General features: G+C 39.0%; 19 protein-coding genes and 11 long non-coding RNA genes across 73 annotated transcripts; 11 read left to right on the forward strand and 19 right to left on the reverse strand.

Annotated features, from left to right (window-relative positions):
• Positions 1–7,707: 7,707 nt before the first annotated feature.
• Positions 7,708–209,236, forward strand: LOC124222247 (protein Fe65 homolog). 10 transcript variants are annotated; one of them, XM_069137519.1, is made up of 15 exons: positions 7,708–7,961; positions 78,313–78,691; positions 81,460–81,471; positions 152,552–152,846; positions 196,479–196,691; positions 199,671–199,909; positions 199,990–200,108; positions 200,197–200,309; positions 200,873–201,071; positions 201,164–201,291; positions 202,017–202,267; positions 203,306–203,508; positions 203,840–204,016; positions 204,095–204,265; positions 204,437–209,236. In XM_069137519.1, exons 2-14 carry the CDS (start codon positions 78,418–78,420, stop codon positions 204,242–204,244), a joined length of 2,373 nt encoding a protein of 790 aa, XP_068993620.1. In that variant the 5' UTR covers positions 7,708–7,961; positions 78,313–78,417; the 3' UTR covers positions 204,245–204,265; positions 204,437–209,236. The 10 variants fall into 10 exon arrangements, with proteins under 10 accessions (XP_068993620.1, XP_046488987.1, XP_068993623.1 ...); XM_046633031.2 differs by lacking the exon at positions 7,708–7,961 and adding an exon at positions 74,919–75,256; XM_069137520.1 differs by lacking the exon at positions 7,708–7,961 and adding an exon at positions 75,484–75,498.
• Positions 38,849–49,479, forward strand: LOC124222249 (uncharacterized). The gene is made up of 2 exons (XM_046633042.2): positions 38,849–40,422; positions 46,148–49,479. Exons 1-2 carry the CDS (start codon positions 38,895–38,897, stop codon positions 47,689–47,691), a joined length of 3,072 nt encoding a protein of 1,023 aa, XP_046488998.2. The 5' UTR covers positions 38,849–38,894; the 3' UTR covers positions 47,692–49,479.
• Positions 139,092–139,795, reverse strand: LOC138191203 (uncharacterized). Its single transcript, XR_011177547.1, has 2 exons — positions 139,547–139,795; positions 139,092–139,190 (listed from the first exon to the last, which is right to left on the reverse strand). It is a non-coding gene; the product is annotated as an uncharacterized lncRNA (long non-coding RNA).
• LOC124222255 (uncharacterized) lies at positions 141,507–142,667 on the reverse strand. The gene is made up of 3 exons (XR_006883984.2): positions 142,341–142,667; positions 141,905–142,130; positions 141,507–141,661 (listed from the first exon to the last, which is right to left on the reverse strand). It is a non-coding gene; the product is annotated as an uncharacterized lncRNA (long non-coding RNA).
• A 213-nt stretch (positions 209,237–209,449) lies between the features above and the next one.
• SAK (Sak kinase) lies at positions 209,450–216,276 on the reverse strand. Of its 3 annotated transcripts, none has more exons than XM_046633040.2 (12): positions 216,174–216,276; positions 215,635–215,700; positions 215,458–215,553; positions 215,122–215,335; positions 214,893–215,005; positions 214,718–214,810; positions 214,331–214,612; positions 213,700–214,248; positions 213,213–213,518; positions 212,849–213,130; positions 212,453–212,638; positions 209,450–212,338 (listed from the first exon to the last, which is right to left on the reverse strand). In XM_046633040.2, the coding sequence occupies exons 2-12, from the start codon at positions 215,671–215,673 to the stop codon at positions 212,159–212,161; spliced, it is 2,340 nt and encodes a 779-aa protein (XP_046488996.1). In that variant the 5' UTR covers positions 215,674–215,700; positions 216,174–216,276; the 3' UTR covers positions 209,450–212,158. The 3 variants fall into 3 exon arrangements, with proteins under 3 accessions (XP_046488996.1, XP_046488995.1, XP_046488997.1); XM_046633039.2 differs by lacking the exon at positions 216,174–216,276 and adding an exon at positions 215,779–216,149; XM_046633041.2 differs by lacking the exon at positions 216,174–216,276 and having other exon boundaries at positions 215,451–215,553; positions 215,635–215,651.
• LOC124222253 (uncharacterized) lies at positions 215,984–221,792 on the forward strand. Of its 2 annotated transcripts, none has more exons than XR_011177546.1 (8): positions 215,984–216,791; positions 217,794–218,076; positions 218,167–218,743; positions 218,986–219,110; positions 219,270–219,391; positions 219,608–219,740; positions 219,981–220,063; positions 220,414–221,792. It is a non-coding gene; the product is annotated as an uncharacterized lncRNA (long non-coding RNA). The 2 variants fall into 2 exon arrangements; XR_006883982.2 differs by having other exon boundaries at positions 215,985–216,791; positions 217,810–218,076.
• A 7,097-nt stretch (positions 221,793–228,889) lies between these two features.
• LOC124222252 (uncharacterized) lies at positions 228,890–231,400 on the reverse strand. Its single transcript, XR_006883979.2, has 4 exons — positions 231,277–231,400; positions 230,928–231,060; positions 230,605–230,687; positions 228,890–230,254 (listed from the first exon to the last, which is right to left on the reverse strand). It is a non-coding gene; the product is annotated as an uncharacterized lncRNA (long non-coding RNA).
• A 5,023-nt stretch (positions 231,401–236,423) lies between these two features.
• On the reverse strand, positions 236,424–240,870 carry Tdrd3 (Tudor domain containing 3). Of its 2 annotated transcripts, none has more exons than XM_046633542.2 (11): positions 240,607–240,870; positions 240,361–240,436; positions 240,031–240,230; positions 239,799–239,946; positions 239,473–239,706; positions 239,252–239,397; positions 238,937–239,179; positions 237,899–238,598; positions 237,670–237,783; positions 237,488–237,587; positions 236,424–237,313 (listed from the first exon to the last, which is right to left on the reverse strand). In XM_046633542.2, the coding sequence occupies exons 1-11, from the start codon at positions 240,630–240,632 to the stop codon at positions 237,156–237,158; spliced, it is 2,145 nt and encodes a 714-aa protein (XP_046489498.1). In that variant the 5' UTR covers positions 240,633–240,870; the 3' UTR covers positions 236,424–237,155. The 2 variants fall into 2 exon arrangements, with proteins under 2 accessions (XP_046489498.1, XP_046489496.1); XM_046633540.2 differs by having other exon boundaries at positions 236,424–237,316.
• Positions 240,871–243,548: 2,678 nt separating this feature from the next.
• Positions 243,549–252,173, forward strand: Tsp74F (Tetraspanin 74F). Its single transcript, XM_046633543.2, has 7 exons — positions 243,549–243,746; positions 247,732–247,831; positions 247,942–248,136; positions 248,426–248,596; positions 250,597–250,689; positions 250,831–250,971; positions 251,581–252,173. The coding sequence occupies exons 2-7, from the start codon at positions 247,754–247,756 to the stop codon at positions 251,626–251,628; spliced, it is 726 nt and encodes a 241-aa protein (XP_046489499.1). The 5' UTR covers positions 243,549–243,746; positions 247,732–247,753; the 3' UTR covers positions 251,629–252,173.
• A 704-nt stretch (positions 252,174–252,877) lies between these two features.
• LOC124222503 (uncharacterized) lies at positions 252,878–259,400 on the forward strand. Of its 2 annotated transcripts, XR_006884021.2 has the most exons (6): positions 252,878–253,210; positions 255,076–255,345; positions 255,696–255,814; positions 256,047–256,180; positions 257,942–258,064; positions 259,051–259,400. It is a non-coding gene; the product is annotated as an uncharacterized lncRNA (long non-coding RNA). The 2 variants fall into 2 exon arrangements; XR_006884022.2 differs by lacking the exon at positions 256,047–256,180.
• Positions 259,401–260,995: 1,595 nt separating this feature from the next.
• On the forward strand, positions 260,996–269,778 carry cmb (combover). Of its 10 annotated transcripts, none has more exons than XM_046633533.2 (18): positions 260,999–262,134; positions 262,698–262,803; positions 263,033–263,166; positions 263,248–263,346; positions 263,437–263,550; positions 263,612–263,719; positions 263,813–264,187; positions 264,269–264,544; positions 264,729–264,977; positions 265,071–265,197; positions 265,290–265,433; positions 265,540–266,017; positions 266,958–267,101; positions 267,559–267,855; positions 268,052–268,226; positions 268,402–268,593; positions 269,263–269,379; positions 269,438–269,778. In XM_046633533.2, exons 1-18 carry the CDS (start codon positions 261,982–261,984, stop codon positions 269,624–269,626), a joined length of 3,477 nt encoding a protein of 1,158 aa, XP_046489489.1. In that variant the 5' UTR covers positions 260,999–261,981; the 3' UTR covers positions 269,627–269,778. The 10 variants fall into 10 exon arrangements, with proteins under 10 accessions (XP_046489495.1, XP_046489489.1, XP_046489486.1 ...); XM_046633530.2 differs by having other exon boundaries at positions 261,003–262,134; positions 265,065–265,197; XM_046633532.2 differs by having other exon boundaries at positions 261,004–262,134; positions 265,065–265,197; positions 269,441–269,778.
• A 4,745-nt stretch (positions 269,779–274,523) lies between these two features.
• Positions 274,524–281,880, forward strand: nes (lysophosphatidylcholine acyltransferase 3 protein nessy). Its single transcript, XM_046631297.1, has 9 exons — positions 274,524–274,550; positions 276,583–276,778; positions 277,114–277,221; positions 278,147–278,269; positions 279,092–279,207; positions 279,292–279,450; positions 279,568–279,795; positions 279,886–280,194; positions 280,600–281,880. Exons 1-9 carry the CDS (start codon positions 274,539–274,541, stop codon positions 280,870–280,872), a joined length of 1,524 nt encoding a protein of 507 aa, XP_046487253.1. The 5' UTR covers positions 274,524–274,538; the 3' UTR covers positions 280,873–281,880.
• A 1,598-nt stretch (positions 281,881–283,478) lies between these two features.
• Positions 283,479–287,319, reverse strand: LOC124221649 (uncharacterized). The gene is made up of 3 exons (XM_046631845.1): positions 287,181–287,319; positions 284,285–284,761; positions 283,479–284,186 (listed from the first exon to the last, which is right to left on the reverse strand). Exons 1-3 carry the CDS (start codon positions 287,193–287,195, stop codon positions 284,043–284,045), a joined length of 636 nt encoding a protein of 211 aa, XP_046487801.1. The 5' UTR covers positions 287,196–287,319; the 3' UTR covers positions 283,479–284,042.
• A 5,827-nt stretch (positions 287,320–293,146) lies between these two features.
• Positions 293,147–298,880, reverse strand: LOC124221628 (uncharacterized). The gene is made up of 4 exons (XM_046631813.2): positions 298,842–298,880; positions 297,961–298,017; positions 294,010–296,623; positions 293,147–293,425 (listed from the first exon to the last, which is right to left on the reverse strand). The coding sequence occupies exons 1-4, from the start codon at positions 298,878–298,880 to the stop codon at positions 293,373–293,375; spliced, it is 2,763 nt and encodes a 920-aa protein (XP_046487769.1). The 3' UTR covers positions 293,147–293,372.
• A 9,482-nt stretch (positions 298,881–308,362) lies between these two features.
• Positions 308,363–310,560, reverse strand: Grp (glycine-rich cuticle protein). Its single transcript, XM_046631788.2, has 3 exons — positions 310,476–310,560; positions 309,021–309,680; positions 308,363–308,859 (listed from the first exon to the last, which is right to left on the reverse strand). Exons 1-3 carry the CDS (start codon positions 310,488–310,490, stop codon positions 308,587–308,589), a joined length of 948 nt encoding a protein of 315 aa, XP_046487744.1. The 5' UTR covers positions 310,491–310,560; the 3' UTR covers positions 308,363–308,586.
• A 12,379-nt stretch (positions 310,561–322,939) lies between these two features.
• Positions 322,940–324,405, reverse strand: LOC124221326 (uncharacterized). Its single transcript, XR_006883792.2, has 3 exons — positions 324,027–324,405; positions 323,793–323,953; positions 322,940–323,433 (listed from the first exon to the last, which is right to left on the reverse strand). It is a non-coding gene; the product is annotated as an uncharacterized lncRNA (long non-coding RNA).
• Positions 324,406–331,105: 6,700 nt separating this feature from the next.
• anne (anne boleyn) lies at positions 331,106–352,625 on the reverse strand. 3 transcript variants are annotated; one of them, XM_046633596.2, is made up of 10 exons: positions 352,317–352,625; positions 338,673–338,757; positions 338,351–338,578; positions 338,133–338,263; positions 337,880–338,036; positions 337,598–337,802; positions 336,031–337,327; positions 335,411–335,930; positions 334,021–334,202; positions 331,106–333,389 (listed from the first exon to the last, which is right to left on the reverse strand). In XM_046633596.2, the coding sequence occupies exons 1-10, from the start codon at positions 352,330–352,332 to the stop codon at positions 331,930–331,932; spliced, it is 4,281 nt and encodes a 1,426-aa protein (XP_046489552.1). In that variant the 5' UTR covers positions 352,333–352,625; the 3' UTR covers positions 331,106–331,929. The 3 variants fall into 3 exon arrangements, with proteins under 3 accessions (XP_046489552.1, XP_046489550.1, XP_046489551.1); XM_046633594.2 differs by lacking the exon at positions 352,317–352,625 and adding an exon at positions 340,280–343,014; XM_046633595.2 differs by lacking the exon at positions 352,317–352,625 and adding an exon at positions 338,971–339,701.
• A 3,481-nt stretch (positions 352,626–356,106) lies between these two features.
• Positions 356,107–371,693, reverse strand: LOC124222521 (uncharacterized). 2 transcript variants are annotated; one of them, XM_046633597.2, is made up of 4 exons: positions 371,229–371,693; positions 359,372–359,457; positions 358,363–358,587; positions 356,107–357,776 (listed from the first exon to the last, which is right to left on the reverse strand). In XM_046633597.2, the coding sequence occupies exons 2-4, from the start codon at positions 359,450–359,452 to the stop codon at positions 357,198–357,200; spliced, it is 885 nt and encodes a 294-aa protein (XP_046489553.1). In that variant the 5' UTR covers positions 359,453–359,457; positions 371,229–371,693; the 3' UTR covers positions 356,107–357,197. The 2 variants fall into 2 exon arrangements, with proteins under 2 accessions (XP_046489553.1, XP_068993582.1); XM_069137481.1 differs by lacking the exon at positions 371,229–371,693 and having other exon boundaries at positions 359,353–359,463.
• A 1,006-nt stretch (positions 371,694–372,699) lies between these two features.
• Positions 372,700–376,174, reverse strand: LOC124221601 (hyaluronidase B-like). 3 transcript variants are annotated; one of them, XM_046631783.2, is made up of 5 exons: positions 375,991–376,174; positions 375,549–375,763; positions 375,067–375,493; positions 374,330–374,540; positions 372,700–373,402 (listed from the first exon to the last, which is right to left on the reverse strand). In XM_046631783.2, the coding sequence occupies exons 1-5, from the start codon at positions 376,140–376,142 to the stop codon at positions 373,100–373,102; spliced, it is 1,308 nt and encodes a 435-aa protein (XP_046487739.2). In that variant the 5' UTR covers positions 376,143–376,174; the 3' UTR covers positions 372,700–373,099. The 3 variants fall into 3 exon arrangements, with proteins under 3 accessions (XP_046487739.2, XP_068993284.1, XP_068993283.1); XM_069137183.1 differs by having other exon boundaries at positions 375,549–375,753; positions 375,991–376,091; XM_069137182.1 differs by lacking the exon at positions 375,991–376,174 and adding an exon at positions 375,834–375,937 and having other exon boundaries at positions 375,549–375,753.
• A 5,731-nt stretch (positions 376,175–381,905) lies between these two features.
• On the forward strand, positions 381,906–446,427 carry ATP8A (ATPase phospholipid transporting 8A1). Of its 13 annotated transcripts, none has more exons than XM_046631131.2 (23): positions 381,906–382,088; positions 383,198–383,893; positions 411,622–411,973; positions 426,085–426,296; positions 426,376–426,474; positions 426,571–426,681; positions 426,775–427,022; positions 427,150–427,430; positions 427,532–427,826; positions 427,921–428,159; positions 428,872–429,236; positions 429,459–429,596; positions 429,809–429,961; positions 430,056–430,253; positions 430,524–430,623; positions 431,592–431,836; positions 434,452–434,577; positions 434,742–434,882; positions 435,218–435,336; positions 435,431–435,565; positions 435,784–435,888; positions 439,331–439,470; positions 440,700–446,427. In XM_046631131.2, the coding sequence occupies exons 2-23, from the start codon at positions 383,891–383,893 to the stop codon at positions 440,795–440,797; spliced, it is 3,903 nt and encodes a 1,300-aa protein (XP_046487087.1). In that variant the 5' UTR covers positions 381,906–382,088; positions 383,198–383,890; the 3' UTR covers positions 440,798–446,427. The 13 variants fall into 13 exon arrangements, 12 of the variants coding, with proteins under 12 accessions (XP_046487087.1, XP_046487088.1, XP_046487085.1 ...); XM_046631132.2 differs by lacking the exon at positions 381,906–382,088 and adding an exon at positions 382,154–382,307; XM_046631129.2 differs by lacking the exons at positions 381,906–382,088; positions 383,198–383,893 and adding an exon at positions 388,024–388,400.
• LOC138191084 (piggyBac transposable element-derived protein 4-like) lies at positions 420,106–422,142 on the reverse strand. Its single transcript, XM_069136969.1, has one exon. It carries the CDS (start codon positions 421,852–421,854, stop codon positions 420,142–420,144), a length of 1,713 nt encoding a protein of 570 aa, XP_068993070.1. The 5' UTR covers positions 421,855–422,142; the 3' UTR covers positions 420,106–420,141.
• Positions 446,428–447,379: 952 nt separating the features above from the next.
• Positions 447,380–449,833, reverse strand: LOC124221629 (uncharacterized). The gene has a single exon (XM_046631815.2). The coding sequence runs from the start codon at positions 449,831–449,833 to the stop codon at positions 447,380–447,382; it is 2,454 nt and encodes an 817-aa protein (XP_046487771.2).
• Positions 449,834–459,431: 9,598 nt separating this feature from the next.
• Positions 459,432–461,879, forward strand: LOC124221217 (uncharacterized). Its single transcript, XR_011177468.1, has 4 exons — positions 459,432–459,948; positions 460,056–460,131; positions 460,215–460,280; positions 460,634–461,879. It is a non-coding gene; the product is annotated as an uncharacterized lncRNA (long non-coding RNA).
• Positions 461,880–470,112: 8,233 nt separating this feature from the next.
• On the reverse strand, positions 470,113–479,440 carry LOC124221962 (uncharacterized). 2 transcript variants are annotated; one of them, XR_011177375.1, is made up of 7 exons: positions 479,183–479,440; positions 478,462–478,524; positions 477,905–478,045; positions 477,489–477,641; positions 472,135–472,236; positions 471,831–471,894; positions 470,113–471,399 (listed from the first exon to the last, which is right to left on the reverse strand). It is a non-coding gene; the product is annotated as an uncharacterized lncRNA (long non-coding RNA). The 2 variants fall into 2 exon arrangements; XR_006883897.2 differs by lacking the exons at positions 477,489–477,641; positions 477,905–478,045; positions 478,462–478,524; positions 479,183–479,440 and adding exons at positions 472,477–472,600; positions 472,869–472,982; positions 473,063–473,206 and having other exon boundaries at positions 472,135–472,244.
• A 1,970-nt stretch (positions 479,441–481,410) lies between these two features.
• Positions 481,411–535,915, reverse strand: LOC124221313 (uncharacterized). 2 transcript variants are annotated; one of them, XM_046631198.2, is made up of 15 exons: positions 535,716–535,915; positions 535,524–535,651; positions 503,705–503,924; positions 501,826–501,934; positions 501,565–501,589; positions 500,316–500,481; positions 497,161–497,558; positions 495,284–495,359; positions 494,213–494,503; positions 492,720–492,891; positions 492,047–492,363; positions 490,105–490,215; positions 488,097–488,231; positions 483,293–483,859; positions 481,411–481,993 (listed from the first exon to the last, which is right to left on the reverse strand). In XM_046631198.2, the coding sequence occupies exons 2-15, from the start codon at positions 535,556–535,558 to the stop codon at positions 481,823–481,825; spliced, it is 2,793 nt and encodes a 930-aa protein (XP_046487154.1). In that variant the 5' UTR covers positions 535,559–535,651; positions 535,716–535,915; the 3' UTR covers positions 481,411–481,822. The 2 variants fall into 2 exon arrangements, with proteins under 2 accessions (XP_046487154.1, XP_068993115.1); XM_069137014.1 differs by having other exon boundaries at positions 535,524–535,915.
• LOC124221314 (uncharacterized) lies at positions 506,518–508,117 on the forward strand. The gene is made up of 3 exons (XR_011177504.1): positions 506,518–506,698; positions 506,796–507,084; positions 507,387–508,117. It is a non-coding gene; the product is annotated as an uncharacterized lncRNA (long non-coding RNA).
• Positions 535,916–542,790: 6,875 nt separating the features above from the next.
• Positions 542,791–547,050, reverse strand: M6 (neuronal membrane glycoprotein M6). 2 transcript variants are annotated; one of them, XM_046631454.1, is made up of 5 exons: positions 546,500–547,050; positions 544,930–545,066; positions 544,665–544,847; positions 544,171–544,321; positions 542,791–544,041 (listed from the first exon to the last, which is right to left on the reverse strand). In XM_046631454.1, the coding sequence occupies exons 1-5, from the start codon at positions 546,501–546,503 to the stop codon at positions 543,740–543,742; spliced, it is 777 nt and encodes a 258-aa protein (XP_046487410.1). In that variant the 5' UTR covers positions 546,504–547,050; the 3' UTR covers positions 542,791–543,739. The 2 variants fall into 2 exon arrangements, with proteins under 2 accessions (XP_046487410.1, XP_046487408.1); XM_046631452.2 differs by lacking the exon at positions 546,500–547,050 and adding an exon at positions 545,986–546,449.
• Positions 547,051–549,173: 2,123 nt separating this feature from the next.
• Positions 549,174–552,605, reverse strand: LOC124221765 (uridine 5'-monophosphate synthase-like). Its single transcript, XM_046632050.2, has 3 exons — positions 552,245–552,605; positions 550,295–550,784; positions 549,174–549,949 (listed from the first exon to the last, which is right to left on the reverse strand). Exons 1-3 carry the CDS (start codon positions 552,386–552,388, stop codon positions 549,921–549,923), a joined length of 663 nt encoding a protein of 220 aa, XP_046488006.1. The 5' UTR covers positions 552,389–552,605; the 3' UTR covers positions 549,174–549,920.
• A 6,774-nt stretch (positions 552,606–559,379) lies between these two features.
• Positions 559,380–560,062, reverse strand: LOC124221140 (uncharacterized). The gene is made up of 2 exons (XR_011177426.1): positions 559,944–560,062; positions 559,380–559,797 (listed from the first exon to the last, which is right to left on the reverse strand). It is a non-coding gene; the product is annotated as an uncharacterized lncRNA (long non-coding RNA).
• A 2,226-nt stretch (positions 560,063–562,288) lies between these two features.
• LOC124221184 (uncharacterized) lies at positions 562,289–563,031 on the forward strand. Its single transcript, XR_011177434.1, has 2 exons — positions 562,289–562,473; positions 562,620–563,031. It is a non-coding gene; the product is annotated as an uncharacterized lncRNA (long non-coding RNA).
• Positions 563,032–565,740: the final 2,709 nt, after the last annotated feature.

The raw sequence follows: 565,740 nt of genomic DNA on the forward strand, positions 1-565,740 counted from the left end.
AGATATTAAATATTGTAGCCGGAGGGATGTTTGCCATGGCTTGGGATTCTTGGGAAAGAACTGAAAACCGTTTAACCGGCACCGCCCGCCGCGACCCCCGCTGTTGACGGCGGACAAAGAGTTGAATTCAACGGAAGGAGATCTCGTTCAGGATGTTCATCGGGGTGCGAATTGTTGCTCTCGAATTTTCATCTGCACCCTGTGTACAGTCAAGTGGCACATTTCCCCGTTTTCCCTCCTCGTTTCCTTCCCACCGCGCACGTCCTCCGAGAACGGGAAGTATGAAAATTATATGAAACTTCGTCGTAATTGGTTTGTTCGTCAATTCTCAGCTTCACCCTCCTGATCGTTCATTCTGTAGCCAGAATTAGTACGAAATTAGGTTTCTTCAAACTTCAAATGCATCGTGACTGCGGGTATTCTTATTTTTTTCACTCGAGGTTTTGTCCCATTTTCATTGTACTCGTGCGATATTTCAAGAATCGTTTGTCGTGTTATGGGTAATAACGATTTGCGAGATTTTCTCATTAATTCCATTATGAAACAGTCGTGCGTTGAGTATTCCTCAAGATATTTGTAACAGTGAGCTAGGTATTCGAAGAACTCGTGTAAAACATGGCAATACGGAATTATAAAACTATAAACGAAAACTTGGACATTGCTGCTTTATTTCGAATCAATTAAAAACTGGTAAACATCTTAGATATTCGTTCAATTTCATTCTACGATGGCTCATTTTAGCCAGAAATCTATTTTATACATTGTCACGGAAACGGATTCTCTTTTTTTGTTCCGTAGGTGATGCAACGATTCAACAAGGTTGTAAAATAAAATATTGAACAACTTAAAAATCATTTTAAAAAAGTGTTTCAGTGACTTTGTAAAAAATAGTCTTTTGAATAAAATCAGCCATCGTAGAGCAAAATCGAAGAAATCTACTCGGTCTTTAACCATTCTGATGATATTCGAAGTGAAACATGGATTATGTATACCTAAGATTTCGTTTATAAATCCAGTTTTCTTTTATAATTGTATTCGTAAAGATATCTTCGTAGCTTACAAATATAATGGATTGATAAGTACTCAATATACGACTATATCGTAATAAAATAATAATCTAATGTATCAATTGTTATTTAACCAATCTTTTCAAGTTAAATTCTGCAAGATTGTAGAGCGAAACTGAAAGTCTTTGCAGAAGTGTCGGAAAATCGTGAATTTTTTCAAACTTTCCGAAAAATAGCTTGAAGCAAGTACTCAGTCTCATAGTTTTTCAGAGGCAAAATTCCCTCCGGGGTTAAATTGGCTTTTAGCACTCATTTTTCTTGTTTATACGCTAAGTGCTTTTCAAGAAGGTACTAGGTCTCGCGTTGTATGAAGGGTTTAACGCGCATTTTCTCCCTTTCATTGACCTTGCCTCCACGCTTGATGACGCATTTTCTGACTTTACAGCTCAAAGAGAGTTCCGTTCGCTCACCTGAAGTTAAACAAGCGAGGTACAAGCTAGCCAAATTCCACAACCAGACCGCGTGACAATATATCATTGTTAGTTTTATTTTCTTTCGACGACGCGCACCTCAGAGAATGCTAAATTATCCCATCAGCGAAGAGACTAAATCTAACACAGAAGCGTCTATACGTACGTATACTTTATATTGCGGTGTTTTCCATTTTCGTTATATATATGATTGAGTCGACGAATTGGGCTGCTTCGCAAACAAATGGAAATGGACGGTCACTAGCCTGCAGGGGTTGTTTAAACTGGCCAATTATCCCTCTGTACATATTTAGAGTAGATATCCTATCGTACGTCCATGTTTACAATCCGCCACATCTTTCACACGTTTCTGAACGATGCTTAATTCTTGGGTTTGTGAACCTAGTCGCACGACGAATAAGCATAGTACGTACTTGAGCGTTCACGAAAAAAGGATTTTGTACGCGGTTAAAATTTTTTTTACTTGCGGGATGTGTAATGGATATAATATCCTGTTCTGTATACTATTCGTTTATCAAACTGAGAAAAATTTTATTTGTTATAATAACTAGAAAAATTCAGTAAAACAGGTGTCGTTAAAAAAAACTGAATATTGTTGGAATTACGAAATACGAGGTACGCCTAATCATTTTGCGCTATTGTCGATCCTTTTTTGGTAATTGCAACGCAAAACCAGTTGGTCGATTTACTCTACTTTTTTTAGTTAAATAAGGCTTTACCATCAATTTATTGTTGCACGAGCATTAAATTTTCGCAACAGTTGCAAGAAAATATAGCAACAGTGATCGTAATGAGAAAGAATAGTAACGGATGTTGGACTTTCCGGTAACAGCTAGAAAACTGATTTTCATTTTCTACCTAGAACTATATTTTTCGGTTGTGGTAAGAAATGAAAATACTTAAGGACTGAGCGGTAACCGGAATTAAAAATTTCTCTCAGTGCATATCAAGTTTAATGCAATAAAATACGCTGTGATAATCTTTTGACCGAATACCTACGTATTACATACCAACTTTAGTGTACGTGAAGAAGTGTTTATTATATACGAAGGAAAATAAACGAAAAAAATAATAAATGTGGCTACGTGGAGAAATAATTACTTAAAAAAGGGACAGAAAATAACCAAGAGCCAACACTGGAAGAAATTTTATTGCAATATTTGGTTTTCCGCATAGCATTTTAGGGACAAACGAGGTACAATCATAAACGTTCCTAGAATAATAGGACATTATACTATTTCTATATATATATATTAATATTATCTTGACAAGCAAGAATTACTATATGATCTTTGAAACATTGTAATAAATGTTGTGCATTTCGTTACTCACTATTGTACTTTTCACGACTGTACCGCGATTTTCCCTAAAATGCTATATTTTATTGTACTTTTGTGTATGGGGAAAAGCAAATATTGCAACAAAATTTCTTTCAGTGAAGTTGTGATTTCACATCACTTTGAAGAAGGAAGCTGAATGGGAAATGAAAACGACCAGAAAAAGTGGAAAAATCGGGAAAATTACGGAAAATTAATTACGAGGGAAGAAAAGCGGGCCACCGTCTGGCTGCGGATGTATTTTTGAAACCATGAAACGCGCACGGGTTTTTGTAATTAGCCAAAACCTGTTAACTGTATCACACTTGTTGGCTGTTTTTTCTGAAATTTTTCACTTTTACCATGGAGACTTTTTTTCAACTCTGCCCTGCAGCCACGGACTGAGACCAGACCCGAAAGACGCGTCGCATCGGGACGCCATGGCGTCCACTTGTCTGCGCCGCTGTCTGCCGACAAAAGAACTGATTAATTTTCTGGTACACGAGTAGCCGCTCTAGTTATATTTCGTTGAGAGTCATCCAGCGGCAATTTATTGTGCGTGATATGTAAAGTGATTCGCTGTAGCTACGTACGATTCGTCGTCAACAAATACTATACGTTTAAACATTTTTACTGTAAAGTTATTAATCTTCTACGACAAAATATTTGACATTGAAGGAATCCTTTCAATTCAGAATCACTCAGGATCTGTGTACGTATATAAAAAAAAAAAAAAAAAATAATACGAATTCGAATACCAACATGATTACATTCGAAATTTAGTACTCTCAAATACAAACTGTCAAAGTCGTGAATTCATGACACAACATCCTTTTACAAGAATATAAATAAAGCTATTTGAGTCACAGTTCCTTTTTCACTGCAGCCTGGCTTGTTCGATTCACGTTGAACAGATTTAGTTGAAAAAATCAAATAGGCAAAAGGTATTTTTTTACGTATCAGATAAAACTACTATTCCGATGATGAGTTCCGTATTCTTTTCGTTTTCACATCATGAACTGCAGAAAAAAAGAAGGAATCTGGCCAATGACATCATGCAGAGTGCGGAAGTCATTAACACCGGTGAAAAAAATTAATTTCCGAGTCTGCAGTCCGATGAAATTGAATAGAATTCGCATCCCGAATAGCTGCAGGTGTATACGAATATTCCGTTATAATTGCTCGGCAGTTTTGTTGTACGTGTGGATGAATATACGTACATATATACCGACCTAGTTATGCGCCATATTCGCTGCACGGTCGTCCCGTTTCATATCTTCTCCTCTTCTTGTATCGTGTTTTAATGTTTGCGCCGGAGACTCGCAGCGAGCCTGACAATGAAACTAACCTGTTGTTGCAACTGTGTTGTTTTGCTTTTTCTTGAAAAAAAAAAATATATTCTACACCTCTGTTTCAGCCCAGCTTTTTCAGCGACGCATCTGCCTGCACGTTTTATACCTGTGACGTACCTACGTGCGGTATTTCGATGTCGGCAGAGCGACGTCGTCTCCAAGGAGGAAGGCCTCCCTCTCCACCCTCTCTGCGCGTTCTTCATCCGCGGTAGGGAACCTCGAGCGCGGACGACGGATATAAAAACGCAATTAAAACCCAGCTCAAGAAATCTACACTGCTTCATATTTCAGAGCTTCTGCATCTTAATGAGCACCCCCAACGATGTAACTTCTTCTGCAAGATTTCGGCCAGCTCGGAGAATTTTAACGGCTAACCGTGTAGATTGAATTTCAATTTTCCATCCGGTCTTTTCCTTGTACATTTTTTTTGCCCGTTATTTACATTTTCTCATGATTTGCAAAAAAATAAAAAATAAAAAAATCATTTTTGTTACTTGAAATCAATTGATAACCTATAGGTAGTTATATTGCGTGCACAGATATACACTATTATACCTAAGTGAAAGCAGATTGGTAAACTTCGGATGTGAATTATTGGCCAGCAAAAACAAGAGAAGTTTGGAAATCGTTGAGCGGAATTTTTCTACTTGTTGTTACCGATCGTGTCAGCCATCGATCACTGTCGACCGCGTTATATTCCGGTGCCAAACACTTTGCATTCTTTATTAGCTCGCATTCGTTTCGTACACGTCGATTCGTATCGCTAATGGTACAGGCTGCACGTTTATTTGTTTAAAAGGAATCGACAGCGGATTTGAGCGCGTATATATCCGGTATCGGTTACTTAACTTTGATGATCGAACGATGCAGCGATGCAATGATTCAGCCCGAGCTGTTATGCACGTAATACTATTTTCCAACAAACGCGTTATCTATATAACACAAGTATACAAATATTAGGGATACAAATTAAGGTTCATCAGGCTTTCAACATAAATTTGCTGTTCAATACGAATCATTTTAATATAATTTATAATTGGTGATGATTGATAGGAAGGCGAAAATGGACGAGGATATCACACGATACAATAATGATTGAGGCAAATCTTCGATAAAAAGTTTATTATGTGTACTGCAAAAATTTTGACAGAATATTTGTCTTCGCGAAGTTGAAATTGTGAAAATTTTCAATTAATCGTAAGACCAAAGTAGGTATCCGGCAAGATAACTTTCGCATTCAAACTTTTCTCTGTTTAGACGGCGCAGGCTTCGTTTATCGAAGCTTGTAGGTACAGCGATGATTTAATAATTACTCGCCCAAAATTGCGCGTCCTTGGAAAATGAAATACATTTTTCACCCTGTTTATCAGTTTTAAAATTAAACCAATTGACGTCTAGCCCGAATTTTAAAGCATTACGCGGTCGCGTCAGAAGTGTGTACCACCGAGACATCCGACACTTTAATGCCGCCTTGTCGAGAATTTGTAATTTCACACGTGGCGTAACACGGTCCACGTGTTACTCAGTGGGGACCAACGGGAGGGAAAACAACCCCGGTTGACCGCTGTCAGCTGACCGCAGTTCGTATTTCCATTCGCCGAGACACGGACACCGCGGTCAAAGGGGATGCCACCGATCAGAACTTGGCCCACGTACCCTTTCAGGAGGAGGAGCGAAGGAATATCGACTAAGAATTTAATACAATGTAAAAAGTTGACAAAAATCTGTAGTCTAAATTTTTATTCTATACTACATCGGCGCAATGTTATATTATATGTAAATAATTCAAACTTATAAAGAGCGCCCTAGTTTTTGTACTTTTAACCGAAACGTCAACACGGTGTGGTACAGGGAAGAATAATCGTCAAGACTCGGTAATTAATTATCCGCATAGGCTGAGAAACGCGAAACTGAGCTGTAAGGGAGTCTATTCGAATTTACAATTTTAGAATTTTTCTTCCCGCGGGAAACAAAAGCTAAGAAAGAAATTGACGGAAATCCGAGTCCCGATACTTAAGCACATCAAAGGAGGGAGGGAGAGAAAGAGAGAGAGAGAGAGAGAGAGAGAGAGAGAGAGAGAGAGAGAGAGAGAGAGAGAGAGAGAGAGAGATACGTTAAGTGAATGGTTTTAATTTCCAGGAAACACTGTGGGCGAAATGGCGGATAATGAGCGGCGTAAACGTACCGCGGGCTCTCGATATAAAAGTTGATTAATCAATAATTAAAGTAGCGCGCGTACGCGTAAAGGAGTGAAAAAATGCAATAAAGAGAGATATAGGGAGAAGTAGAAAAAAAAAACAACTTTCAAGAGTTAACGAATTATTTGCTACGCAATGAGACGTGAGTGCAGCCGGTAAATGCTGCAGCTGACGAAGGTAATTATCATATAACAATGAAGCGGCAGGGTGAAGGGTGGGGGTGGGGGTGGTGCTTTACGAACAGAGGGACGGACAGTCAAGGGATGTATTCAAACGGGTGGAATATCGCGCGCCGCGCGTTGCATTTGTGTGGGTGCACGTATCGCAGTAGAGAAGTGGAAGTGGGATCGGCATTGGGTGGCGGCTACGTGTACTTATTATCGATATCACACCATAGCTGCTGGCACGGGACTTGCATAGTGTGAAGTTGGATACCGAGCGAATTAGAGAGATAGATAGCGGGAGAGAGGGAGGAAGGGAGGGGGAGAGAGAGAGAGAGAGAAAGAGAGAGAGAGAGAAGGCAGCGACGGCGAGCAGGGACACAATAGCGAATAGTACGTAGGTAGGTTTAATACGTATACAACGTAGATACACAACGTACGTACGAGGCTAACGTAGAGAGAAGGCGGCGGACTATACACGCCGTGCGACAACAGTACAAAAATCAATACAACTTGGCCCCCCCGCTTAGAAAGTATTGTCCGTTAACGGGACGGCGTAAAAATTGGGAGAGAACCGAGCTTCGGGGTTGTTTATCAATTTTTTCCATTATTCTTTTTTCTATTTCGAGTTTGAAAACGCCCCTTCCCTGACGAACGTCGGGAAGAGGTGAACCGAGTGACAAATCGACAAGTCGATTCACATCCGTTGGCGATGGGGGTACAGGGTTAAGAGAGCGTGCATAAATTCGTTACGTAAAACAAGGCTAGAGACGAAATTAAATCGAGGAAATCGATCGCGGTGGTGAAAGTCTCGTCCCGTTTCCAGGGAAGTACACCCGGTGGTGATAGGGAGCTTTTTCATCCCGCGGAGAAAAAAATTTCTCATCGAACGTATCCCCCCTCCATTCCCTCGGAGCCCTCCGTCAAGCTCTATTCCATCCTCGCCCGCGTTTCAACTTCGCCGTGACCACCGTGAGGCGAATTTTAATTCCCACTCGTTAGCCGCTCTCGCTCCTTTTCCGCCCTCGCCGAACAAACGCCGGCGACGCGCGAGCTTTCCTGCAAGTCAATACCTGTCAGGCCGCCCGCCGCCCAGTAGTCTCGGTCCGTATTCGTACGGCGAGAGCTTCGCGGCGCTGCTGAGCCGAAACGCGAAAACCACCCCCTCACAAGCGCCACGGCGGTCGGACCGTGAACCAGCACCGTTCGCTCTAACCTATTTGCGGCTCCGTGGACCCGTGCGGTGCACGATCCCGCCTCACTTTCGCCGTGATTATCCTTCGAATATTCGAATACAGGACGAGGCGAAATTAATATCGACACGGTTTTGCCCTGTGTGTGTTTACCAGTGACATCCGCGCGCCGAGGAGCTTGCAGTTTTTTACTCCGAGGCATCGTCCGAGTTCCGAGCATCCTGACGCCGATCACCCTCTATGGTAAGCGTTCCTGCACTCTCGCCTTTTTTTTCTTTTTTCCCCACCCAGCAGCGTAACGCGTGTCGTTTTTTTATGGGCCTACTTTTTTTCTTTCCTCTACGCTAGGTGTAACGGTGTTTCTCTTTTTGTCGTGTCCGTTTTATTTCTCCGCTTTATGCTCGCAAGGAGCGTAATATTGTAATTGCCGCTCTGGAATTCATCAGCTGTGCCGAATCAACGTAACGGGGTGGAAATTCCGTATCTGACACCTTTTTCAAACCGAGTTTCTACGTGACCGCACAAATTCTTGCCTTCGCTGATCAGTGGAAAGTTAATTATTTATTTAACGAAACAAACCGCACCGCGGTACGTAACTGTCACACGTGAAAAGGCGATTGATTTTCAAAATAGTGGGACGATGATGAATAAAGGCTGCAGGTAACGTGGCGGAGCATGCTTAATCTCTTATCAATTATGGATAAGTTAATTTTTCTCGTTATTGTATGTATTTTTTCCTTTTCCAATTCTCTGTTTCGCGGTTACTCGAATGAACATGAATGTCCGTTTAGTTTCGCCGAATAACGAATAATCATTGACGCTTTACAAAGTAGAAAAGAAAAAATAAATAAAAAGAAGAGAAAACACTTGAGTGGCAAAAATTAATTCAACGTAGACGGAAGAATAAAGCGACGAAAGATACGAGTGAAAAAAAAGTAAGCATCACTTCCTTAGAATTTAATATTTTCACGAGTATAATTTCAAGGCTCCTGAGACGGGGATGCTTTTCGGCAGTTTTCCGCATTGTGCACGTTTTACCGCAGCGCGCTTTTCCGCGTACAGCCTGTTAGAGGTGTATACGTATATTTTTCTCGGCACCGTGCCGACTGTCGCTTGTTTCTTTTTTTGTCTTCTTATTTCTTCCAGCTTTTCTTCCTTTTCCCATTCTCTTTTCCTCCGACTGTCTTTTCCTCCCGCGGCTTCGATGGCAGATAATAATACCTTTGAAAACACTACGTTCAAACAACAACTCACGGGTATTGTCAGTTTTCTGGCACACAACGTACACGTATGTCTGACCACCCACCCACTATAATAGTCACCACCTATACGCATTGTCGTAAAGTTCTTTACCCATACGCGGCGGACGGAAGCTTTCGCAATAAGGGAAATATATTGTGAGGATCGGACGACCTACCGACGAGTTTTATCTACCTTTTAACGTTTGAATTTTCATTGGGGTAGGTCACGCTCCATCCCGTAATTTTTTCCCTCCCCCATGGATCTCTATCTCCCGCCGCACTCGCATTGTCGGAGTTTATGATATCGAGCCGACGAATGGACTGCAAAATTATACGCGGGGAGGCCGTTTTAGTTACGATTATATCATTTTGCTTTTAATATTTCTCGCGAGAATTTCGGAGAAATTTGCATTCAATTTTGGCCCGGGCTTCAAGGTTGTAGAAATAATATCTCGGATGTCTGTGCCGCTATCAATGTGAAAAAGGTAATCACTCTTCATCGTTTCCATATTCCAAACTCACGAAAATTCTTACTCTTGCTGTACAGTGAAATAATATTTCCTCTCAAAATTTGAGAAATTATCACCAAGCTCATGCATTGCACAAAAGACAACTTTGGAAAGATGATAATAAATAAACCACAAATAGGTTTCAGAAGGCCTGAGCCTTCATTCGTCCAACTATTTTTCTTTCTTCAATGTTATAAAAATTAATCATAGCGTAACTGGCAATAGTCTTGTAATGAAGCGTTACCAAAAATTTTTCACGAATCGTCAATCCGTGATATGTACGAACTGTTCAATCCTAACTCGACCAACGATTTTCCCTCACCATTTTTGATTTCATTCACAATTTTTTATACTATCTTCCTAACCTTGAATAGTACTCCTGAATTATTTAATTTTTTTTCCTCCAACCATTATTCTTTTCATGAATTTTTAAACCTCAAGACAGAAAGACATTTTTTATTTTCTCTAAAAAATTCTCCGATCACAGACAAACATTTTAGACCATATCCGGAAGTGGAAACTATTCTTCTTATACGTGTTTGACTAACTTGAAGTTTTTTCTTCGTAAATTTGTTAAATTCGGTATTTTTATTGGTAATTATTCATTTTTATGCACCAAGCGGATGTGGAATTATGCATATCGTACATCGAAAATCACACTGTAAAAACTCGAAAAATTTGATTTTCTCAAACCTGCCATAGAAATTCATGTAGTACTATTTTCACTTAAATTTAATCACAAATTTATGAAAAAACTTTTCTCCAAAAGTGACGGTTTTGTTTTAGACATGCGAATACATATCGACGTGTTCATACTTGTATGCATACTGCGATAGACGTATTATTATATTATTTCGACGTAAATTAATGTAAATATATACGTGCACATCAATAATGTATCTATAATTTCACACCCGCTTGGTCGGTAAAAATAAATAATCGGCAATAAGAGTAACAAATTGAACAAAGTCGCGAATAAAATATGTTCGAACAAGTGACACAAATATGAGGAAAATAGTTTCCACTTTCTGATATGGTCTAGAATGAATGGTTTTTGAACGGAGAAACTTTGAAAAATCATTGGTCGAATTCGTGCGAAATACATCGTATGCATTTAAATTATTCAGGAATTACCGTATCGAGGTTTTCAGCCACCGTTGCTAAAACTGTCTTACCTCGTAACATAAGCCGTACTCGTATCACTCGCTAATTCGCCGGTCGCATAACGGGCCGAACAATTATTTGCAATACTCTCCGTAGTAGTTTCTCCGATGGCTCGAAGTAAGTTGGACCCCCAAAATCCGGCCCCCGTTCAAAAGCGCGGGCTTAGTTTACGCCGGAAACTTGAAAGCTCGTTGAGCCGAGCTGGAAAAGCGTACCTCGTAGCCCTTGTAACGAGTAATTTGTGTCAAAACCATGATCCGCAGATGAGGTGTATACGAAACGTATCCCGTATGCGACAACGCGACGTCCTCATATCTACGATCCTCCCGATGTTGTACCCTTACTTTGATCGCGCCATTACCGTCCCCGTTGCTGCCGGCATAACGCCCGCGATGATTGGATCTCGAATGGAAATATCCCTTTGATCGCATCGCTCCACCTCCGGTATCCATGTGTATACGTGGGTATGTAGTACCTACCTTTCGGTGTGTCGCGCGGACCGAAGAGAAGGGCTCGATCTCTTTGCACCTTCCGAATCCATTTGCTATTCTACGCGACATCGCGCATCCAGATAGGTGTCTCCGTATAGGTATGCGATCGTCCCTTGGTCCGTCGACCGGGTGTTAGGGATCTATTGACACCCACTTCGGCACGATCTAACCTCGCGCGTGATAACGCCTCTCCTCGCCTTCTTCGTTGCTCGCTCAAACCTCTTGCAGCCCTCATGTAACGCGAATGATGTGTCGCCCCTTGATTGTGTACCGTGATCAGCCCCTTTCAAACCCCACGTATAAACCACGTATGCGCGTACAGATATATGACGTGACCACCGGGGTTCGGGAACGAGGTCCTCATATTGTATATTTTCAGTGCACTTATGCTGTATGCTAAAAAATTTCCTATTGGCCATAAAAAAGGAGTCAGACGAAGAAAGAATGACGATTGACGGTACATGGATGCCTGCCTCTTGAATTTTGTGCCTATGGTCTAGAATTTTATATTACGTACTTAATCGAATAACTTATTTTGACTTTGCTACGTAGACGCGAGGGTTTTTTTTTTTGAAAAATTTGGTATCACATAATTTACGAATATACGTATATATTAGACTGGCCGTTCAAAACAATGTTTGTTCTTCAAGTTGAGGAATCTTAAGTTAACCTTGAGAAAACAAGACCCTCCAAAGTTTCAATGCTCTATCTTACTGTGAAGGGGTGCCTGTAATTTTTTTTTCTTATAAAATAAGATGTTGACCATTTAGAGAACTTGATCTTTTTGAATTTTATAACGATTCAAAAAACTCAAACGGTAGATATAAATGAAAACATCTGGGATTGAAAATATTTTTTACTCAAATATTTTCAATTTTTCATGATGGAACATTCAATATGGCATCCAAAAAAAACATAGTCCAGAAATTAGTCTATAAACATTTTGTTTAAATATGAAAAAAAAAAATTACAGATACTCCTTGATAGTGAGATAGAGCATTGAAATTTTGAACATAACATTTTTTTTGTACTGCTAGTCTAATATGTATCAGCGTGTGTCATAGAAAAAAAAAAAATGTTTTTTCAAACGCGCATCAAAATTTCGGTAGAGCATCTCAAAGAGAATATGTTCTTTCAGTGAAATATGAGCTTTTAATATCGATATTTAGAGGTATCTATCTTATTTTTTCCGTTTTCCATTTACATAACACGCAATAAAAAAAAAAAATTAAAAAATGTTTGAAAGTTTTCTTGTAAACAGCTTGACGTATAAACTATCTAAATACAGATTCTTATGGGAAATTTTATGCTCTATAAAAAGGTATTAATATAAAATTTTTTTAACTTCACCGTTTTATAGTTCATAAGCCAAGCTGCTTACGAGAAGAAAAAATTCAGTCATTTTCCAATTGTTTTTACGTTTTAATTAAATACTGGAAAATGGAAAAATAAAATCGGCACCTCTAAATGTTAATATTAAGAGCTCATATTTGATTGAGATATTTTATTTGAGCTGCCCTACAGAAATTTTGACGCGTATTTGAGAAAAAACAAGAAATTCTTTTTTGGCACACCCTTATATACGTATATATGTATATACCGTATGGGCGATTCAGAGGGCAGTGGATAATTGGACGCACGCGAGAAATGAGTTTTCTCCGTTTCTACCCGAGAGGAACGGCTGCAGCTACTCTGCAGTGGATTTCGTATATAAATTCACCATTCCGGTGTAGAGCCTGGGAAAGAAATTGGCTCTCCGGTGTTGTTACCGTGCATCCTGCAAGAGCTGCGGTGCACTTTCGAGTTTCGACATTCCGTGTAAGACAATCGCAATTATCTGTACCAACTCCAAGGAATTCCAATTCGAATGAACGGCACGTTGTACCCCGCATTTGCAAATTAAAAGATGTCTGTATATTCCGTTTGAGTAGAACTTGAACATTAACTATTGCTCTCTAGAAGTGAGACAGTTGTATTACAAAGTTGCTTGCAAAATTAAAAATAGACGCGTCATTTTTCTTTACTTGTAGGCTGCTGATTAATATTGTTTACCGTAAAGCAAATAACCTGAAAATTTCAGATCCTAACGTACAGCCACTTTGGAGATAATTGTAATTTTTTCATATTTCTGTGGTGGTCGAGAAACGTTAAAAAAAAATTGTGAAAATTAGGGCAAAAGTTAATTTTTTCCCCAGACCCGTTGGTAATTCTTCTCCGATCGCGTTAGAGTGACGAGAAGTGAAAATAATAACTGAAACAAAGTGAAATAGAACCGAGGAGATAAGATATTTGGTATAGCGACTGGGTGATCGGCGATTATTCAGTATATCAAGTGGTGTACACGTATGACACGTATTTTACGATCTTGTCCTTGTGAAGACATCTTGGTACGTACAAGGCGAGGGGAGATAGCTACTTAGAAGATGCGTGAAAGCATTGTGAAGAGTATTGACGTCGGGAAGGTTTTAAATATTGTACCCAAGTCACGTCCTGGGTCCGTATCCACCCCCATCGCCCTGCAAGCCAGCAGCCCGAAAGCCCGCGAAGCCAGGATCCAGGAGCAAGCTCTCCTTCGGGCAACCCCGAGCCTCGCGTCGCGTCGGTCGCATAACTACCGCAAGGTTACCGCCGTCCGGGAGACAAAGAAGATTCGAGAGGGTGGAAAGTATTAAAAAACTTTGGGTGAGAGAGAGAGAAAGAGAGAGAAAGAGGGAGGGAAGTTAAGGAATGGGAGGAAAAAAAACCGAGGTCCCGGGGTGAAATCGTAAAGCCTGTTTTACCGCGACATCTTTCCCGCGAACCTGCAGCACGCCGCGATTCGAGTCTGTCAACCTGTTTCTAACCGGGACGAGGAAAAGAGTAGCGCAAGCTTTATCGTTCGATTTCTCCTTGAATTTGCCTACAAAGTTCTTCCCTCGCCCGGGTCTGTTTCCTCTGCACCGGAATGGCGGCGGGAGAACTTTGGTGAGTTATACAAGCACCGAATGAATCCAACGATGCCGAGGAGGATGTGGATCCACACGTACACGATGTACGTACAGGCTAGAGTCCAAGTCCTGCAGAGCTTGCGCCGCAGGGTGAGATCCAGCTGTTTTATTGGACCGAAGCGTCGAGAGGTCTTTTCACGCCAAGTCGCATCGCTGGATGGTTTAGTTTTTCGAGGGGGTGGGTTTGGTGCGGCAGGGGTGTGAGGGGGGGATGGGAAACTCTCGCTGATCGAGAGTTGGGACGGACCGAGAGGCGGAGGCAGGAAAGTATTCGGGTAGTTATGACAATTATAAATGGAGGGCAGAAATGAGGACGACGTCTAGGCGTCCAGGCGTGAAATGAAGACGGAGGAAACTATGCAGGCTGCACGCATGATATAGGTGACGGTTGGGGGGGACAATAATTATACCTAACTGGCGATAAATGTGACTCTCTGGGTTCCGGTGTCGTTACGGAAATTCAATACAGATTGTTTCACACTTCATTACTCTGCTTGCGGTGAATGAAACCATTATTGATAACCCGATATTATTATACCATATTATACATCGCTATTTGATATGCGGTATAATTCTATATGGAATTCCAATAGGTTGCGGCTTCAGGTTGGAGGAAAAAGGTAGATTTTTCTTAGAATGTTACGCACGATTTGCGCGATGCGTTTACGATCTCCCACGTGTGAAGTGCGTGATAATTTCTTAAGAAACTGTATGTTTTAATCCCTTGAGATGTAAGTATTAATCGAATATTGAAGCAATTTGCAAATATGTACCACCTGTTAATAACGTCGCAACATTTTTGATACAAAAAAAAAAAAAAATTTGTTTTAGACTGTCATATGTTGGATAAATTCGTTCTTAAATGTTAAAGTACATTGTTCTTTTGATCATTCATATGTAGAACATGTTTTATAACCTGATAGAGATGGACGTAGAACCAAAAGTGTATGTAAACATTGTTACAAAGCTTTCCAATTTTGCCATGTAGGCCGCAAAGCTCTACGATTGGGTTCGAAGATATGGTATGCGTAGTATATCACAGTATTCGCAGATCAGCGTCACGCACAATCATCACGTGACTCCTAAATATCGTATAGTAGTTTAGAGAAATCGCAATGCAGATTTTAGTCGCTTTTTCTAAAAGCACTGTCCCAACTTCTATTATTCGAGTCTACTATAAAATTTGACATAATGATTTGGAAGTACTGTAATTCTTTTAATGTAAGAGTCTGATATTTTTACGCGTCATTACAAAAAAATATATCAACTTACGGATAGGCAATGAAACGAACGTTGATCCAAAAAATTTTCCGTCTATAGATAACTCTTCCTTTCGACAATTACCAGTGAGATGATAGTACCTAACCGAGCACGCCGCGGTGATAAGCGAATATGCGTGATTCATTCGGTCGACGACTGACTCTGAGAGGCTGTGTCATCCACCAAGCGTGTGATGTATGTGACTTGCAGATTTATTCGCATTACAGCAGCGTTATTGAGACTCCTCTCCCAGTATTCAATCTGTAGCGCTGATCCAGGACCCAGCGCTTCCGCTTTCGTTTCGAACGAAGATAGAGATCTAAATACCCCGAGAAAGATAAAAAATCGTTACGAAAATTGACAACTGTGCTTTGTGTATGGCTATACTCAATAGGGTGGTCCTTATTTAGGGTGTTTACGAAAATTCCTGCGGACAAGGCGAAAAAAGTTTGCAAAAAAATCAAAAAAAATGTACGCAAAACTTGAAGCCTGTAGGTAAACTCTAAGAACTGCCTCCAAGGCAGTTAAATTTCCCATTTAAATAACATGGGAATTCGAGCTTACTACATTTTTTGAAACACAACTTTGAGGTTGTGGAATTTCGAAACTTTTATCGTTTGAAATCGGCCAATTTTTTTTTAAATACCTATGACTACAGGGAAGACGTAAACCAAATTTCAGATTTTTCGAAGCACTATTAAGGCGGGAGAAAAAAAAAGAATGTAGTAAGCTCGAATTCCCATGTTATTTAAATGGGAAATTTCACTGCCTTGGAGGCAGTTCTTAGAGTTGAGCTACAGACTTCAAGTTTTCCGTACATTTTTTTTTGATTTTTTTGCAAACTTTTTCCGCCTTGTCCGCAGGAATTTTCGAAAATGCCCTAAATAAGGATCACCCTAATACTCATGGAATTAGAATCAGTTAGAGATGCTCAAACCAAGTGCGCATTGGAAAAAAGTCAATATGTTACTTGGTAAAGAATTATAACTAAAATAGGTGATGTTTCTAATCCAAAAACGTGACCCAATGAAGTCACCACCGTATAATGACCAAGACAGGCTTTCAAATCTTTCATTTATATGCACCGACAAATCTCCATCACGCGAACTATGACGTAAATATACCCTAAGATCTGAATTTTTCGATGAAACGTCAGAAAAGGTTGAAGAACAGGGTTAAGCAAGTCTACAATACAAGCGCGTTCGTTTATCACAATTTATCTATGTAACAGGGAAGTATACAAAGTAAAAAAAAATTTTAAAAATCAACAACAATAATGTGCATAAAAAATAATGACCAACTGACCATATTCCAGTGATAATTTAAGACTCAAGGGTAATGAACCTCGTTAATCAGCACGCAACATAGACGTAGAACCACGTGCAGCCCAGTTACCGATGATTCTTGACTTTTTTGAACGAACGATTATTTACAACGAAACCTTTCTTTGAATATACTTATTTCGAGGCTTGGCATATGGCTCAATTTTGTGTCAAAGTATTTTCAGGAACAAAAGATAACTGACAGGACAATTGGTTTAACATATGTTTGACTGTTTCGGCATCCTTGATATACTAAAATGAAACCAAGTCTAAAATTTTACGCTTACTATTCGCATGCACCTAAATGTAAATTTGTTGATACGTGACCGAGCATATACTGATTATGAGAATGACATTACAAGAATGATTGTGACTTAGTGATACATTCATTAGCCTATTCGGCGTTTTATCAACGGGGTCAAGACTCGACATGATATCACAAAAATTCCATCATCTTACTGATTCCAACTTGAATTAAATTGTGTCAGTCATAATCAGCTCAGTTGCGAAAATTGACGAAACTCGCGATATCATGGATGTTTGCTTGCAGACAAAGTATGTATATTGATAAAGACGGCATGTTTCCAGTGATATCGAAATGTGTTACAGATAACCCCTTATCTGGTCAGAACCGATGAAACGTTTATTTATGAATAGGCCTCATATTTTAGTGTCTAAGAATAAATCACCTACAGAGTAATTGAATACAAAAGTAAAACTTCAAGCGTGTTGAAAGGTAAAAAAAAAATTACAATAGTAACGGTAACGACAACAATAATAATAGTGCAAAGTTAAGTAATTGTAAATGCAGTAATAATGCCGTAATCAACGTTGTAGCTCCGTAAAATCTAGACATGTAACAGGGACTTATTTATCTTGGAAAGCGAAACTCGTAGAGAAGTAAGGTGGTTCGCAGATTCCGAAATAAAAGTTGGATTGTTAACAGTTATGGCATGCAAGTCGTGCCGAGTATACGAAGAGAACACGCGATACTGCAGAGAGACTCTATTATATTTCTCTGGTGCAAACAACTTGAGAAAGAGCTTCGTGACGACGCAAGTTAATTCTACCTCACGTTGCACTGAAAAGTTAACAGGGAATGAAATGCAAATGTATCGACTCTTGTCCACAATGCCGTCCACGGTTCATCATTCTTACGAAAAATGTCGGCATGAATTACAGAATTGATGAATCGATCGCTGCGTTGAAGAGAGCTATAAGCAGAACGGCAAATCAATGCTAAAATGCTAATGAAAGTTATTAATGAATCCCTATAATTGTATACGAAGGAAAAGTTAAATGAAATATGTAAATAATGAAATACAATTCAATCGAATGATTATTATGGATTATACTCCTCGCTGTTTGCGGGAAAATTAATTCTGCTATATCGAGTGAATTATTCGAATGCGATTGAATGTAAATCGACGGATGAAAATAGTCACGGGTTTTTATACGAAGCAGACGTTTGTTTCTCCCTGATGAATTTCAATCGAATGTACGACAGAGCGTGTCGGAGGAAATAAACACATATATTTCCTCTTCCAACGGGTAACGTCAAGTCTGTAGATATGCAAGAATCTGTTCAATCGAGACGAGATCAAAGCCCGGTTGATTCAGCGTTCGTGAAATTTATTGTTTTCCTTTACCGTTCTGTGCATTCATACAACCCGCCGGGTGATTGAACGAAAATTACTCGAGAAAACGGGATTTGCTTCGGAGAGAAGAGACGGAAATTTGATTGGCTACAAAACAGGATGTGATCGCGAACCTGGAACTAAATTTACGTTCAAATTCGCACTGTGTTCAATTAAACATGATCAAGGCAATACCGGGATGCAATTTACCGGTGCAGCGATAAAGAAGGATTAAAAAATGGTGCTATTTTGGCAAGCGTGTGAGTAAAATGGAAGCGGAGATGTATCGTTGAAAATGCAGAAACGGGGCTGCGTTAAACGATAACGAATTAGAACCTGCTAATCGTAGACGAAAGTCATTTTTCAATTTCACACGGAGACGTAAGCGAAAGGGAGCAATAAAGCGAGAACATGGAAAGAAAAACTGAAATATCCTCCGTAAAATTAAATCTCGTATCTTCTTTACGATTGACCGACAGCCCCCGAAGGGAGGATGGAATAAAATGAATAAAACGGTTAGGGGAGCGAGTGTGAGTCCGTTATATGAAAGCGGTTCGTCGGAATTTTGGTAAAATGAAAACAGATCGCGGCGGTTGGAAGCACGCAACGCGTGTAACTCGTGAATCCTCGAGGAGGAGGACGCGGTATCCTGGAGGTCCGATACCGCAGCCGCGAGATTTATCCCCTCGATTTCTGTGCCACACTCGGACTCCGGGTATACGGCGGAATAGGTTGGGATTATTTACTTTAATTTCATCCACTCCATGACGAATGTACGGTGTCATCGCCCCTGGGCAGCGCCGAGCACGCGAGCCCTGGAATTTCATACTCATATATTACATCCGGCCCGCGAGGCCGAGTCCGAGATGACCTCTCGCCCCCTCCCCGTGAACACTTTATGACGATGCATGAGGTACCTTGGGAGAGAAATGGACCGAAACGATGCACGTGTGTATATATATATGTATATATATATTTATAAATGAAAAGAGGGCATGAAGAAGAGAAGAAAGTAAATGAGAAATAAGAGGGTATACACAGCCTGGCTGGAGGAAATTTTATTCTATTCATTTTGAAAAAAAAAGAAAAAAAATGAACACGGAGAAAGCTTGAAGTCGACTATCCTCGTAGAGCAAAGTTACCTGGTATCAGGGTGCCAGGGAAAACTACAGGAAAACCAGGAAATGTCAGGGAATTTGCGGGCCTCGTGTTACAGAATTTTTCACTTATATTCATTCATATAAAGCCGCAAAGTAGAATATATTGCATTTGAACAAAGATGAGAAACTAGTTTTTTGTATACCTATTCGCTTGGTTCGTTTTACTGTTCAAAATTAATTCTCTATTGAAATTATAGATGTTTATCCTTTTATATTTGTCAATTTTGGCATTGCAAAACAGTGAAACCAGAAAATTGAAATCTACACTGGGAGAAAGTTTTACTTTCGGTTATCGCTCAGTCCTTAACTGTTTTCATTTTTTACCACAATCGAAATATATAGATCTAGGTACAAAATGAAAATTAGTTTCGTAGCTGTTACCGGACAGTCGAGTATCCGTTACTATTCTTTCTCATTACGATCACTCTTACTATATTTTATTGTAACTGTTGCAAAAATTTTGGTTTGTGCAACAACAAATCGAAGTTAAAGGCTTATTTAACTAAAAAACGTACAGTAAACCGAACAAACTGACTTTGCGTTGCAATTACCAAAAAAGGATCTAGAATAGTGCAAAATGGTTACGCGTACCTCGTTTTTCGCAATTCCAACAATATTCAAACAGTTTTTTAACGATGCCTGTTTTATCGAATTTTTCTAGTTACTATAACAAATGAAATTTTTCTCAGTGTATTCCTCCTATTGCTTTATTTCACGCAAGATGATCTTTTAAGGATTTTTCGAGTAGGAAAATTACTCTGAAAATGAAAGTTGGTAATACCAGCATCCAAATTGGCATCGTTTATGAAAATTCCACTAAATTCTGTCTAAACTAAAAATCGAGTTATTTGGCTTCGTCGAATCACACGTGTGTAACCTGCTCTGTGAGAATTTGACTTGTCACAAATGTGAGAAACAATCCGACGAGAAAATGATAATATTTCTCTAGCGTCAATTATTTGTGATAATAAATTCTTATATTCTTACATGACGCAACAAATTGTTCCAATCAATTAAGTTTTCCTGATATTCGTTGCGAGTGTTCCCCTGAAATTTTCTTCGATTGCATCACCTCTCCAAGCGACTTTATAAAAAGCTACCCAGTCCATTCTTCGAGTGACGTCGTCACAGAATCTTTTGGTGTTTAAAAAATCTAGATACTTCCTACTTAAAAGTATGATTCCCTTTGATATTCGTACAGTATTTCGAGATTGGGCTGTTCGAGCCAGGAATCAGGCGGGATACTTCAAGATTTTAGTTAAGGTAGGACAGAATCTCCGGGAAATGGGGTCGTCGCGAGGAGCTGCAGGAAAGACCGAACCAAGGTGTTAACATTTTAGTCGAACCGCCCCCGCGCTTCGCGCCTTTCCCAGCGCGCCGTTGCAGACTCTGCTAAGCTCTAAATTTCGCAAATTCCAAGAAGGCAAGTTTCGCACTGCGCCCATAAATCTCCACCGGCTGCCCCCCGCCATATACCCCATACAGCGAGCCTTCACTCTCGCGCCGCCCTCACGGTCCTCTCTCTTAGATACGGCCCTGCCCCACCCGACAAACGAACTAACGAACCGCCCCGAGAACTCCGAGAACGATTGGAATATTTATTTCCATTGCCCTAATTACACTTGAGAATTAATAGGCTCCACCGTCCGAATCAAGACTTTATAGAAAAAAGAAAAAAAAAATGTTGAAAAATTTCCAGCACTGTTATTTATGCTTCAGTAATGGTTAACGCGAATTAAACAACATTTTTATCCTGTGATGAAAATGAATCTGAGCATATTTCTACAATAATACAGGCTACCAATAAGATTTCATCAAATCGAGAAAACGTTTTATAATTAGACCGATAATCAAACAACCCTTTTATTCTCGTGATTCCGTTCCGATTTCATAATGTTTTTACACAAATTTTCTAGGAGACTTATGAATAATTCTATGTTGGGCAAAAGAGCCCACAAACATCAAAATTGGATCAAAAATACTAGTGTTTTATCATTTGACACAATTTAATTACCAAAAATTTTTTCCAATTCCCGATATCTTTACTATTAGCTCGTGTTATTCGAATTTGGTCAGATTCATTTCTATTACAGAGCAGGGATCATAGCGGCAAACAGTATTGCTGGAAATTGTTCAAACGGTTCTATCTCTCTTTCTCGCTTTCTTGCAGCCGATATGTTCTCAAAGAGTCACACCCTATGCCTGTATAGAATAATTATTATATATATTCGGTGAATAATTTGACGTAAATATTTGACCTTACGTGAGATATGTTCTCAATAATCTTTATAACATCGCGATAAATGCTCCCTCCTTTCGGGCATCTAACCTCAAGTTGGGAAGAGGCAACTGCAGTGAGAGGTTTGCACAGGCTTTATGCTCAGGAACGTTGTCTGATTATTTGAATAATCAGGGAAGTCAGGGATGCGTGAAACAAGTGCCAGAAGATATTATCCTGGCGCAAGGAGAAGTGTAATCGCGAAAATAGCTGGAGGACATATTTATGTATTATGTTCCGTACCGAATTTCTCTACGTTTTACTTATGTGCATGTAAAACGGGGTATTGCAAGACAGTGATAATTATGAGCATAAGTCACCGGCACGCGGCAAGTAAATGCCTACGTGTTGGATGGCGTAGGGTGCATATTCGTGCTGCGGATAAGTTGGGGCTTGACAGGGGTGTGAAAATGAAATATATAATTTAATTCTCTTCAATTAGGAATCTTATTCCTGGGCCAAGGTGTGTAATACAAGAACGCGTGTTCCGTTCATTTTATACACATGCGTATACATTATACATGTCATGTGTTATATGCTGAGTAAACTAATCGTGCGAGAGAGCTTCGGGATTAGGAAGAAACGAGAGGTGGTGGAAAGTTGCGAACGATCGGTAATTTCGAGAAATCTAACGCCCTTTCATTGCAGAAAATAATCGGAAAAAAAACTTTTCACGTAGGAGCATATTTGATTTTTGATTCTGTTTTTTTATTTTTATTTTTATTTTTTTTTATTCTACTGCCAAAGGAAAATAAAGAACTTGACCGCATAGCGCAGGAAAATCACGTTAGTAAATTTCACCCGGAGTTAAACTTCAGGTATGTAATACGTACAATGTACCGACACCTAGGAATAATATTTGTGTTCCATTTTCCGTGCTGTTATAAAATGTACAGATGTTAGATTCGCATATTTTCATGGCTGGAGATATTTTTAAAAGCAGCAACCGCGTTTCCTCCGTTATAATTAAAAAGTATACCAAACGTTATTCTACGAATAAGATGCCTCTAGGATTTGAAAACATGCAGGGAAAAATCCGCGGTTCACTGTTACTCCGTCTGTCCGACATGCATACAAAGAGAATATCGGAATATCGTACCATCGAAGAATATAGAGTCGAATATACTATGGTAGAAGCTCACTTCGCTAACCGATCCTCTCGATAATGAAACAATCCGAAGCCACGTCGAAGTTGAATCTGTGAAAGAATATCGATGGCTCACTGGAATAAATAGCCACCCGAAGTCCGTGTAGGTGGTTGTATTATACCAGTAGGCATTATGAAAAACGGGATTGAAGTTCCGAATTTGAAAAGTTTCGAAAGCACCTAATTTCGAATTATTTAATTGCCAAACTTGAAGTAAAGAAATCATACTTTGAAGAAATAACAAAGTTTCGAATGGTAGGACCGATGGCTCAAAGTTCCGAAATGCAAGATTCCGAAAATTCAGGTTACGATAGAGCAAACTTCCGAAAAATCAAGTTTTGGTAGAGTAAAATTCCAAAAATTAAAATATACTCACACAGCGTAGTTTACTCAATCAGTGGGTATGAGAAACCAAAAAACCCGAAAATCAGAATGACCAGGATTCAGAACGTAAAAATATCGAAAATCAAAACCAAAGAAGGATTAAAGTGAAACTTCACCAAACTAGAAATTCACCAAACTGAAAACCTTCAATTATTCGGAATTTCGATTTACTTATCAGATTTTTATGTTTTCTTATTTTCATATTTTCCGAATTTTGCTTTTTTGGAACTTTGAGCGTCTGGATTCGGAGCATTCGAAACTTTGATGTTTCGTCAAAGTTTGATGTCTTTACTTGAAGTTTCGCCACGAAAAAATTTGGAATTTAGCGCTTTTGGAACTTTTCAATTTCAAAATATCAATACCGCCCCATTTTTCCTATCTGATTTTTAATAGTCTGGTCGTACTGCGGTGTTACACTTTACGCAAAATTGCATAACTTGTAAAAAAAGACTATATTTTCGTGTCCAAATTTACCAGGCATGAATTATTGTTGGACCAAAGTCCCGGAGCCGCGGGTATTCGCTCGGCAGAAGTTGTTTGAAAAGCCGAACCTATACCCTCTATTAGTTCACGAAGATTTAAACTTTGTTCGTCTTTATACATCCTTGATACTTACCTTGCCTAGTTCGCACGGACAGAGAGTCTGTACGTGGATTTTGAATTTTTCAAGTTACGTCGAACGACGGGCGAAACTTTTCGCGTTTCTCTTCTCTTCTAAGACGTATATGGAAGTTCGAGGGACGTGTAACTACGAGATGGTGCATGCATGAAAACTAGAAGCTGTCCCATGAAATATTTTACTGCATATTCTTGAGTCAAAAGAATCACACCGGAGGAAACGATGAAAATCGCATCTTGTTCGATTTGAAATTTTTTAAAGGCTTAGCGCATTGAAGCTCGTTAATTGACAAGTCGATTAGTTGATACAGAATGTCATAAGAATAAGCCGGACAAAAGTTGCTCCTTGTTTCGGTAAATTAGATTTGATTGTCAAATGCAGAAAACAGAACCTACTACACAGACAGAAAGGACATACCTGTATCCTGCAATGAAAATTCAAGAAAAAGTATTCAAAGGGTAGTCACTCGCCTGGAAAACCTGGATAACCTAGAAAACCTGGAAATGTCAGAGTATTTGAAAACGGTCATGGAAGATCTGGAATTATCGGGGTGAATAGTGGTCATGAAAAAAAAAATGGAAGTACGTTTGTTATATTCAAAGTTAGTGTACCTTTAACTATTTGATACGATGAATGTGATTTCTTTTCAAAGAGGCGAGGACACGAAGAGATAAGCATGAAATTTGAAACGAATGCAGTGGTAATAGAGTATCTTAAGGAAATAATACACTTATTAACTATACTCGTAGGATGGCGGAAATGTCATGGAAAAACTGCATTTTTGTTCGTGGAAACCTTGGAGGTGCGATGGAATTTATTTAGTGAAAATTAGTGGCGACCGTGAATTCTAGGTTCGATATCTATCGTCTTCTTCGTCGTTACTCTTACTGTCACCATTGTTATAATAATGCGTAAATTTGTTGCGAATAGCTCGTCTGTGTGGATCCACTGCAACTCAGATAAAGTTTTTACGATCAACATGCATTGTTTAATACATGTAACGTAATACAATCGCGTTTACGCGGGTATGATATCAACCTCGACAAATTATCTTCTAGATAATGCTCGAACCGATTCTATCTGAAATGTTGGAAAGCAAAGAGAGAAGGCAGAGAAAAACGGAGAATTCCAAATCGAACGATTTCTCTCGCTGGGTAAGCGTCAAGTTTATTTCACACGTATACGTATGTATGTGGCTAGATAAGGTCTGCGGTTGCATCGCCAATGCGGTGGAAAATATGGAGGATAAAACCAGAGCTATGCACTATCGGCGAAGAGCATTGATCGGACGTGCATTCATCCCGCGTGAAATGAAACTACTTATCTCCGTTTTGCTTCTGATGGTGGTTTTTTCCGATGTAGTATACCAAGGTGCAGAAAATGCGCCCTGAATTCACCCGGGCGCGGCTTCCCGTACCGTATGTAGATAGGAATATCACTTCCGAATTACTGCCACGCGAAGACGGTCATTAGGTGTCAAGAAGGAGATGAACACTTTTTTTTTACAATTTCGTGGAACATTTAGAGAAGCTTTTGAAGTGAAATTACATGTACGAGATTCAGTGAAAAGATTGGCCTTCTATTTCTTGATGAATTAGTCAAGTTATATAAGGCTTATCTTTGCTACATTCTGGGGGCAGGAAACTTCCACAGTGACGGATGAATGCGGATGAAATTTGGTCACGGAAATAGCGGGTGTTTCCGCTGCGCTAAAGCACCGAAATTAAAGGACCGTGGAATGCAGTGCTTTGCGGAGAGTGGCTCAACTTCGATAGAAAGCTGTTTTAAAGGATTTTTAACAGATCCCTCTTGTATCTTCAGTCTTCAAAGGAGTTCAGATGACCGTGAAGAAAAGAGAGAAAAAATTGAGAATCTCACTGAAAGAGTCTTAGATTACAATTGTGATTTTTTAATATCACATCGCAAAGCGTCTGAACAACGCTCATGAAAACTGACTTCAATTAGCTAGTCAGATTTACCAGGAACTCCAATCAAAGCTACGAGTTATAGTGGTTAAAGTTGCAGTATACGAAGTTCGTAGCAAGTACATTTAACCTCTGAGAAGATTGTGCTAGAATCTAGATGTACGATTTGAACCACAAGGGAGATTCGAAAGCTTTCAATGTTTTCGCGTCAGGCATTGAACTTTGATGAAATCATAAGGTGGGGGTCAAAACTTGAAAGTGTCAATATTTCGAATGGTCGATATATCGAAATTCCAAACACGCGAAAATAATATAGCAAAAGATGAATTTTTGAAAGGGTCACTGATAAGTAGTCGTTCTCATCCACCCAAATCATATTACAATTCTGATAATGAGGAGATTTCATAAGTAAACTTTTCCACGCAAACTAGTTATAGAAAGTGGTAGGATAACGAGCCATTCCGATGAAGTTTACCTCGTTGCTTGGTTGGAACTGAGCTTGGGTTCGATTTGAACACTGGCTTGAGTTTTTTGCAACAATAATATCAGCGACCTCGAAGTGGGGCTGAGAGTCGGAGTTGCAAGGGTCTTTCGAAACGGCACTTTCGGAATGATTTCAATTAAATCTCGCCGGTGGATATCCTCGTCTCGTCCGCGTTGCCACCTGGGCAGACACCTTGGTACAGTTAACACAAGGCGACCCGCAGAGATGCTCCTTTGGTATCTTTACGACCTCCCGGGGATATAAACCGGCTTTATCCCTTGTAGTCGGGGCCAAAGTCGGTATTCGGTAAGGGCTCTCGCCGTCGCCTTTCCACCCCTTGCCAAGCGACCCTGCTTGACGCACCATTGTGACGATACGAGAGGCGCCTCGGGCGGCCGGCGGAAGGGTTGAACCTGAAGACTGGTTACTGCAAGATGGCTGCGCGGGTGCATTGCTCCTTCCGAAGACGTGGTGGAAGTCTCGGCCCTGGGGATGGGAGTGAACAAAGTGGCGGGGCACGCAGGGAGAGAACTAAGCAGGACTTATAGCCTGTAAGAATAAAATACCGAGGCCATTCCGGGGGTGTTCCGATGCTGAGCAATTCGGCTCAGACCCTTTATCGCGTTATTGTCTTGCCTTGCGTACGTTGCGACTCGAACACTCGCCGATTTTTGTGCCTGCAGAGGGTTCGCCGTGGCGTGACCGCGAGACAGGTGCCAATATTCGGAAGGGTAGTAGAATCGATGTTGCTCAGCTCTTCGTCGAAATATTCTGCATCAGCCGTCGAGGCTGCCCTTTCGAAGGGCGCGCTACTCTTCTGGCGCTGGAAGAAGCCGCGCAGTGAGTTGAAATAAAATATGTTGCCCATTTTAAACAGGATATTTATAACACCGGGGTTAACTCCTCCGAGTCTTGACTATTTGTATCAATTTGTGAGTGCGTGCCGCCACCATTCGCCCCTGTTTCCTTAAGTCTACAGGCAAAGGGACCTAACGAAGACGTATGCGATTTCTCCGTGTTTAGCCTGGGCGTATACAAATGGTGACCGAATTATTTCAACCCCCTTTAGGTATCTTGCTAGGCCCTTCGATTTCGCCCTATTTGGCTTCTGCCATTTTTATCATCCCCGGCTTATTCAAACCGATAGATTATGGTTGGCAGGGAGGTAAACGTTTGGATCACTTAGGGTGAAGTGACCATGGATTGGCATTTTCCCTGGCTTATGGCAACGTATAATTTCGTCGATCAGAGCACGGAGGGCAATTATTAAATAATTGTTGGATTTTCTTACGTTGAAGCTGTACCTGTAACCGTGATGAAGAGGCAAAAATGTATCCATGCATAAGCAAAATAACCAATTTGCAAACACGCATTATAGGAACTTGCGCACAAAGTATATATGTGGCATTCCACTCCAAATCGACCTAGGTATGATCCTCACCATCAGCGATTTTTATTTATTCTCAAGTATGGCGAAGAGCGTATAAAAAAAACATCTTTCGACGAGTTTCAAATTTTTTGGTCCAGGGGTTCGATTTTTACCCCTCCGGAAAACATGAGGACCCAACTTTCGAAAGAATAGCCCCGATCGATTGGCTTCAAATTTTTCTCACGACTTCTTTGTTAACAAAACGAAAATTTTGAGACCAAGAAGCGGTTGTGCAAGCTTGTGGTTTAGAAGCTACAGGCGAAACAAGTAATTAAAAAGTTACATAAATCGAATTAAATGCAAATCTAAGAAATACGAATTTATATTTCATCTGTTTTTTCTCACTTTTCAATCAATTCTTTCGAAAATTGGGTTTTCGTGATTTCGTGGTCGGTAAAAATCAAACCCATGATCCAAAAAATCTGAAACTCGGCGAAAGTTGTTTTTCTCACCCAGTCTACACCATACTTAAAAATAAACAAAAATTACCGATGGTGAAGCTCAGCCTTAGGTCGGTTTAAGGTGGAATGCCTCGTACACACGTGTCAAGTACCGTAAAATTAGAAGGAGTATAAAAAATATAAATTCCTACTGCGGAACTTGACGAAGACATGATATATTGTTTTCCAGCTTCCTTCATTCATTACCGATGCACTCACTCCATTTTACTCTGTACAAGAAGTCTTACCATTCGTGAGATGGAATGATCGAAATCGAGGTTTGACCATTTTCCCGAGCCAATATTAACAGAAATCGAAAACCGCGCATGTAGGCGCAACGCCGATTACGCTTCTCCCGCATCTTTTCCAAAATCTTCGCCGATGACAGGCAGGTGGACATACGCCTTCCGTAACCGGTGAAAGAATTTCAGGCCTCTAGTCAATAGACCTTGGAACAAGCACGCCCCCAGGAAAGGTTCGGAGGTGGGCTTGGGGCGGGAGAAAGGGGGGTATAATATTATTCAGGGTGGCTTGGTTTGGCGAGAATTACCGCGCAAGCCAAGAGGAATGGCGGAGGTCGAGGGGCGGGGGTGGCAAAGGTGGGGTACGATTATGGTATATACATACAGCTGTGCGGTTGTACGGAGCAGCTAACTTAGCGAAGAACCCGCGGCTGGCCTTCCAAGGTAACCTCCTCGCGCTTTTCATCGGCCCTATCAATGCTAATGAACAAATTCGATTACCGGAATACCTCGTTTCCGATTATCGATTTCAGATTTATTCGGCCGCTCCTCTATTCTAACGTGTTTTTGCCGTAGTGTCACGAAGCTGAAGCTAGTAACGTCGACGCAACGAAATGTCAGGGAAAAAATCATTGTTTCACAATTTTGAAGTGACTTTCAAGGATTTAGTTTTGCCAAATATTAGGATATTTCATTTATCATAGTTTAATAAATTTCAGACATTCCTAAAGGTGCGCTATCTTCAGAGTGAGTAGCTAACGGTCCGACGGTTTAACGCGCATGCGCTAAAATTCTAGAGCGAAACGTGTTGTTTGGTCAGGTGGATCAACGTTTTTGAGGTTACATACATCGCGGCGACCCGTCATCTGAACTTATGACGGTTGGTCAACCTGTCGAAACAATTCCTTTTGCTCGGGAATTTTCGCGCATGCGCGTTTGAACATTCGACCGTTACCTACTCACTCTGTATGAAGTGATTAAATTTTTCATCAAGTCACCAAACATGCTTTCGACATTTTCGGACAACGAACTTTATACACTCGTGGGTGCAACGGCGCTGAGCAATCGGTCGCGTGATTACATCGTAAAGTGTAACTTCTGAGCTTGAATAATTCAGACGCATCACGCGTTTCTATTATTCTTCAAAACAGTGTAATCAAACTGATAAAGCCTATTATATTAAATATTTCACGGGGAATAAGATGACATTTCTTACAAACGGTGGCAGATTCTTAACATTTTATTATTTTTTTTTTATTACCAAATTTTTTGACATTTGTTTGCGCTACACGATGAAAAAAAATGTTCGATTTCATGAAATGATTAATACAGTAGCTATTGACTGTATATAATATAGAGTTAATTGATCACTTATTTCAGAAATAATTCAGGCATAAGTTATGAATGAATATTTCAAACCAATCTTTTAAGCACAATTATACTAAATGTTATCATAAAATTTGTATTCTCCTAGTGATTAAAAAAGATTTGTCTTGTTTAGGCTGTAGGTAACTCTTTTCTCGTACGAAAAAGTCGATTTGTAGTTGAAAATACATAATTTATACCAGACCTCATTTAGGCTAAAAGCGCAGAAAAAAGCTCTTTTCTGCGGTTTTTTTATAAAGAAACTGACTGGTCACTATTTTGTTGCCGATTTTGAAGATAGCTAAGTATCTACTGAAAGTCGTCTTTGATTACTTCAAATATTAAAAAAATGCAATCTTGATATTCATTGACGTATAATCTTGAATCTTACTACCAGTATGAATCAAATCTCGTACAAGAACACGGGTCGAGTGATCTTCCTCGCAACTTGAATATCATATCAGTCTGTTGGTAAACTTCTATAATACTCGCTTTAATTATCAAACTTTAAAAAATATCTTTGATGCGCCATGTTAGCTCTGAGAAACGTATTACGCAATCATTAATCCAGCTTGTGGTGTTATTTTAGCGAGTTTTGTGTCACAAGTGATAACGTGGTACGTTCACAGAGCATAAATTAACAATTTGTTGCATAGCTTCTGTGATATCAGAGAGTTTACTTTCAGAATCAGCGTTTATGATAACGATGTCAGAAATTTTTTTCCCTTCCAAATGACGTCCTCTATTTCTTCTCTAACATTCATTATCACACAATTCATCAAGGATCCAATGATCAAAATAATCAAGTGAAAGTACGGTCATTCAAAATTGTCCAAAGATTCAGCTATTGTAGTGATGAAAAATGATAAAAGATATTTTTACAACACATTCTCACTCGGCAAGTAGACCATTGTGGTTCGAAGTGCTGACTGGAAAAGAAATTAAAACTACACGTTGAGGAGTCACGAATTTCATTGAGATTAATTTTACAGTTTTAAACGGTAAAATAAGACGATTTACCATGAGTTGTAACATGACGGAAATCAATGAATATGACGTTATATTACAGCGTGAAAAACGAAAAGTGTATAACAATCGTCTACCCACGTTGACGTTACAGGTAAAATATATTTTTGAGTTACGACCGGCATTTCATTGAAACGAATGCGTCTCCATATTCATACATGAGTACATATGCTCATGATTTATCCTGCGAGCATTAAATCGTTATTTAACGTGCTCGTAGTCGAGCAATAAATGTCCCTTCCACTCGCTTTCGCCTATTGATCACCTGTAGGACCCTCGTTGCAACAATGATTTATTTATCGTCCAGTGAATTTATCGTTTCAATTCTGGTACAAGAAAAAAAAACCAACTCTGTGTCTTGGATAAAACATTCTTATTCACGTTTCGTATTGCCTATAATTAATTACACAACCTGGCTGCAATGAATGCACGAAACTGGTACTACATTATAAATGCTTTTTCCAATATCATATTTCGCTTATCGTTGAGACGATGAAACGAGAATTTACATCAATATTATTTTGGTTATTCAAGTTTCGTGTGTAATATTGGGATTGAAAAATGGCAGTGATGTCGTACATTGGAAGTATGAAAGATTAATTAACTCGTTCAGTGTAACACTCGTTGCAGATTTATCAAGTGGCAAGTCGTACAAGATAAGTGTATATGATTTATTTTCGTATCTCCCGATAGCAAATAGTTTTACGTATGAAGTATAGATTTTTCTTGTGAGTAATCAACGATGCTTATGAATTGCAAAGTTACTCTCCGAAAGAAAAAAAAACGTCGCAAAGTCCCGTTTTATGCCGATCGTGCAGAGTCAGAGAACACTTGATAAAAATTTGTTGAGTAATAATAACGAAGTGACGTCGAGTATTGGCCAAAGAGTTTTCATGTATTGAACGATGTGTGGCTAGAAACATGGTTCAAACTCTAAAAATTTGCAATAACATGTTTTTTTCTAAAATCGTTTTCAGTCCAACATTTTTTCATCAATTCGAAATGCATAATTTATTTTTGTTTTTGTGACCAACATTGAGTGAGAACTTGATTCTTGTTACCTACTTGTGTCAATAATTACAGTTAATACAACAATATAACAATTATAATGCGCAGCGTGAATCGCAGTGCATTATTATACGTAGATGAAATTTTGAACAACTTTCATTCTACAACCAAATCATTTGCACCCACCTCCGTAATTTATATCCGGTAAATTGATTGCCGACTGTCGGCACCTTCCTATAATTATAACGAGTACAGAGATGAATTTATGCAAAGTTAATTACACACTCATGTAGCAGCAGGCCCTTGTTGCGTTTTGCACTGGTAAATATCAACAACGCGTTGTGTAGCAAGGCAGAATGTACGACTTGTACGTATTCCATTTTGCATCTCTTTACCCTTTCCTCACTTTTTATTTTCTACGTATGTACGCAAAGCGAAATGCTGGTGGATTTAAATTATAATTTTTAGCCAGAACCTCTTGAAATATTCTCCTAATCCAGTCAGTTCCGAAGGTTGGGCGAGACGCGCAACGTCTTATTTTTCAGAAATGGATGTACTCGATAACTTGACAACTTTACACAAGTTTGAAGATGCATGTTCTCCCCTCCTGCAATTTCCACTCGTCGGAGTTTGATGGAAAATTTCTTACAATTGGTATAAAAGTTTTTCGTTTACTTTTCTACCGCGGCGTCCATAAATCACTTCAAACTACGCGTTTAACACGGGGGATAAGTCTCGTAGCTTCGGTTCTCAACGCGGATGTAATTATGCGGTAGGATGTATGTAATTCTCTGGTGTTATTCTAGCGTGCATTCAGATCCGAGATATGGTTACAGAGCAAAGCTCTCTCGAATTCAAGGTGCGTCGTGCTTTTTCTCACCCTTTATTTTGAAAATCAATAATTTCTTCTTCAATAGGACTCAAAGTATACCGTAGTTCAGTAAATTGCTTTCTTTTCTATAAATTCTGAAGTATTGTCTAGAGCAGGGATGGCCAACCGGTCGATATGACTATTCAGTCAGTCGGGCGTGACAAGGCAAAGAAAAATACATGATTCTGTCGAAAAATGTTTCATTTAATTCTGTGGTAAAGATTTGAGGATTTGTTGGCCATCCCTGTTCAAGAGGATTCATTCTCTATTTGAAATACTTCATTTGATTTTAGAACTATCACCAATATAAAGTTCCTAGCAGAGAAATCATTGCGCAGAGAAATCTATTTCTAGATACAAGTATACCGGAGTTTTGAAAAGCACACGAGAGATTTCAAGGTCTGTATTTTACGCTCTCCACCCGGATACGTAGAAACCGTTGGGCTTGTGGTGAGCCGGTCGGACAGAATGGAGAATCCCAGCATAGCCGTGGTGAGCTTAATAATTCGTAATCCGAGAACAAAGCAGCGTGATGAACGCAGGCTTGTAACAAACGCGAACCGTAAGGGTGGCGTACAAGGCATGAAGAATACTCCACGACTAGGTTATAATGCCTATATCTATTGCGATTCGCGAAATGTACCGGCCGTTCCGCAACTAGTTAATTATACATTTCATCCATTGTTGATGCCTTCGATGGTTGACCGCTCGGGAGTGAATTTAAGAATTTAATTGCTTTCCACGAGGGCTGCATGCTCGCTCTACGAGCGCACAGAGGTCGGGTAATTTCGTTTGTGGTCACAGAATCTGCAGTCTGATTGCTTTCTCGTGCCTCCAGAGTCTCACCGTCCACGGCCATGCTGCAACGATTCCTGTATGATTTTCATTTACTTATTTGTTCCTACCGTTTTTTCCCAATCCCTCAGGCTCGTAGATAGGCTCGGTGAATTTTTAGGAACTCTCGGTGCACATGGATGGAAGCAATCAACGTTGGAACGCGCTTGCGATAACGGGTCGTGCACTTTCCGATAATATTTAAAAATGGTGGACCGATAAGGTGATTGAAAAAGTTTCGTAACGTCCAGAGTATCCGTTCGACCACACCCAGATGGCTGAATTGGAATATTTTTATGCCATTTTACTCCCCGAAATATTACTATAGGTAAATCTAATATGTGAAGTGATTCTATTTTAACGGAAAACCTTTCTCTTGAACAGACTGAAGCAAAAACTCACAAGGCCAGATATTTGTCTCTTTAAAATCTAACGTAGTAAGTTGGCAACAGTTGAATCTTGAAATTTCGAGTTCCCCCTGGAATTTTTCGACTCTGTGTTGGTACCGATCAGATGCGAATAGATGTGCCTGAAGTTTCGAACGTTCGTTTCGACGATGTTTGAGACGTCAAAACGAACTTCGTACACATGCGAATACTTTGAAATAGTATTGAAAATTGAACGAATGATATTTGACCGATTCGTTGCATTGCACTGGCGTGTCACTTCTAAATAGAAAAAGATCTCTCCTTCGGTTGGATTTTTGCTTGCTCGGCGTTCCGAAGAGAGATCAAAGCCGAGAGTATTATAGTAGACGTCGTTTACGTGACGCAGAGCTTATAGTCATACCCGAAGCCTGCAGACTTCGCATAGTTAAACAGGAGATTTTGTGCGTGGAACTTTGTCGGGGAATTAAATCCTCCCCTTCAGGGCTCGTCTTCCCGTCTATTCAGACTTCTCGCTTTGATCCACGTACAAACAATGCAGCGAACATTTACACAGTCTCTAATGCAATGAAGACAAGAGTTTCCGGGACTATCCTTCCACAGGTATGAATGAATGTAGGGTGTCACGTTGATGCGGGCGACGGGTTTCGACCCTCCGGCAAGAGGCAATTCTGCCTCCATCCAGGACCACGGCGTACCTGAGCGATTTCTCGAGCCCTTAGGGAGTCTGCGGAGGCCGCAGTCGGCACTGCAGGTTCATTGTCTATGTGGGATTCCCGCTTTTGGAAATGTCCTATGAATGGATGGTGATTGGGGTCTCTTGAACCACCCCTATTTGCGATGTCCAATTTCTGTTTCAAAAATTGGGGAACGGCTTAAAGTCTGAAAGAACTTCACGATTTCTGAAATTAACCATTTGCAGTCGTTACAGTGGTGCAAGCCCGAATTAGTCCGATGCTCCACTAAAGGTTTCAAGAACATCAGCCAAGCAGGGTGCAGTGGAAAAGTAATTTCGGGACCAATTCAATCAATGTCAGGAAACTTTACTCACTTCATATCCGACTTCTGAACTCGAGTAATTGCATAATGGTGCCCATGACTCGTAGGTATCCAAACCAGAGATGCTTACGCCCACAGGATGGCGTGCAAGCACATGGACAATGTATACCTACATCTCGTATGGATTATGCGCATTACGTATTTACCGGACAAATAGCCACCAGGGGCGAATACTTTAGCGCTTACGAGAGCCTCGGGCATTGACCGGTGTCCTCGTCCGGTAGTACCGGTATTTCACTTTAGTCCTGCCCGCAGGACTCGACCCATGCTCATCTGGCGTCGGCCCCTTGTTCGCCGGACACAATCCCTCCGCCATTTCACCGAGGCAGTGCAATTTCGTATTGTCTACACCCACGTGTAAAGCTGAACTGCCCTGCCGAGATGCTGGAAAGCTATTCCAATACTCGAGTCGATACGTTCCTGCACTGCGCTGGACCTTCGGGCGGAAATTTGTTCACTTCGAAATCGGTTTGATCACAGCACGGCGGTGTAGTTTCCTCTTTTTCACGGTATTTCGACACTTAGACGAAAACGTATCCTCCAATTTTCTTACATTTACATTTAAATTTTACTCAATGAACGTTTGTCGACGTCATTTATGGCTTTCGACCATTTGAATCATCGATTGCCGTGTGTTGAAAATGGGACTCGGACTCAAGTAGGCACAAATTGAATAACGTAACGCGGGAATAACGAAGGAATGTAAGTCTAAATAACTAAGTTTTTCAGAGGGTCGAAGAGGAGTCAGGGATGTGTAATTTGTGGTGGGTGGTCATCATTACAGTAGCCTCTAATGGAGGTTGACGGGCTACTGGTCGGGATGTCGGACCTTTGGTACGGGGAGGCGTGTAGCTAAGGATTTCGCCACGCAGTGCATCTTTCTCTGATTTCCCAAGGGAAGACTATCCCGTTGCCCACTGTGCAGAGAGGGCGATCGTCAGAGGGTAGCAGGATATGCGAGGAAGATCAGGGCGCAGAGGAGAGAATCATTTCATTTCCCGTAGAAAAGTTACGCATAATTCTGACGTTCCTTTTTTATTCACGTATTCGAATTCGATCTTTTTCATCAATAACTCCTCAATGCGGATTACAATTCTGAGCACCTTTATACAAATTGATTTTACCTTGATTGTAATAAAATATGTGATTATCCATTTTTCTCAATTGGGTTATTTACAAAAACAAAAAAAAAAGAAAAAAAGGATGAACAAACAAGACGAAACTTTGGCATAAATGGTAATATTATGCAAGTATATCGTCGAGGAAAAAACACGATAATTAGAGCAGACGGAGCAATCAGGAATTGAGTGAAAAATAGAGGAGTAAAAAAAAGATATTGCGGTCACAGAGATCTTCGGTATTAGGGTGAAGGAAAATAAGGGTAAGAATTGTGAGCGTAATGATACTAAGGGGCAAATTCGGAGCATTTGTATGGAGATCTTACGACATGACGCGGCACATTTACAAGATAATTCCTTATGATGAAGCAATTGCAGATGCGCGTCCTTGGCTGAAGTTATTAAGCTCTGCGCGACACGATGACGACAGCAATTGAACGGGTCAGCCACTTTAGTAATGTCTCTTTATTGTGACCGCAGCATGTCGAACGTAGCCTCGCGTTATGAAAAATCAGCAGAAGGCTGCTTCGCGAGTCCAATCGTTAAATCAATACTACATAGGTATGTTCACGTCACGCACATAGTCACTCTTGGGACTTCTCCTTTCATTCATCAACTTAATATTTACACTCCAGAGCGGAAGATCCTGCGACGCACCGGATAGAAGACCTTCGCCGAAGGTTGAACGTTAAAACTACGGAAAGGTTGAAATGGAAAAAATTAACCGCGGGGATTCCGCAAAAACTGAAGGGAATCCTTGGGACGGGGTTCCACTTTACCTGGCACTCACACTTACTACGGTAGATAGTACGTCTCGCGTGTATACTGGCGTTGGTTGGAGTGGTTTCTCGTGTACCTTCAGCCCTAGAGTAAGTCAAAGTATGTATAGCGATATATGGATGCGTAGAAGTTTTATCTACCTACATCTCGGTAGGAATAATCAAGACATCCTCGCGGCTACTGTCAGGTGGCAACTTCCTCTTGCTCGCTGGTAACCAAAATCCAATCGTTTCTACTGCCAATTAGAGACGTGCGTGTCCAACTCAGAAAATTGAAAGATCACATATTCATTCGGTACAAAATCAAATGTATTTGAATTTGAACTCTCGATGAGTCCACTGTATCAAGCGTCAAGCGTTAATTTGCAAGCTATGAATATAGCTTAATGACGGGATCTTAGCAACAAGCGAATGGTTTGTTTATAACAACGCTTGGACGAAATCGACAGTCACGGGCAAGCGAGAGAGCTGACCGGACGTGTTCGGGATCGTCACGCTTAAACATGAGTAATCCCCATCAGGATGATCATTTTTCATCCTCTTCGCCTTTCCGAGGCTTTTCTCCGATATAACAAAGCAATGATATATTGTTAATATACACAGACCTGAGCCGAACCAAGAAGAAATCAGAAATAATTCATGCCGAATTTAATGAATGGATTTATAACGTTTGAGCACTTAACAAACTCTGCTCTAGCTGCAAAAAATGTGCAAAAAGTTGTGATTTGAATGTATCTAGAGTAGGGGAGGAAGTGATATTAGCTGGTAACGAGAGAGAGACGGAGCAGAATAATGATTCAGGAGGAGCGGAGGGGAGAAGGGGGAGTACGAGGTGGAATTTTTGATTATTCAGAGTCTTTATTCAAATTTATTTTGTTTTACGTTATATTTTCACTTCTCATCTTGAGGATTGACACGATGATCGAAGGGTTCGGCTTCTTGCACACGCATTGCTGCCTACAGCTTTATTTATACGAGGGTTGAAAATACAAGTGATGTAAGCCAGTTCGATCTAATTTTTTTAGACGGAGAAAATGGACGTTGGTGAATCTCGAATGTATATTTCTTTATCATATATATGCCTACATGTGAGGAGGAGTTCACCGCGGCCGCATTCAAGTGGTGGATTGAACTGCGGAGCCTGGTGATTGGTTGGAGCCGGCTGAGTCGTCGCTAGATCTCAAAACCATGCAAAACTTACGCTACTTTATCAGTAGAAGCAGCAACCCAAACCCATTGATCATCATGTCAGTCCCCAATATGTAAAGAGTGAAAATGAAATATAAAATGAAATAAATTTGCAAAAAGGCTCTGAATAGAATTTCTATCTCATCTTTCCCCTCCTCCGCCCCACAATCTCCTTTATACCCTCTCTCTCTTTCTCTGTCTAGTTAGCTCGAACAAAACTTGTTATAAACATTAACGAAAAAATGGTGAAAACTTATAGAAATCGAAAATTTGGAACTCTTCTACTTGGCCTACTGGTTAATATCATTTAATTTTACTTTCAAGTAGCGCACTGATAATGACGTAGATTGATTAAATAAACTCATCACCTCTGAAAGACCTCCATAGATATGTTGCTCAATCGTTGATTGATAATACTGCAGCATGAAATCATATATTTCGTCTAAATATTTTATTGACACTAGTGGCTCAGTTGAATGAGTTGAAACAAAATTTCCAGTTCTTACTTAGATGAAAATTTTAATTAGTTTAATTGAACGATCAATTCACATAATATCTAAAAATAATGATATGACTTGTGTCAGTCTTATTGATTATCATATCGTACTGTTGGATTATTCGTAAGTTCAAGACCCGACCTTTATTATTTGGCAACGGATCTTTATTGCTATTCTGACCCTAGTATTTGATTAATCATGGTTTGAATACTGGAGTTGGAGTTCGAATGACGCTGTTATAATGCACGATCATCGCAGTTCATATCTCCTAACACTATTTGAGAGCAGGTCGAGAATTGGACCGTCAGTAAGTGTCACGATCAGCCATGGAGCAGTTCTACTGCGTGTTCGCGCTTGTTATAGCAGTGTGTTACCTTCTGTACTATTATTCTACTAGTACGTTCAATTATTGGAAAAATAAATCAATACCATGTGCAAGTGGGGCCGTACCGGGACTCGGACACATGTGGCCTTTGGTTTTCATGACGAAGAATTCGGCTGATATGTATCGAGACTATTACAACCAGTTTCCGGAGAGCAGTATGGTTGGTTTCTATAATTTGCGAACTCCAGCTTTGATCCTGCGCGATCCGGAATTGGTGAAGAACGTGCTGACGAAGAATTTCCAAAATTTTGCTGAGAACGCTTTTGACATAGACAAAAACCTCGACCCCCTGTTGGGTGTCAATCCATTCTTCGTCAATGAAGAACGCTGGAAAACTTCACGGCAGCAGCTAAGCTCCGCCTTAACGTCGGGTAAGCTAAAATATTTATACGCGTCCGTGCAAGAGGTCTGCGACAGCATGTCATCCTATTTAAAAAGATCATGCAGCAAAAGTGGCGAAAAAGTGCAGTTGGAACTGAAAGATCTTTGCTCGAAGTTTACCGCGGACGTCGTAGCTACTGCGGCGTTTGGTGTTGAAGCCGGTAGTTTCATCAGCGAGAAAGACGGACCGTTCAGAGAAATAGGGAGAATTATGTTCGAACCGTCGTTTTGGAAAGGAATGAAGCAAATATTCGTGTTATTCATTCCGATTGCCGCTCAATTCTTCAGGATGCGCGTCATACCGACTAAGGCAGATAAGTTCTTCAGAGGCATCGTAAAAGACGTGCTGAGGCAGAGAGAGGCACATAGCATCGAGCGACCCGACTTTTTGCAACTGATGATCCAGGCAAAGACTCTCGGAAAAGTTGACCCCATTTTCAATGAAGAATACAACGATGATGTGATCACTTCTCACGCCTCCTCGTTTTTCTTTGATGGTTACGAAACGTCTAGCATTCTCATGAGCTTTGCCCTCTATCAGGTAGCCGCTCGCCCTGAAGTCCAACAGCGCCTTCGCGAGGAAGTGAATGCCGTTATCGAAAAACATGGTTCTCTAACCTACGAGGCTCTTCAAGATATGTCGTACATGGATATGGTTCTCAACGAGTCAGCGCGACTCTTTCCTCCCTTTGCTACTATGATGAAACGCTGCACTAAGGAAATCGAGCTCACTGGTTCGGACGGGATTACTTGTCAAGTCACTCCTGGGACAAATGTTGTTATAATCACTACAGGCTTACATAGGGATCCCAGGTTCTGGCCAAATCCTGATGTATTCGACCCGGAACGTTTTTCTGAGGAGAACAAAGAAGGGCGAAACAAATACATATTTCTTCCTTTCGGGGAAGGTTATCGCATCTGTCCCGGCCAGAGGTTGGCTACTCTTCAGATAAAGGCTGGTATTGCGACGATCATTCGAAAATACACCTTGGACGTATCGCCGCGGACAAAAGAGCCAATCCAACTCGACCCTAGATATTTCATGATTTCTCCACTCGGAGGACTCTGGGCAAATCTAAAACCCATTTAAAAAGTCTATTACAGGCAGTAAATTGCACTGATCCAAGGCCTCTCAATTGATCAGATATAGTTGTGGCGGCCTCAAATAGGACTGTGTATTTTTTTAAAATCCAAATTATTCTCAACCATAAATAGTCAACTACTATATTTAGTCGTAACAATAGGTTATTGCTGTATTTAATGGAGGTGTTACTGTATACAGATGAGAGGATTAGATTAAATTAAGCTGTTGAAACAGAACCAGCCAGATTGATTGTGCATTTTTTTTTAAATTTGTCATCTTAGTGTCTTGCCGCAAGCTACCCTTCCCTTTTCATTAGAACCACGCTACGCGATATTACCGACAATTTCCATTCTCCAGTTTAACGGAAGCCTGTACGCACCTACTTAGGAATTTATATCTCACGTAAATATTATTTGTGAAACGGACGTTTGCACGCATACGCTGGTCATATGCATGACGCCTTTATGAGGGGTTACCTACAATGTGTCCACGATTACGTCCCTTGACAATATCGTTGAACGGTAATACTGCCGTTGAATTTCGACAAGTTTATCGTTGAACACTTCGGATTGAATCTCAGTAGGTACTTGAAACGAAGCGTTACTCTCGTTTAAAATACAATGCAGCCAGCAGCACGTACAGTCTGGTAGAAAGGTCTTTTTTAATCTTACAAATTTTCTGCATCCGTTTTTTGAATTTATCGTTCTCGTAAAGATGCCATTCACAATAAAATTCGATATAAATTTGTCGAGGGCCTAAAGATTTCATGACTATAGTGACGCACGAGCTACAGAATCGAGACAAGAGTAGAATATACATGTCAATGTGAAAGGGATTCAGGCTTGCTGCAAAAATGCTAATTGATCACGAGCTTCAAGGTAGTCCCGTAAACGTAACGAAACATCAAAGAAACCACTTTTAGAATTTTAGAATGACTTGCTGTGAGCTGAGTTGATTAACTAATATGTGTTGCATTGTTTAGCTTTCGCCTTATTACAGTCTACTATAGTTGAGATAATCCTGAAATATCGAAACAACGATTTCCCTCAAAACTGCATTGATACGTTAAACTTACGAACCTCAATCTCATGATTGATTTCACTCGGATGTAGAAAATATTGTCGAGTCGATAACGCGTGGTGCAATTATAACACGAATTTGAATTATTTATACCATTCAAACCGCTCATCTACAGAATTCTTGAAATCGTGATCACGTATGAAAGATAGTTCCTCAACGATACGTGGAACAACAAATAATGAAATCTTGTTAAGCACATCGCTAGGTTGTGATATTGTAAAATTAAATGAGTGAGGTGATATTGACCAGAAACACTTGTAATGTGATATTAATGTATGGGCGTATAGAATAAACATATTCTTCTTATTTGCATCGGAAGAACTTTTGCACAATAGAATTTTCAATTAATAATGAATTAAATTAAAGTATAATGATGATCATCAATCCATACCTCCCTTAGACAGGTACAGCCTACCGGGGACATATCCTGTCGGATATGGTGGATGTCGTAGTGATTACGATTATAAAGTTCCGAATTGTCGATACTGTAGTCACAGAGAACTGTGAACTTACTTATATTTTAATGACATTAAAGAAAAACAACAAATATTGTATAAGCATGGTAAACAATTGAAAACTTGTAAATTGTGCACCAGATAATGAATTAACGAAATTGCAGCATTTGTCAATGTTTACCGATGTAAGGATGGTTGATGATGAAAGTTTTTGATTAAACTGAAATTATCCGCTACTAATGGACGATTGAAACAAATTTTGTAATCTCGTTATCTTATATCTAGGATCACCCAAATAGTTCCCCCGTTCCTTTGACAGTCCAAATCCAAATATCATTGTGGTAATTCGACGTTCAAATTTACCGGCGCTCTAGCTGAATGTTATATATACAAATTTTAACCGCTTCTCTGGCGGCCTCAAGTAGCGCATGTTTTAGGTACACCATTGCACTCGTTTCCTGCAGTACTTCGTGCATGATTCTATTGTACTTTTCCGCAACGGTTGAAAACTCATCGCCAAAACGTTGTTGAATTGATAGATGATCCGCTGGCAGATGAGGAAAAAAATTCAATAAAATGCTTGACATCTCGTACATTTCGAGAAAAGATTAAGCTGCGTGTAAAGTGATTGTCTCCCCATTAAATTCTCAACGTTTCGTGTTGGACTGACGTCGATTATAGGACGTGTTTATGCTATTCATAATGGTCTGTTCTGCACTTTAGTATTGTAGGAGGGCTGGTAACATTCTTCAGTGATCATTTATCCAAGGCATATTTTTTGTGAGAATATTGATAGTGGTATGTGGAAACGTAATCAGTATAAAGGATAATTTCTGACAGCTGTATGGAAGGGAGGCAGAAAACCCCGAATTTGCAGAAAACAGTGAACGCAATTATTATGTGTTCAGGGCTGCCACTCTCTGTATTGCTTGCCAGGTAGTGGATAATTCTCTCGAAATAAAATCAAATGTCCTGCCAGTTTGGTCAATACGATTCTCATTTAAAATTTGAAAATAAAGAACTTATTTGACAAAAACAAATTCCCCGTGAAATTCAAGAGAGTAATTGAAACTCCTGCAGAATGTGGTTGAAAATATGGATTTAGAATATCAATGACCTCCTCCCCCCCCCCCCCCCCCCCCGCCCCTGTAATTAGATAACTAAAACTGTGGTGTTTAATCAATGCAATTTCAAATTTACATCCCGACTCGGCAACATCAAATCAAGGCGCGCACAAGGGATGTTCAAATCGTTCTACTAGGGGGTTAATTAACCGTTACTCATAAAACTGTTGCCATAATAATTTAATAATAATTGGAACTTGATTATGACACTTACCTACGCACGTCTCTCTCAACATTCTTACAAAACATAGGCCGTGAATAAGTAATCACCGAAAAATGTCACCAGCTCTCAGATTATACGTGTTTTTTTAAGTTTCACGAATATTAGTGGAATGTCAAGTGGTATCATACATGCGTTAAAGAAACTTGTAAAATTTCAGTACAATTTTTTTTTCCTCTCATCATCGAAGGTTCGAAGGCTATTTCTCCGATTTTTACTAACATCCCATCTTCATAATACTTGAATGATTTATCCTTTGTGCTAAATACTATAGGTACTGGCTGTAACATCTGCAATAAATTTTTAGTCCGAGGTTTCAGGTCTAGTTCCAGTGTTCCCGTTGTTTGGCCACGTAAAGTAGTCTTCCGAGATTTTTGGTTTTAAATTTTTCTTCATAAACAGATAAACAGGTAAAATAGAATACTGCAAACTTGAAGGACTGCCGATAATTAGTGGCTGCTTCGATTATTTGACGAATCTTGTAGATCTTTGGTCTATCAAACGATTAATACGAAAGTCGTTTATCTGACATAATTTCATAAGTTTTCTAAATTCTTGTTGAACTAAAGTTTGATGTTATTTGAGTGAAATATGACATGATTCATTATGGAAGCGGGGCATGTAAATAATGTTATGCATTTTATTTCATGCTTGTGAAGATTCAGAAAATTAGCTTCAGACGTCTGAGATGATGACATAAATTGATTGAATGAACTTATTATCTCTGCAAGACCTCTAAAAATATGTTACTCAATCGTTGTTTAACAAAACTGTAAGATCAAAACGTATAATTTGTCGGAATATTTTACTGACACCAGCTACTCAATTGAATGACTTATTAACATTTTCCAGTTCATAATTGGATGAAAATTTTAACTAGTCTAACAGAACAATAAATTTACCTACAAATTTGGTAATAGGTAAACTTCACTCCACGAGGTGGAAACTAACAATAAGTATTATGACTGTCTACCTTTGGATTATGACTTGTGACAGTCTTATTGACTACACTGTTCTGTGAAAAAACCTTTTTGTAATAAACATTTTGAATGCTAAGGAATGTCAAAAAATGTAAGTTTGGAACAGTTTAGTTTTTTACAATAGTTCATTAATAATATTTAACAGTGGCATTTTTGAACATTAATGTAATTGAAAATTCTATATGTAAAATCGGTTATTTATTTGAAATTCAAGAAACCTGGTGATGGCAGCGGGATCCTGCCGAAACGTCGAAATAAAGGCATAATCCATTGTGAATTGCATCTTTTCATCCTTGACTGTTTCACCCAACGAAAATTGAGTCATATAATAAACGGTCACGAACATCAAACTCATCTATACTTTTCATGCAATGTTTTCTTCAATGGAACACCATTTTTGCGAACGAATTATAATCAAGCGCTAAAGCAACAATATTTATTTTTAAAAAAGTTACAAAGTTAAACATAACGAAGATAAAAAACGTAAAGTTTCAATACGGGTGTAAATTTTGTGCAAAACTAACCAAAGTATACAGCGTGAAACGGAAATAACTACCGGACAACTTTTTACGTACTGCGTGATCTAAAATCACAACGAGAACTGTGCAGGCGCATGACTTGGTGTGAAAACACCGTCAAGCGATATCTTTCTTTTTCTATCTATCAGTTCGGACTGGTTTTTCATGTACAAATACTATTGAGATTGATTGAAGTAGTGTAAATGCAAAAACAAAACACAACAAGTTCTCAATTTTTAACAGTAAATAAAAAAAATCGTGTCATGTAATGTACACGTGACGGCGAAAATTGAAAAGCAGTTATAGGTTAGGCATGTGAAAACCGTCGTGTCTATAATATGATTGTTTGAATGAGGATTCCGTTGCAGACCTGTGTTATCGTAACGTACTGTTGTATTATACGTAAGTTCAAGACCTTGTAACGATATTCTAAATTCGAAATGCCCGCGAAGTTTTGCTGGACACAGCCATCCCGATCCAGGCGTCTGGCGGGAGAAACGGTTGAACGTTTCGAAGACTCTGCGGAAAGACACCAACCCGTACGGCCCGACAGTTATAATACTCCGCAGAAGTCGAAAACCAAGTCGATTTTAAGATTTCCTAAAGATCCGAATACACAGTACCAGTTCACTGAATTTTCGACGTCATCACGATCCCTGCTGTTCTCATCTCCCATCTCAACGTGAATAAACGACGCAACCTGAAGGTGGACACAAGATTTCTAAGCATCCATCAAACGAGAGTGGCGAAGAGTATAATCCCCGGATTGGCAAGTGATTCATCTGGTGCAACGGTATTCGACGACAAAGACAAGGGAACAGTTCACTTTAACGTCTTGTGTATTGAAGGCGTCTTTTTAAATTGTGTGAATGTTTGGATGTGTGAATGAATAACTTTTGATCTTTTTTTTATGTGTAGACTTTTGTTTTTACCATTTATCAATCGGTTTATCCGAACTATTTTATCTATACTATTTTACCTTTACAATTTTGTCGACCATTTTACGTATATTTTATTTATATTCCATTTACATGTTATTTATATTTAATTTATTCAACAGAGAGTCAAACTCGTATTTATTATCGTTCTCTTAATATTGTCTTGTAAGCCTGTCCATCGAATTCACGTCTTTTTTTTTTCCTTTTATTTTCACAAAAAAAACGAGTACATACAACCTGACCTTTACTTTTTGGCCACGGATCTTTATCGCTATCCTGACCCTGTATTTGAATGATCATGGTTTGAGTACTGCGGTATGAGCTCAAATGACGCTGTTATCATATACGATTATCGCAGTTCGTTTTTTTCGTAACACTATTTAAGCGCAGCTCGGGAATTAGATCGTCAGTAAGTGTCACGATCAGCCATGGAGCAGTTCTACTGCGTGTTCGCGCTTATTATAGCAGCTTGTTACCTTCTGTACTATTATTCTACTAGTACGTTCAATTATTGGAAAAATAAATCAATACCATGTGCAAGTGGGGCTGTACCGGGACTCGGACACATGTGGCCTTTGGTTTTCATGACGAAGAATTCGGCCGATATGTATCGGGACTATTACAACCAGTTTCCGGAGAGCAGTATGGTTGGTTTCTATAATTTGCGAACTCCAGCTTTGATCCTGCGCGATCCGGAATTGGTGAAGAACGTGCTGACGAAGAATTTCCAAAATTTTGCTGAGAACGCTTTTGACATAGACAAAAACCGCGACCCTTTGATAGCTGTCAATCCATTTTTCACCAATGAAGACAGTTGGAAAACTTCACGGCAGCAGTTAACCTCCGCTTTTACGTCGGGTAAGCTAAAATATTTATACGCGTCCGTGCAAGGGGTCTGCGACAGCATGTCATCCTATTTAAAAAGATCATGCAGCAAAAGTGGCGAAAAAGTGCAGTTGGAACTGAAAGATCTTTGCTCGAAGTTTACCGCGGACGTCGTAGCTACTGCGGCGTTTGGTGTTGAAGGCGGTAGTTTCATCAGCGAGAAAGACGGACCGTTCAGAGAAATAGGGAGAATTATGTTCGAACCGTCGTTTTGGAAAGGAATGAAGCAAATATTCGTGTTATTCATTCCGATTGCCGCTCAATTCTTCAGGATGCGCGTCATACCGACGAAGGCAGATAAGTTCTTCAGAGGCATCGTAAAAGACGTGCTGAGGCAGAGAGAGGCACATAGCATCGAGCGACCCGACTTTTTGCAACTGATGATTCAGGTAAGGACCCTCGGAAAAGTTGACCCCATTTTCAATGAAGAATACAACGACGATGTGATCACTTCTCACGCCTCCTCGTTTTTCTTTGATGGTTACGAAACGTCTAGCACTACCATGAGCTTTGCCCTTTATCAATTGGCCGCCCACCCTGAAATCCAACAGCGTCTTCGCGAGGAAGTGAATGCCGTTATGGGAAAACATGGTTCTCTCACCTACGAGGCTCTTCAAGATATGTCGTACATGGATATGGTTTTTAACGAGTCAGCACGACTCTTTCCTGGCTTTGCTACCCTGATAAAACGCTGCACCAAGGAAATCGAGCTCACTGGTTCGGACGGGATTACCTGTCAAGTCACTCCTGGGACAAATGTTGTTATAATCACTACAGGCTTACATAGGGACCCCAGGTTCTGGCCAAATCCTGATGTATTCGACCCGGAACGTTTTTCTGAGGAGAACAAGGAATGGCGTCACAAATTCGTATTTCTTCCTTTCGGAGAAGGTTATCGCATCTGTCCCGGCCAGAGGTTGGCTACTCTTCAGATAAAGGCTGGTATTTCGACGATCATTCGAAAATACACCTTGGACGTATCGTCGCGTACTCAAGAGCCAGTCCAACTCGACCCTAGATTTTTCATGACTTTGCCACTCGGAGGACTGTGGGTAAATTTAAAACCCGTATAAAAAGTCTTTCTGACAGCCAGTAAGCTGCAATGATCCAAGGTCTCTCAATTGATGGGACCTGGTTCTGGCGGCCTTAAATAGGATTGTGTATTTTCCTAAAATCCAAATTATTCTAAACCATAAATAGTCAACCAATATATTTAGTGGTAACAATAGATTATTGCTGTATTTGATATGGCTGTTACTGTACACAGATGAGAGGCTTAGATTAGACTGCTAAAACTGAACCAGCGGGAGCCATTGTAAAAAATTTTCATCTCAGAGTCTTGCCGTAAGATACGCTTCCCCTTTAATTAGAACCACGCTACGTGATATTACCTACGATATCCGGTCTCCGATTTAACGGAGGCGTGTATAGGCCTACTTAGGAATTTATATCTCACGTAAATATTATTTGTGAAACGGACGTTTGCACGCATACGCTGGTCATATGCATGACGCCTTTATGAGGGGTTACCTACAATGTGTCCACGATTACGTCCCTTGACAATATCGTTGAACGGTAATACTGCCGTTGAATTTCGACAAGTTTATCGTTGAACACTTCGGATTGAATCTCAGTAGGTACTTGAAACGAAGCGTTACTCTCGTTTAAAATACAATGCAGCCAGCAGCATGTACAGTCTGGTAGAAAGGTCTTTTTTAATCTTACAAATTTTCTGCTTACGCTTTTTGAATTTGACATTCTCGTAAAACTTGCCCTTTGCAATAAAGATCGATATAAATTTATCCAGAGCCTGAAGATTTCACGACTATAGTAATGCACGAGCTGCAGAATCGAGATAGAGACTAGGCAGGGAAGTTCTAAGGAAACGAGTAGAATACACATAACAATGCGAAGGGGATTCAAGCTTGCTACAAAAATGCTAATTGATCAGGAGCTTTAAGGCAGCCAAGTAAACGTAACAAACCACCAAAGAAACCAGTTTTAAAATTTCAGAATAACTTTCAATTAGTTGAGTTGATTGATAAATATGTGTTGCATTGTGTAGCTTTCACCTTATTACAGTTTACCGCAGTTAAGATAATCCTGAAATATCGAAACAACGATTTCCCTCAAAACTGCATTGATACGTTAAACTTACGAACCTCAATCTCATGATTGATTTCACTCGGATGTAGAAAATATTGTCGAGTCGATAACGCGTGGTGCAATTATAACACGAATTTGAATTATTTATACCATTCAAACCGCTCATCTACAGAATTCTTGAAATCGTGATCACGTATGAAAGATAGTTTCTCAACGATACATGGAACAACAAATAATGAAATCTTGTTAAGTACATCGCTAGGTTGTGATATTGTAAAATTAAATGAGTGAGGTGATATTGACCAGAAACACTTGTAATGTGATATTAATGTATGGGCGTATAGAATAAACATATTCTTCTTATTTGCATCGGAAGAACTTTTGGACAATAGAATTTTCAATTAATAATGAATCAAATTAAAGTATAATGATGGTCATCAATCTATCCCTCCCTTACACAGGTACAGTCTGCCGGGGACATATCCTGTCGGATATGGCGGATGTCGGTAGTGATTATGATTACGATTATAAAGTTCCGAATTGTTGATACTGTGGTCACAGAGAACTGTGAACGTACTTATATTTTAATGACATTAAAGAAAAACAACAAATATTGTATGAGCATGGTAAACAATTGAAAACTTGTAAATTGTGCACCAGATAATGAATTAACGAAATTGTAGCATTTGTCAATGTTTACCGATGTAAGGATAGTTGGCGATGAATGTTCTTGATTAAACTGAAATTACCCTTTACTTATGGGAAATCGAAACAAATTTTGTAATCTCCTTATCTTATATCTAGGAACACCCAAATAGTTCCCCTGTTCCTTTGGCTATCCAAATCCAAATATTGCATTAGTATTCCACGTTCAACGTCACAAGCGTTTCAGCTCAATGTTACATGTCCAGATTTTGACCGCTTCTCCGGCGGCCTCAAGTAGCGCATGTCTTAGGTACACCATTGCACTCATTTCCTGCAGTACTTCATACATGATTCTATTGTGCTTTTCAGCAACGGTTGAAACCTCATCTTCAAAACATTGTTGAATTGATGAATGATCCACCGGTAGATGGGCAAAAGTCTGCCACTTTCCGTATTGCTTGCCCGGTAGTTATTGGGTCTCGAAAAATAAAGTAGAACTTCCTGCAAGTTTGGATTTTACCATTTTTATTCAAAAGTTGAAAATAAACGAGTTATTTGACAAAAACAAATTCCCGCTTACATTAAAGATAGTGGCCAAAGCTCCTACAGAATCTGGTTGAAAATCTGGATTTAGACTATTAATGATCTCCACCACTTCCCTCTATAATTTGAAAAATAAATTTGTGGTGTTTGATCAATGCAATTTCAAATCTACATCCCGACCGGACTAACATGAAATCAAAGCGTGCACAAAAGATGTTCATATCGTTCTACCAGGCGATGAATCCCCATTTTTTGTTCTGCTAATAGAAACGTACACATAAGACTGTTGCCATTAATAACTTATAAATAATTGACACTTGAACAAATAATAAAAATTTTGTCGTTCACACGACAAGTTTGTCACCTGCAGCCCTCTTCAAACCAGACAATCGATCTGTCAATTTTATGGCGAGAATTATTGACTACCAAACAAGCAATACAGGGAGTGGCAGCCTTGAACAAATAACATTGTTCTTTATTTTTTTTGCAAATTGGGGATGTTCTGCCTTCTTCTCACACCGCTATCAGGAGCAATCTTTACCGATGACACTTACGCATGTCTCCCTCAACATTCTTATAAAAAATAGGCCGTGAATAAACAATCACTGAAAAATGTCACCAACACTTAGACCATACGTCTTTGATTAGTTTTACGAAAATTTGTGGAATGTCAAGTGGTATCATACATGCGTCAAAGATACTGAGACGCTTTGGCTCGCTTTTGTAGTTGGGCACTAATTGGGAAAAGCAATAGATGTCTTAATCGGAGAGCAGATAAGAATCTCAGGGTGTTTCGAATTTCTTCCTCGGGTCTAATCCCTTCAGAGTTTCTATATAATCTCCGTTTATTGAAACAAAGAAACACAGGTAAAATTCCAGAATTATGGGGCATGTAGAATTCAGGACTCTTGTAAGTTAAAAGATAATATAATTGAATCCTCAATTTCCTTTTGTATTGAATGTGATTTGACATTTATTTTCTTATCTTTCTGCGATTTATGAAACCTAAATCCTATCTCTGTTTGGTTCAATAATTCACTCTCCAGTTACGAATGTAATCTATTTCCGCAATATCGCTAAATATATAATACTTGATTAAAGGAGAGGCTCGAAGGAGACAGATAGGGTGACTTAGATCTACCCTAAACTGCTCGGAAGTAAATAGTTTTTACAAAATGGAACAGGCTTGAGAACTATCGCATTACAAGCGCTGCCTATCTGCCGAAAGGGTACGAAGAAACAGTTTGAATAACCCAAGTACAAACAGATTTGCTCTTTAAATGTAAAGAATCAGTCAGAATATCGGCTTGACTTTGATCACCAGTCAGACGTATAAATTTATTTCCGCGATGCGTCACACAGGGACCCCCAATTACAAGCAAATCAGGATACAGGTTGACTCTGTGAGCAGATCCAATGTTCTTCTGTCAGCCAGCTAGATACGTATCCTGATTTACCTATAATTACAGGTCCCTATTGACTGCATCACGAAATAACACGGTACAATCTCTTCTCGCTGACTTATTTTGGAGGGCAATAATCAGCCAAGCCAGTAATAAATCGCGAAATTCGTCAAACGATTATCGATTCACAAGAAACATCGGGAAGCAATGTACACGGGGGTTTCATTTTAATCGCCCCAGGCCGCAGAGGAATCATGAAAGACGTGCTGAGACAAAGAGGCGCAAGGCATTGAGCAGCCGGACTTTCCGCAGTTGATGATCCAGGCGAAGAAAGCAGTACACTGCTCGACGATGTGGTCTTGATCCACTCGGTTTTGCTTCTTGTTGATGGTTACGAAATGACCAGCATCATCATAAGCTTTGCCGATTATCAATTGGCTTATCAATTTGTTCAACAACGTCTTCGCGAGGAGTCGATACCGTAATCAAAAAAAGTGGTGCCCTAATCTACGAGGCTCTTCAAGATATGTCGTACATGGATATGGTTCTTAACGAGTCGGGGTGAGTCTTTCCTGTCTTTGCTACTGTGATGAAACGCTGCACCAAGGAAATCGAGCTCACTCGTTTGGACGGGATCACCTGTCGAGTTACTCCTGAGACTAGTTTTGTTATAAAGACTACAGGCTTACTTAGCAACTCTGAGTACTGTCCAAATCCTGACGCGTTTGTCTCAGAACGGTTTTCTGAGGAGAACAAACAAGAGTGACGTAAATTCGTATTTCTTATTTTTGGGGAAGGTTATCGCACTTGTCCTGGTCAGAGGTGAGCCACTCTTCAGATAAAGGCTGCTATTCCAACGATGACCAAAAAATGTACCTTGGAAATACGGCCGCGTACGAAAAAGCCAATTCGACTCAATCTTAACAATAAGTAGTATTTCACGACTACTCGAGCTGGAGAACTGCGGGAGCATGCAAAGCCCACGTAAATAATGTTTTGTCAGTGAATTGCGGTAATCCAAGGCCTCGGAATTAATCACGTATGGTGATGACGATCAAGAAGCGGGACTATTTATTGAAAAAATAAACAATTATTACTTATCATGAAATAATTATTTAATACGGCCGGTGGTAACAACAGTTTATTGCAATTTCATAAAAAGAGATGTTACTTTACGCTCATGAGGGGTTTGCATTAGGTCGACAAAACTGTAACAATCATAGCGGTTGTAGAAAATTTTCAACTTGGTGTGCCACCGAAAACTAAACTTCTTTAATTAAATTTACGGTACGCGATGTTTCCTGTGATCTGCAATCTCCGAGTAAACGCAGCCTTATGTAAGCTTGGCCTGCTTAGGAATTTGTATTTTATGCAAATACTATTTATGAAACGAACGTCTGTACATACATGCGGACCCTATGCGTGACGTCTTTATCCGAGGCTACAATACGTACACGATGATTTTCCCTGATGATATCTTCGCCTGATAATTAAAGGCACTCATATAGCAATGATTTTATGAATTAGGGATGCAGTCTCTTGTCAAATGCTGACAGCTAAAAAAATGAATGTGCGTCTAAATTTTCGAAATCCACTTAACAATCAGTGTAGGAGTCATTCAAGATTTCGTCGAGAAATTTAAGGCTGTAGAAAAACAGCAAATTAACGTAAACGGCTTTCATTGTCAGGCGAAATCAAACCAAGTCCATTGAGAGTACAAACTTAAATATTCCATCGAACTTCCTGGCATGACGATTCATTTCGCTGCTCGGCATTTAGCCCGCTATCACTGAAGTGTGCGTCGGTGTTTCTTCAATAAACGCTGGAATCGTACCGCAAACTTCTCATTTACACAAGTTGGGAAACGCGTTCAGCACCGTTTGAGTCATTCTTGTAAGATCTTGATGAAACCGTGTCTTGCCTATCACGAACAATTTGGTATACAAGTAATAGCATTATCAATAAACTACTCGTTAGGTACATTCGATACTCGCTTATCTCGTGAAATCTTCATACTTGCGGCATTTTGATGAGCTCGAATACTTTGTTACGAGTAAAATTAGTTAAAACGAAATGGTTATTTCCAAACGAAATATAATCAGCCAGCAGCGCCTGCGTTCCGGTAAAACGTTCTTTCTCAGTCTCAGAAATTTTCTCCCCTTGACTTCCGAATTAAATATCGCACTCGCGAGACTTGCCCCTCACAATCGAATTCATTATGAATTTATCGAGGGTTCGAAGATTTCACGACTATAGAAAGCGAGCCAAAGAATCAAGATAAGAGACCGGGGAGCAAAGTTTTCGGGAAACGAGTAGAATATGCCAATGCGAAGAGGATACAGGCTTACTGAATGCCAATTGATTTTACCCAGATGTAAAAAATATTGCCGATCTAAAAACATGGACTGCAATGTTTGCACAGGTTCAAATTTCTCAACGAATTCAAAACGTTCAAACATCAATATTTACTAATTGTAAACACTTTATATATGAAACGAATGAATTGACAGAATTAAAAAACAACAATAATAACAATAATTGTCAGGTGTCAAATGAATTTATAACTAATAGAATTTTAGTTCAAAGCTCAATGAAAACGTTAACTTCAGAATTTTTTCACATTAACAAGAATGAAACAGAAAAAATGATACATATATAAACGTGGCAAACAGTTGACAATTGTATGATTGACAAAATCGTAACACATCCGCAAGTTTACCGCGATTAAGATGGCTGATAGCAAAATGTTTTTACGAAAATGAATTTGGCTGGCACTTATCCGATAGTGAGATCGAACGTTCGTTTTTAATCTCGATATCCTATCTTCCGGGATCGCATAGAAGGGTAGGATGGTAGCGAGTTCGTTCGAGTTTCTCAAGTTGACGCCGGGGCAGCCAATATGGTGCTTTATACGCGGCAATAGGAGAAGGTATCGTCGTCGTTGTTTGAAGGGGGGTGAACGTGGGAAAGGAGGATGAGAGATCGATCGACCGGGCTCTGCTACATGCACAATAACAAGGGATAGAGTCGTGTATCTAGGCTAAACAGCCCATTTGCCTCGCACAATGGAGCCTAGCCGCCGCTTGCTCCACCTAATTACTAGACGCTACAGGCCGTTGCTATTGCCAAGTCGGCAGAGCTATCTTTACCACACCGAGTATCGCTGCTCTGTCAGCTCTTACGCGCCGAGATCAAAGGACAGCGTCTTGCCCGTGTTTTCCGATAGCCTTCAAGCTGTGCTCCAATTGCGGCAGATTTTTCTTCTTTCGGGATTCTCTTTTTTCCATCGTTACTTTCACTTCGTTTACTCTGTAGGTAGTGTGCATGTAAAAGTTTTCTAATCATGTGTACCGTCATATTCGCAGTCTAGTTACGGGAATAATTCGAGATAGATAGAGGCGTTGCATGGCAACACAAATTATTGCGAAAATTGACATTTGGCTGAAACTGTATCTTAGTATTTTTCAAAATTTTAACATTTTTTGTTCAAATGCTTACAACTTTGTAAGAAATATATCAACACGAATGTTTTTGTTTTTTTCAAATCGTGTGTTTTCGCATGTACTTTCTGAAAATGCAGTGCAACAAAATATCAAAAGCTTTTTTACCAAAGTTTCTTGAATTTCAAGATCAAAATCTCTTTATCAAACTTCAGTGTATCCATCGGTTTTTATTTAGCTCATCAAAAATACTACTGTCGATTCCACAAATTCTAAGGCTGGTCTCATCGTGGGGAAACGATTCTTTCTCTTTCTCTTTTGAATCCTTAAAGTTGGTGAGATTTATTTTCTTCATTTAAAACTTCTAATATTACTTTTAATGTCTTACACAATGTCTCATTCAATATATTATAGGTAAAAAGGTTGCAAATTAAGGTAATCGGAAGTTGTAAAAGTAATGAATCAGTATTTCGAACGAGGTTTCTTTTTTATTTATAAATGATTTTTTTGATTTCCGTTATCGTTTGAATATTTTACATAAATGATTTTTATATGAGTTCGAAATCACTGTGAATGTTAAAGATCCATCTTTTTTTTAGAATGGAATTTTTGAGTTCCTGTTATTGTTTCAATCTTCGTATATCAAATATTAAGATTTTCGTGGCTTTATCAATCTTCAATTATTGAAAATCTTACTTTCATGTTTAGTTGGTTTTTTTTACTGATTCATATGACTCTTGAGGTATTGAAATTTTGTTGATTAAACGGCAACTGAAGACTTGCTCGTGCTGTTGCTCTTTTTATCGTACCCTCAACGCCATCGCAGTCTTTTATCATGATAGATCCCAAAGAAATACCATTTGAGATTTGTTTCAAAATTTGATATGTAGCATATGTAAGCGACCACGAAAATGAAATAAAAAACAAAAATAAAAAATTTTGTTGAACAGACTGATTGATTGATTTCACAACTTCCGATTACCTTAATTTGTAACTTTTTATTATTACAACGTCGAATGAGACGTTGTATAAGATACATCTCGATGACTGAAGCCAATTGCTAGAAGGTTAGACACCACAAATTTATATTTTGGTAATTTTAGAACCAAGGATGAACCAGATACAACCAAAAGTGGTCAATAATTGGTACACTTACCTTAATATTTGAAGTTTTGAAGAAAAGAATAATTCGTAAAATGTAATTGAATAAAAAAATAGGAAAAATTGTTTCCCCACGTTAAAAACAGCCTTGAAATTTATCGAATAGACACTAGTATTCGTGTGAATTTTTCAAAAAAAAAAAAAAAATCTGTCACACTGATATTAAAAACAAAGATTTTAATTTTAGAATCAATAAAACTTGAGGAAACAAGTCTGGGATATTTTTTGGCATTTCACTTTTAAAAATGTCTTTCGCAAGGACAAACTTTGAAAAACAAAACTTTCACATTGATGGATTTTTCAAAAAGTTAAAGTATTTGGCAAAAAAAAAAAAATTGATATTTTAAGAAATTCATATCTCATGAACGGTTGGAAAAAAAAATTTGAAAAAAATCAAGGAAACCCGTTTTTACGGAATGTAAAAACATAGCCAAGCTTCAGCCAAATTAAAAATGTCAAGTTCCGCGGTAGGTTGAGTTGGCACGGATTGCCCCATATATATATATATATACCTATGAAGAATTTCCGGGATTTGGTGGCGGGTTGTTGCGGAACAACAGCTGCAGGGGGAAACAGAACCATGCTAACTTTGACAAATCGCATGAAACAGAACTTTCCTGTGTCAAAAGCAGTTAGTTTTTGTTGCTTAGGCGAGGGTGCAGCGGATGCTCATCTTCCAGAGAGAGGAAACAACGACGGTGAATCGTATGGAAGCCGTCCGTTAGGCGTTATTTGTTCCCCCGTGGATCAAAGCGATTCCTCTTTCAGAGTGAGAGAGAAAAGCAGGAAGTGAGAGAGACGGAGAGAGAGAGAGAGAGCGAGAGAGAACAGGAGGGGAAAAAAGGAGACATCCCATTCTGCCTGATATATTCAAGTTGATTTCCTATCTTGTAGATCTTCTTCGAGGAGGGATGTAAGCGTGGTGCAAACACCCAGCTCCCTTTCCGGGCCCCGAGGTGATCTAAAATCGTATCCAAAAACTAAGCTTAAAAACCACTGTCACGCCTAAGTTATGGAGAAACGTTGGAGAGTTTTCCCATCGAAAAAACGAACTCTATCAAATTTATATCCTCGTTTTTTACACAACCCCCTCCCGGACTTTTCATTAGGGAGCTGCCTCTCAGACCCTGCAAGGCTATTTCGGAAACACGTTTGTTCCTGCGATCTACTCGATTGAATGGAGAAAAACTTTAATCTAATAACGCTGAACGACCTGTCAGATTACAGAGTGAACAGAATTATTGACCGATTAGATTTTTTCATAACGATCACTTTGTTATTCTTCAAAATGAGGTCACAATATTTTTCAAATAATTTTATTCTCTTCGCGCGCGAGATTGCGGTCAGTTTTATGTAATTTGCGGATTACGAATTTCGAATTCCCAGAAAAATACTAACAATATTGGGCAAACTGAAATGACATCAATATCACGATGAAAATGACGTCAGGTACGTCAAACGGGCTAATTTAAGTTTCTATGAGACAATTAGCATCAGGTGTAAAACCTTTAATCCCGAAGCAGCTGGAAGCACGATCCCCAGGTGCATGATCCTCGTGGATTTTAGCATGAAGAATTTTTCATCGCGTCTAAGGTATTCATAAAATATCCTATTTCGTAGGGATCCTGAAAAATTGAGGGATTTCATTGACATACTCAGGGAAGACAAATAGGAAAGGTTGAGAAGGAGGCAGGATGAAAGGGGGTGAAAGGTATAGAAAGCGGAGCTATTCCATTCTCTTTCTCAGCTGGGGTACGGCGTCGACGGAGTTCTTCTCCCCAGAATATAACTCGGTTCACGAGGTGCCAAATTCTACGATTACGCTCCTGCACCCGGTGCAAAAAAAATCAAGACTCAAATTCGCAAAACTTTCCGATAGGCCGGGCGAAAAAGAGAGAGAGAGAGAGAAAAGTGAGAGCAAAGGTGAGAAACAGTCCAAACGTAGAATATTTCCAAGGATCTAGAAGCAGACCTTCGAAATCAGAAAATAGCATATCGCTTGGGATGACTCATGTGACGTCGGCGGCGGATTCGCGAGAGCTGGGGAGAGCAAAAAGAAGTCGGGAAGAGGGTTAAAAAAAACTCAGCCGAAACCACACACTTTCATTTGCTTCGGAAGTTCAAGAGCACTGTCAGAAACGGTAGCGGCGTGCCTGCCCGGTATTGATCCCAGGACTTTCGGTTCGATCCCTGTTGACTGTGGGCCGCGTAAAATACTCGTAAACTGCCCCCCTCCCCGATTCCTGTAGCCTCTGACCCCTTGCTTCACGGAGCTACCCCTTTTCCGCCTTTTCTCTTCTTCGCCCTGCGCTCCCGCCGTCTAGGCTCAAGGTCCTCTCGGGTCAGGTTCACCCCCTGAAACCCTCCTTGAAGAGTGAAATTCTCCGCCTTCCTACTTCCACATCCTTTTCTCCTCCTCCGGACGTGTATTCGTGTCTCGAATCTGGGTGGACCTTCGCTCGAGGTAAACGGACTTTTGTAATGACGGAAACTTCTTCACACCAGCCAACCCCTCTCGAGTTTTCCGCCTGAAAAGAGAGAGGGAAAATTGCTGGGATTATAGATACGTATAGACGTTGCCTGGTCGAGAATAGCCTAGTGACTTGTGTGTCTGATGAGAAAATCGATCTCCCCCTTCCCGGAATGAACGATGACGATGTTTCCATCGTTTGTCATATCCTCGGAAGACAAATCGATGCTAGGTAGCAACGACGTTTATTACATCGATTACGTATTTATTATGTAATGTCACGGTTGTCGATAAGGTTCGTGCCTGTACTGCTTGTCCTTCCTAGCATAACGTCGTCAGATTTCAAGGTACGATAAAGCGTGTAAGTCTCGTTTATTTCGAACTTAATTCTCTCACGTTTGCTTGCGAAAATCTTGCAGTAACCGGTCTTATTCATCCGCAATTAATAACGATCGTTTTCAACATATCGGAAGAATAAGAATTATACGAAGAAAATATGGCCAATCATTTCGTACGCAGCGCGTTTTACGGTCTGTCGGGCAGTAACCATTTACGCTTGAATTTATACCGGGAAGTAAAACCCGTACCGAGTACACCGCAGGTATTCAAGTGATATATTTATAGGTATCCATATTTTATAAAACGAATTGATTTAATGCCGGTGTTATTTGAGCGGCAGCTTATAAATATTATTGTTGCCATTATTAATGCGGTTATTATAAACAACGCGAGGCTGCAGGTGCGCGAGAAATTATTACGGCAATGGAAAGGTTCGGGATTATATACCTGTAGGTATAACATGTAACCTGTACGCAAATTTAAGTGAGAATTTTTAAGAGATATAATCCATCTATGGTAGACCGAGTCTGCACACCTAGAAGTCGGGGGTGTAGCGCGTTGCAATATGCATATTAATCTCGTTCCCCGACTGCATATATTCGGTATGAGATGAAAATTTGCGAACTAATCTAGTTTATGCAAGGTAAGATGTGGAGTACTAAAACTAAACTTGGTACGCCTTCACTCCCGTATATTCATCGCGGTAGGAAGAAGCCGAGGGTCCGTGCAGCGTACATACATATTACATATACCCGATTCGCATCAAGTGCATAATAAGAACACGTGCAAACAGCTTCGAAACGGGAATAATATCAACTTACAGGGTAAACAATGTTTATTCGTGCGAAACGTATTCGCCAGACGATTCTGCAAACATCTATCGAGTTAAGATCAATGCGAATGGCCAAGGGTTGAAATATGTTGCTCACCGTTTCATCACCGTTTACGGTTATTTACCGGAGGGTAAGACGTCCGACAAGTACTAACTTGCGGTTTTTCACGAATTGCTTTAGAGGATCGACGCGTAGCGCCTAGAGGATAAATAGCACAGAACGGTGAGTTCGGTATTCACGTAGAACAGCGAATGCATCAATCTGACTCATTCGATCCGCTGTTGCAGGCTCGTTTTTACTTGCCCGCTAGACCGCATGGATGATTTGACCCGAAATTTTTGAAATCACCGAAAATCGGTGAACATTTTGCATTTATTCATGAATTCGTTTTGCCCTGTCTGCGTGAACGTGTTAAAGATGCCGACGACGCGGAGTCGCGAAATTCCTTCTACGTATTCATGTCTCGTTCTCGTTCAGGGGTTGGACGAGGCGACCTGGCGAGCATTGGAGGAACTCGACTTCTTCGCTTCCGACCCGAGCCAGCCACTGGTCGCAGCAATTCCTTACTTCGCGGATTTTTCCTCGTATTTTTGAACTTCATTCTTTTCACAGAAACGATCCGCCTTCCTATTTCCCACCGTTGTACCAACCCTCCCGCTCCCCAAACGGTTCAATTTCTCGTCTATCCTCAAATCTCTTGCTCCTTTTCCAACTCACCTCGGACCTTTTCTCATTTATGCTCAGCGGCGTACAGTATACTTGCACGTTCTTCTCTCGAATACAAGCCGAAACGGTTCGCTAGATGCGATAGCTCGCCCATTGCCAAGCGTCGACTCTTGGATAGATACGACTTAAGATAATCGACAGATTGCGAATAGTTCTTCATAAATTCTTATTAGACGTGAAATTTCACAAGTTTCATGAATTGGTAAGCATTCCAGTTCAATGGTGATCGGTAGTATTTTAGTCTTACCACATTCATTCAAAGTCTTTAAACCCCATTTGAATTAATGAATTCTCGAAGTCTGGTGTACACTTTATTTCAACATGGTTTCAGCATTTTACAAATATTTGCCAACTTGCAATGGTGACGCGACGCTCTGCTTTCTTCCGGAATCTCCAGTAATGACTTATTCACGGATTCAAGGTACCACAGTTTCGCTGCAGGCGTTACAGGAGCGACCTCAAACAGCCCAAACTAGGTCAACGTCCCGCATAGCTCATTTCGGTATGATTAATGATCGTTCTCGAGTGCCGAGACCGGGACCAAGTGGGAGAACAGCAACGAGATAGGCAAGTTGGAGGAAACGGTGGCTGGTAGTTACGGGTAGGTGGTCAGGTGCCTCCACGGTCTGAGTCCTCGGCATGAGCGAGAACTCGAGTTTCATTGGCGCTTCGACTTGGCACTTCTCGGAGGCCAGGCCTAATGGACCCCGGTTTGCTAAAATCCTGATTCCCGCGGAGGTGAAAAAGGAGGAGCGAAGGTGGCTGGAGGTTGATTAATTGGAGATCTCGGTGGTGCGGCTGGCGTCAGAATGGCGAATCTTCCGCCACCTCTGGCATAATTATTTTGATATTCTCGCGGAGCTTGCACACGCGACACAGAGTTGTCAGGCCAAGCTATTGGCCGAGGGCCTGCCGAGGAGCGTAGCAGCCTGTTTGAGCGTAGAGCAAGTCGTGTCGCACCCGGGGCAATTATCTGGCCTCGACTATCCCAGAGACGAATGTCACCCGGAGGAAGGAAGCCGGGAGAAACATCGGAAGTAGGTGCGAGGGAACTGCCGTTTGCTGTTTCCTTGCATTTTACGAGTCGCCCTCGCTTTATGTCCGTTTCATTCACTGCGCAAGGCAAGGTTCCTCGCGAAACACCGCGAAGTTGTTTCAGTAAAAACAGACGTTATTCTCACCCTGCTTTTCCTATTTTATACACACAAATACCCGGGTATAAACTTTGTACTCCTACTGCACGGGGTCTTAGTCGCTGATATATTGCGACAGCTGCGCAGAATACGCATACTAAATCCTCCGCGGAACCCAAACCTGATCGAATTTTCGCTCAAAACCATAAAGTAGGCTGCATAAACCATAACCTAACCTGCACGCCATGCCGTACATTGTTTATTCTCCTTTTTCAATTCTCACGATCACACAAGCGTGTCATGGAATTGTTTATACCTCTCTCGTTCTTATTGTTAGTGGGAGAGAGAGGAGAATTTTCGAGGCAGGAGAAAAACGTTAATGATCCAAGCGTTCGTCAATTGAAACGTTTATATACTCGCGAAGTTATTTGAGGTGATGGAAATAACTACCGGAGAAATTAATTTTTCAAATTCTTTCAGAGAGGGAAAAAGGTGGCCCATTGGCTCACCCTCGTTAAACTATGAAGCACTCCGACGAACGGGGATATTAATTTTCATCTGGCTCCTTAGTTTACAATCTCCGGTTTAAAAAGTGATCCTCGTTTCGTCTCCCCCTGAGTCTTCCGCGTCAGTCATCAGCCGCAGAAATGTCCATAATCTCTAGATCGGGCCTTTTATAAAAGTTGGACCGAACGAAGGGATGACGAAAGTGCTTCTAGCAATCGCTTCTGACTCTTGGCTTCACCCTGCGGTGATGGTGGCGTATACCGGCGCCAGGGAGCTTCGGAATATAGAAAGCTGGGGAGAAATAAGGGTGGAAGAATGGTAAGAAGGAGAGGAGTGAGGGAGGGAGAGCCGCGTAAACGCCCGGCATGTTAATTGAGGGCAACTTTTTAATACGATCCTTCCCCTCGCACGGGAAATTCTCGGGGTGAATTTTCGAGGATCGGTACCTACGTTCGCCAAACGAATCGCTGGTTGAAGACCGACTCTGGTATTTATCGATTACTGCAACTCGTCTGCAGCTTGTATTCACCTGCGAGTGAAATTTCTCCGCTATTGTGTGCAGTCCCTCGGTATTTCACAATCACACAAGACTCGATTTTCATCGTGTTTAAAGCCAAGAATACTGAATTATCTCTCGCTTGCCACACTTTTGCAAAATCGCGCACTTGCCAGACTGGGGTGCTTCACACCCCAGCGACAAATATTGTTATAAAAAATAAACTATCGAACATTTGAACTTGAAATTTTTTTCGGAACGTATTGAAATCTAACTTCAAAGCGTCGCGTGGTTAATACAGTAAAAAATTGAATTTAAATATACTAAAAAAAATGCAACAGGAATTAAAAAAAAAAAAATTGTTATTCTTACAAAACAATTTATAATTTTTGGTTATTACGATTGTTTTTTTTTTTTCAATTTCATTTAATTAAGGGAAGAACAGGCCCGGGGTGGTCTACACCCCTCAGTGGCAAGTGAAGGTTATTATTACTCCACGCGTTCCTGCGTCCAGGAATTCATAAGCATACTGCGCCGCTGCAGATTGATGAGTTTGAGAACCGTCACTTGAATAAACTAGACTAAGCACTTGGTTGCCGCGGAACTCTCGAGTGTTATGAAGTAGTCTACAGTCGTTCACCTCCCACCTGCGGTTGGGCTTGCCATTGAAGTACTTGTCACAGTCGACCTCGTCAACTTGTCGTTGGAAAGGAAATACGTGAGTACAGTCCTCCACTTGTTTTCAGAAAGAAAGAAAAAAAAAACAGTAAATTCACATTTTATGCAGAGAATGCATGTGATTACGGATGATTTCACGATGTCACAACTATTTTTGACTTGGAAAAAGTGGCGTTTCTATTTCTTTTTTTTTTTAAACTTTTAACGGAAAAATTTTTCATCTAACTGCGTAGAATCCTTCATTTTCAACAGTGTCGAATACCGTGCTGACGTTAGTATAATTTTTTGCCACACCATCAGAAACGCGTAGGTTTTAACGATTCTGTTTCCGCCATACAATTCCGTGTCTAATTCCGCGCACACGATGCATTCGGGTATATCGACGTCATGAGGTGAACGGCGTTAAGCGATGCACATATGCACCGAATGCATATTTGCGTTTAAATGGAAATGACTCGCCTGCTGCAATCACTGCTAACGAATCTGATCCGACTTCGATTAACACGTGCGTCGTTAGATCACTGAAATTTTGGATACCAGCTATCACGTGTTTTTTGAACATTTCAAACAAGAATTAGGAGATTGCTGTATTTTTATTTTGAACTACGAAGCCGAAATGAGCCTAATTTAAATTTACTCAATCATTGCGCACCATTTACAGATAGACAATTTGATCGGTATAAAACGTATTTTGCGTTTGATTCGGCAATTAACGTCGCATTAAGACTTTCAGTTGCCCTTCCATTAATTGTCCGACAATTAGAGTCCCCAAGACGTAGGCGCGAGGGGTGGGTTATAAAATTCTTGGTATGAACGTGAAGTGTAAAAGTTCGGCATCCGCCCACTCTTTTGGCACGTCACCTTCCAGGGTGAACCAAGTATGAGGGTGTAGAAGTTTTTTCCTTGTCTTCGTGCGCCCCCGCCGAATGTACACCAACACATGCTACGAGGGCTTACACGCATGCGGGTACATGTATCTATGGGGCAAGGGTAGGGCGAAACAGTAAACACGTACAAGTTATATTACCTTAACCCCCGCCCCAGCCCCTCTCAGCGAAGGTACGCGCCTCCCTGGTCTCCTAAATAAAGAATAAGGCCCTAGAACGAGAGGTAAAAAGAGATGGCGAGAGAGAGATAGATAGAGAGAGAGAGAGAGAGAGAGAGAGAGAGAGAGAGAGAGAGAGAGAGAGAGAGAGAGAGAGAGAGAGAAGAAGGAAGGAGGGAAGAAACCACCCTTAAATGAAGACAGTTTATAAGAGTGGTAGAGGTCGATATAGTAGTGCCAGGAGAAGGATTAGACTGAAGTATTTTTACTTCACGAGACTACTGGAATGGTAAGAAGATGGGATGGTGTACCTGAGTTGTAATTCTGTGGGGTCAAATTAGGACTCTTATTTCCCAACTCGAAATACCTCTCGATTCACTTTCATTCCCCTCGTCCGACGAGCTCGAAGCTCAATGCACGAACCGTGACGACAAAAACTTTGACGAATCGCAATTGTCTGATTTGAGAATAGAACGAATGAGGTCAACGGCGCAAAGCCATTGATTGAACCGAAACATATTTCTTCCTTTCGCGAGATCGATTTCAAGTTATTTGAGAAAATGAAGGCACAATTTGCAAAAACCAATTTCGTACCGTCGATATTGTTACAGAATGTAAGCGTGAGGAATTAAATGGAGTTTTACTCAGAGAATAAAGCAGTAATAAAACTCTTTCGTCCACCCTCCGCGTATTACGCAGCTCACTCCACGTTGCGGTCTGTGGTAAATAATAAATAGGAAAATATAAGTTGAGAGCCCCTGATCTGGCGCCAGGTTGGCTGGAGCCTGACACGCGATCAATCAACCTGCTGCCCTGTCCCCTACCGTCACCCCCCCGCCCCGTCCAGCCGCCCTTTCACCCTTACCAACCGTAGTGCTTGTTTCACCTGAGTTGAGTTCACCGCATGTAGGTACCTGCGTAGACACGATGATATCGCGATCAATTTTACCACCCCTTACAGTTTCCACCCTTGTTCTTCGGTTTGGGAAACGCTGTTCGAAGAGCTTACGGTTCGACGCGGGATCCTGAGCCTTCGATCAATCGATGGAGAAGGTGATTAGCCGGCGTGGTTCTCGCAACCACACCTCAAGGTACGCGAGCGTGTCCGATTGTACGTGCAGATAATAGTGCGTATTCAGACTTGCCGTATTTATCTGCTGTTTTACATCCAAATGCCTTTACGGTTATTTATCGAAGGCACGTTTCTGCTTTACTTTCGAGGTACTGGTTTTTCCTATCATTGTTAGCTCCTTACACACTCGTAAATAAAGCTACTCTATTCTTAGGCATACTTTTAACGCTGGTCTAAAATATTCGAAATGTTTCTTTCAAAGTCGGGCATGGTTCTGTTTTATGCGTAAAAATATCCCTTTATACTCGACACTTCGTGAGAGATTCGTTGAATGATTCGCAGATGAAAACAAGGCGTTCCAAAAGAGAATATTTCTCACTAATGGTGTGGTAATTCAATAAATACTTGAGTTCATGACATTCGATTGATCTTATTTGAAGGTGCCAAAATCAAATCAAGGTCAACTGTGGGTAGTTGTCACACTTGAAATTGAATTATTGATTGTGCAAAGAAATACGACATGGGTGAGTTACACTCGGATATCAACTTTACTTTCAGAAAAATTTCATTTTGTTATAGTTGAATGGGACATTTTCGTGAAATCGATATCGCAACAATGACGTTTCTACTACTATTATAACTATTTATTGTGATTATAGCTGTACCGTACAAAATTTAATATTGATTGGAACATTATCTAATCTGGTCGTTTGATTCACATCATTTTGTTAGTTGAATCCACTGTATTGTCACACCAAAATCAAATTATTACAACAGTCGTGCAAGAATATACTGTATACCGTAATCCGAGTCACTTAATTGAAGGAAAATAACAACACTACACTACATTGTTTAGTTACAGCTACGAAACTCATTTTAGTTTTATACCTGAAACTATACCTATTGTTCGGTTACGGTGAAAAATGACGTTTCAATCAAGGATTGTACAATAACCACAATTGGAAATTTATCTCATATAACACGATCAAAACTGACCAAATGGAGGTATGATTCCGGGTAGGGATAGTCAGGCGTGTGCAGTAATGTCAGCGTTCGAGAGCATCTCTGTAACGAAATTACCTTCCATCTCCACTCATGGTTATATTTTTATATGGAGGTTCTAGCTGACTATAAAAAACTTGTTACAACCTCCCCACCCAGTAGAATATAATATCGGGTTGGTGCAGAACTTACGATGATTAAGTCGGTAAACCAAAGATTGGTCTTGAAACTTGGGGATCTATACTAGAATGGCTTCTCACGTTGGATCAGAGTCTCTATCTCGATCGTTAAAAATTATACGACTTTCGTACATGGTGTGACAAACAGCAGACAGCGCATATAGCCGAGCCGATATAGCATCCCCCTACCGTTTTTCCCTTCCAAGTAACAAATCGTGTCTCAGCACTCGCTCATTGTCCTCCAAATCAAAAAATGCCGTGCTCTGCACAGACAGGATGAACATGGTGCATATTTTCATGCTAGAAATTAAAAAAAAAAAAACAAAAAAACAAAGAAGTTTTGGTATTTATATTTCATGTTGTGAATTTTCGACAAGCCTTCAGCTGTTGTCGATTTATTTATTCCTTCTTCGTTACGTTCACAAATATCTTATTTCCGTATGGTATTTTCAACATTTCACAGTTCTCATTTCTCAAATAAACATCGAATCCTCTCGGTAGCTCATCTCTGAATTTTCTCCAATAATCGCGATTGGAGCGCTAAGGTTTCAACTGATTCATCGACCGTGCATGAAAGTCGTTTTCGCAATCAGCTACGTCATTACACTCCTGTTATCACTTTGTTTTTTACAAACGCGTCGGACGTGCACACGCGTTCCTTGCCTTCCTTCCAACCCACGGCACACGTCTCCTTGGCCTGTCGAGTCCTCCGCGTGTCATGTTCGCCATCTGCGAGGTTCGCGTCTGTCAGCTGGCTTATATTCTTGAACCATCAGTTCAGGATGAGCTGTGCCGTTCTGAATGCTAAACAAAAGCGAAATTGTAACACGTTGTATGAAGTAACGTATTCTGGCGAATCTTGCGTCTTGCTACGATCTGCACGGGAAGCACCGGAGCTCAAGCAATAACAACTGACGGGAAACGGTAACCTTATCAGAGTCGGAGGTAACCTCGTTTCAAACTCTCCACTCTTTTCTTATACACGTGGTATAAAATTTCCAATAGCGCTGATAGAGAATTTCCGTGCTCTCTAAAATTCCCGCGTAGAAACATTTCACGGATAAATGCATCAACGCCATTCTCCAATCGTTCGAGGGGAGAACCACCCAGGCAAAGTAGCGAGTGAATCTTTCTTCGAATCGAGGGTGTTCGATAATTCAGATTTTCATCGTCCAGGCCGCCAGATTTGCATTTTACCCTATTTGCGAGCTGCGTAGTTTGCCTATTTTGTCATCAGTGCTGCAGGTACCGTTTACATATACCGAGAATTAGGCAAATTCATACCCTTGGGTACTCGTTGGACTGTTTATGTTACTAATAAATTCCATGCTTATATCCGCCAACCTCCCAGGAGTTTGCAGAATTTCCTGAATCGATATTTATGATTTGAAGATCCTATAGAGCTGCGGTAATCACTTAATTTTGGCCAAGTTGCTACTCTCGTTTACTCTCCGCGTAAGCTGCTTTAATCGAACAATCTTCAATTTCGGAAGTCGGCTAACATGAAACTCCTGCAGTAACGAAACTCAGCTCAACTTTCGTCAGCGGTGGCGCGTATCTCGCGTGACATTTTTCTTTCCGGGGGTGAAATATTTCTCTGCACCCACTGCGCAGCAGGTATAACAATCGTGTGCCATGCGTCCGTTGGACAGATGCATGGCACCATGCGCGGTAAATTTTCTACTTCCGATGGCATCAATGGCGGGTACTAATACAGCGTTCACGATTAGAATTGCTTATATACCGCCACTGAAACGTCGTATTTTATTGGTGTAACAGGTCGGAAATATCGCCGAAAGATTTTACACATGATTAACTGGCATGGGGTAGCAAAATTTACCGTCGCTAATTTCGTTGCCCGTGAGCCTGGAGAACAGCAAAATACCCTCAGACTTATTTCTCATTCCTGTCACGAATGTCTAACGCTGTATTTCTAAGACTCGTTAGAACCAACATTGCTTTCAGAATTCTTCCGCACCGAGTGCCTTATTAAAAACTGTTGTGCTCGGGAATTCCTCAAGTTTCCAAGCTTGATGCGAATAGTTGGACTGAAAAAAGGGCAGACAGGAAACTCGAGAAAAGAGGTTTGGGAAGTTAAAATATTCTTAACGTTACTCCGCGTCGCTCTTTCGAACCTTTTTGAAAGCACTTTACACTTATTATCAAGTTTGCCAAGAGGGTTTCCTCCAACTTTTCCCTATATATCAGCATCGATGTATCGAAAACTGAGAGAATCCGGCATGTCGCAGGGAAAGTGGTGGTCTATATACGTATATGGAGGTACATAGGCACATACAGGTACATTCGCAAACCTCGGTGTGCCGATGTTTGCGCAGACAAGAGAAGTGATCCGATAATATTTGCTCTCAGGCCCCGAGGGCCGAGGCGAAGACCGCGTCGCGCGGAGGGCTTTTCTTGTTATTTCACGCGGGATTGATAAACTCGTATTGCAGCTTTCCACGTCACCATCAGATACCCAATCCCGTATCAAACGAGCATTATAAAGTGCACAATTCCGCCCGAGTGATTCATCGAAGCTTAACTCAAGATGTTTATCTCGGTTCCCCGCGATGAATGGTCCGCTGTTCACTGGCGCCAGTTCTCAAGTTAGTCAGAGACTCGGGACAGACAGTCTCGTCAGCAGACTTGGAACTCGTATAAAAGAATCACTACTTTCTATCTCTCCGATGTGGGCACGATATCGTTGCAAAAATTGCCTTCACCCAAATATTGGATCACAGATTATGCGAAGAGTAACATCACTGTCACTCTACCTTTGCCCGAGGGTAACATTGGTTACAACGTGTGGCTATTAGCATTCGAGTGTACTCCCAAGATTACACAATGCATCGTGTAATATCTCTGTATGTAATATTGATGCCAGTTAATTGTACGCCCGTGGGGTATTGATGCGACCCAAATATGTGTACCAATCGCACTCCGAGTTACACGTTGTACGATAACAACGATAATGATAACAATAACAAAGTAATAACAATATTGTGTAAAATAATACAGGATTTGAAACCTAAATACAACAGTGAATAAAAAATCCAGAAAAATGAAATTCAACTGGATGTCATTAATTACTAGATTTCCTATCATTTGATAAGGATTTTCAATTTAGAATGGAATTTCTTCGACATTGAATGAAAATTTTCACAAACATTGATCAGATTGATTTTTCTGCGGTTCAATTTTTTTTTTCCTCTCATCAATTCCACAGGTGAAAGATTAATCGTTCTACGATCGATTGACTTGTCGACATTTTTGTGAGATGTTCCTAAAGATGTTCTAATTCGAATCAGGGAATCCGATTACTCGTCTGGACCGAAATGTTGGAAATAATTTGCAAGGGCAAAAACGTGAAGTTTCTGGTTCCGATTTTATACGAATAACGTGCCTATATCCTTCGTCGATCCTTAGCTGCAGGCGACAGTTCATCCTGAAGGAAGAGAGAGAGAGAGAGAGAGAGAGAGAGAGAGAAAGAGAGACTCGAGTTCCTTCTCACCAGACTTCTTTTCCCCATACTCCATCGTGAATCGTGAAGCTCGAACCTCGTGAGGCGGCGTTAAACTCGGCCACCCCTTGCCGCCGAAGTCGAGCTGATTTGATCCTGAATTTCCCTGCTGCAGTGGCATTGTGTAAATGCGGCCCACCGGGGGTGGCTGGTGGATAACGGCCGTTGAAGCGTGCTCCAGTTTTGATGTCGGAAGTGGGGGAGGCGCCTCGACGTCTGCCATCCCAACCCCGTGACCGGCACAACGACCGCCCTGGTCGTCGCCACAGTTCCTACCCCTGCACGAGCAGACGCGCCTAATCTACAGCTTGCGAGACGAATGCTTTTGACAAATATATTTAATACATAGACACACAGATACACAGGGTGTCTCATTTTAATCAACCCAGTCGAATATCTCGGGAATCAAAAGTGGTGTGAAAAATTTGTTCGGACAGAAATTGCAAGGTTTGATAGAGGAGAGAAGATGCGGTCAACGCAAGGACAAATTAAGGTCAACTTCGTTGTTTTTCAATGGAACGGTATATTTTCTTCATCGGCATCTGAAGGTAAATCTTGAAGAACAATATAATTATCTAGAAAAAACGGTTAAAGAGCGTTCACGTCACGGCCCCTGTCAGGTGCATGTTTCTGCGAATCCTGCTTAATACGCAAAATTCATGAACCAAGTACGACAGGAAGCTTCCGTAGCAGCTTGACCGGCTCGTATCTCATCGCCAGTCGAGTTTGGTGGTAAGTGTGCGAGTACTTTTTGATGCCCTTTCAGATGCCAATGAAAAAAAAATTTATCATTCCTGGCCTCAGCGGGTTCGCTTACGAAAAATCTGACGCTCTCATCTTCTTTCCACCTTTGAACCTTGCAACGTTGTCTGAAACATTTTTTTCTCACACTTTTGATTTGCAAGATATTTGACCGAGTTGATTAAGATGAGACACCCTGTACATGAACTTACACCCTTGCGCACAGACCTCCTCTGGATTTAATTTACGCACAAGGGCTGAAGGGTAGTAAAACTCAGGGTCAGGTTTAGCCCTCAAAAAGGTGTCGACGTACCCCGGCGCCCTCCGAGTTTATATCACGCCTTACGAAGAGTCGCCGGCACCAAGCGACACCCGGATTACGTCTCCGTGCCTGTACGGCACAGTGTATGTAAGGTATTAGACCGAAAATCGTGACCGGAGTACTCCCATTTAGGGAACGGTTTCTCCTTCGCAATAGCAGAACCGCCGCGCAGCCGATTACCCGAAGCGGTCGATACCGATATACAAATACACAGGTATATGTGTGTATTCACATCTGAAAAAGATACCTCGTCCGCATCATCATCCTCTGACATTACGGTAAAAGCTTTCTCATCCATTTATTTCCATACCTGTCCGGCAGAAGGTGGAGAGAAGAAAAAATAAACTACTCTGAACTCAGTTTAGCGCTAACGACAAGGCCGCGGCTGTAACGACCGGCTCTTAATGACGACGGTCTCGATTCGCTGCTCAAATATTACTCGGTCATGAAATGACTCAATTTTGTTTGTTTTTGATTTTTTACCAGCCGGTTTGATCTCGCTTTCAAAATCGACACTCGGTCCTTTCCACGGTTTGAAATCTGTTTCATATTGCCAATGTTGAACATGCATACCAAGCCTGATTCGAGCAACGAATTTGTTCATCGGAATTTTCGTTCCATGAATATCTGTAAGCCGTTACATCAAATAGGTTTACAGGTCGGGGCACAAGAGAGTGGATGAATTTTCGCACTATTCGTTGGACCCTGTTTCAAAACAAATAACGGCATATTTTCCGGTGATGTCGAAAAATTACGACGAATTAGGTATACTGCAGCAAGCCATGAGTTCTAGTTTAGAACGGATGCGACCCATTACTGAATCGTACGCGGTAATTCTGAACAACCAGAGACCGGTTTGTTTGAATGGAAATAAACACCAAGATTGAGTAATTTTTTTTCACTCTCGTCGAATACTTATCAAGCGTGAAATGTTCATCCTGAATTGCGTTTACTGTCTTGACGCGGCTTTCGGCGCAGATAGGAAGAAGAAGATAAAGAAAATGAAAGGGAAAGAATTGTTCATCGCAATTTGTGCGGTATTTTTCGAGATAACAAAACGATTTCAATTCCCCCTCAAGGTGAAACCCCATGGAACTTATTCTTTGTGCAGTTGATTCAATCTTCCCTATCGAATTAGCCAAAAGTTAGCACTCGCGGATGAGTAAACATTGAAACCCACCGTCAGAGAGGAGGGGATATTCAATTAAGTCTCATTACTCTCCCTGTAAAACGTCGAAGAGCAGTGTGGCAAAGCGCCGTGACAACCATTCACGGAGAATTTCATTGGGTCGCGGGGTATTCGTAGCGCGCGTTGTTTATCCAGAGAATAATGCGAGAGAAAGAGAGAGAATGATAAAAAAGAAATGATGAATGATGGGGTGAAAGGAGGTGGATATAATTGTTGATCAAAAATTGACAAGAGGATACTTTTGTCGATACGGTGTCGTCCATGTCGCCCACGCGTGGCCGGGGTGACGAAGGTCCTGCATTCTCCGGGTGTATAAAGTTAAGGTTGAAGAGACTCGGCGTACCTCCGCATCGTCAATGGGAAATGTAGTGTGGCGTCGATGGAAGAATCGGTCGATATACGATAATGGGAAAGGCAGAGCACGACATTACTGATATAGGAAATGCTTTCGGGTTAGATTGAATTGGTATTTAGAGGACTGAGGGTGCCGTTCGATGGAGGGTTAAACGCGACTCGGGTACAAGGCTTAATATACCTGCATAGCGATCCCGGATCCCGGTTGTACCTATATAACAGCGTCGGGAATATATCCGGGTTGCGTCGCATTTGCGAACGCGGCCTGGAAGACGTAGAATTACGCGGGGAAGCATTTCGCGGATGCTGGGGGAGGAAGAGATTGATTAACTTGATGTGACAATGTTTTAACGCTAATGTGGGTTACGTCGGGATGCCGGCGGTTTCTCCCCCGGGATGACGACCCGCCAAGGTTATTTGTTGCCATTTGCTTTGCTGGAAGGTCAACCGAGTGCGACCAGGATAAACCAGCTTTCGACCATGGAGGTTACACTTTCGTTATACCTCATACTCGCTGTTTATTTTGCGATGCCCCGACGCGTTCAGCTTTATCTTTCGGTTAAGTTTAACACTCAGTTTTTTCACCATCTCTCGCTCTCTCTTTCTCCAGGCTTCTCCGTGCCAAGCGACCGCGAAACAGCGAAGACCCGCGCGTTGTCCCTTTTTGTTCTTTCTCAGGTATTCGCGTATATTTACCTTAGGGCAGAGTTTTACCGAGTCGAGATCAAGAATTTTCTGCACAGAAACGCTGGTAGGCAAATCCCTTCCTCGGTGCAAACACGAGTGTATATTAAATCGTCATGGTTCTATTTTCGATTTGTACCTATTTAATAGCTATATTATTTACAGAGCATGTATGTATATTGTATAGGCTTCGTTTGAAAAATATCAAGTCCATACTCATACGCGTGATCATCCCTATCGTGCTATAAATTTTGAAGAAATGTTAATTGATCACTGAAAAAAATCGTCCAAGCTGTACAAATTTGAAAAATTACCGCTGTTACTGGTGTGACAAGTGATGCAATCTCAAGCAAATATTCGAATTCAAGCGCTGGCTATCAGGAATTGGGGAAATTACTTAATTTCCTATTTTTTTGCAGCTATAGTAAACAAGATGAGTAACCGAGCTGCAGGTTATTTCTAAATTGCGAAGCACATGTCGAAGAATAAATTCAATCTCAGAATTTTCCGTCGTAAGACCAATTTTCTAACCCTCTGTTTTCGCTATATGACGTCGTCAAAAAACATGGCCACTTTCCCATATCAGGCTTATACTTGGGTGGCTATAGAAGGAAGATGGGAAAATTTCATGATGAGAATTTCAAAACGTTGGTAATAAAAGCAAAAGGAAGAAAAGACGAAATTGAAAAAAGTATCTAATGCAGGAAAAAATATTATTTTTCATTAGTTTAGTAGATAAACGGACACAGAAATTGTGAAGCGTATCAGCCTGCCCTTTTTTTTTTATACATAATTTCTTTCATTCTTTCATTACGCGAAAAAATATTAAACGTGAAGCACATGCATATTTTCAACCCAAATTCTAAAGCCTTAATTTAAATTTAATATTACGTTACTCTTCAGTGCATAAAAAACACAAAAAACACGCGTCCTGCTGTAAAGTTGTACTGGATAGCTGTAATTGACATGATTGAGCGTCAATTTGCAGCAATTAAAAGTAGCATGGTTACATGTCTCGCACCATCGGAAAATCTAATCTGAATCGTCCCGACACGAGGTGACTGTCTTTTGCTTTTACGAAAAAGTATAAAAACTTCCGGAACGAGCTACTGAAATCCTTCAAAGAAGTAAAACCGTACCCGGCAATATACAAGTTTCGTCAAGAAAAGGTCCCCGCGCGTCGAGGGATTCGAAACGTTGGAGACAATAAAAATAAGTTGACCACACAAATGGGTCAAACGGCTGCGTCGACTTCCGGAGTCGAACGAGCCGCGCAGCGGCTGCGACGGTGGCGTCGTTTTAACGCACTAACCCAACGATGCCTGCACGAAAATACCGGACTTACCTGCCGTGCCCTGGGAGCAGGAGGAGGAGGAAGATGAGGAGGAGGAGGAAGGGCCCAGAGAATAGCCACCCTTTCTTTTCTCGGCTCCTCAGGTATTCCTTCGTCGCATAGGTTCTAATGGGGTAACGGGATTGGCCAACGGCAGACTAGAATTTATTAATATTCCAAACCAGTCGCGAGGCTCTCCTCTGACATCATCTCTCGCCGACACGCACCCACGATCCCAGCTGCCGGGAGATCGTCTTTCTGCCCAAGCCCCGATTCGCCGGTGCGAGGGGAATCCTCGGTAGGTCGTTGGTCGCCGATGCCGCCACGAGCAGCGATCCAGCGTGTTTGGGTCGGCTCAGTACCGCCTCATTGCCAGTGCCGATCCAACGTTTTCGTCACGAGTCCCGGTCGAAACGGCGCTAACGATCTCTAGTCATTCACGAAAATTAGTCAGTGCGGTTTAAAAGTTGTCCCGAGTTCCCAACGACTTTTGTTGGATCATAAACCCGAGGATGTTCCGCACAGCACGCGATTACCAGCACTTACGATTGGTTGTGCAGAAGTGAAGAGTCCTGTCATTTCTTGTGTGTGATTAAACGCTGCTCTTGTGCAACTTCGGCCAATCGGCTACCTCGCATTATCCGCACCATCGATTACCGATTACCGATTACTACCTCACCATGGAATTTTACTTAATCGCAAGTTAATCGTGTTGATGTGAGTATCAGTCAAGTGTCAGATTCGTTCGAGGTCCTGCGGCAAGCCGGTCAATTGAGCGATTTTTTACAAATCGAAGTGTCTCCATTTCTTCACCTCGGCTTTGTGTTTAGTTTGACATCGTCAATTTTCATCAGCGCGGTATCCGCTCTTAGTGACCGCGCCATGCGCTACTCAGATCGAGAGAGACCGTGATGGTTGTACAAAGAGAAATTCTATAGCCGAGGTCGAACGAACTCGAAGTAGGTGTATGCGATCGAAATTCAACACCTCGATACCCTAATTAGGTTGGTCGTAATTTAGAGCTGGGTAACGACGCTGGTTTGTTAACTCGAATATAAATTTAAGCGCGTGTTGTTGTTCTCGCGGTGAAACAGCACCGTGCAAATACCACTTGGAGCAATTTCTGTAACACGGAAACCGAACTAATGGAATCAAAATTAACAAGCGTGGTTGAGAGTCAAAACCCATAACACTAAACTTCCGAGTGAGAACGTACGATCGCGGTTGAATCTACGCGATTAAGTAGAACTCTGAATTACTGACCAAGCCTTCTAAAACGCCACTAAAGTCTGGAAAGAGGGAGGACGGATTGTTCTCGCGGATAGAACTAATAAATCGTCAACTTTACCCGGTTCACCGTGGCTCAGGGATCCGAAGCCCGTGCATGCTCGGCGTGTGTTAAACACCATCCAGTTGACTCGCTGCGTCGCATTCCTCAACTATCAGCAACGGGCGGAGACTCTGTACCGTTATCAACGTGCGCGGTACCACTTATAGCCGAGTATTCAAATCTGTGCGTGCGATGATTCTGCGTCATTGTCCAACATGCGTGACCCGCGAACCATCGTGCATTGATCTGCCACACGCGTATTTCATCTAACAATTTGCAATAAATACCGTTTGCTGTGAACTGCAGAAGCTGCGCTTAAAGTCTTCGGTCGAAAATGCAACAGCCCTTTCAATGGTTTTGGGTCATTCGCCGTAAGAAATAGTGATGTCATTGAAGAATGTAGAATGAAATTTTTCTTGCATCGTGACTTTTGGCTTATTGCCAAAATTCTCAAAATAAACGAGAACGAGGTAATCGAAAGTGAAATGGAAACATTAAAGCAATGATCTAAGAGTCGCAAAAATCCGCTGAACATTGACATACCGATAACGATTTCATAACTAATATATCCGTCAAACTGAAACTGTATCGTTCAAAAAACAGATCGCAAGCAGGTAAAGAAAGACTGAGAGAACGTATTTTTTGTCAAAATTCTGAACGATGAGAAGCCAACTATATTTCTTAAGCCGCGGTACTTCGAGCACCATTTAATGTAACATTGCCGTAAATGTTGAAAAAAAAAACAAAAACAAAAATCAACAATTCCTTCATCGTACGGAGGAACGCGTTACGTTTGCTTTCCGTCTCGTTGTTGAATGGAATGGATACGCAATGCTGGCTATAGGCCTATACATAGATCTCGTTGCGTCACGGTGACTTAACAAGTCAGTGAAAGCAGGAGGCAGCCAGACAACGTTGAGTCAGCGGCTCGCTGCTCTGGTGAACGTTGACAGGGCGGCGCCACGGAGGTGCTGTTACGGTCTGCCATTTGACCTTGACCTTCCGTTCAACGTGATACTCGACCCCTCCACTCCGTAGGGTACAGTTTTGATACTGTGGTGGTTTTTTTTCCCTCGGTTGAACAGCGACGGCAACTCGACACCCCAGAGTGTCCATATCCGTTTGTCACGCGACTCTCAAACCCCGATAAACACTTGAATCAAGACGGAAAAAATATGGTTAGCGATGAAAAATCGATTTTTAATTGTAATTGTTGTATTTTTTGCTTATACGCTGATAAAATATTCTCGTAACGATGGCTCGAATAGTATCGACGGTGATTAAGCCGCTGGATATGATAATGATTCTGTAATCTACATTCGTACAACGTCTTTTACGGACTTCCTTGTTCAACAATAGCACAAAATCTGTAAATGATATGGTATTAATCCAGAATTTTAACGGAGCTGCGATCTAATTAACAGCCTACTTAGGTATACGTTTAGCGTTGTGAAATGAGCGAACTACGGTTTTTTGCATAACTATGCCGCACTTTGAGACTCGGATCTTGCCAAATTTGAATCGCTGAATGTGATTATGCAAGCTCAACTACCTTTCTCCAGATATGAATATTCATTCGTTGATTTATTGGATTGATTTTTTCATGTTCGACATAACCGGTGTATAGCTTTTTTCATACGACTCTAATATTCGTTACTTAATTGGCTAAAATACCTACTATTATTCGTTACATAGCATTCCGTTACACCTGATGTTTTATACCTTTAAGGGGAAACATCAGTGAAATGCTACAATATTTTATTTTGTTTGAAATTCAAACTCATAATCGATCTTCGTAACAAAAGTGGTTTTCACCCGGTTTCAATCAATTATATTTCAAACGTATCCAGATATTCTTTAAAATAACGTCAAAAACTGGTTCGATCGATCGATTTTTTTCAAAATACGCGGTGAAACTGGGCATGGACCACCAGTTTTGTAAAACTTTAGTATTAGTTCAAATTTCAAGTAAATCGAAAATTTACCAAAACGTTATGTCACGTATTACTAATCGGCCTTATAGCCTCGAACCTTAAATACTGAACTCGTCGATAGTTAAAACATACTTAAATAATATCTTGTCAATTACACTCACGAACGAAAGACGGATTTCGATGACGTGCCGGTACGTTTCACGTTACATTAATTTAAAAACTGGCAGTCCGAACGACGGTTGGCTTCGTTGACAATCAGTGATTACCGTCCGAGCGGTAGAAGCAATGCTCTTCGAAGCAGGAGCTTGAAGTGGTCGAGTTCCGTGCTTCGAATTAAGTTCACCTGATCGCCGTTTAGAAAATAGACTTCGCTATGACGTAATGGATATCCATCGACAACAGCTGCGCGTACGTCGTCCAAAGACAAAGTGCTATACCACGTCCATGCCGCGTAGTGACGGTCAAAAGTCGCGCTTCTTGGTTTCATGATGATTTTCGTTACGTTTCAGGTTCTCGTCCTGGAGCAGGAAGTGACCTAGCCTCATCGTCAGGGACGATTACTAGCCCGGGCGCCAGTGTAAGGTCAGCGGTGGTGCCGGAGTGATATTCTACATATGTTGTTGTGCGGAGAACTCCTGAGCGGCAGTTTTGTGACAGCGGGTGCGGCTTCAGTCGGCCCCACAGGACGCGGGCTCTGGCTACCCGGTTGTTTGCGCGCAACTAGCCCCAGACTCATATCTCCTTACCTGCCCCTCCTTGCCGAGCTCCTTGCCACCAGCTACTACACCATGGCTCTCACCCAGGCCCAACAGAACAACCTCGACAATCACCCTTCCGCCGACAACCTGGACCTCGATGGCCACGACATAGACGAGGACGTCTTTCTCGGTGAGTTTTCAATCCATCCGTCTGACCGATTCCTTCTGTAAAGTTGACTAACTCTCGAGCGCGATTTTCGGATAGTGGCGAGAGTGGTCTAATGACTTGGGCCTAACAATGTGTAATTTGTCCCGCCAACTTCCGGGTCACGGCCGGTGTCCAAGAGCCGCGAGAGTTCCTCGACTCGTTTCGATCCGAACGACGAACTATCAGCACGCTCCGTTTAGCTCGAGCTGCACCAGCGAAAATCAGAGACCGTAAGATGAAAACGGCACCCCTCTTCCGCAGGGTGGGAAACTTGGTATGTTTTGGTATATTTTCCCCGGCTCTGGTAATAGAGAGATTTCTCGTGGAAAGGCAGACGTAGCGAAAAATATCCTGATCCTTGCAGGACGACGGGGAAAACGACTGTTGAGCTCGGGTATTATACCGCGGTCCTCGGAGTTCGAACAGAGTTACAGATCTGTTCTATGCCAGCGGCTCGCGAGGTGTTCTTCGAAGCGTTTAACAATAGGCCGCGTAAACATTTGCCTAGAACTCGAAGCGTATCCCCAATCCCTACAATCCAGGGTAATAACCAATTTCACTCGAAATCGAAGCCTCTCGGCTTTCCCGCTAGAAATGTACGCCGTTGCGCATATTTCGAAAGTTTCATAACTTCGCGGTTACTCAGTTTGAATCCCTGTTCAATTTCAGAGCAGTTTTCCATATTAATTGGTCTAGTTATACCAAAATCGACGAACTTTCTGGCTGTTAAAATTACCGCTCGCATTCACGTCGAACGCGTTGCATTCGCTCTCGCTAAAACTGAACCGCTAAAACCACGGCATCAGTGATACCGGATTGACTCGTGGTCTCTTGTAACGTTGAATTTGAAGTTTCATCATATACCGGAATCACTATTTGCGAATATCAAAATTGAGGTTTTATCAAAATACAGACTCGTGTGTATTTGGATTTATATCGGCACGTGTTGATACCATGTGTATACACTGAGAGAAATTTTTAGTTCCGATTACTGCTCAGTCCTTAACTATTTTAATTTTTTACGACAATCGAAAAATCTAGTTCTAGGTACAAGATAAAAATTAGTTTCGTAGCTGTTACCACAAAGTCTAGTATCCGTTACTATTCTTTCTCATTCCGCTCACTGTCGCTATATTTTCTTGTAACTGTTGCAAAAATTTAATGCTTGTGCCACAATAAATTGACGTTAAAGCCTTATTTAACTACAAAAGTAGAGTAAACCGAAGAAACTGATTTTGCGTTGCAATAACAAAGAAAGGATCGACAATAGCGCAAAATGGTTACGCGTACCTCGTTTTTCGTTATTCCAACAATATTCAAACGATTCTTTTAACGATACCTGTTTTACTGAATTTTTCTATTTACTACAACAAATGAAATTTTTCTCAGTGTAGGCTACGAACCAAGCTTTGGTCATTGTAGAAACGCAGCACGGAGTATACAGGGTACATGACGGCTTTGAGAAATAACGGTCGAAGCTTGCAATCTTTACCGCTGTTTATCATGATTTACTTTTCGCGGACCAATTGCAATTCCAAATACAACAGAGTTCACGTTATGTCATGGCGAACCCTGACACAATTAGGTTTGACAGATATTGTCTTTTTGTGCAACAAGGAAAAGTGGTAGGCAAGACGCAAGGTATTGATGTTGTGACCGTAAATTTTTTCCTCGGTCTCGAGACGTGTTACTGACATACTGTGAAAAGATTTAAAAAATGCTGCTCCCGCTTTATCGCGACTGGGCTAAACATAATCCAAGTAAAAGAATCCTTTTGTACGTGTGATTGGTATTTCAACCGCGTACCAAACGCGATTCAATTTATGCGAGGAAATCTGCGACTGCGAACCTGCTTGTCGAAGTTATACATACAGTTATACGACCTCTCTCGTAATTTTCTTCTTCATCTTCTTTTTCTTTTCGGTTTTCAAATACTATTTTATACGCATTTAATTTTCATTAAAATGCCCACCTGACTGACGCAATTAAAATACCCTGCAACGTGGGCTTTACCGGTCGCCCCCATCGTCAACCACTCAGGTTTAATTTTCTTACACATCTTTCAATCATCAAGCACTCTCCTTTCTCTCGCTATCTCTTTCCATCTCCCTATTTTGCAACTCGTGCTTTAATTAAATTCCTCCGCAATTAGATGCAGGAATCGCAATTTTAGTTCAACACGTTTCTTATCGTCGTGCACACGTGTATGCTATTCCAGTACGTGCCGGATATTACGCTCTGTGAGATCAAACAGAATGGATGAAAAATATCCACGTTTATTATGCTTTTTTCAGTGCTTTCGATTTAAACCTTTCACACACTAAATCCACAATTTCTCTCGCAAACTTGGCAAAGTTTTTATACACTCGGAGGCTGACAAAAAAAGATCCAGTTATCAAATATATTCCCGATCGATCAAGGGAAATGAATATCGATCATTTTTACTTCAATAATTTATGATTGAAAGAAGAGAAATATTTGAAACGACAAGTTTTGTTACTCAAACAAAATTGGGTCCTAATTTTTGCGTATACAATTGATCCATCAATTAAATTTGCTGCTATCAACAGCTTGGATAGTTTATCCGAAGAAGCTTCATTCAATGTACGTGAGCGAAAACCAATTATATAACCTCATGAATGTCAATTAATTTGTCTTCGTGCAATCATAGAATATACATATACCTAATCATTACACACTCACATATACGTTTGACATGTAACTGTAATTTCTTTATTTTTATTTTTCAGCACAGAAACTAGGTACGTACACGATATGCCATTAATTCATCTCAATTACTAATATTACATATAATATGCGATAGCGAAAAGCCAATTGCTCGAGGCATTCGCCATTAACTGCATCACATAACTCACCAACAATACATCCACACATACGTTCATTAATGCCTACGTAATGTGTTAATAGTCATATTGGCAATAATAATCGTAATTATGGCAATTAAAATAAGCGTGTAGCGATGCTTCATTCCAATGCATGCAATCATCATAGTAAGTAGGTATAATAGGGGAAACCGGAACAAAATTATCATCCCGCGGTTTGAGCCCGTCATTGTACGTATGCGTTGCAATCGACATAAACAATCAATTTCGATAATACAAAGCAATTGTGCGTCTGACCGGTGTCATTTAAATCGAACGCTGATATAATGCAAGTGTTTTATCACTGGTTTTACGCACACTAGGCAAATAATCAATTTTTTCGCTAATAAATTGCAGCAACGGTAGCATCGGGAACAAGCGGCTTTAGGCTGATTGTGAGCCAACCCTCGAACTTCCAGTTTTCACATTGCAGGTTCCAAGTTCCCGGAACAAAAAAATATTAATATCCAATTCAAATTTTGAACTACAAATTCGGATTCATGATTGACGATGCAAAAGCCCTTGGAAACGATGTTATATGAAAATATTATGATTTTTTTTACTTTGAACCACTGTAATGGATCCACCCTTATAAATTTTTGAATTCTGATTTTGATTTCGTTTTCGGTGACCCAAAACACCTCCGCCTACTAATTTCTATAAGAAACTGAATATTTTTAGATTTTTTTCCAACCATAATGGATTCACGATTTTGGATTTTGCGAATCTAACCTCAGATTCGTGATCAGTGATTCCAAATCTTAAAGTTATCAATTTTCATTCGAATCCGTTCGACCATTCTCAAGATATCATGATTTCTACTTTATTTTTTGTGAATTTATTATTTAAATAATTCAAAAAGTACTGACCCGATCAAAGCCAAAATAGAATCAGTTCTAAGTTTGGAAAAGCCGCGTTGATTGAGACCAAACTCATCGAAATTCGGTCAGTCGGGCTCAAGATACCGTCGAAGAAAAAAGTTGATCACATACATACATACATACACGCGCTCACAGACATCCGTCCGAAAATGGTCGCAAGTGGTTCTCTTGATCCGAAAACATCGAGATCTAGTGAAAACTCAACTTTTCGTTTTCGGGGTGATTGCAATAACTTCCTTTTTTCTCTGAAAACAGAGAAACGGGAAAGTAAAAAATGGCAAAAACAATCTAAATTGTAGCTAAAGTATAATAAAAAATCATGCCCAACATCGTCGCATGTTTTAAATTATTACTCTATGTGTTACAATTGATTTTATCTTGGGGGGGTTATTTTACCTCTTTTTACTTATCTCCCATAAGTATTGTAGACACCTATGTGCATTCAGGAAACGTTGGCTGAAATTCCAATCTAACATGTGGTTGATAACTTTTACCGGCCCGATGAAATGAAGAAATGGAGAGAGAAATAATCTTCGTGGTTACAGGGTGAAGTCGGAGAAGGTAATCTTTTGCAAGAGAACGACTGATATAAACTGTCGAAAGAAGTAAATAAAGATGTAGAGAGGGAGAACGGGAGGGAGGGAAGGACGGAGAAGAAAAGCGGAACTATCCTAGTCTTGTGTTCAATATCGTATCTCTTGTATAACGTGAGGTTTTAGAGAGAGAGGAGTAGAAGTAAAAGAGAGAAAAAAAAAACATACAAACACACACACATAGCAAAAACTTCGAAGCTTGTCCTTTTCTAAAAATCAATAAAACCTTATTTCGAGGCTAACCCCCGTGTATATCGCTTAGATAAACCAGTGAAAGGAATTGTATCCTTTCAAGAATCCAGAATCCCCTATTCAACCTCCGCTCTGACCCCTCGCCATCATCTCCTGGTCCCAGACCAGAGCCACCGAGTCACCCTCCGTCCTTCTTGCAGACTCAAATTCTCTTCTGCGGTCAAAAAACGCGAGGTATCCTTTTTTTTATATGCCGTTCGCCAGATCAACTGATCTTCGAACCCCCCGTTTCCATATCCTTTCCGATATCAGGAACTCCACCGCTGAGCAGACAAGGAACTCGCGTGAATTTCATAAATTGATCTCCAACGAACTAACCTTAGTCTGGTTTGAATTTTGTTTTTTAAATCTGTTTTTTACGAACGTGCTGAGCAATTTCACCACGCGTACAAACATAGCAGGAATCTTTCCGTTGCACATACACATGGTTATCGCTTATGTAATTTCGCGCGAAAAGTACAATACACGTGGGACAACAAAGCTGCACTAACGTGATCATGTTGAAGCACTAGTTTTAACAGATGGGTCGTCGAGTCTTTGCAGTCTTGAAGTATTTGCGTTAGAACGTGCACGAAGCGCCTAGCAGAACTTGAAAAACACTTGAGAAACTTCGATGCACTGAGAATAGTAATTCATTGAAATTGGTTTAATAGCAGCCCGTGGAAAGTAAGTTATTCCAAACAGCCGTCGTTTCCTGATCCATTATTCATACGGCAGGAAAGTGTCGTGTTGTGAAAATATTATCTTCACAGGCCTTCTTTGTTCAAGGGATGCAGTACGCGGTTAATGCAGCAACTCTGGCATATTTCATCGCCGCATCCAGTTTTGATTTTGCGGGGGGATTCATTCCTTGCGGTATAATATCGCACAATTTTTCCATCTCATTTCCCTAGTCGCAGACTCTCTTCGTCGGTCAGGTTCGGGCAAACGGTTGAAGTGATTTAAACTTCAGAGCTACTTGCAGCCACTTGGCACTTTGCATCGTCAGTTCCGAAGTGTGAAGTTGGATTTCACCTCTCGAAACGCGATCCCGTAGAGTTCGAATTGAAAAATATTGAGAAAATCAGAATACGGCACTGCTGACTACGAAGTAGGTGAGGGGAGATCGATGCGAATGGCGCGGTAGCGTCAAACCTCTTTCGTCATTGAGTGCAACGGCAGTGCCTGATTCACAATGCTGCTAAACCTGGTTTCAACGTTAGATGTGATAAGGGAAGAGGGAATTTCCAGTGCAAAGGTGAACCGCAGACAACGTTCCGTGCAACATGTATAATTTAATGCGTTCTCCGGGGACACGATGCGCACTAGATAATTTACGAAAGAGCAATAGTACTCACCTACCTATGCGTTTCCCTATTTCTCTAGGGAACATCGATGCATAGATATTCATCGAGCGGTGAAATATCGGATTACTTTTCCATCGGTACCTGCATCCCATGTGACTTTATCAGAAAGAAGACCGCCGGACACCCTGAAACACACGATAATTCATAAAACCTGTTCGATCTTCTTTTTCTTATTCAAAGCTGGTATGAGATCTGCTTAATCCACTCTCACCCCTCGAATATCCATATGCACACTCCCTTTTCGCGGAATGGTTTATAGGCTCGTAAACGATTCCGTTGTACCCGTACAAGGTCCTTTCAAGTGCCTCTGAAAAGACGATGCCTGAGATATAAGGCAATGTGAATGCAGGGACCAATACCGGATCCACACGTAGTTCACGGAGTGGGCTAGTGCAATTTCGCGATATTATTGACGAGTAGCCAAAAAAAAACAAAATATATCATTTTCACGAATGATGGATAGGCGAACATGGTGATGGCATCTTGAAGCAATCGTCCGTGCGCTTGTGTAGGACTATCAGAAACGTGGTTTATGGTACGTATTATCTCCCGTTCTCTGTGCCAGTTTCATCCGCTGTACATCTCCCTTTCGGTGCCTTTGCCATCTCCGACAAACACTCCTCGAGCCACCCCCGACCGAAAGCCTGGTAGATCCGAGATTACAAGCAGATGTTTGCCAAATAAACGAGTAAACCGGTATTATCTGTCCCATTCGATCTGCTCGCTTGGATAAATAAATCCTCCCGGCTACTTTGTACTATTATATATTTGATAATGGGAAAATACGGGAGGAGCTTTCGTTTTGCCTACCGAAACTACACCCGGCAACGACGACGACGATGACGCTGTATTTTTAGTCGTTTCACTGTTATTGTCAGCGATCGATTGTCCAGACTGCTGCTAGTTACAGACCCCGCTCTCCATCGCCACCATGAAAGCTGATGTGAATTTTAAACATTCGGGAATATCCGCCAAGAGGCAAATGTGTCTTAGGACTTTGCTTGCTTCACGCGACAAAGATGTTTAACCTATGGCACAAAACTTCGGGATAAGCTTTGGAATATTCCTAGTACTAGCATTTAACGAACTATTCTCGATAAATTTGAATGACAAACATATTTAGAGACTAGTAGAAACTCGTTAACTTACCTCATGCTTCTGGAGCGACGTTACCGACTTTACCGACATTATCACAACCAGACACAATATTCCCTATTCTCGGTATAAGAATATGATTACCCTCAGACTCCGCGAGTCGAGATTCTTGTTTTCTTCACTTATTTTACTCTCAAATCATCCTGGGTGAATAGAGCCATCCGAAAATTAGCCAGGATTTCTTTGTTACAACGGAGACAAAGTAGTTCTTTCCGCATTTGGCAAACCATGGTCTCATCATCTTCCTCCTTCTCTTTTTCTCTGTCTATTTCCCCCACTGATGCAGCCTTCCTCTCTCTCTCTCGACCGTCTCTTCTTCCTTCATTTCTCATCCCTCATCTCTCCTCCCTTCCGCCGGCTTGACAGTATCCCTCAGCTTTTAGCCACTCCACTCAGCTACATTCGGCATCCAGTCGTTTGTCGCTTCACAGCGACTTCACTTTGTCTGCCTTCGTAAGCTCTCGTCTGTCGCGGCTATCATTGCGATGCACACGTTTCTCCTCAACCTCTCTCCACGGTGACAGGTACCGATGCTCTTTTGTTTCCTCCCTAATCACCCGCACGAACGGTTATCCACCCCATTCTCACGGTATCGTGACACGCTGCTGTTCGCACTGCAACTCTGCAAGTAATATTAATGCGAGGTGTATTTCTGAGTCACACAATTTGCGATATGGCTTGCAATAATCGCCCGAGGTGCGGAAATGCCAGAGTATCTGGGTGTGGATTTGCCAATCGCTGGTGAGCGACGCGACGCCACGCCGAGAGCTACTGAAATGCAAATGTCCTTTCGCGGTGCTGCGAACCTGAGTAAAATATAAGATCACTGGGGGGCATACGGGGCGAGAAGAGCATCGAGAAACACGTACGCGACGCAGGGTGGCGAGGGACGAGGGAAATACCAAGCAAGACTCGATGCAAATTGCACTCGCTGAAACGTCGCGGGCGGAAGAATTTGTGCAACCGTCACGCGTCATTGGTGAGAGTTTTTTTTCCGTGTGAAATTACGTTCAGCGTATAAGCTGCACTTCGGGATTTGGTAAAACGACAGCAGTTTGCGCGGTGTTAGATTTCATGCAGACGCGTAATGCAGGACATAAAAAATTCATAAAATGAGTAAGATGAAGATCGTGTTGACCCAAAAAAAAAAAGAAACTTAGAGGTAACCCTCTTGTTTACGGCCTGCCTACGTCTTTGCTGAGCGGTTACTTTACAATGCGCTCCTGATCGGAATACAATCGGCCCTAAGTCAGGGGGGAGAGGAAGGCCTGGGTGCCACCCTCCGGTGTTCCTTCTTCGAGTGACATAAGGGAGGCTCGTGCCTGGAACAGAAAATACTGTCCATACGCCGCAAGCTGTGTGAGACTTTTTCAAAATTGTTGCGAAAATATAAGACGCCTGCAGAGTCGTATGAGTTTAGCAACCAAAAGGCGCGCGATAGAAATTCGCAATTTCAAGTGGCGACAGGCCGCGATTGATTGACAGTTCGCTGCAAACCAGACACCCACGTCCGGGTATAGTCGAGGCTTTGTACATTGGATTTGAAAACTTTTTTCTCAATGTTACTATCGGTTTTTGGAACACCATTTCCAAGTTCTTTGCAAAGAAGCAAATCTTCCATTCGAGGATATACTTGCAGCATTCAATTTCTGAACAGTCGCAACTCAAAATGCTTACACGTTATCGTTGTATTAATTCCTTTATCGAATGGAACATCCTAAGTTTGCAGTAGATGCAACATTACGAAAACCGTCTCGCGGTGTTTCATTGACGAATGATTTCACTTCGAAAATTTCCTAGAACGGGGAAAAAGGTAAGCGAGACTTATCGAGTTGACAGACAATTTAAATTTTCGTAGTTGAATTTAACAAGGTTTGGATTTGATTAACTGATGAATTTTTTCTTTTTTTTTTTACACTGTTCTTATCTTCTTCGAAGGGTGTGTTGGTGGAAAAGAAGCGTAGCTGATTTCGGGCTAGCCAAGCGAGAGCTGTTTATTTATTTTATTTGTTCGCGGGGGCTTTAGGCGAGCGCGAAAGAAGCAAATTAATGTATGGCCAAGACGGGGAGGAAGGTAGCAACGTGAGAAAAGGCGAGGTAGCCTAGCGGGCGAAAGAGGAATGAGAAACTATAGGAAGGAGGCTCAGCGAGTAGAGGAGCAGGTGCAGGATTGATAGCGGAGGGAATTGGAAGCTAATTAATGCCTGTAAGAGGGATTACCTTCGAGCAGAAGCCGCGCGAGCCAATAGCAGAGACCCGGGATCGGGCTCAAAGAATTTGGACAAAGGGAACTCTGCCCGGGTAATGGAGAGTTGTGTGATTAAAAGTCCTCCTAGTTCACCCGCTCTCCCTTTATTTTTATCAGTGACGCCCTCCCTTTTCGTCCGTCACTTGAAATGAGTTCTGCTCTATTCTCACTTACCGTTCTCCATCGTCCGCCCTTTTCCTTATTCTCTTTAACAAGATGCGCCTGATTGCTCATTTCGAACACCAATTAACCCCCGTTTTACCGACCGTTAATTATATCCCTCGCTTCCGGCACCCTCGAATCTCGGAGTCAAGGGTTTTCCTCATTCTCTGCTCGAAAACCGCACGTTAAGAAGAAAAATCATTCACGTACACTGAAACCAGACGACAGAAAGAAAAAACAAACTACCGCATTCTCCTGCGCATACTCCTGATCGACTTGTCATTGACAAGCATCGTCCATCGGTCATGCCCGAAACTACCACTCACACCCTAACGTCGTTTCAAAGGATCTTTTCATCCTGTACAGAAGTTCCGGGCGTCGGATTCTGTCAGGACATCAACAATATAGCCTTGAGTTATTGAACGGTGTATTCGATGCTTGGCACAAGATAATTCATGCTATGCATACCAGCCGCATTTTCTATAGAAAAGGAAGACCCTGTTCGATCCCCCTGACGACCTGGTTCCAGCAGCTAGACATTTGCTCCGTCATACCATGGCCGCTCCGATCTCTGCCTGGTTAACATATGAGCTCGAACCGAAAAGCGTTGCTCATCAGTCGGCACGCTGATTCCACGTATCGGGATAGTCATACGGTCGTCGGAACTGCGCACGAGGCGGTTGTTAGTATTTGACAGGTAGTCGGTACGGGGGGTAGAGCAGCGTCAGTTGAGGCTAAGAAGCAATTCCCGTGGGATGAATTTATGGGTGGTCGGGATTAGCGGGAGCTCGCGCAATAAAAGTCTTCGCAAGCCTCTCTGCGGCGGCACCCAGCGCCGTGGTAGCAGCACCGTCGTATAAGGATGGACGACCGAGTGGTATTAAAACCCGAGAATGGCTCTGTTTTCCAGCCACTTTGCGCCGCCGCCGGGATCTCGGGCCACGAACCGAGCGACGCGATGTTCTGACTTCAAATGAACGCCACCCTGAGAAAAGGCGAGGTCTCCGGAGGTGGAGGAGAAGCCAGGAAAAGGCTTCGCCTACCTTAGCGACCCTATTTACTAATGTTGCCAATTCCTCCTGCAGGCCGGAATAAACTCGTTGCACTAACTGAGCCCCGGGCCGCACCCTGGGTCTCGGTTCTTCGTAAGTGGATTACCGGTCCCCGCAGTGCGTGGAGCAGACGGGCGGGTCGAACCTCGAGGTTGTACGTCAGTATTGGCTTACATTCGAGCCAAGATGCCGACGTGATATCTCCAGAGGGCTGCGTCGACAACCTAGCCTAACTCCGTCTCGATCCTTCTATCTCTATAACCGGCACCTTTCCGAGCCACGTCTGTCGGTTTATACACCTGCATTCCCTGTACATAACGACGCTCGTTCACTCACCGGCTCTATCTTTTCCCGTGCGGACTGAGAAAATGGAAATGATTATGGCGAGAGTTGTTCAACTGTAGGTAAACTGCTGCGTTACATAATGTTCAGCACCTATGTACCGTCTTCCTAAAGTCACCAGAGATTTTACCAGTGATATCTTTATTCGGTGATTACAACCAGATGGGTACCTGGCATGATATTTGTTTCTTGTTTGTTGTTGGTTTTTTTTTCTTTTTTTTTCTTCATTCTTTTCTAACCTTTTTTCCACGTCGCCGAGTGCCTTGGTCGGTTATTAGATTTGGAAAATGATCGAAGCATAGTCCAAGATTAATATCCCAATGAAAATTGGCTGTGCGAAACGGAGTTTGCTGTCACTCAAACGATGGTGTCAGAAAACCAGTGAAGTAGAAACAGGAAGGAAAAAAATTGCGAGAATTCCTTGACGCCAACGATTGTTCATTTTTCTGTAATCAAAATTGAGAAAGCAATTTTTTCGTCTTAGTTGCTTTCGCAAAATACCCTGTCGTCTCGACAATTTTTGTTGCAATCCCTCCAATGCGCAATGTTTCAATTACCCGTAACTATGCAGGTACCTGTTCTAATCCATGAAAAACAAATAGCAAATTTTTCGAACATTTTAAAGGATCGTTCCGCTGCTTATAAGACGTGAACAATCATGTCTACATGACAACGAACTGTGCTAGGCACGAAAATTTCTTGCTACGCAATCGAGTACGTTTCAACTCGACTAGCTTGTTTGGTACAATTTTATCGATCTAGAGACGAGGTTCTCACTCGCATGGGCCAGAGTTCGTAGATTACGTAGAGTACAGACGATCTGCATTCTACAGTAAACCTCGCCTCGGCGAGTATTTTATTTCTGCACTTTTAGATCCTAGCTACTCCAAACGGCATGAATAATTTGCAATTATAAGCGGCTTAACCTTAATGTGACACTGGCAGGTATAAGAAGGAGGTCTTCCGAGCTTACTCCGATTCTTTGGTCTACTCAAACTCCGCCATTTTTCATCAACACTCTTTCGCGCGTAGCGAGTATTCAGACAGGGGACAGCGTTTTACCGAATCGCACATCACGTGTCACGAAATGAGACGATCTGTAAAAAAATTTATCCAGCCTATCACGGTTCGTCATTGATTTTGGCATCAAGACGGAGCCTCGACTTGAGATAAATGTAAGGCTGCATAGATTCGTAGCATGTAATCGCTATAGTGCTCACGAGTTCATCCAATTCCTAGTTATAATCACCTAACGCGAATGATGGAAATTATAGTTCTTTTCCTCATACTATACACGCGCTGGAAAAATGTAGATAGTAAATTATTTTCTGTCAGAAACGGAAATTGCCGGCGGCTGATCCATCGCTTCGAACCCCGACTAGCAATTAGTTTGAACAAACTGACGGAAATCGATCGGACATTGCTCGCTCAGAGTCCGTTGTAGGCACGCCCTCGTTTTCCTATTCATTCCAAGTTTGGTAGATTTTTCAATAGGACAACGGCCTTCTGTCTGCCTTATAAATTCCAAACGCCGATCAGGCTCTGAATAGCATTGTTAAACGCTGTTTTGGGCAACCAACATTCACGCCTAATCGATTTGTCTACGTAAATTCTTAGGCAATAATGCATGACGGAGGTTTTCGGTTCTATGCACGGGGCATTCGAAACAATTCTGTCCTGCCCACGACCCGCACCATTTTCAACACCATTTTCCTGTTTACATGCTACGGGGCATCACAAAAAACCTAATTTGCAATGTTTCAGATTGATAAAAATGACGAAAAAAAACGGGTATTCCAGTACTTTGCACTGTTGTCCAAATCACTGTTATGGGTAAAACAAATACTCAATTTCGATGAAACAGAAGCAGTGAATTGTTTGTAAAAACCAACAAAAGGTTTGAGCCCAGGGCGAAGGTGGCCGTTCATTTAATTTCCGAGATATACGAGCAAATCAATATGAAATGAAAAATTCCAGTAAAACAAAAAATCGAACAAAAGCGATCAGTGGAAAGAAATTCGTCATGGGAAATGAAACATGGACTGCAAAACCGCGATGCCGGAGATTTTTTTTCTTCTACTGACCTGTGGATCAATTATCGTATTTGTTTTTTCCAAATAATGCTCGTATCTGCCAAACTGAATGCACGCTTACCGTGAAATTAAACTGGAAAATTCATTTACAGAATATTGTGTTTTTTCAATAATCCAATATCTTACAGATCAAATTTTTTTTTTTTTCTAATTCGAAAGAGGTGGAGCTCATGGCCAAGTCGCGACATAAAATTTTGAGAATCAGTACAAGATAATAGAAACAATGGATATCTATATAAAGAATTTTCTTGCGTGTACGTGTGAACGACAAGTAGATATTCGAATTGACGAAAGGCTGGTGAAGAGAGATGCGGAGAAGTTCAAGTCCCGTATATTTCATATACCATACGTAGGGTGCACATCGGCTCGACCATTATGCAGGGAGGACGATGGCGAGAGTCTCGCTAATGTAATAACATTTCAATTTGAGGACGGAAATTGCTTTCGAAACCCCCTGAATCACTGCCGGCCTGCGCAGCCTGCAACGAGATCCCCGATGCTGCCAATGCCGCTGGACCACTGAATCTTCCTATCAAATCCAGACACCCGCCGTCCTCGCAGTCGAGCCAGTAGCCTCTATTATGCAATGATCGAATTAATACGCCGGTGCAGCGAAATGGTCGACGAGCGATTTGGGTGCGGATCGAGATTCCCTGCAGCGGTGGAATTTCCGTATGGTCAAAACTCCGAACGGTTTTCAATTACCGAAATTAATTGATGGGGGAATTCAACGTTGTTCGTTTATATCCTGAAGAAACTCTTAAAAATTAGAATCACTCCGACCGTCACTTAGAGCAGTGTTTTACAAGATCAATGTTATAAAATTACCATACAAATTCAACTAGATAAAATGAGATATAGTATTTCATCAGATTGTGTCTACAGGAAATAAGATCAGGCTCATTTTTATCCACAATTTCAAAAAGATGGCCATAAAAACGGTAGATTCTTGATACACTGATTGTGAGATATAAAAATTGCTGATGCAACAAAATAATTCTTCGCAGGTTGGAAAGGAATTTGTTATTATTGCAAACAATTTTAAGTAGAAGCAACGAAAGAGTTCGTGCGATTAATCGGACAGAAAACATATCGATTTGGCTGAAATAATTTTTTTTCATAGCGTATGTATGTCCAGAAAAACTCTCTTGCCGAATCAACCATTTTGACAAAATTACAGCTGCAGAGTCCCAACTCCGAATAACATTGATTATGTTTCAAAAGGCAATTTTATATCGTAAGCATAGATGAAGACGAAAAATGAACTGAACTCACATTATCTTTATATGATGTAAAAGATGAGCTGTATTTGTGTTAGACAAAATTATCTAGATAACGTACAGCACTGCAGGTGTTGAATCTTCGAAAATTCGACCCTGCAACAATCTCGTCTGGTACTTTTGATTTGACGTTTCTCCCGATTACGGGATACACTTCGTTGGTCAAAAAACGAGGACCGACTGAAAGATGGCTCCCAATTAACCTCCGACTGGCGACATCGCCTCCCTCAGCACCGGGTTCGAGTTTGCATGCAAACGCCGCCCGGGTGCAATCGTGCTCTAAATCGTCGAGGCGCGCTTTCGCGTCGAGTTCGAACTCTTCGAGGCCTTTTTTCTTCAACTGGTTTTCTCGCTGAACGGAAACGGGTCGCCGATTGATAGACGCCGATGACGAAAGCGCAAACTCCGTCGGGATTCACTTGCAGCGCGATCTTGATCGCCACTTACTCCCGTCAACTCCTGTGTCTCCGCTTCTACGGGTCGGAAGTTTCCTATCGTTTTACCTGCAGTTTTCTTTCCACCTCTTTTTTAACACCCCTTAACACCGTCTAACGATTCTCGGCTCGTTAACTCCATGTACTCGACGACTGCTGCAAGCACCGCTCGAAAGCACGGCTTCGATTTCTTTTCACTACGTTGCAGCGAACGAATCCTGCGCCGTGTCAAATCCACGGAATCCTTACGCGATTTGAAAAAATGTTATGCACATATAGCAGGAAAAAGCTGGCTGACAATGTGCTCGAACCACCACTGATATCGTGACTTCTGACTCCGTTGTAACGGCGATCATTTCTTCCTTCAGATTAACGTTCTTCCATTTTTTCGTAAGAGAATCTCTCTGTGAGCTTTTGCTCAGCGGTGAAAAACTGATTTACTGGCTTGTGATGAATTTTTTTAAAGAAATTTGTCTAGGCGACGAACGATCACTTGCAAATTTTTTGTAATACCTGCCCGTTCAATTTCATATGGGTTTGTGAAATTTCAGCCTTACTTTTTTCTCCGAAATTCAAATCACAGTTCGTGAAGAATGACCGAGCAGCTAGGATTTCGTTGTTTTCATCACCTCATTTGCAAGCAACGGGAATTTTATTCTGACCCAAGTTCGTCCTGAGTTTTTAATTGCGAAATAATTCAGGCGTTATTCACATGCGCGAAAGAGACAGCAGTGCAGTGGAAGTTACCGAACCGTGTTGTAGGTACTATTTTCCGTATGCAATATTTCTTCATAAAAGTTTCGCGAGGTGAAATTATTTTCATCTGTCAAATAAAGTTCAGACGGACGCCTGCAACTTGACGATCGCATCGTTATTCACGGTGTTTTCGTCCTCCGCGCGGCGAGATAATTTTTAAATTATCGGCTGTCCGATCAAATATTGAAGCTGCAGATACGCGACGATATCTGATCGCGTATATCGTTGTTAATCAGTGAAGCGTGACGTGTGCAATCAGACCGTGGAGAGAGGAAGCTGCGATAACGAACCGGTAAATCATACCGCAGCTTGCATCTGTCACGCCGATTCCACGCCTTGATTCGAATAAAACTTTAGGCAGGGCGCTGAATTATTCTTTGACAATTATGCCGAAATGTGCTCGATCAAACAAGGCACGGGGCTTATAGCGCGTAGAACGCAACTGAAAATGTGCGAAATTCCTTGCAATATAAAAATACTCGAGTTATACCCCGTTAAGAACCACATTTCTGCATGCATAACGAGAACCAGGTATAAGTGCAGGGGCCAGAGGTAAACGAGGAGGAGAGTGCGGTGGGAGAGCTGGCACTTTGTAGCGATAAAAGTATGTCGCATTAATTAAAACGTACTTCACATCATCTCTATCTCTCTCTCTCTCTCTCTCTTTCTCTTACACGCCGGTCGGTAGGTGTAGCACATTAACGAGGATTTGCCAACAGGCGTATATGCAGCTGTATTCATTTCGCAACTTGTGACCATTTTCAAAACGTCACCACACGTCCGTTTGGAAATCGTGTAACCAACCTGCACTCGACTCACGTTGGCTAGTTGGGCAAAATTTATATCGCACAAATTAAAACGGCAACTTTGCTGAGCGAGATTGTCATTATATACTTACTCAGCATTTTCTTTTACACCCAGTAAAAAAAATATACATACCAAGCGACAATAATTACCAGCAGCTTGAAGTCTGGTACACGGCTTTAAAATAACTGCAGGTACTCGGTTAAATTTCAAAAATTTATCTCAGCAGCGTCGAGTTTTTCAATTTCAAAATGGACACGGTTTTGGAATTGTAAATAACAGATACTGCAGAGAGTCTAAAACAGATTTTTCTACTTTTGAACGAAGTCGTTACGTATTTGTAAACATGAAATTTTCTGAAAAATCCTTCGTTGGGGATAGAAGAGGGGGAACAAAAATAAGGCGTACTGAAAAAGGTATTGTTATTATTATGTAACGTACGGGGCAAGCGAAATTTCCGCTAAATTGAAGCAAAATATCTCCACTGGGACAGAAATGCCTCGAGGCTAAATCCTGCAATTCCAATTTCATGTGATATACGAAGAATATTGCTCTTGGGTATAATAATGAAAAATGCATAAGAATTTGGACCAAAGCGTTTACTTCTTTCAGGTAAAATTTTGACTCGCTTTGTAATTTGTTTACGTTTTACGAAATTTCTTGTGAAATTTCTTTCTCACAAATTTTCATTTCGAATGTTGACAAGTACATTTGTCGCAGTAACTTGAAATAATTATACCTACTTTTTTCGTTTTTGTTTTCTTTTGTGCAATAATTGAGAATTTGGATTTCAGTGTATTCGTTGTACATATGTATGTATATGTATATGTATCTTAACGTGGGTTACGTCATAACTCTGTTGTTTTTGTACGATTGGAAGAAAATATGACCTTATTATTTTTTCGTTAACTATTCAAATACATGATTTGAAAAAAGAAACAGGATTTGACCCAATTATTATTATAGTCAACTGCTAGAAAAATCTTACAGTAAAACGGTCATCCTTATACATTAACGGTTTGAATATTATTGGAATAGCAAGAAAATGTGTCACAAGTAACTATTGAGTGTTATCGATACTATATTTTTTCGGTTACACAGCAACGTTTAATCTGTTTGGTTTACTACGTTTTTTCAGTCATCACTATCCTAAAATCAATTTATTGTTTCCTTAACCATATAGTTTCTCAATCGTTCTCAAAAAATCTAGTACAAGTGACCATAATGGCAAAGAATAATATCACATACTAAACTTTCTTGTCGCAAAATTTTAACTCGTTATCATTTAGTACACAACACTATTATTTTACGGTAATGATGAACGATAAAAATAATCGAGGAGTGCATGTATTCGTATACCTACTTATGTATCTACAAATGTAAACTTTCCTCCATGCTAGTCGATTTACCTCTTCGCATTGTTATAAAGGGTGAAATCACCCCTTGAGTTCACCTTTTTGTGATCTAGTAGTCGGTATGGATAAAAGACACGTAAGAACTATCAGATGTTATCAAACGAATAAGGTTACTACGTCAACCTATGAATATAGTAAAAACCGTCTTGTTTCAGACTTTCAACTTGAAACACGCGTTGCCAATGAAAGAATATTTCTCGCCTTTTATTTGTTCCCCTTTTTTTTATTTCTCACTTTTGCATCAGTTTAATACAAATGGAAGATCGACCCCACGCTTAAGTCGTGGAAATTTTTTATTTGTTCACGGTGAATTTGGTACGCGGGCAAGAAAACCCGGGGATGAAAGTTTAAGGACCCGGGGAAATGTAATCGGTCCGGCAAGTATTGAGCTGTCAGTGCAATGGTCAGGTTCGGCCGTAAATACTGCAGAGTCCCGCCACGGCCGCGTCCCCGCGGTTAACCTCGTGTACGTGCTCGTCATTCCGGGGTCGCTGACGTGACTGCCCGTTACAAGCACTCCTGGCCGCAAGGTGCCCGCCCACAATCTTGGAAACATATTGGCTGCCAGACAGCGATGGATTATTCGGCGCGGCCCGGTTATCACCTGAGGATTTTCTCGATACAGGGGCTATTAATCCACCCTTCTGTGCGCCAAAATTAGAGAGAGTCGAAAAACGCGGCCGGAGAAATATTGCAATGGGGGAGGGAAAATATCCCCACGGTGATGATTGGAAACCGATTAAGCGACATGCGGACAGCCTGCTGCCAACCGAATCAGGGCCGGCTGCTGGCGACACTTCGGCTCCTACGCGTCAGCTGATATTAATTTGCATTCAATGACACTTCGCTCCGAGTGCCAGCGCAGTGACGTATGTTTATATACGGGGATTCGATCTCCCAAAAATTTACGAGGCCTGCCTGATGTTTCACCCTGCGAGTCTCAATTTCGAATCAATTTAAAACCAGGCATAATTGACAACGTCGATTCGATAAATCATCACGAGTTTAAGGGAAATTTCATCTTCGAATAACGCTATGGGCTATTTGTTAACCGCATTCGTAAACTGGAGGGCGACTTATTCATGAGAATTGTTCAGGTCTTCCGCGATTCTTACAGGTTGAGAAATACCCCGAGCGGAAGATCAAAATCGATATGTTTTCCCCCTATCGTACGTTTTGATATCGCGGAGAAACACTTTTTAGCTTCCCGAACGTGAAAACGTGGCTTCCTTATCGAAAAAAACAGCATATTCAATTATTCTGAAAGGATTTTTACTACAAGAATAATCCACGATCGCCGCAGGCTCTCTTGAATTCTGATTTTTTTTTCCTCCCATCCCCTTGTTCGGCGTATACACACACCGATGCAGATGCGTGTAACAGGGTGTTACGAGTGTGGGTGGAATTTCTGAGGAGTTGGCGTATTCAGCGATGAATTTTGTATTCGGTGGGTTGGTCCTGATTATCGGTATCGCCGCACACGGTTTGACATTGACTAATATTTATGGTAGAGGTAAATGAGCGGTGAAATCGACGTCAGTAAAGCTGAAAGCCAGAGGTTCGTGCAGCATGAAAATTGTCGCCGAGCCTTTTGCCATCCAGAAACGTAATTGATAAAAAGTTGGATTATGATTGATGGGTTTGAAGGTATATAAACGTGTAATGCGAGAACCCGATGCGGTTAGATTGATGAACCAAGAAATGTCCCCGGCATTCACGGTCCTCCGGCTTCTCCCTCTTCCTTTACATGCCTAATTCACGCTCTTCACTTTATTAATACAAATTGCCCGGCGCATAATCCCATGCAAGAAAAAGGCGAACCTTGGGTTTCGCAAGCGAGACCGATGCATCACTCCGGGTTACAAAGACGTCTAAAAATCTGACACGTCAGGTTTAAGAACCACACCTTCCACGTCTGAACGAGGATTTCAAATACTTCGACACCAGTCTCTACCTGCTTACAATTTAATCGAGTCTCCGCTCTAAAGATTTGTATACTTCGTCGTTTATCACTTAAACGCTTGCGCATAACAATAGGAGAATAAACCGTGCGAGTCGGGGACGCAAGCTCTGAATTTCTTCGCCCTCGACTCATCTTTTCACGGTTATACTGAAAAAACGTGATTTCAAACGACTCATACATTTACCAGTAATCTGTCTTGTTAGATGCTAACATAAAATTATATACACCGATATAAATGTGCCACATTTTACAAATGGTGTAAAATTTGATTCGATGCTGCGATAAGCGTACTACTTGTTCGCGTATGTTCATCGTTTTACGGTTCGTGCAACCTTGGAGTGTACGAAGAACGGAGGATTTAAATCGGATGACGTTGTCTCGAGTATGTCGATTATATGGCTTAAAATTTCCCTAGAATCAATTCGGCTGCAGCTACGCGTAACAATGGGAGAGCCGCATGCATATGCCGATCGCGAAACTTGAGTCAGTCATGCGCCGGGTAAATCCTCTGCACCCCCTTTTTGGTCACGTTTGAGAACCGCTGGATGACGTCATCCGGGTATCCCATTGGCTGGTGGAGGGTCACGTGACCACACCCTCGGGCATCCCGCGCCTTGGAGGGGGTTGAAGGGGGCGCCGCGACGCTCAGCAGTCACTGCGAAGCCCGCGACGTTCGAGCGTCTCCCGGTTTATAGTCGGTGCTGCAGGCAGACGTCTAGGGCCGATGCAATTGCAAGAACACTGCAGTTGGGCGTCCGTTTCTTTCGAATTTTTAAAACGGGACGAGTTTTCGAACTGAGTTGAGAAATTCGAGTCGACGTCCGACGTCCGCTTAACCTGTCGTATTTCAAATTAATATTTTCATTCCGTCGTTCCACGTCGGCACGCACGCCTGCCTGATAAACCTCGGCCATTTCTGTACACAGATATACACACACATTCGCGCACGTACACACCGATGCATACTTACTCACGCATGCACGCATACACACACAGGTACACTCATGTACCCTCGTCGTTCATTACGCGCAGCTTTTGAGGGGAAAAGTTTATTCCCATTAGATATATATATATATATATATATTAGCTATCTGCAAGTTTTTTGAAAAGTGAAGTTCGGTTCGAGGGGAGGAAAAAACATAATTTCACACTTTTTTTGTACAAATAAATATTGCGTCTTTCGTTTTATCATTTTATGAGTTTCTTCTGCGGCATGAGTCTTAAAGGGTATTTCAACAAGTCGCTAATTTTTCGCGAATCAAACGTTTCGTCGAGGGTAACGTAGAAAGTGCGATCTCGTGTGGTCAGACGAACGATTTCTATAATAATTATTCATAAATCACCTGGACCGAATATGAGTTAAAAGAAATTCGGAACTGTTTAGTGTAAGAAGAGTTTAAGTAGTCCCAAAGTAGTGTCGAGAACGTTTGAAACAGTCACGATGGTGCTTCACGGTGTGAATCGTAAGTTTCAATCAATAATAATATAGTAATAGTTCATTGCGTGTCAAATTTTTTCATACTCGAACCCAATTCCTGTAAAGCACATCCTGGCGTATAATCAATCCCTGTCGCATAATATCCGACCACGAGACTTAAACACTCTTATTTCTAGCGACCAAACTGATTTAAAAAATTGAAAAAGAAAAAGTTTAACCGTGGTCCTGACCAGCGGAACGCGAAGTCAGCTAATGCAATGTGGCTTGACATCTGCCCCGCTACACAAATTGCACCATCCCTTTCTTGATCCTCGGACAAACGCGTCTTCGTCTGTCGAGGCATGATGTAATTTTGTTTTTTTCTTTAATCTTGTATCCGTTCGTCTATCTTCAAGACTTCAACTTCATTTCTGCATCTGTATACCACGAGGCAACGAATTTCTGATTTGGAGCAAGGCGAGTGAAATACAAAGGTTGCACAGAAAAAAACAAAAACAGTATAACACGCCACTTCGGCGCCTAAAGATAGGCGACCAGAGTTACAATTTACCATCTCGGGAACGAAATTGTAACGCCCAGTTGCCTATATGTAGGCGCCAAGGCGGTTTGTTTCCACGGTTAGGCCCGATATGTGTACAGTATTGTGGAGGAGATGATATAATCCATGAGAAGTACTTGGAAAAGATTTCAATTCCTGAGAAGGAAGGTATAAGGAAGGAAGGAATAAGAGTGGAAGAAGAAGAGGGAGAGAGAAAGGGAAAGGGAGAGAGAGAGAGAGAGAAACGAAGTCGTAGGATGTAAGAAATATTCAAGATGGCAGTGCCTCTACGTTCGTTGTTTACAAAATTTCCCTGCCCCAACGATTGCAAATATCTCCGTGACCGGAATACAAATTTCCACCAAAATTCAATCACATTGAAAGCGCGAATACCCAAATCCGTGAGAAAGATATCAGCGGGGCGATATCCGGTTTGTAAAGAAAAAAGCGGGTTACGTATATGCCCAAGTCGCGTTATACCAGTTGAGATAAGAGAGGGTGAACGATAAGAACGAAGTAAAGCAAATTATCGAGAGTCTCGCGACTCAGCGCCTCGTTGATTGGTTAAGCACCTGCGCCAACGTTGTGTACTTACAATTGGTTACTTACGTCCGTCGGCGAGCCTTGCGAGAGATGAAAATTCTACCCTGTGAGGCCGACATACACACGCCTACATGTCCGTCGCCTTCTCCTTCTCCTTCGAGACTTTCGGCTCGACCTGACCGACCGCCGATATTGGAGTGTGGATTTGCATTTTATTACATCTTATTTTTTTGCATCGATCGCAAAGGATCGGAGAAACGAGGGATCGTGGAATCGTGGAATCCCTCGTTTCTCCGATACCGAACGTAGGAGACAGACACGCCGAGGTACATCTGCATATCTCTATATATCTAGGCATACGCACAGGGATCCACGTGTACGTGTACCCACGTATATATCCGAGCTAGGAGGGGGAGGGAGAATTCGCATACATCCGTGCAGATACAACATACACGCACACGTGCATGCGGACAACAGATATTCGCGAAGTCGAACCAAAGGGAATCGAGCCCTCGGGCATCGGACCCTTAATCTGGGGGTTCACATCCCATCTATGCCCCGTATTCTTAGGTGTCGAGTTATTGTGCACAGCATGCCCGCCCAGTTTTGCGCAACCGCATTAAGCGATTAAGAATCGCAACATTGACCAATCGCTCTTCGACGTGTAATATATTTACGTAGTGGTCAGTGGCCGGGTAAAAGTCGGGGAATTTAGGAATTAGACTGGTGATTTTGTGGCGGTACGGAACGAGAATAAATAAAGCTTCCCTCTTGAAGAAGTAACATATTTTTATATTCGCGCGCTCTTGCTTTCATGACTGTTAAATAGATCATTAACGTGTCTTGAATTTTCGAACAACGATTGACTCGGAGCTACATCTTTATATAATCGAATTGGCGATATGAGTTGGAATTCTAGTCAACGAAAAATTGTAGTTTAACTGAGGAAAATCGAGAAAAAGTCGATAGATTTTTTTTTTAAACTTTGAATAGTCACCAAGATTTAGGAGTTGAAAAAAATATTTCCAGAAAAAATGTAAAAAATTTCAGTCAGGAGAAATTGAGAACTGTCGCAAGTGATCGGCGTCGACGCCAGTCAAGGTTCAAAGCGTCTCAAACTTGTTTCAGTTTGTCGATGATCTAAAAATTTTCCATTCTTTACAATTAGTAAATTAACTCTAGTTCCGTGCTTTTCTTTATTCCTCTTCACGATTGGATTACTATTCAAAAACGTCGACAAGAAATTTTACTGATTCTATAGAGAGCTGCTGTATCGAAGATTCATACGCATTGCACGCAAGTCGTAGAATACTTTAGAGATATCTCAGCGAATATTCAACAGCAGGAGTAGCAGGGGCTTGTGCACTTCGGTTTACAATTCACAGAAAAGACCTTTTCGCGATGAATTAAAGATTTTTCAAGAATTTTATACGCTCTTTCTCTTCCTTCGTTTTCTTTTCCCTCTAATAACGAGAAAAGCCGCTGTGTCTTCAATACACAAAAAGAGCGGTCGAGGGTTGTATCGATTCTGCCGGATACCTCATCAACCCCACATTGCCAATTAGGCTTTTTTACGTCTCCCCGAATTTCGTCTATCTTCCGTTATTTTCTTCTTCGTCTCAACTCAAGATCGGGCCGTGCGAATAGCGTGTCTGAAGAGGTTTCGTCATTTTCATTGGAAATCCTATATCGTTTGAATCCTCTCATCTGAACAGTTTCACAATTCTCCTTAAGATCTAGTATTTTCGTTCAACTAATTTTTGTGCGCTACGAAAACGGAAGTAGAAATACAAAGTGGAAAATATCTAATATTTCTAAGATCAACGCGAAATCTATGGTTGGAGAGAAGCGAAAATGTTCCTCGAATCTCTTCCTTCTTTTACATCGTCATTGTAGCCGATAAAATTATGATTTATCGCACGTTACGTCGCTGCGTCTGAAATCTGCATGCTTGTAAAATCAGGGACTCGCTCGTGAGGAGGTAGACAGGTGGGTACAAAGATACAAGGTGGGCTTACGGAAAGTGGATGTAGAAGGGAGGCTGCCGGGTGCTCAGACTTGCTTATAACTTTCGGGGTAATTAAGTGCGTAGCAGCAAACTTGGTTAAGGTGGTAATTGTGTTTTATAAGGAGGCTCCCGAACGCCGAGACTACAAGCATTTCTATTATACGGGTACAAAGACAAGCCGCTTCGCTTCTCTCTACACCTTCACGCGACGATGCTGGAAGAAGATGGATAGTTTCAAAGATAGAGAATCACCGTCGAAGCGACGCCATCAGACGTTCTTAATTGCGGCATTATTCAGAGGTTGCAAATTGAGTTTTCACACCATGAAACATGCTCGCACTTTGCTCCGATAATACCAACAACGACGCACGGATCGGTTCTTCGGAAACGATAAAAAATTTTCATCCTCATCGGCGATTTTCAAACTACATGGAATATTCAAAATCCGTGGAGGTAAAATTTCAACGCAGAATCTAGTTCGATATAAGCGTTGATTATTGGCCACTAGACCAGACTTCCCCACTGGTGATACCCTGCATTACATCACCCGTATAGAACACCGTGTGTGTCATGCCGGGGTAAGCGAGTCAGCCTTTGACGTAGAACGCCCACATCATCATCGATGAGTGTAAATTTATCCTGCCGGACGACCGCGAACCCTCAGGTGCTGCGCCTCTCCGCTGTACAACCCCTGCACACTCAACTATCGCAATATCGCGTAGAAATTGTCGCTCGAAAGGACGGACATACCTTTATAAATAACGGAGGAACTTTGCAGGCGTTTGAAAATTGATGGTAGTATCGGAATAACGGGATTTTTTTTTTTATTATTCAAATAACTCAAAAGCCATCCAACCGATAAAATCACAAATCTAATGAGTTCCGAGTTAAGAAAGGACGCGTTGATTGTGACCAAATTTAAATCATCAAAATCCGCTCATTCGTTCTCCAGATGTCGTCCGACAAATATTGATCACACACGCGGAAGTACGTCAAAAAATGATAGGAGGTGATTTTCGAGATCTTGAAACGTTGGGATCTCGAGAAAACGAAACCTTTCATTTTCGGGTGATTACAATAACTAGGTATCCTTATTTATTTTTTATCTTTTCGTCGGAACAGAAGGAGTGGGAAGTTAATTAGCAATCAAAGTACGGAGGTTAATATTATAGGTATAACGATATTGTGCGGCACAGTGCACGAAACAGAGACTACAAGCCGAGTCGTTATATTTTTTATCTTTATCGTCATTTCTTTCGGGAGGCGAGGCGGCGGACTATAAGAAATACACACTGATGAGCCGAGAAAACGGCACGAAAAGAAACGAAACGAAAAACGAGTTAAAGAAGAAGCGAAGATCGAAGGTACGGTGGGTGGAGAAAAAGTGTTGACCAACGCGCCAACGTAGAAAGCGGGGAAAAGCTGAGGAGAGAAACTTTTACATGTAACTCAAACTAAGCCTGTATGTGTGCGCCTGCGTGTATACCTAACAAAAGGAGCAAGGGTGGAATGACAAAAAGCTGTTACCCCTCATTTGCAAGTTAAAGAGTGGAGCCGAATTTTATACCACATAACGTCGCGGCGTGGTAAAAGCGGGGGAGTGACTCGACCTCCTGGAAATCGCGATGACGCCTTTCCCCGGTACAGGTTCAATTTTCTTGGTATTTGTTGGACGAACCTCTTCGTTTCCTCGGAATTTTGCGGAAATGATAAAAGAATTTGACGATAATCGTTCGTAATTGAAGTACGTCACGATGATCAAAGTTACATATTTAAATCCAAAATTTTACTTAATCCATTCGTAATGCTGGCAAACAGCAAGTTTGGTAAGGTACAACTTACGGACTTCGGACTGGAATTTTTTTACTCGCCAAATCTGTACTGCCATTTAATTTTGATACGAAAGATACATTTTTGCGCCTTTCAATTTTGCAACGTCCGAAGCGTGGAGTGAAAATAGCAGGGAGGGCTTGATCGAGGCAACAAAGTAAGAATGTAAGGGAGTTACACGCGACAGAGTTGGAGGTGGGGGAGGGGGGGGGGGGGGGGTATATATGCATGCACCGAGGGTAAACTGGGGTTGATGCGAATCCGATAATGTTGTCAGAGGATAGGTGCAGTGTGTCGTTGGAATTGCCGAGAGGAGTATTCGCGGCGTTAGACGCGATTCGGTGAGCTCGGAGGGTAAATATTAGATTTTTATTTGCTTTGGATATTGCAGGAGAAAATATCCCAGCTATGCTCGTCTCGAGGGAAGTCCGCCAGCCCCTCGGTCCTCGATCCCACATGATATCTTACCGAAGTCATTCTAGCCCCGTCTATGGCTCCACGCGTATATGTATATATGTATATATGTATATATTTACCGAGTCATAGGCATTCGCGTATTCGTATTTACATGCTTCCATGTTTATATGCGGCATAATCATGAATACCCGTAGAAGTGGTATAAGAAGAAGGAATAAAAAATAATCAGAATGGTCGACAAATTAATTAACCGGACGTAATTTTGACAAAGACTGTAATTATCATTTTATGAAAAACTTGCAACTGTATGGGGAAACAAATGAAAAAAGTAAAATATAAAAAGCAACGCATAATAAAAGAACAATGATGCGAGTAAGATTCAAGTCGTTTGAATTTCAATAACTCGTGATAACTGTACGCGGGTGAAAGGGCCCCAAGTTTTCGGGACTTTGTCCGTTTAAAATTGAAATATATCTTCGCCATTGAAAGTACGAATCGTTTTTCTCTTGCGAAAATTAAGAAGCCTGGATATTGAGGTCGCGGTAACGTAAGAACTTGGAACCCCGTGAAAAGTGAAAATCCGTATATTTCACAATCCTAGCGGCTTGCGGAGCAGTGCTTCGTCGATTATCCGCAAGGAGAAACTTAAGAGTGAAGGGGGTATTGTCTGCAACGAAGAGACGAGTCGAGGGGGATGTCAACTCTGTGGTGTTCGGTATTGGCGCTCTTCAGAAGGGCGAAAGACGGGAGCGAAGTGTGCAATTCGGAGGAACAAAAGTACCAGCCAACTCGATATTATGCTTCTGCATTATTATTTAATATAACTCTAAGATCATCCGGGATGTACATAAACTTTTCTAAATATGTAATACATAAAAACAAATTTCTGGAACTAATAGAACACCTTACGGCTTCAACTCTCATGCATAATACATGTCATGGAGAGCAATATGTTGCCCCGCTGTTATTTTATGAATCTCTTGGCCCTTTCCCTTTTTCCACTTTTATTTTCTCTTCTCTTCTCTTCTCTTCTCCGCCATTCCCACTTTCCTACATTCTCTCCGAAAGGTCTCGCTCCTTCTCTCCTGTCGCCGAATCGCTAAATTTAGATTTTCTCTTCTTCCTTGTATGCGGGGTTCGAATTGAAAGGTTTTTTCCACAAAATTCTTACTTAATGATAATCAAGTAGTAAAACCGCGAACCCGGACGTGTGTTCGCGCGACTCGAAACGCCGGATACTCGGCAACGTGCAATATTCTTTAATCTTCGGGTAATCCAAGCTTACATTCCGTCGAGAGCGGCTATCCGGAGATTTCTTCTTCCTTTTTCAATCCATCCGTTATTTCGCTCTCCTCCACCACTCCAGCTGCTATACTGCTGACAAGGGAATTAAGCCGGTATCATCGCCAGAAATATATATCCCTGTATTATTATCTCGTTAATAATTTGAGACCGTAAATTCCACTTGATTCATACTACGTTCGGATTTAACACAGCACTGTGACAGCGATGAAACAATATAACCCTGCGTTAATGTTATAAATAAAAAACAATTGACTCGTGTAAAAAAATCATTCTTCTATTTTAAATTATACCTCTCTCACTCGCACTGCTTGCTCACAATTTTCATGAATACTTTTATCGCATAGTATCTACCAAATTACAATGCGATTAGAATTTCTCAGCATTTTCCTTGCGTATTGATCAATGATATTTAAAAAAAAGTGCGTCGGGGTTAAAAAATGTATTGAAATAACTCAGTCCCACCTTCTGATTACTGCATGTAAAAAATGGATCCGCATTAAAAGTTTAATTCGAGCATAGTAAAACGCGAGGTCTTGGAATAGAGAAAAGCAGACGACGCGTATTGGCTACGGGCATAAAGCGCGAGTCGCGTCCTCTTGTCTAACATATATGAGATGCAGACTTTACGACTACAAAATATTGCAAGTATAAGTAGCCGTTGGTATTCCATACGTCTCGGAAGAGGGGGTGAAGGGGGAGACGGGGCAGCAGGTGCTGCCAGAACAAGCCAGTAAAATAATTTACCATAAATTGGCCCCAAAGCGAGAGACTCCGGGTTATACGTATCGGGAGTGGCGCTTCTGCGATTTTCAAGAAGTAAAAAATAAGGTGAGGGGAAGAGAAGAGAAGAGAAGAGAAGGAAAAAAGACGGGGCACCGTGACTGGGGATAAAAATTCAAGGCTTTTGCCGTTTCTCACAATCAGTCCAGACTGGTTTCCGCTTTCGGCTGTCGCCTCTGATCGCAACTGTTGGAGCGAGCAAAAATTTTCACCGGCAAGTTCGAGCGATCTCCGTATTACCAGCGGAATGCAAACTCGAGAGGGTCTTCTCGCCGGGGTTCCAGACTGTTGGGGACGGGCGCTCTGGAATGGGCAGAGATATCCAGGCTATGTTGGGAGAATTTTGGGGATTAGGGCTTGGAAATGGAAGCTATGAATATCACTACGTCCCGGATAGTCGCTGCACCTGTATGGGTGTATCGTCTACACACTCTCGCCTCTGTCACGCCGGACGAATATTAATTTCGCGAATTTTGTACAATGTTGAAACCCGCCCTGACCGCATCCCGCCTGTCACTGGGGTATTCAAACGTAAATTGGCATTTTACGGTTGGAAAAAATGTTTCAAAATTTATGGTGTGGGTGCCCGTATAACGCGGTTTAACGTTCATTTCGACTGTGCAATTTCACTTTAATTTACACGTGAAAAGAGCTATCAAAGAAATTAATGTATGTAGAGCAAGATGAATGAGACCCGTAGTCCGAATGAAAAGTTGCAAAAAGAGAAATAAGAATATGATTTGCGCCAATTAGAGTGAATACGAATTAAACAACGTTTCTGCTATGAAGAGAAACGAGTCTGAATAAGTCTGAATATCACACTCTATAAAATATCAACAATTCGAGGGAAGGTTTTATAATTTGAATTATAATTACGATATTGATGGGCTCATTCAACTCGCTGACCAGGTATCCACAAATTGTCTGAAAAACATTCGAGAAATCTTATATTACAGAACAGTTATAATGCGCAAATTTAATTATTGGCATACATCTGTTAAACAATACTCACCCGAGTTTATATTTATCCACTACTTATAATTATCTCTATGATAAACGAAACAAGCCCAAATTTATTGAAATCAAATCAAACACACCGAAGCTGAAGAATTTTAATCATTCTAATTATGATTGTCTTACATTGTTGTAATCTTAGCTTGTGTTATTCGAATTCGCTCAGGTTCACTTTTGTTATATAACAGGTATGTTGTTGGAGATTTTTCGAATTGTAACGGTTTTTTTTTTTTTTTTTTTTGAGGTTCAACCGATACGTTTTGATTTTATGTTATATTAGAAATCTACATATATTCAATAAACAAAATACATTAAATCAGGAGGAAACAATGTAGAACACAGATTATTTGAGTTTTGGTATAACCTTTTAAAAGAACAGGCAATCATAGAAAATCTCATTCACTCTTTCATTCACACGTTAAAATTACTCAATGCGATTACCGACGTTTTGTATATAATTATTCTGGTAAAATTTTTGTACCATATTAACGAAAGACTGGCTCTCTTTTCCTTTATGGTTCAAATTTAAAAATGATTCTAGTGAAAGAATGAATCTACTGACAAAGGACTCTAAATTATGGTGAGATTACAATAAAGTTAACAGACGAAGATATAAAATACTGACTTAAGAAGGCTATTACAGATTTGTGGCACAATCCACCTACAAATCAGTAATGAAAAGATGACTTAGCTCGGAATATCTCTGATGAAGAGAGGTGGCCTAACGGCTCCGTAGATGATCATGGATGTTGAAGTTCTTTGATATTCCTTTTATAGAATCGGTCTTCACCGATTATACTGCGTGGTCGTTCGTCGATCAGATATTTGGATTTGTTCTTTAGGCTCACAGGCTCCGAAAGATTGGGATTGCGTTGGGTTACACTTCTTGTATGAATCGTCGTCTCAAATTTTTTTTTTTTTTTTTTTGGCTTGTTTTGTTTTCCCAAATGTTAACGAAATTATAAGAATGTGAATATGACAGGACTAGACTTTATATCGACCGTTCGCTTCGACCCCGGCTCGCAGAGAGAGAGAGTTACACTTATTTCACCGGATAGGTGATCTTGACCGACGTGACACCTAGAGTTAAGCGTTTGCCCTTTATTTTGAAACGTTGTATGTGCTTAAGGCGCGTACATACGAATTACTTTATATTCTATGTGACTCGCATGTAATATCGTTACATCACCCCCCCCATTTTCGAGATTGTTGTGAGAACGAAAATATCGAAAATTACTCGTTATCCTATATTTGCAGTAAAATCTAAAAACCTCTCTTTAAATTACTTCTTACTTATCAATCATTCAATCCATTCATCCTTCATCATTCATCATTAAAATTATCATTTTAAAATCTAATCACATTTTCTTTTAGCAAACATTTTGTTTAACTGGACTTACATCTAAAAAATTCTATAATCTATGCATGTTGGACTTATTAGAACATTTGAAGGATTCATGACGAGTTTTTCGTGAATTTTCATTACAAAAAATTATCTGTTATTTAGCACTTGGATTTGTGGGCTGATAATATTTGCGTAAACTCACACGATTGAAAGTTCCCAAGTTTTTGTTTTTATTTTTTGTATCTATTAAATTATATGCATTTTCATTAACTTTTTTGTTTATTTTGTACGGACCTTTAAACAAATGGAAGAATTTGTGTGTTAATTTATCGATAGCGGAGGATGGATATGGTACACGTAGTAAAACTAGATCTCCTTCATTTAAAATTACAGTTGAAATTGATTTTTGATTCCGGCTTCTATATTCAAAATTTTTCTTCAAGTTTTCTTTGGCTAACAATATTTTAATATCGTGACTATTTTCAATTCTGTCTGGAAATTTTACAATTTTTGTTAATTCATCATGCGCTGTTTTATTAAAATGAAGTTCGTATGGAATAAAACCGGTGCTATGGTGTGTTGTTAAATTTAATAATTTTTCGATTTCTTTGACATATTTTGCCCATCTAGTATGCTTATCATTGCAGAAGGTACGGAAAAATCTCCCCAGTTCTCTCATCACTCGTTCAGTAGGATTGGATTGTGGGTGTCTAATTGATGAATAGCAAACTTCTACTCCTTGTTTTTCTAATTCGACTTTCCATCTAGCAGCTGTGAATTGAGTTCCATTGTCGGATAGCAATCTTTTTGGTTTTCCTACGTTTTTAAAGTACTCGTTGATTATTTTATTTAATGCTATTGTTGTAGTAGCTCGTTTTATGGGGTATAACGTAACTAGTTTTGAAAATGCATCTATTGCAACTAACAAATATTGGACTCCCCCAATAGATCTCGGCAGAGGGCCATAGAAGTCAATTGTAGTCAATTCGTTCGGGTGATCAGCTGTTACCTGCTTGTACTTTCCTTGCATGCTGTAGGATAATGCCTTTGTTCTTTGACATGTGTCACATGCTTGAATACGTTTTTTGATACCTTCTCTCATTTTTCGCCAGTAATAATATCTGTTAATATATTGGTATGTTTTATATACACCCATATGACCTATTTTTTCATGTACAGAAATTACGAGTAAATCTACTATACTTTGTGGGATTACTACTCGCCAATTTTGATCGAATTTACTTTTATAAAACAACAAGTCTTCATGTACTTTGTAACAACCATCAGATGAATCTGTATTGCATTTATTTATGATATTTTTCAATTCCTCATCTTTTATTTGCAATTGTTTTAAATTTTTCAGGTTTCTTATCAACGTTGGATTCATTTTAATAGTTTGAGATGCGATTTTGTTTAGTTCGAGTTCTACATTATCTACTAGCAGTTGGTTTATTTTTGCTATTAGTAACTTGTTACGTTCGTTTGTACTTTGTTTCCCGTTGATATTTCGGCTGAAAAAGTCTGCCACCACATTGTCTTTTCCTTTGAAATGCTTGACTGTGAATGTGTACTGTTGTAAGATTACAACCCATCGTGATAATCGTGGACTTAAAAACGGTGCTGTATTTATAAAAGTTAATGCTTTATGATCTGTTATTATTTCAAATGGACTTCCAATTAACCAAATTCTAAATTTATCTAATGCATACATTATTGCCAGTAATTCCTTTTCCGTAGTTGTGTAATTTAATTCTGCTTTCGACAAACATTTACTTATAAGTGAAATAATTTTATGGTTATCTTCCTCATCAATTTGGTACAAAATCGCACTTATTCCAAGATCGCTTGCGTCTGTTTGTACTCTACATATGACGCCAGGTAAATAGTGATTAAGGGTTACACAGTTTATAAAACTTTCCTTTATCTCTTTAAATGCTTTCGTATGTTTCTCTGTCCATCTAAACGGTGTATTGTCTGTTAATAAATCTCTCAAGGGCGTGACATAGTTCGAATATTTTATGCTAAACTGCCGGTAAAAGTTACACGCTCCTAAAAATCGTTGTAAAATCAATTTACTTGTTGGTACTGGAAATTCTCTAATCACCTTGATTTTGTCTGGGTTGGGACTAACTCCCTCAGGTGTTATAACGTATCCGAGAAATGCGATTGACTTCTTACAAAAAAGTGACTTATTTAGACGAAGTGTAAAATTGTGTTTCATTAAACGATCAAATATTAGGCTTAGGTGTTTCATATGAGAATCAAAATCAGTTGAGGTTATTAAAAGATCATCTATATAACAAGTCAGAAAGGAGGTAAATTCATTACCTAATGCCATATTTAGGGCACGTATGAATCCACTTCCTGCCGTCTTGAGACCAAATGGAATTCTGCAAAAGTGGTATAAAGTGCCACCGTGTAAAAAAGCTGTATATTGACGTGAATTTCTCTCTAGCGGGATTTGCCAATATCCATGTGTTAGATCAGTAGATGTCATGTATTTTACACCATGATATTTTCTTAATAATTCATTTATTGGTGGTGGACATTCGTTATCAGACTCAATTATGTCATTTATATATCTGGCATCTAAACATAACCTCACTCCATTCTCCCTCTTTTGTACTATTCGCAATGGATTGCAGTATTGACTATTTGATCTTTCTATAATTCCTGCTTGAAGCATTTTCTTTATCTCTGCATCTACTGCTTCTCTAAGTTTAAATGGTACCGGGTATGATTTTTTAACGATTGGCTTGTCTTTTAGTAATTTGATAGAGTGTTCATAAATGTTTGTACATCCGGCTTTCTCTGAAAATAGTTTTTCATATTTAATTAGCAATTTTTCCAGCTCAGCTTTTTGCTCTTCACTTGTACCCATAAGATTATTCGCGATCGACCGGACAGATTCGAAAAAGTTTTGATCATTTGTTTGAGATCTTGTTACTTGAATTTGTTCTATTAAAATTGATTCGATATTTTCATCCAATTTATCTTTCAAAAAATTGTGATCTTCCGATTCTACTGTTTTCTGGCAAACTAAATTCTTTTTGTAAAAATTATGGTCTTGTGATTCTATTGTTTCTGCGTTATTTTGTTCATGTTCGTTTACATTTTGAAATACAGATTCATTACATTTTATATTATTTTTTACACACATCAAATTTAGATTTTCTAATTCATTATTTCTCGGATTATCTCTTTGATCTACCGATGCAATTTTATCAAATTCACTTATTGCTACACATATATTTTCCTTATCTACTAAAATATTTTTATCAATTTCATCATTTTCTACAAAAATATATTTTAAATTTATTTCTGTTTCTTCATCAATTTTATTCTCTTCTACACAATCAGATTCATTGTCAATTTGCATCACATTTTCATGTGTTTCTGACATTTTATCATCATTATCACATTCAGGATCTTTAGTTGTGATATTTTCAAAAACTGTTTTTATATCTTCATCATCATTTTTATTTTCTTCATTATTATTCTCTTTCTTTGAATTCTTTTTAAATATTTCTTTACCTATTTTTTCATGTTCTTTTTCTGAATCTTCAGTTCTTAAAATTTTGATATATATTTTCGCGTTTTGTGCAAATGAGCTCAACCTTTCCGCAGGTTCCCGGTCGTATGAGAAAAGTGGTGGAGCTATTACTTTACCTTTAATACTAATTGTTTTCTGACCGTAATCTAAAACTACTTTATTAATATCAAGCCAATCGTTACCAAAAATCACACTACTAGACAGATGCGGTATAATTAAAAAAGCTGTTGTGATTTTCTGCGATCCCATATGAACATCAACCAAAATTTGTCGCTTAACCGCTGTGGGCTTTTTCCCAATTGCTGGTAAAACTACTACATTTGTAACTGGTAGTTCATTTAAACTATGATTACCTTTGAGAGATTTATATACTTTTTCAGACATACATGTTACTTGGCTTCCTGAATCAAATAAAGCTACCATTCGATAATTTAACACATTTATTACTACATTTGGACCCTTCGATAAGTTTTGTTTTACTCTTTCAATTTTTTCTTCAGCATTACCAATTTCGTGCATTAAGTCCTCAACTAAATTTGCATAATCCCAACTCGATGTCGGACTTATACACATCGAGCTGTTTATTAGTTTAAATTTCTATTTGGACTGGTTTGTAAATTATTGGTGTTAGTTTGCATTTGAGTTTGTAATGACTGTATCTGATTATTGGTTCCTGAGAAATAAGGTGGTGGATAATTGACGTTTGGTAAATTCATTTGGTTGCTTGTTGATGTTTGAACTTGCGGTTGATATTGCCATGGTGATAAGTTTGTACCAAATTGAGGATTTTGATAAAAGTTGTTTGCAGCATTTGGATAATTTTGTTGCCTACTTGTATTATTTATCTGTTGCTGTTGTTTATGTTGAATTTGCATGTTGTTTACATTATTCACTTGATTGTTGTTACTTTGATTTTGATATTTGTGTTTATTATTGTTTCTTTCTTCATAATTTACATCTAATTGCGATAAAGCTTGTTCTATTATTTTTGTATCCGCCATATTCACAGTTGCTAGAGTATCACGAATTTTATATGGTAATTGTTGGATAATGGTATAGTTTATTTCGAACTGGTCTAGTTTCGGTAATAGGTATTTTGCTTCCTTAAGCTGTTTAAAAAAATATGTTTGAAGTGAACCATCCTGTTGATTATACCTTCTTGAACTCCACCTTGTTTTGACTTTAACTTGGATTGGAATGGAATAAAATTTATTTTTAAAGGCTTCTTTAAAATCATTATACGTGTTGATAGTTTCTTTACTCGCTTCCCACCATATTTTTGCTCTACCTGATAATTTACTTTCGACTATCGACAATTTACACTCTTCCTTCACACATTTTAACCTGAAATAATTTTCCAAATTTTCCAAATATTCAATAGGATTTATAACTTCTTCATCTGTAAACTCGGGAGCTTTGGCATCAATGTGACTTCGTTGCAAACTTACTATTAACTCACTCACCGATATTTGATCGTTATTGGTAACTGGTTGTTGAACTGGATTCTGTATCTGTTGAAGAGCCTGTCTTTGTTGTTCGTTCTGGAGCTTCAACAATGCGACTTCGTTTGCCAGCTGTGCGTTAGTTGCTTGTTGTGCCTGTAGCTGTTCAATCGCATTTCGTAAACCCGCGAAACTCGCCATTTCCTCCTTCAAACGCTCCAGTTCTCCCTCCATCTCGCCTGTATTATTTCGTATTTGACTATTGCCTGCTTTTGATATGTCAGGTTCTGACCTCCTTGGTTTATTTGTGATCCTTGACCTAGTTTTAACAGGTGTTCTTTTAATCGTTGGTGCCATGTACTTTTGAAATTCTTATATTTCTATTTATCGCGTAATATATGTTTCTTACAATTACTACCTAAGGTCAATCATACAAACATTCAACGACGAAGTTTCAAATTTAATCCTATGTTTACTTTCTTTATGTCTAAACTTTATGTTCGGGCGCCATTTTGTAACGGTTTTTTTTTTTTTTTTTTTTGAGGTTCAACCGATACGTTTTGATTTTATGTTATATTAGAAATCTACATATATTCAATAAACAAAATACATTAAATCAGGAGGAAACAATGTAGAACACAGATTATTTGAGTTTTGGTATAACCTTTTAAAAGAACAGGCAATCATAGAAAATCTCATTCACTCTTTCATTCACACGTTAAAATTACTCAATGCGATTACCGACGTTTTGTATATAATTATTCTGGTAAAATTTTTGTACCATATTAACGAAAGACTGGCTCTCTTTTCCTTTATGGTTCAAATTTAAAAATGATTCTAGTGAAAGAATGAATCTACTGACAAAGGACTCTAAATTATGGTGAGATTACAATAAAGTTAACAGACGAAGATATAAAATACTGACTTAAGAAGGCTATTACAGATTTGTGGCACAATCCACCTACAAATCAGTAATGAAAAGATGACTTAGCTCGGAATATCTCTGATGAAGAGAGGTGGCCTAACGGCTCCGTAGATGATCATGGATGTTGAAGTTCTTTGATATTCCTTTTATAGAATCGGTCTTCACCGATTATACTGCGTGGTCGTTCGTCGATCAGATATTTGGATTTGTTCTTTAGGCTCACAGGCTCCGAAAGATTGGGATTGCGTTGGGTTACACTTCTTGTATGAATCGTCGTCTCAAATTTTTTTTTTTTTTTTTTTGGCTTGTTTTGTTTTCCCAAATGTTAACGAAATTATAAGAATGTGAATATGACAGGACTAGACTTTATATCGACCGTTCGCTTCGACCCCGGCTCGCAGAGAGAGAGAGTTACACTTATTTCACCGGATAGGTGATCTTGACCGACGTGACACCTAGAGTTAAGCGTTTGCCCTTTATTTTGAAACGTTGTATGTGCTTAAGGCGCGTACATACGAATTACTTTATATTCTATGTGACTCGCATGTAATATCGTTACAGAATATATCTTTCTACTTCTTTCAACTGCTGATTCACTGTGGATTCCATTCTTTTTTACAATTTAACTACCAGTGGAACGATTGCAATGCTATTTTTTCGAACAACTTCAAAATTCTAACGCCCTTTTACTTATAGACGACGCCGTATAAAGGCTGATTCAACAAAATCAATTATTTTTATTCCAAAGTCATACGTTCAATGGTGGCAGATAAGGTGAAATAAGATGGCTGTCAAAATGTCAGCCCTCAGTATTAATATTCAGAGGTTCCTTATCCCGATTCTCCATTTCCCATTCCTTTAACTCAGGAGAAATTTTATTTGTAACTTCTTGATTTTACAACTTGCCAACGGGTAAAAATACAGAAACAACCAAGATATATTTTTGTAAAGATTTGAACACTATGAAAAATATCTGCAGTCGTCGTATAATAAATCTATTCGTTCGAAAGTTATTCAACGTGAAAGTTAAGCTTGAATTTGTGTAAACTTTTCAATTTTCTAGAATTTAAGCTGTTAGGATTGTAAATTATTTAATAGACAATATTCAACGGTAAATGAAAGCTGTAAAAGGCTCCACAAAGAAGGCTCCATGACATTTTGTGATAAGTTTGATAGTTTCGTTGTTAATCTCACAATCAATGTGTGTAATGATAGAAACGTAGCACACTTTACTTGATATAAAATGTCGAGCTATTGTTACGAAACAGTAAATACGCAAAAGTAAAAAATTCTACTCTCGAAAGATTTTGAATCTCTTTACTGCTGACGAAATGGATGATAAATATCTGTAAAATTAGCCGAATTATCTTAATTACCGGTAATTTTTCGAGATAATCCGCGACGAAGGAAGGAAGGAAGAGGGAGGAAAAATTAACCTTCAAACATCTCCGTCTTTCCAAGCACGTACAATATTCCTGTAATAAGAAATTACGATTCACCAAACCGAGTCGTCCCGCAGACGACGACGCGACGGTTTTGTACCGAAAAATACTATCTTCAGTATTCGCAACAATAATCGTCAGAAACTGGCCGTTTTGTAGACGTTGACGTTGCCCGCCTTTCTTCCTCAGCTCCATTTCTCGCCGCCACCGTTTCTCCCTCAGGTTCCAAGATAAGAAAACGATCAGGAAGTTCTCCGCATTCGTCTGAATATTTCCATGGACGCGCCGCGGTCACCTGATTACTCTTTTCACGCCTGCTGCTATCCTCCTCGTCGCCTTAAGTGAAGACGTTATTGCGTGCCTAGAATTCCACCCCCGTTTACCTCCCCCCCCGCCCCCACCCCCCGCCCCTCCGTCACCTCGCTCTCGCCCCTCTTTCGAGCGCTGAAAGAAGTTCGTTTTCTCCGTCACCTTCACAATTATTCCGCCTCGTAACATCCATTATCATTGTTATCGTCATCTTTCGCGCGGAATACTGCAGGTTATTTTCAGGATTATAGGTACACATCGATAAAAAATTGGATGCTAAAGGGGAGAGAAAGAACGCCTTATGGACTTCGGCAAAAGATATCAGAGATTCCGGTGTAGGTGCTGAGCTCTGAGAGAAATTTGTATACGAAAATCTTTCAATCTACAATCAGTAATCAGTCTTGACAACTTGCTTACGAAGTTATCAACACTGTCTTACTACTTCTATAGCGTAATTTTAATCTAGGTAAGTTTAAGCTTCATTTTCTCTATCAAAAAGTGCGTCATTGAAAACTATACGATTGTACTTGGGGGGTGGGGGGATACAGCTTGGACGGTCTAAAATCATACCAATTTTTAGGAGTTTTTTTTTTTAAAGAAAACGGAAACACAATAACAAAATGGCGGTATGTAAGTAGCGAACGACCACGTTTTAATCCGGCGGCGCAGATTCCTCGGTAAATTTTTATCCGATCGACTTGAAATTTTGACACAATATTTAAAACTTGTTTACGATTCGAACCCGTGGCTAGATTTTTGAATTTCAATCCTAAAACTTTGTATAAAAATTTATTCATCAAGTTTTTGGTCATAATCTTATATATTTAAGGGCAATTTTTTAAAAAATATTCAGGCTACGCACTCGAACGTGAAAAGGTGTTTTTAACTTAAAAAAAATGTTTCTATCTGTTACAAGTTAGACAGTGATGTTAGGAAATGCGCCGCCGCAAAAGCCCTCGAGTTCGGAGTCATTCGCTATTTATAAGTGTCATACCCCCATTTTGTTATTAAATTCAATAAAAAAAATTCTAGAATTTTCTTGAAACTGTAAATAATAAAGCCCTCAAACTGAAATTGCTCTAAGTGTTTTCATTTCTTAAAAAAAAAAACTCATAAAAATAGGTATCACTTTAGACCGGCCAAGCTGTACCCTCCCAATAATCCAGTTACCTGTGATGTATTTTCAGTTCCTAAAGTTTCAAATTCCAGCAAAAACTACACGATGTGCAGGACTTCTATATCGTTACACAATTATACCGTAGGCACGTTACATACATCAGATAATTATTATTCGTAAGGTAAATTAACAGTTGGTTATACAAGGCAGCGTATGCCTGAAGTTCTGTAGAGGTAGGCAATCTGCAAAATTTTATTTGTTAAAGTTACCAACCAGAAATTTGTAACAGGTTTTATACCGTTACACTAACGATTCAAATATTATTGAAATTACAACAAAACTTGGTACCGGTAACTATTTGACGTATGTTTCGGCAAAGTAGTGACGCATAAGTTGAAACAAAAGCATTTCAAATCATCGTCACATATGAACTCACACTCGCGTGCAATGTTTACCTGTCCGTCCCTACGTTAAATCTAGCCGCTTGCCCGTGTCGCGAATCAAAACAAATCTGCTTTGCATCCATGTCCTATTCTCTATACTGTTGCGAAATCACGTCTGTATATCATCCGAGTGTATTCCCGCCTGTAAATCGTCAGTTATCGTTCTGTTCTCGCGCTATACACATCGCATCATCGCATGTGCATCCTTCTCAAATAAATAATCTTTACCGAGTAATCAGTTGTAATCATCATCCCCCTTCCTCGCTATAGCCATCTATCAATAATTCGCGGATTCAACGTCGACGATCCAGGACCTGTTGTCATCTCTCCAAACAATGTATGTATGATACTTTTCAAAACAATGTTTTTTTTTGGTTACTTCAACATTCAATCGAAAATATTCGGTTAATTTACTAATTCTTTCGAGTGAACAAGGCATTCGAATCAATTTATTGCTGCACCAACATCAAATTGTTCCAACAGTTATTCAAGAAAACACAGTCCAACTGACCATAATCAAAAACAAGTAGAATAACATTTACCCACAACTAGATTTGAAAAGATGAAATGAAAACACAGTTATAGACTGCACAGTGACTAGAACCCGAAATTTTTTTCGGTTCAACCTTCTCAGCCATCGTTGATATCGTGTCCGGGGATTGATATTTCTTGTTTTCCCATGCAAATCACGCCTCTACGCTTCGCATATTTTCATGCATTTCGCAACCCCACAGCCTTCGCTGCAACTATGCAAATGGAATTACCTAGTCGCGACATTAACGCGACTATGCATCGCGCCCTCGAGCCGGCAGGACGTTTCGAACAATTCAACGTTGTTTTATCGCCGTTTCCATTGACTGCGACATTAATGCCGTTCACATCCGATGCTCGTTCGATACTCGACCGGAGGTTTATTACTGCGGAGCACAGCGTGTCACGCCCATCAGAAATATACTCGACGATTGCGTTAATCATGATCTCTGAGACCGGCTAGCTTCCCGCCCTTCCGCCGCTTTATTCAGATTTATGGGGTATCGGTTATCCCCCTATTTTCATCCCCTACCGCGCAACGGTCATTCGGCCAATTTATTCCGGTTATGCCACATCCTGCATCGGGTCCAGGCCCTTATTTCGGCGTTTGGGTTAAATCAGCTTCACGGGAATAATAAATATTCACCCTGGCCGGGCACAAGGTACACTTATTTTCCGCGCCTAATTGGACATAGGCAAATTTTAATCTCGAAATTCGATTTTCATTCAATGTGAAAATTCGTCGGCCTTGTGGTTTTCCGTTGGAATGATCTCGTCGTTCGAAGCACTATTTCAGAGAATCTTGCGCACCCGACTACGAAACGTGAAATCGTGTGAATTTTTATCGAAAGATTTGACGTACGAATAATTAAACCTTCCTTAAAACAAAATTAAAAAAAAAACTGTATTCGCTACTATATGAAGTATTAAAAGTTTCGAAGGTAAATTTTTTAAATTAGCCACCAAAACGTAGCTGGAAAGTGCCCAACAACATCCGCCGAAGGCACGGCAGCGACGCCACGCGTGGGTATAATAAATAATAATGGTTTCGGGTTCTCTAACGTATCTCCAAATTGTTGTAGGCATACCTAATGGTAAATCAATAATATTCGTCGCTCGGTTCGATCATGAATACTAAATTTCCATTGCGCCAAAGTGACTTCTAACCTCCGGGTAACGTATGGACGGCAATAACATGTAACGGTTCATACGTGATAAGAAAAACTGTGGACAGTGTGATTTCCGTAAAGAAAAAAGTATACTTTTCCAATTCCTCATTGATTTTTCCTCCGTCCGCCCACTTCGAACTCCAGTTTGCGGTGTTTCCAATCTCTGATCGACATAATCTATAAGTCTCACTTGAATATCTGACTCAAGTCTTGAATGAAATATAATTATATCATTTTTTATTTCCGATTCGGGGCCATAAAAAGATAAGAACGATCCTAGGGCATTCTTCGCAGGGATGCTAGTTTCGGTAGGATTCGCAGTAGGATTCAGCTAATCCATCCAAAATGCCATAGCTGTCCCCGGGGTAGGTTCTCCCTATTAAGAAGCGGCCTGGTAGCGTCGGGCTATTCTCGTCACACCCTCCGGTAACCCGGTAGAATCCGGGGCGTGATATCCCTTGGTCGCAATTAAACCGCTGCATAATACAGAGACAGTGGTACTCGAGGTACTCGGAACATTTTACATGAATGTTACATATTGCGCCGGAGTGAGAACTAATCGCGCCTATGACGCGATCGTAATTCACCCGTCGCGTATTTCAGCAGGTGTATTCCTTTTCCACTCCAGGATACGTGCGTGGAATTTAGCCGCAGGATGCCTGCTACAACGTAGTATGGCTGATTAGAATTTCCTGGTTTCCGCTTTCGAGCGAACGACGCTGTCGTCACGTTCTCTGCACTCGAAACGGGATGAACCGCTTGGCACCCTGATGCACCTAAAATTGTGTTTCGTAATTAAGTTTTGCCAGCCGATGAGCAAGGGGGATACAAACTCTCGAACGCCATAAACACAAGTGAAATCGTCGCTCGCTGACTCTATGTCAATCAAAATTAGGCACTACCGATGGATTTCACGGTAAATGCAGAGACGGGGTTGGACGAATCTGACATGTCCAAATCGCGGTGCCGATTCGATGACGCTGTTTGATGATGCGTGGAATGGAATTTACGGTCAGATCAAAAAGAATTGTTGCAGCAAACAAGTAACGAAACAACCGCTCAAAAACTGTGCAGAAGCTTAAATCTACAATTACGTCATCTGGTTAAAAAATTATATCACAGAATACGAGGATATCACGTTACTGTACCATTGTTTCACCTAAAAAAAGGTGATAAGCAATAGCTCCTCTTACTCGTAAATAAATTCTCCACTAAACATCTGACAATGAATCGGATATTTATCCAAACAACAATTTACTTATTATTACCTAAGTCATAAGTTTATTACCTCTAAATTATAACGTTTTACGTGTCGGGTTTTTTGTGCCAATTGAGTAGCTGAGAAAAAAGAACAATTTCAAAATATTTGAAGGGAATTTATTTGGGAATAAATTGAGCGATTATTTAAATTGAATTCTTATAGACTGTTCGCATTGTTTAAGAAGAAAAACATATCGGAATAACGTGATTTCTCTGACATTAATTATAAACGAGGTAGTTAAAGGTGAAATTGCGTATTTTAACATTTTTATGGATCGTGAGAATTTTTGAAATAATCTTTTACACGGGCGAAGGTCTCATAATTCTTAAAGTGGTTTTCAAGAAATATCATCGTATCAGTTAAATGCTAGGATGTGTCGGAATTTTCTGAATATTCCAAGCGGACTCAACCAATATTCAAACTTCAACACTTTTGATTTTGTTTAAAAAATTTTATGCCATTGTGCCAACTGCAAAACAGCACCTTTAATTTTCCCAGGTTTTCTTTCAGTACAATCGTTTTATTTATGGGTTTTGAAAACCAACATGCCTGGCCGTAATTTAAAAATCTGCGAAAAAATCTCAAATATTCGGTGTTACATATGAAAATGTTCGCGCAAACACCCATAGTAAATTGACTCTTACTTCTGATTTTTTTTTTTTTTTTTTTAATCTTTCTTCCAAAAAAAAATCGAAAAAACAGTAAAGGAAATTTTTGAGTACTTTGAGGGATTTTTAAATTACCGTCAAAGACATGTTGGTTTTAAATAATCATGAGTAAAACAACTGTATTAAAAAAAATTTCAAAAAGTAAGGGTATTATTTTGGAGTTGTGACAATCGTACACAAATTTTTGAATAAAATCAGAAATGGTTAGGAACCGACGTTGCTTGCGTTGGCGTAGAATTCCCCATATATATATATATATATATATATATATTTAAAATAACGGTGTTCAATTTACGCTCGTGGAAAATTATATTTATAATAGACATAGAATTGTGTTGATTTTGCACACTTCAGTTCCTATTGATTTTTTATTTTTTTGTCTTCTTTTAAACCCATGTTTACTTACCGGAATGGCAGGTGAAAATATTCCCGCATATCGGAAGTTTCCTCGGGCGTGGTTATTTTCTGTGCGACAGTAATGAGATCAGTGTAGGGCCAGCACGCAGACACACCTGCAGCAGCTGGGGCTTCAACTAGAGCACGCGCGCTCCAAACTCCCCTCTGCTTTCCTGCGCTTCGGATAATCTTGTTACTAATAATACCCTGTTAATCTGAGCGAGACTCTCTATAAACAAGCAAACCCACCACCGGTCAGGCGTTCCAGGGGTGCTCGATCGCTGCCCTAGCTCCCGTAAGAAAATATATGACGATGCTTTTTTAATATCCCAGTAATCTCGATTCGTCGAAAGCTACCCTTATTTTTCATTCCTATTCCGTTGCTTGGCCCAACGTACATAGGCTGACTGCACGGGCTTGGCTATGGATAAGGCATCCCAGCCCAGCTCAGCACTTTCCAATTAACAATTTCATTCCTGATTATACCTTATACCCTGGCTTATTTGGACATCGTGAATTATTATCTAAACATTTGCCTCATTTGGATGGATTTATGCTGTATATTCTTTTCTTGCGAACACAGTCATCAATGCACGTGTGTCGAATGGAGTCTCTTTCCAATAAACTGCCAAATCTTGATTCTTCGATAGCAGAAGTCTCGATTCTTCGTTTGGATTGACCGATGAATAGTTAATAAAGAGACAGGATTAGGGCTATCGTAAATTCTACATTTACGACGCGCACATTCGCGGAACGGTGTCTCGAAATCGTCTTGATTTATTTCATGAGTTCGAGCTGATAGAACACGATATCTGGCACCCGTTAGGCGTGTATTTTTGCAGCAATTTTTTTCACCGCTTGGGAATCCCCTTAATCAGGTGTTAGCTGTAGTTCTGATATTGATTTATGTCCGGAGGTGGTAAGGTGTACAGAAAATACCCTAGTGTCTCTACCATCGGGATCAATGTGAGTAATCCAATATTCGAATTACCTGAAAACAAGCTGGCAGGAAAGAAATACGAAAAAATAAAATAAACAATCAAACGAATGAAAAAACCGAAGGCGAAATCAATGCGGAAACAGGTTTCTTTGAGTCATCGGATTCCCTGAAGGATAATTTGGGGAAAATAGCTATCAACGTTCGATTTGCAAGGGGGAATTAAAATGCCCGTCGTCGACCTTTTAGGTGATTAGAAAAAGAGCGGACTGTGGTACTTTGGCGTAATTGGCGTATCAGGCTCTTTCACAAGTCGATTAGCCTTCCTTAAGGTTGCAAACCGGTGATCTGAGGGTCGGCATTAGCGTCTCGAAACGAGCCGAAACATTGACACTGCGAATTATGCCGGTATCGGTAAAATTGTGTCCCTGCAGAGGATTCCAAGTGGATTGGAAAATTGAGGATATAATATCCGATTACCGCAGGACAGAAACGAATGGAGGCTATTCAAGGTTCGTGTGAATCGATTCGAAAGTAATCCTGTCGAAATTGCTACACCTCACCCTCTTTACCTGAAATCAGCCGAATGCTACAACGGCGGTGAATTTTATTGCCTGTCTTGCGGTCGCGAAGCAAGCCTGAATATGCTGCGGAAATGAGGAACGAGGGTCAATTGTGCGCGGTATCGTCGATGATTAGGTCAGAGTTATTCTTTCTCAATATTATAGGATCGAGCGAAAATCTTCGGACTCGCGTTATATTTGCGAATAAATTTGAAATATCCAAAACTTTCCGCGAAAATCTGTTACCCGTATATAAACCTGCCGCCATCAAATGGTTTCCCGGCTTTATCGCCTCGGAACAATCCTATTTTCCGGAGATTTTATTTTTCAACCACTTCACTCATCGCCATTTTATTTCATCCCGTTCTCCGGGGGATTATGAAATTTTCGCCCCGCTGAACACCAGCCCCAGCTTCTATATATCCGGTTTCCATCACCTGCGGTATAAACCGTTTGTGCAAATGCGTATTTGCAGTACACTGCGCTTGTGCACCGATTAATATATTACACGCGAAACAAGCAAAATCGCCTTAGAAACTTCGGAATGTCATTTGTATAATGTATAATTGATGATTGAATTTATTACGTCTTCGTTAATCACCGTGAATCGACATCTCACATGTCTTCAAAAAAATGAAATAACTGCGATACTATCAATGACGCACCTTCGCACCATCTCGCTCTGAAAATACGATGTAATGGTTTGACGATGCTGAGCTTTGGTTTACCGTGCAGCCGACAGTAGCCATTTTGATTAGACGTTGCAGGAAAATAAATTACACCCATTCCCACCCGTAAACAGTTCGCGTAAGGTGCGGGTAGGTATACATATAAGACACATGCGCTACAGGAGTTAAAGTGCAGCGGTGCAATCTCGGTTTATCATTCCGACTGGAAGAGTTACAACGAGTAGATTAGCTTCCATCGGTCTCAGCGCCGCCCTTCTGCCTCTGTAGTGTCTTACCGTATTTCCCTAGCTCTCTCTCTCTCTCTCTAGTAGTTACCGTGACACGAAGAAACTTATGCCCTTATACCTACGTACATACCTCACCGCCTGCACCATCACCCGGCATGCCATTTGTCCAGCCTTATTTATGGTTCACCTTAGGAACTTTCTGATGCGTGAAACATGCCGCATAAAATATGACGGGATTGGAGAATGCCGAGCACCTTGTCGCAGCATAGTTACTTCCATTTATGAACTGCTGGCTGGGATATTATCACGGAGGAAGAGGTACGTTTTCCACACCGGTTGTAAAGTGTCTCATTGTCAGTGGCAAACAGAAAAAAAAAATTAGTTTTTCGCGGAGACGAAGCAGGTGAATTCGTGGCGCCGATTAATTTGGATCGTCGATCGCTCGTAACCGATAATTTCTGGGGCCAATGAAAAATAGGGGATCTCTTACTCAGAATTAGTTTTCCAACTTGAAAAATTGTGCTCTTCTGTGGGCTAATATCAATTCGGAGGAATGGCTGAAAGAGAGAACGAGGGAATGAAACTGGTTGAGCAACCCGCCACGTTCTACGCAGAATGCTGAGCTGAAAAGTCTGACCTTTGGCATGGCTTCTGCAACAGAATCCGCAAGCATTATTTCCCAACTAATGGCAATGTTACCACTAGAACATCTCTCACTCGATTTTGCACAATCTCTTCATTTGTTACCTGCCTTTTATCGCAAGATCAGATTTTTGAAATTTGTTAATGTTAAAATAAAAAATTGGAGCTGAAACTACTGTGAAATATATTGATATTACGATGCAAAATTTTGTGCTAAACGAAAAACAGAAATTATTCATATGTTGAAATAAATTTGGTTGAACATTAGTTTATGTCTGATACGATAATCACAATGAAAAGCTGGATCAACATTTTTTTATTTTTCGATCATATTTGAAAATTTATGTAGGATTAGGAGATGAGGGATATTTTTTACCGAGAGTGATATTAAACCTAGCCCAGCTGTAATGTGCTAGTTCAGACGCGACTTTTCGATTCGGTTGGAGTATTAAGGCGCTGGTAATCGCATCACAATTACGACAGCCGTTATGGAGCATAAAGTAGTATTTTTCCCCCAAGCTTCTTCTCGGGGTCGGTCATAAATGTTACGTTGTATTAGACCCTTGAGCACCTTTCATCTTTATACGACACGGACGCGGATCATATGGAGAGAAAGAGCGAGAGAGAAGGGAGGAGAGAGCTAACCGGGTGGGCAGAAAAGGGGATGCCTTTTTTCACGGCGTAAAAGTAACCGAAAGTAACAGAAATGAAAATCAAAGAGAGCGGAATCGGATCATGAACTAGGAATTGCACTGCCCTGAAAACTACGAGTGAATAAGCGTACAAATCTTTTAGCAGTAATCTTTTGAAAGTAGAATCCCAGCGAGTCTGAAAATAAACTTGAATAAACTGAAACTAAACTGAAAAACTGTTATATACAAGTGTAGGTGTAGGTACGATTCAGCTCTGTAGGTACAATTTTTTGCTCAAGACCTCGATGAGGGATGAAACAAAAAAACTGTTTGAGAGTAAATTTTTGCGAAATTGGATACCGTAGCAGCGGGAAGCTGTTGGATGTAACGTGGAGAAGAGGGAAGGTTCATTAAAAGGTGAGGAACGTGACTGTTTCACCGGTTCTCCGTGGTATAAAATTAATTCCGCGGTTAGTTTAACGGCTATGTCACGAATAAAACAGAAAAAAGAAGAAAAAAAAACTCACTCGCGAAGCCTCAACTCCTGACAAAAAGCTATTCCTAAAAACAGGACAGCGATAAAATGAAATTCAACTAGGGGCTGCTGCTGCTGCTGCTACGGTGTTTCAAAGCCAGCCAGCCAGCCGACCAATCTAGCAGTCTTGTAATCCGGGGAAAGGGCGGGGGCAGGAATCGGTAAGGGGTGAAAAAGAGAGGGCGAGAAAGCTGGGGAGAAAGGTTTCTCCGAATTAGCGAAGAAACCACCCTAATAACATTACAAGCCCCCATTTTCCCCCTGTGTATTTCTGTTTCATCCCTTCCGTTCGCCGCCCTTTATGCCTCGCGAGTCTCAACTTTAACTATAAATTTTCTCTTATCTTCAGGCTGGGGGTGTGGCGCAAGGGCTGCGCCGGTTTCTGCGGGGAGCATTCTCTGCTTGCAGGACGTCAAAAATCCCTACGTGTGTTAAGAGTACATCGAAGCATATAGGTATAGATAAGTCGCGTATGCCGCCAACGACCATGACTACGAGCCTCAGACGATCACGTTCCACAAACTACTTTATTTCGTAAACCTCCCCCTCACCTCCCACGCTCAACTTTCCCCATTGTGTGCACCTCGCTCTTATTATAGGTACTTGGGCACACATCGTTATCAGTCGGGTCGTTTTTCACGCAGCTGAATATTTGCACGAATATACCGTTAACGAAAAATAAATTTTCTTTCCAAATAAATCGTCGCGTTCTGCAATGTATATGTTTATACTTGTTCACCTTCACTCTGGGTCATATTTGATTCTCCCAACAGTCGTCGTTTACTGGTCGACTGAAACGGTTTAACAAAATTGCTTAGACATGGAGAATAGGGTCATAACGATTCCACTACCATTGTTTCGACATCGTTTAAACTATTTTAACTATCATAAAAACTTTCTTTAAACCTTTTTAATATTTTGACTCATACACAGTGAATAAACATAGTTTTTTTTAACTACTAACTTTCATATCTTTTACACCTACACTTTTAACAATTGGAGAAGTCGACAACGTTCATTGTCATTCTATTTGAAGAACCTTCGCTCTCCAAATAGTATTTTATGATTCTGACCAGCGTCTTAATCCTCTTTCTTATAAAAGGTAAATTACTTTTTAAGCTCTATTACTTTTTAATCATATCAGATATTTGATATGTTCTTACTAACCTACAATAGACAATAACTTTCAATAGTATTACATCCGTAGTAATTTGTGTCTTACTGAAAATTTTTGTTCTTGACAGTCAAATAAAAAAAATTAATCGTTCCGAGGAGGGCCCATGTCCGGGCCGAAACGTTAACGAAAATATACGTTATACATTTCTATGACCGCTCACCAAGACTCACTAATATACTATCTACGAGGTCGAGAATTCTTACCCTTCACATTACTATTTACAATATATATACACGTGGCCAGTTACCTGTAAATAAGAGAAACGACAATTAAGGCCACTTATTCGTCTCTCTTTCACCGCTCTGTATATTGTTTAACTCTTCTCTCTATCTCTCCCTCTCTCTATCTCGACTCTGTTTACCTGTCCATTTCGTACTCGACCAGGCATCTAGCAGGTGTCATATAAGCGTGCGTGGAGATCATTAAGCGCGCTAAATTTAAAGAGAATATATTCCTCTTTACATTGTATACATTGCGGATTCAAGTGCGAAATATGTTTCAATGAAAATCAATCTCTGTTGTTTTCTCTCTTTAAGCATACGCGAGGACCGGCTCTTTACTCTCGCTATTCTTTGCTAGTGTCTGGAGAAAATTTACTAACCGAAAAATAGAAACGAGACCTTCATCAACGATCAAAAGTAAAACTTTATCCAAATTTTGCAAATCAATTTGGTATCACAAGTGGCCGTGTTTCACGAAACTTGTACGCAAGGTTCTATTTTTGCTCTTTTGATTAAAATTGACGATAAATGGACCTTTACATTGACTGAAAGGGAAACAATGTTTCTTTTGAGATTCAAAATCGTTATTTATAATCGATTACTATCGCGATAATTGTTCTATTTTTGATATCAGTCACTGTCCAAGAAAATTAGATTCAATGAATACGAAACGGGAAACTTGAAGTACCGTAATCGATGACTCCGAGTTGGATTTTTTCGAGGAAAAATTTATCGTACCTCTCGGCGAACTTCGCCGTCGTAACAAAGGTAAAAAACAACCGAAGCAAAGCTTTCTACGATGTACAGGTACAGAAATCCATTCGGCTGTATTCCACGTCCAAGTCGTAAAATCCGGCCACCGCGTTGCGTTCGGATATCGCGTCCTCTAGCTCCGTGTACGTTCAAGCACTAGATTTCGTACATACAACCGACTTTCCGTAGATGCACTCTCGTACACACCCGTACGTATCGCACTGCAGGCACTCGGATGTACGCAGTTACACTTTACAGAGAATTGAGCTGCACACCGAAGTTGTTGCAGCGCGCAGAGGTAGTTACAACGTTGTAGGTCGGTAGTGCAGGTAGTTTCTTTCGTTGATTAACCCCTTGTAATTTCTCCCTCGACGTTACGTTCACACAACGGTACTCCATGTGCGATCCTCCCCCACCCTCGACCGACAGAAACGTCGTCCTTCCTGATACCGTGCGTTTTTTAAATTTATTTATTTATTTATTTATATATTTTATTTTTACCCGTTTATCCTGGCGTGTCGCGTTGCAAGCTCGCGAGTAGCTGGTGTACAAAATTTACAATAAATCAAAATATAAAACGGAATCATAAGTCTAACTTTATATTATATACTCTAGTGGTAATTTTGATGAGAAAATATTTACTATAATACGCGGAAATTAGTTACTATAGAATACAAATACTTTTTCTCACGAGCACTATAAATTCGTGACCTATTAAAAATTCGATTCTCGTAGCTGATGTTCACTGTTTGAACATGAAAAACTACATTTTACGTAGTCAACTAACGGATCGCGCATTATAGGTTAGCATAAATGTTCATTTTTCAGTAAAATCAGTTACTTGAAATCATAAGTAGATAGCAGGTACACCATTAGTCGAATTTCAGCTCGTACAATAATTACTGTTATCTTCGGAAGACATCCCATTTCCGCTTGAGGGCAAAGTTTTTTTTTTTTTTTGCTTCTCAGTTGTAACCGAATCATGTAAAAAAGAACGATTTATTTTTTCAACTTTTCCTCACTGTCTAGTAAATAGACAATATTTTCTATATCAAATTTGATCCCGTAGGTTTCCAAATTCGACAAGAAATGAAATGTTTTGTTCAGAAAACAGTACCTTGTGAATTCAAATTAGATTGACGGTATACCTTCAAGACCTCACGAAACTAACTCCTTTTATCGAAAAATCTACTTGTGTATCATCCATGGAAAATTACGTAGAATTTGATTTTTCACGGTCAAGCAGCAGACATCAATAATGAATTTCCCAAAACCATCGGGATTTCGGATAGTCGAGAAAAAAAATCGACATTTACATTCTTCAACAATCAGTTTCCGTGACGTACCGGTTCCCTTAAGATCTCCTGCCGGATATGCTCCGAACGCTGTTACGTTTTAGCAGAAAGTTACACCCGGTATGCCATTAGGCTTGTCCGTCGTTTTCTGGACACCGTTAGTCGGCGCTCTGAAATTTCAAATAACGATAATGATTTCTCCCCCTCCCATACAATTATAAGAGAGGCAATATTCTAGCGACGTTGACTCGGTCGAGTTTTCCCGGATCAATTAACGAGAGGGAGAAGGGCAAGTGCATGTAGAGAGAGAGAGAGAGAGAGAGAGAGAAAGAATGAGGGAATCATTGCCGAACGAGCAGCAAATAGCGGACGTTGTACGAAAGCTCGCAGTGCCAAGTTTAAGCTTGAAAATTTTTGTAAGCGCGTACAAGCGGGTAAACGGTTAATATTTTCAGAGAAATACTGTTATTGCCGCTGTTGGTTAAATATACTTGCGCCACTGCTGTCGCGACGCTTAATATTTTCTGCAAACTTTTCAAACCCCGACAAACTAAGCTCCTTATACTAGATACCTTGGCGACGACGCGACGCCATATTTGTCTGCGCTGTGAAATGCTTCAAACGATTCTTTACACCTTCTTGGGCTTCTTCTCTTATTTATTCACGTATTTATCGCCGTTTCGCACCATCCAACCAACCAGCCAACCAACCCCTCCACCCCCAGCGATAAAGGGAAACGAGCCACCCGGCGAGCCGTGCGCCCAGAACACCCAAGGTCAGACTGTGCCGTGCGAAATTATTGCAGCTGGTGGGTTGGAAAAAAATTTCCTCTACACTTTCCACGGTTACGTAAATTTCAAAAGTAGCGGGAACAGCGATTTTTAAATCGAATGTTTTTCAACCTACAAAAAACTTACATCAAATTTCTTTTCTCCGGTATACATATTTTTCTCAGATTTATAACGTCGTCAAATAATTTTTACAGATATAATCCTATGAAGAAAAGTCCAAATTCCAAAGTACCAAATTCTGCGAAATCAGTCAAATTAAGAAAAAAAATATCTCGGAGTAACAGCAAAGCCGAGAAAAAATTCACCCATAACTCAATTGATTCGAATAATTTTATCCCGGATAATTGTTTCTGTGGCACAAGTGAACAAGCAGGCCAAGTGTAAAAATTACTAAAAAAATGTGCGTTTTCTTCAAATTTTTCGTCGTACAATATACATAAGGAAACAAGACTTATTTGTTCGCCGTATTTACGTACGAACTTTAATATTATGCGTTATAAAAGTCCCTAAGCTAAAGTTATTCCCAATTTTTTTATCGTTACGTACAAGTCCCGGTAGATTGCAACGCGTATAATTCGAAACCGGAAATCAATACCCCGTTGCTCTAAGTGGTGGTCGGTTTTCAGTTTGAGGGTAAAAATACCGCAACCCATTGTTTAAACGGCGCGGTGAGCAAGCTTTGGGATAAAACCCTGATCCGTAGTAAGTGTCGTTTTCGTGCACCTGCAGCAGGTACAGCGACCTAAACTGCACGTAAGCAGTTACCACAGAAAGGGGGAGGGGGTGTAATGTTCGTGTCCAGATGGCCACACCGCGGAAAAAACTCTAAACAGGGGGATGAAGAGAGCGTAACATTGCGGTTCAAGCTTGAGGAGGTGGGGAAACGCCGTTGAACGTGCTCAAAGCTTTCTCTGTGAGCTTTCCTCGCGAGTAACACCATCGCTAAGGGTCGTCATTTCCCGGCGTGGGGAGCAAACGGCGAAACGGGTCAAATATATTTTCGAAACGACTCCGGGCCTTCACCGCGCCAGTTTCCTTCACCGAGTGGTTTAAGTTTAATCGCATATTCACACTCGCCGTATGACCGGCTGCAGTCGCCGTACCTTCACGGTTTAGAATCGTTCTCAAGCTGTTCATTGGAGGGCCTTGGAGGCTGCACGCGGTTCTTGTCCCGAAACTTTTTTTTTTGGTTCAACCATCAGCAGTAATCACACAGCGTGATTACGTGGATATTGGTTTTCGGAAGGACAAAGTTGAATGATCACACAGTTAAGGGGTAAAAATTTTGAACTTTCACAGAGTTGGAAATTTAGTTGGTATAATTTGAAAACATTTAAAAAAATAAATCACAATGTTTAATGTCAAAATGTAGAAAGATCAGATGATAGAATCGTCGAGATGTGTCAAACCAAAATATAGGAACTGTCATAATTTTTACTCTCTATATTTTGGCTTTTCTATGTTTCGACTTTTCACGTTTTTAAATTCTATCAAACAGATTTTCAAGCCTTTGAAATCTCGATATTGTGACCCTTCTATTATGTACATCAATTCTTCTTTTAGACCTTCATCCATGTAGTAGAACAAATTTTTACCAGAATGCTCTGTTTTCATACTCGACTCAGTTTTCTGAAAAATGATTGTGAATCGTCCATTTCTGTACGTATGTACCAATGATCGATTGCTGTAATTATTGGTGAACCATAAGCCTCGGTTCAATAAGCCCGAACCTAATTAATTCATGTCACCAATTTTGACTGGCATCCTTGAAATTTTTTGTTGGTGTTAGATTGTACCTGAGAAATTGTTTACACGATTCCAGAGTATTGTCTAAAAACAATTTCCGCGAAAGAAGACTTTTTACTAACGTCAAGGTTTGGAGAACGAGCTTTGCAAGCGTAACACACTGTAGGGCAGTAACTATCCGAAAAATTGAAACATATGTTTCGTGTCCAGATCTAATGTCTATTATGGCAAGAACGAAGTATAAAGTAAAATGGCCAGTAAGTCGAGAGTTCTTAGTAACTTGCGTTTCGAGTTAAGCGAGAAAAAATGACAAAACTTGAAAACATTAGGACAATTCCAGGCGGGTATCTAAATGCGAATCTAATGAGAAGACTTTCTCAAATCACACCAAGAAACTTGTGCATATACGTGTTATACATAGGTGTGTTCTACAAATGCCCTGATAAGTATATTTCCCGTAGTAAGTTTGGAAAGGAAACCGGGAAAAAGATGAAAAACAGTTGAATTGGCAAAAACAAAACTGTGCCTTATCGCTGTAATATGATAGCAAAGGAATTTTCGCGATTCCTGCAAGCCCTGCCATTATCTTTTTGTTTTCTTTTTCTATTTCTTTGCCTTAATCCTTCCGTCATCTTCTCATACCCGATAGCCAAAATCGCGCTACGTTTCGCTTATGCATCGGTGGCTCTTATTCTCTCGGTTCAAGTAGCAGCCTAATGTCGATTACGAACTGCACCGTCAAAGCGTACTTACCTATGTGCATATCGATTATCCAGCCGACCTTTATAACCGATATGGATTTATCCCCCGCTCCGTTCAACCACGCTTACAATCGTTAATATAAACGCAGCGCGTCAACTTGTGAATTTTTAACAATAACACCCCCGTCAATTACTCTGACGCTTCAGCTCATTTGCCGGAAAAATTATGTTCCAACGCGTTTTGAAAGTTATATCGACCCGCAAGAATGTTTGAAAAATTTGACAACGACAATCCGGGTGTGCGTTTTTTATCAAAATTTTCGCAGTTCACGTTTCTTAAAATCGCATCCTGCAGATCTTTGAGATAACTATGCAATTTTACTACTGTAGAGTGAAAATTTTGATCGGTAATATGCATTTTGTAGATGGGCAATCTGCTACGCTGAATAACATTGTTAATTAAACATCACTGCACACGCGTTGTTAAATGCACGTTATTATATTACCAAATTTGAATAATTACTGCGGGTGAGCGTGACTGCATTCTAATTGTGAACAGCATTTACTCTAAATCGTACGTATTCGGTATATGATAATTACACACCAGTCGTTAATTATTTAATGAAAAAATATTCATAGTCTTTTTACCGGAGTGATGGTGAATATTCTTTCTCGAATATTCTTTACATCCCGGCCTCAGCTGTTTTCTCACAAATTTCATAATCGATCTTTTTTCCACATTGAACACTTTCGGTTGCAGCATTTTTGAGATTTATAGGTGTACATAAAAAGTATAAATCAGATATCTTATATCCTTTTTTTGAGGAGCTAATTTTTCTTCGAATATACATCGTCATTTATTGTAGGTGAGGAAAAAGGATAATGTCTGTTTGATAAGGGCTATAAACTGGGTGAAAAATAAGGCAATTATATAATGCGCGATTAGATATTTATCGAAATGAATTAGGGGTGGTCTAATCGTAATAAAATGTTGGCTCGTGTAAACTGATGCTGTTTGAGAAAAATAAAAATTCACTAATTATCAAACTTCCTGTGGGTCGCATTATCTCGTCCAGCTGTCGCATTTTGACCGAGTGGTTATTAAATTCGTTAACATAAAAAAATAAAACGAGAATCCAATAACACCACACTTGCTTCCTGCCTCTGGTTGTGCATTAAGCATAGCGTGGCTCGAGCCGTGCCCGATACCAGAAGCAGATAAGAAATTTAATTTGGTTTAAAATGAACGAGAGTGCGATTCTGAGTTTTTCGTGATTGCCTTTTTGTGATCGCTGAGAAAAATCTTTCCTTTCTCACGTCATCGTTTCACTCGAGTTTCGTGCGAGATTATATGCATTTCATTCAGATTTCGGTGTTCGGATACCGCACTCTTTTCACTGACTCAAAGTGATCCGTCATGCGCCATTTTGCCTGCGTTTCTAAAGCCGACGTAATTTTTTCTGCACATGCATACAATGACGTGTGGCTGAATACGTAAGAATAGGTAATCGCGAAATACTTAGTAAATTATCGTAAAATCGGTGAGTGGTCCAAAAACGTACACCTGGACTTCTTACAGCTCATGAAAACTAAATTGTACTTCATACGATAAACCTGTGATGATTGAAAGTGAATAATAAGTCAATATTTATTACAAATTTCTTAGGTTCTCAAAGTCTGTTCGACATTTCCATAAAAATGCACTCATGATGTTCTTTGAAATCGAACATATATTCAGGACGGGTGAACCTTTTTACAGAAATTACGGTTTCGATATGTCGATTACATATACGAGTACATAGCTGATGCAGTTAAGATGAGGTACATATAAAATTTCAGAATTGAAAATCGTCAGTCTATCCCAAAGCAAAATACAAATGCTTTCCGCTGACTATGTATATAAATTGGAGTATTTAAAAAAAAAAATTTTGGATTTTTCTTAACGCTACCCGATAAAATTCCTGTTTGGGACCTCAAAAATAACCTCTTAAAATTTGAGCCACGTAGCTTATGCGTAAGAACTGCCGCAATTGATTTTTCGTTTTTTTTTTTTTTTCACTTTTTCCTAAAAATCTCCCAAAATATAACATATATGACAAAAAGTCTGAGATCTTTTTTATGAAATTCAATTTACCGTGAAAAAACTCTCTTGTGATTTTTTCATATACTACGTATTTATCAAGATATCTACAAGATGCAAAATTACAACTTCAAATATTGACTTTTCTTTTCTGAAAAAAGTGAAAAAAAAAACGAAAAATCAATTGCGGCAGTTCTTACGCATAAGCTACGTGGCTCAAATTTTAAGAGGTTATTTTTTAGGTCTCATACAGGCATTTTATCGGGTAGCGTTAAGAAGAATCCAAAAATTTTTAATTTTTTTTTTAAACACTCTAATATACATATATAGTCTGGCAAAAAATGATTACGATCCGAAAACCTGACTTCTCGTACAGGCAATCCGTGGCGAATCCTTTCCTTCCAGTGACGGCGCGTGATTCCGTCAGCGTCGATCCTCTTTTTTTTTTTTGTACATTTCCCTTGATCCCCTGGCTGTTGGAGGACGTCGATAAGATAACATGATACATCGCGTGTCCGAGTGGCGCTATTAATTATGTAAAAATACTCGGTGGCTGATGTGCATGCGGTGGCTACTTGTTAATTAAGGTAGCGCGGCAAGAAAGGGCTCATTCAGGGATATAATGAGTAACAACGTCAGGCCGGCGGTGAGCCAGCCGTATTTAGAGTGATAGGCTACCTCTGGGCTCGGGTTTTAGGTGGGTGGACATTGGTCAGTGAGCAATGGACAGTTCTCTCCCCGGTGACGGATGACCCGAGGGTTTCGAATCGTTGTGTGTGTGCGCATACGCGTGTTACCAGCAATTCAAATTACTGGGTACCATTTGTTTTACGGTTATTTTCATCCTTCAGCTCCATAAGGCAATAAAGGAACAATAATTCCACGTTATTCTCTCGTGCTTGTTCTTCGGAACAAAGTTAAGGTATTCCTTGCACGAACGCGAATGTTTTACAACTTATTGATTTTTGTCTGCCATAAAGTACCTGCAAATATATGTCATTGAACTAGAAAAATTCCTAACCAAGTTACCGAATATTTATCCAAAAGTGACTACTTCAACAATCGATAAATTTATACGGTTCTTTACGGAGATGACATGCTGGCTACATTTCTGTCTAATAATTTATATACCGAATAATTCTAAATGTCTGATAAAAATTGCCCTACGCGTGTAAAAATTTCAGAGGATCTCTAACGACGATAGGAACAGGGGGACACAGAATGTTTAAGAAAACTGTAGTGATAAAACTTGGAAAAATTTCACAAACCGAAGAATTTTCGTAACCGCGACTTTTCAGGGGTTACGTTCGGCAACAGAATTCACGAGAAATTTTAGATTCCAGCTTGTCGTTAGGTGTAATAATTAATTATAACTCATTTTTATTAAGAGTCAGTCCTATTTTTTGAGTGATTGAGAAGGGGGCCAGTTATGCCCCCACGCAAGGAACACCTCAAGGATCGCGACACGCGCGATAATGCCTCTCGAATTTCCGCTGCAGGATACACCGTGCAAGACAACTTGGATAGCGATATCCTGTCGACCTGGTTGCGTTAGTGGACGCGGAAATGGCAGTTTAATGCGCTAATGGAACTTCCAGGAAGACAAAGTACCCCTTTTCCTCCCTTGTCCCTGTTCCTCGATGCCGCTACCAGCTACTGTAAAGTGATAAACTTTAACGAGGCATGCAGGCAGTATGCTTTGCGCAATTGGCAGATGATAAGAGAGGTCGACTTTACCTCGGTGTTTCTACGGCCCGTGCCTTTCCTCAATTATAGAAAACGTCGGACGAGGAATGACGCACTTATTTTTTACTCCGTCGCTGCGGCGAAAGGAACACTGAATATTAATTATACGGGGAAACACCGTAATTACCGGTATCAAAGTACACGACTGTGCATCGCGTATCAATTTATTGCGGTATATGCACGTATACGTGTATAACGAGCAGCGAGCGTATTGCCGTAAATAAATACCGACAGCGAATGAATAACAAGTATTCAACGATAAACACGACGTTGACGGTGAAATGGCTTTGCGGCTTTATCGGCCATAATAATCACATAGTAGAACCCAATAGCGAGCCAGGTACGGCGGCTTGTTTGCACCAACCTACATGTGACAATTATATATTTACCGCATTAGCATTTTAAAGGCACGTTCGTGAGCGTAGAATCGCTTTATGATCAATATATAATTAGTAATTTCTTCCGTTATACTCAAACGTAAGGAAAACATTGATGCGCTAGTTCGAAATCAATTTAAATTCATTCCATTGTTGAGGGAAAAAATAGCGTTACTACTTATTTATCCGTTTATATCATTTTTCGGCACTTAAACGACGATCGATTCTTTTTATAACTTTCATTTCCTCTTTGAACGCAATTACATGTGTAAAAACACAAATCGAACCAAACGTGTCTTTGAATTCTTCTCGTTTAAATCGACATGGATATTCGATATTTCTACCGCGCAACGTCAATTGCCGACAACTTCAGCTGATTGTGAAGTGCATCTAGTAGTAACGGCGCGGTAGCGTCAGACACGTCTCTGCTAGGCGTCCGACGGTAGTGTTGAGCTTACCGGCTCTGCGTGTGAAAATATACGTGAGGTGCACACACTGGTTATTAATAAATTTCATCGTGAGACCACGTTGTACAACTTAGTGTTTATAATTAACAGATATTTCACTATTTACATAAGCGCTGTGGGCTCTTAATGTTTCGATGTCAATGAGTATCTAAAATTTCATGGAAAATGTACAAGGTACGTAATTCCTTGATATGTTTGCTATGGATAATTGATGTCGACCTGATACTAATTTCGGTCTAACTGGCTCTAGATTTTTCAAATATGTAAGTGGCATGCAAGCCCTGTTTACGGACACGAAGAGGCGAGAGAGAGGGTAATTTTGACTCTTATCGGCATTTTTCTGGAGGAGAGACACTTGTCGCCTTCGCACAAAGAATCTTCAATTTTCGTTCCTGTATTTTCCAGCTAGCTTAACGAAGAGCGCAGAGTCTTCTTTCTCTAAACATCGTAAATCTACGATATATGGTTCTCTGCTCATTCTCAAGTCACTCGCTGCTTTTACCAGCCAGCCGTGAATAACTGAAGCCCTTAAGGGATCGTCTCAGTGTGACACTCCGAAAAATCACTGATTTTCGCGAATTTTTTTTTTAATGTTCACATAAACTAATCGGTCCGGTTTTTTTTTCATAAATAAATACGTTTATGAAGAATACAAAATGATTTTTTTAAAGTTTATTTATTGAGTGCATCATTGTTGTATAAATTGTTGTAATTTCACGTGAAAAAAAAAGGTGCTGCACGGTTTCCACGATGACGGCCGCAATTTTGATCTGAAAAAAAAATTTCAAAAAGATTATTGATCTGTAGGAAAGTCGCTATCGCGCTATGGAGGGTTTTTTTTTTTTTTTCAAATTTGACAAAATGGCGGCGGTTTGAACAAAAAGTGTCGAATGTGGCCCTTTTTTTCGACAGTTTTTCGTAAAAAAAATAGGAAGTTTTCAAAAAAAAAAAAAAAAAGCTTCCATAGCGCGATAAAGAATGACGTTTAAAATGTTCTCCCGAAATTGGAACTAGATATCTTTAAAACTCTTCCTTTGAGAGTGGAAACCGTTTTGAAAAACACCATTCTGAGAAAAACGCGTTTAAAGATTGAAGTTGGAAAAGTTTATATAAATCGTTTACTTACGATCAATCGGCGATGCCAGGTCTTGATTTTTTTCTTGGGGGTTTCTCTCGTACGTCTATCCGTGGTGGATGTCAAAAACGAACTGAAATGCTTGGACAGTTTATTCTGCAAGGTTATAGAACCTAAGCACCTTAGTACTCGCGCAGGTAGAAAACCCGTTCCCTTTCTACAAGAAACGCTGTAGCGACCGTAATAATTTGAATTTCGATTTAAAAATTTGAGAGAATGTTTAGAACAGTGTATACTATACGATAATGCAAAAAAAAACAAAACAATTTTTTGAAAATTTCACACTGAGACGATCCCTTAAGCCCTTCAAGGCGCCAGTGGGTCCGAACAAGTAGTAAAAGTCCACGGAGTCGGACAATCGATTATTATTAATCTCGAGTGTTAGTACAGGCATGTATGTATGTATAGCAGTGCGCAACTCTCGTGAGCAGAATTTTAAATTCATGTACTGAGTATCCGTGCAGAGATCTAAAGCTGTGTTGAAGTTTGGTAGAATAAAAAAAAAAAAAAAGAAATAAATAAAATTGAGAAAATAAGGGACGCGGAATTTGCGAATCGATTATTCATCGTAAGTGTATAAACTGTGTAATTTTTGAAAAACAGCATATCGTGTCAGTTGTTCAGTCGGTTGTCTATCTTTCCTCTTCTACCAGACTCACCAATCTCTTCTAATGGACACAAGCATATACTATTTAAACCACTTCACAACTAACGTGCACTGTAAATTTGTCCTCTAAACGTCGCATCTCAAATTGAACCACTACACGACTTGATACGAAAAACTCGCGAGTATGCGTGATTCGTCTAGGACTGGGCAGGATAAAAAATTTTGAACAAGTCAACTCGAATCCGTTTCAAACAAAGCGCCGTCACAGACATTGAAAAAATAATAGAAAAACGTGTCCGATCTTGATATAAATTCATCGCGATTATTTACATGTATTTCATACAAATATACAGGTATTTGTTTTCTGAAAAAAACTGGTAGGTAAACCACACGCTAAAGAAACACGTTGCAAAAGCTACCCTCTACTTTATGTATCTAAAAATTTAATAACACCCGCGGTTTCATCAAAATATGTAAACGTCGTATAACATTCACGACGGGCCCTTCTACGCCTATTTAAAGCTCAGTGTCGTTACGTGCACGAGAGACCTTGTACCACTGACTCGGGTCAGAGTTAAAAGCAAGCCTTGTGCAATCCTATTTTAGCATTGATCGAACCTCGAAAGCTAGTACTGTTCTGGAAAATGTTTCAACGAACAGCGTCTCGAGCAGAATTGGATGAGAAAAACGAACCGGCAAAATTCAAATCAAACGCACTGAACGTCTCGCAAGTTTTCCTCTTTAGAAAATCATCGAAAGTATATTTTAAGCCAGTGATCGATTTTCAACGAATTAAATACGCGTCTAAAGCCACGCTAGAAGGAATTATGAACACGAGTGCAACGAAACATGTTTCCGGTTCAACCATCCGCGGTCACTTGGGGTCGATACGACCTAACGTATTTCTTGTGGGACAAAAAATAACAGTGACCACGAAGGGTTAAACAAGACAAACTCTTCATCAAGCGCCAAATACAGAGTCACCATCGACTAAAAATTGCGCGATCAGCGCCCGGATCGAAACGACACGAGTCAGAAAGACGGCTGTTCGGCCGAATCGAGACTGTCTCAAGGACCGAGTGATACGGAGGTCGCAAGGTCCGTGATTAGTATAGATTATAGATTATTGACGAGTGGAGGTAGCTGCGGAAGTCGGTGAGGTCAGGCGTAGGCGGCTCAAGGTCCTGGAAGACAAACCCACGCCACAAAGCTCCCTAAGTCGTCGAGTTCCTGCGAAGTATTTAAGGGGAGGAACCGACGTTAGCAGGCCGAAAAGTAAGTAGTTTTCGGAAATTTTTTGGATAGAGAAGAATTGAATGGTTATTCTTTGAACTCTAAGGATCTTTTATTACCAGTTTAAACAAGATCTGGCAGTTTTTTCAAGTCATTTGATTCGTAATTGATCAAGTTATTTAGCTACGTCCCGCAGCAGGTCCTCATTCGCGTTGGCAATTTCCGTGCATTGTGGAAGTCATAATTTCGATCTCAGAACAACAAAACTGAAATCGTTTCATTCTTTAGATTATTTTTCTACATTTGTCCGTTATAATCGAAAATTTGATACTTTACGCGAGTTTTAAAAAGAATGTGGTATTTTTCACAGTTTTTTATAAATGAAAAGGGGTACTTTGAACAATCCGATTATCTTAAGAGTATAGATTCGCATTCTGTGTGATTAAATAAGGTAAACGTACACCAAGTTTAAAAATGATCGATCAATAATTTGTCGAGTCATGACTTACGCAAGTTCAAAAAAACCTTCTTTCGAGAAAAACGCTCAAACCGAGGTAATTTTTCGGAACCACGTGATTCGAGTATGTGTGCGCATATTACATCCCTCCATGAACCGTGCCGAGGCTAGGCTCCTCTGATTCTTGTTAAAGGTCAGAGGTTGCCAATTAGCAGTGCGAAAAAGCTGCAAGTATCTCCCCGCACGCCAAACACTTGGCGAGGTCGTGAACGTCCGTCCTGGTGGTAGAAATTCTAATTATTTCAAACGGAAAATATATCGGCAGTACAGTCTGGGCAAAAAATTAATTGAACACAAATTATACAGGATGAAAATCGGTAGTGTATCATAACTTTCTAGGCAGATTCACCATTTGTGGCCACCCTCATAAAAATCTGTATTTATTAATATGACTTTCAATCTGTTTAATTACTCAATTTGTGACTTACAAAGTCTGACTTCCAATGGCCACGGAACTTTTTACTACTTTATCCCTGTACCATTTGCGATTACCCCTAATGAATATGCCCGAATCTGGGTCAAAGAATGGTCACAACGGCGAACGGTACCGTAAAGAAGCATCTCTCCTACTGCAAGAAAATTTGGTTCACGTTATTCACTGGCGAGGGAACGATTCTGCGCCACACGACTACGTCATAAAGATATTCGTACAGTCATCGCTGTTTCGTATCTACTGTTTGTTTGCACTCTTCTGTTTTGCCACTTTAATTTGGCCAGACTTTACGAAGCGAGGTATATCGGCCGCTCTGCGTGCAAAACGGACCTTGGCTTGCAGAGCGGCTGCTAATGTGGCCAGAGGTTGGTTGGCCAGAAACTAGTGACGCACGGTGACGATGTGGAGAGGGGACGAGAACGGGAACGCAGACGGAGACGGCCGATCCGCGGAGGCTAGACGACCCGGCGCCATTCATACTTGGCGCCGCACGCAACCCTTAAACGCTATTTCTCGTCTAGCGGTGTGTTCGTGTAACGTGTCTCTGTGCAAGTGAATGAGAACGAGCGGCGACGCGGACTGACTCACCTAGTTGTGCGCCTTCGTCGCGACTCTTTCTACTCGTATCTCTCTTTCTCTCTTTTTCCATCCCCATCCCTCCCCCTCACCCCTGCGTCTCCGTAAGACGGGATACGCGGCGTTAAAGTAGCCAAACTACCGCGACTACGTTACGACTGACTTATTGCCCGTTTGCAGGATAAACTTTCCGCGCTCTCTTTATTACGTAAACTCGCGGTAGTCGGTGCTGTTATTATGCGCCGCGCACTTACACCGCAAACTATTATCCACCCCATAGACACCCTCGAAATTGTGCTTCAAGTTGCCGAACAAGTTTTAAGATGCTGCTGCTGCTGGTGCTGCTGCACTCATAGCGAAGCATTACTAACCTTTGAGAGATGCTCTTAGAACCCTTTTAGAATTTTATGGAAATATTGAAGCTGCACGTAACGATTATCCCTCTCTGTGTGACTACTGAAAAGCTTCGGAAACGCTACTGTGTTACTTCGGCACACGTATTCCGACTCAACGGAAGTCAGATCAACTGGACATCCCTTCCTTCCCGTTACAGCCCACTTTTATGGTCATTTCTAGGCATGTGTGTGAAACGCGACAGAATCACAGAGCATCGAAGGATCAATGGTAACATATCACTTTTTATAGCGAAAACACGTCGTCAAACGTAAGGTTTTTCCGACCTTTCCCCAAAGCTACCGACGTACAAATATCCCGAACGACCCGATCGTTAAGTCTTACACGAAGTCTTATTGTTGATATTTATTACATGACGCTGAGAGTCAAAACTTGGTTGATTACACGCACGTGTAGTCTTGGGGGTAAGTGGAGAGAAATTAATAGTGAAGGGGTTAAGTAAACCGCAAAACAGGGAAAAAACGTACCGAGAGAAACAAATCAAGGGCCGTGACAATAACGGCTTTCGTATGGCGAATTCGCACGAGGGATCGCGTTTTTAAAAAGCATTCAGAGCAGCGAAAAAAAGAGGCTTAACCCCGTTCAACTCGGCCGGCGTCAGTTGGTTATTAAGTCATAAAGATAGGCGATCTTGCGCCGGGCAAAAACGCGGACCCTTCCTCTGACAAAAAAATTACCACTACCGCATATCGCGCCCCTCCTCGTCCGCGTGGAGCGTGAGGTTTCATTATACATATAGTGATTTACCGTATTAGTATATTATTCGGTTTGATTTTATCTATTTTTTTTTTTCAAATTTTTTTCGTTTTTATTACAATTTTTTTTCACTCTCACGCGCCGTTCTTAAAAATAAAAGAAACACAGGAGAACGTGTTGATTCGCGTGAACTCGTCACATCGGAGTGTTTTCGACTCTATTTATCGCCGTCCGTATATAATATCTAACCGGCAAGTAATTTGCGCGGCTCTGCAACACTTATAACTCTTGCACCAGCTCAACGTGGTACCGGTTAGCCTGCTAAACGTTCACGTAATTAAATCTCTGTTCATATGTGCGCAGAGTATAGTATATTTTCCCCGTACCAGCCAACGGTATTTAATGTTTAATTTGGGAAATTTTAGCCACGGCACGGACGGAGTGAACTGAAATTTCATTTTGTACCGAAAGTCGGAGTTCAAGGAAACAGAAATGTGCTTCTACGTGTTAATTATTTTATTTTAAACAAGGAAAAATGGCATTAGATTACGACGTCTTGGAACGATTTTTTCAAATTATACACTCCCGTTTTTACAACGTATATTAGCAATTTTATGCTTTATCGCTTATTTCGAGTGCCAATTTTGTATTTCCTGTTTTTTAAACGTACACTCGTAAAATATTTCTCCAGCAGGCTACGCTCATTCTCGCGTTACAGATTTCCCGAGGGCGTTTTCGCCTCCCTTCTTCTTTTCATTTCAATCTAACATATATATATATATATATATGACTGCAGAGCTCAAAAAGTGAATCAGGGGTATTTTCCTTCTCCAGAACTAGTAAAATTGGCAAAGGTATAACGGATACCGAATTTTGGTAAAACTGCACAGGTCGCCGTCAGGGAGAGTGAGTGGAGATTAATTTTTATCGCGAGGATCGAGGTGGCGAGGCGAACTGACTAGCCGGCTGACTGCAGTTGCCTGTTATGTCAGAATTACCACCACCGTAAAGCTAAATGTTGCTCGTTCGGAGGAGGAAATCTTAACCTTTCGGTGAGCCGTCGCTATAAACTTTAACGATCACTTTTCGGATTGGACCAAGCCAGCCAACCAGCCCCAGTTCCCAGGGCGCATCGACACTCTGCACCCCGTAACATTTAGATATCGCGTGCGTTCCCTTCCTCCCCATCTCTACGGCAGCTTTTGTCCGATGTCAAGATACCCCTGCGAGCACGCACCATCTTCCGGTATGGTCCATCACCCGTGCCGGCTTAAAAATACGGGAAGGAAACAAAGTTGCGGAAACGGGCGGAGGGGAGAAAAAGTAAAAAGCGCCCCATCGCGCCTCGAGCTTTACGGCACGTTGTTTTAAACGCAATTTCAATTGATCAACCGGCTAATTTCATTTTCTACCGTAACTCCGTGTTCTCCACTATTTCCGAAATTGGCTATTCATTATTCGAAAGGTGGTGGGGCAAAGTGAGAAGGAGAGAGAGAGAGAGAGAGAGAGGCACGATGGGGAAATCGAGTGAAAAGCGAGGCTGAGTTAGGAATTGGGTTGGGCTAGGTTGGATTGGCTAAAGTTAACCCGAGCTTTGGCTAAATAGCTTCGTGTATTAGCCATACACGTGCATCTGTAGGAGGCGGCCCCACTAGTAGAGGTCCTGTCACCGCCCCTATGAGTCACACCAGCTTCGCCTTATCGATTCCTCCGAGAAGTGACTTGGCTGCTTGTTCGACTTGTGTTTTTACCCCTGCACCCCCTTCCGCTGTTTCCTGGTACATTGAATTATTAGGACGACCTGTGAATTTTGTTGGAAAAGTGAATGTAATATGCGAATAAGTAAACTGCGCAGCGCGATTAATCGAACGATCAGAAGATTTATCCTAGTACGGTTATTGATACTTTAAGCAATGTATAGACCATGTGAAAAAAATTTTGGCACTGAATTTCGCGCGCATGGAGCTTTGGAAAGTTGAATTTACTCTGTAAATTTGAATTGATGACAATTCACCGATTCTTAGTGATAAGTATTCTACTGGAAAACACCAGTGTAAATACACCGACGGTTTGGTGAAATTTCACTTATTTCTAGTGTACATACACTAATCTTTCCGTCTGGTGAACTTATAACTGGGAATCAGTGAATTTTCACCGATTCAAATGTAGACAGTAAGTTTTTTGTTCATGATAATCGCTTACAAGCAGATTGTCGACAAAATAATCCAAGTGTCTATGAATTTTTGTGAATCGTAAAATGTTGGGACTTGTTACTTTGTTGAAACGACACGAAAAGCGAATCGCTTTTACAATCAAGGCTCACCGTTCTCACCAACCATGTATAAGTTGATGTTGCGATAATGTACACATGTGGATGTTAATTCAAACTCGAAACATCCTCGATTAAGAACAAGTTGACGTTAACGTTTTATAAATTTTCAGAAGTTCGTTTGCCGGTAAATCCATTTCGAAACTCATCGTGCCGCAGTCGAAAAAGCTCCGCCATAAGAATTCATATACGCAGTATTTTTAGAGTTTCCTAACTTCAGCACTATATAGTTCTCTAAATTTTTCTAAATTATCGCAGTGAATTTATGGCACTCGTCATACTAATTGCTGTGAATTTTTCGGTAATTCTATTACCATTCTTCGTTAATTAATTTCTTGCCCATCGGGCCCCGTCAGTTGTATCAATCTTCTCGACTAGTCTTAGTTGGAGGAATTTTTTAGCGTGCTTGGATTCACAACTTTACTTAACATTATTAATTTCATCTCGAATCGATACCATACCTTTTAAGCTGCACGAGGCTGAAGCTAGCATTCAGAATTAGCAGCCAAACGTTCTGATGTTCATTCGAATAAGATAGTGAAGTCCAAGAATCAGAACTTTGTGAAATGTCTTGAATCCCCAATACTTTTATGCAATTATGAGGATAGATTTGAACTGCAATTTTCTATTTCGAAAACGTTTGACACGCTTGGCTGCTAGCTTCAGCTTTATTTCAATTGCCGTATGTAACTGTTGAAACTGTCTCGCCAATAGTTTTCCGTCGTTGAAGAAGAGAGTTGTAAAATCGTAGTCAGTTTTCAATTTCATTTTCGAAAGGTCGTTCTAGGGAGGGTTCAAGAAATGTTGAAATTAGCGTAATTGAACCCGTAGCAGAACGGTGTTGGGTATAAATTTGTGTAAATCGAGGTAGTACCGGAATGTTTAAACGTCGGGGATTAATATCCAGCTCACGTGTCTAGTAAGTTTTCAATCCTCTAAATTATCGGCGTTAGACCCCCCGCGGGCGGAAAGAGGGACGCGCAAGAACACCTCGGGCGATTAAAACACTAAATCCTGGCGTGCCCGTTTTCCGTTTCCCGTTTCCCATTTCCCATTTCCCATTTCATCGGAGGAAGAGGGTAGGTATCTTCGCCGGCTGGGCACGGAGTCGGATGGTGCGTCTGGGCAAACAATGACTTCCACCGTGGAATTCGCGTAATTAGGCAATTGAGCGGGTTGCAAACCACGCGCGATGCGTTCGAGGGCGAAATGCTTTAACCCCGAGGAAATTTGTTGATTGGGGGTGCTTTACGAGCCCCTGAGTTTAGATGCGGCCATTTCGCACATGATACGGAAGCAGGATTTAAAACCCGCGATACGAGTGCCAGGCGTTTGTTACTCTCAAAGTCCATGTAACAGCTCATTTCTAACATCTCAATCAATCATCCCGAGGTTATCAAACTCCTGTCGCTTCGAGCTATTACTCAATGTCTTTGTAGCTTCGAGGCTTAAAACTGAGTAAAAATGAATACGTTGAATTACCTCGGACTTACGTGAGTCAATTAATCATCGCTTCGTTATTAGTTTTTACCTCGCGTCATCCACCTGAGTGCAGTAATTTTCGGTCGAAAATCTAAAAATCTTACGTGCTCGATTTTATCTTTTTTTTTTTAGCCTGCCAGCTGCCGCCGTCTGTTATTAACCGTCTAGTAAGTTAAAGGTGATAAAGGTACATGAAACAAAAATAGACGGCTGAAAGCCGAACGTTGCGCTCTGTCATTCGGATACTTGTCGAGCATTAAACTTTGTGACTTTGTAATAGGGGGAAAATCAAAGTACGGAGTAGACTCGGACGATACGATCTTTAGAGCGATATGCTTCCTGATAAGAGACAAAAATTGTACACGTGGAGCAAGTTGTAAATTAAAGGGCTGCAGGCTGGATTCTAAGAATGCTATACTGCTCGAATGAAAAGAACGGCAGTGTCATCTTGAAAAACAACACAAAATCGTTGAGCACTTTTATTTTGGGGAAACATGATGGCCTGCGCGACAAAATAAGAAAAATAAAATTGGTTTGACTTCCATTTTTGTCGATAATTATTCACGGCATTTTGCGTTGACACTTAAGGATCAATGAATATAATCGAATGGAATTTTATCAAATTCGAATAACAAAAGCTAACGCATCAACATTTCTGAAAAGAGCTTGTAGTTGGCAAGTTGGAAATGATTAATCTCAGATATCTTTCATCCGCTGTTTCTGGAATTATTTTGCTCACTGTAGAGATTTCCAACAATCGTCTTAAAAAATTGTACAAATACTTACCTCCAGAGCGAGTACAAATGTATGTTAGTAAGTACGGTACAGTTACATTTCCGCTTTACAACTCTCATATACGTTCCGATTATGAAACCTTTCCCAGACCGTTGATATCAATTAACTTCATTTATTGAAATTGCCCAGATTCACGTAATCTATTACGGACGATAGACGTTACTTCGAAAATAACATTGCTGGAGGTTTTTCGAACGATTTCTTCTCATTTCTTAGCCTCTGATTTAAATGGTTATACCTATCATCCCTTGGGAAAAAAACACCATGGAAGCTCTTCTTATCTGAAATATTTTTCTTTTCTCTGAACATAGAGACGCGTGCATGCGCTGAATGTGGTTCAGTTCTACAGAAATCAGTTCTACAGAGCAAATGTTTTACAGGATAGATTTTACAAACTCGTTTCTACAGAAATATTTTTGGACAGAAAGAAATTCGAGATTTACATCAAAAATAATCCTGCATAAATTATTCTACAGGAGAATTGCTCTACAGAATATTTATCTACAGAAAGGAATTCGAGATTCGCATCAGTAATAATCCTCCATGATCTGTTGCACAGAATATTTTTTTACAAATTGCGTTTAACACAACGCACATTCTGTCAGAGCAATGATCGAATTGTCAAAATCATACATTTAATCGTGAATTTCGTACATTTTGATTAAATTAACTTAATTTAATCTCATTACTTGCGTGTTAAACGTCCGTCGTGTCGAACGTGAATTGCGTTGGGTCTGTGAAACTATAAAACTATTCTGTATAAAAATATCTGTCAAACAATTCTATAGAATAATTTATGCAGTATTACTTTTGACCTGAATCTCGAATTCCTTTCCGTATAAAAACATCCTCTAAAACATTTGCCATGTAGAACTGATTTCCGTCTAATCGATCCCGCTCGGCACGCGCTCAGCATGTTGCGTAATCAATCTCAGAATTAATCCATCTCGTTAACGAGAACTCGCGGGCAAAATAACACGCATCGACTCTCATCATCCCCCGAAAATCTTCGCGCATAGTATACCCAACCCGAACCGTGACCGTCGAGTCACGTGCCAATAGTGACACGCGTTCTCGCCTGGGGAGATATACAGCTCGAAGGTTACCCGGCGATGGGTTTTCCCTCCTAAAAGCTACCATCGGAATCCCTCATGGCTGTCGGCGAAGCTTTTCCCCGTCCGTCCATATCTATCTATATACGTGTAACCCGGAGGTGCGAGCGTAGGGCAGCTCTCCAGGAAATGTCGCACAATGCAGGGGAGGGCGAGAGCCGGGCACATCCGAAGGAACAACGAAAGACAGGGGGGTCTGTCGCTGTCGTTCGGGGAGGGTTGTAGTCCTCGAACCTCATTTATCGTGCCAGTCTAAAGGTTAACCTCTGCCACGTACGCTCTCGAGTGAAAACGGCACCGCTTTCTCATATCGTACTTCGTTATTCGACCATGGTCTCTGAGCGCTGTAGAGACGACGGAGTTTCCCAAAACTATTTCAAAATGCTTTTCAAGTGACGCGCTACGGTCGGTCGTTATCTCCGGCTCCATCTCGATCTCAAGCTCGTGGATTTACACGCTCGATGTTAAAACGAGCGAATATCGCACGTGCACGCAACCTAATTCCACCGACGACGAAATTTCTCTAGAACCGAGACAACCGCGTGGCGATAGTTTTTAGCGTACTGGTAAAATCCAGTTTGTTTTGCTCCCTAACTCCAGCTTACCCCCTCAGCATAGGAGAGTACTCCGAAATTTAATCTCACCAACTTTCTGCCCAAAGAACGCGTCGAATGATACTTGCAGCATACTTGAACGATAATTGTTGAATAAAGAAAAAAAATGCTTGGAAGTGACGAGTTTTTTTCAACGTTTATGGAACGGTATGTGACAACGTTAAAAATCTGTTCTATTCGCTTGAAGACAGAGTACTGAGAATGAAATGCTATTAACAAATGGAAGTGTTCAACCGAAGACAATATGGTGACCCAAACACAGTATGGACGTCCTTTACCGATGCCTGTACAGGGTCGTGTTTGCCGCAGTGAACGTCTTAAGGAGTATCAGTAAGTTTCGAATTATCCGAAGAGGGTATATTCCTTGTACCTTCCATTCCATTCTTTGTTTATACTCATTTTCCATTTTTCAATTCATGACCAGCAGCTGTAGACTATATGGTCAAGATTAAAGCCTTGGTAAGAAACATTGCCATTGCAGAGGTTACCCAGGGAAGTGTGAAAGAAAAGTATGAAAATGTCCCGGAGGTGAATAAGAGAGAGGAGAAACGAAAATAAGGTCATGCGGTACTGCAGAAAGACATTCACGTCGCGTCCTCTTTATCCCTGAGGCATCCAGTTTTTCATTTGTATCCCATCCTCTTCCAGCAGCGATTATTTTCATTTTGTTTCACCCATTTATCTTCTCCTTTAGTTTTTGTTGGTTTTTGTTAGTTCGTTTCAGTTTCAATCCCAGCGTGGATTTGAAGAAGCTGTACCAACCTTATTCGGACACGTAGCCTTGTATACCCACGTGTACCTACTCTTCAAATTCGATCATCCAAATTCCCATGCAGGGACTTTGACAAATTTCTACATCACTCTCCAGTCTATCGGGGCACTGTGCAGAGAATGGACTGCCACGACATTTTCAAGTCTTGGGCAATCGATAAGAAGGTGGCGGTGGCACAGATAGACACCAAACAAACGAGGCCAAGGGAAAACCTACCCGAGGACTCGCGATTCGCTCGTTCGTCCGGAACTCGCGCCGAGTCTTTGCTGTTGTACATGCAGTATTTACCGTATATATGCGTATACCCGCACTGCTGCATACAAAATCCGGGGACACACGATGGCCGGCTTATGCCGACAAATATGCATAATTTTCATGGCATATTCACCTCTTTCACCTACACATGGCTACGCTTCATGGGGAAATGTATGGCACTTGCACGTATAATTCGTAGACTATATATCTACCGCTGTTAACGCCACAAATGGAGATACCGTAATACGCACCCCTATTCATGTGCCTACCCTGAATATCAACGATACGAGCGATCGTCTCTCGTTGTGGTTTGGAAATTTTCATTACGAAATGCATTGTAGGGTGTCAAGGAGTGCAAAGTGTGCATGCAACTGTTTCACTTTTTGTCATTCGTACTTTTTTTTTGGCTCTCAGCACCTTTAAATCTTCCCCTAAGTCCTTTTTTAATTGAATTTGATGAGACGGAATTAATTCCAGTGAGTTGAAATGACGTTAGAAACAGAAATTTATTTGATTCCACGCCAAGTCGATTATCCAAAATGGGTTTATATTCAAACGAAACCTATTTGCTTTAAAGAAATTCAGATCAATTTTTGTCTCCGAGAGTTGTTCTGTCTTTGTTACGATAGTGGCGATTTTGATACTTGACTGTGTTTCTTGTGAATCAATCTGTGTACCCAGCATTCAAGATAAAGTGTTGTGGCACTGTTATCACTATTTGTGAAAGCATCGAAATCGACGAACATATGTATTCGCAATTTACGATCCAATATATTCGAAAGCAACTTTGATGCAATTTGACAAAACATTCAACTAGCATACAGTCCATCATCGGATTTAAAAATATATCTCCTCTCCAGATTTTTCTAGTACATACGCGTTCGTGTCTCGAAACCAGTCGCAATATTGATTTTCAGATACGTCAATTTTAGCGACCAAGCGACGAATTACTGAGCTACCACATGACACTGCAAATAATCAGCCATACCATTTTCATAAACGAAAAACGCGTCTCCTTTTCGGCCGTAATTCCAGACCGAAAATTGTTTTGGGCTACAAAATTTGCGTTACATTAGGCAGAATTTATTCGGGAAAACGTTGAGACCCTGGAATCTGTACAAATATTCTTACGCATAACCAATGGTGTAATGCATTTTTCAGAGAACGGACTCCTCTCGTTCGAGAACCCAAACTATCATCTGGACCCGGCGCGCCTCGACGACGCCCTGAACAGTAACAGCGGCAGTTCCCTCTACGACGAGCTTTACCAGGAATTGGTTGGCGGCGGAGAAGTGACCGGGGGTGGCGGCGGAGACGGAGGCGTAACCAGGGTACAGGCCCGACGCACCTACGCAGCACTTGACCTTGGAAGTATGGGGGTCGACGTAACGCAAGGACCTCTCACCCAGGAGTCGGGGGAGGACGCCGCCGACAACACCGACAATCACAACCTGAGGTTAGCTTAGCCTTTAAACCCGGTTCTATTTCGGCTTTCAGACATCCTGCGGCCTCACCGAATTCCCACTAAGTCGCTGGGCTAAACGTTTCTTTCGCAAGATCGATTCTCTTACCCCGGTACCCGTATTCTTGTAGCTTTCGTATTTCTGGTTGACAGAAAAAAATACGACAATCGCGTAGCGATCAAGTGCGGATTTCGTACCAATTTCACAGTCATTTTATACTAAAATTGAGCTTTCAGACTAGACTTATCATGGGCAAAAAATCACTATTTTTAGGACTCGCTGTGGTTTCGTTCTTAACGTTACAAACATTTTTGCAACTCGCAGCGGCATGAATTAGTAACTTTAACGTAGCAAACTGTGCCAGTTCCCTATTTTACACTTAGAAAAATTTCATTTGTTATAGTAAATAGAAAAATTCAGTAAAACAGGTACCGTTAAAAAAACTGATTGAATATTTTTGGAATTACGAAAAACGAGGTACGCCTAACCATTTTGCGCTATTGTCGATCCTTTTTTTGGTAATTGCAACGCAAAATCAGTTTGTTCGGTTTACTCTACTTTTTTGGCTAAATAAGGCTTTAACGTAGATTTATCGTTGCATAAGCACTAAATTTTCGCAACAGTTACAAGAAAATATAGTAACAGTGGTCGCAATGGGAAAGAATAGTAACGGATGCTAGACTTTCTGGTAACAGCTACAAAACTAATTTTCATTTTGTACCTAGAACTAGATTTTTCGATTGTGGTAAAAAATGAAAATACTTAGGGCTGAGCGGTAACCGGAACTAAAAATTTATCTCGGTGTGAGGAAGGTTTTACTAAATCAAACAGTCATATTTCTCGTGTGAAAAAATCCATGATATCACAGACTACGTTTAGTTCGTAAAGAATTTTGATTTTGAATCTGTGTAATCGATCAAGTTCATATTTCTCATAATCAAACTACGATACCAGCCATTTCTAAGCACACAGTTTCCAACATTCCCGACTCGATGATGAATATAGTCGCATGGCGGTTAAACCAGTGAGAAATTAGAACGAATAACTTTATCCTTACGTGAGAAATGGGCCGCGCAGATAAAATGTTCGCGAAAAGTTATTGTGATCAAAGAAACAGATCGAGGAGGTCAAGGAGAATTTGCCTACTTGAATTTTCTAGTTTCACAATGAAACTCGTGATATAAACACTGTTACTCAATTAATAATTCACGCCCGAGTTTCTCAAAACTTGGTAGCAATTGCGGTTCGATTAGAAACGAATCAACATTCGCCGGAGATCAAAAGCAAGTTGCCTATTCTCACGAATCCTTGTGATAGTTGCAAGGTAATTAGGAAGCACGTGATTAAATTGAGAACACGATTAACCTCGTTTGATCCGCGGGCACTAAATTTCTCTCGCCCGTTACTCTATTAGGCGAAACTATTATTGTCGAAGAGCCAGCACGGCGGCTCGATTCGTCGTGCAAACGATATTAATAATCGTAGATAATAAGCGACATCGCGTTTTGTACGTTAATTAATTGTCGCATGTTTCATGCCGAAACTAAAACAAAAAGAAATAAGCAAAGCCGAACAACTCGTTCAGTCGCGTGAAATATACGTGAATAACTGATCGAGAACATTTTTGAAGAACCCTAACCTCGTGACATTAAATGATGAGACGTTTCCATATCAATTATAAAAAAAACAAACACTCATACGGTACAGTAATGCGAACAAGTTTGAACCTTTGAGTAATGTATCGAGTGCGCAGATTTGGAGCTGCGAAAGCTGGACACGTAATATTGTAAATTCGCGGTTACGTATAAACGAGGCTGCAGGACGATATGCTGTAAGAACTCGCGAGTCATCTTCTCACGACGTCTATTTCACCCCGGTTGGCTATAAAACTCCGAAGTTAGACCTCGTCGAGGACTGCATAAAATTTCAATAAATCTGCCCGGGGTGAAAGATAGAACGAACGGATGAAACCGGACGAAACCAAACGGAACTCCCCATGTTTCAAGAGGTAGTTCAGAGTTATTGAGGACAGTTTCGATCTCTCTCGGACCCCGCGAACTCTTCTTCCGAACCAAAGAGGAGGAGTTCAAATTTACGATTGTGTTATCTTTCTCCTCAATTTACATATCACTATATTTCTACCATGCTTCTCTATGTTGTATATTGTCTAACGCGCAATACGCGATTCAGTAGGGTCATTTTTCCAAGATTTTTCAAACAAATCGGAACGTCGATGCGTTTCTTCCTAAATTGCTCTATACTCAGAATTTCTTATGAGATTTCAGTTTTCTGTTAACTTTTTAATTTCATTCCAGCTTATTTCAACCCAAAATGTATAATAAAATCGTAAAATTCAATTACTCATAAAATCCCATAGAACCTGCAATGAATTTCTTCAAGAATAGGAACCGACGCTATCCCGAGCCTTTATAAAAAGTACAGGTCTGTCAAAATGTGTTTCAGAGCCCTATAATTTGCGGTTTTCTACCGTGGGACCCTTCAAAAAAATTGATCAGGTTAAAAAAAGATTCTGTCTAAAGATGAGCGTTCTACGTTACGCGAAATATCGCGCTCATTTAATTTTTCTCTGTTTCACATTTTTTCGGATTTACGAAGAATCGTTAATTAAAATTTTCTCTATTGCTTAGATTAATCATAATATCATTTTACGTTACAAAAAAGAGTCACTTCTAATATTGTCTCCAGCTGATGTTTGAGAAGTGTATCTTACGACTTTTTCATTATTAATTCAATCTTGTAAAATATTTATAATTTAATATGAACTATTGATTTAAAAAAATAAGATTCCCATTCGATACATCGTTATGTTATGGATTTGATCTTTGGTTTGAATATAAAGTTCAGCAAAGAAATAATAATGAAAGTGTTACGACATGTTTTTACATGAATTCAAAACAAAAAATATTTAAAAAAAAGTATTAAAAATCCGATGAGGACCTCTTTCCGTATAACGCAGAACGCTCATCTTTTGGCAGGGTCTTTCGTTTAACCCAAACAAACTGTTCAGAAAGGATGCCATGTGGAAAATCGAAAGTTCTTTATTCCTGAAACACCTTATAATATGTACACGTTTCATTTTAGACAATTTTTTTAGAATCACGGCCCTGTACGCATTTGTTCTTTCAACTCTTACGTATAATCAACTCCGAGCGTCATGCTTAGACGCATTTAATTATTATGGATGCGATAACTTTCACAAATTGGGTGTGATAAATGTTTTTCCACGAGCTCCACGCTGTCCGCGCCACATGCTGTGAGCCTACTTGGTAACAAATAATGGATGGAAAGAGTTCCGCAATTTTCCTACACCTACGCTGTGCGTTCCCGTACCGTAAAAAATAACTTCTAAGCTTCTCGGTTCTGCTTTCCGCTCTCCAAACTTTTCCGAAATTTACAAAACAAATTTAAAGGCTTCCGTACAACTCGGCTGATAAACTTGATGTGTGTAATAATATATTTCTTTCGCGATAAGATGATCGCTGAAAGTTATGTGAAGATAAAATCAACGCAAAAAAGCACTCTTGCCGGATAGATTCGTCTTTCCTAAAAATCGGACTGTGTGTACAGCTAATGGGGTAAGAATAAAGTTGGAATACTTGTTTTGCCGCTGGGTGAAGCGAGGAGCTTACAAAGAGTACCTATAGGTACGTGAAACGCGAACTACGAGAGAACGAAAAAAAGAAAAAAATGCGTTAAAATTCACGTGACGCAGTCACTTCCCATTGACAATCCAGTTAGCGAAGTTGCGTGGGGTATATAAAATAAAAGTCTTTGTAAAATCGTTGTACGTGTCAGGCATATAATTACGCTTCGGGAACAAAGGGGATTTGCAGTGTAATATCATAACGTATTTCCTGAATCTCTGCAGCGTTCCTGACATATATCACAGGTATAATTTTTGTACATTATTTCCCTCGGGCAAAAAAATCGTCGGGTGAAACGTCAAAGATAATTTCTCTCTTATCAAGCTCGCGATTTCTGCTCTCTCACACGCACGCGCACACACACACACACACACGCATCAACAGTAGCGACGACAGACGGTGTCAAATCCGTCACACAGTCCCATCTCGCGTTAATCTTGTTCAGCGTTGAACAAAAGTGCGAACCCTAAGCCGCGCCAGGAGCGAATTACCTCGAGGAATACGAGAATCCCGCGAGGAAAATACACGCTGACACAAAAGTTCCAACACTAACAGGACTTGTTTCACTGTTTATCTTCTTCTCCGGCTCCTTCTTCTTCTCCGCGGCAAACAGCTGTGACCAGAATCTGGAATCGCGAGGCTGCACAATTCCCGCCGCGGTGTTTCCGTTTGCACAAGACGTTCTGCATTTTCTTAATTACCTTCTTGAATTCTCTCGCAAGCTTCCTTTCCTGCACGCTTTATACCTGAGACGAATTTCAAAGAATTTAACAGCAAGTTTAACAATTATAAAATTTTCCAAATTAGAACACCGGCGTTACGTCGAAATAACTTTTCTCGTTTTCTTCGAGTCTTCGGTAGCAAATCGAAAATGGTGAACATGAATAATTTCTGAACAATTTCAAGTATACGGGATAGAACCAGAAATATGATTCTTTCTCATATGAAGTTATATTAAAATATCTCTTCAATAATACCGCGTATCGTGAAATATTTGGAATGGCAAAAGGAAAATTGCAAATTGGTTTATTCCGAGATTTACTTTTGACTCTTGATAGGTGAATATTTACACCAACTTTACAACGGCATAATTTTTCACTGGCGATCGTTTCGCGAGATAAAATTTAATCGCGATTCAAGCGAGGCTTTTCCTCCGGCGTTGAAAAATTACCCTAAACTACAAAAGGCTGCAACTGTAGCGATACATCGCGAATATAATAACGGCGCAAGCCGCGTGCATGCAAAAAAGTTGTAAAATGGTAAAACGAGTATTCCGCACCCTCAGTTCTTTTTCCAGCCGAGGAGTTAATCTTGACTCGCGGACTTCCATGCATAGAGGAAGCATCGTCTCGGTTTTCCAGGTTTCGGTGTTCTCTGGGAATCTGCACAGAGTGCTTGAACAATGTTGACGAAAAATTGCGCGCAGATGGAAGTGCGGGGAAAAACTCGTGTAATTTAAAAAGAAAGACAGTTTGGCCGGGCCTCGCTTGGCGAGAAAATATTAGATGACAACTGGAAGCAGGCGGCCTCTGCATCTCTCTCTCTCTCTCTCTCTCTCTCTCTCTCTCTTTCTCTCTCTTTTTGGCTCCCTCCCTTAGCCGTGGCGAACGCCACCCGACTATAAGTTCAGATTGAACTCAATCTAAACTTGCGACAAAGTTGCTCGGCCTCTCATTCGCAATCTCTGTATACTTTTGACCCCTTCTATTCCTATCCCCGCACTCCCCAAGACTAATACGAACACGACCAAAGGGTCTGGAATAGCCTACCCAGCATTCCTCAAATGACGTACCGCATCAAACTTGTTGGGTTATCGCCAATTTTTTGCTCGAACTTTTTCCCTTGAACTTTGCGAGACTTACTATTAACTCTAATGCGTTCAGACTTTCACGATTTGTACAGAAGTAATTTTACTATATTTTTCGAGAAAAGAATGTCATCATTTCTTCAATTTTATAACGCAGTTGGAATTTTTATTTTTATTTTTTTTTATACTTTTCCTTATTCAATAAAACTAGAAAATTTGTATTTTACACTTTTCGAGTTGAAATCGCAACTTTTTTTCTTCTCAAAACGCCTTTCACAAATTGGATATTCCGCCGGCGTATGTGGATACAATAAAACGAATCTCGCACGGTTAGCGAGAGAGTCGTGAGAGTTGGGTGAGTAGAAAACGACGCTTCATTGCCCGTACAAACACAATCTAGAAGGTTCCGAATTACAGAAAAATTTTGTGAAACACAACTATCAACTTATATATATATCGACACCAAACCCATCAGTTTCTCCAGCTATTTTGACAAAACAAAACCCGCGTGATTATGAAACTTGCAATTTCCAGACAAGAAAATTGGTCAGTTTCCAAAAACTACTCACGACAGAGATTCTGTCCAAGGCTTCTCAAATCGCACAATGTACGTGAGGTGGAAGCCGACAAGTAGAACGATCGCGATATCGATTTTTCAAAAATTCAAAAATCTGTTTTACAAAATTGTCGAAATAGAGAAAAGTCAAAATGCGGAATAAAATGAAATTAGGTTTATACCTGGAAAGTCACAATCTAGAATAGTCGGAAATTTAATTTTTTTTTTTTAGGAGTTCTACATTTTTGTCAGCATCCCCTTGAAAATTCGATGTTCCCACTCTTCTATTGTGTAGCCATTCTACTTTTTCATTCCCAGCCTGCACTCGGACCATCAAAATGACAGGATTAGGATTTCAAGTATTACATTTTTAGAAGCGCCAGGGGATGGATGTTGAGAGAGCATAATGTATAATCCGTATTATTCTTCATCCTTCAGAATCAGCTCGGTCCGAGTAACCACCTCAGGAATACTGGACAGGGGTAGATTAATACGAACCACATCAATCTCCATCAGATTTAGGAAAGCCTTGATACGCCCGCGCCGTTTCTTCTCCTATCCCATTCCCAGGCGGCGTGGCGTTGTTCACCGAGAAAGGAAACAGGAACCAGCGTTCGCTGCTCACGCACGAATCGGGTTGAAATTCTGCGCAGTTGATCGTTCACCGAAACGTCTTACCCGTCATGCTTTATCGGTGAAATTTCTCCGAACTTTCCTGCACCTTTTACCTCGCTCCATCCCTACAGATTTTTGGAGTTCGAAGACAAGGGACAAACGGCGCGGGCAGAAATGAGGATAAATTCGATAGCTAAACCCTCGTCACGCTCAGGAAGAAGATTCGGGTCCTTCTCCTGCTCCGAGAAAAAGTGCGGTTAATTCCGATTCGCTGGCTGTTGAAAAAGTGGATTTCTTATAATTACAATAACGGTTTAAATATACTTTTAGAATTACAGGAAAATGTCGTATAAGTATTTAGTGCGATTATAGTTGTCAGCATAATATTTTCTTGTTATCGCAACAAAATCTGTTTATTTAGTTGACCACTTTTTTTTCTATTTCAATAAGTCCTTAACGGCGATTTATCCACTAATATCAAATTATCGCAATAGTTCCAAAACAATATAGTACAAGTGACCATAATCAGAAATAGTTCTTAGTATAATGTAGTAAATCTTCTGGTCAAAGAAACAAAACTCAATTCCATTTTCTATCCAGAACTATATTTTTCAACCGTGATATACGAACATGAACATAGTCAAGATCTGTATAACAACCACGACCAGAAATTTTTTCTACGTGCAAATGATTTATACCGTTTCCAAGGTGAATGACCGTGATATGGAAAGGCCGAAAACAAACATCAGCCAAACCCTCTGAACGTCCTGAAAGCGCCCTGGTGCAGTGCTGCAGATAACAAAAAGCTCCTATCGTCCATATTTCACGGCCAATATACCCAGTCGCCTCGGGACGTCAATCGATTTGAAATTGAGTAGTTTTTAATGGAGTTTGCATATAGATATCTGCACGCCGGTTGAACCGCCGGGGATTATTCGGGGAACCGTTGATGCTGCTCTATTGATCCGCGACGTGTTAGGGAAAGGAAAAAACCATCTCAAACTCAAAAAGGGAATAACAGCCCCATTTTACGTGCAATTCTGAAGAAAATCACTTCAACACATTTTCATTTAACGCAAAAATAAAGAAACGGCATGATTTCTACGAAATCGCGATAGTAAATTCGTAGAAATCATCCCATTTCTTTATTTTTACGTTCAATGAAAACGTATTGAAGAAAATCTGTTCAGAATTTCCCGCCCGGCCCACAAAGCATTGATTCAGCAGTTCTACAAACATTTCCCCAAAAAACTTACTAAAAAAAACTAACACCACGTCGCAGCTGTGCCTGCATCCAAATTTAATGTGATCAAATAAAAATTTCACTCAGATAAAACCAACTTGCTCACAGTTGAATCTATATGAATGAAGATTGATAATATCTGACATAATCTAAGACCCAACCTAACCTAACCGCTATCTGTAAGAGTTTAGTCAGCGATCGCATAAATGTGTGAGCCCGTTCCGACGTGGCTTACGAAGATCGTTACACTTTCAAAACTATTTATCTGGTTGTAACGAACTATTTAGCCTAAAATCTGGCCTGACGTCGTAGTTATTAACAGAAGAAAAAAAAAGAATTAAAATTCTTTCAGTACGTCTCGGGTTACGAGCGATCTTAGGTCAGAAAGACTGATTTTTACACATGTATGAATGTCTGCGTCGTTTCGAAACAATATTAAGGATGTGTAAAACTATTTTCCAAATGCTCAAAAATGTTGAATTTTCTTTCAAGAGATCTAAACCTGTTCTAAGACGCCTGAAATACGTTCAAATCTGTTCCTAAAGCGACTAAAAGACATTCATACTAAAAGACATACATGCTATATTTTTTGAACGCGAAATTGACGTATTTTTTTTAACGTCTTCCTAACCGATGTATACAGAGGTCAGAGGTGCCTTAATTTTTTTCTACGTCTCTGTAAAAATTGTTTATATACTATTATTGTTAGCGTCTTGAAACTATCCTGAGACATCCTGATGTTATCCTTGTATATAGTTACCGGAAAAATATATTCAGGGAAATCGCTTCTTCTCGGCCTCCTCCCCTATATGCTATGATGCAAATTCACCGTCACAGTATTACCCTTCAGTTTGATGCAGAATATACGTGAAACTGCGAATCGATTCGAGTATATCCCTCCTATAGGTACGAAACTGAAGTGATTTTCAGACAGTATCTATTATTTACAGTATCGATCATATCGATAACGTTATCCGTATGGGTCAATTTTGTACTATCTGACAATGAGCTTTCACGTGCACGCGTTTGCTTACAAATACTCTTGCGCTGGTTGTGTGCTGATGATAATAATGCATTATCAGCAAATGAGGATAAATGTTTTTGCGTTGACATGTTCGAGGTGCTTGAGGTTTTTTATCTTAGACATTGGTCTACTTCAAAGAGGTTGGTTAGGCGAAAATAAATAATTTTGAAATCTACTTTATTATACGAGAGAATCGTATTTGTCTAATATTATTTATTTGGCAATATTCGCCCGATTTTTTTATTCGTAAGCTATTCAGATCTCTTTCAATGTAAAAAAATAGATAATACTATAATTGTGAACAACAGCTTAGAAGTCGATGCTTCACCATTCACATGCACGACGTGGAACCACTTGAATCCGTAATTTTTACACCATTGTCTAAAGAAATCTCAATGTGGAGAACACGACAGATATTTTATTTAAACCAAGCTCAAAGTTAATCTTATCTTCACAGGTGTATACAGAATCTTTCTGTTTGTCTTTCAGCAACTTGCGTAGCACAAATGAATTGAGAAGTGGTCAGCAAGTGGAAACTGAAATATTTTACACTCATTTTGAGAGAGTTTGAATTTAAAAAAAATTCCCTCCGTCTTCAAATTTCGTTGAAATTTGGGTATTTTATCAAAAAATTGATACGTATTTGAAAACGGGATAACAAAGTCTAAGTTTGATACATCACTTTTATTATCTTTGTAAATAAAATTGATTAATTCAATGAACGTATTATTCATTGTCAGCTTAAATATCGACATGAAAGACGCGACTATCGGCGTTAAAAATAACATCGATTAAAATATTGAAAATCGTTCGTTTGTCGTATTCGTCGTAATTCAAACAGCCGAGATCCATTTCAACACGAAGCTGCAGTGAGGAGGATGCGAAATCCGGAGTTTACGATCTTCTCAAAGAGGCAAATCGTAATTCCGAGCCGTGAAGTAAGAGAGCGTTGGATTATGACGCGTGAAATTTGGTGGCTTGTCTTCCTAGGCGGTAGGGCACGTAACAATATCGTAACGAAACCTAATGTGACGTGAACCGAGTCTTCTTTCGTGCCATAATCCTCGTAAGCGTGAGTCAGACGATTTCTAGTTCCGTTGGTGTATACGAACGCCTTACACAACCCCTGCAGAGATCCACCCCCGAAATCGCAGTGCTTTCAACCAATCGCCTCCTCAACCAACGCGACGGTACGTTCGTCTTTTCTACGTGCCAAAGTCACTCAAGGTTATCGCCTGTGACCCAAGCTGATGCCGATGCTGGTCCCACTCCAACGAAACAGTACGAACCAAAAACATTTTTATTTTAAGGAACAATAAGGATATGGCGCGATAAATACGAAACCGTGATCGCGATTTTTTATATTTCGTATCACTATTGGGCTAATGTTTTCTCTTGAAGTATCGTATCTCGAGACTGTCAGGTTGAATTTTTAGCTTAAAATATCAAATATCGTACGAGTTATGATGTTTTGCTTTGAGAATTTCTCTTCCCATTCAAAATCAAATTGTAGGTTAAAAACGAATCGCGGCTTGAAAAAAGATGTTTCGAAGTTCCTTTAAAATATTTTCCAGTCAAACATTCAAACGGCTTCGTTGTAGCAATCGTTTTAATAATGGTTGGATCCGAAACGAAACCAGCAGAGTGACGGTTATGTAATTTAGCCGAAGCGTACGCGTTCAGGTTCAAAAGAGAGGATGAATCCATTGTAAGGTCCGCAAAGTCAATCGAGGGTAAATCTCAGCCCGAGCCTTTATACAAGGAGTAAATTGATCGAAACGGAAAGTGATGTGATTGGTTAAAGGAGCCGAAGAGAAAAAGGTCGGTAAAAAAGAAACAAAGAACACACGAAGGAAACACTGCGGCGGCAATTATCTGCCCGCGAACAAGTCGATGCACTTCCCTTCCTGTGGCTACAAATGGACGAACCATTACATTAATGGAAGCCAGTGTAAGAGCGACGCGCTTCCATGGCCACGCCAAGATAACATCTCTGTTTCCACACCCAGGAAAGGGTGAATGTTTTGTAGACCTTAACCCGGAAAAATCCCCTCGTTTTTTTTTCTCTTTATTTTCTTTCGACGAAATTTTCTTTTTCAACCGACGCGTGCCACATATCTCAGCACCATAATTCGCCCTGGTTTTCTCTGTGAAACATTTACTCGGGTTAGATTTATGGCAGGAGACTCGTCAATCCTTCCTCGACACGTATTAACTCAGTATTTGGCGGCGAGACCCGATATATTAGGACATGACGCAGGGGTGACACAGGTCCTGGCACAAAAACGTAATATCGCTCGGAAAAAATAAGTATCTAGGAAGGCTTCGTATCGATTTGTCCCGCTGTGTTTTTGTTGTACAAATAAAAGACTGGAATGCGATTGGAATCTCTATGCTGATGACGATTTTGAATGGAAACACTGCGTCAGTTGGCTTTGAGAAATCACACCATGCCGAGCAAACACGTCGTGATTATTTTATTTGGCAGAAGAAAGAAAAATGTCTAGCGTGCGTGGAAATTATCAGGAACACGTCTGACTTTACCTCCTTCGGACAGATTTTAGTTTTTTAATTATCGGAGATTAAGGAACTATTCCATTTTTCAACGTGATAACACACAAATGGTTTTGGTGTGGTCAGCTGGTGCAATTTCAGCACCTGGAATGTTTCACATACGTGAAAGGAGGTAATTGGAATTCAAGAAATGAGTTGGAAGGAGTATTTAAATTTCAAATATCTTGAATGAGGCAGACTTCGATTTAAGACAACTTAAATATCCAGAGAAAATAAAAATAAACAACGAAGGTGCGGTCGATTATACGCGGCATACGGTTTGCAGAATTTCGGTCAGTCGAATGAATTATTCAATGAATTAAAATTTACATCCTGCGGTTAATGAATACATGGCAATCCTACGTATGGTATGATATTTACGCCAGTGATGACAATTTTTCAATAAATTAGTAACACAACACCGGCGCCTTTCGATTTGAATAAATTAAAAAAGGCCAAGCGTGACTTCGTACAGCGTTAGAATTTGTCACACGTCGATTGAGCTCGTCGTTAAATTAGGTACGTGAAACGCATGCGAACGTAACTCTGGAGACGTGTGTGAAATCTTGAAATTATCATTAGTGACGAAGTATGGAATAGAAGAAGATGAAAAGAAACGGGAGAAGATCAACTCTACGAAATTAAAACGAAGCGCGGTTCGTCGCGGTTCTCACAAAGGAATATTAAAACTGTATAATAAACGTAATGATGTAAGAAAAACTTTTTTATCCATCAGTAAAAATAGAGTGAAAAATAAACGGAACGGCTGCAGCAGTAAACTATTCGACAAATTGTTTCCTTCGCGCGAGGTCCCCATTATCCCAGGTTTCCTCGCTCAATGCTAGTGCCTTTCACCTAATTATTCTCTGGAACAGAGGTAATCGTTTCTCAGTTCACTCCACGCAGGTGGCTGGAATCATCAAAATGCCGAGAACAAGGAGTGAACAGTTATTTTCCATTTCAACTTCGCCGGCTAATCAGTTAGTCGAGGCAAGAAACATCATTTCAAATTAACACCTTATTGGAGAGAGGTGACAAAAAAGTTACGAGAAAACCAAGTAGAAAAAAAAATTACAGCAATATATGGACATCAGTGTGCAGAAAGGAACGAATTCTTTTCATGATAACAATTCAAATTTTTTTTCTATGTTTTTCCCGCATAATCTATTCGCGTTAAAAAAAATATCTTCGAACTGCTGCGTGTCGTATGTTCAGCTCGGCGACCCCTGGCGCCATCCTTCTCGGTACTATTCAACTAGGATAAGCCAGTGCTGTGATAACATTCGAAGGTATACCTACTCAGGTTCTGCCCATTTTTTAAAAGATAAATCACATTCAAGTGTATTGAAAATTTATGCTGGTATGACCCGTGGAGATGCGTTACGCATATCGAAATAATAAACGTAGAGTGGAAGTAAACTTTTATCTTAAATAAAAAATTTTATTCGATTAGAATATTCTTTTTATACCGTTAGCTAACGAATTATTATGAGAAATTAGATACTGGTGTGACTTGGCTTCATCGTTGTTCATGTCTTTTTGGCATCGATGATTATGATACATAGACGATTTTTGCCCATTACACCTATTTTAAAGGTCTCACAGACATTAAGACGGCGAGGTAATATCTGTCGTTCGAATTTAGAGACCCTTCGGACTTCTGATCTCTTGCCGGTCTTTGCACGCCACGTTATAAACTAACTATAACGATCATCGAAACGATAATTACAGAAGCACTTAGTAGCTGACACTAAGTAAAGCCACCTGATTCAGTGCCGGGAACAACGTCGGTTACTCCTTCGAGAGTAATCAAATATATCGTGCCCGTGATATAATTCGGTGATAATGGCCGAAACACACGATGACAGTGCAGTTGGTAGCGTTCGTATTATACAAAACGAGGATTGATCCCAAAAAAGGTCCTAAATGTAAGGTAGAAAATTTTTTACTTGGTTCTTGAGTGAGAATCGATTCGCCGGATTTTTTCTCACATTTATTGCCTGGATTCGATTTTCGTTAATTGGTATCAATTTTTTCAAAGCGGGAATGAATCGCCTGAAAACTCGAGAAAGAAATGATAAGAAAATTTGACGATTCTGTTGCTATTAATAATTGACAAATATATAATCCGTCATTAAAATGCGTACAATTTTCAGTACATCAGCGTAAATTGTTTCCATATTTTACAGGAATAATATACCTTGATTTACAATGCTTGATTAATGGATTGTGTTACGGACTTGTACAATAATCGTGCTTCATTCGTAAATAGATTTGAATTTAACGTTTACTAATGTAATGAAACTGCAGCAATAGTCATCTGGTATAACTAAGTAGCACAGAACCGTCTGAGTAAAAGCAAATCAATAAATACATACATCGTACATAATGCCAGATTATTGTAATTGTTAAACTAAAATTCTGAAATAAACAATTAAAAATATGATTGCTCAGTATCCTTATACAGCCAAGTAATCTCAAGACGAATCCACTAAAGTGGAAAACAATAATACTAATTAATTGCAATTGGGTAGATAAACGAAAAATTCCAAAACATGCCATTAGGTTCGTCAGATAGAATAACAAAAAATAATTTACATCTATTTTTTCGTGATTGAATTCAATGTTTATTAACAAAGATATAGCCAGTTGAATTTTCGTGACGTCATAATGTTCACATTGTAGTATAATTATATTTGTGCAAATTGTGACGTCACGCGTCAATTTCAAACTGCTATATCTTTGTTCATAAACATTGAATTGAAAAACGAAAGAAAAATGTGAGAATCACTTTTGGACGTTCTATCTAACACACCTATTGGAATTTTAGATTCAATGACCTAATTCATTATCAACATGGATCATTTACCAGAAAAATATTTCTGATTTTTATAAATTCCAAAACCGAGTGAAATGGCGTAATCCAGTTTTCAGTAGTGATTGGAAAATTGTAGTAAAATATGTATGGTTATAATAACGATATGAATATTGTAGAGAGCTAAGGAGAGTAACGATCTAGTGTGATCATAGTTATCAATTCTAAATTTTCTGGTTATTGCAGCATTCAATCTATTTATCTAGTTCGCTACGTTTTTTCAGTCAAACAAGTCCTTGGAGTCTATTTAATGTTGCACCAGCATGAAATTATCGCAACAGCTGCGAGAAAATGTATCACGAATGGGCATAGCGAAACAGGATAATAGCATACATTAGACTTTTTGGTTGCAGCTAAAAAACTAATTTACGTTTCGTACCCAGAACTATATTTTTCAGTTTTAACATAAATTGAAGTATGCGTAGAAAAGCACTATAACTGCGACCTCAGCAATAAAAATTTGCTTCGGTACATTATCGAGGTTGTTGTTTGACGTCTTTCAGGTATAAACCTGACGAATGATATTTTCGCGCGTTTTGAGCCTCGCATTATCGGCAAGCAAAGGTGCAATTACGCCGGAAGGTTGGGGGCGAGATGTAGGCGACATTCCGGGTCACCTAGGAGGAGTAAACCCTGGTTGAACGCCTGTCGGTAAATTACTCGCGGGGCATTAATGGGACTAACGAGAATTTAAGCAAAGTTGAATAAGCTGCAGGAAGCTGAAAACGCGAGAGGCGGGGCCGGGAATTCCCTCGGTGGCTGGTTGCCTGCCACCAGGCGTATAATGCAATTTATTAATGTTTATTATGTACCGCGCCTGTCTGAGGGAGTTTGTTTCGCGTTGCGAGGAAACGAACCAACGAATGAACGGATAAACGGACGGGAGGCTCGAAATTGGTGGAAAAAAAAAACGAATTTATTATCTCGTAGAGAGGGAACACACAATAAAAGCGCCCGACGCGTCTCGTAAAGGGCCGCAAGTATTTTCCCATAACATTTCATTCGAAATAAGCATTTTAATAACAATTCACAGGGCAGGCAGCTGTCTCTATCCACACCACGGAACGCGGTACTATAGAGCATAATATGGTAAATAAATATGGTAAATATGGTAAAGGTCTGTATGTAATATATGTAAATAAAATGTTATAAGACGTAGACTGTATCGCACACCTCGATTCACGCGAAATTGCGGAACCCTGTCAGTTCTTGCAGGATATTTCATTCCTGCAGCCGATATTAATATTTGTAATTAATTGGCCGTTTTCGCAAAATAAATTCATCGCATCCGGGAGGCAATTTGTATACCGCAGAGAAAGCCACAGCGCGAAATTACCTCTGGAACGATCGAATTTCTATACTACTAAAAGTAAAATTCATTTGCAATTTTCATATCATTCGAATTCTCTGCTTTTCTTAAAACAATGTTGAGCTTGAAATGAAAATAACGATTCGAAGAACTCCAGAGATGAGGTGATGTTCTTTCACAGCTGAGTAGGTACTTTTCTTCGTTATCCTTCGTTTTTATTTTCAAATTTCTTTTTATCATCGCGACAGTAGCTCTCACGCCACGTGGTTTCGTGTGTTTGCCGTTGTTTCTTTTTTTTTCCACACACATTATACACAAAGCTGGTAAAGTTGACTCGAAAAAAAAAATTTACATTCAGTTTTATTTGCTCTCCGAGCAATTCGCCCTTTCGTAATGACACGTGGTGAAAAAGATATCTTAATCAGACCTGCAAATATTGCCTGCAAAAAATTAAACCCAGACCTTCGGAGGTATATAAAATAACGTCCACGCCTTGTATAACCGGCGAATATTTGCATACGCAGCGTTAATTGCATATCTACATGTCTAATAACGTTAATATTCTTCAGTCAAGAGTTTCGCACGAAATTATCAAGAACCACAATTAGAGATATGAAATATTCGAATAGCTTGATTCTAGGTATAATCCAGCACATTATCGTGAATGCTGTGAGCAAAGAAATAAACTTTTCATCTTAATTACACACTTCGTGCGGAAAATCGATGCCAAAAATTGGTTGCCCATCGCACGACGTGTTCCTATCGGGTTTTATTTATGACCTAGTAGCCGGATATACGCGCGGTTCTCCGATACTTGAACAGTAATTTTTCACGATCACCGTTCCAGATACGATCTCTACAGTTCGAAAAAAATAACGCTGGTACAGCACAGTTGTCCAATCATGCTTATTTCTGAGTCCATTGTGAGGCCGCTTATTCACACGTTTGTACGAGGGAGCTGCCAAGTTGTAACCTTGCCGCTCCAGAAGTTTCTGACACCTTCCGCCAACTCGTGTTATTTGCACTCTTATTTCTTCAATACTGAGTGAGGTTTAACCAGCTGTTGAATCGAACGACCAAAGGCCTCGTTCTTACGTTTCAAACGGTGGAACCGAAATGGTACGTTAGCTTTGCTCGGTAAAACGTAGTGCGAATTCCTCAGATCCAAATCGCGGTTCTCGGCGGGTGTAACGCGATCCGGAAAACATTTTCGCAGAGTGTCGTGCAAGTGGGTTTAACAGTTGCAGGAATTCGAAGGATCGCATCGTCGACGGTGAAACTAGAGCGACGAAGAAGCGTCGAGACACGTGAGAAAGGGGCAACGTGTCCGCGGAACGGAGTCCAGACCAGCCAAATGGCAAAGGCTGAAACCAAGGCTTGGCTGCAAACGTAGAAAAAGAGGAAGTTAGCATATAAATGAAATCCGCGAGGCCAAGTGAATATCAATGGGAATACCCGTCACTCAAGAGCCGAGAGCACACTCGATGCATTCCAGGAGTTTTATCAGCCTCGGAAATATGCTGTAGGTAGGACCCACATATCCGATACGCCTTGCTTTCTCTCTCGACTATCATTGCGGGCCGATTTTTTCACCGATATCCTCCGCGGTGTTTTACGATATTACAACTAATTGTATTACCTTTTAATGGATCCTCAGAGAATAGTCATGCATGCGAAGACAGATTGACAGAGTGATGAGTAACGATAAAAAAGGAATAGAAAACGAATATAAGTAGCTTGTTTCAACAAGGGATTTTTGTTATTACATTATCGAGGGGCTATAAAATCTGCGTGAAAAATGATTGAAAAATAATCGCGAGTTCAGTATTGACTCTATCGAGAAAAATTTCATATTCTGGTTACTATATTATATTTTTATTTTATTTTTTAGCTTTTTACCATGGCCGAAAAATACGATTCTGGGTACGAAACGAGAGGGAGATTTGTAGCTGTAGCTAAAAATCAAGTATAATTGATATCTTGTAAATGTCGCGAGAATCTGATCGTAGCGCAGCAATAAAGTGATTTGTGATGTTACGTAACCAAAATAATGTAGAAAATTGAATAACCTGATTTGCAATTTGATGAACTGCAATGGTCAGAAAATTTTTTATTGACAAATACAAAATTCAAAACTAAATATCATCATTTTACTACAATCACTTGTTATTACTCTAACGAAATGGAATTAGAAAGATAGTGTCGCTGTAGTGAACAGAGCCTAACACGTGTGTAAAACATCGTTCGATTCGGGTGAGAGATTGTTCATTTTAGTGAAATTCTTTCCGTTGAATAATCGTACGCGAAGCGATTCCCTGATTCGAGTTCAGACTTTCTTCGAGATAATGTATTACAGCGACCTGCATTGCGTACAATGTGCATTGTTCGGAGAATCTTTCGACATTTGGATCGAATTCGTGGAAAGTCCATTTCGACTTCCTGAAAGTAATCCGGAAATCCTGTCACCTTTACACGGGTATCGATCTCACGATAACGCGATATTATAGTAGAAATTTTCACTTCCTGTGTAAACTGCGCCTTGTCTTCGTTGTCATTAAATTCCAGAATAAAAAAAAAATGGAAGCAACAGCAAGTTCTGCAACCGAAAACGCCACTTGCATTCGATAGTCTTATCAAGTCTGCTCTGCCAGTATAAGAAGTCAAGTCTTATTTCGTCCGAAGGCTAGAATTACGGGCTTTCACTCCCACCCGAGTCAATTACGCCATGTTATACACGACACGCGTACATTTACGTCCGTACCTCGGTCCGAAATCTCGAAGATATTGTTCCACGATCAAAAGGTCCGGTCAATTATTAAACGGATTAACGATTTTCTCCGGCACGTTATTCGACCTCGCTTTAATCAGTCACAATCTGCTTAATATCGATCAACTGACTTTAGCGCACGTGTGGGCGTAACAATAAAAATTACGTCCGACAGGTATAATACTAAATCAATGTCGATAGACGCGCTGTTTTGAAATCTCCGCACTCGAGTCGATCCTGAATGGGAAAGCCGATTACTCCACTATATGTGTCATAATTGATCGGTGATCGCGATATGATCGATTGTTCGCTCTGGTAGATGACTGTCTAATACTGACGAAATCCGTATCACGAAGCAACCTTCTGTTTTGAAAAATGATCTACCAGTTACTTTTCGATTGTGTGATGTAAAAAAAAAAAAAATAACAATGCAATGAAGAAGAATGGAAACAAGCATGTTCAAAATCGTAAAGTGAATTTAAGGGAATAGGTAACGTTTAATTTCATATTAGATATCGAGTAATTTGGTAATTATCATTCGAATAATTCGTATGTAGAAAATACGTCGTCATCGACTCTTTCAACGGAACGGCATTTTTAATTACTTCAATTACCGTTCAAGACACTTTCTTGCAATTCAACTACTCGGGATCTTACCCACGGGCTACAAGTTAATATGACATTGACCTCCGAATGACTGAAGTCTTGCTTTTACAGAAAGCGGTGATTATACCGAACGCATTCGGAATTCCGCCATAATAAAAATATATCAACCTTTCCATGCATTTTTATTGCTTTCGCGGAGTGGAAAATGCAAATCGTACCTGCGAAAAGGAAGTGAAGAGAAAGAGGCTCGAGTGGGTGCGTAGAGGCGACTCTACATACCGGTCGTAATATTACGGGAGAAGCTTAAGCCCCCACTAATTAACGTTAATGGTAATTAAGTGTCGCGGGCTTACGCCGCGCCCGGCGACGTCGTCATTTACGTTGCGTTCCGCGTTGCGTTTCGCTACCGCTTTGACATACGACGCAAGTCCCAGGTCGTACGGTCCAACCCTACGACGTTGTAACCCTGCACGCATTAATTGAGAGTTGAATTTCCTCCATCTTAATGCCAGACGCTGCAAGAAACCGCCACGATGTTTCTCTCAACTGAAACATGGGGCTTTCCCTCATGCAATACGCCAACTAGTATGCGCCCCTCATTTTATGATGGGGGAGGTGGTTGTTACTTTACCAAAGTACCCTATTACACCCCGTGGTTCAAAGGATTGTCTCCCTCGGAGCTATCGCTTAAACGAGCGATCATATTTACACCTTCTGGAATACCTGCCTGCCTGCTCAACACTTGGTTTTTTTTCTCTTCTCTCTCTCTCTCTCTCTCTCTCTCTCTCTCTCTCTCTCTCTCTCTCCTTCTTTTTTCTTCCGCTATCCTTTTCACTCTAGGAACGCGTTGGACTGATTATGAATTAAGTTTTACTCATGCAGTGTGATATTCATGTGCTTGGAGCGCTTGGTAGACCGAAAAGGATAATCTTTTCAAATTTCATTACAAGACAGTCGTAAATAGAATATTTATAGAATTACCGTTATCGTGAGTTATATGCAGAAAGTAAAATGCTGAGAATCGAAAAATTAGCAAGGGCTGTCGAAGAGTAAGCGCTCAGTGAAAGAGACGACTTACTATATTTTTGTATTTCGTTGTCTATTCGCTTGAACCGTGCGGATATCAAACTTTGAAAGAAATGATTTTTGACCGACTTCACAAAAGGAGAAAATCATCAATTCGTTGCGTATGTTGTTTTTTACTTTTTATCACTTTTGGCGATGCAAAAGAAGTATTGGTTTCGGTCGAAAATCACGTTTTCGAATCTTTAGAATCCGAAAAACAGGTTTTCGGAAAAATGTCGGTCTGTCCGACAAACTCCTGCAATGATCTCGGAAACGGCTCCGTGTGATAAAATTTGAAACATGGAAAATTTTACCATCAGTTTTCATTCTTTATATTTTCTCTTACTAAGCGATTACGTTTTTCCCAATTTACGTATTTATTTTATTTCTTTTTTTTAAATCATTAATGTTTTGTTTTCAGAAATTTTATTTCGATTCATCTTACTTTCAAAATTATGTCATTTGGGTGTCAAGTCCTCCACGGATGCACCGATTTGGATGATTGTTTGTTTTATCTGAAAGCGTTTGTTCCGCTGGTGGTTCTATGAAATTTTGAAAATGATACTGGTACATTAACAGCTAGTTCTAGAAAATCCGAATTTTCATCCCAGCACAACTTGTTGCCGTTTATACGCTGTTAATGATCATGTATATCGGCTTGGATGTTTTGAACTGGCAGGTAAAAAAAATGGAGCAGAAACAAGGGGTTCCTCGTATCACCTCTCTACGGTGATAAAAAAAGAGAGTTAAAAGTATACGTGAGGAAAATTTCCGAACAAAAATATAACCACTTCCAAAAAATTACTCACAATCAATATGCCTTTGCTATAACAAGAATGAAATAATTTTTCTTTTACTTATGATTTGATGGATCATATTAAACTTTTGGAGTCAGTGCCAAGAAATATGCACGATTCACCTGAAAGTGAGTCTCTCGCAGGCAAGTTGCCGACAGTATAGAAGACGACGCTCTCACAAAGTTCGAATGTCTACGGTATACATCTAACAACAAGTGGTGAATCTTTCAAGTCATGTAAAATTTCTATACGAAATATTTCTCGGCGCAGCCTGCCTGCCTCTAAAAGTTGAACTCCTTTCATCAAATGATAAGTAAAAACAAAAAAATTATTTCGCTCTTTTCAGAATAAAGGCATATTGAGTAATATTTTTTTGAAGTCGGTCATATTTTTTTTGCAATTTTTTTTAATCCTGTCAGATAGCCTCCTGAATCCTACGATCCAGAATCCGCAGAAATGCAGAACCATGTAGAACGAGATTCGACGTCAGCGATACACCCACATGGCACCGTTTTAACGGCGCCGTTGCTGTTTCTTGGTAAAATAGGATACGTATTGCGAGACCCTCGTCGAACGATGCTAGCCATCGTATCAGAAAGAGAAGGAACAATAAAAACGGCGCACCTCCGGTGCGGAGTCAACCATTCGTTTCGTTGTAAACAGACTCGCTTTCCTCAAGCGGAAAGAGTTCGCCTCTGCAGTGTCCGAGTTCTGTATTTGAACTCGAACGCCGTGATACGTGAGAAAACAATCTCAATGCCCACGCGTGTGCTCATAAAGGCGTGAAAATGGAACACATTGAATTTGGGAAGTGCTAAAAGACTTCAAGTTCAATACCCTCGCCACAACACCCGTCAAGAAAATCATCTGGGGTGGAGCAGTGTGGGTTCAAGAGGGCGAAAGGAGCAGTAAAAAAGGGCAGACTTACAGCGCAGCACGCGACACGTTTTCATCGTGACAAACGGAAGCTACGAACAGAGCCAGCTCAGCTCGACTCGTCTACGGAAATTCCCGTGCCGGCATAATCTGCTTGGAATAAGTTGACGCGGATATTCTGTTGCACCGTGAAATTGCACCGCGGTGCGATTTGTTTCCTCTTACTCGAGGCATCCGTCTGGGATCGAAATTGCGGAGTAAAGACAGTTTCACCTCGAATCCTTTCCCCCGTTTGCAAGCCACCCTTGCACCCCGAAATGTGCAAGTGCATATTCGTCCGACAGGAAGTTCGACGCGTCGCAGCGGGTTCATTCATTCGCTGTATTGGTCGGGCGTCGAAAGGAGGGAATTGGTAAGACACACCGGGAGCAGAAACAAGGGTTGTTCTCTCTTGATTATACGGGGGTGCTGCCTGCATACTGACTAGGGGTCCCGGCTGGCAAAGACCCTTCGCGCTCCACCGACTCCTAGGATACACCTTATCCCGTTTCGACGTCTAGCTTCACAGCTACAACATCGACCAAACGAAGCTCGCCTTGCACCCGCAAGTCGTACCGTCTGCCCTTCGCCAAACACATTTCAATTATCCAGTTCCAGTGCTTCGACTACTGTAAACAGTTTCGATGCAAGCAGTTTAATTCGTCAGTAATTCGACGTCGAGTGAAAAGCCTCGACGGAAAACGAATATGCATTTGCAGAGGCCCATCACCGATCATTCATTGTCATCGCGGTAGATTATGAACTGGTCCAGGATGTGAACCAGCACTCGTTAAAATATTGAACAAAGAAAAATGTTTCTGCGATTCGATTTCAACGGAAGTTCCTGCCGTTTTTGGATGTCATTTTTTTAACGTATCGCTTGGCGTCGTTCAGGATTCCCATGAGTCGACAGATGTCTTAAATCTCATTGGATCATAACAACTGACTCTGAGTCCACTTCTTTCCCAGCTGTGTGTAATAATCGCTGATGATTCACTAACGCCGAGCACCTTGCGGCCGTTATGTAAAAAAGACGCTCGCCTGGTTCGTCACGAGAGAATGAGCAGGCGAATCGTGGAGACTAACTAAACAAGATCAAGGATATTGAGAAGAGCGACGCTGCAGATGCCGAGTGGAAAAAAGACATTCATATTGCTCGAGGAAGGGGGACTCAAGGATCTTCCTATTTTTCTTTGTCTCTCCTTCTTTCTTACAACAGGATACTGTATTTGGCAGGCTCTGCGTGCGGGCAAACTCCGGTTGAAACTTGGTCGTCTAATGAATTTCATTAGGTCGTTGAGGACGCGCCTTCTCTTTTGTCGAGACGGCTTCCCTTTTCCATTTATGTTTATTAACACCACTGTTTTCTCAGCTCTGTATACAGGCTTACACGTAGTTGGTATACGCACAGGATAAGAACAACCTGTTTTGCCAGACAGCCGGAGAGAATGCCACCGTCATTTGTAAGATCTTATCGACCTTATTTTGGTTTCCAGTTTCGAGCAGCCCGGAGGGCGTGGGATGGATACTTCGCATTGGCATTGTGGCCCCTTATCTCCGTCTGAAATAAGGACCGACAAAACCTTACGCGCGGGTAAACTCAATGACACAAAACGACCCGAGTGTGTGCGAATGAAGGGCGTCGCATGCCAATCCCAAAATTCTACCATCCCGGGAAATTGCAAAAAACATGAAACCCGGGTTGAAATGTCCGGAAAAATTTCGTGTCTTGGCGGCAAATATGGATACGTATGTATACCTATACGCAGAGCCTGCAGTATTCCACGTGAATCTGTTTGCACGAGTGTTTTATCGGTGTCACCCACTGAAAACTGGATGATTTGTGATCTGTGAAAATTCTAATTTATGAGACGTGCGCACCACGAGTTAGCGCGTGTCTTCGGAAGACCCCGAGATCTTGCCGAGAGCATACGGCGTTGGGAACGACTAGCCACGGTGTCTGCAAGCTACCTCGAGGATGTTGATGGATTTCCTGAGCGGTAAAACCACCAGACCGGAAGTTATTCTGTTCTCGATTGTCAAACCAGTAGGAAACGCTTGGCTTGGTTGAGAAACTTAAGCACACGGCTGTCGCCCACATCAATCCTGTTGTATTCCTCTTCCGCCGTTTGTACGTTGTTCTTTATGGCCATTAATTCCTGATGGAAAAGGTATCCTTGATAACGCGTGTATCGATGCTTTATTGCGAGCTAAAGGACACGTGGTAGCAATTAATCGAAGAGCTGGAAAAATTTGGTGTGTACATGAGTCAAATTTATGAGGGTATAAATGGAGGAGAATGGGGTGAGGGGGTGAGGGGGATAAACCGCGAAAGAATCATCCTCAATAAATTACTTGGAGTGGAATATCTGAGAGATTCAGAATCCACCGAGACGATCTCTTGGAGTCAGTCGTGCGAGCGACGCCGCGAATGACGGATGGCCGGGTCCCGAGCTTTGGGAGCTTTTCCTCGGTGTGTTCAAGACACGGACACGCGAAGCAGTTCCTTCATACGTTCTGCAGGGCCTTAAACTATGGTTCAATGGTCCGAGAAAATCCAGGCCCCCTTTCGCCCCTCCGACATCATCCACCAGCTGCACATACGCGTTGTCTTTTCGGTAAATGGTTCCATTCCGTCAGCCATCATCCATCCCGCGGATCGCTACTCTCTTGCTCACCCCGTCAAGATTGCTGGAACCCGGAGAGCGAGATCTGTCTCATTCCGTGCATCCTCCGTCGCAGCCTGGCCACGTCAAACGGCTTATGCACCCTGAAAGGGAAGAAAAACGATACGGATACCCTGTCGAAATGGTCGAAGCTTGACAAAAGTCGAGCTGTCTATAGCAGTGAAGAGGGCAATGCGCCTGGTGCAGCTCACGGTGTGTTGTGAATTGCACAGAGTATGTACGTGGAACAGGGTTCAGTGTATACCTTCTTTCGATTACCAGCATAGTATTCGCGACACAATGCCGCAGGCCAATCAATAGAGTGGCGTCAGCGGACTCGGCCGATGTTATTGGCTGCATTTTGCCGACACGAGAATATCCCGAGTTCGCGTCAGTGCAGCGCACCCGGCGTCTATCTGCGAACAACGTTCCTTCCAAGTCCGGCGCCGCGTGGCGTAATGGGGTTGTTCCTCCCCCCCCGCGACACAGTCCTGAAGGAGTCTGACGGGGCGAGGAGGTAAGAACAGGGGAAAAATAACAAATAATCTTACAAGTTGGGAGGCGGGATAGCTGTTTGTTTTATATCGCGCTGTCGTTGGATAGCCAGCCAATCGAAAGATCCCAGGGACGTTTCGCCGAGCTACGGTTCAACGGTAAGCAATATAGAAAATTACTATTTCGTGTATATATATGTATATGTGGGTATTGGTATACGGTCGTCAATGAGAAAGTTTTTGTCAAAATTTCTTTCAATCTCGTCTGTTTCTCCGTCACGTCGTTATCGTTATGCGGACGAGTGTTTTCCGTGTCTATGCTGCTACGATATTTTTCTATCAACCTAACCTTCTTCTAAAAACTGAGATAGCTACAGATGGTTTTTTTGGTCCCAGTGCTTTAGAATCAGCGTGAGTGCACCAGGTTTTGTTGTAATGACTAACGAGGCTCGTTCGGATAGTCCACTTCCTCAGAAAAGTAACCCAAGTTCACTATTTCATCTCATTGTACCTCGTCATCAACCGCTGATGGTCAATAAGCTTGCAAAACGAGTTTCAGGCTTATTGATCTACTTTTACCCTTGTCAATCTTGAAAATTGAATTTGTTTATTGCAGAAAATATTCACAACGTAATTAAATGCTATGAGACGCGACAGAAAATATGCAAATTTACGTAACGCGCAACTCTCCCGGCAATTGAAAACTGATTGATGATCGACTAGACATAGGCTGACCTGAGGCGATAGCTTGCGTGTTAAAAGGTTAGAACAAGTTGACTCATTGAGCAATCAAGGAATGTCGCTTGGCGGGGAGTCGTTAAATAAGCAAGTTTGTTGAATCATTGTGCAAACTCTGCATTCAGAATACTCGGCGAAACTTTTTCTCCGAGCGCACTCCGCAGACGCGTCGTCGTATCACGGGACCGTTTTCTCAGTAAACAAGTCATTATTCTCGGATGAAAAGTTTCCTTATCTCGTACTCGATTAGAGGGAGTACTATTTCGTCGGCGAGCATCGCGATACCCTTTTGTTTTAACCCCCAACCCTTGACGCGGAAGTTTAAAAGTTCCGAATTTACTTACTGCTCTGCGCTCTCTCCGCCATAATATTTTTTTCTATTTTTTACCCTCCCATTCTTTCACGGAGTTTATCAACACGGTATCGAGGGATGTTGAAAACTCCTAAATCGAGTACTTTTTCTCGAATCACTTCCGTACCTGATGAAACATTCCGATATCGGGGCTAACTGCAGGGGAGTGTCATCGACTCCCATTCACATAAGTCGTTACCCCCGGACGTACACGCGAATGCACTATGGTTCCGACTCTCCACGCCGACCCTGGGGCAGTATTTATATCGAACTTTGGCGAGGGAGGCTTTGATTTAACGACGAAACTCCTGCCTGCGCCGTTGTATCGAACCCACATCGCGCCCTGACTCTGCAGTGTACGGTAAATTCCGAGAGGCTATTTACAAATTGAAATCGCAAACACATTTTAATGACAATCGCTCGGAAATCACACGAGATCGTTTGAACTCGATTAGAATCACTCGGAAATCGCTTGAAATCAGTTAAAAATCAGTTTGGATCGCTTGAAAATCATGAAAATACTTTAGATTAATTTGAAAACGTCTTAAATCATATTTAAATTGTTTGATACTACTTCGAATCCATATGAAATTATTTCTTGATCCGCAAGTGAATAACCCGTAACATTTCGCGTAAGAGAGCATGGTGCATTTTTGTCGAACTTATAATCGATGTTGAAAAACCAAGAAAACGGCTTACAGCTGCATGAAATTGTTTGTTGTTGAAGACTGAGGTACAGTAGAAACAAATTTGACTGACCTAGATGAATGTTTTTATTTTCATAGTTTCAAGGAGATATTTAACACCGCAATCCATTTGAGTGTCAGTTGTTGATTAGACGGATAGCTGTCACTTAAAATTAACCGTTCGTTAGTTCCACCAACTAATTTCACGAGGGTCATTCGGCAGGATTATCCAAGTCTAAGAAAAGAAGGAATATTTAATAAAATCAATATCATATTCCATACTCAGTCTGACCATGCATAAAACTATTCTCAATAAATGCATAGGTTGAATAAATAGACGATGTGACGTCACTCGTGCTAAGTATATGTATATCTGTGATAAAAATCGAAATTTTACAATTACATCTGCAACTTTGGGAATTGACGTTTATAACGGAAAATTAAAATCACGACCTATTAATGTTTAAAAATACTCTTGCTCTACGCTTAGAACACGAAAACCATCGCTGGTATGACTTCTAGTACCTATGAAACTTTTTTGTTCAAACTTATGCGTAAAACTCGAAGAACGATCATCGATTAGAATAGTTATACCGGCTGCAAACACATTTGCCGATCACTGATCAATCAACGAGGGAACTCAACGATTCGACCGAGATTTTATGTCGTAATAACGCGAGAAAATGATTCCGAGTATAGATCTCTTGTTCGAATTCCCATGTCTATTTTTCCCGTGAACAACGTAACGACGTGCAAAAACGCTAACAGCCCTTGTGCCGGGGAGGGAGGAAGCTGCTGCAGTCTTGGCCGCCACCCTGTCCCTCTTCAGTAGTACGAACACGCGATGGTACGCCAAACTGACGTCATCGGGGCCCGAATGCTTCCGGCGGCAAACGGACTTTCACGAAGGTGCGGCACGGGAACCGCAGTCAGTCTATCGCTAGCCGACAAACTAAGTTGACGAATTTTATTCGCCTCGGCATTTCGAGTCGGTTCGTTTAACTTACCGATAAACCCAAGTGAAATTCCAGTGTTGCCACAGACTTGGCAGTTAATTTTCAATTCAATGTTTCAATACGGCTCTTTGCAAATAAATAAGAACAAATAGAAAACACGTGAGTTGTTGTACAAAGAAAAAAAAGAAAAAAAGAAGGATAATAAAGATAAACAGAGGAGTTTATTTCATTTAATGTGTCAGAATACCTTCCCTCCCTTTTTCTACAAGTTTCGAATCTCAGCCGATCGAACAAACTTACAGTATAGAAAAATCGATAGTTATCGACAGGTTTAAATAATCAATCACGTCCTCGCGTAACGCAGTACTCGTCCATAGTCGGTTCTCGGTTGATATTGTTGTTATTATTATTCTCCAATTTTTACATTGAACGACGTTTAAATCGAAGTTATCACGATTGAAAAATATTTTTTCAATCACCATTGCGAAATGAACAACAATCCAAGTGTTGTGGAAGTTGAGCTGATGCCTAGACTACCTTTAGACGCGGATCTCCAAAGCACCGGCAGATGACTGTAAGTAATCCAAATTAAATGGCACCCAGCTGATGATCGTCGCAGTCTACGCACTGTTTTCACTAGTAAAACCTGTACGCATAAATACTCATGGAAAGATAATGTGACAAGCAATTGAGACCCCGTATCACGGTTGTGGATAGTTTTTATTTTCATCAATTTTAATTAAGGCGGCTGATTGAGTACATTGACCATTTATGAAATTAATTATATTCGTAAGTTACGTAGATCTCTTTGAAAATACAAATAGAAAATGCTGGAATGAAGTTTACGTATCAATTCTTCGTTTCACATTGCTTAAAACTGAAACGCGTTTTTTTTCTTAACATGTCAGGATCGTTAAATATTTAATTATACCACACGTGCCGATATCGACGACGATCAGCCAACGGCATTATTGAATTGTGTACTGAAAAAAATGAAAATCCGTTTGAACGACTTTGTAGAAAATAGTCTTCTGAATGAAATGAGCCATTGCAAAGTGAATTCGAACGAATATATTGAATTTTTAACCATTTAGAAGAAATTTGAAATGAGGAATCGATATCTAACCTTCTCTTTATAATTCTCATATTTGCGACCTTCACATTTTTAAAGAGATCTTCATAGCTTACGAATATAACAAATTGACAGATCCGCTATTTACGACTGTCTTGTAATAAGATTAATGAAAAGTATAAATTTTTGGCCCACCGACCTCCTGAAAAGAACGAAAATTAGTTTAAAAAAAATTTCAACTACTAATTGCATACTTTGATTAAATTTAATTTTGCGAATTTATTGCTTCCGTGCAATCGTCGTTCAAGTTAAATTCATTTCTAAACGTGTAAATTACCATCCAGCTATATACTGTAAAGACATGCGAGAGTAAAATCTGGATTTTAATTAGTTTCTCAGCTGTGGGATAGCAGGCATTATACATAATATACTCATGCCGGTGTATAATGTACGTACATAATCTGTGGAATCGCGAAGTAAATTGAAGCTGCGTAAATTATCGTATAATTACAGTCATACGTACCTAATTCTAGGCTTGGAATGAGTTAAGAGGACCATTGACACCTGCTGACGAACGAGGCGCGGAGTTATTGTAATGAGCTGAGAACCAGGCCGCCTAATTGCACTGTTGCAGGGTTGAATACACTTCTCACTCCCACGCGATTAACTTAAAAAGGGGGAAAAGCTGCAAAATTGGTATTAGCACCCTGCGGGTGAAGCGATTTTCGTTGATACCGCGACAATGCGTGCACCCATAGTGCGATAAAGCGGGATCGTCTCATTTCTTCCGTTCAGGTAATAATCGAATATTCATACGAACATTCATCGGGAAAACAGTCAAACACTGAGCGTGTTCGTTTGCTGTGCTTATATTCATTCGATTCGCAGCTATTATAAGGAGGTCGGGCAATGGTGATATTTTCGAATGCGATGAATCGAGCCAAAGCGGTCATATCCCGTTATGGAAATTTTGTTGAAATTCGTTTTAGTCGTCCCAGAGTTAAAATTTATGCGCATAATATTTTCCATGCATATATGCATATATAGATATGCCGGGGAACAAAGTATTAATTATAGGTCAAATACCGTGACGTAATTATGATAAAGGAAAATGAAATAGAAAAGAATATCTGCACGCAACACGAATCTCTAAGAAACGTTTAAATTTTCCGGCCATAGGTTTGGTTGTTTTCTTTCATTCACGCGATATTTTATGTATTTTTATTGACATTTTTCAACGGAAGTCGTTTGAGTGGTCTGAAATTTTGTAGCAATGGCGTATCATGCATGGTATTGAATACAGCTAATTTTCAAATTCAAGGACAAGCAGCACTGGTTCAGATTATTTTTTTTTAATTATCGAGGACAAAAGATCGCATTAACCATGTCGATGATACATTCCACAGAAACTCAAATATCATACACATCCTCGGACAAAATTAGAATATTGACTGACTTTTCGATAATATTATTCAGTCAAGGTTCAAAACTTCGCCGGGCTAATTGTATGGGTTGTATATTCAGTTCCGTTGAAACGGTTCAAGAGATTTTTCTTCTCAACGGAGATAATTCGATGTGACGTTGAGTGATTAAAATGGAAGCAATGATTTCTCAAATCCAATGAATACAAAAGATCGGTGAATACCGGATTTTACTCGTTATAGTTTCAAATATTTGCACTGAAATCTGCGACATATTTAGAAAAATTTCGTACTTAACGTCGCATAAGCAAGTTCTAAAAATTCAAGCTGCTGTTCACGCTCTTGCAAACTTTTTCCTCATCGGTATAACTTCGTTAAAAAATTAACCGGTTCCTCGTTTTTCACCCACATGTCAATGTTAATTAATACTTGATCTGAAGATATACGGTCAACGTCGATAAGCTCTTTGAAATGAACGGATTATAAGAAACTGAAAATTGAATTGGTAAGAAAGAAAGACTTGGATCATCCTATCTACCGTATGACATTCTCCGATGTAATTCGGGGGATAAAACCTGTCGACAAAAGATCGTTGATTGGATATTTTCGTATGGGACAATCGTGAGAAGATGACGTACGCCTGAGGCTATAATAAAAAGAATCTGTCGAACGTCGGCAGGCAGAGTTCGAACGTTTAATTGACGGTTGACTAACCAATTGTGAGACACAGATGACTTCGAGTTTAAATGCCGCGTTACGCACCAGGTTTGTCCTCGAAGCCGACAACGGCGACAAGCGCATACGTTACACGTGTACGTATTAAAAAATATTTGGCGGCTGCACGCCTCTCGATAGCTAAAGACCTCTCTCTTTCTCTCTGCGTCACTTGTTCCTCGTCGTCATCGCTCCCCCCTCCTCCGGAACGCGAGGCGGATAATGTGTACAAATAAAATTAATAAAACTCGGCGAGGAGGAGGAGGAGGAGGAGGCATACATCCAATTCTCGACAAGGTTCTAAAATTAGAGTCCATTTCACGCCTGTCATCTCCGTACCCTGCCTGCCTCCTCCACCCCCTCCCCCATCTCCTCATTTCTTCGCCCGTTGGAATCCTTTATTCTTGTCACCTTCTCCAGTCCGGCCTCATGATTGGGAGCCGCGTGTATATTTAGACACGGTTCAGGACCGTGCTGGATAATCAGGTCTCAGGTACCTAAGAATTGATGAATAAACTCCCCCTTTCGGAGTGAAGAATCGATAAACCCCATCGTTGCAGTTTTGATCCCAGTTTGAACCCCTAACACCTCGAATCTTATCCCAATTTAAGGTCAGGACAAAGAGTGCGGAAGATGAACAACTTTTCTCAGCAATTTCTTTCAAAATACGCACAATTTGATGACCTTCAAAATTTCTGCACCTGCAAAATTAAAGTTATTTAGCAAGCAGTAGCTTCTCCACGATCATTTTGAAAGCGGAATTCTATTGAATTTTTTATTCCGCGTTCAATTATCTAGTGCCGATATTATTTGATTTTTTTTTTCTGTGTCTTCGTTTTTCATTCGACAAAAAATCTTGAAAAAAATTTCGACGAGTCCTCTGTCCTCAAAGATACTTCGCGCTTTCGCGCAACCATTGAACACGTAATGCTGACAGTGAATTCTGCCCCATATTCTGTGAATGAGTTATACATGTATAGTTACAAATTAAAAAAACCATACTACTTGGTGGCGTACTGATTTAGCTTAAAACAGACTTCGCGTCCGTCTTAAAAGAAACAACAAATACCCGTAGTTGATGATCGAATAAGGCATAAAAAAAAAATCCATTCGAATTTTTGCTTCCCAAGTTAATTTTTGCAGATTCAGAAATCTTGCGATTAAACGACTTCATGATTATTCCATCTCTATGCTTGCCACTTTTATACTGCCTTTAACAATATTTTTCGAAAAAACTCTGCAAAATTTCAAATTTAGGGGTTAAAAATAGCATTCTCAAAGCAAAAAAAGAGAAATGCTCAATTAATTCATTTAACCAACGAAATCGAGATCAATTTTCTTCTTCAATTTTAATTTGCACCTATTGCATGTCCGTCCTCCTTTCCTCGCGCCGACCAGATTAAAGTGCGGGTGGATATTATCTCGGATGAAAATTTTCTACAGTCTTGAAGCTGAAGCTGCAGTCAAAATCAGCCACATGGCTCTTTGATGCTCGGTCAAGGTGAGTTAACCAGACCTCGGTTATCCTCGTTTGGATATTTTTAAACTCCTTGGTATTTCGAGTCCCTGAATTTCGGTTCCCGTCCCTGCCACCCAAAGAGCAATGAACTGAGCGAATGTTTCGAGGGCCTTCAGATTAGAAAAGGCAACCACTTTTGGAACACCTAAGTAGTCGACGCCACAACTTACTCTCCGCGGTACAGATTGCCGCTCGTTATTTCTTTGAAGTTCTTAATTGTGACGCGAAGCCTGCTTATCGATTGAACGCAAATAGCTAATTTCAATCAGCTTCGAGTAACTCTAAAATTTCACCGTTATGAAGTGAAGGATTATTATTGGCCTTAATTCATTTCCGTTACTGTTACTTCGTCCTTACTATTTTTACTCGAGATTCTCGCGTGAGGGTGAACTTTGCTCAGCAAATTTTTGTCCTTTCAGGATTTCAGAACTCACTAGATTTACTCTCATAAAACTAAGATTTAACTTAAAGAAAAACTCTCACAAAGGCCTGCAACCGTATCCAAATTTTCAAATAATTTCACCCGACTCAGAATGAACGTCGTTGCCGGACGTTATTGCGTATTCGGATCTCGGAATAACGAAATATAGTCAACAGTTACTGATCTGTACGATGATTTTTCTGAAATGATAGAATTGAATCATCAGTGAAGATTGAATAAATAAAAATGTAGACAGTTGTTTTGCCTTGTTCTCTTCTTAACAAAAACCTGTCCGTACCGTGATGAATTTTTATTTACTCCCACCCATCACACTGTCATCGTTAACCTTGTATTATTTATGGGTAAACAATCTTCCGTTTCAATCTTCTCTCGCGACCCCGCGTAACCTGTCACGTGAGAATCCTCCGTTAAAAATGAAAATAAGAAAACCCGAGTAACCCAGAGCTGCGAATATCGTCATCTCGAATTCGATTCTACAAGCCACCGTTCCGCAATTAATTTTCCGTCCGCTTGGACAGATTTTTCCTACCTTCTTTTTCCTTCTTCTAATTGTTCGAAAAGATGGCTCAACCGCCATCGCAATTTCTGCGAAACAATCGAAACACCTCGCAGCTGTTTTGCGCGCCCCGCGAGGAGAAAAGTTTCCCTCGGGCTGTACGGAGCAAATTTGGGGTTGCGAAAGCCATATCCGAAGCCCGGTGACGCGGCAACAGAGGGCTACATAGGGGGTGTGGCGAATCAGCATAAACTTAATTACCCCACTCGCCTCTACTTTCCTTTCTTGAGCCAGTCAAGCCCGCGGCAGCGGCCCAGCCGGTAAGACGCCAGTCGCGAACGGGGCTGCGAGGGTTGCGGGTATTGATCGAACCGGCGGGTCGCCGCGACGCTGGCGTCCCTTCCGCCCGCCCCGCCGACCCGCCGACCCGTCGACCCGAAGTCGCGACGCCCGACGACCGACGACCGACGACGACCGACGCGCAACAGCGTTCTCCGATTCTTGATTCTTATTTGCGCGGTTTCAGGGCGGCTGGCTGTTGGGGGTTGGGACGCCTCCAAAGTTGGGGTGGTTGGATAGCGATGTCGATAGATTTTATTAATTTTATCCCGAGATAGGATAGGAGCACCGCCTATGACCACTGCACCACCCTTTGCCACCGTTATTTGATATAGGTTTTACTGGCTTACACTACGTACTGTAAATTAGGGGTGCGCGAAGAGTGGTCGAATCGAATGGAATATTCGTGTTGTATGTATACTCTTTGAAAATAACCAACTTGTGCCTACATCTCTGGACAAACCTCGTCAATCAACAAAGAATTAACACTGTTTCTTTACTTTTCAGATTCTTCCAATACAGATCTACTCACGTTACAACACCACGATTATTCGTCCGATATCAATTACTTTTCCTATCTTACTTCGTTTATTATAATTAACTTTGAAATATGGATTTTCTTCCCGCGGACTCAGTTTGGTCCTTTAAACGATTTATCCGAGCCAGACCCTTACATTAAACAATTCGAGTATTTGAATTAGAATTCTAGCGGCTAGAATCATTCAAATTGAACGGCTGCTCGACAATTTACAGCCCTTAGAAGTCACCGAATACTATTCTGTGCTAACCACTACAAACGGATTCCGTCGTTAATCGAGGGGTTCGTTGCCAATTGAACTGAAAAGCAAACTGTTCGAAACATTCGAGTTATTCGAAATGCGGATTACTCGAGAAATTCGAATTATCACTGCACCATAAATGGCTTCGATGATTGAATTCCGTACGAAAACATAACATGCGGGTATTACTAAACGGAACTGTTGGATAATCAATTATTTAAAAAGCAATGTTGACGATGATTTGACAGTTTTATACCATTTGCGTCGGATGGCGACGGACGGTACTGAAGTCGCCAATAATAGGGCATCTACCCTGTTCGTGGATCGCGTATTCACCAAATTACTATGTTCGTAAGCTACTGCGATGAGAAAATATAAAATACTACAATTATACTTCGATTCGTTTTAATCGCTTCAAAATGGTTAAAAATTCAGCAGATTCGTGGGATTTCTCACGTTATTGAGAAACCTGTTTTTACACTGAAACACTCTTTTCATTACCCATTATTGCATCGTGAGATCTTTAATCGTTCAACATTGCACCGATATCGATTATCGCCAACAAACAACGTTATAATCAATTTCTAAACTTCTGTATGTAATATTTACTACTGTTATTATTTTTTTAAGCATCGAAGTTGAAATTACAGCTTAGCTTACGAATGCTTTAGGAAAAACTGCAATAAAATCGTTTTCTTTTGGTAACCTTTGATCCTTGCACGGTGCCCAGCTTTTAAATGATTCGCTTAGTATGCACGCTTGTAGAGTAAAAATCGACGTACACGCGATCCTCTCCAATTCTTTCTCCCATACGAATTCTCGGTACCGTAAGATATTCGTAAAACAAGACCGAATGTGCCGTCGGATTCGGTGTCAGTCGAGCTTATCTTTCGTATTTTGCATTTCGTACGTGTCTTTTATTTTCTTCTTACTCTACGTCTCCTCGTTTTCTGAAGAACCTTCGCTTCGCGTTCTCCCCCCATCTCCACCTGTACAACCCTCGCCCCCCTTGCGTATTCCATTGAAAATACTGACGTCTCGCCTCGCGGTTCTTTTTTCCCCCTCGTGCGCGCTACAAGACACGTAAACGGGGGTTCACCCATAAATCCTTGAAATGGAATGTACCACATGTGCCCGTGGTATCTTCATCCCCCTCCCCACCGCCCTTCGCCATTTTCTTTTCGTGACACCGGGTGACTTTTCTACGCGACCCAGGAGCTGGAAGCTCCTTCCAAATTATGCTCTTCACGCTCTTCGTCCTTTCTAAACCCCACGGTGAAAGTCGACGCATCGTTAACGGCGGGCTGCTTCTTCCCCTAATAATGCACGCGAAATTACTGCTCTTTGACAGCCAGAGAGAAAAGCAACGATCAAGTTCTTTGAGCCGTCTTTTCACCGCTGTTTGCAAGTGCGGCTTTAAACAACCTGAAACAAACATCGCATCGCAAGCCGGTCAATTCTGTCTATAAACTCGAATCAGGCTGAGGACGTTTAAGAAATATTAAAATACTGCGTGTTTGATTGTTTGAAGTAAAATAAACATGACCGTTTACGAGATCTAATTAGAAATGATTATTTTTTATATACTTTTGTATACCTAATTTCGCATTGACTCGTGTGACAACCGCCTATCTCAAATTTGCCCCGATTCTTTCGTCACCTTTTTCGTATTCTTACCCCATTTCTTTTTTTTTTTTTCCTCATTCTCTACAACCTTCTTCCCGCGGTAATGAATCCAAGGGTGGTCACCACGAATCTGTGCCCAAATTGGCAATAGATAGGCCCGGTTACTTTTTAAGGTCCGTCCTTGCGACATTCTCAGGCAAGCCGCGGCGTATTCCTGAGGTTTTACGATCGCCTGTCGCCCCAAACTCTCTCATCCTGCCAAGATTTTAATCTAACTTCTGTCGTAAAATGCGATCACGCTTCTCCAGCGTCGCGACGCCGCTCCACGTGTCGGTTCCCACGCCTTTCCGTATCTATTCAAAATTCTCTACGCTCGTTTATACCATTTGTGTTTTCATAAAATAACCCACGGTGTTCCAATATTCATGAAACTGGCCTATTTTACCCTCTATCAACGGCGTTTCCTCTTCTTCGAGATATTAACATGTTTTCGTTGCTCCGCTGCGGAGCGTCGCGATTCAATTTCGTCGGACAATATATTTGTTCGAATTCCGTACATCTTGAATCGTGTGAAAGGGAGGAAAGTTTTCTATTGAAAATTGTCACCCTTCCCGAGCAAAACTTTCGACTATACTCCCTCTGGGTTGATATTTTCTTTTCTGTTGTATTGTTCACTTTTTCGCGCATATATGGCAAACAAGAAAAGAATTAGAAAATCTTGGATTTATATAAATTTCATGTTTTATGCGACTAATTGACAGCTTTGTTTCTCTGTTGAATTGACACTAAGATTCTTAAAAAATGTTTGAACCCCAAAAGAACTCCACAAAAGTTGAGTAATTATTTGGAATTCGTAAGCCCGTTTATAAGGCTTCAGCGTAAATGTTTGTTGGAATTTTACAAAAACAAAATTACCATCTAAATTTGATGAAAAATTCATAGGTTAAATTCAACAAGCTCTCCCTTAACAAACTCCAATAAACATGAAGCACTAGCTTGAGATTATTTTCCTTTCAAATTGTAACTTTCCAGTGAAATGTTTGAAAAATAACTCATCTAAACGATCTCAAACTTTCCGAGAAAATTTCTGGAGAGTTCGACATTTGGGTGGAAATATATGCAGGTCCGTGTATTCATCGATCGTACTGTACGCAATACGTGCAGTCCTAGATTGTAGTAGACGATTTTTCTCGCGAAGAGTAATAAATCTAGACGTGCAAAACTCGCGTCAGAATTTACCTCTTAAACCGGCAAAGTTCCAACGCGTGCACCAGCAGTGGCTAGGCACGTATCTCTCGCAGCATACTTTGCATACCGCCATCTTCTAGCTATACAGCCCCCTAAAATTGCCCGGAGACAAACAACCCGCGACGCGTTGTCTCAAACCGTGTCAAAGTTAATCACCGACATGAACGTTACGACTGAATAAACGAACACTGGCAGTCCTCTGCAGACCCCTTACTGAAAGAAAGAAAAGAAGAAAAAAATGTTTAACCGTGAATATAGGCAACAGTGCGGGTGTAGCATATTTCTAAATTAAGGAACTTACGTGTATTTGGCCGCATCCGAGCCAAGTCCGCGAGAAATTTCGTATAGAAAATAATATTATTCCTGACATTTGCTGTCACGTCACCAGAGCTGGACTGACATCCCATCACCCAAAGACGAGGCGTCATCCCTGCGCGTCATGAATTCATATCTCCGGATAAGAAACCGAAAAAATACATTGAAGCGGCCGAAAATGATCATGAATTATTGTTGCCTCTAATGCTTTAGAATTTCGAAATTTCGATAGATCGGTTTATCGGTCTTATACGCGTACATAATTGCCTCTAGTTGATAATACGAAATAGTATCAAACACTTTTAACAATATAGCAGGGTTGTCTTCTCTCTTCCATTTATTCGATGTTTGACACATGTATATATGTATACATTGTAACGTTCTATGACGTTGCAAAAATTAGTAAGGATTCGTGAGCTTATTTGATGAGACAAATTAAAGACGCAAATAAAATGTTGTGAAAAAGCTTTAATAGCAAAGAACGTGTTTCTAGTTTAAAGTCTGAAACAAGACTATTTTTACAATAATGTTGGTTGACGCAGCAACCTTATTCTTTTTAAACACCTAAGAGGTTTATAAACTTCTTTTATCTATGATGACTACTAGATCATTAAAAGGAGGTAAGAAGGGTGATTTCACCCTTTGTTACAATATATATATATATATTGTTTATTTATTTTTTTTTCTAGTTCCGATAGATTTTTCTCCTTCACTCTGTTATTGGAGCAGCGGTTAAAATTTCCCGAAACTCGACGCGCCGTCGGCGACGTGCGAACGACTGTTTTATCGCTGATTTTACGCGATTTCAAGTATGTACTTATAAACTCGATAGCCGTGAATGTATATGTACATTTTCACTCACGTGGTTGGCTTCGTTTATTACTTTCAGGGCTAGAGAAAGGAAAAACGAAAATAAGTGCATGACTGTTTTCTCGTTTGTACGGAGATATTATTTCAGGCTCTTGTAGATTACTTCACTTTTATCTTTTATCGGCGGGGGGACGAAGATTGCATAGGTCGATGCAATAAAAGTACAGGACAAATATACACAGTGTGTATGTGTGTGGACTCATGGAATATTTATGAGGGATGACTTAGCGTAGATAACTATACGTAAGAACTGTATACTAACCGTACAAGTTTATAGCTTACAAACTACGTCATTTTGTCAGCTTTCCGCTTTATTCGTTTCTCTATGCGTTCAACGTTTCTGAAACCGAGAGCAAAAAAGAATGCAATAGAAACACTTTTTACAGATCAATCATTCGCAGAAGCTGCGGTTCTTGCTGAAATTCGTGGTTGCGATAATCAAGAAAATAACACTCGACTCGTTGCATGTTGTCAAAATTGCTCAGAATGTCTCGAAACCTGGGATCAGGTGGTAACCATGCAAATCAACGACAGGCTAAAACAGTATAATAATATGAAGTCTTGACACCTGCTTGAGGTAACTGTGAACCGTCACTCCGCATGCAGCACACACCTCATAATACATCTCTGTCTCCAATGCTAACCGAGCATTTAAGCAAGAGTGACAGATTGTGGAAACTGCGTAGTTGGCGGTGTCTCGGTGACGATTCCGTCAACCGAAAGACCCGTTGTGATTTCTTTCTTTTTCTGTCTTATGCAAAGCATCGCGAGGCCTGCTTTTGAAATTTTCTTCGCAGCCGGACTTCCAGCTGTCCAAGTAAATCACTGCGTCTGTTTACGGCGCGTAACAGTTTCGCAACTTATCAGCCTCCAGACTCGATGCAAATTCATAATTGATCATGCAGGCGAGCCTAAAAGCCGCGTAAATGAGACCCGGGACGTTGATTCTTCGTTATGACAACAATTCTGCCCGGCTGCCCGTTTATCTCAGAATAATTAACATAACAAAGAAAACGGTTATGAAGATCGATCGATTCTCAAGCGTCACAATAATGCGTCCTGCCTTACGTAATTTTCGCTCTTATAGTTTTTACAAGCTCGTTACTGTCTAAGCGACAGGTGAATTAGAGAAGAGGCGCTTAACCGAGTTCGTAGAATGTATTTTGCATTAATTGGCTGGTTAACGGAGGCTGGGAAACAAACAAATGATCAAATAGACACTCAAGTAAGGCGTAATTGAAGAGAGTTGCATTGAATTAGAGATGAAACCGACCGCTAATTCCTACTGTAAGAACGTGAGGTCATTAACAAGCTCAAAAAGCGGAATATTATCATTTATTTTTTGCTGTATTATTTACTAACGCATGAAGCCTTAACGATCGCCTGGTTATAATTAATGACTTTTATAACTTCACCCGTTAATAAATTTTCTACAAACCAACTGACAATGAAATACAGTTTTCCCTCAACTCCTGAGTTGATTGAGAAAGAAAAAAAAACATTCTGTATACAATCATGATGAAGGTTAACAGCAACGAACCTATTAAAGATGATTTGCAATGAACAACCCAAATGAGGATTAACTGATTACAGCTGGGTGCAAAATCTACTTTAGCATTTAAAATTTGTTCTTGATATTTTTCTCCGTTGTTATCGAGAGAATGATTAACCGTGGCGATAAAATTCAACTTGGATCGATTCAACCTACGTGTGCAAAATCTCAATATTACTATTCGATCAACCAGATCCTTGAAATGTAGAAACAAAAATTCATGAACGCAGGTTGACATGGTAAAAGGTCGAGTCCCCAATTCGCTTGTGATAAATGAAGATAACGGCGAGGCTTAAACTGAGCGTTAAATGATTTCTCACAGCTCGATCTATATAATGCTGCAGTCGGTGAAATGCTTAGAAGGCTATTCTAAATACACGACGTTTATACAGTACAATGTACACATATATACTTTCAAATGATTAGCGGCATGCTAAACAACGTAAATACGTACCCTGCATGCAGAGTAGGCATACTCGTTGGTAATTGGCACGTTACCTACGCCCTGAGCGAACCCATTCGACCAATTTGATGCCCCGTTGATCGCAATTAGCCATCGGCTCTGCCTTAATTGAGTGCCAACTCGACTCGGTTATGTTGTGTGTTGATCCAGGAGGCTTGCAGTCAAGCTTATGAATTTCCTAAATTGGCGTCGTATCACTCGGATACTCTGATAAAAGTAGCATGAATGTTGAGGAGACATCAAACGGAGGGTTGAAAAATGCAAACAGTATTTGTTGCTTCAAGTTTCATTCAAGCAATATTCTTTCGGCCGGAAAAACATGTTCAAACTTCGAATTTCATTTGAAAAATCTTGACGATCATTAACTCTGAAGACACGGTATTGATATTTTATCGTTTGCCAAAATGCTGAATCAAAAACCTATCTTTCGGTAAATTTTCATTTCCAAAATTTCATCAACGAACGAAATAAACAATGACACATCAAGCTTATCACTCAAACTCCTTTGTATTTTTGTTTTCCATGGTCTTGTTTCAATACTTTTTCGACCTTGTATACTGTATAAGGTAAAAATTAATTACCGACAACGACAAGAATACCTCAATTTTGTATCCCTGAAAACGGCTGTCTGGAAATATCTGCAGTGTATCACGTGTATCGAGAAGATAATTTTCGTGTTCCCTCTTTTCGAAGCGGATCCGCCGAGAGGCCCCTTCCAAATGTCACGAGTCACGGTTAAGAATCATTCACCGCAGGGCCTTGCCTAGTTAACATTAATAGTCAGCTTGCTAGAGGCGCGAATGCAAACGTTGGAACCACGTGGCCCACAACTGGCAAAAGTAGCTCTCCGCATGGAAACGAGTTTCTTATTTTTTCTTCCATTCACCAATCGATAACAACACCTTGAGGTCTGCTTCTACCGAACGTGAACATTTTATCCGCCTCACGAGTCATCATCGGCATCATCATCATCATCATCATCATCATCATCGCCTTGCGGATGCGCGGTCGAAGTTCTCAATTTTTTACACGTTCGTTATAAATACCATTACAAACGAATGGATTTCAGGTCAAGACCAACGCCCAGTATCCAGGCAAGCGAGTTTATTTCTTCTCGCTTACCTAAACGATGAGGTAATTCTTGTGATAATATTTAACTCTCATTTATAACCCGTTCCGATCTTTTTCAAATTTAAGATTCCTCTCGCGCGTTGCCAGATCTCTCTGAATTATCTGGCGATTGTTCATAGTATTAGCGAATTATTGGATCGATAACACTCAGCGTGCGATAGTTTCTTTTAATAAAATTTATAACCCTTCCGAAATGAATTAAAACAATGCTAAACGTTTAGCTCAAGTGTTCGTCCCTCGAACTGAGCGATAATTGAAAAATCCATACCTCGGGGAAACGAACTCGAAACGAAGTCTGGCACTAATGCTGGTGGGACGCTGTCATGACGACTCTACAAGTGATTTATAAAATTGATTCCAACAAGGGGGAAAATCGCCTTATATATAAATTGCAAAGTTGCCAAGTTGTCAATTAATGTAATTTCGTGATCAATCCGTGCAGTAAGACATTTTCTGTCGTAAAATCTTCCTCTATAATTCCTCGAGGGTTTGGAATTTCAAAACAGGTTGATCTTTCCTCTGATTTTATCGCGGTAACGCAAGAATCAAATGACTCTTTTTTTGTTTTTATTCTTTTCTTTAATATTTGCGGACATTCGGAACCCTCCATTCCATTCGAAGAACCATTCTCTTCTCATTCTCTACATTGCGAAGTTGTTCTCTACAGGGGAATATCATTCCCTAACCACCATTTACCCAAGTCCTTTTCTCGCGCCTTTACCAGTTAGCCAACCAGTCCTATACACCCTGCAGCAGAAGGTGTTTGAAAACTGGTGGATTAACTGCGCGACGATTGCCATTTCTAGTCCTTTAATTTGTTCCGAGAGTTAAGGGAAACTTTGCTCCTCGTTAAGGAGCGAAATTGTTCAGGGGGGTTTTCACATTGTCCTGCAAACGATCACTTGAACGAGAGTGCCATTATAGGAACCGCGGTAGCTTATCCTTTTTTCTCTTTCTCTCTCTATTTACCCCAGAGTTACCCACCTAGTGGTAAAACCGAACTTGGAACGAGAAGACCGATCGGTATACCCAACTATTTGAAAAGCGAACAAGTACGCCTTTATTTAAACTCGGTCGTTTTACGTAACATTGTTTCATATTTCCCGCACGCACACATATCGTGCAGTCCTCGTTCATTTTATTGGCGAAGCGCATTCCGCTGGATGCATGGTTTTAATCGGCTTAAATTATTTCCTTCTCCTCGCACTATGCACGTGACAAAGTACACGTGCATGCATATATTATTAAGCGGTGCACTGTTACAGCAAACGCGACGACGTTAATAGTTAATAAAACAGAAATGGGGATACTACGCGAGTGTGCATAATACCCCACGACTAACACTCTCGAGGTCGACGCTAAACTTTATACGCTAATTACTAAACCGCTTAAGCTGATCCTTTAATTACTTTGACAGGGTTCGCGACCCCGCTTCAACGACCACCGAAACCGCCGCTTTAAGACGACGTTTTGTTGTCATACCTGTAAACGGATATTCCATAACTTCGTTTATTGCCGTACGGGATATATAATTTTCAACATTCCTTTTCGTATTCGGAGTTTTTTTTTTTTTTTTATTCATCATCCGAGCCACTTTTCTCGTCGAATGATTCTTGATCGGTTTTTTTTTTTTTTCTTCACAATCTGAACACCATCTTCGATTGAAATTCCAATTGCCGCACTTTTCACAAACTTAGCGAAAACGACGCCACGCAGTGTTGTGTTTATAATATATACACATTTGCCAACTGACTCAAACATTTGGAGGAATTGGAATCTGAATCTTGGATTGTGAAAAAATTCATCAAACCTATCATGCAGGAATAAATAAGAGACGGAATTTAAAAAAAATGACATTACAAGAAAATATCGACTCTTCGTCTGACTATATTTTTTTGCCCTGGTGCTGTCACTCAGGTAAATCTGTAATATGAAAACATGTGATTCAGGTACAGCAATGAGGGTGTAGCGGAGGAGTCGACGCTGGTCGATGACACCCTCAACGGCAATCCTCACGTTCATGTACTCGACCGAGCCGACAGATCAAAGGGTCCAACATTGCCTCCGCAAGTTAGCGCCTCCTCATTGACGGATTCCGTCGGATCTATCCGCTGCACTCGCGGTCCAGATCAAACTGAAAGAGCCAACGCCACCTTAAGGGAGTACGTTTCTCGACTTTCGTTGCGCCCTTCTTATTGCTGATCGTTATGATATTTCCGTCGCGCAAATTTTGGTGATCAACGGATACACGGCAAGATGCCAAAAAAAAAAAATGTTTTATTTTATTAAGACCGGTTCTATAGTACCAAAAGTCCACAGCCATTCTCGCCAAGCCCGCGTTAAAGAAATCGAACTGCGTCGTTGACGGTGTCTAATTGGAACAAACACAAATTGAAGGAATGCCAATTGCTATGGTTGACGTCAAGTGGTATTACTATTATGTGTATTCTAGAAATTGCGGATTCTTGTTTTTTGCAGCACTTGATCCTTTTTGCCAAGTCTGGACGCACAGTCTCTGTAATTACTCGCAGTTGGCTCGAATAACTGTGGCATTAACCATAGACTGTAACTGCCAATCTCGCGGTTGGAGATTATCAGCAGTATACCAATTGTACAGCGTTGTTACATTGAGCTTTAATTGTAGACTATCGTCGCTTGTCTATATATCTCTCTGTTTCTCATTCTCTCTGTCTTTCTCTGTTCACCACCCTCATCTATTTCACTGGCTACTTGTATACGTCTATATCCTTCACTCTGTATATCAGCATAGTTTATACTCTTCTTGCGTCTGTCTCTACGTTACGCTTAATACATGCCTGTACTTGTATAATATAGGTATTGAACTTTAATTCGTGCTTACCGATGCATCAGCGGAATTCGAGCAACCCAACGCTACCTTTCTTTGCATTCCTACTATTCATGTTCCAACAGTGACTCTTTCATACTTTTCACCATCGCGACTCTAAGCAATCCAAGACTGCCAATCCAAGTTGCTTGGCCTTTACAATAACCGACAAACAGCACGTACCAAAATAATGTAAAAAAAAGACATAGCATTTTTGAATGCGAATTTGACGTGTCAATCGTAGGTAACATCGTATCGTACTTGCGAAATTCAACGAAACGTGAAACCTCGGTGAGCGATGTCTCCTTACTTCTATAAACAATCGTGTACGTCAAGTGTTCGCAGCCCCGTAAGAATTAAATCAATCCTACCTTGGGTTCACCCAAATGACCCGTTGAATTATTTTCTCGGTACACGAAGCTCGTAAACTTTTACAACCCTCGTGTATAGCCAAAGGTTGTAGGCTGGCTATTTTAGGACGAATAGGCAAGGGAAGGAACGGAAAGGGGATGGCTGAAAATTACCGGTTGATGGAGCCGCAGCGGAAGTTGAGTCGAGTCACCTGGTTGTCTGGGAAATATACATACATACGTACATGGAACAGGAGTACTGCAGGTTACCACTGTTATCAACCCCGAGCCCGGTATGTGTATTGCAGGTACGCGGTAGATTGCGTCGGGGTTAAGTATTGCCTGTGGTAATCGAAGCAACGGTTGCGGTGAGCGAATAGCAAAACGGTTCAACGCCCTATAACTGGCACAAGTCGCGATCCTCCGGTGACTTACGGATATGAAGAGCAAGTAGAATGACTCTGGTTCGAATAAGTCAGCGGTTTTTCCTTTCACTTTTCGCTATTTTCTTGAAACTCGTCAAACGCGATTCCAAACATTTTCGCAAAACTTCGCCAAGTCGCACTGTTTGACAATATCAGTAATTATAATATGGTAGAAAGCAGCATACAGTTTGACGTACGAATTAGAGCTTACGTCGCACACTGATGCATCGATGTCCAACTATTTTAATATCGGTGATCGATAAAGTGCCGACGCGCCGATTCCTAGATCATTTCACAATCGAAACCAGTCATCGGACAAAAGCTCCCCAGACGTTCTTATCTAGCTTTAGAGTGAAACTTGCGGTAAACTATTGGCATGCCTCTGGAAAGAAGTATCGACAATAAACCCTGGACTTTTATTCTTCGTGCATACTTACTCTTCTTTCCACCCTCGAGGATCGGACTCGGCGGGGTAAAGCAATGAATCTGAGACGCGGAATCAAACGTCGGTCCCGAACATAGAATTACGCTTGAAGTTCGCGTCGGGTGATAGGAGATTTATAAAATGCAAACTGCAATAACTTCGGCGTTATCTAATTTAAAACAGCGAGCCTTTGGAGTAAAAAGTTTTCGACCAACCACCCGAGCGCCCTGTACGTTCGTCGAATTTCTTTTCGAACCGGGCTGCGGCGGCGTTTGAAGCTAGGTGGTGCTATTAGACGTTGCTTTTCGCCTGTGTTAACGCTTATTCACTTTAGCCGCTTAGTATACCCTGTACACCTTGATCCTCCGCCATGCCCCGAATTGCTGTTTCCTTCTATTTGCGCCCGGTAATCACTCGACGCTGCACCACGGCGAAACTGTGGAGCTTGTATTTCACGTCGGGAAAACTAGTCCGACACCCAGCATCGTCAAATTTATCTTGTAGATACACCTCGGCGTGAATTCAGAGCTTTCCTATCTCCGCTCACTCTCAACGTTGGTACATTCTGTCAGATGCAGCTCTTGAAAATGACGCCGTGTTATACTTACCTTCACGCTTTTATGATAACCATCACTGCCTGTGATATTTACGCAACTTCGTATCTATATCTTTGCATAGAGCTTTCGTTTGGGTTTTCTTACTTTTTTCGCCTCAAATATTCAAAAGTATAATTCTTATTTATACATTATGCAACGAATTTTGCCGCTTTTAGCGATCCTGCGTAAGTTTTTACCCCTGGATGCAAATTCAGTCGAGTTGTAGTTGGTTTCTGGAAAGCCTTACAGTTGGTCGAATTAAAAAAGAAAATATTTTATCACAAGAGTTAAGAGACTATTGAAACCTGACTTGAAACCTGAATTGAAACCTGATCAACATTTTACACAACTTTTTTATGACGACTGAAGAGTCAGGTTTCTTGTGAGCGGATTCGCATTTTCTCCCGAATCTTGTCAAAGTTAACGCAATTATACAACGAGTTCCCTAAAATCCACGTAATACGTTGACTGAAAAATTTGAAAATAAAAATCGTATTTCAGCTACTGCGAGAAGCCTGACAACGAATCAGAGATGGGTGGAATACCTCACGTGGAAGGTGGGCTGAACAGCGACCTTTACGCGGTTCCAGTAAAACGTCGTCAGCCAAAAGACCACAAAGACCAGAAGGACTTGCCGCTGCAACCGAGCACGGAGAAGCTGCCAGCGGCCGAGGACATCGACGCGGTTGACTCCGAGGACAAAGACGAGAATCTCCCGCCGGGATGGGAGAAGCACGAAGGTCGGTACCACCCAGGGCCGGCCGGAATCTCCGGGCTATTACCGTCCCATTAATTGGTAACACTTACGAATTGCTTTCAGACAACGACGGCCCGTATTATTGGCACATAAAAAGCGGCACCATCCAAAGAGAACCACCCGAGGCTCCTCTGCCTTCGAAATCAGACTCTCGCAGAAGTTTAGTTAAGGATAACGATAGTGTAAGTTTAATTTTTACACTTAATGAAGTTTGTCTTTACTGGCAATGGAAGCGGTGGCCGTTAACAACGTTACGAATACTCTATTCAGATAAACAATTTTCACTCGATCGGCGGAATGGTGAACACTGTCACCCGCAGCAACACAAGCTCTGCCCTTGATCAGGATCTGGAGAACAAGAGGAAAGAGGATCTAGCTCTCAAGTAGGTTTCGCTTCTCGAAGTGGATACGACGGCTGAAAGAGCGGATGAATTTTGAGAACTTAAAGCTCGACGACTAATTATTCCATTCGATTGTTTGTCTGTTTCATTAAAAAATATGCAGATCGGACTAGAGTTACGTACATTTTTTTATATATGTATACCACCTCCCTCGGTGACATGTATTGCATCACCCGCACTACTTCTGCTGAAAAAACAAATTTATTGTTGGATAGTTTGCCCTCTTCGCTGCATCCTACTTATTTCTTTAATTATCATATTTTTTTAGTCTGTTAAATTTTTAAAAAAACTGGTCAAATTTGAAATAAAAGTCGAACTTCAAATCGAAACGGTTGGCATTCTGTTGAAAGAATGAAAAACAATAGTTTGGATATAGTAGAAAATGAATTCCCAAAAATCGTCTATTCCTTCAGCCATTTACTCGTGTACTACACATACCCCCTCAAGTCGTGTCGATTCACTCGAATCCCGCATCGTCAACCCCTCACCGCCACCATTTTATTGTAGCCAATAATTTACAAAAGTTTCAATCTGCCCCATCAAAGGCGAAGGAGTTACCCAGCTCGCGTCGACACCGAGAGCAGAGACAGGCCAATAAGGTTTGCGGTCCGTTCGTTGGGGTGGGTCGAGGTGGCCGAAGAGGATCTGACCCCGGAGCGAAGTAGCAAAGCCGTCAACAAGTGCATCGTCGATTTGTCACTGGGGAGGAACGATCTGCTGGACGTTGTCGGAAGATGGGGAGACGTGAGTGTGCGGATAGATCTTTTCGGCATTCGTCTTGTATGCTTTTTTCCTCCAGCCGCTTTCATTCATACACCCCGTTTTGACCTCCTCAGGGAAAAGACTTGTTTATGGACTTGGACGAGGGTGCGCTTAAGCTAATAGATCCGGAAAACCTGACGGTACTCAATACTCAGCCCATTCATACGATCAGAGTGTGGGGCGTTGGAAGAGACAATGGACGGTGAGTACCAATCTGCCGATCATTATTACAAAGTGATAAATCTTCAATTGTCAATGCGTTTTAACGTCGACCTGAACAATCGATGATTTTCGCCACTTTATCGGGAAATTACATTTATTCGGAATCTCTTTGTTCCATACGATTCTGTCGCATGGAAGCCGGAGTATCGATCAGCAATCGGTGTACAAATGTAACCATTTCTGTGCTTGATAGCTCTCGGGTTTAGATACTCGTTTCGTTTACATTATAATCGCCTGTGTCGCGGTCGATCGCATTAAGTTTTTGTATACATTTATAATCACTTGCTACGTAATTCGGAAGCATCATTAACTTCGATGTTTCTTCCATGTCTGCCTTTGACGCGGATGGACACAACAGCGAAAGGTAATTCAAATACTTGAACCTGCATCGACACAGACTTTTCAGAAAACTGCATGGAACTGCTATTCTCCTGTCTTGCAAACCGAGCTGGATTTAGAGAAACAGAACAAAGCATTAACCCACAAACATAGAAACAATTTACTGCATTTTGGTGAACACACGGAAACGGAGCCACATCCGTCCAGACTATAAATCATTACTACATCGTGCTTTGCATTAATTAAATCCGTAATATACACGGCCGTATCTTCGAGACTTGCTCGATTTTCCGGCTCGAATCATGTAGCAACGCCTTGTGAGATGGAGAAGTTTTAATCGCACTTTTCTCTATTTCTCAAACCTAGGGACTTTGCGTACGTCGCCAGAGACAGATCGACGCGAAGACACATGTGTCACGTGTTTCGTTGCGACATGCCGGCACGCACGATCGCCAACACCCTTCGCGATATTTGCAAGAAGATTATGATCGAGAGATCGCTTCATCAGAATCTTGCTAAGCCAGTTGATATTAACGGGAGAACGAGTTTGGCAACTAGACCGACTAATCTTCCTACGGAACATAGACGATTCCACAGAAATGGTCAGGCCCTAGTCAGTAAGTATTATAGTTTTTTTTTTTATCATGTCTCTGCAGAAGCTACCTCAAAATCTAATCGTTTTGTATTTATACCTACTGATTTATGTAAATTATCGAAAAAACAACTGTTCGCACGAATAGTTCTCGTATGTTGAGGGGATTTCTTAGGTCAGAGCAGTAGAAAATGATGATTTTATTGTTGCTATACGGCTAGACTAATGAACGGAATAAAATGAAACAAAATGCATTCGAAATCTGAAAATTTTCGCTTTATGACTAGAAGAAAATTTCAATTGTCTTAAAAATTAACTCCTGTACGTCGCGTCGATTCAAGTGGAGCTTTTCAGAAACGATTAGTAAAATGGGAATCACGTTTGTAGGCGAACGGAATATCCGAAATACTAGAACCAAAACTTTTTAGAATCGTCGGTGTATCCTCTGAGGTCCTGTGTGACGAATTTATTATTTGACCTTTTGTTTTTGAAAAATTAATAAAAACGTTCCCGACAGTCTAAAAAAAAACACGACTTCCGATGAAAAAAATTACAGCTAAGCCAAATTTCAAATTCAAAAAAATCCGATCCGCAGTAGCTTAGAGGATATATTGACGATTCTTAAAAGTCTTTGTTTTTGTGTTTAGGATATTCCGTTCGCCTGTATAAGTGGTTCCCGTTTTCCTAATCGTTTTCTGTAGATCTCCACTTGAGCCGACGCGACGTATAGAAGTTAATTTTTAACATAGTTGAAATTTTGTTTTTGTTTTCTCACGTGAAAATTTGCAGCTTTCAAATGCATTTTGTTTCATTCTATTCCGTCCATTAGTCTCGCCACAACGAACAAATAAGATTATCATTTTCTACTGATCCTACCCTAGGAACTCCCTCAAAAAGAACGTAATAAAACTTACGCTTTAAGAGGAACTTTTAATTGGCGTGAAAATTCATCTTGCTACACAACATTATCCCGATATGAAAGAATAAATTATAAATATAAAAATGTATGCAAATATGTCGATAAATTTTAGACTTATTCTTTCTGTGCCGATTTCTTTTTCAGCACAATCTTTCCCGACGCCAATGGAAGAGCCGAAGAAAGTATTAAGAGCACAATACCTAGGCTCGATGCAAGTTTCGCAAGCCAGCGGTATGGACGTGTTGAATGACGCGATAGATCATATGGTAACAAACACGCCGAATGATCAGTGGCGAAATGTTAACGTTGCAGTGGCACCGAGCATGATATCCATACTGACGCCAAATGTGAGCAATCAATTTTTTTCTCGCATAAAGTAGGAGCTCGATTATCCGAACCATGACTTGATTTATTCGCACCTTGGTACCAAAAATACATTCTTGTACGGTTTTGCGGGAACCGCACGTCTTCGAGTAAGCTCAAGCGCGTTTCTCGGTCTTCCGATCTGTGGATTCAAATTTGTGTCGTATGTGGTATCAATTCCTCAGATAAAAATTGCTTTTCGGATATCCGAACCAGGCTCGGCCCCAATTAGTTCGAATAATCGATGTTCAACCGTAACAATGAATATTCAACTTTGCACGATCGTTAATTGACGGAAATTTTACCGTCGAACAGGACGACAAGCTCATAACCGAATGTCGAGTTCGTTACCTGTCCTTTTTGGGGATCGGCCGCAACGTGAAACAGTGTGCCTTCATAATGCATACGGCTCAGGACATTTTTATCGCACACGTATTCAACTGCGAACCGAGTAGCGGAGCGCTGTGCAAAACTATCGAGGCTGCTTGCAAGGTAGGTCATAAATTCGTCAAGAATCGCTTGACGCTATTGATGCGATTATCGCAACTCATCCCCCGATTCCAACCACAGTTGAGGTACCAGAAATGCCTAGACGCTCATCCCCAAGGATTCAGGAATGCAACCAGCCTAAACACTCCTGGAGGACGGGGTCTTGGAGCCACTTTGAAGTCTCTTGTCGGATCTCTTACTGGTCGAAGAAATAAGCAGGGTGAATCCTGAGATGAGGCTCTCTCGCTGCAGGTAAGTTTTCGCAACGGCGTATCCGGTGTTCTGGATCAATTACCTTTATCCGTAAGGCGTAATAATATACTTTGAAAAAACTGGGAAGTGCGAATTTCCGAGTTTCCCTGGAAAGCAGTATTTTACAAGGTGATTTCTTTGTTGAAGAAGGTTTTACTTGTAATTTCGCAGGAACTGTGGCCACTACCTGCAGAGCGAGAGGTAATAAGACACAGACATCTGCAGTCCCCGTTGACCCTGAAATACTTTGGAGGATCACCGCCTAGTGCATCTCTGCGGTCACTTCTCTCGCCTTCGTTGGATACAAGGCGCATACAACTTGCACGCTGGGAAAGCAATCCTTAGATAAACGTACGGTCCCTTCTTTCAAAGATGAATAATTTTGAAAAGATGGCAAGAAAGAACAGGAATGGAAAAAGAAATGAGAAAAATAATCCCACGTCAAGATTCCGGCACTGATGTTGTGTCGCTGCCCATAAGACCTCTCCTTCAGTCCCTAAGATAAGAGAAAAAAAAAAACGAAACAAAAAAAAAAAAAATATCGTGAATTCAGGAACGTGCTATATGAAACCTATAAACGACAAGGCTTAGTGTTAATATTACATTGCAGTTTCTGAGTTGATATAAAACGGATAAAGATATGAAAGAAGCAAAATACTCAACACATCCGCAGCAATTGTTTAAAGTTTTTTTTTTTACATAAAATTTTAAGGTTTTTCTATTTCTTTTTTTTTTTTGTTTGTTTAATATCGTACTCTTTTATTTTTTTTCCCCATCCACGTAAACATACATTAAAAGCATCACAGTCAAGATTAGACTTTTTTTTGTAGTTGAATTAAAACGTAGATGGTGCAACTTGCCTGTCAAAATTAGTCGTTGGCCAGAAGAAAATTGGTAAGAGAATCAAAAATAACAACGCATTCGACATGCGTGTCTCGTCTCTTACAAAATCATATGATCGTGAAAAAAAGATGTGAAAAAGGAAACGAGTTAAAGAAAATAACTGTTCCTACGATCTTATATTTTTCGTTCCGCTCTACAGACAAACGATGGTTTCTTTGATAATTAACGGTAAGAGCTAAATGAATTGAATAAATATCACTGATAATTTTCACGATACAGAAATTGCTCGGACATTCCGTGAAGCTGTAACTTTATAATAATGACATGAAATCTAAACAGCTTCTCAATTTTAATAATCATCACGCGCGTCAGACGCCGTATAATTATATCAAGTAGACAAATATGAATATATATTTAATATATATATATATATATAAATACATACGTATATAAGATTTATATTAAGTACTGGTTGTAAATGAAACTAATAAGGAAAAAATCAAAAAGAAAATTTTTCAATGTACCCTATTGAATTAGCTGATTAAATGATATTATCGAACTTTTCGCGTAATGCAGTGACCAGGCAGAACGACCTTTGCGTTACTGAAGAAGAGAGAAGAGAAGAAAAGAAATTAAAGAAACAAGGGAATAAAGAAAACCAAACAAAAACCACACAAATAAAAAAAGAAAATGAAAAACACTAAATTCTGTACATACGAGGAACGAGTGATTAATTTAATAAATATTATTACCATACGATAATGTAAGTATTAGGATTAATGAGAAAGAAAGGGAAAAAGAGGTGTATAAGTTTATAATATACAGAGTATCCACAAGGCATTTGAAAAGCTACATAATTATAGAGCTTATTATATATTCTTGAGTGTACAGTACGAAAAGGAAGATCGAAGTAAATCGAAGGGAAGAAATTTCAAATCATCACACTACACTGCGTAGGGATAGGTGTTTATTTTTTAATGCCAGGTTAATTAGGGAGAGCCTGCGACGAGGTGATATGACAAATATTAGCGTGATCAGCAGAGTGTCAGAATGTATCAACTTTGAAAGTGTGTATGTAAAGAAGCTATACGTATAAGGTAGTAGTGTTATGAATAATTACGGAATGAACAGAGAAAAAAGCGAAGAAAAAAAGAAAAAAAAATTGCTATCAAAATATCTCTCGCATATATCCTGCGTTAATTAATAATGTTCAGAGACGAATTAAATCGCAAGATCGAGCTATAACGGTACATCTACAGTATGTGTATGTACATACAAGTATATTTATATACGTGTAATGGGTATGTGTATTATATTGACATTATACTTGAATTCTGACTGCTGTGAATGCATAAGACACGTATATTATGTATATTTACAAATTTATGTGTATAAACACATATTATTTGTGGATCACGCAGCGTTTTCTTTTTATATTCGAACGAAACGGAAGATAATATTAATTTATGGTTAAATATATATAATATATATGATATATATATATATATATATATATATTATCACATATAAACAGATAAACGCTATGAAAATTTGAATATAAAAAGCTAGACGCACCCTTGAATTATAGTATAAGGATTACGTATATAACAAATCGTATAGGTTAGTAAATATATATTATACGTATCCTATATATCTAACCCTAAATTGAAACGCGATTGATTGATAATGACATATATTATACATATTATAATTATTATGTATTACTGTAAGAATTGTTTTTATTATCACAGTAAATTGATATCGTGCTGCAAACATACATAGATGTAATAATAATAATAATATTTAATAACAACAAAAACATGATATTTGCTACTGTTGCTGGTTGCAGGGAATAATATTATAATGATATTCTAACCGTGACAAGTAATATATATGTATATATATTAATTGTATGATTATCATTAATTTTATTACACTGTAACTGCTGATGTTTATAATTACTGTTACTCTTGTTGTCACTAATTGTCACCATTTTTTACATTCATTTACTGCCAGTTACAGCTGATGACACTCGCGGACAAGTACCGTTATTGATTATAATGTTACCATTCGCATCGATGGGGCGAATTTCATATTTACCACGATAATAACACGCATATAATGTGTAAGTACGACGAGGACAAATATGGCATGGCATGGGGCTTATAGCTTTTCAGGCAAAAATTAAACGGTGCAATTCACTGCCATGTATTCGCAAATATTGCGTCCAATTCAAGCAATTTTACAACAAGTTGCAGAAAAATCAGGACAAATCGCGACCAGTGGGTTAACTGTTGCTCGAAAATTGAAAATCGTTAATTATAAAAGCACACTATTCGCGTGAAATATTATCAACTATCAATTGACACAAAATTCAAGCCATGCCAATTATGTATGATGGATTATTCTTGTACAGACAGCTGGGGATTCTGTTATAATTGGATCCGAAATGTAGCAATGGGCCAAAATAAAGAAAAAAAAAATCATTAAAAAAGCGATTACAACGGCTAGTATTTCTCAATATTGACGGTATCCAAATGTTCCTATATAAATCGTTGCAATTATACAGATGAATTGCATAGCTAGATAAAAAATAAAACAGTAAAGCGGAAAAAAATAATGGAGAAAAGAAAACTGCGGTGCCGCTGACGAGAGATAAAAACAAATTAATTAAGTTGAATTACCACAAATAAAACGGAACAAAAGATGTGAAGGGTGAATAGAAAAAAAAAAACGAAAAAAAAAAAAAACAGACAAAAGGAATAAGGACAGAAAAATACTTGTTGTTGAAATCAGAAATAGTGAAAAAAAAAAAAATGAATAAATAAGTTAATGTTTTGCAAAGCAGGCTGTTACTGCGAAGAGTAAACTTGTGCGGGACCCAGGACGATGTTTCTATGTAATATGCATATATGTATAGTATAAGCGAATGAAAAGGTCAGAGAAAAATCTGCGTTCTCTAGGTTAACTAAATTAATTGAATCAAGTAATTAAATAATGAGAGAAATCGATTATTATTGTACATAATGTAACACGCTGATCGCCCGCCTTTACTGTAATATTACACGACATATATATACATATATATATATATATATATATTATAATATATATTATAATATATTATACTATTTATATTATTATATTATATTATTTATCATATATATTATAATATATTTACCACAAAAAAATGCGCCGCTCTTGCTGTTATAACCAGCTAGATGTAACGATAACGCAATGTGCCCGGTTTTGAATCCGCACTATGATAACATCCATTTTGTAATCTTTTTCGTTCTTTACATAATATATTCAACAAAGTCATTCTCTCAATTTTTATGTATATTATAGATTTGAGATACCCATGATGTATGAACAATAAGGAACCGTTACACGCTGAGTGTGACACGAATGCGTTAAATTTGTCTTTTGAGAATCTAAAATGCACCGATGCAAACCCACAACAAGATATCCCAAAATACAAATTACCTGCAATCTGTATACCGGTATGTTATATGACGTTCAGGATGTGATTAAATGTATGTAAATATTATAAGAATAAATACACACACACACACACACACACATATATATGTATGTATACATATATTTGTATGCGTCTGTGTGAATGTGTGTGCATGTATATATTCGTATATATTCGCGCGCACACACAGAGGCATACAGGCGTACATATATATATATATATATATATATACATATATATGTACATGTATGTATGTATATATATATATTTATAGATAGATATAAATACAATATAGTTGGTAAGAAAAAAGTGAAAAATAACGTTTATCATTACAGCACTACTATTATCTCACACGAGAATGGGCACATGTGCGAAACGCTAAAGAAACACACAAAACCGAGAACACGGTCACCCACACACACATCACATCACACGTGCATAGCTTAACTGTGTTATAAGTGTTGACATGTCGCCACAAAAAAATAAAATGAATATTAAAATAAAATAAAAACCATTGTAACTGATAGTATATAGCAAATACTAAATTATTACTATGGAGATGTAATAACCCTAAACTACTGATATGGTAGAGTTGTTTCTGCACAAACATGATGCTTAATAATTATAGTCTCCCAAAAGTACGTAAATTTACGCTAATTATTACTACCTCCATGCATAAAGTGTTATGCATCAATACAATAACGATCACGCGAGTATTGTCGTTATGTAACCAGCTCGTTTTCAGTTGCAATTAGTCAATCAAATAGTTACGTCTTACAACATCATATCCAAGTTTGCGTCAACAATTACCACGTGAAAAAAACCTGTCCAATCACACATGGCGCAAATTTTTCACGCAAGTAGTTTCAATTTTCACTTTTTGCAGTTCCTCAAAAATCTGGCACGGAATGCTCGACTTAAGCTTGGAACTCATATCTTTTCTCATAGCTGAATTCAACAACTTTAAAATGTTTATTATACTTAAGTGAATTTTTTTTTTTTTTTTAGTCCTTATAATCCTGCGTTTAAACTGTTAATTTTTATTATACGCTTTGTGTTCTTAGGGTAGGTGTAAAATAAGCATGAATCTCATTTTAAAAAAGGGAATCCCGTATTCTGTTTTAGTTCAAATTTTTTGAATCAGTAAAATATCACTGTGATGAAGCGACGTTAATAAAAAAAATAATATTCAAGAAAGCTCGCTGACGACAAAATAGATACGACGGTAATCAGACGCCATCATTTCAGGCGAAAAGTAAATATAAAACGCAAATTCAATATAATACATCGTTGTGGAGTTGGATAGGAATTTGGCGAACGCATCTACATGTTTCGGGGTTTGAAACTTCGGTTGTGTCCTGCGACGTACAGGCTTAGAATAAATGAAATGAAATATTGAAATATCATTGCGCTAAAGTTTGAAAGCAAGTTAATATCCCATTGGAGACAATACCTAACGTAATATAATTATGTGGAACTTTCTTAGGTGAAATCATCGTTTGCGCTGTGAGAGTCCCGAGTTGATTTCTGACAGGCAAGTTCGTTAAAAATTACATCGCGATGATGATCGATACAGAATCAATTTTTATCAGTCTATATAGACCTAATGATCGTAATAATGGCGAAGTTTCAATGAAATTTGAAAATTGTCGGATTGTCTGTAAGAAATTTGAAGTAACTTAAGTTTCATTTGAGAAGTTCGATCACACATCACCAGCTTAACGTTGCAAATATATAAAATAAAATGAACGTCAGATTTACAAGAAACTGTGCTAAAAATGATGTGAAAAAACTTCCGACTTTGCCTTCAGAGAATATCAAAGTGTGAGTGAGCAAAAAAACTATGGAACAAAGCAGAACACAAAATGAGATAGTATTGAAAAATTTACTATTTATTTAGCGATAAATAAATGTATAATAATAAATCTTATAACTGCTTGTCGCTTAATGAGATGATATACACATACGTATTAGATTTTTAATGTGGCCCAACAATGAAATTGGTATGGGCATGAATATTAATTTGGATACTTGGACAAGTTCTAATAATGATATCGACAATGTGCTTGCACTTCTATATGTAGTTGGATCGATGAATTATTATATCATACTAATTATTATTATAAACCAGTTCATTTGAAATACTGTAACTATACATGCCTCTTGTGAATAAAATGCCTATTCACTTCTTTTAAATGTGTTCCCTACGTAACTTATGTATTATTTCACAACACTGCAACTTCGATTGGAAAAAGTAATGGATAACAATGTGCACAATCGAACATTCTTGTCATACAGCAGCCTGATCAGGATTGTACTGCTTTATTCAATTACGAATTGAATTACATACGATATATAACCAATGATAAAAAATGTTACATATAAAATATACATTGTTAAGATCTAAGCAAGAAAATATTTATTTTTAATTTATAACAAAAATTATAATTCAGCAAAGGCAGAGCTGGGAGTGCGGGTGCATTTATTTAACATGTTGCAGGATGACAAGTCAGTTTTTTACCTAAATTATTACGTATAAAAATAGGCGAGGAGTTCGGATAGTAAATGCAGATTTGCACCGTACCGCTGCAGGGAAGCGTAATCCAACTCCTTCCGATCGATAGAATTAATTTGTTTGCAAATGGCAAAAACGAGAAAAACTTTCCCCCCTTTTTTGGGGAGGCATAGCAAAAATAAAAAATTGAGGAAAATGTTTGAGACAGTGCCATTGTAAGTTTGCGGAGGATTCCAAGATCGTAGTAAACGAACGTGTGAAACTTTCTCAAGTCAAGCTGGATCATCACATAACAATACGAATATGTTTTCAAGATATTTTAAAAATCACCGGATGTCATTGACTACAGAAACGGTACAACAAATTGATTTCGGAACAATTAAATGATCGACTTCAAAAATCGCGTCAAAAAAAAACTAATCCCTTACAATTTATTTCGATAAATTTGAGCCGATTTTGAATAATGATGTGATCATTAATTCAAAAGCTATTCCGGCGTATTTTGGCGAGGGATGCCCATTCAACATTACCTGCAATCACTGGGAGCAATCAGCTAATTGTTACGACCGTAAAACGTACAAATGGTGTCATATTTTTTCAGCAGTTGATCCTACGGCGCTCTGGATGTCAGTTTTGAGTTCACATGGGTGCAGTTAGTGAAAAAGGACACCCTGAAATTAATTCTGCGATAAAAAGTTTTTGCGCACCAAGACGCTTCGATCAATGATTTCAAAACTGCAACTAGGGAATCAAAAAACTAAGTTTTACCTCTGAAACTGCTAGTAGGAATTTTTTTTAACTACGATTTCTGGGTTCCTGTGGCTCTAATTGGCTGGAAACAGCTAGTATTAATCTTTATAAAGCCATATTTCCGTAACTTTCAGTCGAGGATTAAATACGTTTGGATAATATCAAAATACATATCTTCATTTCGCAAGAAAATGTTACATAATTGTATATACTTACATAATCTATCTAAATATATCTATTTACGTTAATTCATTTATTAAAAATAACGGAATTCATGTATATAGACTCAAATTTCATGGGCTGTTTAGCGTATATTTCGATGCTTCGGTTGCATGAGATGTTTTATGATGGTGGGCAAATGCCTTAGCTTATCCCTAATGGCAGAAGGCACCTCTGAATTTTGCTGATAATTTTGATTGTACTTTGTCACAGTGCCACTACAACTTTCGTAAGTCAGCCCGCCTCCCATACTTTGTGGGCTCACCTGTAATTTTCGTATACAACGAAATTAAAGAAGATGGTAATTTTTCACACAATAAGTTTGCATCAGGATTCTATAACAGTATCTGTAGATTGAAAACAATTTCAAATTTTTTACCGTTAGCGTCGACCCATCACTATAGTCAACTCTAACATCACCAGAGGACAATTGGGTGGCTACACCAACTCCTGGGATTGATATTTTGGTGTTGGTAATATTGGTCGATACGCAGACGGAATTTGACCTCCGTGAACGAGATGCAACGGTAGAGACAACCGAACAGCTCGCATTAAATGATGGCATCTGAAATAAGGTTCAGGTTATTTAAGCCATAGAATTGAATCGCCAACCTCTGTTACAATAAAATTTACTTTACATACGAATTTCTACACAGCGATTAGCATTATTTTACGCCAAAGACTTTATCAGCTATGCGAAATATATAATTTTAGTATTTTGAAGCCTAAGTTCTCGTTATTGTATTTGGTTGACTATGAAAATTTTAAGGCTTACTATTGGTGTGCTAGTTGCACTTTGTGATATATTTTCTTTTCCTCTTAAGCAGAGTGCGTCATTTGAGGCGGTAGCTGGCCTCCGTCCGATTATCGCTGGAAAGCACGAATGACCAGTGGCTGTCTCCAGAGATGCCAGTGTGGATTCTAAGAGCAAACAGCGTTGATACGATTGCGAGTAATGTTCGTAAAACTCTTCCAATCTTGGGGGCAAGTCATCCTCCGAATACGTAGGCCCACCAGGCACTTCAATTACTTTTACCGCACCTTCGGTCCGAGTTATCTGTACAAAATTATCTTTTCATCAATTGAAAGTAAAAAATATCGAGCACCAAATATGAATTGGGAGGTATGATTGTGTGCACCTTTGCTCCGTTATAAAAATGTAATTCAAAGTCTGGATGAGGACCATTCTCCATGAATAAACATTTCGCCTTTGGTGTGTAAAGGGTTAATTTTGGCGTCTTGGCTCGGACCAGCCGTACGAATCGAGCTGCGTAGATGTATTTTCGATGGTGACGTTGGGGCAGAGTTTCGTATGAATGAATACTGTCCGCACCACGAGATGGCAATGGCGGAGGTTCATTACCCACGCTCGTTCCATCACTAGCTTTATAAAGAACTATACGTAATCCATCCCCAGATATACGACAAACTTCACTCACCTTCTCCTGGAGTACAGAATGTAGTAAATGATCGCTGTCAAGTATGACAAACATACTAGAATAAATCGTCTTAAATATCCCTGAGATCTTCGAATAGTAACAAACATCAAGATAGATACTTTTGTTGAATCAAAGCATTGGATAAAAAATAACGTCAATTTAGATTTTTCAAAGTTGAAAGGCATACCTTTCCATTCCGTCGTTTGATAAATTCAATGCACACTTCTCCGTTATCCAATATAGTTAGAACAGCGTTCTTCGTTCTATGCCTAGTTGCCTGCAGCCTTATCGAATTTAATGGTGATAAAGAGAGTTTGTTACTCCCTTCGTCTTCACCCTCGGTTTGTTTTCTCTCTCTATTTTTTCTATGCTGTTTATCAACTTTTTCATTATCTTCTCCCCACTGTATGTCATAATTACTTTGTTGCTCAGACATTGAGAACATCCTGCTGCGTGGAGGCTGAGGTATTCCAGTTAACACTGAATTATTATTTTGAGAGTAATTATTTGGCTTTGCTTTATAAGATGGCTGAATGTCAGTTATGTAATCATAATACGGCTCGCTCCTTGCAGTAGGTGTTGGGGTGGGACACCGTCCTAGACTAGCAGGAAAATTCGGTAGCCTTTCTTCAGACCTGGATCGTAGACGAGGGTGACTGCAGGAAGACATTGTTCGGCCCACTCCGGAATCCCCACCTTCAACTCCGGACAATCCTCGGGGCATACTCCCTTTATCCTTTGATTGTAAGAATCGTTGTAGTATATTGTCTTTGAAACAAAATGGTATAATTTATTTTTGTTAACACAGTGAATGTTACCTTGGTACTATGATTTCTATCACGTAAAGCGAGAAAGGGATGCTGAAGTATATCCCTTAGTCGTATTCTGTCTCTTGGATTTTTTTTCAGGAGACGATTTATCAAGTCCTTAGCATTTTCAGATAAAGTTGTTGGGAACGCATAATCAGCCATTACAACACGTGTCAATGTACTTTTCACAGCATCCGTATCGAAGGGAGGCTTTCCCACCAACAGAGTGTAAAGCATACAGCCCAGGCCCCATACATCTGCCTCCAAGCCATGGGATGATCGAGTGGCAACCTATGATAAGGAAACATTAAATTTTCCATCAATTTACATTATGATGTATAAAGTTGTCTTACTATGAAATTTTTGTAATCCCAACTCCTACACTGGGCTGCTTACCTCTGGAGAAATGTAATTGGGTGTGCCACACATGGTTAGATGCTTTTCATCTGGACGTGTTAATTGCGTCGCTAATCCAAAATCTGCTATTTTCTAAAGTCAAAGTAGAGATAATTAGTCCGTTTCAATTGTGTCAGACTGTACACGAACTAACAGGTTTTGGAAGAACACTTACCACTTGCATATCTCTTGTCAAAAGTAGATTTGACAGGGACATGTCCCTATGAAGTATCTGATGTGAATGTAAATATAAAAGGCCTTGGACAACCTGGTTTAAAATACGACTGGCTGTTGAACAAATAAATTTCTTTTAAATAATACTGGTATCGCAAGATATTTTGATAACAACACTTATATTCAAACTTTAAGGTATCAGTTGGAATAGTAATATTCTGAATACAAACCATGCTCCTCCGGAAGAGCGCGAGAGCTCTGTGATTTGAGAAATCGTTGGAGTTCACCATTGTGACATAACTCAAGTACCAAATAAACATAGTTTGCATCTTCGAAGAAGGTATATAATTCTAAGACAGCTGGATGTTTTAATCTGGAGTGTATCGCCACCTCCTGACGAACTCTTCCTACCATATTTGCAGCCTGCATCAACTTCTTGTCAATCTAAAGTTGTTGGTAAATTGGTTAATCACCAAGAAAAGTTAGAGATTGCAAACTGTTACTTGAGTAGTAGCAGTAAAACAGAGAAATTGAGACGAGTCTCACAGTAAGTATTTACCGCTAACCATTTTTATCGCGACTTCCATTCCACTTCGGAGGCATTTTGCCCTGTAGACGCTGGCAAAGCCTCCTTTTCCTAGTACGTTCAATACTTCATAATCCTGTAGCAATTTAGTTATAAATTAGCAGCTTTCCGGTACCAGATATTTTTAATCAAAGTAAAACGTATTTGAAATCCTAACCTCTATTTGTTCACCAAATCCTCCCGACAGCGGAGGCATACCGTTGTCGCATCAACTAATTTATTTCTGTTCAAAATAATCACACAAATTTTTTTTATTCGGATGTAATAGTACCAATTATGTTTTTATACACTCATCACGCACTTTGAAATTATATTTCATAACTTCTTGTGACACACAACAATCACAGGTGCCCGCCATTTGTATTCATGCTTGTTTATAGCATCGTTGACTGAAGAACATAGAGACAGATACTCATGGGTAAATTTTTGTGACCAGTTTTCAGCGAGCAAGCGGACACAGGGGGGCCTGGAGGCGTAGGAGGGTTCTGCTCTATCGATTCTACCTAACGAGCTCGCACTGACACTCGTAGCAGCCAAAGTAGTGTCGGTATGAAAGCTTAAGATTGAGTCGGTACAAAGCGAGTGCGTAAGAATACTTGTCGACTGCGATTTAGAAATGTCGATCAGTTCGATCATCCCCGTGAGAAAAAGCGTAACCGCGTCCACCACCAACCACCGTCAACCACCACCGACCACCTTTGTCCTCCTCGTCCTCTAGGGCCCTCTGCGCCTCCTTCGCCGCCGCCCCCTCGTCGTCGTCGTCGTCGTCCTCGACCACCTCCGATCACCGCTAGCCACCGCCAAACACCTCCTACCATCTCCGTCCGACTCCTAGCACCCCCTGCCGCCGCTGGCCAACTCCTACCACCGCCGACCACCTCTTGCAATCTCCTGCCATTTCCGAACACCTCCTACCTCCCCCTGCCTCCTCCGACCGTCGCCGATCGCCTTCTACCGCCCCCTGCCACCTCCTGCCATTTTCGAACACCTCCAACCACCTCCGACCACCGCCGACCTCCTTCGTCCTCTTCATCCACCTCCTCCACACCCCGTCGTCGTCCACGTTGTCCTCGTCCTCCTCGACCTACTCCGATCACCGCCAACCACCTCCAAACACCTCCTACATTGACTGAAGCATATAAAGACAGTTGCCCTGATGAGCTTTGGTGTGACAACCGAAAATCGTCGTGCGCTTTCGCTCCCTGAGATGTTCCAACTGTAGAGTTGAGAACTTATTGCAGAACATCAGAGGGTTACCGATTTCGACATGATGCTGGCTGCATTCACCTTCGGAGTCACACAGTCTTCGCAATGGTAAGCCCAAGCCAGTACTTAGCCTGTGTGTACTTATCGAGTTGAAGCGTTACCGACTTGTTAGCGATACAAGAAATGATTAATGAGAATCAATTTCTTCCAACATACGTAGCAAAACATTGATTGATTTAAAGTATCGGTACCCGAGAGAAGAATGAATACATAGATTATAAATAATGATAGATCAGATGTAATAATGATGCAAAGACCAAAAAGTATACATGTATATGCGGTCCATGTACGATATCGATATACGATCCATTTAGGATTAATACGTGATGCACACTATAAGTTTTATAATTTTCCAGGAGACAAACTAGATTATGTACAATAATACGGCTGTAACATGAAAAGAGAAGGATTATTCAGTTCGAAATGGGATTCTATTCGACACACACTCGATGTATTCCATACCATGATTATTCATAATTATTCCAACAACTTTTCATTCGCTCTCTCGATCTTGAATTTTCGTAGGCAGAAAATCGAAACGCTGTTTTAGTTAGTCACAAGTGAAGTATCTACGTTGGGTAGAGAAGCAGAATTGTATTTCGAAAAGTGTTTGGATGGAAAAAAATTCAGAGTAACTGTAATACATCACGGATGCGCTAATTTTGATCGAGATAAAATGGATGCTCCGTATATGAGAAAGTATTTAACGCAGTGTAGTGATTTAAAGAGCTAAAAAGGCGATAGGGAGAGAAAGTACGAAGCTTCCTGAAACTTCAAGTGTATTTTAACACACTTTTGTAAGGTACGAGCAAAATTATTTTAAATCCAACTGTGGCAGACCGACAGCGTTATTAGCTGACCCGTTAACTGAAGATTATATCTTTAGTCAACGGCTGCCTATCGAAGGGCCTGGCCGTTTGAGTCTAGAATCGGCAGGAAGGATGAAGTGCGTATTTCTTGTATGCAATGTGAGAACTAGAATCATTACACATCATATCATATCACCATACATCATCATACATAGTATTAAAGTTCGAAACCAAAGTTTAGATGCTCGGATGTTCAGAAAATGACGTCACCAAAATCCGTCAGTGACGTCGACCGCCAAAATTCCTCAGTCTGGAAACAACCGCGCAGTAGAGCGGACGGATGAGAGTCGCGCTCCGCAAATTTCGAGTACCGGGTTCTCAACCTCCCGGATCCTGCGCTTCGGATCCGCTACGTGGTGAAACTCGAGTTCCAGGACAAGTGCTCCGTAGTTTCTGCGCTCCGGGTCCACTACCTAGTGAAACTGGACTTCCAGAACAGGCACTCCGTGGTTTCTGCTCTCAAGGTACGCTACCTGGTGATACTCGCATTCCAGGACAAGCGCTCCGTGGTTTCTGCACTTTATGTCTGCTACCTGATGAAACTTAAATTCCAGGACAAGCGCTCCATGGTTTCTGAGCTCAAGGTCGCTGGTGAAACTTGACTTCCAGGACAAGCGCACCGTGGTTCCTGCGCTCAAGGTCGCTACCTGGGAATACTCGACTTCCAGGACAAGCGCTCTCTAGTTTCTGCGCTCCAGGTCCACTACCAGTGGGAACTTGACTTCCAGGACACGCGCTCCGTGGTTCCTGTTTCATGTTTACGGTTAATTATTTCAATTCATTTTTCGCGCAAGCCCAAATTCAGTAGCTGTCAGTGCGCTAATAAAACTTGTACAATTTTTCATTATTTTCTCATAATCTTCTTGATAGTATGTGTAGATACAAAAATTATATTAATCCTTACCCAATATTCTTGATGTATTCTAATACTGAAAATATTTATTAATATTCGCGGTATAACCCGAGATCGTTGACGATGGTCGTTGAAGTTGGTTGGCTGTGGTTAAAGGTGGTCGAAGGTGGTAGGGGTGGTTGCGGGTGATCGAGGTTGACGAGGAGGGGGACAAGGAGGAGGAGGATGAGGAAGACTTGGAAACCAAGGTGGACGACGAGGATGAGGATTTATGCACGGTGCGTAAAACATTTTTATACTACTTAATGGCAGTTGTAACTATATTTTATCTAACATTTCCAAACTTGTCATCTTTACAATAAATTATTTCGATTCAATTTTCGCGCGAGCCCAAATTCAGTAGCTGTCGATTCGTTAATGAAATTTCTACAATTTTTTATGATTTTCTACTGATCTTCTTGGTAAAATGTGGCAATAAGAAAATTTTAATAATTCTTACTCGATATTTTTGATGTGCTAGATCCGCTACCTGGTGAAACTCAACTGCAGAGACAAGCGCTCCGCGGTTCTTGCGCTCAATGTCCACTACCTGGAGAAGCTTGACTTCCGGGACAAGCGCTCCGGGGTTCCTGTTTCATGTTTACGGTAAATTATTTCAATTCATTTTTCGCGCAAGCACATATTCAGTAGCTATAAATGCGCTAATAAAATTAATCATATTAATTAACAATTGATTAATTGTATCAATCCTCACACAATATTTTTGGAGTGTTCTTATATTGAAACTATTGATTACTGTTGCAGGTATAACCCGAGGTAGTTATCGGTAGGTGTTGGAGGTGGTTGGCGGTGGTTGGAGGTGGTCAGAGGTGGACGAAGAAGACGAGGAGAACAAGGTGGACGAGGAGGACGAGGATTAGTGCTCGGTGAGTAAAACATTTTTATAATATTTGATGGCAATTGTAATTATATTTCATCTGAAATATTACAAACTTGTCACGTTTACAATAAATTATTTCAATTCATTTTCCGCGCAAGCACATGTTCAGTAGCTTGAAATGCGCTAATAAAATTGATTATATTAATCCTTGAACAATATTTTTGATGTGTTCTTATACTGAAAATATTTCTTACTATTGCAGGTATACCCGTGGTGGTTATCGGTGGTTGTTGGAGGTGATTGGCGGTGATTGCAGGTGTTCGGAGTTGGACGAGGAGGAGGACGAGGAAGACGAGGAGAACAAGGTGGACGAGGAGGACGAGGATTAGTGCTCGGTGAGTAAAACATTTTTATAATATTTGATGGCAATTGTAATTATATTTCATCTGAAATATTACAAACTTGTCACGTTTACAATAAATTATTTCAATTCATTTTCCGCGCAAGCACATGTTCAGTAGCTTCAAATGCGCTAATAAAATTGATTATATTATCAATTAATTAATTAATTATATTAATCCTTGAACAATATTTTTGATGTGTTCTTATACTAAAAATATTCATTACTATTCAAGGTATAACCCGAGGTAGTTCGCGGTGGTTCCGGGTGATCGAGGTGAGCGAGGAAGAGGACGAGGATGACCAGGACTTGTACACTGTGAGTATAACATTTTTATCATATTCATTAGAGTAGGAGTAGGATCAGGAGTAGGAGTAGTAGGAGTAGAAGTAGAAGTGGTAGAAGTCGGAGTAGGAATAGGAGTAGTCGTAGTAGTAGGAGTTGGAGTAGAGTAGGAGTAGAAGTAGATGTATGCGGGGAGGGGCGGGGAGGGAATATTATCATATCAAGTTATCAGTAATAAGCAATTGCGGGTAAAATATTAGCTTACTTTTGTAAGTATTTATGAATATAGCATCCATGAATATTCATTGTTGGTATATAAGGTCTGGCAACGTACCTACTTTCTGTAAGAGATGTTGAAGATTTTCAACATAATTATGTTTCAGTTCTGTGCCCCACCTAGTGATCCACCAGTACATATCCTCCGACGTGACATCGCTGTACTACGTATAAAGAAGAAAAGATTTATTAAGATGCAAATTGCTCCTTTCTTCTTGCCATTGTGCTTTCAGCCATTGTTGTGCTGTGTGTTTAAAATTTAGGACAGTATATAATATAGAATAACAGGTACAGCTACGAATATAGCACTACAATAAATCTTATAGAAATAAGCTCACATTGAGATTTCTCTGTATTTATAACTCGACGCGAGAAGGCAAAAATCAATGTAATGCCATCTGTAAGGTAATTGGACTCGTATTTGCACTACGAGAACTCGTTGGGCATTTTGCGGTGAAATTTGAAGAATTGTTGTACAAGAAATTAAATAACTATAAAAATGGATAAAAAATATTATCTCTAATAGTGAATGTAGCTAATACAGCTTTAACCGTATATTGATTATGTTAATGATCTATTGTGACACGATCGGAATTAGATAAGCTCTCTAAATACTCTTTTCTAGACTATTAATTTATATCATGTATATGTAAATGTATATTTATACAATCACTGCACTAGGATTACCCTTGCCATGTTTTATGGTGCGCTTGTGTAATTTGTATATTATTAACCTTACGTTTTACTCTATTTGCGACAAGTTGTGAGTGTTTCTAATTTCTTGGCAATTATTTATGTACATGTATGTGTATATATGTATATATATACTTATGCACGTGTATATACATATATGCACATATTTAAAACTGGACTTTTACAATAAACACAGAGGTTTTAGTATATTCACATACGGATTTCTGTGTATAGGTATACTTGAACTAAAATATCCTTATCTCTAATACGGAGTTCTTCGTAATTCGCATTTGTTCTCGTAACCCAATGTCCTACATACAACGGCAAAAATCGAGATCCAACTTAACTGAGTCTCAAAGCCCTGTTGATATAAAAACAGCTATTTGATAGAAATTATAGTTTATAGTTTACACAGCCCATTGCATGATATTTCATTATAAATACATATGTTTCAATGTATTTAGGAATAATTTATCAAATATACAAAGGTCATGTGCAAATAATAAATGAATTCGACCGCAGTTTGATGTATTCGTTAGAGCTTTAACAATAAATTTAAGCTTTGTTACTTCTTTTATTTTATTATGGATAATCAAAAACATTTCCGACTATTCGTGCTGTGGAAGCATGGGGATTAAGCCAAATGTAGCGAAAGATTAGAAACAGTGTATGTAGAGTACGGGTATTTTTCTAACAATGCAAACACGTGCCGCTAGCTTAGTTTTGACATATCTAGAATACCACGCCTTGCGAATTAGCTTTCCGGACAGAGATGAATGATGAATTTTAAGGACTGCATTATCGTTGTTGAATACTCTATGCCTCATGGGAAAAGAAAATCTGTAACGATAAAATTGATGCACCGGATCATCGTCGACTTTAACTTTTGAAATTTCCTACCATTTTCGAACACCTCCTACCTCCCCCTGCCACCTCCGACCATCAATGGCCACATTCGTCCACCCCCTATCACCTTCTGCCAGCGCCGACCACCTCCTACCATTTCCGAACACCTCCAACCATCCTATTTACCTATATTACTAGATTAGCTATGATACGAAAACAGAAGAATTATTCATTTCGAAATGGGATTCTATTCGACACGCGCTCGATGTATTCCATAACATTAGTATTCATAATTATTCCAATAACTTTTCATTTGCTCTCTCGATCTTGAATTTTCATAGGCATAGAATCGAAACGCTGTTTTAGCTGGTCGCAAGTGAAGTATCTGCGTTGGGTGGAGGAGCAGAATTGTTTTTCGAAAAGTATTCGGATGGAATAAAATTCAGAGTAACTGCAATACATAACGGATGCGCTAATTTTGAACGAGATGAAATGGATGCTTCGTGTATGAGACGGTATTTAACGCTGCGTAGTGATTTAAAGACCTAAAAAGGTGATGGGGAGAGAAAGAACGAAGCTTCTTAACACTTCGAGTGTATTTTAACACACATTTGAAAGATACGAGCGAAATTTTTCATCATCCAACTGTCGCAGAACGGCAGCGTTATCAGCCGACCCGTTCACTGAAAAATATATCTTCAGTCAACGGCTGACCATCGAAGGGCCTGGCCGCTTGGGTCTGGAATCGGCAGGAGAGATAAAGTGCGTATTTCTTGTATGAAATGTGAAAACTAAAATCATTATACATCATATCATATCATCATACATCATACATCATACATCATACATCGTACATCATACATCATCATACATAGTATTAAAGGTCGAAACTAAAGTTTGGATGTCGGATGTTCAGAAAGTGACGTTACCGATCTCAAATCAGCTAGCCGAATTCCTCAGTCTCGAAACAACCGCGCAGTAGAGCGGACGGATGAGAGTCGCGCTCCGCAAATTTCGAGTACCGGGTTCTCAACCTCCCGGATCCCGCGTTTCGGGTCCGCTACGTGTTTCGAGTACCGGGTTCTCAACCTCCCGGATCCCGCGCTTCGGGTCCGCTACGCGGTGAAACTCGACTTCCAGGATAAGCGCTCCGTGGTTCCTGGTTCATGTCTACAATAAATTATTTCAATTCGTTTTTCGCGCAACCCCGAATTCGGTAGCTGTCAGTCCGCTAATAAAATTTCTCGACTTCCAGGATAAGCGCTCCGTGGTTCCTGGTTCATGTTTACAATAAATTATTTCAATTCGTTTTTCGCGCACGCCCAAATTCAGTAGCTGTCGGTGCGCTAATGAAATTTCTCGACTTCCAGGATAAGCGCTCCGTGGTTCCTGGTTCATGTTTACAATAAATTATTTCAATTCGTTTTTCGCGCAACCCCAAATTCGGTAGCTGTCAGTCCGCTAATAAAATTTCTCGATTTCCAGGATAAGCGCTCCGTGGTTCCTGGTTCATGTTTACAATAAATTATTTCAATTCGTTTTTCGCGCAACCCCAAATTCGGTAGCTGTCAGTCCGCTAATAAAATTTCTCGACTTCCAGGATAAGCGCTCCGTGGTTCCTGGTTCATGTTTACAATAAATTATTTCAATTCGTTTTCCGCGCAACCCCAAATTCGGTAGCTGTCAGTCCGCTAATAAAATTTCTCGACTTCCAGGATAAGCGCTCCGTGGTTCCTGGTTCATGTTTACAATAAATTATTTCAATTCGTTTTCCGCGCAACCCCAAATTCGGTAGCTGTCAGTCCGCTAATAAAATTTCTCGACTTCCAGGATAAGCGCTCCGTGGTTCCTGGTTCATGTTTACAATAAATTATTTCAATTCGTTTTTCGCGCAAGCCCATATTCAGTAGCTGTCAGTCCGCTAATAAAATTTCTCGACTTCCAGGATAAGCGCTCCGTGGTTCCTGGTTCATGTTTACAATAAATTATTTCAATTCGTTTTTCGCGCAAGCCCATATTCAGTAGCTGTCAGTCCGCTAATAAAATTTCTCGACTTCCAGGATAAGCGCTCCGTGGTTCCTGGTTCATGTTTACAATAAATTATTTCAATTCGTTTTTCGCGCACGCCCAAATTCAGTAGCTGTCGGTGCGCTAATGAAATTTCTACAACTTTACAATCTTCTCATAATCTTTTTGGTAAAATATGTCGATAAAAAAATTACATCAAACCTTACACATTATTTTTGATTTGTTCTCACGCTGAAAATACTTATTAGTATTCGAGGCATCGAGGTATAACTCGAGGTGCTTGGCGGTTTTCGTTGGAGGTAGTTAGGGGTGGTTGCGGGTAATTTCGGTGATTCAGGAGGAGAGGGACGAGGGTTTGTGCTCGGTGAGTAAAACACTTTTATAATATTTCACGGCAATTGTAATTATATTTTATCTGAAATATTTCAAACTTCTCATGTTTACATTGAATTATTTCAATTTATTTTTCGCGCAAGCACAAATTCAGTAGCTATGAATAATCTTATACAATTTATTATATTATTAATTAATTATTTAATCACTTACTTAATTATATTAATCCTTACACAATATTTTCGATGTGTTCTTATACTGAAAATATTTATTACTATTCAAGGTATAACCCGAGGTGGTTGAAGGTGGTCGGAGGTGGACGAGGAAGAGGACGAGGAGGACGAGGATTTGTGCTGGGTGAGTAAAACACTTTTATAATATTTGAAGGCAATTGTAATTATATTTCATCTGAAATATTACAAACTTGTCACGTTTACATTAAATTATTTCAATTCATTTTTCGCGCAAGCACAAATTTAGTAGCTATGAATAAGCTTATACAATTTATTATATTACTAATTAATTAATTAATATTCTTATAATATTTGATGGCAATTGTAATTATATTTCATCTGAAATATTACAAACTTGTCACGTTTACAATAAATTATTTCAATTCATTTTTCCTGCAAGCACATATTTAGTAGCTATGAATAATCTTGTACAATTTATTATATTATTAATTAAGTGATTAATTACATTAATCCTTACACAATATTCTTGATGTGTTCCTATACTAAAAATATTCATTACTATTCCAGGTATTACCCGAGGTGGTCGGAGGTGGACGAGGACGAGGAAGAGCTGGACGAGGAGGAGGACCAGGAGAACGAGGAGGAGGACGAGGTGGACGAGGAGGAGGCGGGGTGGGTCGTGGGAGAGGACCTCTCCTCTCCTCAGAGGAGGGAAGGGGGAGGGGGGGCAGGGAAGGGGGAAGGGCGGGCGGGGAGGGGGAAGGGAAGGGAAGGGCAGGGAAGGGGCGGGGAGGGGGAAGGGAAGGGACGGGAAGGGCCGGGAAGGGGCGGGGCGGGGAGCGGGCGGGAGGGGGAGGGGCGAGGGAGGGCGGGAGGGCGGGCGGGCGCGGGAGGGTGGGGGTGTACTGCTCTATTAACTCTAACGGGCTCACATTGACATCCGTCCTCCACTCTCTCCCTCCCTCCCGCCCTCCCTCCCTCCCTCCCTCCCTCCCGGCCTTCCGGCCTCCCACCCGCCCGCCCTCCCCCCCCGCCACCCCCCCCTCCCCCCCCCCTTCCCTTCCCTCCCCTTCCCACCCCTTCCCTTCCCTTCCCTTCCCTTCCCTTCCCTTCCCTTCCCTTCCCCCTCCCCGCCCACCTCTCCCCCTTCCCTGCCCCGCCCCCTCCCCTCCTCTGAGGAGAGGAGAGGTCCTCTCCCACGACCCATCCCGCCTCCTCCTCGTCCTCCTCGTCCACCTGGTCCTCCTCCTCGTCCAGCTCGTCCTCCTCCTCGTCCACCTCCGACCACCTCGGGTAATACCTGGAATAGTAATGAATATTTTTAGTATAGGAACACATCAAGAATATTTTGTAAGGATTAATGTAATCAATCAATTAATTAATAATGTAATAAATTGTACAAGATTATTCATGGCTACTGAATATGTGCTTGCACGAAAAATGAATTGAAATAATTTATCGTAAACGTGACAAGTTTGTAATATTTCAGATGAAATATAATTACAATTGCCATCAAATATTATAAGAATATTAATTAATTAATTAGTAATATAATAAATTGTATAAGCTTATTCATAGCTACTAAATTTGTGCTTGCGCGAAAAATGAATTGAAATAATTTAATGTGAACGTGACAAGTTTGTAATATTTCAGATGAAATATAATTACAATTGCCTTCAAATATTATAAAAGTGTTTTACTCACCCAGCACAAATCCTCGTCCTCCTCGTCCTCTTCCTCGTCCACCTCCGACCACCTTCAACCACCTCGGGTTATACCTTGAATAGTAATAAATATTTTCAGTATAAGAACACATCGAAAATATTGTGTAAGGATTAATATAATTGAGTAAGTGATTAAATAATTAATTAATAATATAATAAATTGTATAAGATTATTCATAGCTACTGAATTTGTGCTTGCGCGAAAAATGAATTGAAATAATTCAATGTAAACATGAGAAGTTTGAGATATTTCAGATAAAATATAATTACAATTGCCGTGAAATATTATAAAAGTGTTTTACTCACCGAGCACAAATCCTCGTCCCTCTCCTCCTGAATCACCGAAATTACCCGCAACCACCCCTAACTACCTCCAACGAAAACCGCCAAGCACCTCGAGTTATACCTCGATGCCTCGAATACTAATAAGTATTTTCAGCGTGAGAACAAATCAAAAATAATGTGTAAGGTTTGATATAATTTTTTTATCGACATATTTTACCAAAAAGATTATGAGAAGATTGTAAAGTTGTAGAAATTTCATTAGCGCACCGACAGCTACTGAATTTGGGCGTGCGCGAAAAACGAATTGAAATAATTTATTGTAAACATGAACCAGGAACCACGGAGCGCTTATCCTGGAAGTCGAGAAATTTTATTAGCGGACTGACAGCTACTGAATATGGGCTTGCGCGAAAAACGAATTGAAATAATTTATTGTAAACATGAACCAGGAACCACGGAGCGCTTATCCTGGAAGTCGAGAAATTTTATTAGCGGACTGACAGCTACTGAATATGGGCTTGCGCGAAAAACGAATTGAAATAATTTATTGTAAACATGAACCAGGAACCACGGAGCGCTTATCCTGGAAGTCGAGAAATTTTATTAGCGGACTGACAGCTACCGAATTTGGGGTTGCGCGGAAAACGAATTGAAATAATTTATTGTAAACATGAACCAGGAACCACGGAGCGCTTATCCTGGAAGTCGAGAAATTTTATTAGCGGACTGACAGCTACCGAATTTGGGGTTGCGCGGAAAACGAATTGAAATAATTTATTGTAAACATGAACCAGGAACCACGGAGCGCTTATCCTGGAAGTCGAGAAATTTTATTAGCGGACTGACAGCTACCGAATTTGGGGTTGCGCGAAAAACGAATTGAAATAATTTATTGTAAACATGAACCAGGAACCACGGAGCGCTTATCCTGGAAATCGAGAAATTTTATTAGCGGACTGACAGCTACCGAATTTGGGGTTGCGCGAAAAACGAATTGAAATAATTTATTGTAAACATGAACCAGGAACCACGGAGCGCTTATCCTGGAAGTCGAGAAATTTCATTAGCGCACCGACAGCTACTGAATTTGGGCGTGCGCGAAAAACGAATTGAAATAATTTATTGTAAACATGAACCAGGAACCACGGAGCGCTTATCCTGGAAGTCGAGAAATTTTATTAGCGGACTGACAGCTACCGAATTCGGGGTTGCGCGAAAAACGAATTGAAATAATTTATTGTAGACATGAACCAGGAACCACGGAGCGCTTATCCTGGAAGTCGAGTTTCACCGCGTAGCGGACCCGAAGCGCGGGATCCGGGAGGTTGAGAACCCGGTACTCGAAACACGTAGCGGACCCGAAACGCGGGATCCGGGAGGTTGAGAACCCGGTACTCGAAATTTGCGGAGCGCGACTCTCATCCGTCCGCTCTACTGCGCGGTTGTTTCGAGACTGAGGAATTCGGCTAGCTGATTTGAGATCGGTAACGTCACTTTCTGAACATCCGACATCCAAACTTTAGTTTCGACCTTTAATACTATGTATGATGATGTATGATGTACGATGTATGATGTATGATGTATGATGTATGATGATATGATATGATGTATAATGATTTTAGTTTTCACATTTCATACAAGAAATACGCACTTTATCTCTCCTGCCGATTCCAGACCCAAGCGGCCAGGCCCTTCGATGGTCAGCCGTTGACTGAAGATATATTTTTCAGTGAACGGGTCGGCTGATAACGCTGCCGTTCTGCGACAGTTGGATGATGAAAAATTTCGCTCGTATCTTTCAAATGTGTGTTAAAATACACTCGAAGTGTTAAGAAGCTTCGTTCTTTCTCTCCCCATCACCTTTTTAGGTCTTTAAATCACTACGCAGCGTTAAATACCGTCTCATACACGAAGCATCCATTTCATCTCGTTCAAAATTAGCGCATCCGTTATGTATTGCAGTTACTCTGAATTTTATTCCATCCGAATACTTTTCGAAAAACAATTCTGCTCCTCCACCCAACGCAGATACTTCACTTGCGACCAGCTAAAACAGCGTTTCGATTCTATGCCTATGAAAATTCAAGATCGAGAGAGCAAATGAAAAGTTATTGGAATAATTATGAATACTAATGTTATGGAATACATCGAGCGCGTGTCGAATAGAATCCCATTTCGAAATGAATAATTCTTCTGTTTTCGTATCATAGCTAATCTAGTAATATAGGTAAATAGGATGGTTGGAGGTGTTCGGAAATGGTAGGAGGTGGTCGGCGCTGGCAGAAGGTGATAGGGGGTGGACGAATGTGGCCATTGATGGTCGGAGGTGGCAGGGGGAGGTAGGAGGTGTTCGAAAATGGTAGGAAATTTCAAAAGTTAAAGTCGACGATGATCCGGTGCATCAATTTTATCGTTACAGATTTTCTTTTCCCATGAGGCATAGAGTATTCAACAACGATAATGCAGTCCTTAAAATTCATCATTCATCTCTGTCCGGAAAGCTAATTCGCAAGGCGTGGTATTCTAGATATGTCAAAACTAAGCTAGCGGCACGTGTTTGCATTGTTAGAAAAATACCCGTACTCTACATACACTGTTTCTAATCTTTCGCTACATTTGGCTTAATCCCCATGCTTCCACAGCACGAATAGTCGGAAATGTTTTTGATTATCCATAATAAAATAAAAGAAGTAACAAAGCTTAAATTTATTGTTAAAGCTCTAACGAATACATCAAACTGCGGTCGAATTCATTTATTATTTGCACATGACCTTTGTATATTTGATAAATTATTCCTAAATACATTGAAACATATGTATTTATAATGAAATATCATGCAATGGGCTGTGTAAACTATAAACTATAATTTCTATCAAATAGCTGTTTTTATATCAACAGGGCTTTGAGACTCAGTTAAGTTGGATCTCGATTTTTGCCGTTGTATGTAGGACATTGGGTTACGAGAACAAATGCGAATTACGAAGAACTCCGTATTAGAGATAAGGATATTTTAGTTCAAGTATACCTATACACAGAAATCCGTATGTGAATATACTAAAACCTCTGTGTTTATTGTAAAAGTCCAGTTTTAAATATGTGCATATATGTATATACACGTGCATAAGTATATATATACATATATACACATACATGTACATAAATAATTGCCAAGAAATTAGAAACACTCACAACTTGTCGCAAATAGAGTAAAACGTAAGGTTAATAATATACAAATTACACAAGCGCACCATAAAACATGGCAAGGGTAATCCTAGTGCAGTGATTGTATAAATATACATTTACATATACATGATATAAATTAATAGTCTAGAAAAGAGTATTTAGAGAGCTTATCTAATTCCGATCGTGTCACAATAGATCATTAACATAATCAATATACGGTTAAAGCTGTATTAGCTACATTCACTATTAGAGATAATATTTTTTATCCATTTTTATAGTTATTTAATTTCTTGTACAACAATTCTTCAAATTTCACCGCAAAATGCCCAACGAGTTCTCGTAGTGCAAATACGAGTCCAATTACCTTACAGATGGCATTACATTGATTTTTGCCTTCTCGCGTCGAGTTATAAATACAGAGAAATCTCAATGTGAGCTTATTTCTATAAGATTTATTGTAGTGCTATATTCGTAGCTGTACCTGTTATTCTATATTATATACTGTCCTAAATTTTAAACACACAGCACAACAATGGCTGAAAGCACAATGGCAAGAAGAAAGGAGCAATTTGCATCTTAATAAATCTTTTCTTCTTTATACGTAGTACAGCGATGTCACGTCGGAGGATATGTACTGGTGGATCACTAGGTGGGGCACAGAACTGAAACATAATTATGTTGAAAATCTTCAACATCTCTTACAGAAAGTAGGTACGTTGCCAGACCTTATATACCAACAATGAATATTCATGGATGCTATATTCATAAATACTTACAAAAGTAAGCTAATATTTTACCCGCAATTGCTTATTACTGATAACTTGATATGATAATATTCCCTCCCCGCCCCTCCCCGCATACATCTACTTCTACTCCTACTCTACTCCAACTCCTACTACTACGACTACTCCTATTCCTACTCCGACTTCTACCACTTCTACTTCTACTCCTACTACTCCTACTCCTGATCCTACTCCTACTCTAATGAATATGATAAAAATGTTATACTCACAGTGTACAAGTCCTGGTCATCCTCGTCCTCTTCCTCGCTCACCTCGATCACCCGGAACCACCGCGAACTACCTCGGGTTATACCTTGAATAGTAATGAATATTTTTAGTATAAGAACACATCAAAAATATTGTTCAAGGATTAATATAATTAATTAATTAATTGATAATATAATCAATTTTATTAGCGCATTTGAAGCTACTGAACATGTGCTTGCGCGGAAAATGAATTGAAATAATTTATTGTAAACGTGACAAGTTTGTAATATTTCAGATGAAATATAATTACAATTGCCATCAAATATTATAAAAATGTTTTACTCACCGAGCACTAATCCTCGTCCTCCTCGTCCACCTTGTTCTCCTCGTCTTCCTCGTCCTCCTCCTCGTCCAACTCCGAACACCTGCAATCACCGCCAATCACCTCCAACAACCACCGATAACCACCACGGGTATACCTGCAATAGTAAGAAATATTTTCAGTATAAGAACACATCAAAAATATTGTTCAAGGATTAATATAATCAATTTTATTAGCGCATTTCAAGCTACTGAACATGTGCTTGCGCGGAAAATGAATTGAAATAATTTATTGTAAACGTGACAAGTTTGTAATATTTCAGATGAAATATAATTACAATTGCCATCAAATATTATAAAAATGTTTTACTCACCGAGCACTAATCCTCGTCCTCCTCGTCCACCTTGTTCTCCTCGTCTTCCTCGTCCTCCTCCTCGTCCAACTCCGAACACCTCCAACCACCGCCAACCACCTCCAACCACCTCCGACCACCTCCAACAACCACCGGCAACCACCTCGGGTTATACCTGAAATGGTTATTAATATTTTCAGTATAAAAACACATCAAAAATATTGTGCAAGGATCAATATAATTAATTAATTAGCAAATAATATAATAAATTTAATTAGCACATTTATAGCTACTAAATATGTGCTTCCGCGAAAAATCAATTGAAATAATTTATTATAAACGTGACAAGATTGTAATATTTCAGATGAAATATAATTACAATTGCCATCAAATATTATGAAAATGTTTTACTCACCGAGCACGAATCGTCGTCCTCCTCGCCCACCCTGTTCTCCTCGTCTTCCTCGTTCCCCTCCTCGTCCACTTCAAACCACCTCCAACAACCACCGATAACCACCTCGGGTTATACCTTGGAAGTCGAGTTTCACCAGGTAGCGGACCTGATGCGCAGAAACTACGGAGCGCTTGTCCCGGAAGTCGAGTTTCACGACGTAGCGGACCTGGAGCTCAGAAATTACGGATCACTTGTCCTGGAAGTCGAGTTCCTCTAGGTAGCGGACCTGAAGCGCAGAAAGTACGCAGCGCTTATCCCCGAAGTCTAGTTTCACCAGGTAGCGGACCTGAACTGCAGAAACTACAAAGCGCTTGTCCCGGAAGTCTAGTTTCACGACGTAGCGGACCTGGAGCTCAGAAACTACGGAGCGCTTGTCCAGGAAGTCGAGTTTCACCATGTAGCAGACCTGGAGCTCAGAAACTACGGAGCGCTTGTCCCGGTAGTCGAGTTTCACCAGAAAGCGGACCTGGAGCGCAGGATCCAAGAAGCTGAGAACCCGGCACTCGAAATCTGCAGAGCGCGATTCTCATCCGTCCGCTCTACTGCGCGGTTGTTTCCAGACTGAGGAATCCGGCTAGCAGATTTTCAAGCAGATCGATCGGCAGAAAGTTACATCTAAACTTTGGTTTCGAACTTTAATACTATGTGTGATGATGTATGGTGATATGATATGATGTATAATGATTTTAGTTAAGTTCATACAATAAATACGCACTTTATCCTTCCTGCCGATTCCAGACTCAAACGGCCAGGCCCTTCGATAGTCAGCCGTTGACCAAAGATATATTCTTCAGTGAACGGGTCAGCTAATAACGCTGCGGTTTTCTAGCAGTTGAACGATAAAAAATTTTGCTCGTACCTTGCAAATGTGTATTAAAATACACTTGAAGTTTCAGGAAGCTTCTATCTATCTCTCCCTATCACCTCATTATGTCTTTAAATCGCTACACTGCGTTAAATACTGTCTCATATACGGAGCATCCATTTCATCTCGATCAAAATTAGCGCATCCGTGATGTATTACAGCTACTCTGAATTTTTTTCCAACCGAAGATTTTTCGAAAAACAATTCTGCTTCTCTACCCAACGTAGATACATCACTTGCAACTAGCTAAATCAGCGTTTTGATTTTATGCTTACGAAAACTTAAGATCGAGAGAGCAAATGAAAAGTTGTTGGAATAATTACGAATAATAATGTTATGGAATATATCGAACGCGTGTCGTATAGAATCCCATTTCGAAATAAATAATCCTTCTATTACCATATTATAGCCGTATTATTGTAGATAATCTAGTTTATCTCCAGGAAAATTATAAAATTTATAGTATGCATCACGTATTAATCGTAAATGGATTATATATGTTGATACCGTACATGGACCGCATATACGTATATACATTTGGGTCTCTGCATGATAATTACATCTGATCCATTATTATTTATGATCCGTGTATAAATTTTTCTCTCGGGTACCTATACTTTAATTAAATCACTCTTTTGCTACGAATTTTGCAAGAAATTTATTCTCATTATTAATTTCTTGTATCGCCGACAAGTCGGTAACGCTGCAAGTCTATAAGTACAGACAGGCTATGTACTGGCTTGGGCTTATCATTGCGAAGACTGTGTTACTCGGATGGTGAATGCAGCCCCAGCATCAAGTCGAAATCGAACTCTCTGATGTTCTGCAACAAGTTTTCAACTCTACCGTTGGAATATCTCAGGGGGCGCAAGCGCACGACGATTTTCGGTTGTCACACTAAAGCCCATTAGGGCAACTGTCTATATCACGGTCTTACATACAGGTTTTGAAACTGCGGTGGTGGGGGTAGGCTAGGAGTGACTCAATTGATATTGAATCAGTTTGTAGTTTACGGTTTCGGCACTGCGTCGCTACTATCTAGTAGGGCTGAGTTACAGAACGTCAGAGGTGACACGGGTGACCCTACTAGGTTACAGCGACCCTTGCGGCCAATCTAAGAATTATTGAAAGCGCACTCAAGAAGTGGGTCACCCCCACCACCAGAGTTGCAAGACCTGTATGGGTGCTTTCCATTTATTAACTCAAATCGACTTGTGTCGGTATTTCTGTTGTAACCGGCTAATCTGGGCAAAGGAATACACCAAAAATAGCGACACAAGTCGACTTGAGTCAGTAAATGGAAAGCACACTATGTAAGACCGTGATCTATATATTCTTCAGTCAACGACCATACAGAGACCTAGTCACGCCGACGGTCGTACATACAAGTATGGAAACTGCTCGACTTTTTTGGCGGAGGGGGTGTCCCGCTTATGTGTAGCAAAGTCCATAGTTCGCTGAATGTTCGTATGGAACGCTACATGCAAGGGGTCCACAGCCGCGCCTGTTCAGTTTCCTTGCGAGTCAAAGATGGATAGTTATTTTGTTTTCCACTGACCCTACTCATACCACTTGTTTCTTCAAACCTTGAAATGAGAGTTTATTAAAGTATTTGTGAAAAATTCATCACAATTAGTACAATGAGTTTTGAAATTTTATTTATAGAAAAAATGATATAAAATCTCATCACCAACAATAAAACCGCAGTTATTATATGCTCAATAGCGGGGATGAAAATTTGAAGCATTTTTTACATTTGTGTATTTCAATTCAAACGCTCAAGCTTAAATTGAGTATTTTGGATTCCGCCTCACCATGTAAATTACTTTTTTGGAAAAAGCAGGCAAATAACATTTTGTGCAGAAAAATTTCATTTTGGATAGAGAATATATATCAAAAGCATATATAAACAGAGGTATTTGAAGAGAAAAATGCATGCGTCATTACATTTTTCAAACGTTTATTGATTTACACTTCGGCACACAGCACCATCTCATCATTATCTCGTTATATAATACTTTTCGGAACAAACTTTAAAATACAAAAATTCTCGAAATAAGATTGCGTATGATAATTGTTTAGGACGCCGCCATCTGGTAAAATATCGGGACCCCTTGCATATCGCGAACCATGTGGCCAATATTAGAACTACACAATTCATGGACCACGGTCATGAACAGTAAGCGGGACACCCCCACCCCAGAGTTTCCAGACCTGTATGTACGACCGTGGTCAGATCCATAGACACGGTCTTATATACAGGTCTGGAAACTCTTATGCTGGAAGCCACGATTCATGGAGACTAGAGTAAAGGAGTGCGAACGCATATGGCGGAATCGTCGAAAAGTGGTTCGTGAAAGCGATGAAAGATCTTGTAGTCCGGGATGTATCCGCAAGCAATACCGGCGCCTGGTTACGAATAGGATACATACGTGAGGATCGACGATTCAAAATCACCGCGCTGACGGAGCTCGCAGTGGTAGCGCTGCCAGGCGGTTACAATCCGCAGATCGTTCATCACTCTCACCGACAATTTGGCTAGCATTGCGTTCGGACCATAGACATATAAGAATAGACCGCGCGAGCTCGGAGGTAGCCCGCTGGTGAGTGCGATAGCGGGATGCGCGATTAGACAAGGATAGAGGAGGGCCTATGCGCAGCTTTCTCTTTCTACCGCGCTATTCGCCTTCTCAGCCCGCTCACGTGGTCAATTCTTATATGTCTATGGTTCGGACTCCTGACCTCTAGTCTCCTTGCCCCGATTATTCGTGTCGCTTAGCGAGTGCAAAATACGATTCTGACGGCACCACCAGTTGTCGCTGCGGTCTAGTTACCAAGATAACAATAACCTCAATAAATACGATGAATGAGCATGAGTGGGCAAATATACCCATATACATATACGCGAAACCACGGCTTGTCTGGACCCCCCCGGCCCCGCCGCCGCTGTTGATAAGATCGCAACGAACCTAGTGGCGACTAGTGTACACAAAAATTGCTTCAATAAGCGACATACCCCCTCCAATGAAGTTTCTGGCAGAGAGAAACCTTTTCTGGACCTGTATATGAGACCGTGTCCATAGACTTATAAAAGTAGACTGAGCGCTCCTATAAGAGGTACTGAAGCGTACATATAAAGCACAGAGATATGTCGGGAGTACTGCTCTCTCTTTTCAATCGGTTTCCATACCGGGTGACAAGAGCGTAGTGGAAGTGAAATAGCTATAGATATAGGCGCATAATTTCGCCTCATTTTCCTCTACCGCCTCGATCCCCGCCGCAAATATCGTCAGAGAGAGAAAGGAGTACTCCCGGCATATTTCTGTCCTTTAAATGTTTGCTTCAAGCGGCTCATAAGAGCGCTCAGTCTATCTTTTATAAGTCTATGGGTCAGGTCACGCCAATGCCAGCGTTTTGCACACGATAGTGTTGGTTATGAAGAACTATTTTTGTACCGGCGGGATCAGTTCCTTGGTTGATGATACGTGAAACTGCGAATACCCTCCAACCTGCCCAGACCCGCCAAACTGTTTTAAAACGCTAAAAATGACCACTCTCTATTATAGTTCTGTAATTATGCGATCAGTGAAAATAAGCCAGGGCTGTGAGTCTTTATCTAGTCTTTATACCTATATTTTCAATCAACACCCACGGAGCTTCCGTATATTCTAACTGAAGGTATTCTGTTTACCCAGCGTCCACGCCATTCCAGCACAATTATAAAATTAAGTCAGTGACATGTAGTTCTACGTAGTCGACAAAAAATTGCTTCTATGCCAAATTGAAAACCGTTGACGGAAAAAAACATCAGTTAAAGTGAAAGCCAACCAAGTGAAATTTTTTTGACAATTTCTTACATTATTAATTTTATTACTGTGTTAGGAAGGTATACAAGGTACAGAGTTATCGCTTCTTCATAGTTGGTAAAATTATAAATATTACTGTTAATACGAAAGATACATCAGACGCAAATTAAAGTATTCTTGCTTATTACGATTGTAAATTAAATGTAAATCTTGCTAAAGCCACAGTCAATGTACAATTAATACCTTTTTTCAAGTTTATCACTTGGTTTACGATTTTCTACTCAACATGTATTATCGCGTTATGCTGCCTCTTATTACAGTCGAATCGAGTTACAAGCATCATTATGAAGCTCCTGTACTCTTTCTTTGCATGAATTATAGAATCGCACGCGAAAATGGGACTCTGGCACACGTGTTGCTTACAAGGAGATTCGACTGCATTAATATTTTAGATTCTTATCTTCATTCTTCTTATAGCTATATTCGATGAGGGTAAGAGTCAGAATATTTTAGATTCATGATTAATGTGCAAGCTTTAGGCATAAACTTATACCCTCCAACAAATGAAAGTATTATTCGATTAAATTATATCAATACACGTTACACAACGCTCTTAGTAATGCGCTGTCATGAGACAATGTTGCAGATTGCGGCTGCTGCTAGCTGAGTCAGTCTTTGGTTAATTATATGACAGCTTTGAAGTATTTTGTTTTTCTAAAAGTTTGCATAATTAATATTTGCATTAATAAATTTAATCGAGGCTACCAATACTATGTTAAGAAGCTGAATTCGTATCCTTTTGTGCCCGACTTGGCGAGTGATTACGTTGACCTGGCGGCTGATATATAGGTCGAGTACTGCGATGCTGCGACCTTCTGTTGTAGCCTCTGGTACCAGTTCCACTACCTCCACCCCCTCTTCGGAACTCCATTCCTGCTACGTTATACGTTTAATCTTTTAATAAGAGTCGATTATTATGGATTTACAAAGTAATTCATTAGAATTCTCTGCTAATAAATGATTTCCTCTCACACTCATATCGGAAAACAAAATAATAGATCAAACTAGAGACCACTGCTGGTCGATGGGTTATTACTTATTACTCACTAGTTATATGATTGCCTTGATTGTTGCGTTGCTGACGATTTTCACCACGTTGTACATGTTGTTTAAAGTCTCGACTACCATCTTGCAGAATGGGACCATCCTAGCAATTTGAAAGTTATTTAATATCTAATGATATGCTTTATTTCAGATGGCAAAAAAGAGAGGTTATTGTAGTCAAATACCTCGATCGTGATTGGTATACAGTCGGCTTGTAACACTTCTTCAAAATTGTTAAAATCCTTGAATAGCACCACGCAAGTCCTATGTGAAATTGCTGTGACCTCTGCGTTGTAATACTACAAGTAAAAGAAAATACAATTAGGACTTCTAATTCCTCTTCAACGAATGAGGGCATGTATTAGTTGCAGACAAATAAGAAGAGACGAATAGGTATATATCCAAGTGGCTCACCCTGTTGTCTTCCCAATATTTGGCCATGCATTTGTCACCAGGCTGCCAAACCCACATACCTTCAGCTTGAGGGATAGCTAATTGATTATTATTATTGCCACCACCTTTTTGCTCATTCAAACTACCAGTCTCTTTACTGTTGTATCGCCCATTAGATACAGTAGGCAGGTTTCTATTTTGACGATTTCGGTAATTTTGTTCACTTGAACTCCCATTCGGATTTTGATAGCTCTCTATAGAAGTATTTTTATGGGTTTGATAAATCGTGTTTGTTCGATTATGTACATTAGGATTATACGGATTATGATCTTGTTTCTCTCTAGGTTTCGGTTCTGCTTGATAATGGTTCTGCTGTCTATTGTTGTAGTTATTTCCTTGCTGTTCAAGTCGATTTCTATTGTTACCGTTCTCACTGGAACTTTCTAAACGAGGAGGAGCAATACCATTTTTGCTGTCAGGAAAATGGGAACTTTTATTAAAGCCCATTTTGTAATTATTTTCATGCTGGAAAGTAGCGGTAGAATTTTCTTGTGATTTTTGAAACCTAGGTGGTTTCCTTTGATTGGAAGAAGTATTTGCAGAATTATATTGCGGATATTGGACTGCTGCAGAGTTAGCTTTACTTAGCTTCGGCTTACTAGATTTCACTTCTTCTGAATATCGTGGTGCAGGCTGATAAGATCGTCCTCCCCTTGGATTTCTGAAATTTGTCATAAATATTATTCAAAACAATGAGAATTTTTCTAAAAGGGAATCGAAACAATTTTATACCATAACGAAAGCAACTGTAACAAAGTATAAAAAAGAGTCAGGCTATAATGCAATTTTTTCTGACTCTAGAATTAGAATACTGACATCCTAATATTCAGGAAAGAAACTTGATGCGACCACTAACAATTTACTTTAATACAAGCTCTGTGTAATTTTCATTAAATAGAAAACACAGTTCTGCACTGCATTAACATAAAATTCAATATACAAAGTATAGAATATTATTCTGTTTTTAGTTTTTCGAATGGTATGATTATCATCGTTTACCTTCCACCTCTCCCCATTTGATCGGTACTTCTTGATTCAAATCGATCATGGGGTCCTTTACTAGTGTAAAAATCATTCGTTCCTTGGGGCTTGGTTTCTTCTGGTAAATCAGTTTGGGCAGGAAGCTTGTCTTCAAGGAAATCAAACAAAGACACTCTACCACTGCTGGGTTTTCCATCTTCTACTTTTTTCTCAAATCGTTTTCCCTTTGGCTCTCTGACCTCCCTAGCGCTGGTAGAATCTCTGTGAAACACAAATAAAAATTATCCACTTTTGTAACTCATTTTACACCCACCCTCAGATTCTGAAACGTACCCAGGCTCTTTATTATATCTGTTATCGTTACGCTGTAGACTCCGTAATGCACGATCAACATTGTTTCGACTTAGCTTTAAAGCATACTCGGCCTGTTCAATCGAATACCCTTGATCAACAATCCTCTGTACACTATGATCCAAAAGCTGAAAAAACAAGTGAAAATAATATGGTTGAATTTCACTGAAGATTAATCGTGCTGATCTGTAGTTGACTCTCACCTGTTTATTTCCACCTCCAAATACTTTTTTACTTCCCTGTTTAGCAGCCTCAGCAATAGCATCTTTCCTTTGCGCCTCAAATTCAGCATTCTCTTTTGATGCCCTTTCCTTATCAGCAAGAGCCTTGAAGTTCTTATCTTGTTCAGAGATTTTTATGATTTTTTTACCAAATGGAATCCACGGTGGTGGACCACCCTCTTCTGCTGGCCTGACTCGGGTATGTTGAGCTAATTTCTGTGGCGAATATTAAAAGAATATAGGTTGATATTCACGTCAGTCATATTCAATGCTTTTTACAATGCAAAAGTAGATTCAGACTCCATTACTTTGTTCATTTCCCATTTTTCCACGAGACTAGGTACTTTTCCTCCAAGTACAGAAAAGATGTGCGATGGTTTTAGTAAGATAATACCATGAGATATTGACAACACACCTTTTTTCATCAATAATTTTGTACCTGGTGGTGTATTAATGCTGTGGATTAAGAAAAAATCCCTCATTGTTTAAGCAAGACTTGAAACAGACTTTTTATTTCTGGTTGTATTTTCAATATATTACCTCAGGGAAGATATTGGTTCAATTTCTATAGCTTGAAAATTGTTTTGTCCATCTGTTAGAGAGAGTTTTAACAAACGCGGAGTTGATCGAGATTCCTCGTTACCTTTTGGTGCCGCTACATTACGCAACTTTTGTATTTGCCACACAACATTTCCCTGAGTTAAGTCTCCTTGGCCACTGCTAATTTCCTTAAGATCATACTGTAATAAAATCAGCTCTGTTAATCCATATAAATACAAGTTTTTCTTTATTTCGAGGATCATCACTGAATAATGTTGATACTTTAAAAAAAAAATATACTCAAATGGTAAACATAGAAAAACTGCTTACATCTAAAGCCTTTTTGATTATTTTTTGTACGTCTCTGGTATCTCCCAAGAGGTTGTAACCTTCGTCTGACAGATACCTAAAAATTGGAGAAAAAAAATTTTAAATACATCAAATCAGCGAGTAGTCTATGCGTTAGACATTTTTGAGGGGTAACATCGTCGTGAACAAAATGGTAAGACTTGTTTACACAAGTGTTGTCTGACACTTATAAACGAGCCTATAAAATAATAAGAAAATCGAACTCACCAGCCCTGTGCACGAAGTTCATCCATTTCTGCCAGGTCGTTAGACGACTCGCCGAAATATTTTCAAGGGGAATTATTTGATGGTTGGATGTGAAGTGATGTGCCGGGATGATCAAAGTGTTTTATTTAAGTTTGGGAATTGTTTACATTAGTTATTCATTTTTATTATTACAGCACTTGACTACACTAAAACCGAAACAGCTAACCGTGGTCAGGACACGGCAGATGCGTGTCGGCCATTTTGGATGACCATAGATTATGCTTCGTCGATTCTCGAAGAGACGCGACTCTATCGCCACAACTTTTTCACCCGAAATCGACGCTCGAATTAGGCGGCGACATTGAATCGCGGCGCTGCAGGTTTGTAATACTGTATTACTGCAAAGCAAGGCTGTAAAGATTTTTCGAATCTTTTAAGCCATCGAGTAACCATATATTCGTAACAGATTAATACAGATCCGATTACGTATTCATATGAAATCATACTGAAGACACTGGTATTGACGCTTTTATTGTTGGCATAGCCGTCTAAGAATAAAAGAAGTTTTTTTCATAAATTCATACATGATTATTAGGGTGGAGCGAATTTTGAAAGCCCATCCCGAAGAATGTTTTTATGGGACCACGTCTTCAGGTTCCCAGATAGTCGTTAAATTTAAACACTTTTCGGCGATTTTGGATCGTACACTAAACATATAATAGCATAATAATATACTGCATAAAACATATACAGTACCTAGTTGATAATATTTTAACTGACCTGATGCCCATAATGAGCTCATTATAATATATGTTATAATAATGTTTTTTTAATTAATCTATGTGATGTTACCCGCAACCTTCGAATATGTTTGAAAACAAACTCATTATTATAACGATGCTGATAATTTTTCGGCTTCACGAGAGGTGTCTCTTTTGCAATGCATTGCGGCAATAAGTACATAGATCAAAATATTATTCAATCCTAGTCTTGTTTTTCGAATAAATTATTTTTGCAAGGATCATTCCAGCAGGATTATTCTAACTGAAATCGGTGGTAGCGTATATCAGGTATTGGGTTAATTCTTTGCACAGCAAAACTTGGCAATTAACGACCTATTTAATATAAGAATGCCATCTGTTCGGAGGATAACTTATTATTACTAATTTTCCACGTGGTATAAAACTCACTCAGCAAACTCATTGACCGAATGACACGATTTCACGCGAAAACCAAGCCAACGTAACGGAAGTTTACTGTAACTGCAAAGCGAACAATGACGCATCTTCTGATAAAGGTTTAATTGTCACCACGTATGTATTGATTCATTCGAAACAATTAAAGGTCAGAAATATTTACATTCATTTGTAAGGTACATATAAATCCTCGTATTGCTAATTGTAAGCCAAAATTCAATATAGTCGCTGAGATCCCTGGAGCGAGCATGTGTACATCTATAGATTTGGGCATGATTAATGTTTTGGAAAACCGTCGAACCTCTTTGCAGTAGAGAACTACAAAATAATAGCTCTGCAAAAGCTTAAAAGTAAATGGGTATCTCATTATTTCATATCCCGCAATTTGCAAGTCAGTTATACCCTGCCAGGTATTTTCTAATATCCACTACAAATGAGATTTAAGAATTTGAATATTTCTTTCAACTTTACTCAAGAATACTTCTTCAATATATTATAACCCAAACCAATTTATGCATTCATGTATAACATAGGTGAATTGCTTGTAATCGTGAAACATGTTTTTCTTGTAATCGTACATTGAGTCAACTATATAAGATATTCTGTAAGATGCTTTGTAAATATACATCAATGATATTATCTAAGAAACAACAGAGAGGTCCAGCTATACAGGGCGTGGCTTTTCCGTTGCCGATGGATGCGCTGCTTACAGATTTAGGACATCCAATATTGCTTGTACAGTTAGGTATATGGACCAGTGTCATTTTACACCGGATATGTCATCGACTCACACCGTAAGAAGTTTACGATCGTCTTGTCATTCAATGTGTAAAAACTCTACAGACATTTTGGTGTGGTGTACGTTACACCGACAGATACGACACGTCCCGTACAGTACAGACTCGAAATAATGTTCTAAGTACAAAAATAATTGCCGCTTGAAGCTAACCGCAGGTAGGTGAGATCGGCAATCCCAAAGACGTTATACATATTACTCTAAGAGTAAAGCATGTTATTGTTGGTAACGGGTGCTGCCAAGGTATCGGAAATCTGTACGTGACCCCGTGAGTTTGTAATATAGTATATACAGAGAAAGCAGAGAGTCAAACTTATACCAGTGGAATGTATCTACGATACACTACGGCCAAATGCTTAATCGCCTGAATTGGGAAGTGGGAATCAGGCTGTGATCATCATATACCTGTAAGAGTCTTATATATTCTTGTATTACATATGTACAAGTACGTGACGTACACAACGGAAAAATAAATGAATTTCATTCAAGTGATGAAAATGATGAGATTTTCGTATAGGAACATTAATTTGTGCACCACGATACAGCTTGAAATAAATGACGACGAACGAACGTATGAAACGAAAAAACTGGTTGAATTATTATCGCATTATATGGAATTATACTGTTCTTACATCAAGAAATCCGAACCCTGAGAATAACTGTATATTTTGAATTTTATCATACACGTTCATTATCGTCAGTTCTTCATACAGAGCTCGAAGTTATAACGTAGATATCATAAATACGCGTAGATGCTTAGGGAACGAAACTTATAAACACAGTTGTGAGCTTTGAGTATTGCATGCAGATGCGTAATGTCGACAGGTGAGTGTGTAGCATCTGTGATCGTAACCGAACCCCACCAGGTCTGAAGAATCGTAAAGTTTACCAGGATACAAAGCGAAGTTTAGTACAGTTGTGTATGGTAGCTTGCATACTGGTGTGGGTAAGCGTTCGTCGTTGCAGCGAAAGTAGCTTCAGTTCAGTTCGTTCCTAAAACCCGTCCCGCGTAGCTGTATAACGCCTCTCCAAGCGTTAGCCGTTATAACATTTTAGATTTCTTATTTATTGGTTCTATTATCGGTGTTAAAAATCAGTGCTATTCGACTTGATTTGTTCCTGAGATACGTCGTGCGGTTAATCAAATTTGCAGATACTTTGTAAAGGAGGTCAGAAAATTATTCACAACCGTTCGTTTATTGTACACAATAGATTGTTAATCTATATATCCACTGCTTTGATGCAAGATTTCGATTTTTATTTTCGTTTCCGAAAAACATAATATTTACGTCTTATATCTTTCACCGGGTCTAAACGTATTGTACGCACAATAAAATATAGGTATACTTGGCTACAACGTATTCATACATAAATCGCGTGTAAATAGCTGGTATGTTCAACTACTCCAAAAACCGTTACGCATTACGACGACACGTATAGACTTCACTGTATACCTCATTCCCTGGTGTGTAAAAAAAAAAATCGCTGGTACATCAGGCAGAGGAATAAACGGGTAGTTTTTTCACTTCCCGAATTAGAATTCTTTTCAGAATGCTACAACATGTAGGGAAAAATACGGCGTGGGTCACGCCTATTCAAACTACGGCACCCAAAGCATTTCCACTAAAACCGACCCGCGACAGAATTAACGATTATCCAACTTCATCGAGTGTGATGAGGTATTATGTCAGCTCGAAAACAATGAGACTCCAACATTATTCTGCATCACGAAGCTTCCCCAAATAGCGTCGTTTTCGATATACTCTTTACGCACGACGTAAGCGTCCGCTCTCGGCATTTCGTGTTATAACTGGCACACACATACAACGCTCGCGTTTCCCACGTATCGAAAGGTGTCGGAGCTGCTTATACTACCGATTCACCTATTGCGTCGTGCATGCTTTTACTACAATGAATTATACCGTGCATCATCTCGCGTCCGTGATCGAGTCTGCGATATACGCACGCTGTACTCGAAGCGTAGCGTAAAACCCTACGTAAAACCGGATGACCTCGCTTCGGGTAACTTTCGGAGACCATCTTTCGTGATGCCGGTCCTGCATCTCTCCGTCTCCCTCGTCCTCGGAACTAGCTGCGTAGAGCCGCGCTACCGCTCCGACTGTTATTCCGCATTACTCTGCACAGCTGCAGCTTCCCTATTATACCTATTCTGCTTCTCGCCCACTCCCAAGATCATCGCGTACAATGCCTGCGACGATGTGTGTCTCACCATTTCGACGCAGCGTCAGCCGCTTGTTACATATTGCAAGCGGGAAAGACCGTTCTTAACTATAACGAATTGGTTACGGAATGGCAACCCTGGATTTTTAAACTTTTAATTTCAAAACTACGATTTCCAAGTTCTCAAACACATTCTTAGATCGGCAATATTAGATATAATAATGGAAATTCACGTGAAGCAAGCGGTTGCGAATGTGCAGGCAGAAATTGCGTTATCGCAATCGAGAAAGAAATCATGTTGTTTTTAGGGTTATAAGTTAAAATAATAATACTTCGGCAGTGTCTTCTGACAATCAACACTCACAAAACTTAAGTACATTCTTACTCGAACTTTTCTGAATTAATTTTAAGTATAATTTTCCAAGTAATATCTCGATTATTCGATTATACATCACACTTTCCTCACTCGGCTTTACCGCAGATGCCGATAGTCAATAAATATGCCTGAGATTAGTCCACTTTTAGTACTCGGTTGAAAGATGACTCGACAAGGCGACTTATCGCAAAGATTTAAATTACCCAAAAAACTACTTGAAAGAGTCGACTATACGCAGGCATTTTGTCTTCTGTACTGTCTATATATATATATACATATTCACTCTCCCATTCCCGCCGTGAAAGTCAGCCTTAAGTGCGCAGCATGCCGGTTTTGAGCGGCAGGGTAACGTACAAATTTAGGTCTTACCCGAGTGATGCGAGATGTAGGAGTTCTTCGAGGTGCAAGTCAAGTAGGCGTACATGTATAACCAGCTAATCTAGCATCATATCCGCCCGACTGAATGGTTGCAGCGAGAATGAGCCTTGGCCCAGAAGGTCAAAGTCAAACGATTCGCTAATTGACCTACTAATTTAGTGCATAGCAAAAGGTAAAAAAATAGTACGAAATTGAGCAGTACATTGATGAAGATACGCATACAAGGTCACCGCTCACAATTCTTCAAGATACTAAAATTACATCTTACACGAAACTTGTGCACAATTCATACAGCATTCAGTGTATCGATTTTCATCAAACGCGAACTTCAGGCAGCGTTTTGTATATACTTTTTTCATTTCCTATCATATCTTTTAAGGAGCGGATTCCTTTCACACAAGAATCTGAACTTGTATCTACGTATCCCTGTTGCATTATCTGTGCTGAATTTCTTTGTTTTTTTTTCTTCTTCACTTTTCTGTGCTTGAAGGTAAGTTCTCTCAGTTTCAACTCCTTCGTCTTACTTTGTTTGTTTGTTTACATCACTATCAATTGTGATTCTTGCTACTGATCTTTGTCCAATATTGATATGGGAATAATAAAGCCATCTACTATATTCTTGGAAAATATCACGAATGTCGTAAATTGCCGTCGGTCATAATGTCAGTTACAAGCGAGGATAGACGTAAAAATAAAACTGATTCATCTGGTTACCACAAGGCTGGTGGATAACGTGTCATACGTGCTTTTATTCGAAGGCTACACAGTTCTCCCCAGATAACAATTTCCACACTACGATATTGCTACAGAAACAATAATATACGATCGATTCAAAGTTTGAAGTGAATATATTTTTATAACGTCATATATTTGTATAACGTACTTCACTCACGCGGAGGATCAAGTGCGCAGGGTTCAAAAGTGGGATGATAAAGAAAAAAAAATAGAAAAGTCACTTTGAAATATAGTGATAAATATTACAGCTTGACTTTGATAAAAGTATCAAGCACAAGTTCAGCTTCATCTTGCGTAACTTTTGGTGCGAATTTTTACACTTCTGTAACTTTAAATAGTAATGACAAAGTACTCGTTCGTATTTTACGAAAAATATTGCAGAGTTAAAAGATTAGTATAGATATCTACGTGTACAAATATTACCAATGACCGGACATTCGAGTTAACCAATAATTGACTAATTTCAAATAATAGTATTTCTCTCGTCACCTAATTAAATATCGAGCGAAATAAATAACAGTTGTTCGCGAATACATTTCGTGATTATACATCAATGAGTACTTTGAGAATTACAAAATCAATCAAAATATAAGTTTCACGTGTCTGCTACCGCAAAGCGAGGTCACATAAAAAGTACGTACTGGACGTACATGTAGCTAGGTATTTGAATAACCAAGTGGAAAATCCTGACATTTAAATGCGTGATGAATCGAGCGCGTAATGTTCGTCTTCTTAGTAAAAATTCTGTTTAACGCGTACAGAAAATGTGCCAAAAACCGCGAGGGAACGGACAGAAAACTGATTCTATGCCTGTTTTCTATGCGGTTCTTGGCACAGTTTTTGTGCGTATCTATCTGCGTTTAACGGAATTTTTATCAGGGCTTGATTGCGCATTACAAAATGCACTCACCACGATTGACGAACCATGGTCACTTCGAATCATTATTGTCAGTGGGAGGACAAGCTTGGAAAGGAATCGTAATTAGTTCGCGCATTTGCAAGCGATGAAGAGTCAGAGGTGTAGCTTGGTTTTTAAACTATCCCGATTACGTCATCGCCGTATACCTCGTACTGCTGTACGCGATTACAAAATAATTTCCTCCCGGTGGTCACCGGGAAAATAATGTGGAGTCACCGATACCTACACGTTCATACGTTCAGTAGAAGGCCAAACCGGACTTGAACTAGCGTTAAATAATATTAATAACTTGTGAAACAATGCAGCATGAGAAAGACAATCACACGCCGCTATATATGCTGATTCTGCACGTTCTTGCAATGGAAAGTCGGTTAAGGAATATGAGTGTTGAAAATTTTCCACCCGAAATACAGATATGTTAGTTTTAAATTGATATCGTACATATCGGTATAGGAAATGCCTATGTTGCACTTTATGCATACTAATGCATCACTCGTTTTTTTTCAACAATCATTACCATGCATTTTCGCATGAATAAAACATAAAGTGTACATTTTGCTTTCAGTTCAACAAGTAATAACGCAGGAATGGGCTACGGCACTGAAATAGACGGCTGCGGCCGTTTTATGAAGTATTCGCTATTCTTCACGAACTTCATCATCTTCGTGAGTTTACTTTATTAAACATATCCCCATGCTTGGATTTGAATAAAGTAGTAACTTTGACTATAAAAATAATGACAACCGATTCGAATGTTATTGATGATCCCTTTCAGATCGGAGGTGTAGCTATTGCTGGACTGAGTATTTGGTCACTGGTGGATAACGTGACAGCGATCTCGGAATTAATCGGGACGAACTTGCTGACAGGGGCTGTCTACGTATTACTTGTTGGAGGAATCGTAATCGCCTTCATATCTTTCTTGGGATGCATCGGAGCGTCGCGAGAAATCAAGTGCATGCTTCTAAGCGTGAGTAAAGCACCTGAATCATAACATCGGATGGCATAACTGCCTGTACCAAATGACGCCAATTCTTCAAATCTTACTTAAGACGGGGAAAATTTGTAGTTCGAACACGCGCGCATCGCATAACGCCTGTGTAACGCAACCCGCTTAGCACATAAGGATTGCGGTAACCGATTTGTGCAATCGTACAATAGTTACAGGCGTAAATCGACGAGTTACGATATGTCGAGACAGATTTCGTAACTATTTTCTCAAAATTGCAATTTCTACGTTTAACAAATTTTCCTTATAGTACTTCATCGTGGTTCTCCTGCTTTTCGTCACCGTTCTGATCGGCGGAGTTCTCGGCTATGTGTTCCGTGAAAAGGTAAAAACCAGCGTCCAACAAGACTTGAGGAATTCAATGAGCCAGTACGACAAGCACTCACGGGTCAGGGACGCCTGGGACGTCACTCAAAGCACGGTACCTTATTAAGTTGAATTATTATTTTTGGGGTTCCTAACGTCACGAAAAAAAAGAACGGTACCCTTATAGAATCACTTTGTTGTCCATCTGTTTGTCTATCAAGACGCTTTTTCTCACGGGTAGATGTATCAAGTTAAAATTAATATCAAACATTAAGATCTACGGCCTGTTGGAGGTGTAAAAAATTAAAGTTTTTACGTCAACGCGAGCAAAAGATACAGCTATTTATATCACATTTTTTAATACTCGCAAACTCCCTTATGAAAACCTATAGGGTCCTTCCCGTTGACTTAGAATCATGAAATTTGGAGAGAAGCAAGGTCTTACAGCACAAGTAGGTGAAGGAAAAAGTTAAAAAATAGTTAATTTGTGGTAATATCACATAAAAAAAAAGAACTAAGTTTGTAGGGAACCCTCAGGGCGCGAATTCTACTCGCAGTTATCCAGTTTTTGTATTATAATTACCATTATAAATTTTTTTCTATTCCAGTTATACATATACGTGCAATACTTACGTTTACACGTGATACCCGTCGACTGATCTCATTCGCCTTAATTTAGTGCGTGCACTGCATAAGAAACTCTTTAGTTAGTAATAATATAAAACATTACTTTTCTGGAATCCAGGGTTGGGATGATCTGTCAGATCGATTTCTGCAATTTTTTTTATTTTTTTGGAGTCTCAAAATTGAAACGTGTTTTGTCTAAACATCGTGTATTTATAGGTTTCGCAGAGTGATTATTCATTTTGATTCTGTCCCGTGCAATTTTGTGTCGTTCTTCCGCAGTAACTGAATTTTGTTTAGTTGAATTTGAATGTGATGACTATCAAATAAATTTGACAAATGTCATATTTACGTTTAATTTTTTTTTTTTTTTTCTTTATAATATAGATTTATGTTCAAAAGACTTTAGCCATCCCCTTGGAATACCACTGTACAAAATGTAGACTTACTAAATTAAAATTGATTTTCATTTCCTGGTATCTACAAATACATGGTTTTATCGTCAAAAAGTGATTTTTTTATGTGAAAACAACCCACATGGAAAAATAGGTATTTCAACCCGAAAATTTAGACTCTGTTATATCAACGATATTTTTCTACTTTATACTTTACGAATAACCTGTAGATCTAAGAAACAATCGTACAAAGTCAAAACTGCGTTGCGCAGAAAAAAGGCTCAACTTTTTTCTCGAAGCTACAAATCATTGTCTCGTTTCACGTAGAATGAGGTAGGGTACTAGCAGGCAAATCAAACTCTTTATGCCCGGTCGCTATTGGTGAAAATTGCAGTGTGCTGAGCCATAGTTAAAATTATACATTACTCGTATCAAGAATTTTCTTTTCACCGCAGTATTACAGTAGATATAATCACATTTTAATTTCAAGACAATTTTTTTTTTTTTTTTTTGGGGGGGCCAAACTGTATAACATATCATTCATAGCGACATCTACACTAATGAGTCATCTTATAGTTGTAGTAAGTGGCCTATTTTTCCAACACGCCTTTTATCAACCACTTCCGTCATTAATATTGCGTAGAAGACGGCTCGTGATGCGGAATTACTGGAGGCGGTATTATTCAGCAGACTATTCACGCATATACCTAAGTTGACGTCACTGATTACTATAAATATAACACGGTGACTCGTATAGGGACCATTTTGTAAAACTGCATTATTAGATCATTATTCGTAAGTATCTGCAAGTAAAGAAGAAAAAAATTATTGCAATTGGAAGGTGAATCGCACACCGTGAACTTGCTTAATTGTATTTAGATGTTAATAAGACCAATTTCATGGCATTTGATGGAAGAGCAGCCAAATGAACTGCAGATAATCCTCTCGGAGATTGGCTGTTAAGATCCTCTTGACAGGTTCTCTACGTTTAATTGTATTACAAATATGCCAATCTTGTCCACTTTTTTCATTCATATTCACCGTTGAAAGAAACACAAAGTCATACTCAAAATAATCATTTCTGTCTCTCACATAGCTCCATTGTTGTGGTGTGAACTCCTGGAATGACTGGAGGCAATTTGAACTTGAAATACCGAAAAGTTGCTGCAAGGAAATATCACCAGGGCGGGTAATAAATCCTTGGCTGTTATTATTATCGTTGTTTTTGTTGTTGTTATTGTCATTATTATCTTTATATCTAAACGAGGCTTTGCGATTTATTGAAAATCGTTGAAGCATTTATAAATCATGCGTCTCATTCTGCTTCCAGTATTTCGACTGTAGTGGAGGACCGGACAAAGTCAATCCTTCGAATACCTACATGGTTGGATGTCTGAACGGTACTCAACTCTACGTACAAAAACACGCTGCTATCGTCGGCGGCGCGGGAGTTGCCGTTGCCTGTCTGATGGTGAGTTTTTTACCGAAGCGTTTTGCCTTTGATTTCAATTTATATCATGTAGATAGTGAACACGTTATTTTTGGTACACTCTAGAGCTATGCGATTAATCGATTCATCATAGAATCGATTAATTGTTTATTAGGGTGTGTCAAAAATAATTATTTTTTTCATGGAAGCAGGTTGAAAAGTTTCATTTAGGCATAAAAATACGTCTGTTGAAATTTGAGCTCTTAATATAACCATTAAGAAGTGGTGCTTCGCACTTTTCTATTTTTCGTAAGACCAACACGGGAAGAATTGTTTTTGTTCCTTCCGATTTTTAAAACTAGCTAACGATGCGTCGTACAGCAAATTCACATACATATTTTTGTAGGTCATTAAAGCTCTACAGTAAACGTCGGTTATCATCTTACGGTAAATTTGCTCTTTCAAAAGTTATTTGAGATGAAAAATTATTTAAGGACTTTAGATAACTTTTGAAAAAATAGATTTATCGTAAAATGCTGAAGGATTTTTTTTCTGGAGCGTTCAATTCCTTACAAAGGGCTGAACCGGTTCACCATGTATAATTTTTCCGAAAAGTTGAAAAATATTTCAAATTACGTGCGTTATTTTTAGTTCTTCGGCATGGTCTTCTCGTGCGCTCTATTTAAAATGATAGAATGACGCCAAGACGACTACGTCCTTTAAGGGGAGAAATCGCCACCTGCCGAATAAGAAGTACCTCATGTGTTGTTCTGCGCATTATTTCACAAAAAATCTTCATAATTATTATAGATATAAGTAATATTATTTAATTTCAATCCGAATGATATTATTTAGCAATCAAAATACAGCCTCATTTACTTCATTTTCCATATCGACATGATTACTACATTTTTTCTGTACTTTATTCCTGATTCGCACATTGAATATTATACTATTATATAAGGTTTAAGTATATTTTCAAATTGTCCGCATATATCTTATATTGTATTCATTAATATCATAATAATATATTGTACTATGACATATAACATAATGTGCATAAGTATAAGTCTATAACACGCTAGAGTATGAATATGTAAGCATATACCAGTTTATATATTTTGCATATGATAAACAATACTCGTTCGCACAATTTACCAGTAATTTTACTTTTTATATAATTACACTTTTTGTAAGTTTTTTCCAACGATATTACAATAAAACGAATATCTGGTTTACAGAAATGATTATTATGGAATATTCATCATCCCTATTAATCCCAGCACTATCGATAGGTAATCAAGAACTTTCAAAGCCATCACGGTACTTATCGTGACTACTGTACTGTTGAAGCTATCGGAATTTAGTTGAGATGATAAAAGCATCATTTTATTTCACTTTTAGTCGTTGACAGTGAAGATTTGTGTTTACCTGTATAGACACATGAATAATGAAAAAAAGCAATATCAGGCCGACAGATATTGATTTACTGGGAACGGTATAAATTTTTATAGAGAAACTAACATGGTTACTTTAAAGCAGAGTTTTTCAACGTTCTTCAACTCGCGACCCCTTTACAAGTAAAAAAATTTTGGTCACCTTCCAGGTCCATAATAAAACTATGTCAGTGACTTCAAATAATTTTAAAAATCAAAGGATTTCTTGCAAAACTTGATTTGTATTTTTTACTTTTACCTGACTTGCGACCACAACACTCCGAGTCCCACATGTTAAAAAACACTGCTCTAAGGTCTATGATATAGTATTGTCCATATGTATTTTGATCCGGCATTATATCATCACGTATCGTTCATCTTCCACAAAATATGCTGTATAAATAGTATCTGACCAAACACATACTTTACGATATCCATCACATACCTACTTGTAGCTATTCGTAGAAATAACGTCACGTTTCGCGACTGTTCAGCTTCAGCGCACGGATTGGTATCAAAGCGCCCGAGTCAAAGATGAAATCATAAATCATAATACTTGTTGCGGGTGTGCGAATACAGTTCAATCGTAAGGGCTGTATCCTAACGGAAATATTTTATTTCTTGTTTTCAGTTTCGATTTTTGGATATTAGGATACTCGGTGTAAGATTGATGTCTGATTAATTGAGAAGTGCAGTGAGTTCGCTTATCGTTACTGTTTGGTAGTTAAATTCTTTCGTCTTATCGGAATACAAGATTCGTAAACATCATAATTCTACATGTAGTAGGAAGGCTGCTAATGGTTCATGGAGGAGGATATTGTATTTAGCATTGGCTAAAAAATTTTGTAAGTAGGAGAGTACAAAACGCTATATACATGCATCGTTTAATTGAACACGAATGGTCGTGTACCAAATTCTGGGAACATTGATAGAAAATTTCGAGTATCATGATTTTTTTCGAACTACAGACCAAAACGATTTTGTAACCGAAAGTTGACAAATAGTAAATATTGTGTCGTATTTCCATTGAATAGGTGATTTTCTTTCCTAAACTTCAGTCTAATCGATCTGGCCGTTTATTCGGAATTCAGGATACAATATTTTCTGCACACACACACACGCGCGCGCGCTCCACATGCTAGAAAATGCTAGACAACGGTTGTGTTAATAATGAAATGTGTTTTGAAATAGCGAATATTTTTGTTGCGAGCAGACTTTTTTTCGCCATGACGATACAATGTCACTCCGTTTTACAGACATCCGGGGTGCCTAAGATTATATGTATGTAGAAGTAATTTGATGAAGCAACAATGCTATTCTTAGCATACTGTTATTTGGCGATCGTAGGTGTGCGATTGCGTTCTTGCAATAATCTACAAACGTCTGACAAATTGCCGCTATGTATTATGCGAGGTGTAGTTACACATATAATTCACAAACTTTCACATTTCATATCAAATTTTGACCAGATTGGAACTAGCTGATTAATTAAATTACAGTACTGATTAACTAAAGAATAGTGAAAAAGCAAATTTCAGAGTAACTGAAATATAACATCAAATTATCATTTGTATAAACGAAAAAAGAAACGACTTTACCTTTGGCTATTTTCATTTTGCAACCATGTTTTCTACAGATCAACTCAATGCGATGTAATTGGACTATTATACCAAATCCAACCAATGAATTTTTTTTAGCTCCAAGCTTATTACAATTCTACTAGCGTTACCGTATTTCAAAATATGAGGTTTTAGTTTAATTCACACAAGAACAAAACTGTAATTCGATAAAATGTACACCGTCGGTAGTTAACCGGTAAAAGTAGTTTTTGGGGTAATGACTTAAATACCTCCATCTTTAATGATACCAATTCATTTTTTGGTATTACATATTCATTTCCTCGTTTAATGCAAATTCAATACATTTTGCCTAATGTTGGAAATCAATTCACAAAAATCAGCAAACGACCAATAATCGATTGCGATAAAAATGTATTGAATTTGAATTAAATGAGAGTCTTGAATATGTAGAGTTAACGAAAACTCGTTTATTTTAACTTATACACAAAGCCTACACATATGAGATAAATTACTTTATGAAATTTGTACACTCGTTAAAAGACTCAATCACCCATTCTGAAAATTTTTAAAAACATAACAAGATAAAAAAAAATCTGTAATATCAATTCATAGTTAATTATAATATAATGAATTATAGATATGTGTACGGCACCTATGTGGAAAATTTTATCCTAGATTCGGATTCAATGACGCGAAAAGTCTTTAGTTACTCAACCACAACCATGGATCGTTCTAGTATGAACATGTGATTATTTCGGACGCGCCCACATGTGAATTCATATACTTGTAATAAAAAAGTGATACCATTTTCTTTTATCTTATTGGACACCAAAATAATTGGAAGCTGCATTGGACATAGACCGATTGGACACAGAGATTTATTGAACACAGCCCGATTGGAGATCAAGATTTCTTCGACACAGTCCCCAATTGGACACGCAGAATTATTGGACACAAGCGGTGTTACGGACCCGATCCTATCGGGTCCGAAAGATTAAAAATATATTTAGATGCTCGATTAAAACCAAAATTATCGGACGAGAAAGTCTTATTTTTTAAACGAAAGATTCTTCTTTTTGAAGTTTATGTCCAATAAATCTGGTGTCCCATAGAACTTTGATTTATTTTAGGTGTCCAATAACGCTGGTGTTCAATAGGCTGGTATCCAAACGGGGTTCACCCTTCCGACTAAACACCTTCATCTATTTAAGTCTCGACTGCTCGTCGAAATGAACTGGGCATGGTAACCAACTACGTAAGACAGCCCGATGTTTACCGAATTGCCGTCATTCGTAGCATCAGGCGAAAGGAAGCCGCGAGCGAAGACGTAACAGTAGCTATAAACGATAATGCCCTGGATTACACAGCCCATTGGAGATTCACTTGTACTAATTTTAAAGGTAGTAATATCGTTGACTGAAGATATATGTAAAGGTAATATCAGACTATACTATGTATAGATATCACGGGTTATAATCTTTAGCGTTAAAGAATTCCGGTATTCTACATAACTTCATGTTCTTTGATACAAATTGCTCACCCAAATTCTTCCATTATAAAGCACAGTCGAAATTTAAACCGATCTCATTCGGTTGTTTATCCTGTAACCAAAAAATTGGAATGAGATAACTCCGCCGATAAGGGAAAGATCGGTATATGGTCTTAGACTGATTCACATTTACGGGTAAGATAACTAAGAAAACAACTCGCCGCGAGCATTCATTAAAAATGGTCCTGTTGTTGATTGAAGAACGGTCTTGAATACACGTCTGGAAACGATCCTAATCTTCAGATGGTGAGGGAGGCCCTCATTTTGAGGTCAACTTGGTAGTTTCATCAATGGCCACGCGGATCACCACGTATGCAAGGGTATGATATACTGTATTCATCTATTTTAATATTTCACAATAAAATTTGGAACTAACAACGGTTATCTTATACAAAATATACAAAGAATTATGTAATCGGATAAAGTGTAGACTTTTTCTAACGATCTGTCCAAAAGAGATAGAATTATTGGTACAATACAGGGAACGTTGATTGCAGTCATTGACTGACGACTATAAAGACAGTTACCCCTGGGTAAATTTTTGTGCATCAGTTTTCGGCGGGCAAGTGGGCCCAGGTGGGCCTGGGAGCGTAGGAGGTTTCTGCTCTACCGACTCTACCTAACGGTCTTGTACCGACATTCGTAGCAGCGTAGTAGTGTCGGTATGGAAGCTTGAGATTGAGACGGTACGAAGTGAGTACGTAAAACTACGTACTGATTGTAAATGTTAGTACCATATCTTTATCGACACAGTCATTATTTTATTCCAATAATACGGATATGCCTTTTCGTTCCATTTGCCCGCAAATTTGGCATTAGGTGTCTGTTTTCAGACCGGATAATGTTTGTTTTTAAGTGCCAGCTCAGAAACCTTATCCGGTCTGAAAACAGACGCTTAATGCCGAATTTGCGGGCAAATGGAACGAAAAATAGAAAACGCGGCTCGCACCGTAAAGAGGTCGAGCAGGACTTGCGTTTTACCGGGCTCGCCTTCGGCTCGCCCGGTAAAATCGTATGCCCTGCAGCGACCTCTTTTCGGCGCTTGCCACGTAATATACTATTTCAATGTGACATAATTTTCCTAAAATCGCTTGCCCTCATTTCTCTGTATTCGACCAAAATGTCTTGCAGAATTGAATACAACGAATTTATTTGAGACATGAAAAATTGTCATAATTATCGAAATAATTATATTTGTTACAAACATTATATAAAAACAACAGTTTCGATTCCTGGCTCGGTCGTTAATTTTTCAAATGACCAAAAATTTTCGAATTTACATTCGCTAGCATTTTTCTTCTCGCTAAAATTGATATGACGTATTTTTATATCACTTCATAGACGGCCGGAACCGTCTTACGTGGCTTTTTAGTCCAGGGCATTTGCATCAAAATCAGCCGGAATAAAGAAATTTTTGGTGACAGCAGATATCGAGATGCGGTTTTCTGCATTGTGTTCAGGAAGGTCCCAGGAAAAAAGTCTATATCATCTGGTGGGGCCATTTTTCGAAATTGCATTCTGGGCCAATAAATGCACTTTGCAATTGCATAATTACTTGTAATATTATGAGAACGACTGGAAACTCGGAAAAATCGCTCGGAAATCGTTACTCGTGGGTTTTCGGGGATGCCGAATTCAACTCTGGCATTAGAATTATCGGGCTGTATAAATTATAAACGTTTTAATTTAATCTTGAATCATATTACATATATTATAAACAATTGCTTCCGGTTGCTCTACGGGAAAAGGTAATGGAGAAAATGAAAAATCACAAATGATGAAAATAACATTTTATTTAAATGATAAATCGTAGGAGTTTCTATTAATATTGAATTTGGCATCCCCAAAAACCCCCGAGTAACGATTTTCGTTTGTTTTCATGGACGCTGAAATCCCCTCCCGGCACGACCGAATCATTCTAACGCCAGAATTGAATTCAGCATCCCCAAGAACCCCCGAGTAACGATTTCCGAGCGATTTTTCAGAGTTTCCAGTCGTTCTCATAATATTTCAAGTAATTATGCAATTGAAAAATGCATTTATTGGCCCAGAATACATTTTTCGAAAAATGGCCCCACCAGACGATATAGACTTTTTTCCTGGGACCTTCCTGAACACAATGCAGAAAACCGCATCTCGATATCTGCCGTTTCCAAAAATTTCCGATTTATTTCCTATCTTCCCTGGACTATTTAACAAGTAGTGTCATATACTTGGTAAACATGTCACATACATACGAAGATCTACAATTGTGCTTTTTGAGACGAATTTCATAAAATATACTTATTATTAGTTCCTTATTCATTTGAATTGTATGATATAAGAGATCATGCAATAGATTGTGACGTAAATACTTGAAACTTATAATTGTGATTACTGTTTTGTATATTGATGACGTACTTGTGTTGTCAGTTATTAGCTACTCGTTTGCTCACGACCATTTTCAGGGGACGCAACGAGGAGGTCAACTAACATTGCCCCGCATACGTCGATCAGCTCGATCATCCCCGTGAGGAGACGCGAAACCGCGACTTGGTCGATCAGCAAAAATAACTGAAATTCGGAATCAGGTAGGGGGGGGATTTATATTTTATATTATAATTAATAACTCCTATCAATGTAGCTAATTCCAATTTTAAATCGCGAATATCTCGAGAACGGTGATGAATACGGCAAAAATAGCAATAATTCGGGGTCAAGTGGTGGGGGACATTCATTTTTAATATTATAATTAATAACTCCTATTAATTTAGCTAATTACAATCTTGAATCGCGAATATCTCGAGAACGGTGATAGATACGGCAAAAATAGCGAAAATTCGCGATCACCTGGATGGGGGACATGACTTTTTCTATTATAATTAACAATTCCTAATAATTTAGAAAACTCCTAAGGTGCAAATTCACCAATATTGTCGGGAAATGGAAAAATTACTCGGAAGTCTCTGCTTAAATATGTGAAAAACAAAACAGAACATTTGGATTAATTCAGGAAGTTGCTTTCTTAGTTTTCAATATAATCATCACTGTTGTCCAGTTCTTATAATATTATATAGCGTGTTATGCAAGAACAAAAGTTTGGCTTAACATGTAGCACCTTGGATTATCAATCAATAATTAAAATAAGTATTGTTACCTCGACGCGGGGCTGCTCCACACTTCCACATGTAGTAGTTCTTGTAGCATCTCATGTTTATTGGTGAAACGACGCACTTGTCAGGTCATTTAGATCTTCACTAATCACTTGTAATCCAAAAATCCGCACTGCAATAACACTCGATTCTACACTCACTTTTTGTACTGTTGCTGTCTGTTTGAACCGACTGAATAAACTTGCTAACAATGCAACTGCGTATTTGCCGAAAATCAGCCAAAGAAATAATAAAATTGACACTCGACTCACCGAAACAAAAGTAGACTTCACTGAAATCTGAAGTTATACAAAACAATGGAAACTAGAGACACGAAATTCACTTTCACCGTTCATAGAATGTTTTTATCTCAGTAACTCGGACTTTCTTCAGGCTACGCACTGACCCTGGTGTATCATTCACAGATGAATATGGTGAAAACACACTGATTGAACAAACAACGCGACATAACTTGATCAACACGGTTTGAATGTTGAACTGATACTGATAACACGTGATTCCGCTCCGATTGCTCGGAAACGACTGATGCCGCACGGCGCTCAGAAGAGTCTGATATCAATTCTCTGAATGACGGAAGATAATAATTCTCCCTCCCTCTTTCTTACTCTTCCCATGGGGTGGGGGTAGATTCGATTCGATAGCGAAAGTTTATAAATTTCCAGAGACCATTCTTCCTGCTGCACGGAAAATTAAAAAACGTATAAAGCAGATACATATAGCAAAATATTATGTGTATGTACTATTTTAATAATAGAATTGGAAAAATTTGTCACATTTATAATGAAATTACAAACATTTCAATATGTGAAGCCTGTTATAGTATAATAAAAATTATAAAGGCCCTTTAATAAGTTCACCTTTTTGTTACAAGTTCACGTAAAAGTCATGATTCTAAAATAACGTGAACAAACTATTAGTGTTCCTTTAATACGACAAAAACATTGACGTCGTCGGTAATGTAGTTTTTTACGAAATTTCTACACCATTGCGGTCATGCTGTGATCGGTCATGTATTTAAATCACATTGACGTGCTGCGCGATCACACATGACGATTTGGAATACGGATATCAATTATATCTCCCTATGCGATCAGTATTGATCGATTCTGTTTATAACACTGTAATTTACGTAACAAAAGGTGAGCAAAATTGTTGGTATGCTTAGAGTACAAAATGTGGAAGTACAATCCAACTTCCACGGTATTATAAACTTGTTGATAGTTCCATATTCTCAAATCTATACAAATATCAACATCTGAATTAGTAATTTCAATTGTTATTCTGTCACAGGGGTCACCATCTCAAAAACGGAAAGAGATACGGCAGAACTAACTGAATTTTAGCGGATTTAATAAAGAGGGAAGTATATGATGCAGATCAGAAAGCCGCCATAATCATAATCCAGGATTCGGATGTTCAATGACGAATATCTCGAGAACGGTGATAGATACCGAAAAAATAGCCAAAATTTAGAATCGGGGGGGGGATTTATATAAGTACGCACAAGCTAAATATTGACTGCCGCTGGAACACCGCAGAGGGCGCAAGCGCGCGACGAATTTTGGTTGTCACACCAAAGCCCACAAGGGTAACTGTCTTTATAGTCTTCAGTCAACGATGCAGTGCACGTTCCATCCATATAGATATAAGAAGTTCCATCTTGAGTATAGTTCGGTGCAAGAAGGCTAGAGACAGGAGAACGAACTCGGGTCGTGGGGGTAGTCCCATATATGACCGCCGCCTGGCGTCGCTGCTAACCGTAGCGTACATGCGCAGTTTGGTACTGCGCAGTCAAGTAATTCGAGTTCCCCCGTGGTCTAAAAACAGAATGAATGTAAAGATGCGCAGTATCGGATTGCGCATGTACCCTACGGTTAGCAGTGACGCCAGGCGGCGGTCATATATGGGGCCACTTCAAACTCACATTACAATAGGAGTTCGGTCTCCTGTTCTCTAGCCTTCTTGGATCGGTGGTTGATGGATGGTTTTCATAACACTCTTACCTATCAGCGCTTTAGCGGCCAAAGTATGAACGCCAAAGCTAGCTTCAAAATGAGGGCCTCCCCACCGCCGACCGTCTCCAGTCGTATGTAGAACCCACGTGTATATATATATCAGTGGTAGAACCCTGTATACAAAACCGTGACTAAGGATCACGGTCTTACATACAGGTCTGGTAACTCCGGCACTTTTGAGTGGTAGGGGGTGTCACCGTTAGTGAGGCACACGGTCTTGTTTCATATCTATCCGCTAGGGGCGCTATTGGCCCGGAGTATGATGGATACAGATATATACCGATAAGATAACCTGGTCATCGAAGTTTTTGACAGTTCATAACTCAGTGTAAAGTGTGTAAACGGTGTAAAAAACCGATTCATCCGCGTTGAGAAATGCCGGAAGCCTGCATCGTCTCGAACTGCTGGAAAACGTTCAAGAACGACAGTGGAAAGTGTTCCGTGTTTAAAGTTCCACAGGATGAAGAATTGCGTCAAAAATGGGACACAAAGATCTACACAAGATCTCAAACTATCTCAAAAGTTGTGAGCCCTCGCTTGATGTTTAAGGATTTTATTGACTTAAACATTTGAGGATTCCGTTAAAATAAAACAATTATCACGCCCGCCATGGAATGCTAGTAAACATCTCGATCATTTTTTATTCGCATCTTTCTTCATTTTTGAGTGTTATTCGGGATTGTTGATTCCGAAAAAATCAGCTGTTCGGATCTGATTTATGATTGGCTCACCCCGAGGGGGCAGCGCTGCAGACGGTGAAGACGAGAACCACGGTTTTGCCTCATTATCTGAGTCATTCCCCACCCTACTAGTTTCCGGACCTGTATGTAAGACCGTGCTAAAGATATAACAGAGATCCAGTAGTGGATATCGCTGTTCTTCTGTCAAAATGGATGAGTTAAGTGTTTTGTTTAGTGGTTAAACTGATGAAGCTATGTGACAAAACGATATTTATTTATAGTTTTCGTCCGCAAGGGACGTCAATAGCGAATACCGTTTTGACATTAATGACGGTTATCGAATAATTACATTACTGCAGTATTAAATGAAGGCGCAGTACACAGAAAGTGCACGCTGACATCTAGTGAAAATAACCAAATATATCTACACAAGTGCGCACACTGCATACACATATTCATATACATTAGTTCATAAACAACAGAAATAAAAACGTCATTGACAAGTACTTTTGACCCCTCATTCCTACCAGTTTAAATAATTTATAATAATAGTTATTTGAAGAATAACTAGAGACTATCACGTTTTTACTTATTGACGTATAACCGAATCGAAAAGGATAATAAAAAAAATTAATAAAACATGTCACCCGGTATAAATGATCGCCCACGTTACACAGGTACCGTCCCAAAAAGTAATCGTAGAAATGATAGAAATCGAGAAAGATCCAACAGTAATCAGGTAATGATTGGGCCAACTGATCCGAGGGATGTTTCACACCAACCAAATAATCTGGTAAGCTGAAATCAGTCATTTCAATCTGCATTCTCTTTCTGATAATGTTGAAAAAATACCTATGAATCAAATGCCATTATTATTCACTGTATATCAAAGTAGATTTGAATACAAGGCGAACTTTTGACATGCGCGTGAGCTTCACAATGGATTTCATACTACACTACATGAATAATTTCCTTAATTAATTAATCATAACATAAAAATTATTTTTTACATCAAGACTCACACCTGAATCATTTATCATTTTTGTTAAGCGCATCACACAGTATGTTCAGTATAACGGGTGGTAAACTTTCACATTAGATTCAAGATCTGTCTATAAATAGGGTATGAAGAGGCGGGGAGTTTTTTGCGCTAAGAATATACATTGCCGACACATAAATGTAGTCAAGCTTGTATTCTCAGCTGCAAAGCCACCACGGTTTAGATATCTTCAGTCAATCCAATCAATCGGGCCTCAAAAAGGAAAAATAATCTTTTATTATAGGTGTTTTTACATTTTCCAATTCTTGTTAATCCTGAAATTTCATGTCATTTATTCATTCGTACATTTGTTGCAGCTCGAGTGGCATCTGGTAACTGATCCACACAGGTCGGAAAAAAATAGTAATACTCGACCCACCTCATCCACACCTTCCATTAGCTACCAGGACCTCGCAGACTTCGGTATTGATTTCACATTGCTATAATTAAGAAGTTACGGATGCAAAAATTCTTAATTCTACTCGTGGGAAATTATCCTTTTATAAAAATGATCAATTTATTTGAAAAATATTAAGATAAATTTCAATTTGCTAATACTATTCTTGTGTCTGTGGTTATCATAGTACAAGCTGATCTCAAAGTCTGTTTTACAGTGCTTCATGTTGATTGACATATTTGAAAATAACTTTAGATTGCAGTAGCCAACAGCGTAACCACATAGGCGAAGATCGTTCTCAGTGGCATAGAATGGCACCACCAGACTCTCACACCCAATCACCACCACCGCAGTTACAGGCGAACAAGCCTACAAATGTAGATAAAATGGTAGAATATTTTGGTTTCAATGAAAAAAAATATCATTGATTGGCTGTTCGTAATAATATCAGAACATTTCAATTTTAACAGCCAGACAGAGGACAAGTCGAAAGTCGACTTAATCAAATCAAGGACTACATTCGGGTGACTTCTACAATGATGGATTCATTGAGTCAATCCAGTGACCCTGTAAGTAAATCAGTTTTGTTCATCCATTTATTACTACATTGCAATTTTCCTGATGTAAACGGATGATACTTGAGTTGGTTGTTGATTTAGCGCGCAGTTATGCAACATGACAAGTTGTCTAAAATGGTGGAGGATCTTTATGACAGTGAAAAAAAATTGACCAATCTTCTAGAGACTTATCAAAATCGGGGAATTCCTGATGAGGTTGTTAATACATTACTTGTGTGATGATCTGTTGTTTACTAAAACTTGCATGCAATTTTAGTCTGGTGATCATCCAGTACAGCAGTCCGACCAGATGAGACGATTCAGTGATTTAATGGATGTTCTAACTTTACAAGAACGATGCATCTTGACTAACCCTAACTGCATGGTGCGTTATACTTTCATAACTCAACATAAAACTTATAGTTTGGGTGCATCAAATCAATTTCAATAGATTTAAATTGTGGTTTACTCGATTCAGAATGGTGAAATTGACGAACACGGAGATGGCGGCAGAGAAGCTCAGCTCCAACGCAAGGTAGAAGAAACTCAAAGGAAGCTTGCCCAGCTTCAGGAACAAGAAGCTTCTCTTTTAGGAATGCATTTGCGAGCTAAAGAAAGATTGAATGCAGCACGTCAAGCCCAACAAGTATTTTTGCAACAAGGTGAACAGGGTAATTCTGCCTGGGAAGGACCAGATAGGCGACTGCATCAAGGGCAATCAAACGCCGATGAACTGGAGTCCGAACACGCTGCACTGAGGGGAAAATTGGTCCAGTTACAAAATAAGAAAAAAAGAATGGATCATCTCGTCGCAGAGTTGCAAGCTGTGGACACTTTTGATAGAGGCAGCTGTGTTAGTATAAGATCATTGGTACCTAATCATTTCAAATCTACTCATTAGTTAATCACATCAATTTTTGTATCTTGGTTGCAGAGCTCTGAAGGTTCACGCGCACCGGGAAGAGATAAAGTTGCCGAATTGGATGCAATGAAAGCACAGTTGGCACGCCTTAAGGCTCTGATGGAAGATGCTACACGAGATCGACATCCATCAGAATCTGAAGTCGAACCGGAAGCCGATGAAGAAGTCAGAGTAGAAGTGTCTGCTAATAGTTCTCGTAATTCGATAGATCGGCAGAGTGAGCCTGATGATTTGTCGAGAAGGAAGGCTGGTAACTTTGGAGATGCGCCCTCGGTCGACCAAGTTCAAGTACGTCGCTCGACTAAATTTTTGTTAAGTTTCATACATCATGAAACGTGAAACTCACACTCCAGCTGAAAAGTTACTATACAAAGTTTACTATACTTCATGTGCAACTTATGAATTTCTTCCATCTACGTTTTAAAAAACGAAAGATTTTGAAAAAACATAATTTAGTCTTTTCGATTGACAGGCTGTGACCAGGGAACTCAAAGAACAGTCCGTGTTACTGCAGGCAGCTCGTGCTGAATTGCAACGCCTGAAGCAAACGACTCCTACACCCGTCATTACCTCATCAACTCCACCCCCTTCTCTTCTTGGACTGAATTTATCTGAGAAGAAACAGAGTAACAACAATACTAATAGCAGCAGTAATGATGAACGTTGTGAAATGCAATTTGCACAAGCAAAGAGACGTCAGCTGGAAGACTTGATGAGAAAGGTCTGGAGTAGATTTTATACCTATTACCTAGTGCTCAGTAAAATATGAATAGTTTTCTTTTTTTTACAAAAATATACTTTGACACAGGAACAGGTACACTCATCTAGCGTGAATCAAGATGTTGGTAGAGGAGATTGGGGTGGTGTTAGAGAAACCAATTCACAGCTTAGTCACACTAGCGTTGCAGCAAACTTGTGGCCTTTGCCGAATCCTGCCACAGGTTAGCAACGAATATATAGTAACTACGAAGATAAAATCAATTTATAATGTTCATAAATTTGGTTCCCCTTCATTACTCTTATTTCCTTACAGGGGAATCTAACGAACAAAGTGTAGATGGTGCGTCGATTTCGGAAAATTTATTAGATGTTGGGCCTAATGGTAATGCTACGGCGGCAAATGGTAATTGGTGGGGTGTTCCCCCACCAATTGGAATGGTCGAGCAGCCTCCACAAGGTGAGCTTAAAATCTACTTCATCTCCCAATTCACATTTTTGAAGCTAAGAAATGAAAATCAAATTGTATTGCAAAATTAAGAATCGACGGATTGAATACTGTCTAGCAGGAGTGGTGGGTATGGCTGAATATTATAGACAGCTGTTATTGGGCTCTCAAGCACAACAATTACAAATGATGGGAATGACTATGCAGCAATGCTGCCAATTACTGTGGGCTCAACAACGAGAATTACAATCAATGCGAGCAGCAATTATTCAACTACAATTACAGCTACGACAACCACAGCAGCTACAACAGCAACAACAACATCAACAGCTACAAGGACGGGCCAATAACAATTATAGTAATGTGGGAAATGCTGAAGAGTATTCCAATCTTAACCGTGTCGTGCAACACAATGGGAGTTCATTGGACGCTACGTTGCCACCGAGCTCATCACTCCCTAATCTTGTTGCTTTACCCACACCTACGCCCACACCGGTACCCGTTCCTATACCCAATCCTCCACACCAACAACAACAGTTGAACAACCAAGTTCCACCAGGAAATAGAGCCAACAACTATTGGGACAACTTTCGAAGGTAATTCGTGAAAGTCTTAATGTAGGTTTATAAAGTTATAGTCATGTTTCGATGTTAGTACCAAACTATTCATTTGCTTCGTTTCAATCTCTTAACTCTTCGTATGAATGTTCGATGACCATTTTATTTAATTCATGGTGAACTGGCTGCGCGTCTTTCTGTAGATGTTGATTTTTTTTTTTTACATATTACTCTATTTAGTATTTCATCATTTTTTCAATTTCAATTTGATAAGGTACCTATTTTCTTTAAGTTTTTCAATTTTTATTTCACGTGCATTATTGTTAAAAATTGAGAGACACCCTACAAGTTCATATCCCCAGTTTAAACACAAATGTTAGTTGAGTGTTTTTGGTAAACGCTCTTTTTAACTTCTTGTTAAGTACCTGATTACCGATTGCTCATTTTTTTCAAAATTCTCAACTGCATACAGAACGTATCAATTTAATTTCGAACGCCAGAGTAGAATTAAAATATTGTACAGCTCCGACGAATATATATAAAATAAAATCATGTTTTGTGTATTCATTTTCGTGTATTTCTATTTACTCGTAACCCCTGTTAAATCATGTTCTCAAGCATTGCTTGTAATATCAAAAATTGAAAGAGTTTCTCTTTAAAAGGCCCTAGGTAGGTTTACATTATACACCTCTTGCCTTACTTTATTGAAACAGCTTAATTGGTGTGTTTTACATTTGATTTTCACTGTAATCACTAACATTAAATTCGTTATGTCACCCTTTTCTTGAAATTAGACTGCACAGCAAAAGTTGTAGCAATATCTTGAAAGATTGATTAACTATTTAAAAGTGTTCCATCTAACAGTTCATCACAATTAATTAGTTCAATTAGTAGTCCCTTTCATATATTTTTGAATAACAGATTTTGAATATTAATGTTTTACGCATGAGATTTGGGTTTGCCGATTGTTCCCTTTCAGTTACTCGAGGCAAAACTTACTCTCTGTGAATGGAAAAACTGCATCGGACCGCAACCCACATACAACCGCAAGTACTCCAACCACAAACACTGTGTCTTCTGCATCAGGTACTGCGTCTGGTGGGGGAAACAACACTGGACTCACGTATGCACAACTTATCAATGCATTATTCATCAAATTAAATCTTGTACTTAGTTGTTCATGGAAGAAGTGGGGAGTTTTTGGGTCAGATCGACTAAATTTTAGACCACCACTATCGATTTGGTTAAAATTAGCGTGATTATTATCTGTTTGAGTTAGGATAAGTCTGTTAAGATTAATTAAGAATAATCCATATTAGTACGAAATGTTAATTTGCTACCAAGGTGTGGTAAATTGAATAGGTCTACTAAAAAAAATTCTATTATTAGAATAAAACTAGTTACCTAGATAATAATAATCTTAATGTATACAAATAGCATACCAACTGGTTTCAACTGAATTAGTGACGGTAGTCCAAAATAAAAGCGGTTGGACTCAAAACTGATAACATATGAAAATGGAAGATTTGAATCTTTGAGTTCACAAAATATCCGATTTATGAAATTATGTTGACTTACAGTAACATTGGATTTAGGTCTAGGAAAGACAAGCGCAATAGGGAGCATGGATTGGAGAATTTGACATTACCAACATTGTTATCGGCTGAGATGCAGTACCCACAAAATCTTCAGCTGCAGTCTAATTTTCAACAGCAAGAAGTTGTTAATTCAAGGAGCAGCTTAAATAATGTCTTAGCCAATGATATGACCTTACAACAGTCGCATCATGTGGACAACTTTTTTGATGAACAACAGTTGGCTTGCACTCGATCAGTATCCGCAAATAACGATGGTCAGGTTTGTCTGCGTCAGCTTAGGTAAGATTGTTATTCCAACAGATGATTAACCTACTAATATCTTAAAGAAAAACTACCGTTAATATCATGTAACGAAGAATGTTTAGTAATTCTTAGCGCTAAATTAAAAGTCTTCATTCAAAACGCTTCATTTATAATACCAAAGTATTTTACCAAAAGGTCGCAGAACCCTTGAATCATAATTATTCTGATACAGCAATGAAATGAGCGACGCAGTGTCATCGCTAGTAACTGTGAATACTTCAAGACCTGGCTACCTCGTTCGGGTGCTGAGGGAGGTTAAAATTATTTGTGAAGATCACAGGTTGCGTCCTCGTCTCTTGCGTTCACTGAGGGCTCTGCGGGATTCACATTCATCCAATAATCCCTTGGTAATCGAAATTATCATACAGTTGATAATCATTTTCTCAAAATAATAACAATTAAAGGATCAGCTTTTACTCGTATTTTGAAAATAAATTTTAATTGGTTCTAAAATTTGTTAGCGTTACTCAACTCAAATGTTTAAGATCTACTTATTAATCCGATAAAATTTGTTTTGCCTAGGTTGACTGGTTACAAAATGAAACAACTGATCAGACAGCCAGTGAAAGTTGTCAATCTAGTGATGAAGATTCTGATACGGGTACCCTCAATAATACAGTAGGAAATGCAGTGAACCAAGCAGTTGGTGCTTTGTCACTACCCCCACCTCCGTTACCTCCACCACCATTGTCTATGACGTTACCACTTTTGCCGGTAAAATCAGGTTTAGAAAATTTGGTGATGAAAGCAGTAGATATAATACTAAGACCTAAAAATTCTGTCAACTTTGCTGATATACTACATCTCTGTCATTCTACCAGAGACAATATTTATATCAAAACACATAGTCACTTGGACTTGGTAACGCTTCGGGGTGACCACTAAATCTCCATCACGAAATTCCCTGACTTTTCCAGGTTTGCCAAACAAAAATTTGATAATTTTTCCTGACCAATTCGGATAAATTGGTTATAGCAAATTGATAAAAATATACGTTTTTTTACGTATCATTTTTTTATGAAAGTACGAACTGTCACTTGAGTCGCACTGTCCCATCTGGTCGATGCGCACAATCGTTTGTATTTAGGAATATTCAAAGTTTGAAAAGAATTTTTCCAGCGATGGTAAAAAAATTTGTGTTCGATCTAATTTATCTAAAGCTTGCAAAAATTGTGCAACATATTTGTATGAAAAAAAATATAGGAAACGATTCCCTGACGCCGCAAAAACCCCTGAAATTTCCCTGACTATTTCGGAATTTCCGAATTCTATGTCATTTCCAGATTTTCTAGAATTCCCTGACCAGTGGCCACCCTGCGCTTACATCAGAAGAAAATAAATTTTATCGCAGATAATAAGGAACAATTCTTTCACATCTTACAGGGAGGATTTCAACCAGAAGGTGTAGGCATTAATGCGTCAGCATCTGTAACACCGGGTTACAATGAAGACTTGGCGGAAGCTGATCAATCGCGACCCGAAACTTCTCACAATCCCCAGGTACCTTTCTATTTTACATTCGTATTTTAAGTTTGATTATTACAATTGCATTTTAAAGCAGGTTGCTAGTGAAGAAAATATTGGTGAAGAAGGTGGTGGAGATGCATCAACAGCTTCTGCCAATGCTTTGATAGCTGATTTGGTAGCAGAAATGGAATATATGGAAGAAGATGGAGAAAGAAGTGACGATATTGGGCTTGATAGAGTTCCTACTCGATTATATCATCAGGCAAACGAGTCAATCTGAAATCTGGCAACTGGCTTTATTCCCGCTTACATTGACCCCATGCCCTCGGTGCTCCCACACTATTATTGAGAATTACAATCTATGTTATTGTTTAAGAGCATCCATGGTGAAGGCTATGTACGAATGAAACGATAAATACGAGTAAATAGGTGCATGGTCGTACTTTTTGTTGCCTGTACATTTGATTTGAGCAATTCGAAAAAGACTATCTAACATTGTATAACTCAATGTGCTGATTGCAAGAAATTTTTGTTTTCTAATATGGCTAAGGATTAAATTACTGTTAACATTTTGCTCAAATATTCGAGATTACCGGTTTGTCCTTGAAATATGCTTGACTAAGCGCATCGTTACCCGATTACAGTACAGAAATATAGTAAGTTCTGGTATACTCACTGCTCTCAATACACCCTAGTTTCATCAACTTTTCCAAGCCCATTATAACGTACTTGACATGAGATATGAAAACCCGCAAAACGCATTATTCTGAACAGGGAAAACATTTATAACACATGTTTGTTACATAGAAAAGTAAATATTTATTCATTTCATATATATAACTTGGTTACTTAATATCGTACCAATTGTAGTCCCATACATTGAAAATCTTGACAAGTATGAGTGGTAACGACATATTGCGTGTCAACTGGTAGTAAAAACAATTCGTGAAAAAAAACATTGAACAATTATTAAATGATTGTTAAGTGCCACAAAATTCTAAAATTCTGCTTCTTCAATTCCACTTTGTGATTGAAATCGTTGATGATGATACACCGAGCACCCATGTGTTTCTAACAACATTCTCTCGTACTCGGCGTCATCGTGGCAGTATTTCAATTTTAAATTACCATTCAATGGATTATTACATTTTTTACTATCGTGATTAACTAATTTACCATGGTTACCTGCTGCGTGGAAACAGCTATTAACCGTAGCCATTAATTCCTGTTGCTCACGATATTTCAATTCACCATTTATGCACAGTCGTGCCGATTTACAACGCATCTCGGCCAATCCACAGTCTTTGGCGTGCGTTCTACCATGGTAAGTGCAGCAGTTACCACTACCTCTGAAAAGAAATACTCTCTTATTTAGTGCCTAATTAATTGTGTCCGCCACAGAACAAACAAAAAATAAATAATGGCTGTATCATTATATCAGAATATCATAACGACGTGCAAGTATTATATTATGAAAGTTACAGTCGCTTAATAACTACATTATTACTAGTCTTAATATTAATTACTTGGGCTCATTCGATGAGTAGACCCAGCAACCTGTGGTATGCTTTACTCTACTATTGATAACGCAAGGTGTAGTTCACAAAGGATTGGAAGGCTCTCAAATTATCTTCGTCTCTCGTTCGATTCCGTTGGCCATCGTTTTTAACAATAAAAGAGAAAGAAGAAAACGCACAGAAAAACATTTTCAAAACTAAATTTGGCTGTTGGAAAAATTGTATGATCAAAAGTTGTCTGTGTAATTGATTTGTTCGTTTGTTCATTCGTTTACACTACTCGGGAATTTTAAATGGTGGATTTCGATTAAATAGGCAACTTCAACGATTAAAGGAAGATTCAAAACTATCTCGCATCAGCGGTATTTTTAGCAATCATTTTCAACACTGGCGCTCTTTGTTCCCGTAAAAAAATACACACTTCATGCCACCAGACAGACGGAAGTTTTTATGTTCTATTCGGCGAAATGAAGCCGAAATATCGTACAGGTAAACGAATGCGTATCTGTATGCGTGATAAAAGATATATTGTATATACAAACACGTATGCAGATAGGTATGTAAATGCTGATAAATATAACTTATGACACATGATTTACGTACATACATATACATATATAGCGCTCGATTATTTCGGGTATAATCCATGAAATCCATACTCAACATACGAAACAGGAAAATGGAAAATCAAAAATTATACCTTTCCGTAATCTTTTGAACTGATCCGGGTCAGCGAGCATCAGCTCTCCGTTATTGTTGCGTTTCCGGTTGTATCGGAGCGCGGCATCCTGACACGCTTGCTGTCGGTCCTGGCCGAAAGCGCCGGGTCTCGATACCGGATGATCGTGATCGTCCGAAGTATAAACAGCCGGATTAACCCCGCGCAAAGCCTCTGGAATCACGCAATAGTTATTTACGAGATCAGCGGCACGGCCTTCGTCGTCGGTTTCCATTGCACCGTGGCAGTTTCCGCTCGTCGTATCTTTCATATTCACGTCCCAGCAGCTACTACTACAATTACCCGGCTCCGGGTTCACGTTATTTTGCGGCACAAAACCGTAGTACGCATTACCCGATACGTAAGATGCACCGCTGATACCATAATACGCCTTGCTAACGGCCATCGTATTATTCTATTTGATATACAATATATTCACGAAAGAAGTATCAAAAACGGGAAACAAACCACACGCGCAATGAGACTACACGATACTAGAACTGAAGGCTCAATATTTGCACTGCTACTACCAATTACTACCTCACGACACCGTTGCCTGTGGACAACTGAACACTGATCACTGAATCGCTTGGTCGAGAACGGAGGACAACGCGTCGCGTCCATTCGCTCCTCCCTAACCCCAACGGCCGGTATTTCTTGTAAACCAGAATTGACTTATCCGTAGCGCCTGTGGTAAGTTGTACAGTTCAGGGTTGCCAGATAAATGGTACTTTAAGTCGCCAAGAGGGAGCGCACAAAGAGCCAAATGTAGCCAACCTCCCAGATAAAATAACCCCTAGGTGACAATAAAAAAAAATTTTGCTGCCGCGTGTCTCTAATGAAAATATTGGCGGGTATTAAAAGATGAAGTATTATCCAAAACGCAAAATACGAGCACTGATTTTGGGGCTGTACTCAACGTTGATTGTAGTTGATTAAATGTTTTGTCTACAGGTTATTGAAGATTTGCATATTAATTCAGTATATTTCAAAATGTGTTTACGTGGATTCAGGCTTTCCGAGCGTTCGTTCCGTAACACAAATGAATGTTGGGTCTCACGCATAGAGAACGTTTACTTGGCGCTGTTATTTGGGATTTCAAAATGCGTGTACATAAGGCATTACATTACAACGGATATAACGGATTAACACGCATTCTTAAATCCGGTATTGCTACGTCGCTTATAGTAAAACCGGAATAACAGCCGCCGTGTAAACGTACTCATAGACTGAGGCTACGTTCAACATAAGCGCGGTTGAGCGGTAACGAATCAAAATGCATGAAATATATTATTCACTAGATATAATGAAATTCAAAATAAAAATTCCTCGGAAAACCATTGGCACACCGTTAGGATGGGCCCGAAGGGCTGGTATGGCAACACGAATTTGTATTTAAATAAAAAAATTGTCCACGTTTTAAACAGGCTGCCACTGATAAGTATACAAGTTCTTGTTATAAAACTGCTTAAGAAAAGATGGCATACCGATTGTGTAAAAATTTTGTACAGCTACGGAATAATATTCCGTAATTTTAATCAATACAAAATTTGTTGTAATATTAAGTTAGTACCCTAAATTGTTGATATGTAATATGGCATACAAGTTGTCCGGGCTTATCGTATTAAAAAATGTAATCTATCGTTCTTTACTAATTCGATTTTCCGACGTTGTCACGTTGGTCCACTATCGCATGACCGTTATACATGTGATGGTCATAAAATCGACATCGACGTGGAGAATGACATACGAGAAAAGGAGAATGATAACGAGGATGAGCCAAACTTTGAAATAAATATTCCGGAGTGATGGAAGAAAAATGACTCCATAATTATGATTTATATGCTTGATTTCCAATAAACGCTAATGTCATAAATTCTATTATTATTCTCTAATTTTATAAACCTGAGACCTCGTCAATTGCTATGTTATTTGTTATTCCACCTACATATACCATGATTATAATAAAAACAGAAAGGCATAAAAAATGTTATGTTTATCTTACAACGGATTTCTCTCTGTCTGCATCTGTTTTTAATATTTTCCTCAAGATTGGACATTATCGACCTGTATACCATTTCTTATTCCACCTACATATACCATGTTTGTAATAAAAACAATAGGACATACTGCTTAAGAACGCAGAAATTTTTTATTCTATCTTGCAATGTTTTTTGGGTATGCCTGTAGTGTTTACCCTCTCAAACGATATACCAATTTAATGTACATCATACGTTTCCATAAACTGTATGAAAATAAAATGGTATAATAATTAAAATCACGGAATGTTATTCCATAATTGTACAAAATTTTTGCAATGTAAACAGTACTTGGGCATATGCAATCGACATGCCATCTTTTCTTAAGCAATTTTAATACAAGAACTTGTATACTTATCAGTGGCAGCCTGTTTCAAATTGCGGAAGTTTTCCTTATTCAAATACAAGTTCACATGACTATACCAGCCCTTCAGGCCCATCCTATTGGTATGCCAATGGCTTTCCGAGGAATTTTTATTTTGTATTTCATTACAAAACACATGAAAGCCTGATTCAAATCGTATTAAAACACATCATTTTCGAACAAATAACGAATCATTTTTTAATATGAAGAGTCCATGATTACTTTTTGATTCATGCATCATTATCATTAGAATATACGGATAATATTGTCCTCTGAAAGTCATATTGAGTAAAATCGTATCCTAAAATCTGTCGGTATCCCACGGTCTATTATAGATTAGAGAAGACAGAGGTGTGCTGGGAGAACTCCTCTCTCTTTTCAATCGGCGTGATGGTGGGAGACAAGACAAGAGAGCTGGATGGAACAGCCATGGATATAGGCGCGTGATTTCTCCTCGTTCTCCTCTACCATTTCGATCCATTGAATTCAGTGTTCGATCCCTGCCACAAATATCATCGGACAAAGGGTCACTCCAGTTTTTCATGGACAGATAGATGGCGCGGATAGTAAGTCGTAGACTGCGGAGTGAGAATTCGATCACACGTAATAATTATGTAATATAGCATTAATTTATTCGTTCCGAAGACCCATTTGTGAATCAGGCACAATTTCTCACGTTTGTCTTTAGCGGATTCACACGTTATTGACAATTCTTACTGTTCATTGTTCATCGATGACCACAATACCACTATAGTTAGAGTATAATTGTTCCTATCTCATATTCTAGATCCTGATTGATTGTTTCATGTGGTCGCGCCTCCTTTTCGCTAACGATCTCTCTAAGGATAGAGTTGCTTTTTTCGGGCAACCTTTGGCGTATTATTAAGAATTTTTTCAAAGAATATTTTTTGTTTATCGCAATGAAACTGAAAAAAATATTTTTATTTATATTATTATACAAGCTGGCCTGGCCGATCATGTTGTTCTGTTTTTTCCGGTAGGTGCGCCATAATTCGTTAACAATACGCAAAATAAGTTATCAATCACCGCCAATCGGATCTTAACTGAGCATAGCCATGAACCGTCCTCTCGACAATATAAACATATTGTATGAATACGACCTTAATCGATCAAGTAGTTCAGAAGTTAAACGAACACTAACAGACGCACGGAAGAATTTTATACCTGTATAAAGATAGTGCAGAAATTTTTTTGTCACACAAGATTGCATCCTTAAGGTGGTGCAAGCTGAGCTGTAAGACTGCTGAAAAGTAAAATCCAGGCATATTTGTAATCGGAAAACTAGTCTCTATCGTCTGAACTATGATGGTTTTTTTTTTTTTCTTAATCAACAAAATGGTACAATTTTAAAAACTTTCTGACTTTTCATATGATGTAAAACTCATTATTGCCCTACAAATCGGAATTTTCAAATTTGATAGTTGTCTGTAATTCGTAAGAAGGCAAGGTGTTCTTTTTAAGTTGCAAACAGACAGTTTCGAGATAAATGCGTTAAAAGTTTTTTTTGCAGCCTCGATGGGGATAAAAATAATATTTTTTTTTTCTTCTTTTGCAAGTTACACTTAATCAGTAATTCGCATGCCATACTGTGGACCTTGGACTTCTAGGAGGGGGTCAAAGACCAACAATACAGCAACAACAGCCGCTGCCCGTTCGTTACCTGGGACGATGAGCTTTAAGGTGCACAATGTTTGATAAAAACGGAACCATAAATTGTGCGTTGAGAAAATTTTCAGCCTGTTTGTAGATGAATAAAACACAAACCTGGAAATCCTAGCTGATCCCCTTCGCGAGATATTTAATTTTTTATGATTTTTTAATTATTTTTCAATATCAACCACTTTCGGCATTACCCAGGACCAACGGCGAGGACGTTGTCGTAATATAGCCCCATTTTTATATTTTTTGTGTTTTTTTTTTATTGTTTTCTATTTTATATTTTTTTTTCATGTGAGGTTTTTTTGCGCTGCGATGCTCTTAGAAAGTGCTCATGGTCGACGATTTAAAAAAAAGGTTAATTATATGTAAATTCAGTAAAAAAGACTAGATGATCCATTAAAAAAATATGAATAATTCAGGGACCATTGTAATGATTGGGACATAAACACAACTGTTTCCGTCGCTTTTATTTATTTTTTTTACAAACGTCTTCATGTATTCATTTACAAATGTGTTGCCTTTCATTTTAAACTGTAAATGTTTCCGATTAAAGGATTCGACCAACTTTTTCAGACATATCTGTACAATGATACGTAATCGAAGAATGACAATTCATAACGAACTACAAAATACGGTAACAGTCAGCTGTACCAGCTAATTCGACTTATATATTGTTATTATGCACCTGTAAATTATCAATGCTCGTACGTAATACGTCGATGTCGATTTTTTGCTTTTCAAATGAAATGCACACCATGGTTGTACATTCTGTATTAGGCCAAACGAACTTTGATTGGTTTTTAGCGGAGCGATATTCGTTACTGACCAATAACAACCATTTAGTTCCTACGTCACGATTTTCCTCCAATCGAAGCTTAGTACACCAGAGTTTCAGAATTCGAATTTATGTCGTGTCAGTCGTTGCGTCGCTGGACTCCCGTCAGCGGTCAGATCATCGCGCACAATTGGTGGCGACAGGTGGCGATAGCCCCGAGCGCATTTGGAATTTCAAACATGGCCACCGAGGTGATTAGCCAGAGCTGGTTGGCAGGCTTAGCGACATCATTAAACGTACCTGAAGCTGCAGTTCGACTTTTGGCTTCTATTCTACTAGGTAAGTGATGTTTTATATTTCAATACATATTACTGGGTAGTTGTCATTAATCGGACTACAATAAAATGGCGCTTTTCTGAAACGGCCAGGAATTTCGGTCATAACCTAATTCGTACGTAAATTTCCTTGACATTTGCAGATCGCTGCTTATCATTTTTATTTCATTGACTTTGACAACTGAAGTAAAAATCTTCGATATCTTTGTGAATTTGGGTTGCGGTTATTCTTTCTATCGAGTATTCTTGTACCGAATGTTGACACTTAATTTTCTGTAAATATTCTTATCAATACAAACTTTAACTATCAAATACTAAAATGTTTTGTATAATTTACAGGTTTTCCATTGGCACTGTTTCACAGATATAAGCTATATGGCAAGGAGCAAACCCTGCAACACATATTTTTTATACTCTCCGGGTTGAGCATTGGGTATTGGAATTACGGTAAGATTGTTATGTTTGAGAAATTTCTATCATACACATTGTGTAATCCTATAAATGTCGTTTAAAGATTTATCTATAGTTATAAACACAATTACACAACTGTTTCAGCCTCTTAATTTCTTGCCTTTTGCTTTACTGCGAAGTTTTTTTTCTATGAAGTGCTTCACGAATGTACACTTGGTTTCTTATTAATCAGAGTATGTTCAAGAATATAAAAGGTCATAATCTCAATGCAAATGCAAAATCTTTATAAAATATTATACACTCAAAAATAATAGCTGTTTGAAAAATTGTCATATTTTAGTTTCAGTTGTTAGGGAAGTTTGTCCGGCAAAAAATTAATTACAGCTTTGTGTAAGTCTGATTTCATTTCATTTCTAACAGTTTCACAAGATTCAAAAAGAATTCAGTAGATTTCAATATATCCAGAAGATGATGCAAAATTTCTCAACACTTAATTTAGATTTGAAGATTTTGTGGGATTTTAATTTTTTTAAAAAAAGACTTCATACATTTTCAGCAGTTTTAGAGAATTTGAATATTGTAGTAAATTTCACAAAGTGGATTGTAACAGAGTTACAAGTGGCCCTATTTTTTATTTGAGTCAAGAGAGAATTAGTAGTAGAAACTGAATAATGCACAATTAAAAAACTATCATCCAAATTTACTTATGCATATGTGGTGAATTAACAGAGTTATGTCAGCTAATAGTTTTATAATATTATATATTTTAATTCTACAAGTGTAATACTTATCAGTTGATAGCATGAGGCTGAGCTACATCTCAGATAAGATAGCCATTGCCTTACTCATGGTACATTTCCTTTTTCAAGTTTTTACACATTGTAATAACGTTATCTTTATTTCGAGTTCAGATTTGTTGTTAATTTTAATAACGCTCATTTTCAATTATAAATATTTCTAGGTACGGATATCCTGCACTCTGCATTTTCACTATGTGTTACCTATCTGATATTGAAGATAGTTGGTGGAACGAATTTATCGGTGATCATGTCCTTTGTATTCAACTTGACATACTTGCTAGTGGGTAAGCAAACTTCATTGTTATTCTGAATAATTAGACTTGGAACATATGACGTCTGATGCTATAATAATCGTAAGAATACAGTCAATACAGCCTATAATTTGACTTTCAGTGCCCCTCAATCCAATAGAATGAATTTTATTTTTTTTTTTCCTTTTGTAATAGCTCTTACTGCTCATAATTTAATTGTAAATTATTTGAAGTTGTAGTACTGCTCAGGAATGCAATGGGTACAATTACAATCATGGCTTCATCTACTCTTTGTGAAGATAAGCTTAACAACCGAGACTTTGTTCTGAACAAGAAACGCTATTTACAAAGAGCTCCCATTAAAATGCTGAAGTGGCGATTAAAAGTGTTTTATTCACAAACTACATGTCCCGTTCATCGTAACATAACAGCATCATCCAACCTCTGATTGACAATAATAATATATGACTTATACTGTTTATAATAACATGATAGAGCCAAGCCATGAGACAAGCACATATTATCAAAAAAACAACAAACCTGTTTACAAGTGCAAGCAGTTTGATGAGAATGACGTCATTTTCTTATTTATGTTGTGGGTCAAAGTGAAGACATGAATTCGATTCATGTGTCATTGCATAAACATATAATGCACTTGATGATAAAATTTTTAGGATAATTTAACTGTAATTTGGAATACACATAGGTAACATATTTTTCCAGTGATTGCAAAAACTTGATCATTAACTGAAATATGTTTGGGCATTATGAAGTTTTAGTCAAAAAATGTTCCCATTATTTGATTTATTTATTTGCTAAAGCATTTATTCATTCATTCTCAATTTTTGTTTGAAGGTTATTATACAACAAGTACAGAGGAATACGATATAAAATGGACAATGCCACAATGTGTATTGACCTTGAGGCTAATAGGGTTAGCATTCGATCTATACGACGGCAGAAAAAAAGAAGTACGAATAAAACTATTTTTATGATTACAAGTTGTTAGGAATGTAACGCACAAATCATTATTTGTTTTTGGATAAAAAATTTAGGAAAAGCTATCAGCATCCCAAAAGGAGACAGCCTTAAAATCGGTGCCATCGTTTTTAGAGATCGCAGCCTACATATATTTTCCTGGTTCGTTTTTAGTCGGTCCGCAATTTAGCATGAACCGATATCTCAAGTACGTCAATGGCGAGTTGAGGGATCCGGTATGTCAGTTTTTACTTAATACTTTCCTCATTTGCTGGTATTTCCATTTTTGAGAACAGTTATTCTTCAATCCTGTTTTACAACGTTACTGGTATTCAATGGTTTGTGTGTTATAGGACTCCTCAAACGAATTGCCACCTTGTATAGTTCCTGGTTTTTTGAGAGCTCTGGCTGGTTTTGGCTACATTGTAGTTTTCCAACTTGGCTCCATGTACGTTTCTGACGACTATATAGTTGACTCATCGTTTTCTAACGAGAGCTTTTGGAAGCGGTGGTTCTTATTGGGACTGTGGGGTCGAGTTAATTTATATAAGTATATCAGTTGCTGGCTGATAACTGAGGGGGTAATAACTACTTACTAAATATTGAATCAAGTTATTTGAAGAAAACTGAGTTGAAATACTTGAACGTAACGCACTATGATTTTTTGTTAGGTCTGTATTGTTTTTGGTATAACTTACAATGGAAAAGACGAAAACGGGGTCCAAAGATGGGACGGTTGTGCCAATGTCAAGCTATTGGTATTCGAAAACGCGACACAATTCAATCATTACATTCTTTCCTTCAATACGAATACTAATCACTGGTGTGCCGAGTATATCTACAAGAGATTGAAGTTCTTAGGATCAAAATTCTACAGCCAAGCAGCGACTTTAATATTCCTTGCCGTTTGGCACGGTTTTCACAGTGGATATTATATATGTTTCTTCATCGAATTCATCATTATGTATTTTGAAAAAGACGTAAGTTTCATTAATATTGCCTCTGATTAATTATCATTATCTCATCAAAGTTCTCAGCGTCAGCAAATGCAATCGTTTCGTTTTTTCCTATTAAACTACAATTAGTAACAGTGGGGTGTCAGTGCGCTAAGTAAAAAAAGTTAAAAACCTGCTTGCAAAATACAGTTTATCGAATTTGAATGTAAATTTGCGTTCATGGTTTTTTTTTAGATTCCCGAGTTTTATTATGATGTCTAAATTGTGACTCTTGCTTTGCATGAAATGTGTTATCGTCTGCAATCATTACCGCAGAACAATTTGGCATTGTTGGTTGAAACGTATCTGGGGTGTTTAGCATTTCCATCCTCTACCATTCGATACTCGATCTAATGCAAATGGAAACTATGATGATAATTTGTTTTTCAGATTGGACCTGTACTTAATTCAAATAAGAAGTTGCAGGCACATTTGAGCAATCCTATAATAGCAGTGCTGGTCTGGTTTGTCATGAAAATATACACGTTTGTATTCATGGGCTATGCGCTAATACCATTTGTCTTACTTAAGCACAGTAAATACTTACAAGTATTTGCGACTTTTCATTTTCTCGGACATATACTATTCATGGGCTACCCATTGATAGCCCCATTTCTGAAATCACTTATTCGAGAAAATCGGCAGAGATCACACAACGAATAGAGGATATATGTAAATTCATATTCCATGCGAATTTATGCCGGGTACTTTTTAGAATCAACGTTCTTTTTCACTTTGCCAAATAATCAAAGAAATTAAACGTTTGACACTTAAACTATTGTGATGAACTTTTATGTCGTACTCGATTTAAATGGTCAGTAGATTTGAGTGTTCTTGTATCAATCGACATATTCTGTCCATCTATTATCAATGGCAAAGACGAGAATATTCGATCACATATTATTGTATCGTCATACGCAGTTTTAGTTGAAAAAATTGATTCCTGTATTGAATTTCCAATACAGTCAATTCTGAAACTATCTGTGCAAATTTTTAATTGTTGCGACTAACAACCTGAAAACTCTACCTCCAAAGATTGAGATAGAAAAGAGTATTATAGCTGTAACACAGGTATACAAGTATACATGTAATTAATGGATAAAGTGAACATTATTTTATGGAAGAGTCAAATCCAATAGGAAATTCAATCGAAAGAATATACAATATGATCGAATAGTAGATCCAACAGAGTATGACAGTGGAACAGAGTATTTTGTAATTTTGTAAGTAAATCAGTGAAAAGGTGGAAAATACGTAGAGGCTTCGGCACGTAATTACTTCGAGACAGGGATTTGATTCATGTATACAAAGTTGCGTGATACATAGGCAATTTATTGCGAGTTGATGAGAATAACGAAATATCTTTTCCTATGCAATCTTTTTGGAAGATGGTAAAGAAATTTCAGAAGCTTTATTGTCCAAAGCTCAAATTTACTCTTATGTCCCATAATGTTTATCATGGTACAATACATTATTTATTTATTTATAATAATATGTATATTAATATAATTTTTCGGTCAATTCATCAATGGTCTTCAATGTACTTTGTTAAATTATGCTAAACAAAACTAGGACAAATCCCAAAGTATTTGCCACAAATTAGCAATTAAGTGTGACTTTGTAAGACTATTTCTCATTTGTTCCATAAATATATTTTTGAGCATTGTAAAATATTTTCTTTTATTTCCTAATTCTAGAAGTTATACTACTGTTTGACGACTTTCTTCATCTCTTTTTAATGTGAATTTACCTAAAAATTTATAAAACTGCACGTGTGAAATCTAATTAGCAAATCGTGACTGTTTTATGGTATCGAATTATCAGATAAATTTTATTATTCCAATTGTTGCTATTGTGAAAGCACTGTTTTCGAAATAGTGAATTTATTGTATCATTCAACTTTACAATTGCTATCTATATATGTATTTACCTTCCAGATTTCCTACATTGATCTCATGAAGCAGGGTGATTTAGAATATTTTTGATTGAAGATTATGAAATTAGGTATGAAATTATCCAAAAAAACTAAAGTTGGTTCTACACAATAGTAATACGGAGAAGAAAATTCAATACGACAGCAAAAATTTGTCACCTTAGATTCTATGGTCAAAATAACAAAATATCACCTTAAGACAAATGTTTGATGTATTGTTAATTGTCAGTTTTTCAACTTCAATGTGTATATCAGGACATCTTGTTAAATGATTTAATGGCCGCTTCTGTCATTGCTATGTGCTAAAAAATATTTTTTACGCTACCACCTCCAACAACCAACTAAGTACTTTGTCGTTTTTGACTGGAGGTATCACAGAAAATAGGATTTGTGGCATGTACTCTTCTTGACTCATGAGTTTCCGTTTTATTCGTCAAGAATTTTATGCGCACTTGCCACGAAAATAACTGTTACATATTATGTATTCAAAATTTTGTTTGGGTCAAGTGGCATAGAATTCTAACCGAACAGTTGATATAGTATATCGATTTTGCAGCAGAGCCGATAGCTCTCATGCCCACATCACAATGATTGCTGAGTTGTTCCACCTCAAATCAACTAACAAACGTTCGCATCTGAACGCCAACTTTTCTCGTTTTTTTCTCTTTACACATTTTTTTAAATCCTCCGCTTTGCAGACAATAATAATTATGGTGCAGCTATCATGTTAAGAATTGATGTCATCTCTGTTAAAACTCGTGGAACTTGCATTATTTGCTTGACGTTGAAGGACGAAGTCGTAACGAAAATTTGGAGACAATCACAAATAGTTAGGAATCTCTGTGGTAGCATTCTATACTATAGATGATCTTGAATTTTATGCTATTTTGAAACTCTAATAAAATGAGATACTTGGAGAATTCGAGTCTTCGAATTGATAAGATCCGATTTAATCGTCACGAATGTCAATCACATTTGCAATTTTGAAATTGAATATTTAATGTGTTTTCATCATTTTATAACGTATTTACCAGTTATTTCGAAACAAAACCGGTTGTTCATTAGTTATTGAACGATGATTAAAAGAAAAAGAAGGTCCCAAAATACCAGACTTCGATTGCACGCTTTTCTTCGTCGTTGTCTCTTTCTTTTCTCTGCAGTTTTTTTCTGCTATAAGCATGTTCCGTTACTTGCGATAAATAGGTCTTACAAAATGATTCTCTCCACCCGCCACAAAAATTTATAACACTATTTATTTCTTGATGTATTGAATTGTAATACGCGTTATGAGGCTGTTATTAAACGCGGAATAACGGGAGGGACACATTGAGAAGTCTTTAAATATTGAAATGTTGTATTTTCATAAGTTTTCTTACAAAACAGACAACTTAATATTTAGACTTACTGCCTACATTATAAAAAATATAAAATTACAAAGGTACTTTGAGATAGGTTTATAAGTAAGTATTATGAGTTTCCGCGTTTACTGATTGACTTTTTACCTTTGTGCTCTGATTAACTCAGTGCTATTAAGAAATTTCGAGTTCTTGTGTTGTATCTGTTACCCTGCCTTTAGTTCGTTATTCCAAACGTCGTCTCATCGTTGAAAATTTCGGTATTGAATTTAACATTTGGCAGTTGCAGCAGTATTCGTATCGCTGTATGTCAGGTTGTCTATATCTCCGACGTTGCTCTATACGATCGCGGTGCTTTGATGTTAACTTTATTCCTAATCTCTACATATTGCCTACTGGCTACTAGTCGAATAGCTCTCTACCATTGAACCATAAAAGCGCAGTCATCAGGGTCATACCGAAACTCGACGTTACATATTGCCAATTGACGGTGATAAATACGCGATAGTGATTAACGATCACCGTTGTATACTGTCAACATATGATTAGTAAGGTCCGCTCGCCGATGGCGCGGGTGCGCCGTAGCTGTCGGAAACCGAACCTGCGGATGAAGATGATGATCCATGGCCAGATGGTGCTGGGGCTCCGTATTCGCTTCCAACAGATGCTGGGTATCCGCCCTGTTCCTTCTGTTCATGAAACATTAAATGAAATGTTATAAAATCACGTAAACAACAAATCCGTCAATTGCGTGCGCCTGGTCTCATCAGCGAATCCAATCACTCACCTGCGTCTTGTATCTGATGAAGTAAACTTCCGGTTTGCTCGGTTGAGTTGGCTGCTGAGTAGGAAGAACGACCTCTGGCGCCTCCTCTGGTTTCTTCACCAAGACGTAGATCAGAGTCTTTTCTTCGTCCTGTGGTGGCAGAGGTGGCAGGACAGGAGCAGTTGGGGTTGGCGGGGTAGGTGCCTTGATGAAGACAATTTTGTAGTGCTTCTGGGGCGGCGGAGGCTGGTGCACGGGCTTTGGGGCTTTGTACTCCGGAGCTTCTGGCGGCGGTACGTGGACGTAGACGTGTTTGTGGATCACAGCCTGTTGGGCTGGAGGTCCGTACGATTCCTGGATGACTGGAGAACCGTAGCTCGCGCTGGGCAGCGACGGTGCCGGGGCGCCGTAGGAAGATGAGGAGCCGAAGCTAGATGGCGGAAGGTACGATGGCGGTTCCGGCCTTGCCAAGGACACTGCGCAGACCGCACCGAATACCTGGAACAATCGAACGATTTCTAGTTTCACGAATGCCTCTGTAATTTCACCTCTGCCTCTGGCTCCTCAATTCCCCGGATCAGCGATCGGGCGAGAGTGTGTTGTGTTTTATTACAGAGAGCGTTTCACCTTCGGCATTTATATGTACCACGCCGTGCCCGCATGTGAGAGAATAATTGGTAAAAGGTGTAGCGGGACAAATAATGTTATATTACAGATTAAGAAACACACGAATTTTATGCCTTTCGAGGCTGGCGGGTATGCCGTCTTGATGCCCGGCGATGTTATACATAGTGCAATGATGATGGACTTCACGCTTTCGTAGGCATCGTAATGCCCTGCCGTAATTGCCACAATCTCGTACACGTGTTACCTACTAATTACGTCCGGTAGAAAATTGAGTCCAACCCATCCCGGAAAATAAGTCCCGAACAGTATAAATGTTGCGTCAGCAAATTATAATCTATGTCCTGTAGGATTATCCCCTTCCTAATTCTGTATCTCAAAGTGAGGATTGCGAAATTTGTTGTTGTGCTACTTTTCGCATTTCGAATTTTTGAGTTTTGACCTTAGTCCCAATACGATCTACGCCTACGATTTATTTACGCATTTTAAATTCTTGGTATAAAGAAGACCGTAGAGATGAATGATGACCTAGGAATGTCAGAGATTGTGTAATGTGACAAAATATCATATACATCTTCGTTCACGTTAGTTTTATACCAGTTCCACAACCAGTTTTTTTTCGGTCCACAGAATTTTTTACGAATTAATTTTGTCATCTACTGTGTAGTTGCATAATAATTGGCCAAGTATAACCAGCTACTGATAATGATAATTAATTCATATGTTACTAATCGTTGCATTAAATTCCTAGAGATGTAGCATGGTACTCCATGTATAGCTAATTGAAATACTGCTGTAACACTTTCAATATTGCATTCAAATATTTTTTCGGTTGGGTAAAAGATCATTATTTGTGGATAGTCTTAATTAGATGCAAGAGAAAACCAACGAAATGGAAAGTTAAGTGAGATGTATAATTTATAAGCATTCCTCTCCTGGTTCATAATTATATGTTTCAATGTGGCTCGGTGGTATTTCTTGCTCTACCGGGGATCTCACGCTGGATGGTCAGATATTAATGATAAAACTATATGTGTAGAAAGGCCATATATTCGACTGCCGTTGGATATAATGATTCTTTCGACCTTATTTTTAGCTTCGCTTCAAGTTCAAGAACTCCTTAACGACTCGTCGCTATGTAAGTACCGATAAAAATTACTCCTTTTCCTACACCTAATGATCATTTCGCTGGTCACATTAAATATTTTTATAGCTTCACACATAGCGCAAGCTCCATAGAACACAAAAACTCTATTGCATTTTTTCTTATGCATTAACAAGCTAAACAAGAACAGCAGAAAAAAAATAACAAAAATAAAAAAATAGAATGTAGAGCAAGAACTTTCGTTTAAGAAACTCCGATGAAAATTCCTACCCTCAGCACAAGCGATATCGCTTGTCGAGAATAATAGAAGCAATTGTGTTCATTAGGACAGCTAGTTTGTCATCCACGTAACAGAGCTTCTTGGCACATGTTCATCCAACTATTGGCTGGACGTATTGTCCGTAGACAAAAAAAAACAAAAATATATATATTACCGGTACACTAACTTCTTAAACTGACATTTATAGTTCTCAAAATCTGCGTTAATATACTAATTGCGCCCTTGCGAAGGCGATGAAATCAAAACAAAAATTTCAGTATTTGTAATATATCGGATGACACGAGATTATACAGCGCATAAAATTTTTGTACGTCGAGAAAATGAATTGTACAGCAATGATAAGTACATCATTTATTTCCAAGCATTGCCTCTCAAACCGTTACTCAGAAATCGTGGTCAGAAATCAAATCATAAGATTAGGTCTCATATCAGGAAGAGGAAATAATGCAGTAATAACGTGCACGTTAAGAAAAATGATTGTACGGATTAATTGAGAAGTTAAAACTTTGACAAAATACCCTCAATCTGTTTTGCTAAACCTCCGTTAACACTCTTTCAGTGCGATCCACATCGACTACACCGGCGCAAACGAAAAGTGATTCTTTCGAAAGCTACAACTTTTTATAACGAAGTTAGACGTCCCCTTGAACAGCCTTACCCAAAAACCAATGATACGTTCTAAAGTATGGCTAAAAGTGAATTTCAAGATTCAAACTTCGAGTTATGGTTTACTGACGCGTTTTCTTTTAACGGAAAAAGTTGAGTTTATCCGGACTGGAGGAACAATCACTTTCTAGAAACAATTTCACGTGCGATTCGGTGTTCATACGACATCCGTTTCGGTTAAGGTCCGCGAAATAGAGATGTTTGCATTCGAATTAGAGACACTCAAAAATAATATTACTTACTAATAGGACCTTCATTATATCGCGCTTATTCGAAGGTTTGAACGGATAGCCTTTTACTCGATTCAAAGCTCGACGATGATGGACCACCTTAGCTCACTGCCTGGGTCATACACAATCACTGACTCGGTATGCCGCGGTAGCGCCTCTTCTTCACTTTTATACCTTGGCCAACTCCCCCAAAGACCAGCAGCACCCCGCGTGTTGCATGGCCTGTCCGGTTGATTACCGCGTCAGAAGTTGCCGGTGGAGGGGACATGGTAACCCGTGCATGGTGCAAGGCAAGCCAAATCAAGGACCCGTTTGATTGGGGCATGAGGGCCGTCCCAGCGAACCTCTTACTCAACCCGGGACCAAGGGATACCCTACTGCGGTACTTTATCTTGGTGGTGTAATTCATGACCCGCAAAGTGCCGTAATTTAATCGTTACGATGGAATTCATCGAAGAGTTACAAATTTAAGTACACTTTTCGTGTAGTATGGATCTAAGATGGTTGAAATATAGATTTATGTAGGATTGGGTCAGTTCGTGTCTAACGGCTTCGTTCTGTATCGAGCAATCAGATGAATCCGAACTCTAAATGTGCAGGCCTGCTACGGTGTTACTGATCTGTTAAGTACCCCTCCACCGAAGTCGGAAAGAAATTTTATACACGCACCAGTAGTGTTAACGGATGATTTGTTGAATTCACATTGCAGATATAAACACCGAAGAGCAGAGAAAAGAAAAACAGGATGTGTCAGCGATGACCTTGTCCCCCTTTTTGTAGCATCCGTCCGTATTTCGTTTATATCTACATAGGTATTTAACTTTAGAACAGTTTACTTTTTGGATTAAGTTCAGCCTAACCTCCCCTAATGTATAGTAAATTTAGATCGAATGTGATTTCTTGAATCTATATTGTGCTTTGATCATCGTAAAAAGTTTACACCACCGTAACTTACCTGGTCACGGTGTGAAAATCTGCTATCGAATCTGAAACCGTTTTCGATTTCTCAGATTCGACTCGTTCCACATGATAGATAATGGTACTGGACGTTTTGGAGTTGAATCTACACCGAATCGTGTCGGGCTTGAATGCTGGATGGATTACGAATTTGGGATATATGGAAGAGTTTGGATTTGGCCTCAAATTTGCACCACTGAAGGCTCATGCTAATGTTATCTGAAATTAAAACCAACTCGTTAAAGTGTAGGACAGTCGATTATTTACTTAAAAAATGTAAAAGATACAGCATTGAGATGCTTAGGATTAAAGAATTGTGTCTTTTCTAACCGCAGTGATAAATCAGCATAAATTGTTATTATTATTTTGGCTCAAACTGGTGCACTATAAGTTGCATTAATTTGTTCTTATTGTATCGGGGAAAGGGGTTTAAAACCGGTGTGGTTAAAATGTCAGGGTAACTAAAAAGATATTCGCCAATGACAGTGGTAAACAGTTTTGAGATAATGCGACGACAGTAAATAAGATTTAAAGATAATAAGCAGTGTATTTTTTCATAATGCACCCCTGAAGCCCATTGCTGTAGCCATAACACAAGCATTACGGAATAGCGTAGACTCAATTTGAACCTATAACCTATCATATGAACAAACTCTTAACTGAGCTTTGGATCCGTAGATTTTTACTCGCTTGGAAATACCACTATAGTGATCCACGAAACCACCACGTTGTAAAGCTTTGCTTTGCACCAATCACCCGCGATAATCGTGTCACCTATTACGGTACCCTTGTGCTTTTTTTTTTTATAAACATGTATCGAAATCATTGAAATATGTTGTGTAACGTGGAACAGAATGAACCAACTGTGCGGAACTGCGAAAGTCCTTGCTCCGCCTCTTTTTAGTCATCAGGTATGTGCATTGTATCCATATAGGTATAACGGCATGCACTTATAAGTTTGTGACAGGTGCAGCATGTAATTACTACCCCAATTCGAAGAGATATTTGTATGAGTATTTTTCGCACGGATAATTGTTGCGACATCACTCATACTTGTACGAGTACCTATTAATTGTACTTCAAGCTAATTTTCAGCTTTTTGCAGTCATCGTTTTCTTTCTGTTTTATTTCTCACTCTTCTATATAGCAGTTTGTCGGCATTCTAAGTAATACAGAAGATATTTATTTCGAAGAATTCATTCATAGTGCACGAAGAGTAAGGTAGTAGAGATTCATTTCAAAATAACGAAATCAACTTGATGTGGATAATTGTCGGATATTTTTCTTTTTTGCATCTGGTCTGCTACGGTTTCCACATTAATTCCTCCGTCAGACTTTCTCCGCTGACCAAATAATTACAAGGCGTCCTCACCTTGGGATGAAGTACTCACTGTAACCTGCATGTAGATCACATATCATTACGTAGCTGATGGTTGGTATGGTCTATCAAATTATATGCAACCACGTTACGAACTATCATAGGTTTTCGTTACGACAATCATAGATTTATGATCAGTTCAAATCATGATTCAAATGCTACCAGCGGGCAACAGACGTGATTTGGATGGGCAAGTCGCGTGAAAGAATTTCACTTTGGTATTTTATTTAGGCTTAAGCGAGGTAGTATGCGGAGAGTCGAAGCGCCTTGATAAATGGATCATCTATGCTTGGAGGGGGGCTGTCGTAGAACTTGCGTACTAGGAGGAGATATTCCTCGATATGTTAATTCGAGTTACGCTAACTTGAGAGCTGCGTATAGTTGTTAACCAATAGCTGGTTGCGTACTGTATTTAAAGGGAAGAAAGAAGAAGAAGAAGTTTGAAAGAGAAAATGCGTATATTTATTTGCTTATTAACTACCGTAATGATGACGCGAATAAATTGAATACTCGGATGGTGAATGTTCTGATCAAATTTCAATGTCCACATCGATTCTGAAATCCTTGGGCATAAGTTCATCTCATGAAAGATAAATTTTCATACCAAGGTATGAATTCCTTGATTAGCATTTACTACGTTGGCCAATTTTATTTAAACGTATATGTGCACAAGGATCTAAAGTGACACTGAAACGATACGTATCTGACAATGGAGAAACGAACGAAAATTAAGATGCATTTGAACTTTGAAATCTGTCCAAGCTAAATTCCACGACTATCGCATTACGAGATTGAATCAAAGACTACCGGTTTACCTGTGACAAAAATATTTCCCATGAACATTGACAGATTATAATCATTAAAACGCATGCATGTACCTATACAATGAACCCACGGTAGGTTTTATGGAGTAAGGGTCGGTACTACTTTGCAAATAGAAGAAAAGATCTGAATTATCCGAATGATAAAACTATACCATGCATGGCAATTTAGGAAAATTTATTCTACCTTTCATTTCATTTTCACACGAGAAGGGTGGTGCGATTGTACCTCCTCAAGTTCGTACGTCGTTACCTGCATACCTGACACAACTCTGGATTCACGGTGCGAAGCGTAACGGTTTATGGTCATTAGCCTAATTAGAATCTAGATTCGTCACGGATCGGATCGTTTCTCATATATATTCACCAAAAAAAAAAAGAAATTCCATACAAACTGTGTGTTTTCAAAAAGAAGGAAGTCAGAGAAGCTTTAAAAAGTTGAAAGTCATTCCGCGCAATTGGATTAGGATCTGTAAAAATTCAACAGAATATACATTCTTAAAGTTTGCTTGCCCCTAGTGCAGTCTGGCGAGATATTCTCTGACCAGCGTTCACTCGCGACATTTTCCCCGCGTAATTCACACCTACGTGTTAAACGATAGTGAGAGTTCAGTATGTACCTGTTGTGCATTCTATTATCGCTGTAAAATCGTGATTACTGTCGACGTACTAAATTAAGTTCACTACGTGCAACCTATGCGACTAGAGTACTGTTATTGTTATTAGGTAGAAGAATAAACCGCAGGTCGATATTCGCAGCGTAACTTGATCGCGAATTTTTTTCCCACCAGCAAGATCAGTACTTTACTCGTTGTAAGAAATGGTCTCAAGGTCTCGATTTCATGTGGGCGAACGTATATGCAGTCATGTCCCCCCGGCGGGTCTTGTACCCGTGGAAAATACACAGCTTAAATCGAAAGTGATCGAAGCCACGCGGCATTCTTTTGAATTGAGGTTATGCAAGTGTGATGAGGTAGGTACGTACGTATGCGTATCTTAAATGTATGAAATTCGTAAGCTTTGACCGTCCGTTTTGCGTCGCGTCGCGTCGGGTCTGCTCTTGAATACCGTCAACCAACTTTTATGCCATTCACTTTCTTACTGCATTAATCGCTAACGCGGGGACGAAATACCCGTCAGATATACTCTCACACTGTACGCATACGTATCCGATATTATCCACGATGGATTATAATAGATGCACTGTAAGAAACAATTTGGGCCAATAATGAATTTTTCATGTCGAAATCAACACGTTTACCAAATCCATTTTACTCCTCCGTATGATTTCGTCCATTTTCCGATCACGTGGTGAATGATGCATTTTACAGAGATAAACTGTAGGCAGATTTCCACATGATACATAAATGTCATTGATACATCACAAGATGTAACGAGTCATTAAAAGTACTGCGAGCGGCCATCAGACTTCGCAAGGCGTTCAACATTCCCGCGATGAAAGTAGATCGGGTATTGCGACAACAATGATCGGAGACTGAAGCTATAAAACCACCCCACATTTCATCTGGCGCCTAATTGGAATTATCATTCTGCCAATGCTAGATCTGCTTCAAATAAATTTTGCCTCCTAAACACTGATTGCATGTTCGGAAAAGTTATGTCCTGACGCGAACTTGTGTTTGTAAATTATTGTTGTATTGGTAGACGCTGTTCAACGCATATACTAGTAGTTCAATGAAGACCCGTTTCCAGATTCATTGTCAGTATTGAAATGCCCATAAACCACTGTTCAAAACTCGGCAATGTTACCGAAAGAATAAGGTTAATTTTGCGTCAAATATGCGAGTCGTTAATAGATTGAAATTGATTTAAATGACTAATTAATGTATAGTAGCTCGATAATTTTTTTCACGTAGCGAGACTATTTCGAGGTCAGTGTGTCCCGTATCAGTACAATTGTATTTGTTGGTAATTGCCGAGATTTTAAGTGTAAAAAAAATTCTCAATGGTATTTTCCTTCATTCTTGACTTACACATACAGGTTCGAATCCTCTTGTTTATTCACCGCATGAAGCAGGTACGTACCTACCGGTTGCGTTTTGCAACGCTCGTAATTGTAATTAGCACGACTTTCTCCAGCCGTTGTTGCGGTTCGACGAAATTGGTCTAAACGTGTACATACCCGTCTTACGTATGGTACATCTGACAACAAGTAACGGAATTGTTCAATATAATGCGGTAAGACTTTAGATATTTTTGGAACGCAGTGAGGAAAAATTACCATACTTATCCACGATGTTATGTGTTATAAACGTGTGAACGCGTGTGATGTAGGCATTTCATACGCGTATAAAGTGAGGCGATTGGATATACTGTAACAGTTTTTGCCACCGTTTGTAAAAGTTGAACTGATCTTCAGCACGGTTTCACTTACTTTCAATGAACATGTACCTCGACTGCGTCTGGATTCACGTAATCGTCTGCGGATCTTTCATCTTTCATCAGATTACCAGTTATACTTGAAATACGGCTAACGATGCACGATGATGATGATGGTGGTGCAGGCTGGTTACGCCGCAGCAATATTGGTCAAGATATCTTCTAACGATCGGTGATACGTCTAACGAGAAGCCTTGCCTCTTGATAAATCATTATCTTATTCATGGCAATAATTCGTTATAACCCGCGACGAAGTTTATATGGTATGCAATATACGTACCGTTTTCTTCTTTTCTGTTGAAAGTATTCATATTCTTGTGTCTATGTATATGTATGGACAGAGGTATATTTCGTGGTCGCTTCGAGACTTCGATCATAAACGCTAGAATTATAAATACATATCTACTCGCATATTTCACATGTTTAGAATATTTTATTATATAAAATATACAGCCGGTCGACGTGGGCCTTAAAATCTAATCGAAGAGAGATCCCGACATTGGTATTATAACGTCGCACTCGACGCAACAATAATTTACTAATAAATAAAATTACACATCTGGTTTACTCTGCTCAGGATAATTTCTGTATGCGATTTCTTCTGCAAACCGGCACTCTAGGACGTCGTGTTTGGCTCACTGCACGGACTTAAACGGCTTCTGGCGCATGGTTAACCGGCAGCCCCATGGTCTGATCATTATCTGCGACAGAAATACACACTCTTGTAACGGAACGCAGGTTAAATACGTCGTGACTCTGTATACAATATCCCTAATGGTGATTCCCTCAGCGAAGGAGCATGGGCATATTTATGCCTTACGACTGTTTCGCGTGATCTCGTGTGCTCCTATCTAGTCAGCGCAGAAACCTGATCGCTGTAGTAGACGACTGGTGTGATTTCGACAAAATTTCGCATAAAACTCAACTTTCGTAACCATAAATGCATCCTGTGAATGTATATGTATATATATACACACACAAACACACATATTCATATACTTGAATTCGGTTTTTGAGCGGAACTTTCGTGTTTATTTTTTAGTCCATTATACAGCTCCTTTTTTTATCGGACATGAGAACGAGAGGGAAAAAGAGAAGCAAGTAAAAAAGGAACTCCGAAAAAAAACGATCGCTTTCAACTTTCAAATGAGGTTTCGGTCATTGTGGTGATAAAATTTTGTAACATCTCGTGAAACTATCCCTACCGATGGCGCCATGAACCTGGAGGATAGTAGGTTTATATAGATAAATAAGTAAAACGTTGGCGAAGCGTATATTTACTCACCTGGTGCACTAACTTGATGGTGTTCATGCTGCACTCTCGAGTAGCCATCGATTACGGTCGTGCCACTAAACTGTCGGTTGCCTCTTACTTCCGGTATCGAATCCTTTTCACTTCCAATTACCATCGACACGTCAGTTTCCTGAGTAGGTGTCTGTCCCTCCGGCGTGAATCTCGTCTGCGCGTTACTACTCATTATACCATCAGCGAAATTCCTCCGTTTCGTAACCTTGCGCATGAGTCCGGCGCCTTTCTTCGTACCCGATTCTTGTTCATCTACAGGTGCAAGGCGCACCGTGTCCTCGTCCGCATTGACGCCGACCTCCGACCTGTCGATGACCTTGCCCGAATTCGGCGCGTCAACGGCAACCCTTATCACCTGCGAAGACGCAGAAACGAACGGATCGGACTGATAAGAATTCGTCGGTGTTCCGTACGAAGTGAGCGCCGACAAATCTTGTATGAAACGGCTGTTGTCACCCTGTTCGAAGTACGGAACATCTTGAAAATTCGTTGCGTCTTTCACCGGCGGAGTTGTGTAGGTCCTTGCTGGCCCTAGAGGATTCTCAGGACTCTGATAAGTCGAATACGAGATCTGATAAACCGGGACGGTGGTTAATGGCTCGTTATTCTTCGGTGGTACCAGTTCTTCGACAAGGGCTTCTGTGTCGTCCAAGTCCTGGGACGAAATATCACCGCTATTACCGCGGTTTCGTGGATCGCTACCAACGTCGAAAGTCACCTGATTACCTGTGTTACCTGTACCCTGTCCGTAGACCAAGGAAGGTACAAAGTTATCGGACAGCTGGGGAGACGACTTCGGCTCATTTTCGTTTACGGCCGCACTTTGTACAGCCTGGACAGTATCGTAATCCTGGTACTGCTGGTCTCGGGTGTTCTGATCCTGATCGTAACTGGTTGAGTTAGTCAACGCGAATGATTGTCCCTCCGTTTGTAAAATTTCTTGAATATGTTGACTCTGATGCCGTGTATCGGAATTTCCCAAATTCTGTGAACGATCTTCCTCCTGGTAGTAGTATATCGGTTGACCCGATGGAGGAGGAACTCCTTTGTCTGACTGCAGGTACTGCGCTTGCGCAAAACCTTGAGCGCCACCTTGGTACGGAGCAAATGCAGCCGTTTCATAACCCGGGGGCTTGTAGGTGTCGCGATTTTGCGTGTAGTAGGGATGCTCGTTGGGAGGTGACTGTGAGGTCTGACCATAGATGACAGGAGACTGAGAATCTATGTTTGTAGCCAAGCCATGTGAGCCTGAGTTCCGCACTTCCGACTCTGCAAGGTTGTAAGGATATTTAGAGTCCACGGTCAGACCAGCGACGTGTGGGATTTCGTACTGTGTGAAAGGTACCGAGGGTGCTTGATAGATGGCGATGTTCGACACACCCTTGTAAGGTTCAACGATTCTCGTAACGGTCTCTTGTGCAGTGTTCGCCGGTAGTTTAATGGCAATGTAGGAGCCCCTGGTCTTCGGCAGATAGTAAGTCGTCGGTGGGATCACCACTGTTCTCTCCGTTTGTGGCTCATACAACAGCGACGACAAAATGTTCCCTGATGACTGCGTCGTCGGAGCGTCGTCCTCGGGTCGCGGAGTCGTGTTGGAACCCAGGCCGAATACTGAGGATAAAAATCCCCCGCTGCTGGCTGGCTTCTCTTCCTCAGCAATCTCTGCAATCGGCGCTTCGGTCGTTCCTCGGAATCGGGAGAACAAACCTTCGAAAAATCCTGAACTTGAAGTGTCGGTGTTTTCTTTGTTACTAGCACTCTCGTCGTCTTTAACTTCCGGCAGAAAAGCGCCGAGGCCACCGAGATTGTCCAGGAAGCTCAAGTCGGGTTTTTCTCCGTCCACCGACTGGGGCTGGGCCAGAGAGCTCTGGCCTTCGCCCAAGCCGTACATCTGCATTTGCCCTTTCTGGTAGTCAACGTTCTGCAAGTTTGGTGGTCCATAGTTGATTTGTGGAGCCTGTGGGTAGCCCGTGAGTGGCTGAGCCTGAGTTTGCGACTGTGGCGAAACATAGGTCTCATACTTCTGTTGTGTCTGGATGTTGTAGTCGTCGGTTTCAGCTGTGAAACTGGAGCTGTGGTATTCATCAGATTTTTGGTTCGCTACTGCGGGAGGATACGGTGCCGACTGGGATGAATACGTCGGTAAATATCCGGTGGGATAAGTCTCATGGGCAGGTTGCGATTGCTCGTAACCGTTGGAGTAACTACTCGAAGCATAGTCCAAGGACGGACTTGCGCCCGGCGCATATCCCACCTCAATAATGTCCCCTTCCGGCGGGTACAGGTTCTGTGGCTGAAGATTTACCGGGTGAAGATCGATGCCGTTGTACTTGTGGATTTTCCAAACCGGATATTTGGTCAAATCGATTCCCTCGGGTATTGCCGTCTCACCTTGGACGAACCATTGGTTGTTCTCGGGCACCGAAGCTGGGTAGATTTCTGGGGCCTCAGTTGTGGTTTCTGAGGATGTGAATGGCCATATACTTCTCAATGTTCTCTGCCTTTGTAGTTTCTCGAGTCCTTTGGACGCTGTTAAATCGATCTGGTTTGGTGGTCTGGCCAGAGTGAGTCCGAGGATGGAAAGCCATAAGATCTAGGAACGTAAAAATTCAAAAATCCATTAAAATCGACGAAACGTGGGCGTGAAGGAGGATTAAAGTGTAGTTGGTCCATACTACACACTAGGTACTAGACACTTTGATGGGATGAGAAAGGCGTGCAGGTAGATTTTATGTGTCTCGACGTTTGTCGGTACGGTACATAAAAGTAAGGTCTAGATTATTACCTACTATGAAGCCGTGACTCCGTGCTATGTTATTACGCGGATTACGGCAATTAAACAACATGATCGTACGTATTAAGTGTGTCATTCTTACGTCGAGAATAGCGTTCTTCAAATGGTTAATTTCGTCTCTTGTAATTATATGTTCTTCGAAGAGACGCTATTGACAGCGATAATTATACGATCTGCCAGCGCCGGAACGGCACTCGCTGTTCTCGATATTACATGATGATAGTTGCAAAATGATATTGTCAGTACAAGATCCAAATACATGTAGCCTGAGCTTCGAAAAAGAGAATGCCGAGTTTTTTGAGAAGCATTTTCATCGTTTTATAGAGTGGATCGTGATTATCAGTTTGTGGAAAAAAACATGAATTCTATACCGAATGTCTTCCAGAATTAAAAGAGGAGTTTAAAAATTCACAACTTAACAGAAACTCAATCGGAGAGGATGTTTCGTCCTGGATGCATAAATGAAAGAATTTTAATCGTTGATTCGATTTCTCTTTTTTAATATAGTAAAAGCAAACAGCGTGAATTTCTTCTCATGATTATCACCAGCACCATAGAATGTTGGAAATGATATGTTTGACAACGTTTTGAGATTGAAGGGCTCCTTGATTAAAATTTCTGCTTTTTTATGTAGCACGACTATCAAGCTTTTATACATATTTATATACTTATGCGCTTACGTAAATCACTGATTCCGTATTTTGGTAACAATGAATGACAGAACTGTACCGCAAATGTGGATTGGCAATTAAAAAAAAATATTTGTAATATATATCGCACCTGGTTTCTCATTTTTTTTTACACACCCGCGCACTTAATAGTACCAAACGAAAGTTCGTAGTTTAATAATAAATATAAATATATATTATGTTATGAGTGAAATAAATAAAATAAATAAGAAGACTTTTGCACCGTACTACGGTTTTATATGGACTGGCCACGGCTGATTTAATCCACTGACTTATATAGCCGAAAAGTGAAAACTACCCTTCTATTGTAACGGCCGAAATATCCGTTAGAATTTTTGGCTTTCCCGTAATTGTTGAAATAAGTAAGAGCTCGGTACTTTCACACGAAGGAAAACCGTGTCATTGAGGACCGATAAGACGCACTGAAATGAGGGTAGGTTTGCTTACCGGTGCAAACGACGGCCGCCCAGCCTGCTGAAGGTGATTAACGATTAGCACGACATTCTAAACCTGAAGAGGAAAATCCAATTTGACCAAATTATTTGCGAGGCCAAGGCTTCGGCTTTACTCGGGAAAACTTAGAGCGTTGTTATTCGGCCAAGTTACCAGCACGCGAGTGCCGATGTTTTAGGTAGGTAATCCAATATATCAGGATAATTTCGTGAAAGCGTATCTAAGGGTACCTTGCTCATGCAGCTTATATCGGTCAGTGTTACATGTGTTAATAGTTTTAATGATAAAATCATTAACACAATATCCAGGCACGCAAAGTGATCATGTTCTCGCCATTAATTCGCATTATCGAGACACGAATGCACGGGACGAAGTGTTTTTAATATTTGTTTAACGTGCAAAACATCACTCTAAAATGAGATTCAATTATTCCTTTTAATTTTGTCAATCACGCTTCGTTACAAGTATATTCGGGTACTAATACTTCTTTACTCTTATGCGCGCGTGTGTGGTGAGTTTTTGTTTACGGGGACAAATTGCCATCCCAAATTTCACAAAAGTTACTTAAATGCATTCGGATGATATTCAGCCGAAGAATCACGTATTTTGTGATGACGTGACACGTAAATTTTTAAACTTTTACCGACTGACAAAGCTTTGAAGGCCCCGGTACATCGTATACGATTTTTTATAAGCCTCCACGGACGTTGATGCGTGATGTTTTGCTATCGTTTGAAATCTTCCACAATTGTTTTAGAATCCTCTATGCATAACCGGGTTTCAAAACGTTCGAACTATTCAAACGATTTAGATTATTATTCGTATGAGAAACCCTGTTCATTTTATCCTTATCCGTTATTTAGTGAAGAATATACCTTAACATCGTGTACAGCCAAATATTTACATTCCACCATATTACCGTTGATGATGATCGAAGTTCAATCGCTCCGGCATACTCGCAGCTGTGAGTCTACAATTAATGGCAACTTAAATTCCATAAAATATTTACGACTTTCAGTGTTGCTTAGGCTTGAGTATCCGATTCGTTAATGTGCGTAAAACGAACGCTAGACTTTCAATATTTCGCAGACCATAAAAAAGGCAGTTCTCAACTTTTATAACGACAGAGCTAGGTAAACAATCCGCTCTGTCGTGATAAGTATAAAATTATGGGAAAAATGTGGAATAGCATATTTCGTTGGGGATTCCAAATTCTACATAGTCTTCAGGTTTTTTTTTCGATCGTAATGATCGAAAGACAATACCTGTTATCACTGAATGATCTTACCGTCGTCCTTACACCATATAATCTGTCTCAATTTTTTACAGAAAAAATACGCCATTTTGATCACCTGCAATTGCGACGTTCTCCGATGAACGAAATAATTTCGCTTCCGGGTCGGCTAACTCTTCATTTATGCCAAGAATTCAGACTTTCCATAATTGTTTCCAGGTGAGCCAAACAGACATTCAATTTGACAGGATTTTGAACGAAGGCAGAATTTCACTAGGGTATACACTACACGTAAGTATACATGTATTTGTGGGTATAACCTGCGCGTTTTGTAAGCGGAAGCAGAGGCGAGCGGAGTGCGGATAATCGCTTAGTTTCGCGGAAGCATATAACTCATGTGAACCCGTATCAGAGCTTTTCATTAAAATGGATCTCAGTGTTTAAAATTACCTCTCATCACGCTATACGGACTCGCAGGCGAGTTACCGAAAATATGTAAATTATCCGGACTGTTGAAGAGAGAAAAAAAAAGAAAGAAATATAGAAATAAAAGTAACACATAAATTTGAGGCTCGAATTTCTTTGCCTACCGTACTTTCTTTTCTCAACTATCGTATTAGGATCTAAATAATATATATATATATTTCGTTCGGTTTATATTATAGTTTATATATTAGGTTCGTAAAAATTCTAACTACTTTAACATTTAAGAAATTTATCTTTTTTCAGATATTGTTACACTGTAATCTGCGAAAGTACCCTCCCTGGTATTTTTAAACATTTTTGCGCCTTTTTCGCGGTTCTCAACAGTTTAGTTTATTTTTGAAATTTAGCGTTTGTTGAAGTTCCGTAACTTTCGACTGATGATACATCGAAATTGAAAAATTATATCCACAAACACAAGGCATTGATTACATTTATTTTAAATCTAAATTTTTGGTAAACGATAAACGGTAAATTTATTTTATTATTTTAAATAATGTTTTGGCGGCTCAAAATTGATTTCGAAGCAAAAAACCATTTATACGACTTGGACATCAACGATTTTTTATTTGCAAAATTTTGAAGAAAATCGAAAATCTCAAGTACCTGACAAAGAAGGTATATCTTTAACGCTTTAGAAAATCTGTGTCGCAATAATTGAAAAATAAACTGCAAACGGTGAAACATTCATCTCTTGAAATTTTCAGCGATAGTTTGCCTTTTTGCACAGTAAGAAAATTATTTCCTTCAAGCGGATAAAGATATTCCTATCTTAGGTAGGAGCTTAGAGTTTTTGGTTTTCCTCAAGAAATTGTGGGAAAAAATTTAAATTTTATAATTATCGAAATGTCAGTTTTTACGTTTCAAATTAATTTTGGTAATCAATAGATTAGAATCAATTTGTAGTATATTTTCTTTCTAAAAATATGTAAAACTGATTCAATCACTGTATGTTGTGCTTGTTGATACGAGTTTTAAATTCCAAAATATCATCGATTGACAATGATTGGATTTCAACGATTGCCAGTAATCTTCATCTGGTAAGAACTACGGAACAGGATTTCTAAAATAAAAAAAAAAAATCAGGGAAGATCTTTTCATATACTAAACTACTCTACACTTTTCATATACTAAACTACTCTACAGTTTTCATGTATACAAATCCCAGAAGGAAAAAAAACGCAGTTGTTGTGGTTTGGATCGTGGATGATCGCGTTAAGTTGGATCCCTCGTTAAACAAAAGAAACAAGAATAAAGCGGAAGAAGGCAGAGAAAGGAGTCTCACTACAACGTTTTCCAATTGAGCTACAGACGGTTTGAATGTCCAATGTAATTGGAGTTGCAGCATTATCAACGTGCGCTCACGCATTCTACTAGTATACTCAACTTCAGTACAATGAATTGTTTCAGCGAAAATTCATACCAATATAAACTGTTATGACTATAAGTAAATTGGTCTTCATGGAGTCTCAAACAATTCAGCGATCATTCTTCAAAAATTTAATAACAAACAAATTTTCACATAATTCATAAGCGTTGAAACGTTCTGCTCAACTTTAATTGCACAGAAATATGAAAGACATTTCAAAATTTGCTACCAATTTTTTTAGCCAATTGCGTACTATTCTAAACGCTGTTCTTCGAACGATTTTTACTATTCACACGTCAAGATTTTGATCTAACATAAGTAGTCGGATAAGGTAATATTACACTTACACATTGATTCAAGAATACAATCAGTTAATCATCATTTTTTCAAATGAATTCAGGAGAATTTCACGTCCGAGACAAAGGTGTATCACTTTCTCCTTAATATAGATATATTTTAAACCCCGGTCTTGGGCACCTGCTATACGGTGGAGTGGTTTCATACAGTATATTTAGTACTGATTATCTTGAATGTGAGTTTCCCTTGAAATACAATTCAACAGAGATCGCTCTCAATTTTTCCCTTGAATCTTTCTGCTTCTGTGAATACCACTTTGATCCGTCAACGTCACGAGACACAAAACGGTACGTTAATTTTCTAATCCCAAAATTGCAAAGTGCAAAAGTTTCCGAAACTATTCTTTGAGCTATTTGAAGAAATAGACTTAGCCAATAAAAGTGAAAAATTCTCAAAAGCTTCATCACAATTTTGTGATTTATCTTCTCCGGTAAATCAGTCGTAAGTGCAACAGAGAAAAATCACTTTATCTCAGGATTGCGGAGGCTGAGACTGCGTGGCCAAAGGTAACGGATCTTCAAGGTAGCAGCGGTCGATAGCATATAACGTCGGAAGGAAAGAGAATTGCGTCGGTAAAAAGAGCTGGCGCCTAATTCGAAATCACAAGATCTTAGGGCGCCTAGATGGTACGGTAGAAATACTTCTGAGCTATGATTTCGAGTACAAATATTCTCCCAGGGATGTCGCTGCTGAAAGATGAGCAATTTTTTCCTACACTTTTTGTTGCCTGTTTTTTGGTACCCGAAAATGCAATCATATATCGTACGGTAAAATGTAGATCTGTAGATTCACCTACATATTCAGTAGAGCAAAATGTTGATTGACAATGAACGCATTTGCCGTAACACAGATTGCATTCGATAACGGAACCAGTTCAATGAGAGCCACTTTTACAAATGGGTATACAGAGTACGAGTTCGGTCAAGTTTTAATTATTTTCTAGTAAAACTTATTTTTTGAAATTAATGAATCGAATTTCTGATAACAATCAGGGATTTGGCTTATTAACGTTCAGGAATTGATTACAGTTGCAAGCCGTTTCGGGAAAATTATATAAATTATCACAAACATATTGACTAATGCGTTTCGTATCAAAGGTTTGAATTAGAATTATCGTGAGATTTAAGAATCCCTCTTGTTCTCTTATTATTTTATAATACTTCGATAAAATACAATATTTTTAACATTCAAAGATTTCTATTCAAACCACTCTCAACTTTTACATTCTTCAACTGAAATTTAATTTACTTTTGTTTCTGTACGATTCCGTAAACGACGTTGATTGGCCTGGTGTAGATGACGTCACTGTCGCCATGTGGTGACAGCAGCTGTCAACGAGTAGTCGGTTTTTATGCATAAAGATGGCACGCGAGGGCGAAATTAGTCTTTCCGATTCTTTAATCTGGAATGCCCTATTTTCAAGATGTGTAAAAAATAGTTGTCCAAAAATCATCTCGAATCATTGTTCGGGTATTTGATCTTTTAGAAAGAAAAAAAATAACATAAGGCGCTGTACAGTGGAAATTTGACAAATATTCATTGACTGATCTACCGCTAAGTTATGCTGAACAAGAAAATGCAAACTTCTCGTTATTGTCAGTTATACCCACCAAAATTGAATTGTCTATGAAAAAAAAAAAAAAAGAAAAATACTTTCTTCTCAACTGAAATTTGATTTGTCTTGACAATAGGGTGACTATCTTTTCTTTTTATTTCAGGTTTCACAACCTTGGCAATTGATATCTCCAGATGAACAATCAACTGCGAATCCTATACGTGAAACCTACAATCGTTTTCAGTAATTGCCGATGACCCAAAATCGTATAATGCTTTTTTCATTCCTCTAACACATCAGACTTTTCAGGAAGTAATTACGACATAACCGAATTAGCATCTCCCCGGTTTACCAAAGTTAATTCATACACTGTTCCCCACTCATTATTTAACGAAATGAAACCTGCCACGCGAATACAACCCAATACTTCTTACCGCTGATGTGATGCAGGCGAGTTTACAGAGTGTGCGCGTAATTCGTGGATAAGAGAATTACAAGCCACGAAAAAAAAAAAAAAAATTAAGAAGATTGGGAATATCGCAATATAGCGTCCACGCTACGAGCCGAAGCTTCACCAACTTATAAATATGTAACATAATAGAACAGCGCGTGAAAGATTTGGCGTAATTTTAGTCGGAATTCAGTCTCTGTAACGATATAATTGTACGGTTCTTGGGCGTTACGTCATTCCGCGGGGCCCGAAGTAGGTGACCACCGGAGACGCTACCGGGTGAAAGCAAGGGTCAGCCTAAAGGCCATACCGACACTCCGATACATGCGATGTACATCGACGTCGTCCCCACGTACTCGGTGTACGTTGGCAGGTTGTTACGCGGAATGCTGCGCCTCTGACACGTTCGCATCCCCGTCTCGAAGCTTCGTCATGCGTCTCTCCGGCTGCAGTTAACTATTACGTCTTAACTATGAGAGACTCCGTCGATCCAGACGAACTAGGAAGGTAGGTATGCCTGACGTCACGCAAACGCGATGATCGCATTTTCAGAGCCGTTACAAATCCGGAAACGCAGGAAATACATGTTTGCCATAAATCAATGATTTGATGTGTCGCGTTGATTTATTCATTTTAAAATAGTTCTATAGCGATATATTTTTTTTTTACACTATTTTTATGCATTTATTTACAATTTCGTGTACGTAATGTGGAGGCTCTTTTTACCTCTCTCCGAAAAGCTCGTTAATTACCACAAATTCCATATAATTGTTTGTAGAATGTTTCATAGATATGTCTGTATTGGCAGCGAACGTAGATATTCAGAAAGCTGCTGCAGGGTTATCTGTAAAAGAATCTTGTGAAACGTCTAATTATACTTATTCTCTGGGATAAATCAGTTGATCGGGGTACAGCGTCTACATATTTCAGGAAATTGTCGGTGAATTTCATATTATTCCGGGAATAATGGACTTGTTATACAAGTATGTGTGAATATTTTGTTCTGGAAATATTTCACCAGTGTTGAATTCTATCTAGTTGCCAGCGTATGTAATTTGCGTATATTTTTTTGTGTTTATGTACGGGCTTTTTCATATCTAGGGCACAGAATTTTACAGAACAAACATTATTCAAATAGCTAAAATAGATATGTAATCTGAAGTTACGGTACGGTTTTTTGTTTCTGAAGAAATTGAAATATTTAAAAATATATATTAATAATAAAAAAAAAATAAATAAAAAAAAAAACTCCAAATCACATAAACTTTTATTGCACTCATGTCACCACAAATAATTTCAGATCGACAGGATAAACTCTCGAATTTGACCTTAACTGATTCTAGGTTTGATAATCGCAGCTATAAGACATGTGAATGTATATAATATCAACAAAAATAAAAACGTCGGTGAGTTCGCATAAAACACTTTCAGTGAAAGTCACCCCTCCAATTTCCATTGCATGGTTTCATGTAAATTGCCGAAGGTTCCGGGAATGCTTATTAATATAAATAATCTTTATTTTGGAGAAAGTCGTAGAGAAAAATTTTCTTTCCCAATAACGAATGAAAATTTCTGTCACCTTTTTCAGAGTCTTCGATTTCTTTAAGACAAAACTGATGAAAGTAAAAAATCTCTATAAAGCAGCCAGCGAACACCTTTCAATCTTTTTATCGCAGAGCTGTTGAGAAATTGTTTTTCAAGAAACAAGAAAGAATTTTCATCTTTTTTCAATGCTTTGAAAAAACCCTCCCAAAAGAAAAAAAAAAATTTCTACACGCTTCTGCATGCGTGATGAAATCATCACGTTCCAAGAAATTCAGAGAATGTATGTCGCGGCCAGTGTCAACGAATTGGAACAGCACTGCTTTCTTGCCCCGCAAATCTTAGCCAGCCAACGGAAATGCGGAAAGGATACAAAGATGCAAGGATGAGCAATATTAAATTTGAAAAGAATCGAAAATAATATGTCAATGTTGGAGACGAATCCCTCGTTATCAATCGGATTTTTTTCCGTTAACTGTATCACCGGTGTTACGGGACACAAATACAAAAGTTGGTGAAAATTATTGGCGGGTAATTATGTTTGCGATACAGCTTTTCCACTCGCATTTACCATTTACAATACTTCATCGTTCGCCTCGCACAATTACCCCGTCATACCTACGACGTTATAGTCTACGTGAAATTTCGCATGCAATTCCGGGTACCCGGAAAAACCCGATGTACACACATGTAGAAGTCCTAACGCACACTCTTGATTTGCGCGTGATACATGCGTACGTGAAGACACCAAAAAATAAATACCTTTGCAAGACAAACGACTGGCGCTAATCGTGTAAAAACGCAGAGTGTAGGTCGTCATACGGTAGTCGGTAGTAGAATGCGTAATTTATTACTCGCATATTGTTTGCCTGCAGGTCTATTATTTCTGTACTCTCTCGATGCGGCTGATTTGCATCGAGGATGCGAGATTATGTATCGATTCTTTCGACTGCTTCTTACAGCAGAAACGCGTATGCGTCTGGAATACCGTTTTTGCGAACCTAATTCAGCCAGCGGCACTGTAGAATGTGCTACCGCTAATAAGGTGGAAGAAATAATCGTTGAAAGATCGTTCAACTCTGATAACTGGATTATCGACTCGGGCGTGCCTACCAACTGAGAACGCAATGGCCATCAAAAGAGCTTCAAGGAATATCTTAGAAGGATCGACCGGTACAGCGTATAATATTGGGATTCCATGTAGGTCCTATCAATTACATGTGATGATTAGTTTGTTAGATACTTTTTGCAAAACTGTTCAACAGTTATTTGTTTTCTTCCGTGGTGAAATTCTACAAACTTCATGTTTTATCGGGATTTTATGGCAAAAATAAAAAATTACTATTCAGGACGTACGCGAAAATTAAAAAAATGCAGCAAAATGTTTCCTTGCTTGCTCATTTGCACAACCAACCATTGCCAACCATAAGTGTGCGCTTTTCTACGAAATAAAAACTTATATCTTGGGGCTTCCTAGTTTCACTTACAATACGGACACAAATCTGATTCATTCATTTTATTTTCTTATTAAATACGCCTGTTTATAATTAGATTTGCATAGAAATGGTCTAGCGCCATTGTGCTGTTAAAGATATACATACTTTCATCGTTATTGGTATCGTAGTTGAATCTTTAATTAAATATCCACTTTTAAATTGTCGTCGCAAAAATTTTCATGTTCTGCTTGAAGAAGATAAAACTATAACAACATTATAACGATTGGTTTGAAAAATCTAGAAAGTGGCACTGACCTGACTTTAATGCATATTCATCGTCTCGTTTTAGAAATGAATCTGCCTGAGGTGAATAAGATTCTCTGTGTAGAGTTTGAAGAAATTTCTTCCATCATCGATGCTGTTCACAAACAAGATTTATACGTCCAATAGATTATCCATCTAAAGAAATATTGTTTGGATCTATTACGAACGGCTAAAAAGCCCCAATCTGTTCACGTGTACTTGAAATTCCTTGATAATGTTCAAAAAATAGGGTAACAGACTCCTAAAATAAATATGCAAAAACGGTTTAATTTCTGAATGTGCGATGTTTTACAATGTATAGTAAAGAATTTGCCACGTGTCTGTGTGATATCTCTAAGCCTGTAGACGAGGTCAATAAACCGCGCTATTTTCAACCTCTATTATTTTACGCGGATGGAGTTGCGGTAAATGTGAGCTTAGAAAACAGAAAGTAAATAAAAATATCGTAAAACTGGGAGTACATCCGCGTTTAGACTGCACGCCGGGTGCGGGGATATGGGAGAATACCTGTTCCCTTGCAAAACAGTAGAGAAATGTATAATGTATCCGAGTGTATAATAACAGGTGGGTAATTTAAAATACGTGAAACCCGTAGAAGGAAATGATTAAATTGGCGATTCCCTACTTTCAAAATCGATCGCTTTCACGGTGAGTGTGCGCGCGCCGTCGCGCCATCGGAATTTCAAACGTCGAAACGCGAACAGCGTATGCAGACAGAATCTGCCTTATATCAACGAGAACGGTGATCGCTCAACAGATGTCCCGGTTTTTGAAGGAGGCCGTTGGCTAACCTTTCGAAAGTATATTTTTTGATCTTTGTTTTTTTTTATCAGGTGGTCCCCTTCCTCTTCGTTCGACTTCTATTTTCTCTTTCTCTCTTTCTCTTTTTCTTCTCGTTGTTTACACCTTTTTGTGGGTCTTGACGAAAAAATCAAGTCCTTCTTGTGAAAGTTGCCCCCTGGCAACGTGGGCTGCTGCAAGACGCGCGTGTGTAACGTGGAGCGCGATAAACCTCGGGTTGTATGGATATTATCCACGTACGTGTACGTAATAAGCGTATTAAGACGAGACTCGAGGCGATCGCCGCGGTAAATTTCATTTGTTTTCTTATTCAATGGTGTACGTAGGTCCGTACGATTCATGGCGCGAGTTACAAGCTGGACGTGGTTTCAATTTACCAGGGTTAGGGTACAGATGTAGGGTGAGCGGCCTACATGAGTCAGGCAATCACGCTTCTCACTTTCGCTCATTCCTCCCCAAGTATCCTTTTATGGACTTTTAGCTTGCGTTCTACGATTTTACTCCTTTATTATTGATATGTTCTTTTTCTACCTGTTTCAGCTATCCGGCAACAGTTTCCAGCAAGGTTACTACCGTTCAACTAATTTTCAGCAAATTTCCACTTGAGACTGCAATAGCTACTGGAGCGATTATAGTTTTCGAATAGCTGTGAATGTACAGATTTGCGTGCAGGTGAAAATATTGTTGATTAACATCATTGGGCCTTGCGACGAATGCATATGCATACAGTACATATACATACATAGTAATTGAATACATTTTTTAATTTTTATGTAAAACTACATAAAAAAGCTTTATTTCGCCACCGTTTTCTTGCAAAAAATATGTATAAAAAACATCATCATCATCATCATCCTCTCATCATATTCGCTTATATAATACAGTCGTATAAAAATAATAGTGTATTCGTTTCGTATAATTATATTACAAATGGGAAACGAGACTGGGATTGGGCGAGTCCCGGGCCTCGTCCCTGTGTGTCTGTGTACGTGTGAGCATCGCGAGTTCGTATGAGTGGGATTTGGGGGTCTTAAAGGCTGGGGAAAAGGGACCGCGAAATATAGTTGACTAGTAGGGGCCTGAGGCACCAGGGGGGCCGTAGTTTGAGCTCGGTCCGCTGGGGCCGCTGCCTCCGCCGATCGATCCGTGGCCGTCGCTGCCGCCGTGACCGCCGCCAATACCGCCGCCGATACCACCGCCGTGACCGCCGCCGATTCCGCCGCCGATTCCACTGTCGAGTCCTCCTCCGATTCCTCCGCCGATTCCTCCGCCGATTCCTCCGCCGATTCCTCCGCCGATTCCACCGCCGATTCCACCACCACCGCCGGACGTGACCTCTTTCTAAAATGGAAAAATATCAGGCCCCAGGACCGTTAGCTTTGTTCAACGAGTTGAATCCACCTTACATACTTATTATAAAGCTAAACTCGGAGAAACTCTGCAAGGAGTGCAACATTCGTGTTCTCAATTCCCTGCCAGCGCGACTTTTTTTTTCCACTCACCTGGGTCTTGTACTTGATGAAGTAGACCTCTGGCTTGCTGGGCTGGGTGGGAGCGATGGTTGGCAGATTGATTTCTGGCGCCTCATCGGGTTTCTTGACCAAAACGTAGATGAGGGTCTTCTGCTCGTCCTGTTGCGGCAGAGCCGGGATGACGGGGGCGGTGGGGGTGGGTGGGGTTGGGGCCTTAATGAAGATGATTTTGTAGTGCTTCTGTGGGGGCGCTGGGGGCAAGATAGGCCTGGAGGGTCTGTCTTCGGGCGCCTCTGGGGGTGGGACGTGGACGTAGATGTGCTTCTGGATGAGGGAGCCACCGCCGCCTACGGCGCCGCCTCCGAATCCGCCACCGAATCCACCCCCAAATCCACCGCCTGATCCGCCGAACGAGCCGCCTCCTCCGGAAATACCGCCGAACGAGCTGCCGCCTCCAAACGAATGGCCTCCGAAACCTCCGGAGCCGCCGGAGCCTCCGAAGCTTGTGAAACCGCCACCTCCGCCGCCGCCGCCATGGCTGCTTCCGAGGCTCAGACCGCCTCCGCCGATTCCACCGCCGAGGCCAAGTCCTGCCAGTCCTCCACCGGGTGCGCCGTAGCTTCCGCTAGGCTGAGAGTAAGAGTAACCGGCCTCCGGCCGTGCCATAGCCACCGCGGCTAGCGCCACGATCTGAAAATATTTAAGATTAGGTTAGGTTTGACGTTAATTTCCGGTTCGAGGTGTGAAGAAGACATTTTGGCGATTCGATTTTTTTTCCGATTGAAAGAATTAGACGAAAAACAACCCGGGCTTTCTTTCAGGTTCGTTTTTTGTCTCGTGTGACATGATAAAAGAGTGTGTAATTATTCGTCGGAAGTACACGTCCGGTTTAGTGCCGGTTCACCGAAGATGATTCCGTCGACCCGGAACTGCACCCGGCAGCGGGAGGTGAAAGTGAAGTGACTATAAGAAAATATAATACTCGATTTGTTCTTCTTAGTAAAAAAAAGGTTGAGTATTTTCTTCGTTAAATAACGAAAATCACAAATTTACACGTATATTCCTGTGCGAGTAAGTGAAAGAGAACAAGAGTGAGTGATAATTTTTTTCACAGATTATAAGAAAAATCTGTTTTTCGCAATCTTTTTCGTTTCAGGTTCTTTTTTATTTCGAAATTCTGCACTTCGTTATTATTTTTCACAAGCCATATAATCCGTCTCGTTCCTGATTTGTTGTTAAATAATCCTCAGAATATTTTGAGAGTATCCTTCCTTCCTTCCTTCCGACGAAGACGACGAAGAAGTTCGTATGGTTAATCTCTCGTTATACGTTTATTATCTTCCGTCACATGCACCGCGATTCGTCAGTGTAATTATTATCGTTGCTTAGCGGATGGGTAGAGGATGAGAAAAGAAAAAACGAAACAACGAGAACAAACACGTTGCCGTAGCTTCGAGGATTCCGTTGAGTATACGATGTACTCACCATGAATGCTCTCATGGTTGCTGCGGTTCCTTGATTTGAGGACTGATGCTCCGTGGATGTCTTGAGGCCCCCTTTTATACAGACTAGGCCCCACTCGCTCCGACCCATCACCCATGAGATGCGGTAGAGTTATTGCAAATCCAGTCATTGTTCGTTTATTTATTTACATCTGTTAGAGTGGTCGGAAAAATTTGAAAAAAAATCCGTCATAACTGCACTTCGTTTTCCAATAAATGAAATTTATTCGAAAAATTTATCAGTGAGATTTACACCTTTAGCGGCAATGCATTCTTTGAATAGAAAGTCATCATTTAAAAAACACCGCATCTTCACTGTAGAGCCACTCGAACGAGAGGTGTCGCACAAAACTTGGATTTTAATTCTTTAATTGAGAGTCAGCCAGCAGTCTTCTTTCTTTCTCAATTTCTCTTCAAACATCTCATTACCTCTCTCCCTCTCTCTTTCTGTCTCTCTCTCTCTCTCTCTCTCTCTCTCTCTATCTATCCATTTTTCTCTAATTCTCTTACTCTCTAACTTTTCACCTTAATTAAGCCGATATCCAAAACAGCTCGATTATTACCTAGACGATTGGGGAAAAAATTGTTTCAGTTAAAGAACAACAAAAAAATATGAAATTTACGACCTAAATCGAAAGTTAAGTGAAAATTTTTTGATGCAAATTCGTAGAATAATTCGGTTAGATCGGGTGAAAGGCTCCATATTATGAAATCATGGTAATACTGTGTATCTTTCTAGTGGCAAGTTATCGCCAACGTACGCACCTTTTTGTATTCCAACGTATTACGAGACTATTTAAGATCCGCAGGAGTGAAGAGGCTCACTGACCTTGTACCACTCTCGTTCATACGTAATTAAAGGAAACTTAATTACGATCTATTTGTTGTACGGCAATCGTTGCATGCAGGGTATAATTCGAATAAACGTAGGTACCCGTGAAGGTTTATACCTAATCTATCTTGCGAAACAAAAGACAAAAAAGAGCAGTAAATAAAAAATCACCGGACATCTAGTTGTCTGTAGAAAGGCGTCGAAATACATCTGACCCGGTTATATTCATTTATTCTGGACTCGCGCTATCATGCTCAGTTTTTAATATAATTACCAAGACAAAAATAAAAAATAAAACTAAAAAGCAAAAAGCTGAGGACCAGCTCGCTTGCACGCCTAATTGCACACGGATTGATGAAACGAACTTCGACTTATCGATTTCCCTGCGGTGTAACTCTGGATTCCGATTGATTTAAAACTAATTTATAAACCGGACTACTTTTCTCCTTTAACGCGTTGCGCCTCCATCAGGTTACATGTGTGTGTGTGTGTGTGTGTGTGGTATGCATATACATGTGGGTCAATGATCAATGGTCTGCTACTCAAGATTTGTTCTAGCTAAAAATTATCGACCAAGTCATATGAGTACATCCCGGAATGCTGATAAATATCTACGATATTATTTATCAACGGTTTCACTTCTATGTTTAGTTGAGCATCAAGGTGTAGAGGGACGATTCACGTTCCGATAATTTGTCGAGGACACGTCGTGATTTCCGAATCTGGAGACGAATCAGCTTGATAAAAGTTGACAAATGGCATGGGTTCTTCTCTTTCAACTTAGCTGAACTTTTTGTATCAGCAATATGGCGTCCAAAAATAAAAAAAATATAGAAATAGCAGGAAAAAATGAGTTGGAAGGATGGAAGAGAAAGAGCGAAAAAAATTTAATTTCAGCAGTGATTCAAAGTTACATAGTTAACTGCAATTTGTGGTCTAACCTTTAAAACTACTCTGTAGTCTACGGATCGACATTATAAAAAAGATCTCTGTGAAAAGAAAACGCACTTCACTGAATCAGAGTTCAAACTTTCGAGCAAACTGTTTCTAAATAATATTGACCCAACTTTCCCACAAGATGAGGCGCCAAATGATTTTGTACGCCTAAGTGTAAAAAACTAGCAAAATACCTGATAATTTAATGTCAAGCCTATTACCCAGAGATTGCATAACGCACGCTTCTGAGTGCGAATAGCTATAAATAATGTAGCTGAAATTAAACGCTTGTGCTGCGAACTACTCAACACCTAATCACCGATTGTGAGCAGTCTCGAAATATTTTGAAGATGAGATTACCCTAGGTTTACAATAGAACTGTAGTGTTAAATGGCGACAGATACATTGTCACGGCACGTACATCAGCTGACTTATTGTTAAAGAAATCTCACAAGTGTGAGGTAATCAAAAGCTGTTCGCATAGCATGCTGTAAGGATCACGCATGTACACAGCTTTTATGCCAGGCCATCAAATTCCAAACAGCTTCTAGAATTCTGTAGGCTAGTTTCAAGACTTGAATAACGAGTTTAGATCCTAACACTGGACGAAAATGGAGAGGATGTAAAAGAAGGAATGAAACAAATCGGCTGCCGAAAACTCGGCGTATTGTTAAGTATTTCAAAATCTCATATTCTCTGCCCGTTAATTAACTGTGTACAGAACGATTCTCCTAGTTCTTATTACTCGATCGTAGCCTCGAGCGAACACTTAACCGAGTAATATTTGTCGAAAGGGGAACCTAGTTCGAAGATTTGTGTCTTGTACGCTAGATAGAAGCGGTCGCAGGATGCCTGACGGGTCGGGCTCGAATTGGATACGGCAAATTGAGAATTACGTCAATTTACACAGTCTGCGGATGAGTGTGTGGCCATCCTAAAATCAAGGATGGCTAACGTGGAGGGAAAAAATGACACGAAACGGGATTACGATGCTGCTGCAGCAGTCGCAGCAGAGGCGGTGAGTAAAAGTGAAGAGATGCCTAGGCTGCGTTCCACATATGGAGTCGGACTTGAAGCGGATGGCCATTGGCTCCGAGGGAAAACCACATCTTCGCCCCGGCATCATCCGGTCGTTTCAAGTCGAATGCTCCAGGGCAGAAAGGCAAAGTCCTTCTGTAAGCGTCGAGTTCATCCTCTCCTCATTCCTCTCATGGTCGCAGATGCGGTGAAACCAAAAGACGCGACCGCGCTTCGAAACACCTGAATCAATTACAGCCCCGATAAACACAGTTACATATACTTACCAGCCGTCGCATTACACGCGCATTATGTCGCTTGTTCCCGGAGATATAACAAGTGGATTTCGCCGTGACCAAAAAGTTCACGCGACCTTTACGAACCTCTGCCTTTGATCCTTACAATCATCACAGCTCGGCAGATGCCTGTACAGCGTACGTAGGAAATAACGCGATATGTCATTATTTGACATTATCTGTGCGCCAAGTGATACCGAAACAAGCCAATCCATGCTATTTAGGCGGCGTGCAGCGTGCCTGACGCCCTCGCTATGGTTTTCGCAAATCCAATCGCTCGGGTATGTAATACGGGTGATATATTCCAGTGCCTAATTGGCTCCCTAATTGATTTTGTAATTTGAACGCACCACGTTGGGTATCCATCATCGTGAGAAAACCAGCAGAACTCGTTATAGTGGAGTCACATCATCGTGGATGCGTAAGCCCCGTTTAGATCAACGCCGCGAGTCGTCGAACAGGCACGATTAACTAGAGCAAATCCTCATACTTAATGTGGTTACTCAAGCATACGCATACGAATCATACATGCGCTGCGATCAAACACAAGGGCGAAGAGGTCAGGCTAGGCGAAGCCAGTTTTCCGAACATTCTCGAATCACAAGCTGTTTCGCATCATTTTCTTGGACCGACGATCCGTCTGATGTTTTTCACCTGTATAAAATGTAAAATTTCTAAAATTGACGTTTGATATGAACATTCATGCTAGGTATAGGGAAATAAATGTATAGGGATTGTCAAGCCAGGAAAGTTGCGATGGTTGGATTAAAACTCGATGTACATATATGCGATAAAAATGTTACTGTCATCAAGTGTGGTTGAGAATTTTAATGCCAATCGAGTTTGCCGCGCGATTATGTACATCTATACATATGTGCATAGAGTAAGTGTTTGACAGGAGTTTATATGGAACTTTTATTCCGTGAGGAGAATCCAACTAGACATATAAATTTACCGTCGCGGCAGACTTCGTGCAGCCTGAGGAAGCAATACATATCGAGAAATTACTATTGTCGCAATTTAGAGAGTGGAAAATCTTATGGAGTGTAATGAGAGAGCGAGGGGAAATAGGTTGGATTGCCGCTTAACTCTATACCGTCAGTAATTTTCGCCAACTATATTTCGACACGACGGTTCTGACACATTTGCCTTTTTTTTTTTACCCGGTCAACTTACAAATAGGCTTCAGTGGGCAAAAGTGTAACACGTAGAAACGTTTGCAAAAGTAGCCTAACTCGGAATATATTCAAGCGAAATGAACGCACCCGGTGCCAGCCTTTGACCTTTAACTCTCTAGGAAGAAGGAAGTGTAGATACATGTATAAAGAAGAAAGGCAAGTGCCACGACGAACATTCTGAGCTATAGGCTGTGACGGCTGCCCGAGTAACGATGGCAAAAAGAATTTCCTCGGTCGACGCCGCGTTTAACCAAAGGAGAACAAATTTCACGTCGTAGGACCAATTCGCGCCTGCAGATCACAGCATGAATACCTGCAGGTGATTGTCGCCGAGCGAAGACGATTTCCTGTATACTGACTGGCCAGCTGGAAATGTTTTCTTGTAGATGCTAATCACCGAGTCACTCTCTCTCTCTCTCTCTCTCTGTCTCTCTGTCTGCACCTATCGAACTTTCCGTGTATACCGCCGCCTAGCCTGGCGTGGGTGTGTGGCCGTCTTCTCTTACATCTACGTGCGTTTGAAACCAACCTGTCCACTCGGACGGTGCAGCAAGCGGCATTCATGTGGCAGCTGAGAGAGGGAGAGAATCACAGCCTGGCGAACCTGCAATGATGGTGCAATTGCACATTGCCATGTCTGCGCGGTGACACTTCGAGGCAGTTCCTGGTGATCCTCCAGCCAGGAAGGCCGGTCATCGCTTCCTAGTGACCCGCATTGTGGAAGATACTCGCTTCCCATTTGAAATACAGACGCGCAAAGAGCGGTGGAGAGCTCGCGAATTCCCCGACTCGTACTCTCACTATCGTGATTTCTTTTTTTACTCCCTTTCCTTTTTTCATTTGCATTTCGATAACAATAGGAGAGATAATCCATTTATCGCAAAGGGGGACAGATATGTTTTACGATCGTACGTATACGTATGCTTATACGTACATATGCGCATATACAGTATCGAGCATATATTCGAACACATGGGAGGGCGACGCATCGGAAGACGCGCGGGCACATTTCTATGGCTGCTGAAGAAAGTTAAGAATTTTCACCTCTTAGAGAAAGCATATCATCACACGTGTGTGTTTCTCGCACACTTCGCCTGCTCCTTCGGAGTAACAGCAACAGTAGCAGTAGCACCGACAGCACGTACTTTGTCTTACCTCATTCTTCATCCGAGGATGCATAGGAAGAAAAAAAATTCCTTCTGTGGGTTCAAGTGACTGCCGATTACCGGTGTTACGCTTAATGAGACAACGTTCTTTCATTCAAATAAGTCCCTTAAGCTATATGGCAATTTCCAGCATACTTTACGCGGTGAATTGAGAACACTTCTTGCTGATTCTTCATTCTCAAATAAGAACTTTTGACACTGCAAAGTATACTCATGCTCTCGTGGATACAGGTTCTTCCATTTCGAAGTATTCTTGAGTCTGTGACGAACATGCGGCGGCTGTTTATAGTCATAATGACGACAAATTGCAGGGTAAACACGTTTAACACAGTTGGCAGTTGCGTTTAGCTCCGTTTAACGTAGGGTCACCAAAATATTTTGCATGTATGTTTAGAAATTCACAGATTCCTGTTTAGTGTGTCATTGGGTCAATCCACTGTCTTCGGGGGCCGTTATGACCCAGGTGGTTGTTTGGATATTCGTTGTAGTTTTATCTAGGTTGAATTGTTTAGAGAATCGTATCGTTCAACGACCTTTCGCATCATCTCCGAAATTATTTATACTCATCTTCACGCGAGTAAATAAATATGGTTTTCTATTTTCGACGTCCCGGCAGGGAATGAAGCCTCACAAAATTACTCGTCAAAAGTACGCTTATAGATTGATCAACCTTGCAATTATACGCCTGCAATGCTGGATTTTTTTTAACTAGTCTCAAGTCCATGCGCCATTTTACACAAGAGAAACGAGGATGTTCACACATTCGATACATTTTGCATTATCTTTTTCATAAGTACGTTGTGGAAGTGTCAAATTTTTCTCACGAGATCACGCAAACCTTTGTGTGAAATTCGCAATTCTACATACGAAATCAAAGTTTCATATTCCGTATGTAATTTGTTGAATTACCGCAACGCTTTCATTTTCAACTATAAAAGATAAAGGGTTCGCTGTAACACACATAATAATTTATAAAAAGCGTGTTGCACAATTTCTCACTGATACTTTTCTTGTATACTCTTCTTTCGTTAACCGTCCGTTAACGATTATGTATCACGTAGTATATTTTTCACGTAACATTATACATATATACCCTGCTTTGTGTATTCCGCCAGTTCATTTCATGCTACGTTAACGCCTGTCTTGTTTCGTGAGATATTGCTTTGCTCGCCTTGTTGTTAGGTGCGTGTTATTCTCTATACTATAGGTTTCCACAGTCCGTAAAAGGACTACATACCATCAATTTTAAAATCAGTTGTACAACGTGTTAATCGAAAGTTGGAAATTTATTTTTCTTGTTCTTTTGTACATTGTTATTATTATTACTTTTATTATTTTTTTTTTTTACTCAAGCAAAAAATTCAGGAGTGGTGATATATTTTTTCTCACATCCATTGCTTTCAAGATCTTATATTATACATACAATGATGTGCTGTCAATGGTTTTTTCCTTTTTAATTTCAGAACAAGTGGGTATATCATATCGTCCGTCATTTTTTCAATTGGAGATACCGATGCCTTTATTGGATAATACTCAACTTCCGAAGCATCGATCGCGTCGTTACGATTTGAAACTGCGGGGTTATCTCGAGGAGATCTCGGTTAAAATGGAGCAACTGGAAACGAACGTGGGCGTGCTCGGTTAACCGAGCCTCTCACTTAATCCGACCGATCAAATCTTTGCACCGCAATTCTTCGACCTGACCAATGCGCGTCTACTTTGTCTTAGGATAATTTTTGCGGTCAGCTGTTTCTTACTACTTTATTCCTATCTCTCTCATGATTTTTCAATCTTTTATTATTCGCCGATTGCAGCAACCACAATATTGTGACTGCGTGGTAAAAGTGTGCAACACAATGAAATTCACCGATGACTAACAATTTATACTTCCAAAGAGCCCTGCACAAAATTACAGCTCGAAAGAGCACGAGGCATGTTACAATTAGATCATTATGGACCGAGAGGAGGATTCGCACCAAGTTTGTGAAGGTCGTTCGTGAACGAAGTGAAGCCACCGATTTTACAGTAGACGTCCCAAAATGTGTTCAATTGAGACCAAAGTTGATTTGATATGGAAATAATTTTTTGCCCAAGACTAGCTCGGTCCGATTCGAAAAAATTTGAAATTGTGGTTGTGGTCTATATCTTCGACGACCCGCTGCAATTACATCATAAAAACTACTAGGTATATCCGCCAATGGTAAGCTACACTAATATCTTTTCGTAACGTTCAAAGAAATTAGCAGACAATTGGGCCTGAAACTATTGTACAAGAAATCATATTCAGTCCGATCCACGTTTGTACCATGACTCAGAAATCTGGAAAGCTCGTGAAACATCATAATGTGCAGATATGGTTTCAGGAGGCTTAGTTTCCCAAAAATTTGCCTGCAACTGTTTTACTGTAGGCTTGATAGGTAGAGTGATAAAATAAACGATAATTTTGTATGGGAGTTTCGAAATCTGTGTCTGAAATATTGGCTAGGTCTGGTTTGTATTAAAAAGAGAAAATCACGTGAGCAATAAATGAACTAACCAGTTTGACCGACCGTCTTAAAAATAATTTTGGAAGGCATTGTCACCGGCTAAACAATTACCGCGACGTAAATGGGTTTTAGAAATTAACCCGTCACTGCCGTTGACAGGATTATTGTGCATGTTCCCGTGAGTTGATAATTCCGTCACGCTACGACCGTATATGCAGCAGGTGAATGTTATAATTGTGTTTTATGTAGGGTAAGATTAAATATTTGTCTTTACACACGTGCATACACATGTACAGCGTATTGCAGAAATGAGGGGCAGACGAATTTATGGCGGTACAAGGTGTGAGCCTTTGGCGACCGGCGTTGGGCAAAGGAAATAAAAAAAACAGAACAAAAAACAAGAACAATGATAATAATAATACCCGCGACGACAGGTGTACAGGCACACAACCGTGTACCTCGAATTTACAAATACGTGGCACGTTAGTGAAACTGAGAAATATCTCTTGGTATTGCGCAAAATGGGATGCAGAGAGGCGTAAAAACGAACATTGATATTTCAGCTTCTAAATAGAAACGGCGTTAGAAAAGATGTAAATGGTGAGTATTTTGCTATGCCCATAATACCTCCGGTCAGCGAAACGTTTCAACGCACGCGTTTGGTGAATATTAACTAGAGTTGAGGTGAGAGGCTTTAACACATTTTACGACGATCCTAATTAAGCGAGTTGGAATTTCGTAAAATCGAAATTTTCGACCCGGCGAAGAAGGCGTCATTCATGGATTATGAGGAGAGTGGGCATAAGGTATGACGTGGGTTTTACGGCCGAAGCGCGATGAGTTTAGCCGTTATTTCGAACATAGCTATTTACCTAAACGTTGCATTACGAATACTCGCGTAGACAGTCTATCATTTGTGAGTCGACGTTTGATCGTTTCGCCACGGTGCAATAATTCATAATTTAAATTCGATTACGTGTAACAGCCCGGCGCTGCTCGTCGAGATTTGTGCAAGACTCCTATTCGTTTATTTCTGTACCTATCCACCTCCAACTGCCCCTGTACATGTTACGTACGTGTGTATGCATGTATATTGTATAAGGTTGTATGCAGGTACGTGGGTACGCGGAGACTCGTGATTTTCGTAACAGCCACCTCGTGTTATGTTATATTACTCCGTGTTGCACAAAGCAATTTGCACCATCTTTTGTTTTAACCGAGTCACAGAAGCAGTTTGCCGACTCGGTGAGTGCGGACCGGCAACCTGCATGCAGGCCAGACTTGAAAAAAGGCACGAGGTAAGCACGTCACACACTGTTATGTGAAAAGAATGAACCGACGGAGAGGATATAACACCCTGCGTATACATGGTGCAGATTCTAATCGTGGGATAAAATGGGCGGGAAAAATGATTTATATCGCGTGAAAGACATTCGCGTATAGTCGTGTTACGCGAACCGCGGTGAGGCCGATTTTTCCTCGACAAATGGATAATGTGCGTTTCGCATAGGAACCCAAATGCGAACGGACGAATTAAAGTCAATTATTTTCCGCCCGATGCTTGTTCCATCGTTCGTCTGCGGTTCGCATATCCCTCCATTAAGCTCGCCGCCAAAGTCTGAAGCCTGGTTATGTCAGTGGACTCGAGGTGGTGCACGGGATACATAAGCGAGTTGAACCGTGAAAATAAACGGCCCGCTGCTCATTGTGAGTGTTCTCGTAACCTAGGAAGAGAAATTATGAGAATCTTCCCGGTGAGAACGGACTCACCCGTAATTATTATTATATATACGGATCCGTATACGATTGTGTACTTATATTGTTGGTTTATTCCGTAGTAACCGCCATCCATTCGGCTTGTTAAACGTCGTTTGAACACCTTTACACCTGCCCACTTCACCTCCACGTTTACCTTCTTAGTCAAGATTCATGCTCAGGTATAATGCAATTCTGACAAACAGATATCTTCGACAGTCCTGAATTTAACTGCCTACATGGACAAGTAATTTACTATCTCTTCCAAGTTCCAGGTCCGATAAACTGAAAGAAAGTACCTGCAGATAACTTGAATTCAAATATCGATGTGTCGCAATGCAGGATCAGGATTTTTTGATCAGGGTGTGAAGATTTGTGCAGATTGAACATCTTCTTTGAGAAGATTCTAAATGAAATAATATCTTGTACTTCTATGAGAATGTTCATTCAAATTTGTGTCACCGCCTGTGAAGAATTCTGAAAGTGACGATGAAAGCAAGTTGAAATACTTTGAGCGGTCATAGAATGTATGGAAAAGGGATTTGGTACTCCGTATATTCGTTATTTTCATATCTATAAGCGTTAGAATTCTTTTTTATATAAAATATAAAACAATAAACGGACCTATAAAGGGCAACTCGTATAATTCGGCGAAATTCGTGCAAATATGGAATGTAAAAAATGCACAGTAGGATGTGAAAGTTACTTTTTCGCAGCAGCTACCCTCGAATAAAATGAAAGAGAAAAAATTATGAATACGATTTAACACTTTGATACGCAGTTGTTACGTTCATATTATTGTCTTAATAATAAATCGTTTGTAATTACATCGACCGTTGGCCTTCAGTTATAAAAAATAATCGCTGAAACGATTTGGGACTCGGTACCATGCAACTTTATTGGATCCGTAAACTTCTAACAAAGTCGTACGTCACCGGAGAATACATTCATAACGTGCATTTCAGTTTGAAAATACTATTTATCATTAATCGACAGTCAGAATGCTAAATTGTCAAATTTGTGTAAAAGGTTTCAAATTTCTCGTGTGCTTCAAGTGCGTCCCTATTCAAATAATGAAAATTCTTCTTGTTCGGCCACTATTTGAAACCCCGCTGCGTGAACTGGCGTGTTACATACTTTCATATTCATATTATGTTATATATTATAATTATGTTTCAAAATTTTCATAAATATTTTCTGTAACTATATACTGCGCGGTCCAATTTACTTGAACGTAAATTTCAGAAAGCTACCAAGACTCGTTTGTAAGAGTGTTTATTTTTATTTATTTCTTTTTTAATGCGGAAGCCGAGTGCCGCGGATGAATTTTTTTTTTTTTTTTTATTATACTTTGGTGAATACCTGTCGAAATTACATCTTGCGAGGATGAAACTTTCAAATGTAGATGAGTGGAATCGACTATGCGACAAGCGAGCAAAACAGCGATACTGATTGAAGAAAGAGGAATTCTGCAGAGAATTGTCGGCTGTTACGCAGGTTAACATTCGTTTCTGTAGTGCCTTCGAGCGATTCTGAAATGGTCAACTTGAAGGAGGTATAGGTGAATAAAAAATTGTGATTTTATTTTATGCAAAAGTCTGGTACGCATACTTTATTACATTGTCGGTACAGTCAGGAATTTATAGGGCATTCCTTGCACGATTTTCTTATTTTACTTACCTGCAAAACACGTTTGTTTCAGAGAAACTATCTCTGGGAATTTTATTTTCTTCCCTCACCTGCGAAAAATTAATTTAGGAGTCACTGTTTGCAGTTCAGAAATTCATTTTGTATCAACAGTATTCTTGAATAAAATCTTCTCATCGCAAAAAAAATTCTAAATTTCAATTTCGGGATTTGCAAATTTTTGAAAAATATAAAAACTCTAGTTACGCGATGGAATTAAATAAATTATAGACATCTACCTTATGTTTTTTCTGTAAACGCATCACCGTGGAAATCCATATTAAATGCCCAGGCATATTTTTCCTATAAATTAGCCGATTATTTGAATCTATTAATTGATGCTTCACAGCATTATACAATATTAAAAATGTCTGAATATATGACAATCAAATTTTTTTTTTTTTTAAGTCTTTAGCTTGAAGCTGCGAAAAAACAGCGTGCGTAATTAAAGGAAATTAAATAAAAATAAATGAATAAACAAGTAAATATGAATATCATCGTACCCTGCACAACTTTCGAAATTAAATACTGCCTAATTTTTTTCATTAATCCTGTTCTGCGCTGAATAAACGTTACACCATACAATAGACTTCCTTGTAGGATCTGCAAGCATCAAGTAAAGTATAGTAATAATTTGCGTCCGAGATTCCGAGGCTGGTGGAAATGAGCTGGAACGTCTTTTACACACTCTAATTTGTTTTCGTTTTTCTTATCCCGCAATAACATGTTTTTCCTCTACCATACCTCACATTGCAAGGAATATTACGCCAACGAGTAACGTGAAACGTCTTCGCGTCGAGGTTGAAAGTAAATCGCTTTAAACAGAGAAAGAGAGAGTATAAAAAATTGACAAAAAAAAAGAAAAAGAAAACCTCAAAGTAACAAGAGAAATAACATAACGATAATAATATCAGCGGCAACCACAGATACCGACAGATAGGATGTAATAATTATTCATCCAATATACCACCATCATTAATCGCAGCGGAATATCCATTGCCAAAAGTTAATAACGCCGGAAGTTGCATCGTAGTATAGTGGTAATGTATATTCAACTAGCCACATTCACCTGAGATATCTGAATTCGTCGCCGTTGAATATTTTTCATTTCCGCTACAGTGGAATTAATTCGTTACACACGTTTGTATCATGGACCAATCGCTCACATGCTGCATGATCAGTGCCTCGTATCTTTTACGGGCAATCGCATTATATCGCATATTATTTAGTATAACCTGCGGCAGGCTACACATCTACCGGGGCATCACACAGACGTATAGACGTGTACTTAAATCGTAAGATGACCAGATGACCGGCGACTTTCACATTCTGTTACTGGGCACCGAGCTGCCACAGACGTTGTCTGCCGGGGAGATGTGAATCCTCCGTAATAATATCGACGTCGTGCAGGCTGAGGGGTGCAGGCGAATATTTCTGACTTTTACTTCATACCGGTATTTCAACGGTTTTTATTTAATCTCTTATTTTTCATCGGTGCGTGATACAACGTATGCGTCGAATACTTTCCATCTCTTTCTCACGATACAAGCGAATCGTTTCAATCAAGCTTTACTCTGTTCATTTCAGGGCTGTAATAAAAACGAAACTTATTACAGTCCTAATATTTCCAAAAGTAGTTTTGACACTTAAAATACAAGCACTGGAACAATTTCGAATGATTCGATTCCTTTCGTTTTTGTACCGATACTACGTGTTCTTCATTTTGTGCAGCTAGTAACGAATCGAGTTGCAATGCAATGGATATGAACGCTTATGGCCACACCGTGACTTGAAACTTTGAACGTACTGTTTACATCATTCTATCCCGATGACATATTTTATGTCACTTCTGAGTTTAGTTTTCACAATAAATTGCGTTGTGTTCAATATCTCTGTGACGATTCGATTAAATAATTGGAATCAATTTCGTACAATCAAACCTACTCACAGCTTGATCAAATCGCCGTAAGTGTAAATTGCCTAAGATGTATGTTCATTGTCTAAAGCTGCCGTGTACATGACTCCGATGCTTTCTGTTGGTCCTTCTACACAGCGTCAATACACAGCACATCCTCTAGATTCAGCTCTTCAAGTTCTTACGAATACCTGCTGCAATCATCGACGTAAAGATTATGGACAAATCTATTGCCCGCCTCACGTACCAATATTACTACCACGTTACCTGAGCGATCAAACTGCACAGGCTGACAAGGATGGACTGCTGAGTGACCGGTGGTTCGAGGTGAAAGTTCGATGTCTCGGAACGAAATCTGTTCCAATTTGAACGGGAAACATTTCGTTGGACATCGAAAGTCCTGCATTATCTCCGCTTCATTTACCTGCCCCTCCTTTCGCTTCTTTCCGCATCTCGCTCTCTCGTTCCCTCATTCTCTCCCAGCCCATAATACGGTCCCATTTTGAAACACGTTCATCTTGTTCCCCGAAGGAGTGAACAGTATTCGTCGTCTCGGTGTTTCAAAGAGAACGTCCGCCGTCTTTGCTGTTACATATATACACTCGTCAGAAAGCGACGAGGAAGAATATCGCGACGCCTCGACGCTGCTCTCTGTCCGTTACTGCAGAAAAGAGTTTCATTTTAACCTGTGACGTCACATTACCAGATGTTCACGTCACTTGTCCAAGTCTTTCACGAAGCATATTGCGGTGGGTATAGTGTTTAATACATGCCACTTCTTTCACTACTGTATCAAGCCTGCCCTGGTGTTCCATCCGACGGCCCGTCTACCGGTCTGTCCGCCATTGTAAAACGTGACTTCAAATTTACTTCAAGTTTTGCATATTCGCTTCACTGCAAAGTTCTCCCTCCATACGTACCTGCAGTGTAGTTTTAAAGAGTCGGCTTTTACTTTTTCTTCTTGCAATGAAGTCTTGAGATTCGATGCCATAAACGACTGCTGTTGCCACTTTAAGGACGCGTTTCAAAATACCTGTTCATATGCATCTGTTTTATCATTTTATGACAGATAAAACAGACTATCAATTCGCAAGTGCAAACGACAATTACACCCGGCATTTGTGAAACGTTCTGGGAATATCATATTTAGAATTTGGTCGCATGAAAGGAATATTCCAGGGCACCGCTTGCACTTTCTAGAAATATATAAAGAACGTGCAGTCAATGTCCGCGGGTATAATGGCCTGATTATCACATCAAAGACATACCACTTATGGAATGTGCTTTTCATATTCTCACCAGGTTTATTAATGTCTGAAACATAGAGAGAAATATTAACAATTCTATCATCAGGTTATTAGTAACAATTCATTCATATTGACGTGCAAATTTCATTGTTACATAGAGACTGTTATTATTATTATTATTGATGAGAGTGGTAAAATATTGCAGGAAGCAAAATAAAAATATCTAATCGCTGATCTTGCAATATTTAGATAACTTTCAAGGAACTTTTCTCTTGTTTTTGCATACAACCGGAAGGTATCGACTTCCCGTGCCTGCGTGGCGTTTGAAATGTTTGCAAAATTGAAACAATATTCAAACGACTTTAATCTTGTATATACTTATTCAGTATTTTGTAGTATGCTAAATTAATTGACAATTAATACCAATTGCCCTACTAATTTACATATTATATATTATAAATAACTAATAAACTTTTCGGTTAATTTCATAAATCCCATGAAGTTTCAGGGTAGTCCAGTGTCAAGAAATTATGTTTGTCATTGTCATACGTTCACCATATTTTTACGTTGAAAAAGAGCTCAGAATAACGTTCAAAAAATCATGAAACATAATGAAGGTAGTTACTTAGTAATTGTGTCATGTAAGTGGTAGTTGTTTCAACAAGTTAGTTGTATAAGGTTTTATCTTCACAAGTATTTTTGTGAGTAAATGGATCGCAGTAACTTCATAGGTGTACCTACATTGTGGTTGAGCGTTTATTGATCTAACGATTGACATACTTGATCAATCGTTGTCATTTTTAAGAAATTTTACATTAACTCAGTATTTAACGAGGCAAAGGAATAAAAACGACAACTAGTGAGAAAATATACTCGTTACGGTAATTAAAATTGCAAGTTCGATTAACGTCCCAACATAATTTTGATGACCAGCTATCCTGAATGGTTTCAGTACTAATGAAACCGAAAGTATAAAAAATATGGTAATTCCGAAATATGCTGTATATCTGCGGCATTACCATATGCTTATAGTTACAGTTTTAGACATTATAACACACCCGATATGGCAGATGGGTCATGTCGTTAATCCGGATGCTCAACCGTCGACATCCGTTGGATTATTGTTACCAGAAACGAGAGTCTTGGACGTTTGGAATGTTATACCTAACTTAAGTGTAAACGATATATATAATTTTTAGCGTTCTCCACTTACCCAGTAACCAGCTGGAGCAAGCTGCACGTTTGCATCGCTATGAGCACCGGACATTTACCCGACTCGTGCGTCAATCAAAGTTCTTTTATACTGTACGCATGAGAATAGTGAGGAGAATTATGATCTCGCCTATGATGCTAGTCACCTAGCGGGATAATGAAAGAAAACATTTTAATCAACGCGCTTTAAAACTGCAGCAAGTCAGGTTGAAATGAATTACTGCGTGCCCGACAGTAATTTTGAGTGTATCGTTATATATATATATTGCAGCTTCTGTGATGAGTATCTTTACACCGCACAAAGGGCAATACAACAGATTCAGTATTTAGTTAATAGAGCTAGCAGAAGAAAGGATGTCAGCATTATCAAGATCACGTCAACGACCCAGCATCGTATCGTCAGTAACACTGGGCTTATTTCTTACAATTTGTTTAACGAAGTGACGAAAATTTACACTGTATCGGGTCACTGTGTTTGCCATTAAAATTTTTAACGTATCGCAGTGTCAGTAAAACAGTGGTCAGTATACCCCATTATACACATAGCAGTAGGTACCTCATGGACCAGAAATTATTTGCTGCTGGAATATCGACAGCTGATACCTCTGATCCGATGGCACCTAGGAACTGGGACTTGGTGGGTATCAAGGAATTCCGAGCGGACGATTTATCCTCATAAGACTCCATCTGAACATCCTTGTCCCAGATTTGGGTAGCCCACACACCATTTCCGACCGTCATTCGTCTGTCCAAGATCACACTGTCGATATACTAGCTGTAGGTGCATACGAGGACCGTTTACGTGTCGGATGAGATATAAATTGGACAGTCGTCCCCCGTACGAGTAGATGCGTGAGATGAAAAGAGGTGGACTGGCCGGTTGTTTCATTGTATGGTACTGTGAGGAACATGAAGACGAGGTCGTGGGAAGCGTCGACTGACGGTGAAAGTTTCCTGCAAGGTATACTAAACTGACTTTAACAACTTTACCCATACATAGAGGTACCTACACACATATTTCGATACAATCTCTGCACGCCAAACGCTTTACGTGAACGTGGAGCGGAGAAAAAGGTGCATACTTCTGATAGCTTCCGTTTCCGGTTCAATTATCACCATGCAGATGCATCTTCCTGCTTCGAAGCGAAGGAGTGATGGTTTCGCTGACCTAAGCGAGTGATCAAAGTTGGTTCCTTTTAAAGTCTGATTGAAGATTTTCACCCGGGATTGGACTGAATAAAGTGAATTCTAAAAATAGGAGAGAAGTTTAAACTTTGGCAATCTCAGAAATTTACTCGAACGACGAGACCACGATTCGCACACATTAAGGTATAGCGTAAGTGCAGGATTATATCATGTTTGATAATACTTCAGACTGTGTACCTACTGTTGTAGCAATACCTACCTCATGTTTGCTGACCGAAATTTTCAAGATTAGTATAATATTAAATCAATACAACTGACTAATTCACGTTGCCTCATTTTTGTTTATAAGAAGAACACTTCAATGAACGTGATTACGTAAGAATCGACGAATTTTAGTAATTGTAGAATTGAGCTGTCTACCTGAAAATTAGCCAGCGTAATATGCAGACATTCCGGGTTAAATTGACAAACAGGTACCAGATCCTTAACCTCGCCACCATTCTTTATGCTCCTTTTATGTGTATACATGGTATTCCATACGAAATGTAATATTGTAACATCAGTCCTAGAACAAAAAGTAAAATAGAAAGGCCATAGGGGAATAAACATGGTAAAAATACCTTTTGCGACTATCTAAACGATATTTTATGGATACATAAGTACTGTTAATATACTAAAATCCTGAATGTATCAAACCTCAATCTCAATCGGTGTTTGGGAATGAGAATATAAACTAAAATGTATAAAATAATTTTTTCTCAGGCTTGACTGGATCGATCAGTTCGAAAATTTAATATGTTATTGAGGATATCAAAAGCTTTTATAGACACAATGGACAGACTTTTAGTTTAATAAATTCACGATGAAAAAAATTATTTTCTCTTAAATTTTGGTTATTCACTCTGATACTTTTCGAGCAAAATTATGAAACTATTATTTTTACGTTTCTTATAGATTCTTATTATCTCGAATTTTTTAAAAAATTTTCTTAATGATACACCGTAGTGAAAAAAAAACAAACCATCTTTTTCAGAATAACTCAATTACTAAACAAGTCTTCGCCGCATTTTTGTAAAATTGTACTTTTAAATTGTTTATAAATTATTTACCGAAATAATTTATTTACGTTAAAATTAGTGAAAGAAATGTGCATTTTTTTAAATATTTTCTACAACTTTTTATATAAATAATAATGTAATTGTTTTTGAAATTGTTTACACCTTTTAATCTAAGTGAATTATTTTAGTGTATCATTTATGTACAAATAGGAATACATTTTGAAGTAATACGGCTAAGACTTGTTAATTATTCAGTTTTTTCTAAAAGAAGAATGGTTTTCTTTTTTTTAACCTATAAGAAATGTAAATAGAATAGACGCATAATTTTGCCCGAAAACTTTCATAATGAAAAAGAATAAATTAGAGAAAATAATTTTTTTATCGTGAACTTATTGAGCTCAAAGTCACTCTACTGTATCTATAAAAGCTCTTGACTCCCTCGATAACACAATAATTTTTCAAACAAATCGATCAAATCAATCTTGAGAAAAAGTTGTTTTATATATTTCAGTTTTTTTTTATTGCTCCAAAACGAATTGAGATTGAGGTCTGGTAGTTTCAGGATCTTAGAATTTGGGTAGTGCCTACTTATCCATGAAATATCATTGTGATATTCGCAAAAGGGATTTTTACCCTGCTTATCCTCCTATGGCTTTTGTTGACAGAGATCTGTCGGATTTTTACTAAATCCAATTTTACCGTCATTTTATTCAGTAGACTCTCCGTGTTACTTCAAAGACAAATTTTGCAACATAAACATCATTCTGTTTCTATTGTGTGCGCAGATCTATACCAACAAATAATGAACGGTAATTCTCCCGAAAAATTTATCACACTATAATATTTACTCGTTTATCTTCAACATAATACGATAAGACGTGAAACGCACAGAAATTAAATGTAAGAATCATAATTGAAAAAATTAAGCATTAATAGCAAATGATCTACGCTACTTGCATTAACAAGTTGGTCTTTCTGATTTTCAAGGCGCCCATAAGAAGATTTCGGAATAATACATATATCTGCTACTTTTACTTCAGATAATTATTTTCATTAATTTACCATCGAAGTGAAGGTTGTTCTTTGCATGGTTGACTCATGTTGGTTATGTTGTAAGCTCCGAACAGTGAATTATTGCAGAATTTGCTTGCATGCAAAAAAAAATTAACTAACCTAGACACCACTTAACTAGCTCACGGCTGACAGACAGAGCCGTGACCAGATGAGCAGTCTGAAGCCGCTTAAGCTTTTATGTCGCATTTAAAAGTTACAATAGTTTAAATCTTACTATATTTCTTGAACGTCTGGTTCTACGATGTTTATTGTTTATATTCGAGCTCTCCACGTCCTAATTACTCGAGATGGTGTCCCAATGATTAAAGATTTAACAAGAATAATTTTTGGCTTAGAGAATGGCAAAGCTCTTTTTCATATCGAGTCTCATGGTGAAATTTTGCTCCCTTTATAATATTATGTTATGCCTGCGGTAAGGGTCCAACTTGTCAAACCCTAGAAGTTGCTGCTGAAGAACTATAATATTTTTTTATTATTGCGTCAGAAAATTATTATAAATATGAAATAAAAATTCAACCGATGAAGGAAATATTATATATAATTATGTCATAATTTTTGGTATGATTCAATTATTTGACGAGAGTTGATCGAACAGACCTCAGATACAAAAAAATAATAAATGGCTAATCTGAAAGTTCAACATTAAATCTAAATATACTCAGAACAACCGGAACCGATTTCTTTTCTGTTGCAATTTATTTATGTTCTACTGTGAATAGTTGTGAAATAGTTCTACGAGACTATCTATTGTATTCGCAAGTTGGTAATAGAACAGACCAAGATAGTTCGTTTGAAATTGCACCAAGCCATGCGCAGGAATGCTTACCATTGATTTGAATAGGCGCGCATAGATGCATGTAATAATGCCTGAAGCAACGCTGCCCATTGGCTTTTAATACCTGATATATAAAATCCGACCTGTGAACTGTTATATCCTGCAATAGAATAACGACCATGTCGCAACGAAAGTGTACCATTCTTTTCAGATTATATTTACAATGAGAGTAAAACCGTATATGTATAATATAGCCACAAGGGGCGCGTACGCGTTCAGAATAGATAACTGACGTTGAGCGAAAAAATTCTGCTCGTATACAGTACGCGTCACGCGTGATCGAGTTTCGAGAAAAAAACGAAGTATAAAGTGTACGTTGAATATTTTCGACAGTCACTTTCAAAAGAGATCTAATGTTTCCTTTTTTAGCATATTATCATGAGTAAATGATGACTTTTTTTTCACTTCTACGTCTTATTACACAATACACAATTATTCATTGAATGAAGTATACTTATATATTGAAATTCCGTTATAAATATATTTTATTCAATATGTTAAGTGTTGCTCCAACGCTAAGTGTAAATTCATACAATTAAGTATACATATCTATGTATAAGTACACGTTACTATATATTATATATATATATATATATATATATATATATATATATATATATATATATATGTATACACACATATATAATATTCATTTGTAAATATTATCAGTTAAATTGTCTACCAAACTATATATTATACTATAGGTAAAGTGAACATCACCATTTTTTCACCGTATCCAGGCGACTAGCGCACGACGGCGATAATTAATACATATTTCGTCTATTCAAATATTAATTATCTGTTACCTGTCAGTTTTTTTTTCTTAATATTTTTCTATTGGCTTGAAACTTCTTTTTTTCAATATTTGAACATTTTTACTCACATTCTATAATTGTTTACCATAAAATTGAAGTATCTATTTCAGTTAGGTTATGTTGACACATGGCATATAAAAAATTAACTACACATACAATGTCTTCTACACGGTAGAGAGTTACTTGACCCCTGATTTTAGACATGTTACTTTAAATATTTATTAAATTTCTTGTTAATTGTTGCTTCTCCCGTCAATTCAATTCCTGCATCATTACACGGATCGTTGCAAACAAATCCAAATAGAATTAATTAATTAAGTTATACTGGATTTGAAATTGAAACAAAACTCACCGTAAGAATGATGTAGAGTAAGAGACACATAAAGAGAAATAATAATAATACTTTGAAGAACAGCTTCGTAGTTTAGATTAAATACTAATAAGTAACAAACAAAAAAAATAAAAGAAACAATCGAGTAAGAATACGCAATAAATGGTGCCCCAACCATAAGAGAGACACACAAGTCTACCTAGAATTATTCCTAGCAATGATAGCAGAGCCAATGTTTTCCGCACATTTCATTTTCACAAACATTCGGAAATCCTAGTCCTGCACAGAATTTCCACTCTAATACAATATCATAACGCGTTCATAGAAACTTAACAAATTGTATAACGTGTAAATGTAAGTAGTAGAATATACGATTCTTGGGCGTGATGTGTTCGAAAAGTGAAAAATTCTTGTCAGCTGATTTTGAAAATTAACCCTATCAACGCTCGACCTCAGGACGGCAAAATGTCCAACTCGAGAACACTTTGAGTGGCACTTCGGAAGTTGCTTTCCTCGCTTTTATGCACCATTACGCTTTTAAACTCATCCGATGGTGCGACTTGCTGGCTAGGTGGATGTCTTGGCAATGTTGCTATTGGGTTTGTGTTATAATTTCGGTACGATTTCTCGTATGGATAAATGCCGTTCTCTGATTCGGAATTGTGCCTCCTCTTTGCAGGAAGTTCCAGCTTGCAGGAACTCGGCGTATAGCGAACTTCCCTGTCGATCTCTCTGCCATCGTCAAAATTGGGAACAGTTTGCATGGAAACCGCTGTTCGCCGATCGCTAAACAACGACCTTGGATTCAACGTGACTTCTCTAGCAGAACCAAATCGCTTGAAATCAGAATTCGTTTCTTGAATGACGTTCGAGTTGATAAAATCACTGGTCGGATTAGTCTCGGTGATATTCTCGATTTTGATTTCCGTTAAATTCTGACGAATCAATATGTCCGGCGCTGCTTCTGGCAAAGGCTCTTGCGATATCGGTGGCCACTTGTGATTTGAGGCCATGTCCCGCTCTATTGCAAGATACCGTTTCTTCGACTTGTAAACATCGTGCCAGCGGTATCTCAGTTTTCCAAATATTATGTACTCGACTACGAAGTACTCGACGACCATTGACAAAACGAAATTGGCCAGCCCGTAACCAAGCAAGACGTACCTGAAGCCCATATCCGGTGGCAACACCAATTCGAACTGGTCCGCGAGCCACTCAAAGGGGTTCAGTGCCATGTAGATTGAGAAAAGTGACATAAGTATGAAAGAAGAGAGGAGACCCCAGTTCGTCCATATCGGCTTTCTGTAAGGTCGACCCTTCGAAAATGCAACGGCTAAGATGATGTACTGCATCGAACTGATTATGAATATGGTATAATTTTCGAAGCATCCAACCTCCTCTTCTTCTGTTGCGTTTTCTTCGAGATTCTCAATACAAGTCTTGTAGCAATCCTGTTGGCCCAGGTGGAAAAGGCTCATAAATTGGAATATTATCACGATTAAGATCTGAAATATCAAGCTGAGAATCGGGGATGTGCTGATGAGACTTGTTAGAGGTGCTGTTTTTGCCAGGGGACCATCGTAGGCTTCGGTCCGACCAAAGAAGAAGGCAAATATTGATATAACGAAGAGATCGATGTAGAGAAACTCTATGTCCGTGAGGTTCGACCTGATATTGTAGAGCAGCATAACTGAAACGAATTGTGTGAGAGAATAAGCCGCCATGTACTTGAAGATTCCAAAGGAAGTAGATAGCGCTGCTCGTCCTTCTCTGATGACGGAGAGTAGACATGATATGTCCGTGTCACGGCTCGTGAACGGTGAAGCTACCGATGATTCCGTGTCTGACAATGAGATGCCGGTGTGCGCTGCCTTCAAAGCACCGCAGTCGTTGGCACCGTCTCCGACCATCGCTGCAATTAAATTGCCCCAATTACCAAAGGCTTAACGAGCAGCCAGCGAGACATGCTAGACAAAGGCTTGACCGAATACCATGCTGTCATTAGATATATATCTGTCGCGTGTATACGTATAGGACAAAAACGGTATTGCTGCTAAATGGTTACAGAACATGAACAATTCAGATTGTAGTGACATGTCTTTGAATTTCTGAACGAATATACGAAATGTAGTTGAACTCTTTGAACTTCAGATATAAGCAGCTTAGAGTACAATTAGCTTTTAACGAAACTTTTAGCTAGTGTGGACTCTATGCGAAGGAGCTCAACCGCGTGACGAGCATTATAACCGAGAACTTTATCAAGATTACGTGGGATGCGAGATCGTTATTATACTTAGATTTCATGATTTTGCACGTATCATGCTACTTTTTACTAGCTAAATGTGATGCGTAGTGTATCACGTACGCGTTGCAACAGACCGTTAACGAGGATATTCCAATGCGACGTAACATTTCGCACGTCTATTTATTTATGAGCTATTCGCAACAGATTTCCCATTAATGAATTTTCACTTGTTGTGCAGTACTTAATTTTGCGGTAATGGTTATTGGAGGCAATCGTAACAAAATAATTGTTGACTTACCGACGTAATATCCCAATGCTTGTAGCTCTTGTACGAGTTGTTGTTTCTGGTCCGGTGACATTCTCGCAAAGATGGCTCCCCGTGTAGCTAACTTTGGTATCAATTCCGGATGATGCTGCTTAACCATTGACCAAGTCTTTCCCGTCAATGAGAATACGTATTTGTTTGTAGAAATGTGCAAACTGTAAGATAAAAGGCCACACGTTATGTAAATCTTATTGTACAATTATCATATAGGGTAGCCAGAGTAATTCGACATGAATCAAAACTGAGATCGTTGAATAGTATCGATTTCTGAAAGCTGGCGGTCACTAATGAAAACTCAGAAAATCATTAAAAAATTAGCGACTCTATGGTAAAGTTTATTATTTTGAGAAATACTGATGGGTACCAACGATGTTTTGTAACGATTATCAATTACTTCAAAATAAAGAAGGTTTTTATCCATGACCGCTGGACTTAAATACTATACTACCAAACAGACGCAGTTATGTAACCTTAAGGTAACATTTATCAAACCCAATATAACGTGTTTTATAGCTGGCTAGTCCCAGCTACCGATTCGCTACTTCTAATTTCCCGTTCAGTTCAGGGTGACGGGTACATAGCATACATGTAAATATGTTATATTTCCAAGATCTAACAGCAGCACTGCAGTTAGATAACGGGTAGTAACATCTTATATAACGTTGCGATAAATATGTATGTAGTGGGCCTGTATAGGCTGTAAATCTCAACTTGAATCTGTTGAGGAAGAATCCGCGCACAAACTCGAGCGAATATACCCAAAGGTTTTGTATATTCGCTGGACTTTTGTGGTGGATTTTTCTCAATGGATATTTATATCACAGCACTTGAAATCATCTGCCACCATACCGTTTACGAGTCCAGGAAGTACATGCGTAGTACTCTCAATAATTTTTATACATCTCAATTCGCTGATGCTCAAATATACTTTGCCTTGTCAGATTACGCTGGTACATTTTGACTATGTATGATTAGTTTGCCACTTATTTCGGTTACGAATTTCAAAAGCGTCATGAATATGTGTGCAGTATTTAGCTGGTTTTACAAGCAGAGTAAATTGAAAATATTTAATATCAATATGTACCGTAATTGTTTTTAGTGCTTAGTCCACGGAATGGTACCAGAAATGAACGAATATATAGCGATACTACTTTACTATTTCAAACAACACATCAATTTTCAGAGGTGCATAAAGTTACACAACGAATTCCTGCTAATCTCTCATTGTCTTGACCGTAAAATTAAAAGAATCTATGTCATTCTACACTTGCTTGTAATTGGATAACTCGGCAGCCAGTTGAATGCATAGTCTTCCTTACAGATATAACCACAATTATAATACTACAAGCAAAATCACACTCACTCGTCTGACAAATAGTTGATTTGATTGCCGGTGTGATTGCCTTGTGTGGATCCATTTTCCACGGTCTCCAAACTGGCTACGCTGTTTAAATCGGTCATTTCACTTATGTCATTTCCCATAGGCGATGTTGGACTGCACTGACTATTACTTTGAGTAAAATAAATCTGCGGCTTCGTGAGGTTTTGCTGCGTAATTGCAGCCACGGCAATTACAGTGACGTGATGTTTCACAATTCCACAATCCCTGGCTACCGACAAGGCAGTTAGCATGTTGTCCCCCGTCACCATCACTGTTTTGATACAGGCTTCGTTCAACAATTTGATAACTGGCGAAGTACCAGGCTTCAGTCGGTTCTCTAATATCACGAAAGCCAAGAAGTTTAAATCCGTTTCCGCTGACTCTCTACTTATCCGCTGTACTTTAGCGTAAGACAATCTATTCAACGATTTATGAGCCAGGGCAATTACCCTGTATCCTTCGGAAGTGTATTCTTGCAGAACGGTCGCAAAATTTGATGGAACTATATGAGAAGAAGAGTAAAATCATCAGTTTGAATACAAAATTTTCAATTGCTCTGAATCTACTTTCGTATAATGTATAACGATGAATTTGTCACTCACTCGATTCGGGCTTGGACAAGCTAAAAATCATCTCAGGGCTTCCTTTGCAGTACAGGTCAAAGTGATTGGCTCCCAACGTTCTCGTGATAACGCTCATTCGCTGCAAGCTCGATGTAAATGGGAACTGCCTGACAATACCGATTTCAAGAGACTGTTCACTCAGCTGCATCGTCGACTCACTAAGGGTATCCTCAAGATTGCTAGTTGTGTCTGTCATCTGGTCGTTCATGGCTGATCTTTTGGAATTCTGACGTTCCGGCGATATCGTGAGATTGTTACAATTAACTCCGGCGAACTTTGACCCTTTTGGTGGCCTGACGACAGTTGGAAAGAGCATAGAGAACTTGGAAGTATCAGAAACGTCTGGCTCTTCCAGTGTCCAACCCGTCGATTCAAACATCTTGAGATCCAGGGGGTCTCCGGACAACTGACGGTCGATTAATGTAATACTGTGACAGGTGACCATACCAACGAGTACTTCGTCTAATTCAAGAGTAGATATGTCTTTGACTGGACTTTGAAACATTTTGTTTGATATGGGAACGACCCCCCACATATCCAATCCGTCTTCGGTTAACGTTCCCGTTTTGTCAAAGCATACGCAGTCGATTGAACCCGAGACATTGATAGCTCTTGGACTGGTGCAATAAATCTTCTTATTTTGCAGCCTGTTCTGAGCGACGAGTCGTCCAACCGTCATAGCAGCCGGAAGAGCTGGTGGTACCACAATAGTGATCAAGTCAAGTGCTTCCAATGCTATTCGGTGTCCGGAAATACCTTGGAGCACTTTAGAGATAATTGTATATACGAAACCAATGCTAGCGATGCAAGCTAAGAGTATTACAAACTTGTAGGAGTCCTGCTCAAATTTAAAGTCAACCGGTGGTGGATACATTATAGATCGCACTAGCCCACCCTTGCTAGTATTAAATCCGGTCCTGATTACAACAGCGATTACTTTTTCCGTACCGAAGTACCTTGTCTGAATTACCTGCGTTCCACAGTACAACGTGTGCCTCGCGTGTTCTTTTGTGTCGTACAAAAGCTCACTTGAAGCGGGAATAGGCGTTTTTGTTACCGGTACTGATTCCCCGGTTAACATTGATTCGTTTAAGATACAATTCCCTGTCAACAGGACAGCGTCGCAAGGCATAATGCATCCGTGAGATGGAATCACGAGCACATCACCAGGTACCAAATGTTCCGTTTGTACGGTCGCAGTTTTTCCACTCGATGGGTCGCGAATAACCGTTGCCACATCAGATGCGTGAACAGTAGACCTCAAGTTGTGCTGGTTCTGCAAGAAAAAGTTACAATGTAAAAAAAAAAGTTAAGGATGTTCATACGTGCGGAACATCAACACTATTCCTTTTTCCTACCATTTTAAGGGAGACTACAACTGTGATACAAAGTCTGACTCGTTGTCCAGACTTTGCATTCACCACAGGAAACCATTTTTATTGAATGTAATCAGGGCCTTGTTCTACTCGGTTATTGGAAGTCACAAATCCTCTGTGCTTTCCTTACTTGTTTAATTATACATAGTTATGAATAAAATCAAACTTACCCTCCTTGTTTGAATCACCGCTATAATAATACCGAAACTAGACATAGTCAGAATAGCCATAGCGTAGTACAGATAATCGTCGGCAATCCAAAGACAGAAGCTGAATAATTGAAATATATAGAAAGGATTCAAAACTTCCAAGCAGAGAAGTGTCAGTATACTTTTAACCGGGATAACAATTTCATTGCTCCCGTAAACGAAACGCCTGTGAAAATAATGGAACATTTTCAATCTAGGTATAGTTAATCGGTTAGGAAAGTGGGCGATGGAATGAGTATTCACCGCATAAATTGATCCTGTGCTGTCAATCCTCGCATTTGGTGAAGCGTTGAGGTCAGAACCCCTTCGTCCAAACCTTTTAATTTTAAAAATTCACACCTGTCCGTGTCCCAAACGTAAGTGAGTTTCTTGCAGGAAAATGTTAGGATAGATTTGAAATCTGCAGAAAAAAAAATGTTCAGTCATCTCTTACAAAATCAATCGGCAATCTTGACTCACGATACGTTAATACGTAACAATCTCGACATGTTTTTACCTTTAAACTGACCACCGCTTAAATGAACTGATAAAGTAAGCGGACCTCGATCTTCTTCGACTTCAGTCAATAAATCATCCTCTGGAAATGTGTCCTTGCCAATTAATGATTCTCCATCTTTGGACAGTCTTCTGCATAAGTAATAGAAGAGTTGATACAAAAAGTGATAGTCTGCTCACTAATTAGTAATAAAATCAGAACTGTTATTTTATACTAACGAGACTTCCTCTGCGCTGATGGTAATCAATTTCTTCACGTAGCGACTGGTATGTTTTCCTTGGAACTTTTCTACCAAAAGCACTGCCTCTGCTTCTTCCAATGAGCATTTCGAATGTGTGGCAAGTAACATCAAATGCGGTATCCAGTGAAAGAATAAGCGTAACAGACCCGCTGTGCAGATGATAAATATCCATGTGATCGATGTCCATAAGTGATTCCTTTTGTATCTGCAGCAATAATTGTTTGATTCATATTGAATCGACCCCATCAAAGAAAATTTCTTAAATGATTCAACAAAAGTTGGGTAAAACGGTTACCAACCCATAAATTTCCATTTGGTCCTCTTCGCCCGCGTTGATATAGTCAACGCCATTCTTAAGATGAAGAAGGCCATTGCCTCGAGTACCTAATACACAAAGCATGAACTGTTAATGCAATATAATGTTTCACCTCAATATTGCAATACAAAATAGACCCAAGGGACTATTTACTTCGTGAAATTATGGACCACCACGCATTGGAATCGAAATAGAATGTCGAATAAAGTCACTTGAAATATATTCAATTATTTGCACTGAAGGTACTGATTGCCTTTTGTCAGGATTTTTTTTGAACATACCGCGACTGACGTCGGTGAATTTGTTAGTCATCCGTAACGAGCGCTCTATTATTATCAAAATCAAACTTGGGTTGGTCATACATTCATGTTATTTTGATGAAAAAATACAGCTTCAGTAACCAGTATCGGTGGAAAGGTTGCGCCTTCTTTGATCAACGACTTAAAACCATGTACTCATTTCATGTGTTGAAAAATTGCTCAGTGACAGAAATGATCTCATCATTATTCTGCAAACGGTTGGACGAATTAGGTGGATGAGACAAAGTTTGACAACCCAAAGTAACTGCGTGTATCACAGTCTCCTGCATTGAATGAGCTTGCGCTTTGTCCTAATGGTTTCTCGTAACTACGTTAGGAGGTCCCAGTAAAATTTTTCTGTAATGCTTTGGTACTTATTTGGCACAGATTGGCACAATCTGTCAGGCGAACACCACATCACTCCTAAAACACGGTTGACATCACTCTTCCCATCTTCGCCTTTTCATGCGGAGGTGAGAATGACATACGACGCTTTGGGTCGTAAAGTTTCGTGTCATCACTTTTATTTGCCGAACATCGCACTCGGAAACTACTTCGTCTTTTCCCGTATGGAGAGCCCAATGACTGGAAAGCGTTTTCAGGATAACCACTGAGATAGAGTAATTCTCCGAAGTACAAGATAAGAAGTTCTCCAATATTGATCTTCGCCGACTGATCTATCGATGGCAGAAGTGCATATCCTTGGTCGGCGGATATGTAAAACTGTAAAGCTACCCACCGATACCCGTGACTAAAGTTCTATTTTTACATTGTAATAATACAAAATTTATGACCAACACACGGAACATGATAAGCGAGCGACAGAATTATGGAAACGTCGACATCTAGCTGTGACCATATTCGTCAAAGTGTACTCTGTTGACTGTCGGTGGCAGTACTGGCTGTTGGATAGTTTTATATCGAACTTGGCATCGTATGAAAAATGTTCGGATCGTTTTTTATGGGAATATAAAAACTGACAATCAAGTGAGTCGACAGGTGTTCCGGAAGTCAGTTTTTTGAGGTAATTAGCTAGTTGTGCGCTACTTGACTCCAATAATTGTTGACCGTTGGTCGAGATTGATGTGTAGCAAATAATATAACAACTGCAGAGCTACAAAATATGACTATGATTTATTGCATAGAGAATCTTAATAATGTAACTGCGCAACTCGGACATAAAATCGTGAACTTCACCGCGGGATATTAAACATATTTTTTTAAGCGTTGTTTCTGATTCAAACTAGGTATCATTAAGAAATAATTTGCAGTTTAAACCAGTTATTCTCACCCTCTAATAGTTCTGTTTTCTGTTCATGTTGCTGTTCGGTGGATGGGTTGGCGTTGCGGTTACCAAAAACACTATAAGCATTTCGAGCAAAGCTCAGATTCAACTTGTTCGGTGTGCTTGGCATTTTAACTTAGTCCGTTACAACACAATTTCAGTACGATTAAATAATTCTTATTCGTGGTATTTCATACGCAAGTGTAATTAGAGGCGTTGTTTCTCTGGGAGGTTTCTTCAAGCCTCCTTTTTCTTCAGCAACGCGTTATCTTCAGTTCACTTTACCGCGATAAAAATGGTGGCAATTTGCCTCTTTGATAGCAAAGTTAAATTTAAATTAAACACACTTCGTTTGAATAATTTCAACATTCATCAAACACCGACACCATATTATAGTATGTATATACTGGTATTTATTGTCTACGTGATATCTATCATATGTGTATAGTCTATGGTAATAAGTAACCAATCTTTAAATGAACTAAGGTTAAATTTCAATCGTTCAACGAGCGGGCGGGGGTCACAGTTCTCAACCGAACCAGCTCCTTCAAACTTTTTTCTCACTTCTCATTCGGCTTGACTCAAGTGATGATATTCGGTGACAAAGAAACGGAAGATGTAGAATGACCGGGAAGAGCAAGCAAAAGCAATAAGATCGCTCGCTATAGTCAGGAAAAAATACTCTTGGATTCCAGTTTTGCTGACGATAATTGCTAACTGTTTATTTCAGCACACGGAAAAGTATGGAAGAAACCTCTGAGCATGTGTCAGAAAATCATCGTTGCCATTGTGCATACGGGAGTGAAGGGGAGCAGTGCCAAATTCTTTCTCGCCCAATCTGCTACCGCCAATGATTGAAAGCTGGCATTGTGTTCAAAAATTAGTTTTCAACTATGTCTCTTTAACTCGTGCGGCAAGTGCTAGTCTACCTTATGCTTTTCGCCTAATGCTAGCTAGGTGAGCTAATAATTTCGTGGAAGCGAACGAGACAGCGGCACATCAATAACGTGATATCGAGTTTGGGTAGTTTGAAAGATAGCTGATGCTATCGCTTCGGGTTTTCCCTTTTTGGAAATTCCTGTCAGTCACCAGGATCGGCGAGTTTTCTCCAGCCAATTCGAGGCGTCGTAACCGCTCGTTCACCCTCGCTCATTCCTCGTACCAATGCGATGATATCTTCCAACGCGTTTCCAGCCGTTACCGACAATTGGAGAACGCAGTTCTTCCTCTCGAAGTCGCAGGACGAGTGCCGAACAATATTCCAGCTATCAGCGATCAGTCTTGCCAAGCTCTTTGCTGTGATCCTATCACGGACGCAACGGCAATGGCGATCAAGCTTCCTATTGGTTGTCTCTCCTCCGTTTTCCTTGGTACCGAATCCACTCCACGCACCTCCACCGCGTGGCGCGGTATCTACTCGTGCTGCAAATGCTGCAGTTATCGCGAACCTCCCGTTTCCTGTATCGTTCGACCTCAAATACATTACGGGTTAAAAGTATATATGGAGTGCGATCGAGAGCGACCGACAAAGTTGATAAATAACTGATCAGTAATACTTTAAAAGATAAATCGATAAGTTCTTGAAAGTCTTTTGACTTTTAATGTCCCACCGGTAACAAAGTCAATGATATTTACCGACGACGTGGCAATTATACACGCTACGATGAATCAGACTTACAACTATTGGATATAGCACCAAAAGTTTTATGACACTTTCTGGAGAAATGTTTCTTTTAAATTTAAAGCAATCAACGGTTTATAACTTGTAAAACTATAATTCAAGTACAACACCTTCCTCACTTGTATATTAAGTACGTCACCGACTGACGATGCCGGTATTAATAGAAATATCCTTATTTTAGAAATACTAATTTATATTTAACTTGAACGGTACGTCACGCCAGACTCAAGGTATGGCGCCTGCTTTCTCGTAAATTATGTCACAATTCAAATGTTTGATCACTTTGTAGGTACTATCAACCAATCGCGTGTCTAAATACCGACATGATCTAATCACTCGGGTATTCTGAATTTCATTCGGATCTTCAATATGGCTCTTTCGCTGTTTATTTCACACTTTAATACGCTATTATACCGTTCACTTCTCTTTGCGAATGTAAATTCTTAATTTCTGCATCAGGCAAGAATTACTTGCACGATTACTGTTATTATAAACGGATTGCTGTTTCAGCTTGAATAAATTTGAATTTTTAAAACAAGTCACATTTACCGTAGAGTTAAAGATTTTATTATTCAACCGGTTTTTCGCACTTCGATAACTTTGCTATTGTTTTTCGTATAAGAAATGTTTAACGAAAATTATTATTCGAAACTTTTTTCACATCAATAGCTTAAATGATGCGCCATGTTCGGGACTTCTAAGTACAGAGAAAACTGTGCAATAGTTTATGCCTAAAATTTTATTCATATTGTCGGATTGAACGGCGGTCGTTTCAGCGAAAGTGAGATAACGTAAAACGAAAAAAAAAAGAAACGTTACTTCCTGCTCCGGAATCACTTTCGTCACTTGTATTTCACATTTATATAGTTTACAGGCTAGTACGGGATCGCAGACTTTTTTATCCACGGCTTTAATATCCGCATGTATTTGCTATATAAAATCTCCATGCAACGTCAGCTGTACAGACGTCTGGCCGCTCTATACGATTAATTTCAAGTACGATAGCTCACGTCTAGGGAGACGACAACGTGCCGAACGTGCTCTGAGCAGGCGAGTAACTGACTTGAGGTACAAGATGGTGGTAAAACGAGCCTGGCCAATGCCGGAGACCGAGTCTTTGGAGTTAAAGGTGTCAGAGTATCTCAGAAGCTCCTTTCCAGAGCAGGATTAAGACACGGTTGGTCATTAAATGATTTTCTGTGGGAAAAATACAAAATCCTGATTGATTTCATCCATATTTCGAGACGGGATATTCGATGCGGGCACATTTTCTAGCAGAAGACATGCGCGTAGCCATATTGCCTCCCCTTGCGCCTCCTGATCGCCGCGGCAAAGGTTCGAGCAGAAAGAATGAAGCAGCCCGCATTCGGAGCGGCCAGGAGCGTCCATTGACTCATTTGTTATCGTTACCGCCAAAGCTTGTTCTTCTTTGCCCATATATACATGTCTAAAAATCATACAGTGCTCCCTCACTAATTAATCGAACTGAAGTGAGCCAAGTAACGTCGAATACCAATCAAAACCTGACGTTCGGGAGTTGACTCTTTATTGTTGAGTATTGACCGCCTGACGTCACGCGCTCGCCTTCTATGTGTATGCCATACCGAATCTATACGGCAGGTGCGTACCTTCGTACCTGCGGACCCGTTCATATCATACCAAGTATATTCAAGGTATATCCTAATCGATCTGCGACCCGTATTCAATTATAAATTAGCGGATCATGAATCGAATGAAATTTAGCTCACCAATGCTGAGATAATATGTGACAAGGGTAATACGACCATTACAGTCGTATTTATAGATCATTCTCTGTAGCTATAACCATACGATCATCTTCATTCAATAAAAAATATTCCGATATAATTTGCACTATAATACGAATTGGACTTGACGCAAGCTGTAATCTGATACAGTTAAGAAATTGGCACTCCGACAATTTGAAGTGGGATACAACCTTCGTACCTTTATACAATTATTTCTCCCTCGTGCAACCACAATATGCGACATTTTTTTTCTCCAAATCTCAACAATAACCTATGTTTGGATTCTACTTGTTCGTTAAGCGAGGAAAACATTTTTTTATTTCATTCTTCATTTGATTTTTTCATTTACCACATTTATACCAAAAAAAAAATCGGAAAGCTAAATGAGACCATTCAAATATTACGTCACGTTCTCAGGCGACGTAGGAGGTTAGATTCGCTGCTAGGGGGGGGGGGGGGGGGGGGGGGTCCAAAATGGTTGAAAACAGCGTGACGTAATATTTGAATGACCTCAAAACACTTTTGACACTTGCTGAAAAATTACTTGAATTCCAATAATTTAAAACAATTGACCCCAATTGTATTTTGCTCCATCAACAACCTGTTTCTTCAAAATTACTGATCATAGGCATTACAAATCTAAACTTCTAAGAACGTATAATTATTATCATGTTATCGGTTACTATGCTATTTACGTATCGTTACTCCACAATTTCTAGTTGTAAGTTACTTGATTCATTCTTGGAACGACCCACACTTACACAGCCGTAAAACCGCATTATTGATGCCTCTCGTTAATATGATTTATAACAATACTTCATGACATCATTCATTTTTTCGTCTAGCAGCCATTCGAAGCAGTTCACATTTGCCTTATCTGATCGCTGATAAGCTTAAGCACGTGCCTGACGTCTCATTTCAATTGTTCGGTTCACTTTGATTCCTTGGCGTCTTGAAATGTTAAAAATAGGTGGGGTATGAATTTTATAATAGCTGTTATTTGTAAAAATAACATAGCTATTGTCTAACCTTATGAAAGCCAACAAGACAGTATAGTTGGTTACAGGGAGCTTTTAGAAGCGATTTTTCGTGGTACTAATTAAAGACCTTTGAATTTTTTAATGACCTGCAACGGATTTCAAAAATTTTCCCAAATATTACATCGATCATAATGGAAAAACACAAAGTCACATTCTTTATAGTTTTACTCTCCATACATTTCTTTGTTTCAGTTCTTGCACGTGTAGTGAATATAACTATAATGAGAAACAGTTTCTCGAATAACATGAATGGGCTGTTTCAAAGTAATTCAAGATAAAAATAAGTCGTTTCGCTTCTGCGCAAAAATACCTACGTGAAGTCTGAGTTACAGCCGAACGACATATGCAGTCATACATTATTTTACAGCTGCGGTACTTCAGTGACAGAAAATATAGAAGTGAATTGTTCGTGCAACGTTGTACACTAAAAGTGGATCGTACTATTCGTATACAGGATGATTGATTTGATTTTTCAAATATCGCAATATCCATCAGAGGTCTCCATTGAATTGCGCAGTTATGCCGGCTCTGAATTACACCTAACGGCGAAACCTACACCAGCTTATTGTCAAACTAAAGACAAGGCATTCCTGAAGATCGTACGTATCACGTACTTCACAATAACACTATGCAAGCCAAGGTTTAGCCTAGGACTTTAGATGCCACCTACAAGCATAAGCTTCAACTAGTTTGATCAAACCCGTATTATCGACTGAGGAAAGGATAAAACAGAGTGGGAGAAAATACCTATATAACCGTAAATCTACATGGTGGTATTTCATGTCAGGCATTTCAACAGAAAAATTCGCATTGGAAAGTGATACCGATAATCTCGTTTCTAATCGACTGTGAAAATGCAGATCTTTCATATTGATAATCTGATTTAAACGTTACGGGGTTACTTGTATTTAACAATATTGCAACGTATGAAACCAAGAAAAAGAGCTGCCCGCTGATAAAAAAAATTATTAAATTAAGTAAATATTAATTAATCCAAATAATCCACGCGTTTGTATAGCACTGAGAGCACACTTATTTAAAGCGACAATTCATGTAGTTTTTAATTTAAAAAATACGCATTTACGACAAATAAAAAATAATTTAAATGAATTAAATAGAAATTGAGCGACATAAATCACTGAGTTGCTCTTCTGGTTAGGTATTTTTAACCAAGTGCTGCATGACTCACGTAAAAGAAATAGTCTCTTCATTCACATAGTATTAACAAGGATCTCAATGGGATATTTTTCGAATCAAAGATATGGCATTGTACAGAAAAAAAACTGAAATCACAATACTAACTCCCTTCCCCATTTGGATTACAATTCATTTCAATATTCAATGATTCCTTTAGTATTTGTGTATTATCCCAGTTCTGCGACACGTCATGTACTGCTCTAGGATATATAAGTGTAAATACAAATTTGCTTGGGTTATATTACTTATTATTTTTTTTACGCGATGTGTTATTGTCATTCACTACCTCCAAATCACTTTCTGTAAATTATGGTGGGATCGAGACCAGAATTCATAGAGATCTAAGTTTTCTCACTGCGTAGGATTCGGGTATATAAACATCTTTGTAGCTACTTTTCAAGCGGGAAAACTTGCTGCCTAGTTATCGAAATTGGTACTACTCCGAATGAATTACCATTTCGGTTTAAAAACGTGAACCATGCACATCGAAGAATCAGAAGACTATTGAATCACTCAAAATTTTATTTCAGTGAAATAATATTCATTTCATCGGAGCGATGATTCATTTGTTGCAAGCACGTATGCAATGGTATCGAGAGTTCTTGAAATTAATTTCAAATGTATGTTTGCAATTTTCAGTTACACTTGATTGTTTAAAACTGAGAAAAGTTTTATTTGACTGTCTTGGTCAACAACTTGAATTAAATATGGTACATATAGCAACTGAAAGACTTCTTCTTGGTTCCACTCAAACATGTCCTCATTTACTCGGATAGAATTTTTTTTGTTTGAAGTAGCTATATAATCTGAAGAACAAAATAATTTTCTTAAATGAATATTAAAACCTGTCTTGTGAAACAAATTCTTGTTTCAACATATTACACATTTCTTTCATTATAGTTATTATTCATTATTTCCGACAAACATCACATTCAGTCAAATATACTATTTGGCAATAACGTTCATATTTCAGAATGCGTGGCATTATTGTTTCCAATCTCTCAGTACTTTTGAACTGACGTTTTCAGCGGTTAAAGTACTATTCGTTCACGAATTAAACGAGGTTTGTTGATTCAAGCGAAGTTTTTGTTCCGATAGTTCTAGTTTAATCGTAGGAGATAAATGTGTACTTATTTGAAATACGTTAAACTCGGAGGCATATAGCATTCAAATCAATGCATCAATATTTTTGTTCTAACTAAAAAGTGATTAGTCTCAGTGAGAAATTGTTTGAATCAAATAAACTGGAAATCGAAAAAATTAGCTGTTGGTGTCAATAACTTTTTTTCTCAGTAATATTTTTGGGTTTCTGACAAGCTCTGTTTCTGTTCTACTGAGTTTTCAGCATTTGCAGCCCATTTCGGAGCACATCCCAAATTAGGAATGATAGTGAAGAAATAAGTGAGGAACGAAACTCTCCGACAATACTTTTGCTAATTCATCTAGTTTTCAAAATGGAAACTAGAGAAACAGTACCTGTTATCAGCGCTTCTTTCGTTATTCACAAATTCTGGAAACGGTTGGTCTGAAACATATCTTATAGTCAGTCATGGATGCCAGATGGTTGATTAGGTCGTTGGTTATACTGTTCTGCAATCTATTCCGTTTCATTGGTAAAGAATAAATTGCATATTGAATTGAATCTTTTTTACTTCTAACGAAACTTGTGCTTTTCTCTACACCTGCGTAGAAATGAATCAGTTCTGGGATGCCACACTAGGAATCTGTGACTACTACCTCGTTTCACATGAGAAATCGTGTCTTGAATGGTTATACCGACTGTACTATTGAGTATTTGAAGCGAAACATCGAACTCTGTGTCTGAATAGTTTAATCCAGTTATTACCATCAGCCAAAAAATGTGTGCCCAAATTTCCGTTTATAAAATACTTATAAACCAACATTGATCCTAATCACCAGTCATGGGTGGCGGAGATCACGCAAAACGAATATAGGAAAGATTCAACGCGTGCAATCTACAATTAGTCTTGGTCCTAAATAGGACTAGACAATATCTAGAGCAGGATTATTGGAAATAGAGTTAACATTAAATTATGTTCAATTAGTGAATTACAAAACAATCGGTCCAGTGCTAGCTGTGTAAAATTTTTTCTGCATACAGAATTCAACACAAATAGTAATAATCTGCCTGCCAATGTGAATAAGGAATATGAACATTACGCTCACACTGTCACTGATAACATCCTACAGCTTTTCGAAAGAAGTTATTCTAAGCAGAAACACTACGGATGATAAGAGATTCAGTAGTCCGAGCGTTGTTCCCCGGCTTGATTGACGTTTATAAATGTTTGACCTCCGTTTGCCAATCGGTATTTCAAAACGAATCGGGTCTATCATGTATGGTTCTTAAGCCACATCCTCTTCACAGTCTTTCAGTAATACGTGTATCGCGCTCTCTTTTTTTATTTTTTTTTCACTTCCACGAACGTGACTGGTACAGAACACTGGTTGACAGTTTCACCAGCATGGGGATCTATTTCCAGGATCTCGTCCGATACATTGGATGTGGGATTCTTCAGGTACTAATTTTTAATTACAGCAGTTTTTGGAAAAAATTTAAATGTTTCCGTAATAAAGTTACTTAACCGAAGTGCACCCGGAATATGTCTGCCATAAGGTTTACGTAAAATAATTTTTAATTTCGAACTATGAACTTTTATTATGTTGCTCAGTAATGGCCACCCATAGTTTGTACATACGAACATTAGATTGCCTCAAAAAAACCATTATTTTTTTTCCATCTCCCACTTCATGCAACCATAGTTTCTAACATAATATTCAACTTGGTGAAAAGAAATCGCCGTGCTATTTTTTTAAGCGGTGCCGCATTGAGTTTTTGTATTCGCCATTTGATTATCACGTAAGAAATCTAATTCTAACGGTTGGAGGTAGATCATGTTTCTATACAACGGGCGGAACTCTGTATGATAGCGTTTGATAAATTATATGGTTTTCTTCGAAATGGCGCTTCGATGAAAATTTTTAAATTGATTAAGCTCAACAGAATTTATCTGTTGCAGAATGGAAGTTCTTAACGAAGAATCACTGAAAAACATACTTAGGCTTTAAAAGTTTTCCGTTCAATGAACTGTGACGTGCGATGGACGACAATAAAAAATTTTACGGGCAGCAGTTGAATTACGACCATAACGATAGGAGACGTGTAATTTCGAGGAATTTTCAAATGAGTGTCAAGATTATACTCTGTAACTTCGTTTTGTCTTACAATCGTTTTCCCTAATTCAAAACGATAGAAATGATTTTTTTACTTGTTTAGTGTGGAGATTGTCATATCTAAGGAATTACTTTTATGATGCACTAATATGCGGTTGTGTTTGCGTAGTACTTAAAGATCCCAAGGTATTGGTTTTCAATTCTTCAACACTGTGCCAGGATTTAGAATGCTATACCTTATTCCTTATTAGCTATTCCGTCCCTAAATGAATAAATCTCAACGAAAGATTGATATTTAGCATCTGCGATTTTTATAGAATAGTTTTGTGAAAGAATTTTCGTCTACTGCTATGTACAGAAAAAAATGACAACACTTTGAGTCAATTGATATAATACGAGAAAAAGAATCCCAGACCGAACAGCCTTCAAAAACGGATGAATTTTATGAACTCATTTGTAGGATTTATATCAGTCATAGAACGATTTGATCGAAATTAGTTGATTAGTTGATCGAAAGTTTTTAACAGATAAGACTATACAAAGAAGAACGAGCTTTCGCTTATTTTAGTATCAACGATATTTGAACACCTGATTTCAACCAAACGTGTTGCTATCAGCAGAAAACCATGCGAACCCGTACGGATTACTAGCAGTATATTAATGCCATTTTCGGTTGTAAGACATTATATGTTGAAACATGCAGTAGGCTTTTTCAAAAGCAATTCCAGAGGAGTCTACCAACTAGAAAAAATGTTTAGTGTATGCTTTTGTTTCTACGCAACTACCGGCTTCAGCTACGACATCAAACAGTGGAAATAATACCTATCAAAATTACGGCCAGCTTTTCTTTATATTCAAACGCCACTGAGTTTGAAATGAACAGAGTGAACTTTTAACAATTGATTGCGCTGTTAAATTTGTCATACTAGGTTCAAACGAACACTACACCACTTGCCATGTTAATTGTGCCAATGCCAGCCCTATACTATTGTCACGAGCGCCGCATATTTACCCGGAATATATCACGGATTATGTCAATTATTATCTTAGAAACAAGGAAGCATAGCATAAATATATTAGTTAGTCTATATGAAATATTTCATCATGAACAGTTCGTGGAGTAACCGAGCGCAACGGCGTAGTTGGACGGCCAGCAACGTCAGCGTCTTCGCGCCCGCCAGATCCCGGGTGTAATCAACACCGGGATGAGGCGAGCGCGAAATCACGCACTTCAAGGATGACTGTCGCGAGGCGAGCTTTTGTTCCAAAATTGTGTATTCAGCGAAAACCTCGTGTCGGACGAGCGAGCGAAGTCAGTCCTGTTAGAGACAGAGTAAAATCAACATCTACGGAAACAGGCTCCTTCAGAGCTGCCGCGTGTAGAGCTATAAGCGCTTTTTCGATACCGACGATTAGAGCGTAGTTCTCTAATCCTACCCACGGCCGGAAAGGTTTCTCGCGTCGCGGCGTCAGTCTCCGAAGTTAGTAATAAGTGCAAAACGTTAAGCCACGAACTCCATAGAGAAGTGTAGTGATAAGCGTATGTGAGTGTTGCTATAGAGTATAATCGTGTGAGAGTGTGAGCCATTCGGACTGTAACCACCGAAAAGTGAGTAATTGAATGAGTGGAACCAACTAGATTTAGAACAAATTGTAAGCTCCCTTGTTTCAATAATTCTCTGCTTTTGGTTCACATGACTTATTAAACATTTTTGATTTGGCTTTTCCATCATAAACATTGGTACGATAAATTGAAATCCTCCAATCCTATTCCCGGGGAACGCCCTGTAGAGGACGTTCGCCTCCTAACCCACATAGAAAATAAATATAAACCTCTGCGAGTACTTAGAGGGTTGAAGTCGTCGCGTGCGAGACCGCTCCGCACGTGACACTATCTAATACCTCAACTCAGTCCTAGCCGGTTAGTATAATGAACGAATAGACCTGAAGTCTTCAGTAATCGAGCATCGCTGTTAATAAATGAGAAATATAAACGAGCCATATACCAATGCAACATGAAGCAGCAATTAAGTTCACGTCTAGCCAAGGACTTGCCCACGAAGATAAGCCTCCATGTTTATTGTTTACACGTTAATGCATTCATATCTTGAAAACGGACAATCTTCAATAACAATGTCGACGTATATTTTGCAATCTTTCCGAGGTTTCAAAGCCATGTAGGAAAGAGTTGCCAACTTAGGTATGAATCTTACCAATATGAACCGAAATACTTCTTGAGCTTATCGTAATTCACGTAAAGTGTGATAAGTGTGTAATTCCACGTAATAAAGATTGTACGGTCTGGACCATTTACTTAATTCCCAGTGTGGTATCACTCGTATCAAAACCTACACATAATATAGATCATTGATAACGATACGCTAGTCGTTCTCATCTCTAGACCGTTAGTAGCATGTGTTAGATTTCTTCGACTGCACGAAGTTCGCCCGTTACTGGAGAAAATACTACGAATCCGGTACACATTGAACGAATACCTACAGGTATCAGATGAAAATAGAAAGGCAGAGAAGGCTGTTCCAATTCTTTCATTCGTTACCTATTTGCTCATTTTCATAGCTAATAAACTGTACATTCAAAATACTGCACTATGTTCAAACAGATTTGAGTTTATCCTCATCGTCTCACTCAATACCGATTTTCGATTCAACTGACAGATTATATTAGATGTACGAAAGTTCCATTCAACTTGCAAATGTGTACATATCACATATATATGCCATGCAGGTGTCGGTTGAGTACATGCATGTACGCATGTATAACTGCTGACACTAATCTGCAGAGGTTATCGTAATTGTACGCAGTATCGGGTAAAATTTAAACAGCGTTACATCGACTTACATCGACTGGCCGATCCATCCAGCGGCTTCAAGTGTGATAACAGTAATTTTTTCATATCTGTATATGTGAGATACGCGTACAACGAAGGTAAAAGGAAAAAAAAAACGAATTTTCAAAGAGCGAGTTGCAGTGAAATATGAAAGAGCCGTAGAAAATACTTTCGTGTGTTCTGATATCTCGTCATTTTTTTTTTTAACGCTGACCGTAGGAACCTGATCCAGAACCTGATCCCGCAGCCTGGCTAGGATGCAACGTGATAGCAGAAACGGACTATGCATGGCCTGCGTCCACATTTTGCAACTTACCGTCCATAATATCCATATTGGGGCGAGATTGCACGAAAACTTGGCAGGAGTTGATAATCGTCGATCGGCATCAGTACACAGTTCAGAAGTAGTCAACGACCAACGACCTCTTAGGCCTCATGGCTGCGGAGCCCTGTGGAAAGGCTGGCTCCAAGTGAAACTACATTTTACGAGGCGTCGATGCACGCTGTGGCGAACTGTCACACTGTCACACCAGCACTGAAACCACAACCCGACTCACTCCGGATACGGGGTCACGATCTGACTGACTGAGAGTGAAATCCAGCATGCGTAATGTGTGAATCGTTCTTTCAAGTCCCACAGCCCGCGCCAATCGGCCGACGTTTGAGAGGGTCGCGCGAGATGTTGTGCCCTTTAGCTGCAGGAGTTATCAGCGCACCGTTCTGTTAGTGCTGAACTCCGAGCCAATTGGGGCTTTCGAAAGTCGGAATTCCATCGCGAGTAGATTCGTTTTCATTCGACCAAGTCTCATCACAGCCGTTCGTAAACTTCCTCGATAAAAAATACACGCGTGGGTGTATCGATGTGTAAGCAACTGCCAAGTGGTATGTACGTGAACCTGAGTACGCGTGACACTTCATATTTTATCAATTCGATCGAAACGGTCGTTCGTCAATATCTCATTTTTTAATTACACGTATTCTCGTGTATAAATAATCGCACAATCTTTGATTACTTATACCAGAGGTATGTATACAGGTATCGATGTTGTTAATTTCGGTCGAATTTCTCCTGCCCGCCTCTGAATCGAGTTCCAAATCCCCAAGCAGTGCAATCGGAGTCTGATGGAATTTTGGTAAAAATATCGTTCGTTCTGCAGATGGATTCCACACAATTTTTCTCAAGTCTCCGTCGCTTTCGGTAACGTAATGATGCTGATCTAAGCTTCACTGGCTTTTGAACATTGCCATAATTTATTTTAATTTTTCATTTTAAACTTCGATTCGACTTATGCTGTACATTCATGACCGACTTAAACATCTTCGAATATTTGTGAAGTCTTCTGAAAAAATTATTCAACAACTGTTCGGATCCTCGTTTGAGAATTGTGACTGCCTCAAGATATAGAAAACCGGCCACCTTTGCCGTTTTTTATGTGGTTATGGCCAATACGAAAGTAAAGTTGATCACATGTTTATCTTGCGATAATTTTACGTGAGAAAATTTCGGAATCAGTCTCATGTAATTCTAATCGTTTGATATCTATTACAAATAATTTCTGGATTCAAGATAAGGTCTTCGATTTATATCGGTAAGACACACTTTGTAATGTTCCTAGCTTAACAATTTTTATTCAAAATCTTATTTATAAGCGTAATTTGAATTTCAGATTGTTGCAAGTCCAATTTTTACTATAAACAAATACTGAGCAATTCGAGACGATCGCTGGTGCGTGGACATTGGGCACACGAAACTCTGTACTTATAATTAATTGCGGCTAACTATCCGGTTACGATCTTACCCCCAGGTTGAGAGGTACTGATTAATCTTGCGAGAAGCATACCTCGCATATTCCGAGCCCTACCCACATTCGAGCAGCAAGACATACCTTACTTAAATTGACCGTTATCGCCGTTGCGGCATGCAGGGCCGCATCAGTGGATATTCGCAAAGCAATTTATTGCCAGGGTATCATTGTTATTATTATGTGCCAGGCTGTACGAGAAGCCATTGAAAGTACTAAACTCGTTGCACTATGCACTCGATTTCTCCGCGAAAACTTCGTTTCGCAGCCAAACTTATACGTGGACAACTGTCCAAGCTTTGGTTATTACACTATTTAAATTATTTGTTCCTACAGTAGCGCCCAATTTCTGGAAGAGGTTCGTGTCAAATTTTGGAACGAATAACAAATATATTATATAATAACGTAAAACTAAATCCTCCAAGTCCTCGTCAAATGAAATGAATACATTTATATTTTCTATTTTTTTTTTTTTTTTTTGAGTCTCCGTATGCGTTGCATGCATACGGCTCTCTTTATTACTTTTTACTACTTCGGGGAATGAACACCCTAAGCTATCAATAACCTTACTGTTTAGATAATTCTTCGGGACAATCCTTATCCAAACAGACTCGTATATACAAACTCCCTAAGAGGAACCAAATGACCTAACAGGTACAACGGATTAGATCCGTATGGGTCTATCTCAAGTGTCTGTCGGGGCAGTATTGGCCCGAACATAAAATAAGGATATCTTTATTATATACAAAAACAAGCACGGAAATCCCTACCCGCACGAGTGGAAAAGGCGGGATAGTTCACGATAAATTCTCATGTTACACCGTACCGGAAGGGCGGGGGTAGTTTAGACAAATGAAAGGACTCAAAATTTTATCAGGACCTCCTTATTGGTCCTTAAGGATACTGGGAACCAATCAGGAAGTAGTTTAGACAACAGCACGCGAATCTTTGAAAAGCGTTGCTTTTGGAGAGTCGTCAGACAGTCGTCATTCAGTCTTCAACAAGAAATCATTCTCTCAGTTTTAGATAATCCAATCGTATCAAGTCGAAGAGTCTGTTAAATATCCGTAAAAGGTCTTTTACGAAATCGATACATCAAGCGCTAAATTAATTCCGTGTTCTGTTACTTAAATATAAACTTTTTTTTTCTCCCATTATTTATAACTAAAACCATTTTAACCACCTTTATAAACCTAAATTAAATAAACGAATAATTGTGTTTTAAAACTTATATCATGAGTACACCAATCAATTACCTTTAACGCATCCATTCAATTAATCCGTCTAGCATAATTATTTTTCTTTTTTTTTGAAACCCCACAAATAAAGTAACACAGTTTACAAGCTAATAAAAGCTCAACAATCAGTCAATTAACACCGTATCCAGTCCTCGCCGAGCACGCAGAGCCGCCCCACAGAGCCCGAATCAACAGTTAACAACAAAAGGTAAGTGATCATTTTCAAGTGATCAAATTCCAATAACTCATATTCGGGAAAATTAGTCTGAACTAAGCGTTATATTTATGGAGTGGTTTGGTCATCAGCCAACTCAGCCCATAACAGTAGAAGTTCAAGATTCATACATGCGATAAGACGAGATATGCAATTTAACTAGTGTATCACAATACTTGAAACAGTTGGTTGAACTGAGCACATGAATTGAGATGACATGTCTTCGATTTTAATTAAATTTTCCATGCAAACATTGACAGATCTTTCTGTTTTTAATAGTATAATCTGTGTGTCAGAATGCTCACTTTTGTCGACGATGACCTGCTACAAGATATGTAATGGCTTATTGACTTAACATCTATTCTCTAAGTTACGGTGCAGAGTTTACTTTGTGTATTTAAAAAATTCACACTTCATGAAAGTTGATTATTTGATTGACCGAAAGTCAGACAATATTACAAAATTTCATGTCGAAAATAAAATGCTAAAAATATTACGAGTCTTGTGTATTCAGTGTTGCTCCATACTTGTCCGGATCTAAAAACTTTTGCTCTTGAAGGAGTGATTTCGATTGTACAGTAAAAAAATTCCCAAAATTTTTCTACGGTTGAAAAGATTAAGATTCTATTTCTGATTATTTGCAAAAGATACCGTAAAGTTGTACATTTATGTTGCTCATCACGTCATGCAGTATTTTCCAGAAATTAGTCACCAAATTTTCCAAGTCCAAGTAAGCTGTTTATCTTGTTAGTAGTTTTCACGACATGTGCTTTCACTGTATTTATATTCAATGAGAATAAATTTCCTAGTAGAAAACGGAAGGTACTGATCTACAGTAAATATAGCAAGAAGTTATCATTGGACTGCGCATTACGAAACGAAACAAAGTTCGACTTACATAGGCGCTATATTTTAAGTCAAGTAATAAAATAAGACTCGGTTATACATACATATATGTAATACATGATACATATCATATAGCTACTGGACAGTATTTTATATAAATTATACAAAATAATAATAAACAAATGCTTAAATTTATTGTTAAATAATTAAAATAATAATAATTATTATTCATTATATATTAAAATTTTCCTCAACAACGAATATTATTATAGATAATAAGAATAATAATTACGCAAAGAATAAAAAAATAATAATAATAAAAATCGCATTGACTCAAACAAATTGCCTTTTGCCGCATTGTAAAAATAAATAAATTCTTCGGGAATGTTGAAATTCTCAATATAATTTATATAATACATGTGTTTTATTTTTTCGCTAGTCGATGTACGTGTACAGATTACTATTCGATTCAAACGAGCGACTACTTGGTAGAAACCAGCGTTACATAAGACATAATTGGTAACTAAAATCATTAACACCCCAAATATTAGTGCAACAACTAAAGCTTAGGAACCAAATTCTTTTTTCTGTTATGTAAAGATTGAAATTCAGCAAGTTTTTTAATAGTTTCAACGATCGCCGTTCATCTAAATCGAATATACAAACTGTATTCGTATCACACTTATAGTTCAGTATGTGACAATACTTGATTCGTAAATATCAAAATTAGGTGAAATGAAAAAACCGTGGCACCTAGGCTTACATATTTACGTACATATAACAAGTACAATAAGATGTCGAAAAATACCCAGCGTTCTACTTAAGATCTATTCAATCCTTGCCTTCCACCTAGTTGCACTTAGAGAAATATTTTCAGTAGTCTTCATCGGGTTCACCACAGCTCAATTAATATAAGAACATTATTATAATATTAATAATTGTAATAATAGTAATAATAATTCATTACGTGAAAAGGTTTCTTTCTTTTCCTAAAAGAAAAGGCAGTTTATTCCGTTGCCTTTTTGGCGACCAGCGTCAAAGTGCGTACAATTCGTACAAAATGACTTTATAAAATGGCGTTTAGCAAGCCCTAATTTTCAGAAATCCTTCTTTTTATCCTTTTCGCCGAGTATATTGTCGTGGTAGCTGATCTCCTGACCCGCAACAGCTGGATGAAGGTGATGCGGTTCAACGTCAATCTTCTCCTTGACGTCGGGGTCCAAAACAAGGGAATGATGGGGTCCTCGATGCATCGATCCGACGTGATGCGGCTTGTGTTCCGGTTCTCGCTTCTCAAGCTTGACGAGCAGTTCCTCAACGTTTTCGAAATTGTCTTGATTAATTTCTCTCATCACCGGACTCACCTTCTCTACACCTTCCGGTTCCTTCAACTGTCCCAGTAATTGCAGAACCTTTTCGGGGTCCAGTACCACATCCCTGGAATTATTTCCGGAAGCGTCGATTGTTGGTGTCAGCAATATGTCCGGAGTGTCGTCGACGATGTTCAAATTCTTGTCCAAATTTTCCTCAGGCAATGGCTCCTGCAGCAACGGTGCGTAGTCCAACTTAATCTTCGATGTTTCGGTACAAGAACTACAGGAGCAATTTGTGATTATCTGCACCTGCTTTTGCATTGTGATCGGCTTGCTCTCCTCATCTTTGCAATCCAATGTCACCTAAAGGTTGTTGAAAACAAAACATATAAATACACGCACGCATATACAGACATAAATCCTGGAACAACACGCCTTGGTACCGACTTTTTACCAAGTCCATGGTATCGTAAACGTCAGAGCATTTTTAATCAATTGTGTAGGTTACTATTTTTCTAATCAAAATAGTAAACATTTCGTTTACAATCGGTGACAACTGCTCGAAAGTAATAATAACGATTACGTTTTTTGCTGACTAAACATTTATTCCATTGAAATCTACCGTAGACCAAAGAAGTAATAATGAGATTTCATCTTGAGACAAATTCCAATAATGCGAGCAAGAAGATATGAATGTCTGTGAACTATTCTAACTATTATTTTCAGCTACCACAATCGATAATGAAATTAATTATGCAACCGACGATAGTTTGATTGACAAAATGTTTGTACTAATAACGCGCAGTCACGTCACGTTCTGGTTGCAGTGAATGCCCGTTGAGTATGACTAAGATGAAGTGTACCACGATTGGAAAATCAACCAAACAAAACTACAACAAAATACCGAAGTGCATATAGGTATGTATACATCGAGAAAGTGTTTTCTTACCGTGTGCCAGATGCTGTCCAACGGTTGGCATGAATCGCAGTAAGGTCTTATGAGGTCACCAGGTGCTGAAGGTTCGCTGTGCGGTACCATATAAGAGAAGCACGCACCCACGCACACGTTATTATCCAATTCCTGGGAGGAACATTGCGGCGAGGTAACGACCTGCTTGATGGGGGTTGTCTTGCACCAGCTGTGCTTGTCGGGATAGAGTACGATGTTGTGCACCTGAAAACAACAACGCCCCAGTACCGCAGGTTAAATATCGGCGCAGTAAAAGGCAGGATGAAAATTTGCATATGGAATGGTTGGACGCAGAGCGGGGAAAGCCCCCACAAATTCTTCCTCGCATCAATAAACGCCACGACGGCAGACATTTACGACTGGGAGGTGTACGGGTTACCGTGCAAGTTAGCCCAACTCGCCTTGTGTTTCTTTGTGACTTTTTAACGCGTTTGCTCGCTTAACCTTGTCCTCACCAATAAACCTTGTCTTCTAAACAAGCAGGATATGACGCCCTGCAGCAACTCTGGACCCGGGAAGCCGAACGCCCCAGAATCATCACCTTCGATAAATAATCTCTCGTGCTTGCTGTTTAACTGAAAAACATCCGACGACTGTTTTTGGCTACTATAAGCCGAAAAATCCTTAGCCGAACAAGTTCTCAGCTTTTCTGTCTTCCGACTTGTTTCTTGCAAGAAAGGTAAAGCAAACCAAAGTGAAGCGTTCTTTAGTACCGCCGAGACGTAGCTTCGTGCACTTCCCAAGATACATCGCATCGTGTACAATCGGGCCTTGATGCCCATAGAGGGTTGCGAGTCTTTTAAGGACGGGGGCTGCCTCTTGGGCCTCGATTCATGTCTGAGACCCTTCTATGGGCAGGAAGAGGCTGCGGACGTGTAAGCCTATAAACGCACACGCGCAAAGGTATCTACCGCTTATATCGAATGGGAATACATCGAAAGGTGAAAGGTTGAGATAGGCATCACCTACCTGGATAATATCAGCGTACCTTATGCTCTCGATGGGCTCGTAGAAGCGAGAATTGCACCGTCAAGATTGCGAGAAAAGTCGATATTGTTGTCAAGCCCATGTTTGCTGAAACAGTTGAAAAGTTTTGCATTTAAGTACGACTGTCAAACTTCCAAGATCTGAAAGCTCTCTGGATAGATAAACAAAAATTAGAGTAAATCTGCATGGTGTTAAAAAACAAAATGGACAAAAAATTCAATCATCATAATGAAAAGATGAAGGTCTATTTGAAAAGCTCAGAACAATGCTTTTGGAAGTCGACCTATGGCGGCCCTTCGATAGGCTCTACTATCATGTGGCGACGGGAGTTCTGGCTAGACGGACGCAATGAAACACGGTCATTTAAATTCCGTTGATTTTTTCGCATGAATGAAAGTTAATGGCTGCTGCAGATACGAGGGCCTCGTGCTGCAGGTGAGGTTCCAGGTCGACCAAGGTTCGACGACCGCTTCGAGTTGCGTCACTTGCTGGTAGGAACACAACCGCACTGCCCTACCCGACTATTATGACCATCCAACAATCGCTCTGCATTAAACCTGCCCAGACTGTAAAACGCGTAAGATGAACATAAAAAATTCTTCTTCACACCCATATTCGACGCGGAAGCTTGTTCATCGCCTTCAGCACCAAATTGCTGTAGCAAAAATATCGAATCGTGTTCTAAATATCACATCCCGGGAATTCGAAACTGTCACTATTGATGGAAATTTAACTTGTCTATAGGCGAAAGGAAAAAGGAATACGATTCTAGTACATTCAACGATTTACTTGACATAAAGTGACCACATGAAGATATAGACAAGACTGTGTATAGGAATTTTCATGAGAAACAGGGTATTCAAGCAATAGACTCAATATTTGACTTCGTTCAAATTGTTCGAGTCAAAGCAACGATTAAATTTTACAACTTTTCATTTCTGCGTTCTTTGAGTTGGGAATTCAGTATTTCCAGACCGTTTCCTGTTATCATTTTATGCGGGTCTCGTGTAGATCTGGAAAAATCATGTAAAACCAAAAACAAGAGATAAAATTTGTCGCACTGCTAACTTCAGTAATTTCTTGTAAATGTTTCCGATTAAATTGCAGTAAAACACATGATTTTTCTTCACACTGTGTTTAAAACCAATGCCTTAAGTATTTTATAACCAGTTGTGAAAACTTCTGATGTGATCTCACAATGGCTCTCGGCACTAATTTTCAAGCATATTCGGATTTCGCAGCCGAGCATCCCCGAGACAGCCAGTTTTACGAGCATTGATGGAAAAAAATTGATGTATGAAAAGACACGGTGATATGCTTACATGGAAAGATCTGATTTTTCCAAATTTCTGATTCAAAGTACGATTTACGGCTTAACGAATTCGAAAAACATCAAATAAATATCGTCTTCCTCAACACCTGCAGGTACCTTGAGTGCAAAAATGTGGAAAATCACACACGGTTTAGCTGGCTTTACGGTCGTTTTGAGGTGCAAAAATGCTCATTATATTCGTGACATTGTAGCAGACATATAGTGAAATAAGAAACGAGTTGCCGACAAAACGGGGCTAATTAAACGCCGTGGAATCTCACCTGGCTAATACGTGTATGCACGCACACCACACACCATAAACGTGGGGACCAGACAAGCTGACACTAACGAGCACAGATCGGCTGTATCAGATGCTGTCTGTTGACAAAGGTGACTTTCGTTCTTTGATAGCACCAATTTTTCTTTGAAATACGGTGCATTCCGAACCTTTTGGTTTCGCTCTAACTTGTTGTGTTTCCCTGTTGTTTGTTTGCTCACGTTTTTTCTATTTTGCGTGTGGCGCTGTATTGCTTTTTGTGCCTTTTGCCTCGACGTTCAGCGTCGGTGATTTTCAACCGTTTCTTATTTCAAGTTCTGGGAACTTGCAGCAGCCTCCGCCAAGAACGATTCTACACGAAGGTGCCGCAGCGCAGTGCAGGATGGTGGCCCCTGTAGCCTACCTGCGGAGCTTACGGTGTCTTTCAATAGCGCTAAATTGCATGTATACAATATATGTAGGCATGCATCGGTACACACGTATTCTCGCAGTTCATACACCCACATATATATAGGTATATATGTATATGCCAGCTCATGAAGCCGCGGTTGCAAACTCGCATGCATTATGCACATGCGGTAGGTATTACATGGACGACTCCGGCGTACGGGGAACCAGTAATTCTTGTCCGCGGGATTCAGCGAAACCTTTATAATGTACCAATGCACCGAGCTGCAATGGAACGGGTGTATAAGGTATCCGGTCCTCATCTCAACAGAGGCTTCGCGCCGAACGAAGATTTGAATGGCAGTGGACAACGTGACACGGACGGTCCCCAGGTATCGAGGGGCCCAAGGCTGATTTACGAGGGCCAAAGGACAGCCTGCTATTGTTGGTCAACACCTCACAGTAAAGGTACTGCCGTCCCCGTTCGTAAGGCTTTTTTACCGAGGTGCACTGCACAACCATGCAGCTGCAGCCCCGAACTAAACGGGCCGAGAATTTAAACCGGGGCTCCATCTCGATGGCCGGATAATAAAGGATAGAATTATAAGTATACCGACACAGTGAAGCGTTCTTCACTTTAGGGTTTTTTCGAATTTTTTGGGAACATTCAGGAGTTGAGCATTATTACGTCGGAAATGAAGAGCGGAATTTCGTCCTTCACAAGTTATATCTAGCAACGTACTCTACCTCATGTAATGCCTGCCAGTCATCGTTTCTTCAGCAGAGGTCGTTTAGGAACAGGCTATGCGATAGGTTTTGAAATAACGTCGAGGAATTTCATTCTCAATTGAAGGAACCCTTGCAGCATTAGAAAACAAAGAATTTTGGTAGAGTGAATCGTCTCATATGATTGAACAGTATTCTAGGTAAAAAATCCGCGATTTCCGATCGAAAATGTTTTTTGCATAAAGTCCTGCGTTAATGAGAAAAAGAACGAACGTAATCGTATTCTAATTCAATACAATTTCGCTACATTTTTATTCAAATGCCAAAAAATCCAAGTTATCGCATCAAATTTCTTGATACATTAACTTTTAGCTGGCCCCTTCATCTAGCATTACATTACTGGCACGTTGAGGCCATGCACCAAGGCAATTTAATATTTTGACTTGAATTTATTTTCGGATACTCACTTAAGTATCTTTTACAAGATAAAAAAAGGTCGCACAATAATTTTTAATTCTAAGGTGGTTAAAATTTTTCTAAACGGCAGAAACATTCACGTTACGAATGTCTTGATTAAGAACCCTTAGGTCGCGAACAACCCCAAGGTGCCAGCTAAAGGATAAAGAAGTTTTTCTGGGTAAAATCATTGCACGATGATCACGCGTTTCCAGAATCTCTATAATATAGTATTCTGGTAGAGAATTACAAGTCAATCGTAAACCGCAGATGTTCAACGTCTAAGCATCGTTTCATTCAATCCCTTACGATAATTGGTTTCAGTTCGCGATACAAAACGTAAAACTACATATGACAGAATTGTCTCTCAAACTTTTGTACCTCATCACTGAGATGAATTTTCGTAATTGAGAAATTCGTTCTGCATACTTCAGCTCTCAAAAGACGCATTCTTCGAAGCTGTATAGAACTCGACGAACGTACGAAATTTCTTCAACATTTGTACTATGTAGACAGAGAGTAATACCGATCGTGATGTTCCGTGAAGAGAAGTTTCTGTAGCGGAAGTAGAGTGACCTTTCCTTTTCACATGGATATAATTTTCTTCAGTACACTATCAAGACGATATTCTGCACGACTTAATGTTTGGTTCGATAAACTTTTCAGGCTGACATGAGTTTCATTGCCGTAGCGGATGGCGCGGAGCAGAATAAACGTGTATCTACAGCAAGCAGTATCGGCGAATATGGGTTTAGATTACTACAGGTTTAGAATACTGGCGTTTCGTCAACGAGAACAGAACTGCAATATCCTTTCTGCTCCAATCTGAGGTTCACTGCTACCTGGCGATTATTAACCGAAAACTTGCGAGTTTTCTAAGCAGAAATTTTTTATTCTACAACGTGCATAATCCCTGATTTATAAGAGCAAAATGAAGTCACTTGAAGAAACTTGGACGAGCTTTGAACTGTTGCAAAGTTGATTATGGGACATGATTTCTTTCATAGCACACTTTAACCTTTGTAATGTATTTATTAGGATATAACAAGAAACAGAACTTCGTACAATTAGCATAGCGTCTGTTTAGCTTCACTGATGGCATCTGTTACAAGAAGGTAGTGTTGTATTTGACAAACGAAGAAGACCATAGAATAATAACTATCTAGAGGGTCAACTCAGAATCTTAAGTCTTAATCTTAATTCTATCTCAAGTCTATCCTTGTAGTTAGCCTCTCTTTCAATGACTTATTATATTTCCAACATGAACAAGATCCTAAAATACAAGTTGCAATATAATAACTAAATATTTGGCATAAAAGAACACGTAAAAAGCTCTTATTTTATCGTTATTCAAAGATTCCATCCACCTTTCCCATATTCGAGTCTCATATTAGCCGTTTGCAGGATTCCGTACATCAAAAAGGAAAAACGGAACCCTTACAGGATGACTTCGTTGTCCGTCTGTCCGTCTGTCAAGAGCCGTTTTCACAGTATCGGGTAGAGGTATCAAGTTGAAATTAATATCAAATACTAAGGTCTATGCTCCCTTGGAGGTGCAAAAAATTCAAGCTTTTAAGGCAAGACAATCAGAAGATGCGGCAATTTATGTCGTATATTTTGATACTCGCAACCTCACAAATCAAAACCTATTCCCGTTGACCTAGAATCACGAGATTTGGAGTGAAGTAAGGTCTTATAGCACAAGTAAAAAAAAAACGTCAGAAAATAGTTAATTTGTAGTTATATCACATTAAAAAAAAAAAAAAAAAGAATCGAGTTTATACGGAACCCTCAGAGCGCGAGTTCTACTCGTACTTGTCCGGTTTTCAGATCGGAGCCATATCAGGTGCATCACGCGAGGGGATATAATATTTTCCTGAAGCTGTATGCAATTTTTTTTTTATGGGCGCGATTGGAAAAAAAGTGATTAAAAAATATTGAGCCAATCTATGCCGAAGAGAGGAGGCAGGGTCTTGAAATTGACGCCAGCGAAGCCCGCCCCTGACAGCTGCAATCTCCGGTCGAAAATCGCACCCCGGCTCAATAGCTCTTTGTTGCTCCGTTGAGCCCGGCACCTCCTCTTCGCACCAGGTTCGCTTCGTTCAGACTCTCGCTGCAGGATTCGCTTTGCTTATTTTTCAAAGGGAATAAAAGGGCTACGTTCAGCCGTGAGTTTAATTTGATTCTTAACAAAATTCGACGCGCTCCGAAACCGCAAAGTGCCCATCCGCCCCCTCCGCCCATTCCGACGCCTTTACCTTCTCTCGTAACAATAAGGACTTACCTATATTATATGCACCTCGCTGCCACTCAACGGCGCAACCTTCCTATCGCTTCACAATCAAAGAAACCGTCTCTTATAACGTAAACCGCTCCTCCGCAAAGCTTGAAATATAATTTAAAGCTTCCTTCAACTCTGACGGATAATTTTTCAAATTAACTTCTCCCCTGTATATCCCCATTGTACACTTGTTAAATTCGTTTTCATTAGCCGTTTTTAGGAAGGTAGGCAATTAAAGCGAACTTTCAGATTCATATTGAGTCAGAAGTGTATCGATTTTTTCCCTCCTGGTATAGAAGACGGAGCTAAAACTACTTTTCGTCCAGAGGAGAGGTCGCATAAAAATGAAAATTCTATTAGGTACATGAAAAAGACTTGAGGAACTCGCCGTTTTAAACGGCGTTGCCGCAAAACATGTAAAGGACTCCTGCACACCTTGATTCTTTTTCTTTGAACTGGTTTTTATCAAAAGCGAGATACATTTTCATTGCAATGCCGATGTTCTCAGATTTTTGGCTACATCGTCGTAAATTAAATAGATGGAAAACCAAACCCTAGTTCTATTTCTGATATAGCAATCCTTTACCACCCTACGAGCCATACTTTCCACGTTCAGCAATACCGTGAAGATACTAATTTGTAGTTCAAAATCAACGTACGAGCGCATAACGGGCTTGGTAAATCATTTAAGCTAATTAAATGATAGCTTGCGATCTAGCTAACTCCCGCGTATAATAGTCCAAAGTTCACTTCCGTATATCCCCTCGAGTATTCTACAATTGCCGTTAATTTTCATAACCACTCATTTGCTGTCCTGTTTTTCACATATAAATTACAACGTCAATGTATATTTCTGATTGATTCGATCCCACGTAGCAGTTTCATGCTCATAAAAAATAATAATTTATTAGGTACATTATAGGGTTAACGAAAGTCTCGGACAGTAGAGTTAGGAGTTTATCATCTCTTCGTTTTCATTCTATTTCAAAATTCTCGCGTGACACAACTGAGACGAATGCTATAAATTAAATCACGAATACTTTTCGCTCTTCGCTGCTCAAATTTAAATAGTTCAAATTTGAAATTTGATTTGTTCTTGGCTGACGTGCAATTTCAATCTTCCAAGCAAAAATGAATCGTCGATTAATGTAAGCTGACGCGGTTCTGTTCTTCAAAGGACCCAATATAGAGTTAATTATTCAAGCGACTTTGAAGTTCGTCGGAGACGTGTGTAAACATAATTTACATTTAAACACATCAATTTAAATTGAATGCTTGAGATTGGGATGAAGCTGTCCGTGATGGCAACACCAAAAGTGCAAGTACTGGTATGAATATACATATACAGGTAGCCATCGATATAATAGGTATACACTTGAAAGACCGAATTTCATTAGCTGGCATTTGACTGCAGTATACATATAATATAGGTATGTGTTCGGTGTCCATACTTATATACATATAGTCTCGTGCAATAGTTGTTAGTTCAGAGTAAATACATCAACGTGAGCATGTGTAAACAGGTATGTATACCCACGAATACGAAATAGACGTGTAAAAGCGCAACGAGAAAGTGCCGAAATTAAAAAATAACGGAGATCTTGATAAACAGCTATATCTTATTATGTGCCTACCTATATATATAACCACGTGTATTTATACAGGTACGTGAACGCTTAACGATTATGCCACCATGATTTTACCTCGGCACACACGCACGCATGCCTATGTTATACGTATAATATAAGGTTATCCGTTTGTTACACCACATATCGCAGCAATTACGTAGTACCCGAATAAACGATTTAGTAAGGCGTCGGCAGAATAGTTTACAAGCCGAACGGTTAACGTTACTTTTAATCTATCCGATCGTGTCCGTAATTACACGAGATCGTTCCACAAGCTGCATCCCTTGACCATCTGCGGGCTCGTTTAATATACATTCGAAATACATAACACACGTTGTAACACCGTTTGTCCTCCAGCTATCTGCTACACGTTCCTCTCGTAAGACAGAGGCGGTGTGGTTCCATTACTCGATACCTGTAAGTGCGTCGCACGCTCGTCAGATTTTCACTCAATTTCGATTACCAGATATTGACAGCAAGATTTTACCGAAAAATGATTATATATGTATACTCAGAAAATCCTGAGATTTACGAGTTTGGGATTCGTTTCACGATTAAAATTGCTACTTTCAACGTGTAAGCTGGAATGAAAAATATGTTTTGCAACAATTTCAAGTGAAATTGAAAGCCGAACATGCAGCTCTTAGTTTTGTATTTTTTGTATCTCTGGGGCCGTTCCGTAAAAATAGACAAATTTTTTATATCGTAGTTTTCTGAAAGAACCATAGGTTTTCATCAATTTCTCTAACATTCGATATGAATTTATGTGGAAATGTTGAACTCACTTATCGAAAGCAATGATTCTGAACCTGTACTTTGTTTTTTCCTTAAAAAATTATTATTCCTCGTAAGTGTGTTTGGCTTTCATCGTTAATTTGTGATATCTTATATTTTTCATTCACGTAATCAAGGAATCTCGAAAATCGCAACAACGAAAAAAGTCTAGAATTTAGTATGCAAATATATTCTCACGGCACAGTTGGTATTTATAGATGTCTGTAATGACATTTAATTTTCAAATATGTAGTATCGATCAGGGTATAATATCCAATCAAGAACTCAGAACGAAAATTGCTGGTGCAAAGTATGTAACCACGTAGCAGCTGCTGCAGATCAGAAAAAGCGGTCTTCGAGATCATCAGAATTCACTCGAAACGTTTAAAGGCTTCCAATCACCAGCCGCGGTCGCGTACTGCATATTCGCGATTCTTGCCGTGAGTCGACGGTTGAGATTTCACAGAATTATACAGTATCGAAGAGAGGAGTAAGAAAAAAAAAAGGAAGAAGAAGAAAAACGGGAAAGATAAAATAAAAGGAAATAAAACTGAAACGAACGAGTCCCCGCGCAAACGGCATCACCACCATCTGCCCGACCGTCCGTCCGTTCGTCTGTAATCTGATATTGGGATAGGTAGATGCCTTAGCGCTGTACCAACACAGACTTGCGTCCCATCACGCGTACTCGTACGCACAACGGCATTAATGTCGCGGCATGCTTGTGGCTGTATACGCGTGTATAATACACACCAAAGATCCATGCCCCGCCGGGGCCGGATCACCTTCGACGTCACCAACCGCAAGCTACCAACCCGTCGTTCCAGGTGCGCTCTTGGTGTAGGCTTATGCCCGGCGTTCATGTGCGCAAGTACCTTCAAACGCGCGAGTCGCAAATCAGTCGCGCAAAGTAAATTTTGCGCGAAACCGTGGCGATGGGCATCATGGTGGCTAGCGACAAGTAACCGCGAGTATCGGGGCTGTAAGCGTCGCACGAGTGTAGATAGGAAGGCTGTCGCCACTATAGGCTTGGCGAGTGACATACACCCGTGAAAACAAATACATTCGTGAGATTCTTAGGTATTTGCCGACGGCTTTGATGTTTGCGTTCTTCGAAGAATACCTTACAGTACTACGCATCCTCCTCGGGCATACCTACCTACGTTAGAATTCCTCCTCACATTTATATTGGCTACACCTCGCTTAATCGTAGGCCTTGCAGGTACCGCAACGCAATTACACAGCCATGATGTGCATGCAACGTAGTGTGCCACCGGATGATTCTTGAAAAGATAAAGACAGCCGCAGCCCTTGGATCATGTACGAAATATTGTGTTTTAACCGGTGGGCTGTTTTCATTTCACGATCGTCTTTTTTCGCATAATTTCGCTTCTTTAGCCTCTGAACGTCGCTGCAGGTTGCAGCCTTCAGTGATGAAATCGACGAGCGAGTCGCCAAAATGGCGTCGTAACGAAAATGCAACGAGTGTCGCGGCGGGACGAGAAATTTCTACAGAATGCAAATGCAAGGAAATGCTGAGTAATACGTTGCATACACAGTGCATATATTGTTTCTATTCGCCGTGAGAAGAAACGATTTTTCTTAAGAATGCCGCAAAGGCTTCTTGGGCTTCAATTTAGGGACCACATCACTACGTGGCGACGGTTCGCCGTACAAGCGATTGTTTTTCGAATGGTAACCTTGAAAGTCACGGAGAATCGGACAACTGGTCGAATGAACGATGATGATGTCGAAATTACAATTTGTGAACCAATGAGAAGAAATGTTTGAACTGCGTAAACCAATGAAATTGCAGAAGGATGATGTCTCGATGTTTCTTGTATGACGTGATGGTTTAACCTTTCGTAGCCGTACAACAATTCTTAATCGACAAAACGTAGATGCGTAGAGAGAAAGAAAGTGAAGGTTATGTTTATCGAATATGTTTTTAAATTAGATATAAAAACTACGATTATTCGATTACTTGACGGCTGAAAATAAACAAGTTTAAGAAAAAAGAAATACCTACATGTGTTTTAACATGTGCTGATTTTTTACTTTTTTCAGAAACAAAAAAAGAATCATGAAACGTTGGGGCAAATTCATCGGAAGAGGTTATGTCGTTATGACCTTTCTCACCAAGGTGTCGGAAAGGTGTTCGCGCCACCGAATGCGCGGTTGTTAATTTATTTCTAAGCGATGCTATTATAACATAGGTATACGGTATACATATACGTACATATACATACACCTACGTATCCCTGCGAGACAAGCCTCGGAAAAAGATGTGCAGTCCCCTCGGATATACCCGCCCATTTTTAAGAGGTGGGCATTAAAAACAACAATGTCATTACATTTTAACGATCTGTTCCGCGCTACCCAACTATAAAGAGGGTATTCCCGGTGTTGGTCCGTGCATGAAGACACAGAGGTAGAGCACTGGCTCCTCCACACGAATTGCTTTCTGTATTGGGAGGTATACGCGCGTGGTGCGCGGGCGTCGAGCGTCGAACGTCGGGCCCTGGGCCCCCCTCAGGGCCCGTGGGGCTGAGTTTGGGCCGGCGAAGAATCTCCCCCCCCACCGGGGCCTCGTACGCGGGAAGAATCAGTATGGGTGAAACAGAAAAGGAATAAGAAGAGTTGAGATGGCGCCACACGTCGACCGTGTTTTCGGGGCATCCTCCCTGCTGTTGTCGCCTTTTTTTTTCTTCTTCCTTTACTCTTTTTTCTCTTTTGTCTCTCGACGTCCTATCCACCCGCCTCTTTCTCTCCCTTCTTATTCGTAAAGCTCCTCCGGGCACCGGCATTTTTCCCTCTTTCTTTCTCCCTCGCGTGACCGCCTTTTCTTCATGTATCGCTATCGCGTACGATCTTATTAACTGGCACCCACGCGCTCCGGTGGACCACAGAGCACCGTACGTCATTACCATATTTATGTTTGGAAAATGCGATGCATTGGTAATCTTTCTAGCTATACGTATACCAAGGCCCAATGACCGCTCTTCCGCTGGATCCTCATTGCGTGGGCAACAATCCATGCAGCACGCTGTGGTTTATTGTACCGATCGCAAGATATCTTTCACTTTTATTCGTTTCAAATGCAATTAATATTATCATGACTCGACTGTTTCGAAATCCTTGCTCTTTCCCTAGCCGATAATTATCTTCACTTAAGCATCAATAACATATTAGTATGCGAGTATCCATAATCGTCGTCGTATTCTACTATAATAATTGCTACGCCGCGCCGTCAGTTTCATTTTTTCTAGAGATCTAGTGTTGAGCTCAAACTATCGCATCGTGAAATTTTTATTATTTTCGCTCAAGTGTAAATGTGTGGAGCATTTTCGCACATCCGCTGAGAAGAAACGTGTTGGTCGTATGTATACGTCAGTAATTATTGGTGTTATACCTGTACGCATGTGTACCCAGCGTCTACCGTGGATACAAAAATCTAAATTTCTAATTCGTCGCGGTAGACGATTCATACAGTCATCGTGTCTCGGTGTATCAGTCGATTTTCAACAATCGGTTGGATAAATTTTACGAAAGGCGATCGAGGGAAGACAGGAAAACAATCTTAAATCATGAAAATCAAACGAGTAATGCATGAAAAAATTTGCAAACGATCTTCGGCCGATCGTTGTTAAACATTTGTGCGGGTTTTGTTCGACCGCTCGTCGGTCGTTGCCCTAAGTAAGAAGCAAGCCGGTATAGGAACTTGCTGGGAAATCGGCACGGAATATTAGCGAGGTAAAACATGTACATATGGTGGGGGAAACACGGCGTGTGTGTATATCTGCAGCTCGGTAAGGCCGCAATTCTTTTGCGCCTAAAGCCAACCAGTCTGACAAGGCTCCTAGCTAGCTCAAAATGGACAAATATCAACGATGACGTAAGTCGCGAATCGAGGATTAGCACGACGTATGATGAACTGATGCCTCGATTTATTGCCGATAAGCGAGAACGGGGTCGAGAGTAAATGAGGATGATGAAAAACAAAATATAGAGACTCACCGGAAAAGAAGGTTGTATCTTATGTACCACCTCCGCTTCAGTTAGCTAGACGATAGGAAATTGGAATATCGCGATTCGCGAACCGATTTACACTCGCGTGCTGCTCCCGCTTATCAATTCGATTAATATACCTATTACGTACTTCTGCGGTTACAAGTATACGTACAATTCAAAGACGCGGCTGTTAATACCCGACTCGCGTGTCGATCCTGCGTGTAGAACAATTCGGCGCAATTGGTCGCGTACGCGATCGGATCGGTGACCGTCCTCGTCGCGATCGGAATCCTGACTCTTAACGAGGTCCCTGGTGCGTCGCGCGGAGGCTGCCAGGAGCCGACTGAGCCTGGTCAAGCTGCAGATCTCGACGGCCCCGTGGCGGTGGCGGCGTGCTGTTCTTTCCTCTCCTGGACCCGGGGCCCGATCTCGACTACCTACGACCGTCGCAAGAGACTGTTCCGAGGAGACTGTACATATAGGAGGAGACTGTAAAAAGCCACATCGCCCGGGGCCTTACACCTCGAACCAGTAAAACTTGTCTTGTCCTCTGACGCTAAAGTGCATTTTACACGAGGTTCGACCGAGCGCCGCATTGTCGCTATCGCACACGCGAGTCTACTGGCCAATTCAACGAGGATCGAACCGTGCAATGCACTGCGGAGAGGGTGACGATCGCATGCGTGCGTTTTCGACAAACACACCTGCAAAAACAGAAATCAACAAATGGAAAAACAAAACGAAATCGCGGAGCGCCGACGCGTCGCGGACCCCGGAGTTCAGAGAAACGGAGTTGAAAAGCGCTGCCGATTCTCACGGCCACCCGTCGCGCTCGCGCGGCGATATCGCGCATGCGTGTTTCGGGCCTGACACGTGCGGGCTCAAAACGTAGAGGGCCTGTGCACAGATGCACGTTTATGCAGGGCGTGTTAGAACCGAGGTGTTCGGCTCAGCGGTTCGGATGTACGAGTTCCATTGTAGGGAATAATAAATTGATTACAGAGCGTTCGTTGCGAACGCGGTTTGAAGAGTTTGTCTCGGACGGTGTATATATACCCACGGCTTCCGCGCCCTGTCATAGGATTCTCACTTTTATTTTACACGACCGCATGATTAATAGCAATTCTTTTACCTTTTTATGCGACGGCGTGTACGGCCTATAGGTTGATACCTGCAGCGCACACGTCTTTCGCCTCACAGGCACGTCCGCGTCTGTGCAGATGTATAATATACGAGTTCTCCAGTTCAGCTGGATTGATTTCAAATTAATCAAACGCAAAGTGACGAATTGTACCCACACTATATCGCATACTCACACGAGCGCACCTTCGGTCACTGATTTATTAATCCCTCGTTCGTTTTCTGCAACAGCGGATCGGCATCGATTCTCGGTATGTCCATAATATATGTATATAAATTCTTGCGAGATTTCACCCAACGTATGTGATGTGACAGGTATAACTTGCAATTTCTCCACTTGGGTGGTAAGCCATAATTTATTCGAGTTTTATTTTTACAATATACCTATACATCGAGTTACTTTACTATTTTCTTTGGTTTTTTATTATTCAGAATAATTTGATCGTTACCCTTACACTTGTAAATACTACATTATATAATACATTTATGCGAAGACACATCTATGAAAACTAAGTAAAACAACCGTATGAGTAAAGCAAAACGCGTCGATTCAGCCATTGGCAGGTGTACAGACGGAAGAGCCTAATTTACGAATCAGTTGGAACTGTTCGTTGCGATTGGCTTTATTGTTCGCGCTCTCTGTAGTGCAGTGCCGCTCTGGCTTTACACGGTAACTGGTCTAGGATCAGTTGTAATAATTACATAATATTTGTAATTTCGCATAAGCCTCATTAGCGTCAAACCTTTTGCGCTATAAAATTGTACCTCGCACTCTCCTCTTCTTCGGTGTTCATACTCGCTGCCGTTGACACAGTCGAGGTATAATCGGGACCTTCATTTTCTTTTTCTTCAAGTTTCCCAGAGTCCAATAGAGACCTTCCCACGTTGAATTTCCTTGCGATTGGACCGAGCGTCTCGTTCAGATAATCCTTGAACGCCTGACACTTCAGTCTTGTGTCCAGGTCGCCGGAACTTCCCCATATCACTATTCCGTCTCCTCCCAAACTTTTGATTGTTTTAAAACCGTCGTGCACGTCATCCTGTAAAAGATGAATTTCGATCATGTATAGTCTACCGATAATTGAAAATCTTCAAATTATCTTACGATTAATAGGTTTGAACGATTTCGGTAATTTGTTGCTAATCATTCTCGACGACAGTGCACAGGCGACTTCATTTAAACGAATGAGTACCTCTTCGATTCAACGATACATCAACAAGAAATGGACATGTACTGTGGAAACATTGTTATGCAGTCAGTCTAGTTCGTTTGATATTTGCAAACTTTAATTTGATTGTTAGCGATCCCTATCTCTGGGTCGAGGCAACTCTGATTTACGTTACGTCAAGGCTCGTTGACGGTTGTAAAAGACTCATTCATGAAACCGCTGATATCTAGTACTGTCTCGTTATCAAAGGCGGCTGCAGCATGAATCACTGCGAGCGTCGTAAGAAGCATACATATACGTCAGATAGGAACAATTTATCTAAGGAGTATTGTGGTCCATAAACGTCGGCAACATGCGGAAAATTAGACACGTGGCCTTACTTCTATGCCACTGAATTGACATTCTTAATTTTGCATTCTATCATATGAAAATACGACTGACAGCATTTAAGCTTGCACGTGAATAGTTTCAGTTGCAAACTTGGTACTGAAATGAAGTCTGGCTATATCAAAAAGTCATGAATGATGTTTCAGAATTTTCGACGGCCGATAAAATTAACAATTTTGCTTCATTCCCATTTATTACATAAATGGTCGCTCAACTCCCAAAAAACTGTACAAGGGACATGAATTTCTATTACTTGTGAATTATTGAGCTTTAATCGTAACTAGTCATCATCAAATATGCAAGTACGCAAAGAGCTGGACAATTGTCTTCATCGTTTGATTGACTGATCTGCAGCCAACATTTTTTTATGAAAATTTACGTGATCAATTATCAAATCAAATAATGACTTACGTTTGTCAAGAACTCATTCCTACTATCCTGGTACTTGTACCAAAAGTAAGCAATCACCGGTTTTTTTGCATTCTGCTTAGACCTGTTTGAAATCCTTATCGCCTCCGTTACTCTGCCAGTGATAAGTTCCATTCTCTCTTTGTGACGCAAACTTGCTTGAAGATAAACGGATGGTAGGAGAACGTTCTGCAAGTTGAACATCCAAGAAAGTCTGAAAATTAGATCAAAAACGATACATGTCAAGTGGAAAACAGCCCATTCGCTCAAAAGCAGAGCACTTAAATACGGACACTCGGATATTGTGTTTCACTTCTGCTTCGATTTCTACACTCGATTCCAGTTCCCAGTTGCAGAGTGTATCCAACTCGAATGAAAATTCACAGGGGGAAAACTATTCCGTGTAGTCATTATGCAACGCCAATTGCGCCAATTACTAACAATTATTGCGAATGGCGTCATTACTATGTCTAAGTGTTTGCAACCACATACGTATACGATACTACTGTTTGGTGCAACTTAAATATATAATCACTGTCTTCTTATGTGAACGAAATCTCAAGCGTTACTGAAGTCAACTACAAACCGCAGGTATTCTCCTGTAGCACAAGTACTCAGTACCGTTACATAACGTGTATTTACTGATGACCCGGAGGGAGAATGGATTTCACCATTTTTTCTGTTAGTAAACGTGTAAGTTCTTTGAGATCGTTTCTTTTTTTTTTGTTGCAAAGACACACCTGTTGTTCTCCTGATAAACTTTCGGGTCGCAGCCGACGGTTGGAACGTTTGGCGTCAAATTGAAGCAGTAAGGATAAGCGTAGTAGCTCCATGAAGCCTTCGGCCTCAGAGTACGGGCGAGACGCAAGGTGTCCTCCATGAAGAGTCGGCCTGATTTTTCGAATCGCCTCGTCGCCTCGCTGACGACTCGATTCTTATCCCAGAACGGATGCCTGGCTCTTTCAATTTCCGTTGACAAGTCGCGATATGGAGCAAGCGAGGCCCAGTTCTGTCTGAATATGGGCCTCCAGCTTTCAAAGTCGATCACAGCGAGACCCGAGAAACCGACGTCCTCGATCTGCTGGTCCACGTGCTTCCGAAAAAGTTCCAAGTGGAAAGTCACGTTTCCTTCCTGAGGAACGCCGCCATTCCTCCTCACAGTGCGCCCTGCAATAATCGCAGTTTTAATAACCGTCGTGTCTGAAATTCGGGAAAAGCTTACCGTCCTCGTCCTTCAGCAACGCTGGAAAAGCACCCGGGTCGTAAAGTATCGCAATCTGCTCACCGCGAAAATGATCCTTCTTGTTCTGCCGTATTCCGAAGTCGGGTACTTCTTCGAAGAACATCCCATGCCGGTGACACATGAACGTCGGAACGTTCCAGTAGATGTAAAAGTCGCTTTCCGAAGCACCCGAGACACCAGGCACCTGCATCAAACTGAATCAGATTATCGTTTTGTCTCTGAGCCTGGACCGACGAAAATGAACAGTGAAGAAGACATGTGCACCTTATTGTTTCCAACTCAATTGATCAACTGATTCACCTCGAGTTCTTGCAGCGGATGAAGGTTTTATGATAACAATGATGACGATGATGATTATGATAATTGCGCCGGCGTCATAAGCGGTGTGAATTAAATGGAAGTAAAAAAGTTTGTGTTATACCCAAGAAATGTGGCATTTGATACGGCGATGAAAACGGCGACCAATGCGCACTGATTGATAGTTTTATAGTCCATTCCAACCGAACATTTGCCAGAGCCTTTTTTTATGTACTCTACTTTTCTGCCTGGCTGAGGATTTTTGTACAACGGCATGTCAAATGGTTGCGTTCGACTGAATTCCCCTTGATCTAAGGCCACTTTATATTCCGCATCACATTCCCCACCATTTCCACTCGGCATCCGATGTTATCAGCATTGCATTTTTTATTTACTCGACATGACCGTACCTTGTATTTTTATTTTACCTTTTTTCTCTGTGCTCTACAACCTTTCATTGAACAATTCAATTGGTTCCCAGCTATTGTGAATACGTATACCTATCGGTCATTCGGATCGGCCATCGGCTTAAATGACATATATCGCGTTTACCTTCGCACGAGCAAACTTAAATTTACCCAGTGCTGTCAAAGCATCGTTATTCGCCTACGATAGGAAATCCCGCTTGTAGTTGAGAAAGTAAATACAAATTTCGAAATCATCGAAATATCACCAAATACCGAAATTTTTGCTGTATGAAGCCGTTCGGTTTTGCCATAGCAAACTAATCACGATTGTAATTTGATAGTTCTGATGTTATGCAAAATCTCGATCCTAAGAATATTTGTAATTCAGTTCATCTTTTTCACGTATTTCCAAATGATCAGTATCTAACTTCGAAAAATTACAATCGAAACAATATCTATCGGTTGTTGAGAAATTATCCTAAATTACATACGGAAAAATTACCTACATGATTTTTCGTAATTTCACACTTATCGTAATGAATGGAACGATTGGCCTGTCAGTGAGGAAACTTCCGAACAGCTGTGTTTACCGCTTTGTCGCAGAGACAAAGGACAGAAGTCTGACAAGCAGGTTTGAGATACGGATAACACCAACGTAGATAAACTGGTCTCTTTTAGTCCTCGTATCTATTTTAATTTAAATTTGGGAGCAGCATGCGGAGGGTGATATTTAGACGAAGACATTTGAACCGCCACAGGTATCAGAGGAGCTGATTACGTAAAATATAGGTTTTTATTAAATACGTGAGGCGAAAAGACCGTTGCCTCCTTGTTGCACACGATTCTTTACATAACAATAGTATGTTACGCGTTTTTCGTGAAGCACGAAATCGAGGTTGGGGTCGCGTAATGTCAGACTTGTAGGCGACAGCGCATGCGCGCAATACTAAAGAAACCATATTTAACTCCTAGGACTTAAAAGTGGTGTTTTCAGTACTCCGCACATGCGCATTCGCAGACTCACTCGACCGTCATAAAAACGGGTACTTTGTATACGAAAAACACGTACGAAGAAAACGCATAAAATATACTCGCGTTATATAAAACTATGGTTACACTATTTTACTCCACCTGTCACGTTTTTTGTTTCCCTTTCGATTCCCCAATTTTGGAGATTGTGAATGATGACAATGTTCAAATTTGTATTGCTTGATAACAGTTGCTTTCGAGGGTCCGTGATGTATTTCAATGTTAATTACTTTTTCAATGAACTTCAAGAGCATACCAGTAAGTATCGGACGTGGAGTGATAATTTTTACATCACCTTGATAATTAAAGATGTTCATTACGATCAGAACTATCTGACGTAAGAGTATTACAACAATGCCTTCGTCTGTTAGTAAGATGGACATTAAGTAGCGAAGCTTCCGAAATATCAACAGATGTGAATAAATATATTTCAAAATCAAAATATGCATATACAGAAAAATTCTATGAGATGCCGATTTCGCATCAAAACTGTGGTTCATTCAACTGAACCTTGAAGCTCGTCTGTACATAAAATAAATAAGTAGCACCCTGTCTATGACAGCACCTCTGATCGTCAATAAATTTCTCAGAATATATCGGATGCAACTAATTTAAATTTATAGAAAAAAGAACCCTTTCTGTTATACACAGAACGAAATACAAAAAGCTGGCTTTTTCGGAGTAAAAATTACCTGGACAATGGTATTTGATTAGGTTGAAAAAAATACAAAAACTTTCAACAACTAACAAAAAAAGCATACAAAGTATGCCTCACCGATTTTCTTCATTCTATAATATGATGTAATATGTCAAGAAATATTGGACACGTATTTTTTCAGTGGCGGATTCGGCCGTTTAATTGGTAAAAACCACGTCTAAAGTTTACAACCAACAATCAATTTTTAGATTTTCACCGTAACAGCGTAAAATCTTTGGATCAAACCAAGTTGACATTACTTAAAATCAACAAATCATAAAAAGCGCACTGTTTTTACCCTCAGGGGTTGCATCATTTATCCTTTTAGGGTAAAATTTATGAGTGGTTTTTAGTTCTTAAACGGCTGAATCAGCACGTAAGGAAATACATCTCTTACATTTCTCGATTCACCACAACATGTCTCAGATTAAAGAAAATCGGTGAGGTACACCACAGGTACTTTCTCTGTAAGTGCTAAAAAATCGCGGGCAAGCGCGTTCACCACCTACAAACGGAAACCTGATGTCATCTGTAAATAACATTTTGTATCTGTTATAATTGTTACAGTGCACGATATAGCAATTTTTCGAGTTCTTCAAAGTTAAGTTACAAAATCAGCCACCATCTGATCGTCCAAGTTAAACTTTGACAAGAGTAGGTCTCCATACCACTAGGTAATGCTAATTTGTATTAATGAGGATACCTACTAATAGTTTGAAATTATTTCTATCCCTTGTGAATTCCATAAGAATGTGTTACGGAAATATGTAATATGTTATGTAATAGGGGTAAAATATTATGAAAGGTTTTCTTATGAAAGGAATATTAAGATAAGTTTTCCAGAACAAGGTCTGATTCCGTAACCCTTGAAGAGTTCTTTGACCGAAGCACGATCATAATAAATACTTTCGTGGATAATTCCATGGCGTAACAGTCGTTCTGACAGCTGAAGGCAATAGTTTAATTTCAAATTGATGAAGCCCGGATGTAGTGACAAATGTAATCGCGATAGGAGCTTCGGTTGCCAGAAACTAAACGGGCAAGGATCTTCTAGAACCACATATATAAATGTGTGGTAAATACATCTCCATACATCCTAGAATGGTTACTTCAGAAAAATGAAAACATCAGTCAAAATGAAACTCAATTCGAACAACGCACGCGAAGGTTACTTCTAGTGTACTGTACCCTACCTACACCCTTGAAGAGGAAATAAAAATGTTATATTCGACCATGCCAGAGGCGATTTTCCTTGAAGAGATAGCATTGATAAAAGGTAATTGACACAGTTTTTATATCTTTGAAAATTGTTTGACTTGCATTGGGAACACCCGTGCTGTAGGAAAAGACCATAAAAATGCAAAATATAGAATTTTCAAGTACACAAATGTGTTATCAGGATGAATTCTTGCGTCCTTCCGATCAAAGCCACCCGCCACAGCCTTACTTTTATTATCTTAGCATAGCCTTGGATACGATATGCGGCTACTCAAATCAATATTCACGTAAACAGACCGACTTTCAGATTCATAAATACAATGCACGTATTCCATTGCACAGCGTAGGACGGAAGTGATAACATTCTAGCCAAGGCTCGGACTCATATTTTGGTTATCGTTCATTTTTTTCCCCTAAAATGAAATGCCAGTTACCAGTGCACTTGACAGGTATGAGCCTCACTGAACGGTCGATAAGTTTCTGTATGTTAATTAGATGTACGGCGTGCCGTACACTTGGTTTGTCCATAATTACACCATGTCGTATCAGTCATAATTAGTTAAGAACGCGGAAAAAGTGTCAGCTGGCAATGAGCCGGCAATCCGCGGACATGCTTCAACTGCAAATTAGTTGGGTCGAGCTAGGCACTAGATCGCAGGAATGGATGCCTTAACTTTCCACCTGTTCATAAGTGAGTCAAATCAAAACGTAAAGTGGCGTGTAACTCAGCTCCGCTTATTAGGATGGTTGAAGTAGAATGGTCTAATCACAAATAAAAGCCAGTTTCACTACAAAAAATTTTTTTTTTTTTTCGAATTTCTTGTGTAATAGAAATTGCGGCCTTATGTGTTAAAACGTATGACTACGTACACCGATCTCTAGATTGGACGAAATACAATTGGACAAAAAGTTCATCTTGCTGAATCATCCAAAGAGTTACTCGATATTTCACTGTAACATTTACTCGATAATGATCAACTTTGTTTTCCATTCTTTCTCATTCAGTACAATTTTTCCTAAGTGTCCCGGTGATATGCCAGTGCTTAATTTCCAAATGGGATATTCGAGGTAAACGACCCAATATAAGTTTCGATAGTCATTTATCATTAACACTAAAAGTTCGTATGTTTTCAATTCAAAGTCCATTTAAAAACAGTACCACGGTGTACCGGTGTGCGTATCCTTAACTGTTCGGCTTTTGCATTATGCATAGGCATTTACACACATTTTTTTAATATCTCTACCAAACCATTTTAAAAACCCATATCATTAGAATGAATTACGATAAGAATATTGTGAAAATCTATGTAGTATTCAGAAATGAGGGTCAATGTTTTTATTTTTCTCGTGACATTTATCATCAGCCCCTTAGTTAATGTTCTATGATACACTTTAGTGTTACAGAAATTGCCGCTCGCAAGGAGGAGAAGTTATCGATGCGCCTGCATCGCATTGTTCCGTCTTTAGCCATACTAGCATGATATTGATACAGCCCGCACTTTGTGTACGCCTATGTGTATTTTTCGCACTTGGTTGACATGAGTTATACACATGTATAAGTTGATCGTACACAAATTGAGGAAATAAAATATCATCCATAACGGCAGTTTGTCTTCGGAACAAGAGAGATGTAAGATGTTTTTCTCATGTCGCCAAAGTGTCGAACTTCGTACCATAAGTACACAAATGCACATATATTAACCTGTTACCAATAAGACCAGCTAGATTTGATTTCATCAGTTTATGCATGCAGTGCAATATCAAAATTTAAGTGAACAACAACAGTACCTGAGTACTGGACTGTAATTGTTTTACGGTATTTTAGTGAGCCCATTTGTAAGTGAAAAAGTTACAAAAAAAAATTAAGAAAATTAATAAGCCTTAGTTGTGATTTTCATACGGTATTTAAGTTCATTTATAGCATATTCAACACCAGGTCTCCGTAACCTTTGTAAAGTGTGCAACCCACGTACTTTATAACCACGAAGTAAGAAGGATACTTCGTGTTTATAACTCTACAATCGTCGGTAGTATCCCTAGTGGATTTTACTTTATCAGCAAACACGTATTCAAGCGGGTTCTTTGCATATGTCGGTATTCAGGCAAATGACTTGTTCGAAGAAATTGCTAGTTCAGCAAGCTGTGCACAGATGTCACTACGTAAATTTAAAGCATTTGCCCACTAGGACCACTGATCTCTATCCTCTCGATCTAGTCACTGGCCTAGTGGCCATATTCTGTACCAGGCCCCTGGCACTCCTGGTTTTACTGTGTCTCCGGCCAGTACGTGGCGCTAGTAGTCACCTGCGCACTTTAGAGAGGAACCACGGTCTTACATACAGGTCTGGTAATTCCGGCACTTTTGAGTGGTAGGGGGTATCACCGTTAGTGAGGCACACGGTCTTGTTTCCTATCTATCCGCTAGGGGCGTCATTGGCCCGGGGTATGATAGATATAGATATATACCGATAGGATAACCTGCTCATCGAAGTTTTTGACAGTTCATAACTCAGTGTAAAGTGTGTAAACGGTGGATCATCTACACAAGATCTCAAACTGTCTCAAAAGTTGTGAGCCCTCGCTTGATGTTTATGGATTTTATTGACTTAAACATTTGAGGATTCCGTTAAAATAAAACAATTAGCACGCCCGCCATGGAATGCTAGTAAACATCTCAATCATTTTTTATTCGCATCTTTCTTCATTTTTGAGTGTTATTCAGGATTGTTGATTCCGAAAAATCAGCTGTTCGGATCTGATTTATGATTGGCTCACCCCGAGGGGGCAGCGCTGCAGACGGCGAAGACGAGAACCACGGTTTTGCCTCATTATCTGAGTCATTCCCCACCCTACTAGTTTCCGGACCTGTATGTAAGACCATGAGAGGAACAGACGAGTATAAAGGGCGTGTTCGGAAATTGACTGAAAGTACTGTCAGTACTGAAAATGGTATAGTCCAAGTGACGTATACTGCAGATTTTCAGTACTGACAGTACTTTCAGTCAATTTTCGAACACGCCCTCAGTGTTTGATTACCACAAAATATATGTACCATATGCGATGCTGAGAACTGCAATTGTCGGTATTTTGGTCGGTATATATAGTTTTTTTTTCGATCCCGCTCAATTTATCTAGGCTAAAATCCATCCTATATCTCTTAAATTACTCATTGAAAAAATCAACTTACTATCTTGGTTGCGAGTTATTTGGAAAACTATAATGCATACCGACAAGTCTAACCTCCGCGGGTATATAATCGTCTTCATGCCCTAATAGAAACTTCAGTGTATGTTGTATGTAGGTATGTAGGTATGTATGTACGTATGCATTCAGCCTAAATCAATGGAGACTTGGTGAAGCCAAAGTTGATTACCCATCATTTATACGCAATACGTAGCGCGTTTCAACGTTCATTTGTTGAAATCAAAATTGCAGTATTGTGGTTAGTCCTATAGTTTTCGATTTACAATACAGTCATCACCTTTGCGGCTGTATCAGAAAGTTTCGGGAATCACTTGCACAATAAGATAATACAAGTTTAATAATTTTCATTAAAAGCCTTTTTACTGAAAGCGAACCTATAATATTTATCAGTAAATTGAAGAAAAAGATGTTATAACCGAGATAACTTTGAGAGGGACGTCAATATGTTTATTGCTATATTTTTGCGGGGAATCAGTGTTACAATAGAACAAGGAATCGTGGTTTTGAAAAATGGTGCGTTTTCTGTTCCGAAATTCGTGTAAACATCGTTGAACCTATTAATGCTATAGATGAGTTTGACGTTCGTGACAGTATATTGTTGATATATGAATTAATTATGGTTGGGTGAACGGTCAAGGATGAAAAGATGCATTATTCGCACTAGATCATGCTTTTATTCGACGTTTCGTTATTTAATGCTATATACCAGACTATAATAAATTTTTACTGATAAGCAAATCATCGTTGCATGATTCGTTGATTTAAATTGATTTCAGAGTTTCCAAGAGAACAACACTGCTCCCGTAATAATATTGGCTCAATTGTATCAACATAAACCGCTTCCGCATGATGAACTGGCCTAGGCCAGAGCCGGCTAGGACTCCGCTCGACGCAGCCAATTTAAGCAACTCCCAGAGAGCACAGACTGTGACGCTGAACGTTAAACCCAGTGCGCAGCTTCGAAACTGAAGCTACAACACACAGTTCACAAAGCTGAGAACCACCGCATTTAATCGTTCTGTCCGGAACTCCGGAAACACGTTGTATACCCAGTGCAGTATGAACGAATGAATCAAGTATCCTGTACGTTATAAATTTGGCTTCAATGCTAAACAAGGAGAAAGGGAAGGCCCTGAAACGCGAAGTTATTTGGGGGCAGCGACACACCTCGCTGTTGGAGCCCCAGCTTAGCTCGACAACGTGCTATCGGTAAAGTCGGTGTGCGTTGATGTGTCGCAGAGACGAAGGAACCACCTGGCTTACCTGTCCGCGCTACCTTTCCAACCGTATAGCGCGTCGCGTCGGTGCAGTGTGTAACGCTTTGTGTTTACCGTAGAATAGTGACCAGTTTTTGTTATAATTAATAAAATTTGAAGGTGGTTTTGAAAGTTGAATATTTTGGAGTTATGTGAGATGCCGAATATCCACCAACACGTGTGTCATGGTATAAATTACTCGTCACTTTCAAAATGGTGAGTAATTCTGATTTCCTTTTAATTTTCAGGTCAACGATCTCTCTTGTCGCGTTTCAGGTTATGGTATTTTACCTTGTATTACATACGAACTTTTGCTGTTTTATGCGGGCTTACTTCATCCTCGATAATTTTGACTACAACCTGTGGCTGCCCATTTATTCTCAGCATGCACTTACACATAAAACATCCAATGCCAATAGCCTCTCTCTATGTTTCGATCGGTCAGTTTTTATGTCTTGCTAAATTTTCATCACTTGTTGCGATACGTACCGGGTGGCCCGATTATTTTGCATTTTTTTTTTTTTTATTTCGTGATAATTCGCTGAGTGAATTGAGTAATAGTTTGATTGTTTGATAACAAGACGTTCCACCTATAATTGTTTTGATTTATAAAGAAAAATCAAAAGTAAACACACCAAAGCTATACCTTTCATGTGACTTTCTTTCGTAAGCTCGAGTTGAATTTGTTTGAATACATTGACGAAGAATAAATCTCCCTGCTGAAAATACGAATGAAATGTTTGATGTACTATTTTCATTGTCACAGTATGATGTCACGTTTATCAATTGATCGATTATTCAGAACAGCGCGATAGAGTTTCAATGTTTCGCACGTAGCATTGTCTTATTTTTCGATATATATAAGTACAAACTTGCCACTAACACTCAAATGGTTACAAGTTACTGTAGCCCCTGTACATACGGATGTATGCATCTAATGGCGAATCGATACTTCGATCTATTTTCGGAAGTTTCTATATAGTCTTTACACCGTAAGAATAAAGACTCGTACCCCAGAGCGTTGAATATTTAATTACTCATACTGATATCACCCACATACACATGGATCGATTGGGATACAAACGTGCGGGTAAGTCGTATAATGGAGCACATTTTTTTTTGTGTACACAAACTTGAGGTAAAAAAGTTCACCAATCAGTAGTGTTTGAAAATAATTTAAATTTTCACCAATCGTCTTCAAGAAAGGTTTTCAACTAGCGCGCATGCGCGATATACACTATCCACAGTTCCCGCGTTCTTTTTTCTACTATCAGCAAACTGCGATAAGAAATTAGTCAATTTCAACTTGTTCCTGATGGAAAAATGTCACGTATCCAAATTTCGAGTTGCCACGACCTTATGAAATATGAATAAAGTATTATCGTCGGTGACTCTTTATGACGAACCCAGAAGTTACAGGATGACGTTAGTATAAAATTCAAACGTATATACTACGTTAACTTAAGTGTATCTGCACAAGGTTAAAGAAAGAACATCTACGGGTTCATTTCGTTGAGTTGTTTCAGTAACAAATTATGCTTGGGAGTGGCAACAAGAATGCCGCGCCCATTCGGCATTTGGCATGTTACCACATTTCCGTTGATGTCACGAATGTATGTAACTATATTTGTGTACGATGTCATATTCATCTAATGTGCCGTGGAGGCCGAGGGGTCGATTACCCGTTATTATTACTTGGACATACAAAAATTCGTATTGTTATATCCTTATCGATTCCATGTATGACATACGAATTCGCATGATGAGTGACTGCACGCGCACTTGACAAGTCAGTGGCAGTCGATATCTATATGCACGTTATACGTGTCGAATAATGGCACACCGGAACCATACCATAAAAGTCAAAGCTTGTACACTATAGGAGGTACTATTTATTATACATTCATAACTTGTAAATAGTTTTATTGGTAGTAAGTATTTGTAGTTGGTACAATAAAAACATTTCGCCAACTTCTTTCTATCAAAGGTAACTGTACTATACCAATTCATTGTTTTCCGTTTTCATCTTGTGCGTATGGCAACAAGTAATTGAACTCTTATTTCAGGATTTTAATATCGGATTTTTAAAAAGACCGCAATATGGTCAGATATCGATCCATCAAACCATTACTGTCTTTTCATTCAATTGCAAAGATTTAAAAACGGGTTACGCCGATTTCACTGCAGTTGTCAACTGATTTTATAAACCGGTTTGCAGTTTTGCAAAACCCTCATTTCGAATAAAATTTGGATTCCGGTAAACAAATACAAAACTAAAGAAAGGAGTATTAGGGCCTTGCTGTTGATAATCACAAGGATCGTAGATTAATAATAACGAAGGAGTCTCGCTTCGCAGCTTTGCCTACAGACAGGAAAAGAGTCTGTTGGCAGCGCTGCAATGAGAGCGCTTGGACACCGTTGCTAATAGCTACTGCATTGAGGCATCAGTTTTCCTGGTCTAAATTGATTATAAGGGGGTTCTACTGTTGTTGCCAATAGTGTGGACGCTGGCGGTAAATTATTACGTAGAAAACAACCAGGACTTTAATATGATATATGTTTCCGGCAAAACTAGGCTATCAGAGACTGTGATGTGATTACTGTTTAGAGGTTGATGCTTTGCTGCTACATTCTATTAGTGTCATTAACTGGTACAAATTAACTTACGACATTGTAGCCAGGAATGTAAACCACAATTAGCAACGTCACGGCAAGACAATCATATGTTAATGTATTATTTATTTTATTTTTTTTTCGCCTTTTTTATGTAATTCAAGTGTAGAAATATCCAGAAGAGATCAGAAGATGACGACACATTGGAAGCTAACGTCAAATGCAATAAAGTTTGTTGTGACGAGGGTTTAATTCTTGAATCCGTAAACTTGGCACTCTAAGAAAGTGACTTTAGGACTGAAAAGGTGAATTGGAAATAATCAAAGACCTAAAAAATAGGGCATTCAGAAAGACACGCGTCTACAACTATTCATGCCTTTGAGGTTTTGTTATACTATAGTTATTGATTTTAAAGTCTCTACACGCTACGTGTTTGCAGGCATTATATACGTATTAAAATGGAAAACGACCCGTCACGATTACATTCTTCGTTTCATTAAAAGCTTTAAAGCTGAAGAGCTTTACTGCGGCATAATGTACGGCAGAACGTGCTGTATCATCGTGTCCCAATTGCAATACGTTTACAAAAGATTATGACCAACAGTGCCACGTACAGGTATAATAAAGCAGAAAGTGGATGTTGTTCGGAAGTATCATATCAATAATGTTAAGAAGTAGTATTTTAACAGAAAATGTATTTCTTTCAGTCTGGATTTTTCTTATTCTTTCAACCGATTTCAACGACAAAAGTCAATGCACTATATTATTTATTCATTAGGCAATATCCTTAATGGAAAAATCCCGTAACATAATTCTTTGTACATTATAATTCTGTATGCTTGCCTCGAATGAGAACACCACACAACTTACCCCGGACACGTACCAAAATACATGTATACATGCATTGTACACGTTGTAATCCCATAGAATATCCAAGTAACTTCGTGAAATTGGCTTAATTTTTAACAAAAACGTATTCTGCTTCGCAGCGCGCACATTTCGTGCTTCTTTTTTTTTTCAACGAGTCATTGAATGGCAGGTGTAATACAGATGGGTGAAATAAATTTATAAAAAAATCGACGCCCTTCACTCTTGAATAATCGATGTCAACGACGCTAATTTTCTACCTATAAGCGTGACATAAACAAACGCGTATACAATACGTTAATATCTCACGCAGGCGAACGAACCGGTCGATAGAGTTCTTTTTTTGGTAACATAAATATAAATTATGCCACAGCCGACCTGTTTTTCATCATATTTCACTAGCAGTAACAAAATCTTTTGTTTAGATGGTATGTGTCTCATAATGGTCTATACTCACGACTTATAATTACAATTAAAACAGTTCATTATCCTTCATATAACCCTCTATGTACGAGGCGTCGAAACAGCCGGGGTGGTTTTTTTTTTATTGTCTTTTCATTACATAATCATAGTCTCGTACAGGACTCTTGCGTCACTAGAAGGATAAACTCAATTTACACCTATAAAGTTCGCTCCAGGGTTTTCTATTGATCGCGTTTACCACGGTTACTATTTTATTCATCATTTACAGTGTGTTTCTCATTTTATGGGTGGCTGAGGCCGATAAGTAAACCTCAAAGGAAATGAATCATAGCTATGCCTGTAGGGTACAGGATGTACCGACGGAAAAAAAAAACTTCTCGCCACAAAACGGTGTTGCGTGTATTCAGTGAACCGTAAATAAGTGCTGGCAATCAGAAAGATACGACATCAGACTGTGTTACTGCATGTGATCAGTGATAGGCACGCAGGTCCAATCTGAACACCACACAAAGTGAATGCAAAGATTGGCAATTGTCACAGTAGTCAGAGAATCATTGAGTGAATCGTTGTATTTATTCTTACTTCTAAAGCTCCGTTACATGTACTCTGAACAATTTTACGAAGCAATGGAGCCAATTCGATCTTCTGTTTTCATGCCTTCGTAATTGGCATTCAGTTTCCGAGGTGTGTGCGTGTTTTTGTGTGTACATTATATGCTGGGTGACTGTATAAGTACACATCTGCAATCGATCCGTGTAGACAGAATGCTAAATCTGTTGTTGATGTGACAATGCAGGTCTCATTACCATGTCTTTACTTGGTAAGTTTCATATTTATTCAACCGTTGTTCATCAACGTAACTATGAGGCGTTCTCCACCAACTCACACACTTTTTTTTTATCCTCTCGCATCTGTTCCGTAATTGGTTATACAGCAGTACTACTTAAAGTTACTGTTTGAATTTTTTCACATTTTTTAAGTTACTCGTTTATTGTTGAGGCATAAAAAATATAACATATATTGCATCAAATAGTTCATGGAAAAGAGGAACTCAGATGTATCCTAATTCACCTTTCTCGGTAAAACATTTTTTCTACTATGCAAGAAAGTCGAGATTCACGATGCCAATTTTTTTTTAGCCGTTCCCAATACACTGCCAAATACCCTGTTAAATTTACAGCAAAGTCAAAGGTGTCGCTTTGGTGTATTTTGATCAAAACAGAATTTATGCATCGCGGACAAGGCTTATGTAATTGATTAACACCGTTCACGTTCTTACACCATATTCAAGGTTGAATTTTCAGCCTCCTTAAATTAAGCTACCAAGTAACATGACACTTGTCATTACAGTGTCTGGCAATTGCTGTAAGCTTAGTGTAAACTCGGCCTAGTCAAAGTTAAATCGATGATACATCTTCGACCAGCTCGTTAAAAGTTAGACTGCATTCGACTATAGCTCAATTTACACGGAGATTTACACTCATTCAGGCTTCGACATTGCTCATCTACGGTTTATTTTAGAGGATGTCCCTACTCCGTCTGATAAAGCTGAATCTAGACGAGAACTCAGCTGCGCAGAACTCTTCGGTTCATAAACACCAAAGTAAAGAGGTTAAATACACACTTGGTGTCAGCTATCGGTTCTAGGTTCAAAGAGGTTCGCTGTACAAACTGCCAAGACTCTACGATAATCGATAAGCGAGCTAATTGGCCTAGATTTTTTTTTGCCGAATTGACGACAGTCGATCAATAATCATCCAAGCCTATTGTGCCAAGACGTTTCGTGTAGTGCAATCATTTTTCATTACGCATGACAGTGACAAGTGTTTGTCGACGGGAAGGTTACGGTTCTTATTCAGCTATCAGAGCTTCCAATTCATACAACATTTTCGTCTGATGGGCATTGTTTTCTTGTGATAATAAACTAGAAAGGACGAGCATTGCGTCACGCATGGCAAGCCCATGAAACGCGGGTTGATGTTACTTTATTTCTTCGTATGCTGTTGTAAAAAAAAAGGCTACCAATCTCGCAATCCAAGTTGGGTGTCGCGTCATTGACATTTATATTTCAAGTTTACCTTCCCGTCTGAATTAAATTGTGAATCGAAGCATGATGATTTGGTAGTACGATCGGTTTGAGAAGGTCATATTCTTACCGTAGTTCATCTAAATTCAGCTCTGCCATATGAATAACTCTGGTAAAAACAGCAGTTGAGTAATACAAATTTACTTCTCGTCACTGTTTTCTTTTCTTACATCAAATATCTCTTCACCTCGAAATAACTTTGCTTTTGTCATACTTCTATAGATACTACATATCATCAAATTTGGCAACCCCAATAAAACCTCTCATTGCGTTTGGTTTTGAAGGTATAAAAAAAAAACTTCTCTCGCTTGACGCATTTTTCTATGATAAGTTGAGAAAATAGATCACGTACTGTTATCGTCCCAGATTTAACAACAGTGTGCAGAATACACAATAATAGACGGCAAAATTCGCGTCAATCAAGTGTTACATAATATTTTTGAGTTTCATTCACTTTTCATCATCGAAGCCGTCTGGCATAAAAAGAACGAGTCATGCTTGAGATGAAATAAAACCAGACATCCTTTAGAAGTGTGCTATTTTTAAACCAAGAGTTCAAGAAAGATCCGAGCCAGCTTAAAGTGTAGTGGAATTTATAGATCAGCAATTTTGGTGCTTTCAGAAGAAGCACAGTTGACGGTGTTTAATTCAAAGTTTGATTTTTTTTGCAGGTAGTAAATGCATAAGAATTCATAAATAGTTTGTTCTAAATCGAATTAACCAGACTTGTTTTCTCTTCTTAATTTTTTACGTTAGAGAAGTTAATGCTTTGTAAACAGTTTCTCCTTAGACGACATGACGCGATCTATTATGTTGAAATATTGCGATAGTGACCGCCGACATCACTGATGGGAATATCAAACTCAAGCTTACAGTGTGACGTTTCATTAAAGACAGTCTGTTAGTGACAAGCACCGAATCAATGCCTCTCAATTCCACTTGAGAAGTTCGCTGTCAATGAATTCGTGAACGCTGCGTAACTTCAGTGCACGCTTAGGAATATAATGATCGTAAATATATTCGCAAGTCAAATATTCACGGTGCAAACAGAGTTAATATTACTGTAATCCAAAAGTAACGAGTAATGTTATATGTATAGTGTGATAGCGCGTGAGCTTATTACGAACCCGTCTATAATTAAATGCTTTATATCAGTGAAAACGTGATTGTACGAAAAGAAATAACGCATGCAGTGGTCGTGTAAAAAATAGTGTGACGTACAGTTTTTATTTTCAGCTTATTTTTGCCCACAGTTTTGCTGAGCTGTACGGTAATAGTTAGTCGTAGAAGATCTACAGATGCCTTGAAAGTAGTTGAGACTGGCCATAATATATATTTGACTGTAAGGAGAATGAAATAATTTTTCGCGAGACTTAACGTTGTCAAAAGTGAAAAACAGGCACGCCCGATCCACCCTAATTCGGTTACGTAAAATTCAACCTTACAACGGTAATCGAACGATGCCTAGAAACAAAAGGAAAGATTGAAGTCAAAGGAGTGCCTCCAGGTTACGTGTTCCGTATCCACTGAATCAACCAACCCTAGATATACAAACAACTGGGTGCAGTATTAAATGTGACGTTGACGCTGCTGGGCCAGGGGCCACTCCTTCAGAAGAGAAGCTTTATCAAACTCATTGTCAAGCTTGACTGACGTGAATCTACCGCCAGATGATACGCGCGATGCCTAATGTAACCTGAATGGTTGTTATAACCTGATCCTGAAACCACGTCCGGATCAAAAACTGTGCACATAGTACAAAATGGGAATATGAGACGGAAGATTTGTCAGTGAGTCAGAAAGCTATTCCGAGAGTATGAAAGCCGAGCTTCCATCCCAGATCGTTGCCAGTGCATCGTTATGGATGTATGTCGGGTGCACAGGGCAAGAGATAAATGATGATGCGTTAAATGGATCAACACTCGTTTTGGAATTCATCGTGGAATCGTTGATCTATATCCTTTAGTTCCAAATTAAAAATTAACCTACCGCTTACGAAACGATCGTTGTCAGGGGCAGAAAATTCTCACAGAAAATTGCTGATAAAACTCGAAGAAGACTTCTAAGTACTGCGTCTGGCAGCATCTTCAAAATGAATTCCTTCCTCAGGAAAAATGTAATTTTTGCATTTAATATCGTATACATTCATAATTTTAAAGCATGAATTTAGTATTGAGATCATATAATAAGTGTATTTCCATATTTCACTATCTTTAATCGAGTGAAGTGATTCTGATGGTGATGAGTTGCTGCATGTGTTCGCCTAATTCTCTCAACATGTGATCTCGAAGAGGTCAGTACCACTATCAACGTATTTGTAGAACGTCAGAATCAATTCAACATACTATACAGAGTACAGAGAGTTGTCTTCCGTCGTGTCTGGTAGCTGCTCGTGAATCACAAAGAGCAAGCTTAGCCTCTGCAAGCTGTTTGTAACACTTCTTTTTTTATCCTCTACTTGCTCCGGCATCATGCTGGGGGCCCTCATATCGAAAAACACGAATTAACGACTCGACGTAATTGAAGGCTAACTACACATCACTCGTAATATAACTATATTATAAATGCCGGATCAATAATTTCTCAGTTGTTTTGGGAAACAATATTGGCTCCTGATTTGAAATAAGAAATTTCTAAATTTTACCGTACATACGTTCCATTCCATATGGATTGAAGCATCTTGGCCATGCTGCTATCACAAAAATCTTTTGTAATTCCTTGTAATTTCGCTCTCTCATCCTCTCTTTATAGTGTTTGGTTCGTTTTTCCATTCTCGAAAGAGCCGAAAAATGGACGGAAACGGACCAAACGATGGACGATAAAACTTTATTTCGATAAGCTGTCCCAAGGTTACAGCGAGTTTTCGGAGCTTGTAGTACCGATACGTTTTAGAGATATGGCTTTACGAAGAAATGGAAATTCACAATATCCTGAAGTTTCGTATCGCGGTCACAAATTTACTCTAACTGTCATTCGGATTCTAAAATATATATTGCGACTAGCTCGTCAGAGTGACAAGATATGGTGTACTGGTAAATTCATTTCAGTTTCAATTTTGACGTACGGAGTCAAACTTTATTGCTACTTGTGTGGACCATGTGTATCAGAATCTAACCTCTCGAATCGGAGAAATGTCGAATAAAATATGAAAACTCTTGGGCCAATTAAAAATCTGAAATTTCAACCGTCTTATTATCGAGTATTTGCAACCATCGGCCTGTGTTAATGCAGGATTTCATTATCAGACGGCAATAAATTGCTATATACGGTAGATCTTGGCACGTCTGTGTCAACTTGTATGACTTCTTATTTTGCCCAATTTTCCTGAAATACTAGTCAGGCAAAAGTCGAATCATCATTTGGATGGGGGTCTGGGAATTTTTTTAAATCGCGAAACTTGATTTTACAGCGCGCGGTGACGGTGCGCGGTTCGTTGACTGATGTGGAATATCCTAGCAGCTCCGCAAAAATTCGAAATTGATTAGGTAACTTCGATTTTAATCATACTAATTAGTAAAAGACGAATCATCGCTCGGAGGGGGGTGTGGGAAATTGGGTGAATCGCGAAACTTGATTTTACATTTCTTATAAATCAATTTTTCGATCCATATCAGACGGAGAGTTTTCTCACGATCGTTTTTTTTTTTTCTTTTCTTTTTTTTTTTTAATGACTGGGTATAAATCGATCCAGTGTGACAACCGTGACATTCTCCGGTGGTGTGGTTACGGGGGGTTAAAATACATACGTTTTTACTACAGTTAAAATGCTCGATTAACGGTGCTGATCTTTTTATCAAATAGTAGCATCAATACCGATCAATTTAATTACACTTACAGATTTTTTGCAAATCGTTAGTCCCACGATCAATTAGACATATACTGAAAGTTGAGTAAAAATGTTGATATTTTAAATGGCAAACATCACAGAACTTGCGAGAGGGTTTAAGGTTGCGATAAAGACCTGTACTTTTGAGGAGATTTCTGTTTAATCATCGGGAAATAATTTGGGGGGCGTCCCGGTTAAATTTCGTAAAAGTCTAAAATAAGGACCACCCTATAAATAGTATACTATATAACCCACACACGTGCTCAAAACTCAACTATTCATTTTTGGGGTGATTATAATAAATTCTTTACATGCATTTAGTTTTTTCCATAGATGGTTAATTCCTCCTCCAGGAATCCCATTTGTAATTTAATCGTCAAAACGTTATCAGGTGGTAACGATAGCACCATGCCTGCAGGGTTGTTCGTCAATTGCTGATCGCTCTACTCTTAATGTGTTTACTACGATGTGAGCCGGAATGAGCTTTTAATAATAATCAGAAGACCATTCTCTGCAAAGTCACTGAAACAAATTTTCGTTTTTCCCAATGTTCAGTTCAAGATTGACATTTGTTGATCATACTAAGTATCGGTGCAATGATGTGAAATTAAATATTCAACGATGTCAGTATTACGAAAAAAAACTAGTTCGGAATCAATTGACGCGGTTCTTTCCAACTTAGAACTGGTCAGATTTTGAATAATATCGGTCAAGCTAGCGGTCAAATGGGTGAGTTTATTCGGTTGGTAAAGGTAGTACAGCTACATGACCTGAATGAGATCGATTTCTGGTGTAAAAAACTTCTGAATAGCGATAGAAATTTTCTTTCACACGTTCCTCAGGAAGGTCGTACGAAAAGAGATAATCCCACCATTGGACGCTTTTCGATACGACTATGAGATTATAAGCTATAGGAAATAGAAAAATACTTCCAAAATCACAAAATTTTTAAAAAAGCTTTGTCCACGAGTAGTTGGTAAAATATGAAATAATTCACGAGCGGTTGTTCACGTAGGACTGTACCTGTGATAAAAAATCGTAATCAATATCAAAAAGGATATCTAAAGCTTGATCGAAACGGCGTGTCGGAATCCGCCATGTTTATATAACCCTCTCGGAAGATAGGTTGATCCGAGAGCCCTGACATTTCGTCAAAGAAACAATACCCGCCGGCAAAGGGCTCTTTAGCCTTTATATTTTCAAAGGTTACTCTCGCTGCCTTGTCCTGCTTTTACTCCGGTCCGTCTTTACCCTGCAAGTGCGGCAAATTTAATGATCTCAAGTCTTTCAGAAGGGTTTAACGAATCTCGCAGTTTTCCTTATTTGTAGAACAATTATAAAGGGTGTGGCGAGTCTGGACGAAATTATACTGGTAGCCCAGTCGAATTAGGATTTGACATCTTGAAAATTGCCAGTAGTAATTTTCCTTCGGAAATCGTTGGGGGGGTCAATGGTAGTCTACATTTTGGTTTTCAGGGTCCGCACGGCGTTGCATTTTCCGCCATTTTGAATTTAAGGGTGAATTTTTGTTTCTTGAATAACTTGTTTATTTTGAATTTTACACGAAAAATGATTATTACCAAAGTTATTAAGAAAAGAGGAGGTGAAATTTTGTTATGCAAATGTGGGCTGGTCGTCTGTCAAGGGGATGCGCGAACGGCATGGAAGAGAGTGTGAGAGAGAGAGACGATGTGCATGCTGAACATAGTTTCTCACCGCTTCGCAGTAGGGCCAACCGTAAAATAACGAAATATCGCAGTGACATTATTTTGACTTCTAAAAGTGATCTAAGTGAAAATATGACTTTACTAATGATTAATAGTATATTTTATGCATTTTTAGTTCTCATTTTATGCTTGGTATGCATCAAATATGTCTCATATGGGCGACAGTTTTTTTTTTTACAGTTGGATTCAGGTCAAATTCATGTGCAAAAGTTTTCAGTCAACCGTCACAAAATAGCAAAATTAACTAATATAACAATATCTGGAGCCGAAGAAACATGTTCGGTAGCATCATTGTATTCCTTTACAACATATAAATGCCTATGGTGCGTATTTTATCTTCGTAAACCGAAAAATTTCATCTATTTCGCATTTCAGTTACTTTTGTCTGGGATTGTACACCAAGAACATCCTTAAGTCTTCCAACTTTTATTTCCACGGTTCAATTTGGATCATTGAGTATACTGTGAAGCTTATTTTTTCCAAAGGATTAAGTGTACAATTGCGGAAATTTAAATATTCTTTCACTCTGTGAATCTTGCATAAAATACTAAAAGTTTCGACCTTATTCACAGAATTTCATGTAAAGATATGAAAATTTTAATAAATACGATCGTATGAAAAATTTGAATACCAAGAAGTCAAAATTCGATACAAAGCTCCGAAATGGAGGCCTATATAAATAAAAAAAAGTCTAAAAATAATAATAAATAAAATAATAATAAATAATTAGACGATTTTGCACAGTCCATTCAATTTATTTGTATTTCGTGAGAGAAAAAAAAGTATCGCGCGGGACTTGAACCCGGGACCGTCAGAGTCGGAGCCGTGAAACTTGCTCACTGGGCTGCGCTCGCTTGCTCGGAAATCATACTATTTTACCGATATATTAGGTACGAGTTAAATTTCCGAACGATTTTTCTCGAAATCTATGAGCCGTTGAAAAAAATTCCTGTACTCAGGTACTCAGGGTAGATCCCTCTACAACATATCTGAGACCCATCAAAATCCGTGAGTGACAACCTGTAAGGTCCCCTTGTTAGTGGTATTTATCCTGCAATATATCCTGGGATGGAGAATTGATTTCGTTAATAGGCATAACTGTGTCAGGCCTAACTACCATAATTCACTGTCGTTATCAATTACTTAGACTATAAGCATTCGGCAAAATTCTTCAATGAAAGTTCGACAATAGCTTCGACGACTGAAGGTAATTATTGGATGGACTACTCCTATAGTAAGTTGGAACGGGAGAAGACCGTTTCTACAAGTACGTTTCTACTAATGCCGATGCTTACAAGTTCGTTTCTGCAAGGGCCGGTCAAACAATTTAAAACAATTTAAATTAGATTAAATGAAATTAGATCAAAATGTACGAAACTGACAATTAAATGTATGATAAACGAACTTGTAGGATCGCCACTTGTAGAAACGGACTTGTTAATATAGGTTTCGGCACTTGTAAAAACGATACGCTCTCGATGGAATAAATCCCAAGCCGCGTACAGACTTGACTATTTTTGCGCACATCCACTATATTCGCTTCCTCCTGACCCCAGAAAAAAGAAAGGAGACGAAACACGTTCGTGAGCGCAAATATGCTTAAATCTGTACACGTCTCAAGTTACTACCTCAATTCTCGACTAATCACTGTACTTACTAATTTGACCATATTACAATCATTAAATGTATATATTCCTTACATCAGGGGTGCAAACCTCTCTCTTTTGCGTAATTCGCGAGGCAATTCCAGATAGCAGATATTCACCGCTTGTATGTCCACATCAAACCAAAAAAAAAAGACGACCAAGTTCCTGCTTTCCTCTATTTCAAAACGGAATAGCAAATGCTTGTGCTTTTAACGGTGGGTTTGCTTTGGCAAGGCTATAGGATGACCCTGTCTAGGTACTTCCTGAACAGTAATTTGTCACGTCCACTTCACGGTCACTTGGACAGATGGACAAATATGTACAAGGTGTCGTCCTCCCCGTTGCCATCGCCATTAGCTTCAAAAGTGTCCGTCGCAGTGTTACGCAAGCCAACAAACATCTGTTATCAATACTTGATCATACGTGTACGGGAACCCTAATTTCCGTGACTAACTGTAAAAGACGCGACGTGTTGGAATTGCTATTATTCTTCCGAAGTAGAACGGATCCATGTTATTCCAAAGTTGTCTGCTACCGCATGTTTCAGCGATGATCGCGTGAGCTTTTTTATACGATTGAACTGTCCTGCAATAGAAAAATTTCAATCAAGTTCCGCGACGAAAATAATTGCTGTGAATTTATTGGCATTTTGTTTGTTACGTTATGTTGACGAATTCTGCAGAGAATTAGGGCAGACCTTAATGGAATATCTTCGGCAGTATACAATGTTTGTATATCTACGTAACAGGCTTGGAGAAAGGATATCGATACCTTTTCAAACGTAATAATATATTATATATGAGACATTCTATCGATCAACATTTGACTCTGACCAATTCATGGACGTGATTATACTTTTTTACAACACATGGAGAAAAATGCATGTTTTTGAACGTGCGAAGCGGGCTAAAGGTTGAAATTTCTTGAGTGGGAAAATAAAGAGGGAGATGTTAAAACAAGCTGAAAGCATTTGAAATCAAAAGAAATCGACTTAAGTCAGCTGAAATCAACTAAAAACAGTTGAAATTGCTATGGAAATCACTCGTAATCACATGGAAATCTCCTCAAAATTACAATGAAATCATTCAAAATCACGTGAAATCCTATGGAATCACGCTAAAATCTCCTAATACAACGAGATCCTTTGAAACCGTATGAAATCAGCGCAAAATTACTTCGAAACATCCGATATCGAAACACATCGAAGTCTCTGGAATCGTAAGACGCACAAGGCCTATACTTACAATAAGTATTTACTCAAATGTATTGAATTTTGATCTTTTAGAACACTTCATACTGGGTGATAGGTTTGAATCCTTCCGGGCGAATATCTCCGAAACACAGAGAAATTCAAGACAAAGTTTTGTACAAAATTTGAAGCGCCTGAAGGGAGAAGGATGACGTTGATACGGGTCGACTAGTGCGTTGTGCTATTTTTGAAATTTTGTAAGTAACGTGGGATTTTAGATAGGGAATTCGATTTTAGACATGCACAACTAATAGCAAGATCAAAGATGAATCGAAGGTCATAGATTTTTATTTAATTTTTTTTTTTTATTTTCACTCTCACCTAGGCCTGAGCAAGTGTTCGTCGTCCCTTACCATTGCTGACAAGTTTTCTCGTGGATATAAAATTGGTTAGTTGGTAACGATGTAACATTCTTTATTATTATGGTAATCGTCAATTATCATCGCAGACTTTTTAACGACGGTGGGGTTCAAATGAACACGTACGAAAGCGGAGGCAAAAAAAAAAATTAATTAATGTAATAGAATTTATTGGCGAAGAAATTTCCAATAAAAAAATTATCTTTCCCCGTTAAAACCCTTCAAGTTTTGAATAAAACTTTTTCTCGTGTCTCTTCTTGTTCTTGAGATATTCATTTGCGACGATTAATACCGGCCACCCTGTATAAGTACCTACGATATTCAAAATTACAATTACTTTCATAATTTCCCGTGTGTGTATTGCCACATATTCGAATACACGCGTACATGACTAAATACCTAAATAAACGAATTGGGTAACAACTCTGTGGTATTTTGAGTTAATATTGATAATCATCTAAGAATTAAAATGTCAATGTTATGAAAAATCACTTAATTTATAACAACCATTGACTCTCGGTTTGGAGTGCAAACAGAAAATTTAATTACCAGTGTTTAAAATTAACCTTCGAATTCGTCAGTCTGTGATACCGTGATCAATCCAAGGATTTTATTATATTTTCACGTAATGTCTTCACAAAAATAAGTCCAAGTGATGTATGGATGACAAGTGAAAACACATATATTTGCAAGCACGCGGGGTGGAGGGAAAATGTGGATTTGGAAATCGAAGGTCCGCAACATCGAATATTCAAAAACGCGAAAGTCTAGTTTATAGAAATTCAAAATGTAGAATGTCGAAGCATTCAAAAGTGAAAATGTAGATAGGTCATGTACATACATAACCGACCTATAGGGTTGTCAGAATTCTGACATTTCTAACTATATTTTGGTTTCCAATATTCATCTTCCTAATTCATTTTAACGGCCTCCCACACTTTGACCTTTCGATATTTTAACTCCTCTGTACTTCGAGTTTCTGGCTCTTCAAATTCCATGGCACAGATTTTTGCGTCTTTGAAAATTTAATATTGTGACTTCTACTTTTTGATCTTTCTACATTTTGACCCCCGCCTTTCATACTGGATATAAAATTAATTAAAAATAAAATGCAATGAACGCACAGCAGATCGTGAAAAAATCAGCGATGTGAAGTTGTACGAAATCTCATCAAATCCTGTTAAATCACATTTATGATACGTGAATTCATGCGAAATTCCTTGCCTGCAAAACTAAATTGCATGAAAATCACCATACTCATCACGAAATTATTTTGAAGTAAACATGAAATCCCATGAATTGATGTGACATCGATATGAAATCATGTGAAATCAATCCGAAATCCCGTAAAGTCACGTGTAATTGCATGAAATCATACTACGTATGAGAAATCACACGTAGTATTTTATGATTAACTAAATTTATTTGAAATCACTTGAAATTATCCATAATCACTAGGAATAGTACGAAATCACTTGAAATCATTAGCAGTCACGAAATCACTTGTACACTCGAAACTTACGATAAGTGAATAGCATCTTGGTTGTATTGGTGGAGTGAAAAAAAGTTCAAGAAGGAACTCGAGTTTTCAATAGCGACCTGAGAAGAAAGTTTTATCGTACAAACAGGTGGTATATATGCAACTTGTTGCCACTTGAGAATGGAATCATAGAAATGGTCAAGGTTTAATACAACATCGAGGCATTAAGCGATCTTACTAAACGCACATCAGAAAAGGTTCTGCAGAAAGATGGGGTCAAAATTTTGTTACGTACATTCATACCCGGGGAGCTTGGGTGTATTACTGGATCAGGCTTGGAAGAACGTTACTGAAGAACAGTTAAAACGGGATGGGAAACTTTAGGGTTCGTACCACGTACATCTGCTGTTATTATAAGCCAACCAGCTGACTTGTGTGAATTGATATTGAAGAACATAGTGGGAGGGGAAAAATATATACATTCATTTCCAAGTAAAAAAAAGTCTCGAGAAAAATCCGACGAATCCACCAGGCATGCTTGTCAGCGAAGAACTAGAATTGAATTAAATGATTAATGGTGCAGTATTATTCAAACTTTCGAATAGATGTGTAAATTTGTAAATCTACATCTTTGGAGGTTAGTAATTTTTGACGAAGGCATCTCTTGCAATTTTAAAAAAACATTCTTGATTGGAAGAAACAATCAAGCTTATTCGCAAGGAGTTTCGTGTCGACTAAAAAGAAAAGAAAGAAAATTAATTCATGTTTCGGCAAACATTTTATTGAATTTTGTACGTTCATGTGTGGTCAGAAAAAAAAAAAATTGAAACTACATTTTCCTCAAAAAATTAACAAGTTTTACACATAAATTCGCGTTCTTTAATTGAGTAGTGAAGATTCGAGTAGTTAAGTGCGGTGTTCAAACTGGCTGCTAGATTCTTAATACAAGATATCTAACTAGGTTTAGATACATATGTGCATCATAAAATGTGCAACCCTTCGTTGCAAGCCAGCCGACGGATTGTACGTTGATACTAGCGATTTATTGCTTCAATTCTTGCGCCCATACGTCGCAATTGAGTGGGTAATAGGAAGGAGGTTTCATTCGGCAACCTTGTGTAGATGGAATAATAGTAAGGTAAGGTCAAGGGGTGATGAATTACCAACAACGCGTCTACAGGGTACATCGCTAACTTGCACGTGAGGTTTTACTTCATCGAAGCTATTCTGCTATAACAAGTGATTTGTTGTAGGCAGAATTTCTCATTCCCGAAAATATTAACATTGTGGCCTAGACAATTGAATTACATGTAGTTCCTGTAATTGTCATCTTTACATATTTTAACCAGATTTGTAAATCACGCGAAATCATTTTACAACTTTTTAAAAAACTTCAAAACAGAGATAATTAAAATTTTCGAACAAGTGGTTCGTCATCAAATCATCGTATCATGAAATGCCGATACTCATGAATTAGACACGGGGGAAATTCTCGATTTCATGTGTATGATGAAAACGTGTTTTTACCTTACGGATTTGCAGTCGATAAAACATTTTTAAAATGTGGTTTCTTTTCGGAGATTCTTCGCTTATCAGAGATTTTATTTTTTACAAGATATTATTTATTACAAGAATAATTCAGTACGAAGGATAGAGGATAGAAATGACCATCGCGCTATTGGAAGTGAGTCGTCTCACCAGATGCCACATTTCCCCACTTTCTCCTTCTAGTGTTCACCATCTGATCATAGATAATATTTGTATATTTGTCGAGTGTTATTAGATACCTATACGAATACGCATTGAGTATTTCAATATTTTTGTCGTTAACTCTTTATGTGTATGTAAAAAACTACTTGTTTCCAACTAAAACTGTAAGCGATAGCGTCTAGTAGCTGAACAAGTGCCCAAATATTGCCAAAAAAAAAAAAAAAATTGTAAGCTGATCCGACGACGGTCAGTGATTCAAAAATGTTATTACGAAATTAAAATAATACATTTTCAGTTAAAACTCTACAAAGAAAAATAGGCTTCTCTAAAAATGGGAGTGATCTTCGGGTCGATCACGGTTTTTTCTTAAATTACCGAGTATTTGAACAAATTACTCCCGTATACTTCCATTAATTACTAACGAACATGTAAATCAAAATGAAAATCCTACACGAATACTGTTATACGCCTTCTTGGAAATTCTGTATAAAATTTTCCGGTATTGTATTATCTTGTTTATTTTTGACTTTAGGGCATAATAACAATAATAACTTTTGTCTTTACCATTTTTCGTTAAAATTGAAAATGGCCGAGTTATTCAGAAGAAAACATTTTTCATAAAATTCAAGATGGCGGCGATAGCAAGAGGCCGATTTGGTCGACTTTTGCTTGAGGACTCCCAGTGACCCCCCGAACGATCGAACCAAGAAAAAACGAAAACGAAATTAATGCAAAGTGAGCTCGATTTTTTGCCTATCTTGACTGGACTATATTTCCGTCAAGTACGATAAATCCCACAAAATTGAAAAATCAGTTCGCGTATGGGGTATCATGTATAAATTATAATCAAAGAATATTCGATCCGGAAGTTGAATACATTGTAACAGTGCGCTGCAGCGAACGTAATCTCACATCACATCCTTTCATCATTCAACATATCGGAGAGATAAAAGTTTTCAGTGAAACTCCATAAAATCGTTGAGATCATAGAAACTTCGTTGAAATTTTGTGAATTCTTTTCAAATCATATGATATTTTCGAAAATATTATTTAAAATTCTACAATGTAAAAGATCTTAGGGTCTATTAAAATTGCGATATTTTTTTTTAACCTTCCTTCTAAAAGTGTTCCGATATCGCATGGTCATCACATCGTGAAATATTGGGATCGCGAGAAATTCTTTCATATATTATTATTATAAACTTCCTGAAATCTGAATCAGCAATATCGGTGTATAGTAGACGGGGCCTACCGCCTGAATTAAAAAGTTACGGAAAGACAACAGACCGTATAAAAAATCTCCAGCAATGTTATTTGCGCCAATGATTGCGATCAACAGTGAAGCAACATCCTTAAAATGTAATACACATGAATATGAGCAAATTCGAATAGCACAGTTTGGTAAAAAAAAAAAGGTCTAAAATATTCAATTCAGACCAAAAACACCGGCAGTTTATTCATTTTAAAAGTTCTAGTTGGAAAACTTTTTCTCAAATCCTCGATTTAATCTTAGCTTGTGTTATTCAAATTCGCTCAGATTCATTATGTATCACATAAGTTTGATCCCTAAATCTTCAAGTGCACCTCATTATACCCCTGCTCGTTATAGTGCGTCTGAGCTAACGTTAATATCCAAGAAAAATGGGGTTCCTCCAGGCCAACAAGACATCCGGTATATAGTTGACCAAAGGGTTGTCAGACTTGTTCGTTAAACCAATGAAAAAAGAAACCGTCGGCGTGTTTACGTTGTCCTTCGCGAATCGCGTTGCCGATGGTCTCTTCCTGGCGGCCCCGACACTGCGTGGTGCGCGGTGCTGTTGGAAACGACGAGGCTTTCTATTCTGGCTTCATTGAAGGCGGTTTGTGGAAAAGGACAATATCCGATGAGGGTTGGAGTTTGGCGCTGCGTGGTGCGTGGCGCGGAGGGTGCAGAGGGCGCGTGGTTGGCGGAAGCTCCGGGGTTCAACCAGGGACAGTTCCTGATGGGAGATACTTTTGGCAGTTGGCTCGTGGCCTTCGCCATGTCGCGAGGATAGCGTGTCTCTTCGTGCTTCTCGCCCCTCTTGGCCGTTCGATTTCTATTGCGACTTGACACCGTGTGCCGTTAATTTTAATCGATCTGACCGATTTCGCGCTCTGAAAGAAAATGCCAAGAAATACGGGATAACCGGTATCAATTCAACCGTTGCGCGTACAGCTGCGGGAAAGGATTTGAGGAAGTTTAGCAAAAAGGGTATCCTTTTACCGAACAATCGCAACAAGGCTCAAATTATCGCTGCAATCTTCATCCGTTATCGATCTCGTATTATTTATTGCGGTTGAAATTATCGACCGCTTTGTTACAACGCTTCAAAAGCTCCAGCCGTAACATGCGATGTGTCAGTTGTTCGACCGCTTTTAACGAAGTTCACATGCCGCTGAAAGGGAGATACCTTGGAAAAGTTCCTATCATCCTGTTGACGCGTTATTAATTTTCTCTCAGTACTACACGGTGACGTTTTTCCCAGTTTGCGTTGTACGCCATTATACTTGTTGGTCGTTATCAATTTCTCCTTGACACGTTAACTATATATTTATCACATTGTACGTACCTTCGCGCCGCTGTTTAAAGTTTGCAAAAGTTCGTTAGTAAAACGCGACACAAACTATGACGATAGTTTATTCAGAGTTATACATTTGACTAAGTGCCTTCAGTGCCTTCAACAAGTGCCTCAATTTTTCTCGCATATCTATACCTGCCTAAAAAAATTTAACGCGAATGAGTGATTTCTGTTTCATAGTATCCGACTCGATGTATCAAACAATACATTCGTTACATAAAATTTTATACCATTCGTCGATGGTTTTAATTTGAAGTGTAAAGACAAAGTTTAAGGAAACAATAATATTTACCAAATAAACAACTGATAAAAATACGGGCAACGGCAGAGCGCCTCGGATTACGCGTTTCAAAATCGTAAGTAAACGTTTGATCGCTTTCATTGTTCATAATTGCTGCAATTAGTCTGACCTCGCTGTTAATTCTTGTCTAGAAAACGATACAGTGCAAGGCAACAACACACAGCTGTAAATAACGTCTGAAATATCAAGTTGAAAAACGATTATTATAAACTTTTTCAAGATTCGGAATTTACGAAACTGGTTGAGCGGCTTGGAAAAATCTATAAATAACAAGAAAATATCACGCTTAAACAATGCCGGAGATTCAGCTCCAATTGATCGTATCGCAGAGTTTAATGTATTTAAAAACTTAGGTATAAGATTTTGTGTCCGTTACGAAGTTGTAGGCGAAACTACCTTTTCAATGAGATTGGCCTGAAAAATCTCAACATATTTGCTACCCTTCCAGAAAAGTGGCTCATAATATTTGCAACGAAGGTTGTAGTGGTTAATTTTTTTCCTCTTCCATTCGTTCAAGTTTTCGGTAATTTTTTGATGTAAAGTCACTACATTGAGTTGTTTATTTGTTAAGAGACTACCTGAAATGCTGTCAGTGAAATTAGTAACGTTAACGTAACGAAACATCAGGGAAAAAATCATTATTGCGCAATTTTAGAGTAACTCTCAAGGAGTCGGCTTTTTAAAATAAGAGTAGGTTTTGTTCATCACGTTTTACTAAATAACAGATACTCCTAAAGGTGCGAAGTAACGATTTTTTCTAAATAAATAACGTTACTAACTTCACCTTCGTGTAATCCTACGAATTCGTGACGTTCGCACTGTACTTTGTACCTAGAAAAATTTTAAACAGTTTCTGATGTTTAAGCACATGATTCTTCTAAATATTGAAATGGCTTTTTACTGAAGAAGCACTTGATGAATAATTTTCTCATTGCCTATCTCAATTTCTTACAACTCATACAGTTTTCGTACCACATTCCGAAGCGCCGACCACATAACAGCGTTGTAATTCAGAGCCGTAATAACCGTTACATTATGCGTATACCTAGATTAGGGAAATAACACATCACAGAGTCACGGCTATATATCGCAAAACTTTTCGCAAGTGAGCTACTCCGGAACAGTATCTCTTAGAGTATTTGATTTCGAATCTATGTTGGAGAAATGAATTTTATCGTTGGGTTAATTACCAGAAAAAATGTTGCAGTGATAATTAGCTTTGTAGTTACGTGACTTACGTTGAAAATGCATTCATATTAAGTATATCGTAGATTCGAAACGCAACGTTCTTTCTACAACATATTTTTCTACGAATAAATAACCGGTTTACGGTGAAATGGACTGTTGCCAACTTCGGTTGGGTGTGTTATAACCTAATCAATCTCTTGTTGCGATTGTACAGAATATTCGTAGCTATCAGTTAAATATTGCAAACTTCCAAGGGAGTCCAGTTTCAAAGTTGGAGTAACAGTGGCGAAGTTTGGACCACTTATTTCAAGTACAGGTATAGACTTATCGCGTTATTATCAATTTACTCGCTGAAGCTATTGTACAAGATGACGCACGGAGCAATTCGTTAGAAATTATCAAGTGCATTAGAAAAATCATGTTCTATTAGTACTTTTTACTTTATAAAAAGAAAGAATTATGGCATACCGTACGAAATGAATATTAGCCTCCTACATGTAATGTTTACTTTGTTAGTCGAGTGGTACTTTTTAAGCGAGAAATGTTCAACCTCTACAAGTAGGAATTACCTATAGTTGAAGAATTTTGAGATCAAAGTTTTTGTCTAAAATTGAAGTTATTAGGGGTAACATTTATATAAATGTGATGTATGATGCTTTCAATTTTGACCAACTCTCAGAAACTCAGAAAGTCTTGTAGATACGCATCAACTATTTATCAATTATATTGAAATTGTGGAAGAAGATTCGTTTCCGAGAAGCTTAAGCCACAAAATAATCTGAACTGTTGAGAAGATACCTTCTCCATACGTACACTCGTTCTGGTATTCCCTTTTACACAATTGATGGCAAAAAATACTAAAATTCTTTGTGAACTTACCGCAAAAAGAACCTGTAAAAATACAGGAATCGTCAATCGATTTTTATGGCTGATAATTCTGAAACATTTCCATTTAATATTCAAGCTGATAAGCGCGTTTATTGATTGTACTTTTGTGAAAAATTGGTGCCTCGTAAAAGTTGATTGCGGCATCGTTTCTGTGATAAACCTATTTTTCACCTCCAGCAAGGATTCCGCGTTGTGTCGTTTACCAGTGATGACGAGCAAACACAACTCGTCTCCGCGAAGTACTGTTCATTGATCTATGCGAATACAATTACACACGTACGTCAATGTTGTGATATTTATTTGTCTGCAATATTTTTTTTCCCAGCCAAATGTATAAATTATCGAAAAAAAATATACAGTACTGTATCGCAATAACGATAGCATAAATATTACAATAACTTACGCTTCGTTTTTATCGGACGAGTAGTTTGCTTTTTACTACTCCGAGGCAACGATGTTATCGAATTTGTAGACCTGGCAAAGTAGAACTATTTCGAAAACAGTGAAATTCGCATCGAGCTTAATGCGTTACAGCGTAAATCTGTAAAACACGTTCAATGGCTTATACGTTTTATTTCCGACTTACATTTCCTGAATAACCATCGAAAATATTATGTTAACTATACAAATCATCAAATATGCTCTGGAGCCATTCAACATTCAAAAAGTCCTCCTTTTCTACCTCACTAAATCTGTCAATCGCACAATCGAACACAAAGGTATATAAAGCATCGATAACGAAGGGTCTAGTGATTACTCTAATAATAAGTTATACATACCTACAAGTACAACAAGGGAATCGTACTCACACATCGCTATGAAATGATCATCGCATCAATGGACATTTTTTTTTTTTCTACCACTATTGAAAATTAACTCCATCTTCGAATTTTTGTGACTTGAGAGTGTCTCGAAAAACATCTGACTCATACTTCGGAAGCGACAGCTGGTTTTCGTGGTTTCGAGAATGAAAACAATCTGTACAATAAACGGATAATGACTTGTAAATACTTTGATCATCAGAAACCCTGAAATGAGAAAAATCCGAACTTTTTGAGATAAATGCCTAATCGAATGCCATTTGCTTGCGATGAACACCATCAATTACATATTGTGGGAATTTAAGTGTCGGCTGGTTTAAAAGTTTGGAGTGACAGCAAGTAGCCAGTAAAATACTAACCGAAGTAAAATTCACCCTCAGATTGCCAGAAACTTATTGTACATCGCCATTACACTTGATTACACTTGATTACATATTTGTGGTTTTCCGTATGCTGCCTTATCTTTACTGTAGACTTTTTTTCCCCCAAAGTATTCCGCTCAAAGATCTTTAAATCCAACTGCGACGTATAACTAAAATTTCTTGCTCAGGAACAAACCGCTGTCCGGGAGCAGGAATGGCTTTCGCTTACGTACGTCATTATTGCACAAGGGATAATATCGGTCTTTATGATTTGAATGCAACGCGGTTCTTATGACCCTCTAATTAAGAATCATATGAAACTCGTGGAAAGAGAGTGAACGTAATATAAGTATATAGTATCAATCTCTTGAAGCAATTATATTACATTACTCATAGTCAGAAAATCTGGAACGAATTGAGTACTTGTGTGAATCGAATCACGTTGAACAAGTTCACGAAGTTGCGATTCTTCGTCTCTGCAGTAGGAGTTATTTTTACTTATTTTTACACCTCACACCACCTTATGCGAAGACTAATTATATGCAATATAATAGTATATTGACAGGATTATGAAGCGTAGTTTTGAGACTAAACACACGGCTTAAAATTACCCTAGTCCCTCACATCATTCGACAGCGTAATTCTTTATCGGAGAATAAAACACACCTGCTTATGTAACGATACAGAACAGAATCGTGGACGAGGAACGTCTTTCGGTATTTTTAGCCCAATTAGTTATGACGTTGACATCGTACCGCTAAATAGACGGACAACCGGGCCCAGATTACAGTTTTGGTTGACGTTAGTGATAGTAAGAGTATTTGTTTGAATAATTACATCTGCAATGCAGTCACAGTATGACGTGTATTTTTTATCCCAGCTTGCCTTCCTTCAAAAATTTTCTGTAATCAATCCTTAATGCCGGTGCAGCAGCATGCGGAATATGTTTTGTGGTAAAACGTGTGTATAAGAAAGTGTTTTTGATAGAAAGTCAACTACGGTTCGAAACGACGTAGCTCACAGCATATATGCGTGGAATAATTTGAATCGAAAAGTGTGTAGTTTTTAGTATAGGGAACTAACAAGATGGTATGAAAAATGCACCATATTACGTACAAAGTTAAAGTCCAATGAAATGACATGGAGTGATCGATGATTTCAGAATTTCTAACAGCGTACGACTTGTTCTTTGAATTAGATAATTGACCGACACAACGATCTACGAGTCTATTAGAATTTTAGTACCAAGAATCATCTTATTCAAATCTTTAACTTTAAACCCACGTGTGGAGTGTCAACAATATCGTTTGCGTCATCAGTATAACATGCATTCCCCGCAAAAGCAAACGAATTCCGAATCATTTTGACCCAAATTGATAAAATGATATGCTTAAAAAGATTCATTCAATTCCGACTTCCATCCACTGACTCCGAATTAATTTGGCAATAGCAACGCGTTCGCTATGCACCTGATAATGTGGAAAAATAATGAAACTCAATCTAGAAGTTTGTAAAGCAAATTAAGAAATATTTAACTAAAACATCAGCCAGTTCGACACCATTTGCAACCTAATTTCCGGTGTGTTCGAACTTTTATTGAGAGAATCAACAGAGTTGATCGTACTTCTGCATCTAATGCTAAATTTAGTGTCAGTTACCTGCATGAATTACTACTACGAACCCATTTGAAACTAACGTCGGTTACGCATTACTAAGCTTTATGGGTATGACAAACTTGGATCACGCTATAATTATATGTACATTAAGTCACGAACGTGCAAGCACGAAAAACAGAAATTAAATTGCACTTAGAATTTCAATTACGTTAATGTAGCTACGCATGGTTTTATTTTAGAATTCAGGAAAATAATTATTCCGAATGTAAAATAAAGTAGTTCGTAGCTATGCTGGTCTAGCATGTATAAACGTAATTAAGACATAGTTATTTCAATGTTTGGAACTGAATTGCAAACGGATAGTAGAATCCTACGGTAGTTGTGAAATATATTAAAGTGCAAGTGCTTTAGAATTGCTATTCGCTAACAATAAGAATTGATTGTTAGACGATACCGATTTAACTGCTGAAGTACTTTAATTCAAGCTTTTTTATATCGTAGTTCGAATAAGCCAGCGTATTCGCAATTAATTTGGGACACACCGTGCAGACGAGTCTCAACGTGCAAAGAATTATTTGAAATCTCTGGGTCTTTGAAAGAAAAAAAAAATTCCTAATTTACAGACACCTACACCTGCATGTTTTCGTGCCCTACACAATTTCATAATGGTCGAGTTGATTGAAAAAATGCCAAGTGCGTGTGAGCATTTTATTAAGAATAATGTTGTAATTTTGCCCTCGCGAAAGTTGATAAGATCTGTGGCTAACACGACCAACCTTTTATAATTAAAAATTTTTTCTTCCTGCTTTGTGAAGTCTTCCTACCACAGTTTTGCTGTAACTAAAATATCTTAATAACCCATAATATAGTGATTACATTCGGAAACGAAAGTATGTACATGCATACGATTGAATTGCTATGAATAAAATTCTTGAAGAAACTATTTTTAGAACTTATGATGAAGAAATGATGCCTTGAGGTCAGGTGGATATTTGCGCAAATGTGTGATTTGCATCGTTTGTTCACCCTGTAAAACGTTCAAAGTTAACAAGCGATACAGAAGTAATTTCCCTTTTTGAAGTAGGGGAGACCGGGGTAAATGGGCAACACGCCCGCGAAAAATTTCATAATTAAAAAAAAACAAGGTTTACAATTAAAGAGATGTACGCGGCACAAGGAAAATGAAGCAATGGGTCAGATGGGATTCACAGATAGAATTTTATGAAAATAAAACAACAAATTTCTAATGAATCAGCTCTTTGTTTTTATTCATAAATCGTATTTAACGGATAAACATGACGACATAAATAATAATAGAAATTAATCTACTTTAAAAAAAAAAATTCAATTGAAATGATGTTTTAATTGAAAAGCAATTGAACAAAGCAAATACGTATAATATCTGTATGTATCAAAACGAGAATAAGTAAACAACCACCGACATTAAATACTTGTTACAATAATCACAATGTTGCGTTATTTTCCTTGTGCCGCATATCTCTTGTTGAAACGATTAAATTGATTTTTTAAAGTCAGAACCAGTCAGGAAATATGTTTTTTGAAATCATTGACTTTTTTTAAATTTGGACATTTTTTCTCTCGCTACGGTTTCCCGTCCATTCATCTCGAGACTTTGCAGTTTTGCATTTTACATAGACCCATTTACCGACTGACAATGCGTCTGACCGAAACCTTCGATGTTCTCACGATAATCGAAAATATCCCATTGAGTAGAGTTCTAAGCCAAATGTACCAGTTATTGATCCATTTATTTTAGAAAATTATAAATTAACGGCAGAAATTGGAGTTTCTCGATGACTAAAACCAATTGCTAGCGGGTTAGACACTACAAATTTATTTTTTGATAATTTTAGAACCTCAGGATTCAACAAATATACAACCAAAAAGGGTCAATAAATGTTACATTTACCTTATTTACTTCCTAGACCGCGATCGGGCTTATAACGAAACATAACTGTATGGCCACTAAAAGTTCATTTTATGGATCCCGTGAAATTTTTAGCTCAATATTCAGTCAGCTTCTGTGACATTGGGTCTCAACTGCTAGTCCTCGAGTTGTGATATCGGATGGGGGACTAAGCTAATTCTCATTCAAAGATTTTATTCGCTTTTGCAGGTTCTGAATCCTACCATCAAAATGATTTTTTCGTTTTCATTACAGGCGCCTGTTCGGCGTACCCAAATGCCATCTGGGGTGGATTCGAGGTCTCAGCGTGCCACAGAGAATATTCATTCTCCCCGACCCTTCACTCCACCGGATCTGTCCTCCATCCCCAACATGGACGGAACCCCTCACCAACCATTGAGCACTAACAACGCATTGGATTCGAATGATAACAATGGATTACCCGGACCTTACATCGTCGGCAGTCCCATCGATCTGGGACAAATAGATAATGTTGACAACATTGGCTCCCACCTCCAAGATTTCGCTCCACCTTGGTGCGGCAAACGCACGAATGACGATCACATAGAACTTAGGGAAACCGGAACTTCAGGGTCAGGGGACGCAGGTGAGCCTATGAATATTTCATACTTTTTCTTGAACGTGAAAACGGAGCTGGTTGTCGATAATCCGCCCTCACACTGTTTTCAGACCTGTTCTTTCGTATGTTCGATGAAATCGAATGTACTGACAATAAATTACACGTCAAGTGTGATACAAGTAGAGTAGAGCCAAGTTGAGAATGGTCATGCTAGTTTTTCAAATAAGCAAGTAAATCAATGTCGGGCGGGCAAGTGAAATTACGAGACTTTTATGCACTGATCGCCTCCTAATTGTTATAGCTATACTAATTAAATTTAGTGCTGTAGGGACCGATTAAACGATTGAAATTTTTTGATAACGTTAGTAAAAGGTCTGTACGTATTCCGCTCTGCATTACGTGGTTAAAACTTGAACCTCCACTGCGTGAAATGAATATACATATACATCACATATCACAATTTTAGCATTTTTCATAATAATCGATTCGTCAGTTATATCTTGATTAATAATACCAGGCATAAATTGGCTAACTTAAGGAAATACTCTTTTGGAACCTAGAAAGTCTTGTTTAAAAACGATTTCTTCTATCCTAAGGATATTCGGTTGTGGACAATATTTTGTATTTGTTGTACGGACAAAGTAGAAAAAGTGTTGTTCGGTAAACCTGAAAAGTGTATGCAACGGCCGGTAATTGAAGGAGTCTAGGTAAAGTATTAGTTGGTAATTGTTAGTTCTCGACCTTTTTCAAGAACTGCAAGGTAAATAAAACAGAATACTTCAGTGTCTGTGTGTCAGTGCACTGTGTTGGCTCATATTTATATACAAAATATGGACATTTTAAAACCCAGGCATTTGCCTTTCTTACATCGAGATTTATGTTTTTTATATTCTTGTTTTCGTACCGTAAAATATTCACATGCATTTACTGCAGTCCTCGCGGATTTCAATTGCATGCTCTAGTAATAAATGAATTGAAAACTTAGTAGTAAGGTCGAATGAAACTTCTGTAATTGTAAGAACGTTATGAAAATCACCGATGTATCACGAAATGAAACGGTGATTCAGATACTTGGGTTTCAGTTTAATACAGGAAAATGTGGAATTAAGTATAGCCACGCTACGACGTCGATTTTTACATATCATATTTCATATAAGGAAATGGAACCTTATATTACACGGAGTGGCATGATATCAGTGTATGACGTATATTTCATACATGCCACATGCGTGATCCTTATCACGCGGTTAACCATTGCAGGATACGCAATACCACGCACAGTAAATATAATTGAAAAAGTATGAGAAAGAAGTTAGTAAAGTCATAGTAACGGTGCATGCTACGAAAAATCGTTACTCCGCACATTTAGGATTGTTTGAATTTTAGTAAATCATGATAAACAAAACATACTCATATATTTTGAAAATCAATTCCTTCAAAGTCGTTCAGAAAGTGCACGATAGGGATTTTTTCCTCTGACATTTCGTTGCGTTACCGTTACTAACTTCAGCCTCGTGAAAAATTGCAAAGTTTCCATATGGTTGTGTAGTCGCTTCTGACGTGGGAAGGGAGGAACGCATTCTCAAATCACTCGACGTGTACGACACTTTCGTCTATCAATTTTTTTGTCCATATTACACGGAGTATGTAAGCTTTCGTCTACCAAGTGAACGATATTTATTCGCATGCCTCGATTATTGATACAATATATTGATTTACGATAATAATATAATATTACTAAGGAAGTAACACATTCCTAAAATGCGACCTCACATCTCTGGACGAACGTTCCTAACAGTCAAGATTATGAGGCTCTAATTTCTATAATCTTGAGTATACGCCACAGTTGGGTTAAGTGCTCTGGATTATCGTGTCTAACCCAAAAATTTGCGATGTATTAGGAGTTTTGCCGTCTTCGATTTCCAACCAATCACGGCAGTTAATTTCTGCTCAAGCTTTTACACGTGATTCTTGCATATGACTGTGTTATCGAATGATTTTGAGAATTGAGCCTCTAGATATCCGCAAGGACACAATGCTGGAGTTACAATGAAAATAATCAAAGTCTATTCGGGTTGTTCTGGTATCCAGCCATATTCGTTTTGGTGCAATGATACGACGCAAATGTTCGATAAATTAGCAATTGTTCTCTCCATATGTGTGTATCGGTTAAAAGTATACCACTGGAGAAAATCAGTGTGTACGTACGAATTTTCACTGACTGAAATTTAGAGAGTTTTGTTTGTGATGCAAGGAAATAAAAATATGTTTATCGCAGATTGAGTTGAACCAAAGAATTCATTTCTGTTCATTTTTCTTCTACATTAGATGTCACCCAAAAAAATCATTGTCAAACTGATATTATTTTTATATTATATTGCATGACTTTTTCCAAAGCAAAGTCAAACTCAACGGATCAAATACGGTTGGATTCGATAAAATGATGTGGTGTGACGCCGGTAGTAATTATTTTTTCAAAAGTCAAATTATTATTATTTTTTAAGTTAGTTCAAACCATTTGCGAACAAACATGGTTCAAAAAATACCTTATGCCTGAACCTATGTACATTTTGGAAGTAACTATACCCATTTTTAATTCACGTTTCAAGCCATTAGTAGACTCATAGTGAGTTTGGAAGCACCAGCATTAAGATTTGTCCAGTTACGTTATTCCGCAATATGTTATTTTGAATCACAATTTTCCTACACCTTTTTCGTTCGCATTTCTCTATATCACTTTACAAGTAATGTGTATAAAGGTTCAGCCTAATTACCTAGGTCCATTCCGTTTATTCCATCTGTACCTGTACCTATATTCAAAAAATAAAATCATTTGTACATCTTTGAACAGCCCTAGATACAGATTGCTATATATATATACTTCTCGCAAAAATTAAGGGAACAACAAAATTTTCGCAATTTTTTGGTGATTTTCAACAGGCTGTATTTCAGTGAAAAATGATCGTACAAAAAAATAGAAAAAAAAGCTTTTGAAGCTTGAAGACTCTAGTTTTTGAATTTTTTGGTTAAAAATTTTTCGAAGCACTATTAGCCATGCAATCCTTGGATAAAGCACGAAGAAAAAATTTTCAAAATTTTTTACGTTTTTTCTTTCGCTCTACGGGCATGGAAAAATTTTTCCGAGCTAAACCAATGCATAGGTCGCATAGCCTGTTTATTCAGCTTCAAGATGCTTTTTTTTAAACCTCGATACGACCATTTGTCTTCGAGATATCGAATTTTGAATGCCAAAGCATCCTTTTTCACTCAACTGCTGATATCTCTGGAACTACTGGTCGCACAGCGAACCGAAGGGCAGTTTCTTTTTCTGCAGAAAATTTCCTACAAAAATCTGTCAAGGTTGATGTCAAAAAAAATTTTTTTTCACCTGTAGCGTTAACGTGAAAAAAGAGCAAAAAAATGCCATTTTGCCTTTTTTTGGATAATTGACTGTATCTTCGTCAATATTGGGGGGAAAGCTTAGGTTAGAAGAAAATTTCACAGCCTAATGTACCCCAAAGGTCCCCCCAAATCGGTAGATCGATCGGTTTAGCGGTTTTCCTGGACCGATTGATTGAAATTTTGAAAAAATTAAGGGAACAAGGTTTTTGGTTCTTAAAGAATTTTTGGATAATCGACTGTATCTTCGTCAATATTGGGGGGAAAGCTTAGGTTAGAAGAAAATTTTGCAGCCTAATGTACCCCAAAGGTCCCCCTAAATCGGTAGATTGATCGGTTCAGCGGTTTTCCTGGACCGATTGATTGAAATTTTAAAAAAATCAAGGGAACAAGGTTTTTGTTTCTTAAGGAACCTTGTTCTCTTAATTTTGTCAAAATTTCAATCAATCGGTCCAGGAAAACCGCTGAACCGATCGATCTACCGATTTGGGGGGACCTTTGGGGTACATTAGGCTGTAAAATTTTCTTCTAACCTAAGCTTTCCCCCCAATATTGACGAAGATACAGTCGATTATCCAAAAATTCTTTAAGAACCAAAAACCTTGTTCCCTTAATTTTTTCAAAATTTCAATCAATCGGTCCAGGAAAACCGCTAAACCGATCGATCTACCGATTTGGGGGGACCTTTGGGGTACATTAGGCTGTGAAATTTTCTTCTAACCTAAGCTTTCCCCCCAATATTGACGAAGATACAGTCAATTATCCAAAAAAAGGCAAAATGGCATTTTTTTGCTCTTTTTTCACGTTAACGCTACAGGTGGAAAAAAATTTTTTTTGACATCAACCTTGACAGATTTTTGTAGGAAATTTTCTGCAGAAAAAGAAACTGCCCTTCGGCTCGCTGTGCGACCAGTAGTTCCAGAGATATCAGCAGTTGAGTGAAAAAGGATGCTTTGGCATTCAAAATTCGATATCTCGAAGACAAATGGTCGTATCGAGGTTTAAAAAAAAGCATCTTGAAGCTGAATAAACAGGCTATGCGACCTATGCATTGGTTTAGCTCGGAAAAATTTTTCCATGCCCGTAGAGCGAAAGAAAAAACGTAAAAAATTTTGAAAATTTTTTCTTCGTGCTTTATCCAAGGATTGCATGGCTAATAGTGCTTCGAAAAATTTTTAACCAAAAAATTCAAAAACTAGAGTCTTCAAGCTTCAAAAGCTTTTTTTTTTTATTTTTTGTACGATCATTTTTCACTGAAATACAGCCTGTTGAAAATCACCAAAAAATTTCGAAAATTTCGTTGTTCCCTTAATTTTTGCGAGAAGTGTATATGTGATTCGTACGAGAACTTTGATGTTTGAAAGTAAATATGCCATTATGTCCTGTTTTTGACAGCATAATCTATTGCCTTACATCTAGTAAAGTCAAGAAACAGGTGATACGGTATCTAAGAAATGTGCTCGCAACGCTAACTTGCGGAGAACGTACGCCTTGAACAAACAATAGGCAAAAGAGTGCTGTCTACTGGATTTCACACGTCTATTCTATGCAGTAATGCCAACTTAAAATGCGATCAATTCTATTTGTGCACATCTTCAACTTCTCCGACCTACTAATAACTCGACTAATAATTGCTGCGTCGGTTTATCGAGTAAAGGTGACATCCTACCAACAACTATGAGAGTTGTTATTTATTCAGCCTTACAACAGAACACTGAATTATCACTTGATCATGTCCCACAATCTGATTGGCATCACCTTTGTGATACGTTCAAGCTAATGTTCAAGTCGCTTTTTCATTCTCAGTGTACAATGAATCGCTTTAACAATTAAGTTTGTATACTCGTAGCGGTCGTAGTTCCTTCGATTATGGAACTGTTTCCATCCATCCTTGTAGGTGTGGATTTAGCGTATCTAAATAGAGATTATTCCACGTAGCAGTTATTGTGTTCACTACATGTCTTCATCGACGTTTTCGTGGCATTTGTCGCCGGCGTATCATTTTCTATTGCTTCTTGATATTTCCTCCATAGTCTGAAACGATAAATGAACTTTGCCATCGCCTTTGGCAAATTCCTTGTACCAAACCACACCAATAATTCTGCGTACGCTTTGCAATCGGTAGACTGTTTCACCACATCTTAAGTAACGTATTAGTATAAGCTATATGTGTACAAACCTCATGGAAATCCCAATTCGTAACCCAGTCGTAAGGTTAGTCTGCAGGCTGCATATTTATTTTTGCTATTCAATTATCAACCGATACATGTCACATCTGACAGTATCAAATGCTAGGGATAGGTCACTTCCATAATTTGTGAAGGTCAGAATGAGGCTGAAGTTAGTAACGTTAACGTAACGAAACATCAAGGAAAAAATCGTTATTGCACAATTTTAGAATAGTTTTGCAGGAGTTGACTTTTCATAATAAGAGTATGCTTTGTTTCTTATGGTTTACTACATTTTGGAGACTGCTATAGGTGCGAAGTAACGATTTTTCCTAAACATGCTTCGTTATACATATACAGTAATGTTATTAACTTCATTCTCATAGGTCGGATGTATTTGCACCTTTGCCACGCAAGCGTTTCGAGTATGTTGGTCCAGATAAAGAATATACATAATTACGAAAATGACAACGCCAAAGATCCGTACCAGCAAAAACGACACCGTTACGTAATTATTAACGGGTTGAAATTGCTTTTATGTAAAAGGACGTCTGGTTGAAAATTACTGGCCCCTGAATTTTTTCGAATATCCGCGAAACGGTGCATCCAGATCGTTTGTTCATGCGGCCATGGATGTTCCTTGAGGAATAGATTCCCATAAAATTATAAAATTAATTGAAATCGACAAAATTTTACGTCGTGCGAATCGTAAAATGTGGACGTATCACTTATGCCGATTACAATCTGACAAGCCTAGGCACCCTTGATCCAAAAAATGTCAAACAAGCGCCATTTTACATGCAATTCCAAACGTATAGACCTAAAAACATGTGTGTTTCACGCTGAAATGAAGAAACGACATGCTTTTCAGGAAATTGTGACAATTGGCGATTGTTCGTACGCGATGGCGTGCACTTCGGCCTTCCCGTATACTCGCACGGAACGATATTTGAACTGCAATGAACGGCAATTATCGCAAGAACAAAAAAATAATATTAAAACAAATTGTATCCACCTATATGATAATATAATCGAAAATTTAGATTCACAGCGTGTGAACCATGTACAATAACGCATTTATTAAAATACGAATGAATTTCCCTAAACATACGGACGCGTTATTTATTAAACGAGATCACACATGACACGACATGTGTAACCACTTCAATAAAAGGTACAAAGCCAATGTGCTCGCAAAGTACGTAGCTCTTGGAATGAGGTTTCGATATCACTTATACACGAAGCAGAAATTTCCGACTATACGACGTATTTATAGTGACGTGTTTTGGTACTTGACGAATTTTTTTATATTTTAGATGTTTTGCTTGGTTTATAGGACTGCGCCCAATAGACACTCAGCCTCTGAATGCATAACGCAACAACTTGATATGACGTACCGAACTTTGAAGCTGGCAACAGCATACCGAAAACAATATCTGACGTTAATGATAGCTACTTACGGCATAAATATAGAGTCAATTACGCCCCTTTTTAGATACATTCAATACATATCACACTTCTGATTTTTTATCATTTTCTTCTCGATTATAGTTTATGCTACAAGTAGAGGCGTATTATAACGAAAAACACATTGATAAATATTGCTATAGTTCTCTTGGTGAAAATGATTTTTACGATTTTCTACGACTTTTGAGGGGAAATCGGGCCGTTTCGTACAATTTTGTAAAAAAAATTGTTTTCGTACCAAATTGTAAATATGCATAAATTTTCATAAAAAAAAAAGTAGCGGATTTTCATGAAATTTTATATTTTTCAGTTAACAACGTACAGGATACTACAATTTTTAACGAAAATTAATAATTCTTTACGCTAAACTATGCATATTTACAAGTTTATACGAAATAGTACGAAATGTTCCAACTTCTGTAAAAATTCGTAGCAGTAGAAATTTTCACCAGGGTTACAATCAATTTATCGTCGAGAAGATACATAATCAATCTTGCGAATCTATCCTGCCGTCATCTAATAACTATTTTAACTGGTTTTACTCAGCACGCACTGACAAATAAGTGTGAGTTACCGAGTTTTCAACTATGCAATAGGAAGTATCATAACTTATCGGCAAAGGTTCTCAGCTTGCTATTAGGTTTTCGGTCCGCACAGAGTACGACGAGTCGAAAACGCTATAATTCTTGATACCCTTCTAAAAAATTCCCAGCGTAATGAGCTTTCATTTTATAGTATTTTCACATAGATGTCCTACGCTTTTATTTGTATTCAGTCGTCAACAACGTATCAATTTTAACGTCTGGTCACCTTCAAACTATCGCCATCTCTCCCTCTCTCTCATTCTCTCTCTGCTCTCACGCTCGTCAATCCCTGCGGATAAATATCATATGCATATTAACACTTTGCCGTCCGCACGATTCGTAAATATTTATTCGCCTGGCGCCGGCAGCGCTTATTCGGATCACTTGACTTGTCGCCGGCCGTTCTTGACATTATCGGGAGATTATAAATTGTTGAGTTTTACTAATCTCGTCGTTAGTTCTCATAAGTACTCAACCCTGTTCCCCTACTTTCATGAAATTTCGAAGATATAAATATGTAAATAAATACAAATTTTGTTTCTTTTATATATTTGTTTATTTGCATTTTCTTTGGTACTTAGTATTTATCTTTCGTATGGTACGCAGCAAAACAGTCTCCGAGATGTAAGGCAACTCCACAAGACTTGCACATTAAGTTTGTTGTTTTTCTTTTTTTGTTTTTGGAACATACGTGGCAGCTTCTTCGTTTTCGTTTGTTCGTTTCGGAAATAAGAACTAGTTGGTGTTGCTTTACTTGACCGGAAAGTCTGTCAATCGGATCATAATGAGACGCACGCGATGTAGTGGCAACCTCCAAGTTTTGCTCAACAGCAGGTTCATGGTCTTTTATCCACGAATCGCACACTTTCAATAAAAAATCGTGAAACCGAAGACTCTTCTGTTCTCTATTGAAGTATTGAAATGTACGGAACGCATTAAATAATGCGCAATTAAAAAAGTACATGCACACTTTTTTTGACCATTTTATAGATTTTCTGTAGATTGGGTAATAGCTCAAATATTGGTCGGCCCGATCCACTCCTTTCATGTATTTGTTATAATCTAATACACTTTCGGGTTTTTTTATTGTGCAATTAGTCTTTTTACATGTTCTTTGCGTGTTAACCAAAGTGGCATTGTGTATTGTAGAGATCATTCGTATTGTTTTAGTTTTCGAAGCTCTCCATACCTGTGCAAGTACTTCACCTTTCCGTTCATGACAAGCTTCAAACACATTGAGATTTGCGCGCTTTAATTTTTCCGGAAATCCTCTATTTTTCCTTATGGTTCCACAAACTCGTATTTTTTTCTCAAGCAATTTCTCTGTAAGTTCCACACTATTATAGTAATTATCCATGTAAAGATGATGCCACTTTCCATAGCAAGATGTCAATAGTTCCATTACTGTTTTTCCTAATGGCTGTCTAACGCCGGAATATATTTTGAATGAAGAAATGTATCCCGTAACTGAATCACACATCATCCGAATAAGTATGCCATATTTCGTAATTTTCGACGGATTATAAACTTTAAAATTCAATCGTCCACGCCACGGTATCATTCCTTCATCGATTGAAATGTTTTGACTTGGATTAAAATTTTCTTTAAATTTTTTGGAAAAGTAATCAATTATAAATTGCACTTTGCAAAGCCGGTCGGGATTATTTGGTTTATTGTTGTTGTCAGAAAAATGTAAAAATGATAATATTTGTCTGAATCGGTTGCGAGACATCGTTTTGCGAAATATCGGCGTGTCTAATAACGGATTTGTTGACCAATAATCATCGATCCTTGCTATTTTTACGATACCCATAAGGATAGCAAGCCCAAACCATTTTCTCAGTTCGAGTGCCGTAACATCCACAAATTTGGCATTTTTTTTATCCGGTTTCCTTTTATCGCAATTTTGACGGTGGTACTTGTTGGTTTCATTGCAAATGTATTCAAATAAATCGTTCCCAATAGATAATTCTGTGATATCCTCGACGCTTTGTGTATCTTTGGGAAATATATTTGGACCCGGAAATCCTTCGAATTCATTTTTGGTCCTCGGCAAATCAAACTCTGACCATTGTGTACTGTCTTCGTCGTCTGACTCATTCGAATCAGTTGGCAACCGTAGCGTTCGCCGAATTCTACTTGTAAGTATCTCACTACCGTCCGACGATTCTGCTTCACTCTCACTTTTTTGATTTTCAATGTCTTCCCAATCGGCCAAGTCGTCCGGAACGTCAGACAAATCGTCCGCGCATTCGTCGTAAATATTTGCATCGTCTCTTTCGTCTGCCATTATAAAAGGGCACAAGAACTTGTACAAATAAAAAGTTTGATCACTTGTGTAACTTATTGTTACCGAAACAAAACACCAGCAGAAAGCTAAAGACACTAAAGTGTTGTCACCGACCCCGAGCGATACTGTGCTCACAACACCACTGTGTTGTCGCCGGCCATTGGCCACCGGTTTGCGCACGTCACCAATGTGGTGTCGCCGGACGGCAAAGTGTTACATGCAACTGCATACAACTACGGCACTTTAACGCTTCGCTCTCGCGGTTTATTCGGGCAATGTAGTCACGAGGAAAAACCAAGTCACTGACATTTGGACAAAGATGAATGATATAACTTGTTGCCCGTAGTAAACTTTCCTACCTTTCCTATTTGCGCATGCGCTAATGCGCACGTTAAACCAACAGAGGGCGTCTTCAGGAGTCTCCACGGTCTCCACTGATACTGTATGTATGATGTTATGGAGTAGCGGTGGAATGTATAGTATAGCACTGTATTTCGCCGGTGACATATTCTCATCAGAGACTAGTAGAAATAATTCCTTGCCCAGTTTTTATTTCGTCCTCCCAAAAGTCTGCGGTATATTGTTGTGTCTAAGCAGCGCCGTATCTAGGCGGTGGCGAGATGAGCGCCCGCCAAGGGCGCAGCTACCGGAGGGGCACAAAATCGGCCATGAAAAATAATTTTTTTTTTTAGATTAGTGCATTTTGTCAAGGACAAACATTTCAAGTTATTAAAATAAATTTTATTCCCGATTGTTAAAAGTTACTGTACGTAAGTGGTGTGTAATTACAGTAGAACCTCGATTATCCAAACCAATTAGGACCGCGACTAGTTCGGTTAATCAAACATTCGGATAATCGTATCGTGGGTTTTTTGGGACGAGATCATCAACAACACCTTTTTACATAAAAACAGTACATACATATATACATATATTAAAACTGCGCGACGAATCTCCGTAAACGGACCAACAACGTTTGATGAAAGAAAGCGCGTTTCAACACGCTCGATATGCGCCTTTGCATGACTGCGATTCTCGCAAAGATACATTGTTACTCACGGCGATGGCAGCGAACAACAATGTATCTTTCGCGCCAACGTTCGGATAATTGAGCGTTCGGATGATCGAGGTTCTACTGTATGTCAATTACTCTTACGGTAATACTGTGAACAGTCTAGTTGGCTAGTTACAACGTGACATTACCTTCATCTCCGCCCCTCCCTTGCCGACTTACAGTTGAAAAAAACACAAAATTTAAGCAAGCATATCGTAACTTGAACAATATCATAACTGATCATAACCCTCCCGCGCCACCTGGACTTCTCCATGTTTCATAGCAAAGCTTTCAAATAGTTTATGTAAATACATGTAATATAAGTTTTTAATCGAATATTTTTTCGCATTTTATTCAATTTATTAAAGTATAAATTTTACGTTTTCGTAGGCCTTCTATGCACAGTATTTTTGTAACTACGATTTTATTGTTGAGAAAATTTATTGTCAGTATAATTGTCTGCGAATAATGATGTATAGTCAATTTACATTCCACTTCTTTCAGTCAGATACAGACAGTTGTTTTATGTGAATAACGTCTCTTACAAATAGTAGGCTCATATTTTCATATAAGAAAAATACGTAGAATTATACATAGAATTTGACACAAATTCCACCAAAAAATTGGTATTTTAAAAAAGCGGAATTCTCGGATTAAAAAACTTTAAACCTACAACTTCGCACTTTAATTTTGTAAAATTTCCGTGGAAGGACCCCCGGATCCACCGTTTTCGTTGGGTAGTATTCCATAACCACCAAACCCCCCGGTGTGGGTGGGCGCAAATGTCAAGTCCCGCCAGGGGCGCGGCTATACCTAGATACGGCGCTGTGTCTAAGACCGTGGTTGTGTCCGTCGGTTGTGTCCTAGAAGTACGTGCACACTGGCAGTTTGATAGATTAAAGAATTGGTAAAATATGCGTATTCGGTTAGCAAGAGGTGCTGCCACCTACCGGTTACTACTGTGAACCAACAGCTGTATACCGCTTAGTCTCAACTAAAATTATTAAATCTTGCCGGCGCTCTGTAATTTCGCCGTGATAGCGAAAAAAATAGCGTTTTAATCAGAGTTAAATATGAAAAAAAAGTTCGTTTTTTGCTTCGCTGTGAATGTGTCGTATCCGAAAGAGCGTTTGTAAGACAAGCGATGGAAAATATTTCTGTCACCGTGATGACTAACTTCGTAGGGTGTGACGCGTGGGGTCTTGTGACGCAAGCAACCCTATTCTAATCGTTATCGCATCGCACTAATCGTTGTATATTGCTTAACTAATTGTCGCACTCGCGAAATCTAGCAAGGCATTCCATTTCACGGTCATATTGTAAACTTACGTGTCAATCCGTGCGGAACCAAGCATATTCGTATTATTGCAATCATATATATTTGATTTGAAAAAATTTGACCAATGATTGAATATGACTGACAGATAAGCAACAGTAGTAAACAAACGATTGTACGAACGGTACACAATAATGGTATTAAAATTTTGCAATATTTGCATTACTAGATAAACATAATTAATATATTATTATCAATGATAGAGGATTAACAAACCTAGGAAATCCATCAAAATTTGAATGAATGCGGTTTCTTTAATAGAGAAGAAAATGGTTGAAACGTATCGTCATCTGTCTGCGTATAGACAAACAACAAAATTTATTACAGTATGTTCCAAAACAGCTGAATATTCTCCTACCATCAAAATTCTCATCAAAAAAACAAACAAAATATTTCACAAGCTGTGCCAACGGGAAAGTTATCCCATTTAAATGCCAACTGTCTAAAGTCAATAAATCATATTGCGATTGGACACTGCTCCTAGGTATTCGAAGCACGAAGGCTTAACAATAATTTCAAATCTTATAGATTGGTCACAGCTGCCAGGGCATGGTCCTTTCACAGACTTCAGCTGTTACTAGTTCGGCAAAAGTTTATTGAAAACTAGCGATTACTTCTCAAATTATCGAGTCATATTTAATGCTTAATCATATATGAATCTGATGTGATGTTATATACTTCATTCATTCGTATTCTAGTTTTAATTTATGGTCTATTAATTTCTTTCAATATAATTTTGTTGATTTGAGTGTGTAAATTTGTACTATATGCTATCTGTGCAACTTACAGACTTTTATTATACGTTACAGACAATTCTTCTTTTCTATCAATCATATAATTGATTATTGATCATTATCTGTTGTTCAAGTAAGAATTTTCAAAGGATTCAAAAGTTTTAATTGCACTTCTTCAATGAATCATATTGTCAGAGCTTTGCGTAAAATAAAACATGATCGCAACGCCCCACATCTGGCGTACGTGAACATGTAAGAATCATTTGTTTGCTTTGATAAAATTTGTGGATTGCTCTTAATCACTCTAATTAGTTTATACCATATTATGCATAGTCTGAAGGTATAAATGTTTTCCTCTTATTTTTGCATGTAAAAACTACTGATGCAAGGAAGTGAATAATTTTCAGAATAACTTGTATTTATTTTTCTATCATTACTGCTAAAACAATAGGTTGATTCTCAATTCAATTGTCATAGTTTGTATGTATGGTTGGTTTGTGCAGTAGCCAAATCGATGTAAGTTTTTCCAACATCTACGTGTTAGATAATCATCTTGTTTTCTATTTAACCGGGTATTTTAGCTTTGAAGAAACTTTGACAGCTACAGTTTTAAAAATTAAATGTACGAATATGCAAACGTACCTGCGTACATGTATAATGTGTATGCTCAATAGGTCTGATAAGCAACCACAGGGTGGCAATCGATAACAAAACGAAGTAAAATGGAGCTTGTACATAGAATTGCGCAATCCCTTGATGCGCTGAAATTTTATGTCTATCACCGTATAAATAATCGTAAGTTTATGCGTCTGATATCAGACACATCACTCATATTCAATAGAGTTGAAATAGTCGTTTGATTGCCAATACATATTGACAATAATGATATAGTATTTCCCACTTCCCACTGACATAGATGTCTACAATGATAAAAAGGCTCTTTATCTTTATTATCAGCTCAGTAACGATTCAGTCGGACTCAATGTAAACTCGTAATGTAGTCCACCTTAGTACATTCTTCGTAAAATCATGAACACAGGTAGTAATGGCAAATCCAGTGGATGTCTTTTTCTCCCTTCAACTCACACAACTTATTTTTGTTTCAGATACGGTAAATGTGGGGAACCACCCTTTACCGCCAGATGACCAAGAGGAAAGAGTTGTTTTCATAAACCTGCCTTCTCAGCAACCAGCAAAATACAAAACCAATCACATTACCACCGCAAAGTATTCTGTATTTTCATTCATCCCTTCGTTTTTGTTTGAACAATTTCGAAGGTATAGTAACTGCTTTTTTCTCTTCATCGCGCTAATGCAGGTAATAGACCTACTTTTATTCTCAATTTTGTATCTCAGTTTGTACGATCTATATTATAACCAAGATTTTTATTTCTCAGCAAATACCTGATGTCTCACCCACGGGACGCTACACCACACTAGTGCCACTAATATTCATCCTCAGCGTATCTGCGCTCAAAGAAATCGTTGAAGATATTGTAGGTACACCTTCATTATTCAGATTTTAATTCAGATTCTAATTTTGTCGGCATGGCAAACCCGGTTCATTATTAACAGGTTGCTTTTTTTTTCAGAAAAGGCACAGAGCTGATGATGAAATAAACAAACGTGAAGTGGAAGTTCTTAGAAATGGTAAATGGGAATGGGTTCAATGGCAGGCTGTGGCTGTTGGCGACGTAGTTAAGGTTCGTTGGTCTTTTTCAGCAAAACGCAATTATATTCATTTAAAAGAGGTGACAAAATGTGACTTTCGAATTTAATATTCGAATTCTATGCAGGTTCATAATAATAAATTTTTTCCTGCCGATTTGATTATGCTGTCTTCGTCCGAGCCACAGGGTATGTCATTTATTGAAACTGCAAATTTGGATGGTGAAACAAACTTAAAAATTAGACAAGCTGTGCCCGAAACCGCCAAGTTGTTGGATACAAAAGAGTTGACAAAATTTATAGCAAGCATACAATGCGAGCCACCTAATAGACATTTATATGAATTTTTTGGAGTTCTACGAGAAGTCAACAAACAGTAAGTTTTTCACTCGTGAATTTTTATCTTTCATATTTTCGTACATTAAGCACAGTTTGCATTAACACATCAGATTAAATGCACACATCATTATACTTTTTTGTTTCATTCGTATGTTTTCTTGTAGAAGCATACCGTTGGGTCCTGATCAGTTACTTCTACGTGGTGCAATGTTACGGAACACTCGTTGGGTGTTCGGGGTTGTAATATACACAGGCCATGATACAAAACTGATGTGCAATAGCACCAGTGCTGCACCCCTGAAACGATCAACTCTTGACCGCCTAACAAATACCCAGATTCTGATGCTGTTTTTCATACTTCTGATGCTGTGTTTGATATCGGCTATATTTAATGTTATTTGGACACATGCTCATGAGCAGGATTTATGGTATTTAGGTTTGCATGGTGAGTGTCTTGCGCTAAAATACTTTACACTGTAGTTCGTTCGCCAGTTTGAAATCAAAAGGAAACAACAATAATACCTGTGTGTCTTTTTTCATTTGCAGAAGCAATGACCAAGAACTTTGGTTATAACTTATTAACTTTCATTATATTATTCAATAATTTAATACCGATATCGTTGCAAGTTACGTTGGAGGTAGTACGATACGTTCAAGCAACTTTCATCAATATGGACGTGGAAATGTATCATGCAGAAACAAACACTCCTGCAATGGCACGTACCAGTAACCTCAATGAAGAACTTGGAATGGTCCGTTACGTTTTCACAGATAAAACCGGGACCTTAACTCGGAATGTGATGGAATTTAAACGGTGTTCAGTCGGTGGAAAGCTGTATGAGTGAGTAAATGACTTTCGAATTTTTATCAGTATTGAAAACCTATCAATTCGAATTGTTTCATTTAAAAACTTGTTAATAAATTATACGTTACAGCCTGCCAACATTGACAGGAAACAATGATGGTCTGAAAAGAATAAATGCAGATATGAGCTGTTCGTTAGTTAAAGATATAATGGATGGTAGAATCAAAGCAGATAATCCGTCAAATGATGATTTGGCTAAACAAACTTCTGCTAAAATTTTACACGAATTTATGGTCATGTTATCTGTTTGTCACACAGTTATACCTGAGAAACTTGATGAACAAATTGTTTATCATGCTGCATCACCTGGTAATTGCATTAAGAGGGGTGTACGGTCTATGAGAGTCAAAAAAGTAAGGTATTTTCAAGACTTTGTGAAATCAGTAATAAGACATTGAAAGAAATTGATGCTAACTGGCTTGGAAATATAGGACTTACAATTCAGTTCGTTCAACGAAAATTCAATTTTCAATCATTATGCCACCTACCTCTGCAATTTCTTGTTTATGGAATGTAGTTGAAAACACTTTTAAAAATTGCCTGAAGTGGAATTTACAGTTGCAAAGTTTATCCCTAACTTTGACGATACAAACGCAATGTTGTCAATTGTGACATTTGTGGTCAAAGTAGTTCGGATAAGTCACTAAGCAAGGCTTCTGGATTATGGATCTTATGGATCTCTCTGTCAATAAATTAAAATGTTGCTCAGGTGTTTCTTGACTGTTGCGCAGCAAAGGCACTCATATGCAGCCCTAAACTTACCCTAGGGTTTACCCTAAGCCTCACCTTACCTCTAGCAGAAATTGATCCCGCATGTCGATTTACGATCTCTTTCTGTAATTATTATCGACTCCATGGAATTTTGAGAATAACATATTTTTTTAATGCTCTTAGGTTCCATACCCCCTTCAAGATATTCACCATTACCATATTTATGTATGAAGAAAATAGAAGTAACCACAATAATTTTATTAAACATTACGTCAAGCATCTATTATACGCTAAGATTGTTTTATTATAGATGAAAGAGCTCTTGTGGACGGAGCAAGGCAATTTGGTTACGTATTTAATACACGAACACCTAGTTCGGTAGAGATAACTGCATTAGGTGAATGCCAACGTTACGAGATTTTGAACGTCATTGAATTCACTTCTGCCCGCAAAAGAATGTCTGTTATTGTACGAACACCAGATGGACAGATAAAGTTATTCTGTAAAGGAGCTGATTCAATCATTTACGAGAGGCTCGCTAGTAAAACAACCAACAACCATGAAGATGGCGTAGATTTTAGCGAAATTACACTAAACCACTTGGAAGCTTTTGCGACTGAAGGATTGAGGACACTTTGCTTCGCTGTCGCTGATATACCTGAATCACTTTATCAAGTGAGGCACTTCGATCAGTCCCAATAACTATTAAAATATTAACTTATTATCCTTGAAATCCAACATTAGTGAAAAAAAATTCTGAAACTGTCACACTTCATCGTATATTAATCAAACTTCTCATGTTTTTCTGCGAATGTTTATAAACAATTCAGCATAACTTGCAGTGCTGCTGTAGGATATAAAAAGTACTTTGAATAATTTACATTTTTTCCTAAACAGAGGTGGCGAGAGACTTACCACAAAGCGGCGACCAGTATGGAAGATCGTGAAAATAAATTAGAGTATGCCGCCAACCTCATAGAAAATAATTTATCACTGTTAGGAGCCACTGCAATTGAGGATAAACTCCAGGATCAGGTATAGTTAATTGAATTATTTGTGTCATATTATTTTCGTTTTAAATGTCAGCGAATAGTCTGGTAAAGTTTTCAAAGGCTAAATTGCGAACTCTCTAACATTGTCTACACTGCTACCTTTACTGTACTCAACAAAAATAAAAATTTCTCACTCACTCATTCCACTGTCTTGTTTTTATATAGGAAAGTAATGAAGATTTTTAACTCTCGTAGGTACCAGAGACTATAGAATCTTTAATACAAGCTGATATCAACGTATGGGTTTTAACTGGCGATAAACAAGAAACAGCAATAAACATTGGATATTCGTGCAAACTCATTACGCATCCAATGCCTCTAATTATAGTCAACGAAAATTCTCTGGATGTAAGTAATCATGTAAAGTTTTTTAGCTGCATAGCTTTGTATGCAACAATTTTTGTATCGATTAAATAATGGATGAAAATTTTACTCCATGCAGAAAACGAGAGCAGTAATCAGACAACACTGTACCGACTTTGGACAAGAATTAAGATGCACAAATGACGTAGCTCTAGTAATTGATGGAAACAGTTTGAAGTATGCTTTGCTGTGTGATTTGCGGCAGGATTTCCTCGATTTATGTACATCCTGCAAAGTTGTTATTTGCTGCAGAGTATCTCCTATGCAGAAAGCAGAGGTGAAATTTATTTCCTAATATTTATTTAGTTTATTAAATCCATCTTATCACTATTATGCCTGTAAGCCTGTCGTTCTGTGGTATTCCGCCATCAGTATCTCTATGAATTTTACTCGAGTATTACTTTCAACAAATTTCAATTAACAATGAAGTCATGCTTACCTTTTCTGAACTTATGATTTCATTAGTATCATTTGTATCAGTACAATGCCTCAGAGATTTTTATCTGAGGTTGAATTTCAACTTTAATTAATCTGTGAAAAAATTCAGGTTGTAGATTTGGTCACTACTTGTACAAAGGCAGTCACTCTTGCAATTGGCGATGGTGCAAATGATGTAGCCATGATTCAGAAAGCTCACGTTGGAGTTGGTGAGTTTTCATAATGCAATGCTATTTATTACATTGCGTTTGTATGCAAACCAAATAACTACCGTGTGTGAATGACAATGAGCAAAAAAATATACAACTATGAGAGAGATAGATTTTATAGAAAACTTCATAATTTGTCTACTTTTTGACCACTTTAGCTATAATGCACAGACTACACTGAATATACCGTTTTTTTATATTTTTTCAAGATTACAATATATCATACGAATCAAGGTGAAAATGCACTCGGTGTAGCCAGTAAATCACAAATGAAACCGTTATCTATGTTTTCACATCTAGCTGGTAGAGATCAGCAGCTATGGGTTGAATGCTAAAACCACAGAGAGTGTTTGCGCAGTTGGACGTATATGTATATATATGGACTGACCGCTCAAAAAAAAATTTTTATGCTCCAAGTTGAAAAGTAGTCATCAAGGTTCAATGCTCTATCTCACTATTAAGGGGTGCCAGTATTTTATTTATTTGTTAAAAATTTTTTTTCCTAATAAGATGTTATTTGTTTTCAGACTTGATCTTTTTGTATTTTCATAACGATTCAAAAGAAACAAATAGTAGGCTGATAAATCTAGGATTGAAAATACTTTTTTCTAAAATATTTTCAATTTCTCATCCTGGACTATTCAATATGGCATCAAATAAATATATAGCTTAAAAATTAGCCTATAAAAAAACATGACATTTTTTTTTTTTTTAAATCACTGACACCCCTTAATAATGAGACAGAGGATTGAAACTTTGAGGATTTTCTTTTTTCAAGGTCAACTTAAGTTTTTTCAACTTGGAGTATAAACGGTCAGTCTAATATATAATGTATGGCTCCGTTTGAATGTTTAGCGGTCTAGAGGTAAGCGAATTTGTAATTTTGTGCTGGTATGGGATGCATGGAAAAATTTGATGTCATTTTGCAAAACCATTGTGTATAATTCATTCCGTGGAATCAATTACAGGAATATCAGGAGTGGAAGGACTTCAGGCAGCTTGTGCTTCGGATTACTCGATAGCGCAGTTTAAATTTTTAAAACGATTGCTATTTGTACACGGTGCCTGGAATTACAGTAGAATGTGCAAATTAATTTTATATTCATTTTACAAGAATATTTGCCTGTATGTTATCGAACTTTGGTTTGCCATATACTCAGGTTGGTCTGGTCAAATCTTGTTCGAAAGATGGTCCATCGGTCTTTACAATGTGGTAAGTAAAATCACGATATTTTTATTGTGTTGCTGTAGATACAGCACCTCAGTATTGTTTCATATTCTTAACAGTCTTGGACCCCAGAATTCTTTCGTTTTTTCCTGACACCATCTCGGATCGTTTTCACACCTGGATAAGGACTGTATTTATCATATTGGCTACTAAAGCAGCTGCTTACCTATTTTGGAGGCCTCTTTAGTATCTGTGATTTACAGCGTAATTTTTCATCAATATTAAATACTGTGTAGGTATGATTTGTGAATTCTCTGATTATTTCTGTTTGCTGTAAGTGCCTGGATAAAAATTCACTCAAGTCGTTCTTTGGATATAAAAAACTTGCTGGAAAATATAAACCATCAGAATGGGTATTCAAATATTGAAAACTGAATCAAACGACGAATTTGCATTTATTAATTGATATCCAAGAAATATCTGACTATTAAACGAATGAAAGTACCAGCGTGTACTGAAATTATGGAAGTTACTGGTTTCACATAGACTCCTAATAAAAAAAATCACCCGAAACGTATACAAAAGGAGAAACGCAGCACAAGAAGTCAAGTCACACAATAAAAAATAAAAATTCAACAAGTTTGAAAACTTCACTTCTGACCTGTCCTTGCGCTAACTGCTTGCGCAACCTTCGCTACACGCTCTGAATTCTATGCCTAACTCCATGACTAATCATTCCAGCATGTAACACTCAACGCGAAGATTGATCTCTGAGTGTATAGATATTTGAAAACACTCGACCATTAAGTTGAATATTCAGTTCTGCAGCATTTATTGTATGCAAGATATGAATACTCATAGACACCAAGCATAGCAGACTATTATTTGATGCAATTACAACGTGAATATCACAGTATTCACGGAAGATTATTCCGTACACGATCAGCATTTAATTGCATACATAATCGAGTGATCAAGAAGATATGAACAGCAACTTCATGCACGTGGTATTATTAGCAGTGAGCATTATTATTTATGACTCTTAGAAGATTCGATTATACGGTTGTTATTATCTCATGTGCAAACTGCATTTCGATCTATATTGCGCCATTCTTTCAAGCCACGTTTATCCATCATAAACTTCGAACTAAAGGATTTGATCCAAATATCATTACACTAAAGATCTGAAGACAACGAACTACATAGCGAATGATCTAAAAAAGTGATCGTAATAAACAAACTTGAATCTTTATGAGTTGAGGCTGTTCGATAAAAAAATTGTACAGAGCATATATAGATACACAGGTGTAAATCAAGTTTGTCCATTCAACAAAAAATACCAAACGATAATTACCAAAAGGTGAATAAATGAATTGCTTGAGGATAGTAACAAAACTGAAATTCAAGAAAAGCAAAGAATACTATCAGTTCTGTTGCATGCTTGCATCATTCTGAAACAACAGCTTTTACTGTGCTCAATATCAAAAAATTAACGGCTGCAATAGAAAAGCATCCTGCTGGATTCGTCATGCATAATATTGGAATTTCATAAAGAGGCACATTACTTGAAAGAGAAGATTGAAACAAACCAGCTTGAAGGTTACCTAATGCCTCTCATTTCCTAATTATTGCCTACATCAAGTCAAAATATGTACAGTTTATTCAAAAGTATACACGAAGCAAGTGATATTAAACAAACACATGCAGAAGAAATGCATCAATGCATAAAAATTGCTTGGACCAGAAACTCATCCCAAATTCTGTGATATTGAAACTACACTTGAGTGAAATATTTTTCTATAGAATTCGTTAATGGTTAAAAAAATCAGTTTTAGGAATCAGCTGTTGAAGTGTTTAAATGAAAGGCTGAATCTGTGTAATGAATGAACAGTAATATTCTTAAAAAAAAACTAAAGATGCAGAAAAAAGATCTGCTAAGAAACTGGTGCTCGCACTCAATTGTTCTACAGTGACATCGGTACTTTTAAAATTACACAAATTTCTTAAATTCTATAATTTGACTTGCAATAAGAGCGAAGACATCTTGAACACAAGTTACCCAGTTTCATTTAATAAAAAGAACAGGAACTTAAGACCAGTGCACAAGAAGATAGTCGATACTTTCCTATTGATCATTCTAGAAGTACCATTCCATATGGAGTAGGAAGACTTGCTCGGAAAAGGACTGGGTGATTTTTAGAACCAGTGTTATATTCTGGGGCTCGCAACACCTGTTTTTTTATACATATTTATAAAGGTCACAATTGTGTTGACCACACTATACTCTCATACAGCTATTTCACTGATTGTGACAATTTTTACCTAAGTTGCAATCTCTTTGATGTGTCCCAATACTAGTTATTGGTTTCGCAAATTTAAGAAATAGCACAATCCGACTTTTCTTCTACACTCTTCTAAAACCACTTCTCTATGTAGCCAGCACAGTTTGAGAGATACTGGAAGGAAGATTTGATAATCATTTTAACTATAGCCCCAAGAGACTATAGAAATTGTATTAGACTTTTTTTCATCCAAATATTTCGAGTCACTAAGAATGCAAGAGTATTATTAGTAAAGCAGATCGGAGATGTCACGTTACAACACATGAATCCCCAATCATAATGATAATTTAAAAATGATGGATCATTTGGTATGTTAAGGTATTTACAGCAGCACCGCCCTTGGCAATGGGACTCTTTGATAAGGTCTGTGCGGCTGAAACTCATTTAGCACATCCAAGATTATACCATCCACCCAACTCTATGGACTCTATGTTTAATATAAAAGTTCGTACTATTATTTATTTATATTACCATTTTTATTTTTATTCAATTTATTATAAGTAAGAAATAATTTATCTTTTCTGTTACTGTAATCTATTGCCTAACATTGAATTAATTTTATGTTTGCATATCATGAATTTTGACTAATTAAATTCTTATTGATTTAGGTATTTTGGATGTGGATAATAAATGCATTGGTCCACTCTGTTCTGTTATACTGGTTACCATTATTAGCCCTTGAGCAAGACGTAATATGGAGCAATGGTCGAGACGGAGGTTATATAGTGTTGGGGAATTGCGTGTACACTGTAAGTTTTTCGAATTTCCTACTTCTATTGCAAATAACTCATTCTAAGTCTAACTATTGCATTGATGTTGACAGTACAGTATAATGCTGTAATTATAAAACATCTTTCTTTGATAATTGATCAATTGCAAACAAACTAGAAGTACTATCTGTCACGCCTAACGTAATATTTTATTGTGTTCAAGATTGTTGGGCCACCAGATTTATCCTATATGTATATATATTAATATATATTTTAATATGATCATATGTTACCGGCACTAGACAACCCGCAATATTATTATTATGTATGTAGTTGTAGCTTTAAATAATGAACTAACGATTTTCTCAAATTAGTATGTTGTAGTGACGGTGTGTGCAAAAGCTGGATTAGTCACAAACTCATGGACATGGGTGACACATTTAGCGACATGGGGATCTATTCTACTCTGGTTCTTATTTATTCTTACGTACAGGTAAATTTACTCTTCCTTGAATAATTTTTTTTATCATTTATCACTGACTGCAATTCTCTATACGTCATATAACATCGTTCTTACATGTTTGAAGCAATTTTTGGCCAACCTTCAATGTCGGTGCAGTAATGGCTGGTAATGACAGGATGCTCTTCACTTCTCCTGTCTTTTGGCTTGGTCTCATTCTTATTCCAACAGCAGTCTTACTGCTTGATGTTACTGCTAAAGCGTAAGAACCTTTATTCACCTTTTACACAGAGATATTAATTTTCAAGAGTTTTCAAGTCCATACGCAAAACTTCTTAACAGTAGTTTCTGTATTCCATATTTATCATATGTAATACATCGGCATAGTATTACCTTTTTCACTAAAAGAATTACTTAATTTTTCATTCAACAATGATCAATTGAAAACATCATTAAATTATTTTAATTATCCAAATACAGAGTCGAAAATACAATCTGGAAATCAATAACGGTAGCGGCACGGGAACAGGAGATCAAAAAATCTGATCCAAGTGACGTACTTAATAAACAGGACCACAGAAGCTCGTAAGTTACTGTCAATTGTTTATCAGTTTTTCATTTATCATCTTACGCCAGTATTCTATCTGACAATACGTCCATGCAGCTGTTGCAAAAGTTTGGTAACATTTTCAAAGTTATTATTACTATTCCCCTTTCGTTACAATTTGCATTGACTGAAGATATATAAGTTAGCCAACTCTAGGAGGAACTCACAATAGATATGGTGGTTACCAAGTGTCCCGAAGGACATTTCTATTTTTTGGATTGCCCGATTACAGGAAACGTCTCTTGAAACTGAACGGTCCAAGCCACGCGGTGATTGCCACCACCAACATATGCACAAGTTTTCGTTTGCAGCATTTGTCCGCTAAGCTTGGCTCAAGTGAAGGTTATGCATGGGTTGCTGCTGGCAGTCACCGTATGGCTCGGGCTGCTCGGTTTCAATTAACTTTCCCTAAGTAAATCTAAGATGATTATAGCACTACCAATTTTGTTTATTCTTAATTAATACAGACAGAATACATGGAATACATACAACAACATGCAAAGACCAGGAAAACTGATTCTGCAAATTAGTAGTGATGTAATAACTTCTGATTCATCCAGTTTCGCAATGTGAGCCCAGCACCAAACTAATTAGAACCCAATCGTGACCCTTGGCGTAGACCCACCAAAGTAGCTTGGTTTTATATACCTTCAGTAAACGCAATTACAATGAAATTGTAGTTTTATAAAATAATTAGATCTAAACTGATAACTGGACTTGTCTACATAAATGTGGTCAGAAAGTTCAAATTTTTCAGTTTCAAACTTCCTTAGAATAATGATATTAAGTTGTACTATTATGTTTTCGACAGTTCGATAATTTTTGTTAAAACGTCTTAAATAACTTTTATTTCTTGGTTTTACTTCTACCCAAGTCTTGTTTCCAAATGAAATTTTATTAGGTCTATTCAAAATCTCAAGTCGGGTAAATTAATTTCAGGAACCCAGATTATTCATTTCGATACATATGCAATTGTTAAATGGGGATTTCTGGCATGCGACTTTCAGTTGCTTACAGTAGAACAATGTAGATCGCATGGCTTCTCAACATTACTGCATTTGATGTTTTTTTTTTATCCTGTCTTGTTCACGCTTTAACCATAACATACTTTATGAATTGATTATTTACTTGATTTTCGAAAGGTATAACAAAATTAACAAAACAAGGATTTTCACTAACAGCAAATCGTGAGCATGCATCAAATTTCTTCTATTAACAATTTCACAAAGATGAGTACTAAATCCAAAAAAAAAAGTTGAAACAAAATTTTTTTATACCGAAAATTGGGTGATTTACCTTTATTAAGAATCAAGCTATAACTTTCATCCGGGAAAACGATGACAGGAACTGGAAAAAATGGTCACCCAGGCGATGTTTCATCCGTCGTTGGTTTTTGACATCGCTATGGCCACCGCCACGTCGAAGTTTCTTGAGAATACGAACGCGAATGTTTCCATTATCACTAGTAACTCAAGGCCTGTTAAAACCACGCAGTTCTACACTACGTGTATAACATATCTCTCCCTGCACCTTGTCAATCCTTCGTTCCAAGAAACCAACATGGAATGCAAATTTTAACTAACAACAAAAAATCAGGGCTCGCCACTCTGGAAATATCTATGAGGCATGCATCCCTATCAAGTAATTATATCATTTGAATTATAATTTCATAACACTACATGAAATAACTTTTCACTTGTCACATCTATTTGTTAGTGCAAAGAAGCACAGCCGACTATTTTTGCACAAATTTACTTGATTGTGAATAATCTTGTACATCAGTCTTCGTGTAGGACGGTTCTAATTTTTGTCTAGATTTCTATTGTGAATTATAGTTCTTCAATTTATTTCTTGTTTTTATTTTTCTCGGGTGTGTTTCCTCCTCTTTGATAGACCCCGAAGCTAAACGACAGCTGGAATGTTGAATAGTAGTATGTCGTGTATCCTTAAGACTATTTTAGTAAATTCGTACAATATGCTCATTTGACGTAATTTTTAGACAAGTTACAAATGTAAAGCTCCTTATTTTTGTTATTACATTAATTTTTATTTTTGATTCATGTATTGTCCCACCTAAATGTTAATTTATTTTGTTACAGAAAAAAAGTGAAAAAATAATTTCCAACCACCTTGTTATCCTGATCCCTTTTATATTAACTGGTGGGCTATTCCACATGGAAAAAATCACTCTGGTCTCAAATGATAACGAAATCCAACTTCGAAAGGGCCAACAAAATGGAAAACTGAAAAATATACGAAACCTGATTGACTTTTTGCAACTGAAATAGCCTTTACACTATTTGACACATTTTTTCATTAAGTGTTTCGCATCCAATCTTGCATCGCTTTAACTATTTTGGTAATATTATTCTGCAACTTATAAACTTACAGCATTGAAAGTACCGAAGTGGGTATAAGTTGGATCATATTTCAATATATTGTTGTAGATAGGTTTATTACAATCAACATTTATATAAATTAAATTACAAATGAATAGTAAAGGAACCAGTTACACAAAGTAAATATTCGTACCACTATATTCTCGGTACTGTTTTACAAAATACTGATGATTGTTACCATGCTTCGAATAATCACTCATGGACCAATGATCTAACAACAAACTTTCCAAAATACACTAACAAACATGAAATTAATACACCCTATGTGTGCTCTTCATTTGAAAAATGTACTAATAATTGAATATTGATTGTAACCTGTACGTTAGAGTAATTCTTGGTAACTATGGATAAAAAGTAATTACTGTCGTTATGGTTATTTTTCCTTTATAATGTGAGCTGTGTTTGGTATGTTTGACCATGGTACCCGTCCAGACCTGTGCATGCCATCATCGATCTTGCGAGGTGTAAGTACCGAGTAGCAAAATGTTATATAATTTTGATTGTTGTATAATTTGATGTCATTAGTTAGTCGATATTTATACATGATTCAGTATCAATGATTTTTGATTATTGTTTATTATTCGTACGTCAGTTTACTATCCTACTAAATGTTCTGCATTGCATACACCTGTTGCTACTGTCACTGCCTTGATATATTCAGTTGTTGCCTTCCTAATTTACCTGTAACTACAACCGTAACTGTGGTTCCACTACTTTTACGCACAAGCGCATCGACACTTAAGATTTAGATAGAATGCTGCCAGCTACTTGGATGTATTTCTAACGATTTTTGACTATCAATTTTTTATCATGTATCTCTACGTCAATTTGGCGTTGTGCCATTGTCGTTTACGATTCGAACTGGCACTCATACTTCACAGCGATCACGAGTAAGTTTACGGTAGTAATATAAGGTTTGATAAATCTTTGAACATTGCACAATATATCGTACACATATGTATATATTCCAAACGAAAATGTCAAAGAGGACGCCAAAAAAATTGAATGGTACCGTATTTAGTATTCCAAAGAGAGAAAAAAAAAAAAAAATGGCCGGTTGCAGATTAACGGAGACTGCAAGGCTTCTGAAAAACGTAAAAAGCGTCTTCTCCAGACGATCCAACACTGCGTCCAGGGTAAATAATGAGGTGGAACTATCGCGTAAGTAACACAAAATCCAGAATTGCATACATATACTTCAACGTGTAGTCACAGATTATATACCAGGCCTAAACGTGGAAACGGAATCACCTCGGTGCCTACAGATAGGTAATCGGAGCTAGAATTGCTATCTCACCCAGTTGTCTACCTATAAGCGCCGAGGTGGCTTGTTTCCACGTTTTGGCCTGGTATAGACACCTGAATAGAATTGCTCTCAAAGAGTCCCAGTGACATTTTTCTTTGAAAATTTTAATAAATTATCAGGTAAAATATTTTTATAGGACTAATAAATTCATATTCTGAAAAGATAATATTCAGATAAATTCTCTATGATCTTCTTAGTTTCCCTTACGCGCTTTCTACGTACTTAAACTTGTCTCTAAAACCTTTATGATTTCTGTACTATCTTTTCTTCAAACAAAAATAAATATATGTATACTTATCCATATGTTGCTATAAAGTTATGCGAGTTCCTACATTCCTTCGTTGCATTTCTTAATTTCTGCTGAAAAAAATATTAAAAATGTATCGAGAACTATTTTATGATAAATAACGAATAAATCTAAAACTAAAAATGGCGGTAGAAGATCATAGAAAAACTCGGAATTAGAGCATTTTATCGAAAAAATTTTTTTAAATTGAATACCTCGACATTATAGGAGCAAATTTGACAGTAGGGATCTGTAGAGAAAATGTTCGCCCTAAAAACCATAGATCATACGATTGAAATTAATTACTTATGAATTATCCCTGCGAACATTCATTATCAAAGTACAGTTTGATGTTTAAAATATCCAAACATTGATTTAATTTTATTATGTATGACATGATCATATAGCTTATTTGTGAATCGTTATTCAATTATAATTTACTCCGTGTAAATATGCATTGTATTATATACACCACGAACTGTATTGAAAGTAGAAACTTTGATTTCTTTCATATAATCAGTTGCTCACCTGCAATGCTTTTTACAACATGATTACCGAAGATAATTTGTGTAATACTCGTAGAATGATGATGAGGATGAGCAAAACATAATAAAACATTTTCAGAATGTTAGTTCACAGCATCGATTATCTTCCGTATTCAACAAGTTTTTTTAGATTCTGTTTCTAATGGTCATGCTTGCCAAGATGAGATTCCAAAATGTAAAATGAGCAGTTTTTAGTCCGCTAACGCAGATGCATAAGATGATAACACCACGTTTTTAATTTGCCCGTGACTAGATGGCTTTGCTTTTTCTCAAGAGGAAGGAGGCTCCGTGACGCAAACAGATGTGATCAGAGCTTACGATACAAATCTCCCCAAACCTGTCGGGATGTAACTCACATTTATACGTGCCATTATACAATGGACTTTTTTGGTTGGTTAATTAATCTATAGTAATTAATTATTATGTATATTCTGTCTGCGATCCAACCAATTTGTTGGCAATACCCAATACTCGTCTCAGCATCAGTCAGATTTAGAAACGAGCATAGGTCATTTTGGGTTTAATTATTCAGGTACTCAATATTAGAATAAGGCTAATTCATTTCTTTGTTATATTTATTGTTGACACGTACATATAGAGGTTGGACCAAAACGAAAACGGAGCCGATTTTAAACGTAACTAAAATTCGAACGCGCTCAACCGATTTCTGAAAACTTTGTTTTGCTTGAAACTAGAAGAAAGAATCTTTCGTGTCGTGTTTGAAAATCTGAAAAATCTTTATTCACTGCTGGAATACACGCTCTTGAAATCGGGTTTTGAAAAGTCATTGGGAGACTGAAAAAAAAATTGATATTAAAGAATGTTCAACCTAATTTCGATCTTAAATTATGATTCAAGGTCGAATTTATTTTGGTTCGAAGTTTCAAAAATCGGTCAATACGTTTGGATTTTATTCACGTTTCAAATCGGCCCCGTTTTATTTTGGCCCACCCTGTATACGAGGGATTCTCCGTCAACTCAGCCACTTTTTTTTCAACCATCTCAGATCTGCCCCATAATTGGTTATATCAAAGTACTACTAAAAGGTACTCTATGTGAATTTTTTCAGATTTTTAAATTCATTATTTGAGAAATTGCCGGTTTTTTTCAAATGAATATATCTCGGAAACTTGAAGTAAGTGAAAAAAAATGACTCTACACAAAAGTTGTAGTTTTTTGTTAGCTTTCGAGAGGAATTTTTGAAAAAAATTTTACGTTCCGGTAACGCTGATTTTTTACCAAAAAAGGAAGAAATTATTTTTTTATTCAAAAAGGACCCTTTTTTTGCTGAAAAAATTACAGAGTCTTCCAATATGTGTGACAATATCGCCAAAAAATCGCCAGAGTGGCACGGATCGAGGTTCTAGGATAAAAAAAAATGAAGCTACACAAATCAATTTTTTTATACCGGAACCTCAACCGAATTTGTGTGGCTTAATTATTTTTACCCTAGAACCTCGATCCGTGCCACTCTGGCGATTTTTGTCGATATTGTCACACATATTGGAAGACTCTGTAATTTTTTCAGCAAAAAAAAGGGTCCTTTTTGAATAAAAAAAAAAATTTCTTTCTTTTTTGGTATAAAATCATCGTTACCGGAACGTAAAAATTTTTTCCCGACAAATTCCTCTCGAAAGCTAACAAAAAACTACAACTTTTATGTAGAGTCATTTTTTTTCACTTACTTCCAGTTTCCGAGATGTATTCATTTGAAAAAAAACGGGGATTTCTCAAATAATGAATTAAAATATCTGAAAAAATTCACACAGAGTACCTTTCAGTAGTACTTTGATGTAACCAATTATGGGGCAGATCTGAGATGGTCGAAAAAAAATGGCCGGTTGACGGAGAATCCCTCATATATGCTCATAAATTCGAATTTCATACATTATCGATACGCTTGGAATGATCAATGAGATCATAAGGAGGAATGTAGATAACGGAAAAATGATGTACCTTCCTATTTTATTGATGTCCTCGATTGAAAGTCAAATGCGCTTTCAAACACTGTAGTCAATGTATTTTTATCCAATTATTCGAACGTGTGTTTATACACATGGCTTTACTTGTCTACTGGTCCACTTTTTCCCTCGAAATCGTGGGTACTTCTCAACTTGACATATTAGGAAATTAATTGAGAAAATCACCTGTAAAATTTGTCACATTTGTAACCATAACCCTTATGGAAATGCACATTCCTTTTCGAAATCCATGTATCACTCAAACCACGGAATGTACAGACATATGGGATATTTTATTTGGAACGTGTTATTTCTTTTTCTATGGCTCCTACAACACAATTGAGGCTTTAGTGTAAACTAGTTTCAACAACAATGAGTCTGATGTTTCTCTGATCCAATACGATCGCCGTGTTTCTTATTACTCTTTTTTTATAATTTATACTCAATTTTTTAATTAGCAGAGTTTACCAACGGAGTAAATGTTCTGATAGTTTATTAATGTTTCGTGGAAGAATCTCGTAGAAATCTCGAAGAGTCGCAGTTCTAATCATTTCATACTAACAACTTGATGAAGTGTTAAATTGCGAAAAAAGTTGTCGTTTTCAAATACTCTGCTACTTTGCCCTCATTTGTTTTTGCCTGCTAAGTAACTAACAAAACTTTCAATTTTAATATGATGGGTAAGAATTCTCGACCTCGTGGATAATATATTATTGAATCTTGGTGAGCGGTCAATTATATGTATAACGTATTTTTTTCTTTTACTTTTTTCACCAATGTTCCGACAGACCTTGCTATGCACGCAGTAAAGAACCGTTGGGCCTCTCTAGATAAAAAGATCCCAATTCCACTCAGTGAACTAGTTAAAGCCTTAAACAATTGTTTCGATTCGGCAATCTTTAAATTTAACAACGACACATATGCACAACAATTCGGGTTGCCCATGGGATCCCCTCTCTCTCCAATCCTGTCAGATCTTGTGATGGAAGACCTAGAAAGGTCATGCATTAGCAATCTAGATTTTGATTTACCCTTCCACTTCCGATATGTTGACGATATTCTAACTGCAGTCCCTAAAGAAAAAATAGATTAAACACTGAATATTTTCAACCAATATCATCCACGACTACAATTCACCATTGAAATAGAAGATAATAACGCCATCAATTTCCTAGATTTATTGCTGATACACAACAACACTAAAATCAAAACAGATTGGTTCTACAAAAAAACCTGGTCTCAAAGATATTTGAATTTCAATTCCCACCACGCGATGTCCTACAAGATAGGCACCATCTTTAATGAATTCCATGAAAAAAATCTGTCACTCATGTATAATATATTAAGATCGAATGATTATCCTCACGGCCTATTACACAAACATATAAATAAGAGACGCTCCCATATCAACAACTTACTTGACAATAATATTGACTCTGCTCCCGCAGACGACAACAATAGACCTGCCACTACATTTATTCCCATCCCATAAGTATCTGGTCTCTTTGAGTCACTGAACCGTCTATTTACTAAACATAATGTCAAGTTTGTGGGAAAAAATACAAAAGACTTACAAATAGTCTTTGATTCGGGAAAAGATAGGATCCCTATGGGCAAACGATCCAATGTTGTGTACAAAATACCTTGCAATGATTGCAATCAAGTTTATATCGGACAAACTGGCCGCCATCTAAACACCAGAATCAAAGAACATCAACGCGCAATGTACATGAGAATGAAGAACGTCACACTGCTCTAACAAAACATGTGACCAATAAACCGCATACTTTTAGCTATGACAATACAAACATCCTCTGTGAAGAACCTAATTATTATGAAAGGTTATTACTAGAAATGTGCAATATTGTAGGACACACTAATTCCGTTAACCTTAGACAAGATGTTGAACATCTTAGCAATATTTACAAACCGCTAATCTCCGCCCACATATCACACATTGTTTAACCTTAACTATACACATAAAATTATTGTCCCCATGGCACAGTATTTTTTACATAATTTTTTTGTTTTTTTATATATGTTTATATCTGGTTCACCTTCACTCTGGGTCATATTTGTTTCTCCCATCAGTCGTTATTCACCAGTTGACCCAATCGGTTCAACAAAATTTTTGTTAGATATGGAGAACAGGGTCATAAAGATCCCAGTACCACTTTCTTGGACATTGCGTAAACTAATTTAACTGCTATAAAAACTTTTCTTTAAAACTTTTTTAATACATTGACATATAGACAGTGATGATACATAGTTTTTTTAATTAATTACCTCCAATTTGTAACTCCTACACTTTAAACAACCGGAGGAGCCGACAATGACTACCGTTACTCGAAGAACTTTGTCTCGACAAATTGTGTTTTATGAATTCGACTTGTACCTTAGTCCCCTTCCTATAAAAAGGTAAATTACTCTCTAAGCCTATCTTCTTCTTCAATCATAACAATTAATCAAATTGTACTCACTAAGAGTATTACATCTATAGTATTTAATGTCTGATTGTACTTTTCTTATAAAAAATGTATTTTGTTCTCGACAGTTAAATAAATAAATCGTTCTGAGGAGGGCCCATATCCGGGCCGAAATGTTAACAAAAAATACGTTATACATATGATTGACGGCTCACCAAGATTCAATAATATATAACAAAACTTTCACTCACGGATTCGTCATGCTTTCCAGAAAATGAATAAAACATGCATAAATAATGAGAGTCGTCAAATTAAGTGAAAAAACAAAACTTCAAAAATTTCAAACACAAATTACAGTTTAAATTGTATTTAAAGAAGTAATACGCAAAAAAAGTTTTTTGTACAAAATAATTGTAATACGCTTACGATTTTTAGTTTGTTATATACTGAATCAGACGAAACCAAGATTGTATTTTAATAATGTAAAATTCTTGGGCTTAGGGAACTAAGCCAAATCACAGTGGGTTTTCTGAATTAATACTACAACCCAGGAAATTATCGAAATCATCCAAAAGAGTGATAATAAAAGTATCCCAGTAAAAATGTGACATGTTTTCACAATTTATTCGTATATATTTATGATCAAGACAGTTGGAAAGTTATCAACCCGTAGAAAGTCGTTATTATCCTTACATAAAAAAACGTGTAATTCCAAAACGAAATTTCTTGGTGTCATATGAATTTTTAATTTCCATAGCACCCGTTTTTTGCTAATTCATTTCGCATGGTCGTGAGCACTTTTAGTAGCAGGGAGGATTAATTCTCGAAAATATGTTTGATAATTCCAAAATATTCTTCGACAAATGAAATCTTATCTAAACATGTCCAATGAACTCTTGGAAATATATCTGATTTGATTGAAAATATGTACCTTAAGTAATTGATCACTCAAAAGTTTTGCTCTTTCTCAAATAATTTTATGAATGTTGTGTGTATCATCTACAAAAGGATAATTTGAATAGGCAGGCCAGAGTTGGAAGTTTTCAAAAAATTTTCAACGATATCGATATAAATCCTTGTACACTGTTGCTATAAAATAAGTATATACGCTGTGACGATCATCCGAAAAGAACGGTCTGTTCTGTCGATATCAAGTGCATGTAAAATGAAGTAAAATGTGCTCTGTAAATTATTCTGGATGGATTTAGATCGCAATATCAGAAAATACCAGGATTCCTAAAACAAAAGAAAATTGAAACCGACCAGCTGCATCACCTAGGACAGAACTTTGATTAAGTAGTCAGAAAACCATGCTAATGGTGTCTAGTTTGAATTTTCTTTCGGGGTAAATAGCTGCAATTTAAGATTTCTGTGTCTTCAATGATGTATAACATTTTTTGAGTTACCACTTAGTGGTCTCATGATGGTTTAGATGCGTCTTTTGACGCGTTTCCACGAAATGAAAAAGTTTTTCATCGAATGAAACAAATGTCATAATTTTCTACGATTGGGTTTTATTTTATGAAAAATAAGAATCACCAAATTCTATGATAGATTGTATTCGTATACATTCTGAATAAAATACTACATAAAATGTCTCGCCTTTTACTGTTAAACGTCATCCTGAGGAAGGTATAACTTTTGAGCCTTTTTTCAATTGATTTATCCTAACACACTGTAGAGGCTCTGTTTCTTCAACGAACTGCGAACTGACGATATTTAAAGAATTCCAAGTGGTTTGCGAAATGTAACGCTGAAAATTTTGTACATGCAAACTTTGTATACTAAACATTCGAAAATTTTGGCAATGTTGTGTAATGAATTTACCATAAAATGAAAGTTTAAGCACACAATGTTTCAATTATAAATTTAATCATCTGTATATTTTCTTAATTCTCCGTTCTCGTTGATGGAAACTAAAAGTTTGAATATTTTCGTATTGTGAGTAATGCGTGCAGTTCAACTACAACATATTTTCTAAATGAATTGTTAAAAACTGTAAATATTTGAAAACTGTATTCTAGGATAAAGTAAAATATTCACAAACTTTTAATGGACAATAGCGACCGTCTGGTGAAACGTACTGTGCTAGATGCGTGCCAATGTAACAATAAAATGACAATCATAAAAAAAACAAAAACAGAATCAATGTGTTACAAATGATGTAAAGAATATGTAGAAAAACCATGCACTAATACTTCACTGCACAAGTAAACAACTTTGATATTTTTCCAATCGATCTTGAAAAATGCTATAGTATCCACCTTCTCGATTAGAAATCTATCATAATATCAGCAAGACAAAAAAATATCACTGTAATAATAAACGATCCAAAATATGTGTAGAAAAGCACCAAAGTGTTGCTAGATACATAATTTATATAAATCCTTCTTGCAAAGCGTAGCCGTAACACAAATTGTACACACCGGCGACTTCACGTTGCGTGTTTGCACTTCGTCGTAGCGAAAGATGATCGGAAAACGCATTACTCGATCCTCACATATTTTTCTGTCGAAATAAGAATGTCCGTTCAATCATGACCATTTTTACTCATCCGTGCATGCAGACGCGGGTGGCTCGAGTTTTAAACTGACAAAAAAATTGTCTCTATCCTCCCTGTATCGAGCCTTGAGCAAAAACTCCCAGGCTATTGAATGCCCGAGATATGAATAATTTTGCGCCGATCTCTGGCACTCGGTCAGCCAGGCAGTGACCTCGATCACACGTTTCTGTCGTTCATCCATGTTTCTCAGGCTTAACTCATTCTGTGCGATAAATCCGAGTTCAATGACGTAGCTGCGCCATCGATCGTAGGCCATTCTAGCCAGAATTCGTTGCCTGGTGTTCCAAGCCCCACCATCGCCGGACAAATTACAATGGAGCGAACCTGCCTTGCCATTCTTAAGTCTTACAATAGCTGCGGAAATAATTCGTCGGGCGAATCCGACGCAAGGCTTAGGTTGCTCGAGATTGGCGTCATCGCAAACATCTGGGGAAGACGAGGCACTCAGTTCTTTCCTAACCAAGGACTTCACGGCCGGGGTATTGGCAGGACGAGAATCAGAAGTAATGCCCAGCAGCCGCGCTAAGAGGTCACCAACGTACGGCAAAGCGGGCGAGTCGAGCTCAGCCCTTGCCCAAGTCCTACGGTACTTTTGGGTTCGAGGGCTCCTATAAATCTTCGACAATTGTTCCATCGCTTGATACCTCGTGGCATGGTGAGCCCTGAGATGATCCCAGGTGGCCTTGAGCCGATAAATGGGAGGGCTCTGAAGGCCAGCCAGGATGGATCTGCATGACTGGAAGTTTCCGGTGGCGTGAGACTTTCCAGCGGCGTTTATCAGGCGAGCAACAAGACGGGCGCGAAACTCGACCTTCTTTACAGCCAATATCTCGCTGGCAACAAGGCAGGAGATCCGGTGACTGAAAGCGATCCAGGCACCGAGGTTCGACGCGTTTTTGGACGACCCCTGGAATACGATTATCTCCATCTCCACCGGCGGAATTCGGAGAAAGAGGTCTCTGTCAACAAGGGTCAGCTGATGAGCGATCGTGGTGCTGTCCAGGTCCCAAGCACTCACCCTGAAGTCCATTTTCAGCAAGCGTCGCAGCTGGTCAGTGGTAGCACCACCTCGCGACGGGCCGCCTTGATTTTTCTTCCGCTTCCATGGCTGCGTCACAACCTGCGATGAGAATATGCGACCGAGGATGTGACCGGCTCGCTCATCGTTCGTCGCAAAAACACCAGTGTCACTTTGTAGCGAGCTGCGCTTCCGTCGGCCAAAGAACGTTCTGCGATTACCAGCAAACTGCTCTCTCTCAGACTGGGATCTAAACTCTCGGAGGAGTTCAAGGTGCTGTCGAAGCTCTCGATAGGCCGCCGTCGCCGCCCGAGGCCTGTACCAGTACTCAGGAGTCCAGAAGAGCACGACGCGTCCTCGCGTCGTCGCTCCCATCGCTCCACACCGCCCGCGGTCAAGGGCCGTTGCAGATATACTTGCAGCAAGCTGCCTTCTGGACACTGGCAACCGCAGCTCAGGGTCTATCGGCTGCCGCCGTACCCCGACGGCACTCATGGACCGTCGTCTTTGAACGGAATCGCGTTCTCCAGGCTGTACGGACCATGGGCCAAGAGCGTGAAGAAAATGGGCCGCCGTCGCCAGCCCGTAGCGTCTCGGGTGTCGTCCGAACGACTTCCGGCGATGCTCATTATCCTTCCGCCGATCGCCGCTCTCCCACGCGACGACACCGCTTTCGACTAGTTTATAGGGGTCCGAAGGCGTGTGCGGAGGCTGCGCAGCGTCTCCTGCCTTACGCGAGTCGTAAGACTCCAAGTAAAGACCAGAGCGGCAATTTTCGCGAATGCCGAATCCGAACCTTGAGATCTTAGGTGCGAGGTTGATAATCTTCTGGGCAGTTGAGTGGCGGCCTAGTTTTTTTGGCGCGGAGTTTCCTACGTCCGCAGAGTCTTCGGTGAACTCAGTAGTCCACAGGTCGTCGACTCGGATCCCCTGAGTGAAGTTGAAATTCTTGTCTCGAGTAAAGAGGACGTCGCAAAGACCCCCAGACTGATTCGACTTATCTGCCCGGAAATTTTGACCCACAGGCCAGCTGTAGCAGCCCCTTTTTATCGGACGCCTCTCAGGTGATCCGTCGATCAACTCGTACCTGAGGTCGGCCAGACTAGCACCTGCAAATCGCACTGGAACTGGGGCGTAGTAACCGTAACCCAACTCGCCATGGGATGGGCCGAGAAAAAGGTCTTTCTGAGGCCAGGAAGGAGCGAGCCCATCGCCCGCGCCACCGTAGTGAGCCCAGACCCGGCAGATCGAGTGATCACCCCGTTTCTGCAACCTTCTAGCGAGCTCGACTTCTGAAGACACAAGGAAGAGGGTACTGGCACTCGATGAACTCGCTGCAGTGGTCTCGGACAAAGAACTTCCATCTCCTTTCTGGGCTATTATGTTCTGAATTCGCTCGCACCATATGTTCCAAAACATTTCACGTCGTTCCATTCCTCCGAGTTCGTAGTAATTCGCTCTCCCATCGATCAACCTGGTAAAGAATCAACGAGAAATGAAATTCAATGTTAATGCACTGGCAAGAATAATTCGCGCGTATACCTTGCCTTCAAAGTTCGCCGCCTTCGTCTTCGAAAAATACTCAGAGCTACGAACTCCAACGGATAAACCGAAACGAGTTCGAAGCTCTCGATGCTCGGATCCAAGTCCGGTGGACACATGAAGTCCGAGTTCTCATTAAGGATGTCGGCAGCGACTACTAGCCTTGACGGTGTCAAGCCTAAAGCAACTTCCCGCAAACCTCGCCCGTCGCGAGTCGTCTGAGCAAACGGAGACTCAACCAGAACTGTGTCAGAGAAGTCGCAGTACTCGGAAAGCAGGAGCTTCTGAATCCGATTATGCTCCATCGTGGAATTTACTTCATCTAAGATCCTAGGCTATTTAAGATGAAATCATTAACGGTGGAGAATGAACACTTGGCAAATTATCGACGAACAAACATCAGATGAAACTTGAGTTGTGAATATTTTTCTTTTTAATCATTGTCATTAAACTAAAAATAGTATCGATTGAACGAAATTTTACAAAAGGGATACTGCGACACTTTGGTTTGGTTGGAAAATGCAAACGAAGACGAACCGTTGACATGATCGCAGCCAACACGACTACGTAAACTCGATCCTTGAACTGCGCTATCATTTTTTTTGTCAAATATATCGCGGTCAAGCGGTGTCACAAAGTGCTCCGTAATTTATTACTAACAATAAACCACGATCCGGATAGCTAATCGCGTACAGCGACGGAATTGTTTGTAGTACATAATACATTTGACGTGACTCTTACGATTAATGTAGTTCTGTTAAATAAAAAGTTGATTCATTTTCATTTCTCGTATATACTTTTCTCGATATATAACCCAAACCTCGGACATATGCTTGAGAATCGTCACGGTCACTTCAAATACCTTCCTATAACTCTGAAAGATTTTTAAGTTAATAGTGACTGCCGTTTGACGTGTTCCGTAAAATGAAATTGTAAAACCAGTCATTTTGTCTGGTCTGGGAGTTCTAGTGTTAAACGGTTGATTAACTCAACTTTGAATTCCTCCCAGTTGACTTCCTTGGTGCCTATCCTAGTGCATATGTTTTCGTTGTGGAAGGATCCACTCCCGACCGTTAATTGCAGGGGAAAATGATCGATCCGTTTGGGGTCCGGTTCGGTAAGACTACATTTTATGCTCAATATGCTATAGGAGGAGAGGGTAATATTCGGTGGGCTCCTTCTTACCGGTTCCGAATAGGTCTTTGCGGCATATCCTATATTTAAGACCCTAAAATTGAGCTCGGTAATAATATACGCTAGCCAGTCTCCGCTGGAAATTTTAAGCTCGTTTCTCCATGGAGAGTGGTGCGCGTTGAAGTCACCCGTAATGATTACGTTTTTCCATCCCTTGATTTTCTTGAGGGATTGCATGACCTCTGGTTTGTCAGTCCTGAGTTGAGAAGGGATATACAGAGTGAGTCAATTGAACCTCCGAGAATGGGAGGAGCTCAGTTGATGAATTAGGCCCTACCCCTCAGCCAGTCTAGTGAATGCTCAGTACATACGCCTATGAGTAATCATGACTTTCATATGCCAAGACGAACCTAATTGCTGACATTTCGTGCTGTCATTTTTCCGTTGCTGTCATATCTTTGTTATCATTTGCCAGATTGGCTGAGGGGTATTGAAGGTCCTAATTCATCAATTAAACTCCTCGCATTCCAGAAGTGCCAACTGACTTGCTCCAGATTGGTTGAGGGGTGCGGCCTAATTCATTAAGTAAACTACTCCCATTCTCGGAGTTTCAATTGACTCGCTCTGTATACGTTAAGGAGGTGATACTTGGTGTTGCCGCTTGTTATGTTTAGCCCTATTACCTCTACGTTTTTGCGGTACTTCCTGGAGGATAATAGTCCTGTATTTCAGGATCTTGTGAATGAAGACTCATTGTTCTCCGGCGTTTCCGTGAGTCTATCTTATGGTGTTAAATCCTCGTATACATGGATTGTATCTGGAGGCGGGGAAGAGTGCGCTCTCCGTTAGGCATATGGACATCGCATTCGTCTAGCAAGTTGGTTACTTCTTGGTGTTTGGTGGAAATACCGTCGACGTTTCAGCCTATAATTTCCATGTCGATTTTATGAATTGTCTTATAAATATTACTAAAGTATTATCTTGGGACACGGTCTTACATACAGATCTGGTAACTCCGGCACTTTTGAGTGGTAGGGGGTGTCACCGTTAGTGAGGCACACGGTCTTGTTTTCTATCTATCCGCTAGGGGCGCCATTGGCCCGGGGTATAATAGATATAGATATATTCCGATAAGATAACCTGCTCATCGAAGTTTTTGACAGTTCATAACTCAGTGTAAAGTGTGTAAACGGTGTAAAAAATTCAGGATTGTTGATTCCGAAAAATCAGCTGTTCGGATCTGATTTATGATTGGCTCATCCCGAGGGGGCAGCGCTGCAGACGGCGTAGACGAGAACCATGGTTTTGCCTCATTATCTGAGTCATTCCCCACCCTACTAGTTTCCGGATCTGTATGTAAGACCGTGTCTTGGGAGAACTGGTGTAGTGGTTCCGGGACAGGTCTTCTCGATTCCTTCTCTTAACCTGGAGGGGGTCGACAGTCTGTTTGTTTTGATCTATTGGGATTATCTTGGGCCATCAAGATAGACCAGTCGTGGCCTCGCCTCTAGTAAAGTTAATCAGGTATTGGAGTCGGGGACGCCTACGTCCCCGAACTTCTACCACTTCGCTTACAATTAGTGCCAAGGCCTCGAATTGGTCAAAGGCTCTGAGTAGGTCTGATTCTCTTGCATATAATTCAGTGATTTTTTTCCTCAAACTCAAGTGATTTGGTTAATTCGAACCTTTGGCGGGGTGGGGGGAGTAATCCTTTCCTATTCCGCCGGGTAGTTTGACAACCCCGATGTCTGCATCAGGAGGAGACGCGGAGGACTCCTGGTTAGTACCGATGAGAGTGGCTGTACCGTCTCTGAAATTATTATACCATGCGTCTGTGTAAATGATTCTTTGGTCCACGCTTTTGCTTCCCTGAAGTTTATTCCTAATGGAATCTCAGGCTCTCTGAGGGCTGCCACAGCTTGTGCAGAGGAAATCTTGGATGCCATCTTCCAATTTTCCTCATCATGGTTAGCCCCGCATCTATTGCGCCAGGTAGGATGGTTGCAGGTTTGCCCCTATACATATAACCGTATCGTTGACAATTCAAGCATCTTTTGATTTTTGGAATATACTCATCTACTATCCTAAGGTTTTCATAGATTTTGACGGTGGAGGCAGGAAAGTTCCGAGCGAAACTTACTTCGCTTTAATTCAACGATTTATTTAAAACTAAATGTAAGCTCCAGTTGTCAAGTAAACAATATTGAACAATATGAATAACAGATTATTCGTACAGGGCTTGATTATATGCACGATATGGCGATTTAGGTTGATAATATGTATAACTGAGGAAGAGCGCAACGTATACTAGATGCGTTCTATGGCTTAGATATTGCTCATGTTGTGCCTTCGTGCGATGGAGTGGATGCATAGCCCTGCATCTTAATTATACCATGGTTTTCTCTGTAAATCAAGACACTGCGTTCTTTGTATGTACATCCTTCGGTATACATCACCTTAATGCCAAGTGCTCCAGAGAATATTCCAAATGTTTATGCTAGGATTTCCGTGACAAGAAATATATTTTCACTCTTTTTCTTGAGTTCATAACATGCGATTTCTGTCAGACTGTTTGGATTCTAGTCTATGAACTTATCGGACAGTGAAGTAGACCAAGTTGTTATCAACTATTCAAACCTCTGTAGACTTCGTTCGTCTCTGTCAAAATACCATTTGAGTTAGAGGGTGATCACCACTATTTCTAACAATTGAAATAAAAATCGAACTGAGGATCACATGTGCTCTTATAATATTCTTTGTTTAGCTTATCATGTCCATTTGCAATTTATTTGGGACAAATGGGACAAATTCTCCGCGGGCAATTGAAATTTACATGCGACAGCCCGGTGTCAGTGTTATACATTCGACTTGTGGTAGGTATACGTAACAGCTTTTCGATTTTACAAATGATTTTTTTTAGAAGTTTTATTGGTCATGATTCCTTTTCAAAAATGAAATTTTTCAATTCCAGATTTATAAGTTATTAATTCAAGATATTTACATTTGTGCTTTTACAAGAATTCAATTTGTTAACTATAGATTTATCTTTACAGCCTGCATTTTTCTAATGGTGAATTCTTTTTTTAAATCTTTTATGAGTGTTTCAATGCTTCAATTAATAAAGCAGCTATAGTATTAATGAAATGAATTTGTTAAATCCACGTAATAAGTACTGTAACGCTAATTTTTGTTACCCTCAGATGAGGACTTACCGTTGACACTTTGGCGCGATTCTCCTTATACATATATGTTGGGCGCCAGACGCTTTGGCTTCGAATTTCAAACAACCAGGGCCGAATTTAACGTGTAAGAAGCCCGGGGCTACACACATTTTTGGGGCCCTGCATGGGGATAATATCTTTGTAAATAGGGGAAAATCATACGAATACATTTAACAAGCATAAGAATTAAACATAATATAATAAATATTAGAAGAATAGAGAGTATTTGTGAGATAGTACTATATATTTATGCATTTTTATTTATTGCACATTGTTAATATTATATAATATTATTTGAGTGACTAGACATCCCAGATCGGAGATCATGAATACAATGATAAAATTATCCACCAGTATCAGAATAACTTAAAATTCGCAGCCTAAAAGGTTTTCCTCCGAATTTTGGCGCTGACGAAATCTTCAATGATTTGAGAGTGATCAAGACTGTCTAGGACAGCACTTTCAATGCAGCAAACAGATAGTTTTCATAGTCTATCATTCTGCATACAAGCTCTGAATTTATTTTTTATAAAAGAAAGTTTCCAAAAAGTACGTTCCGATTCACAATTTGCAATCGGAGTTGAGAAATATAATCCTGAGCGAATACAATCAGTCTATTTTTATTTTTGTTTTTCAAGTGCAAGTAGCTGTTTTGGGGGCCCTTGAGCATACGGGGCCTGGCGCTATAGCTCCTTTAGCCACCCCCCAGATCTAGGCCAGCAAACAACAATACGAAACAATACGAAACACTACGAATAATAATTAGAGAACCAGTTGTACGGTTGACTAGAGCCTAGTCCTGAGCCAGGTACTCACAAGAACTGGTAGATTGGCGGTATTCAAGACAGCTAACGATAATCATCATACATCATATCCTATCATCATACATAGTATTAAAGTTCGAAACCAAATTTTGGATGTTCGGATGTTTAGAAAGTGACGTCACCCAAATTTTTTTCTCTCCTGACGTCAACGATCTATGGTAATCGACGACGAAAATCAGCTAGCCGAATTCCTCAGTCCGGAAACAACCGCGTAGTGGAGAGGACGTATGAAAATCGCGCTCCGCAGATTTCGAGTATCGGGTCCTCAACCTCCTGGATTCTGCACTCCAGGTCCGCTACCTGGTAACTTTTGACCTTCAGGACTAATTTTCCGTATTTCTGGCTGTCCAGGTCCTCCACCTAGTGGATCTCGACCTCCAGGACTCGCGCTCCGTAGTTTTGGCTGTCCAGATCCTTGACCTGGTGACTTTTGACCTTTACGAGTAATTTTCCATGGTTCCTGCGCTTCAGGTCCGCTACATGGTGAAACACGACTTCCAGGACAAGTGCTCTGTAGTTCCTGCGCTCCAGGTACGCTACCTGGTGAAACTCGACTTCCAGGAGAAGCGTTCCGTGGTTCCTGCGCTCCAGGTACACTGCCTGATGAAACTCGACTTTCAGGAGAAGTGCCCCGTGGTTCCTGCGCTCCAGGTATGCTACCTGGTGAAACTTGACTTCCTGGACGACCGCTCCGTAGTTTCTGCGCTCCAGGTACGGTACCTGGTGGAACTTGACTTCCAGGACAAGCGCTCTGTAGTTCCTGCGCTCCAGGTACGCTACCTGGTGAAACTCGACTTCCAGGAGAAGCGTTCCGTGGTTCCTGCGCTCCAGGTACGCTGCCTGGTGAAACTCGACTTCCTGGACAAGCGCTCAGCTGTTCCTGCGCTTCAGGTCCAAAGCCCGGTGAAACTTGACTTCAGGAAGAGGACGAGGAGGACGAGGATTTCTCATGGAACGGTTTCTTTGTGCTTGAAATTTTTAAACTGCAGTATTTTTTCCTCATCTGTAGGTAGAATAACTTTGGTTTTGTTTAAATTCATGCAATCTACATTGTGCTTTGTTAAACATCTTTCAGAATGAAAGTGAGTCAAACATCTATCACATAACCAAGTACGACATTTATGCTTAGAAATTTTAAATCTTGTTAATCGGGACAGATTTCGAGCACAAGTAAAATGAAAGATTCTATTTTTTTCATAACTTTCCATATCAACATCATCATCGTCATCGTCAGTGCTTTCAGTTTCTATCGCTAAAAGATGAATTACAGGTTTGTCAGACTTGTTTCGGCTCAAATAAATGGGTACGATTGCACTGCGCTTTTGTTTTTCCGTACTATCTATACCATAAACGTTGATTGAAAGTTTGTTAAGTTTCTCAAATTTTGGAATCTGGTCTAAAAACATTGGAAAATGCAAACCTTCATATTGTATCACTGAGCTGAAATACGGATATGAAGTAATTTTACTGGGATTGTTGTTGTCGGCTGGGAACAGAGCTGCGGTGACCGACCAAAGAAAGCAATACGAATCGCTGTTACGGATGTTGACGACAGCCTTCTTATCTTGAATATCTTTGGGTAGTGGTGTGTATGTGAAGACACCGCCTCGTAGTTGCACGTACTTGTTAATGTTGACGGTAAGATTTATAATTTCAAGTAACGACCAGCCTGAATCTTCTTCCTGGAAATCTTCGACCTTTTTCAACAAACGCTCCATCGCGTTTTCGATGAACCATTCGTTGATATCCGTTGTCTGGAGGATGATTTCATTTCTCGTATTAAAAAATTTGATCTCTTCCACCGTGTGATTATCTTTTCTAACTTCAAATTTACAAGCCAGGATAACGTTGGCTTTCAAGCTCCTGTCTTTCTTCAAAGCGTTTTTTAGTCTTGTCACAGCTAGTACCTTTGCGTCTTCTAGAAATCTCTCCACATCTTTATGCTTCAAATTGACGATGGATCCAGTTCGAATTCGGCTCTCGAAAGCTGCCTCCAAATCTTCCCACCGTACTCGATCGCTTCTTCGTCGGTTTCGTAATCCGTGACCCACTTTTTGAAATTGTTGAAATTTGGCTGTCAACGATTACAGAATACCAATTGTAGTCAAAATTCTCGTCTTCTCCCCGATCGTTGAAACCTTTCGCAAAATTTTGTTCAGAAGGCGAATATTTTGACTTCCGAATTTTATCTATTTTTGAATTTCTGCTGTTGATGATGATTTGTTCAAGATCTTGTACGCCGATTCCATAATATCGATCAATCTCAAACACTTCGCGGCTTCCATCTTGAGCTTTTTCCTCACGTATACTTGACAAGTTGAGACTTAATGATCGTTTGCATTGCTGAGCGTCCTTTTTATAGGACAGCTGTACGTATGTTTGTGTATGCGCGCGCACCTTTTAGCATTCTTAGAGCGATAGTAACCAGACACCGCTGATCCATGGCTCTGAATGTACCGCGGCTATCGGTCGACCTTGTACTCTGGTCTTGACTGAACCCGTTCAGCATTCATCGTTAAGTTCACATGACAGTTACAAGCCAAAAAGAATGTCACGTGGTTGATATCAAACCGGCATCCGAGTAAGTGAAAAACAATTCTCAGAACAATTAATTTTGGAATGCCGCGTGGTTGATAACGTGGGAAAGAAATGTGGGGTGGTTGATGTTACACATCAGCAGTCCTACCGTGGGAAAAGAATTCGAAGTGGTTGATGTTACACATCAACAGTCCTATCGTGGGAAAAGAATGCGGGACGGGTAACCGACATCCAGGTCGGTAAAAAAGTTCACGCCCCTGCTGTGCCCTCTACCGTTGGCAGGCGAGCACCACATAGAGACTCTGACCGTCGGTCGGTGAAACAGCACGATTTTGACCTCAAGTCAGTACGACAGAGCACGTTTTATGTGACGAGAGTGGGGGTAACCTTCAAGGGCTTGCGTCTGGGATGCGCAGAGCGGCTCGGTCGGTAAAGAAGGTGTTTGTACTCAGAACCCCCCCTTGCTATACTACTAATCCATACACAATATTTTTGATGTGTTCTTATACTGAAACTATTTATTACTATTCAAGGTAACCTAAGGTGGTTATGGGTGGTTGTTGGAGGTAGTTGGCGGTGGTTGGAGATGGTTGGAGGTGGACCAGAAGGGGAACGAGAAAGACGAGAAGAGGGCAAGGGGGACGAGGAGGACGAGGATTGATGCTCGGTGAGTTTAACATTTTTATAATATTTATTTAATGACAATTGTGATTATGTTGTATTTAAAATTTTTCAAACTCGACATGATTACAATAAATTATTTCAATTCATTTTCCGCGTAAGCACAAATTCAGCAGCTATAAATACGCTCATGAAATCTATTATATTATGAATTCATCATATTAATCCTTACACATTATTTTTGATGTGTTGTTATACTGAAACTATTTTTTACTGTTCAAGGTAACCTGAGGTGGTTATCGGTGGTTGTTGGAGGTGGTTGGCGCTGGTTGGAGGTGGTCGGAGGTGGACAAGGAGGAGGACGAGGAAGACGAGGAGATCAAGGTGGACGAGGAGGACGAGGATTTGTGCTCGGTGCGTAAAATATTTTTATAATATTTGATGGCAATTGTAATTATATTTCATCTAAAATATTTCAAACTTGTCATCTTTATAATAAATTATTTCAATTCGTTTTTCGCGTAAGCACATATTCAGTAGTTTCAAATGCGTTAATAAAATTTATTACATTTTAATTATTAATTAATTATATCAATCCTTACATAATATTTTTAATATGTTCTTATAGTGAAAATATTTATTACTATTCCAGGTATAACCCGAGGTGGTTAGCGGTGGTCGTTGGAGGTGGTTGGCGGTGATTGGTAATGGTCGGAGGTGGACAAGGAGGAGGACGAAGACGACGAGGAGAACGAGAATTTGTGCTCGGTGAGTTTAACATTCTTAAAATATTTGATGAAGTAGGATCAGGATGAGGAGTAGGATCAGGAGTAGGAATGGGAGTAGTATCAGGAGTCGAAGTAGCAGTAGGAGTAAGATCAGAAGTGGGATGAGGAGTAGTAGTAGGATCAGGGGAAGATGTAGAAGTAGGAGTAGTAGTAAGAATAGGACTACGGCAAATGACTGATGGAATAACGGGTAATATATTTTGTAGTATTTGCCTTCTAGCAGGCAGATAAAATAAGGTAAAATAGGTAAAATAAGTAGTAGTAAATAGTAGAGTAAGATTAAATCTAAGCGACGGCTGTTAAACCGTAGGACAAGAGTAGACTGACCGGCGCGGAACCCCTGCGTTAGCAAATTCCGTGCCGGCAGTAGGACGTGAGCCGTAACAACGATACGGCAAAGTGACAAACGAACTGACTGACGGGGACTCACAAAACAGACATGTAATAAATAGGACAGTAGAGCAAGGGCGACGGGAGCGGAGATGTGGGGCCGACAGGCCGGCGAGGAGCATGCGAGTGCAAGCCCCGAGCCGACAGTAGGTCAAACCACGGGACAGGCGAGGGAGGCTATGACAACAAGCCGGCCACAGGGACGAGGTGAAGTAATGCGAAAGCGGTTCCGCCTCGTCCTGGGTGATGAGCGGCGGAGGGGTTTTAGCCGGTACAAATCCGGCACTATCCGAAGACACCAACTTGAACTTCCGGATGTTTTTTTGAAGATTTTCCATTCGCCGCTAATAGAAAAAAAAAGGGGGAAAAAAAACCAGTAGGGTAGGGTAGGGTAGGGTAGGGTGACAAAGAAGAGAAACCAAATACAAAATAGTAATAGCCCTTTGCCGCAGCATAGAACCATACAAGATTCCTAGGTGGGCAATCTTGGATTTACGAGCAAAGTCTGATTAGTACTTTGTCAATCTTGTTCGACCTATGAGATACGTTTCTAACCAGAGTAAAATATATTGACAATTTACAGTATTTCACGACAGTGATACCTTATCACATGGACAGTGGCCCACCTGATAATCAAGCTTTACAAGTCCTCATTAAGAGTAAGTTTTACAAGTTCCTGGTAACAGTACCAACAATTACTTGATAACTTCATTCGAAATTAATAATATGTTTTTGTTTTCAGTATTGAAGGCTATTAATGAGGATAGTCCAACGGTGCCCACATTATTAACGGACTACATATTGAAAGGTGGGCTGATTTCTTTCACCTTGTCTTGAATTCGTGCGAGATAAACACTTGTATATTACACGGTCCAGTTATTATCATGAGGTTGAAGTTCGTAATGTTATTCAGGCTATGAGTTTTTAAAAAAACTAGGAATACAACTTCAGGATTGTCTAAAAATAAGTAAACCGTAATAAACCAAATTATAATCATATCAAGTTATCAGTAATAAGCAATTGCGGGTAAAATATTAGCTTACTTTTGTAAGTATTTATGAATATAGCCTCTATGAATATTCATTGTTGGTATATAAGGTGTGGCGACGTACCTACCTTCTGTAAGAGATTTTGAAGATTATCAACATGATTATGTTTCAGTTCTGTGCCCCACCTAGGGATCCACTAGTACATATCCTCCGACGTGACATCGCTGTGCTACGTATGAAGAAGAAAAGATTTATTAAGATGCAGATTGCTCCTCTCTTCTTGCCATTGTGCTTTCAGCCATTGTTTTGCTGTGTGTTTAAAATTTAGGACAGTATATAATATAGAATAACAGGTACAGCTACGAATATAGCACTGCAATAAATCTTATAGAAATGAGCTTACATTGAGATTTCTCTGTATTTATAACTCGACGCGAGAAGGGAAAAATCAATGTAATGCCATCTGTAAGGTAATTGGACTCGTATTTGCACTACGAGAACTCGTTGGGCATTTTGCGGTGAAATTTGAAGAATTGTTGTACAAGAAATTAAATAACTATAAGAATGGATAAAAAATATTATCTCTAATAGTGAATGTAGCTAATACAGCTTTAACCGTATATTGATTATGTTAATGATCTATTGTGACAAGATCGGAATTAGATAAGTTCTCTAAATACTCTTTTTTGGACTATTAATTTATATCATGTATATGTTAATGTATATTTCTTCAGTTTATACAATCACTGCACTAGGATTACCCTTGCCACGTTTTATGGTGCGCTTGTGTAATTTGTACATTATTAACCTTACGTTTTACTCTATTTGCGACAAGTTGTGAGTGTTTCTAATTTCTTGGCAATTATTTATGTACATGTATGTGTATATATGTATATGAGAGGGAGATACTTATGCACGTGTATATACATATATGCACGTATTTAAAACTAGACTTTTACAATAAACACAGAGGTTTTAGTATATTCACATACGGATTTCTGTGTATAGGTATACTTGAACTAAAATATTCTTATCTCTAATACGGAGTTCTTCGTAATTCGCATTTGTTCTTGTAACCCAATGTCCTACATACGATGGCAAAAATCGAGATCCAACTTGACTGAGTCTAAAAGCCCTGTTGACATAAAAGCAGCTATTTGATAGAAATTATAGTTTATAGTTTACACAGCCCGTTGCATGATATTTCATTATAAATACATATGTTTCAATGTATTTAGGAATAATTTATCAAATATTATAAGATTATTTGAAAATTAAAAATTATTCGAAATCAATATTAAAAATCTTTTATAAACTATGAGTAGTAGAGTGAAAATTTTAATTTATTTATAAATATATCCACACATGAGCCGTCATTAGGTTTAAAATTCATTCATTCATCCATTCCACGATTCATTCATTCCAGGTGTATATTGTTTAAAACAGTGTATATGGTTAAAATTGGTGAATATTCTTGAGATTATAAATAATTGTCAATAACCGTCTTTCGTCAAGGCACTATATTTGTTTATTGCACTTTTATTATTTCTCGTTCTATATCGTCTCTTTTTAAATTTGGGCTTGGGTTTTGGAGTGTTTATAAATTTTTAATTTAATAGCTATGTCCTCGTAGTTTAGATTTACTTTATTATTTTTAATTGGTCGATTTTGGATCGATTACGATTTCTTTTCAGAGAGGAAAACCTCCGCACCTCCTTCCTCCTGGAGAGACGTAGACCAAACCACCTAATTTTCTCCTTAAATTTGCGACCAGGTGCCCCACTCCTTGGGTCTAAGCTAATCCGATCGTGCCGTGTACAGTGAGCGGTTATATTTGAATCATTACAATATACAGAGGTCATGTGCAAATAATAAATGAATTCGACCGCAGTTTGATGTATTCATTAGAGCTTTAACAATAAATTTAAGCTTTGTTACTTCTTTTATTTTATTATGGATAATCAAAAACATTTCCGACTATTCGTGCTGTGGAAGCATGGGGATTAAACCAAATGTAGCGAAAGATTAGAAACAGTGTATGTAGAGTACGGGTATTTTTCTAATAATGCAAATAGAATAGAATACCACGCCTTGCGAATTAGCTTTCCGGACAGAGATGAATGATGAATTTTAAGGATTGCATTATCGTTGTTGAATACTCTATGCCTCATGGGAAAAGAAAATCTGTAACGATAAAATTGATGCACCGGATCATCGTCGACTTTAACTTTCGAAATGTCCTACCATTTTCGAACACCTCCTACCTCCCCCTGCCACCTCCGACCATCAGTGGCCACATTCGACCACCCCCTATCACCTTCTGCCAGCGCCGACCACCTCCTACCATTTCCGAACACCTCCAACCATCCTATTTACCTATATTACTAGATTAGCTATGATACGAAAAGAGAAGAATTATTCATTTCGAAATGGGATTCTATTCGACGCGCGCTCGATGTATTCCATAACATTAGTATGCATAATTATTCCAACAACTTTTCATTTGCTCTCTCGATCTTGAATTTTCATAGGCATAGAATCGAAACGCTGTTTTAGCTGGTCGCAAGTGAAGTATCTGCGTTGGGTGGAGGAGCAGAATTGTTTTTCGAAAAGTATTCGGATGGAAAAAAATTCAGACTAACTGTAATACATCACGGATGCGCTAATTTTGAACGAGATGAAATGGATGCTTCGTATATGAGACGGTATTTAACGCTGCGTAGTGGTTTAAAGACCTAGAAAGGTGATAGGTAGAGAAAGAACGACGCTTCTTAACACTTCGAGTGTATTTTAACACACATTTGAAAGATACGAGCGAAATTTTTCATCATCCAACTGTCGCAGAACGGCAGCGTTATTAGCCGACCCGTTCACTGAAGAATATATCTTCAGTCAACGGCTGACCATCGAAGGGCCTGGCCGCTTGAGTCTGGAATCGGCAGGAGAGATGAAGTGTGTATTTCTTGTATGAAATGTGAAAGCTAAAATCATTATACATCATATCATATCATCATACATCATACATCATACATCGTACATCGTACATCATCATACATAGTATCAAAGGTCGAAACTAAAGTTTGGATGTCGGATGTTCAGAAAGTGACGTTACCGATCTGAAATCAGCTAGCCGAATTCCTCAGTCTGGAGACAACCGCGCAGTAGAGCGGACGGATGAGAGTCGCGCTCCGCAAATTTCGAGTACCGGGTTCTCAACCTCCCGGATCCCGCGTTTCGGGTCCGCTACGTATTTCGAGTACCGGGTTCTCAACCTCCCGGATCCCGCGCTTCGGGTCCGCTACGCGGTGAAACTCGACTTCCAGGATAAGCACTCCGTGGTTCCTCGTTCGTGTTTACAATAAATTATTTCAATTCGTTTTTCGCGCAACCCCAAATTCGGTAGCTGTCAGTCCGCTAACAAAATTTCTCGACTTCCAGGATAAGCGCTCCGTGGTTCCTCGTTCGTGTTTACAATAAATTATTTCAATTCGTTTTTCGCGCAACCCCAAATTCGGTAGCTGTCAGTCCGCTAACAAAATTTCTCGACTTCCAGGATAAGCGCTCCGTGGTTCCTCGTTCGTGTTTACAATAAATTATTTCAATTCGTTTTTCGCGCAACCCCAAATTCGGTAGCTGTCAGTCCGCTAATAAAATTTCTCGACTTCCAGGATAAGCGCTCCGTGGTTCCTGGTTCATGTTTACAATAAATTATTTCAATTCGTTTTTCGCGCAAGCCCAAATTCGGTAGCTGTCAGTCCGCTAATAAAATTTCTCGACTTCCAGGATAAGCGCTCCGTGGTTCCTGGTTCATGTTTACAATAAATTATTTCAATTCGTTTTTCGCGCAACCCCAAATTCGGTAGCTGTCAGTCCGCTAATAAAATTTCTCGACTTCCAGGATAAGCGCTCCGTGGTTCCTGGTTCATGTTTACAATAAATTATTTCAATTCGTTTTTAGCGCAACCCCAAATTCGGTAGCTGTCAGTCCGCTAATAAAATTTCTCGACTTCCAGGATAAGCGCTCCGTGGTTCCTGGTTCATGTTTACAATAAATTATTTCAATTCGTTTTTCGCGCACGCCCAAATTCAGTAGCTGTCGGTGCGCTAATAAAATTTCTATAACTTTACAATCTTCTCATAATCTTTTTGGTAAAATATGTCGATAAAAAAATTATATCAAACCTTACAAATTATTTTTGATGTGTTCTCACGCTGAAAATATTTATTAGTATTCGAGGTATAACTCGAGGTGCTTGGCGGTTTTCGTTGGAGGTAGTTAGGGGTGGTTGCGGGTAATCTCGGTGATTCAGGAGGAGGGGGACGACGATTTGTGCTCGGTGAGTAAAACACTTTTATAATATTTCACGACAATTGTAATTATATTTTATCTGAAATATTTCAAACTTCTCATGTTTACATTGAATTATTTCAATTCATTTTTCGCGCAAGCACAAATTCAGTAGCTATGAATAAGCTTATACAATTTATTATATTATTAATTAATTAATTAATATTCTTATAATATTTGATGGCAATTGTAATTATATTTCATCTGAAACATTACAAACTTGTCACGTTTACAATAAATTATTTCAATTCATTTCTCGTGCAAGCACATATTTAGTAGCTATGAATAATCTTATACAATTTATTATATTATTAATTAATTATTTAATCAATTACTCAATTATATTAATCCTTACACAATATTTTCGATGTGTTCTTATACTGAAAATATTTATCACTATTCAAGGTATAACCTGAGGTGGTTGAAGGTGGTCGGAGGTGGACGAGGAGGAGGACGAGGAGGACGAGGATTTGTGCTGGGTGAGTAAAACACTGTTATAATATTTGATGGCAATTGTAATTATATTTCATCTGAAATATTACAAACTTGTCACGTTTACAATAAATTATTTCAATTCATTTTTCGTGCAAGCACATATTCAGTAGCTATGAATAATCTTGTACAATTTATTATATTATTATTTAATTGATTAATTACATTGATCCTTATACAATATTTTTGATGTGTTCTTATACTAAAAATATTCATTACTATTCCAGGTATTACCGGAGATGGTCGGAGGTGGACGAGGAGGAGGACGAGCTGGACGAGGAGGAGGACCAGGTGGACGAGGAGGAGGACGAGGTGGACGAGGAGGAGGCGGGGTGGGTCGTGGGAGAGGACCTCTCCTCTCCTCAGAGGAGGGGAGGGGGAGGGGCAGGGAAGGGGGAGAGGTGGGTGGGGAGGGGGAAGGGACGGGAAGGGAAAGGAAGGGAAGGGAAGGGGCGGGGAGGGTGGCGGGGAGGGGGCGGGAGGGGGGGTGGGAGGGCGGGAGGGTGGGAAGGAGGGAGGAAGGGAGGGAGGTAGAGAGTGGAGGACGGATGTCGATGCGAACCCGTTAGAGTTAATAGAGCAGTACACCCCCCCCCCCCTCCCGCGCCCTCCCTCCCTCCCTCCTCCCCCCCCCCCCCTCCCTCCTCCCCCCCCCCCCTCCCACCCCCCCCCCCCCCTCCCGCCCCCTCCGCGCCACCCTCCCCTTCCCTTCCCTTCCCTTCCCTTCCCTTCCCGTCCCTTCCCCCTCCCCGCCCACCTCTCCCCCTTCCCTGCCCCTCCCCCTCCCCTCCTCTGAGGAGAGGAGAGGTCCTCTCCCACGACCCACCCCGCCTCCTCCTCGTCCACCTCATCCTCCTCCTCGTCCACCTCGTCTTCCTCCTCGTCCACCTCGTCCTCCTCCTCGTCCACCTGGTCCTCCTCCTCGTCCAGCTCGTCCTCCTCCTCGTCCACCTCCGACCATCTCCGGTAATACCTGGAATAGTAATGAATATTTTTAGTATAAGAACACATCAAAAATATTGTATAAGGATCAATGTAATTAATCAATTAAATAATAATATAATAAATTGTACAAGATTATTCATAGCTACTGAATATGTGCTTGCACGAAAAATGAATTGAAATAATTTATTGTAAACGTGACAAGTTTGTAATATTTCAGATGAAATATAATTACAATTGCCATCAAATATTATAACAGTGTTTTACTCACCCAGCACAAATCCTCGTCCTCCTCGTCCTCCTCCTCGTCCACCTCCGACCACCTTCAACCACCTCAGGTTATACCTTGAATAGTGATAAATATTTTCAGTATAAGAACACATCGAAAATATTGTGTAAGGATTAATATAATTGAGTAATTGATTAAATAATTAATTAATAATATAATAAATTGTATAAGATTATTCATAGCTACTAAATATGTGCTTGCACGAGAAATGAATTGAAATAATTTATTGTAAACGTGACAAGTTTGTAATGTTTCAGATGAAATATAATTACAATTGCCATCAAATATTATAAGAATATTAATTAATTAATTAATAATATAATAAATTGTATAAGCTTATTCATAGCTACTGAATTTGTGCTTGCGCGAAAAATGAATTGAAATAATTCAATGTAAACATGAGAAGTTTGAAATATTTCAGATAAAATATAATTACAATTGTCGTGAAATATTATAAAAGTGTTTTACTCACCGAGCACAAATCGTCGTCCCCCTCCTCCTGAATCACCGAGATTACCCGCAACCACCCCTAACTACCTCCAACGAAAACCGCCAAGCACCTCGAGTTATACCTCGAATACTAATAAATATTTTCAGCGTGAGAACACATCAAAAATAATTTGTAAGGTTTGATATAATTTTTTTATCGACATATTTTACCAAAAAGATTATGAGAAGATTGTAAAGTTATAGAAATTTTATTAGCGCACCGACAGCTACTGAATTTGGGCGTGCGCGAAAAACGAATTGAAATAATTTATTGTAAACATGAACCAGGAACCACGGAGCGCTTATCCTGGAAGTCGAGAAATTTTATTAGCGGACTGACAGCTACCGAATTTGGGGTTGCGCTAAAAACGAATTGAAATAATTTATTGTAAACATGAACCAGGAACCACGGAGCGCTTATCCTGGAAGTCGAGAAATTTTATTAGCGGACTGACAGCTACCGAATTTGGGGTTGCGCGAAAAACGAATTGAAATAATTTATTGTAAACATGAACCAGGAACCACGGAGCGCTTATCCTGGAAGTCGAGAAATTTTATTAGCGGACTGACAGCTACCGAATTTGGGCTTGCGCGAAAAACGAATTGAAATAATTTATTGTAAACATGAACCAGGAACCACGGAGCGCTTATCCTGGAAGTCGAGAAATTTTATTAGCGGACTGACAGCTACCGAATTTGGGGTTGCGCGAAAAACGAATTGAAATAATTTATTGTAAACACGAACGAGGAACCACGGAGCGCTTATCCTGGAAGTCGAGAAATTTTGTTAGCGGACTGACAGCTACCGAATTTGGGGTTGCGCGAAAAACGAATTGAAATAATTTATTGTAAACACGAACGAGGAACCACGGAGCGCTTATCCTGGAAGTCGAGAAATTTTGTTAGCGGACTGACAGCTACCGAATTTGGGCTTGCGCGAAAAACGAATTGAAATAATTTATTGTAAACACGAACGAGGAACCACGGAGCGCTTATCCTGGAAGTCGAGAAATTTTGTTAGCGGACTGACAGCTACCGAATTTGGGGTTGCGCGAAAAACGAATTGAAATAATTTATTGTAAACACGAACGAGGAACCACGGAGCGCTTATCCTGGAAGTCGAGAAATTTTGTTAGCGGACTGACAGCTACCGAATTTGGGGTTGCGCGAAAAACGAATTGAAATAATTTATTGTAAACACGAACGAGGAACCACGGAGTGCTTATCCTGGAAGTCGAGTTTCACCGCGTAGCGGACCCGAAGCGCGGGATCCGGGAGGTTGAGAACCCGGTACTCGAAATACGTAGCGGACCCGAAACGCGGGATCCGGGAGGTTGAGAACCCGGTACTCGAAATTTGCGGAGCGCGACTCTCATCCGTCCGCTCTACTGCGCGGTTGTCTCCAGACTGAGGAATTCGGCTAGCTGATTTCAGATCGGTAACGTCACTTTCTGAACATCCGACATCCAAACTTTAGTTTCGACCTTTAATACTATGTATGATGATGTACGATGTACGATGTATGATGTATGATGTATGATGATATGATATGATGTATAATGATTTTAGCTTTCACATTTCATACAAGAAATACACACTTCATCTCTCCTGCCGATTCCAGACTCAAGCGGCCAGGCCCTTCGATGGTCAGCCGTTGACTGAAGATATATTCTTCAGTGAACGGGTCGGCTAATAACGCTGCCGTTCTGCGACAGTTGGATGATGAAAAATTTCGCTCGTATCTTTCAAATGTGTGTTAAAATACACTCGAAGTGTTAAGAAGCGTCGTTCTTTCTCTACCTATCACCTTTCTAGGTCTTTAAACCACTACGCAGCGTTAAATACCGTCTCATATACGAAGCATCCATTTCATCTCGTTCAAAATTAGCGCATCCGTGATGTATTACAGTTAGTCTGAATTTTTTTCCATCCGAATACTTTTCGAAAAACAATTCTGCTCCTCCACCCAACGCAGATACTTCACTTGCGACCAGCTAAAACAGCGTTTCGATTCTATGCCTATGAAAATTCAAGATCGAGAGAGCAAATGAAAAGTTGTTGGAATAATTATGCATACTAATGTTATGGAATACATCGAGCGCGCGTCGAATAGAATCCCATTTCGAAATGAATAATTCTTCTCTTTTCGTATCATAGCTAATCTAGTAATATAGGTAAATAGGATGGTTGGAGGTGTTCGGAAATGGTAGGAGGTGGTCGGCGCTGGCAGAAGGTGATAGGGGGTGGTCGAATGTGGCCACTGATGGTCGGAGGTGGCAGGGGGAGGTAGGAGGTGTTCGAAAATGGTAGGACATTTCGAAAGTTAAAGTCGACGATGATCCGGTGCATCAATTTTATCGTTACAGATTTTCTTTTCCCATGAGGCATAGAGTATTCAACAACGATAATGCAATCCTTAAAATTCATCATTCATCTCTGTCCGGAAAGCTAATTCGCAAGGCGTGGTATTCTATTCTATTTGCATTATTAGAAAAATACCCGTACTCTACATACACTGTTTCTAATCTTTCGCTACATTTGGTTTAATCCCCATGCTTCCACAGCACGAATAGTCGGAAATGTTTTTGATTATCCATAATAAAATAAAAGAAGTAACAAAGCTTAAATTTATTGTTAAAGCTCTAATGAATACATCAAACTGCGGTCGAATTCATTTATTATTTGCACATGACCTCTGTATATTGTAATGATTCAAATATAACCGCTCACTGTACACGGCACGATCGGATTAGCTTAGACCCAAGGAGTGGGGCACCTGGTCGCAAATTTAAGGAGAAAATTAGGTGGTTTGGTCTACGTCTCTCCAGGAGGAAGGAGGTGCGGAGGTTTTCCTCTCTGAAAAGAAATCGTAATCGATCCAAAATCGACCAATTAAAAATAATAAAGTAAATCTAAACTACGAGGACATAGCTATTAAATTAAAAATTTATAAACACTCCAAAACCCAAGCCCAAATTTAAAAAGAGACGATATAGAACGAGAAATAATAAAAGTGCAATAAACAAATATAGTGCCTTGACGAAAGACGGTTATTGACAATTATTTATAATCTCAAGAATATTCACCAATTTTAACCATATACACTGTTTTAAACAATATACACCTGGAATGAATGAATCGTGGAATGGATGAATGAATGAATTTTAAACCTAATGACGGCTCATGTGTGGATATATTTATAAATAAATTAAAATTTTCACTCTACTACTCATAGTTTATAAAAGATTTTTAATATTGATTTCGAATAATTTTTAATTTTCAAATAATCTTATAATATTTGATAAATTATTCCTAAATACATTGAAACATATGTATTTATAATGAAATATCATGCAACGGGCTGTGTAAACTATAAACTATAATTTCTATCAAATAGCTGCTTTTATGTCAACAGGGCTTTTAGACTCAGTCAAGTTGGATCTCGATTTTTGCCATCGTATGTAGGACATTGGGTTACAAGAACAAATGCGAATTACGAAGAACTCCGTATTAGAGATAAGAATATTTTAGTTCAAGTATACCTATACACAGAAATCCGTATGTGAATATACTAAAACCTCTGTGTTTATTGTAAAAGTCTAGTTTTAAATACGTGCATATATGTATATACACGTGCATAAGTATCTCCCTCTCATATACATATATACACATACATGTACATAAATAATTGCCAAGAAATTAGAAACACTCACAACTTGTCGCAAATAGAGTAAAACGTAAGGTTAATAATGTACAAATTACACAAGCGCACCATAAAACGTGGCAAGGGTAATCCTAGTGCAGTGATTGTATAAACTGAAGAAATATACATTAACATATACATGATATAAATTAATAGTCCAAAAAAGAGTATTTAGAGAACTTATCTAATTCCGATCTTGTCACAATAGATCATTAACATAATCAATATACGGTTAAAGCTGTATTAGCTACATTCACTATTAGAGATAATATTTTTTATCCATTCTTATAGTTATTTAATTTCTTGTACAACAATTCTTCAAATTTCACCGCAAAATGCCCAACGAGTTCTCGTAGTGCAAATACGAGTCCAATTACCTTACAGATGGCATTACATTGATTTTTCCCTTCTCGCGTCGAGTTATAAATACAGAGAAATCTCAATGTAAGCTCATTTCTATAAGATTTATTGCAGTGCTATATTCGTAGCTGTACCTGTTATTCTATATTATATACTGTCCTAAATTTTAAACACACAGCAAAACAATGGCTGAAAGCACAATGGCAAGAAGAGAGGAGCAATCTGCATCTTAATAAATCTTTTCTTCTTCATACGTAGCACAGCGATGTCACGTCGGAGGATATGTACTAGTGGATCCCTAGGTGGGGCACAGAACTGAAACATAATCATGTTGATAATCTTCAAAATCTCTTACAGAAGGTAGGTACGTCGCCACACCTTATATACCAACAATGAATATTCATAGAGGCTATATTCATAAATACTTACAAAAGTAAGCTAATATTTTACCCGCAATTGCTTATTACTGATAACTTGATATGATAATATCCCCTTCCCGCCCCCCCCCCCCCCCTTCCCTCCCCACCCCGGCCCTCTCACGACCCACCCCGCCCTACCTACTTCTGCTCCTACTCCTATTCCTAATCCCACTCTAACTCCTACCATTCCTACTTCTACTCATATTCCTACTCCGAGTCCTATTCCTACCACTACTCCTACTTCTACTCCTATTTCTACATCTTTCCCTGATCCTACTCCTGATGCTGATTCTACTTCATCAAATATTGTAAAAATGTTAAACTCACCGAGCACGAATCCTCGTCCTCCACCTCGTCTAGCTCGACCACCTCCAACCACCTCGGGTTATACCTGGAATAGTAATAAATATTCTCAGTATAGGAACACATTAAAAATATTGTGTAAGGATTAATATAAATAATTAGCTAATTAATAATATAATAAATTTTATTGGCGCATTGATAGCTGCTGAATATGTACTTGCGCGAAAAATGAATCGAAATAATTTAATGTAAACATGACAAGTTTGAAATATTTTAGATAAAACATAATTACAATTGCCATCAAATATTATAAAAGTGTTTTACTCACCGAGCACAAATCCTCAGCCACCTTCTTCTCCTAGTCTTCCTCGTCCTCCTCCTCGTCGACCTCCGACCACCTCCAACCACCGCCAACCACCTCGGGTTATACCTGGAATACTAATAAATATTCTCAGTATAAGAACATATCAAAAATATTATGTAAGGATTAATATAATTATTTAATTAATTGATAATACAGTAAATTTTACTATCGCATTCATAGCTACTCAATATGTGCTTGCGCGAATAATGAATTGAAATAATTTATTGTAAACATGACAAGTTAGAAATATTTTAGATGAAATATAATTACAATTGCCATCAAACATTAAAAAAACGTTTTACTCACCGAGCACAAATCCTCGTTCTCCTCGTCTTCCTCGTCCCCCTCCTCGTCCACCTCCGACCACCTCCAACCACCGCCAACCGACTCCAACGACCACCGCTTATCACCGCGGGTTACACCTCGATTTCTAATAAATATTTTCAGTAAATATTAGATCACATCGAAAATATTGTTTCAGGATTCATATAAGTTTTTCATCGACACATTTCACCAAGAAGATTATAAGAAAATTATAATAAATTATAGAAATCTCATTAGCGCATTGATAGCTACTGAATTTGGGTTTTCGCGGAAAGTGGTTCGAAATAATTTATCGTAAACATGACAAGTTTAAAATATTTCAGATAAAATACAATTGTAATTGCCATTAAATAATATAAAGATCTGGTACTCACCGTGCACAAATCTTCGTCCTCCTCGTCCTCCTCCTTGTTCACCTTAATCACCCGCTACCACCCCTAACCACCTCCAACGACCACCGCTAACAACCTCAAGTTATACCTTGAATACTAATAAATATTTACAGTATTAAAACGGATCAAAAATATTGTGTGAGGATTAATATAATTTTTATATTGACTCATTTTACCAAAAAGATCATCAGAAAATACTATCAAATGAGCTACGGAGCGCTTGTCCTGGAAGTCGAGTTCCACCTGGTAGCGGACCCGGAGCGCAGGATCGAGGAGGTAGAGAACCCGGTACTCGAAATTTGCGGAGCGCGACTCTCATCCGTCCGCTCTACTGCGCGGTTGTTACCAGACTGAGGAACTCGGCTAACCGATTTTAGATTGGTGACGTCACTTTCTGAACATCCGACATCCAAACTTTGGTTTCGAACTGTAATACTAAGTATGATGATGTATGATGTATGATGTATGATGTATGATGTATGATGTATGATGTATGATGATATGATATGATGTATAATGATTTTAGATTCTACATTTCAGACAAGAAATACGCACATCATCTTTCCTGCCTGTCCAGACTCAAGCGGCCAGGCCCTTCGATGGTCAGCCGTTGACTGAAGATATATTTTTCGGTGAACGGGTCGGCTAATAACGCTGCCGTTCTGCGACACTTGGATGATAGAAATTCTTGCTCGTACATTTTAAATATGTGTTAAAATGTACTCGAAGGTTTAAGGTGCTTTATTCTGTCTCTCCGTATCAGAAAAAAAAAATCGCCGTCAATCACCTTCTTAGGTCTTTAAATTAGGACACTGCGTTAATTACTGTCTCATATTCGAATCATCCATTTAATCTCGATCCAAATTAGCGCATTCGTTATATATTACAGTTTATCTGAATTTTATTTCATACGAACACTTTTCGAAAAACAATTCTGTTTCTCTACCCAACGTAGATACTTCACTTACGACTAGCTAAAACAGCGTTTCGATTGTATGCCAACGAAAATTCAAGATCGAGAGAGCAAATGAAAAGTTGTTGGAATAATTATGAATAGTAATGTGAATACACGGCGGAGCAGTGGGACGAAGAGGACGAAGGTGGCCGGAGGTGGTTGGCGGTGTTCGGAACTGGTAGGCGGCGGTAGACGCTGGTACGAGGTGGTAGGGGGTGGCAGAAGATGGTTGGAGATGGTAAGAGGTGGTAGGAGGTGTCTGGACGTGGTTGGCCGTGATCGGAGTTGGTCGAGGAGGACGAGGACGATGAGGACGTGGCGGAGCGGCGGCGGAGCAGGACGAGGAGGGGGTCGAGGTGGACGAGGCGGACGAAGGTGGTCGGTGGTGGTCGGAGGTGGTTGACAGTGGTTGGCGGTGGACGAGGTCAAGCTTCTTCTCACGGGTATGATCGAGCTGATCGACATTTCTAAGTCGCAGTTGACAAGTAGTCTTACGTACTTACTTTGTACCAACTCAAGTTCTCCTAGGTCTTGGTTTTGGATTTCAGACTTTGTATATAGCATAACTTTGTATACTTTTGTATTGATGTTTCCCAACATTGTTATGGGAAAGATGATAATAAAACCATCAAACCATCAAACCCTTTTGCATTTGTGGCGAAAATTTTCGCGATTTTGAAAAGTGCTGGAATAAATCATTTGATTCACCATTTCGACGTATTTTTGATAGAGGAAACGATTGTTTTCAGTTCAGAGTCGCTGTAAGCAACGAAAATTATCTCCATACTTGCTAGGTTATCCCGTAGTAGTTGGTAGAACTTTGTCGGAGATGTTCAATCTTAAGTCTAGATCGATGAGTTACCAAAGGATCCACGACTTACGATCGCAAACTGAATCTTCAAATGAAGAATCCAAATAAATAATGATTATGGAGTGTCAAAATTTACCTCACAGTTAAAAATGTCATTTTTTTTACGAAAGAAAATCGTAAATATTACATCTAGACTCTCATATCACTTACACCGTCGTCGCTATTATATTCATGCAAGCATTTGGCTCATGCTTCTGAAGAGAGAAGCCATGTCCTCCAGTCACATATCGCTGTATCACAAGCTTACCTCGCGCAAAAAACCTCATCTTGGGTGTAAATCCGCACCGTCAACTCGTAGATAATGCTTATTTCCCGTAAGAAAAAAGTTGAGGGTTGTTTTTCGTGAAGGCTTACACACAGTTGCAGTTTCAGGTTCATGTCTCAGTCCGTATTTTACTGCAGTTCCTGGATCTGGTTTTTACTCCACACTCTTAGGTGAGGCTAATCATTGTCTGCGAAAGACGAATGCATGTGTTGAAGAGCTTTCACTGTCATAAAACGTAGTATGCACATTTATTCATTTTGAAACTAAATTTAATTCGTAACTCCATTTGTAGATTGGTCGAAATTTGGGTCCCACCAGTCAGTAATAGCTAATGTAACACCTATCTGCATCAACTATCATACGACTATCTATTATATCTAACGTGACGTTTTTTTCAATAGAAAATAAATAATAGATAGATATATATATATTTTTATTTGCTTCCGTTTTTGATAATAATAATATGACGAGTAGGTTATTATTTCTATCATTATTATCATTAATCTTATTATTGTTGCTTGTTATATTATTGTTAGTTATATTGTTTTTAAGTTCTCAATCTGGATGCATCATTCACGGTATATTAATTGTAGACAGATTATGTGCTTACGTAGCTAATAATTTCATGAAATGATAATATTATATTTTACAACTGACTTCGAAATCTTCAGTAATTACAAATATAAATGTATAATATAGGCATGTTTCGTTACAATAGGAAGTCGGGATTTTTCTGTCTGTATTGTTATACCGCTGAATGACTTGCCATTAAAAGGATTTTTAAGGTGCATTCTGATGCGTACTCAGTGAAAGTGTAGGATTGTGCTCGATCAGCGTAACGATTAAGCTCACACATGCAAGCATTAATTGTCGAGAAAACCGAGCAAGGTTGATCGAGAAAAAGCCATTTCCGTTTTAAGTCGATCTCGAAAAATATTGGCAGTGGCTTTCGTAATTAAATATTCAACATTTATCTTAATCGTTATGTTTCCAGTTCTGTGCAAGTGTGAAGAAAAGAGTTTGTAAATTATTTATCAGTTCTTTTATTACAGTAATTGAATTTCTAAAATATCATGTATAAATATATGCAATGGAATGGCAAGCCATGAAAATTATTCATACCTTACAAGTTATAGCATAGTATAATTACAAGGGATATCTTATCGCTATCAAAATGCTTCATCAACTACTAATACATGTGCTAAGTATTGAGGAAAAACCAAAGTGAAGAACGACAAACTTCTGCCCTTTCAAAAATAATTTCCAGTTCTATAAAACTGCACATTAGAAAAGATTATTCGCCTATGAAATTTTTCTTTGCTGGGTGGTTTAATATTCACCGGTATAATTGATAAAATATTTCGCTAGCGAAGATCGAGTCTCTTATATTCATATTTATATATTTATATATATATATTTCACTTTGTCATTAATTTTTTTCCGAAGATCCAATTTTGATTGATGATGTAAAGATGCACGAACAGACATTAATTTTTGTCGAGAATCATAGCGTTTCAGTCTGTAGACTATTTGTTACGATTTCGAGTGTTTACAGAAAAAAATGTTTGCAGTGTTTAAATTTGAGATAAATACTTTAATTATATACTTGCGTGTAATACAATGTATAAAATTTGGCGTCACGCGGTCCTGCGGACTTTTAATTTACATAACATATTTATTATTTTATAGGTATACTGATCTTTGAAGAGGATGTGTCCGTGTGTGAGAACTGTTGTACGTAGATTAATTACATATATACCACTGATTATCATAATTATTATTTTCTTACTCCGATACTATAGTTTCAAATAGATAAAATATACTTATTTACAAACACCTCGATGTTATATAGCCAGCTCTGCCACTGGTCTATAAAATAATTTTTTTCATTTAGCACAACTACGTAATAACCGTACGAGCTATTGTATATAATATAAATATTGATGAAATCTTATCAAAAATTGTCTATTCGATTATTGTTTACGCTCAACGCAGCATTTATATTTTATATTTTTATAATATCTATGTCTAATATAAGAATTAAAAATCTTGGGAAGATCTCCCTTCTCTCCGCCCCTCCCCCAACCCGACCCTCCACCGACCCGCTCTGCCCCGCCGACTTCTACTCCTACTCCTACTCCAACTCCTACTACTACTCCTACTCGAACTCCTACTATTCCTACTCCTACTCCTACTCCTACTCCAACTTCAACTCCTACTACTAATCCTACTCCTATTCTTCCAACCACCGCCAACCACTTCGGGTTATACCTGGAATAGTAATAAATATTCTCAGTATAGGAACACATCAAAAATATTGTGTAAGGATTATTATAATTAATTAATTAATTAATAATATAATAATTTTTATTAGCGCATTGATAGCTACTGAATATGCGCTTGCGCGAGAAATGAATTGAATCAATTCATTATAAACATGACAAGTTTGAAATATTTTAGATGAAATATAATTACAAGTGCCATCAAATATTATAAAAATATTTTACTCACCGATCACAAATCCTCGTCCTCCTCGTCCACCTTGTTCTCCTCGTCTTTCTCGTCCTCCTCCTCCTTGTCCTTCTCGTCGTCCACCTCGATCACCCGCAACCACCCCTAACCACCACCAACCACCGCCAACCATCTCGGGTTATATCTCGAATACTAGTAAATATCATTAGTAATAAAACACATCAAAAATATTGCGTAAGGATCAATATAAGTTTTGTATTGACACATTTCACCAAGAAGTTTATAAGAAAATTATCAAAAATTATTGAAATTTTATTAGCGCATTGATAGCTTTCGAAGTTGGACTTGCGCGAAAAATGAATTCAAATAATTCATTATAACCATGACTATTCTAAAAAACTCAACCAAAGTATAATTACAATCGCCGCTAAATACTATAAAAATGTCATACTCACTGTGCACAAATCCTCGTCCTCCTCGTCCATCTTGTTCTCCTCGTCTTTCTCGTCCTCCTCCTTGTCCGACTCGATCACCCGCAACCACCCCTAACCTCCTCCAAGGAGCACTGCTAACCACCTCGGGTTACACCTCGAATACTAATAAATATTTTCAATATTAGAACACATTAAAAATATTGTGTAAGGATTAATATAATTCTTACACTAACACATTTTAGTAAGAAGATTGAAAAAATTATGAAAAATTATAAAAATTTCATTAGCACAATGACAGCTACTGAATTTGAGGTTGCGTGAAAAATGAATTGAAATAATATAATGTAAACATGACAAGTTTCAAAAATTTTACATAAAATATAGTTATAACTGTCGATAAATATTACAAAAATGTTATAATCACCGTGTACAAATAGGATCATAGCTTTTTGTTATTAGCTTACATGAAAATAGTTGAATATAATGATTTATTTTGTACTATCATCGTGTACAAATGGTTAAACAAGAAAAATTTACTCATCATTAATTCTCGCAAAATGGCGAAGTTATTACCTAACCATTGAAGCGCCTTGCCGCTGGAATCTCGAATTGGCAGCAAAGATGAAGTGTGTAATTTTTGTCTGAAATGTAAAAACTAAAATTACTTTGCATTGAAATATATTTTTATCATCAATGAACTAAAAAACTCAGAAAAAACGTTAAATCACATTCATTTTCGTTCAGAATTTTTTCGGTAAAAATCGTTACTTTTTACGTTTGAGCGCGACAATTAATATGATATCACGGATTTTTGGGTCATTGTCGTACATCAACAATAGAATGGTGCGCGAACTAAAAATAACTAGGTTCAAAACACTCGCTTCCTAAAGCTTGCTTGGAGTCGGATGCCTAGCGTAACTGGTTTTTGTGCTCGTGCGCTCGCTTACTCGTTGTCAGTGTTTTACCAGATGACAGAGTTGTAGGGGAGACTGGGGCACGATGACTCCCCAAAACATTCTGGTATTTGCTTCATAGTGTACAGAATGAACACTGCCTTTGTGCATGTGGCGCAAAACGAATCTGCCCGTAAGATTCTATATGTATAATGCTACAAATCATGTTCAGACATGCATGTAAGCATAACGTATTGTGATTTTATGACAATAAATTTCGTCAAAAAATACCACAGAACAATTAGCTAGGTGTTGACAGATTTGAAACACTACGCACAGCAATTTTAGCTCTAATTGAACGGCGTTATTGTTATGTATTCCTATGTATACAATGCCAACCACTCACCAATTGCAATTTGTTGATCCTGGTCATTCGGTTTTTTTGTCCCATTCAAAATGTTATCTGAAACATGCATATTGGTGTGATAGTACAAAACATGACGTTTTCAATAATCAAACTTGCAACCTTGAAAATTAGCCCGGAAGGTCAAAAGTCATCAGGTCAAGGACCTGGACTGCCAGAGCTACGGAGCGCTTGTTCTGGATGTCGGGTTTCACGAGGTAGTAGACCTGGAGCGCAGGAACCATGGAGCGCGAATCCTGGAAGTCGAGATCCTGCAGGTAGTGGACCTTGAGCGCAGGAACTACGAAGCGCTTGTCCTGGAAGTCGAGTTTCACTAGGTACCGTACCCGGAGCGCACAAACTACGGAGCGCTCGTCCTGGTAGTCGAGTTTCACCAGGTAGCATACCTGGAGCGCAGGAACCACGGAGCGCTTCTCCTGGAAGTTGAGTGTCACTAGGCAGCGTATCTGGAGCGCAGAAACTAAGGAGCGCTCGTCCTCGAAGTCGAGTTTCACCAGGTAGCATACCTGGAGCGCAGGAACCACGGAGCGCTTCTCCTGGAAGTCGTGTTTCACCATGTAGCGGACCTGGAGCGCAGTAACCATAGAAAATTACTCGTAAAGTTCAAAAGTCACCAGGTCACGGATCTGGACAGCCAAATCTACGGAGCGCGAGTACTGGAGGTCGAGATCCACCAGGTGGAGGACCTAGACAGCCAAAACTACGGAAAATTAGTCCTGAAGGTCAAAAGTTACCAGGCAGCGGACCTGGAGCGCAGGATTCAAGAGGTTGAGAACCCGATGCACTAAATCTGCGAAGCGCGAGTTTCATACGTCCTCTCCACTACGCGGTAGTTTCCGGACTGAGGAATTCGGCTGGCTGATTTTCGTCGTCGATTACCATAGATCGATGACGTCAAGAGAGAAAAAATTTTAGGTGACGTCACTTTCTGAACCTCCGAACATCCGAACATCTAAAATTTGGTTCCAAACTTTAATACTATGTATGATGTATGATGTATGATGATGTATGATTTACGTTTTCCACAATTTATCCAAGCGTAAATTGTCTGTTACGAATAGACATGATTGATTTCATAAATAATCTATTAAAGTAAATGTTATTTGACTATGAAAAGTAAATTTAAGAATTAAACTTTCTCGCCTCTTTAGAACCAGTAATAGTGCTGCCCTCAACTATGACAGGGTCCGAGTGAAGTCCATAGACTTATAAAGATAGACTGAGCGCTCCTATAAGATGTACTGAAGCTTACATATAAAGGGCAGAGATATGTCGGGAGTACTGCTCTCTCCTTTCAATCGGCGTCATGGTGGGAGACAACGGAGCAGTGGAAGTGGAACAGCTATAGATATAGACGCATAATTTCGCCTCATTCTCCTCTACAGCCTCCATCCCCGCCACAAATATCGTCAGAGAGAGAAAGGAGTACTCCCGGCATATTTCTGTCCTTTAATTGATTACTTCAAGCGGCTCATAAGAGCGCTCAGTCTATCTTTTGTAAGTCTATGGTGAAAGACCTCTATAACGGCACATCAACATTTTCATAACGTTTGAAAAGAGCGAGAAAGAGAAAAAAAATAGAAGAAAGAAAAGATGACACAGCTGTCGGCCGTTCGTTCTGTTAACTTCAGTCTTGAACAGCACGCCGCATTGCCGTGCACGACTCGGATGTTTTCACGAAAATTTTGCTCATTACCGCGGCTAGATGTTACACATTGTTACCGACTATCAATTTACAATGAAAACTTGTAAATTTTTTCTGGTTTTCTCTACTTCTTCTGCATTTTGAACTACATCTCTCTGTATTATAATTGATTATCGTGTGAATTATTGATGCTGCTGATATAGAATAAATCCCAGACAATTATTTTTATTGGAATTCCAAGATTTCTTAAAATTAATTCCATTATAAAAAGTATATGTTTTAGGGGGCTCGCCCTCTACATCCCCACCAGGGCCTGCAGTCCTGTACTCGCTCCCATACGTTAACTACCGCCGACCTACGTCCGTGTATTACTTTTATGCGGTATTTGGATTTCCTCTTCTTTTTTTTGAAGTCAATATTGTGAACACAGTTGAGTCTGAAAATTCTATATGTAACCCAGTAATAAAAGTTGATTATTCCCTTGTTACATAATGTACTGTGACAGTGTTACATCAACTCCATGTAATAATCTGTAGAGGTATAATTGTTATTATTTATCATTGCAAATATCAGGAGACGTTTATCATGTATACATCCTTTATTATAGCAATGCCTGTATTAATTGATACGACGTACCACATACATACATATGTGCGATATATAGTGATAATAATATAATTAAAAAGAATAATAAGCATAATCGTAAAACGTAGTAATGGTAATAATAATAGTAATAATAATCATAAGAATGATAGTTGCCTATAAATAGGTTCCATTGGTCAATACATACAGTATGTATATATGTATACATACCTAGCAATAAATAATACAAAAAAAGTATATATCTATATAAAAAATTGTAAATGCGTATATAATTATGTATATAATATTGATAACATTACCTATGTATGTATAGACTAATATGATGTATATTTATATATGTATAGCAAAATTTACAAATGAATACATCTAGAAATTTAATCTTGTCGGGAGACACTGTCGATTGTGTTGATCTTTATGGTAACCTTGTTACTCAGAACAGCAGCCAACCTTTCGACATTGCTTTGCGTTATAATCGCTGGATTTTCAGCACCGAATCTAGTCGGGGATGCCGCGTTGTTCGATACCGGTCTTGCAGTAGCGTTCTCCTGGAGATCAAATATAATAATTTATGTATTGCATTTTTGAATTTTCCGCTGTTTCATAACAACAAATACAAACTCATTCTAGAACAGAGTCTAGCTATAGGGTAGAGTCTTGTTATTTTAAAACTACATCGTACTTCGAACTTACGACGTAAAGTAAACTTCAGCTAATCATCAAGATTTCCAATATGAAGGTAAATCGTACCCAAGATAAGTAAAAATTGAACTTTCCAAAACGAGAATGTTGAACTAGAAATTTTTCTCGTAGTACAGTTTCCCTTTTGATGCATATGGGAAAATCTTCTTATTAGTTTCTCGAAAGCAAATTTTAAACGTACAGGGATTCGAGACAAGTTGACTTTTCTCATTCCATTCTTACTAAAAACATAGTCCGAATAAATTTCGAAGAAAACTTATATCACAACTTAATCAAAACAGGTATACCCTGATTGATGGAACTAACCAATGAAGATAAAAAAAGAAATGCGAATTGCTTCCTAGTTTCTAAAAATTCAACAAGTGTAATACATATACGTGTCGTCATACCGGTAGGTCTGAATTTACGCGTGTCAGACTTTCACGACACATTCCCATCTCATTGTTGAGATAAAAATCAAAATTTCGTTAGCTTCGCCCCTGCAGCGGTAAAGAGGTATAATTTAAAAACGTGTAAGTACTTTCTCGCTTGCTACAATGAGCTGAAAATCCCTAACGCGTTTCGTACTAATGAATCAAAATGCTGTATTCCCAAGGCTTGGGGCGTAGTTTCTATCTACTCCGTAAATTACTACACAGCCTGTTGCATCGACACGGAACTGAAAAGTAAACTGTATCAAATTCTTCTCGCAAGCATGCACATTGTACACACTTACTGGTAATCTCGCGGATTAAATTCTCGGTAATTGGAACTTGGTTGAAGATGAACATTAAATTTAATATCCAACGAGCTCTGAAAAGCAGTACAGAGCCAAAATAAAATTACAAATGTGTCTAACAACTGCCATTTCGGATTAGCGCCTGGGTTCAAATCTACCTGATGAATATCCTAAAGAACAATATTTTTCTCTGTAATGCGAACCTGGAACTAACGGACTTTATTTTACGTCAAATATTTTTATAGAAGCATTAATTGTTTCATTCGAATGTGCGACAAATATTTTCACACTTCCATGGATTCAATTTGCGGAAATCACTCATACGTCTGTGTTATATGTACTGCAAAAAAAAAACGAGTTTGTTTGACTCATGACTACTAACATCGTCGTAATAATCAGTGTATAAGGAACACGTCTCGCTAATTACCCCGTCAGTCTTTTTTCTTAAATTCGACCTCTGCAGCGTGGCCGCCAATTCGTTTTGAAGACGCGATGCTACCGGCGCCGAATCCGTCGTTTCAACCCCCTTGGCTATCGGCGTCGGCGTCGGAGTCCCCGTCGGCGGTTGGCCCCCCAAAAAGTCCAATTTCGACGGTGCCTTCGCCTCGCCCGAATAAGCACCTATCCTGATGGCAACTTTCCCCTTGCCGACGACGGTGTTGACCGGTGCTGCTGCCCCGTTCGGCATGCTCGGCGCCATCGGCACCGTCGGCTGTTGCTGCTTTTTCGTATCCCCGCCGTCCGTTGGACTTCCGGTTCGTCGAGTGCTGCTGTCTAATTCATCCCGGGATGCCGGGAAGTAGGTTGACGGTGGCTTCGGCGTCGCGACGCTCTGCGGCTCCTTCAATTTGAACGACTCTATGCTCTGCATTTCCACAGCGTCGTCACTCGCGTTTGTTTTTGGTTTTTGAGCTGTTACTCCGCGAGGTGGCGGCGGCGGCGGCGTCGGGGCGCCGGGGTTTTGGCGTCGCACTACGCCGTTGACACGACGTTCCTGCGTAATCGAAAGAGAGATCAAAGTTGGTTAATTAGCTGCTAGCCTTATTATACCGTGCATACGTCGTTGAGGAAACTTTTGAATCGTTTCAGGCGATTTCAGAGACGCTGTTTATCGGTTTTACGATTAAGTACACATATTATGGAATATCAATATGTGGTTCGATGTAGAATTTGATGATTCATCTACTATCTGTTAACGTTGAGCATGTTATTGCCTTCGTATCGAAACTGAGAAATATTTGATTTTGGGAAAGATTAATAATTATGTAATGCCTCGCACTCGTTATCATTTAAAGACAATCGCGTATATTATACATGTAGAATACAATATGAACATTCTATGACTGAAAACCACAGAATTACATCGAATGAATTCACTTCTATTCCCTGTAAGCCATTAGACAAATTTTCATTACAATTCGCAAGGAAAGATCCGTTATACATACTCTGGCATAACGAAGAGGAATTTTGAACTGAATATTATTGGTTTAGTTCGAGAACATCGTTATTTTAAAATGTTGTTACTCAATTTTAGCTGTCGCTAATCAACGATGTGATCGGTAGAATCGCTTTTACTTTACACTGCCCTTGGCTGCGAGAAGTGACTTCACTTATCACAGGTTCCAACTTTAGCTTTGATTTATTTCGAAATATTAATGGATGAATGCTGCAAGAGAACGTGAGATTTCGAAAAAGTTTTCTGTACATGTACGATGAAATACTGAATAATAATTCGAGTTGAGGTTAAGGATTCCTAGAAAAAATATCTATATTGGAAAAAATATTATAATCGTAGCCTATAAAAATTATTGCTTTGTCGTAAAATTTCGATAATACGTTGGAGATTTGAACCTACGTGCCTACGTATCGATAAACAATCGATAAGATGGGTAAATTAGACATTTGACTCACATTGTAAGGCGTAACTGTGACTAAAACCGATGATTTTCTCGACGGTTCCCCGTTTTTGCTCATCCTCGTACGAAGTAATGTTCCCAACTTTGCAGGCTTATCATTTAAGTAAGACCAGTCGTTTGTTCTCAGTGCGGTATTCATTTGTTTTAACGTCTGTTTGCACTACTATCTGTATGTACACATTCACCTGTACGTTCTGCGCTTCGCTCTACAAACCAGCAGCCGCTTATACATACACGCACGGACACACACGTTTATTAGCCAAGGCTTGTTTTTCCTCCCAATAAATTACCAATGATCTCTATATAGCTTATTTCACTCTGCGAAGCTTCGTCCGTTTCGTAACCACATTAGAGGCCCAAAGCTTCGAATGACGCACGAGATTTCATATAATTTGATTAAACTATGTGGCTATAACTTTTTTCCAACGGAGTACCGGTATCGCGTTATTTGTAGTTTGTTACGTTTCCAGGAAATCATCAATTCCGCGGTTATTAAAGCGTGCGTAAACCGCCGCATTAATACATGTATGTACTTACATATACTCTGTATATAATATACGTTGTATTGCGCACCGCCAGTTAAGGTACAGATGTAATATCTAGGCTAGATACGGTCAATGCTTATTCCGGTCGATGAATGAAATTCTTTCCCTGGCTTGCGATGTTATAAGAAAAGAATCGGTATACTGTTATCTTGACTTGTAACATTTTCTTTATAAATTACCTAAAGCCGGCTAGACGCGCTATTGTTGTAGGTGTATGTACAGCTTAATCTTCCTATTCTAAACATAGGCCACATAATGCCGTACACTGCGAAACATCATTATGCAATTTCACTTTACGTCATGTAATTATTGTTCATTATCTAACAAACTACAGACAATATAACGAAGTTTCATCGCGCGTGACAAACGCAAGACGCGTGTTGAAGTTCCGATATATCATGTAGTTCTTTCACACTTATTATCTATGTATACCGAAGCTCAATTATATGATCGAAAAAAGTTGGTTCAAGATAAAAATAAATTGAGAAATGTATCATTGAAGTTGTCCAATCGCGATACGTATAACGCATCTGCACACAAGTGTACGTACAGGTAATAAAAGTTTTTTAATCATACTAAAAACTTGTTGGTTGTATTAATAATATTGTTGTGAGCGTTTAAATTTCGCGCACCGTAGTAAATCACTTTCAATCCTACCGCGGAAACAAATTTTATCGTCAGTAAGTACAAGATCACTTGTAATTGTGGAAATAATATTCGGGGAAAGCGAATGATGGAAACCTGTTTTGTTTTTATTGTTCAATCACGAAAATCCGACCAAAACTTATCGTTCTCGTTTTATTGCCGTTGTAGGCGCTGTATTAACTATTCGCTCGAATCTTCATCTTCGCTTGGGTATAATATCGTGACTATATAACCACTGTTGCTTGAATGAGTGAACACAGGCGACTGAGTCTCGCGTACCTGCGTGTCTTTAGCCACGGATATAATGCTACATTTCCTCAGAGTGGGTAAGTACGCTTCTTGGCTCGGTTGGTTCCGCAACACAACTGACAATGTGCTTGCTAGGAACACGAACACGAACGCAATCGATTGCACTCTTCGGTGTTTCGCGGGTAACAATCGTCATACCGCGTTCTGCATCTCACTCGAATGCAGCGGCTTGGCATAACACGCTTTGCCCGCATTCGATGTGAATTCTGAACACATAATTCCTTCGGACGTTTATCGCAGGTGTAAATTTCTGTGCGTGTGTGCGTCGTCCGAGCACACGAAAGAGCGATATAACACGCGCGTGCTTATCGCAAATCCGTGAATACCAGGTATACGTAAGAGTGTATGCGCAATCTATATACACTTCCAAGATCGGTTGTTATACTTTGAAAATTACGGATTATATACGTGTGCACGTTCCGATTTTATCTCAAAATGTTCATAATCTCGCTCGAAACGCTTGCCGCAAAAATGCCGTACTGATTTATAAATATAGTGCCCTCAGATATGCTATCGGAAATATGTACTGCACCATTCGACCGCGTATATAAAAAGGAGCTAGTAAAAATTTTAAAAAGATAATTATTGCTGTACTTGAGGTTTGATGATTTCCCGCGATGTTGTATTAACATGTGTCTTCTATGAAATCGCTTGTTCGACGTAGATAAGATTTGTTGGATTCATGTTTCCGTATTCCCCAGTCCGAAAATTTTCCGTGCCATTTTTTACTGACTCGGTGAGAATTTTTATCTAATCATACAATCTAAAAAACGTATTGTATCGTTGAACAGAGTTCTTTCATTGAAAGAAGAGGAGAAGGATGAGAAATAAATTGTACAAAAAAATCGTTTGATTATTTCTGATAAACTATACGGATTTAGAGGTGTAAACGTATCTTTTTCGAAATTTATACAACACTCAGACGATCGCGGAAGTTAATTTATTACCGAAACTGTTTTGATGAACTAAGCTAAAAGATCAGACCACATCATTGTTAACCTCTGTGAGAGGTTTCAGAGGATTCAACATCATGTATTTTGATTAATGGCATACTTTTAACCGCAGAGAAGATTACACAGCTTAGGAATTTCTGTTAATTTTGAAAATATTACGGAAAACCCGTGTTACAATTAACAAGTCCATTAATTTCAAATTACGGGCTAATGTTGCTTCAGAGTAAGAATGAGTGAAAGATCAATCTTTCATCACGAACTCGTAAATTGATCAACACCGAAAATAAAGTACCTAAAGACTTGAAGAATAGTACTAATAATAATGATTGCAGGCGCTTGCGTGCGTATGTATACAACGCATATCTTTTATCCATAATCACACTTAAATGATATCACACGTTGTACACTTGTGAATTTGAATGAAAAAATTCTATCAGGTATCACGAGACACGACAAGAGAAGCAGCGGCATTGCTCAGGCAATAAAACATTTACTGTTAAATTGATGTAAAGTGATAAAGATCGTTAGATAGCACACATAATTTGGCGGCTGAATATACGATTATGCATGCTAATCGAATGACGCATTTGCTTCAAGCATCATACAAGCAGTGACGAATAATCACGTCGATAATGATCGACATTAGGTACACACAATTTCACGAAATACATTTGTAAAGATATTAAACTGGTGCAACATCTACAAATAATGTACAGATGTGCGAATATGGAAATCCAAAGGATCCTCTGTAGATAATTTGGAATTACGTATAATTTGCATATCAAACGAGACGTCTCACTTTCTTGCATTCTGTTATACGTAAAATTACTTGTTAATAACAATGGTGGCGGTTGAAAAATTACCTGTTCCGAAGTTTCGGCAGCCGGAGTCGAAACGTTGTTCGGTGCAGCAGCTGCCTGCTCGTCAGCGCCGTTGGCTTCTCCGTTCCTTTTACAGTTGAACATTCTTTGGTGGGCGCGTTTGAACTCCTCCATCAACTACGAAGTGTCGAATAAAGTGTAACTGAATCGATGTTTCGTTGGGTTAGGCAAGCTTCAGAATTATATGCTCTGTTACAGGTGTTTCGGAACTCGGAAAGGCATGCTTCGTTATCGCTTATTATTTACGGCTAACACACTACGCCAAATCACCATTATTCATTCACAGTTGACTAACTTCGGGCATTGTGCCTATATCTGAACCACGTGAAACGCGACGAAGATCCGATCCGATGTCCGGGAAGTCATTTTTACCGGTTCAGAATTGTACGTATTCCGTATTCACACGTTGGGACGGTTCAAGCCAAAAATAAAACTTCATTGTACCAGTTAACGAGATTCTCAAATTATACTGACTCGCGTCCTTTCAAAATGCCCCGTCAATTTTAAATTAATACAGAACGATGTTTGGAGAAAAGTCACGGTATTTTTCTTACTAGATAGAAAAATATTTTTGTAAGTTTTGGTTGAAATGGCGAACTGTTCCAGATGAAAATTTGGTTTCAGTGAACTTGGAAGTCGGTTGAGAAATAAGTAGCAAAAATTTCAGATTCACTTGCTCTCCAACTTTTTCCCGTCAAAAATGTATTTGATTCGGAGAATTTAACAGGTTCTCATGTTATTGAGATATTATATTAACCCTCCCTTTCAGTAACAAAAGCCACTATAGTGGTGCGTGGTTTTTTTTTTGTCGTTTTTTTATATTTCATGCAAAATCCTGAATTTTTTTCCAGTTTCAGGTAGAAAAATACTTAAACTTTGGAATAATTAGGAATTTTTTTTGAATCCATAATTACTTACAATTTTTATAAATAAGCATATGAAACAAAAGTATTCTTGTGAATGTAATTTGTTAGCGAAGAAATTTGATAATAAACGTATACTAAAAACGCTTGGAATTCATTGGTTTACAAACAAAGATATCAGAATGGCCATTAGATTTACAAAATTTAATGCGTAGGGGCAGTTTTAACCCTCCTAATGGGTGCGTATAGATACTATCAAGGATTGCACTTATTCTAGGCCTACAATCGTACTGTCTCAAAATAAATGTTCATAGAAATCTCATTTAAGAACGCTACCCAAAAGAATATTGACAATTCACCCAGTTTTCACCCCATTGTCGGGGTTGTTTTTAATTTTAATAAATTTTTGACATTGGATTCGTATTCAGTGTCGGAAAATACATAGGAAACGTATAATTGCACTTCCGTGCCAAAAAAAAAAAACTAAATCGCGTGACTGAAAGGGTTAAATTAAAATTTGGAGGTCAAGTATTGGTATAATCGTGACAATTTCTCGCAATTGGGTGTAAGTTCAAATATAAAAGTTTGTGCGGAGTTTTCTGGATTTCGTTATCGTTTTTTTTGCTATTATCTGATTTCAGTGAAAGAACAAGATTTTGAAAAAGAGCCGAAGATTAAAAGAACGACGAAGAATAATTAAAATGTCATTATAAAAACTTGCGCGTGCATTTTACTCAGGTAAATCGGAATAATATCGCTTATTTTTCTAAGGAGGCTACAAATTACACCTAGAATTCTGGGATACCTGAAATATTTGCAACATTTGATATTTTCTCGCGAAAACTCGCGGAATTACATATATTGCGCACAAGTTACTCGGCGTTGAGTCGCGAGTAAGAGGTTTATATAACTTAGTTTCAAAAGTTTTCCATCGGTCCGTAAACGTCTGTAATTCATGTAGTGTAAGTCAACGGATTCGCGACCAATACAAATAAAAAAAATTGCTATCAGTTTTCATAAGAAAAATTCAGATGAAATCGTAGCTTAATTGGCTGGAAATATTTATCAATCTGTACTGATCTGTATGTTCTTCGTTACGAAAATGACAATAATAACGAAGTACTTACCTTATCATGAGTGATTTTCTGTTCGTGAGCCGGTGAAATTTTAGACGGTTCCACCAGCCGCGAATTTCGCACCTCTTGTGCTTTCGACTTGTCTTGTGTGGCCCTCGCTTTCTGTAATACATAACAATATACGTATATTACATCACTACGGCTAAACATGCGAAGTCGTCGGATTGTTTATAAGAGTTTGCTGGAGCAGCGACTACGGTTAAGAATGCGTCGCCTATAAAACTGCGCCAAAAAGCATTAAAACGTAAAATTCGTGAGGCGAATAACGAAATATTATCTTAACGCAAGGTGGAATGGAAAAACCTTGAATTCAAAGTAAAAACGCGCAGTTTTCGACAGCCTTAGAGGAAGAAACTGTAAAAATGATTCGTAAACAAGTTTGTTGGTAAACATCAATTTTATACAAATTATCTGAGCCAGATGATTACTGTTTACTCATTAAACTTCTCTGCAGCAACAAAAAAGAAAATCGTAAGTGTGTATATAAACTTAGGTAATTGTTTTCGTCCATCAAAAAAACGTTAATCTTCTCGAAAATATATGTTGGCGATTTGTAGAAATGTGAAAAAGCTTGAATTGAACTTCGGATTTGTATTCTTTACACGTACTTTACCCGATGCCGGATATATATCACTATCTTGTGTGAAGAATAATTTTTCATCGACATGACTAGCTTGAAATTCGAGAATAACGTCAGTGCGAAGTTATGTAATTTCTATACCGTTGGGGCTAATTATCTCGTATACTTCGATTACGTCACGCATTGTGTGCATACAATAGAGAATAATAAGTGACCTCACTGTCAGAATTTTTCACCCGGTAAATACTCGAATGAATGCATCCGTATGCAAAGATTGACCGGGTCTCATCATTACTATTATATACTAAACTTGACAAAAACCAGTCAGACTGATTCCTATGTACGTATAGATGAGACGTATGGCTATATTGTCCGTTTGTATCAGATGCTTTACCTGGAAGTTGATGTGAGTGTATTTATTCTTGTAAGTTTAGAGTAGGTACAGTATATATAATTATATATATATATCATGCGAATAAGCATCTGCTAATGTTTATTAACAGCATATGCCTCGCGAAGGTCAGTGTCAGTCTCAGTATGTTTTACATAGCAATTGCATTATGGTCAAAGCAGCCTGTTGCCGACCAAAGGCTTGTATTAAAGTGTATAAATGAATTATACGTGTACTTATATTATATTCGAACCCTGTGCAGATATATGAATTTAGAAACGGGAGAAGCTGAACACCTTATTGTAATATGGTATCGAAAATACGAATTATCAATAAACTGTTACTTCTTTGAAATGAATGAAATTTTTCGGGCGTATCGGGGAAACTAGATATTTTATCAAGGTACGTTAAACTTCATGCAATAATAGAAATAATAAGTAATGTGCTCTAAATTGTCTAAAAAAATGTTGAACTCCCTGTTTATAAATTTACCATAAGTTCCAGATACTCGGCGAAGATATATATGCGAGTTTTTCGGATGTTTTTTTTTGCGAAGAATTATGAAACGAATCAAACAGGCTTCTGAAATTTATTCAAATTCCCGAGTTAACAACTTTCCAAGAAGATAAATTCTCTTGCAATAGGACTTTTTTAACTGTCATGATTTTAGCAAATCATTGCTTGGAATACCAGCTGCATGCTATTTCCGTTAGTAAATCGTGACTATTAAAACATAGAAATTCTATAAAACTATTGAATTCTCAATGCACTCCTGGGAACAATAAAGAGATTCAAACTATAATCGGTAGCATCGATCAACCACATGTACATATACGAATATTTTCATGCGAAAATATAGAAATTTCTTATTGCTAAGTTAATGGAATGTTCGTAACGAACAAACAGTTGTTAAAAAAAGAAGCTCATGAAACCTGACGACTATTCATGATTTATACGTGTACCTGTGCTCGCCTCTGTAGTTCTTGGGCAATTGCAGAGCTCAGATTGATGTTGGCGGCTGCGGCAGGGAAGGGAGGTGCGACAGGTGGTGCGGGGATGTTGTTCGATGGTTCCGGATCGTCAAGGAGTTTTCTGGCCGATACGGATACGTAGGAGGACGACGAGGCCGGCTCACACGTCGACGAGGACGAAGACGTCGAGGCGGAATCCTTGCCGCAGGATGACTCTAAGCTAGATTCAGTCTCGGTTGAGCCGGTGCTTCCCATGGACATGGTGCTCCCCATCTGACCGCCAACGGCACTCATCGGTGGTTTCGAATCTGTAAAGAGAAACGTTTAATAAAAGTCTTCCCTGAGGATTCTCTGGCATAAAAACATAGGCACGTACTCGTATTATGGGGCGAGCATCAATTTTTAGATATAAATTTTACAGGTGGAACGCTTCGGTCAGGAAAACAATTTCTGAACACATTTTATTGATATCTTATTAATTGTCGGGCGTTGCGTCTCTTATTTTATAACTATTGTTCCTTGCCACATTACAAAATGGTACTATACTGATCAGAGTTCAAAATCGGATTCGAGAGCTTGTGATCGTTGATAATTTTTGATTGATTTCATTCAGTTTCATCCTATATTGCATCATTCGTAACAGATGTTAACATTTTATACGTACCAGCGTACTGTCCAGCTGGCCATTTGCAGGAACCAGGTGGTGGCATACAAGGTGGTGGTGGGGGACAAATGGCGTGGTGCACCTCGACAGTTGTTATAGTTTTGGTTTCCGTTTCTTTCTGCTTTTGAATGAACTGCAACTCAGCCAAGCGGCTGCCATCCCGAAGATCATCCTGCGATTGAAAAACAAATGGTCAATGAAAATTGTTCAATGCGCTCAAGTTTCAATTGCTTGTGGGAAAACTTGGAGCTTTCGAAGTAATATGTATTTATCATTTTATAAATAATAATTATATGGACCGATTCACGAACTTTTAGCGAGCTGTTTAGGGTAAAAATTAAGATTTGACTGAAATTTGGATACGTTATTGTGTACACTGAGATGTAAAAAAGGTGAAACTTATAGGTCTCTATACTTTACAGTTTACGAGAAATAAGTTGATTAATTCCATCACGTTTTTGAATTGGACTTTTGTGCCCAAATTTTTAGCAGTTCTTGCCGTCAGAAAAAATTTGACTTAATATATTTTTATGTGAAAAAGTCTGATATTTTGGAATATGGAACCCAGTTTAAAGTAGACGCTCATGAAATGCCAATAAATAAGTTTTTTTTTGACATTTCGAGTCCTGTACAAATGCAATATATACAAGAGTCCAGAAAACAAATTGTTTTAATTTCTCTATCTCGTGCAGTAGACACGTTTTCGAGTGCATCCTGAAGTCATCAAAGTTGCATGATAATGGTATCATGATTATGATAATGTAAGTATTACGGGAATGTAGAATGTATTCAGGAAATTCGAGATCCCTGGGATGTTTATACCGATTCATCCGTAATAATAACCTTATTTTCGATCCACTTAAAAAAAAAATCAGGATCTACTTCTACTTGTATACTTTATCACACAAAAAATTATAAACAACTTTTTCCGGTGTTCGCGTGCATAATAGGATTCATAATACAAAAAAAATTGTTCTTAGCACATCCCAAAGATCTAAGTTATTCGGAAAAATCTAATATTGTTCCACAAAAATACATTGGGCGAGAAAAGGATGTGCTAAATGTCTTCAGGTCAAAAATTGTAATTTTTTGATGAAAAGTCAAACTTCAAATTCAGACCGTCGTCATTTTGTTGAAAAAAGTATCGGTTCATATCGAAGAGGATAATCATCCACGAAAAGCGGCTCCAAACTTGAAGTAAATCAGTTTAAGGTGTCTGTAAGGTATCATTGGTATTGCAAAACATATTACCGAGCAAAAAGGTTAACGTTTTTGTCGAAATCAAGTTTGGTCCCCATATTTTTGAATTCAACAAACTTTGAATTGAACGTCGAATTGAACAATCGGCTGTTAAAATATAAATTCCCAAAATTCGTAAGCCACCCAGCACAATTTACCCACTTTTTCAACCTTCGATACACGTACATATCCCGAAATACGTGTTATCGCCTTCGAACACCCTGCTTAACAGTACAATAATTCAAACGACTTGCCTTCGGTTCATGGTAGCCTCCAGCTACCGGGTCATATAAGGGACTGCGGACCCCATTGGCATCCATGCCATCCGGTCGCCGCCCTTCGACCTCGCCATCTGCCTCGAAGTAATGCGACTCGTACCCACCTCGGGATACGGCGACCGGATCATAGAGTGGTTCCTCATCCTCGTAGTCGCCTGCTCGATACCCCAAATGTGGTCCTTTTCCTAGGTAAGGACTGGGGTCACCCTGGCGCTGATTTACGCGAATGACCGTCGTGTTGTTCGGCTTTCGAGTCCACTCCGCCATCTATGTGTTATAAGACATTACTCAGGGGGCATGCTCTCATCGTCAAATACTTTGACACTACGATTTTGAAAACTTAACCGAAAGCTAACTCCATATCGAAAATGTGTGATCTATGAGCTTGAAGAAATAGCATTAATTGGGAAAACTGCGGCGCTAGTTATCGATATAGCACCGTAAAGAGTATACAGACTATGGAGACAAGATCGGCTGGAATCGGCGTTTTGTAAAAATAATTTCAACTTTTTTTCCGTAAGTTCATTTTTTTTTTTGGAGGGAAACATCAGCTGTTCGATGGATAGAGAGATCAACCAGTAGTAATTTTTGTAAACGAAGTAGGCGTTAGTTCGCTCTGAATACCAAAATGTGCAATCCGTACGGTAAACATAAAAAAAAAAAAATGTCGTCTAGGTATGAAACCGTGTACATTATCCTTATCCTCCCCGCAAGCCGCGTAAAGAATAAGTTGTGATGAAAGGTAGTAAGTCGCAGATGAAGAGAGAGAAAGTACATCAACTCTGTGATTAAGAGCTGATAAACAAGTAACCTAGTGGCCTGTATGAAATTACTTTCGGAAGACATTGACCATCCAACTTGTGTTTGGGCGCAGTTGATTACAGCTGTTAGCGGAGCTCTGCTGATGCACATGTAACGCAATGTCGAAAATATTCAGCTACGTAATTACAATAATTACAGAAAGAGGAATCGCTTCGGTAGAGTTCACCGCACCGAACTCTAAGATTCCGGTTTTGTCAATGATGAAATCAAGGTTGGTTCTCTTACCTGATCTATGTGTCTCCATGATCCCGAAGAGCTGCAGCTTTCGGTCGATGAAGCCAAAGGACAACATGTTCTGTCACTATATTAAAAAACGTAAGAGGTTATAAGTAGCGAATAGCAAATACCGCCGTGATAATTGCGGAGAAAATAACCATACAGCTACACTTACAGGTGGATACGTTGGGCAACAATTCAGTGACCATGAAAAGCAAATGATAAAAAAGATGCGTGTAGTGAATGTAGTGGATTAACGTATAAAACCTCATCGAAATTTTTAAGCCTTTTATTATTAGATACGAACGAGACTGTACTCGATACGTTAAGGATAATTTCGACCACGAATGGCCTAAGGGCGCTTTCACATCGGCCAGTCCCACGTCTCCGGGTAAGAGAGGCTAAGGAGGAGGACGTGGTTCTTGAACTCTGGGGATCGTAAGACTCGACAAGGTAATATCTATCGAAAAGTTCGCTGGCCTCGAGTCGCTCGTCTCGAAAATACAAATAAATAAATTTCCTGATGTCTTGATCTAAGCTATGCAATATTCTTCGAGCCCGGAGACCAGATCACCGTCTAGTAACTAATACCGAATAATTCTTGGCCAACATCCTGTAGGAAATTTATTATTCCGTCGATGCTTATGCGTCTCGAAACCGAAATCGATTGCCAGCAAAGGTTTTTTTTTTTTTTTTTCAACATTCTTACGTGCATCCGTCTACTATGCGTTGCAGTTATTCCGAAAGAAAACATAAGTAATAAGAGAAAGAGTTTTAAAGAGGGATAAGTGCAGGAAAGTGCACCGCGCGGCATTTTTCTACACGTTAATATTGTGAAAATTGGCTTCATTGAGTTGATTGCTACACGTGTTGCGTGACGCTCTACCGTAGAGAATTTCCAACGGTTTGATGCCTGTATTAATAAATTTGCCTAAGGTACCGTTCGAGAAATTTCATTCCGCGGTCTTCAAGTAGCTTCTACATGCACCAATTCCACGCTTAAGAATGCCGTGGTAAACTCAGCGAGCATTCTGATTTAAAACACCCGGTTAAGAACAGTTTCGAATTCATTAAAATACACAAAAATGTGATGCTTTGTAAAAGCGAAAATAAGAACTTATTTAAATTGGTATTCAAAAATGACTAAGACACAAAAATTTCTGTCTGATCGCGAATCACTGTCCAGTATTCATCCAAACCGGTGAAGCTAGATTTCCCAGTAAATACCGAGTGGATTTGAGTTAAATTTGAGTTAAATTTTAGTTTTGGTTTCAATAAAGTTTATCGTTTTCGGCAGGTAAATTATGGACAGAGTATATATTAATACGCTCCATGATGTACCAATCCGACTCATGAATTTGCCGAATTGGTAAAAAAAAATCGACGCGATAACGAGGAGGGGGAGAAAGGGTCCGTCAAAACCTAAGGGGCGGTCACGAGGGGGGAAGAGGGCTTGAATATGGGTTAAAAATGGATCACGTGCTTAATGGACGCCCCTCAAAGTGAATGATATGAAAGATGGAATTTAAAAAAATGTCATAAAAATCTGTTAATAGGGTAGTCTTTAATTTCAGGACAAATGTTGCCGGATTCTTCATTTAAATTTTTCTGAATCGATCGAAATACACGCTAAAATTCAGCATAAAAATTGTTTCCCTACGCTGTAAACACATGGAACGATACGTGAGAAACGCGTTGGCAAAAAACAAAAACGATTTCAAGACAAGTGATAAAATATGCCTCTTGGATGAAAAGTTAAACTCGTTTCGAAGCGAGGTTTTTCGAAACGACGGATCTTCGCGGCTGTGCCGCGCGCCTGAAAACGCCTCTGTATGCCCGAGGGAACGACTAATCAAGGTAAAGTTAATTCTTCCATAAATCCATACCCCTTGCCGTCGATATCCGCCCACTGAACTTCCCTGGAGCCGGTCCTGGGTCGCGTTGGATTCCTCGTGCAGGGTCCCTGGTTCTGCGGATAGACGTGGCGACCCGGGATCGGCGCTTGCGGCGGCGGCGGCCCCTGCAAAGCCGGTGGCAAAGAACTGGATTCGAGGAGACTGGAGTTGCCGGAATCGTAGCCGTTCGATCCCCGGAAAATCGCTTCTCCCGGGTCCGGCGTGAAGTAGGTCGGACGATTAACGACGAGGTCCAGGACTCCGGAGCCCCGCATAACTTCGACGGCCTTCTCGAAGGGCACGTCCGTGAGACGGTGTCCGTTGCACTTTACTATCACATCGCCGGGCCTCAGACCCGCCGCTCTTGCGGCGCCCCCTTCTCTCGTGCCCTGTGCAATCGTGGAGAATATGAGAAATTTGGAAAAGATTACGAATGTTGGATAATCGTCGAGTAAAACAGGCAACAAGTCGACCAACTTGACAGTATCAGTCCGCGAAGTTATCTGTCCCCCTTTCTCGCTGGGATATGAATTGTTACGAGTACAAAGTATTAAGTACTTGACGTAGTAACTTAACGGGACGTTAATAAAACAAAAATCACCGTGCTGCAGAAGCATTTTGAAGGAGTTGAATATTCAAACTATTAACTTCCTGATGTTATAATTACTGTTTATGAATTTCTGACAATCCTAATTTGAGAATATAACAAGTTGTTCTGAAAATGCTTCGTACTTTGAGATTATTGTTTTCACAATGGAAAAAAAAAGAAAGATCCACCAACTTTGTTTACCATTCGATCAATTCTATAAAAGCTAAATGACGGAAATACCGACATCGATTTATTCTTTTCCGAGTTGTTGTCGGACAAGAATTCACATTTTTGCAAACAACTCAGGCATTGTTCACAAAATTTAGCCAGTCTTAAGTCGGAAAGAACTGCATTTCTTGCGATTTATTGAAATCAATAAAAATCCTTTCATTCGTTCGTAAGGGGTTATACGCAGATAGGATTTTTGAAATATCCATTTTTTTTTTTAAATTCATTTTCGTAATACACATATATATTCAAGTATATACACAGACGATTTCATGGTGATCCGACAAATATTCTTAAACTTACTCGCACATTTGCAAAGACGCCCTAAAGCGTTTTACAGTGCCTTTGAAAATTTTAACGCGTTTTCTAAACTATGTTTCCAAAGTCGGTGAGCAAGATCTCTTGGAAACAGCTGAACCAATCAGTCTCAAATTCTTACACAATCTTTATGAATACATTTTTCAGTCCTTGATCGAAGGATTTTTCTCACCGATAAATATTTTCCAATTTATAAACAAATTAAGGTGAAATTTTTTAGGGAAAATCGAATTTTTGTTTTGAGGAGCCGCCGTTCTGTTAAAAATTAGTGTTTGCTTATTCCTTCGACTAAAGACCGTACAATAACTTATATTAACTAAATCTTTTTCGTTTTTTCATTTGTTTTCATATCTTGCTCACCGCAAGACATCTTTTCTTAGAGGTGCTTCCGGAGATCGGCTATAGCAGCTGTAAATATCATTATTTTTACAAATAAAAATTATCGAAATGAACTTCAATATTACCCCAGTATGTGTATAAATTTTTGTATTAATAAATTATATTATATAATAAATAAGAAATGTCTCTTCATGAAAAGTCTTTGAAAAATAGCTTTTTTCGGGCTGCGTATAACCCCTGAAAATGTGTTTCACAAAAAATGAATTCCATTGTTGTTGGCATCCAAAAGTCGAGAAGTGGGAAGTTGAAAACGTGTTTTCGGAAAACTTGCAGTTTTGGCTGATTTTTTTCTACGTGGACATTAGGGTTATAAACTGTTCGATATAGATACGGCATTGCAATAAAAAAAAATGATCACTGGTCACTGAAATCGGTAACTAATTTACATACTTCAGAAACAGCATGAATTTTATTCGTGAAGCAACCGGGACAAAGTGCAATCCTTAATTGAAACATAATAATTTATTTACAGAGAAATAACAAAGCTGCAACAAACGTGGCTGGCATTACTTATACTGCTGATCAAAATTATTGGACATGTGAAACATGAGTTTGACCAGACATGAAAATGATAGAACTTCATATTTTATACTATTGGCATCAGGCTTCGGGATTTTTTTTCTTTCATTCAACAAAATGGAGAACAAATTGAAATGAGGTTTTTACATTTTATGTTAAGGTCAGATTCGACTATTTTTTACAGAAGGATCTCCGATATAATATTTTTAGTGCAAAATTTCGTATCCAGATTTAGCCTCATTCTTGATCAATCGCAGTTGAAGTGCAAAAAATGTAGTTTTCAGGAAATGGATTTAAAAAAAAAAGATCGACTGAATTTACTGAGAACTGCTTCACGTGTGCAATAAGGCTGTATTCGTAAATATATGCATTTTATGATTTTTTTTTGTAGAATTAGTATCGCTAAAGAACGATTTTTTTTTACATTCTGCTCATGTCTAAAATATTATGTAGTGCATTACATATATTAAAAATTTTATACGAATCCGAGACACGAGTTAATTGATTTGTAAATTTTAACCAGTCATCAGAGGAAATACCTTATATTTATTATAACACTCCACGATATGATTCATGTTTGAATAACAAGTAAGAAAATTCTCACGAATTCAATTCGTAAAATCACTTCTCAGTACTGAAATTGCACATACAAAATAGGACCATTCGATTTCCGTATACTTTGAATCACCAAATGCGTAAGCAGTATTACGAAATTCGAAAATTCCCATCATAGACTGTTTAAAAAATTCCCCTCATCGCCTACAGGAGAAATGCATTTTGTTTGACGAGAGACCTGTTCGGTGTGTCGTAATTGATCATTTCTTCAGAATGCATTCTACACGTCGAATCTGATTCGATTTACTCACCGCTTTATTCACTAAATACGATTGTCAAATTACTATCCTTGACGAATGATTCGAAAAATTATGGACAATGAAAAAATAAGAAAACTGATCCCCCTATACGTATAACTATATAAGTGTAATCAATAAACTTTTATTCCGCGTCACGGTGACATTAATGCCTGCATAATCGGTGCTTATGCTCGCGATTAGCAATATCTAGTAGTTTATTACTTTGCACTTCACGTTACCTGGACCGTGAGGCCGGGGTTGGGTCCTCTGCAAACACCGCATCCGAGACGGCCCTTGGATCCCACCAGGACTCGTACTCGAATCTCTGTGCTCAGCGGAAGGATGGTCGAACCGTTCTCGCATTGCTGTTGTACCATGTGCCACGTGACTGGGTCGTTCGGATTGCTACATTTAACAGTTTTTAAATTCATTTTACGATCAAGAAGAAGTAGGCACGGCTGATTGTGTAGGTGAGAATAAATTCGCGGCTCGTGTGAAGTGACTTGAAAAATACCGTACATGGTAAAAAAATTTGTCAGAAGAGTTTGACAAATTAACCGTTCTTGAAGAATTTTTTTTTTCCCAGAAGAAATTGTCAGAATCTGCAGAATTCTTGGATCATTTTTGACAGTACTTCAGTTTCGAATTTCGATAAACTTCTGTTTCACTTCCTTTAAAGTGGTGTTAAATCTAAACTATTATCGAGTCGAGTGACAGAAATGGGTAAAAATTTCTTCGAATAAAAATTAATCAGCAAACGTTTTTTAAATTTTGTTGGAGAATTGTTTTTTTTTTTTTTTAGACAGCAATCGAAATGCAGTTAATCACGATCAAAAAGAAAAGCAATTCAAGGCGAAACCCAGTAACCGTTTTTTTTTTTTTTTTACGTATTTATCTCCAATTTTGAAATAATTATTCGAAAAAAAATTAACGGAGATTAAGATTGTAAAAATATTGGGAATGAATTTTAATTGCACAATCGCTTTCTTCTTCCGTTTGAATCAAAATATTGCATTTCCGTTCTGAGAAAAAAATTTGGAAATTCATTGTCACGAAGACATTGGTGTGTCCATGAAAAAATTCCACCATTCATGAAAAATCGTAGCAATTAAGTTAGTTTGCCATGAAAACTACCGATGCAGATATTTTCCAAAGTCTTTGAAGATATTTTTCTTCTTAAACCTTGCATTTCGAGAAAACAACACGAAACTATTTCACTTACTTGATGTCAGAAAAATTGCTAAAATAATGACTATCAAAAAATAAACAATCCGTTACCAATTTCGGCGAAAAATTCTGTTGTGAAATTAACCTACTGTTACTAAAGAAAAAAAATGAAAATTTTCAAAGAAGATATTTTTGCCAAAATCTTGTTAACCGAGAAAATTCATACCTGATAAATTTCAGGCAAGTATTTGATAAGGTTTGATGCAATAGTGTGAGTCTCAAATTTTTCGTAGTACGATTGTAACGTTAAAAGTTACTCACTCTTTGACTGGTATCATCCCAACGCCTGTAAAATATAGAAATAACAAAAATGAAGATGAGAATGAATTAGAAAGCGGAATAGAATTACGTAGGATGTAATATCCATTGTCAAGATATAGGTTTAATAACAGATATAATATACGCATGTCCACGACGCGAATAATTTCATCTTTGACTGCAGATATTCGTGCGAAGAAGAGAACTATGATTTTCCGTTCCAAAAAAATAGAAACTTTCAATTGCGATAGATTGTATACTCACTTCTAATTTTCAGTACTAGAACCTGCTGTGTTCGGGCGAGAAGCGCGACCTCCTGATGGACAGCATCTTCCACCGGGTATCCGTTCACTCTTATTATCTGGTCACCAACCTGAGAACAAACCCGGTTCCACTAAGCAATTATAAGTAGATAGGCGCGCGTCATCCTTTGAAAGCAAACTCGTATACGTAACACCGAAAGGCAACTTCCGGATGGCTGAAGCCTAGCCACTTACACAGAACAGTAATCTTACTTCGCAGCAGCGTTCTGACTAAAATTACAGCTCCTGTTATTGTACTTGGTTGTTCCATTGGGGAAAAGAGGAGGAGAAGAAAAATTATATCGTCACTCTCGGCTAAAGGTTTGACCACATTAAGCTCACCTCGAGGCCAAGATCAAAAACTGGACATAACATGAATTATAAGAATTCAAGCTTTCTGAAACTCGTTCCTAGTCGGTAATTGATGCTCAGTAACGTTCGGTCGATAGATTGAATCTTTTCCAATTGAATAAGTGATCACAACATGGCTGCCCCGATATTTCAAACATTTTTCAAACTTCACTGAACAGTGCGCGTTAACTCTATGAGTAATAGGTGGAAAATTGCGACCTTCTTAGAAATTTGACGTACCGAAGGTCTCCAGTTCCGTGCAATCTACAGACTCAATATTTAGAGAGGCGGTAAACCGAGAAGGCTTAAACTTAAGGTATTTGGTTACCGTCATCATTTTTACCGTGGATTGAGGATGTCAGGATTCGATAACCCGTATTCGATGTGCAAGTAAAAACTTGAAAATTTGGAACTCTTGTACAAAAATTTTCCCCTCATTACGTTAGTCTGATTTTAAATTGCATCTCTTTACAAGTATAATTAAGGATGGACGAAGTTTCTTGGAGCACAGCACAGACCGCCAAGATTTAGATAAATTACAAAAAAAGAAAAAAAAACAACGATGGTAGGTATTATAATAATCTGAATGTGGGTAAGATTACAGGCGCCAAAAAAAGTTAATTATCTAATGTACACAATTTTGTGATCCGACATAATTAGTGATCAGCAATGTGTAAATCGATTTTGGCTTTCTGTAATTTCTATTTAACAATTTTAAATGATATATTTCACATGAATAAACAGTTCGCAGAATAAATGAAACCTTGAAGAGGTTGGTTCACCAGGAATCGATCATTTTTGGTAATTTTATTATAAGATAGTCATACATTAAGCGTTCATTAAAATATTATACTCGTAAGCTACGAAGATCTCTTTTAAAATACGAAAAGAGGAAGTTCTGGAATTAGGTAAAAACGATAGTTTGGGTGTCAATGCGATTCAAATCGATTCAAAATAACGAAAAACGTAGTACATTCATTCGATTTTACTCAACAATGCAGACTCACTTGATTCTAAATGTGATTTCCTATATAGTCCCTGAAATTTGAGTTTTTTTATCACGTTACCATATTTAAATGTATAAATTGTTGGTCATAATCAACAATTGGCAATATTGAATTGACTACGGAAAAAAAACAAAATCTGTTTAAGTAGATTTGTAGAAAATACGACTTGATCTGAATAAAATGGGCCATATCGTAGAGTTAAATCAAACGAATCTGTTATATTGTCGACCATCTTGAGACGATTCGAAATGAAGTATCGTTATCTAAGGTCATCTTTATAATTCCATTGTTTTCTGTTTTTCAGTACTTTCAAACACATTCTTCGCAGCTTACGAATATAATGGTTCGATTAGACGCCAGTGTACGATTATATCGTAATGAAAATAGTGAAAATTATTGATTTTCGGCCAACCAACCTCCTTAAAGCAATTTCTGAAGTCTTATTACGATCTTATCTTTAAGGAATTTGAATCATTTTCTCACCCTGAGGCCATTTCTGTGTGCTTCACCGCCAGGCTGCACTTCGCTGACGTAAAATCCTGCGGCATGTTCCCGGCCACCACGCAGTGAAAATCCGAAACCTGAAGAACCGCGTTTTCTGAGACGGACGCTTCTCGTGACGCCAACCACTGCGACTCGCCCCCCGGAACCTGTTCCAGTTCCGGTTCCGCTGCTGGAAGTGCTGGCCGAGCCGCTGCTGCCCCTGTGGTATAAATGATGGAAATTGATATTATCAGGTCAGATTTACATACATGTAAAAGGCGGCCGACGATATTTTCAACCTGCATTTTACGCCTCGTGATGCTGACGAAACCACGAAATTTTTCGTGTCTTTTGTTTTTGTGTTTTTTTTTTCTATGACACAAAGTCGTTTCAGACATACATGTAGCCTCGTTATTTACACATTTATTTATTATATCCTGAGACCGATGTACCGTCTCTTTCGTATATGCATCTATAGTTGTATTCCATTCATTACGCGGAAACTAAGATCTCTCGTAAATCGAGTCCGTATGATACGTAAATTTTGACCTTAATTACGTTTAGAAAATGATCAACGATCTCTCCGTCGAATTTAATAACGGATGTTTTGGCTAAGCATATTCTATCAACAGAGAAGCATAAAACAGATACACAAAAAAGTGCGTCCGCATATGTTATATACCTATGCCTATGTGTGTAATACAGACTAGTAAAATGCAAATGCTGGAAATGAAGTTAAATTATGATTCCAGAAATGTCCCCTTAACACAGTAGAAACGTATTACATATAATCTCGATTTTGTGGTATCAATGTTGAGTTATCAAGCACTTGAGAGAAATCATATATTTCGTTCAATCTATTGCTTACTGTTCGTTTCTACGTTCGTTTTTTGCATTTGACCACGTGATATTGCTCATTCTGTTCGTGAATAGAAACTCTGCTGTTTAACTGATACAGATTTGTAAAATTCTTTCCCACACCATTTACGATGTAAAATGATTTTTTATACGAACAAGAAAAATCAGTTGTACCAAATGCCAAATAAATCATCGCTATCTATAATCTATTCACGCGTGTATAAAAATCTTCTGTTAGTTAATATTTCAATAAAACTAATTGACCTTGCTTAAAAAAGTTTGACCACAATGGACATTTCCTAAAAAATGTTAATCCGGTTGACATTGACTGCATTTTTTAAACGTGCATAATGTTTCAGCAATTATCACCGTTTCAAGATTTCGTCGTGACAAACTGTACAATGACCCGAAACTCGGTTGAATAGAACGAAACTACCAATTTGAATTTAGGTTGAATTTTATTCCATTTAAAATTTCAATTTTATATTAAAACAGCACCGAGTTAGTAATCACGAGGAATACGTAGTCAATTGTACCGTTTATAACGCTATTTTTTTTTCTAGACGGGTGACGTAATTATCGTAACGATTAAAGAGGCTGGTTGAGTAAAAATCGATACTTCTTAATAATCTTACTATAAGATAGTCGTACATCGAGTGTTTATCAAATTATTATATTCCCAAATTATGGAGCTCTGTAAATAATACGAAGATAGAAAATAATGGGATTATAAAAAAAAGTTTAGACATCGATGCTTTATTTCGAATCTCTTCAAAATGTTTAAAAATCTAGCAGGTTCGTTCGATTTCCCTCTAGGATTACTTTGTTTATTCGTTAAGTTAATTTGGGGAAAAGTCTTCTGAATAAAAAGACCCATCGTAGAATGAAATCGAACGAATATAGTCGATTTTTAACAATTTTGAAACGTTTTGAAATGAAATAACGACATTCTATTGTTTAACATTTTCGTATTTTCCAAAGAAAGATAGTTTCTGCATGGCTTACGAATGTAACAATTTGACAAATACTCAATGTACGACCACATCGTAATAAAATGAACAAAAAGTATCGATGTTTTTGGCCTACCAGCCTTCCCAATCCTTTCGAAGCTGCGATAAAAGGACTGCGAAGCTGCACACGCAGCTTTAAAACTACAGTTTGGTACTATGATAAAGCAGATTCTTGAATTACCGACGCCGGACGCCCGGTCAGTCGGCGGATCGTATCGTCGCGTCGTGTCGCGAACTCGAAACGAGAGAGTATCAAGCCTACGCACACTTTCGCTTAATGCAAGCTTTCAAAAGCGCAGAGAGATATGTATGTACACTGGGGGACAATGAATCTGAGACGGCTAATTTTTTACACTAGACAGTTACGTTGGCAACACAAAGAAACCTACAGCGCCACAGTCGGCCGAGCGCGAAACAAATTCAATCTCAACAAACATAACATAACACAATCGAATCTAACCTTCGAATACCGCCGGTATAATGACTTGTTAGATTGAGACGTATTCTAAGGTTTGATTCGACGATCATGGGTTATGCTATGTTTATTGAGATTGAGTTAGTTTCGCGCTCGGCCGACTGTGGCGCTGTAGGTTTCTCTGTGTTGCCAACGTAACTGTCTAGTGTAAAAAATTAACCGTCTCAGATTCATTGTCCCCAAGTGTACATACATGCATTATACACGTCGGATACCCGCCCAACTTCACTCGGTTTCTGCCTGGCGGAAATTATGTGCCCTCCTCCTGCTGCACAGCTCGTGGCGACAAGGAATTTCCAACCGGTCAAATTGAAAGAGAATCCACATGCAGGCAATATATACACGCACATACGTGCCTAGTTACTAGATTCACTCGCGATGAAATTTACGACCGCATCGCGGTATCATCGTTATCGGAAAAAACCGGTATGTTAATTAGGATAGTTTCTGCAAATCACCCACCGCTGCAACTTGGCCGAGTTTGCAATGGTGGGAAAACTGTTGAAGGCGAATGAAAAACCTTTGAATTGAATAAACCGCTCTGCGCAACAAACTGTTTATGTTTAACGACGACGCGGTTATTGTGCACTCTGTAGTTATGATCGTCTTATTGCTGTACGCACACAACACCGCGTTGACTGAGTTTTTCAGGTAATATATTCACGATTTCTCATCGTCTAATTTATCTAAATGACCTAATGAGTTGTTATAATAATTTTTGCCCTATCTTTTATTTTTGACTCTTCAGAAATTCAGGACTCTGTTTCGCACGGTATGGCAGGACTTAAGCACTTACACGTCACCCATTCTGCGATACAATTAACTGGTTATTCAGGTTTAACTAAAATTGATCATTGAAATCGATCAATCTTCAATACTGCGTATTTATTGTTTGCCGACAAAGATTTTCTTTTCAATCAGTGGAACTCAAATGAAAAGAAAAACCACCTTGGATTCTGTTTCGCATCAGAGCCGTGAGCATTCGAGGAAAAATTCATGCCTGCACTGGCAGTTAGTTCCTTGGTTGGTTTGTGGAGGCAAGTTGAATATATTCAAATACCTAAATTCCTCAAGGCCGTTAAATAACTGCTCCTGATAATTGGGAAAAGATACATTCAATAAATATACATCGAAATCGGTTAGATTTAAATAATTGTGATTAATGTATGCAAATTTTGCAAATGTTCGAATATTGAAAAATGTCATCATTGTCATAAATGTCTTTAAAGCTCCTAAAATTTAGACTAATGGTCTGCAATCCATTTTTCACTGCACTTGTCAAACATATCACTGCGGTCAACTCCGAAATTTTTAATATTAAACTTTTGATTATACACAGGTGGTAATGTGCAGGAAAGGTTTCTTCTTCCGTCTGGAGTATTTGAAAATCGTTACAGGCTCTCCCCGAGAGGAACAAAATGCGAAATGTTTCGTCAAACAGATGGCGCATGACTCGCAGTCAGTTTCACTTTGAGTACCGCAGCGTCAGGACGAAGAATCGATTTCTGTGCAAATTGTCATTAGCATGTAAGTTCCAGCTATTTTTGCATCGGTTCCTTCACGAAAAGTTGCCGGAGTGAAAAATCAATCTGTTATGCTATAGTTAAAGGCACCAGAAAAGCAGGGTCGAAAATCGGGCAAAAGCCTTGTCGAATCCATCTACCCGATCCAAAGAGAAGGGCTCGTGATATCGAAATTCAAGTAGATGCATTTCGACTGTTGTTCACAAGGAAATAATAAAGCGTTTGACTGCAGAAATCGAAGGCCCACAGACTTGTCACCATTTTACAGATGCAGATAAAATTAATCCGTAAATAAATTTTCTCATTTTGTCTGGCGTATTGAAGTTTGGCTTTGGCTTCTTATATGCCTAAAGGAAGTGAACTTATTGTTTTGTTCTATCTACGCGCTACTATTCCAAAGAAATAAATCCGCCAACTAATAAAACCGAAATCGTCGTGAAGTACAAAAAAATGGTATGGACAGTTTTGACCAATTGTGCCAGAATTACTATGTTGCGCGAGCAATTTTGTAACTTTTTATTTTCCAATGAAAAGTATTCAAAAAATACTCGAAATTCCTGTTTTTTCCCCTTACCACAGTACAGAAGTGTCCATTTGTAAAGAAAATTTTATTTTTATGATTTGATTTGCTGAGTGCTGTTTTATTCGACAGTTCAAACTGTTGCATACGTAGGTACATGTGAAATTATTTTAACCACGTACCGCTTGTCAGGTAAACAGTAATTAAGAAACAGCATATATAGGCAGGCATGACACGTGTACGCACCATGAGTGAAATTCGTATGCCTAATGTTCAGTTCTTACGCTTTTTTGTCTGAGGTGTAATCATGACTAAACAATTCTTGCTATCACTTAGATGAATGTAAAATAGTGCTCGATAATTAATACGTACTGAAAATGATCGTGTATAAGCTGAAACAGAATTTGAAGTCTGTCAACGGCAGCCATATTTTTTTTCTAACTTTTGAAGTTAACGGTCAAGTGTCTCGTTGTTATAAAAAAAATAATTCATTCCATCAGCTGAGTTTACAGACGATATCAATGATTTTTAGCTCTGAAAACTTCGCCGCGAGAGTAAATTTGCCATCGCAGTTACAGATCATAATTCACAACAACTGTACCTGCATATGATAACAATTCTACATCCCCATTTTTCCTCCAAGCACGAATGATAAATTAATGGTAGAAGCTATTCAATGCGATAATGATTTGTCTACACGTGAAAGCGATTAGCTCCAGATTCTCAGCTGATTAGTGATCAATGCACTTTCTCTTGTCGTTATACCTGTATTGTACATCAGATATAGATGATACTATCGAAGCTGACGTATAATTTTACAGGTATTTAAAGTTCACCAAAAACAATGAGACGAAGATAAATACTGAGTTTATGGAGAATTCCACAAGGGATGCTCACTCTTGTTAAAAATATTCGATTTTATGTAATAGGCTGTACCTATAAGTATCTTGGTTATAAGCTGTACACGTAGTTTGCTTATATGTAGCTTATAAGATCATTTGCACGCCTATTAGTTCCGAGTTGTAATTATTCTCTCCCATTGCCGTCTACAACTAAAGTACGGTGAAGTACGGTGAACGAAAATTACTGTAACCTGCAGTATTAAAAAATGTCAAAAAATGGAAGTGGAACTGTACAGTGAACAAAAAGGAGAGAGGAGTTCTTGATTAACGATCATTTTTTCTTGTAAGTTTAGTATATATATACAATATACGTATAAACATTTATATAATCACACGTGTGTGTGCATAACGAGAGGCAGAATGACCAGGCGATTAGTAATATAACTTTCACCTGTTGTGCAGTTTTTTAAAAATATGTGGAACGTAATTTGACCGGAAACTGAGACAGACAAATCAAATATTTCCCTTTTCTATTTTCAATCCTGAAACATACGTTTGATTACCTGCACTTCAACTTTTGCAAAAATTTCGTGCTCTTTCAATACGTCCGCGCCGATTTAGATGATAGATGAGATATTTCCATTTTTGAAGGTAAAAAAATTTAATAACCGGTTGAACGAGAGTTTTAAACATTTCTTTGTCCTACAGCATAATTAGAATTTACCGATTGAAGATTTTACAGCATGTCTTCCAAGTTTGCGTAGAAGACGGAGCAGTTTAAAATTCCATTTGACCTTGCTGCGACGTCATAATGATGGAGCAAACCGAAGGCGGTTGGAAAGCATGACGGCGACATACGGAAAATTACAAATTTCGCAGTAGAAAATGAGACCATCTCACAGGTAGCAGTGTATGGTGAAACTTTTTACCATGCTATAAAATATTTTATGCTTTACAAATCATCGGAGACATTCAGTCCGCAATTCACGATCAGACTTGTGCAACGAGACAGTTTCGGAAATCTATTTTCTGTATCTACCCGACAAATGTTGCAAAGAAATGACAGACATGTCATGTGCGTATGAAATTTTAACGAATTCCCATCAGCAACCAAGTGTGAAAGATTGCGCAAAGAAACAATTATTCCTTCGACATGTCAAAATGTAACTTTCACCTGCTACTAATCGATGACAATGAACTCGCACGCCAAAGCGGAAGTCATAAGGTACATCGACAAATTTAATTATACACGGATGAGTAGAGACAATACGAGACAACGTGCGAAATATCGACGGGTAAGAGCGTTCATTTTAATTCAACGAATTGTTATACATCGCGCGGTAGAAAGGAATAACAAAGTAAAACATAAGCGTAGGTACTTTGCGGAATCATATTCCGGCATAACATGCTTGTTATTTCGAATAAGGAGTTAGGACACAGGTACTCTGTAATATTTGCGTTGGGTCTACGTGCGAACGTTTTCACGCACAGCTTACAATAAATTTAAGCACTCGAGGTTCGGGCGCACAAATTGTAAGTGTGAAATGCGAGGTGATTGTTTTTGCTGTTTACAGTTTATTGCTACGAGTGAAATCTCATCTCACTTGCACGGGCGGCAAGGCATCTTGGGTTATGGCCGCAGAGCCTGCAGGATCATTCTCTAGTAGATCTTGATGCAGAGATGGAAAGTCGGAGGGAGTTGGCATTGTGTGCTGTACACTATGCACGAATTATTGCGCCGGCCGCGATACTTCGCGCCTCGGTTTTATCTATTTCTACTTTTCCATACCCGCTGCCATGACTCGCGGGTATATGAAACGGTGCAGGAAATGAAAGCGAAGCTGCATTAGCGTTCCACGTAGAATTAAACAAACACAAAAATACAACTGACCGAATTTACGATGACGTTGATTTCCTTGGTGCTCGCTCGCTGTACTTATTTCGAAGATATTTTACATAACGCGAGTATAATTTACCCGTTATTACACGTATCTTTTCCATGTATATACAAAGTACAAAGGTATAGTGAGTCTGCGAACGCGCATGCGCAGAGCACTGAAAAGACCATTTTAAGTTCTAGGAGTCAAATGTAGTCTTTTCTACACCGCGCGCATGCGCCGTCGCGAACAATTCTGTTATTACGCGACCCTAACCTCAATTTCGTGCTTCGTGAAAAAACGCGTAATATACTCTTGTTATGTAAAGAATCGTATGCAACGAGGAGATAACGGCCTTTTCATCTCGCGTATTTGCAATATTCGTTTTTGGCTCATCTACGACTCATGTTGCAAACTTACGCTCGGCCCGAAAAGAACGTTTTTACCTCCATGTTACACAATATACTATTCTTGCGCCCCGCACTACCGGTGAAAGAGAGATTCACTTTAATTTTCGCTAATTACATTGACTGCTGCGAAACTCATGCCGAGTCATTGACGTTGCATTTTTTCGGCCATCCGATTCGATCCAGTCGAATCGCAACCACTTTTTATGCTTGTGTTACAAAGACTGAGCGGTGCATTAATCGCTTTCCGCAAAACGATCGGGTCATTGTTCCCGAACTATCATCGCTCTTTCCGACATGCCTAATTTGCAATGGGATACCGCATGCAGCCGTGGCATTGACGATGCAATTCACTCGCTCTAAGACCCGAACTGCCTTCAATCGGGATACGAGCTCGTTACTTTCGCCTGAGAGAGAAAATAGATACCAACTTTGGTGACATGGTAAATTTCCCTTTTTTTTTAAAGAGACGTCGAGGATGTCAGACTGACGCATATTACCCGTTTCCGAGTCCAATTATCGTTCGCGAGCTCGTCACTTCTCCTTGCTTTTCCACATTCTCAACTTTCAAAATCCTCAACGCGTGAACTTTTCACTCTTGCAATATCGTTTCGAAACACTGACCATTTAAATTATAATCGCTTTATAAAACAAACCCAAGTGTGTATTTAATTTCAATTGGTACGAATAAAGAATTGCTCGCAAAATTGATACAACATTTGTGAGCACTTGAGCACTAAGCATTATCTACTTGAGCATTATCAGTTCACAGATAATTTCCCAGATAACAACCCAAAATATAAGAGAACGAAAACTTTACCCAGCTTACAACTTTTGCAAATAAATTTTATAAATTGGATGGAAACTCGCGGCCTCTAAAGCGAGATTTGATTCCGATACGCCTGGCTGACACCGGCTTTGAGATCAGACTCTTCAGATCTGTACCTTGCTCTATAGATCTTTTCGTCACGCGTGGTCGGTTCGATTCATGCTCGTGCGACGTTCTTCGCTTCGGTATTTCCAGTAACCTGAAGCGACGATGCCGCGTGCGAATTGTCAAATAATGATTCTGTGTTCTGGAGTATTGTATAATGTTTTCTCGAGTTAAAACGTACTCGTCACCTTGAATTCACGCTTACGATTTAGAGATGTAAAATGACTGAAAATGCTGCAAGGCGAATGATTTGAAACAATGTGAAGTTAATTTTTTTAATGATATTTTATAAGTTACACAGATTTCTCATTTTTCCGCAAATAATGCAACTTTGCATCTTTGCCTACTTCTTGCCTAACGTACACGGAGAGAAAAATCTGAGAAAAATTACCCTGCTGTTACTGTAATCGTGATGTAAGAGACACCTAATGCAGTTTTTACCGTGCCGCATCAGAAAAATGCGTCGTCACATTTTAAATTTTGTGCTGCCGAAATACATAGTTTTTAAGCAAGGTAGTAATTTTTTTCATAAAAACCCATAATTTCTGTAACATGCATCGATAAAAACTGCATTAGGTGTCTTTTACATCACGATTAGTAACAGCAGGGTAATTTTTCTCAGATTTTTCTCTCCGTGTATAATCATTAATTCTGCGCTAGTGATTTATTGCCGCCTTTTCAAACAAGAAACCTGCAGCATAAATCGATTTTCAGTTCATCAGAAAACGTTGAACCGAGAGAGCAGATTACTTCGGGGAATTGCATTGTCACTGACGTTGCAAATTAAACTCCGACTTTTTCTATATATAGCTATAATAACTAAACTTGTAATTATTCGCCTCGGAACAAACTTATCGCATGACATTGGCGCTAAGAATTATAATATCGATGTAACGCTTTCCCACGAAAGCATTTCCGAGTGGACCGGGAATTACGTAAAACTCATTGACATTCATTCCTGCAAAATTGCTGTAGCATCTCTCAAAGAGCAAATCTTCATTACGATCTTGAAGATTTTTGTATGCTAATTCTTACAGTGAACTTCGGTTTAATGTGTCTTTGAACTTGAAGTTGAACTCACAATTATAACGAGAAACGTATAATTGGCCTTATTTTCATCCTCGTCCGAAGAGTTCTTTTTTCATTGAGATTGATATAAAAGTCACGCAAACCGACTAACAGAGCTTTTTTTAACCCCGTTGCAAACTAAATTTTCCATTTGTAGAAAGACACTTTTGTCATATTTTTGGATAGATTTGAATCTGAAAATGTATCGCTTAAGGTTATAATTCAGTTCAAAATCTTTGTTACATTCTCTGCAGCCAGATCACTTATAGGTTATCAGAAAAAGCTACATGAAATTTTTACAGTGATGGTCAGCATCGGTGTTTAAAAAACCTATAAAGAATACTCAGATTCATTTCCGATAATTATTGGTTGTTGATCTGTACCGTAAGATTTTACTTATTTATTACGTGGAAATGATTTACCACGACCCTGGCGTGAATTGTTCCTCTCTACTGCTCGATGAAACTTTTCCAAAGGATCCCGACGATTTTTTAACGTCAAAAGTCGCGGCTCCTTTCTGTTATTTATCTCAACTTCCATGTATATCTACGGACATCGTCGAAGAATGGATTGGATTTTTGCAGAAAGTAGTTGAACCGCATATTGGCAGAAGGCAGTCAACTGTGATTCGATCAGTTGGTGGTCGCACCTTATCCTCTATTTTCGATCTAACGAACTATGCGGCTCGAATGCTTAACTCAAAGACGTTAAAACCCTGGGAGCAAATCTTAAGACGTTCATCTTGTTTTTTTCGATACACATTCGGAGGCATTTCGACTTCCTTTTCCGGCGAAACTTGTTCATATTATACGTTGCGCAAGTCTGTGGGATAGCTGTGGCGCGTGAAAAGGTCTTCAGACATTCTGATCATTGTTACAGCTTATATTCACTTGGAGATTTAGCACAAGCCCTTAGCTCCCGCAATCCGATTAAATATTGTCGGTATGCCGCGATTTATAGAACTCTTCATCGTTCCGGATTGCCTAGATTCATCATCCTGCCTTTCTCGCCATTCCCTTAGCAACATAGGTATGTGTTTGTGCTTCGATTGAACGTGAAACTACGAGAATCTCGAATACATTTTTCATGAAGTCGATTTTTGTTTTATTGTAAGATGAAACTCTTTAGCAACATTCACATGTAAAATTGGATCAAATTACTTATATTTGCATGAAACATAAAGTTAGACAATTAGAGAATTCGATTGCCTGTTATTGCAGTTTTGACATTCGAAGGAAGAACACTTCTATGATCACAGCAAAAAGGGCTCGTCAAACCGCAGTGTACACCTGTAAGACAGCATCTGTAAACTGCGACTTTAGTATTCTTTATTGACTCCTCCATGGTGGCTTTCCTTCCAGTAAAAACTTCACGACCTGCTTCCCGTACTGCCCGCGGCAAGATCGGTGTAAAACTCACGGCCCCAACTTTTCGCTCGTTCCATTTCATTTCAAACATTCTGCGTTATATACTTACGAATACTGGGACAAAAAAAGAAAAAAAAAATTGCAATTCCGTTCGTAAACGTCACACGAGCAGAAATAATTCCCCAAAAAATATTTATACCACAGCGTTTTTTGTCTTATATATTTTTTTTATTCAATCGGTCGATAGCCAATTTTCGAACACAATTAGCTGCAGCAAGACCAAAACCACAGAAATATGAGTTCACTTTTTTTCTCGCGAATCTCGAAAGTTGGGTTAAATTTAGAAAAGCGTTATGTCTCGACTGATACTAATCTTGAATTTCTCGTGCTCTAATTAGCTGCAGAGTATGTATGAGTAATCTAACTAATTATGTATTAAAATACCAGTTTCATACTATATTGGAAGTGCTATTTTAGGAGATTCGCTAAAAATCATTACCGAAGGATAAACTTTTTGCTGTAATTAACGTAAATTATGCTGATTTATTTAACGTGGTACTTGATATTTTCGACAACATTGTCACCAACTCTAATAAATATATGGCACAAGTAAATATTTTGTGCCGATACTGTTGAATATTCAAAGTATGGCAAGATTAACAGGAAAGTATAGTCGAAATAGGTTATATATACCTACGATGCAATTAGTCAGGGACTAAAATATACATAATACAGTAAAACTGACTAATAAATGTAGGATAACTTACACGTGACACAGTTATGTTCTTTATTCGTTTTGTATTTTTTTTTAATCATCGTTTAATGGGAAATTACTCAAATTCGTCCCAATGGATCTAATTTAATTGATTAATTTATTACGGTAAGTGCATTTGAAATAGATATATGCATTGTCAGGGCCGATTTGGTGACTGAAAACACGTTAGCTTTCCTCAATTAAAAAGGACTATTTAGTAACGAGCATAAAGACTATCACGATCGGGACTATTAAAAAACCATTTCAATCCGAATCCCTTAGAATAGGTAATAAAAATATCTTTATAACTGAAATCAATTATACCCCTTAGTCAAAACGGCTCGGAAGTTTACGAAAGCTCGTGTTCCGCACCATAGAAACTGTGAAAAGATGAATAACTATTCCTTAAGATAGAAAGTAAAAAATCTGTAGACGTCTTACATGAATCATCGAGTGATACTACTTGCTTATCGTTAGCGATCAGGACTCGCGACCTACGAGGATACTCGAACGCGACTTCGTGAGCACTTCGACGAAGTGAAAACAATCGGAATCCCATGTAGCCGTATATAAAGAGGTCGTCCGAGCCATAACAACCGGAGGCACGTTCGCGTTAGTTTGTTGGACATGCAGTGATAGCTGCCCACCAATAGTATAGTTCTAACTATGCCGACCACGTGATCGGTACGAAACGGTCAACGGATTGCTCATGCGGCTAATCGTAAGTAATTGATTGGTGATCGCCTTCGCAACTCCCTGGATGGGGATCCGCCTTGGCATCCACACATCCACATATGCATATATGCCTCGGACTTGACGGACTTCGATATATAAACCCCATCGCAATATCATCGACGCCTGAAATTGCGCACGCAGTGTGATATACTTTGCCTGCTTCTATCTCTGGGATGCGTGCGGGCACATACGTTTATAGAAAGAATGAAAGACGCTAATGCGTGCCATGTGCCCGGCTGCTGGTAGTACCTTCAGGGGGCCAAGTGTGTCAGCAGGTCGGTGACTTCCTTAACGACTGACTGACAGGACGGACACACACCGAGTTAATCGTAAGCCGAAGACCGACTTACATGAGAGTTCTGTCCCGGTCCAGAACCACGGATATAGATTCCTCCTTTCCTTTCCTCTCCACTCGACCCGCCGGTCTAGCCTCAGGAATCAAGCTTGGTACTGGTTATCGGAATTCTACAGATGCAGGCGATACAAAGTCTCGAAGTGGGCTTGTACTGATATGCGGAAACACGGTAATGGGTGAAAATTTTCAACGACCAATTGGGTCTCTTGACCCATTTTATCAAGCAATCATTTTGTGATTCAAATTACGAATGGAGAACGGTAAAACTTCCTCGTATGTCCATTTTGAGATGAGGAAATTCGGCAATTGAAAACCAACAAAGTGCTTCAAGTTTTATGCTACCTCACCACTAAACTGCCAAGACTTGATCTGACTGTGTGATTATTAAATTAGTGGAAATGAACCTTACAGTTTCCAGTAAAATCTATCCCACCTAATTCTTGACAAAATAGAACCTGTTGTGAGATCAAGATGGTAGACCATCATGGAACAGCAGGTTTCATTCCATTCGCGTGTAAAAACTACGTCTACGCTTTCAAGGTTTTCGATTATGAATCTGTACTATTGTATGACTAGTTTTTCCTACCAACGAGATTATAATAATATACCTTTTTTGCAGCGAACTATGTCCGGGCGTTACGGTGCCTCAGTTCAGTACGAACCGCTCGATTTAACATGTTTGAATATTTCGTTATACTCTACGGTGTTTTTTCGGCTAAACAAATCCCAGGAATTTACATGCTAGACATCTATCTCCGATAGATTAAAGGCACCTTTTATATTTTGCACATTATCGTCGCTTCGGAAACTCTTAACATTTCTGCTTGACTGCTTCCATTGGCTTTAGAGACGAGCCAGCCGGCAGATTCTTCACAACTAATACTCGCCGAAATGCGATACATTTCGAATTGGATTTTGATTCAGCTCTGAATTCCATGCCGTATCAACTCTGCTTTCAAGGTATCGTTCCTTCGCTCGAATTTCTTTTTCATTACAGTTTTAAACGCACCGTGACAACGTGTTCCTATGTTTATACGGTAATTAAAATTGACCGTAAAGTGAGCATAAAGTCGTTATAAAGAACTTCACACTTGTGTATATAATACGAAACGAAATCACAGGCCTACTTATTGTGTTGGGCCCACTTCCTACAGAGTGAAAAGAAATCTCTTTACATTGCTACGCACACAGCTGTAAGATGAGTGGAACGTTAGTTCCGAGTGGAAGCTAATATCTCGCGGCTGATTTGACTCAGTTTACAAGTTGCAGCTGAATCGTTCTAGAACCTCACTCGATTGTTCCAACGAGTCGGAAACTGTTTTCCCATCTTTTTGCTCTTCACGCTCTCTTGCGAATCTTTTTGCAGCACGAAAATATTCCTACGTTGGCTGTACCGTATGTAAACTTTTTGCTGACGATGCAATGTTTGATACTTATAATGGGACGTACCGCGTTGCATGGCCCCGAAATTAAACATGGGAAAGAACGAACGGTTTTTTGCCCTCCAAAATCCCCCTGCGTGATATTCGAAACAGGTTTATTACACGGAGCGATCTTGGCCTGATGATACCTTGATTATCCAAAAACCTCAAAAATCGTCGGCGTTTCACTTTCGCGACCCAATTTACATCCCCGCATTAAGACGCAGAATTTTAGGCGTGGCTGAGCAATATTACGATAGAAATCGCTTTCGGTTCATCGTTCATAAAAAAAATGCAAAGTCAGGCTTATTATTTTCTCACACGAAGTTATATACGATACAAAGATGAAATATGTCGAAACAAACTCTTCGATTAAATACGACTCATCCGGAGTAGTATTTTTTCTCGTACAACCATGAAATGAGATCCCAACGATATCTTGGACCGTTGGGATATGTTCAATCCAAATTGGATGACATCAATCTCATACAGTAATTACACCGGCGATGACTTTCGCATCAGGCCCCGCCTCAACCGTTTAATATTCTTGCGGTCTTTCACTAAATTTCTACAGTATATTTGAACGTAACAGAAGTCGTGCGTCTTGTGCGTGAAACGAGATACAGATCGACGCATGCATTATGTGTATTTCATGCATATGCATTGTAGAGACGCCGTCGTGACTGGGCCATTATAAGTCGGAGCGCAAGTCGTACAAGTTGTCTGTAATGTCTGCATGACACGTGTATAACTTGGGCGTTATTATAAGTCTTACCTGTTGAATATCAAGTGCGTTTTGTACGTATACATATATACATGTACATATGCATACATACATACATATATATACCTATACATATACATATATATATATATAAATGTACACATATACGGACCTTCGGTAGGTCCTTCACGAGGCGACACCGTTATACCCTACTTTAATTACACACGTTGAATAATTTTCATGCCATGTCCATGATCGCAGTGGGTATAAGGTGATGTTTGAAATTCCCGCTGAACAATGTTCCCGCTTCGATTACCGCGAAGGATCGAGTCCGGGCGACCTTCACCCTGACCAGGACGGTCATGCCTCGCCACGAAGGATGCTGCTCGGGATATTTACCACGTGCAGCTTCCGCTTTCGCGTTCCCAAGTTTTACACTGGATGAAAGGTTGAGCAAACATCCCGCGTAGCTGCTTGCTTGTCAGGGCCTTGGGCATTGTATCGACTGTTTAACTACTGCGTATGGTTGACAGTGGAAATTTCAATACGGATTTACCAAGAACTTGAGAAAAATGCAAATCTGCACCGAACAATTCGGCGATGACGGAAAAACGAGCTCAGAGTCAACGGCGTGTCAACTTGAATAATACCTGCGTACGTCCTCTGAACTTCCAAATTCAAGCAGAGATGACAGACATCAAATACACCTTGCAAGAACCAATGAAATGCTAATTTCAGTCAACGCATAAGCGACGCAAAGACGATTCATATTTGCGCTCCAGTGTTTCTTCACGAATGTAAACCGACGCGAATTTCACTGTTATGCCGCTGCGATTATCACACGACGTTCCAAAAATCATTAGCACACCCGTGGTTAGCGTATGTTCGACGGTTGACTTGACACATATATCTTCGATTCGCTAAAAAATAGTTGACTCAATTCCTTGGCAGCCCTAATTAGTCGAAAACCGATAAAATTCCCAGCTACCGAACATAGCTTACATGAAACTTTGTCACTTCGGCATATTTTTATCTAGATATTTGCAAGTCAAGCTACCGGTTTTGTTTCGTCTTTATCCGTGAACTGTTTTAAACATTTAGCAAGTCGAAATTCGTAACCAGGTTTCACAGTCTTGAACAATTTCGAAAACCTTATGGGATATGATTTTTTTTTATCCTTTTTCTTGTTACTCATTTTTCAAATTTTTAAACTATGTCTAGATTTTGCCACTGCGGTATGAATCTTAAATTCCTGCACACTACTACTGTTTCTATTGCGACTGCCAATCTGCTTTACTCTTCTCCTTACTCCCTTGTTTACAAAGAAAATTGTAATAAATAAAGTTTATTATTATTATTATTATTAAATTATTGTGATATTATAAAAGTGAAATATTTCATTGCTACCTATTCTAATTTTTTTCAACCGTCAAAAAACAATAAATCATCACTGACTTCGTTAGTTTCTGTTGATACTATCCAATTGTGTTTCTGGCACAAGTGTGAACCTCATTACAAGTTTAATGAAACGAGTGACTCCGACAGACTCGATTTGCATATTTTTACTCGCTAGAAAAATATCCCATACATTGAGTATGCGACAAATCGAACTGGTGCCAGCGGTTGGTTGCGAAAATGAAAAATTCCCTTCGTTATCCAGCAGGTGAAAGTGTTGTGAGGTAAAATTTCACTCGGAATACTTTCTTCGTGTATTAAATCGTAACTGTAAATACATCAAGGGAAGCTTTACTTCAATGGTGCTTTTGAGTGACTGTTAGAAATTCAATTCCCGGACCAGCATTGCACGTTTTTTTTTCTTTTTTGTTGAGAGTATCGCCATTGCTGGAGAATTTTCGAATCCCTGAAGAAACTGAGCGTAGTGTTACGTAAAAGTAAATATTTCGTACGATACTCGTACAGTTAATACGGTTGCGGTTAGCTAATCGGAAATCTCTGTGTGGGTGTATTGGCTACACGACTACAAACCATGGAAACAGGTGACGTTTACGTAATTTGATATCAACCTGTTGTTTCAATGAAAGTATTAGCCGGCCGGGGCGTGATGTCAATGAGAGAGAAAACAGAGGTAAAAATATCGAGTAGACGTGCGTGACCCGATTCATTGCAGGTAACAAGTGTTCCCAGCTGAGCACTACCTTAAATACGTTCGGTTGACAGAGTTGTTTTTAACTCGGGATTTTTCATTTTATTTATACCAGAATCCCCGGTTGGAACTTATTTGCATATGTGCGTATGTACCGATATGTCTTATGTTCCACTTTCTTTTCACGTAATTTGATATCAGAAATACTTCATATACCATGTATCACGTCTAGCTGCGGGTAGACAAGTTGTACGGATATGTGTTTTTCGTTCGGATACGTTTTTGATCGACTTGCGGATACGCGAATTTAGATATCAGGAAGAAGCGTAAGGCAAGTAAAATTTTACGTCAACGATTGATCGGTAAGAGGCCATATTAGTAATTGTAATATAATATCGTGTGTATTCGGTAAAACGGGAGTTTTAATCTTTACGATCGTGTTAATTAATTATTGAAGGTATTGCGCTTCGAAATACGCAATTTTCTTACTGTAATTGCTAATTAGTTGATGGCAGGCCATCGACGTAAGGTGGCACCTTATACAAATCACGCGCCGCATACCGAAAGTATGTCAAGTTTCTTTTATTTAGGTTATAGACTCTTACCAGAATCTGTATAAAAATCAATTAAACTCTTTGACGTCATAATAATTTTACGGATATGGATTATCTAATTTATCTTCTCGAGTTTACTAATTCTTCAACATAACTTATATAATCAAATTATATCACTTTTAGCTCGAAGCTGCGAGTCTCGGTTAAAAAATAGTTGAAACGTACCTGTGTTCAAGCGACGATCTCAAGATTTTTCAAAAAATTGTAACGTTGTGTGCAGTGCGTGCAAACAAACGCATCAAAATATTTTTTAACATGTCCAAGGACGGGTCATTTTGCCCGTGTGACTCACGGCTGTATCTAAATCAGTGCAAACGCGTCACCCTGAACCAATTGTAATTAACTTTGTTTTTTTATTGCCCAAGATTGTAACAAGTCCACACGTTTCTTATCTAAAGGTATAAATAGCATGCATAATTCTAGCTCCTACGACTAAGGTGTACGCATGTAACGTTTTGTTACTTGAACAAATTGAACTTATTTTATAAAATCAGTTCTCAACTATCATTGAGAGAATTCACATTTCAAACTTTTCAAATAGATACTTTATATTGAAACAAAATTGAAATTACAAGGTTTTTATTTCCTTATCGCAACTGCAAAACTGAACATAAATCCAAAATTGAAGGTACAATGAAATGTTTAGTTCGGACAAATGACCGGAACTTCAATGTTAGTCGTGGTTAAGAATTGGATATTTTAACAATTTTGAAAAAATCGTATCAATAGTTTGCTTGAACCGCGCAATTGTGGCCGTATAAAAAAAAAATACAGATACAGTTGAGTGATTCACAGCTTGAAACGTGCCCTCTTCTACGGAGATGTCTTTTCTTTTCATATATATATATATATATACATATATATATATATATATATATATATATATATATATATATATATATATATATATATATATATATGTATACTAAACGATGAATGAAAACTCACGGACCGTCTCGACTCGATAGCTTCGAAGTCGAAGCTGAACGCGAGCCTCGGAAGCGCCTGGAAAGTTGTGGAAAGAAACCAGCTACGAGCTAGGTCAACGTACAAGAAACTGTCACGAGCGTTCATTGACGTTTAGAAATAAAAATAATTCGGTCTGCGTTATCCGTAAGCAGAAAGTCTCGATCGTGTGTTTTCGATATCGTTCCAGAGTAATTTTCCGAAATTAAAGTACCCGCTGCTCAGAATTCGCGGTAGACGATCATGCACCTACGTCTAGTTCTCATTGACCGATCACCACAAAGCCGGCTTTGAGGTGTTACCTGCAGGTTAGAAATTTGTTAACCCTGGTTTTGAAGGATGGATTTTACGGCCGTCGTCCGGCGGAGGTGTCAATTAGTAACTGTTTGCGCAAGCAGACCATTTCTAAAGTCGACTCAGGTTGGTTCACTAACCTCCTGGGAGAGACAGGCTGCCCAAAACATACCGTAACCATCACTCCCAGTCAGCGTATTTGCCGTTGCTGCTGCTACTGCATACGAAACGTGGGCGAGTTTCTATCGACGTTCAGTGAAATACTAATACCGAACGTAATTTGGAATTACATTCATCGGCGGTAATTAATTAACGTTTCTCCAATTTTCCAACTCACAATCAATATACATTATAGTTGTTTTGAAGAATTTCAATCACTAGCGGTGGGATCTACTGGTTGTTTCATTCTTTCCACACAATTAGAATTCTGGTGGCAAATTCTTCACTAAAAATGAATAATGTAGTAAAGCCAACTATGTGTTATTGGATCAAATAACGTGTGCAGGTTGAGTCAAATGAACTGGAATCGATGTTAAAGGAATTTCTTTTTTTTTTCAGCGAGCAAATTGCGTCCGCCATAATATTCAGCTATACTACTGATGGATTTACTTACTAGAAAGTATTATACAAATTATAAGTCTGTCCGAGTCTCTAGATTTTGAGTGTTCAAAAAGTAGGTTCGGTTCCTGAAGAGCCACGCCGAAACGGTACCAGTTTCAATAATGAGAATCTAATAAGCGATTACAGTTACAGGAAATGAACAAGCGCCAATTTTTCATGCAGATGATCTGGTTATTGCGACCTTGATCATAAGTTGAATCGATCGTTGAATACAGAAAATTTTTATGCAGATTGTTTTACAAGTTTAGTGATTTGAAAAGTGATTCTTTCGGCATTTTCACCTTATTCGAGTCAAATCGCAACTTGAGTCAAAAAACATTCTTGTATCTAAAAGCAATAGGCGGAGAAAATAATGGCAACATGCCTTGAACCGCATGTATACGTACTATGTGTGCAAATAATCGATAATCACATCTTACTTTAGTTTATACGACTTGACGTCATTAACTACCAAGAAAGTAACGAAGCAGTACACAGCCATACAGATTTTCTTAACAGTTTTCGAACGATTCATATTTTTTATCAACAAACTTTCCTGCACATTGAATCAACCTGTTCGTCCACCTGAATTTTTTACTCTAGCAAACACACCCGTTTCGAATGGAACTGCATTGATTTCTTGAGTTCTCCATGCCCGTCCGTTTATAGAATACCACGGCATAAGTATCCGCCAGCAAGCTGAACTAACAATAAGCCGGATGTTTTGCGATCAGAAATTTCCGGTCCAGTGAAGACAGCCGTGGCGCTGAAAGGAATTTAAGCGAGTTCAAAAATCACGGAATGTTCTTCTTGCGAACTATTTTCGCGAGTCTCATAATTGGGCGTAGATTAATGCGTAGCTAAGTTCCACTAATAGAAGTTCCGCAGTAATTTCCTCTTCCAGTACTGCTAACCAAATCGGATATTGAATTAATCCAACACGCGACCCGGTCGATCGATACGGAACTGCGATTAAATCCCCCTGACTACGTAATCGTCTTTCGCTATCGCGCCGGGTGCATTACGACCTTCTACTGCGCCAGGAAATCAGTTAATACCGAATCTACTGATTAGAAAAATCGAACTGTTGGCCTAGCGAGGGAACAGTGAAAATGCGAATGCGTGAAGAGTGAATATTTTTATCTCAGAAAATCTATTTATTGTGGGCTAGTTAAAATTTCAAGCCTGAGAAATGTCCTTAAATGTCGAATATTAATCACAAACGTAGCACATACCGCAGGAGGGATTGATGTAACTCTGGCCTGATACTGCAATCTTTAATTATGCAACCATCTTCTTCGCACGGTTAAACTACCCGAGGTTTCTCACGCACTCGAATCCCAGCACCATGGCAGCGCTCTCTAGCATGTACTTGGCATTTCAAATTCCCCTTATTACACATCTTTACACACTTGTACAACTTGCGTACATTTGTGGTATACGGACTGCGTACATACGTATACCTACGTTATATATCCTCCTTTTACACTTTTTGCAAAAGCTTCGTAAATGACGCGAGTTTCAACCACGATTATAGGCATAATTTATGTACTTACGCATGTATTGCGGTACGCGTGTGCCTGATGAGAAAGTCGCATCTTTCAAATGACATTTAGATGCACCAAGGCCGTTTTAGAAAAATCATATTCCTTGTCAGATCAGTCAAAATCTTCTTTCTCAGAAAATATTATCAGTTCTCAAAAAAACGTTTTGTATTGTCTAGTAGTATTCAGGCGTCAATTTTATTGATTCTTATCTTACGAATGATATCGAAGATTATTAAAAAATTCAAATTGCGTAACATTAGCAACTGTCAAACCTTTCGAACATGATGAAAATTATCAAGATTTGACGAAGAATTTCACCGTACAGTGACTGTTCAACATGTCGCGAACTCGATCAGGGCTCATTAAAATAACGCGAACCATGCTACAACAGACTATCGACGAATGTAAGTGAATGTGGTAATTTTTATATCACTTACAGGCTTATCGTAAATATATTCTCATGCAAAGTCGACAAGTCTGACTATAATATACTGCGGAATAAAATTACGAGAAACATCGCAAAATGAAGTAACACGGTAGCGCAGAGGTACGATTTGACATCCGTGATCGAAAATTTATAAATCGTACGGTGATCTGCAAATTTGACCTAGCCCACAAGGCCGCATGTCTTCTCTCTGTATAGATTATTATCAATATACTTGAGTTTTAACCGTGCAGACTGCAAAGCCAGTTTCTGCTGCCGAGGGTGACTAACGGCTTGCGCGACAATAAATTATCTGGGAATTGCGTGCACGTCTAACTGGGAAACGCTGCTACAAGTACCATCTACCATGTAATTTACGACGTCGCCTTTGGAACCGCGCGCGAAGAACGCGCCGGCTACCAAAACTATCCGCGGCGCAAAGTTGGCGGGTAGGAAAATGTCCGTACGTCATGCATATTATATGTACGTTATACGTACGCTACGTACGTTGTTTGTACGCCCGGTATTCCAGAGGAAAACTTTCTTTCACCTGCGAGCCGAGTTCACATCACGTGCCCAGTCTCAACGCCCAAGAAAGGAACGCTCGGGTCCTTATACAACTGCTGTACGGCACCAGTCGTCTTAACTTAAGTAATCCCGATTACACCTTATGCCTCCAGGGATGCACTCGATTCTTGCATACGTTCTTTGTTAAATATAACGTGCGATGTTGGTCGAGCGAAAATCGATGGTTTTTAGTAATTTTACGACGAGATTCAAGATTTACCGTGAATACTTATGATATTGTTCTATTCGTAAGCTTGAAACACTCTTGAAGAATACAAAAATATAGAAATTACTGAAATCATAAACAAGAGCTTAGGTACCGATGCTTATTTTCAAATTACTTAAAAATAGGTCAAAATTGGATTTTTCTCTACGATGACGCATTTTATTCAGAACGCTATTTTCTAGCGATCCGTGAGACATGTTTTTCCCAGTATTTCAGTTGTCAATTCAATAATGCCATTTCCTAATTGTAATCAGTATCACCACGGTATTGTAAAATTGATTTTTTGCGGTTGAGGTTTGCAACAAAATTCTCCTTCCGAAACAATACATTACAGATATGAGTATATGAATATGGTTTTAATGTGTCGAGTCTATATCTGCTTTCCATTTTTTGCTGTCACGTATACATATACTAAATATGTTCTTTTTTTTCATAATTCATAATTCGTTGTATTTTTATTTTTTTATTTTTTTTTTTTTTTGCATTGTCGCTACTTTAATCTGTTTAGATAATATCTGTACATACAAAACCAGTTCATACCGATGGAAAGAGAAAGAAAGATATCGCCTAACATTGTTTTCACACCAATTATGCATGCCCCGGCGCAGTTCTCATTGTGACTTTATGTCACGCAGTACGAAAAGAAATAAAACTACAAAATGACTAGAATTATACTAGTAGATATATTTTCTGACGATTTTAAAGTTTAGACTTTTTTGGTTCATAACTTTTTTTATAAACGTTGCAGCTATCGTCAGTTCTTGATTATAATTTGTGAGCGAAAATAGCGTTTCAATTTAAAAAAAAAAATTACATGAAAGGTATACGTGTTACGAATTTTTTATTACTATATTTCGATTCCAGAGTATCAAATCTATTATAATTACACATAATAAAAAGAAGGAGAAAAAAAAAAAATGTTTACAGACCTATGTTATTTACCGACGTCTATTAAATTTTATTTACCGTAAGCCTTCCGAATGAAATGAGCCATAAATTTAAATACAAAACGAATCTATTAGATTTTAATTTCAACGTTTTCGAATGGATTTGAAATGAAGCATCGGTGTATCTAAACTTTTATTTTTAATACCAGTATTTTATATTTTTCGATTTTTAAACACATCTTCGTAGCGTAATAATATAACGCATCAATAAATACTCAAAGCACGACCATCTCGTAATAAGATAAATAAAAAGTACGAATTTTAGGCCACCTTTAACCCGTACGTTCTAACCATATTTTTCAACCTGTAAGAAAAATCGGTGTACGCTTTACAGGTGCAGAATTTATGTCCAATTCACCGTCTATCCACCTGGAATTCACTTCGTAGAACTAATGTTTGTAACTGAAATAAAATTTTCAAATAAAAAACATTGAACGTTTGCGACAGAAAATGCTTGGCTCCGTTTATAACCAGCATCGAGGATGCTGGTATTATTTCTTTGAAAGAACACCTGGGCATACATGATACACGAGCGTGAATAGGAACATAAGTATACCCTTGTACCGCTGTACACTTTCACGGTGTATCTATTAGGCCTTTGTTAGTATCGCGTCTTCTTCGCCTCGGGGTACGCACTTTGGCATGGCATAGGCATATTATCCGAAGACACGGATGAACCGATGTAACAGTGAGTGAATAATTGCTATTACGCGAAAGTGTAATTTCATCTATACATACACATATATATATGTATGTATATTTTATATATATATATATATAATGCCGCGTTTTACGCCGTAAGTACCACCTACGCACCAAACCTTTATCGCCCGGGGAATTTACGTGAGCATGTACGGGCAGGTATATGAAACTCCGACGCAGTAGTGATAACGAATGTATTTTAGATGGGCTGTGTTATGAAAAGGCAGTGGTGGAGGAGGAGGAGGAGGGACAGGCACGCAAAAGTGATAAACAAGTCGCTTACGTTACATGCCTGCAAAAGCAGAAGAACCAACCGTAGCAGCCGACGATTTCGAAAATTATTCCGTGGTTTGAAGTTCGGATAAAAAGTTGATATTCCGAATTATATATACCGTGCGAAATTTTGGAAAAAATTAGAAAGATCAAACCGACGCACGACGGTCAACGATCCAAAAATTATAAACTTGAGCTGTAAGGGGTTTTTGGCGTTTTTTACGAAGGGTTGAAAAATTTCTCATCAATCTCTGTAGAATGTTTTTTACCGATCTCTATCTCAATCTAAGACGTGGATCACCGATCGGAAACGGCAGGATGCGAAATTGTTTTCACGAATGGCAAAAGGTGATTCCAAGTTGAACTTCACCTTCACAGCGACGTATTTTCCAATGACAAATCTACGAGGCATTCCAGTTTGAGATTACGTGTCTTACCTCATTGTATTGTGATCCGCAATACGTGCGGGAAGAAGTTCATTCGCAGTTTGACTAGGCCTCCAAGAATGTAACCTTAAGCGTGAAAATGATGAAGACTACGGTATTTTGGATCAAATCAGGCATAAAGTAGAATCGAGCTGCATTACCCGTGATCGTTTTTTTTATCAGCGTACACGTATTATCCCTTTAACAGGGAAACTGTAAACATGTATGTACAAACATTTGTTGTACATCTACAAACAATAAAAATAGAATGACACATGAATGTACCGTCACAATGAGATGTGCGTCACACTGCTCGATAGACAGTTCAAAAAACATTCCAAACCACCGGATGTCGTATTCTCGAAATTGGACGTATAGAAACAGTATAATACATATACTACACCTTTGAATTGACTTCTTTTGCTTCGCCGATGATATAAGACGATAAGAACGTTTCGGTAACGATTGCTGAAAAGCTTTGAGTCGACGTTTTGCAATAAGGAAAGAATAACGAAATTAAAAACAGCAAATTGGCGATACGTGCGAGTATTTCAATAGGCTATCGTCTCATTTTCAAGGATAGGATATGATGGCATCAATCAGCGATGATTGAATACGATCCCCGATCACGTGGTTGAAGTTTTAGTGACGCTAACTTTACTAAACGCTGAACGAAAAATCACCATCGTGGTGCAATATCAGAATAACTTCGATGGATTTCAATTTACAAAACGTTGGTTTCGCAATGCTGTAGAATGGTTCATTTCATTTCAGATAACCCCAAAGTTGCGAAATTAAGAGATTTTCTAAAAATATGTACATCGTTACGGTAACGTTATGAACTTTAACCTCGTTTTCAACCTATTCAGGAATATTGTCAGCATATTTATCAACGCGCCGAACTGAGAAAATGTTAGCAACATCTTCGTCCCATAAGTGCGAAACCTAATGATTTCGAGAACACTGTATGATTGTGCGAAATATTTGCATACTTTGTGAACCATGGTAACATACTGTTGTACGTAAGCATTCGAGAAGTTGTTTTTTTTTTCATATTTACATTTGTACGCGACAATTGAGTATGTGTTAAAATATTCAAGATTCGATCGAGTTTTGTTGGAACTTTTCGGAAATACCGTACCGAAAAGGTAATCTGAAGTGTGACCGTGTCATTTCCATCGGCAAGAATTAGTGTTAAGTTGCATAGAGTTTAGACTGACAATGAGAAGAGTCAGTGAACCGTTTATAGAAGGCTAATCTAGCCAGCGTTGCACGAAGTATAGAAAAGTCGTGCAACGTGCCCCAAGGATGAGTTGCCGATCTAGGACTCTTCGCTCGGTTTGAAAAGTACGGCGACAAAAAGTCAGAGACTGTGAAAAAATGGGGGAAAAAATGGCGAATTTACTCCCGACGTCGCGTCGAGACGCTGCCAAGGGAAAGCGTTCTTGTTCGCTTAAACTCGGGAACTATCTGAACCCTGAAGAAGCCGCAAGCCAACATTTCTAGTTTGTTGATTCGAGCGTAGTCAGCCGTGTCGTCATTTGGCGACTAACGCTCGCAAGGAAAGTCTTTCGGATGGAATATTATCTCTGATATATATATATGTATATATATATATATAACCAGTGCATATTCGTATTTTTTTCCAGAGACACATACAGGTTTTCTACTCTTTGAAATATGTCATATGTTCTTCTTTTTAATTAGTCTTGAAGTCCTACTTTCGTTCCTGGATGGAAAAATACTGCAATCGTTATTTCTTACAATTACCTTAACGCGCCTCAACAATATTCCCAGCATAGATAAACGCCTTGAATTACAAGGAAGTTTAAAACTTGATTAGCAAAATGAAGAACCGAACAAGTAGAAAGATTCAAGCTGCATGATCGGCAATATTTGCAACCATTGTTACGGTTCAACGGTAATACTGTGGCTGACTAGGTCCTGGAATACATCGGACAGAGTATGATTACCGTGCATAAATAATATCCCACCTTGAAGATCGGCGTGTAAGATATTTAGCTATACTCGGCGTTATCTCTTTCGACCAGAAAGAGTAATTTGCGTTGGTAGTTTAAAGTTTGAGTAACATTCCTACACGAACGTAGCGGCAGTGTAAAGCGGCCCTAATACAGGGAGGTTTACCTTTTTCGAAACGTCTAAAAAATATGTGAAGTTTAGTACCGACAATGCAATTATCCGTATCTCTCAGAGATCGCATCTCTTCAAATAATTATAGAAACTCTCCGTGTACTAGCTACTTTGTTTTACCATCCGGAAATTATGTACCGATTGCATTATTATATGCTCTGCAGGATAGAGGAAATTGTTTATAACCAATTCATTCGCCCAAACTTTACTTGCACAAGAAATTTTCTATCGCTAGATACGCGCGGCACAATCGCAAATTGGTAGGTATAAAATGTACGAGTCTTGTATTAGGAGAGTTGCAGCCACGTTTGTCCACGATTCGCTATATGAGGATAAATAATGGTTTTCTATTGTTCTGTAATGAGGAGTAGGTTATAGCGATACTTGAAGAGCTTGTACACCTATTGTGAGGAGTCAGCTCGAATTGTCCTAAGAGCTGTCGCAACGTGAGGATTGCGGTGAACGTTTGATTACGCGCAATTAAGCAACCGCCCTTTTTTCCACACGTATATCATCCTCTAAACGTTGCCAATCCTCACGTTTCTCACCCCTCAGAAAATATATCCCTCTCCTTCTTTCAAAGCTATATCGACATCCGCCTAGATAACAGGTAGCTGCTAGGCGTAGGACTGGATGAGGTAGCAAAAAAAAAAAAACGCACACGTGACTCATGGGAACTGCCCCTTTATTGATTCCGAAACGCCACCGAAACGGCGAGCAGATGGCGCCACTGTCGGGAACCCGCAATGGTCAACCACCCCACTTCTGGACACTGGGTATGAATGTTTCAAATATAACACGCAGTAAAACCGCGCGCGAGAAAATAATTTCTCTCGCTATCCCTCGCTAAAGCTTATGCCGTAAAAATTAATTAATCCATAACGCGGTTCACGCGCATTATAGTTATGGCTGCTAGGTTATGTATGTGCGCAGTAGGCAAAATAGCGGAATCCCTTTCTCCGGAGCATGCATCATAACATCAAGCTAAGTACATACATACACATATACTTGAACAATTTTCATCGTTATAAAGTTGTAAAGTTTCTTTTCACCCTGTTCTTGCTTCGTTGTTTTGATCATTTTTTTTTTTTTTCTTCCATGTATTATCTTATATTTCATTCGACAGTTATTTTACAGGACTAAAAGTGCGAGTAATCAGAGCTGAAAGTAAGTAATGAGAATTGATGTGCAGAACTAGCTCACCGGTATACTGCACCAGCAAACATTGCGAGAGGTCTTATCGCGCTGCGACAATAAATCGATTGAAACCGGTCTTGGACCGCTAGTATACAGCCATTCGGAATTTGCCTATTAAGAGCGTATAATTCCTGTTCTGCTGATAATTAATCTCCGACCGTCTTTACCATGCCTGATTAATTATTACGCCTACCATCACGGTATCTACGAGAGGACTAAACGTCGGGAAAACAAAACTCCAGACAATGCAGCGTACGCACAGATAGTCCGATAAAAATCATCTATCTCCACCCACCGAAGATACGCAACAGAGTTGAACGGTATCATCCTTGTGCCGTAGTTATACCTATCAATTTTAGATCTATCTACTTACGCGCATCAGATGGCGAACGTGCAATTGAAAGTTTAGATTCCAATCGCAGCTGTACGTGTGGTGACCAACGATAAGAAGGGAAGAAATTAGTCAGATCGTTCGTGATTCATCTTTTGCACTCAGGTTTCGTAAGTGATATTGCCCTGGCTACATCTGACAGATAGCGGTAAATTAGTCAATCCTTTGATTATAATTCGTGAGCCGCAGCTTGCATCGTTGCTATTCTAGTATATGGATCTATGTACGTATAATATACCTCAGTGTGGGTTACTCGTGGTGTATTGACCCTGCAAGAAAAATCTCTCGCTGAGATCGCTCGGAAGCATCCCACTTGAGTCAGAAATTACGTAGAATTAAGGTGACATTTTATACACACACTTTCTTCTCGTGAATGCAGGATGCGTTTCTCAGCAAATTGTACAAGGGGAACTGCAGCGTGCATTTTGTGCAATCAAAGATAAATGGCACGCGATTTATAAAAAAAAATTGTATAAATTTTCTCTGGCGTTTGTTTAAAAGTTATCTGCAATCGTATTGAAAGCGAATACGGAATCATAATCTCGAGAAAATGTTACTAATGACTTTACACCGTACTTTGGAATAAAATTTGCATTGGATGAAAAATTTAACATTTCTCCGGAACATGAAATTTCACAACCGCGACAAATTTCCAGAACAGTCTGCGTAATTGTTCAGACGCAATTATTACGGAAACGTGAAAATTCACTTACATAATTGAACTCGAGTACTCGTCTTCTAAATTCTCGGCAATGTCTTTCATAGTTACTCGGAAATTTCTCAGCTCTTCCTAGTTGAACAATGTTTTGAAGAAAAATAAACTAGGAGCAAATGAATGAGACGACATATCTGAATAATTATGAGAAACTTTTTCGCAATAACATCATACATATACGACGATGCCCAGTGATTTCTTTATAAGTCTATTAGTATGTAACATTTTCTACGGAAGTCGCGAACCGCATATATGTATATAAAGCTGTTATATAACATGTGAAATAACTTATATCTCTTCAATACATGTGGTTGTAAGTTTTTCACAAATTTTCAGCCAATTTGTAACTGCACCGCGAAATATGAAATGAGCTGCACGAATAAGGTCGAATTCTGTGGTAAATATTGACCATTGACACCCTGTGCATGGAATGATGATAATACCCCCCATCGATTGTGATGCAAAGCCACGGGAGGCACCCTCCGTATTTTCATGGCAGCGAAATGCGTCATGCGGAAAATTCGGGTTCGCGAGCCTGTTTCATGCACGCCCGTACTACACACGGTTTGTCATCGTCATGTGTATCGACCGCCCCGAGAAGCATACGCTCCCATGACATCCTCCCTCCAACGAGTGAGTCCGTCTTCCACCGCCATGTGCACAATACGTAAAAATTTTAGGTACATAACGTGTCTCTATGTGTACCACTAATATACGGTGTATTGTCGATACGGGCCGTTGCTCCAACCATATTCCGAACGAACGAATAAGAAATTACACAATGTTGGTCGTCACCTGCGCCTCTCGACCGGACCACCTGTTTCGCCCAAAACTATAATTCTGACAATGAGGGAGTCTAAAACGAACCCGCGTTCGCTTTTTCGATTAGTCCTAGGATATCGCACACTTGGTTGTTTAGTGAGTGTTGTCAGTTCGACGAATAGGCCCCAACTGGTACTATCTGAGTGTAAGTCAATTTTTAGTAAAGATTGTTACATAGTCTCCAAAATTTAGTTATTCAAACACTAAGTGACAAAGTAACGACAATTAGCAACGGTTCCAAGTTCAGATTCAATGTATTTCGATCATTTAGCTGCGATGTACTTTCGCAAAGGTAGGAATTTTATTTTTGACAGTACGAAATCAGTCCAACTAAAATTGTAACATCCCAGTTGCCAGCGAATTATTTCTCAAAATCTAAGTTTCTTTTCTGCGGTCACAAACTCTAGAAACAGGGGTAGACCAAGTAAACTTACGATAATTTATACCGATTTATATTTTTCGAAACTGCTTATTCATTTATTTCTGTAGAACTATGGTTCGTCAGCCACTAGCGTATAATATAAGTTAAAACAACTTTTCCCTTTGTAAATCATTTACTCATTCTGTTTTTATTCTAATAAATCAATTTTCTCGTAAGATTACTGCAACGCAAATGTGTATGTAATTTTCTCATTCCTCGAAGTTAATTCCTATACTGGTTACCTTAACGATGGTAATTGCTGACCGACTATGTCGTTTAGCATGCGAATTTAGACACCGTTGTGCATGCGGTATATTATAGACTCGCAAGCTAAACTACGGAAAATAAACATGCTCTCATTAACCATCAAGACAAGTTTCAACGCCAGCGGTGAAGCCGAGTCTGTGAATTAAAAACGAAAGAAGCTTGCAAAGATCCACTCGCAGAAAATTGTTAAGACAAAATTTTCGCTGCATGGCTATAATATGATGCTACTAGAAAGACGAGCATACTATTTCAGAGTTAAGAAAGCGACGAGCGATTGTTTCAGGTGCGGACGGTAAGCTAGCTGTGTACATCCTCTGATATTTTATCCATCTTTGCTGCAGTGCAGCCGCAGAAACGACATGGGTTTGCAAATTTCATATTCAACGTTTGTTTTTTTTTTCTTATTCTCTACGATTACACAATAAGAGTTATAATTGCTGGAACGGGAGCAACGGCGGCAGCTGCAGCCGCGAAATAACTTGCTTCTGCAGGCTCGAAGCTGAATTATAATGTTGGGATTATAATGACTAATTGGCTGTAAGTATTATTAGCGATATTACAACTTTGCCGACATTGCCTGCAACAGTGGTGCACGTTAACATCCAAAGAAATGCACTTGTGCTTTGTGCTACGTATACATGTGAGATTTATACGTGTGCAGGCAAATGCTCGCGAGCCTCTCGTGCCCGTGCGGATAGATTAAATTAGCACGCGTAATATATCCAACCAAGGTAAGACAGTGCGCAGGAGCGTTGTTGGCACCGGCACATTGCGCCTCGAGGATCAACGCACCGCGGATACATGACATACATATATACATGTATACATAGACACACCGGGCATCCCGAACGGCTGTGAAAAATTTTGCGCAAGTTTCACTGACTCGGCCCAAAATCCATACATACGTGCAGCAATCCGTACAATTTTTCTACAGAGCGAATAGACCTGTACGATAATATTTGCATAAATCTTGGCGCGGAATTCAAAAAATAATATAACATATATATATATATATATATATGTTATATTATTTTTTGAATTCCGCGCCTATATATATGTATATATCTATATTACATATTTGTGCCCGACTTCAATAATATGAAATTTGTATACAGTGAAGAGAAAAATTCTAAGCTCTGCAAGGACGGGTGAACTCAGGATAATTACCGAACGGAGTTTAAATTTCAAACGAAAACTTCGAAAATGATCATTCGGACTGATAATAATTATACAGTAAAATTCAAAGCTTTGTAAACGAGTCGGATCAATGAAAATGCTATCGACGTGTAATCATACCGATGTGCGAAGGCTGTAGACATGTTACTATCCATGGGGTGGTTCCATATATCGTGATCTTCCTGCTTCACGGGGTGCACACTGTTTTCCCTCCCTCCTTATGTTCCAGTTTTATTCAAAACACCGGTCTTAGGTAAAAATGAAAAAAAAAATATATATATATATATATATATATTCCCAACTCGGATATACCGTAGCTGTAATCACTCGACAAAGTCCGATCCGAAACAAAATCCGCGCGCTGCACCGCGCCTCGTTTGAAAATGTAGTTTTCGACTCGGAAGGCGTGGAACGGGAGACCGCCGGTTGAAAAGTCGGTTATTCGTAGAGGCGGCAGACCGTCCGCGCCTATCGTCCACCTGAAATCGTCAACCTGAACAGACTGAAGTCCCGAAACAGCCCGTCCGCTCGTCAGTGTGGCTGCGGCGCCGCGGCGCAGTCGAGGACGACGATTCTCCGGAGGGGAGTCGGAGCGACTTGCTTGACTGCCAAGCCAACCGGGCCCAGCCGCCTCTTCCTTACCGACGGAGCGACCGGAACCCGACGAGATATTCCTCCCTCCTCCGCTCTGCCACCCGGGCATTCCGCGATCGTATTCCTCTCCGTTTCTACCTGATTCAAATTACCGATTGCCCATCAATCAACCCAGGTTTAGGTGCTCTCTGAGTTTCTGCGGAGTGACGTTCGTCGAGTTGTAATGCAGTTCGGATAGAGTTATTGGCGATCATATACGTATACGGGACAATTGTTTCCCATAATGCATTGCAGTTACGCTTTTCTTTTCTTGTCGGCGATTTTTTTTTTTTTTTTGTTTTTTGACAATTACCAGCCAATCTCTCATCTCCGCGGCAAACGAAAACCATTTTTCATATTGAAACAACAGACTCACCGTCGAAACGTGTTGTTACATAAAATAAACTTGAGGGAGAAATAGAAACGTGGCTGTATCTTTTTTTCTGTCTTTGTTTGTCCAGGTACATGTAATTACGGTACATGTACGTAGTGCGGAAGATATTCTCTCCACTTTTTGGTTTTCAGTGTTCACGAAACTGGTTACCTCTGCGGACGAACAATTATATTGAAATTTAATGCCGCTGGAATGGTTACTGATCGTTCGATAGCGGTTTCGTCATATTTCATGCGACTAAAGTATCGCGAATCGTCAGTTATTCGGCGAGACTTCCGGTTCATTGACCTCGTTAAAATTTCAGTCTGGGAGGCCATGAAACATGAATGAACTGGAATATGGATTAGTAGTTGTTAAAATTATCCTTAAATGTAACCCGAAAAAAACGAACGTACATCACAAATGTATATTCGATCATCTTGAATTATACATTCTATAGAGGCAATATTGCCGATATCGCGATATATACACAGCTAAACGACGAGTGCAGCGTATAGACACCAACGTATACCTATATGCGCATTATGCACCTCGGCAACTATGCGCGGACAAACTTATTTTTTAGGCTGTACAGTGAACGCCCGCCTGCAATATCGACCCCGACCACAGCACCTATCTGCACCGACCTCCACTGTCTGTACTGTAGAGTGCAGCCACACATGCATACTTAGAGTTGGCTATAGTCGATGGAGTGCAGGGCTCGAGGTATGTGCGATGGCACGATGGCCTCGCCGAGGTCTGCACAACTCTAAATAGGGTAAATGAAAATTATATAGTGGATATACGCTCTGCATGCATAGTGCATGGGTGTACGTTTGCCGTCGTGCATGCAGTCAGATTATACGTGTCACGATCATTCAAACCATTTCACAGCGCATGGGCGTCTCACACTTTGCAGTATACAATTCCATCTGCAATTGCCACATACCTGTGCGGCGCTGTGGCGAAGAAAGCGATTAAGCGGGTGCATCATGCCCTGCTCGATTTCGACGTTGACGTGTATACCTTCGAATATCGAAGTCCGACTTAACAGCCCCGTTCTATACGCAATTCTGAACAAAAATACTCCAAGAAATTTTCATTTTACGCAGAAATAAGGACATGGCGTGAATTCTACAAATTTACTGTTGCGATTTCCTAGAATTCATACCGTTTCTTTATTTTCGTGTACAATGTAATTTGGAAAAATGAAACGCAAATACACGATTTCACAGCGCAGATTGTGGGGCAAAACGCATTCGGTTTTCTTCGAGAATTACCATGGAAAGACCTGAAATAGTTGAATATTTAGGGCGTCGATGAAGAAGAGAAGAAACTTCAATGTTGCCCTTCTTTCGGAAAATGGCTAAGCGATATTGTATAAATTTTTTGCTTTTTCCGATCTGTTGAAAGAGAAACCAAGCAACAATATCTGCAACATTTTCATCGATACCAATGAATTCGAAATCTTTAGTTATATGCAACGAAAGGATTAGATGTATTTTACTGTCTTATATTGTCAGAATAACTGTCATAAATAAACAAATATCATCTCTGTCATTCGGAATCAGTTAATTCACGCCGTATCGAGCATATAAACTTCAATATTTTCGGAAAAGAGGGTATAATGAATGCCTCCTTTTTACAATTAAGAACATGTCGCACAGTTGTGGTTCAATATTACCCTAAGAAATATCTTCGATCATTTCGATTATTGAAATGATTTGCATAAAAAAGAAATCCTTCTATAGTTTGACTTATGTCCACTTCCGTAGCATCATCCCGCCTTTCTGCAATTGAAAACACTCGCCAGCAACGTAATTATCGATTAGCCGTACACCATTACTTCCCAGAAACACGAGATATTGCATATACTTTTGGGCAAGCTGCAGGTGCGGGGTGATTTACACCCCCTCGTGACAGGGTGGTACCTGGTACAGTCATCGACGGATATCCGTACGTAGGAGTGACCCGGGACAGGGGGAAAATACCGTATTGTGTCTGCATACATAGCATCGCCGAAACAAGGAGTATCTTCTGCGCAATAGGTACGTTCTTGATGCCCAGCCCTTGCGCAATACTGCAGTTCCCGGGTGCGCGATACCTTCGGATGAACTTTGCCCCAACAACAGCCTCGGAAATGTTCTTATTTGAAATAGAACTGGGTCAACCGGTGCATGGAGCAGGTTCAAATTGCCATCAGATCTTGGGGGCTTTTACAGTTGAAAATTGATGATTCTTGGTAAATTATTATGAGATGGTCGGAGCGCGTTGAGTGATTATCAATTTACTTCATTTGGAAGCTGTAAATTGTTGCAAAGGAAATCTTGAAAACGATGCAAATGTTGCAGAAAAATTGCTTGAAAACGATGAAAAACGGAGTAGAGTTCAAGTAGAAACGATTTCGAAAGAATTCGCTCAAGTGATGCGAAAGCAATTCTTTTCAATATTGACTACTATTTCAAGTATTTGAATAATAGAATTGATAGATATAGTTTTGTTTACAGGGTATAAAGGTAACTCTGACCCATTTCTGATGACTTGCATAAATAACTTGAATGAAAAAACATTTGTAATTCGTTCTACATAATACAAGTATACCTATAGGTTTGTATAGCTTATTGTTCGAAATGCAAAGAATATACTTGACTGTTTTTCAATTGTGGAATAAATAACAAGAAGAATTCTTTTTTGAATTGAGAATTTGAGATCTTCTAGGATACACATGTAGGCCAATAATTATATTGTTAGGAAGGAATGAAGATTAGGGTGATAATCGACACATGTAAGATGCAGTTAACCACTGAAATATTAAAAATATGTACAAATTAGTGAAATACAGAGATATTACCATTTACTAATAATCTTATAGCTAACCTGAATCTATACAATTGCCGATAGCAAACCCTTGTATACATCAATATAATGACATTGATGCTAACAGCTCGGAGTCTTGTTACATACTGACTCTCACACGCGTGTCAATAAGCGACGCAGCCAAGCTTGATTACGCACAAGCTTACACACATATATGCGAAATAATGTTTAATAAACAGAGAATAATTCTTATTCAAATTTATGTACGTACCTATTATTTTATACTTATTAGTCCAAGAAACGTTGTTTTGCGCAAAGGTTCAAAACTGATAAATCGCGAAAATCTAGATTTCGAAATTTATTTTTAGTTTATTACAGGCACCTACCTGGGCATCCGTGAAACTTCTTACATAATGCAATGAATAGTGTGTTTATGTAGATATTTGAAGCTTAGTTCAAATCTCTAAATGGTGGTGAAATAACCAATGCAATACTCAGTACATGTATCATAGTAATATTCTTGACAATATGATGTGCGAGAATGATATTTGACCAGATATTGAAGTATATCAAGATTTGGTACGCTAACAGAAACTGTCCAACTCCAATCTTGCAAATTTTTGAAAATTTACGAATTATATTCTGCACTTCATTCAATGATGAAACAACAATACAACAGTAGAGAAAAATATTATGATTTTGGTATAAAATAATAAGGAAAATGAATATTTTTATGACAAATTTGTAATATGCCTATCTTTATTCGCCGTGATAAAAGAACATCGTGTAAGATAATGTGCAGTATAAACAAAACAAATTTAAAAATGAGAAAAAATATGATTGATATTGCTTGATAAATCAATGTTTTTTAATACAGAATGTACCATGATGACGTTTTGTGCGAATCAACGTTCGATAATTGGTAAGTATTGCAAAGTCGAAATGTAATTGAAAGTGTACCATTAACGGCCATTTTAATTCTGCACCATGGTTTCAAGTTGTCTGCCAACTATGGTGGTCCAAGAAACTTCTTTTGTATATTTTTCCCACCAAATATTTCAATGTAATAAGTAATTGATGTAATGTACCGAAGATTTTGAAAATACGCTCTACTTCTAATTCACTTATGTCATGAAATAGGTATGGCCAACAAATTACTTGACCGAGAAAAATAAGAGAATATAGATCTCGATATAACATCAGCATTCAGCACATTTAAAAGTTAATGTCCCATCGTTGCGTAAGACCTCGCGAAAGAATGTATCGGAAATCGCGATACGAGAACAGCTCTTGAATATATCCGCTCCACCTTGAAAGAAGGTAGGTACTTCAATCTCCTTGAGAACTCGCTAAGATGCAGGTTCAAGTGCCTATTCCTGACAATGACTAGGCTCGAGTCTGTTCTTACACTAGATCTTTCTAGTCATCGGCGTGGAAGCTAAACCCATTCACCTGAAGCATGACTTCCTCTTGGTCTTCTCAGATTCGATCTTTAAAAAAAAAAAAGCTTCTGTGATAAGACTTGACTATCCCACATGCGAATGGAGTGAATATGCTAAATAATGAATCGAGCCAAAGAAAATGATTACTCTTATAAACTTTTCGCAAAGTTTTGAAATGCCAATGAATACTTTTCACTTTAAAATTATTTATACGATGCGTAATACATGTGCTTTACGCGAAACTTCTTGCGGTAATACGGGTACTTTATGTAAAATTTCATTGGTCATTTTTCCAAAATTCTAATTATCAATGAATATCTTTGTGTTTACAGAATTCAGGTTTTACCAAAAACATTATATATTTAATATGAACCCATTTATTATTAGCACAAATAAACAAACAATATTTTGACGTCCTTCTCGGCATAGATATCTTTCCTGGTAACTCTACACTTTCCTGTGACTGAGATATGATAAATTACCTCGAGATAAAGGTAACTTGGCGGTGATTCGCTACCCCGAATCTTCATTTAATTGAATTTGTTAAAAACGCGTAGTTCTCATATACGTATTGAATTCATTTGAATTTTACTTAAATCAAGTATCATATAAGTTAAATCAAACAGATTGGACGACTTACGTTCCAAAATTTGTACCATGTTGTAAGTAAGCACAAATTTCATGACAATCAGAATCCTGGCGTACAATCGAGAGAAAGATTTTGATAAAGGATGCCACAAAATATCAGGGAATTTCGTTAAACTAATAAGATTTTTTTCTAAGATATATTGTTATTTCACAGAGGGTAGAGACTGAAACAAAAATTAAATCATATGCTTCAAGCATTCAAAATAAAATCCACCAATTTGGAATGATGGAGACATTTGTTATGTAAAAAGTAACCCTTCATGTTTCTCTCAAAAATGCTTGACGAAGTTATTCACGAAAATCTAGTTATTTTCAAAACATATTCTTATCACAATGATGACGGGATAGTGTTATAAATTCAATCGATCGTCAGACTACTTTTTTCGAAATGCATCAACTCATTGAAGAAATCTTGACGTGGATGAATTCATAATGAATAAAAATTTTTTGGATTCCCACGTCGGACCAATCGTTATGATGGCGAAAAGTTGCCCATTATATTTTTTCAGTGAATAACGTACGTATGATCAGCTTGGAAATTTGTACGAAATTTATCTCGAACTGTGACTAAAATTTTTGAATTAGCAGTATACAACTATAATTACGAAGTTAAAACATGAAACAAAAGCGTAGTTGCACAAATCATTCAACTCTCCAAACAGTTCGAAAAAGAAAAGGCTGTCTTTATTCAAACGCAATTTTGCACGTTTTCGAAGTATTGAAAGAGTCGATTAACTTTTGCGTATAGGTAAAGGCATTTATTTCATTCTCTTACGCATGAAGTTTCATGGCGGCTATCTCACAAACTTAATTCCCCCAAGTTCTGCACAATATTAGTAAAATTTGGGACGAAATTCGAATGTGTGTCTTTGATGATGCAAAATAATTATCGGCAACTTTTGATAGCTTGGAACTTTTTTGAATTCATATTTTTTATACGGTTCACGTTTTACGTGTTATATGAATTTCTCAAAAAGTGATCTGGGAAACAGACCATTTTGGGAATATTAAAAAATAGCGAAAATACGTTTTCAAGTCTTGAAAAAAAATCATAAAAGTTATTCTCGAATAGAAATATTATTTAAGAAACTTCGAAAAATTACCGAAAAGATTTTGCAGGTGGCGCAGTTCACAGAGAATGGTCATATCGAATCTTCGACGAAATACTCACTTAGTTTTTTGGTTCTTTATAATAGGAGGCGTCATTGCAGATATACGTCGTGGCAAGGCGTAAAACTTACAGATACATGCCTCCATGCTATTCCAACTTCTCAAGTATTTTTCTTATCGTGCTCACTATTGCGAGCACTTTAATCAATTGGTCTGCGTGATAAATTGTCTATTCGCAATCACAGATAGTCTTTACACCGTTGTGCTGCTTAATTTGTTCATTTATAAATGAATCAATGTAATGTTAATGAAACGCGGCTAAAAGGGTCTAAAATCTAATGATCATAATATTGGAACTTGATCGTCACTGTTTTGTTTAATTTTTATTTGCCATTTGTATAAAATATGTCGTGTATATACTTAAACAGGTATATCACTTATAAAAAATCTCGGAACAATGATTACCTAGTAATACACTCATAAATGTTTGGACATATGTTTATAATACTTATTCGCCTAATACATTAAAGTTTAATATTGATGTGTATCATTTCGGAATGTCGTTTACATAAGTATAAATAATTGCTCGAACACATATATTTGCACTGGTACAGTACTTGATATTGCGCACAATACTCGATATTGATATTAAGATTAAATAAGTTTGCCTTGACATCTTGCTCTTAGTCAATAATTCCGACTACGGATAGATACATAATATAAAAATAGTAATAACAATCTCATATTTTCATTATAAAAAATGGTGACTGATCTATACCGTGTATGCATACGCGAATACGTTGATATAGCATAATGAATATTTGATTAGACAAGACAAACCGTAATGAGATTTGTGTTTAACCACCGATGGTCAGCGCAACGTGGAACGTGCAATGTTTTACACTTGAACAACACCATCGTCAGTCCTTTAAAATAACCACATAAACTATAAGATATAATAATTAATATACTAAGATATGTTTTAGACCCTAAAAACTGCTGCAAGATTTAGCAACCCGCATTGTGAATTTTCTCCACTCTTATAAGATAGAAAACCAATGATATTAGATTACATTATACTTTACAAGAAATAATGGACGGCATAGTACCATTTTCCCGCGAGATCTGTGACCAGCGAATCGATGAGATTGTCAGTGAGCAAGAACTGTTAATATTAATCATAAATCTAAGGACAGGAGACAATATTGAAGGCGCTCGGACGGACATGTTAAAGAAATGATCAAAGTTGTGAATTCGCACTTTATACGCGAAGCTCATAACGGATGAGTGGCATAGATCCCGCGGGCCGTATCCTAGTATCTATTTTTTGCATGAGCTGAGCCAAGTGGTGGCTGTGGCGAATCTATGTCCGGATCTTGCAGGTATTGGAGTTCTTGTAATTCTTGGAATTTCTCGTGATCTCGGATGTGTGCGTAGTTCGCCGAAAGGCACATCAAATAATGAATCAGACTGAGAACAACGAGGAGGGAAGCGACTGTTGCCAGGATAAACATTACTTCTGCCTTTTCCACGTAATCCTTGCAAAATAGTTTGACTTCTTGCGACCCGCACACCTTCATATCTTCCACTCGCGTATTATTCGGAAATAGAAAATCTGCAAGAATAGAGATGGTTATTATTTGAATGTAAATATTCGACATAATTCGGAAATCTGTTTGATGAAGCAAATATTGTTGATCTAGGTATCTGACGTGCTATTCTAGAAAGGAAATTGAAGACTTACCGAACTGTGTGAAATCTATACATTGATCAAGCGATTGAACTCTAGGGTGGCTGCACATCCCCCAAAATATACTGAAGATCAAAGTTGTAATCACGAGAAAGGCGAATATAAGCAGCCAGCCAAGTTGTAGAATGTAAGTGATTGTCATAAACTGAAAAGTAATCAACACATGTTTTAGGAAAATGTAAAAATATAATTTTTAATGCAATGTATAGATAAGGCTTTCGGTTGTGCTGACACTGTGAAGCGGGAAGTGAGGAAACGGAAAAAAATTAATCATCCAATGTCGTGTTCAAAGTTCTTCCACATTTTCAAACAGGCGGCTAGTTATTTGAGGATTTTCCGTACTATAGTGATGAAGTCACTCAAACAGATTTACCTCTTGTTTAATTTTGCACTTAAATTGAAATATCGACTGTTGTAGAAAATAACTAGAATTAAGTAACAGAAATGATCTCATGAAACCGAAAATGAACTTAGTGACTCAAACTTACAACTGCGCAAGAAATCCTTCCACCAACTCTAGACCTCCAAGCTCGATATACTCTGTGCCTTGTTGCACCGGTTGCAAGGCATCCGACGCATAGTATCATGAATCCAAGAGCTGCCATGCTCGCTCCTACTATAGCAAAAATGAGCTGCACTGCTTCAAGCCAAACAAGTCGCTGGTGAAACACCTGCATAATTAAATGATGAGCATATTAGTTACACATAATTTATTTGAACTGTAAGATGATAGTGAGGGAAAGACAGAATTACCTGGTCTAACATCAAGGAGGCAAATGTGGCACCGCGGTACATAGTACCACAAAATATTCCCACTCCAAGACAACACATGATCGTTGCTATCAGAGTGGCGTACGGCACTCTGGCCATTATGTCGTTGCACATGTTTCCTGTGAAAGAATATAAAGAAATTTACATGCAGCATCTTTCGTATGTTACTGATCTCGTTTTTAAACAAATAGCCTCACGAAAATTTGGATTAGCAGGAAATCAGTTAAATTTGAAAATTAGCTGCGTGATGAATGGATCACTAACGGCCACTCAGAATTTAAAATGATAAAAAGGTTGAGTGATTATGGAATCAAATTCGAATCCATGAATACAATAAATAACGATTTGAATAACGTATTTTGCCAATAGATTAATTCTAGTCTACCTTGAAAACCCCTAAATAATACTATTTTGGTTGCCTTTTTTTTGTATTTTGGTATTCAACAGGTTTGAATTACTTATTATTTTGATTCAGCAATAGTTCAGAATAGCAATAGATATATATATATATATATATACATACAATAGAATGTCTGACTATTGCTGAATCAAAATAATGAATAAAATATATATATATATATTTGATATATAATATAATAATATATATATATATATATATATATATATTTCAAAATAATACCATCTTGAAAAACAAAGGTACAACATGCAGTAGCATCTTGAATAGTGAAAAAACGACGATTACTTTCTTAAGAAGATGCATGCTTCTGTCACTATATCTGTAATGTTTAATTTTAAACAGCAAATAAATTATTTTCACGAAAATGCCTTTCTAATAACTGAATTTAGCCAGGCAAGGATATTTTAAAGGGTTTCATACCAAAGGAATTATAAGGATCACACTCAAGACAACTATATTACATGACCAATACTTCGTTTTCATTTCGGTTTTTATGTAAAAGAATTGTTATATCTGGGAAATATTGTTGACCGATTGGGGTCCAATTTTGCACACGTAGTATAAAAATGTTACATTGAAAAATTATTTTCATATTTCTGGAAAGGGAGGTGGTAACTCACTCGTTTCATCGCTGATCTCATAGCGATCGTGAACGTTATGGTCAGAATACCTGTCCAGACTAATTGCACTATTAAATCTCTTTTTATTCAGGGGCACTGCAACAGAGGCTTCTTCGGTGCCTCTATTGCGTCTCCACTGCTGAGCCATAGCTCAATATTCTTCAACACTACCGAATCAAGTTTCACAAAGAGACCAGACCAGCGCTTACTTCAATCAACATGAGTGATTATCTGATGACTAATCAAACTACATAGCAACGTAGATTCCAGATTAGATTGTGGAGAAGAATTTATATGTCGAGAAAATTTGGTAGGGATATTGAAGGGAAGCAAATGATGAGTAAAATGGATCGATCGCTGTAAAAGGTATTTTATATTCAAAGTTATGGTTTTATTGTCATCCTTTGAAGCGTGAAGTGAAAACAAAATATGGCAGTAGCCACACCCCCCTTTCAAAACCTAACGTTATCAGCGCGAAGAGGATTGAGATTATAGATTAGATGATAAAACTTACCCATATTCGTGTCGAGAGATTCAGACTCTATGGACGAGAATCTCCGTTTAGAAGGAGTAGACTGCCAATTAACCAAATTAAATGAACAAATAATGAACGTGGGTCGACATTCGATGTACAGGTACAATCACACGTCACAAGCTCCTCTGCTTAATCACTCTTTTCTTGGAACTTGAACGGAACGATTTGCCCTCGGTTGTAAATGAAGAAGTAATCCTACACTAAGTACATTGAATTGAGCCGTTGTGGACCATGAAATTTGATGAAATATGGCAGGAAGGGTTAGCTACAAGCGTCGTTCGACGCCATTTTTAAATAACGCTTTGCTCGGAATTTCAGAATTCTTCGACGATTCGCAAAAGATGTTTATGCATTCCTCCTTGACCGATTGAAATTACCCGTGTCGCACTTTTTTTAATTACTCATCAAGGATTGAGTGAAATTGATTTTCCTATCAGCACCACGTCGTTTATTTATATGACAAATATAGGATGTACATATTTTTGGTGAAATCATTAGCGAAAGATTGCTAACGCCGTCAACCCAGGCAAAGCTTGTGACGAACGGAAGCGTTGGTAGTGAAATACCGATACCGATGCTTATGTCTCAGCCGGTAACTATAGCGCCGCTTTCCTTGCATTGCAAGTTATTGACGTACAGGACGTACAGCTTACCATCAGAGTTCCTTACCTTATTCACACACCGTGCTCATACCATAGTTCTTGGACTCGTATAGAACATACAGTTACCATCATAATCTACTTCACTTTTATATCGTACATTATACTAATGCCGTGAGTAATGCCCATATAAGATCATTCAGTTAGCCCAGGAATAATGTGAAGTTGGTCCGTGACGTGCGAATTTAAAAAAAACACCTGGCCCTTAATTGCCCCTAATAACTCTGTAATTCGTTTAGTTGCTTAAGAATCAACAGAGTTTACGAGAAAAGCGATAAAAACAAAACTGCCCTTTTTCAAAGTTTAATGACGGAAAGTCAAAAATTTCTTTTCGACTGAACGAAAAAGATGTGAAGAGCTCTTAATTGCTTCACTCTTTTCATCACTCGTCTCCTTATAGTTTTCAAAAAAAACTAATTTGGCGGCCCACCGCGTATCTCTTATTAATTTAATTTTTTTTCTTTCTGGATTTTGAATTCCATTAGGTAGCAGCTGTCCACCCTTTACTTGCAATCACGCAGTGGCGGTAGGGTTTGGTACCAAACTTACAGTTAGCCGTCAAAAGCACACAGAGCATACATGGCTTACATCTCGCTTGGAAAGTTTCAAGTTTCAATCACGTTTTCATAGTAAATTGACAGACATGTACTTGGCAATGATATGTGATTTTGATTTTCAAAGGGGAAGGTGATCAAAATACGTGGAAAAATATGTAAATCACTTGCTTCGCAACAAAACTACGTCCGTGAATCATTTGGTGAAAAGGCACTTTTGACACGTCACTTTTTGAATTTTTTGACAATGACGCACCATTTGGAAAAAGCTTAAAAATTTTTGGAAAATCACATGAAAGCAGATGCTGTGAAAAAAATACGGTAAAGCCTCTTTAAAATCCACGAGAAACCAGTGAACGAAATGTTCATCAATTTTTATAAGCTCGAGGCTGCTGCCGAAAAATCTGACAAAGTCCTCGATATACGCACATACATCTGCTCGACCTGTGATTTTTTTAAACATTGTTTGGGTAGAAAAGGCGGAGTTATCGCGAAAGAACAGAAACCACGTTCTTTACGATGACTTCGAGCAAAATGAAGTTAGAAGGCTAAAATTTGGTATGGGTCAGTCATTTACGAACAGAAAACAGTTGGTCACCCGCAGAATCCGTTTCGAGAAAGGGCACTTTTCGCATGCTTACTCGACTATGCTCTTTGTAATCTTTGTTAATTTTGAGGAAAATTGAAAAATTTTCGAGGGGGACCACTCGGCCCGTAATTTTCCAATTTTGCGATTGACGCTCGCCGTCGGTTAGGTTTTCGTTTCTCGGTTGAAATCAGAAGATTCAACGATTAAAATCTCAACTCGTATCATATTTCCATAATAGGCCTACTTTGTCCACCCCTCCCCTATAGAGCTGTCTGGAAGGCTACCCCTTAATACGAGTATCAACATATTGCATTACAACCTCTTGTCTGAGAATCGAACACTCTAAATTAACTCTCAACCATGCCAATTGATAAGAAAATCTAATTACGCCTTGATATTCCATTACTCAAATCGCTGAACAAATGAGGTGAACAGTTCTTCAAGTTTAGCATTCAATTTCGCGAGTGCCAATAAAGGGACGTAATTACTCAATTATAACGTTGTAACAATCGGTAGTAGTCGAGGTTCTTGACTTGTTATGATGGTTTGCGAAATTTTTCACGCCCCAGTTTAGAAATAATTCTATTCGATTGTATGTCATATGTAGAAATTACTAGTTATGAATTAAAATATGAGTATAATCAATATCAAATTGAACAGACAGCGAAGGAAGCGTGTAGAGTCGGAAAACTTTCCAACATGTAAGGCTTCCGTGATTCTATAGTAAAAAAATGAGGATTGAAGGATGAGATATGGGCCGAAATAAAGTAATCAAAACACTCGATTCAGCCACGAAAATTATTGCAATTTATTGGCTCGCAGGGGAAAAGCCGCTGAGGCATAAAAACCCCTTACTATATAGTAATAAAGTCGTGTCAAGAGTGTATAAGGTGTGAGTGTACGATCACTGGTTTTGTCTCGCACGTGGAGAGCTGCCGTGAGATTCAGAGGCCTGAAGGCGTGAACCTACTGTTTTTAATTGGAGAGGATAGGAACAGAGACTCAACTGAGAGGATGGGAAAATAAGAATACCTAAGATGATCCGCGGCGATGTTATCGTTACCGTAGACTCGATCAGACTGAGAGTCCGATCCTAAATTCCCGGTTATTTATCGCTATTCATCCAACGATCAGCGCCATCTTTCGCGATTAACGACGATCCACCCCCGCGATCGCGCCTAAACTTGCCGCGGCTTGCTGGTAGAGGTAGAGATTCCGGGTATCAGACGGGGTAGAAGGCACGTGCGGACATGGGAAAGGAAAGGATGAGTTCGGTCTAAACAAAGCGTCTTGCCTTAAAGATCTGGTAATAGGACGAGGATTTTCAAAGCTTTTTGAAATTTTTCATTTGTATTTTCAATTTCACAATTGTACACGTATTGCTTTTGGCCATCCAGTATTGTAGGGCACTAAAAGTAGTTTTAGTCCTAATATTCTTCGCACGCAGTACAGCCGGAATTCGTGCCACCCGGATATGTAATTCAAATGAATTGGAAAACGAGTGTACACGCAAGGGGTTGGCATTGTATCACGTCGGACAAACCGCAAGATAAATTAAACATTTGACAGTCTTGCGTCGTTGTGAAATCTGTCTTCAATTACGATATATTCAGTCTCGGCGATTTTTCTGGAAAGGGAAAGAAAAATAATGAATTAACAACATTTCTCAAAATGGTCATGCAATTAGCGAATTCCTGTAGCAATCAAATTTGCAGTTTGGTAAATAAATTTTTCCAAATTGCAGATGCGAACGAGTTCGAAAGTATTAATTTAAACCGATAGTTAACTACTTTTCAATATTGTCAATTCAGAATCTTTTGAAATGGGATTAACTAGTCTCTTTTTTTTTCACCGGTTTCTGCATTCGCGCTTTATTGTTTATTTGTTGACATCACGGTGTATTAGTTATTTTTGATGCTGAATTACAATCCTTAATAATTCAAATGTGAAAAGAAATGTATAATAATAATACCTTTTATATAATTATCCAGCATTTCTTGATCTCGCTGGATATAATCTTTGACGTCTTGTACCATAATTGGTGTGATTTTACCAGCTTCCACAAGACATTCCATAAGTCCAGTGAGGGTAAATAGGCTCTTCATTTGAATACCGTGTTCCTCAAGATTTTTCCGCCCTCCTTGTTCTCTGTCCAAAATTACTAACGTTTCCTCTACCTTCAATCCCTCGTCTATTAAATCCTTGGCAGTTCTCAAAACACTAATTCCAGTCACCACAACATCTTCAATGATAATGCAAGTATCACCTTTGCTGAATTGCCCTTCGATTAACTTTTTCGTTCCGTAGGCCTTGGCTTCTTTTCGTTTCATCAACATCGGGACGTCTGCTTCGACGGATATCAGTGTCGCGATTGGTAATGCTGTATACGGAACGCCACAGATTTTGGAAACATCCTTACTGTTTTTTCCAGCAAACTTCCACAAAGTGCTAGACACAGACTTCTGTAAGGTTTACATAAAGGTTAACGGAAATTCGCATGTATTTGCAATTTAATTTCATGATGATTTCTAGCGCTCACGAAATGTTAATACTTCTGACATAGTGATTGCTATAATTCATTTCACAATATTTTATTAGGAATCAGAATCAGTATAATAATGCAACTTTATAGCACAAAGCTTGGACTAAAAATATCACACTGCATTTCTTCTTCCAGAAACTTCTATTTATTTCACGTCAAAAAAGATTGGACACTTTCATTTGTGTCACCTTTGAGTGATTATAAGCAACGTACATTCATTTCGAATAGGCCGTATGGGCAATTTTTGATTTCAAGCAAATTTTAAACCAGTTTTAAGTGTATACGTGTACGTACAATATAAGTTGATTCCAACATAAGACCGTGTAGAAATTTTATGAGAGAACGATAAAATTGAAGATTTAGTACAAGCGAAATCACAATGCAAATCTCTCATTAAATAAAATTTCAAATGCCAATTTGGCGCCAAATCTGTTCATCATAAAAACCCATAACGTAATGCACATGAATACTCAAGGTGGTTTCTTCGCTGAGGACAGTATTAATAGTCAGTGTCAAACACGGGAGCGATGTCTCTCTCAATTTTCACCCAAATAATATAAATATAAATTAGAAATGTGGTATCCATAATATTTCACTAATTAACAATGAAATTAGAAAAAAATTACATGTGCGTTGATACGTTACTGATATAATAAATGAGAACTGCAGCAGCAATGCGCTACCTTCTCGCTCTGACTAAACATCGGATCGTTTTTTCTCTACATAGTATACTTTTGTGAGGTTCGCTGACTGATTTACTTGCCGAAAGTGTATGAATAATTCTTTTTTCACGTTGACGTATACCTGCAATATGATAAAACAAAATGTGAAGAACACATGATATAACATTACTAGTAAATTTCAAATCTCGCGCGACGTTGATCATGCACAAGCCTTAGGCAAAGCGACGTGGCCAATATCTACGCGTTCACGACTAGACTCGCGTTTTGTGTAGGTTTTACTTTTGCCTCGCTTTATCCATTAAATAGTTCTCCAGAAGTTCAGGTTACCCGTATATTTTTTGTAACCTATAAATAGAACCCTAATATTTCAAAGTACAGAATATATCCTGTTTATTGCGCAATTCCTAAATCGTTTAACGTCACAACTACTGGATTACAATTTTGTGAGTGACTGATCGAGAATAACTACCGTGTTACAAAATGCGTTTTCTTAATTTTTCTAGATCGATTATTTCTCGGACTTACCCAATAAATGACCTTGAATTTTCATATACATATTACAACCTACGGTACTTTTTAACCAACCTATCTGTAGTGAATGAGATATTCTGTAAGTTAGTTGGCTAGCGGAAAAACCACCTCAAGTGAAGGCACGTTGATAAAAGTTGAATAATGCGAAAACATCAGGAAAACTTACCATCAATTGCGGATGTGATATAATCACTCGCAGATCAAACCATACAGGTGTCAGAATACCAGCTGCGTGTGTTTCGAAGTTGCCAAACCTTAATGCGTCAATTTCGAACAGTTGTACCGCAATATTTTTGAGCTCTTCGTCCATCCCGAATTATGAGATGAATAATTTTCACTGATGGTACAATGTTTAAGATGAGGAACACTTCACGGACTCTTCGGATGCACAGATCACACGATTTTATGTGGGTCCTTTACAGTAACTGTCACAGTTAGTCGCGGCAATCACGGTACAGTCATTCAAAAAACTACGTACTAGCCCCGCTGTTCGTGTAATGCCCAAGAATTTACTATACTTTCTTCTGTATCTCAGACGCGTGTGTATAGTTCCAATGTTTACACTTGTCGCGTACAGATAAGATTTTCTAAACCTCGGATACAAAGTGTTCAGATAACAGTTATTTGTTTGTTACCGTCGGGTATGCAACACCATCGACGAAAAGCAAGAAGTAGTTATACTCTGATAGTGCATCCATGATCACCAAATAGTATGCGGATCATACTTTTGCACAGGATAAGCTCACGTTACACTTGTAATGCCGGAGTAAATGTGCGCGGTAACAAATTGCGGAGCTACGTCCAATAAGCGCAGCGTATCAAAAATGTACACAAACCCATAATGATTCAAACGCCTCAAAGGCCATGCGGACGTGTTAAGATGCTGGTATATTCAAGCACTGTTCCGTGTAGCTTGAATGAACAGATTGATGAGTTGTTAAGAGAACCTTATGCATACCGCGAAAGAATCTTTAAGCCTGCGATCAGAGCTTGATGAAGATGTTGTATCAAAAATGATACCTGCAAACGTACGAATTGAAACTGTATTGAACCGTATATCTATTACGTCGGTGTATATTGAAATAACAAAAGACGAAATCCGCACATATCTCGTACGTCATCGTCATCTTTATATGGATGTACCCGGATTGAGCGATGTAAAGTTACCGGTTACCTAATTGATTTCTTATATGCCATGCCAAATAATTAATATGTTGGGCCTGAAATGACAATGATTTTAGACTACGTGAAAAAATATGGATAAATTTCGGGACGCTGTGTATAATAAGGATCTCAGTTTTTGGAATTGTAACTTAGCACGTTTGTAAATAAAAATTAAACACATTGAAAAACGGCCATTTTTCTGCTCCGCGGACAGTTTTAGTGCGGACACTACAAAAATGGCCACAGTTAGAGCAAGAATGTAAAAGGTCAGTTTTGTAGAACAAAGAATGTTTCATAAAAAAGACGCTAAAGGTATCGTCAATACCTTTGCTGCGAAAGCTGGCCCGAAAAGAGACCACGAAGAAGGTCGGTTTTCGCGTAACTTCCGAAAACCAGTTTCAACTGTTAACCTCATTTTGAGTATGTCAATATGCCAATGCCTGAATGAGGGAAATTACAAAAATTCATGTGCAATAGAACATATGAAACAAGATATTTCATGCCTCAAGACAGTGTTGACTTGAGATTTCAAATTTAGTCGGTCATTAGTTGTTCGCTGTTTTAAGAACTTTCGTTTTTTCGTTAATCTGCGGTAACGTTTGATGGAGCGATCAGAGTTGATTCAGACAAATTGCAAGCGCTTTGTTATTGAATTTTTTAGGAATTCGTTCCTTTGACATTTTACCGTACATGTAACCGTACGACCGCTTTTTGCAAGTAAACAAATGAAAAACTTTTCTCGCATTTTTCACGAAAACCAAAAATATTTTTCGTTTTTCTATTTTTTGAATTGGAACGATTCTGTATAAAGAATGTCTCTCTCTTAGCTTTTAGCGTTTAGAAATTTTCAACAATTGATTCCACGTAATTTTTTCACAACCTCTTGTCTAGGCATGTCATTCAAAAAATTACATGTTTGTAACGATTTTATTTTTTAAAAATGTTCACAATCAACATAATGTCTACATCCTCTACTTTCAACTGAGTTAACGACAGTTGGTTATCAGCACACGAATATATTTCGATCGCATCTTCTTTCACATAAGAATCCCTTGTATGTGATGTAAGTATGTGACATACTCGTCTTTTTTTCCTGCATTACGTGTATCGCGTACGTAAAGTAATCGTATTTACGACAGTACAAAAAAGGAGCATTGCAGTACAAAAACTACACTTCTACGTCCTAGTACTAAAAACAAGCTATTTCTCGAACTCCACCATCAAACAAAACTTGTGTACCACGATCTTGTTACCTGCATAGAGTATCGTATAAAGTCTATTGCCTCCTTGGTGCACATAGTCTACTATTTTCTTATAAAAGGTCAGGGTTGTTCTGAAGCATACGATAAATTTCGGAAATAGTTTTATTTTTTTCGCGTAACCTTATTATAAAATGAAAATTTACTTGCTAAAAGGTCAAATATTAAAGCACATTAAAATATTATCTCATCAATGCTTGGTTGAATTAAATTTGGACTCCGGATAACTCACAGCAAAAAAGTTCATCTGTGGTAATTCTGCGCAGAATTCTGGTAATTATAGAATATGTGAAATTCTTCATACATATATTCTGTGAAAATTTGATAATTTCATTACCAGAATGCTGTTGCTCTTGAAATTTAGCTATGACATAAATTAGTTTCAGAAATATAAAGTCGGTGTAGGGTAAATATTCCAGTTGTGGTCCCGCTAGTGCGAGTTGTGGCCATTGTTTATGCAGATATGGCATATTTATTACGTGTGAGCTGAGTTGATAGCCACAAATGGTACACAGGTACTTCGCCTCACGTCAAGCCTAATTTTCAAGGAATAAAATGTATCAAGGATTAAAAATTTCGGTCCCAAACTTGCTCACTTGCAGCCACGAATCGAGTAATTGAAGTAATTATAAGTCAAATTAATAAACGTAGAATTTCACCAAGATGGCCATAAATGGCACAGTGACTATAAATAATGCATCCACTCTAGCGGTTACTAGTTAAATATTACTCTATACTTTAAACCATTGCCGAAAATGTACGATTGTTTTTATTCAAATTTGTAGTAAGAAAAATGTTCAACGAGGAATGTAATGTAAGCACAGCTGATTCACTTGAACTTACACTCATTGTCAGTGAACAAAGATTTTGTAATATTTATAGAATAATAAGAAAGCGATTAAAAATGAGTATACGTACATAATGTGAAGGCAGTTGTGAAACTATATCGACCAGTATTACAGACAATCATGTCGAGGACAGGTCTGATGGCTTTCAGAATAAAATACATTTTGTTTGAACAAATGTGACCTACTAAACTCTTGATCTGATTCTTACGTTAAATTTATAAAATCAAATCGTAGCTCGTATTTCGCTCAGGCTTAAGAGCGCCATCATTCGATTTTTATCGATACACTGATATTTCCTATTTTTGTTTTTTGACATACAATACGATCGGTGAAAACTGACTATAGTAGCATTCCCTTGAGAAACGATTTCTTACCTATATCTTACTGTGACTGTCTTTTGATAAATTATGGTACCTTTTGTTTGTACAAATTAGCGAGAGTTTTAATATATAATCTTATGTTTAGGTATGAAGAAAATATCGCAGTACGTCTACTTAATCTCAACTTCAACTAATGCTCGTGTGCTTTTAGTATTGAACGTTTTTCTAGTTTTGTAAAGAGCCTAAGGTTTAGCGCGAGGATTGATAAATAAAAACGAAACCGAGTCTCAACTCTCAAGGAAGACTATATATAATATTTAGATTTAAATAAAACCAGTATATGCAAATCCGTCGACGTTTACGAAAAAAGAAAAGAGGAAAACTGTTATCAAAATAGGGAAAGCAAAAAAAAAAAAAGAAAATAATAAGTAGACAAAACTAGACCATTACGTATAAATTTACTTTTTCTCGCGCCAAACCTTTTTACATAAATAGATATTTGCGACATTCTACAACTTCGTCTGTGATTTTTATTTTTCGACTATTATTTATTCTCGTGAGATATTCGATATATAATTGTAATATAGTCTATTTGAAATGTATTATAAATGAGGTTGAAATCGTATGTATATATGATTATACAAATGACAAATATATGAATTTAACAATTATATTTAAAAATTTCTGACGATCTCTTCTGTTATTCTGCAATGTCTATCTTAAAGTTTTCTGAAATCTTCTTACTTTTCTATACTTTTGATCAGGGTCGAATGTTCGGTGATTGATGCACAAACGTATATAGCACGGTACGTTACGTATATAGATAACTTACGGTCGACGTGAAATTTTTCAACCCTGCGAGACAAGAAACATTGGTGAGACTTTTCAAAACAGTACCAGGAAAATTGAATGCAACCTTGATCCATGAGCCATTCATCCTTTTGGCCCTATTTCCATATTTTGCGACTGAAGACTGATTTAACGGGGTTGCAAGTTGACACACGATTCGATGTAATGTATTTTACAGATATACCGTAGTCTCATGAAAATAGTCGCCTCTTGAGGCTGTAGAACTGCGAAATCAGCGGCTCCAGGCGGTTGGCAAAAGCCATGTCCAATTCACGTCACAAGTCCAATGCAGCTTTCACGTATTTATACGGAAAGACGAGGAAATAATTATAATCTAACGGGTTCATATCGAGATGCTACCGTGAACATACATTACCCGATATGGTATTTTCATATCAAGGGCGTGAAGTACGACTTTACGCCCCGAGTATCGCGCGGTCACACGAGGGGTTTAAAGTCGTACGCCCCTGATATCAACAAATTTTTCGTCTCAGTAGGCGCAAAGTACGGGAAAACGTACTCAAGGATTCGTAAGGATTAGATAAAGGGAACGCCGCCATGAGGTCGCAATGTATTTTTGCGTACACGGCGTTCAGCGCCTCTCTCAAGTGGGAGCGTGAACAACAGCCCCCCTCAACCCGCCACTCGCTTTTCAACGGCCAATCTTTAATAAATTTAATAAAATATTTTATTACTGTAAAATTAGTTTTTATATCAAGCAGGTGAAAAATATTTTTATGGCATTCGACACACGTTATTCGATATTAAAATAATATTACGGTATCCAATCGTAACGTACAGTTGATAATAATCGAATATCACAATATCAATTAACGTGTACACTTAGTCGATACTTGATGTTAAATTAAATTTACTATGTGCACCTAGTTGGATTGATACCAGTAGCAGAATCAAACAGGCTTACTTTATAGCTAAGGTTCGAGTTGAACCCTATACGTTTGTTCGTGGGCTGTGTTCCGTTCGGCTGTTTCTGGCTAATGCGACTCTGTATATTTATCCGTGATCCGGAATTCCACATTGACGGTATGATCACAAAAAATACATTGATCGAGGCAAAGAATACAAAATTTACATACCTGCATGCAGATGTCTGACTGTGTGATTTTTGGGATGATTTTTTTTCAGGAAGTTCACGAATGGTTGGTACAGTGTTTCGTACTAACAACGGCCTTAGGAATTTCTTTCTAATCAGGTTATTGTCGAAATGGTCTGTACAGATTCGAATCTGATGACAATCGTTGTTTTGTCTGACGAATTTCAAGCATTCGTCGCACCTGTGAACAAACTTATATATGCGATACTATGGGGAGTAATTGGATGAGTGCGGCAAAAACTGAATCTTAACTTTGAGAACAAATATATAATTACGAACCAGGTTCATCGCCTATTTTTATCCTCGCCACAGAAATATTTGCTACGAGGGTAGTCATTGACGGTTGATCAGAAGTTATAAGATGGCCAGGGAATATTTCTTCGTGTCAGCAAAGAACTTACGTTTCGGCATCTGTCGGTGATCGAGAGAAGAAATGTTATTTATCGCTGGTTGAAATTCTTCGGTATCTTTTGACGTTGCATCTTATTACCATTTTCCAATTTTGATACTCAGTACTCACGTACAGCATTATTTTCAAGCCTGTTAGGCATTCACGCCATTCATATTATAATGGCATCCGTCGGGCGTTGGGCGTCCGTACGGTACGCACGTAGACCCGATCGGCTTCCAACATACGCGAAAAAGAGGGAACTTTCGCTCCCACAGGAGAGATGGCTCTGGTCAGGATCCACGGTCACTAAAAAAATTAAACAAACGCGCCTGAGCCGACATTATTCACCGTAACACGATAAATTGATCGCCCTGCTGTAAAGGTAGTCTAAATATAGTTGCACAAAGGTGCTGTATAGTTAGAGACAGTCATTGCATAGTGCACACAAAAAAAAATAATGATAAAATTTTCAAGGTATTCTTCTAAAAAAGTCCGCCAACTACAACTAGCCCCGAGTACTTAATTTCGTCCCTAATTCTACATCTTTAGTGTTGATTCCTTATTTTAGCCAAGAAGTTATGTACATACTTGGCAGTGAGGATTACGATTTGACCATTTTCTTTTTTTGCAGGAATTGTATTGTTGTTGGTACTTATTTGAACGTACATTGTCATTTTGGTGGTTTTGAAGTTGCAAAGTGAAGTTTTATCGATAACTTCCACTTTCATGTACTTGGCGCAAAGCTTTTGCACCAGAGGTGCTTTTGGGGGATTCAAAATACGCTATGCGTTGCGTCTAACTAATCCTGTTTGGAAAAACATTCGTCTTACGACTTAACGCTAACTAGGTGTAAAATTCAACTTTTCACCCGCACAACATGAACGTTTTCCCATGCTTTATACCTCATATGACGAAAATAGCTATATCCAAGAGATGCTTGAGAAGATAGATTTTCGAAACATGTGGAACATTCGTAAAGTCCTGGACGGTTCGGTAATACGACGCTGGCACATACGCTTGGCTGAAATCCTAAATTTTACACACTACGAATATCCGAGGCGGATGCCCACTATCGAAAAACTCAGTTCTACACACTGTGCCATTGAGCGTAAGTCACCTAACTCCGATTTCCTGCAATGTCGGTGGCACCGTCAGTGTTTCTCAAATAAAACTTCCCTTCGTTGTTGTCGTGAAAAAAGCGTGTGTCACGCGTACGGATGGGCGATATCTAATTCGTGCGATTGCAGCACTCGCCCTTACGGCTCGTGCTACAAACTTCACACTCCTCGAAAATCGCTCCTTTTTCGTAATTGTAACGCGATATACTGTAGTAGTACGGGTACACGGTTCATACCATTATCAAACTTGCCAGATATTTTTATTTATAAACACAATAAATAAAATTACATAATCGAACGCACTGCAACGTCGCATAGTTAAACATAGTAGGAAGAAAAATTTTCACAAAAGTTGAACCTGCGGCCGGATGAATATCATTCTCGATGAAAGAGATAACTCATTGTCAGTTCGATTCTATGCTTTGCTGTACGTGAGCGAGGGCTGCACTTGATTCATCGGTATTCGTTGCAGTAACGTTATCACGACGGTGTCGGATATCTTTATTCGCTACTGCAAATTTCTCAGAGTTGATCTCGATTACCAATGATTCTTCACGTAACGTAAGCTTAATTATATTATGATTCTGGTACTCGGTGGCCGTGTTTTCAGAATTTCCCGTTGCTGCAGCTCCAGCTGCTTCTTCGCTATGCTCCTCCTGGTAACGACATTTTTATTACTTAGTATGAAATTGTGCTTCAAAATTATTTGCTTATAACACCTACGTAACGATCACTGACTACGATGAGATAACGAACATGCCATGATTAATCGGCCGGAAGTCCAATTACGTGCAATGCTTACCTCTGCAGCAGATAATGCTTCTTGATTCACAGATTGCCGTGCAGGCAAAGCCAAAGAGAATTGTGCCAGGACGACGACCGCCACGGTCAAGAAGATGAGTTGACTTGTCATGTTGATCGGATGTCTGTGCCGTTTATGGAAACGCAGTCGACTTTTATACGGATCAAAATTTACAATCGATATTGACATAGTTGTGAATTATCAATAAAATTTGTACACAACTGAGTCGACCTCTACTAGTTCACAGTTGTCCAAATGTTCTTACTGGTTGTGCAGGAACATCGTGCAGCCGAAAATAGATTCGTATTCACCGAGACCTCGGTTTGTATGATATTTCGCATAAGCGTTGACATACTTTGGAAAATGAGACCAATTATCGAAGGTCGAGATAATATTGCCTCAATAATGTACGCATCGGATGTAAACTGAAGGAAAAGCTAGCTTGCTTACAAGTGTTGCATGTTCCGATAATGGTCCTTGAGGTTTTGTTCTCGGTAATTTGACCGACATATCCAGTCGACTTTACAATTCTTCCGAAGCCGACAAGAATGCTGCTTTAAAAATCGCGATTTCTATTACGCCAAAGTTTAGTTGGTAAAACATAAACGAGCTACAAATATACGCAACACAATGGAAAACGGATTAAATCAAGAATCTGTGACGACATTCAAAGTTTGGTTCAGAACTTGTAATATGTGCACCTACTTGCAAATTTTCAAATAAACTCGGTTCCCTGAAGCAGATTCCAACAATTATCCATATCTTTGCAAATTTTAACTACATTCCACGATATTTTTTACTTCAATTGAATATATTTTCTGCGTCTATATTAATAGTCCACTTTTCGGGTGGTAAGCAAACATTTCCAATTTTGTGATACGTTTAGTTTTTGTCGCGCAGCTGAATGCCGCATGTGATTCTCGAATACAAGGTTACTGCGGGCAATTTAAATATAAGTACTGTCGGGTAGAGTAATTGAGATACAATCTGTATTTACTGGTATACTGTAAATACTAGTTGAACTTTGTCCGTACAATTTAGAGCCAAGTTCAAAGGTCTATCGTATTTTGGATCTCGTTCTCAACTTCTGATATAAAACTACCACATGTCTACGGTCATCACGCCCTAGGTATTGTAAGTCTTGTAATGTAACTTATCGTAATGTGTGGAATTTGATACATTAAATTATCCCGTGTTAAAGTTTTCTTGGCCGTTCTGCTACTATGGATTGAAAATTTTAATGATGCAACTCCAGCCGTTCTTATTTAGGCTATTTACAAAGCTAGAAAAACATTCAATACTAAAAGCACACAGGTTCTACGTGAAGTTGAGATTAGGTAGACGTACTGCGATATTTTGTTTCTACAGTAATATAAGATTATAAATTAAAACTGTGACTCATTTGTCCGAAAAAAAGGTAACATAATTTATTAAAAGACAGTTGCAGCAAGATATAGGTTGGAAAACGTTTTTTGAGGGGATGCTACTGCAGTCAGTTTTTACCGACCGTGTTAAATATCGAAAAACAAAACCAGGCATAATTTGCGTATCGATAAAACTCGAATGACGGCACCCTGAGGCCTGAGTTCAAACAAATTGTGACATACTAAACTATTGATCGAATTCTTACGTTCACTTTACAGAATCGAATCGCAACTCGTGTTTCGCTCAGGCCTAAGGGTGCCGGAAAGTGGGTTATTAATATCGAAGCAGAAAATATATTCAATTGAAGTAAAAAATATCGTGGAATGTAGTTAAAATTTGCAAAGATATGGATAATTGTTGGAATCTGCTTCAGGGAACCGAGTTTATTTGAAAATTTGCAAGTAGGTGCACATATTACAAGTTCTGAACCAAACTTTGAATGTCGTCACAGATTCTTGATTTAATCCGTTTTCCATTGTGTTGCGTATATTTGTAGCTCGTTTATGTTTTACCAACTAAACTTTGGCCTAATAGAAATCGCGATTTTTAAAGCAGCATTCTTGTCGGCTTCGGAAGAATTGTAAAGTCGACTGGATATGTCGGTCAAATTACCGAGAACAAAACCTCAAGGACCATTATCGGAACATGCAACACTTGTAAGCAAGCTAGCTTTTCCTTCAGTTTACATCCGATGCGTACATTATTGAGGCAATATTATCTCGACCTTCGATAATTGGTCTCATTTCCAAAGTATGTCAACGCTTATGCGAAATATCATAAAAACCGAGGTCTCGGTGAATACGAATCTATTTTCGGCTGCACGATGTTCCTGCACAACCAGTAAGAACATTTGGACAACTGTGAACTAGTAGAGGTCGACTCAGTTGTGTACAAATTTTATTGATAATTCACAACCATGTCAATATCGATTGTAAATTTCGATCCGTATAAAAGTCGACTGCGTTTCCATAAACGGCACAGACATCCGATCAACATGACAAGTCAACTCATCTTCTTGACCGTGGCGGTCGTCGTCCTGGCACAATTCTCTTTGGCTTTGCCTGCACGGCAATCTGTGAATCAAGAAGCATTATCTGCCGCAGAGGTAAGCATTGCACGCAATTGGACTTCCGGCCGATTAATCATGGCATGTTCGTTATCTCATCGTAGTCAGTGATAGTTACGTAGGTATTGTAAGCATATAATCTTGAAGCACAATTTCATACTAAGTAATAAAAATGTCGTTACCAGGCGGAGTACAGCGAAGAAGCAGCTGGAGCTGCAGCAACGGGAAATTCTGAAAACACGGCCACCGAGTACCAGAATCATAATATAATTAAGCTTACGTTACGTGAAGAATCATTGGTAATCGAGATCAACTCTGAGAAATTTGCAATAGCGAATAAAGATATCCGACACCGTCGTGATAACGTTACTGCAACGAATACCGATGAATCAAGTGCAGCCCTCGCTCACGTACAGCAAAGCATAGAATCGAACTGACAATGAGTTATCTCTTTCATCGAGAATGATATTCATCCGGCCGCAGGTTCAACTTTTGTGAAAATTTTTCTTCCTACTATGTTTAACCATGCGACGTTGCAGTGCGTTCGATTATGTAATTTTATTTATTGTGTTTATAAATAAAAATATCTGGCAAGTTTGATAATGGTATGAACCGTGTACCCGTACTACTACAGTATATCGCGTTACAATTACGAAAAAGGAGCGATTTTCGAGGAGTGTGAAGTTTGTAGCACGAGCCGTAAGGGCGAGTGCTGCAATCGCACGAATTAGATATCGCCCATCCGTACGCGTGACACACGCTTTTTTCACGACAACAACGAAGGGAAGTTTTATTTGAGAAACACTGACGGTGCCACCGACATTGCAGGAAATCGGAGTTAGGTGACTTACGCTCAATGGCACAGTGTGTAGAACTGAGTTTTTCGATAGTGGGCATCCGCCTCGGATATTCGTAGTGTGTAAAATTTAGGATTTCAGCCAAGCGTATGTGCCAGCGTCGTATTACCGAACCGTCCAGGACTTTACGAATGTTCCACATGTTTCGAAAATCTATCTTCTCAAGCATCTCTTGGATATAGCTATTTTCGTCATATGAGGTATAAAGCATGAGAAAACGTTCATGTTGTGCGGGTGAAAAGTTGAATTTTACACCTAGTTAGCGTTAAGTCGTAAGACGAATGTTTTTCCAAACAGGATTAGTTAGACGCAACGCATAGCGTATTTTGAATCCCCCAAAAGCACCTCTGGTGCAAAAGCTTTGCGCCAAGTACATGAAAGTGGAAGTTATCGATAAAACTTCACTTTGCAACTTCAAAACCACCAAAATGACAATGTACGTTCAAATAAGTACCAACAACAATACAATTCCTGCAAAAAAAAAAATGGTCAAATCTTAATCCTCACTGCCAAGTATGTACATAACTTCTTGGCTAAAATAAGGAATCAACACTAAAGATGTAGAATTAGGGACGAAATTAAGTACTCGGGGCTAGTTGTAGTTGGCGGACTTTTTTAGAAGAATACCTTGAAAATTTTATCATTATTTTTTCTTGTGTGCACTATGCAATGACTGTCTCTAACTATACAGCACCTTTGTGCAACTATATTTAGACTACCTTTACAGCAGGGCGATCAATTTATCGTGTTACGGTGAATAATGTCGGCTCAGGCGCGTTTGTTTAATTTTTTTAGTGACCGTGGATCCTGACCAGAGCCATCTCTCCTGTGGGAGCGAAAGTTCCCTCTTTTTCGCGTATGTTGGAAGCCGATCGGGTCTACGTGCGTACCGTACGGACGCCCAACGCCCGACGGATGCCATTATAGTATGAATGGCGTGAATGCCTAGCAGGCTTGAAAATAATGCTGTACGTGAGTACTGAGTATCAAAATTGGAAAATGGTAATAAGATGCAACGTCAAAAGATACCGAAGAATTTCAACCAGCGATAAATAACATTTCTTCTCTCGATTACCGACAGATGCCGAAACGTAAGTTCTTTGCTGACACGAAGAAATATTCCCTGGCCATCTTATAACTTCTGATCAACCGTCAAAGACTACCCTCGTAGCAAATATCTCTGTGGCGAGGATAAAAATAGGCGATGAACCTGGTTCGTAATTATATATTTGTTCTCAAAGTTAAGATTCAGTTTTTGCCGCACGTATCCAATTACTCCCCATAGTATCACATATATATATATATCGGTGCGCACTATTTCATAGTTTGTTCACAGGTGCGACGAATGCTTGAAATTCGTCAGACAAAACAACGATTGTCATCAGATTCGAATCTGTACAGACCATTTCGACAATAACCTGATTAGAAAGAAATTCCTAAGGCCGTTGTTAGTACGAAACACTGTACCAACCATTCGTGAACTTCCTGAAAAAAAATCATCCCAAAAATCACACAGTCAGACATCTGCATGCAGGTATGTAAATTTTGTATTCTTTGCCTCGATCAATGTATTTTTTGTGATCATACCGTCAATGTGGAATTCCGGATCACGGATAAATATACAGAGTCGCATTAGCCAGAAACAGCCGAACGGAACACAGCCCACGAACAAACGTATAGGGTTCAAAGCGAACCTTAGCTATAAAGTAAGCCTGTTTGATTCTGCTACTGGTATCAATCCAACTAGGTGCACATAGTAAATTTAATTTAACATCAAGTATCGACTAAGTGTACACGTTAATTGATATTGTGATATTCGATTATTATCAACTGTACGTTACGATTGGATACCGTAATATTATTTTAATATCGAATAACGTGTGTCGAATGCCATAAAAATATTTTTCACCTGCTTGATATAAAAACTAATTTTACAGTAATAAAATATTTTATTAAATTTATTAAAGATTGGCCGTTGAAAAGCGAGTGGCGGGTTGAGGGGGGCTGTTGTTCACGCTCCCACTTGAGAGAGGCGCTGAACGCCGTGTACGCAAAAATACATTGCGACCTCATGGCGGCGTTCCCTTTATCTAATCCTTACGAATCCTTGAGTACGTTTTCCCGTACTTTGCGCCTACTGAGACGAAAAATTTGTTGATATCAGGGGCGTACGACTTTAAACCCCTCGTGTGACCGCGCGATACTCGGGGCGTAAAGTCGTACTTCACGCCCTTGATATGAAAATACCATATCGGGTAATGTATGTTCACGGTAGCATCTCGATATGAACCCGTTAGATTATAATTATTTCCTCGTCTTTCCGTATAAATACGTGAAAGCTGCATTGGACTTGTGACGTGAATTGGACATGGCTTTTGCCAACCGCCTGGAGCCGCTGATTTCGCAGTTCTACAGCCTCAAGAGGCGACTATTTTCATGAGACTACGGT

This window comes from Neodiprion pinetum, chromosome 6, assembly GCF_021155775.2.
Source record: "Neodiprion pinetum isolate iyNeoPine1 chromosome 6, iyNeoPine1.2, whole genome shotgun sequence".
NCBI classification, from domain to species: Eukaryota; Metazoa; Arthropoda; class Insecta; order Hymenoptera; family Diprionidae; genus Neodiprion; species Neodiprion pinetum.

Bases quoted from the DNA above. Each gene is read 5' to 3' on its own strand.
- LOC124221628 (XM_046631813.2), bottom strand. From the start codon at position 298,880: ATGGTGGAATGTAAATATTTGGCTGTACACGATGTTAAG. The intron at 298,018-298,841 runs GTATATTCTTCA...CTTCAGGTTTAG, and splicing joins TGGCTGTACACGATGTTAAG to AATGTCGTGCTAATCGTTAA. The intron at 293,426-294,009 runs GTGAGTAAATAT...TTTCTGTCGCAG, and splicing joins CCATCAAGTTAGTGCACCAG to ATAATGATCAGACCATGGGG.
- ATP8A (XM_046631129.2), top strand. From the start codon at position 388,371: ATGCAGGTCTCATTACCATGTCTTTACTTG. The intron at 388,401-411,621 runs GTAAGTTTCATA...TTTTCATTACAG, and splicing joins CATTACCATGTCTTTACTTG to GCGCCTGTTCGGCGTACCCA. The intron at 434,883-435,217 runs GTAAGTTTTTCG...TTCTCAAATTAG, and splicing joins TGGGGAATTGCGTGTACACT to TATGTTGTAGTGACGGTGTG.
- cmb (XM_046633530.2), top strand. From the start codon at position 261,982: ATGTCACCCGGTATAAATGATCGCCCACGTTACACAGGTACCGTCCCA. The intron at 263,167-263,247 runs GTAGAATATTTT...CAATTTTAACAG, and splicing joins CTACAAATGTAGATAAAATG to CCAGACAGAGGACAAGTCGA. The intron at 263,347-263,436 runs GTAAGTAAATCA...TTGTTGATTTAG, and splicing joins TGAGTCAATCCAGTGACCCT to CGCGCAGTTATGCAACATGA.
- SAK (XM_046633040.2), bottom strand. From the start codon at position 215,673: ATGCCTCCGCTGTCGGGAGGATTTGGTGAACAAATAGAG. The intron at 215,554-215,634 runs GTTAGGATTTCA...AAATTGCTACAG, and splicing joins GATTTGGTGAACAAATAGAG to GATTATGAAGTATTGAACGT. The intron at 213,519-213,699 runs GTATGCCTTTCA...TCTGTACTCCAG, and splicing joins TCAAACGACGGAATGGAAAG to GAGAAGGTGAGTGAAGTTTG.
- LOC124222247 (XM_069137519.1), top strand. From the start codon at position 78,418: ATGTTGTTGTGCGGAGAACTCCTGAGCGGCAGTTTTGTGACAGCGGGT. The intron at 201,292-202,016 runs GTGAGTACCAAT...TCTCAAACCTAG, and splicing joins GTTGGAAGAGACAATGGACG to GGACTTTGCGTACGTCGCCA. The intron at 204,017-204,094 runs GTAGGTCATAAA...TTCCAACCACAG, and splicing joins CTATCGAGGCTGCTTGCAAG to TTGAGGTACCAGAAATGCCT.
- LOC124221629 (XM_046631815.2), bottom strand. From the start codon at position 449,833: ATGTTTTGGAACATATGGTGCGAGCGAATTCAGAACATAATAGCCCAG.
- LOC124222521 (XM_046633597.2), bottom strand. From the start codon at position 359,452: ATGGGCTTGACAACAATATCGACTTTTCTCGCAATCTTGACGGTGCAA. The intron at 358,588-359,371 runs GTACGCTGATAT...TGTTGTTTTCAG, and splicing joins GAGCCCATCGAGAGCATAAG to GTGCACAACATCGTACTCTA. The intron at 357,777-358,362 runs GTAAGAAAACAC...AACAACCTTTAG, and splicing joins TGGACAGCATCTGGCACACG to GTGACATTGGATTGCAAAGA.
- Tsp74F (XM_046633543.2), top strand. From the start codon at position 247,754: ATGGGCTACGGCACTGAAATAGACGGCTGCGGCCGTTTTATGAAGTAT. The intron at 247,832-247,941 runs GTGAGTTTACTT...GATCCCTTTCAG, and splicing joins TCACGAACTTCATCATCTTC to ATCGGAGGTGTAGCTATTGC. The intron at 248,137-248,425 runs GTGAGTAAAGCA...TTTTCCTTATAG, and splicing joins TCAAGTGCATGCTTCTAAGC to TACTTCATCGTGGTTCTCCT.
- LOC124221601 (XM_046631783.2), bottom strand. From the start codon at position 376,142: ATGCCGTTGTACAAAAATCCTCAGCCAGGCAGAAAAGTAGAGTACATA. The intron at 375,764-375,990 runs GTATAACACAAA...AATCTGATTCAG, and splicing joins TCAAATGCCACATTTCTTGG to TTTGATGCAGGTGCCTGGTG. The intron at 375,494-375,548 runs GTAAGCTTTTCC...CGATTATTGCAG, and splicing joins GTTGCTGAAGGACGAGGACG to GGCGCACTGTGAGGAGGAAT.
- Grp (XM_046631788.2), bottom strand. The intron at 308,860-309,020 runs GTGAGTGGAAAA...TTTCCATTTTAG, and splicing joins TCATCAAGTACAAGACCCAG to AAAGAGGTCACGTCCGGCGG.
- LOC124221649 (XM_046631845.1), bottom strand. The intron at 284,187-284,284 runs GTGAGTGATTGG...TTTCATGAACAG, and splicing joins TCATCAGATACAAGACGCAG to AAGGAACAGGGCGGATACCC.
- M6 (XM_046631452.2), bottom strand. From the start codon at position 546,133: ATGGCTCAGCAGTGGAGACGCAATAGAGGCACCGAAGAAGCCTCTGTT. The intron at 545,067-545,985 runs GTGAGTTACCAC...ATTCTTTCACAG, and splicing joins TGAGATCAGCGATGAAACGA to GAAACATGTGCAACGACATA. The intron at 544,322-544,664 runs GTAAGTTTGAGT...ATTACTTTTCAG, and splicing joins GAAGGATTTCTTGCGCAGTT to TTTATGACAATCACTTACAT.
- LOC124221313 (XM_046631198.2), bottom strand. From the start codon at position 535,558: ATGGATAGTAACATGTCTACAGCCTTCGCACATCG. The intron at 490,216-492,046 runs GTACACGTATAA...TATGTATTACAG, and splicing joins AACTACAGAGGCGAGCACAG to AAAGCGAGGGCCACACAAGA. The intron at 481,994-483,292 runs GTAATTAGCGAG...TTTGATCTCCAG, and splicing joins TAAGAAAAAAGACTGACGGG to GAGAACGCTACTGCAAGACC.
- Tdrd3 (XM_046633540.2), bottom strand. From the start codon at position 240,632: ATGGATGAACTTCGTGCACAGGGCTG. The intron at 240,437-240,606 runs GTGAGTTCGATT...TCCAATTTTTAG, and splicing joins GAACTTCGTGCACAGGGCTG to GTATCTGTCAGACGAAGGTT. The intron at 239,398-239,472 runs GTGAGAGTCAAC...TTGTTTTTTCAG, and splicing joins TTGGAGGTGGAAATAAACAG to CTTTTGGATCATAGTGTACA.
- LOC138191084 (XM_069136969.1), bottom strand. From the start codon at position 421,854: ATGGCAGACGAAAGAGACGATGCAAATATTTACGACGAATGCGCGGAC.
- LOC124221765 (XM_046632050.2), bottom strand. From the start codon at position 552,388: ATGGACGAAGAGCTCAAAAATATTGCGGTACAACTGTTCGAAATTGAC. The intron at 550,785-552,244 runs GTAAGTTTTCCT...TAAACCTTACAG, and splicing joins TATCACATCCGCAATTGATG to AAGTCTGTGTCTAGCACTTT. The intron at 549,950-550,294 runs GTATTATTATTA...TTCCCTTTCCAG, and splicing joins GCTGGATAATTATATAAAAG to AAAAATCGCCGAGACTGAAT.
- nes (XM_046631297.1), top strand. The intron at 278,270-279,091 runs GTAAGCAAACTT...TTTTGTTTGAAG, and splicing joins CTTGACATACTTGCTAGTGG to GTTATTATACAACAAGTACA. The intron at 279,208-279,291 runs GTACGAATAAAA...TAAAAAATTTAG, and splicing joins ACGACGGCAGAAAAAAAGAA to GAAAAGCTATCAGCATCCCA.
- anne (XM_046633594.2), bottom strand. From the start codon at position 340,403: ATGCCAAGCACACCGAACAAGTTGAATCTGAGCTTTGCTCGAAATGCT. The intron at 338,579-338,672 runs GTTGGTAACCGT...TTATTGCTGCAG, and splicing joins GACCAAATGGAAATTTATGG to ATACAAAAGGAATCACTTAT. The intron at 335,931-336,030 runs GTGAGTGACAAA...CTTCTCATATAG, and splicing joins CTTGTCCAAGCCCGAATCGA to TTCCATCAAATTTTGCGACC.
- LOC124222249 (XM_046633042.2), top strand. From the start codon at position 38,895: ATGGAGCAGTTCTACTGCGTGTTCGCGCTTGTTATAGCAGTGTGTTAC. The intron at 40,423-46,147 runs AAAAAGTCTATT...ATCGTCAGTAAG, and splicing joins GGCAAATCTAAAACCCATTT to TGTCACGATCAGCCATGGAG.